General features: G+C 46.3%; 4 protein-coding genes and 1 pseudogene across 15 annotated transcripts; 3 read left to right on the forward strand and 2 right to left on the reverse strand.

Moving 5' to 3' along the window:
* Positions 1–124,269: 124,269 nt before the first annotated feature.
* On the reverse strand, positions 124,270–124,472 carry LOC125349828 (annotated as a pseudogene).
* A 54,517-nt stretch (positions 124,473–178,989) lies between these two features.
* Ncam1 (neural cell adhesion molecule 1) lies at positions 178,990–423,697 on the forward strand. Of its 11 annotated transcripts, none has more exons than XM_048343870.1 (20): positions 178,990–179,328; positions 361,483–361,557; positions 363,488–363,706; positions 364,563–364,706; positions 365,048–365,185; positions 366,291–366,408; positions 366,787–366,956; positions 368,833–368,975; positions 374,894–374,923; positions 379,164–379,314; positions 379,684–379,868; positions 380,383–380,479; positions 381,059–381,229; positions 382,970–383,101; positions 402,441–402,565; positions 406,923–407,100; positions 417,401–417,608; positions 418,569–418,685; positions 419,690–420,508; positions 422,173–423,697. In XM_048343870.1, exons 1-20 carry the CDS (start codon positions 179,277–179,279, stop codon positions 422,291–422,293), a joined length of 3,393 nt encoding a protein of 1,130 aa, XP_048199827.1. In that variant the 5' UTR covers positions 178,990–179,276; the 3' UTR covers positions 422,294–423,697. The 11 variants fall into 11 exon arrangements, with proteins under 11 accessions (XP_048199827.1, XP_048199816.1, XP_048199818.1 ...); XM_048343859.1 differs by lacking the exon at positions 374,894–374,923 and adding an exon at positions 393,586–393,588 and having other exon boundaries at positions 406,920–407,100; XM_048343861.1 differs by lacking the exon at positions 374,894–374,923 and adding an exon at positions 393,586–393,588.
* Positions 423,698–431,805: 8,108 nt separating this feature from the next.
* On the forward strand, positions 431,806–463,938 carry Ttc12 (tetratricopeptide repeat domain 12). The gene is made up of 22 exons (XM_048343871.1): positions 431,806–431,844; positions 433,154–433,226; positions 436,327–436,493; positions 437,051–437,072; positions 437,697–437,774; positions 438,752–438,873; positions 442,940–442,999; positions 446,961–447,032; positions 447,933–447,993; positions 448,626–448,814; positions 449,906–449,975; positions 450,591–450,679; positions 451,403–451,571; positions 453,181–453,273; positions 454,892–454,952; positions 455,653–455,790; positions 456,202–456,294; positions 456,734–456,802; positions 459,575–459,676; positions 461,458–461,557; positions 462,482–462,707; positions 463,775–463,938. The coding sequence occupies exons 2-22, from the start codon at positions 433,169–433,171 to the stop codon at positions 463,848–463,850; spliced, it is 2,115 nt and encodes a 704-aa protein (XP_048199828.1). The 5' UTR covers positions 431,806–431,844; positions 433,154–433,168; the 3' UTR covers positions 463,851–463,938.
* A 14,990-nt stretch (positions 463,939–478,928) lies between these two features.
* Ankk1 (ankyrin repeat and kinase domain containing 1) lies at positions 478,929–487,937 on the forward strand. The gene is made up of 8 exons (XM_048340981.1): positions 478,929–479,113; positions 481,720–482,014; positions 483,105–483,256; positions 483,454–483,503; positions 483,889–484,044; positions 484,861–484,979; positions 485,650–485,686; positions 486,637–487,937. Exons 1-8 carry the CDS (start codon positions 478,929–478,931, stop codon positions 487,935–487,937), a joined length of 2,295 nt encoding a protein of 764 aa, XP_048196938.1.
* A 7,824-nt stretch (positions 487,938–495,761) lies between these two features.
* Positions 495,762–543,177, reverse strand: Drd2 (dopamine receptor D2). 2 transcript variants are annotated; one of them, XM_048340982.1, is made up of 8 exons: positions 542,818–543,177; positions 504,861–505,176; positions 503,486–503,595; positions 502,089–502,225; positions 500,613–500,803; positions 499,555–499,641; positions 497,762–498,089; positions 495,762–496,304 (listed from the first exon to the last, which is right to left on the reverse strand). In XM_048340982.1, the coding sequence occupies exons 2-8, from the start codon at positions 505,143–505,145 to the stop codon at positions 496,111–496,113; spliced, it is 1,332 nt and encodes a 443-aa protein (XP_048196939.1). In that variant the 5' UTR covers positions 505,146–505,176; positions 542,818–543,177; the 3' UTR covers positions 495,762–496,110. The 2 variants fall into 2 exon arrangements, with proteins under 2 accessions (XP_048196939.1, XP_048196940.1); XM_048340983.1 differs by lacking the exons at positions 499,555–499,641; positions 542,818–543,177 and having other exon boundaries at positions 496,111–496,304; positions 504,861–505,145.
* Positions 543,178–576,716: the final 33,539 nt, after the last annotated feature.

Below are 576,716 nucleotides of genomic sequence, written 5' to 3' on the forward strand. Positions count from 1 at the left end.
AGTTTAATTCTCATTTTACTCTCCTTCCATTTCCAATAGAGCATAGTATTTCACTTTTTGCTTTGCATTCTGCCCTTAGTGTCTCACCCAGAGTTTCAATCCCAGTAGGCACTTAATATCTATTTGTTGAATTAATTAAATAATGAGTCACAGGCAAGCCTAGCCATAGCAAGAGATGAGGTCTCATGTTCCAGTGAATGAGTTTTATAGCCTTGGACAAGTCTGTTAACCTCTCACAACATGATGTTATGTTATTCTTATAGTCTTTGGAAATAACTAGGGTAAAAGTGATTATCCTTAATTTACCAATAAACAATAGAGGCCCAGATAGGTGAGAGCTTTGTGAGATCACATCCAGCCAGTGACAACAAAAGGTTTCATGGTTTGATTTCCATTCTGTAATAGCTCATGGTGCTGAATGCTTGCACCATGTGCTGTGCAAATAGGTGAGGCGGCAGCTGTGGTTCCCAGACTGGCACCAGGGGAGGTAAGGGAAGATCTGAGGGCATTTGTGAGATTCTGAGAGCGGGTACCTTCTTACATGATGTGGGCTGTGTGCCTGGCTTGCTCAACCTTTAGCCCAGTCCTGCAATCCTTACACATAGATGCATGATTGCAAGCACCGGGCTCAAGGAAAGGAAGCTGCAGACACCATCCAAAGGGCTCATCTTCTCCCGGTTTTCCATCTAGCTGTCAAGAGAATTTTAGAACAGAAGTTGGGGAAGGAGTTGCTTCTTCAAGGAAGCCAAAAGAGAGCAAAGAAAGCTTTGTGCAAAATCAAGCATTGATCTAGGCTGATTCCAAGAGGCCTTCTACCACCCTTCCCTCACAGAGTCACTAGTGACACTGGCTAGAAGCACTTGATCCAATGGGATATGAAATCTGGCAATTCTCATAGGGATTTCTGGGTCTAACACCTACTACCTGCTGAGGGTATCTTCTGGGTCTTTCTCCTCCTTAATAAAGAAAGAGTATGAGGCTTGGTAGCTATAAGATCTTGTGTTCCCTAAGCTGAATTTCTCCATGATGTTTTCAAGAGAAATGACAACCAAGTGATCTCAAGATTAGAAAGTAAAAAAAAAAAAAAGGATTATGTTCTTCAAAAACTGGCTCCTGGTGTTCAGTGGAGGTTTATAGGAACTTATTCACTGAATCCAAGGAAGAAATAGTAAAGGCAGTCTAATTTACATGACTTACTTTTAAGTTATTGAAAGTGTAACTATTTGCAAGCAAACTTAGGAGAAAGAAAAATTCAATTGTCATTCCTCCATGATAACATTGGTTTTATTTTATTTTTTATATCAAGTCTCACTAGTGATTTCAGGTTGGCCTCAAACTCATGATCCTCCTGCCTCAGCCTCCTGAGTCAAGGATTACAGGAGTTTGTCACCATGCCCAGCTGGTAATTTTGTTTGCTCTTCTAGTCTCTCATATAAATGGTTATACACAGCACAGGTGTGGCCCACAGGAAAGTGGATACAGTGACCTCTATGTAAAAGAGTTCCTGCCACCCAGGAAATGTTGGTGCAAATGAGCTTCTGTAGAATGGTGAGCCATTTCCAGGTTGACCCTTAATGAGGAATTATTCCTCTTATCAAAGGAAGTGTGGTGACTTCCTCCTTCTCGGGAATACTTTAGGGAGACCAAATGAAACATGCATAAACAGTGCCTGCAGTAGAGACGGCGGGGGGGGGGGGGGAGAGGGAATTCTCAGGATTAGCAAGTTAAACAGGCATCTAGCACTTTACAGATCATTTTGTAGAGAAATCCAATCTTCCAGGAAAATCTACTTCTTAATGACTCCACTTTGAAAATGGTTTAAGCAAAGACTAGAACTTTCTGTAATGAGAAACAAGGAAGCTGAGAGAGAAGGATGCAGGTACAGGGGCAGCACAGGACATTTAGAAAAGTCTTTCTAGAGCTCAGAAGAACAAGCATTTAGATGGGGCCAGAACAGGCCCTGGGCCATTAGTGAACTGGAGGTTTAGAATAGGCATGAGAATCTTTCACTCTAGCCAGTTCTGTTAACCTCCTGGTTTCTTACCTTCCTGGATTATCCAAGATTAGAGGTTCACTGTGTCTCCGTCTTCACCATACAGCAGAATTACCTGGAGAAGTCCTGTTTGTTTTGTTGGGTTTTCTTTGTTTTCATTTAAATACAGAAGTCTAGGCTTCCTCCCCAGAGAGTCTGATCCAATCCACTTTCTGGGCTTGAGCAATGCTATTTTTAGTTGCCTGTGCTTTTCTCAGCTGAATAGGACTCCTCCTTGGATTTCAAAGGCTGTGTAGGTGGGTACTGTGGGGTTAGTAGTTCCCCAGCTGGAACCAGCTGTAACAAGGCCCAGCATCTGAGACGTTGGGGAGATTCTCCTGAAAACACAAGCCACAGCTTTCTAATCTGACGAAAATACAAACATATATACTCAGCATTTATGTTTATCTTTGTAAAAATAAATATAAGTGATACAACAATAAAAGCCATAGAAGATACTGTGACATATCTTCATGAATCTAATTTTAATTGATATGCAATCATCAATGCCATTTCTTAACCAGTCCCATCTTTTTAGACATTTCTATTACTTTTGTTGTTGTTTGCTGTTTAATATATTTAGCTCTTTTGTGTGATTCTCTAAAGACTAATTTCCTGGGATAGATATCCAAAATTTCAGGCCTGTGTCTGCTGGCACATTAACCCTATGATGTTAGTCAAATTATTTCACTTCTTTTGGTTTACGGGGGCGAGTGGGGGTGGGGAAAGGACTGGACTTTATGATCTTTCTAAGCATGGAAATGCTTTGATCTCAAGGGGATATCAGCAGGGATGCCACCCTGCACAATCTCAAGGCCCCACGGACACCGTGGGCTCCTACTAGAGTCACTGAGTGTACAGCCAAGCAGCCTTTCCTTCATTAAGGACTTTCCTGCCACGCTGGGGCATTGGCCCAGAATCATGAAAGCACTGGTATAGCACATCTACTCAGGGTGAAGTTACTCCCCTCTTTCTTCTGAGCCCTACCTGCCTTAACCATGTTTTTTTGTGTGCATACAGATGATATTCTTTTTCCAGAGGAGACTGTCTGGGGGTGTGTGTGTGGGTGCAATAATCCTGAGCCCTTCTGCCTCCTCAAGGCCCACCCCTCCCCCTTGGAATTACCAATGTCCTATGAAAAGGCTCAGGGACCATAAGACCAGAAAGCCATGTCTTTCCCACATGAAGAAATGCCCAGAGAACTCTTTCAAACACAGATTCCTGGACCTCTAAGCCAGAGGTTCTGATTCAATAGGTCTAAATCTGGCCTTGGAAATTGTAATTTTTAAAAAGCAAGCCTCCCAGTTGCAGCGGCTGATGCTGTGTTTTTAATAGAAGTGGTCCCAAGCAATGGCAATCAGTGAAAAGTGACCTTTTCATTCAATTTCTGCTGCTTCTATTTCCTCCTAGTACCCTTTCCCACCTGGCCCCTAGGTGGCCTATGTGATGCAGAATGCCTCTACAGAGGAGGGAAAATGGGATCCAAGCGCTGCTCCTGAGGTCAACGTTGCCTAAGGTCTTGCACAAGCACACAATGGTCTCCAACCCACTCTCCACTGGAGAGGTCCACCCTTGTGGGCATGCTCCAGCTATCCTGCCGTCAATGCTTCGGGCTAATGGCTCCTGACTGAGCAGCTTCCTGAGGTTCCTGTTAATCCTGCTCTTTGCAAAGCGCCAAAGCTTCAGCAATTTCAAAGCTTGCCTCTGGCTTTATGAAGTTGGATTTCATCAGGGAAGTGGAGGCAGCAGCACATAATGCTGGAGAAATGGCCCTGGAGAAAAACATGCCAGGATCCATGGGTAACCAGCCTCTCATTGATCTCCTTCTATACCTCTGCTGGAACACCTACTTCTCTCTCCTATGGCTGTTTCTTTGAGTCTACTCCAAATACCACCAGAGCAAATATTGATCCCGCTCTAGTCTGGAAGCTAGGGCTGGGAAATCTCCTTACTGAGTGGAAATCAGGTATCATGCTAACTATTGATGGCTTAGCTTGTGCTCATTTTCTATCTCATCTTTTTCCTCTCAGAGATGCCGGAACTTCTTTGTCTTTCTGCTTTGGTCCATTCAGTCACTTATTTCAAAGCCTGCTGTCCCCACCCACCATGTTGTAAGCCAATCACGATAGTCTTATTTTCCCGAATTAGTATGAACATGTGACTTAGTGTCTGGCCAATGGGTCTTGAGAGGAGGGTTTCTGGGAAGGCTGATGTCCTGGGAAGAGATGCTTGATTTCTTTTAGTTCATATGTGCATCACTATTTATTACAGCTTGGAGCTGCTGTAATGGTCCTGTCACCACATGGGAGAAGATAATCTGAGGACAAAGTTGACAAAGATGGAGGAGTATTGGAAAGGAAGAGGACTCAGGTTAGTGTACCACCGAATCCCTCTGCTGCAGACATTCTCTTAGGTAAGATAATAACTTCATGGGTTAAATCACTTAAAAACCATTGATTTCTGCCACTTATAGCTGAATTTTTAATATATGTATTGTTTTGTTTTTGTGATACTAGTTCTTCTGCTTGATAGGCTGGTACTCTACCACTCAGGTTATGCCTCCAGTCCTTTATTGCTTATTTCTTTAGATAGAGTCTAAATAGGGTCTAGATAGGGTTTTTTTTTCTTTTGTTTGTTTGTTTTGTTTTGTTTTGCCTAGGATGGGACTAGACTATGCTCTTTCCATTCTTCCCATGAGAACAAAACTTTTCCTAAAACATAGGAGAAAATAACATTGTCGATAGGCAGTTCATAATTCTTCTTCCAACTCTAAACAGTGTTCCTAACTTGGAGACCCTTACATTTCTTTTATGGCCTGAGTTAGAGACAGAAAAGGATGTCCTCACCAATTGGGTTGGTAAAATCAGCCAACTATGATTAACAGGATTCAGGAATATTTCTTTACAACAAGCCATTCCTACAAATTGAGCTCATCATAATAGACATATTTCAGTGTCAAAGTGATAAAGCAAGGGTCCTTGCAACAAACAAAGCAAATATTTGAATTTTGTAACAAAAGGTTTTTGGCTTTCCCAGCAAATAGTTGTATGGAAATCAATCAATTAATCTATCAATCAATACCATTATGCTGGCAAGATCCAAATGAAGAAGTGATTTGACTCAAAATTTTACTGTAATTAACTTGTAAACATCCACATATCTCTTACTTATAATCTGAAAATATGCAGTAACTAGCCGAGCATTTGCCTTTAGAAGGTACTTAAGTCAATATTTTACTTTTCAAAAGTTCGACTTCAATTGTCAGCCAATGCCTGTACATTCTATACTTCACCCTTCCCTCTAGTCAAGGATAGATGAAAGAATATGGAGCTTAAATGTGTTTTTCCATGCATCAGAACACCCTCTTAAAAATGAGGAGGAGAGTTTGACAAGTTTCCTTGGCTCATCCATATACAGAAATTGCGAAAGGCAATAGAAACTTGTTTTATGCTGCAGATGTAGTGTGTCTTCATCAACACTATTAATCCTCCTGAAAGGCTGCGTCTTCTGTTAGTGGCCAGAGAGTTCTACAAATGTCAATTAGGTTTGAGGTACGTTATAGTACAGTCAGCATTCTGTGTTTAGGGATTAAAAATAGTTTTAAAAAATTGCATCTGTGCTAAACATGTACGGATTTTTGACATTTAGTCCCTTAAATAATATACTTGTATGGGTGTTTGTTTTTTTTTTACCCTTGCATCTATTTTATTTTTTACTTGTATGGGTGTTTACAGAGTATTTACATTGGAAGAAATATTATAAGTGACTCCAGGTGACTTAAAATGCATACAGGTTATACACAAATACTACCCAATTTTATGACAAGGATTTGAACATCCATGGCTTCTAGCATTGTGGGTTTGGTAGATGTCCTGGAACCAATCCTCAGGAACAGGAGAGGACATGGTATGGTTAAGTTCTCTAGATCCATATAGAATTCTCACCTACTGTTGAAAGAATCTATTGAAATTGAGAGGAGGGGTATTAAAGCTGAGTTTGACATTATAATTGTGGATTTGATTACAATTCTTATTCGTTTTTGACTCGTGTGTTTTGACGTTGTGCTACTGGGTGCATAAATGTTTAACATTATGTTCTCAAGATGAGCTGACCCACTTATAATTATACAATGATGGCTTTTAATCCTATTAATATTCTTTGCAGTGAAATCTACTTTGATATTAATATAGTGATTCCATCTGTCTTTTGGTTAGTGTTCACACAGATATATCTTTTCCATCATTTTATTTTTAACCTATTTTCTCATTATCTTTAAAATGAATTTCATATAGACAGCATATTGGTAGGTTTTACTTTTTATCTGATTTGACTCTCTTTGCCTTTTAATTGGAATCTGTCAATTATTTAATGTGATTATTGAGGTGCTTGTATTTAAATCTACCTTCTACTATTGAGATTTTGGTTTTATCTGTTCTTTTTGTTCTTCTTTTGAAGACTTCATTTGATTACTTTTCTTCCATCTTATCTCCTTTATTGGATTTTTAGCTATACTTTTGTTTTCTTGTCTTTGTGATTGCTTTTGAGTTTATACTGCATTTAAATTTTTTTCAATATACCTTCAAGTGGTGTATTATCAGATAGTACAAGAATCATCCAGTAGCATCTCTCCATTCCACCCATATGAAATAGTGAGCTATTTTTGCCAAATATTTTACCTCTGCACATGTTATAATTTTCTCTTATACTATCAATATTATCATCATCACTATTGTTAAACAATCAATTCTCTTTTAAAGATTTTAAATAATTTAAAGAATCTTCATGTTTACCTTTGGAAGTACTGTTTAGGGGATTTTTCATTCCTGTGTATAAGTATCGATTTTCCTCTGCTGTTATTCATCTTTCTCCTGAGAGATGTTTCTTATAGTACATATGTGCTGTTGATGGACTTGTTTAAGCTTTTGAATGTCTGGAATTATTTTCAATTTTGTTTTCATATTAGAAAAAGTATTTTCCACAGTGCTTTAAAGATGTTGTTTCAGCTGGGCATATTAACACACACCCCTAATCCCAGCTACTTACGAGGTAGAGAGCCAATTTGAGATCAAACTGGACAAAGTAAGTGAAATTTTATCTCTGAACCATAATAAAACTGAAGGATTGAGTTCCATCCCTGGTGCCCTTACTTGAATTTCTTTTTTCAAAAGCAGAAACATGATGTCCCACTTATTTCTGCTTCTCTCTACACAGACACCTTTTTTCTTTGATTTTAAGATTTCCTTTTCATAAAGTTTCATCATCTCTAAGGAGTTGTACAAAGGAGTTGCCATTTAACAAAGCAGTTTATGAATACCCTGTATCTTGATCGATGTCATCCCTTTCCACATTCTCACCCATCCCTCCTCTAACCACCCCATCCACTGAACTTTTGTAAGGTAGACATCAGAGTCGTGTCTGCGTTTGCAGTTTGGGTATGGTGTGCCAACATGGAGTGGCCTTCCTGTTTCTTGTGCTTGGAGCCCTGGGAGAATGAATGTCTCTTGGATCTCTGGTTTACGTTTCCATCCTATTTGGAATTTTTCTCCATTATTTCTTTCAAATGTTTTTTTGTCTGCTGCTCTTCTTCATGACTCCGCTTGCATCAGGCTCCTTAGACTTGTCTACCGTTCTCTCATGTACTTTTCCCGTTATTTTAATATTGTTTTGTTTGGGCGGGGGTTCAATTTTTTGGATAGTTTTTCTTGCTAGTCTTTACCTACACTATTTCCCCACCCCCCGCAATGTCTAATTTGCTGTCAGCCCCATACAGTATATATCTTAATTCTAACCATGTTGTGTTTTTTATCTCTGCAGGTTTTATTTGACCCTTATAAAATACCTTCCATAGGTAGTTCTACTCATCATACTTAGGATTGCCTCTAGCATTTTTCTTTCTTGTATCTTTTCTAGCACGTGGGATATAGTTGGGTTAATCAGAGTTTTCAATGCTGTGACAAAACACCTGACATTAACAACTTAAGGGAGGAAGAATTTTTATTTTTTGATAGCTCATGGTTTCAGAGATGGCAGTCCATGGTCCCAGTGTCTTTTGATACATAGGGAGGCAGAATGTAACAACAATGTGAATATGTGGGTAATACTTGTTGACCTCTTGGTGGATAGAAAGCTGAGGGAAAGGAAGGGGCCGGAGACTGAGTGTAGTCTTCAAAGGCACCCTCCCCCCCCCCCCCTTATCCTACTTCCTCCAACTCTGTGCCACATCCTAAAGTCTCTATCACCTCAACATAGCATGACCAATTGGGGAATCAAAGCCTTTAACCTGTGAGCCTAAGGAGAAACATTGCATATCCAAACCATAACAACCATAAATACTGTTTTAACAACCTGTCACATAATTCTAGCATTTATGTTCATCCTGGGTAAGTTTCATCTGAATGATTTACTCCCTCATTATGGTCAAGAGTTCCCTACTTCTTTGTGTGCCTGATACTTCTTGACTGAAAGCCAGACCTTGTCAATTTTACCTTGTTAAGTGATGGATATTTTTCACATCACAGTAAGTATTCTTGATGTTCCTTTCTGGGATACGATTAGGCTACTTGAACGCAGATTAATGCTTTCCGGTCTTACTTTTCAGATTCATTAGATGGGACCAGAGCATCATTTAATCTAAAGATGATTATTCCCACTACTGAAGCAAGACTGTTCTGAATATTCAATCCAATACCTCATGGACCGTGAGATTTTGCTAAGTCTTGCTAGTCAGGATGGTTACTATTGCAAGCCCTATGTGAAAAAATGGACACAGTTTTTCTCAAGTTGTTTGTGTGTGTGTGTGTGTGTGTGTGTGTGTGTGTGTGTGTGATCCTTCTCTTGACCTCACAAGTTTTCCTCACATACCTGTACTGATCAGTCTGTGTAATCAATCCACTTCAGAGGAAGAAAACATAGTCAAGTTAGACAAACCAACATTATGCAGTTGGGGAGATGAAATGTAGCTTGGTGGAGTATTCTACGACAGAATGAAAGACATAGTGTAAGTCTGAGAAAAGGCTACGTTCTAGATTTTTAAAATTATAATTTTGTCATAAAGATGTTGTACAGAGGGGTTACTGTTTCACCAGTCAGGTAATGAGTACATTTCTTTTTGGACAATGTCACTCTCTCCCTTCACTTAAATCCCAGTTTCCCCCTCCCATTCCTGCCCACAAGTTGCATAGTTCGTTTTGTTATGGGTTTACATGATGATAACTTTGCATAAGATTTACCTTATGGCCCACATAGGTGAATCGACATTCTGGCGACATCGGCACAGCCAGAGGTCAGGATGAGCTTAGCTGCTAGCTCGGCTCCCGACACTGTTTGATTCCTCTGTATTTAAATCTTTACTAGATTTTTGAAAATTGAAAAGTTGAATGAAAAAAAAAACACAAAAAGTCATACTGCCTAGTTAGGATGGATATAAAGACACCCTTGGCATGTAGGACAGCCAAGTAGAAAGGATGTGTTAGATGAACTGTGATGGCTTGGCTGGGGGGATACAACACAATGGTGAACAAAGGTTACTTTTCTTCAACAACAATAAAAAGACGTTTAAGAAAATAGGATGTCATATTCCCATTCCCTTGGGGAGCTTGGTGCATAGGCAATAGGTGTATTTATTACATAGGCGTGGACTTTGCTTCGGGGCTGAACATCTGATTGGAAAAGGCTGAAGGGCCTTATTTTAAAGGAGTGTTTGCAGGTAGCACTCTTTTCCTTTATGTTATCTGCAGCAGGTGGATGAAAGGGCCAGCATTTAACAAAGATGCGATTTATATCTTGGTGATAAAGGATCCGCTGTCCTGACCTGGTAGTAGTTTCCATTTAACATTTGAGATGAGTGTCGAGATGACGGAGCTGGAACGCAGTTCCACCATTTCCCCTTCACCCTGTTAGCCAGCTATCCTTTGGCTGGGAGACAGAAGTCAGGAGAGATGGGATTCATGTACAGGAAGTGAATATGAATAGCAAGCATCAGGAAAAAATGGGAAGGCAGGAGGATGAGGAGCTATTTCAGGCCCCGTGGCTAACAACCTCAGGATATTTGTTCCTGCTTGGCTTCCCTTCCCAGAAGCTCACTGGGACAGACAGTCTTGAGGTAACAGTTCTGAGTGAGCAAGAAATGTCTCCCCTGGTGGGGCTAGAGAACCCAGAGACCAGGGGGCAGTGTTCACCTCATCATAGATCATTTGATATGTAAGAGTTCCATTAGGGTGGTAGACAGAAAGCTTCCCCCATCATTTTTACTCCTTGTTTTCTAACCATAGTGCAAAGTTTTGTGTTGATGTTGATAGTATCTAATTAGACCATGGGGAGCCTGAAGCTGCACACTTACAGTGGATCCCTAACAAACAGCAGCCTCCTCTTCATAAGTAGAAACCACAGCTCATGAGAAGAGCTTGATGTGTTTTTTTTTTTTTTTCAAAAGCTGCTCCACGCACAGTCTCAGGAACTGAGGTCATCGAACCTGTAATGGATGAACAAATTCCATCTGTATTGATGGGGTCACCTGCTATCTGGCCACTGCTCCTTTTCTGAGCAGCATTAGGACTTCGTGATAAATAAAATGCTTGGCCTTTTGAAGATCTAGGTGCCGTAGGCTCGCTCTTCTCTATGCTTCTCATAAGGAACCAGGAGCTATTGAACACTGTGAAGTCTCTGGGTAAAGGAAAAGTGTTCTCTGTCTTTCTCCGTGTGTGTGTGTGTGTGTGTGTGTGTGTATGTGTGTGTGTGTGTGTGTGTAATTTCCCCCCTTAGGGATTTTTACCTACAGCTTTCTAACAGTTTTCATGGAAAAGAAACGTCATCTTTGTATAAAGACAGAGACATGGGTACAAGTTACAAAGCACACACTCCCCTTCTAAAAGTCGGAGAGCCCATTTTCCAATCTACACCAGCACTGGGGAAGAAACAGACACCATGCCTGTCATCTGTCAGGATGTCACTGCCTCTGGGAATTTCAGCCTCTTTTCCTTACCTCCTAAGTAGTCCCCGGGTCCATAGAGAATGCCTTACATGACACAAGGCTTTGCAAGCTGACCCTCTTCGTCCTTCTGTGGAGGGTCAGCCATTTCCCTCATAGCTTTCACGTGGGGCTGCCGTTGGTGTATATCTGGACTCATCTCCCTGCCACAGAAACGAGGAGTCAGTGATACCAAATGGCTTCCTGTGCCCAGCACCAATTCTAGTGGCAATGTTTTATTCTGACTAATTATAGTCATAATATCATCATCATACCATCACCATCATCATTATCATCATTATCACCATCAGCACCCTCCTTAACTTCCTGTTGTAGAGTCTCCTCACTCCAGAGCTCAGGCCTGGGATTTCTAATGCAAGGCTGCTCCCAGATTCACTCTGGCCTTCGATTGTCCTATCTTTAAGAGGAAGTTGTTGTGGCTGCTGCTGTTTTGGGTGTCCCCTCCACCCCGTCCTCCAGGCTGGCACCTCTGAAGCAGTCTCCTGGTAACCCTAGAAAAGCCCACATACTGAGCTATGTGTCCTTTAACCCAGCTGTGAACTGAATGCATTCCCCCCCCCCACTAAATTTTACCTGAAACTTAATCCTCAATGCAACAGGGTTGAGAGGTGGAAGCCCCCATGAACTGATTCATGTCAGAATCGCGAGAGTAGCTTTGATATAAAAGTGACGTCGGCCCCTGTTGGCCCGCTCTACCACCCACTCTGCCATCATATATCTTCCATGATGCCACAATGCAGCTCAAGGCGTCTCCGAGCCGCTCGACCTACCTTCTTGGACTTGCTCGGACTCCAGGACCACGAGCCACAAGAGCCTTATGGTTGCGAAGCCATCCATTCTGTAGTATTCTGTTAGACCGGCATAAACCAAGCCAAGAGAAAGCAAAAGAAAGGAGGAGGACGGGAAGATTTTGAGGTTGGGGGAAAGAATGATGATCAGAGTTGCCAGGCAATCACACTGAAGCTGGGGTGAAGGGCGGATCTGGGATGGGAAAGGAGAGACTCGCCCCGAGGATGCGGACTCTAGAGAGTACATGGAGAGTCTAGAAAGACTTCGGTAGCCTTGCTTCTGTGCCTTGTCCCCTTCTTTTCTCTCTGTACGTCAGAGCCCTTCCCCACTGTCCCCATGGAGTTAAACCTTTTACCCCACACAGGCCTTTTCTCCTTCAGACACCTTTCCATCCAAATTCCTATTGATCCTGGGCCATCTAAGAGCCTGCTATCATGGAAGAAAGTAGTTGAACAATTCTCACTATAGTGTTAATGACTGCTGAAGCCCAAACTATTCCCTCCTAGGAGGTGGGAGTTGGTGGGAGAATTTCAGCCCAGTAGTAAGACAGTGGGAAGCATGTTCGTGAGCTATAGCTCTGGAAATTATTCTGTACAAATGCTTGGACAATCAGATATATCTGCCATACTGCCCCTCCCCCCATCATCTTCCAGCAAGACTTGCTGGAGGCAGGCTCCCCAGCCTAGATACCCATGCTGAGCACAGTTTTAGGGAATTATGCAAAGCTGATTGCACTCTCCAGGAAAAGCCTATAAATGTTGTTATTTATTCCCTTAAATAACACCTCTTATACATCTTAAGTGCTTTGGCGATATACGGAAACAGCGCAGCAGGTTCTGGGCGGGGGGAGGGGCGGGGGCAAGTAATTCGTTATCATCTTAAAGTTGTGTGTGAGTGTGTGTGTGTGTGTGTGTGTGTGTGTTCATAATGGCTGCTTGTCCTGGTTCTCTGCAAAGCCCCCAATGGAACCCTCTTCCTTGCTGAATGGCCGCATTGTCTGCAGCATTGGGCGGGTGCTAGCTTGGTTTTGTAGGGGTCATCGAAGGCTTGGGATGAGCTTAGAAGCATGGGCAAGACTTGCCTTGTGCTGGGCTCATACCTTTGTCCACAGAGAGGCACTAGCCTCTCACCCCAGGCCCTGTCCTGGCCATTGGAATATGCGGAGTTACCCTTCACCATTTGCTCTCCAACCTCATTCTCCTGAGCGCTGGCATGATAGGAGTAATGATTTTGTCTTTAAAGCATGTGAAGCCTCAAAGGAAATAGCACTAGGAAGCCTTCCTCCACCCTCTCAATGGAGCTACAGCAGGGCGATGTGGCCCATCTCCTGGGCTAGCCTTGCCAGGTGACAGTGGGTGTTAGCAGTCCAGCACAGGCTCTGGCTCAGAGCAGTCACCGTGTCAGCTTGCCTTTCCCTCTTCTTCTTAGCAAGGGGCTCGGGCAGGCTCCAGGCAGGAGCTGCTCCAGTGCGTCTTTATTAGGTTTCGGCTTCCTGTCACGACCGCCAAGGCCCCACAGGAACAAGAAGAAATCAAAATCGATTCTTTATCAGACCAAATCCAGGCGCCAGCTTCATTGCTGAGGGAGGCAGACAGAAGCACAGGGCGGATGCCCCCGCTTCTGAGCGCTCTGCAGTGACCACTGCCATTCCCTGAGCAGCCAGAGCTTGGCCTGCCTGCAGCCCTGCCAGCTGCCCCAGGCAGCGGCAGACTCTGTGGAGTTGGCAGGAGGCCCTTGTCTCGATCTGGGCCTGGTGGGAGTCTTGTGTTGGTGCACCAGCAACTTTCCCTCGCCCGGTCAGCATGTCTTTTTCCTCTCCCCAGGGCACTGCCCAATTGTGAGAGCACACTTGGGCTTAGGGCTGTCTAGGGGGAACCAATTGGCCTTCTAGAAGCTTCCATTAGGATCTTCTAGTCTCAAGGACCTGCAGAGGTAATGCGTTAGTATCAAAAGGATGGGGTTAGGTCAGCCCCTCCGTTTGTGAGATGGTGTGTTTCGAAAGCTCTGACATGAAATAAGGTTCTGGGTTGGTCATGGCTTGATTCTGTAGACTTCTCCTGGTATTTTTGTCCCAAGTATGTAGCAAACAAAGTTGTGGGGCTCCTTCAAGTCTCCAGCTTTACATATGAGTAGGAGGTGAGGAGTCCTCTGAAGAGGCTAGGGGAAGGAGGTGGCCAGGAACGAACATGGAAGAGCGATTAGAGCTTCAGAGCGGCGTGAGACCCCAAGGGGGGTCATGGGAAGAGGGAACCTGAGAACTTGCCTCTTGTGGATTGTCCTTACTCCCCACCCAGAAGGGCCCTCAGCCCTACCCAACAGCCCATTTTAAGCGAGTCGTACCTGAAATAACAAAGTGCAATGTGGAGGCTCTGGGCTCCGAATGCTTTGTAAGATGATTCGAGCCCAGCCTCCACAGACGTGTAGGGACGGTAGCGGGCTGGTGTGTGCTAAATGCTTCTGAGAGCGCAGAGAGGGCAGGGCCTTCCCTCAGCTTCAGTGGGGGTTGGATCTGAAGACTGGCATGCTGAGGGGAGCTCCCCATGCCCAGGAGAAGAGTGTGACAGGGAGCAGAAACCGAGTGGGGCATGGTAGTGGGGGAGGGGGTCAGCGTGACTTGGGACGGGAGCCGAGGCTTCAAATCCCAGCTCCACCACTTGCTGTCCGGTGTCCATTTCTTCATCGCATGGGTTTGTTGTGAGGATAAAATGTGTGAAGACCCTCAAGGACTTACTTGACGTAGCTTTCCTTTTCACTGCACGGCGGTCCAAGCTAGGATAGTTCTACCCCATCTTCCTTCTCTCTCCTTTCAGGAAACATCTGGTTTCCCCAGCTCCTTCCTAACTGCTATTTCCTGAACAAAAATCCAAGAGCATGGACTCCCATCTCAGTATCTATTTGTTTTCAGAGGATCTGACTTACTCCTCTTTCCTCCTGCATTCATCCAGCCTTTCTAATGACATCCTTCCTCCCGCTGGCCTCTCTCCCACCAATTCAGTATCACCAGAGGGCAGAGCCAGGCTGGTACATAGAGGTGGTGGCAGTGAGTGAGAGCAGGTGAGAACTGGGCAGAGTCCCACCTTACGCAGGGAATGTTGGGGCAGGGAGACTATTGGTAAAACTCCATTCATCTGAACACTCCATTGTAGCACCTTGGTTCTTGAGTGCAAGGCACTGGGGTAAGGACGTTAGCGGTATTAATTGCTCATGGACTCCTTAACTCAGCACTGTGAGGCACATACCATTATTCACATTTTTCTTTTACGTGAGGACAGTGACATATAACTAATGTGTCCGTGGTGGAGCAAGTCTTGAACTTCCACCTGTTTGCTCTCAGTGACCATGAGCTCAGTAAGTGTGCTGTGGCTTGCAGCGGAGGCAAGAGCATTATCTGAGCGACTGAGAGTCCCTCAGGTTCAGAGCAGCCTGACTACAGCAGTGTTGGAATGACCCATCCCGCCATGTAGAGATGGCTCCTCCAAGGCCAGCAAAGAGCCGGGGATCCAGGCCTTGATTCTCAGAGAACGGTGAAGATGGTAGAAAGGGGGAGGGGGGTATGGGAAAAGGGGATCTGGGGGGAAGGGGGCACAGGCTGGAGCACAGTCAATGTCATCCTAAATTAGATCATAAAAAGTAAGTGCTTTTTAAAAGCAGTTTTGCTCAGCAGAGGATGAGCTGTCAAGTTGTCCTGTGATTCATTGTCTGCTAGGAGTTGCAATGACCAGCCCCCCCCTCCCCATGGCTGAATCTAAACGAAGACAACCTCAGCTCTTCATCCTGTGTGTGCTTAGTGCTCCAGAGGGCTGGAGCCGGGTTCTCACCCCAGCTACCCATCTCCATGCTGTGTGACCTGGACAGAATCACTGAACTTCACTCGGCCTCTTTGGTTCTTCCGTCTGGACAGAGAAGAAATGCCAGTACCCTGCTAATAGGTCCCTGTGAGGCTGAAATGAATCTCTCAAGATCTAGCATACAGGAAGCACTCAACAATGCAAGTTTCTTTTTGAAAAAAAATATATATATTATTTATTGTTTTCAATTCTAACACCTGCTTGAGAAATGTAAGGTAAGGGTTGGAAGAGAAAGGTAGGAAAGAAGGCCGCTCCCCAATGGCGAGTTTCTCCTCTTCTTCCTGGGCCTCCCTCATGGTGAAGTGTGGCTGTGATGATTTCTGGCTGATGGAATGTAGGCGAAACTTGACTTCCAGGCCCATCATCACCTGTGTGTGACCTGCCACCTTCTCTCTCGCTCATGGTGACCTTGTGCAGTGCACCCTCAGTGGACTGCCATTTTGTGTCAAGCCACTGAGAATCCCAGCTTGTCTGTCATGGCCCTTAGTTCCCCTGACTTTGACATCCAGTCAAACCACAATGACTTTGGAACTGTTTGTGGCTTCAGACTATTTGGATGTTGCAGTACATGAGGGAGTGGCAGGAAGCTGTCCCTAAAGCCCTTCTTAGTTCAGATGTTCAAGGCAGCTCACCGTCCCTAATATGAGGGGAAGCAGCAGCCAACCTCCTTCTTCTAGGGAACTTGCAAGAAGGAGAGCCGTGAGCAAGCAGCCCTAGAGAAGCCATCAGAGCGGCCTGGAGAGGATGTGCACTTCCCTTCTCCCTGGGGCTTGCAGCCCCGGCCCAGCCTGCGGTGACGGTCCATTCTCCATTGGCTTAGCATTTAGGGAAGAGCAAGGCTGAACATCGCTAAGGCTCCAGATCACGTGAGCACCCAGAGAGGCTGAGCGTGGCTGTATCCAACTGTGTGAGCCATGGCTAAGTTGCTTTGCAAATATTTATTTGTAGACCATTTTTCCCCCTTCTTAAACAGCTGTTGGAGGGAATGTAGTGAGGAAGAGCTGCCACTAATCTCTGTATTTCCATGAGTCTGCAGACAGTGCACCAGTCTGTAGCCCTGCGGTGACAGCTGATGGCTGTTCCTCTCTGTCTCTGTCTCTGTCTCTGTCTCTGTCTCTGTCTCTCTCTCTCTCTCTCTCTCTCTCTCTCTCACACACACACACACACAGACAGACATTTCCTCCCTTTTATCCCAAGGCATCTTCCCAAGTCCTTGTCCCAGGTCCTTATCACTGGAGACCATGATCAGGGCAGATATCTCTCTTCCAGGATGATGTGCAGAAAGGGAGCAAAATGGGGAAGTGGAGTCAAGCAGAGGAAAACAGAGAGGCCGCAGGAAGGAGTCAGGGAGGGAACGAGGGAAGTTAATGTGAACTGCCCCTTCCCCTTGCTCATTACCATTTGCCAGATGGCATTCATTTAGAGCAAGATGAAATTGGATTTGAATCCTACTGAAGCCCAAATATTGACAGCCTCATCCTTTTAAAGTTTCAGTTCCACATGCTAGAGTGGGATGATACCAGCAGGCTTTCTGCGATGAGCGAAGGTCAGGAGAACCTATCCCTCTTTAAATGTGGGGTTCACTGCTAACTGCCCCTTCTTTCCATATTACTTGAAGTCATGAATCTTAACTCCTTCACTGTTGGCCAGTAGATTGGCCATCTGTTACCATTTAAGTGTGCTCCCCCAAATTCACCTGCTCAAAATGTAAGCAGTGGGAAGGGTCATTTAGGTGACGAGGGTTCTGCTCCCCCATGAACTAGTTAGTGTCATTATTACAGGAGCGAGTTCGTTATAAAAGTAGGCTTCGGCCCCTGGTTCTCTCCTGCCCTCTGCCTTCACCGCGAGTGCCTCTCAGACTCGGGCTCCCACGCCTTCGGCACTGTCAGAAATACGTCTCTGTTCTTTATGAACTATCCAGCCCTGGGATCCTGTTGGAGTAGCATAACACAGCCTGAGATCAAACTCCCTTCATGACAGGCCCATCACTCGGCTGGAGTCAGCAGAGAGGAAATTGCAGGATCTAAGACATGGGGGACTGTGGGGAGAACAGGTCCTCCTGTGACAGTGACAACGGGCCTGGTAAATGCCATCGCCAACCTTTCTAGAACAGTGAGTGTGGGAGTTTGGAAGCCCAGAGCCCTTCTCAGAGCTCATTCACTCACCTCCATATTCTCTTCCTTGTGGACTTTCCTAAGCCTAACCTCAAGGACACAGAATCAGGGCATCAAGATGCCATCAGACAAACCATATGGGTTCAATATAGTGTCTGAGTCTCTGGCCTTGTCTCTCTTGTCCTCCTATTCTTCCCATTCATTTCTGGGTAGAAGCAACTGAGTTTAACTTCTCTTAAAAAATACCCAAGGGGCTGGGAATGTGGCTTAGTGGTAGAGTGCTTGCCTAGCATGCATGAAGCCCTGGGTTTGATTCCTCAGCACCACATAAACAGAAAAAGCTGGGAGTGGCACTGTGGCTCAACTGGTAGAGTGCTAGCCAGGGACAGTGCTCAGGCCCTGAGTCCCAAACCCCAGGACTGGCAAAAAAAACCCACACCCCAAATCAACAATGTCCCAGCAAATATTTGATGAGCTGCTTGTATAGTAACGTCCATCTATTCAGCACTGAAATCTCATCGGAAGCCAAGAGACAACCAAAGCACATGAATATTTATTATGAATTATGTCCTACTATTTACTTGCAGATAATACACCATCTTATTTGGTTTAATTAACATCATATAGTCAGATCGATAGGGAAGATGTTATCCTCACATTCATTTTGTGGATGAAGGAAAAAGTCAGGGAGACCCTGTGACCTGTCCCCAGGGCCCCCAGGGAGTGGTGGAGGACTCAGGATGAGAACTTTACCTGTAGCATTTTTCTCCTGGGACTCAATGGCATCTTCTGTCCTATGGTTTCCATTGGCATTTCTGTTTTGTTTTGTTGGTCATGGGGCTTGAACTCAGGGCCTGGCTCAGTCCCTGAGCTATTCTGCTCAAGGCTAGCACTCTACCACTTTGAGATATAGCTCCACTTCCAGTTTTTGAGTGGTTAATACAAGATCAGAGTCTCAGGGGGACTTTTCTGCCTGGGCGGAACCACAATCCTCAGATCTGAGCCACCTGAGTAGCTAGGGTTACAGGAGTGAGCCACTGGCAGCTGGCTGGCATTTCTGGTTTTGACCCTAGATAACTTAGGGTTATCATTTCCTCTTGGGTGGGCATGGTGCCTACCATGTCTCCTGTTGGTGCTAGTGTACAGGCTGAGTCGTAGCTTCTTTCCAATACCCAGAGAAGGTCCTTACTTCCTGTCTACATGCTTTGTAAGTCTGTTCCCCTCTGTCCATGGTGCTGGTTGGTCCCTGGGGAATGCCTGAAGTCACTGTTGGCCTGATTTCTGTTCCTAACCTTCCAGTCTACTGAGGTGGCCCGATCCCACACTTGCAAGCAATATGTGGAGCAAAATTCGACCTGAGTTTTACACCCCTAGAGCGCTGCACCTCAGAGCCCCATGCTTACACTTGGCCAGATGAATCTTGGACCTACCTGAACTAGGAGAAGACGCAAAGTCTGAGCCAGGTTCTGGGAGAGATGACAGGAAAGGTAGAGCCTCCAGGAGGGTTTGAGTTGCTTTAAAGGATCAGGAAGAGAATTGAAGAGAGGAGGCTGGAGCTTAGCCTGCCTTTCAGTGAAAAAAGGTAGGCGAGAAGTCTCCTCTTAATCAGAGCTTGGTGGGAAGCCCGGAAAATGGTGGATGTCCCTGATTGCTGCACTCGAGGTGGCTGAGAGAGCAAGTGGTGTCCATGTGCACGTGCTTACACACATGTCCTTGCCGCCGCTGTTCCTGACTGAGGCTGACCTGCCAGACACCTGAGGGCACCAGTTCACTGTTCAAACTCCTTACACCTCTCCTCCATGGCCCTTGTGAGTATAACTAAGATACCAGTTGATGCCCCTCTTGTGTAAGTGTTCCGGGTAGATTTCCCATTTAGCTGGAGGGTTGGCTCCGTGGAGTCATTCGGTCACTCAGATTCCCCCTCTCTTGTTCTTCCAGCAGATTCTAAAGCAGTGATTCTGAATCTTGGCTGCATATTGGCTCCAAGGGCAACCGAGTTTGAGAACCATTACCATAAGGTATTGCCCTTGTCAACACGGTTGAAGTTATATCACAGACAGAAAGACAGGCATACACACAGACACAGACAGACAGACAGACAGACACACACACACACACCCCTGGAAAGGCATATAGACCCTTATCATCCTGTATGGTAGGTGCTAAGATTCTCACTAGAAGCATTTCAGCCCTGGCAATCAGAGAAGCTTGCTTGGGAGCCAAGATTCTTGAGAGCTACATAGGACTTTGGGCTCATTTGGTTTGTTATACTTTCTCTGTTTACCCACGGAATGGACTTAATAACGAAAACTGCCTCCAAGAATGATTGTGGGGTTGATGTAGGCCAGGGCTTGCCGCACTTCCCACACCATAGTTAGCATAGTTAGCCCACCCATAGTTAGCACTGAGCAAGTGTATGGAGATGGTTGGTTTCTGATTTAAGCGGTGACTGTGAGACCGGAAGCCTGTACAGGACCAAAATACAGCCAGGTCTGGAGTTGGATTGTCGCCATTTTCCATTTGGTTAATGAACATGATAAGCAGCCTAGTAGAGTGTCCTGGAGAAAGCTATTGGTGGTGGTGGTGGTGGTAGTCTTTTGTATTGGTAAGGGTAGTAGGACTCTGTCCTTTAGAAAAGAGGGAAAGAGTATAGTCAAGAATTCTGGTCTTGCTTAGAAACTGACAGCAGCGGTTGTCTGTTTGGTCCTGCCTGGCTTGCAGGGAGTGTGACCCCTTCCGAGGAAGGTGGAGCAGAAGAGCATTCTCACACCCTCACGCCTACTGTGCTGTCCATCTGTCTGTCTGTCTGTCTGTGTTTCCTAAACTATGTCTATAGTGGGCCTCTCTTCCTGCAGATTGCAGTGGTGACTTCAATTTCAGTATTTTCTGTGTTCTAAGATTTCTCTCCCTTTGTCCACAGAAACAAGATGGATAAGAAGGGCAAGGCCCACGCACAGGGCTGGGAGGCAGAGTTCGAGCACATACGCGTGTCAGCTCATCCCTAAGCCAGTGGGTTGCTCCTCGTTCAGACAAAGCTGGCTTTGTTTGTGTCTTTTTAAAAAGATTTTTCAGAGGCACTGAGCATTGGCAGCATCCTCAGACCTTTTGATTCTGACATCTAAGAAGAAGGTCTTCTTCCTCCCTCTGCAATGAGCCATCACTGTCCTGGTCACGGCACTGGCGGCTCTCTTCTCCGTCTGAACCTGTGCGGCCACTCCTTCGCTGGAACACGGCCTGTCAGCCCCTTCAGATGTCTTCAGAGAGTCTCAGACCAAAGGAGAAGGGCTGAGGGTGGGGTGAGGAGACAGCTAATTTATTTCCGTCTGCAACAGCATCTTCCATAAATAGAGAAATATAAATTGTGTTGCCTTTCACATTGGTGGCCACAGCAGCCAGCCCTGGGGGGAGGGAAAGCAAATGAGGGGAGAGGCAGAAGGGGTGAGGTTGGGCGGGCCAAGGACCCAAGGACCACCTGTACAGCTTGAAGGCTTCTTATGGTCTAACAATGGTTGGAGGATTCTGCCTCATCTTTTCAACAAAGGGATCGCCCCCCCCTCTCCTAGAATGACCCTGGTTAGGAGTTCCTGTTTTGTGCAGCGGGGGTTATAGGTAAACATCTGAGCCTGGAAGCCACTGTGCCTGACCTGACCCAGCCCGGTGTGATGCAAGAGGCAAGCACATGAAGTTAAGGGAGACCATTGCTCTGTGTTAGAACATCGCGTGGTGGAGCTGCCGGGAAGAGGATCAGAGGAGCGTTCCCCCCGCAGAAGAGGCAACTAAGCTAAAGCTCGAGGATGAATCCAGAAGATGGAAGAGAAGGAGAGCAGAGCAGGTGTGCAAAGCCCATTGGGGTGGGCTGGAACAGGGGTCAGATTGGAGGCCGGAGAACAGGTAGGGATTGCTGTAGAAACCCAGCCAGGAAATCATGAAGGCCTGCATTAGGAGGAAGACAGTGGGAATGGAGAGACTGGGGAAAGGTAAGAGGTCATTGAGAAGTCAAATTAATGGTTCTTGGTGAGTGAGTGGATATAAGAAAAAAGAGAAGAATGCACGGATGTGTGGCTCGGACAATCAAAGGTGACTTGTTCTTTGAGTCATTGAACACTGTGTGGGTTAGGGATGGGCATCTGATCAATAGTAGTCACAGTCAAAGGCCGCAGGTGATCCTTTTGCTTTGGCGACATTAGTGGCCTGTGGCTAGCCAGCCTAGTACCGCTGGTCAGTAGGCAATTAGATACGTACACTCCAAGAACACTTGTGTGTTTCAGGATTCAAACACAGGGTCAAGTTGTGTGTATATATATGTAGCTGGGCATTTGTCAATACGGACTAGAAACGATGATATTTAGTGAGAACCAGCCTGGCGTGTTGAACATGTGGGCTTTGGAACCCTAAGATCCTGTGCCAAGTTGACTCCTAAACTGTGCAGGACTGTGAAGTTGCTCAGTCTCCTAGAGCTTTTCTTTCAGCAGTATAAAGGATATTGGCAAATGGATCTTAATCATGGCATTTTATGAAGAATAAGTGGAACAATCTAGGTGGAACAGCTAGTTGGTATCTATACTACAAGGCCATTCAAATCTAGGCCTCGCTGGTGGCTCCCACCTATATTCCTAGCTACCTGGAAGGCTGAAATCTGAGGACGACAGTTCAAAACCAGCATGGGCAGAAAAGCCTGTGAGACTAATCTCCAATAAACTACTCAGAAAAAGCCAGAAGTGGTGCTCTGGCTCAAGAGGTAGAGCACTGCCTTGAGTAAAAGAAGCTCAGGGACAGCACTCAGGCCCAGAGTTCAAGCCCCAGGACCCTGTGCCCATGCACTGGTACATAAACTAGGATTCCTGGTGCACATGCCTTTTACTCTATTTTTATTATTTTTGGTCAATAATGGGGCTTGAACTGGGGCCTAGGCCCTGCCCCTGAGCTTTTTTGCCCAAGGCTAGCATTCTACCACTTTGAGCCACAATGCCACTTTCAGTTTTCTAGTGATTAATTGAAGATAAGAGTTTCATGGACTTCCTGCCTGGGCTAGCTTTGAACCTCCATCCTCAGATCTCAGTCTCCTAAGTCGCTAGGATTACAGGCCTGAGCCACCGGTGCCGAGCTAGTGCCTTTTACATTTACCATAGATGCCACTCACAGTTAGTGGATGTTCATGTTCAGCTCTTCAAATAGGAACTTGTTTTTATACCAAAAAAAAAAAGGGCAAAATTGAACAAAGAAGCAATTCTTTGTCTCCACTGAGAGAAGAATAAGCACAAGTTGCCTGAAGCTGGGGCAAGGAAGGTCAAGGTCAGACAATAAGAAGTAATTCTTGGTCTGAAGGCTGGTTAGCATGGGGCTGTGACAATGAAGCCTGCTGGCTTTCTTCCCTCATGAACAAAGATCTTGCCCAGTATACCAGAACTTCCTGGTGGTCTTCTTACTCTTAGGCTTCTCACATGAAAGGTCTGTCTGGTTTTCCTGCCTGAGGCAGTAGTACATCCTCAGTTCTTGCTTCTCTCTCTCTCTCTGTCTCATCATGTCCACCCTTCTGACACGATGGATCCATTTGTTCCCAAACAATCAGTGTTGTAAAATGATTTAATGTTTGAGACAGGTGGACACGGGAACTTGCGGATCCCCGGAGACATCGACACACGTGCTGGAGTCATAGGTTTGTGTCATTTGGGGAAAATCTCTGGTTTTTCCAAGTCAGGGAACAGCCCAAGTTCTGCCTAGCAAGCTTTCAGAAGCAGAGCTGGCAACCCCTAGGTTCTGCAGATCTCCTAACGGACCCAGTGGAAGACACACAGACAGACAGACGATAGACGGACAGACACATCAGCAGGCAGGCACCTGTCATGTCTGCTCATTTGCATCCTTAACAAAAATCAACTGGGAGTGGTGTGAAAAGAGACTGTACTGAAGGCAGATGGAGGCAAGAAAATGAGTTGAGTGCTTCCTCGGTAATTGTCAGTGCAGCTGTGCAGGGTGCTGTACCTGAGGAAAGCTGATAATAAACAACCCGAGAAGTCAGAAATAAATAAACTGGCTCTTCTCTTTCTTCTGTCTCTTGAAGGCTCCTGTTCAGGCGTGTGTGTGTGTGTGTGTGTGTGTGTGTGTGTGTGTGTGTGTGTCCTTTTTCCCTCTGTGGACCAAAGCAAAAGCTGCCGATAATATCCACCAACCCATAGCAGAAGGAAGTCCCCAGCTGGGAACAGATTTCATGACACTGACTGATTTTCTGAACTCGGTGAGGCTCTGAATTCAGCTGCAGGATCCAGGTGTGGACCCAGCCCCCACGGGTGTGTAGAAGGAATGGTGGGATATGCACATAAATAGTGATAACTCAAGACTAGAAGAGAGATGCTAGAGGCAAAACCTAAATACTGTGGGATACAGAGGGGGAAAGCCAGCAGAGAAGCCTCTCTTGGAGATGTCCTTGAACATCATATCATAAAGGGCAGTCTAGCTGAGTTTCCGTGCTTTACACCTGCAATCTTAGCTACTTAGGAGGTTAAAAATCCAGGGAACTGAGGTTCAAAGCCAGCCATGGCAGAAAAGTCCATGAGACTACATCTCCAAGATAACTAACCAAAAGCTGGGCTGGATATATGGTTCAAGTGATAGAGTTCTAGCTAAGGAAGCAAGCAAGTAAACAAGCAACTTGAGGCCAGAAATCAAAACCTTGATAGTGGAGAAGGAAGGAAGGAAGGAAGGAAGGAAGGAAGGAAGGAAGGAAGGAAGGAAGGAAGGAAGGAAGGAAGGAAGGAAGGAAGGAAGGAAGGAAGGAAGGAAGGATACTTTGGGCAAGAGAGAGGGTACCCACTTTCTCAATAATGGCACTAACATCAGATAATCCCAACCGCCCATGACATTAAATGTAACAACATGAGCCCACCTCTGTCTCCGTTTGTATAGATCCAGTTTGTACAGGATGCAAATAAGGCAAGAACTCAAGAGGACACTACAACATGGATGGCCTTGAAGTCTGAGTAAATCATGATAAGGAATTAACTGTCAGACAAGGGGGAGCTGTTGATGGATTCTGAGTATGAAAGACAAATTTAGAACTGGGCTTTGTGTGGAATTACACGGCAGCTGGGCCTGGGGTGGCTGGGAGCATGAGAACAGAAGTCATGATGGATCAGAGCTGGGAGTGGCCTGGAGCTCGACACAGGGACATAGGATCCAAGGACTAAGAAGACAATCTTGGCTGCTTGCTATACTCTGTCATGTGTCCCTCAGAGTTTGGATACTAGAAACTTAATCCCCAGGGGATCGGTGGGACCTTGATTGAATAGGAAGGCTCTGATCTCTTGTGTAAATTGATTCTACTATTGGAGATTTAGATTCTACTAGGATGAATCCCCACCCCCCACCCCATCCTTCTACCTTCTGTCCTGGGATGACACAGCACAAAGGCCCTCACCAGAGGGGAGCTGCGAGCCACATGATATTTACTTTCTTATCCATCACCCAGGCTCTGAATGGTTCTCTGAATGGAAGGCCACCTGCAGGAACCAGAAGATCCCAGCTGCCCAGGAAGGAAGTGTCTCCCTCTGGTCAGTTCTTCGAACATCGCAGGACCACGACCAGCCTCCCTCATACCTCCTTTCTCCATGTGCACCTCTGCAGAGTAGTTCTCCGTGCAACCCCCTCACTATCTTACCTCCACTCTGTGCCCATATTGGCATCACCCACTGCTCTTGCCCTGCTTCGTCACCAGCATCCACCTTGCTTCATGATTCCATCTCCAGATGCTCAGCTAGTTGAGCTGAGATACCTGAAAACCCCTAAGGACCAGGCCTGGAACGCGGTTCTGGAATTTGCTGGGGAAAGGCAATGGTGTATAGGTATGGGCAGGGCAAGGAAGAATGCATCAGAAAGCTAAGCTCAGCCCCGCAGAGACAGACGCAGGAGACGGGCCTGTGTGTGCTTCCCGTCTCCCTTCTCCCCTATTCTGCCCCCAAATAGATCGTTCTTAATGTTGTGCTGACAGCAACTGCCGCTCACCGCTGTTGGATTTCAGCAGATGATAAAGTGACAGGAAGATTGTACCACGTTCCCCTCCCCAAAAAAGGCCCCCCTGGGGAGAATGTTGAGCGAGGGTGATTGATTTAGTGAGACTGTGATGTGTTATTTAGGGAGAAGACAGAGCAATGGGGAACATGGAAGGAAACAGAAAATGAAGGGAGAAAAGGCAGCAGAAGGAGAAGGAGCCTTCCTTTACCCTGTGGGACAGAAGGTTCTGGACTCTGCCTTGGAGCACACTGACCAGAAGGGGGCCTAGACCTGGTCAGTGCCCCTCAGAGGCCCTGGCGAGGCAGGAAGTACCTGAGTGGCAGCCACTATTCTGGAGGTTCTCATGGAAGGAACTGTCGGTGGACTCTGCTACCCTGATGCAGCTAAGGCACTCACTGGGGAGGGAGGGCAGACATCTGAGCAGCAAACAAGGAGGCCTCGGCAGACGGAGAGACATCAGCTGTGCAGTGGGGGTTAGCCTGGAGGGGCAAACAGCTGGCCACATCTACCCTCCACAGGCAGGAACGCATGGGCCAGGCACAGTTGAGTCACATGGAAGGCAGCAGGAAGCCAAGTGTTCACAGAGCTCCGGCTACAGCCATAGATCAGGTGGAGACACTTTCTCCCGCCATCAGGAACAACCTAAGGATGATCACAGTCCGCTTTCTGCCAGGGATAGACTCGATGTGCTAAACCAAAGGGAAAAGCTCAGCAGGGAAGGGACAGTGGGCATAAAACCTCAAGTCAGTGGGTTTCTTAGGGGTGTTCTCTCTCTCCCCTACATTCTCTGGGAAATAATGTTTGGAGGGAAATGTCTGACATAGACACTTGTTTGGAGGAGAACTGTGGTTTGTGAATGACAGACACGTCCCTTCCTCTCCTGGGCCTGAGCAAAAGATGATAGCCGCAGCCAGCAAGGGAGAGAGACGGGCTCCAGAGAGAGATAGAAAATGGGTCCACCGAGATCATGTGAGATTCTGGGAGCCAGGGGAAAAGACCTGGGACTCCATCGCCCCGAGCTGCCAGAGCTCTCCAGACAGCCTGGAGGGAGGGCCAGGCTGGGGGGTGAGGCAGGGGAGAGGGCCAAATGGTTGTTTCCCGTTACAGTAGTAACATTTCTTCTTGTGTCTCTTCTAGATCCTTAAATCTTCTTCACACTGATATTAACCCTTGAGGTCTCTCTGGTGGGAGACAAAACAATGCCATTTTGTAAGGAGGAGTTGTTGCTCCTGCAGACCCGCTCTAGGACTAGCGTAGTGATAGAGAAAATGCTAATGTAAAACTCATGGCCAAGGGTGACCCCAACCATTCTCCATAGAAAAGACCTAGGGAATTGGGGGGGGATGTGCTGAAAGGGAGAAATGGAGACAGTAAGGCAGGAGATCCAAAATAGAGAATTTTAGGAAGAAGGTTGGAAAGCAGGGATTAAGGAAGTGGTCATAGCCTTTGACCACTACCCAAATGCATCATCATTATACAAAGTACAAAGAAGTCTTCCTTTGTTGAGGACGCTTTGGTAAAGTCTTCTAGAAAATTCTCTCAGTTTTGCACCCCCCACCACCGTGTGTGTGTGTGTGTGTGTGTGTGTGTGTGTGTGTGTGTATTATGGACATAAATGTGCCCCTAGAATTGTGTAGAGCACAGCCGGCACAGTTGTATCCGGCCCTTCTCCTGCTGGAAACGGCAGGACTTTGTGGAGACAGATTAGTAAGCAGGGATTTTAGACTGCTTCTCTCGGCGTGATGTGATATATGTTCCCCTTTGCCATCTCTTCAAGGACCTTCAGGGGGGCAAAAATTACATTGCTTTTTTCAGAGCTTTTGGAGTTCGATTTGTTTTTCTTTTTAATGTGTCACTGTATGAAACTAGGCCTAAAGGCTGGAGCAGTATGGCTGAGATTTATTTGGATGACGCTTCTCTGCTTGCACCAACAATAAGCAGCTTAGGGTATGCACTTGGAGACAGAGGACAACTTAGCCTCAAGGTCACAGTCATCAGTCTCTGAAGTCCAGTCGGCCAGGGGAACTTCCTAGTCCATCCCGCAGGGTTTCCAGCTACAGGTTCAGCATCAGAAATTGAACCACGTGGAGCTGAGATTCTCAGGACAGCTGGGAGAGCTGCTTCAAAGTCGGCTGACACCACTAGGGTGGGGAACCCAGATTACACATCCAAAATTGATGTTGGAGAGCACAACCTCACAACAACAGCAACCATAAATGCTCCAGCCAATGGTAGAAAGCCAAGCAGGTGGCAGTCAGTAGCTTGAGGGAACTTTCGAGCTGTCTACTGATGCCTGCGGCCAGCCTCTGAGAAGTCCCAGCATGGACAAGAGTGGGCTGCCTTCATTTCGAGAGGCCGTGCGGGGATGAGCAGCAGAGAACAGCAGGACCGTGCGTGACTCCCTTGCTCCAGCTAAGACCTCCTGCTTCTCTGCTAGAGAACCCCCATTGGAGTTTGCTGGGAGCTAGCCTCCCTAGAACTCTGTAGGGCACAGTTCTCAAAGCTAATCAGGGGCATCAGTGGCTGGATGCTCCCCCCAGCTCTGTGGCCTCTTACCTTCAGCTCCTGGTTCTTCTGCATGAGGGAGGCAAAGAAGAGAAGGGGTCAGAACCATGCGTCTCGCCAGCTGGCTAAGCAGGATTATGGTCATGTAATAAATCCACGACCAGGCATGTTTATGAGGCTCTCGGAAGCAGCAGGAACAATATCATTTAGAAAACATTTATGCTCACAAGATGAAGGCAATCCCTCCCCCTTCCTTTATTTACGAGGCATGCTGGGTAATTAAGTGAGAGCTGGGAAGGAAGGTGGTTGGGAGAAGATTACCCCTAAATAATCCTGCCTGGTGATGCTACCACTACCATCTGGTGTGCTGTGCAGCGAGGATGGCCCCCATACGCTGGAATAATTTATTAGTGCAAGAATCCAGAGGCAGCAGAGGCGATACCAGGAGGCATCAGTGGACACACAGATGTGGGCTGAACTCCTGGAGAGCAGGGGCCAGGCCTATTTCCTGGAATGTAGCACAGTATCTGGTGGATAGCAGTTTCTTAATGCATGCTGTTGAGTCAATCATCCACCTATCGATTCCAGCACGACCTGATGGGTGCCTACCTGTGCCAGATTCCACACTTGATTCAGGTGAGTAAGACGGACAAAGCTGCAACCTGGTAAAGAAAGCATCAAAGAAAGAAAGCACTCTGATGATTATTTCACTGTGGTAGGTTTTCCCTTCACCTGGCCACCACGGTGAAGGAAAAAGAAAAGGAAGGAGGTAGGGGTGATTAGGCCTCATGGCTTGCAAGGACAAACCATTGTAAAGGAAGCTTGCTAAGTCAGTTGAGGTCTCTGGCAACAGACACTGTTGACCAAGCCAGCCATTGACTAAGACAACGCAAGAATGTGCATTGCCCTTGGGCTCTGCAGCTACGTAGGCGGACCAGTTTTTGGGGTTCCAGAATGCAAGTTATTGATGCAGGCAGCCTGGACTGATGCCTCCCTCCTGGTGTGCATAGCTCACACGTTGGCTATACCTACTATCCTGTTGGACCTGGCTAAAGGCACCTCCACGCTTAATGAGTAAAGTCTGGGCGGCTTTGGAAATTGAAACATCCCCCTCCCCCCCACCCCCCGCATCCCTTGCACTTCTTAGAATGAATACTTTAGCATATGTCCTCATGAGAACCAGCCTTAAGAAGCCACTTGGTGTGGAAAGCTCCCAGAGGAGGAGACCAGCTGTACAGAGACCAAGAGGCCAAGAGACCAGGAGCCATCTTGGAAGAGAGGCCTGTCCCTCCTACCCAAACCTTGAATGTCCTGGTCAGTTCCTTCCCAGCTTCCCAGACTACACAGCTGTGAGCTAAATAACATGGTTGAAGTCTTTTCATCTCTGGCAGCACAAAGAGATTCTGGAAGTTGCAGGCCGTTCTGTTAGCAGCTTGTACCATGTGAGTGCTAAGCAGACTCAGTGGACCCTAAAGAAGGTCCCCTTTAGAAAGGCAGCTATTTTAATAGAGCCGTTCCCCATTCAGGAAGAATGGAGCCACCTCCTCCTTGGATGACCTTTTGACCATGGTGATCGCCTGTGGGCTCCTTGTGGGGTCCCCACTCACCTATAGCAATGACTGGCCAGCTCGGGGCCTCCAGCGTGGCCTTTGAGGTCTCGCAGCCTTTGGTGCTGGCGCGACAGCACTGACTGTAGGGGCGGGCAGGGTTCTGTGAGGACAAGGCGCTTGGCTCCGTGCCAACCGCTGGGAGATGGCTGAGGAGGCAGAGAACGGCCAGAAGATAATGAGGGCCCATCCCGCAGACAGGGGCCAGGGTGGGTAGAGGATCAAAAATCACCCAGCAGGGACAGCTCCTGAGAAAAAAGAATCTTATACCACTAAGTAATACCAAATTGGGCTTGATGAGTGAGGTAGAGTCTATCTTTAAGACGTTAAAAAAGACATTTACCACCCATTTCTGCTTAGTGCTTTACTTATGCTATTAAGCTTCCATTTCATGCACAAATGAATTATGCAGGGAATACTGGAGCTTAGTTTCAGCAGGCAAACAGTGGGCTGAGCTACTTACGGCTTTCCTATTACTCTGGTGTCAGCACCCAAAAAGATGTTGGATGCGGTTCTGGCAGATTAACAAATTAGCTGGGCTGCTGTTACCTAAAGTGTTGCCAAACTGTCAGGGTGAGCCTAAAACTTGAGATTGAGAGGTGGCAGGCGACAGTCGGCGGCTCCCTGAGCCACCTTGGCTGCAATGACTCTTCCGGACCTTTACAGAGAAGGTTTAAGTTTTCAGGAGACAAAGTGATGTCACCCTCTGAGAGTCAGTGGTCCCCCTGTTGGAGGGCGACTCAATCCCAAGTCCTTGCTGTCTGTCACAGGAGCCTCTGACTTCTCCGGGAACTGCTTGGAGTCCTGCTCCCAGTTCTCTGGGACACAAACTCATCTTTGGTTACTTTAGGGACACTTACAGGTCTCCACTCTATTTCTTCATGGTTGGCCTCTGTTTTCAAGCTACAAAGTAAAGCTGTCAGACTTTTTCCCAGTGACCCAACTATTCTCCAAGCTCCTGCTTGATTGCTCTAACTCTGCCTTTAGAGGTAGGTATAATAAATAGAAGCCCTAGAACTCAATTTTAGAGACACCAGGTATCTTCTCATTGGGGCTCGCCACGCCTTCTGAATTCTCTTGTTTGAGAGATGGTATTGCATCTTCAGGAATCTTCTTTGACACTCGTACTATAGAGCTGGGTGCATTCTATTGCATTACTCGGCCTCAGATATACTTTACATTGTTGCAGTAATATAAGGCAGACTCATACAGGCTGTGTCTCCACAGGCAATAATGTTTGGCTTTCCACACTACTGTTTCATAACCCTGACACTCATTCCTATATATTAAGGACTACTAAGATAGTCAATAAATCATACACGGTTACAGCTGGAAGGGATGTTTCTCTTCCAGAAGCACAGCAGTCAAGAGCTTCGACCAGGATCCCAGTTAGTGAGTGGAGTGGCTAAGCCGGACTGAGCCACCAGTGCCCCCCATGCCATCTCTCCTCTGCTCGTTCTCAGCCTGCTGGCCTGCAGAACAGCATGGTTTCTGAGGAGAAACTCTTGTGCACAGACTACCTCTGAAATGCAATCATGACTACTGAGCTGAAAGAGTAACCTAGGCTGCCTACAAAGAGGGCACTCTGAAGGCAAAACAGCGGTCTGTGCCAACACGTTCAAATCCATTTACCAAAGGGCGAGGATGGGAAAAATAGATGAGAAAAAGCCACTCCTTAAGGCTCCATGTGGCTTATTTAAATCTATAAGGTATTCTGTGTGGCGCACGTCCCTGGGAAATGAGTTCGGATCACGAGCATTGATCCATCTGTTAAGATGAACGTTTCAGGGTGTGACGGTGTACCATTGAGGATCCAACGACGAGCAAGCCAGGCAGATGCCTGCAATCAGGGGCCTTTCAATCTAATGAAAGGTTGTGTGCAGATAACCCAGTGATTATGCAGAGCAATGATCGCTCTGGTAAGGGAAGTGCAGAGGACGGTGATAGGACGACTATGTGCGGGTGCCATTCTAACCAAGACACTTAGAAAAATGAAAGGAGCAATAGTGATGGCCATATCAGGACATCAGGTGCACCGGGACATCTGATCGCCATGTCACTGTGTAAATAACAATGAGTAAAAAAACAACCACACAGAAAAACACCAAAATGGGGATGGGGCTGAGGGCAAGTTTCCTAGCAGGGCAGATGGACAATCTGACTTGCCATTACTCTCCTCTAGTGAGGCTTTCCAGAGTTCATACTGATAAGAAGACTGTTGCATACAGATGAGATATTCAGAATCTAACTTTGTTCATCTTATCCACTGGGCGTGCAACCGGGTTTCATGTATCCAATACCATTCCTTCCTGCAAGGCATCCTTGTGCTCTCAATCAGATGATCTCTTGATTCCCTTCTCTCACATCCTTCCTTCAAGGAAGCCATTTCCAGAAAGCACCAGACTCAAGCTCTAATCGCAAAAGCAGCCCCTAGACCTTCCAGATGATTAGACTTTCTCCCGTTATCCAAGATCAGAACTAGTCAGAGCCAAACCTCTTTTCCAAGTTCCAGGCATTATTTTTTTCTTTACATGCTCAATGAAGTCATTGCCCTGGGTTGAATCAATAGTTTCTTGCAGCTCTCGGCTAATGTGATGCCTCACAGCTTTTCCTCCTCTGCTTTCTAGTCTGGTTGCTGTGATTCTTGTCCTTATGGCATATCCCAGGTCCTCTCCCACATTTGCAACAGCCCTCGGCTACTCGGGTTCTGACCCACTGCAACGTTAACATCCTCCATTCCTACACTTCATCCATAAGGTGCCCTCAGCCATAGCAAGAAGAGAAGAAAACAAATATACAGACAAGTGGGAAGAAAAGCTACATGGACTGCAGTGCTCTGCTAGGCTTTACGCAGTCATCTTGACCAATTAGCCTTCTCAAGAGGTAACTCTGGAAAGGCCATGGTGCTCAAACTACAGAGTGCTGCAACACAGAGATAAGAGTCCTCTCGGATACTCCAATGGAATGGAGTCTTGTGGAGAAAGCCAGTGGGCAACTGACACGATGAGAGGATAATTACACAGCCAAGAACTCTCACTGTCCTGTGCAAACTCAGCCCAAGCCATGATGTCTCTTCCACCCCCTCCTCTTTGATCCAGAAAGTCCTAGGGGGTTGCCGCGAATACTACGGTACAAGGCAGAAGCCAACGATTTGGGCCTACAGAACTGTCTCACCCAAACCAAGCAAGATTCAAATGCCTTATGTATAGTTAATCAAGGCTTAATGACTGGCTTTATACATAAATGAGGTGGGGTCCCCATTGAATTTCATGAAAACTTCCTTTATATAATTGAAATTAAGCCAGGTCCTGGTGGCTCATGCTTGTACTCCTAGCTACTCAGAAGGATCAGATTCGAAGCCAGCCTGGATGGGAAAGTCTGTAAGATTCTCACCTTCAATTAACAACTGAGAAAAAGCCAGAAGTGACACGATGGCTTAAGCAGTAGCACACTAGCCTTGCACAAAAAGAAGCTCAAGGATAGAGCTCAGGCCTTGAGTCCAAGCCCCAGGACTGGCACAACAATATTGAAATTAAGAATTTTGAGTAGCTAATAAGGTATTGGTAATGTGGAATTTTGCTTTCATTCAGCCACTTCAAGCAGGGTACACGTGCATGTGGTGGAGGAGATGGGCTGGAGGAGAGGCCAGAGATGACGAATTTATCCAGAGGAGATAAAGACAGTAACCACAGAGAAACCCAGGCCTTGCTATGAAATGTGAAATCCTCCATATACATCGCTGAATCCAGAGATGGAGATTGTTCTGATCCATACCTTAGACGATCATAAAAGACCTCCCACCACTAATGAAGATATTCTAATTCCAAAGGATTTGGCAAAGGCCTTTTCACTGGGGAACTGACCCTTCCGAAGAACCCTTGTACTGGCCATTGGGAGAGAAAATGTCAGCAGCAAAAGGCAGGATAGATGGATCTTATGTTGTCAGACCAGCTATGTTACACGCATGCAATGCTGACTAGCTATGGACAAAGGCTGCTTCTATCATTGATATCCAAATGAAGTCATTTGGGTGGGGGACAGACCAGGGCATAACAGACTCCCAATCAGAATCAGGTGAAGAAAAAGAGGGTCAGGCCAGACCAGGTCAGGGACAGACCCTGACCTCTTCTTCTGCTTCCACTGCCATCCAGATCTTAGAGCCATTCTTTCTGAATAGTCTTTGTAGTTGGTTGAGTTGCAGCTGGGTGTCTATACACAGCTTACCCTCAGATGTATCTAGTTTTTCTTCAATGGCCTGCTTAAGTGTTTCAATAAAATAAGCATTTATAGCCAGGTGTGGTGTTACATGCCTGCAATCCAAACTACTCAGGAGGCAGAGGTAGGCAGATCTTGGATCTGAGGAACCCTATCAAAAAGGAATGCCAGAAGGATGGGGGATGTCCTTTAGTCAAGTGCTAGACGCTGAGTTTAGTCTCCAGTACTGGAAAACTAACTAAATACTCAACCAATTTTTTTTTTAAAGAAATCAAGAAATGTTACCCCAGTGAGATAAAATGGGTTCTTACTCTGTTTGCTAAGTAGAACCCAAACAGGAACTACTTCCTAAGTAAGGAGAGCTGCCCCTTACAAACATAGCTCACACATTTACGACAGGTGCAATCTAGCTTTGCTTCTGTATCCAAAGCTCTGATGTGTTGGAGATGACCACCCTGAAGTAGGATTAAGATGAGGGACACATGTAAGCAGCATGACAGAGAGGCTGTGCATCTGGGGCAGGATGTGCTCAGCTGGCAGAGCCTGGCCAGGGACAGGCTGCTGGCCCCTAAGCCAACATTTGTGTCAGACTCTGAGGTCAAGCAGGGTGATCAAGGCCTGAAACATGAAGGGCTTGAAACCATTTGTACCATCATTTCTGGTTTATTACTCAGACTTGTATTTTCTGCAGGAGGCTTGATGGCTTTGCTTTATGAGAACCAATAATGCACGACAGATTCCTGGCATCCCATGCTTGTTTCTATTCTCCTGCCTCCTTTCCCCACCCTTTCTCCCTCTGAACCTTCCCCTCCACACACAGACACACAGACACACAGACACACACACACACACAGACACACACACACACACACACACACACACACACACACTTCTTCTTTTCTTCTCATCACAATTGGAACATGACAGGCTAGGAAAATGGGGATGATACTGGGGATTGGGGTTCACAATCTTCTCTAGCCATCAGTAGGATGTCACAGCTGGAAGAAGCCTGGGGAACTATCTTCTGGGCAACAGTCTTCTTTGCAACTATGGAAACTCAGAACCAAGGATGACTGGAACACAGGTAGAACATGAACTTTCCTGTCAAAATGAAGACAAAATCAATCTCACCCACTACTTCCTGACACTCCTAGAGCTGCGTACCGGTCTCTGGGCCCATTCCTACACGGACCCACAGAAGTTCCCCCCACAGGCCATGGGGAAAAGGTGGAGAACAGCCACAGATTAGGCCTTGGTTTACCATGGGGCTTCATTAGGCTCATGCGGCCTTTGACATACACAAAGAGAACTAAACATCCCCAGTACTGTAATGGTCTGAGATGAACCCAGCCAGCTGCGGAGAGCCAGGCCTAAACCAGTTCTCCTCCAGCCCTGGGTACTTCCACTCTTGCCCCTCTGTTCTAGGACCTGCTGGGATCTCCGGCCCTAGCCCATCTCCACGACAGCCTCCCAGTGGCGATCCGGCACCCTAGCTCCAGGGAGAGGAGATGGAGAATGGAGTACGTGAGCAGACAGCCTGAAGGCCCAGCACAGACGCTCCCTCTCCTCTGCTTAACATAAACCCAGGCCGGCAGAGGAGGCCACCGCGAGGTCACACATTCCTGCTGGAGACAGAGTGTCTTTGTCTAAGGCTGCCAGGCCTCTGGCTCTGGCTGACTGGGCCTTGCAGGCTGAAGCTGAATATTCTCTCTGCTGACAAGTGAGCATTCTCAGAAATTCAAGACACAATCACAGAAGAGGACACACGCATGTACATACCACAAATACCCCGTGCATACACACAATATACAGCATGAACACATACACATAACACACAGAATCTGTACATGAGACAAAACCAACATGCATACACATAGACTACACACATACACACATGCTACACACACACACAACTAAGTCCAATTTGATCTTCAAAAGTGCTTGAAATTGGAAATGGCACCGTGGCTCAAAATGATAAAGCACTAGACTTGAGCACAAAAGCTCAGAAACAGCACCCAGGCCTTGAATCCAAACCCCAGGACTGGCATTAAAAAAGAAAAAGAAAAGTGCTGGAATCCACCAGAGGTAGGATCTCAGGACTAGATCATTTCTAATTTCCTCCATTTCCTCCTCAGTGAAAGGGGAGCAATCCTAACTACCTAGAGGGGCCCTTGTAAGACTAGAGTAAATTATAACCCCCCACAGAGTATCTGATTCAGTAAATCCTACTGTGTGCTGTTGCTATTGGTCGGGATGCCTTTCCAATGAACCATCACCTCTCCTCCCTCTGGTAAGGCCCATCCTATCCAGAAAGTGGGTGGTTTCCACTCCAGGCCACCAGTGAACAACTCTCGGGGAGAGGGGAGGCATCAAGATTAACAGGAACCCCTGGGAGTTCCCATTCTACACATTTAGAAATATGAGAGAGAAATGAAGTTTGGGAAGTGGCTGGGAATCTACTCTACAAACACTGTGCTACACAGTATGGACTGAGAGGAAATTATCAGTGGACCCAGAGGAGACTCGGGGAGACAAGCAGAGAGACCGAGAGAAGGACAGAGCATGCTGGCAGCTCCCAGTCCCGGGCTGAGACCCAGTGTGTTCTTTTCTTTGGTTATTGTAGGAAGACCGGTGCCATACAGTTCCCCTGCTTTCCTATACAAGCTTGAGGTGTTTCTGTTGCTTACAACTAATTTGCCTCCTTGGAAAATGGTGATGATGATAAATGATGATGATAATGATGCAGTTATTACAATAGTAATTATATGCACATCGGGATGGATTGGATCTTTGACCTCTGTATCTCAAAGAAGGTGGCTTTAGGTCCCTTTAAAAATGATAATAATGTAGATGACCCCAGGGCAATTGGCAAACCTTTGCCTAAGCCAGTGCCATTAAATAGGAAGAAGAAGGTTGATCAGTAGGAAGGATAAAAATACCTGTCTGAATCCCTCGCTACCCAAAGTATTCTTTGGAATGTTCCTGGCTTTGCTAAAAAACAGCACGATCCTTTGAGCCTTTAGAGCGCTGTCATTTACCTTGGGCAAATAGCCTTTCTGAGCTTCAGAAGTGTTGAAATAATGCTATGGTGAACAGTAGTAGGTAAGGCATCAGACACAATGCGGCATGTCCCGTGGGTCATGGCTATTAGTCTCCGGCTTTCCCCGATTGTGCGTCTACGCTGCTTCCCACACACACTGCCAGGATCCTTCTAACATTCACCATTTCCAAATATGAGAGAAAGGGACTTGGTGAACCCAAAAGGTGACAGTTACCTTTTGCCATCACTGGGGTGGCACAGTGCTACAATGAGAGTGACAGTAAGAGACCCCAAAACCTTCAGACCTTCAGAAACCCCAATCTGGCCAGCATGGAGTCTTGGGGCCACCCCATTTACATATTTGACATTTTACTAGGTTCTCTGCAAAGAGACAAAAACAAAGCCAAATTAGGACCAATGGTCTTTCTTTTTTGTCAAGAATCTAATGAACAGTATTTCTGAAAAATAAGGCAACCCATGGGGCACAAATGAAGTGTTTCCATAGAGGACAGAGCTAAACAAGATGGACCTGATTTCTGAACCGCCGCTGGAAGGGATAAAGGAGCTGATTATGGTGCATCAGGAGGAATTCCAAATGCGATGCTCGTTATGTATTGAACAGCTATTCATGAGAAGACTCAGAAGCAACGAGGAGCTTGAGCCGGAGAGGACGGGGGTATAGGGCTGCTGACACACATTCTCGAGTTACCTGAACGTAGTTGGGTTCATGTGAATGAATGGCTTTCAAGTTGGGCTGCACCCTGGAAACACCTCCAGGAGCTCTACAAACACTGACGGATGCTTGATCTTGTCCACAGAGACTCTGATCTCATTGCTCTGCCCAGGAATTGGGAGTTTCCACAGTTCTCACAACTCTAACCTGCAACCAAGACTAAGAAGCACCATCCTACACTGAACATAATGAGACAGAAGCAAGAAGTCCCTATGGGTTTTTTCGCTGTTGATGGAAGTCAACTGGAAGTGGAAAGCTGGATGTTTGGGGCCAAAGGTAAAGGAGATGGTCTCATAAATGACCCATCCACACACATTTCCAGAGTCTGATTTCACTCCTAAACTTGAGCATCCTTCCAATACTCCTCCTGTGCTTTGCTGCTCAGTTTCCCCCACCCCCACCCCTAGGGCTGATCCTCAGGGGGTCAGTACCCAAAGGACAACTTCCATTGCTTATGGTCTGATAGACGGTGCATTGCGAGAAAGGGGAGGTCCAGCCCTGTTGAGTGGGTGGCATGGGTCTCTGGTGGCCAGCCGGACAAAGAGACTATTTGTTAACTTCCTAGTTCCCAAGTGCTGAAAGTCACGATGAGCTCATTCATGCCTTGCTCACAGACCAATGTCTTCACAGCTGGAAGGGTGGCAAGTGGATGTCGAAGAGGTAGGAAAGAGCTTCAGCTCATCATCTTGATCCAAGGGAGCTCCAGAAACCCCTCTGATGCTACTTCACTCAAAACCTGAATAACCAGCTCCAATGAGCAGCAATCCCAGGATCTCGAATCCACATCTGTACACCTCTGGCTCAGCTACCAGCAGCACCTGGTATGTGAAACGCCATGTACTCCCTGTATGCTAATACAAGGGAGGTGTAGGTAGCCCCTTCTGCACTAGCAGAAGCCATACTTTGGAGAGGCTGATTTTATGGGCTCCTTCCTCTCAGTGATCACCACCAGCACACACCTGCCCCTGCAGCCATGTTTGAACAGTATAGCCCTGCCACGCCCCCTTGGACAGAGTGGATTGGATGAATGTTGAGCTCTTGACCCCAACTGGGCCAATCAGAGGCTTTGTCTAGCAATTGGGAGAATTTCACTCTTTCTACATACTCCAAGAGCTACAGGGGAGTATTTTTCTAAGCTAGAAGACATAAGAAGCAGAGGAAGGAGGACGATTCTCATGGAATAATCAGAACAAGTCTGTCATCTGGTATAAGTACCCACCTTGGGGCCCAGACAACTGTCTAACCTTTAGAGTAATAATAAATCATGCTTTGAAAATGTGAGCTATCTTGAGTTTATTTCTGTCACTTGGAACTAGCGATACTGAAAACCTACATCTATGTAGTGTTTTATTGGGTGCTCGGCACTATGTTCTCTCTGCATGTTGACTCATCTAAATTTTACAGCACCCTTTTAAAAGTACTGTTGCCTCCCATTTAGGGATGAGGAAACTGAGGCACAGAGCATTTAAGTGAGTCTAAGTTGACACAGCTATCATAATAAATAGCCCTTGGGGGTCCATATTCAGATTCTCCTGACAACTTTCTTGTGTAAACTCCACCAGGTTGCGCATGGTAGTTCATGCCTGTAATCCCAGCTCTAGGGGAGTCTGAAGCAGGAGGATGTAAGGTAGGTAGCTTCAGCCTGAAAAACTTGGTGAGAACCTGATGCAACCTACTGTTTTTTGAAGGACTGGAGATTATAGCTCATGGGTAGAGTAGCTGGATCACTCCGTTTGCAAGTTCATAACGACATGAGATTGGGAGCCCATTGCTCGGGGAGTCCCGGACACACCCAGCCAGGAAGGACCAGGAAGGTGGAGGGAGTGTGGACAGACTGGTGAGTCCTTCTACTGGCAGAGGTCAGGACAGGAGGTCAACAATATGGCCAGTGGTAGAGGTGACCTCCCAGGGGCCGGAGCAATGGGGACCCCAGCCTATTGGCACAGAGGCTGTGATCTTTGATGACTGCAGGGGAGGTGGATAGAGGCAGGGAGTCCAGCACATGGAGGCCCTGAGAGCACCTGCCAGACAGGAACCATGAGGGGCAGGAAAACGGAGGCAGCTCACACCCTTATCTTTGGACTCCGCTTCTACACCAGCTCTGGTTTGCCACTAAAGGTCCAAAGATCCTGGTTTGGTTTCTTCTCTCTTACTATTTACAGGCTGCATGGTTCAGGGCAGGGAAAAATAAGAGTCTGCCTGGTCACATAGCCAGAACCCACGGGGAGCCCAGGGCTGGACTGCGTCTGCAGGGGAGTTACAGAGACCGGAGAAGAGCAGACCTCTGTCCCACGCCCGCGGACTTGCCCGCAGGTTCCGAAACAGCCAGGCTTGCACAGTTCCAACTCCAGCTTGGCTTCAGGAAAGTAAATACTCATTGCCGAGCAATCCAGCCGAGAACAAAAGCCCCCATAATGCTTCCCGGCCCTTTCCTGTTGGTGTTTCCATAACATGGAGCCTTCAATATGCTGGGGGGGGAGGGGGGGAAGGGGGTAAAGACGTGTGGGGTGGGGGAGGGGAAAGATCCAGGCCAGAGCATTAAAATAAAAAAAAAATGGATTTCAATAAAACATGGTATAAAAACAAGAAATAACTGTAAATGGAATTGAAAGCAAATGACATTTTAACAAATAAACTTTCAGCACAAGGCTGCTGGTTGCGGTTCTGGAAAGCCAGCTTCTCGCAGCTGCACAGCCATCCGCATTCCCAGCTCTATTTCTTCCCACCCCTGTGAACATGTCTCTTGTGGTGACATATGGCGGCTCTCTGGTTTTACACAGCTTCTGCGGCTCTCTAAACCTTGGACAACTGAGGCCGAGCAAGTGTCCAACCCGCTCTGGAAAGATCTGGTTATCACCAAGGGGGGAGGTCCTCCACTTCCTGCCCCCTTGATAGCGAGCCATCGTCCTCACGGGTTAGCTCTGGGTTAGCTTTGTTCGTTGTTTTGTTGTTGTTTGTTTGGGGGTACTACTACTGGGGCTTCAACTCAGGGCCTCACACCCTTGCGCGGCTTTTATTTATTTATTTTACTTAAGCCTGGTGCTGGTTAACTGGAGGTAAGAGTCTTGGATTTGTCTCCCCAGGATGACTTTGAACTGGAAATCTCACATCTCAGCCTCCTGAGTCGTTTGGATTACAGGCGTGAGCTACTGGCACTCAGTCTGGTAGTGGTTTCTCTACCCATCAGCAAAACAGAAGCAATGGCCCCAGGCCAGAGAAGGCTCCTGAGAGAGGGAAGGTGAAAGGCTTCCTGGGAGACACAGGTTATGATGGCGTCTGAGTGTGGTGAGGAGAGGCTGGGCCGTGTCCCGAAGTGGCAGAAATTCAGAGCACCACTACAAACGCAACATAGGATTCTCCCTCTCTGACAGGGTGAATTTTGCATTGAGCGTGAAAAGCTAGAAGCCCTGGCACTTGACCGCCATCAATTTTCCTAATACAGTCCTCAAGTCCCAGTAGGACATTTTCATCTTCTGGAACATTCTGTTCTCCCCTCTCTCTGGGAAACCAGCCAGGCCATACCAGGCCTGCCAGCTGCCTCCCTTCTGACTATCAGAGTTGAAGGAGGTCGGAGTCAGTGACCTGGAAAGTCTCCTTCCACTCCTGGAGTCCAGGACTCCACACCTCTGAACAGTTAATACGAAACGCTGCTTCCTGAAGTGATGATGGTAGGAGCATTCCTATTGGCTGGGGGTTGTCTGCGTGTTATCTTCTTCTCTTCTCATCTAAAACGGAAGACATTTTACATCGATTTTACATCTGGGGGGGACTGAGGATCAGAGAGGTACAGTAAGAAGATGTCGTACTTACCAGTAAGGACTAAGTTCCTGAAGTTGGCGTTAAGTCTTACCACTGCTTCTAGCAGCAAAATCTCAAGCAAGTGACTTATCTCGCTTGTGGGGAAGAATGAGATGCCCTGCGGGTGACACGGTACATAATAAATGCTTAATAAATGGGCACCAGAGGTGACCGTGGCTGTTATTTTTATAGTAACTTGCTAAGGATCATACAACTACCTGCAGGCTCCAAGCAGAGGTAAGCCCCCTCCTTCCATCCCTAAACTCAGCATATGTTCCATTAAGTTACACTCCTCTCATGTGACTGCATTGGGAATTATAAACATGACCATTTACTGAGCATCAGCAATATACTAGACCCTAGACTGGACCCTTTATACTAATGATCGCATTCCAACCTTCCCAGCAACCATTAGGCAGGTACCATCATTCTCCCTCTTTTTAGATGTGGAGATCCCCTATTTCCTCAGCTCTAACGAAGGAAGCACGGTTAGTTCTCTAACTCCAAAGCAAACTCTGACCCTCTGTTCACACAGCTCTCCAGTTTGTGTACTTCGACCTCTGCATCCAGCACCCTCCTGAGTTCAAGATGTGGGTTGCTCTAAGAGGAGTAGGAAGCCAACCAGAAGTTGAGAGAGTCTGATGGCTTTGTGGATCAGTGAACCCTTCCGGAAGCCATGTTGCTGCTCAACTTTTCCCAGTTCCTTGACTCCAAGAGATAGGGATGCTGGGTACTGCTTTGTCCTTCGGAGCCTGTGCTCAGAGAGACTTTCCTTCAGCCACCAGGGGTGGGTCAGATTGGTGAGGGACTGAGCTCCCCGTCTCCAAACTCTGATGGGTGAAGGAAGAGAACAGGTCATACATGGGTCAAGTTCTGGGAGGTGCAGGAAGCCACTAGTGAATCCTGGTTCTCCCCAGTGTTGGGAGTTACTGTAACAACACCAGTAGAAGTGTTCAATTACTCCATATAGGAACCCCGCCTCTCACCAGGAGGCATGGGGAATCTTTACCCACCAGTAGTGTAATCTGGTATATTCTGAGAACCGCATTCTGCCCTTATACCAATTCTCCAAGAGTGACTATAGCAGATACCCAGGCCCCTGGGTCTGTTCTCCAGGAAAAGCTGTATCAGAGAGTCCTAGAAGATTCTCTGGGATGGCTGAGGTGCGGCTTCTGCCAGGGCCTCTAAGGCGCCAGGCTTAGCAGGCCTAGCTGGGCTTGGAAATGAGAGAAAGACGGCTCCGTGTCAAAAGAAGTGCTTTTGAAGTATGAGCTTTCATCTCCGGGTGCTCCCCCAACCAGAAGTGACAGGGAGGGATAAAAAATGCAATTTATTCACCAGCCCACGAGGCTCATTTCCAAACACAATAGCTGTGCCAGGCAGCAGGCCTTCCTTAGGAGAGACGAAAAGGAAAAAAAAAATAGAAAGAAAAGAAAAATGGGGATGGGGGAGGGCTCTGAGGAGAAGCAGGGAGTCTTTGAAAGGTGAACCCCTAGGCTGGTCCTGGAAGCCAGACTACAAAGCAAACCAGGGTCTCCATTGGGTGCCTGAGACTCCTCTACCTAGGCCTGGTGTGGGAAAAGAAAATGGCAGCCTCTGGCAGATAGCTCTTGGGTCATGTAAGACAATAAAGCTACAGGTTAGGAATAAAACTGCAGGTACTGAGCCCCCAGGAATTCAAGGCTTAGCCATCCCTCCAGCCCCAATGCAGACCCTGCCTTGTACCCCAACTTTCCTATACCAGGAAGTCCCGGGGTCCAGGTAGTCCCAAGGCTAAGGAGTTTTCTGGAGCATTCTCTGAGCAGCCTGGGGCAGTCACTCTGAGTCTTGGCTGTTCCTCCATGAACAAAAGCAAACAATTACCTAGTGCAGCCTGTTGGGTTAGGACTCAAGGAAATAACAGAAAACACCAGCACAGTCCATAATACCTGACAGTCAAAAGGCATTTGAGATGGGTTTTAACTGCTCTTCTTTCTCCAACCTATACTCCCTAGCTTGTTCTCAAAGTGTGAGGCATCCGGGTCTCCATTTTTGCCTTGTGGGTGAAGCCTTCCCTGTTTCTCCCGCACTCCCCCCTCCCACCGCACGACTTCATCCACATTATCATGACACCTGTTGGACTATCCATCACCCAGACAGGAATCCACTGCCAAATTCATGTTTGGACCGGACCCCATAGTTATCATCAACATTGGGCCCCAACCAAACATCCCCATTCTAAAACAAACATCTGGAATTCAGGGCAGGGGCGGGGGGGGGATCTGAAATGTTCCCAGTAATGATCATTATAGAAATTGCATCACTAGTGGTCTTAATTGTTAAGGTTTGGAAACTTGGCATCGTCATTCGCTAGCAAGGATCTGTCTGATTTTGTGCCATGGTCCCTGAACGTGTGCTGGGTGTTTGCTTCCAACCAGGGAGGAAAGAAGAGCAGCACATTTATATTCAGGGTGTGCCTCATTTGTTTCCAGTGGGATTTTTCCCCTTTTAGATTCTTATTTTTTTAAGTTACTCTTTGATTTGCATCCCAGATATTTTTAAACTTTAATTTTTATTGTCAAGGTGATGTACAGAGGGGTTACAGTTCTATATGTAAGGTAGGGAGTACATTTCTTGTCAAACTTGTTACCTCCTCCCTCATTTTCTCTCACCTTCCCTCCTCCCCAGCCCCCCTCCCCAAATTGTAGAGTTAGTTTACAACATAATGTCTTGTAAGTATTGCTGTTACATTGGTTCGCCTTTTACCTTTTGTCTCACCATTTTGATGTTCCCCTTCCTTCCCTAACTCAGACAAACATATATACAATACCCAAGGTACCAAAATCAAATATAGTGACAACAGGAGCTAAACCATATGGAAGATAAACAAAAGAAAAAAAAAGGAAATAATTTCACATAGTACTTTAAAAACAACAACAATGATAAACCGCTGTTTCCATAACTTGGAGTTCATTTTGCTTAACATCATCTTATGTGACCATATGTACATAGAGGTATTGAGCTATTGTGATCATCTGCTAGGACTTTCCTAGACACATACTAATTATTACCAATGAATCTAATCATTACCATAGCATCTATGTTTCTTTGGGTCTGGCTTACTTCACTGGCCCTCATTTTTTTATATCTTAACTGTAGATACTGTTACACGTGGTTTTTGAGCTTCTTCAGGAGGAATTCTGTGATTGGTGTGTGTGTGTGTGTGTGTGTGTGTGTGTGTGTGTTTGTGTGTGTGTGTGTGTTATTGGATTTGACCTCACACTTGCTAGGCAAGCACTCATCCTTTGAGCCATGTCCCCAGCTTTTTCATTGTGTTTGTTTTTTCAGACATTATTTTCCCAGATTGGTTTCAGACTATGATCTTTCTACGTCCATCTCCTGAGCAGCTGAGATGAGAAGTGTTCACTACCATGCTCATTCCTCTGAGATTGACATGCTTACTCTTCACTCCAACTCCAAAATAGGAAGTCTGAAAACAAGAGGAACTTGATTGTAGTCTAAGTGGAATTTTAAAATGACATACTAAATACAAATATTAAAGGTTCTTTCGATGAATGCCACAAATGATAAGCTTCAATTCTACAAAAGAGGAATTATGACATATCTGAATCTCTGTATTCTTTCTTTTGTTGTTGCAGATAGTAGGGCTTGAACTCGGGGCCTGAGCCCTATCCCTGAGCTCTCTTTGCTCAAGACTAGCGCTCTACCACTTTGAGCCACAGCTCTACTTCTGGTTTTCAAATGGTTTATTGGAGAGAAGGGTCTCACAGACTTTCCTACCTGGGCTGGCTTCAATCCATGATCCTCATATCTCAGCTTCCTGAGTAGCTAGGAATACAGGTGTGAACCACCATCCCCTGACTCAGCTTGTATTCTTTTGGAACTTTTTTTTATAACTGTTTCTTCATTCCAAATGGATAGGAGCATCTCCATAAAGTTGTTAAGCCAATATACTTTCCAGTTCATTCTTTGCCATAATGTCAGAACCCAGGAAGTGTTCCACATGCTGGATCATTGGCTAAGGGAGGTTGCACTCTGCCTAATGACCAAGGGACACAAAGGTATTTTGAGAAGCGTTCCTTGGCTGACAAAGTGTGAAACTTGGGGAATATATATACTAAATAGTTTCCAAGAGAATTAGAGTCAAACAGACAATGCATTTCCAGTAATGATCTTTTTTTTTTGCACATGTTTGCCCATGAAACTGGAAATTTCTAAAGTTGAAGTCTAGGTACTCTTTTTATCTTTCTGTGCCCAGGTCTTAAAGTAGAGCTTGCCATATCCCAGGAGCTTCATCCCCAAGAGACAAAGGACGAGTGAGGAGACGATCAGAAGAAACCATCTCCTCTGGAGATGGAAAAGCTGGGGTCAAGAACTGCCCTCTCGAGGCCCTGGCTATGTTCTTCCCTCCAGCTGCCTGCGCTAGGCTGGGCAGAACTCGAGTCCCTGGCACCTTGCAGGTGTCAGGCCAGACTCCAGGCACCATGAAGTCAGAGAGGTCGCTCCGTGAGCCCCTGACGAGTGGGCACAGATGCATGGGCAACTCTGTGGGCCTCTCTCTCTTCCTGCTTCCCCACTGTTCCTGGATTCTTCTCCATCTTCATCCTTGGCTACTCTCCTGGACTCTTCCATAGTGCACTCTCTAAGGTTCGTTAACTACAAAAATCCCTAATTTTGCACCACACCAATTCAGAGGAGTCAATTATTTTTTCAACTATAGTCATTCTTCCTTTTGAGTATTAATTTCCGCTAACACTTGCCCTATTTGTCACTTTAACAATGAAATTAGAGACAATTATTTTAATGAGGAAATGGGTGATAAAGAGCCGACGATACACATTTATTACCTAGTAGGTCCGTCTTGATCAAAGTTGCCTTGTCAAGAATATATGAATTACGAATGTGTTCCAGGAGGGCTGGTCTAAGGAGGGTTCCACCTCACGGGTTTAAATACACCTGTTCTGCCAGGGCACCAGCGTCCGAGCTTTCAGGATTCATAAAGTGGTGTGCCAATCACTGTGACGGACACTTGCTAGTCTCTTCCGGAGCGCAGGGGCTGCACCTGCAGGCTGCTGTCTCACTGAATGCCAGCTTTTTCCTTGGAAAGTGCTCTTCCTCCTGCACTGTGCGCTTCCACTTCCTTCCACCTTCTTCACCTTCCTCCTCTGCCTTTCATTCTTCCCCATTTGCTCTTATTCTCTTCCTCGTGAACAAGGGAGTTCTCGCATCGACAGAATACCGGGTCCTTGGCACAGGTAGCAGGAGCTCAATGCTAGATGGGAGGAGACTAGATTCACTCAGAACTCAAGAACCCCAGTTTCCCTTCAACTCCCGCTTCCGTCACCAGTGACCAAAGCTGGAAGGTCTTCTCGCTGCCTTGCTTCATCCAACACCCCCCCACCCCGCAATATCCTTCCTCACCATTGGTTGGGAATAATACACAAAATACCTTAGCATATATTAGTTGTAAAAAACAAATGGCAGGTTTTGAGCCGGGAGTTCATTGGTCATACCTGTAATGTTAGTTAACTCAGGAGACTGAGATCTGAGGATTGCAGTTCAAAGCCAGCCAGGGTAAGAAAGCCCCTAAGAGAACCAGAAGTGGAGCTGTGTTGAAAGTGCACTAGCCTTGAGCAAAAAAAGCTCCACAGATAGTACCCAGGCCCTGAGTCCAAGGCTCATAACTGACCCAAAAGGATAGATTTCACTATACCATGTGTACACATGTCTATAATAAACTTTAATCATATTACCCTTGCAACCCTCTCTTGTCCCCCTCCCCTGATGTTGGTCTCCTTCCTTTTCCCAAATGGCTCCATTTTCATTTTTTCCTGTCTTTCACAAGTAAGAGAAAGCACATGAAGAAGAAAGTATGTTCCTTTGGTTAAAAGCAGAGGAGTCCCACAATTCCATTTCCAGGCATATCATATACTCATAAGCACTGAAATATAAGCTCAGATAATATTTTAATATAGTCATATATATATGACGAATATTATTCAGCTCTTAAAAAGCAGGAGATTCTAGTGCATGCTACCACATGGATGAATCTTAAAGATATTATCCTAAGTGAAATAATTAATACATGTAGGGACAAACATGTACCTTCTATAAAAGGCACCTAAAATAGACCAATTCTGCAAACATAGGAAGTAGAATGTAAGTCCAGTGCTGGTGGCAAGCAAGCCAAGCAAAAGCATAAGGCCCTGAGTTTAAGCCATGGTACTAGTACAAAGAAACAAGAAAGAAGAGAAAAAAGGAAAGTGGAATAGAGGATATAAGATTGTGAAATAGGGCTGGGAATATGGCCTAGTGGCAAGAGCACTTGCCTCATATACATGAAGTCCTGGGTTCAATTCCCCAGCACCACATATACAGAAAATGGCCAAAAGTGGCTCTGTGGCTCAAGTGGCAGAGTGCTAGCCTTGAGCAAAAGAAGCCAGGGACAATGCTCAGGCCCTGAGTCCAAGCCCCAGGACTGGCAAAAAAAAAAAGATTGTGAAGTAGTGGAAATGTTGAGTTATAGCTTAATGGGTACCACGTTGTGAATATATTTAGCATCAATTATTTTTTTTTTACCATTGACATGGTAAAGATGGCTAATTTATGTGATATATACTTTCTACGATTTAAAAAAAACTAGAAAAAAGATGGAGTGTGATGCCTAGCCAGGATTACAAGCATAAGGCTTGCTTCAGGAGGAAGCGATCCGGAAGGATTGTATTTGGAGGAAGTTAGCACAACCCCTTTTCAGTCCATAGCCGGGTACAGTGGTGGGCACCTGCCATTCCAGATCCATACGAGTTACAGATAGGAGGACTGAGCACGCCCAGGGAGAGCCTCCATGTAAAACAATGAAAGCCAGACCAAACACAAACAAAAAGGTCTCAGAGCTTGGTTCATGAGACGTTATAACTGACAAGATAAGCGTCCGCTAGTGCCTTGCTGGGTCTTACAGTCACTGCGCAACAGGCCATCAGCCAGTTCTCTTTCTGTGCGGGCTGTGTCCGTTTCTCAGCTAGGAGAGCAAGGATTTCTCATCACAGCTGGGTGACCATGAGGTCTCTGGCAGTACGCTAGGTCTTCATGATACCATTTGGGCTCCCACTGCTGCTGATACCCCGGAGGGAAGCAGAGCGTTGGCTCTTTACCTGGTGTCTTCTGACGCACCCCCCTCTCCCCTGGGGACAGGTGGGGACTCCAGGTTCTCTCCACCCTCGCCATCACCCTTCTGCATTATCGTCATCCATGGGTGTGCAGTCGCATCTCACTGGGATGCTCGTTTGCATTTCTCTGAGGGCTAATAACATATAATACGTAGTAATAGCAGCTTGTCCTGTGGTGATTTGCCATGTCTCTCTGCAGTGATATGCTCTTCATGCCATTGCCCGTTTAAGAGTGACATTGCTCGTGTTATTTTCAGCTGAGTGTGAGAACTCTTTATGTAGTCTCGGTACTAGTCCTTTGATACGTGATTAAAACTTACCTTGTTTTTCGAATTTATGGATTATGTATCCTTCTGATATGAAATTCAAAAATGCTTTGGCCAGGCTCAGAATATCTTTCCTTCTTTTCTGTTTCCTTAAATGTGTTATAGTTTTTACATTTTATGTAAAATCCTATGTTCCTGTTAGAGCTATTTTTTTTAAAACATATAGCTTGTAAGGTTGAATTCAAGGTTGCTTGTTTGGTTCGTTGTTTGTCTGCTTGGTTTTGGCTTTTTCTTTTGTGCCACATGTGGGCATGGGTGTGGGGCGGATGAGAAGGCGGCAAGCCTGGTCTCCCACGACTGCAGAGGTCCAGGCCCCCCGCTCAGCCTCTACCTCTGCCCATGTAGATGAGGCCTTGGCTTCACCCGGGGTGATGGCTAACGTTGCCTGTTCATTGTCTAACAAGTTTTCTGTCCTTGCCTTTTTTTTTTTCTGGTCCTTTGGCTATAGCAGGCCATGCTGGTGGATTTTTCATTTGTGTTTTCCTTTGTTTTTGGGGGGACTCGCAAATAGTTGGTATTTCTGCAATAACTGCTACCAACTTCCTTAGCTCGAAGCTTGGGATGTGTATATATAGGAAAAGATTCATCTCTGTGTTGCCTCTTGGGTGCCCAAATTTTGTCCCATTGTCATGACCAGAGAGGCTCAGGATGTAACCCTTTGTCATTTACTTTGAAGAAGATATCCTAGAAGATACCACCCCCCCCCCACACACACCAGATTTGGCAGCCCTCTGGGTTCTCTAGAGCTTCTCTCTCTCTCGTTTTGTAAGCAGGTCTTATACCTCAGCTTCCTCAGGAAGGACTTGGCTGTTCTCTGTGGCTAAGGCAGGGCAGAAGGAGTCAAGGGCTGGACCATGCTCTGCATAGCTGAGCTGCTGGTTCCTTTTTAACAATGGGAACTGGATGACCCAGTGCTATGGCTATCACATCAGTGAGCCTGATTTATCGGAAAGAAAACAATCCCTCTCAACAGGATGGCACTCACGGAACAGATGAAAACAGAGCTTTGGGAGTTAAGTACATTCATCTGAGGCTCCACTGCCAGGAAAACAGCAGAGTCAAGCAATCAGAGTGTAGAACCCACCACATATACCACACAGGCCCGGGGTCCGGCTCACGTAAACAATGGCTACATGGGATTCCATTATCGTTATTATCATCTGCTAAATAATTAGACTGCACAATGCTGAGATGTAACAAACTATTGAAGTAGGCAGAGCTGGCTTTCCTCTTAGTAAGACCCAGCAGGATAAAGTAGCTTTTAGGTAACTGGGCATAGTGCTATCCGAGGAGGCTTGCTGATATCCACATCTGGAAGGCCAGTTGACCCCCAAAAGCAGAGGTGTGCCCTGTCTGTGTCCTCCTCTTAGCCCCGGCCCCATGTTCCCTGTTAATGCAGGTCTGGCTTTCTTAGGAGAATGAACAAGGAAGCTCCTGCCTTAATGCAGGTATCCACCCAGCCTTTCAACCTCGGCACCTCCCGGGGACTTGGCCTCACCTGCAGCTCTGCCCGGACCCTTCTGAAAGCGGGTGTTCTGTGCAGGAGGGAGGGTGCCAGCTCAGTCACACACATGCTGTCTTTAAGAGCAAGCGCCGGGCAGGGAGCCAGCAGCCAGCAACCATCCAGACAGGGTGCGCTGTCTCCAGTGGTGGGAGTTCAACCAGCTCTTTGCTCCTACCCCACGGTTTTCCTTCCTCCTTCTTCCTTGGCCCTGTGCCCACTCTTGCCCACTCCTCCTCTGTCTTGCACAGCAGGCATTCAGAAGCTCAGGCATTTTTTTTTTCTCCCATGAAGGAAACAGCCTCCTCTGTCTGACGCCTCCCTGGGTCGATAAGACAGAGGCTGCTCAGCCAGGCCTGGAGTCGGCTGAAGAGAGGGGCTGTGTCTCTCTGCAGAGCAGTCGGCCTCCTCCCCATTAAGGAGGGAGGTAGGCAGGCTGTCTCACTGAGATCGCCATGCTGTCTGGTCCCTGACCCGGGCATCCAGGCTGCCTTCATTAGCAATAGCAGCCACCACCAACTGCTAACATGGACTGAGGGCTCCCTGTTCGCCAGGTACAAGGCCAACATAGGAAGCAACGTCTCGCTAACAGCCTTCTACAGGGAACCACCAAATCTCTACTTTGTAGAAATAGCCCAAAGTAATAGATCCAAGAGCTAGTATTGTGTGCCAGCCAGGCACAGTTCCAGGCACTCCATACCATGGATTCCACATCTGGGGATTCAGCATCTGGGGACTGAAAAATACTAGGAGGAAAAGTGGCATCTGGACTGAGCGTGTGCAGACAATTTTTTTCCTTGTCTTTATTTCCTAAACAGTGTAGTGTCACAGCAACTTTACACAGTGATTACACTGTAGTAGGTATTACAAGCAAGCTATAGATGACTGGAAGTATACAAGTGTGTAGATTGTAGTCAAGTGTGATGGCATTGAACATCAGTAGATTCTGGTATCCATGGAGATCCTAAGACCAATTCCATGAATACCAAAGATCAATTATATTTAATACATATTATATATAGTCATAGAATGTATCATGTTATAATATATATTATGTATATTATATATGTTCTATGAATTGTATCATATAACATATAATTATATGTAATACACAGTATATAGTATATATGAGTATATTATTATATATAGCATATTATATATACTATGTATACTATAGAGTATATATACTGTACATTCTGTATAATTATTATATACCCTTTATTTTATATATACTATATAATAATATATTCTTATATAGACTATAATTCATTATTATATACCATCTGTTATATATTATTTATAAATATATTTCCTATGTTATATGTTACTAAACATTATGTATACTATATATTATATTATTTATATGTACTATATAGCATATACTATGTAGAATATATAACATATACTATATATAATATTATACTACATATTTTATATATTTATATGTCCTATATGTACTCCAGTATAGTGCACACAGTATATTTACATATACTATAATACATTATACATACTATGTATTTGTATATATATGTGTGTGTGTATATATATATATATTTTTTTTTTTTTTTTGGCCTGGGGTTTGAACTCAGGGCCTGAGCACTGTCCTTGAGCTTCTTTTTGCTCAAGGCTAGCACTCTACCACTTGAGCCACAGCACCACTTCTGGCTTTTTCTGTTTAGGTGGTACTGAGGAATCAAACCCAGGCCTTCATGCATGGTAGTCAACCACTCTACCACTAAGCCACATTCTCGGCCCTATTATGTGCTCTTATATATAGTAAGTATTCAATTAGTCTTCATAAAATTCCTACAAGATAGTATTATGAGTTCCAAGTCATGGAGGAGGAAAGCTGTACCTGAAGGCTCGCAATCACACAGCAAGTATACGGGAAAACCTGCCATCACCACGGGCCACACTCGCAACCCCTGCGCTCCTCTACCATCCACCCCTCCAACAGCTGAGATCTGTCCACTCTCCCGACGGGTCAGTGTTGGAACTCTGGCTCACCTGCCTGTACTTCTGCCAACTGACATGCTGAGGTTTCTCGTTTGGATAAGAAATATAACCTCACCGCCTAGCAATTAGACCACACTGACTTGAGGTACGGTACCCTGTCTCTAGGGCCCTATCCCAGCCCCTCTCCCTCCCTCTCTCGAGTTCTGAGCCGAGAACAGATCCAAGCAACCGTGCAAGTCAACCCAAGTTCACAAGCCCAGGGTAGAAAGCAAATCCAGCTCTAGGCAGAAAAGATTGGAATTAACATCTGAAATCCCCGCCATGGTCCAGAGAGCAACAATCTGGATTACTGCAGAAAATAAGATTTAATTCTCTTCCAAGCCCTGACAGGTTTTGCAAGAGTGCCTCTGCCGTCTTCCTCACCCGGCTTCTCCTACGGACACTGTTATCTGCGCTCCCAGCAGACAGCGCGCCTTTGAAGGCATGTCTGCATCCGTTCATGGGCACCAAGATAAAGCCAGAGAGTCTCCCAGCCTGGAGAGGCTGCATGACACCGTCACAAACTCTCAAATATAATTCCAATTACCAAAATAAATGATTAGGGAGCTTCCTCTCTCCTGCTCTGAGCGCTCCATTAAGCAAATGAAATAGAAGCATTCAGAGATACTCCCTTTCCCCTTTCCTTCCCATGATTAACTGCATAATAAAAATGATATTAAATAAGCATACATTTCCAAGAAACCCATCGAAGAGACAAACTGTCATAAAGACAACAGTAAACAAGAGTTGTACATTTTCAGGTGACTCCAAGGCCCTGTTGGCCTGCCCCTCTATTTCCATGTGGGCCCCCTAGTCTCCATCTGACTCCATGGAGTCAGTCTCTCTGAGCGGCGTCAGTGGTTTGCGTCTCAGTGAAAGCGTTCAGACACTGGTCCCTAACTGCACCAAAGTTAGGCTTGACTGCCACCTGTCAGGGAGCTTAGATGAGACTCTGCCTAAGACGGCCTTTGTCTGCAGACAGCTCCGTGCTCAGATGGTGGGAAAGGACGCCCATGTTCTGATCTTCTCCCTCCTCCCATCCTCCAATAGCGCCCAAGTCCTCAGCAGCACCTACGGCTCTAACCACTTGCCAGTTCCAGCCCTAGGGTAGGACCAATTCTTTTACTTTGGGTTTGCCTTCCTGGGTCCTAACTCCAGCTTGTCTCTCTTGGTCTCTTACGCTTACACTCTTACGCTGGCACCGAGCGGCCTAACTTCCTCCTTAGCAAGCATCAAGTGGGGGTGAGGAAAGGCACCTGCCTTCCTTCCCAGATGCCAGGATCCCCAGAGCAAAATGTTCTCAACCCCCTCATCTTTCCAGTAGAGAGGGTGCACTCTACATTTTTTTTCTTTAGTTATTGGGAAGATCACACACCACACTACATGTTTAGACTTTCCCACATGATCTCATAAGCTTAAATAAATATTCATGCATTCGCGCACACTTGCATAATATGGATATACACGCTTCTACACAGAGGCAAACACAGATACTTGCAAAGACAAACACCACACACACACACACACACACACATATACACACACACTCATACACAGACATTCAAATGTGTAAACACATTAGTAATGAAAAGCAAATGAAGCTTTGTTTTCGTACTGTATTGTAATTTCCGTGTCTAGTGTGGTACCTGGAATAAAATAGGTGTTAACTGAATCTGTTCTTAGAGAATGAATAAGAGGCATAGCTCTGACCTCCGGTGGAAGTCACATTTATGACTGAAGAAACTCACCAAGGACTCTAGGCTGAGTCAAGATCCCTGGGCCAGGGCAATCAAGCTTCTGCCTCCATGGGGAGGAGAAACCTCCAGCTAGCTAGTGGGATGGGTAAGCATCTCACTCAGCCTTTGTCCCGTCCTCAGGAGAGTGCACATCTGGGAGGAGCCTAGGTATCCTGCCACATCTGCTTTCTACCCCAGGCACCCACCACATCTGTCCCTGATTCTTTGCTCCCCAGACACATCTACGCATGCTCAAACCACAGGAAATCATGTTTGGGTATTGCCCGCCGCCTTTCCTGTTTCTCTTTCCTTCTCAAACTCTGTGACAGGCTTTTGCAGGTGCCATGTTGTGCCTACTAGGTTGTGTCTACTTGCCACCATCCATCGTACGCCAGCTGCACTGCATGCCCCCCGACAGGATGCTTTCCAGCCTCACCACTTGAACACGACTCAATCCCCCTTCCTCCCATGGTGTCCTGTCTGCCTTAAGCTGGGGTCTTCACAGTCAGTCAACTGGCCTGTGACACGCAGCCATTTTCATCAGGGTAGCTGTATTTCTAGTCTCTTGTTCAACCCTCATAGCACCCCGTTGTGAGATGAATTTCTATCCTTATTTGTTAGGGGACAGGCTCCAGGGAGCCCAAGCTTGCATAGCCAACAAGAGACAGCAGCGTTTGGACGCACATCTGTCCAGCTGCTTGAGACCACGGTTGATTCCACCGTGATGGTATGAGAATCTGCCTGGCCACGAGCCAGGAGACAGGATGGCAATTTTAGCGCTGCACCAACTACTGCCTGTTTCCTCATGGATGAGGCCAGAGTCTTACATCCCTGACTGATCTCACCACTATATACACATAACTTTCCTACTTGGATATGTAGTTTGTTACTTGCACTAAGCAGCCCATGTGAACTCCATGGTGGACCAGAGTTTGCCCCCATGGCGGGGTGGGGGTGGGGTCTTATTCTTTCCAACGCACATGAAGGCTTTGCATAGGCCAGAACAGTCTGGTTTTAAGATAACGAACAAGCCAGTACTGGCAATCAGGATCCTGAAATGGCTCTTACCTCAAGTAGACCACCAAGAAGCCAGATATAGAACTGAGGCTCAAGTGTTAGAGCACTAGCTGTGAGCAAAAAACGCTCAGGAACAATGCCCTGAGTTCAAGCCCCAGGAAGGAAAAGGAGAAGGAGGAGAAAGAGGATAAGGGGAGGAGGAGGAGGAGGAGGAGGAGAGGAGGAGGAGGAGGAGGAGGAGGAGGAGGAGGAGGAGAAGGAGGAGAAGGAGGAGGAGGAGGAGGAGGAGGAGGAGGAGGAGGAGGAGGAGGAGGAGGAGGAGGAGGAGGAGGAGGAGAAAGAAAGGAGAAGGAGCAGAAGAGGAAGAGGAAGAAAGAAAAGGAAGGAAGGAAGGGAGGGAGGGAAGAAGGAAGGAAGGGAGGAAGAGAGGGATGGAGGGAGGAAGGGAGGGAGGGAGGGAGGGAGGAAGAGAACATTTCAGTGACTTGGAAAGCTTATAAGGAAGCCATCTTAGCATGAACAAAGCTGCTACCTGGAGACTGGGGGTTCACTCTGCCTCCCGCCTCCTTTCCAGATGCTCTTTCCCAAGTGGACCCAGGAGTGATAGAGGAGTCATGGGAGGCTGCTTCTTTCTGGGAGTTTTCACACTGAATGCAGGTTACAAGGAAGGAAGCACAGCAGACCCATTATTGGGAGACCCACTTTCAAGAATCTTAATTCTTTCTGAAGGCTGTTAGCCTTGGGGATTTCCTCTAAGCGGGAGAGGGGGGCGAGGACTGGCCTCTGCTGCTCTGCCATCATTCTGGTGGAGCACCAGAGAACAAGGCCGGGACTGAGAGCTGGAAGTGACAGACAGATAGGTTTCAGCACAGCGGGGGGGCGGGCATCCCCCAAAGGGCTTCCAGGTAATGAGATGGGTGTTCTGGGGAGGGGGAGGAGAAAGGGAGGAAGGACAGAAGAAAGAAGGGAAGAGGGGGAAGGGGAGTGGAGGGAGGGATACCCACGTTTCTCTAGATTTCTTCTCAATTCTATTACCCTTCCTCCCCAATTCCCTCTGCGGTACAACCACATTGACCTGTAGAGTCTGCCATCTTCCTTCCCATCTTCCTCTGGCTAACTTTCGGCTACCTGGCCTCCATTTTCTTTAATCCCCAAGCCCAGGTAGGCATCCTGACTCCATTGCATGCTTCCGAGACACCTGCACATTTTCATTGTGTGATTAAGTCAAATAAATGGACTAACAGTTGGCAGCACTCTGTTGTTAGGTTGGAATGTCTCTGGCCTGGAAAAATGCCATGGTGATCAGCTTCACATAAAGAGTGGGAACTTCAGGGATTGGTAGAGCACTCATGCAACTGACAAAATAAATGAGCAATGCCTCCTATTACAAGATGAGAGAACTTCATATTTCTCGAAGAGAATAAGAAACTTTGGAGGGGAGTTGACCGTATCCTCACAGTGAGTAGGATTTGAAGTGAGGGTGGGGTTACGTGGTTATTTTAAGAATACAGGTGCTTATTACACAATTTGGAGTTGCTCAGATTGCTAGAACATGAACCCGTACTCTGATATCTCCTTGTCATCTGCAGGTAGTTCTAGATTACATAAGCAGAGTAAAAATTAAGGATGGGGTAAAATTTCTTACCTGGGACACCCAGTATAGGAGAATGAGTACACGTAGAAGAGACAGGTGTGGGTCATGGTCTGAGGAAGCAAGACTTGATCTCCAGGATCTATGCAACTTTAATACAACCTGCCCCTTTGGCCTCCCAGTAGAATCCTGGAGGTATGCCAAACGTGATGTGGGGTTTCAGTTGAGTTTATCTAGACCATAGGCGAACACCCAGACATTATTTAGTGCTAATTCAATAGTTGTGCCATCATACGTGCATTAATTGTCTCTCCTCAATAGACTCACAAGAATGAACATTGTGTTTGTCCGGTGCTCACAGAGCAGGTACGTCTTTAACACCTGATCACACATCACTATTTGCTGGATGAGAATGGGGGCAGGGAGGGAATGGAAGGGTGTCACATCAACATGGGGAGAGATAAAGAAATAGTTAGGAATTATTGGGGGGGGGGCGAGCTAGGAAGAGAAGTGAAATGAAAGATTTCCTCTACCTCCCAGGCTTCCTGATGTATGCGAATCCCCCTGACATAGATTGCACACCCAGGGTAGCGAACGGTGGAAGAAGAAAGAAACGATTTCTTGTTACAGGTAGGAATTAGACCCTCTGCAATAAAATTCCCAAGCATTTAATAATGTCTGCTTCTAAAATTCAGGGTCCTTTTTAAATAACTAATTAATACTAGTGACTTTTTAAATTGAAGTTCTAATTTTATGCCAGACATATGCTCAACATTTTTTGTATGGGCTACTTCATTTGTTTATCCCTCACAAAAGTCCTAAGGGTGGATAATACTGCTCATGTTTAATCAAGAAACTGGGTTTGATCCAGTGAAATAACTTGCTCAAGATTATCAGGGGCTGGGACTCAAACACTGATATGTCTGGTTTCCAATGCCCTTCGCCACACAAGGACTCTCAAGCCTTTCACCAACATCCTTCTCTCCCTCTCATGTTCAACCTGGAAACACATGTCACCCCTTCTGCTGAGTAGGAAGAGGACCACAGCCCCTGGATCATACCGCGTCCAAGTGTGTTTCATGCTTTACCTGGTGGATCTGGGTCCTGTTGGTGTCTCTGGAGCTAGGAGAAATGCCTTGGAATAAGAGCTGACTTTCCTGGAGAAACTCCAGCAGGGTAGCCTGTAGCACATTCTGCCTGGGCTGGAACTGGCAGGAAGCCAGGACGTTGGGGGTCAATTCCCCCAATTCAGTCATGTCTGAAAACCTTCTAGGTTTGAATTGCTGACAGATAAGCTAACTACGTGTGTGTGTGTCTGTCTGTCTGTCATGTGTGTGTCTCTCTCTCGTTCTCTCTCCCTTAACCTTTCCACATGCCTGTGCTTCCATGAAACCCAGTCCCTTCTCTTCCCATTTTGATCACGGCCCTCTAGGGTGCAGGAGAGGAAAGGGAGGAGACGGGCCTGGATTCCAGGCTGAGGGTCTTTGGAAGGTGGCCATCTCTGCCTGCTAAGTGAGAAGGCAGGACACACACACTACCCTGGGGCTCCGGGACCAGGTAGGAGGTAGGCAGTGCAGGCAAGTGCCAACTCTGGCTGCTCCCTGCTTGGGGTTTCCTGTTCAGAAGGACTTGGGAGGGTCCCCGGAGGACCAGGATGGAGGAGGAAAGATGGACTGGAGTCTGCCCAGCCCATTGACATCTCAGGTGGGCTCTTGCTGGAGATTAGCTGGGAGATACCTGGAAGGTTCACCCAGAACCTGGCTCACAGGCTTTCTAGCAGCAGCCAAGATACAGGTACGATCTGAAGACAGCTCATTTAGGAGATGGCCAGGCCGCTCCTGCTTTTGGATTCTACAGGAAGTTCAAAAAGGAAGAGTAAATTAGAGAAGGAGGTTGGGGGGAGGTGGAGTGTCTCAGAGTAGCAGGAAGGAGAGAGTAGCCATTTTCCCTCTGTCCCTGATTGGGGGGTGGGAGTTGTCCTCTTGAGGGGCCTAAGTGGGGAATCTGGCCATTTTTTCCAACATGGGGCCTTAAAGAAAACCAATGGAGGGCTCCAAGATAGCACCCAACCAAGTGTCACCCTCGACAGCTGGTGAATTTACACCTGGGATGGGCAGTCAGATGAATCACCACCTCTGGCACAGGTTGTCTGTAGCCTAGGCACAAGTTCTGCATCAACCATGGCTGCTTCTCCACCCTTACATAGGAGTCACAGGAACATCCTAAGCAACTGGCCGGAGGGGACTACTTCCTGGACACCCCACTCCTCCACTACAACCCCAGAGCAGGTGGGCGAGCTGCTTCCATGCTCCGATTCTCTAGTGCAAAAGCAAAGACACCAAATCACACAGCCTGTCGCCGCCCGCCATCTCAGTCGCTGCCCCCAGTGAGCCTACCTTGGTCACCTCTGCACAAACATCCTGCTTTGCGGCAGGGAGAAAAAAAATCCTTCCTGAGCCAATGAGAGGCAGTTTCAAAACACACATAGCCCCATGAGAGGCTGAGCTGCCTTGGGATTGCTCCAAAGGGATGTTTCCAAGCCCGGCTCCCACCAACACCGGCCGTGCTCTTTGCTCTCGGCCCGCGTTTGTGAATACAACCCAGAATGCTCTCAGTTCGTTTGGGGAGTTCTGAACCAAACTGTACTTGTATTTGTTCTTTTTTTCACCAAATTAATGGCACCTTCCTGAAGCAGAGACATGACTCAACCCTAGGAAGGCAGCCAGAGGTTTTCAGAGCCACAAGCTACTTCGCTTGTGTTTTTCTCCAGCTGTGGCCTGGGTCAGAGACAACGGCACGAAAGCTCTCTCTTTATTTCTTAAGAGAAGGGAGGTTTGGAGGAGGACTGACTTAAAGTGCAACTTCAGTTCTTTCCTACAAAGCTCTGCATAGCTTCCAGGTACAAAGAGAATCAGAGGAGGCAACCTCCATCCCTCAACTCACGCCCCCCCCCCCGCAAAGATCCATTTGGTCTGGGCACCTGGTTTCTAGGGAGACACCAGCTCAGAGATTATCTCTGTCCTAAATTGGCTGGCCCAAGTCAGTGTCCCACGCTCTCTCAGCCATAGCTCCCTAGCTGTCATCTGGGGACCATCATCTTCACCATACAGATAAAAGAAGCACCTCATTCATGAGTCCCTGGTACACTCCTAAGGTTCGAGGCAGCTCTGCAGGGATCCTCCCTCCCCAGCTTTAGGTAAGCAATACTCCACTAACTTTTGTATAAGACAACTTGCCTATCCTTATATAAGAAAGAAAGCTTGAGGAAAAATGTGGAGAGAGAGAGAGAGAGAGAGAGAGAGAGAGAAAGAGAGAGAGAGAGTCAGACACATCCACATACTCCTGTAATACTAGCAACCCAAGAGGTGGTGGTAGAAGGATTATGCTTCTCAGGAGGTGGTAGTAAAAGAATCCTAGGCCTGGGCAAAAGCATGAGACCTTACCTGAAAATCAAACGGAAGCTTAGGAGTGGGCTAAAGTGGTAGAGAGCTAGCCTAGCAAGCATAAGGCCCTAAGTTCAATCCTTATTACAATAAAGGAAAATGGGGTGCAGAAGAAGAAGGGATGGAGTTAGTAAAGAAGAACAATTGTTGCTGGAAATAGAAGCATTGGTGTTCTCAGAGGGCTGTAGTTTGTCTGTTTGATACTGGGATGATGAAGGCTTTTCCTCCCTTGTGTCTGTTTCTTGAGTGGCAGGTAGGAAGGGAGAAGGGGTTACAGGGGATGGGGACAGGTGAAGTCCAAGCAAAGTATTGGAAGAGGAAGGTCATGTGGATTATTCTAGAAGCTACATGTTCTCACCTTCACCCCTAGCAAGGGTGGATGGCCCGTGACTAAATCTAGAAAGGTGGAACAGGAGGGAAGGATTCCTACTCTTAGGCAGCTAGCTCAGCGATTCCCCCCAAACCAAATGGGACATTAAAAGCTTTGATTGCTACTGGGACACATGGCTTTCTGGGACGCAGAGCTGAACCGAGAGACAATGAATATAAGGCCTGGAGAGCTCAGAAGAGACAGTGAATCCATCAGAAGTACATTTTTCTCTCAGAAGATGGCTTACAATAAGAGAGACAAGTGGCAGTGCATTAGTGCTCACCCTAGCATGCTTTGTTGTGGGCTGTGGCTCTCATCTTTCCTATAGCCAGTTTATCATGCTTTCTCACATTGTCTTATTCTAGCCCTAGCAAAGAAGAAAATGCCAAGTCAGGAAAGATCTAGGCCCATGAAAACTTGAGCTTGTCCATGGTCCTTTGAGTCTGATGATGGTCCCCCGACATGTATGTGAGTGTGCACACACATGTACACACACACACACACACACACCAGGTATTTCACATCAGAAGTTCTGGAGCCACTTAGAGCTACACTCTGAAAGCCTGCCCCCATAGCCTGCCAAGTAGACTTAGTTTAAAAATAACTCCTTGCAGCTCCGGTTGACAGTAATTTGTGGAATGAAGATGGTGTCAGAGACAATTTTTATGAAAGTGAGTGTTGTCTCTGGTGACTGTGCTTCCTGAAAGATGAGCAGATAACTCACCACAGGACATGCCATTAGCTTGAGTTACCCTCCCCCATGCCAAATCAAACAGGCCCCTCTTTTGATCCAAGACCAGCCTCAATTTTAGAGTTGATGAAACTGTTCTCAGTGGGCCTAAAGATCAAAATATATGTTCAACTTGGATGAAGAATGGCCCTGGCATAGACTGGAATTCTTGTAAAACTAAAGCTCTTTGGCTCCTAAGAAGCATATACCACCAGCTCATTGGCCATGAGGTCTTTTCCAAGCCAGCTACTACCAAGACTTTCTCCAGAGTCAGCATCTGATTTCAGTGAAGTCTCTGAATTAATACGAATGTCTACACTCTCTGAATCAAGAAAATCCTAAGTAGCTCAACAAAGGAAAGGATGTACTGCCTGATATAATCAACAAGTCCAAAGTTAGTTGTGGTATCAGGAACAGTTTGAGGCAGGGGCTCAAACACTGTCGTAAGTATACAGCCTTTAAATCTGCTTGGATTTCTGCAGTCAAACATGGGTCTCTGAAGATTTCTTCCTCACTACAACCATAGGGCTGCCACAATTCCAGACTTCGTATGATCCTAACTGCATATCCACAGGGAAAGAATCGATCTTTACAGTACCAAATTCCTGATTTTTCCAGATTATTCCTATTCAAGTTGTAGACCTATCTGGGAACCAGGCTGAATAGACAGATCCCTTATGATGTTCTGAATGTTTGCTGAAACCTAACCTCCACGTTGAGGGTATTAAAATATGGGAGAAGGCTTGGGAGATGATTGGGAGTTTATCCTCACAAATGAGATTAGTGCATCCTTAAGGGAAGTTCCATCCTTCCTGCCTGTTCCTTCTACCCTGTGTGCATTAGGATCAGCACCATTTATGAGAAGCTAGACCTACACCAGGCACCACATCCTTGGTCGGCTTGATCTTGGACATCTCAGTCTCTAGAACTGTGACCAACACATTTCTCTGATTAATAAATTATCCCCAGATTAAGCCATTTCATTTTGTTACAGCAGTTAGAAGAACCAAGCCAACTGAGGAACACAATGCCCCAATGAGCAGAGCAGTCATCTTGGGTGTGGATTCACCAGGACTGTGGGGAAAAAAATCACAAGGACTTGTGACAAGGTGATTGCATTGTGACAAGGTGATGACTTTGAGCTCTCTTTCAGGGACTGAATTCAGGGGCCAGCAAGGAGAATTCTACCACCAGGAATATTCTCTCCTTCAGCAGTGAGATGTGCAGGAAATAACCAAGAAGCCTTGTTGGGTGTGTGCTCCACCAGCCTTGGTTAGGGTGTCCTCATGGCTCCAGTAAAGGTGGCCCCATCCATAACAGTCACTGTCCCAGCCCCCAGTCAGGAGAAGGACAAAGGAGGAAAAGCTGGAGCCAGCTGAGTTTTTCAATCAGGAACTTTCCCTGAGATTTCTTTTTATGTATCTTATCTACCAAAATCAGATCGTGCAAGTATGGACACCTTCAGGATGCTCTGGAGAGCTGAGTATCTTAAGCCAGGAACATGGAAATCTCTCACAAAGTTGGGATTCTGATCATGGAGAGAAGGAGGATGGGAATTTAGACAGGCAGCAAGCAACATCATCTGTGTAATTATTACCTACCACCCCTTGTGACCACTCACTTCTCTCCCAACCAAGAATATACTTCTTCACTTCTGTCTTACGGAGAGTCCTCTCCTGGCTGGTGGCCAGGGGCTGAGCATACCTGCCATTGTCACTGGCTGTGTCCCAAGTCAGCTTGCTCAGCATCTACAACAGTACCACAGCCTTCTTGAGAGATGTTTGGTCTTTCGACTCAGAACTGATGATGGTTGCTAACTAGTTTTATTTATTTATTTATTTTTAGGAACTTATGGGTTATATTTTCCTCCAGAATTATACCTTTTTCTGACCAGTGCTGGGTGAGAAAAAAAAATCTGTGCATACATCTTACCTATGTGGAGACATCCTAACTGTGTATACAAATCCTTTGCCTCTTAACCTCATGTGCACACACACTCTTGTCCAAGCATCTGAAAAGCAAGTGAAGCCCACCACACAGAGGCAGTTCATAAATGCTCCTGACCCTGCCACGGGCAAGCCTCAGAGGCAGCAACAAAGCCGAGCAGGAGGGGAGCTTCGAGTTGTTTCAAAGGCCACAAACTACTACAGGTATTTCTTTCCTATTTCATAGGATCAGAGCGTCACAGAACATTGGGCTGGAAAGGAGCTTGGTGCTCATCCGGCCAAATCCTTTCATTTTCCACTGGTTCTCTGGACAAATCTCCTCACTTAATCGCATCATGTAAGAAACCTCATCATTTGGAGGAATGCCACCAGGGATTCCCCCCTTTGCGCAACTCCCTGTGTATTTGGAGGCTTACATCACAGGCACAGTCACGATTTAGACAGAGAAGCTTATTTGGGAGCAAAGGGAGGAAAGGAATCTTTCCTGGCTAGAATATCTTTCCTGATTGGATTCCCCCCTTCCCCCAGCTTTTACTAGGTCATTACTTCAGACCTAGAGAAAGGATGCGTAACACAAGGACTTCCTGTGTGCACTTTTCTCATCCTGGGCTGGGGAGGGCCTTATGATTGCTTTTAGAAAATAGATCAAAAGAAGAAGAAAGAAAGAGTATGCATAGGAAGATAGGATGACAGGAAGAAAGAGAGAGGTTGGCAGAGAGGGATTTCTGATTAATTTTAGTGTGAGTGGAAGATGCACCATTTTATCCCGCAGTACTCCAATGTGTGCGTCTAAGAATAGAGTTCTCTTACAGGATCATAAGACAATAATCAAAATTGTCCCATTGTTCTCACAGTGAAGGAAATTCTGGACCCACAGGTTACATTTGGTTGATGAGATGTCTCAATCTCTGTGAGTCTGGAAAAAATCCCAAGTCTCCCCTTATCTTTCTCAACCTTGACAGTCTGACACCTACAGGCCAGCTATTCTGTATAATTATGTTTGACTGGATTTTCAGACCATATTCTATCCAGAAAGGAAAGAGTGCATCCTTTCACTTTGTGATTCAGGCTAATAACTTCAAGCACTCTAGGCTTTTCAAGGAACAAGGACGTCTAAAAGTCTTAAACCTGGCCATAAAACCTAGGCTCCAGTGTGGAGAAAACATCTCCCATCCACCAATGATTCAGGAGAGAGCTCCAACCTTCTCATGAGCTACATTCCAGAGGGGAGAAGCCACCCTATTGGCTCCTCTCGAAACATAGTGTTGCTCATTTGCAACAACTGACTACAGGCCTTTTAGACACCAGGGTTGGTTGTCACACAATGAAGGATTGTTTTGTTTGTTCTTCACTAAAGCCTAATTAAAATCAAGGTTAGCAGGGCAGCTGCCAGCATCCGACATCTTTCCTCTTGCCTTCCCCAACCCATCATCGGTCGACAAGATTCATTGGCTTTTAGTGCATTAGGCAAATTTGCTATAATTGCGGAGAGTGGAAGGCGCGAGGGACCTGTGGCACCAGCCGGGCGCTATACTGTTCCTTTCCTGTAAGTCACACAGACTCCAAGAAAGGGGCTTAAATTGCCTTTATTGATCTGTCAGCCTCTAATAGATCATTTTTCACTGAGCAAAGGACAGGACCCTCAAAAGAAAGTCCTCGCTCCTTCTACAACCCCGATCCCGGGTCTTGTCTCAGGGGGGAGGGTGCCTGTGGGGGTTAATGACATGTTAGAGAGGATTAAAATGCAGACATTAATTTTCCCAAAGATGCCTCCGAAAGGGGCCCAGCGGGGCCAGCTTCCACCTCTGGCTGCTCCGAAGCAGACTTCTTTGACCCCAGAGTTCCATGAAGGGAAGTGACCCTAAGAATTCTCATTTTCTTCCAAATGGGATTCCATACGCAGAGCTTGCTGTGATTTCAAGCCCAGCTCTGGAACAGCTACTTTTCCTGTGCAGTCTCTGAAGAAGGAGCCAAATGTGGCCACACTGTGGGATCTAGACAGCCCCAAATCCCTCAGTGCCGTTCCTGAACGGACAGCCTCCTTTCAGCGGACACTGTGAACCTTCCTTAAACCAGGCTGGTGACAAGGAGCATCCAAGAATTTGTGCAAGACAGAGACTTCAAGCTCCAAATGCTCCCAAACGGACAGACGAAGCCAACCAACCCACAACACACGTTGAAAAGTTCTATAGCAGAACTTGCACAGACTCGACAGAGGACTCTGACGAGGGCCCGAGGGCTTCTGTCTGTGGGAGTCTGCGGAATGAATCTCATTGGAAACTGTGACTGGGAGTGGAAGGCAGACTCCCTGAGCATCTGTTCTCAGAAGTGTGCCTGGGTCTCAGAGAACTGGGAAGACCCCAGGGTACCAGGGACCCAGGCCTCATGGGCAGTCATCATGGCTGCCCTCACTCAGAGACCCTGGCTGAGCTGCTGTGGAGGAAAGGACTTGAACTGCGGCCCAGGAGAGTGGAACAGTGGCCCGCAGCCGAGCATGGACGCGTGGATGGGTAGAGACAGCTGGGCACCATTGTTAGAACTGCCAATGGTCTTCATTTCCCCCCAACCACGAATAGGGAGAACCCCGGAGGAATGTGGTAAAAATAGCTCTCCCTCTCCCTCCAACCTGTGTGGCTTGAGTCTGTTAGAAAAGGTTGAGGGGGAGCGGAGCCATGTTAGAAAATAGAATTAATTACAGTGGCAAAAACAACAGGTTCAGCATTGGAGCGTGAAGACAGCTTTCGAGAATGAAACCTCTTCATCTCATATACATATATATATATAAATTTAATTTTATTGTAAGGGTGATGTCAGAGGGGTTACAGTTACATAGGTAAGGTAATGAGTACATTTCTTGTCCAACACTGTGACCCCCCCTTGTTTTCTCCCATTTCCCTCCCATATATATGCATACATATATCCACACATACAAATTTATTTTATTTATAAAACATATATTTATTATATATAATAAATTCTCTCTATATAATGTGTGTGTGTGCGTGCACACGTGCTATCCTGGAGCCTTAGCATTGTCCCTGAAAAATTTTTTAATTTAAATTTTATTTTAAAGGTGATACACAGAGAGTTACAGCTACATAGGTAAGGTAATGAGTACATTTCTTTTTACAGTGTCACCTCCTCCCTCATTTTCTCCCACTTTTTCCCTCCCCCCCCAAGTTGCAAAGTTCATTTGCAACATGGTGTCTAGTGAGTCCTGTTGAATTGGTTTACCCTTTGTCTCTCACCTTTTCTATGATTTCCCTTCCCTTCCCCAAATCAGATAAACTTATATACAAGACAAAGGGTATAGAAATCAAAAACAGTGGCAACAGGGAATAAACTAATGGAGAAAAAAGAAAACGGTACAATAAATACCCTCTTGTTTCCATTTCTTGGGGTTCATTTTGATAAGCATAATTTTATATGTCCATGTGCACATACCTATAGAGCCATTGTGATCTCCTAAGAACATCCTCCTTTGCTCTCAGTGTACAAATGCTTAGAGTGCTGTTTAATCAATCATAGCCAAGTGCAGTTATTTGTCTCTTACTATTCATTTGGATTAACTTGTACATTTTATAAACATATTCTAGTTATTACAAATGAGGACTTCTTTTGCTCAAAGCTAGCACTCTACCACTTAAGCCACAGCTCCACTTCCGGCTTTTGGCTGGTTAACTGGAAATGAGAGCCTCATGGACTTTCCTGCCTCCGCTGGCTTCTAACCATGAGCCTTGGTCCTTGAAATGGACTGGTGGCCAGGATCTCAGCCTCCCAAATAGCTAGAATCACAAGCATGAGCCAGCGGTGCTCAGCTTCCATCTCATGTTTTTAAATTGCTTCCGACTGCCTTCCAAAATCGCTCCTTGACATTTTCATTATAACGTGTAATAAAATTGAAAATGACTTCAAAAAGAATTTTTTTTAAGGCACGGGTATCTCCAGGGAAGTTTTAGGGAAAGCAAGAGCAAGAAGGGACAGGAGGAGGCCTCACCTGGTGGGGTTGAATCCTGTTCCGGTCTCCACACCGCCACCTAGTGGCGATGGGAACTTGGATTGGGGTCAAATCATCTGACCTTAAGGAGCCCATTTCCTGGTCTGTAACTCCAGGCTAGACCAGCTTGTTGGGCCAACTGGGAAGGGTTGTTATGGAGATTTTTTTTTTTTTAAACCCCACAAAAAAAGCAGAAGATTTCTCTGGAACTGCTTTGCAAACTGTGAATTGCCATCCATGTGTAAGGATGGTATTAAGGGATTGAATAAAACCCCCCATGGCCAAGAAAGCTGTCAGTGAGATCTAGACATACTCCCCCTCACCGGGACACCTCAGGGGTGAGAGGGAAAAGAACAGCTGCTCTGCATCCAGAGCCTGCTGGGAGAAAGCGCGGAGTCATCGGAATAAACCGCAGAAATAGAACTCTCAGGGAGTCGGTCGTGCTCCGCTGGCTCCCACAGATTCCATCAACCCACCCGCCTCCACCAACCAGCTCCGGGCTGGGGCTGAGCCGACTGGGAGAGCTCACCCTACTCTACAGAGAGGCAAACTGAGGCTCCTCCGTGGGGAAACACATCTGCTTATGCTCATCCAGACAGCAAGCGCCTCCTCCCTCCCTCCAGAGCCCTCCCATACCAGCTCTTCCACTCAGATCTGATGCCAGACAGCCCTGGCTCCCCAAACGGATCATTGAATCTAATGATTCCCCAGATTACCTTCTTCCAGCCCCGGCTCTGGACTGACAGATAGACAGGCTCCAGCTCCTGGCTCGGCGGACCCTGCCTCTTGTCCTGAGGAGATACACCTATGGTAAAGGCCTGCTTTCTCCTCTGCAGGTCTGATAGTGCTTCAGGCCTTATAAGTTTGGCCCATCTCTACCTGCTGGTTGTTGGGAACCAGTACACAATCCCTTTTCTTCTTAGAGGGTCTCTGAAAGCCTCACTGCCAGGAGCTGGTGTAAATCCCAGTCTTCTGAGTTGATTAAGTAGCCACATAGTCTTCTTTCTCTCTTCCCTGGTGAACCTCTCAGAGAAGGTCCCTGCCTGGGTGTTGAGTGTTAATAAATCACAGCTGAGCCCAGCAGGTGGCTAGGCCTTTTGCACACATCCCGTTCAGAGCCAGGACTGCAGCTAGACTGAACCTCACACCCTGCCCTGGGCTGGGCCACCATGCTGCTGCCCTGACTGGTACCCATTCTCCTTGCTGCTCCCTGCACCCCATAGTAGACGATCGCATCATTCATTCAAATACAGCTCCCATCTGGAAGCGCGGTCAGCCTATACTGAGCAACACAAGGACCCCTGGAAGAGCAGCCAGCAAGAAGCACTGATTCTGTAGTTATTGTTGGTCATACTTGCTTTCCTGCTACAAGGACAGAACTGAGTGCTTGGGGACAAAGTGCAAATGGCCTTTTGTAGAAAAAGCCCGCCAGTCCTGTACTATAGAGTTGTCTTCCTTAATTCTAACAACTGCACCTCAAATGGAATGTTATGACCTTGCTACAGGAGATAGAATCTGGATGTGATTGTCCTATTAGCTCGCTCCAAGCGCACACCTGTTGGGGGAGGAGGGGCAGGCAGGGCTAGTACTTAAACCTACGTTTGTCTACTTCAAACCCCAGATAGGCCGAGGTGCCCATTCAATCACCAGATAGGAAATCAACCCCAGGAGGTGGCAAAAATGTTCATCTTCCTCAAATGGGTAAGCCTGGTTTAAATAAGGATTGCTTTGGATCTATATCACCCTTGGCCTTTTCCTAGGTGCTCTTAAAATCTGCGAGGCCGGAACTGGCAGCTTGTAAATAAACCTGAAACCCAGAGAAGCCAGGCAGCCCTTGCAGCCTGGGCAGCCCCTGGGCCAGGGTTACCATGACAACAGAGTCCTTTCCATTACAAACCCTGCAACAGGCTTCCAGAAGGTGATTAATGGTTGACCTCTGGGGGCTGGGGTCTCTCTGGGGGAGTATTCTTTTAAGGCTGGTGCAAGACTTTGCCTATCTACTTCTCCCCAGTTTAGGAGATTAAGGGGGAAAGGTTCTAGTTAACAAGGTAGAGGTAAAACTCTCCATCTTATCACCCAAAAGCTCCCCACCCCCAGGAAGCACTCTTATAGGAGAAAATATACCATGGGCCTGGCTTGAGCCAGGCCATTAAACCAAGACACTCAAAGGTAGACAAGGGAAAAACAAGAGAAGCCAAGGGAAGGAACCACAAGGCTGTAAACCGGTTCATTCTCACTGGCTAAATGGCACCCTCTCACCAAAGGGACAAAGGTACACAAAAGAGTTCATGGAGGCAGGAAGACGGTAGTAAAAGGCAAAGGCCTGGGATGCCCGCCTCCTTGGAATCCAGAGGAAAAAGCCTTTTCTATAGACCCCAGAAGAAGAGAGGGGCGAGGACTGGCTACCTGCCAAGGCAGTACCCCCCGCGTGGGGGATTTCAATGGCCGGATGACGTGAGGAAGCCGGGATGTCCTCATGTCCCCTCACCTACTGTCAATGAGTGGGAGGGGAGACCCAATGTCTACACCCCAACCCTGGGACGTCTGTTGTTAGAGCCCTTTTCTGCTCATTCATTGACAGTCTTTTTTCTCTCTGCTGACATGTGAGTGGCTCCCACTGCCTAGTCACTGTTTGTGTTTTGGTCATTGTCCCCTGGTGGATGAGTCACTCCCTGCTGGAGCCCGGCTGGGGGCAGCCAGGCGCTCGCTGGGTTTGTTACAAGCATCCAGCCACTGTGTGGATCCTGTTCAGGCCTTTGGCTGAGATCGTGTGACTCTAGGGTGGATAGGGGCAAGACTGTGTGAGAGAGGAGAGGAAGCACCTCTCGGCTCCCCGAGAAGCTCACTGCTCTGCAGTGCAGCTCAGACAGAGGCTGCGTCCTCACTCTGTCCTCTCCACCTGGAAAATCAGGACCAGAGCAATCCAACATCTTGTTCTCTGAAGATCCATGAAAAGGATTCCTCAGCCTTGGCTAAGACCCAAGACACTCCCAGAAAGAAACGTCGTGAATAAGAAACTCAGTTCCCCAGGCACGGGTGGCTCACGACTGTAATCCTAGCTATTCAGGAGGCTGAGATCTGAAGATCCGGGTTTGAAACCAGACCAGGCAGAAAAGTCCAGGAGACTATCGCTAATAAACGACTCAGAAAAAACCCGGAAGTGGTGCTGTGGTTCAAATGGTAGAGCGCTAGCCTTGAGCACAGAGAGGTTCAGGGACAGCGCCCAGGTGCTGAGTTCAAGCCCCAGGAGTGGCATCACACACACACACACACACACACACACACACACACACACACACGCTCAGTTCAAAGCCTTATTTACATGAAACATGTAGCAATGCTTTATTTATGTGTTTGTTTATTTATCAGTACTGGGTTTGGAATTCAGGGCTTTGTACTTGTTAGGCTGGTGCTCTTCCACTTGAGCCACACTTCCAGCCCTGCCTTCTGCTTGTTATTTTGGAGATGGAATCTTATGAACTTTTTTTTTTTTTTTTGGGCCAGTCCTGGGGCTTGGACTCAGGGCCTGAGCACTGTCCCTGGCTTCCTTTTGCTCAAGGCTAGCACTCTGCCACTTGAGCCACAGTGCCACTTCTGGCCATTTTCTGTATATGTGGTGCTGGGGAATCGAACCCAGGGCCTCATGTATACGAGGCAAGCACTCTTGCCACTAGGCCATAAACTTTTTTTTGTCCTGGAGAATCTCAAACCCATATCCTTCAGATCTCAGTAAGATCGACAGGTTTAAGCCACGGCACACAACTATGTGGCAATACTTTCTGTAGTCCAAATAAGTTTTGGTTTTAAGGTCCCAAAGAAATCCATTTTGGTGAATTCCAAGTCTCCCATTTCTCACCTGAGCATTTCAGCTCATGTGTGTGTGCGGGGTGGGGAGTCTTTCTGGTGTTATTGTACCAGGTACAGAGATTCTATTCTGGGGTGACATCTTTAGCTGTGCTGGTTTCCCCCATTACATCCTGCTCCTGTCTGGGCTGTGGTCCTCAGCTTACCGGATCACAGCTATGCCCTCTTCCCGGCCACAGTGTCTTTCTAGATTCAGGGGCTTTATAAAACACACACCCACAGCAGTCAACTGCACATGTGCACAGTCTTCTCCCTGGAGTCCCCCTCCCATTGAGTCTGGATCCATTCCAGCTCGCCTTCTTTCTTTAGCACTCCTAAGCTCTTCTCGGATCTATGGAATGGGGAACACCCTGGCTCTGATGGTTTGCATCTGGACTTAGCTCTTGTGGAATCCAGATACAAGAGTTGGCTTCTGGACTGACCATTACTCCTTTGTTATCACTGCCAGGCTGCAGCTCTAAGCAATGCGTGACCATCACACTCTGAGAAAGTCTAAAATCACCCAGGGCTTTACTTTCTCACGTGGCTGTGTCCTCCTGGTCACATTGGGCTCCAAGCAATGTGTTCTCTGCATTAACTCAGCCTGCAGCTGACTTGCTATCTGCTGGAGTCTGGATCTGGGATGTCCCCCAAAGATCCAAGTGTTACAGGCTTTGTCCTCAGCTTGGCACCATGGGAAGGTGGTGGGGTCTTTAAGAGGTAGCACCTAGTGGGAGGTCATGGGTCGCCTTGGGTGTGTCCTCAAAGGGGATTATGGGATGCCTCCCACAATCCCTCCTTCCTCCTTTCTTTGCACTCAAACACTGTGTGCTCCCACCTGAAAGGAGGACCAAGAAAATCGTGGACTACAGCTTCTGAATCTGTGAGTCAAAACAAACCTTTTCTCTATTTAATATGGTTTATCACAGATGTTTGTTATAGTAACAGAACGCTGACTAACACACTGTCTCTACCTACTGCATACTTGTTCTGTTCATACTATACTCCTCTGTGTGTGTGTGTGTGTGTGTGTGTGTGTGAGAGAGAGAGAGAGAGAGACGACTGAACATTTGATAGGGATGACGAAGGGTATTATGGGACAGCATGACCCCTACTCCCCACAAAAAGATATCCCCAAAGTATACTCACTTCTTACTAAAGGCTTCTCCCTCCCTCCTCCGGAGTCCAGGGAAGGCAACCCTGTTTCTCCTTACACTGTAGGCTTTTGTGTTTGGCTGAACATCCTCAGCTCTTTCTTCTTCTGGATCATTTCCCCAAATTCCAAACTCTGTTCTCCTGTGCAGTGCCCCTCTTCCCTGCTCTGACTCAGCCCTTGGCTCCCTTTCTACCTCCAGAGCCCCCAGGGTCTGTGGCGGAGTAAGGCAGGACTCTGTGCAAGGTTTGCTTTTCTTAGAAGGAAATTATCGTTGTGGAAAATAACTGCTTCTTTTCTTTGCAAAACCAACAAGCACAAAATTCCTATTTGGTATGGCTATTAGATACAAAGAGAGAAGAAAAGCTCTGCTGAGATTGGTAGAAGAAGGAAAAAACCCCACCAGATCGCCAAAGGTGCCCACCCCTGCCTGGGTGCTGTGTGGGCCCTCTCCCAGGACTTGCCTGCAGCCTGCTTTTAATCTGTGTCTGACTTGCCCTGCCATTTCTTGTGTCTGGTCATTCTCCCATCCCACCCGCCCCCCTCAGTATGCCTACAGGGAATACAAATACATATTGATATTAGCCTAAGTAGCAAACGGTTAGGGAGGAAATAATGTATGACAAAACGAAAGGGGATGATGAGTTCCACATAATCCACAAGAAGTGTGTTCCATTTGTGATGGAGGGGGACCATCTTATCCAGAAACATCCCTCCCTGGAGAGCAGAGTCACTACCTCAGGGCCTGGGGAAGCATCCTGGGCAGGGCCAGGATGGGCAGCCCAGCCTCTCCCCTAATCTCTACCGTGTGGTCTCCCTCACCTCATTTCATGTCCCCACGTAGTCCTCCCGGCTTGCCCTGTGTCTACCTCTACCTGTTCTGCCTCTGCCCTCTCTCTCCCGGGGCCTGTTCTCAGCTGGGAAGCTGATAAACGGCACTCTAGTGATAATGGATGGTAATAAGTTAATGTGTTACCCCTCCTAGTAACATTTGCATTCTGACAGGGTCTTTCTGAAGAAAAATCGTGCTCAGCAGCAGAATGACTAGACTTGGGAGCCTTCCAGCCTCTGTGTCTACTGGGGCCCAAGGAAATATATTTGTGACAAGAGGTGTTTTGATTCCTCCAATTACACTATTCTCTTGTTCTGCTCAGAAACCATTAGGAAGAGGCTCTTAGAAGGGGCTGGGAGGGCCCTCGAAACCCAGACCCAGAGATTCAGGCTCAGGATAGCAAAGTAGCCCAGCCCAGCCCAGCGACATGGAAGTAACCTCTCTGGAGACACAAAGTGCCTGCAAGAGAAGGGGTCAGGGGCAGGGTGGAGGAAATCCCTGTAGGAAAGAGATGACATTTCTGGGCTAGGAGAGCGTCCTCCTCTGCACTCGGGGGCTGGCAGCGCAGGCTTTGTGGCAGAGACTGCTCTGAGTAATGTCACATTCGACAGGCTGTTTCCATGGGGCTGATTGCCAACCGAAGAGGAAGAGGGGGTCGGTGCAGCAGGGGTGGGGTGCAGAGCTGTGCTCGAAAGTGACTGAGTTGTCAGAGGCTGAGAGAACTTAAGAAGCGGCCAGGCCCACCTTTGAGCTGCTCCAGCATCCTGGTGTTCGCTCCCCACGCTGGCAGGTGTGTGGCACAAGACACCTTTGCAGGATCGCCAACACCGGCCGGCCTCATCTGCCTCAAACAGGCCATAGTCAGTACCTTCTGCCTCAGGACTGCACTGGCCCAAACCAGGGCCAGCATGCACGGCTACCAGGTGTCAGTGGTGTGTGCCTGCCATTTAACTACTGAGGAGACTGAGGTTGGAGGACCATGGTTAAAGGCTAGTCTGGGAACATACTGAAGATCTCTTCTCAACCAATAACGGGGTGAAGGGGGGGTGGAGCAGAGAATGCCTGTCATTCTAGCTATGTGTGAGTCTGAGATCAGCAGAATCATGGTTCCAAGCCAGCCCAGACAGTTAAGTTCCTAAGATTTCATCTCAGTGGAGGTTTGGTTTAAAGGACTTCCCTCAAGGATTCAGGTGTTGGGATCTTTGTCTTCCGGGTGCTAAGGCCTTTGTCCTCAGGATGGTGATAGTAAGAGATGTGGACCTTTAAGAGGCAGAACCTAGTGAAGATGAGGTAATTGAGGGCTCTGAAAGGGTTAAGGTAGTTCTCATCATGCCTGGGCCTGTTCAAGTTGTGAATGAGGCTGACCCCCGATGTGCTTTCTGGTTTCCTTTCTGGGGATGTGACTCCTCCCTCGCACATTCCCACCATGTTGCCATCTGCCATTAGACTTCCATCAGAGAATGAACCCATAGGGTCTCCTGATATTGGACTTTCAGCTTCTAGAAGTATGAACTAAATAAACTTCCTTTCTTTATACATGAGTCTCACTCCAGCATTTTGTTAGAGTAGTGAAAAGGGGCTGTAATACATACTACAAAAGGCATGAAGTAAGGAAGATGTTAATTGGCTTGATTTAGCCATTCTAGCAAACACACACACACACACACACACACACACACACACACACACACACACACACACACGCACACATGCACCAAACATCATGTTTCATGTCATAAACATTGTTACTGTTCGGATATGAAATGTTCCCCGCAGAGACCCCTGTGTTAAAGATGTGGCTCCCAATGGTCACACTTTTGTGAGGTGGTTGGGGCATGAAGGTGCTGACTTCTTCTGCGGATTAATCCATCGATGACTGGAAAAGATGAATGGGATGTTAGGAGGCAGAGCTTAGTTGGGATAATGAGTCACGGAGTGTGCCTTTAAAGAGTGTGTCTTACACTCAGATTCTTCCTAGCCTCCTCTTCCTTTTCCTCCTCCTCTTTCTTCTTTTTCCTCCTCCGTCATCTCTCTCTCTCTCTCTCTCTCTCACACACACACACACACACACACACACACATTCTCTCTGTCACCCTCTCTGGTGTTTCTGTGTCTCTCTTTTCTCTCTCTGGCATGTATTGTGTCCCCTCCGCATCGTGGTGATTCAGCCTTACCCACAGCCTCAGAAACAACAAAGCAAATGACAGTGGACTGAAACCTCTGAAACAGCCAGCAGCAATCCGTCTTTCCTCCCTCCCTTGTTTTTCTCATGTATTTTGTCCATAGTGATGAAAAGTGAACTAACACACATATGTACAGTGTTGTCAATTAAAATACAAGATAAAATGTTTTTTTTTTAAATCTTCCTAGGCAATCTTTGGAGAGATGACAGTCACAGGTAAGTGGTTTTCAGTTCAATCAAAAGCCAAGCAGCACTATCTAAAAATAACTGGCTATCTTGGGAGCTAATGAGATCATGGTCCCTAGAGGTATTCAAGCAGGGGCTCAAAACTACCTATGAGAAAGAGCTGCTGGCAATTGAGCATTGGAAGAAGACTGGCTGGGTTGGCTTCTAATGCTTGTTTAAAGACATTGTGTTTATAAAAAGGCTTCTGATTGGATGGACAGCTATTGATTGAGCATCGTTACCCCACTTAGAATCACCGCACCAGCTTGTGAGGGACGGAAAGGTGAATTAACATTTATTGAAAATCCATTACGCACTGGACACATTATCTTTAATCTCCACAAGTGTATGAGGAAGGGTGTGTTATTCCTGTTTTACAATGAGAAAAACTAATTTAAGAGAGGCAAAGAACCTTGTCCAATGTCACATTCGGTGAGCAGGTTGCATAGCCAGTCTGGGGGCTTCTTTGGTGGTCCCACTGCACTATGCCCCTTTCTTCTGAAGAAGCTAATGTCACTACCTTTCCTCTTGGGGCCCCACCCTCCTCTTTGCCATCCTGGACAATGATTCGTGCAGTGGTTGGGCTGAGCAGCCCAAATTGGCCACTAAGACATTGATTAGACCCAAAGATGTGCATGTGGCGGTAACAGACACCCGTCAGCCAGGGTGGCTCCCATCGTGCAATCAAGAGGATCCAGACAAGGGGACATGAGGTGGGGTTGTTTAAGAAGCCTGTACTACAGCCTACACTTCTGCTGCAGCAAGAGGTGCAGTGTCAGACGGCAGGGAGGGACGCTGTTGCAGTTTACAGGCAAATTGCAGGATTGTTTACAACAGGCCTTGTATCCCTAAGGAAAGGAAGACCCAGGTGTTCAGTGGCTTCCCTAGCAGGGAATCGGCAGGTGGGATGATGACATAGGGGCATGCTTGGTTCTGAGTTCAGGACTAGCACCACCATGGCGGAGAGGATGGGGGATGAAGGGGCCGGCAGGCATGCCTCTTTGTCTTGAGTCCTTGCAGGTGGAACATGGTTTTGTGCAGCAATAGTGTTCCTGCCTCACAATCTAAAGACTGACTTTAGATGTGTCCTTGGCTCCTCACCCACTTTGGCCTCGTGGGGAAATGGAGACGATCGGCGCTGAAATAGGCTAAGGAATTAGCTCTGATCTGGAATATTTGAGCACAAGTCTACTAGAAGTTGGTATTTGTGGGTTGCTGGGAAGATTGTTTCATCAGGAAGACGTTTTTGGTGGTCAAAGAGAGAGACCAGCTGTTTCCAGAAGACCCAGAAAAATGAAGACTTGGCAGAAGAGGAGCAGGGTAGAAATCAAGGAAACTCGAAGCTCCTGGAGCTTTCCTTTGGGTGTGAGTCCCAGATTCTCTGGCCTAGCTCCTTTTGCTACTATTTCTGAGCCCATCAAGACCTTCACTTTGGTTAGGAAAAGAACTCAGAGATGGAGTTTCCTGTCCTCCTTGGGCTCATCCTTAGTCCTTTCTCCACTGGGTCATCTTGGCGGTCCTGTATGCGTCTCCCTTGGCCTTGTCTACCTGGCTCAGCCTGTCTGTTATCTAGCTTTATTGAAGGCAAAGCAATCATATAGCCCCAAGAAATGAGCTCAGACCCTGACCTCTGAAGGAAGGACTCATTTGAGCAGCTGCTCCAAAATTAAATATCTTTTCCACACACCGCATAGGAGATGGTTAATACCTAGCCATTCTCAAGTCAATAGGATGAGGTCTTGGCTGTTCAGAGTCTCAGAGCAATGGTGGGGCAGGGATGGGGTTAGGCAACTGGAAGAAGAAAACTGACAGCAAGTAGCATTTCATCTGCATAACAGCTGTTCTCTCTATTCCTTTCACATGTGTCTTGACATGGGCTTGGGAACTGATGGGTTGATCAAGGCCAGGGACCATTTCCAAGTGCAATTCTAGCCCATGGACAGGAAATGTGCTTATTCATTTGCCAGCCTGAGCTTCTGAGGACATTTTGACCAAGCAGCAATGAAGCAGGAGGGGTGAGCAGGCAGGTTAGAAGTAGGGGCAGGAATTCATAATCAGGATTTAGCAGATCCTCTTAGAGGGGAGTCAGCATTTGTGGGGCAATGAGATTATTTATAGAGCTATGAGCAACAGCAACAGCTATAGGACATGGAAGCTGGATGAGCAAGAGAAGGGATAGCAGACAACCTCCAGAGAAAATGTTCTTGGATCTGGGGAGGTGGGGGGGGGGGGGAGGGAGGGGGGAAATGACTTTTTAGATCACAGAAGATCTCAGAAATCTAACCTTCAGGAACTATTAGCATTCCTCATTGGTTCTGAATCCTAAAGCTTGAATGGAGGAGATAATGGTTTATAGATTAAAAGGAAAGAATTCACTTTGTTTTGTTTGTTTTGTTTGCAGCCTAAGGATTTTTTTCCTTCCTAATGACGCAGAAATACCAAGGCCCTCACTATTAAAGGATGGAGATGATGAAGGCAGTCCTAACTTGACAGCTGTGGAAGTGGGAAATTTGAGGATCAGAGAGCCAGTCTGGGAGAACATCCCTAGTCACAGACTGGTTTCATCAGGCCAGGAGGGGGGGCTACAAGATGGTGCTGGCTTCTCCACCTTTTGTCTCCTTCCAGCTCCTGGATCCAGCATCTCCCCAGCCCTGGGCTCGCATCTGTCTTCAGGAAAAACCTTCCAAGGGCTCCAGGTTGAAGAGGGCGAGGTGAGAATTTGGAGAAGAGAATGTACTTGGCTGCTTACAGCCAAGTGCTGGTGTCTCAAGCCCCAAACTGCAGCCATCAATAATTCATACGTTCATATGCTGGAGAGTATTTCCCCTTTTGGCACATTTCTGGCCAATTGATTTCCCTTGGCCACAAACTTGCTGCTTTTAGAACATCGTTAATAACAAATCAAATCTGGTAATATTTGCCCTGGGAGATGGGGAAGGGGAGAGACCTTGGCTAGGAGAAGCTCTTGACCTTTTCCCTTCCCTCCTAACCCCTGAAAAAAGGGGTTCCAGGAAGTCACTGTAGCAGAATGCATGTGTATGGGCCAGGTGCTTCCCACCCCAGTACCTTGGCACAGAGACACCTCCTCAGTCTGTTGCTAGAACCTTCAGATAGAACTACTGGGCAAGTGAGAGAAGAGTATGGTCAAGATAGGTAGGTAGGTAGGTGGATGGATGGATGGATGGAAAGATGATAGGTAGATAGGTAGGTAGATAGGTAGATAGATAGATAGATAGATAGATAGATAGATAGATAGATAGATAGATAGGGTAGCTGGGGGAATCTCAGAAAAAGGATACAGAATATCTGTAATTAAATGAAGAGTTGAGCATTCACAGTGCCACATGGAGCCTCTGCTCAAGATTCCTCTTTACGTCACATAGAAAACCAGAGGCCTCCAAGATCAAGCTACCAGGGAGCTGGACTTAGAGGGTTTTGGGCTACTTGCTCTGTTCTCTGGGGCCCTGTGCATTAATTACCTCCTGAGTGGACAGGCACCTGGGCCCTTGGTCAGCTCTCCTGGCTACTTCTTTAGAAAGCCCCGGGGTACCAGCCAGCTCATCAGGCACCAAAGATGTGTTGAATGAGTGAGTGAAAGAAAAAAAAATGTTCCTGACAAATCACCACAGGGAATACAGTATTATCACTGCCTTGGGACTCTGGATTGATAGAGACCTAAAGGAGCGAGGCTCTAGTGTTGGCAACTTGGGAGAATGGCTAAGTGAGGTGGGTGGTTCCTGACATCGGATGTCTATAGCCTGCTTCACCTATGTAAAGGAGGATTTTTTAATGGATGCACCTTTGTATCATTCATGATTCTGGGAGGAGGTCTCTCTCCAGGGGCCTTGAACCAGCAGAAAAATCCTGTTTAGTCTGGAGTGTTGGAGAGGAGAGAGCCAGCCCCTGAAGGATGGGCACCAGAAATCCCCCACCACTAGCACTCCTTGAGCCCTGCCTGCCCACGTTGGTGCGCGAGTTGCTCTCCCAAGAATCTCTGTTATGAAGAGTCTCTCATCTAAATAGGGATGAGCAAATCTCATGTTCCTGCTTTTGTCATCCGCTTGGTGAGCGCTGATGTCAGCCAGGGTCAGGGTCTCCTAGAAGGCTCTGCCATAGCGATCGCACGGCAAAGGCCTCCTGCTCCCTCCAGAATCAGTGGTTTATATCCCTAGAAATCTCCCAGTTGACATGATATGGATTTGGCTTTAAAAACAGGAAAAGGAAAAGAAAAAAGTCAGTAAAAATGCACACGCTACAGGCTCGAAATAGAACCCATCCTCAGCAGGTGTAACATATGAAATGTCCTCCCACAGCTGGGTCTGTTTTGAACATGGGTCCTTGGTGGGCCCCAGAGCTTAGAGCTGCCCAGTACAGCCAACCTTTTGCCTTACAGGACAGTGGGGACGCGGCTTACTACGGGCAGCTTGTCACCACGTTTTATGAGCAGGATAAATATTTGTGTTATGTTCGCGAGCACAGCTTGGAGCTCAACTCCACTTTATGTCCAGGCCTGGGGAGATGGGAGGGCTGCTCTGGGCCAGCAGCGGGAAAATGTACTTTCCTAGTGGCATTACAAGGAAATAATTTGTACTTAGAGGCAAAGAGAGGGGGAGAGAGTGGGGAGGGAGGGAGAAGGAAGGAGGGAGAGAGTTGTTGGGCCTGGATGGGGGTGGAAAGGGCCAAAGCCAGGCTTTCCTTTCTAAGCAGGCCCACCCTGCCTGAGGTGCCTGAGGTGAGAGAGAGAGAGAGAGAGAGAGAGAGAGAGAGAGAGAGAGAGAGAGAGAGAGAGAGAGAGAGAGAGAGAGAGAGAACTGGACCACCTGCTACCCCTGAGCCTTCTTATTGAATAGACTTAAGGCTGCAAAGGATCTGGAAGAATCGAGTCCAGTTAAACTAACCTGTCAGAGGTGAGACAACTTGAATATTTGCCTAACTAACCATTAGTCCCTGCTTCTTGGGCTCTCTTCCTGCCTTAAATCTCCAAAGGAGGTCCTCGTCTTAACTTCGACCTTTTCTTTTGTTGGTCATAGGGCTTGAATCCAGGACCTGTGCTCTGCCCCTGAGCTCTTTTGCTCAAGGCTAGCACTCTACTACTTGAGTCACAGCACTGGTTTTCTGGTGGTTAATTAGAGATAAGAGTCCCATGGATTTTCCTGCCCAGGCTAACTTCAAACTACAATCCTCAGATCTCAGCCTCCCAAGCCACCAGCACCCAGCTTCAACCTTTTCTTTCTTTTTATTTTTCTTTGCTGTCTGACATTTCTAGAAGGCTTTAAACCAATAGACCTTGGGCCAAAGAGGTAAAGTGGTTAGGCTTTTCATCTATATTCTTTCCATCTGTGCTCTGTTTTGAGTTTCTCACCTGTGTTTTCATAACCTCCCCTTCATTCCTCTGGAAAGGAATGGACTTTTACTAAAGCACCTCACACTTACCAAGTTGTTTTCCATTTACAGCAACTCTGTGAGGAGAGGATTATTATTCCCATTGCAAGTGTAACCAATGTTGAGTAAACAGGACCCAGGAGATAGATTCCAGGAGAGAATTTGTTTCTGTTTGTCATTGTTCCTTAAACACATCCAGGGGCTTGTTTTGTTTTTGTTTTGTTTTTGCTTGATACAGGGTAAACTCTCTTAAATTTGCTGTTAACTCTTAGAGAATACAAGCCACCAACACTTGATCTCAAATCAGTAAATGTCAATGCACAGATAGGTATGAGAGCCAACACATTGATCTTGGTTAATAATTAGGATGTTAGGTTCATGCGGGACAAACAGGAAACCCGAAGAGCTCGGTGATTAACATGGAGCATGGATGTCTCATACATTCACACTGTAGGTCAGGAGATCTTCCCAGACTCCTCCCTGCCCTCCACTCCATGGCCCAGCCATCCAGGTGTTTTGATCTTGTTGTTCTCTTACTAACGCAGGACTTCACGCTTAGGGCAACCAGGAAATGGAGCCTAGACTACCTCACTGGGTCTCACAGTGCCTCTGTCTGGACCTGATGTCTCCATCAGATTTCTTTCCCCAGAGCTTGACCACACTGTTCCCTCCTAACTTTGGCAGGGAGGAAGCAAGTGAGCCTCTGAAGAAAGAGGAGCTAGAAGTTAGGGAGCACCTGACAACATCTCTATACCAAGGCAGCCCTCTCCTCCTCCCCCGCCCCCCCAGGTCTGGCTTCACTTGGAACGTCCTACGTCCCTCCCAGAAAATCTAGTTTTCATTCACAATAAGGTAAACGTTGAAAGGAACAGCCAGCGTAATCTTTTGCACTTGGAAGATGCTCAACAAATGTTTTCTAATTGGCTCAGAAGACACTGAGGTTTCTGCTATATTGTTAGAGCGATTGCTCGTGCTTTGTGTCCACGCTACACCCACTGGCCTTCCGCTAGGAAGAAGCCTTCATCTGCTTTCTACCTGCCCACCTGCCTCCCTACTCAGGCCACTTAGTTTGGGGATTTTTCCCCCCCCCAGAGCTATTGTTTTGTTTTGGGTTTTTTTTTTGGCTCAAGGGACTCTATTCCCCCATCTTGTGTTCAAAGACATTCAATTTTCAAAAGGACTTCCCCAAAGCATTTTCCTGGGATGCTGAAACAATAGGAGGAGAATAACTCATAGAAGCATCCGTGTTGACCTCAGGCTGGCTTATCTGCAGTCTGGAACTAGGTACAGTTAACTTCCCTTAAAAAAAAAAATAAGACAGAGTCAAGAGAAATCTAAGAAGAGGGTCTGAGGAAAGAGTTTGCTGTGGCACAACCTTGTTCTGAATCAGCCTTAGAAGAAAGCCAACACCTGGGAAAGGATATCACTATTTAAAAATCCCATTAAGGCTCTACTTACTGAAGGGGGGTGGGGGGAAGGTGATGCTTGCTAATTTCAGGAAGTGAGTGGTTATAAGTACCCCCAAATTAATTGATGGTTTTAAGGGAGAAATAAAGTGTAGGTAACACGAAGTCATAAACCCATCATTGGGGAAGAGGAAGACTATTAATTCTCATAATTCCTCATACCACAGGACAGAAAAGTAATAGTTCAAGTTGTATGTGATGAAATCTAATGCTGTGGCATAATTTTTTCTCATCGATCGGTTCCCAGCCCATCTCTAGTGATTTATAGGGATAACAGGGCGGGCATGCTCACTGCTGGATGGCCAGGGCTGGAGAGGTTTATGTGCAATACTGGTTTTCAGAGTTAATAGATTTTCAATTATGGCCTATGGAATACTGTAACACTCTTAGAGGCAGTGAGCCTGAAATCAAGCCACTCCTAGCTCATCAGACCCCATCCATGGCTCCAAACTAAGCATCTAAGAAGGATGGGAGAAATGCCGACCCTAGTCAGTATCCTAGCTGTATCTAAGTCCCATCCTCCATGAATGGAAGCCTAAGGGTCCTGAAATACACACTGTCATATCATTGCAAGTGAAAAAAAAAATGAAAGAGCCATGGCCCATAGAGCTAGGCTCATTTCTATTCTACCCAGTACACTGTGGCTGCCTAGCAAAGATTTGATATTTACTAAAATTAGAGGCAGGAGGTCATAACAGGAGGCAAGAATCTAACCAGGAAGGCTGAGTCAGAAACCAAGAGAACTAAAGAGTTAGAGCCTGGTGAAAACTCCTTAAGAAGGAAACCACAACCCCTTCCCATTTATCACTGCATCCTAAATCTCTGGCACAGTGTTTGATAGACAAAAGAACACCCCAAATATTTACTGAATGAAATAGGAATCTCTTCCTGAGAGAGAAAAGTTGGGGTTTTTTTTTGGGGGGGAGGTTGGTTTTTTTTTTTTTTTACTGCTCACCAAATATTCGCCAAAGCCCTAGTCACACACACACACACACACACACACACACACACTCCTTGACATCCATAATTTCAACAAGATTCAGTCACTTTAACACCAGAGGACTCACTCGGGGGGCCTGCTCATCATGTCATAGTCATAACGCTCATCTTTGGAAATGTAAATTGGAATAGATCAAAATCGAATGGATTTTCTTGCCTTAGCTCTCTCCCACCAGCGGTTGTTAGGCCTCCTTTGGCGCTCCGTTCCTTCCAGAGAAACCTGTGTGTCCCTCTCCCCTGCCAGCCCCTCACTTTCCTCTCTGTCCCCCAACACACAGTGTGGCCCAGAGCATCGGGCCGAAAATTGTCATGACAAATGAATGAGGAAAGTAGCTGCCCGTTACCCCTGGTGGATTCTTCCCCTGGCTCCTGAAAGGTGCTGTTTAGCGAGAGACTAGAGCTTCTTCTCACAAGGATCTAGGTAGAAACCCAGAGCCCAGAATTTTAATGCTGGTTCTACTACCTGTCTTGGTGTAGCCTTGGGCATGTCTCCTGATTTCATCCTTTGAACTTGGAACTTTCTTGTGTCTTTCTTGCTGACTCATTCATGGAGGTCAAATGCAATTTGATGTAGAGCTTAATATATACCAACAAAACAACAAAATGGTTACAGCCACACATACAGTCAAAGACAATCATCAAAGGACTCTGTGGAAGCAAAGAAAGCATGTCTTCCCTGGTTTTAGCAGGCATGAAGTTGTCAGATTCACAGACTTCCTTATGGATGTAAAGATGGGTAGGCGCTGCAAGGAACAGATGCCCTGAAAGCCAAAACCGAACGGGCGGCTCCATCCTCAGATTACCACAACCTGATTCTTCCAGCCTTGCTCCTTCCTTCCTTTACCAGAGAATCACGAATTCCTACTGTTGGAAATGACTCGTTCCTTTCCTTCATGGTGTTCAGCCTTTCGCTAGGAGCAGATGAGGAGACAATTCTTCACAACCAGCATGAAAGAGCAAATTGGAAGTATGTGCTGGAGGCTGGGCCTGGAGGAATCCCAGTTGCCTCTGTGAGCAAAGCGTCACAGAAGGGTTTCCTACAGGGTTCACATTCTCATCAGCTATCCAGGTTAGCTCTCCGGGGGTCACAGTGAGGAAATCAGAAGCTGAAGGACACAGGAGCACGGGGATGATTTGAGCACAGTTAGAAATGGAGCTATAGGCTGTCACCTCTCCTCTAGTTGGTGCCTTGACCACAACACCTGAACGTAGCCCCCAAGGTGCCAAGAACGTGCACAACAGCCCTACGAAATCCAAGGCCATAGCTCACACCTGTGTGAATTCCACTCAGGCTGTTGAGACAACACCCTGTATTTTTCTCACCATTCCATGCTGCCCGTTATACCTGGCAAAGGTAGAGTGGAGTAGCAGAGCCTGGGATGGAGGATGAAGGCCTCTCAAAGCATCTTTGATTGGCTTTAGAGCTTCGGGGTAGGGTTATTATTGGGATGACCTTCACCATAATTGCTCCTGTCCTGGGGGGTTCCCTACAGCACAGGCCAAACAGATCTGCACCTCATTAGGCCAGACTCCCAGCCCAGTGCAACGGAAATGAAATGCTCTCTGCGTAGGAGCTGAGCAGAGGCACTGCCGTCCCAGTTGGGGAGAGCAGAGACTGCTTCCTAGCGATGAGATTTCCAGGGAGCAAAGCAAGCACACCCCGACACTCAGCAGTATGAGAGGCAGCCAAGGCTGTCCTCTTAATCTTCAGGGTCCCTCCTCTCCAGATCCGTGGGGGCCTCTGAGCCACCCCGCCATATTTCAGACTGGTATATGTAGAAGGCATAGTTACTCCCACTTTATCCTGGGTGACAGATTCCTAAGAAAGATGGGAAGTCAGCTGTTCTACTACAAGGGTTCGGAAGTATCATTTTAACAGCTGGGGCATTCTTAGTTACCTGTGGACAGAAAAGATAGGGGCTCTTTCTCTAGCTGCCCCCCATCAGAGTCTCTCTCTCTCTCTCTCTCTCTCTCTCTCTCTGTCTGTCTTCTTTTTTCTTCTTCTCCTTCTCCTCCTCTTCCCCCTATCCCTCTCCTCCCTCAGTTTTCCTCCCCCCCTCCTTCCTCTTCATGAGAATTATGGGAATTATGAAGGATGGGTATGGAGAGACCATTATCAAGATGTAACTTTTGATAGCCAAATTGGCATTTTTCTCGTCTTACCCTTTTCTACCTGGAACAACAGAAACTCATAATACTCATCCATTTTAGGTACAAAGGAAACAGTCTTATAAATGAAAGATCATATATTTTCATTAGCTCCATACCCTACTTTCTCTACTCCCAGTCCTTAGCCACCGGCTTACTCCCATACACAGATGACAGCCGTGGCTTAGCAGGATCCCCTGTGAACCCATCTTCGTGGGGTCCCATGAGTAGCCCGACCTGCATGTGATAGAAGAGGGAAGTCTTTCCAGGATACAGCGATCTAGTTCAACAGCATCGGAAACCTAAAATGTTTCCTCCCTTACCTGAAATGTCCCCAAGGGTGCCCACGACTCACCTCACGGGGCTTCCAGTTCAAAGACCGACTTCTGAGAAGATGTAATTGTTCCTAAACCGGAATGTCACTCACTAAATAGGGAAAACCTAATCACTCTTATTTGAAGGGGTTCTGCATGGAGCCAAGAAGAGAATCAATCAATATTCACTGTCTCTCTACTGAAGAGAAAACAAAGGATGCTGCCCAACAGGGCCGCCTTTCAACCTGAGCAGCACTAATTGATGGACTATTTGGCAGGTAGAATAGAATTCCCATACCTGGCTCCCTCCCCTGTGTGTGCCCTCTCTTGTCCTTATTTCCCACATCTTTGACAGGAAACCATGAGCCCTTCTTGCTCAAGTTTCCAGTATCACTCAGATCCTAGTTGAGGCTGAGTTAGGAGTTCTGACTTGCAGGATAGAAGAGGACCGCCAGGACTAAACTCTTCCTGCCTAGGTATGAGGGTCTCCTGACTGTTCCTGGCCCTCTGTAGAAACAGAAGAATGGCCCAGTGCCAGTGGCTCATGCCTGTAATCCTAGCTACTCAGGAGGCTGAGATCTGAGGATCATGGTTCAAAGCCAGCCCAGGCAGGAAAGTCCATGCTATTCTTATCTCCAATAAACTAATCAGAAAAGGCAGATGTGGCACTGTGGTTTAAGTGGTAGAGCACTAGCCTTGAGCACAGGGAAGCTCAGGGACAGCTCCTAGGCCCAGAGTTCAAGCTCTAGGACTGACAAGAAAGGAAGAAAGGAAGGAAGGAAGGAAGGAAGGAAGGAAGGAAGGAAGGAAGGAAAGAAGGAAAGGAAAGGAAGGAGAGCTCAAATGGAGAGCTTAAAGTTGAGAGGTCCAAATGAGAGGGTCTGCACTTAGAGATGTAAACCCCAGGCTTCACAGCAAAGCTTCTTTTCTTTTTTTTTTTTTAACATGGTGGCAGGGGGCTCTCTTTCTTGACCTAGGTTTTAAAAAAAAGCCCTCCTATGAAGGGGTTAAGAACATGCCACCCCAAACTCTACTTCTGTAGCACATTGGTTATTTTGAGCTGGAAGACCCTGAGAAATGTCAGGTGCAAGAAGGGGTTCTCTGACCTCCCTCTTCCTACTTAAGAGCAGGCCACAGAATTTCCCACGAGATAGGTACCAGTGAAAGAGTAAATCAGCACTCAGCACCTCAGGACAGCATCTTGGCCTAGCAAGCCCAAAATCAGATGCCAAAGAGTCCTTGTTTCAGAACAACACCTTGCCTCTACCCCTCCATAGCCCTTCTAGTTCCTTTAATCCTCCCATGACCCTGAGGAATGGATTTGCAGAAAGGATCAGATTCGAAATTATCAACCAACCAGAATGTCATGGGACCCAACCAATGAAGCGTTCCCTTCCAAAACACCCAATTACAGTCGGGGGAAACAATCAGAGCAAGGCTGAGGTCTATTAAAAAAGAACATTAACAAACAAAAAATAATCCTAGAGTCAGAGTCATCCGGGGTAAACAGGAAGTGAGGAGTGAGGGCAGAGGCAGCAGATACATCTCTCTGACTAAGATTCTTCTTACTCTTCTGCTATCCAGGACTTCACTTGTTGAATTCCCGCTGGTAATGGAGTTGTAACACTGGCAGTCGTTGCCTGCTGCTCAGCTGTAACATTAAGTAGGCATTGCCTTCGACAGAGCTACAACCCTTGTGGTCTCTGCCAGTATTCTAAGCCCAAAGGGCGGGGTGGGCTCTGACCACCGTGAGCAATGGCAGAAGATTCTGCACCACCAGGTAGAGAATACAAGAGACTTGCCAAGAGAGACTTGGCATCCATTCCAAAATGAATGAATAAAAAGAAATCTAATATAACCCTTCTTTTCTATTAGGTCACCCATGCACACATTTTCTTTCTTTTTCTTTTTTTTTTTGCCAGTCCTGGGGCTTGGACTCAGGGCCTGAGCACTGTCCCTGGCTTCTTTTTGCTCAAGGCTAGCACTCTGCCACTTGAGCAACAGTGCCAATTCTGGCCGTTTTCTGTATATGTGGTGCTGGGGAATCGAACCCAGGGCCTTATGTATACGAGGCAAGCACTCTTGCCACTAGGCCATATCCCCAGCCCCATCATGCACACATTTTCTAGTTGCTTTACTGCATATTGCCACCCTTAGAAGCTTGAGCCCCCTTTCTTTTGTCTTGTCGTGCCTCTTCTATCCTGAGAGTCAGAACCCCTAACTCATCCTCAAGGATGTCTTTGCCATCCTTGGTTAAATAAACTGAGTCCCTGGCATCTTTGGGAAGGGGCCCTTTTCCCTGAAGATTCCATGTGCCTATCTCAATATTAAACCAAATTGCTATGTTTGTCTCCTAGTCATCTATCTTGTGTCAACTCAATTTGCATATTCAGCCACAGAACCTAAAACAGTAACGGAAAAGTTTTTCTTCTTCTTCGACATCCATCTAGATTGTTCTAGAACCGGGCTTGCCGATCATTTCTGCACCTGGGAGGCCGAAGCAGGTCTCCACCCTCTGCCTGGTGGTTGAGCAGAGTGCACAAGGATGCTGATCCAGGGTCTTCTTTCCCTTTCTCCCGTGGGCCAAGGTGAGTGTGATTTGCGTTCCAGAACTGCGTTTCAGGATTCCTCCCACACCACCGAATCAGCTGCTGCTTCTGTGAGAACTTGGCACTGCCATGCTGTTTAATACAGTGATACTTCCTTCCCTATTTGGTTATTTATTGTTCTCATGGCACAGATCTCCATCCGTCAGCTCACTAAAGGGGAGCCCTGGGAGTGAGTGACCCTCTGAACCCCCACATCAACCCCCCACCCCAAACACGGGAACCTGCGCAGAAATGCAAAGATTATCAGTACTGTCACATCCACACTCTTAGTACACATGTTCTAGGCTTACAGCACCTGTGCAAGGAACCATTAGGCTGTTATTCCCATTCACCGAAGAGAGAAATGTCAATGTTCAGAGACTCTACAGCTCCAGATGATAATCGGGGCAGCTAGCTAGTGGCAAAGCAAGGGTTGGCGTCCAGGTTGGGAAAGCAAGATGCAAGCAGTAGAAAGCACACAGCATGGGCAGGATCCCCAGCTGATTAGCTCCCAGCTCCCTAATCTTTGACTCACTCTGGGCAGGGGTGAGATAAAACTCTGACTGTGTTCCTTGGCTCCCAAATTGCTTTCCATCCCCCCTTCCCTACTGCTATCATTACCCCTCATCCCCCAATCCCCCCTACTCTTCAATGCCAATCTCATTTCATCCCAGGGACCTTTCTCGCTGGACCAGAGACTGAATTCAGAATCAACCCAAGGGAGAGGAGCTATAAAATAAGAATGTCCATCTGGCTCCCACAAAGAGATAAGGGCAGGGTGGGGGAGGGGGCCAGGATCATCCCATCAGCCCTCAGCCAGGACCCCCTCCCCAGGGGCTCTATTGTTAGACAAACAAAGTCCTGAGTACTAGGGTGGATTGGATGCAAATTGAATTAAGTCTCCATCTGTTAGTTTATTCATGGCAGAGATTTTTTTCCCCCTTTTATTCCTCTCCCATTTTTTTTTTTTTTCTTGACTCCCTGTGTTTCATAGTTGCTAATGAGCGGATCAAATAGCATTAAGACTGTGGGCAGGAGGCAGCTTTGCTCAGACTCGAGCCCCCTTAAGCTCTCTGCCACCTCCTAAGATACACTCTCCCTCCCCTCCCCCACGTGGATTCCTGCTGCCTCAGCCCAACTAGAAAAAGTACCCAAGCTGTTGATTCAAAATAGACATCATTTGCATGAAATTAGCATGTTGCTCATTTAATTTTCAATTCCACCCCCAGTCCCACCATCCCAGGTCCCTCCTGGGGGCCCAGGGTAAGGACTGGTCTGGCATGGTTGGTGTAGAGATTGGAGGCTTGTACAGGAAGTCTTGAGGAGAATGATTTAGAGTTCAAGTTCTCAGCAACTGCTTCTCAGTTCCTCTCGCTGCCATGCTGAAGATCAGACCTTGAATGCAGAAGAAGCAGATCCTCTGCCTCCTCCCAAGTTCTGTCCACCCCGTGTCAGAAATGACTGCCATTAGTGTTGCAGGGTAGTTTGGTTAAGAGGCTAAGAACCAGAAGGTTCATTGGCCTAGATTGGGTCACATGATCAACCATGCACCAATCTGTACTGGGAGACACAATGGCCCAATAGGGCTAGCCTGAGTCATGTGACCCATCTGGAGAGGCTGGATATAGCATTAATGCCTCCTCCTTTGCAAATACCAGGTCTATGTGACAGAACAGGGGATTATCAGGAGAAAATTGGATTCTTGTTGTAGAAGGAAAGAGGAATATGTACATGCTGGGTAGTAAAAGCCAAATGTGTCTACTGAGATGCTTGGGACTGGGTTTATAAATGAAGGAAAATTTACTCTGAAGAGCAGAGCATTTGCCTTCGGTCAGATAGCTAGTAATCTGCACACTGACACCGAAGAGCAGAGCATTTGCCTTCAGTCAGATAGCTAGTAATTTGCACACTGACATCCAAATCTAGAGTTTGTCACCTCCAAAGTCACATAGTACGCCTCCTTCTCACTCTTTTTTTTTTTTTTTTTTTTTTTTTGGCCAGTCCTGGGCCTTGGACTCAGGGCCTGAGCACTGTCCCTGGCTTCTTCCCGCTCAAGGCTAGCACTCTGCCTCTTGAGCCATAGCGCCGCTTCTGGCCGTTTTCTGTATATGTGGTGCTGGGGAATCGAACCTAGGGCCTCGTGTATCCGAGGCAGGCACTCTTGCCACTAGGCTATATCCCCAGCCCCTCCTTCTCACTCTTACATTGAGTTTCAAGATGGAGGTAGAAAAGGAAGGGTATAAGTAATTGAGATGCCTGCCTGAGCAGGCATCTCAATTCAGGATGAGTTGAGCTTGGGATTTTATCTGCCTGAAGAAAGGGTGACTTCTTCTTTGCTCAAAGATGCTAATAATTACATTGGCTGTGCATCTCTTCTAAGAACCACAAAGGGCTATTAGTGGCCCTGGTAATAATGAACAAGCTTCTCAGATTTCCTGCTATCAAGAAAACATCAGCTCCAACAATTTGTATAGTCCTACTCATACTCCCGTTTCTAAGGAGAAGCTGGATGGCTTGAACCCCTGATGTTTAGTTCCATGAAGATGTCATAGAATTGGGAGGAACCAGGAAAGACACAATCCAAAGGAAAAATAAATCATCATTCTGTACCAAAAGAATGAGACACATTCCTGAGAAGACCAAACCCTCACGCGTGTGCCACACCTCTTCAAGTGGTCAGCAAACACATATACTCCCTTACTCCCTGTGGCATGTTGTCAAACACTAGACAGAACCATCCACATTGAAATCCACATGCCTGTGCGAGGCCCTAGAGTTGTGCTGTGTAAAATCTTTGTCCTCTCTCTATGTGTTTCCTGCTGTCATGGGCTTTTCCAAATATAACACTTCCTGGGCTACAGTTAATGGATTGTCAGCTCTTTTACTGGAGACTCCGGCAGCTCTCAACCCAGTAAGATACAGGAACATTCCAGCAGATAATTCTTCTTTTCTTGTTTATTCTTTATTTTTTTTAAAGCAATCAAAAGCAGTCAAGAGCTACAGGAGAAATCTGTCCCACTTGGCTCCCTTCTTTCAAGACCTCCATTCTGTACCACATACCTTTTTCTGAAAGCTACCCCTGTGCCACTGAACAGTCATTTAATTGACGTACCTTGAAAACTTGAGTCTCCCGTTTTAAAAAAGATGTCGATAGAATTTTCTTCTAGCACGGAGAAGCACGGAAATAGTGGGCGCCATCATTTCAGCTTACTGACTTGGATGGATTTCTCTCAAGCCAACGCAGGCATGGCAAGGGCTGTGTTTCTTCCGATCTGCCCTCAAGTAAGGAAAGAAGAGCCTTCCCTTTAATGTGTCTTTGACCTTGCTCCTGGCGTAAAAATTACCCTTGAATTACTGTGCTAAGCAGCTTTTGACCCCAGCCTGGGCCTGGCTTACATTTTAAGAGTCATTACATTAGCTGTGAGCTGCTGTGCCCGAGCCCTCCCGGCCCACAGGTACCAGCTCCTATTAGATTCTTCCCCATCCTCGAATCTCTTTCCTGATAGCAGTGGGCAGGAGTTGGTCTCAGCTCATCACCACACATTTTCCACTTAATTCTGGCTCACCCTGCTCTTAGTTCGCTCAGCTATCCATCTTGCTATCCACGCCTCTGTTTCTGCCCTTAGCTTGACCTTTAGAGTTAATTCATGGCAATGCTTTTGTGCCTACTTCCTTGGTGTTTCTCAGCTCTTCTGAGGCTCTTCTATTCCTACCTGGCCGGCTGCAGCTGGACCTAGACATAATCCTGGAGAATTTGTCATATTAGGGAGCTGTCTGGCAGGCCTGGAGAAGTGACATTAGGAAATGAAACAAAGGATAGGTATATTTGGATGAAATATCATTTCATTCATATGTAAGGGTTTTACTCGGAATGCTATAATGGAGAGCTCCTGATCACACTTGACCAGATTTATGGCATTAGGTAGAACAAAGAGGAAAAAAAAGATAGTGCAAGATGCCATTTTTTTTTAAATCATGAAAGCTAGCCAGACAGCAGTGCCTCACACCTATACTCCTAGCTACTCAAGAGTGTGAGCTCTGAGCACTGTGGTTCTGAGATACAAAGCCAGCTGAAAAACCAGCCAGAAAGCCGGAACTGGAGGCGTGGCTCAAGAGGTAGAGTGGCAGCTATGTGCTCAAAAGCCAAGCAAGAGCACCAGGCTCTGAGTTCAAACCCCAACACTGAGATACACGCATGAGATAACCACGAAGCTACCTTCAACGCAGGCTGAACCCAATCCTCTCCAGCGAGCAGGATTTTCTACGCAGCATCAGTGGAATCAGGACTCAGCTTCCAGTGCACCACCAGCCCCACAAGAAGGGAACTGGGAGAGGGAGAAAGAGCTAAGCTGCAGTGCATGTGGAGGGGAGTGGTCAGAAGACGCTGCCATATCCCACAATTCCTCAAGCCCGACCGAGTTCTAGAGCTATATTGGCTTTCCTAGTGTAATCACAAGGATGATTTGAAAAAGTCAGCTACTGTCGTTTGAGGTTTTTTTTTGGTCCTTTCCAAAATGTACATAGAAACAGTCCCGAATACAATAGTATTGGAGACCAGGGGCTTTGAAAAGGGATTACATCATGGAGACCCCATCTTCACTAATGGGATTAGGTGACCTTATAAAAGGCTTAACAGAGAATTCACCCTTCCCTCCCCTATTTTCCTTTCATCCCTCCTACCCGATAATGACACAGCCTCTTCCCCTTGGGATTCATCAACAGGATGCCATTTTGGAAGTAAACACTGGGCCTACTCTTGCTCTCACCTTGATCTTGACCATCTCATCCTCCCTAACTGTGAAAAAAAATTAACTTCTGTTCTTTTTAAGTGATCTAGTCTCAGGTACTTTCTTATAGCAGCATAAGTAGACTAAAACATTGCCCTAGGGAGGATCAGGGTGATGAAAACTCAGGGACTGGGCCCCTGGAGGCAAAGTTGGACAAGAGTATGAGAAGATGTAGGAAGCAGGGAAGTCATCCTGTACGTTAGTGTACCCGCTGTCCTCCCACCAATTCATCTTGGGGGACCCCAGACATCTAGGGAATCTCATTTGTTATCAAGCTCGGGAAGTCCTAAGCTGTGTCCCTCAATCCTATTAGGCATCGCCATCTGCAGGTTCCAGTTCACCACCAACATCCCCCAAACCGAAGCATACGCCAAAACTTCTACGTCCCACACGCGAACAGGTCGCTACCCATTCAGAATGTCCCAAGGCCGAAACCTGAGCACATTCTCTGATTTCCTGTCTCTGCTCAAATCCCTGGCATTCACCAGCAATACCTGTGCACCAACCCCCCTCTCCGCCCTTGCTATTTTTACTCTAACAGACTTTTCAAGGCTCAGCTCCGACAGTGCCTCTCCCGGGGAGCCTTCACTTCTTCAGAGATTAGAAATGTTTTCAAAATATTCAAGAAGATTAAGAGATTAAAAAAAAATGATCTCATGTTTCCCACCTTCCGCACACACTTGCATTGGGGTATAGCTCCTGCCTCTTGTGGCACTGTGAAGAACAACTTGTACCCCTGGCCGTGCTACCTTCCGCCGTAGCCACTTAATTCCATTATCATTTTCAAAATATCTCTTTATTTTCATTAGGTAGTTGCACAAAAGAGCTGCCATTCAACAGAGCGGTTTATGAGCACATTGCTTCTGCATCAGTGTCATCCTTTTCAACGCTCTCACCCGCCCCTCCCACCCCCCCTCTTCCCTCACTTTTCTTAAGTTTTAGGTCATGGACTGAATATGTTTTGCCATTTAGCAAAGCAACGTACATGTACAAGGCATCTTGATCTTTGTCACCCCTTCAACAGCCTCATGCTCCCCCTTCTACTTCCCCTCCTCCTTATTTTTCTCGGTTCTGTGGTATATACAATGCATTCCTGCCTTCATTCTACTCATTTCTCCCATTCATTCTTCTATACCTCTCCTCTTGATCCCCCACCTTGCAAGTACCCATTTCCTAGTACTCTTTTTGTTGGGCTTGGACTTAAGTCGTTCTGAAGCATTACACTTGCAGGTGCCATAGGTTCCATAGAATTCTATCCTCTTTCATGGTGGTCTCCATGAAAACCAAAGCAATACATTGCATCTTCCAAAATCCAGCTCACAGTGGACATGAAATAAGCTATAAGTGAATATTATAGTTTAAATGAATACATTATAGTAATAAAATAATGACCAAATCCTTGGGTTGGTTTTAAGTCTTCTTACTCACTTTGGAAGAGGCAATGCTGTTTGCCAAGCTTCTGTCCAAGGGAGCTCACATCACCGACTCTGGATCTAGACACACTGGTGGCATCCTGGCTCTTTCATTTACCTTGAGTAAGTTAGCTAACCTCTCTGAGCCTGACTCACCTCATCTTCACAATGAGGATCATAGAATCCACTTCCTGGTTTCTGTAAAGTGTGGACAAAGTGATGCATGGTTCTGTGTTTGACACATGGGAAGTGTTGGAAGAAAAGTCTAGATTCTAACCACTACTCTACTTCCTTCTTCTTTTGCAGCTTTTGTAAGTCCAACATCTGGGGGGAGGAGGGGACCTGATTAGGTTTGTAAATGGGAAACAAATGAAATAATTTCAGCCTCTCTTCAACCCGAAGTTTCTGCTTATGTTCCAAGGGAATGTTGAGAGAAGACGCTTCATTGCAATTCTCTCTGTCATTTACATTTCTATCTTTTTTTCTTTTTTCTTTTCCCCCCTACAAGATGAAAGTGTCACAAAGACTCACAGCAGCAGCTAGAGTACTGGGCTACTGCCAATGAGCCTGGACCAGAGAAATGATGCTGCTTACTGCAGAGGGACTCGGCCGAAGAGACAGAGCTCATTAATGCTAATGGCCTTTGTGCAGCTAATTAGCAGCATATCACATTCAATATTTACCCTTGTGTATGTACAAAGTTCCACTTTCTCCTTGAGAAAGCAAGCTGTTTCTCTACCTGCCACATGGCAAGGAAAAGCTTAGATGCCAGACACCAGCTTCCATTCTGCCTAGATGGGCTGGATAGGAAAAAAAAAAAAAAAAAAAAAAAAAGCTGAGCAAGGCTGTCCTCGGGGGCCTGAGCTGTGCTTCTCATCCCAGTCCCGGGTAGAATGCTAGATGGCCAGAGTCCTCAGCCAAACCAAATGCGATTTCTATGATCTAACCTTGCGTTCTGCTACCTCTTCCTTCCTTTGTCCAGGGTCAATCATTTTCCAAGGCCAGGGCAGACCATCAGCTTGCCATAGGACTGGGGAGGAGCTAAACTTCCAAGAGAAAACTTTCTGGGGGCTTATTTAGGCAGAGTGGCCCCAGGAACCTGCTCATGATCCAGTCAACAACCAGAAGTGTACCCCATGTGAAGAATAAGACAGGGTCTCTACCCTTGGGGACTCCCAAGCTACATGTAAGACTGACCAATAACAACGCTACAGCATGGAGAAGAAGGTGCTCAGAGCTGAGAATATGGGAAAGACCTCTCTGATTACACCATCAAAAGGCTGCTTAAAGGAAGGCACTAAATGGTGGCTGTGCTGTTAAGATTCATCTCCATCCGAGATGCCTGGCATCCTTGCTCCCCTTCCATCTCCTTTGAAACACTAGAATCAGATCTGAGCAACTGTCACGACTCTGCCCCGCCATGAGGCAGAGCAGACATGGATGCTACCTCAGGGGACCCAATGAGCTTTGAAGACCAGCAGGCTAATAATCGCTCCATTAACAAGGACTTGGTCAGGCCTCTCTTACAGGCCTCCCGCTCAGTTCCCCTCTGCTCACTGCAACATTCTTCTCATTCCCCGAGGTCCTTCCCGGCTCCCAACCAACCCCTTGCCCAACCAGCAGACGCCAGTCAGGCAGATGACCGCAAGTCCAGCAACTTCCATCACGCCCCAAGACATGCTGGCTCAAAACCAATCCCGGGAGCCTATGAATGGCTTACTGGCTGACATCCAGCCTCGAAATTCATTGGAGTTCTTGTCCTGCCACCAACTCTTTTCCAGCCAAAAATATCTTGGGGATATGTGAAACACAAGAAGAGAGTATAGTGGTCAGCCCCAGGGGGGTCTGGAGGACTGGGTGGTCCCTGCTGTCCTTCAGGAGCTGAGATTACATGAGGATCTTCAACTGGAAAGGTGACTGCACGCAAACACACTCATCTACACACACATACATACATGTACATATATGTGCACACACATGTACATACACACATATATACATGCACGCAGAATACAACTTCTAATTAACTTCTGCTCACCAGGACACCACTGAAGACTGTGTAGGTGGCATTGTTCAGCAAGGCCCTGTGTGGATGGGCTTCCTGCCAGCTCTTTTCTTTTGGACTAACAGATGGCACAGCAAGCTGTGTTATTAAAAAAAAAAAAAAAAAAAAGGACCCTAGATTAGTAACTACATCATGTACCATGGTAAAACCGGGTTGATGTAAGGATGTTGTAGGTTCACTAGGGCAGGGGGAGACATTCTGCATAGGTTATTCCCATGGAGTTCTCAGTAGGTCTGAACTAGTCCAGGAACTACTAGCAAAGAATGTCTGGCCAGATACCAGTATCTCATACCTCTGATCCTAGCCACTCAGGAGGCTGAGATTTGAGGATCACAGTTTGAAGCCAGCCTGGGCAGGGAAGTCAGTAAGACTCTCATCTCCAATTAACCTCCCCAGAGCCAAAAATGGAGCTGTGGCTCAAGTGGTAGAACCCCCCCACCCGCCGCCTTCCTTGAGCACAAAAGCTCAAAGACAGTGCCTTAGCCTCAGGACCAGAACACACACACCTAAGTTGTCCAGTTCGGAGTCCTCCTGACAGTTGACTGGAGACAAGTCCTAGAGAAGAGAACTGGCTTGCCTAAAGTTGTCCAGCACATTTGCGGCTCTTGACTTGCAAGGACATGTTCTCAAGCCATTACACGGCCTCCTGGCCTGTACCTCCAGGGGCAAAGCATCACCTTCTGCTCAAGGTCCTCCCATAGAAACTGAGCATCAGGACTGACAGATGGCGTTTAGAGCTTCAGCCTCTGTCTGAAGCAGCTAGGCAGTGCATTATGCTGGTTAGGAAAGGGGGCCAGAATATACGCCATTCCAAAATAAACCACTGAGTCAATAAAGATGCAGCAACTGCAGAAAGAGCTCTGGAGAGTTCTCTCCTGTAACTGCCTAAAAGCACTATATACATTTCTCTTCGCAAAAGTATGTCTTTCTCTGTCCTGTACCGGAAGAACAGCCCTCATGAATGGAGAACTGACCAGCGTCAAGATGAATCTACACAAACACATCTCACAAGAAGTAGCCCTTTTCTTCCTTGAAGTTCATTTTGTTGTGCCTGAGAGCCCAACCTCCCTTACTTATTTTCTTTGTTCAGCCACTCCACTCTTTTTTTTTTATTATTACTTTTTGTTAAGATGGTATGTAAGTCACTGGGTACCAGTGGCTCAAGTCTGCAATTTTGTACAAGACAATAGGAGAACGATCTTTTTCCTTCCCTATCCTGAAGACCCCAGTGCTAACAGTTCAACCATTTAGTGGTTTGGCTCTGGCAGGTAATCTTACCCCTATAGGACTCATTTTATTATTTTTTATTGTTATTATAAAGGAGATGTACAGACGGGTTACCATTTTTATAAGTCAGGGAATGAGTACATTTCATTTTGGACGACGTCACCCTTTCCCTTATTGTCTCCCAGTTTTTCCCTCCTGTCCATACCCACATGTTGTACAGCTCATTTTCAACATAGTTTCCATGACTGCTTTCATTCATCTCATGTCCCTCCATTTTGTCCGGGCTTCATTTTTATCATGTGCTAAATGGATTAATAATACAACCTACCTCACGAGGTGTTGTGCAGACAAAATAGAATAATACATACGAAAGAACCTGGTAGAGAGTACATGGCCTAGGAGCCTAAGCGATGATGACTAGATGTTTGATATCAATGCCTATTCCCCGAGGGAATGCGGTTCGGTACATCTGTATTGGGATCTAGCAGTCTGCACGTTGGCAGACATCGCTACTGACAGCCGTGGGCTCATGGTAAAGGAAGGAGTGGCTTCATGAACGGAACGTCTTTGGGAAGAAAAAGTTGCTTTCAAGGCTGGGCAGGTGTACACTGGCATGTAAAAGAGCTTCAAGACTCTATTCGCTTTCTTGTCTGAATCCTAGACCTACATATCTCAGGACCTTAACTGGCTGATTCTAAGTCCTGTGCAGGAGTTGGGAAACAGCCTTCTAAGCACTGCCCCTCACCCAAGGTGATTTAGAGGTGAGTAAACTTGGGCAAGCAGGCTTTCCTGCTTAGCTCAGCACGTCTGAATGCTGATCCCAGGGGCTGAGTGGGTGAGCTGTAGACCGGGGAGCCCTCGAATGCCCTTTGCTCCTCTGTCTCTCGCCCACTCAGAGCCGCCACTCCATAGATCTTGTTCTCAGTCTGGGTGGCATTTCCATGCCGGCCCCGCATTTCCTGCCAAGAACAGAGCTGGCCTGGCTGATGTTGGCTCTCTGCCCAGCTAGGCCCAGTGGATCCTTGAAGACCCCTTCTCCCTCGGGACCGTCAAGCGTTGCTCTGGAGGGAGACGAGGGAATGAAGGGTGGCATTTAAAAGACCTCTGGGACCACGTTTGGGGAGCAGCCAGGAAGACAGTCCCCTGCCAACCCCGACCGCCCCTCCCCACCTTCCACAGACCTCTGTTACTCAGGCAAAGTTAATTCAGTTAGAGAGAACGCAAAGTGGAAAGAATACCTGATTTAAGAGCTGAGGCAGTCTCAGCTGAGGATGGAGGTGGATAAGGGAGAAGAGCCCTTATTAACCCAGGAGTTTGGAGCAGTGAACAGAATTGGGGGGCAGGAGCAGGGGCTGGAGGGGGAGGCACTTGTCAGCTACCTAGACAGGATTATTGCTGGGGTTCAGATGTTGAGGAGGCAGAATCCCCACTCTCAGTCCATCTCAGAGCTCACTCATGCCTTCACGTTCTTGGGGTGTTATGGCGGCCATCATTTGGTTTATATAGCCATCCAGGGAGGACAGAAGCAGAGAAAGTATAAAGTGCCAGGGAGGAAAACAATCCTTTCCTGAGGTTTAATTTGAGTCATTGATCACCATCTGACTTTAGAACAAGTTATTTTCCTGAGAGCTGTCATCTGTGAAAGTGGGTTGCTCGGCTACTGGGGAGACCCCTGGCGAAGGCTTTGGGGATGCACAGGGTCAAGATCAAAGGCCAGGGGACCCTTCCTCCCTTCCTTTTCCCACACTCAAAAGCCAGCACTCTTGGGCAGAGCCCAGTGAGTGTATGGGCTTCTTCCTTTCCCTACTCAGCGAGAGCAAGGCTCCCTCATGTGCTATCTTCCTTGCATTCTGTGTTGTCTGGAAAGTGTCCCACAGTCTCATTTCCATCCACCTGCGTCTTTGGTGGAAGATTCTGTGGTTTAAGGCAGACCAGCTTGCTCCTGGAGCAGAAAGGAAGTGAGTTAGGGAGCTTGGAAAATACCTCCCTGCATTTATCTCTGTCTGCTTCTTCTCCCTGCATAGGAAGATTCCCCCCGCCACCCTCTCTGCAAACAATTTGTATTTCTCTCTTTTTTTTTCTTAAAATAACCTGTCTCATTCCATGTTCAATGAATGTAAGGCCAGTCCTGGGACATTATAGATTACATTAGTAGGCTGGGACACACACACACACACACACACACACACACACACACAGGTGCCAGCCTGAGAGACCAGACACCTGATCCCACAAGATAACACCAGATTGCCTGAAAGGTGGACGGGAGAAGGGAGTGGGAGTGGGGTGTACCCTTCCCTAGGGAGTACTACTGTTCCTCCATGAGCTAGGCAGAAGACAAACCAGCAAGGGTGGAGTTAATAACAGCTAGGCAATTCCCCCATCTCCCTCCCTTCTCTCACTGGACCCAGATAAATAACTAGTCAGTACAATGACCCCAGTAGAAGGAATCCAGAATCCTACACTCTGATACCATGGGGCATTGGTACTCCTCCCAGAACAAATCAAATCAGCCAGAAGGAAGGAGCCCAGAGAGAAGACAACCTTTCTGTTCCTGCAGAGGCTGGGCAAAGACAAGCCTCCAAGCCTGGAACCTTGAAAGGAATTAATGATTCCCCCCTCCCCCCCTTTTTTTTGGCCAGTCATGGGGGCTCAAACTCAGAGCCTGGGCACTGTCCCTCAGCTCTTCAGCTCAAGGCTAGTGCTCTGCCACTTGAGCCACAGCACCACTTCCCATTTTCTGGTAGTTAATTGGAGATAAGAGTCTCATGGGGACTTTTCTTCTTGGGCTAGCTCTGAACCACAGTCTTCAGATCTCAGCTTCCTGAGTAGCTAGGATTACAAGCGTGAGCCACTGGTGCCCAGCTTGAACTCCCAGATTCTGGCAGGACCAGAGAACCCCACTGCTCTATTCAGCTGGTCTTGGCTGCCTCCAGCACCTGCTCAGAAGGAGACAATTGTCCAGGGCCTCCCTACTCAGGTTACCCTGCCTAAGGCTTTGTCCTCCTCTGGAAAGGTTGACAGATTTATAGTCCTCAGCTGCAGAAATTCCTCCCTACCATTCCTGCCCTCCATAGCCCTGGAACACCCTCCTCTGAGTCCTGGTCTCTCAGCCTCCCCCGGTGGTGGGTGGGGCTCCTCCCTCAGGAGAAGCCTCCATTTCTGTAACTGGCTTTAGCTCAGAGAGGCCTTTCTATGAAAACAAGCAGAAGAATCCATTTCACTATTGCCCCAAGTAGAGAAGGGACCCAGGCATTCTAGAATATTCTTTCCTATAATAATGATCATGTTGGCTTGCAGTGACCGTACTTGGAAACTCACTTCCTCAGATCAAATTAAACGTCTCAGGGACAATGTGAGCAACGATGAACCAAGTTGTAGAGGTGGCAGGGGCTGCTCGTGTTAAGAAAGGTCAGAGGTGGAAATAGGGAGTCATGGAGAGAGCTTAGACTTGGACTTGGGTGTTGTGACTGGGCTCTGGCTTTGTGGCTTATTAATGAGGCGTGGATGCCAGGCCAGATGCCAACTTCCCTCTGACGACAAAGCCTGGGTTGGACCATCAGCCCCTAGGGTCCCTCTGACCATGAGTTAAAGAGCATCCTGGGAAGTGAAAGGCCTCATCAACATCACTCTCAAAGTGTCGAGAGCCTGGAGGGCAAATCGAAGGGAGGAGGGCGGCAAGGTGCAGCCTGTTTGCTCAGAGTTGGCCCTGAAGCCAACTGATGGGTACGCGGGAGCAACTGGCCAGCAAGAGGGGTTTAACCAGCAGTCCTTGCCCAAAGGCTGCGACCTGGAGGCGAGTGCAGTTAGTGTGGCCATGGAAGGGAACCAGCATCCTGGCCTGGCAGGTGCCTTAGGCCCCTCCTAGGAAGCCTGGGTCCTGGGCTCTGCGAGGCGTCAGGAAGCATCTGGCTGTGGTCATGATCTACGTGGGCTGTACCACTGAATTCCACCTGGTTTCCATTTAATTGAGGTGTCATAGAAGGAGCATCCATGATCCCTGGACCCCAAGACTGCAAGGCCCCCCTGAACAGGCAGTTATCTACCATGAGCCCCAGCTGGCCCATTGTGAAATTTCTCCAGTAGACTGGAATTGTGCTAAAGACCAGAAGCAGATAATGAGGAGTCTCTCAAAGAATCTTTAGTGCCAACAGGTAGCTATCCTTGTTAGCTCTCCTGGTGTATCATTTATTTTATGTCAAATCATAAATAGAATCACTGATATAATGAGAATAATCAGAATAGCATTGTTCCCTTGTTGGCTCCATGCCTCACCCAGTTTTCCCAGCATCCTCCCTTCCTCCACTCTCTCTCAGGCAGAACTCAAGCAATGCAAGCTTCAGGTAAGCCCAGCCGTGGATGTAACTGTGAGAATCTTGGATAGGCAGAGCGAGAAAGAACAGTGGCGTCTTAGAACTACTCACACAAAAACATTTTCTTAGACTGCGAGGGCTGCAAGATGAATGCACAGTCCCATTCAGAGCAGCTAGTAGCTATACATCAACAGCGCCTTAAAGATTGCAACTACGGTAAGTCTGGTGGAAGGTAAGTAATGTGCCGATTCCGGACTCACAGTGTGAGGAAGAGAGATGAGACAAAAATCTTTCTCTCCTCATCACATGGCCAAGCCCAATTTGCAGCTCATAATTTCTGGCTGGAGCAGTGGAGAGAAGCATAGCTTCGCAGGCTTGGAGAAGAGGCTTTGCTAGAAGGGGCCCTGATGGAATGAGAATGAAGGAGAAAGGTAGTCTGAGCTCTGGTGGGTATAACGACCACAATGAGGGAAACCAGCCGGCCCTGGCAGAGGAAAGCTTTTAGCTGGGCAGCCAGGAAATCTAAAAGGACTTCAACTGAAAGAAAAATGTTCTTATCTACCTAACTATTCTTTAGGACCAGGCAGAGGAATTGACAATGTTGATTCATTTTAGCTCAGCAGTATTCAGGTCAAAATCAATCTTGTCAAAAATCCATCACCCACACTCAATAAGTAAGAAAAGGGTTACAGGCTCCAGGGGAATCAATCACACCCAACAGGGAACAGCCAAAAACAGATCTATCACCGGCTCTGACGCAGGCTTCCATTACTCAACGTGCTACTCTCTGAATGTGCTCTGGGGACTCTGCCCAAGGTCGCCGGCCATTGACCTCAGCCCCAAGTAGCAGCCAGAACCAAGATGGCACAAGAGCAGGTGACCATTCTACTGGGCAGCCATAAATCCTTGGAGTTGATTCATACACGCGTACTGTTCACAGAATCAGAGGCCATACACATCTTTTCATTCACACAGTCTTCAAGGATCAGGGTCACTTAACTCCATTGCATAGCTTAGCAGCCATTCTCACTGCACTAAATCCGGGCCTTTTTGCTTAGGGGAAACCCATGGAGTTCTTTGGAGCTCCCTGACCTCGAGGAAGCTCAGGCTCGTAGGAACTGAGACTCTCCATCCTCGTTGCCTTCAAGCCAGAATCCCAGATTTGGCATATGACATGTCTGACTTTCCCAAGGCTCCTAGGAGGCAGAGAAGGCTCTTTTCAGGCCAGAGAATGGACAGGCCTGGGTGGCATCGCCACCATTCATTGGAGTGTGAGCTTGATTCGTTGTTATTTATGCCCTGCCATCCTGTCTCTCTAGAGTGGGTGAAGATTCACCAAGACTGCATGTGAAAGAAATGTACACTGGCCCTCCCCAGCAGGTGTTTTGGCGTTTAGTATCATCTTTGTATCGCCAGCAACTTCTACAAAGCATCTACATCATTTATGAATTTACTCTCCACTCAGCAAATAGTCACTGATCATGGACTGTGTTGCACACCCTCCTCCAAATGCTGGAAGATTAGTGCACCTGTGGAGATGGGTGGAAAGGTGGGAGATAAAATATGATAAAGTAAAATTGCAAATAATAATTGACTCAAAGACAACCTGAAGTTGGGGGAATGAAATAGGGAGTAATGGAGATGTTTTCTAGAGTTGGTTCAACAAAGGCCTCTCTAAATGAGACACACGTAAGCTCCATCTCAGACAGTGTAAATGCAGTGGACATGCAGCAGTCTGGAAGGAAGACATTCCAAGAGTGGGAATTCGAAGGGCTAACGGGGAGTTAACAGGAGTTGAAGGGAGGCTGAGTGCCAGTAGCTCACGCCTATAACCCCAGCTACTCAGCAGGCTGATATCTGAGGATCATGGTTCAAAGCCAGCCCAGACAGGAAAGTCTGTGAGACTCTTATTTCTAATTAACTACCTCAAAAAAGCTGGAAATGGAGCTGTGGCTCAAGTGGTAGAGCCCAGGCCCTAAGTTCAAGCCTCTAGACAGACACATCAAAAAGTTGAAAGCGGGCTGGGGATATAGCCTAGTGGCAAGAGTGCCTGCCTCGGATACACGAGGCCCTAGGTTAGATTCCCCAGCACCACATATATGGAAAACGGCCAGAAGGGGTGCTGTGGCTCAAGTGGCAGAGTGCTAGCCTTGAGCGGGAAGAAGCCAGGGACAGTGCTCAGGCCCTGAGTCCAAGGCCCAGGACTGGCCAAAAAAAAAAAAAAAAAGTTGAAAGGGCAGGTGTGGGGGCAATGGGCAGGTGGGGCAGCACCCAGGAGGCTGAGCCCAGGACGCAGGTGAAGAGAAGCCACTGGAAGCAATGTTGCTTGACAGTGTCATTTCTGGAGCTCATTCAAAGCGCTGTTTGGAGGATGGATCTGAAGCGAGAAGAGTAGAAGGAAGCAGGTGAGTTTTGAGGTTCAGGAGGATGATTGGAGTTTTATCCAGGAAATTGGCAGTGGAACAGCGGAATATTTTTTGGAAGTAGAGACAACAGTTCTTGTTGGCCAGTTTCTTCTGGAGGATAAGGGAAAGGAGAAACTGTTTTCTCCACCGTCTTGAGCCAATGATATCAGTGGGATCACTCATTGTTGCTTGGAGAAAACCGGCAGGAACGGGTCAGGGTGAGGAAGCGCTCTGCTCAGTCCAAAGGCGTGTCTGACATCAAGGCCAGGAGGTCAGGTGTAAGTGGCTGGACTTGGAGTCCACTTGGCTAATGGATGTTTACTTGGAGTCACTGTACTGGATGAGGTTGGTGAGGAATAAGGGAGACATCAGCAGGGCGCCCATCTGCAGGAATCCAGACCCAAAGCCCCGGGTCGTGTGTGTGTGTGTGTGTGTGTGTGTGTGTGTGTGTGTGTGTAGGGGTTGTTTTCCAGGACAGCAGGTGTCTTCTGAGCATGCGCAGAGATGTGCAATGTTTGCAGTTCTGGAGGAAGCCCGGATCCTACTCTCTGTGCACTTAGGCTACCTGGGTAAAATTCGGGGAGATCAAACCTGCCATGTCACCAATTTTGAACACTCTGGAATGGAAAATTCTGGGTGCTATATAAATGCAAGGTAGCGCATGTCCAGGATAACCCATATTCCCCTGGGCCTCTCCAGCATTGGGTGCAAAGGCAGAGGCATCAACATGGTACCCAAAAGCTTATTGATTTCCAGAACTGCACATTCTCATCTTCTTTCCCCTGTAACTACGTCTTTCCTCGGGTCTTTTGGGAAGTTCCCCCAAGAACTGAGCTATTTGCCGAGTCTCCTCACCTTCTAAAGCCCGCAGAGTCACACTGAAGGGCAGCCCTTTCTTCCAGAGGCTTCCGTGTCTCCCAGGAAGCCAGGAGAAGCCACACCACACACACACACACACACACACACACACACACACGCTATGCTGGGGTCCATCATGAAGGGAAAGGGCCCCCCCGGGTCCTCTGTGTGCTGCTGTCCCCAGGGCAGGGGGCTGCCCTGTCCCGCAGCTCATCACGCTCAGCCAAATCCTGAGCCCTTTTCATGGTCCATCAGAGAGCGGAACAATGGAGCCACATCTTGTTTACTGTTTGGTCTCCAGCATCCGGTGCAGAGCCAGCCCCAAACTGGGCATGAGATTAATTAATAGCCGGTAGTGAGGGATGGCGAAGCAGCTAGCAGGGTGCTCAAGGAGAAGGGACCACTTGAGGGGGGTTCAATAGGGAAGGAGGGAGTGGAAATCCTTGCCTGAAGAAAGTCAGCCACGAGCAGCAGAGAGGCAAAGCAGCAGAGCTCACTGTGGGGGGGCGGGGGGAGCACAGGGTCTGCGGGCTGTACCCCCAACCCCTGCTTCTGGCACCCCTGCCTCAAGACCGAGGAGGGCCAGGAAAGGGAGCCTGAAGAAGCAGGGACGGATGGCAATTTCACAACTGGGTGAGTTGGGGCCCTGCAGAGGGAATTCGTTTCTGGGACAGCAAGGTAGCCTTGCCTTCTCCGCCTTCTCCCTTTCTGGTTTCTCCAGTCAGGTGACCAAGATGAATCCAGCCTGGGAATCCAAGCTCCCGGCCTCCCTCACTGTGTCACGGTTCCAGCTCCTTAGGGGTTCTGGGGAGAGGAGAGGGCAGGCTGCACCTGCGCACCTGAGCATATAGCTTGCCAGCACGGCCGCGTCTAAAGTCACGTGAAGTGTTCCTCACCCTACCACCATTCCTTAGGTGCTTCCTGAGTGCTGCCCTATGGCGCTTTGTTGGTTTGACCCCATCTTAACTCTGGAACTCATGATCCTCCTCTTGCCTCAGCCCCCTGAGTGCGGGAATTACAGACATGCTTCACCACACCTGGCCACGGGCTTCTCTCTCTGAGTCTTCCTGTCAACCAGATGAGGTGGGTGCTAGCATTTCCATTTCACAGGAACCCCGGGGCGGTTCTCCTAAGCGGGGCTTCGGTCTTGATGGCGGGTTCTCTCCTGGGGCCCTGTGACTTCATGGAAGCAGACAGTCCATCGTTCCCCACCCCACCCCCATGCACTTGTCTCCCCAGCCAGGTGACCTGTGTGACTCTGGTGGGAATTTCTCCTGCATCCCAGCCTCTCTGTCTTTGTTGATTGTGACAGCCCAGGGATCAGCTGCTGCTGCTGGCAGGGCTGGGTGGGCTGGCATGAAGCTCCTGCCTGTGGAGAAAGAGGCATTTGTTATGGGGAAAGAACTCCCACTCCTAGTGGTGAGAAGTCAGGGAGCCAGAGGCTGGAGGGCACACGGAGGGCAGCGTGTCCTTCGCCGAAGGCCCAGAGCCACTGTGGCCCCACATCCTCAAACAGCTGCTCCTCCCCCCCCCCCCCCCGTGAGTCTCTTCCCCAGGAAGGAGGTCCTCTTCAACTCCCAAATCTAAAGCCGTCCCCAACAGCTGTTATTCTCTCTGACAATGCTTAGTTCTGCTTGGCTCATTTGTACCATTTGCAATCACCTGCTGGTTTAACGTTAATGAACCTGGATCTCCGGGTGGGGGCAGAGGGCCACTTCCATCACGGTTCCAATCTGCCCAGCTCAGGGAGTGGCACTTACATAGCTCCACCGTAGATATTTCTGGATGAAGAGGCGGATGAATGGATGGGATCAAAGCCGTCTCCAGCATGGAAGGAAGAATGAACTTTTCAATGAGGCCAAGGAAATTCAGTATAACTGCGAGGGGGGAGCTTCCCCACCTGTGGGGCTAGAGAGACCACATAGGAGGGAGGAGCAAAGCAGTGTGACCCAGCACCTGACTGGCGTTGAAATCAACGGGATAAATAACAAGACCCACCTTCATCTAACTGGTGGAAGCCCAAATAGGACAATACAAGCAATGGCAAGCAGTCTATATCTTTGGGGCTGGAATGCCTGTCTTCTCCTGTGCTCCGGTAGGAGAACGCTACATTGTGTGGCGAGTGGACTTTGGACTTGAATGGACAGTGTCTTGGGTTCTTAGGACTAGGGCCTCAGGCTGAGTCATACTATCCTCTCTCAGTTCCACTTAGGCAAGGATGGAACCACACTACCGGTCTCCCTAGTTATCTAGCTTGAAGATAGCCTCTGTAATCACGAGAGCCAGGTCCCCTATATCTATCTATCTATCTATCTATCTATCTATCTATCTATCTATCTATCTATCTATCTATCTATCACCTCTGTCTGTCAGTCCGTCTGTCTGTCATCTATCCATCCCTCCTCTTGGTTCTGGCTCTGCCCAGCTTCTTGATGGTTAGAGAACTTCTGGAGGATGTCACATGACGCTGCTGCCTCCCTGCCAGCATCCATACCTTGCACATCAGTAATAAATCGTCCCTTGGTTAGCAACTTTGATCCCTGTTGTTCCAGCTTCCGATTTTTCAAACTCCATCAGCTTTGGAGGCATGGGTATGGGAGCAGGGGCTGGGATCCCGGGCTGTGGGTTCCAGTCCACTGGGCCATGTGATGAGTGGGAAATTGACTGGAATGCTGAAGCCATGACCCAGAACAACAAACTCATTCCCTTGGAAAGCCCCAAGCTTGATGGTGGGGTGGGGCCGAAACACCCATCACTCACACCTAGCTGCAACCTCACTTCAGCTGTCCTAGTGGCAGATTGAAAAGGTTCCTCATGCACCCTGGCTGCTCCAGAGTGACAGGGATAACCACCCAGGCCAGTAAGTGCACTGCAGACCAGTCAAGCAGCAAGTCTCCGAGAAACACAGCTAGCTCAGCCACCCCCGTGCTTCCGCCCGGAGGGCCGTGGGCTAGTGTTATGAGTTGAGCACATACCAACAAGTACAGCGGTGGTGGGGATCGGAAGTGCTCCTACAAAGGTCCATGCGTGCTCAAAGCTTGGTCCTCTCAGTGGTGAGGTTGGGACATAGCACCTTTAAGGGGTGTGGCATTGTGGGATGTGCACCCTTGAAGGGGATTAAGGGTTTCTGGCTCCTCCATTTTCATCCTCTTTTGTTTCTTCACCTTAGGGTGAGCAGTTTTGTTTTGTCCACATGTTCTCTTCCATAATAAACCCAGAATACATTCTGGAATAAACCCTAGATGGTCATTATGTTCATTTTTATGTATATGTTGCTGGATTGAATTTTTTTATATTTTCTTATTACTGCCGTGTCTATTTTCATGAAACACACACACACACACACACACACACACACACACACACGTTCTTTCTTGTAATGTCCTTGTCAGTTCCAGTATCAACATTCTGCTGGCCTCATAAAATGAGCTGACTCGTCTACTTTCTATTTCCTGAAAGTTTGTTTACAAGTGACAATATTTTGTGGGTTTTTTTGTTTTGTTTTCCTGAAAACTTCCTAGTGAAGTCACTTGGGCACAGAGGTTTCTTTGCAGATATAAATAGGATTAATTTCTTTTTTTTTCTTTTTAATTTTTATTATCAAACTGATGTACAGAGAGGTTACAGTTTCATACGTTAGGCATTGGATACATTACTTGTACTGTTTGTTACCTTGTCCCTCATACCCCCCCTCCTCCCCCTTTCCCTTTCCCCCCATGAGGTGTTCAGTTCACTTACACCAAACAGCTATGCAAGTATAGGATTAATTTCTTTAACAGTATGGAACTGTTCAGATTTTCAAATTCTTTTTATGTCATCTTTGGTAAATGATTCTGCCCCACCACTACCAGAGATTTATACATTTTATTGAAAGTTTCAATTTTTTTAAATTTAGAGTCAAGTCCTGCATGACCGTGTCTTGTTATTTATGTGATGTCTGTAGGGTTTGTGGTGATGACTCCTTTTATTAATTCCTGATATCTGTTATTTATTTCTGTCCTACTTTTCTTGTCAATCTAGCTAGAGCTTTATTGAATTTACTTTATTAAATTTATTGTTACTTTATTAATTTAGAGTTTTCAAAAGACCAAAGTTTGGCTTTGTTCATTTTACTTTTTGCTATACATTTGTTTTCTATTTATTGATTTCTGCTCTTTGTTATTTTCCTTGGGATTAATTATTTTTCTCTTGTTGAGACGTTTGAAAGAAATATGCAGATAATTGGCTTTGTTTTCTAATACATGCAGTCAAGACTACACATTTGTTTCTTTAGGATTTTAACCCTTCATTTGAATCTGCTTGGGTAATTTCACATCTGTTCAAGTAGCTGTCTTTTAAGTGTATCCAGCTTTTAGACTTTTTACTGGAAGTATTTTCCTAATATATAATACCTGTTATTTAAAAAAAGAATTAGTATCAATTTTTTTTAAATCATAGTAGTGAGAAGAAACTAAAATATTTTAGGTAGTAAATTTAACAGTGTACCTTTTGATATAATAGTAATTTAATTTTTATTTAGCAAAATATAATTTATTTAATTTAAATTTAAATGTATTTGTTTATCAGTGGTGCTGGGGTTTAAACTCAAGGCCTGTTGCTTGCTAGGAAGGTACTCTACCATTCAAACTTACCTCTAGCCCAGGTTAATGGACTTTTATCCTGTAAAGTCTGACCTAGATACTTTGGGAGGACCAAATCGGAACTTTACAATCATCACTATTAATAAAAACTAATGTTTATTGAATAACTAGTATCTTAGGGGGCAGAGTAGCAGAGGGCTTAGATATACCCTGTAAAATCAAACTGCCTAAATGTGAAAAGCAGCCCTGAATATTTACTATGTGACGTTGAACAAAGTAATGTTCCTAGCCTCTGTCATTTGTAAAATAATTGTAGTGATAATCACTAACTCATAAATTTACATTACCTAGAACCCAGTGATAATGCTGACGCTAACTGATTTCTTATTACTGATGTATTTTAGAGACAAAAACATGGGATTCAGAGAGCTAAGATGGCTTGTCCGAGCTCAACCTGTTTGTAAATGACAGCCCCAGGATTTGCATACAGATCTCCATGTCTGCAAAGCCAATAGCTTACTATGAGCTGATGTGAAATGAGTTAGTGGAAGCGGAGGTGTACAAGGTGGCACATGTGATAACTCCAGGAATAAAGTCACAAGGGCCTATATTTGAGGGGTGACAGCACAAAAAGGAAAGGAAGGAAGAAATCCAAGAGGCATGATGAAGAAAAGCACAGGTCTTAATGACTAATTGGCTACCGGCTGGGAGTGGGGGGCAGGAGATCGGGGAGTCAGAGCTGAGTCACAGGGCTGAGGCCCCTGAGCTGAGTCACAGGGCTGAGGCCTCTGAAACAATAGAGCCAGGAGAGCCAAGAGGGGGACAGAGTGATGCTACTCTGTTTCCCACCGAGGGGAGGGAGCCTTTGGTTGCAGATGTAGCAGTGGAGCCCTGGAAAGAGCACAGTGCCATAGAGGTCATCCCAGGAGACTAGGCAGTTAAAGCTTTCACAGTAGCTGTGATCCCTACTTGAGAGAGTAAAGAAGACAGGAACAAAGCCCTGAGGATTGAACCTTGGGACCGAGCCAATGTTTATTTATGGATGTTCTGGATGGGAATAAATAGGCATGTAGATAAGGGAAGTGGTGGATATAATTTACTCAGACTTTCAATAAGCCTTTGGCAAGGTTCCATGTCAAAGACCCTAAGAAGTGAGGATGTGATGTGTACCGTAGGAAAGTGACTTTTGAGGAGCAAGCACTGGGTTTGGATACGGAGAATGAGAGATTACATTGTAAAGCCAAGTGGATGGTCCTTTTACAGGTAGGTTAGCAGGCAGGATCACTGTGAGATTTTTCACTTTGATAAGGACATGTCTAATAAAAATCTCCATGCTTGCAGTTGACATTCAATTATTTCCAGAAGTAAAGTACCAAGCTGAAGAGACAAGACAAGACAATAAGCCATATGGCTGATTTTCCCAGCTACCGCCCTGGGCAACCACCCCTCTTTCTCTTCTTTCCCTCCATAAAGGGCTCTGAGGCCAGGTCTATCTGAAAAATGAGGGCTTAAAAGAGCTGTAGCTCAGCTTCCTGGGTTATAGCATCAAGCTGACCCTCTTTCTAAGATCCAATGGACATCTTAGGCTCAGCTCTGGTATCTAGGTAAACACAATCCAATAATTGCATATAAAATACCTCCTACTGTGAGTTAGGTATCATAGTATACAGTCTTTATCCCCAAGGAGTTCCTTGGGGTTGGTTGTTGGCATGGCTTTGTTGGTAGAGCGCTAGCCAATGAGCAAAATTAGGAGGTACTGAGTTTAAGTCCCCATCTCTGACCTAAACCAAAGAGGGGGGGGGTGTCTTATCCTTATTAGCTTTATACGAATGTTAGGGGTGTATCTTCCTAGTTGAAGACATGTTAGTGGCAGGCAACTATACATTCAGATTCCAAAATGAGTTGGTTTTTCCTTTTGCTCACAGTCAATTTTAGCTAAAACAGCTCAATTCCTTTTCAAGAGAAGCTGGGAAATTTGGAGGCTCTAATGTATAGTTGCCTGCCACTAACATGTCTTCATCCCTGAATTTTGCATCATTGGACATATCACAGAACAAAAGCCAGAGGAGTTTGAGTGGTTTTTCTAAACTTAATTATCTTCAATTTTTCCTATGCCACATTTATTTTTGGCAGTTTGAGTAAAGGTAACAAAAGTTATCACCTACCGAATACTGACCACCTCTCAATAATTTGCTGAGGATCTCTTTACAGATATTATCACACAGAGACACCAATGATTCCATTTTGTCAAGTCCATTTGTGTACACAATGCTTCTTGATCCTTATCTACTGTTTTCCCTTTTTCCTCCCCTTCAGGTTGTGTTGTTCCACTGTTACACCTGTATATGAAGTATTTTGTCTATAGTCACCCTCATTCCCCTTTCCCATTTTGAAATCAATCTCATCTTTTTAACCAGGTTGGCCTGGACCACAATTCTCCTACATATACTTCCTGCTGTAACTGAGATAACAGGCATATGCCACCAAGCACAACTTTTTCTGTTGAGATGGGGGAAGTCTTAGAAAGCTTTTTCCCTTGGGATGGCCTTAAACCTCTCAATCTCTATTTTCCCAGTAGCTAGGTTTACAAGCATGAGTCATCAGTACCTAGCTAGGCATCACTGTGGATGAAAACTTCTAAGGACATCCACATATCTGTAAACATTGAAGGGAAATGATCTGTCCATCTGTCCATCTCCATCACTGACATTGCTAGGATCCAGCAAAGTGCATATAAGTGCATAATGAATTTTTACTGAGCCAGTAGGGACAAAAATAAGACAGGTGCCAGAGAAGACAAATCTACCTTATAATAATAATGTGCCCCGTAAAGTGTCTATTCCCAGTAGATTGATTCCTCCTCTGGGCAAACCAACCTGGGAACTCTTAAGTTTCCATTTGTGAAGTGCTCGTGGAATAGTGGAAAAATAAATAAGTGAGCACAGTCAACTACCAGGGAGGGACAGTCGTAAAGATGTGTCCTGGGCATTCAGGAGACTCTGAGAGAATCTGCCAGGCAAGGCTCGTTCTCTCAGGGGTGCTGGGTCCCGTCCTTCCAGGTAGGAGGGACAGTGTGAGCAAAGACAGAGTGAATGTGCAACGGGGAGAGCCGGCCACATGCTCACAAACAGCACCACGTTACTAAGAATGACATGTGCAAAGGCATGGGTGGGAGTGACTGTGGAGGAGTGGGTGGGGGCAGATCACGAATGACCTTTTATGCCATGTTAAGCAGCTTTGGATTCTATCCAAGTGATTAAGTCAGGAGAATAAGAGGGTCAGGTTCATGTCTTAAAAATAGATTTTCCTGCTCTAAGGAGGATTGATTTAAGGAGGAAAGTCCTGAGGGCTGAGGAGATCTATTGGGAATCCAGGCAAGAAATGAGGATGGTCTGAACTAGGACAGCAGTTCTGAGAAGGAATGAAAGAAAAGATTGTGGAGAAAAAAATACGATATATACTTACATATAATATGTATGTTTATAGTTATATATAAAAGCTATGTAGTTACGTATAATTATATATAAATTATGTATATGTTATTGATATGTTATTGAAAGAGGAGGTAGCGAGTAGGATTTCAAATGTTCTGACCGAGCCAGCATAGGTAGGGGAGTCTGTCATGGGAGTGGGAAGGAGGAGGAGGATGTTTTGGACAAAGAATGCAAAGTGCTTACTTGAGGGGTCACACTGCCACTAAACCGGGCAGGCAGCCAGGTCCAGTGATGATGCTTGTAATCCTAGTTACTTAGGAGGCTGAGATCTTGAGGATCACAGTTCGTAACCAGCCCACGCAGTTTAAGTGGAGACTCTTATCTCTAATTAACTACAAAAAAGCCAGAAGTGGAGCTGTGGCTCAAGTGCTATAGGTCTTTAACCTTGAGCAATAGAGCTCAAGGATAGTGCCTAGGTCCTGAGTTCAAGCCCGAGGACCATTAAAAACAAGACTGGCAGGAGATATCCAGAAGGAAGTTGTGCAGGGGAGAGGCTTGACTTGACCATGCCTGTCAACCCTGTCAAAACTTGAGCAGGGGGAACTCTCCATTGCCTAAATATATACGTAATCATGTAAAGGGAAAGTGAAGGACTGAACTCCAGTAGAGATCAGCCTTTTTCAATGGCGGTTAAGGGGTGCCAGGCGGGGTGGGTGGAGGCAAATGCATAGCAAACAGAGAATCAGTGGTTCACAAGCCAGGAAGGAAGTGAAGAATTTTGCAAAGACAGGAGAGGCAAGTGTATGTCACGTGGAGCAGAAGGATCCAGTAAAGGAAGGACTAATGTTTATTCTTTGAATTTGGCAAGTCACAAACCACTGGTAATTATTGAGAGTGGTATTCACAAATTGCTGAAGTGGATTTAGTGGACAGGAGAGGCCTTTAGGATCAAAGGGAGAGAAGCCTAGGATCAGCCACTGAGATATCGGTGGCGATGACATTCAGAGGTCCAAGAGCTGAAAGAAAAAGAAGGTGGTTGGATAGAAGTGGGAAATACAGAATGCAGCTGACTTTGAGCAAGCATTTTGAAACCTGGCCATGAGGATGTCAAAGCTAGGTGAGTTGACTGTCCATTTGAGAGAAAAGCATGTGACAGGTGGAAGGAATAAGGGGGAAGTGGGAGCAGGCAGAATCTCCTGTCTGCTTGCAGAGGTTCTGGTTTGCTTTGCTGTCCAGTAGGCGGAGCTTGACCATGTTGGTTGGCAGGCATCTAAGAAGGAAAAACGTCAGAGGGGATCTATGGTAGAAAGGATGACAAGGGGTAGACGAAGAACCCAGAATTGACAGGAGATGGGACCATGAGCTCTGCAAGGGAGATAGAGCCTGGAAAATTGGAAGGGCAGTTGGTTTTAGATAAGGGTGAGAGTGTGAAAATAGATAATTACGTTGTACAGAAGTGAAAGAGAAGGACCTTGAGAGAGGGACCACCACCTCCTGAGCCTCTATAGCAGGTGTGTACTAGCCTGGAGACTTCAGTTTGGCAAAAAACACCAAGGGGAAGAAGCACCTTTGAGCCACTGAGAGATGAGTTAAAAAAAAAAATCTACCAAGTCAGAAAAGTGATTCCCTTGAAATCAGACCAACATTTTCAAAGGCTGCAGAGAAATCCACTCAAACAAGGGAATAAGACTTAATGATGAAAAGACGCCCATCAAAATCCCCTACACGAGATTGTAGGCACAGAGTAAGAAGAGCAGGGAGGAGATGCCCATTTAGAAATGATATGAAGAAGTAAATACTTTCACTGATATCTGAACCTCTCTGACCCTGAAGCCCTCCCCCCCCCAAAAAAAAGTTAAACTGAGAGTATGAATTTTAGCTGCCATTTTGGAAAGAGGTTATGAGGACAAGGGAGTCCATTCTTCTGCCCTTTCCACACATGTCATACTCCAGCCCCCAAACGAAAATGGACTGAGTCAATAGCTTTACTTCCACTGTCTCTAACCCACCGACTCAATTCATTCAACCTTACGGAGAATCTTCGGGGTGTCAGCCCCAGACTCTTTGCATTTAGAAATGATGGGGAGAGATAAGCAAACCAGTCATCATTACAGCCCTGTGCAAGATTTTCATCCAGTGTTCAGCCCCTTCCCAGAGGTCTAGTGACACCTACAGCCTGCCAGCAAACTTGTAACCTTCCCAGACCAGAAATGGGGAGCTAGGGTGGGCCTTTTCCTCCTCTAGCACAGCCTTATGGGACCAGCCCATTTAATAATGGTCCTTCATTTTCCTGGATGCTTCAAATGTCAGAAAATACTTTTTCATGCAGTGGATGAATCAGCTAATCAAAAAGAAATACCCGTGGCAAGCAGACAGACAGGTTTCCAAAAATAAATAAATGAGTGCATACAACCCACAGGGTGGTTGGACTAGAGATTCATCTTCATCACCAACCCTTTCTGGAAGCTTCTATGTGCCTTACATATAGGCAAGTTTTCCCTATCTCCATATTGCCACATAAAACATCTATGTCACTGGTGTTTCTTGTTGCCTCAAGTTTCCACAATTATCTCACACAAGAGTGGATCAGGTATGAAAGCAAATGTAGAAATGCATACAGATTTGTGGAGACTGATATGTAATTACCACATCAGCTCATATTCAAAATGCTTGCTGAAGACTGTGAGGCTTACTCTGGAAGTTGTATTTTGCCTTTTTTCGAATATAGAAAACAATGTATTTTATTTTGAAACAGTTATTAGCTACTTAAAGCTATTGCTACATTATTTATTTCTATGCTCACCATAATGCATAGCATTCCAAATCTTCCCTCTAGACTTTCCTGCTTTTGCCTTTCGTTGTTTCTGAATATGGTTGGTAAATTCTCTTAGTGTGTCCTTAGAGAATGATCGTTTAGCTGGTTATGAACATTTGAGTTGATGGTTAGTTTTCCTTCGCATTCTGAAGACATCGGGTTACTTCCTTCCTCGGCCTTTGCTTACAGGATAGCCATATCCAGCTTAGTTATTGTTCCTAGAAGAACGAGATCTTTGTTTTCTGAAAGCTTTAGTGTTTCTCTTAATCCTTTGTGTTCTGTAGTTTAACCACAAACCCACGTGTGTGCATTTATCCTTATTAGGCTTAGTGCTCAAGATACATTTCCAGTTGGAGGACTTGTGTCTTTCTTCAACTCTGAAGGAAAGGAAAAACTTAGCTATTTTTTTCTTTAAATATTGCTTCGCTGCTATTTCTTCCATTCTCATTTGTAGGGTTCCTGGGGTTCTCTTTCCTTTTTAGTTTCTTCCTCTTTTATGTCATAATTCTTATTCACCTTAATGCATATTACCTCTCTGAACCCTCGTAGACGAGGGTTCTAAACAGGTTTCTTTATAAAGACGTATGGGGGATCCGTATAATTAGTTTTATTTGGAATTAATGTTCTGGTTGTTTAATTTGTTGACTTTTCTTTTTTAAATCATGAGACCTGTTCAGGAGTTTTGTACACAGGAGTCATTTTTAGTGAGAGCTTTCTGTCTTGTTTTGTATTTTTCTTCTCTCTTACCCTACCTAGTAATTCAGAGTTTTCTTTTATTGATCTCACAGGACCTAAGCAGAAGCATAGCTGAATAGCAGTGCTACTGGGTTGTGGCCATGCTAAGGATGCTGTGGGCTCCGACATGAATCAGGAACTGTCTTGACAAGGTACCTGTTTACAAGGCCAGGTCCATTTGCCTCCAACCCCTTGAGTCCACGGCTTTCTGGTGCACAGTGCTACTCAAAAGTATGTTTTTAGAGCAGCAGTGGCTCCCTGGAAACTAGTTAGAAACCCAGCTCTTTACCCTGGCCTACTGAATCAAACACTCTGGGGGTGAGGCTCGGCAATCTGTTTTCACAACTTCTCTCTGGATGGTTCTGATACACACACACACACACACACACACCACACACCACACACACCACACACTACACACACACACACACACACACACAAACACACACTGCACTCAGCTCCTAGGCAACTTAGTAGATGACAATGGCTGTTTTGCATGAAGAGAGCAATCAGGAAAGTCAGCCCCATCCTTTGACTTGCCGGGTCTGTTGCCCACTGGACCAGTGTCCTCCCATCCCAAGAACCTGTAGCTTTTTGGTATTTTCCTCTAGTGTGGCCTATAAAAAATGTCTTATTTTTTTTTAGCCAATTGGCTTCTTGTTGACTTCCTGTTTTCACATTTTATCATTGTTAGGTTTAGGGCAAAAGGGATGTGCTGAAACTTGAATTTATAGAGACATCTTTAAAGAAGGTTAAAAGCATGGTCTGCCCCTGTGTTCTGTAACCACCATACTACCATACTCATAGATACCCCATCGAACAACCAAAATGCTGGCACCTTCATGGGTCCATGTACATTTCATCTTGGATCATAATCTAGGACAAGCAGCTCAACCCTTCTGAAGTCAGTTAATTCATCTAGAAAAGGAGAGCCATGATAATTACTAAAAAACATTTGTGAGTGTTACTAGGGTTTGCACTTGGGGCCTTATGCTTGTTAGGCAACTGTTCTACCACTCAAGCCATCCTTCCAGTTTACTACATGCAAACCTTAATGTGCTCAGGAAATCTAACAATATATATGGCGCAACACAGAATGATTCCTGGTTCATCATGGGTTCGCAAGAGTTACTAATCACTCGTGTTTTTTTTGTTTTTTGTTTTTTTGTTTTTTTTTTTTGCCAGTCCTGGGGCTTGGACTCTGGGCCTGAGCACTGTCCCTGGCTTCTTTTTGCTCAAGGCTAGCACTCTGCCACTTGAGCCACAGCGCCACTTCTGGCCATTTTCTGTATATGTGGTGCTGGGGAATCGAACCCAGGGCCTCATGTATATGAGGCAGGCACTCTTGCCACTAGGCCATATCCCCAGCCCTAATCACTCGTTTTAAATCTAGAATGTGTGTTAAGTTTAATGTGAGCGTGGTTGAAATTTTAGACAACCAGGTTTCCAGTTCATTTATCCATTTGCTGCTTACCCAAACTATGTTTATTCCAGGCCCAACTCGACAGAAACAGAAATTGTAAGAGGTTCCTCCCCAGTTGTAATGAACAGGATGCCTCTGTCTCCCCTCTGGAAGCTGGACAACTGGCTTCTGTACTGGTTACTTTTCTTATTGTGGTGACAAAACACCCAAGAGAAGCAACCTAAGGAAGGGAGGGTTTAATTCAGCTCCGTTTCAGGAGCCTCGGTCCATGGCTGCTTGGCTCTAGGAAGAGCATCATGGTGGCAGGTGTGTGTGGTGATGGAGGTTCTTCATCTCATGGTAGACAGGAAGCAGAGAGTAAGGAGGGGACCAGAGGTCAAGGGTTATAATGGTCAGAAGCACATCTCTGAGACCAACTTCCCTTAGCTGGGCTCCATCTCCTAAAGCTGCCATGGACTCCTAAAACAGCACCAGCTGGAGACCAAGAGTTCCACATGCGAACCTGTGAGGGACATTTTAAAATTGGAACTATAATTGGCTTGTTGGTAATACCTCACTGCACTGCGTTACAAGTGCTTGTGGTTGGGTGTCTTCAAATCAAAGCCAGGCTCTGCATAAATCCTTGAGGGTCATAATAGTCACAGCAATAGCATTGGCAAATTAATAGTAATCAACAAATATGCACCAATCACTGCTCTGAGCACTTAACTTTCACAAGAACCTGTAGTTACTATCACTGTACCCATTTCATTGATGCGAAAAGTGAAATCCTTTATCCGATATCACTTAGGCAAGGAATTGCAAAGCCAAGACTTGAACCAGGTAATTAGCCTGCAGGGAATCCAAAGAGCTGAGGAAAAGTATCCCCCCTTGGTTGGTCCCCTGGGTTTCACCTGGTTCCTTTGGCAGCTCTGACTATTTACAGCCTTCAGATTCCAGTTTCACACAGCTCCTGCAGTGAGATTCTACCCAGGCTTTGTTTCCATCCCAAACTTGCTGAGATTCTCCAGGATTGGGGGGGCGGGGGAGACAGATCCCCTCAGGCACAATCAGCACATCCTCAGGACATGTCCTGGTAGAACTCTTCTGCTGTCTTGATGAATATCTCTCAAAGCCACTGCCTGCCCATCCATAAGTATTTGGGCTCCCTTTGTTCCTTTCTCCCTGTGGTGGATCTGTCTCTGCCTTGCCTTCTCTTTGACGGACTCTGTCTCCTTCGGTTGCTCTCTGTTTTTACCCTTTAGCAAAATTGCTTTCACAATAGAGTGACAACTTCCTCCCCACAGAGGAATCATCTATTTTCAAAAGGAGCTGCAGATACAGACAATTCTTTACCAAATCTTGGTTTCCTTCTCCTTCAGGCAGCTCTGTTTCCTGGGGATTTGGGGTGCTCCCACCCCACACAAAGCTGGGCTTCCCCCAGGGTCAGGATCCAGGGTGGCAGCAGAATAAGAGATGTCCCTGAGTCCATGCCACGCATCTTCGTCTCCAGCCGAGATGATTCCATCTTACATCGACACGAAGATTACTGTGATTTTAGCCGGTAAACAACTTGGAGAAGGGGTTCAGGATGAAAAGCCAGAAGCCCTTGATATCAATATTTAGAGATGTTTCAGGTTTCCACACCCAGGAAGAGGCAGAAAAACGAAGGGCAAAGATCACTCTTCGTGGGATGCCAGAGAAGGCAGCCGCTAACCACCGCCGGCTGTCACAGTCTCCTCCTTTTCCAAGGTGCTCATTCCTTAGGTCCGAGGAGGCCCCTGTGCTGTCTGAGCCGAATGCCAGTGGGATTCCCAGCATGCACCTGCTGCCCTACCAGCTCTCCATCTCTACCTGCCCCACACTGCCAAGCGAAGAGGCTCGGAAGTCCTTCAGCAAGGCAGAGAAGCGACCATGATTTGACCTGAGCTGGCACTTGATTTGCATACAATTACATCCTGTCTGGTTCATGCTGAAGCACACAAGGATGGTTTTGCAGCGGCCTTGTCCCTTCCGTGCTCTGTTGTAATATCTGCTGAAAAGCCATCTGCAAACACCATCCCCCAGTCACTGTTTTTCAGGTGGAAGGGAGGAAAGAACATTGCTAGTGGTACACTTCAGCCAAGTGTAAGTTCGAACCATGGCTGTGTTTGGAAAGAAGGCAGGAGGACAGGAACAGGTCAAGCAAAATCAGGGAGGGAGAAATATTTGGTGCTCCTTCTTATGATTGTTTTTCTCCTTCATTCTAGATACATTTATTGATGGATCAAGGAACATTCTTGTCACTGTAGAAACATTGCTATGGGATAGCTGTGTCCTGGTTGTCTTAGACTTAGTCTCCTGGGCAAGGCAGACAATTTAAGGGCAAATTAACATTAAGTTAAACTGGAGAAACATCTTCAGAGTGATGGTGGTCAGTGCATGAGGGGAGACCTCCGCGTGGATATCAGGAATGGCTTCTCTGAGAGGATGGAATTGCCAACACCTGTCCACCAAGGGCAGCTGTGGAGAAGGAAAGGACATAGAGCAAGGGAAAATCACTGGGAAAGAATGCCTCCTTTCTTCCTGCCCGGGACACACATGTGATGGTGGCGATCCAACAGCCATCTTACGCCTACTTGACAAGTCTGAACTGGATGGAAGATGCACACATATCAATTCTAGATCTCTGGAAACATGCTAGAGCCATCATACCAGCCCTGGGCTTGGTCTTTTATTATTTCAAGAAAAAGAAAATCCTCAAATGAATACCCCTCTTCCTAAGTAATATCCATCACCACTGTCCACTGATTTCTCCCAGTCAACTAAGACGGCTACAGAGCGAGCCATACATGCTTTAGTTGTTTTCTATAGCTGTCTTCCACAACAGAAAGCTTTGCCTGGAGTTTAAGTAATACATGTTAAACTTTTTTTTTCAAACAGGGGGAAGTGTATTGAAAAGCAAAAGTAAATTGCCACTTGGGGGAATACATAGAGGGGCTAGAAACAAGTTGTCCCTGTGTGCTGAGTTTTCAGTGATGAATACGTTACGTTGAATTTTTTGTGCAGAAAAATTTCCAAAAGTCTAGAGTTTTTCTTCTTCTTCTGATATTTCTTACTCACGGGATGGTTGCTTGAGGTCTTCATACCAGGTCTTGAAGAATTACATCTTCTGTCTGAAAACCCAGCTATGTATAGTTATTCTTCTCTCCTTGATTACCCGAATTCCAAGTTTATTCTTTGCTCTCTTGTAGCATGCAAAGAATGTCCTGATCTCCCTCCTCCTCAGGACCCCAAACCGAAGCTCAGCCTCTCCCAGCCTCTCCTTTCCATCTCTTCTTTCCTCACCAGCTCCATTCCCTCATACAGACCAACATGGCCGGATCATCCCGATTTCATTCCCAACTCTGCCTTCCACTTACCGGGTGACCTAGAGAAAGTGGAGTCTTTCCCTCTGTGCTGTCATCCATCAGCAAATGATTCATGCACCACTCTGTGCCAGTTTGCTCTACGGCTTACCATAAACTCATCTCAATAAAAGCAACACTCAGTAGCCATGCTGTTACTTTTGGTTCCCAAACGTAAGTTTTCTCCCTACCACTGTCTTTCTCTGTGTGAGCATCTTCACTACAGAACCTCCACAGTGCACGTCCTTTCTCTTCCCTTCTCCCCATTCTCCTGATTCCCTGTCTAGGAGTTGGTTCTTAGGTGAGGTACCTAGAGTATCAGTTGCACATAACAAAAGTGGTAACTACTACCATGTTCAAGGAAGGGTTTATGTGGTTCGCTTAATTGAGCCTAGAAGTGGGCGGTCCTGGACTTGGCAGCCATCAGCAATGCGACCTAGGGCCTTAGGGTGTCTCCACCTCTGCCCTGCCCCCTTCATATGCCAAGGTCAATGTGACTGCAGCCTGGACAGGGTACTAGCCCAGACTCCAGGCAGGAAGAGGGGGAGCAGCCCCTGGGCAGAGGGCTTTTTACTAATGAAGATTTCCATTTTGATTCTAGAAGGCTGAGTTCCTCCAAAAGATCCCACGGAGACCTTCAAGACAACCACACACACACACACACACACACACACACACACACACACACACACACACACACACACGCTGTGTGTACTTACCCCTCTGATACAGGGGTTTGTCCCCCTGATGAAAAATGTATTCAAGAGAGTACAAACTGGGGAGACAATTAATAGTGCCTACTCCAATTTTATTTATTTATTTATTTATTTTTGCCAGTCCTGGGGCTTGAACTCAGGGCCTGGGCACTGTCCCTGAGCTTCTTTCACTCAAAGCTAGCACTCTACCACTTGAGCCACAGCACCACTTGTGGCTTTTCCTGTTTATGTGGTACTGAGGAATCGAACCCAGGGCTTCATGCGTGCTAGGCAAGCACTCTACCACTAAGCCACATTCCCAGGCCCAGCCCACTCCAATCCTTTATTCAGAGTTTTCTTTCTTTTTTTGTCATAGAGCTTGAACTCAGAGCCTGAGCTCTTTTGCTCAAGGCTAGTGCTCTACCATGGTGAGCCACAGCTCCACTTCCAGTTTTTTAGTGGTTAGTTAGAGATGAGTCTTACAGGGACTTTTCTGCCCGAGCTGGCTTTGAACCATGATTCTCAGATCTCAGTCTCCTGAGTAGCTAGGGTTACAGGCGTGAGCCACCAGCACCCTGTAATTTTTTTTTTCTTTCTTTTAACTCCAGGCCTTATGCTTGCTTGGCTGGTGCTCTACTGCCCGAGTCATGCCACCAGTCAGGTTTTTTGCTTTGGAAATGAAGTCCCACGGACTTTTCGGCATGGGCTGGCTTTAAACCACAGTCCTCCAGATCTCAGTTTTCCAAGTGTCTGGGATCGTAGATGTGAACCCCAGTCCCCAGATCTATCCTCATCGTTTTCAACAAAGCGAATCAGTCGGTTCTCAACAAAGCTCAGCCCGGATCAGTCAAATGACTCATGCTTCATAGGAGACACATGATTCTGGCAACATTTAAAAAATATATATCGACTTGGTTTTTAGAGCAGTTTGAGCGTCACAGAGGAAAGACACGAAGAGAGAGCACAGTTTCCTCTGTGTGCAGCAGTCCGCTTCCCTGTGATTAACGTTTCACAGCGGTATGGGACATTGGCCACGTGAATGAATGCACGCGGGCCCATCCTTATTGTCTCTAGTTTAGGCACACTTCCTGAGTTTTTACCTAAGCTGCTCTTTCTGCCTACAGCTCCACCGCATTGCATGTGGCTGTCTTGTCTCTGTAGGGATGGTTTCTCAGGCTTTCCTTGTACCAGTACCGTGACGGTTTCGCAGACTGCTTCCTCCCCTCAGTTGGACTTTGCCTGATGCTTGCCTTGTGATCACACTGGGGTTGTGGCTTCAAGGAGGAAATCCTCAGAGGTGAAACACCGCAGTCATTGCTTCAAGAGTTCATGGTGTCAGCCAGGTATAGTCGCTCCTGCCTGTCATCCCAGCTACTCAGGAACCAGAGGCTAGGAGTATTGCCATTCAAGGTTAGACTAAGCAAAAACCAATAGCTGGGTACAATGGCATGTATCTGTCATCTCAGCTGGTAGGAAGGAAGACTGAGGGGTTTTTTGGTATTGTTTTGTTTTCTTAAAGAAAAGAAAGAGACCCTATCTCAAAAATAACTAGAGCAACAAAAAAAAAAAAAGGCTGGAAGGGTAAGCAATAAAATAAAATACATGGTGTGGAATTCTTATGTGTAAGAGATTTCCCCTTTCCCTCTCATTTAGGCATTGGGAAAAGTTTTCAATTAGCAATAATCATGCCTCAGATAAACCTCATCGGCTACGCTGCTGCCATGGCGCAAAGCTTCATGTACTTACTTATTTATGTTAGTATTGGCTCATTTATATACCTTTTATACCTTGGCTGTGTATCCAATATTGTTTCATTTGCTTATTCAAATTTTGTGGCTTTGGCCATGGGGAGCTCTTTCAGTTGGCTCTTATGTCCTTTGCCATATGTTCCTCTCTCTCTCTCTCTCTGTCTGTGTGTGTGTGTGTGTGTGTGTGTGTGTGTGTGTGTGTGTGTGTGTGTGCTGCACCCCCCTTTAAGTTCTGACACCACAGGGGGCTTTCCATAATCCTTGTATCCTTCTGACCAGCAGTCTTGAAGTCAGCCACTTTTTCACAGAGCCATGGTTCCTTTTATTAGAGAACAATGTTGAAAACCAAGATCTGGGCACTGGATGTATTAGTTGCGGGCAGTCATCTTTAATTGCAGACTTAAGACTTCCTTCCCCATCGTTCACATGAATAATTTCTTTGCTCCTCTTCCCACCTCCAGTTCCTTTCTCCCCAGGTCTGCCCACACAGAACTGAGATCAATAGGAATGCTAGACTCAAAAGTTAGGACAGTGTGGATAGAAAAATTAAAGATGTGTCACCATAAGGAATCTGAAAGCATTTTGGGTTAGGCGGGTGCTAGACTCATACACTCCTGGATAGAGTAGGAGGTACCCTAAGATTTTATGTTTCATGGGTCCTGCCAATGCCATGCAGATGGAGAGTGATTGGATCACATTTAGATCACAACCTTCCAGAACCTTCTTTATTGCTCTCTTCTCCATAATGCCCTGCTGTGAATCCCATTGCTTTCTTTACCCTCAGGTTAATTAATGCCACATCAGGTACTGTGCCCATTTGATTCTTACTAGGCAGAAATCTCCATCGTACTAAAGACAGAGCTGGAGGTTGACTTACTATAATAAATGCCCAGGGCAATGAGCTAGGAAAGAGCGAAGATGTGAAACACCAGATTAACCATGGAGAGAGAACTCCACTCACACCTGAGCATTTGTCATGCTGGTAATGAGACACCAACACAGCTGTCCTACCTCTGGGGGCAGCCAGCCACCTCTGCCGCTCTTCCAGGAGAACCAGCTCTCAATCCAGATTGTGAGTCTGTTTGGCTGATGTAACTCCTGTTGGTTTCTCTCCTTCTCTTTTCTCTGCCTCCTTCTCTCCCTCTCTTGGGAGCAATTTATATGTTTCTGGCTCCTTTTAGGCGGGGACCGAGTGCTAATGAGCTGTCTGATTCATCCCAGGCCACCTGTCCCAGGGCGCTTGGCAGTAGGACCAGACTGGGCGTGGCTCCAAGCTCTTCAGGGCAGGCAAGTGTCCCAGGGGTCTGGACAGTCCCTGTCTGACGCGGGCCACAGATCACACAGCATGGTGAGTGGGAGAGGAGGGCTTGTCCCCAGGGCTCCCTTTCCTTGATACCAGTCACAGAGGAAGTTGGAGGGGAAGCCATTCCTGCAGGCTTTTATTTCCTTTCTCCCCACCCAGTCTGTCCGTCCCTTCCCTGTCTTGGGCATGCTGAGTGGTTTTGATTTTAGGCCACATCTGAGGACCCTCAATCCACAGGGTGTTGTTTCCTTGGGGCATCTTGGAGCAGATGGAAAGGGGTTTGGTTACTGTGGTTTTCCATCTGGGTTCCAGTGCCCTGTGGAACCCTCCTAGCAAAGATCTCAGCCCACCACCACAAGGCTAGCCTGCTGTGTATCTCATTATATGGAGCTTCTCATAAAATTCCATTAACCAAAAAAAAAAGCAACCCAGCAGCCTAGTCCTGGCTTCCGGGGTTCCAAAAAAGCTGCCAAATCACATTAGTCAAACACTTGTCCCTTGCTAGGACAGTTTGGGACAGTGGTTCTTTGTTCAGGGACCCATGGCAGTAAGAATCTAATCAGGGCCAGGGGCAGGGAGGGACCTAACTGTGTAAATGCTCAGAATTTATCATTCCATTTCAGGAGATTGTCCTCCAATTTCTGCTTTCAAGAAAACCCACAGTGCCCAGATCTCTCCAAGTCCTCCTGGCTCCTCCTCAGACCGACTTTCTTACTCTGTAAGTCTGCCCTGGTCCCAGGCTGCTCAAGTTCTGGCCTCTGATCACGGGGATTCTGGAACCCTTTTCTGCACTCTTCAATGCTCATTAAACATCTCCCACAGTGACACAGCCACGAATACCAACCTCCTCCCTGGCCCTTACCCTTCTCCTTGGCCAGGCATCTGAAAGCATTTGGTTTTCCTCTGACAAAGGACAATCATGCTCGAATGGTGGCCTAAGCCCCACATCTACACCTCCAGCTTCCCTGGTGGTCCCTTAGAACATGGAGCAGATCCCTCCCTCCCCCCCCCCGAGGTAATTGAGTACTCTTCTCCAAGAAAACCATGGCCCTGAAGCCATGTCTATCTGCAAGGGGCCTTGGAAGATATGGCCAGGCCAGCAAGACTTGAGCAGGGCTACAAACTGCAATGTGTGTGGGCCTTTTAGCCTTCAATCCTCTTCTCTTTCTCTGCACCAGCAATTGCACGGGATGTCACAAATAATCTGTCACCCAAAGTAAGCAGAAAGATTTGCAAATTGCTTGCCTTATCATGTTTATTCTGGGACACGGAATAGTCAAGTTGTTTCGAACAGGCCCTCAGGAGTCTAGCAGCATCCAAACTGGCTCACACACTCACTGTTTTTGTGACTCTGGGAAAATAATGTCACCTCTTTAAGATGCAGTCTACTTCCGGTGTGGTGGTAGATACCTGTCAACCCAGCTACTCAGGAAGTGGAGGCAGGAAGATCTAAGCCAATCCTGGCACAAGTGAATGACATGCTTTCTCAAAGATGAGTTCACTATAGTGGCACATGTCTATAATCCAATCACTAGCGAGGTAAAGATAGGAGGGTTACAGTCCAGGCTCTGCGTGGACAAAAGCATGAGATCCTATCAGCCAAAAAAAAAAAACAAAACACCCTAAAGAGTACAGAGACTAGGGGCGTGGCTCACATGGTAGAAAGATTGCCCAGCAAATGCAAAGCCATGAATTGAAGATTCAGTCTACCTGTCTATAAGCTAGGACATTCACAGATATAAGATGGGCTCCTCTTCTCATATAACACAAGATGTCCATTTCCTACCTGGTCGGGCTGTTGTGAGAATCCAGAAACCAAGATTGCAAGTGCTCCACACATCTGCCCTGGAATCTCCCAATAAATACCGGCTGCAATTAGTATTCATGCTAAGATGTGTATTTGCACATAGAAATGAACTCAAGATTCTGCTCGTAATCACCTCATCCTTCCTCTCTGGCAGTCTTTCCTGAAGCGGGAAGGAAAATAAAAAGATAGGTGCAATTGCAGGGTATGGAGCAGGAATTAAATGTAATAACAGGCTAGCTGATTTTTTTTGTCATGTCTTCAGGTGCGTTTTCCTCTTTGATGTACCAATAATATTTGTGGTGGCTACAAGTGATCACAATCACTTTTCCCTCCCAAATAAATAGAAATAGGTGTGCGGATATGGGTGTGTCTCCTCTGTCTTTTAGGGTACACTCAAAGGTGAACACCATCTGGAAAATAAACAGCAGTACCCCTGAGGCCTCTAGGGTTCCTGATGGGAAAATGAGACATGAAGCCCTAACAGCGCCTGGCTGGAGACGGAGGCCTGGAGGTAGCTGGGCCCAGCTTGCTGCTCCCAGCAGCACCAGGGGACCGCTGGCTCTGCTGTCACCTCCTCCCTGATGAATATGGAGGAGTCTGCCATCAGCTCTGACTGCAATGGGGCTTTGTTTCCCTCTGCCACTCCCCTACTCTCTGATCAGATGTCACTCTTTTTATTATTATTATTCCCTCTGTGTTGACAAGTGACTTAAACACTTCACAGTGGGGAGGGGAAGAAAGGTAGAGAGGCTGGTAGAGAGAATCTTTCCTTTGAATTGGGGGTGCTCAGGTTTCTGATTAGCAAATAAATGGCTAAGGGTGTATAATTTAAACTAATAGGTTAATTAGGGAACATTTAGATCTTTCTGGGGAAAAAAAATAATGTAAGCCATCGACTTTCTCCTTTTGAGGCCAACCAAGAATATAAATAACCCTGCATAAATGAACAGCACACTTGTGGTTTACTCTGTCCCTTCCTTCAGAATTACTGAGAGGGGCTGGATAACAAGACCAGATGTTCCCCATGGGCCAGAGGGAGGAAGAGGAGGACCCTGGGAGTGGAGCCCCACCCATGACGTTCTCCAGGGAGACACAGCTGCCTGGGAGTCAGGCTGCTCCTCCTCTTCCCTGTGTCCTCGAAACCAGGCTCTTGCTTGCTCTGTTCTCTCTCATTCTCTCTCTTTCCCTCCCTTACTTTCTCTTGCTCCCCCTCTCTCCCTCCCTACCTCTCCTCTCTTCTTTTCTCCTGTCTTCTCTTCTCTCCTTGCCTTCCTTCCCCACTTTCCTGATCAGCTACGGCTGTCTCTCAGCCTGAGCCTTTTTCTCAATTCTCTGGGTAACAGGATTTCAGACACTATCCACATCTTTAGGCCGTGCCAAGCTGGCAGGCAGCAGAAGCTGTTCTGAAAGGAAAAGCCCAGTGGAGAAGGTATGTCCTCTTCAGTAGGCTGACCATTTTAGGAGGTCAGGGCTCTGGCCTGGAGGAGAGGCCCTGAAGGACTCTTAACTATGTCCTTTATTATTCTTATGATGCCACGGCTGGGTGGGGTGCAATGAGTTGGGAGGGCGGGGAGCGGTGTGCCAGAGGAACACATAGGCAGTGCAAATCAACCCAAGCTAGGGCAGGGTCCAAGCTGGGCAAAACAAGGAAAGTCAGCCACTGAGCCAGCCCTCAACAGAAAGGTTTGTGAGACTCCCCCTCTCTTCCCACCCCCCCCTTCTCAACAAGGAGCTGGACATAGTGATACATGTCACGTGTGTCATCATCCTAGGTACACAGGAAGCCTAACTAAGGCAGTTTGTGCCCAGGCAACACCTTGGCAGGAAGCAAGACTCTACCTCAACAACAACCACTGAGCAAAACAAGGCCGAGGGCGTGGCTCAGCAGCCAGAGCACCCAGGTGAAAGCAACCCATCTGCAGACCTTAGTGCCCGCTCTCCCTCCCCCCTTAAAAGCTGATCATGACGGTTTTGAGGATAGATGCAAAAATGCCGATTAAGTGAAGGTTAAAATGGTACCCAGAATTATTATGTGAACTCTTAGCCATTCCAATAGAATATATAAATAACATAATAATAATTAGTAGTAGTAGTAGTAGTATTTCCATAGACTCCCAAACATGACAGTAAGGAGAATGCCAGCCTGCTCTGAGTGGCAGAGCCCCTCACTCTAACTCCCAATCCTTCCTGACTTGATGGCCCAGCGTGTAACCTACATTTTTCACTTGCAGAAAAAGGCAAATACAGGTCTAACCCCAGAAGAGAACCCAAAGAAAAAAAGAGAAAGCAAAGACAGGGCCCAGCATTTAGGTGGTTTGGTTTTTCTGCCTACAGTTAAAGATATTAAGTCCAGAGGGCAGGAATATCAATAGTTTTTTTGTTTACCCAGAAAAAAGAAAGACTGTGCTAGACCTCGGCTGACCCCCCACGCCAATTCCCTTCCAGCAGGTCTAGAAAAAAGGCTACTTGCTCTGGGCTGTGAGCAGCTTCTGTACCTCCAGGTTGCATCAAACAGACTAGACTGAACAAGCCTGGCAACCGCCAGCCCTGCTCACCCAGCTAGAAAGCTAGCAGGAATCGCCTAAAGGGAAGGGATTCATTAGCCTCCCTTATTGCCTGGTGAGCCAATCACAGAGTCCCATTTCAGACAGCGAGCCAATTATATCGCTTGGCAAGAACAGGGACCAATCACCTTGCTTCTCCATCTAGGCCAGTGCATCTCCAGTCTCCTCCCTCTGAGTGCTGTTTACCAGCGCTGCCAGTCACCAGGGAAAGCCAGAGAGGAGGGGAGCTGAGATCCCCAAGCCAGCCTGCCAGCCTTACCAGGCCGACTCTGCTAGAAAGGCTGGGGCAGAGATGCTGATGAAAAACACCCAGGGCAGGGCTCCCTCAAACCGGTCAAGTCCATAAGTATTTGTCTACTGGGCCCTGTTTCTGTGCAAGGACACAATCCTTTACCACCTCCACCCCGCCCCTCCTAGTTTAGAGTTCAGAGGCCTGGGGGTGTGGGAGTGGGGGTAAGACCAACAGCACTTCACAGTGGGAGTTATGTGACCGGACACTGTGAACCGGTGTACTTTTCTGGGCAGGGTATCACCCTGCCAGGTTGACTATTTTAAACAGCGGAAGGAAGGGTATCCTCTTAAATATGTTCCATCCCCACCGCAAAGAACACAGTGACCTGGGACTTTTTTTGTCCTCTAGGCCTTTTCTATTAAGTGCCTGTTGAGTCAGTCTTGGATCAGCTCCTGTCAGGAGAGAGGGATGATGAAGCCCTTCCTCCATCTGGCTTTGGAAACAAGTGGCTCATCGCTCATCTCTTGCTCAAAAAAGCTGCCTGTCAGTTAGAATCTTGGAACAATCTCTTTCTATTGCCTAATAGCTTTGCTCCCTCGCCTCAAGCCCAAGGTATTTGATAAGTCATTTTATCTGTGATAAGGGCTGATGTTTCCTTTAAGTATGGCACAGAAGGAGAGAGAGAGAGAGAGAGAGAGAGAGCACAACAGAAACAGCCATCCACCAACCAGAGCCCATACCTGCCAGCCCGAATCCCCTGGGGATGATGCCAGGTATCCTTGTTCTGCTGCCACAGGCTGGAAAGGGGAGGTCTGTCATCTTGGTGGCCATCAGGCAACACAGCGGGATTCTGCGATGTCTTCTTCAAGGTGGGGGAGGCACTGGTTCTGCATTTCATAGCTCAGTGCAATGAAGATTCATTGAACATCTGCTAAGTGCCAAGCATAGGCACTGTGCCAGCAGCCAAAGATAGAGATGACTGGGCCATAGTCCAGTCCTCGAGGAGTTCCCACACTCCTGGGGAAGACCAGGCACACAACGCAACATAGGACTCTGGCTCAGTTAAAGCCATGAGGCTGAGGAAGCAGAGACTCGACACAGCTGACTCTGTGGTGGTGGGGATTGCTCAGAAAGGTTCCTGATAGGATGTTTGGATAGACTCTGGGGAGGTTGATGAAATCAGATGACGAGGGGGCAGTGCATAAGGGAGGGTAGCAGCTTGGACCTAAGGGGAAGTTGGATGAGCCAAGGGGCATAAATGGGCAGCATCAGATGCCTAGGAAAGCAATATACACAAGCCAGTAGGCTGTGTATTTAGGCTCCAATGAGCCTAAAATGTGAGCTGGCCTGGGACCAGCTCATGGACCATACCAAGAAGCTGAGAGTTCTCTGTGAGACTGTATTTGTGGAAGCACTGGGCTCTTTAGTGGTATGGAGGATAGGGAACAAAATGAATCCTCTAGGCCACTCCGTGGAGCATTTGGCTATTGCCTCTTATACCTTGAGATTCTGCTTGAAACAAAAAAACGCTACCATTGTTTCCCCCCATGAAGGGGCCTGGAGAATCTTAAGCAGGAAATGATATCGTGAGTCTGAAACGGAGAGGTGCGGGGCTAGAAATAGGGATCCCAGTTGGGTTGTTACAACAGTTTTCTCAGAAACTAGAAAAGAGTTAAGAGGCTGAAGATAGTAAAAGCGGTGGGCTTGGGGATTGGTTATTAACATAGAGGGCTGAGAGGTCCCTGGGGTGATTTATGGATCAGCTGATGGGCATACCCTGGTTCCTTTAGAGGAAAGGAGCTCACTAGGGCAGACAGCTGGAAAATAAGAGTATTGGAGTCCGACATGAGTGGGATAGCCACGTGGAGATGTGAGATCTACTGTGATGGAGAGCAGCTGATTCCATACATAACAGCTTGCATGTTTCAGGCAGATGCCAATAAATGAGCCTTCAGAGTTCTCTACACTCTTTCCCGGATCTATTTTTCAATTCGCTCTCATTGGACTTCTCAAAAGATGTAAAATACAAAGGTATGTCTTTTCTATAAATGCTCTGCCACTCAGATTCATTCTTCCACTCCCTATCTCTTTGGTAGGTAGATCCAGAATGGAGAAACAGAACTGCTATCTCCTGGAAGGGATGCACAGAACATAAAATGAAGGGCTCATCCACCTTCTATTTCTGCTGAGGCCTTCTCCCCATTCCTTCTGATGAGACTCGCCTTTTTAGAGTCAATGGTAGTTCCATATGCTCCGTGATTCCTTCTCTGCTATGCTCCCATAGGGAGATGAAGCACAGGTGAGTTTTTCAAGAACTTTGCTTTGAGTTCCATGGGGGGAAATGTGGCACGTGGTATTGAGTACAGCAGCCAATGCTCCTAAAGAGGGAAAGCACTGGACGAGGAAAACCTTCGTCTCCATCACCACCCTGGGGAGAGCCAGGACAGGACCATCTGCAGGGTCAAAGGCATCCCAGTCAGGAAATACCCTGACCCCACACAGACTCTCAGGATCTGTTTCTCACCTGTTTGGTGTCTATGTACCACGTCTCCATTCTACTGGCTTTCCTTGCACACATGGGCCAAACTTGCTTTTCCTTTGCCTTTATTTTTAGTCCACCCTTTCTCCCAGATGGACTGTAATTCTTCAGACCCAATTGCACACTTAGCAACAAAGCTCAGGAGCCCAGGACTGGTTTGTCAATTCTCTAAGCAGCACGGAGGCTTGCCTCTTCAGTGACGGGCAGTGTCTCTTGCTCATAGGGGGCACGCATGGACTGTAGCAGGTGGCTCTTCCCCCCTCCCACTCTTCCTTCTAGCTCCTTTTCTTTTGGCCACATTCAGGGAAACCCCAGGTGATTCTGGTGTGCTATCTGCCTCTTCCAGAGACATTGGGATGTCCAGTTATTATTTTCCATGCACAGCAGATCAGAGCCATAGGGAATCTTTCCATCCCTCCCAAGTACAGAAAGATTTATGTCACCCACATGGTACGCTTGCAAACACACATGAGGCCTGAGAAATTATACACTATTTATTATGCTACTAAAATGATACCCTTTGCTTAATTAAAGTAGCCATATGCTGCAGTGTAAATCATTCTCATTCATTAAAATCCCAAAATGTGTTTTAAAAAAAGAGAAAGAAGGAAAAGAGGACAGCTAGCAGTAGTTAGGAAGAATACAAACAGATCACAGTTTTGAGGACATAACTGGAAATAGGCTTGATGTGTCCGCCTGAGGCGTATGGAACACCATCCATCCACACTACAAGTAATTGTTCAACACCAAAGCTGTGTCAGATATCTTTCGAGCTCCAGGCACAAAACCTGATTCTTGTGTTTCAGTGAGTACACTCACTAGGTAAGAAACCAATGAGAGTGTAAATATAGTGTTATGGTTTGAGCATGAACTCCCCCTGCCCACCCAGCCTGGTGTTGAATGCTCAGTACTTAACTGGTGGTATGATTTTGGGAAGTGAAGCCTAGCAGGAGTAAGTAGATCACAGGGTAGTGACGTGGTCCCTAATCCCCCCTTCTTTCTGTGCTTCCGTCTTGTCCACCATGGGGGGACTATCCTTCTCCACATCTCCCCCCACCTCCTCCCGCCATGATGCTCACCATGATGGGCTAAAACCTCAGAAAGTGTGAGCTAAGATAAATCCGCCCTCCCTTAGGTTGTAACAAGACATGTGACAAATCCATGTGAGAGAGTCAGCCATCCTAGATGTGTTGGGTTAGGAGGTCTTCTCAGGAGAGGCGCTGTCTTAAGGATAATTAGATCTAGAAAATGTTCCAGATCTATTTTCCCATTCCCTGGTTTATTTTCTTCTTAGTGTTGAGTAGATCACAAAACTGGGGTGATCTCCTTCACTAATTTATCTATTTGAATATTTTCTCTTTTCCCATTAACCCTGCAATTTGATATTAAATACCTGTTCAGTTCGTGCAGTATTCTTTCATTTTTAAATTATTCTTGTAAAGGTGATGTACAGAGGGGTTACAGCTACATAAGTCAGGTAATGAGTACATTTCTTTTTGAACAGCACTACCCCCTCCCTCATTTTCTCCCTCATGCAGTATTCTTACATGAGGACGTACAACAGTAATTAGCACATAAGAGTAGCATATGTTGGTCTAATTAGAATAGTCAAAAATATTAATTAAATATTCAAACAAGCCTTCCAATGAATAGTGACATAAGGATATCATGTGCAAAGGCCCAGAGCTGAGTCAGCACACAGCATGGTCTAAAGAGGTTCGAGTTCACCATGCCATGTCCTGACAGCTCATCGAATCCCCCGCCTTTCCTTCCCCCTCCTCACCTCTCTACACTTTAGCCATGTTCACCTCCCAGTCCTTTCCCACTGGCTCAAGTAAATAAGCACACTTTCCCCCTGGAATCACAGCAGCTGTGACTCGCCCTGACCTCGGGGTTAATGACCAGTGACTCCCGGGCCCTCGGCGGGGAAGCCGTGGAAGAGCACACCCAGCCACAACCACTGCCGGACAGCCTCCCTGTTGCTCAGGGCCAATGCTACATTTGCTCTCGGGAACTCAGGTTCCGAGCCCACATGTACCCAACTTTGGGCAAGGTCTTGAGTCTGTGTGTGCTCTGTCCACATCTTTAAAATGGGGGTAAGAATGCCTACTTTATACTGTACACTTTGAGTAAATTGTATGTCATGGGAAGGAGAAAAAAGAAAAGAAAAAAAAAGAAAATATCCAACGTAAAAAATTAAATAAATATAAAATAAAAATTACCCACTTTTGTAAAACTTTTAGGAATTAAGTCCAATGGTGTATAAACTCTCCAACATGCAGCACACATGCAATTTGTGGAATTATTTTTATTAGATAGTACCTCAGACTCTTGCAGCTCTAAGTGTCTGCTTCTTGCCCACAAATAGGCAAGACCAGTTTCATCTCCATCACTGCAGCCGATCTATGAGACACATACAGTGGAACAGTGAAGAATCCACATTGTTCTTCTGAAAATTCCAAGTTGATTATAATGGGCAGTCAGTAGTGAAAACTACAATTTTAGGAGTATTTTGATGGAAAAGTGCAAGAAACAGAAAGAGAAAACCCTGATTAGAGATGGAAAGGATACTGGTCTAAGAAAGAGTCTGCTTATTTTCATTGGTATCTGTTATAATCTCTGCAGGTGTATACACACACACACACACACACACACACACAATTACAAGGCTCACAGACTGTTATGTAAGTACATGTATACAATCACAAAAGCACACTTCTACCAGGCTGCTTTTGTTAAGAAAACACAGCTTTATAGAGCAATGACATGAGATCCAGAACTGGGGATCTAATTCAGTTTAGGCTTGAATAAGGTTGGGTCAATTCCTGTCAGATTAGTCCTACCAAATTTAAGGTTCTTAGTTCTATCCCTCCAGAATCAAGAAGTTGCCACAAAAAAAAAAAGTCATTTACACAGGCATACACACACACACACACACACACACACACGTACATACTCATATTCACACACTTACTAATCAAGTGAAGCTCAACAGTTTTCAAACTCAGATGCTTCAAACTTTCCTGAGGGATCTGTGAGGCTTTTGTTACCCTCCCTGGACCCCCACTTCCCCAGAATGTGAAGGCCAGGGCCCCTTGATTCTTCCCACCGGTAGGAGGCCTCTGTCCTGGTTTGGAGGGGCACTTGGCAGGGGACAAAAAGAAATCGCAGGCCCACTCTCAGGGAAGTTCTTTCCTCACTTCACAGTGAGTTCTTGCTCCCTGGGCCCCAAAACAAGAGGCCACTCAGAAATCAGAGTTGAGAAACAAGGCCACATTGTCCTCTGGGGCCTGGGCTTTCCTGTGCCTTGGGTGAGAGAAAGAGAGATGAGAAGCTTCTCTGGACCACAGAGGTCCGGAGGAAAGCTGGCACCTGGGGAAGAAAAGTTTCCCAAGCAGCTGGCCAAGCTGGAACACTGCACACTGACAACCAGAATGACCTTGCTGCCTTGTTTGAAAGAGCCATCTCTCTGTGTGTGGCACTCACTCTCGCTGTTCCTCTGCTTCACCGCACCTTGAGCAGGTCAGAAGATAATCCCGAAGAGACACTAGGGTGCCAGTTCACCCTCCCCGAAGAGTTCCTGTCCAGAAGGGAAGACCAAGCCTGCAGGCCCTCAAGGACCAGGAGTTGGCATGTATAAGGCAGCCAAGTCTGTGCATGGCAATCAGGCCCCTCATGCTCACAACCAGCCTCTCCTTCTCAGAATCAGGGCGTCAGTGACGGAGGACATTTTGAGAGGCTTGGGGTGGGGGGGCGGCCTTCAGGAGGAAGGCTCACCTTGCCCATGGCCAAAATTTTCCATTGACCATCAACCAAAGCCCAGGGCTCTGCTTTCCAACGTCAGCCTAGGTTGAATGACCCTGTGGGTTGTGGACCTCCTCCGTCCAGCACACTGAACAAACCTCATCATGGAGACTCAACAACCTGTCATTTTTTTTTCAGACTGGTACCCTTCCCATCCTCATCCACCCCAGAGGAAGAAACCAAGTGTTTTAGTCTTAAGGGCGAGATCCTTGTTAAAGATGGGAAATCCTATCAACAAATCCGTATCTTAGGAAGTCAGAAGAACTGGAGACTAAAATTTACCAGCTGGGAAAAGAGTCATCTGGAGAAGGGCTAGTTCTAAAAACTAGCCACTGCCACAATGGTCAAGTTCAGGGGCAGATCTCACCTGCCTGGAATGGAGAACCCAAACAGCAGATAGAACTACACTCATGCGCCCACCTTTGAAACAAGCTGGCCCTGGGTCAGGGTGCCTTGGTGTAGTTTTTTTACTGTCCCTGGCTTCTTTTTTGCTCAAGGCTAGCACTCTGCCACTTGAACCACAGCGCCACTTCTGGCCATTTTCTGTATATGTGGTGCTGGGGAATTGAACCCAGGGCTTCATGTACATGAGGCAAGCACTCTTGCCACTAGGCCATATCCCCAGCCCTTGGTGTAGTTTTTTTTGAAATGTACCCAAGGCCTAATGTATGAAACTGTAACCTCTCTGTACATCACTTTGACAATAAATAAGAAAAAAAAAAGAACTAAATTAAAGGCCTCGTTTGTCCTTTGCTAGAAAAATCCGAATGAATCAGTTTAAAAAGCTATTTGTGTCCTCTAAACACTCTACTCAACTCCATTCTCTAAGTTCAGCCATCGCTTTCTAATTGCCAGATCCTCTGTGCTCCATGGGTTTTATGTGTTAGCAGGTGTCTCAGAACAGCACCTTCTACTGTGTCCTCCTCCCGGAATTCCTCCAGCCAAATCATGTCCCTACCCGTGGGGAGCATCCAATAGTGTTGAGTAACTGAAGAAAGTCTAAAGAACTCATATTCTTCTCCGATTTGGCTCTGTTATCCCACGCCCTGGAAAGACTTTCTGTCTGGCCTTGAAAGGATCTGAGGAGTCTCTTCACTTCCACAATACCTTCTCCATCCCTTCTTCCAGACCGCTAGAGTCAAACGCAATTTGACTTATTCCATACCTTTTATTTCCCCACCCTTTACTGTGAGCTCCTTGAGGACAGGGACCATGACATTGTTTCTGTGCAATCCCAGAGGCAGGTAAGGCCTAGATCCTAACCAACTATTTGTTGAAAGGAAATAAGAGGAACCAAACCAACCTATGTACCCAAATATTCTGCAAATGGAATCTTCCTTCATGGTTTTGGAGTCAAAGCACAGGTGAAATGGCAGAGGACAAAGATTTAATTTCAGAGTGGGGGGAGTTGCATTGCTGTTACCTATGGGAGACAGAACAAAAAGGTTTCAACTTGGTTAATCTTAATAATGTGTGGGCAGCAATCGGGGTTTAACAGCAGTAGTTAGAGTAAGTCCTCTAATGTTCTGTGTGCAAACTGGGAAAAATAAGCAAGCACAACAGCAATAACCAATACAGTTCCTCTGTTTCCTATTTAACAGTGCCAGCAAGTAGTCCATTGGTGCTAATTACACTGGGGGTAGCGGGCTTTCCTGGCACCTAGGGAAAGGTGAAATGGTTTCACAAGAAAAGGCTGAACTACAAGCTCATATGTCAATATTTATATCCTTTCTAAGACAGAAAACAGAGACATGAGGAGAGAGCAAAAGCAATCCTGAGCCAACCAAGGAAGACGTGGAATGAGGATAAGCCAAGAAGGAAGCTTTTTTACCAAGAAAAATCCCAAGATCCACGCTTCTCAAATATATCTGACTTGCCAATCTTTATTTGATTCACACGAAAAATGCTTCAATGCTCACAGGGCAATCTGGCCATGGGAAATCTAACTCCTACTCAGAGGAGGAGAAGAAAGAAGGAGAAGGAGGGCAGGGAGAAGCAAACAAGAAAGATAAGAGGGAATTGGGAAGGGGAAGAGGAGGAGGAGAAGGTGAACTGGCATTTAAAAAATTCTCACATGGTTGGCAGTTAACAAGGAGGTATACACCATCTCTGCACACTACCATTCTGTTACTGGCAAATCCAAAGGAAGTGCTAAAATGCCAGACAGACACTGGACTTCTGGAATGGGTAACATCAAGAGAGCTAGTGGTGAGCTGAGGGCTGGGAGAAGATTTGAACTAAGCTCTTTGGAAAGCCTGGTGACCTCACTCAAGACAGCCGTGACAAGGTTAAATTGTGGAGGTAGTCCGTGAGGTGTTCTTGTGGGCTTTCTAGAGTTGTCCTGGAATCACACTCTGGAGATACTTCCACCCAGCCCTCAGAGTCTTCCAAAGCTGAGCATTTCAAACCCTAAGCAGTAGTTCTTCTCTTCCCTTCATTTATTGCATACACTTGGTTTGGCCCACCACTGGAGGTTAAGCAATATAGTCCTTATCCTTCTGGAAACTTATGAACTTATTTTCCTCTGCAAAGCTTGGCCAGAATGCTGTTCCACTTTCCTTAGAGTGCATCCACGGGATGAACAGTTGGGCCATTTGAGGTTTGAGATCTTGTGAGGTTGCTTGGAACTGGGCAAGTTTTGGGTAGGGAGGGCCAGAAGAAGTTCAACAGTGGCCAGGTGGTAGCTGCTGCTCCAGTGTGGCCAGTCAGGCTCCTAACCATGGGCCAACCTTCCATATACCTCAATTAACCATGCTGACAGAATTTATCAAAAGGACAGAAGCCAAGAAGGTCAAAACCTGATATTGGAGATCAGTGAGAAAAGTAAAGTTCAGATTACAACCAGGAATTTGGAGCTCTTTGAGCCTCAACATTGAAGATCAAAGACAAAATAGAGGGGCTGGGAATATGGCCTAGTGGCAAAGTGCTCACCTCATATACATGAAGCCCTGGGTTCGATTCCTCAGCACCACATACATAGAAAAAAGCTGGAAGTAGTGCTGTGGCTCAAGTGGTAAAGTGCTAGCCTTGAGCAAAAAGAAGCCTGGACAGTGGTCAGACCCTGAGTTCAAGCCCCAAGACTGGCAAAAAGCAAAACAAAAGCAAAACAAAAAAACAAAATAGACATCCTATGTAGTTTGTGCTTTTAATGTTGTATTTCTGTTTTAATTGTTTTGAAATCTGTTTGTGTGGTTAAATGACGCCTTCAAACCCATTGTAATAAACCAGAATATCTCAGAGGGAGAAAAATAGCCTAAACCATTGACTCCCCACTGCCATACCCTGCTTCTTCTGGCCTTGGCCACACCCACCGGTAGCCCCTCCCACCCATGGCCACTCCCACCACGTGAAAACCCACCACCACCCTCTTGCCCTATCCCACATCTGGCTTCTCCCACCCTTGGCCCTTCAGAACAATACTACCTACCCCCTTTGGCCCATTGTCTATGTGGTATCAATAAGCAGACCCAAACAGGCCCAACCAGCCTATTCTAGGATTTCTTTCTTTAAAAAAGTAGTTATTATTGAGGTACAATCGATATACTAAAAGCAATACATATTTAATATGTACAGCTTGATGTGTTTGAACATGCACAGATATCCATGCTATCATTTCCACAATCATGGAAAAAGCAAATCTATTGTCTCCAGACACTTGTTTGAGCCCCTTTATATATATTTGTTTGGGTTTGGCCTTGTGGTGTGTGTGTGTGTGTGTGTGTGTGTGTGTGTGTGTGTGTCTGTGTGTGTGTCTGTGTCTGTGTCTGTGTCTGTGTGAGTGTGCATATGTGTGTTACTAGGAATGAAATCCAGGGCCTTACGTATGCTAAGCAATCATTCTACTACTGAGTTCAGTACCCAGCTCATTGTTCTTTAAGGGTGGATATTTTAGGTATTTCATATAAGTGCGATCATCCAGAATTTATCTTTCTGTGTCTGGCTAATTTCACCAACTATTAACAAATATTGAAACCAGCGTCATAAAGCGCTATCTGGACTCCCGTGTTCATAGCCGTCTGATCCCCGGTCACTTTCCTTGAATGAGAACTGAGAAGAAAAGGCCATCTTTTCTTTCCATGCGAAGTCGAGAAAATATGAGCTCCTCCAGCACTCCTGAGAGGGTAAAGTTTGTAAAGACAGAAGATTGCATTTCAAGACACCGAAACACCTCGTCTTTATCTAGGAAACCCTGGCTTCCTTTCTTGACGGGAGAATGGAACTCATGATGTATTCCAGTGGCTTGTGGCCTCCAGGGAACCCCGGCACTACACTCAGCGATTATTAAAGGGACATCCGTGCAAAAAGCACTCCACTGCCTGTGACACCCTGCCAACAACACCGTTCCCATGACTCTAACTAAATATCAGTGATCACTGTGGTCATTATGGTCCGTAAAGTAAACCAGTATCATTAAATGGGTATTTGCCCATTTGGCACCTTTGGTTTGAGTGACTTTTCTTTCACACAAACAGGAAGATGGAGCAACCCACAGAAGATGAAAAGAACTCTCAGGAGCCTGACAGCTGAGTCCTTTGCACAGGTGCTGATCGTGGTATTCATGATGAGGCCCAGGGGACACGAGAGACATGAGCTGTCACCAAGTGTTGTAGGGAAGCACTGGATTTTCCAGTGCAACGTTGGTTTTCCTGGTAGGTTAATTGCAAAATGGTTCCAATTACTTCTTTTCCTGAGTTTCTGCCCTTGGCAACGTGGCTTTGTAGACTTTTCCCACAGAGGAGTGGCTCCTATTTCCTCACACTTAAATCCGGGCTTGTTTTGGTCCAAAGACTACGGCACGGTGAGGGCACTTTAGTGGTTAGCCTAGGCCTCAAGAGGCCTTTCATGCTCTGCTTTCTCTTTAGGAACATCGACATTGCATGAGACCAAGCCAGTCTAGTCTGTTAGATGATAAGAGACCATGGGGGTAAAGTCTTTGTCACACAGATCAACTAAGAGTCGACCCCTCCCCTAAAATGGGAGAACAACCAGCTAAGAGCCCAGAGTTGCGCACGGGACCCACAGAACAAGTAGCTTGGCTGAGAACAGAAGACTCACCTAGCAGATCTGTCCACTCTTGAACTCTAATACTTACTGGCTTACACCACTGAATTTTGGGGTGTTTTGGTATGCAACACTAAATGAAACATTGCTTCTTCAAAAAATTAAAAACATATTTACATCGTTATTCTAAAAAATAATGTGCAGTGGGGTTAAAGTTACATACGCCACATAATGAGTCCATTTCTTTTTGGACCATGTTGCTCCTTCCCTCACTCTCTTTCTGTTTTCCCTTCCTCCTTCCCTTCCTCCCAGTTTTTCCCTCTGGTTCCCTCCCACAAGTTGTCTAGTTCATTTTCAACGTGGTGTCTAGGGAGTACCACTGCTGCATTTGTTCACTCTTTGTCCTTACATTGCAGTGTCTCACCTTACCCCTCCCCAAAGACCCATAAACAAACAAACAAGACAAACAGAAAAGAACACAAAGACAGCAACTAAGAAAACAAGAACCTCTTGTTTCCGTTTCCTGCAGTTCATTTCAACACGTTTCTTTTAATGTCAAGAGTTAGATAATAAGCTCTGTGAAGGCACTGCATGAGCCTTCCTTGAGTCACCAAATATCACAACACAAAGGAAGAAGCACCCTTAGCTTCTATACCAGAATGATCCAGGCAGAGAACACAACTAGAGAGACATTAACCACGTCTATACAAGGCTTAGCACGTGGCATTCTTTCATAATAGTAATAGCAATCTAGAAATAAGTCACTGAGCACTGAGCTATCGTATGTGTGTTCAATGCTGTGCTGGTATTGTGGAAACAGAAACAAGAAGTAATACACACAGGCGAAGTCAACATGAAACAAGAACCAGGAAGAGATGTCTGCCATTCACTATTACCTATCACGCGAGCTCATTTCTATCTTTCTAGTAGTCAATCGGCATCAGAATCCTGCTCCACCACCTTATGGAACATGTACACAGCCTATCACGTTTTCTCTGGTTTGAGAAGCCTGCATCTCTATGTCATAGAGACAACGTTTCTAGTTCCCTTAGGTATATGGGAAAACAAAATTAAAATTCACTGATTAGGAAACGGATTTGGTTTTATGCAAAAACACAAAGCCTATTTTTGCGTGGTTGTGGTGCAATATCCCCAAGGGGGATTTCTATGTATGTTTATTTAATTTTATTTGCTTATCTATGGCTCCATTTTCATGAGTTTTATTTACTTTCTTACAAGGTCCAAAATCTCTCAGAGATACCTTAATGAAAAGTAGCAAACGGCTTACAAGGTTTATAGGATGTTCAAGGGATGAGAATTAGAAGTCATTATCTTTTGTGAAGGCAGCAAATGGTTGTCTGAATTGAGTTGATTTGGGTGATACATATTATAATGGAACAAATTACTAATGAAGTGCTAAATTACTGGAAACATCCTTGTTACTTATTAAACACTCGGGGTAATTAGGATAGGAAAAATAAAAAGCTGAAGCACATTGTAAGATCTCCTTTGTGGCCAGGTCAGAAGTGAGCAGATGTGAAAACCTACAGCCCAGCTCAGCCCATGGGCATCCTGTCAGCCTTGGAACTGGCAGGTTATCTCTTCCCGGAAAAGATGCTGGATTGGATAAATTGAGTCAGTGGCAGTTTCTAGACTGGCTAGAAATGGGGAGATGACAACCGGTTTCTGTTTTGGATCAATCGTGTATGAAGTGCTTAGAAGTAGCCAGACAGCCAGGCACCTGTGACTCACGTCTATAATCCTGATTACTCGGGAGGCTGAGATCTAAGGATCACAGGTCAAAGACAGCCCTGGCAGGAAAGTCTGTGAGACTTTTATCTCCAATTAATCACTTCTGAAGAAATTCAGAAGTGGTGCTGGGACTCAAGGGGTAGAACACTAACTTTGAGCAAAAGGAGCTCAGGGACAGCACCCAGGTCCAGAGTTCAAGATCCAGGACAACAAAGAAGGAGAAAGGAAAGGAGGAGGAGGAGGGCAATGTCTGAGTCCACACCCAAGATGTACCAAAGAGCACGGCATACAAGCAGCGCTGGGAGGGGCCACGAGGCTCCCAGGGGCCCTGGGGTCCCAGATCAACACCGCCCTCCCCCCAGAGCTCTCCATCTTCCCACCCACTGGTGCCTCCAGCATCTCAGACTGAGGCCTCCCGGGGCCTCAGAAGCAGCCACGGTCTTGCCTAGCGTGTATTTCCAGGTCCTCTGAGCCAGCAGAATGGTGACCAGATGTAGCTCTTGAACCTTAGGACTTGGGGAAATTGAGAGGTTGAGTGAAAGTGGGAGAGAACGGGAGGGTGGCTGACGTTGATCAAATGGCACTGCCGTCATACATGGACATGTTGAATTGAAAGCCCCTTTGCATATCTACTGAAGGATAATTGAAAAAATAAAGAACAAAATCGATGACCAGAGACAAAGGAATAGCCAGAAGGAGAACAGCATGGGTAAGAGAAGGAAGAGGAGCCACTCCTTTTCCTCCGTGTGTGGAATCACAACAGACAGTTTCTTAGATGTCTCTGTGGATTTCACCCCCCCACACACACACACCCCATTGGCTTAATATTCTCAAGGGAAGACCAAGTTGCTCCTGACAATAGAAGACTTAAGCACATTCAATCTATTTTAATCCTTTAGCAACATATTTCTGAAATCATGTTTAGAAGGCATTTAGACTTCCAGGAGGAAGAATCTTATCTTCAATGAATTACTATTTATTGAGGCTTTAATACGTGTTTGTTTTTTGTGGGTTTGTTTGTTGTTGTTGCTTTTCTTTTCATCTTGCTGGCAGTCTGCTTTTTTTAATATATAACTCATTAAAGTGAAGATTATCTTTGAGGGGAGGGAAAAAAGAAAACCCTGCTAAATCTGGATTTTTCAGCCCTGGTAAGGAAGTATTAGAATCACAAGTAAAAATTTCCACATGATCAGTTTTAATCTCACCTGCTGAGGTGGTTTCTGCAACTTAATGATATATTTGGGAAATGGATATGACACTGAAGGCCATCCATAAATACAGCCCAGAGTGAAAGGAATGAAAATCACAAATTAGATTCACTTGCTGGGCTCTATAGGAACACCTCTCATCTTCCTCTGATTGGTGACACACAGAATCAGGTTTGGGTTCTAGAGTCTTCTTTCTGGGGAGGACAGCTAGGGGGATGCTAAGTCCCTTTGGTGTGTGCTTGTTTGCTCTGTTCAGTCATGTGAGGGAAGTTGGCCGGGAGGGATTTTTCCCCCCTTTTATTTCTGTTGTCTATGACACAATTGCTACATTATGCTGGGCCTTTGGAGAAGCTGGTGTCCAGCTCAGTAGCCGATTCCCATGTTTCTGGAGGGAATAGCAGGCAGGCTTCAGGGAACTCATGATCTCTCCACTGGCATGGGAGAGGGGCAACCATCTTCAGAATCTTCAGAAAATAGGCCCAAACCTGACTAGGCAATAAAGAATTTCCAGGGTTCCTGGTACTGCTTTTATATGAACAATTAACCAGTTAACCTCAGCGCTTGAAATCTAGGCTTTTGAAATCACATAAACGGTGAATTGCAGCCTGGTAAATAGAGGCCTGGGGAGTTTGTCTTCCCTCGGGTGTGTCTCAGGTGAAGAGGAAAGCTCCCAAATGCGAAATCCTGTCAGTCCCAACCCTGAGTGAGCATCAGGGACAGAATGCAAGTTTCCAAACCCAAAACGGATCTGGATGTGAAGCTTGCCCATGACCCTGGCCAGCTGTGTAACAGAACTTCCCCAGTGTGAACCACTCATGTGTAAGAGAGGAGGAATAAGTCCTAACCCCCAGGGCAGCAGGAAAAGGAAATCTAAAGAAATCCAAATAAATCTTTATAAGCAAATATGTGCTGATGGCCTGCCGTGCATCAGGCACTGCTCTAGACACATGGGACATAACAGTAGCACCATTTCTGTAAGGAGCTGATGTGCACAAGGTGTCCGGTGCCTGTTCTCAGGAAGGGCCCACTGGAAGGTCCAAGACCTGTGGCAGGAGTTTCCAGGCAGTTGTATCTAAAGCATTGTCTATCTCTGAAACCAGTAGTCAATCAGCATACCTTAGGAAAACAACACAAGTTCAGAACCCAACCACAATCACAATGCCTTATAGGAGTCCGAAGTCTTTTCTTGCCTTCCCAACGCATGGTGGAGCTACGGGCAGCAGCTAAGCATGGAGTACATTGTTGGAGAGTACAAGTTCCAGAAAGCGCTGCTCCTAGACATGCTGAGTAAAGATATTTGAGACTCTACCATGAAAGGGAATTCATGTTGAGTAAGTTTTAAGGGAAGCAATCAAGAGAGAGAGGGGGGAGCATGGGGAGACAGAGAGAGACAGAGACAGAGAGACAGACAGAGACAGAGATAGGCAGACAGACAGACAGAGAGGTGGCCTCAACCTTTGCTCATAGGGATATGGAAATCGGGCTCCAAGTCATCCTCACTAGTAGCCCGGAGTCAGTGTCAATATGTAGATGGTCCCCTCTCAGGTGACATTTGAGGATCCAGCACAAATAAGGACTACTCAGTCAGCATCACCAGGGACTGAGTCCTCTCACCAGGGGCAGAATTAGAGGCTGGAATGAGTGGATAAATGAGGTCGAGTTTGAGCAGTGCATGCAGCATGCACGTATGGAAGTATCCCAATGGAAATGTATGTGCTAGTTAAGAAAAAAAACCAATAGAGAGATGTTTATTCTTGGTGGCTTGCTCAGGAATCTTTAGCAAGACTACCAAACTCTGCCTGGCAAGAACCAAACCTGAATAACGCCCTCCCTCCCTGAACATGCCTTAAATCTTCAACTTTTCCAGAATTTATAAGGGAAAGATCAGTAGCTGAAGGCAAGTCTCCTCTCCCATTCGGTCTCTCATTAGCCATGCCTGGTGAACTCCAGGCAAGGAGGAATTAAAAGCTAGCTCCTCCTCCCCTAAACTCCAGGGACCTCCATTAAACACAAATGGTCTCACATCTCCTTCACTCCTCCTGTAGAAAGGAAAGACCCGGATTGATTTTCCGCAGCTGGGGGCAGGAGCTGGTGGCTGTGCTGATGTTTCAAACCCAGCAGACATCTTTTCAGACTGTCTGGGAGGCTCCTGGCATTCACAGCCGACGTGCAGCTTGTCAGATGGGATGTGGACAGGAACAGCCTTCGTCTTCAAAGATTACAGGTCAAAGACACAAGAAGAGAAGATGGTGGGGAAGCATTTTCAGAAAGGTTGATCACTGACAGGAGGCTAGTTCTGCTTGAGCAGACACACAGTTGAAGAAAAATACATCTTCCTGCGGCCTGTGGAATAGTTCAGCCTTTATTCTTCACGGAGAGGAAATGCCTGCTCTCATCGGTCCATCGGCTCACTGGCAGTACACGAGGAGGGCCATTGCAGCCACCTTTCATGGTTCAAGAAGTGGCAAATCTTTCTCCTGTGGGGCAATGATTTCAAGGAATGCCCTGCCTTTCCCATTGACTCCCACACCAGGTGACTCTTTGTAGCCATCAAGGCCCAGAGTTGAAAGCTGCCTCAGAATGTGGTCTAGTCCCTCTTCTCCATGGTGCTCCTTCTAAAGTGTCTTTGAAGCGCCCATGTCCATGAGTGCAGGCCTGGGAGGAAGTCACTGGAACCAGAGCTTTCCTTCTTCACTCTTTGGCTCTCTTGAGTCTCCTCGGCAGCTAGGATCTGCTGTTTCCTTGCCCCACCCGGATCTTCATGCTCTTATTCCAAGAAATATGGGACATTTGGTGATGACTTTGTTTCTTTGCATTCACAAGGACTTAAAAAAAAATCACATTCTCTTCTTTTTTTCTTCTTGAGAAAGCTAATAAACGCCGTTCCATATCTGTAAATTGCCAGAACAAAGAGGTTATCAAGGCGTTTGGCTAGAGCCTCTTAGGCACTATGAGGCTAACCAAGTTTAAGGCCAGTGAGAGAAAACTGGAATGTAACCCACAGGCCTTGACTTTCTCACCTAATTCACATTGTATTCTGGTCCCTGATGGGATGTGTCACTTTCTTACTTCCTCAAGCTGCCTTTTTCTGTGCTCTTTTGTGAAGAACATTCCAGACACTAAGAAAAAGGGGGAGGAGGGACCTGGCTGCAACACACTGCTACAGCCATTGCTGGATCATTAATTGTCATTGACAATGAAAACAAGGGCTTGGACAATGGGTACAAAGTAATTGTTTACCATCTGCTGTGGGTATTTATGTGTAATTACTTAACACAGGAAGTAATCATAAAAGAAAGGTAATGGTAACAGACATGTGAACTATTTGAAAGGAGAGTTCATTCTAGTAATAGTTAATTCTCCCTTCCTTCACTCCTTCCCTACCTTCCTTTCGTCCTTCCTTCCTTCCCTCCCTCCCTCCCTTTTCTCCCTTCCTTTATTCAGTTACTCCCTCCTCTCCTTTCTCCTTCCTTCTTCTACTTCTCCTCCTCTTTCTCCTCATTTCTTAAGAATATAGCCAGAGTGCTATGATCATCCATTTGCCTCCACCCCATAGAGACCCCTTTATAATTCTATGTGCTTCCTTCCTCCTTTAGGCTGTTCTATTTAAACATTGTGCTCTACTCTAGTAGGTTCTGTGTTGTGTTGTCATGACAATTTATTTCTCCATCTCCCGTGAATCCCATTTCCACATCTGCCCACTGCTTGGATTACAAGTTCCTGAAGTGAAGGCATTTGTCTCCCAGGGCCCATTGACCAACATGTAATAGACACTCAGTGGGGTGTGTGTGTGTGTGTGTGTGTGTGTGTGTGTGTGTGTGTGTGTGTGTGTAAAATGCATGCAGACACAGATTTCCTTCTCCAAGACAAACCCTTTAAAATCCAAATTATTCCCCAGCATGAAGTATTTGAGATTGTCATCAGTGTGGATGGGAAATTTCATAAATATTTCCAGAGGAGGAAGTTCCTTGTCTTGTGTTATGCATGAACCAGAGCCCCTGGCTATGATTTTCATTGTATTTAGGGCACTTCACCATCAACAGAAAGCCAAGATTTAAGATTCTAAGGACCAGTCTAGTTCTGGGTTCATGTGAGAGGGAAGTCTGACAAATCTCATTTTCCCCTCATGCATTTTAAGGAGATGGAGACAGGGAAAAGAGCCTGTTTCTAGATATAACCCCTAACTCATCCATGCATTCAATGCTGACATTCTCCGGAGACTGTTAGGTTCCAGGCTTCATGGAAAAGTGAGTCTACATTTTCATCCATTTAATCTACTAAGGGAAACATCTTTTTAAAACACGCATAACAAAATTCAACTCATATCCTACCAAATTAAGAGAAGTGAGGGAAGAGGTGGGTTGGGAAGGATTGGTGAAATGTTGAAGGCTGTAACACTGATCAAGACTCATTGTATTCATAAACTGCTTTGTTGAGTGGTAACCCCTTGTACAGCTACTTAAAATTATATATATATATATAAATATATACATACATACATATATACATACATACATACATACATACATACGTGCATGCATATGGTTAATGATGGTAGAGAAGCCTACTATCAACACCAAACACAGACTCGAGGCACCAGGAAAGCACAACGGAGAGCGGTCCTGACTCATTGGGTTCTAAGCAAGGAGAGTTCTAGAATGGACTACGGGATGGCCCTCTGAGGCTGAGGCTGGAATCTGTGGATTCTATGTTTATAGGTATTTTCAAAGCTTTCAGGAATTATCATGCATAAGACCAGACCATAGAGAGACACAAGTTCATGGAGAGTTCTCTGGACTCCCAGGGAAATATAGCAGTGCTAAGTGGGGCCTAGAGTGTGTGGGAAATAACCCTGCACCACTTTCATCCAACATCCAATTACATCTAGCATGGCCACCAAGGATGCTGTGGAATTCGGTTTCCAGAAGGTTCTCCTTTACAGAACACCTTAAACCTCCTCAGCCATTTTAGTTATCTCTCCCAGCCATCCCTCCTTGTATCCCCTTCTTTACAAAGGTGCTAGGAATGAGTGTCAAGGTCCCAGAACAGAATGTTACCAGAGTACTTGATCTCTTCATCTTTCCAACAGCTCCAAGTTAAGAAAAGCTTTGCAGTTTACAACCCTTGCCTCATGGCACTGCTAAGACTTTTAAAAAAATTTAAAAGAAAAAAATTTAAAGAAATTTAAAGAAAACTGTCCCCTCTTGAGTTTAGCATGGAATGTTTTCCTTTGCATATTAAAGGATGGAAATTGAGGTGATGGACATATTCATTCAGTATCAGAGTCAGTTGCTGAGGTATCCTGGCTAACTTTATCTCCTCCTACAAATACTTCATTCTCATTGTTGTCTCCATGGAGGAGAATGTAAAAACTTCTCTCTCTCTCTCTCTCTCTCTCTCTCTCTCTCTCTCTCTCTCGCTCTCTCTCTCTCTCTGCTTCTTCTATCAAAGTAGCTGGGTAGTGAACAGAAAGAAAGAAAGCAAAATTCGTGCGTGTGTGTGTGTGTGTTTGTGTGTGTAAAGCATTGTTGATTTATATCAGGTGCTAATAGCTTATACCTGTAATCCTAGCTGAGATCTAAGAATTGAGGTTTGAAGACAGGGCAGATAAACCCAAGACTTTCATCTCCAATTAACTAACACAAAGCCAGAAAGAGAGGTATGGCTGAAATAGTAAAGCATCAGCCTTTGGGGTGGGGGGTGGGGGGTGGGGGGCAGGTAGGGAAGGGGACAGACCTAAGCAAATGGTCAGAGCCCTGAGTTCAGGCCGCTACACTGGCACAAAGACAATTGTTTTTAAGTACTGTTGGTTTTATAAGATTTCACTGAGAACAAGTTATGTTTTTTATTTAACTGCAGCAGAAGACTTTACACTTAATAGTTTTTTTCCCCTTAAAAATATAGTTTGACTTAATACCGTCAGGAGCAAAACTACATTTTATTCCAACCTTACATACAGGACATGATTCCTGCAGATAAATAATTTGCAATGCAGTTTCTATGACTAGGATACTGTTTCACACATCTGTTTTATGTTTCATTAATGGTACAACAAATGAAACCATCAACCATTCTGTTTCTCTATATTAATTCAACACGCAAGAAAAATGTGGGGTGACTATAGACAGGAAGGCTGATTAGGGTGTCAGAGAAAATCTTCTCCTTTACTTATGGATCCACAAAAGCCTGCCAAAGCACAAATCACCACGCTGGCGAATGGCGATCCAATTTGCTGTTTAAATCAAGACTGAGCGCCATGGTGTAATCCACAGTGGAGCCATTTAGAACCCATTAAGTACTTATTTAGCCGCATCTTCAGTACCAAACTGATAGTGACTAGGCCAACTGAATGAGAAGGACCACTGGGAGAAAGGTGCCACCAAGAAGATTTTGATGGGACTTGCCAACTCTCTTAAAGAGGAGGCAATCTTGAGCCATAGAGACTGTCATTTCCTGTGGTGATAATGGTGAGACAAATGCTTTATTTATAGCTCCTTTGTTATGACAAGTATCTTATATGGGTGGGAAGTTCAGTTGGGTCTGGGCTGCAAAGCAAACCCATGGTTGAGTCCGGCACTTACTGTGAACTTCATGTGAGCTGACCCGTTATCCTTCATATGCAAGAATGCTGTCTCTGAGGTGCTTTGTAGTTCATCACATTTGCATCCATCTTCCAGTGGGAAGATCCCATTTCTTCCTGTGGCTTCCCTTTTAACTCTGTGGAAGGGTGGGCTGGTACAATACCATGGAAGTGACTCGGTTAGGGTACAAGGAGCCCAGCTCTGCAGAGAACTTCTGGAACTGGTCCACTACAATTTTCTCTCCATTCCCCTGCAGAGTGGCTTTCACAATGCTTGCGGTTGACCTCTAACACCCTGAATGTCTTCATCTATAGTATTTGCCACTCACAGATATACTGCAAACTCTTGTCTGAGACTGTTTTAGCAGGTCCTTTTTGTGATTGAGATACAAAGAAAAGTGGGAATTGGATTCATCTTCCTTCCATTTGCAATGTGCAAAGTACATGACCATTGATGCATAACTTACTAACGAGGGATGCTGAGAACAGGTATGGATTTGCGTAATAACACCAAGGACCAGGTTTCAGGAGAATCTAGTCCAGCTGAGGCTGTGAGAGCTCACCCTCCAGAGCATCATAATACACCAGAGAGGATAAAAACCTAATAGAGAAACATTGTTGATTGAATAGGAAATGCAAAAGGTGGAAGGCATCCAGAAACCCAGATGACAGCCTCGGAAATGCATAGGTGGAGAACCAGCCTGGTGAATCTCAGGGAGTGAGGGAGTTGGAATCAAACACTCAGACAGAAAACAAGAGCTCAAACTAGGGAAGTAACAGGGCAGCTCACATAAGGTCTTGTATGCCCCAGTGAGGAGTTGTACCTTCTTCAACAGGTGTCAGGGAGTGTCGATTGAGAGGAGTTGGGGAGGAGTGACAGGGACAAGTGTTGCATCATGGGTAAAAGACGAGTCTGGAGGAAGGCAGAGAAAGACATCAGGCAATGTATTCCATAGTCTAGGTCGGGCACCATGAGGACCCAAACTAAGATGTGCAACACACAACAAACATGACTCCTTAGGAGGGTTGGGGTCCACAAGAGGACCAGAGGTCAAGGCGTTGAGACCGACAGGAGCTATGGGCACAGAACACTGTCACTAAGAGGACAGAGCTGTAATCTCAGAGATCACATTAGCCAAAATCTGGGGGCAGCCCAGCCACAAAGAGAACCTGGAACCTGGGCAGGAGGCCCTGACTTCTCCCTGGCCAGGGCTGTCTGTGCCAATTGCTCCCACTAATTACAGTTGGTCTGAACTCAAAGAGCTGATGGCCTGGAAGGTATGGGAGCTCAATGGGTTTGGCAGTAGGAAGGGAGGAGAAAGGATGATGTGTCCAGTACTGGCTATGGGCAGTATGGAGTGGTGGAGATGCCAGATGTGATCCTATCCTACAGTTATTATAGTAGAGCCAGGGAGAGAGAGGAGATGAGGTAGGCACAGAAGTCAACAGAGCAGAGCCAGGTGCACTGGAGAAGTGGAGCAGGGTTTTAAGCCTCCCCCAGAAAGTGATGGGTTTCCTGCTATGGGCATCAAAGATGCAGCCAAGAGGATGGCTTTGAACGGAACTTTGATGAGGAGTGGAGCCTGCCCCTCCCTCGTGGTGGAAGAAACATGCAGCAGAGTCTCCCGGGAACAGGAAAAGCACAGGGAACATTGGCGAGATTGCCTTGCTTACTACAAGGAGCATGAAAGGAAGGCGAAGGGAACAAAGCTGACTGAGAAGTGCAAAGGACTTGAAAAGCCAGGTAGAGTTTGGCTTTAATTCTGCCAGCTGTAACAAGCCAGTGAGTCACTCTGAGAAGGGAATGATGTTCCAGGAGGATTCCTGAGAAGCTGAGTTTTGTTTGTTTATTTGTTCTTGACTAGCCCTAAACCATGACAAATGCCCAGCTCCTTCATTTTTGCCTTCCACCGGAAATGCCAACACTTCCCTTAAGCTTTCAAACACCCACTTCTGCTCTGAAGGCAATGGCTATTGAGGGATTTAAGTCCCGCCCCCACCCCCCCCCCCCTTCATAGAAATGCCTTTTGTGCCCAGCTGATGCAGTCTTAAAGGACACAGACTCTGTAGGTGCCAGGGTGGAACCATAGTTGGGGAGGTAGAGCATGTGAGAAAATTAAGTGTTTAATAATACAAAGGAGGGGCTGTTGGCATAGCAAGCACCATGAAATACTCATCCCATTCACACAGTTGATAGAAGCACAATACAAGTACCCCAGGGGCAGCCTGCAATGTTGGAGAAATATTAATGGCAGCTTCTGATCTCAGGATGCACTGGTGGATCTTAAAACAGAGCACTCTGAAGGTGACAACGGTCCTAGGAGAGAGGGCACAGAAAAAGGGGCAGGATCCAGTGATTGCTGATATCCATGACAGAGTTCCAGGCGCCATGGGGAGGAGAGACCCAGCCGCGCCTCTCACAGCCAATGTGAGGGAGCTGAGGTCAGTGATCACTCTGAGATTTAGGGAAGAAAGCAGTTGATATTTTCTTGCTTCGATGTTTTTCTTTTTATTTATTAGATGGGAATCACCTTTATCCAGCACTGGATGTCTCTGTCCAGTTATTTAGGCTTCTGTTCCAATAGGGATGCTGGATTTAGCCGGCACCATCTTGGCCATGGATAGATGATAGGGTATTGGGTTTAACTGGTGCCATCTTGTTTCATGAAGGAGGAAGAAGAAGTCCCACCTCCCAGGTGATGGGCATACCTGAATTCCTAGAGGCAGGGGTAAGGACTTGCTCACTTGGCCCACTTTTCTGACAGTGTTAAGTGTATTCACAGGGCTGCAGGTCTTTGTGATGACTTCACTTGCAGCAGGCCTTCAAATAAAGACTCCCAGTTTGGCCTCTCAAAATGTGGCTTCTCTGTTTTCTTGCCATATAACATATGACTCCACCCACCACACCCCCAAATGCTGTCTACTTGTGTTGGCCTTCCTTTTTAGTATCCAAGTCTGTAAACTGTATGGCCCAGGCCTTATTGGGCTATAGGTATAAAAGATGTCCCATTAATCCTGGTAGTTCAAGATGGCCCTGTGCAGATGGGCTTTCAGATTCTTCTGAAAAGCCTTTAACTAGGTCCCAGAATGGCTAAAGGCTGTGCATTCATGAACCTCTCTGCAACCTCCTAACACTTAATGCCCTGTCTAAGAGTATATGAGGTAGCTTGAAGACCATGGCCCCTTGCAAGCGTGCAAAATATTTAGGACAAGATGCGGCCTTTAAATGATTCTCCAGGGGACTGGGAATATGGCCTAGTGGTAAAGTGCTTGCCTTGTATACATGAAGCCCTGGGTTCGATTCCTCAGCACCACATATATAGAAAAAGCCGGAAGTGGCGCTGTGGCTCAAGTGGTAGAGTGCTAGCCTTGAGCACAAAGAATCCAGGACAGTGCTCAGGCCCTGAGTTCAATCTCCAGGACTGGCAAAAAACAAAGCAAAACGAAATGATTCTTTAGCCCCCGGATTGTGAGTCCCTACAGAGGTCTTGGAAAAGAAGGTCAAAGTGGGTAATGGTTTCCTGAAGCTCTGTGCCTCCTCCTTCCCACTGGGCCTGAAATCCTGTGATTTACAGACAAATCACACAATTTTTCTTTTCTTTTCCTAATCCTTTGTTCTCAAAGGAAGGGCAAAGAGTTCATTCTATTCTAGCCCCTGCATTGTCTAAGATCTGCCATCTCCCTGTCTTGTACTCTAGCTTTGCAAATAAATGAAACATCAGAAAATTTACACATGCATATTCCGTATCCCTTCACATCCAGCCCATTTGGACTGCTGTAACCAAATCCCAGCCACCGTCATCATGAACAGAGAATCTGGAAGCTGGCAATGCAAGATTGAAGGGCCAACATCTGATGAAGGTCTTCTGGTTGCTTCTCCCATATCAGAAAGCAAAAGAGGGGGAGAAGAAAGAGATATAGTGGGAGAGAGAAAGAGAGACAACAACCACGACTTCCAATTTGATCCCAATTCCAACACAATGAAGGTCACATTTCCAGCATATGAACTTTTAGAGACAGTGTCAAACCTCAGTACTCTTATCTCATAACAAAATCCAAGTGTACTTGCACCTCTCAGCTTGTAAAGATTAGCGAGAACCACAAGCCAAGATGTTTAGTTCCACACACAATAAAACCAACTTCAAATTCAAGGAAGTGCTCATCAAGCTGACCCCCACGCCTCCCCACCCCTGCAACACACGCATTAAACAGATCCTCTCCCCTACCTTGCCCCAGTGCAGGTTGTACATATCATCATTTATAGCCTGGAATCAGGTTTTACTCTTGGCACTCCTCTGGTGTCAACTGTTGAGATCTGTTTGCCAAAACACTGTCGAAAGCGAGACTCCAATTTGAGGCTGAATTGCTGCTCTTTGTCGTGAAAGGACAGTTTACCATTTTGGGCCAAGAACGGGTTTATAAGTGTTTATATAGCAATTTGTAAAACAGCATTTTAAGATGACTTCAGCAGAGAGCTGTCAGGACAATATTTTGCTCATGCAGAAGGATGAATTGGAACAAGCCTGTGAGCTTTGGTGTCAGATAGACCTGGGTTTGAATCCCAGCTCTATGATTTATTGTCTACGAGTATTTAACTCCTCTGTGTCCCAGTTGTTTTTAACAAAAAACCATCAATAAAGAATGGTCATGAAGAATAATTTAGAAGAACTTATGTCAAGCTTGTACTTAAAAGGACTCAATGGCTACTTACATTATTATTCAAGTAAGTGTCATTGCTTCTGGCTATGGAAGGAAAACATTTCTAAGTGCCTGGAGGAATGGTTTATAAATGGGGTTCCTTTCACCTTCGTCTACTTCCACACTCACAGTAGGTATCAATAATCACATTTTTGGTCAGTAGCTGGTGACTCACACCTGTAATCTTAGCTACTCAGGAGGCTGAGAACTGGAAAATCATGGTTTGAAGCCCATTCGGGCAGCAAAGTCTGAGTATTTCATCTCTATTTAACCAGCAAAAAGCTTGGATGGAGGTGTGGCTCAAATGGTAGAGCACCACCTGAATAAGAGGGAGGCCTAGAGTTCAAACCCTGGTACTAGCACATACTGTCTTGCTGAAGCCATACTTGGCCTCAGAATCTTTCAGAGAGCACTACAGGCAGCTACAAGGGCTCTTGATTTAGTAATCATAAATATTGGAAGTCCCTTTACATTTAAATATCAAAACCGTGAATAATTTTTAGGGCAGGTATCCTTCCCTCCATCTTGTAATAGTGGAGACATGCGTATGCTTAAAAATGATGCTTAAAAATATCGTACTAAAGTTATTCATCGTTTTTACCTGAGATTCAAGTGGGAATCGTGTATTCTATTTGGCATTTCTTATGGTCTGGCTCCCCAAACCAGACCTTTGTGTAAATCATGACTCTGTCCTAGTTCTTAAAACCCAGCTCTAACTAGTAGGAGTGAAAAAGCTAATTTATTAGCTTCTGTAGCTGAGAACTGCCCCAGGCACCAAGGGATTCAAGAGCTCAAATAATGGGCCAGGTCTCTATCCTTTTCTCCAGCCCTTAGGCCTGCTACCTACAGCCCAATTCTCTTTAACCACTGGAAGGAAGCCTCCCCTAATGGCATAATGGTAGACTTTACTTACTCCCAAATCAACAACCAGGAATTTCCCCCAACTGTTGTATGTCGATTTAGGGCAACTCTGGTTGACCTAGTTTGAATTTTGTAGCTACCTCTTACCCTGTAACAATGGCCATCAGGAGGAGGCTGGCTTGTAGGTGAGGTTGAATTTAGATACTTTGATGAGTAGTCCTACTGGGATCATTCCTCCTTCCACGTGTCATTCCCCAAGAAAGCAGAGGACCAGGGAGAAACCAAAACCAAGAAGGGTTCATTTCTATTCTGTAGTATCTAACTCAATGAATTAGAGAAAGGAGCCAGCAAACAGATGGCCAGAATCTGCTACTGAAAGACAGAGCCACAGTACGCGCTAGCAAACCCAAGGTACAATGGCACTTGGGAAAGCAAAACACAGTGACCTGTCACAACCAAATATCTGTTGCAAGGAAGAAATCATACACACACACATACACACACACAGAGAGAGAGAGAGAGAGAGAGAGAGAGAGAGAGAGCCTGCTCTCAGTGAGTGATTGACAGAGACAGGAAGAATCTCAGTTAAGAGACAGTAAATGCTCCTTAGGGAAGCATTTGTGACAATATTGGTTCTCAAACAGTTTCAAAGCATGGAAAAAATTCCATGTTTTCCTCAAGCTTTTGAAGCAGCTGTCTGTCAGATTCCAAAGGGCTGATGGCAAAATGGGGTGGTAAAGGAATCCCTGCTCAATGTAGCTGGGGACTGCAGAGAGCAGAGGCAGGGCCACACAATGGGGCAATGAGGCTTGCACAATCTGGATCCCAGCTCCACCCCTTGGTTACGCATGAACTTGGGTATGTGGCTTGATGAGAGGGGTCCAGCACATCTTGCTGTTGGGACAAGAGCCCAACCTCAGGACAGGCAGAGGGATTGGAGACAACATGATGCGCATTAAAGGAAGCAGGGCAGCAAATAAAATCAAAACCCGCCCATCCATTTCAGAAAGCCAGCTCACCCCCTCCCCCATTCCCATGACTGGATGGAATCCCAGCATCCTGTGGGATACTTGCTATGCACATCTGCAATGTGCACATGATTTAAAAGGGGATTCTATATCCAAGATGCTATGGGGGGGGGAGGGGAAGTCGGAGTGGGGAGTCCCACGGATCTTGAGGAATCTGTCCATCAAGAAGAGTGACATCCAAGTGAGGCAGCCAGCAGCCCAATCAGAGACACAAACATGACAACGTCTCCCAGCCTTCTTCTACTCTCACACTTTCAGGTTCACTGGCTACGTCCGTACGCTCAAACACTCTCCTGCTCCTTTTGTTTCCTTTTAATAGAAACATATACACATTCTGTTATTATTTTAAGAATCAGGAATCACAGTAGATGCCATCGCCTCTTCTGATGACATATACCTCCTGTAATAATCACCCTGAATCTCAGAGGATACCAAGGCACTCTCAGTGGGGATTGTGTTTGAGTCACGTGTAAAGTGTGGGGAGAGGAGATGAAAGGGACTGATGAGGAATGGCAGGGGAAGAACTACACAACGACAAAAATACTCCCCTCCCTCCCCCAAATAGAAGGGACCTAGGCTGCAAAGTCTCATATGCGGCATACGACACGAGGACTCAGGCTATTAACAAAGAGAAACCAAGGAAACTTTTCAAGCGTAAGCTGACTAATAATGCTACAGATAAACTCGGAGTTGCTCTCATAATATTAAGAACTATAATCATGGGAGGCAGTTTCTACCATGGGTCCCAATAAATACCACTTGCTGGTGTTCAGACCTTTTTTTTTTAATTTTGCTTCTTAAATATGGCTTACTTCTAAGGAATCAATTACAACAAAATAATGGATGGTCTTTTTTTTTTCTCTGAGATTTGTGAATAAGAAGACTATGTCCTCGGATTTGCTGGCTCTCTCTTGTCTGCTTGCCTCTCTGGTAGAGGCCAGCTTCTATGTTTGAACTGCTCCATGGAGACATTCCCACGTCCAGGTTCTGAGGATGACCTCTAACTGACAGCCATGGGTAGACAGGCCCTTAGTCCAGCAGTCCACAGGGATTGTACCTGACCAGCTGCCACACAAGGGAGTGTCCAAGCAGATCCATCCTCAGCTGAGCCTTCAGCTGAGTCTGCAGCTCAGCCAACACCTTGATTAATCAGAGCCCCAGAAGCAGAGAGACATCGGACTTAGTTGTACCCTGATTCCTAACCCCACTGTGAGATAAATACACATTTTAAGCCACTAAGAACTGGGATAGATTTGTCCCACAGCTATAGGTAAGTAATTTAACAGTTAATACTGACTAACCTATACTGCCTTCCAGGTACTTTGTTAAATAAAGAGAGGATCTCACTTCCAGTGAGATCTGTGAGTGATCTCATTTACAGATGAGCATGCCGAGGCTTAGCCAGGTTAAGGATTCTTCCAAGCATGCACAGGTGGCTAAAGTAAGATTCTAAGTGTAATCGTTCTCATTCCAGATCACCAGTTCTGAACCCCTAGCCTGTACGTTGTCTTGAAGGCAGTAGAATGTTGTGAAGGCTGACAGGGTGGGGAGAGGAGTCACGAAGGAGGTAGGGAGGTGGAGACATTGGTTTCTAGAAAGCCCCTCATTAATTCTGCAGAAAATTGGAAGGAGAGTAACTAAGAGCTGGTAATTTTATTTTCTCTTTAAAGGCTATTAAACACAACACACTGTAGTGGAATTAGTGACCTTATTAAAACATTTACTCACATATTACCACTTGATAAAATTATGAGTTAATCCATCTTTTGCTACCTACAAAGAATACAACAAACCTTTCCTCTGAAGGAAAATCGTGTATCGGCCTTGACTCCCTGGTTCGTTTCAGGAGGCACTGGGGTTTTGTATAAAGCTTACAAGGGATCCTGGGTAGGGAAGGTGTTCTAGGAAACTCACACTTGGCTGGATTCCAGGTCTCTGCCAGATGCCCAATCACCTTCCCACCCGTTCATCTGGCAGAGTGGTAGGCATGCCCTCCTTAGCCACAAATATCCTCCTAGTTACCTGGGAAACCTAGTTAGCTGGTAGGAATGCAGCAATGGGAGGAAGAAGAAGCAAAGGAACATTGTATATCTCCTAGTCCCACTGGAGGCCACTGGAGTCTATGAAGCCAGATGTAGTGGTTTGGTAGAGTTGGGAGAAATCCAAGCAGCTGGTGGCAGGTACAGGTGTAGAGGGAGGGAAAAGGAAGACATGGACACTTCCAAAATGGCTACCCTGCCCACAGAAGAGCGTCTTCTCGCTCAGCAAGAGGTCGTCCTAGCCTTTCTCAGCTCTACCACTCAAATTTACTGACAATCTCTGTCACACTCATTCATCCCTTTCCATCTTTCAATTTAGGAGCGCCTCCTCTCCCTTTTAACTATTTCTAACCAAATAACCATGAGACAATTTCCCAGACACCCCTAGAATCAGTCATGCGTTCTAAACGGAAGAAGTGAGGAGCTCTGTGACAGTCTAGGATCATGAGAGAAAAGGAGGCTAAAAGAAGATGAGTCAACGTGTGATACAAAACGCATGGGGATTTCAATTCTAATTTTCAAGTTAAAATTATATCTAACACTTGAGAACACATTCATCATCTCACAGAAGTTAGGCACGTGGGCAAAAGTAATGAAACGCTTTAGGGGCACAGAATAGAACATACATGGCTTTGAATAAGAAAATGGCCAGAAAGGTAACATTTTGTTGTTGTTGTTTTGTAAATCTTTAGTTGTGCTGACCTTTTCCTTTTCTGATGCTAAAATTAAAAGTGGACCCAGATTGGGCAGGGGTCCAACGCTTCTCCCAACTCCTCCCATGTCCTTTCATTCAACACCACCGGCTCAGCATCACATCATCATACAGAAGTCAGCTTGCCGCAGAGCTGGAATCGGACGCATACCTCCTGCCTGTCAGGTGGCAGAATAACACCAATAAATACATTTTTCCCCATTTGGTGCTCACAATAAATCTAAGAGGATTTTTTTTTTTTTTGCATTTCACAAAGGAAACTGAGGCGCAGTGAGATTAATAATGGACCCAGCTCGGGAATGGGAAAAGCATGACACGAATCCAGGCAGCTCGGACCCAGCCTCTATTTTTTTTTTTAACTCTAGTGCAATTTCCCCCTGAGATCTGCTTTATTTCTCATTTCCGGGTGGGCTCTGATGCTCTCTCTTCTAGTAGCTATTGGCCTACACCGGGCTACCGGCTCAGGGAAGGCTCATTCACCATTGTTTCTTCAAAGCCTAGCTCCATACCTGGCACGAGGCGAACAACAATACATTTTAGTTGTATTAAATTTCAGACGACTGAATTTATCTTAACTGGTCACCAATACATTGCCAAACCTGTCTTATAAATCATAATCTGCTGACAAACACAGCGCAAAACCAAATAAATGGCCTGGTGGAGGCACATTCGGGGTGCATGGCATTATTGGGGCCCGAGTTTCCCCAGAAAGCAGCTAGTGTGTTTTGGCAAGTGTTCCCAGGGCAGAAGGGCGAGAGAGACACGAGGAAGATGAAGGACACAGGGGGAACTCTTTTGATTCCATGAGGAATCTGGAGAGCCAGGGAGCATGAGCCTCAGAATCACCCACCTGATCCATAGAGGGCTTTTTCCCCATGGACTCCAGTCTCCACCCACCCACTCTGTTCCCCACCATGGGATTACTGCATCCTCACACCCAGATAATATAGTGCCAATGTTAAAGGGGTTCCTATGGGTAGCGACGAGTCCCCGTGCAGTCAGTGAGAGCCACTAAGGTGGGGGCTGGTGGCTTGCACCTGTGTGGATTGGGTTGCTATAGACAGAGGTGGACAGAAAGGATGGAAGATAGGCTAATGGAAGTGCCCAGTGCAGATGCATCTAGATGGCAAGTAAGGGCTAAGGATGGATACAGGGAGGAGTGTAGCACTGTTAGAATGGAAGAGGCCACCTAAAGTCAAGTCTGATTCTAGTCCAGAGACCATTTAAAAGAAATACATGTCCTCTAATCAACATGTTCACTAATCAACAAACCAGAGGCCCAACCAGCTTGGAAATCCTCCTATTCAAATGCAAACAACAAGGAGGGACAAGGATAGCTCCACCAGTCATCTGAAATTGCCCTAACGGAGAGCAGCTGTGTCAGGATCAAGCCTGCTTTTCCTTTGACCTCTTATCAGAAAGGATAGAGCTATACTCATCAAATAAATGACAGATGACACCTTCTTTAGAACATCAGAAATGTGTTAGAATTTTCAGCTGTGTTGACAACCAGGACCTATTGTTTCCTGGGGAAGCCATGCACTAGGCAAGTCATTTGGAGTTTATGAAAAACATCACCTCATGTTTCAACGACTTGGTTGTTGGAACTCTGTGCATGGAGCTCGGGCTGGGGGATGGCAGAAGCAACTGGATCCTTGGCTGATGCTTATCAGAAATGCTTCTGCTGGAAGAGAATCCAGCACTGGATTTTGCCAGACAATTAGTACAGGAATAACTGGATACTGCTGCTGCTACTACTAGTACTGCTACTCCTACTGGCAGCAAACTCTAACAGAACATTTGCTGGTACCAGGAACTGTTCTAAGACACACACACACACACACACACACACACACACACAATTATACACACACACAATTATGATCCAGAGGCATTATTATTGTGTATATTTACAGCTAGGAAATTGAGGCACAGAGGCACTGAGAAACTTGCCCAGCATAACACAGTGAGTAAATGGGATCCACAGTTAAAAATCAGATCGCTGCCTCCTGAATCCTGCTCTTAAGCATCTGAGCATGACATAGCTCAGGAGAACTGTGTGACTCCTCCACGGCTGAGAAAAGTAAGGGACAAGAGGTCAGGGAGCAAGTAATCTCAGGGTCTCCAGAGTAAGGGCTGGGGTAAAGCCCACTGCATTCTGGGTATTCATGTTTTTCCAATCTCAACAGGGTAAAGCATAGTGTTAGATTCACGGTGGCAATGTCAGAAATGTGGGACCTACCTATAAGAACTGCTTCCTTTTATCTGGCTGGTGCAGAGGTGTAGGTGTGTTGGTGTGAGGTTGTGTTTTGGAAAACTATGTTCAGGCATTTCCCTTGGAGTATGCAGCTCTCTGGGGCCAGGCTTCCAGACTCTTCACCAGGACTTGCGCACACACCTTTTCAATGGTATCTCTGGTTTTACTCCGAGCTCAGAGGTTCCTGTCCATCTCATGATGCAAGATGCTTTCAAATCAACTCCAAGAGTCCTTGCCTGTAGCCTAGCCTTAGTGGGTCCAACAGGGTTGAAAACAAGTTCAAAGCCTCCAATATTCCAAACACTCTTCGCTGTAATATCAAAATCAGGTGATGTCCTTTCAACAGAGTATAATGCATTCCCATCGCAAAAGGGAGGCCTGAGGGCATGGCCGAGGCGGGGAGAAGATGGGGCCAACACGGGACTGAAGCTCAGCAGGGCCAACATGAACTCCTACAGCTCCATGTGTGGCATTCAGGGTACACGGCAGCAAAGTGTGTCTTCCAGAATGTGGGGCTTGGGCAGCCTCACCGTATGGCCTTACCATTCGTAGACCACATGGCCCCTCCCTTAGGACAGCACCACTCATTGCCTGCGGCTGTCCCTGGCAGACATTCCAGGATCCTCGACTCTTCCACACCCTTTGGTTCCCATTGCAGCTCCATCCATGCACCACCCTCGTCTGCAAACTCTTACACACAGTGTCTGGCCCTCTAGGCCTTCCTTTGAAGTTGTAGCGGAAGCCTCCTTGGTCCTGAACTCTTGCATTCTACACACCTGCAAAATGATGATGATGGTGGTGGTGGTGGACGTTGCTTAGGTCTGCTGCCAGCTCGAGGAGTATGTAGGACCCTTTCACTCATGGCTACAGAGGCCTGTGGGTGCCTGGATGGTTAAATTTGGAATTAAAAAATGCTTCCCTACTTGGCTCTGTGCACAAGCAGGTGTCCTTGTCTCTCTCTTCTCAAGGGAAAGTTTTTCCAATGAGTTTTGCAATTTTGTACCCCAGAGACAGCAGTGGGTAGGGGTACAATTCCTGAGTTGCCCTCGGATTAGGGAATGACTGTATGAAAATCAAGGCAGGTGTAGTGGTGTGTACCTCTATTCCCAGCTCCGTGGGAGATAGAGACAGAAGCCAGCCTGGGAAAAAGTGTAAAGATGCTATCTTAAAAACCAGCTAAAAACAAAAAGCTGTGGGGGGGGGGAAGGGTCAAGTGGTAGGGTTCTTATCAGGTGACCTTGAGTTCAAATTCTAGTATACAAAAAACAGAAAATAAGACCAGCATTGCAATCATGTGAAGACCACAGCACCCTCTCATGTACTAAGAGCTTCTTAAACTCATTAAAGCCTTCAAAGTAGAATAAGATCTGAAAAAGAGAAAAAAATCTCCAGTGATGTGCATCTATACCTTTGGATGTTAAGGTATCTAAGAGGTGCACAAATCCCTTAAAAACAGAGAGCATGAGCAAGGGAAGGGGTGACATTGTCCAAAAAGATCTGTAGTCTTTACCTGAATTATGTAACTGTAACCCCTTTCTACATCACCTTTATAATAACAATAAAAAAACTTTTAGAAATTAAAAAGTATTCCTCCAAAGGAACATAATAGAAAAAAAAAAGAAAAACAGAAGGCATATTCTAGGCCCATCTGCAGTATTAAAAAACCCTTTGTGGCCATATTAGTGCTCACATGTCTATGAAACCATCCTTCTGTGTTTCCAATAACGACCTTTGCTATGTATTAACTCCACTCCCCTTTCCTGTTTCTTAGCCCTTGACATTTTCCCCCCATGGCTTTCAATCTTCCACCTCGCCTAAGGGTAGACATTCTCCCTTTAGGCTATTATCCACCTGCTACAGGTAACTCGGATCTGATGGGCATTTAGTGGTGGTAATTGCACAGAAGAAGGGGATCTAATTGTGATATTCATACCATTATTCTTAAAGGTCACCTCCCTCGCCCAGATTATTGCAGCTTCCGGGGCTATTTCGTATAGCCCTTGTTTTAATGGCCAGCCACAAGCCAGCCACGACTGGGGTCCTCCAGTGTCACAGCCGGGAGAATTCAGCACCCCCCCACCCCCGGCTTCCAATTCCCTGTTTTATTAGTGAGTTCAAAGCCTCCCTCTTTGCATCAAAGTGCCATCTGGGAGTTGCTGCTCCAGCTGCCCTGTGTAAATCCCCCACGTGGGGCCCGGGGGGTGGGGGGGGGGCTGCCTCCTCGCTCTCCAGCTGATTTCTTTACCAGAACAACAGAGCCCACATGAAACAGGTTGGCTTTGCCTGTTTTCTGGGACAGCTGCTTCACTTCCATTAAATCATATTTAAATAACTTCTGGTTTTAGAGGGATCAAGTGAGGAATGTTTTCCAAATAGGTTCAAACCCAACGTCTTTGAATTCCTGCTCTCAAATTGTTTGCTTGAAGATTTGCTGGACAGTCCGTCCTCAGCCGTTAAGTGTTGGCCTAGATCTGAGTCGACTTTAGAAAAGGAATTTTCAAGTGTACACATCCTTGCTGAATTTGGGAGATAAGTCGGGACTCATTTGTTTAACCATCCCTACATCCCCCCTCACCCCTGCAGGGTACCTCATTAATGAATTTTCAAACAGCAATCGCCTGAGTCTTTCTGTTTCTGTGCATTATCATTTTTTCATTTCTTAGGGGAAGGCTAAACTTCTTCTCCAAATCCTAAGATGTCATGTAATTTGTCATCAAAGAAATGGTGCCCTCTGAGAAAAACATGTCTGAACTTTTTCATTTGTGTTTAAAGAGGTTCGTGGGCTGAGATCTTGGATTCATGAAGATTCGAACACCTGGCAAAAGGAAATAGCTAGCACACTCCCTGTGGCTATGCTCAGATATTGCTATTTGCAGTATGAAGTCATGGGTTTGCTCCAACTATGAAATATTAAAAATGAAGATAAAAGAGCCAAAGTTGATTTACATGGTACAGGTTTATCTCATTCAATGGCCTAAACTTCTGGAAGCATTAGACACCAGGTCTAATGCGACACGCATGAATCCTGGCACATGGAAAATGTTGGTGCCTAAGTGTGAAATGTGGTCTGATCACAAAGCCAGCTCGCTGACTGTTTGCACAATTCTCGTCTCTAAAGTAACTGAGGAAACCATGTTTACTGGTATTGGAAGTAGGAAATTCAAAGGGAATACCAAATTTGAGAGACACAGGGTAAAAAAGGAGAAATAACTACAAAAGCAATACTTGCAAAACTGTTTGGTGTAAGTGAACTGAACACCTGGGGGGGGAGGGAAAGGGGGGGAGGGAGGGGGGCATGAGGGACAAGGTAACAAACAGAACAAGAAATGTATCCAATGCCTAACGTATGAAACTGTAACCTCTCTGTACATCAGTTTGATAATAAATATGTGGAAAAAAAATAAAGTAACTGAGGGGGGGTCCTCAGCACCCCTTATAAACCAAGACATGTTTTGTTCCTCTCCACCCTTGTTCTTAAGTTTAAGAGGCAGTTCCTTCTTGTTCTGAGACACAGGAGACTGAGTCATTATCCCTCCTCTATGGACTTCTAAGAATTTTTTTTTAAAAAATTATGCTGGTTAGGGCCTGGGCACTGTCTTTGAGCTTTTTTTACTCAAGGCTAGCACTCTGCCACTTAAAGCACACAACCACGCTGGACTCCCAGCTCTATCTCCTCAGCCCAAGGAGCCCTCGAGCCTCCCATGATAGAGAAAGCCATCAGGTCATGAAAGCTGGAGCATTGTAAATGCTGCCTCTGGCGTTTTCTGTCTCTACATGGCTCACTCTGATGTCTGATGTCTAACTAACTGTTGATTTCTGCATTTTGTTCAGTTTTTATACAAGAAGTATTTAAGATTAAAGTATCAATCCAGTCCTTTCTATTATATCTTGGCTGATGACACTCAAATGTATGTTTGGAAGACTCCTTTGTTCAGTGGTGAATGAACCGGGAGGCAAGTGAATTTCCTCTTAATCTTTAAAAATCAGTCAAATGCGATCAGGGTAGGCAGAACAGGTTTCCTATTGTTATTATGAAAATTAAAGGAGATGACACATGTGGTATACCAAAAAGATTCATTCCACTCGTTCCTTTATGATAGAAAAATGATGCATCATATGCAGAACATGTATTTTATATCAGCAGATACACTTAACAAATGTTGCTGGATGGAAATTCAGCCCTCCTATGCCATGGCAAAACCAGCCAGCCAGCAATGGCAACACAATGTCAAGTTAAAGAGAGTTGGAGAAAACTAGAGTAGCTGCTCCAAACTTCCAAACTTCCAAACTTCCAGGAGGGTCTACAAGCATGGGACAGGCCCCCAGAACACTGCGAAGAGACCTAGGGGACAAAACAGAGAGGGGATTTTTTTTCTTTTTAACAAATAGTGTGCTTTTGACCTTGAAAACATCCGAAGGTCAATAAAGGCACCTTAGAACCACCTATGATCAAAATCTTCACAGAAATAATGCACAGTTACTTTATCAGAGTGCAGAGAAATCTTTAGAGTAAAACCTCAGAAGAAGACATTTAAAGACACAATAGTTCAGTATCCAGGTGGAGAAGAAAGAGAAAATGTCTGGATCTTATAATCACAGACTTGATTGTGTTTGAGTATGTGAGCATGCAGAATTACTCTGAGAAGTGACTCTCACTCTTCTACCTAAGGTGTTCCAGAAACAAATCCACCTTTATGTCCAGCTGCACCAAAGAAAATGTTTGCTCTGATCTTAGAATACATCCTATCCAACCCCCACAGCCTGGAGCCAACGCTAAGATACGCAGTTATTATTTGAGCAGTTTATCAAGTAATTTCCAAGAGGCTTCCCTTTGCTGTTTATGTTGGAAAGTTGTTTCTGCCTAAGATTATATTTACTGTAAGCCACGTAAGAGAATCTGTGCTGATCTGACACAATTTACCCCCATCTTCCACGTATGTGAGGCTTCATTTTGGGTAGGATTTCATTTTTTTAAAACAAATATGGCTGATGAACAAATCCCACATTGAGGTAAGTCTTCAATTTGATCCTCCGAATGTGTACTGGCTACCCTTTGGCTTCTGGGATATTTTCTGTGATAAGCAAAACCTTAATCAAAAGTTTTCAATTGGTGGGGTTCAACTTTCCACACCAAATTCATGGCCTGGGTACAAGGAACAAGGAAAAGGAATAAAAACTCCTTCTTCACTGGGTGCCGGTGGCTCATGCCTGTAATCCTACTACTCAGGAGGCTGACAAAAGACCATCAAAGTTTGAAGCCAACCTGGGCAGGAAAGTCAATGTGTCTCTCATCTCCACCAGCCAAAAAGCCATAAGTGGAGCTGTGATTCAAATGGTAGAGTGTCAGCCTCCAGTAAGGGGGTGTGGGGGGGAATCTAAGCCAGAGTACAAAGACCTGGGTTCAAGCCCAAGTACCGACACCAAACAAATCACTTTTTCAGTGAAAGTTACAAATAACAAGATCTCCTAGGTTTTGGAATTCAACAGCTGAGCTAACAAAAAGAATGAGCCTAGTGTGGTCTTCCTAACCAAAGTGATTTAATTCCCTGAAAATAGTCAATCAACGCTTCTGAACAGGTCCCACTCCCTGTGTCTTTTTCTATTTCGATTCTCACTTTGTTCCTGAGATGGCAGCGATGATTTAGAGTGGCACATCGTTGCCATGGAGTCCTCTCTCTCTCTCTCTGCTTCTAGGATAGGGAGGATGCGTGAGCGCTTTACATGCCTTTGCATGAGTTATTGCTCCAGCGTCCTGATGGGCTGGGCAGCTGTTCAAACCCAAACTCAAACCAGGAACGGCGACAGAGTCAAAGGTTGGGGGTGAGAGCTCTGTGCAGCCCATAAAATAAAAACCAGCCAATGTTTGAAGTCATGGCCTGTAACTCTATCTTGAAGGATTGTTGATGATTCTAGCATTACCACTGTGGTTTGGGTCGGTCTTCACCCCAGCTACCACAGTAATTCCATGCAGGGAGCCATGAGCTACTTCGCTTCCCTCATTTTCCTGAGAGGGGAAGGGGTGGGCATTGACAAGCGCCATACTCTCCTAGCCTGGCAGTGTCAATCTCTGCAAATGTGGGCCAGCTGGCACCTCCCGGGGGGCGGGGGGAGTTTTGTAGGCACATAGCTAGAAGGCCATGGCTCACCAGAGCCGGGATATGGTTTGCTTTCTTTGCTGCTGGCATGCTAGCCTTTGACTTTGGACTTAATGTCTCATTCATACATGTTCAAATGGCTGAAGAGGATCATGGGATCTTATTACTAGGAGGGAAGGAGGGAATGGAGCCCTGTTGGCTCTACTTCCCCACCACGCCAAGGGCTGTCTCTTCTAATGAAGGATGGCAGCTGGTCTCATGGTTTCCTTCTTCAATGGAGATCCTCCACTACCTTGCCGTTGTTCTTGCCATTGTTCTAAAGCTTCATCTCCCAAGGAACGGCAGTCCACGTGCAGCACCTTCCTGTTGAATCCTCCTCCTTGCCCTCACACGAGGTTGTCTTAAGACAGCTCTTCAGTTGGCCAAGAGGTGGGTTTTTCAGCTCCCTGTGGAGCCCAAATGGCACCAAGCCATGAGTAAATGGCGAACTAGCATCACCCAGAAAGCCAGGAGAGGAGCTCTCCTCCCTTCTAGAACAGCTGATTATTAGGTTACTGTTCAGACCTACCAATTTTAAAGATTGCATGATACTAATAGAGTAATTAGGCTTCATTACAGTGTAGGAGGTTACTGGACCTCAGGGGGGAAAAATCTCCATTTCAATTTGGCCTGACACAAGGACGCTAAGAACTGAGATTCTCAAGGAATTATGTGTTCATTTCTGAGCAGGTAAAGACCTTGGAATGGAAACATTAATTAGTCATACAACTCGCTTTTAATTGAGTACTTACTCTGTGCCATCACTTAATTTCCCTATACTGTGTTAGGTTTTTATAGCTAAGCCTGAAGATTTATGAAGCACTAGAGCCTGCAAATGTTATCACAAGGAACCCTCCTAACAAACCTGTGGGACCAGGCATTGTGGCTCACACCTCTAATCCCAGCTGTGAAGGAGGCAGAGATTGGGGGTGATCATGAACACTTAGCCAGCTCAGATAAACACACCCCAGACCTGTATCAAAACAAATAAAGACATCAAGGGCTGGAGGTATGAGTCAAGTGGTAGAGCACCTGCCTAGCAAATGCAAGGCTCTGAGTTCAAACGACCCCACTAGTGCCAACAAACAAACAAACAGGAAAACACCAAGAACAATGAAGGACCTGTGAAGGAGGTTTGACAACTAGGCTACCTCACAGAAATGGAAACTTGGGGTTAGGGAGAATATGAAATGATCCAAGGTCCTTAGCTGGAATGTTACAGGGCGAGGCTTCCCGCTCAGCTCCGCCTGGTAACAGAAGGCTCCTCATCTCCAGGCCTCCTATTTCCAATGAGAAATCAATTCCTATAGGGAACAAGAAATGACATTTTTTTTCCAACTTGATTCATTTTTGCATCCCTCCCAGTGCCTTTCCAGGAGTTGGTGTTCAATAAATATATGTTGAATAAATGAACACACTTGATGGGCATTGACTGGTGGTGGATCCAAGCACAAGGCAGACCCAAGACTTTTTTTTTTTTCTCAAATTTTTATTATCAAACTGATGTACAGAGAGGTTACAGTATCATACGTTGAGACCCAAGACTTTTTGCCTCCGGACTCACATCTGGGAAAGGGAGGCTTGCGCGGGGGCTGGTCCTCTCTAGGGTTCCTTCTAGACTTAGTCTGCAATAAGGATGGGTTAGAGTTTAATCGGCACAGACAAGAGGCATTTCATGGGCAGCAATCCGAGCGAACACAACATTCCTTGGAACAGAATGTTCCTTCTGCCCAAAATACCCATTCTCCACTTGCTTTGCTGGCAAGGCTCCAGGGAGCAGCTCAGCTGGCCTCCCCTCTGTAAAGCTGTCCTTGACCTCTCCCTAAATACAACCTCTGCTACACAACTCGGGGCAAGCCTTTCCTCCCCCAGCTCTTGAGCACACAGTGCCCAGCTGCAGAGGTTTAGTGATGGGCCTGTCTCCCCCATCCTTGACCCAAAATTGCCAGCGCCATAGGAAAAAGGCTGGATCGTATTCCTCGCTGGGTCCTGCCTCAGTGCCTGGTACATAAAACCAGTCTTTAATAAAAAGGAATGGACAGGGCAGATGTGGAGGGCAGGAGGGGAGACTTCAGCCTTAACTGAGGATCTATGCCAATCGCCAGGGAGAAGGGAAGTTAGTAAGTAAGATAGGATGAGCACAGAAAGGGGCATTTAGACCTAGCACCCAGGGCATGCAAAGCTCCCGAACCTTGCTTACATGGGGAAGAAATCCTATTATAAATCATCAGTGTAAATACAGCCTGAATTAAACTAAGGTCATGAAGTTACTGTCCTCCCTCTAAACAGGCTGTTACTCAATCTAATCTCTCTCTCTCTCTCTCTCTCTCTCTCTCTCTCTCTCTCTCTCTCTCTCCCCCCCTTCCTTGGTACTGGAATTTCTCTTTCCCTCTCCCTCTCCCTCTCCCTCTCTCTCTGTCTCTCTCTGTCTCTGTCTCTCTTTGTCTCTCTCTGTCTCTGTCTCACTCATGGACCTCAATTCTATTACTTGATGTAGGAGTTCGCCCAGGCCAGCCTCAAATTGACCCTCCTGATCTTAGCCTCTGGCTTTCAGTGAGAATTACAGGGATGAGCCTCAGAGCCTTGCTCCAATCCCAACATTTAAACTGGCATGCCTACAGAACATAGAATAGTCCAACATGAAATTGTTTTTCTTATTTTAAGTAAATACATTTGAAACTAATTACTAACAGAGCAAACAAACACCGTAACTAGGATAAACCAAATTTGGAAACTTGGAGGCAGACTGTTCATGGTATGTGTAGCACTCAGTTCAGTACCTTGCACATTATCCAGTACTTACTCTGTGTTTGTTGGATGACAAGTTGACATCTTTTCAGGTTTCTTCCCTCTAGTTATTCATGCAAATGGAAGGCGACAGCCATCCCCAGATCTAAAGAACTGTGATTATTTTAGAAGATTAAAAGATTTAGAAATCAATTGAAATGGAAAGACTTCACTGTGTTTAGCACGTATATTTATGTATACCAACATGCTTGCCATTTTAATTCTCTGGAATGCAAAATAATATTAAAACATATGTATTGTAAGAGCACATGGCAAAAGGGGAAAGAAGATGGCAATTTAACAATGCATTCTAAAGCTGAGTTTGGTGACTCATGCCTGTAATCCCAGCTACTCAGGAGCTAAGAGGAGAGTCATCGTTCAAGATTGGCCTTGAGAAAAATCTTGGGGGCACTATGTTAAAAAAAAAACACCAAACAACTGAAGACAAAGGGCTAGTAGGGAAGGTATGGTTCAAATGATAGCATGCCAGGCTTGAGTGAAAAAAGACGAAAGGATGGCAAAACACTTGCCTAACAAGCTTAAAACCCCAGCTCTTCCAAACAACCAAAACAATTCTCTTACCAGTTTGACAACCCATATCTAGTCCAATGGAAACAACTAGATGGGTGACAATGCTTTACAAGCGCAACAGGCCCCTTTTAAAGTGATCATCGGAAAACGCTCCCATCTGTTCGTGAGTGGAGAAGTTGTAGCCGTATTTATCTAGGTGATAGCGCCTGTTACCACGTGGTTGCATCATTTTGCAATCTTGGGATTTAATGCAAAAACTGGTTCAGAATGCAGTGTTTTCTTCCTGATGCATGGGAGAATAGGAAGATTGTGGTGTGTGTGTGTGTGTGTATCTGTGTGTGTGTCTGTGTTTGTGTCTGTGTGTGTGTAAGGAGGAGGGTCTAGGAAGGCTTTCCTGTGACATTTGTCATCTGATTTGACTAATCAAGCTCCTCAGTTAAGCAAGTGATACTGTTAGACAAACAACACATGCTGTTGCCTACTAGTGCATAACAATCTTGCATGGACCACATAGGACAACACACCTACAAGTGGGTAAGGCTTTACGGTGAGGCCCAGATTCTTCCTAAAGACTGGATTTCCATAGTTGTTCAACCCTGATGACGGTTGATCTTCATCTCTATGTGGTCTGCAAAGCTCTCTCAAGCTTGGCTCTCTTATGCGTATTTATCACCTGTAAATTTACAGCTAATTGCCGGGAAATAAATGGAAAGCAAACTCAGTCTTCGGTGTTATCAGCTACACTGAAAATGTGAAAGGAGGAGCAGAGGACAGATGATAGCTCCTTCTTTACATTCGAGAAAACGTTGTCACAATACAAATGGTTGTCCCCAATTGCCTATGTCTGCAAGAAGTCTTGAAAGCCCTAAGTCCTAGCTATTCAACTTCTAAAAGAGCTCATGATAGCAAGACCTCCCTTCTTGTATATATTCTTATTAGTGCTTGTAAATTTGGAGAGTAAGTCTGAATCATGTCAGACGGTTCCTCCCCGATGTTCATGTATATTTCAGAGATAACTTATCTCCATTCCCGATTTTGATCTTCCACTGATCCTCTCCAGATTTATGTCTCTCTGTTCCTAGCCCCTCTGAAAGTAGTTAATCTTCCCCCTTCGTTGTGAGCATAGCTTCGTGGGGAAGAATGTGAGCTTGAGGCCTACAATTCTTACTAGGCTGTTAAACATTTCAGCTTCTCCCTCCTAGCATCACACATTCCCTGTCCCTTTGCAGGAACGATGTTTTGGTCAAGGAAGCTGGCCACACATTCCAGGGCCTGATTCTTGGAAGTTGATCCTGGCTTCATCCCTCCATACTTACATTAAGTGGAATGTCCAATTTGGGCAGTGTGTGACACCCCACACTGTAACTTCATTTTCTTGTAGCTCTAAAGGAAGGGAGCCGAAGCAAGCCATAATGACTAGTTAAAGAACACATGGAACACACATAGCAATGGAATATTCTTCTGAGTCAGAAAAGCGAGAGGTTCTGGTACATGTCACCAAACGGGTGCATTTGGGAGCGTTGTGCTAAGTGAAGTAATTCTGTCACCGAAGGTCAAATACTTCATGATTCTTCTTGTACCCCCCACACAGAAGAGTCAAGATCCTGGAGACGGAAAGGAGAGGGGGTGGTGCTTGTCTGGGAGTGGGTGAAGTTGAGAGTCGGCACATCGTGGGTGCGTTTCCTTTAGAGAAGAGGAACGAGTCCTGCAGATGGCTGTGGTGATGGGAGCACCGTGATGGGGGAAAGTGCTTACAGAGTCAAGGGCGTTCTGCGTGAAGATGGCAACCATTTATGCCATTTATATTGTGTCCCAAGAAAGAAAAAGAAAGGAGAAAGAAAAGAAAATTTAACTTGCTTCAGTGTGCTGTTTTGATTTACCACTGCACCTCATGGAGTGCGTGCTGTGTGGGGCTCCTAGACGCCCTGTGTAGAAGCTTGGAGGTTCCCAGCTGTCGGCCCTTCCTTGGAATTTCCCTCCATTGGCGGGGGTGGGGTCAACGCAAGGACAGGTGACCCAGCCTAAAGCTCAAAAATAGTTTTAGGGGGAAAAAAAATTCTTGTATGATAAGAAAAAAAAAATCTTCCTTGATGTTTTACTTCTATCTATGCTGGAGACATTGTCCTAACAGCTCTATCCATACACCGTGGTGAGTGGGATTTGAAAGGCAAGCTTTGAAGTGGTGCACAGTGCAATCTGCACAGGAAAATGGTAGCTCCACGTCCACCCTCCGGCTCATTCCCCTGCATTGGGGTCCCCTGTACCATTCGGCTGGATTGACTGGTGGCTGTCTAAGAGTCTTTAGTGTCTGAACCAGCCTCAATCAGGGAAGGAAGCACATTCATTACCTTGGCCCTACTCCACATTAGAGCTTACAAGGACTTTCTGCCGTCACCCAGACCTGAACTATGAGAAGTTAGGCCTGAGTTCTGTGGGCATCCTGGAGTCTCTCATTCTTTAGGCTTGTGACTTCAATTTTACCTCTTGGTCCTAATTCTCTCCTGGACCATGTTCACATTTCACACACAACTGTTTTCTAGCCTCTTTCAGCTCCAAGTCATTTGTTTCTTGTGTTGGTCTTAAGCTGTGGAGTTTCCCAGAATGCATTTCACCCATGTCAAGAATGAAATAAGAGGGCTGGGGATATAGCCTAGTGGCAAGAGTGCCTGCCTCGGATACACGAGGCCCTAGGTTCGATTCCCCAGCACCACATATACAGAAAACGGCCAGAAGCGGTGCTGTGGCTCAAGTGGCAGAGTGCTAGCCTTGAGCGGGAAGAAGCCAGGGACAGTGCTCAGGCCCTGAGTCCAAGGCCCAGGACTGGCCAAAAAAAAAAAAAAAAGAATGAAATAAGAATTCAAAGGTCGCTACATGTTCTGGGGTCAATAGAAAAGAAGTCTAAAATATGGATACTTGTACAAGGTCATGGTAGTGTGTGGTGCATGAATTGAAAATTGATTTAATTAGCTTTATAATCTGAAAAAAAAAGTCCTCCTATGGCAGGGGTGGGCCAAAGTGGGGTGAAAATGTTGAAGAGGGTGACACTGTTCAAGATGCATTGTATTCATAAACTGCTTTATTATGAGACCTCCTTTGTCCAGCTCCTCCAAGATTATTTTTTAAAAAAGTAAAAAGAGAAGCAAAGAAGGCTGAGAATATAGCTCATTATCTAGCATGCCCAAGGCCCTGGTTTCCATCTCTAGTGCCACAAAATGAATGTATGAATAAACAGATAAATGGATGAACGAATGGATGGATAAATGAATGACTGGAGGAATGAGTGAATGAATGGTGAAGCAAACCCCTTTCAAATCTCCTTCCCCCTCAAACTTGCCTTCCCTTCTTTGTCGTTTTCACATCCTCCTCCATCTTCTACTTTGGTAAAGAGAGGCCCACCCAGCTCCTCCTTTCTTCTACCCTTTCATTCTGGCGACAGCCACCACTAAGGATATCCCAGTGGTCAAATCCAGGAAGCTCCTTTCAACCCCATCTTTTCCAGTCGCTTCCTAATGTTCTCTTTTCAGTGTCATGATGTTTCAGTTTTCGTTCTTTCAGCGTGCTTTTATCTCTATTTCTTTCTGCCCAGATATTCTCTCTGCCTGTCTTCTGACCATTTCCACTTGGGCAGAACTCGTATTTTGGGAGCTGACATTGCTGCTCCTTCTTGAACTCACAGTCTAGATGTCTCTTCTCTCTGTGTGGACCCTGCAAAGGTATGCATGGTAGATGGACACTGATAAGTGCCCAACAGCCTGGAACTCTCTGCCTGGAGAGGTCTGGGCAAGGCCCCAACTGCATCCTATTTTAAAGTAAGGTTCAAAGAGGGATTGGAACAATGCAGGGCAGAGTGAAAGAATGGGAGACCGCAATGCATTCTGTAAAACATAAAAAGAACATGAGAGAGATCCTTGGAGTGGGGACTGGAGTAACCAGGGCAGAATTCTAGAATGAGTCATTACAATAGAGATGAACAGCTAGCTACCCAGGGCAGGGAGTGGGTGGAGAGGGAGGAAAAGAAATTCAGTCATGCCAAAGTGAGATAGGATTTCCACACTTGTCTGCATGGGGAGGCTAAAAATAGGGACATTTGGGGAGAGAGCTGGTGAGGAATCCTTTAATTCTGACACAGGCTGGAAGGAGGTTAGTGTGCAGGAAAGGGGTGTGTCTCTTACTCTTGATGGCAAAACTAGAAGTGTTTTATTTTGGGTGCTCCAAACCTCACTCCCCTACAACCCAGCCTAACTGTATTATCTTCTACCACTATCAAAACGTGTTCACGACAAAAGACTCTGGCATATAAACTTACACGGTTTAATGTGGCACTTGTAATGTCATCAGAAGTTCATGCCAAGCTAATGACACTAAAATATAGCAGCCATTTATATAAAGAGATAGATAGATAGATAGATAGGTAGATTATATACATAGCATGGAGTATTAGTTAGGTTTCTGTCATGGCGAAATATACCTGAAACAAACAATTTATAAAAAAGGAAGACTTATTTGGGCTAATAATTGTATAGGTTTCAGTACTTGGATTCTTGGCACCATTGCTTTGGCTCTCTGTAAGCTTTGTATATGGCGGTGGGTGGGGTGTTAGAGGAGATACATCATAGTCACTTGGAGTGGGAGTGGGGAGAGAGAAACCCAGATCCCAACATGAATTTCAAGGGCACATCCCAATGACCTAACTTCCTCCCAGTGGGCCTCCCCTCCCCCTCCCACAGTCCCACCCTGGAGAACACGCTTTAGCATATGGGCCTTTGAGTTGCATCCCAGATTCAAATTGTAATCCCACTATATAATTTGCTACACCAAAACACGGGGCTAATTACCATGGGAATTCATCAAATAGTTGCTGAAAGGTGTTTAAGAAAAAGCCTTATTTAGCTGATCATTATTTATTAGCCATCAAAATCATTATTTATATGATCAGGTAATTAACATCTAGCTATTTATCTGTAGAATGTTCCGGGAACAATCTACAATGGAGGAGGACCCAATGAAGAATCATCTATAGGAGGAAACATTACAAAGCTATAAAATATTTAGAAAGCCATTTTAATAGCACCAAGGCAACACTTATATGAAACCTTAGGGAAAACAGGGCTCCAAATTGCTTCTATAATATGCCAATTATAAAAAATGATATAGATATAGATATCTATACAGAAGATCTCAGCTTTCTTTGGAGTCTGTGGGATTTGGGGTTATTCTTAGTGTCTTCTGTTTTCTGTATTTTCTGAATTCTTGTAATTGGCATAAATATATGTTATGGATTGGTGTGGGGAGAAAGGACTTTTGGGGGGGTCTCTGGAAATTTCAGTGCCATCTTGGTGTGGAGAGCTTGTCAAGAAGATGGAAAGCAATGGGGAGGAAGCCTTTCTGAGGTGGAGGGGGGTTTTCCAGGTAGCCAAAGATGATGGGGTTTTGAAAACTATGCTCCAGCAGTAGCCCCCTCCTCCCTCTCTTTTTTGCCTCATCTGGGGCTTGAACTCTGGGCCTGGGCACTGTCCCTGAGCTTGTTTTGCTCAATGCTAGCCCTTTACCATTTGAGCACTTTAACACTTTTTCTGTGGTTAATTGAAGATGAGTCTCACAGACTTTCCTGCTCTGGCTGGCTTCAAACCATGATCTTCACATCTCAGCCTCCTGGGTAGCTAGGATTACAGGTATGAGCCACCAGTACTCCAACCCTCCATCCCTCTTCTTCCTTAAAACACAGCTCTCAAATGAATTGCAATCCTTTTTTGTTGTTGTTGATCTCTCAGTAATTTCCTGCATTAGTAGTTTCAAGAACCAAAGCTGTGTCCTGTTGAAGGAAACTCTTATTTCATATTGCTCCTATGTCATTACCTACATAAAAGGGTTGTCCAATTGTATTTTTTTTAAAGGCTGCGGGTTTCAGCATTTATAAACAGTGTATTTTCTTCCCTGGAAATTGCTTCTAAATATCTGCATTAGTTTTTCTTCATCGAAGTCCACCTTCTCACCTATTTTATTTATTTTTTTAAACCCTGGGATCTGCTGCTTTGAGGTAGGTAGCCATTGCCTGTCTGTGAGAGACAGCTTTCATGGCCAGGATAAAACAAACAAACAACAAACAAGTAAAACACCAAAACAAACTTCAGCAACAGCATCCCTTCGCAGATTCCTAATTCTCTGCTCTTAAAAAAAATAAAGATGTCTTATCCCTGTGATACATATATCTATGGGGGAATTCCACAACTTCGAAATTTTTACATTTAATTTAACCAAATTAAATTATATATATTATATATATATATATTACTGGTTATCAAAACATGCCGGCTCCCCGGGGAATGCTGGGCGGCAGGAGGAAAGGCGAAGGCCAGCAGGAGAAAAGTGAGAGGAACCCCCCCACCCCCACCCCCACCCCTGCCCAGCTCAGCCTGGGAGACTGTGAGGACAAGCGCGCCCGGTTCCCCGGGCGGGCTCCAGGCCGGGTTTTGCAGGCGGCCGCATCTGCCTCCCTCCCTCTCCCCCCCCCCCCCCCCCCCCCCAGTCTCCCTCACCTCCTGGATGCGCGGCACTATTTGTGGCCGGCGCGGTGGAAGGACACAGTGAGGTTCTCACCCCCGCCCCTCCGCGCTCCCCCCCCCCCCCACCCCAGCCCAGCCCGCTCCCATCCCCGGCGCCGGCGCCGCGAACCCGGGCCAGCGCAAGGATCTCCCGAGTTGCGGGTGTGCTGAGGCTGGGACTGTCACTCATTCTGCGATCCGCGCGTGAACGCAGCTCGGCTGCCGCTGGCAGGAAACGATCCTGCAAGAATAACCACGCTCAGCCCGGAGACCGTGCGCCCCGCGCCCCAGCGCCCGCCGCCGCCGTCCGCGCCCGCCGCCGTCCGCGCCGCACCGCACCGCACCGCACCGCACCCGGGGGCACGGGGCTCGCCGCCGACAGACACCCCCACAGCCCCGCCGCCGACCACAATGCTGCGAGCCGCCGATCTCATCGGGACTTTGTTTTTCCTGGGAACTGCAGGTACATTCCCTCCGTGCCTTCATTGTCGCCCTCGGATCGGCCGACGGCCCCCCCTCTTCTCCGTCCCGGGGAACATTGTTATTGGAGGGGTGGTGGTGCTTTTCCGTGCCGTGCCGAGCCCGGAGCGTGTCGTCCGGACTGCCCAGCCCGGACCCCCTCGTGCCCTGCCCCGGAGATGGGGGGGCGCCGCGCCCCAGCTGTCTCCCCCGCGCCGCCAGCGCCCCGCGCCCCCTCGCCCGCCCTCCCACTTTGTGTGCCCGCCCGCCCGCCGCGCCGGTGGGAGCCGGGAGCCGCGCTGCGCTCCTTCCATCCATCCATCCATCCATCCATCCATCCATCCATCCATCCATCCCCGCTGGAAGGCAAGCGGCGGCGGCGGCGGCGGCGGGGCGGGGATGCCGCGGAGGCTCGGGTGGTGCCCCACGCGGGTTGGCAATCGGCGGGGAAGGGGCTCCGCCAGCCCCGGCCCTGGGAGAGAGAGAGGAAGGACGAGTGAACAATAAAGCCAGGGAGCCCCCCCCCCCCGTCCTCCGTGATGATCTCCCCGGGTGTATAAAGTGGGGCGCACGCACTGCCTTTGCACGCTGCTTCCCCCCCCACCCCCCTCCCCGCCCGGGGACGAATAACGGTTTGTAAAAATGGGGCGCAAGGAGCAGAATCGCAGTGCTGTGCGGCTGGGGGTGCACCCCGCGACCACAGGACGTTAAGGTGTACAGAAATACATAGATCTAGATTTATTTTATTTTATTTTATTTGCCAAATGGTTGATGAGTTGCAAAGCCTGCCACCGGCGGGCGGGCGGGCGGCCGGAGCTCGGAGGGCTGGGAGGGTCCGGCGCCGCCGCTGCGTTTTGACAGGAGGAAGTGCGGAGGGGCGGAGGGCGAGGAGGGCGTGATCGGGGCTGCCTGGTGTGTGTGTGTGTGCGCGCGTGTGCGCGCGCGTGTGCATGGGCGCGCGTGTGCCTTTACACGCACCGCGAGCCCCGGGTTGCGCGGCGCCGGGGGAGAACGGCAGGTAGCCGCCGCAGGCACCTCGCCCCGCTCTCCTGCCGGTGGGCGAGGTCCCCCGATCCTGGCAAAGTGCGAACAATGGGGGAGCTGGGTGGACCCCCGTGGGGATGCGGCCGCGGGTGGCGGGGGGTGAGCGGGGGGGCTGTGCCGCCGCCCGTGGAGTCTCGGCAGCCCCGGAGGGAGGCACATTGCATTTTTTGTTTTAAAAAATCATACTATTTCCATGTCCGTGCGAGCCCACCCTCCCCTCCAGCCGCTCCCCCCCCCACCCCACCCAAGGCTTTGCGCTTTGGCGCTGATGCACGGGGCCGGGGGGGGGGCGGGGGGTGGGAGGGGGAGAGAAAAGGGAAGCGAGCTGTGTGGGTTGGGCGGACCGTCTGGGCTGGGGGTGGGCGTGAGCTACGAAGCCCACCCCACCCGAGGGAAGGCTGGAGGAAGTGGGGGGGGGGTCGCGTGTGGCGATCGCCGCTGCCAGGTGCCGCGGTACCTGCCCTGGAGCATCCAGGCAGCCTGGGTGGAGAGCCGGCGGGGCGCGCCGGGGAGCACCCAGCGCGCCCCCTCCGCGGGCGGCACGGCCGCGGCGCTCGGCCGCCGCCTCCAACCCAGTCGGGTCCCTCCCATGGCGACCAATCAGAGCGAGGCTGGCTGGGCGGGAAGCCGCGAGAGGCTTTTATTGCGGCGCGGGTGGCAGCCCGAGCTGCCAGGACCCTACAGACCCTCCCCTCCCCCGTCCAGCTTACTAGTCTCCCCCCCCCCCCCGCCGCACTCCCGCAGGGAGGGACCCCGCCCTGAGCTCCATCCCCGCTGCTTGCCTGTCTCCAAGGGGGACAACATGGAGATGGGGGTGGTCCCCAGGAGGTCTCTGGGTCCGGATCCGCCCGTACTTGCCCACTCGTGACTCTCTTACGGCTACTTAGAACCTCGCCGCTCCCGCCCGGCCCCCCTCCGCGCGGCGCACGCTTGCGCCCGGGCGTCCAGGGCGCAGCGCGATGGTTGGAAGGGCGCGGCGGGGAGCGGTGCCCCCAGCGCTGCCAGGGCGCACGGAGGCGATGCGCACGCGTGCGCTGACCCGCTGGCCGCGGGCTGGGGGCGAGGCTGCAGGGGCGGGGTGGGGCGGGGTCCCAATGGCCACCTGGCTAAGGACCGCCGGGGAGAGGCTCTTCTCCATCCTGAGTGTGGGTGATCGCTCCCCCCTGGGGTGTGTTCCTGAGACCCCCTCTCCTCCGGTGGGAGAGGAGAGTGACAATGGAGATCTGGAATTCTGTGCGCCTTTTTGGGGAGAAGGGCGGATTGTCTTCTCCATCGTGAAGGATGGGTGTAGCCCTCAGGGTTTGGGACCTCGGGGAGACGCACGCCTGTCTGCAGGCACTGGGGAGTCCCACCCTGGCTGGGAGCTGGCTGCTCCTGGCTGCCCAAGCCTGGGTGCTGGGGCGGCCACCGTGTCGCCTGTGGCAAAGTGTCCTCGCTCCTGGCTCCAGGATTAGAAGAGGCAGAATGTGAATCGCATACCAGATTGCTTAACAAAGAAAGAAGTTGAATGGTTCTACAAAGAGAAATAATTTTCCATTGTTGTTCCTACCAAAAACAAAAAAACAAAAACCAACCCACAGAATTCAGGTCCAAGAATCAGGATGAAAATAGTCTAATACACAGCCACGCGTAAATGAAATCGGATCCTTCCCTCATTCTCCTTTCCTTTTTTTCTGTTTCGGCTTTAAATGTCTTAGCATATCCAAAGACAATGGTATTTCAGGCTCTGTGTTCTGCATAAGAAAATTGAGGTACAAGGTGTGTGCTAACTGGCATATATGGCTAACTGGCCGCCAGGTAGGCGGCCCCTGACCCACTGGGTGTCTTCTGCCCAGGAATAAAACCAAAGGTAGTGGAATTGCATCCTCAATGTGAATCTACTTTAGGAGCCCTTTTGGATGTTGTGTAGAAGAATGATCTGGAATGGTTAAGTCACATGTCCCCTTGCTAATTTTACAGTCCTTCCTTTAACCTGCAAGGGTCAGGGAATGGATAGGATTGGCAGGGTTTTTTTTTTTTTTTTTTTTAACAAGATAAGGGCCAGGTTAAAAACAAAGATCACCTTTCCTACCTTTCAAAAGGTAACTGCACATAAAGAACGTGACGTAACACTTGCTAAATAATTTAGGAGGCATTTCAGCCAATTGTGAGCACAGTTACACTAAACTATATTGTTGGACTGATTTCCATGTAAGAGGAGAAATTTGTCTTTCTGAGAAAAATAACTGATTAATGAATTTACATTTTAAAATGTGGAAAAACATTCACCTTTCCTGTCCACAACCTAAAAGATAATTTTCTATGCATGAATATTAACATATTTTAAGATATTGAAATTTAATTTAGAACTCATTTCAAACATAATAAAAATTTTAAGAAATGAGGAATATAATCTAGACATTGTAGAAGTGTGGCATGTCAGTTCTTTAAGTTTTTGAGTTACTATTCTCACCACAAAATATCCTAATGATTTATCAACCTGTCAAGTTTTTCATTAATTTAAAACATGATATTCTTTCGCTCATATCAATGTTGGAACTTGACAACTTCTTTGGAGACACCTCGGATCAGGATCCTTTTTCTTTTCAAAAATAACATTAAAATAGCAGAAAATAGCAGGGCATAGCCTTGTCAGTAAAGGAGTTTCCTCTAAGTCTTCCTACACCCATTGGCTAGGCTAAACATTTGTTGATGTAATTGGTGACTGGCTCTTTGGAGGCTGAGATCTGAGGATCCAGATTTGCATTTGTTAATCTGAGCAGACAAATCCAAGAGACTTTTATCTCCAATTAACCAGCCAAAAGATGGACTGCATGTGTGACTCAGGTGGTAGAGTGCCAGCTTTGAGCAGAAGACAGGAAACAAGAATATGAGGTCCTGAGTTCAAGCCCCTACACTGGCAAACACAAAAAATAAAAAGAGTAACTGCCAGAAAATAGAAGAAATACAGTATGGGCGTTATTTGCAAAAGGCAGGGATATTTACTCCAGGGAGCAAGCACTAAGATGGAAACATTTTTTACATGAAAAAATTTAGTTTGACCAGGCATCAGTGGCTCATACATAATCATGGCTATTCAGCAAGCTGAGATCTGAGGATCACAGTTCAAAGCCAGCCAGAGCAGGAAAGTCTGTGAGACCCTTATCGGCAATTAATCACCAAAACCCAGCAGGAAGTGGGAGTTGTGGCTCAAGTGGTAGAGTGTAAGCCTGGCAGAAGCTAAGGAACAGCAAGCACCCAGGCCTGTAATTCAAGCCCTAGGATTGGCACACACACAAAAATGCTTGCATACAGGTTCTGTTTGGCCTATAGCTATCGTTAATTGAATTCTTTCTATAGGTAACATAAAACTTACTGTAAATAATCTCCTATGTTTTTTCTGTCAGAAGGAACAATGTCTTAATTACCTTTTGAAATAAACAGCACCACTCACTTTCTCCTTGGAAGACTCATCTTTAACATGACAGATGCCAAAACTCAGTTCCTTAAATTATAGACAACATGTCTTCAAACTTCATCCAGTTTGAAATATGGACTTGGGGAGTTCTGGTGCAAACACTTCATTGTCTTTTTTTTTTAAGATGAGGGAGCCTCTCTTTAGTTTGATGGAGTTCCCCTGTTTACAGCATCAGTGTTAAGAACTGTGGCTACTTTCCAGGCTCTGAGTGGCTTCGGTGCCATTGGCAGTCCTCCAAAGACATTTTACAAACTTTCCCAACTTGGTGGAAAATGAGTGATTGACTACCTGTTGGTAAAGAATGGTTTGAACTTGCCCTGATGATCTGGGGTTTGTGGTGATGGAGATGGGAACCAATTGGCCAGTGGGGGAGGGGGAGAGAATTGCACCTGTCTTCGTTTGTCTGCTGGGAACAGCCCTAGCCTAAGAGGAAACAAAGACTTATTTTTTTTTTTAAAAAGGGCTCTCCTGTATTTTTATTAAAGTGTGGAGCTTTTTGTTGCTGTTGTTGTTGTTAAGTTGTTGTTAAGCATTTCATGCTGTCAAGGTAACTATTGTTGTAAACTCCGTAACTGATAATTCAGGTAAATTCTGTAATTGATAATTTACCAGTTTGGCGATCTAAGCAATATCTTTGACTAAAGAATGTCTGGGACTTTTTAGGAGAGGGCAGAAAGTTGCAGATAGCATTTCATGGGTCTTCAGACTGCTTTACAAACTCAACAAGACTGAAAACATTCTTGGGCTGTACATAAGTTTTGAATTAAAAAAAAATTTTTTTAAAAAAGGGCTTCCTTTTTACCTCTGAATGACAGAAGAGAATTATGTGTGCTTCTAAATACAAGCAATGAACCTTGGCACACTTCTAAGAGGTGGCCTCTTAGAATGGTAAAACGTCCAGAGATCTCTCTGAATCTGAATTATCAGAGATTTCAAGCATTCAAATGCGTTTGTAGTGCTGTTTGCAAGAATACGCATACATAGGCCCACTACTTACTGTGATCCCATGAAAGTCCATCTGAAGGTCATAGCCATGTTATTAACTCCTGGTGCCAAACCTTAAAACCATTTGCTGCTGTAAAGGGATGTAAATTATTTGGAGTTGGCAGTGGTACCATGACGCCCTTTCATTTCTTGTTGTTGAAATACTCTCTCAGCTGCAGATGCTCATCAGGAACACTGCCTTTTGATGTTGGTCTGGGAGCCAAATGGCGGCCTTTCAGAGCGTTTCAATGCATCACACTTAAAAAGCTCCCAGGCCATGTCTACAACGTGCTGTCACTGAGTTAACGGATTTTCAGTTAGGTTAACACACTCTCCCGCTTCCCTCAACTTAGCTTCTAAGCCATCCCAGGCTGAAAGAGAATCTGTCTTGAAAGATGAAGACACAGCTTATCATAAAAGTGTGATGCATTCTTTCCATTCAATATATATATATATAAAACGCTTTCTTGAGTTCAAAGATTGCATGGCGGGTGTGAGTTCAAGGCCTCCCAGAACTAACAGAACTAACCCCTGTTTCCCTCAGACACGCAACCTGAGTATTTTCTGACTGGTAGCTGCAAACACTGGCAACATGTGGACTCCCCTTCTAGCAGTTTGCTGACATTCCTGAGATAATGTCTGAAAAGTCTTTTGTTGCGTATCGTTATTCTCTTCTTTTGGTTTCTGATTACCTCATCATTGAGCAATATTCACAGCAATGTAACACTGTTTGAGATCGTGTTGCATTAGGTATTCTCTTAAGTACTTGATCAAATATGTTTATTGAGTGCCAGCTTTTAATCATCAGCTCCACGGGGGAGTTTCAAAGGAGTCCAATGACATAATTTCTGCTGTCAGGGGGCCCTGGGAATAGTGGAGTTTAGAGATTAAGAGAGAGACACACAAACTCTGAGTCGAAGCCCCAGCACCGTACTTTACTAGTAGTCTGACTTTGGGTAGATTGTCTCAAGTTTCAGTTTCCTCTACTGAAAAATGGGAAAATCAGTAATACCTACTTCTTAGTGGTGTGATTATTCTGGGGACTCCAGAATTTCCGTACATGCAAGCTGTGTTTATTAGTAAGGAAGAAAGAGAGAGATCTGGATCTCGAAAACAATTGTTTAGATAAAATGCTCTGTCTTTTAGAATGATTTTTAAAATGACCTTAGGAGAGCATAAATTCTTTAGTGATTGGAGCTGGACTTTAAAAATTAGCTTTAAGCATGGTTATTGATATTTTAGAGGGAAAAGCCATTTGATTATAAGGGGGAAAGCTGTTAGTCCAAGGTATCATGGGGCCTGGAAAGTATACATTGTTTGAGGATCATCTTCTTTTTTTTTTTTTTTTCCAGTACTGGACTCAGGGCCTGAGCACTGTCCCTGGCTTCTTTTTGCTCAAGGCTAGCACTCTGCCACTTGAGCCACAGTGCCACTTCTGGCCATTTTCTATATATGTGGTACTGGGGAATCGAACCCAAGGCTTCATGTATATGAGGCAAGCACTCTTGCCACGAGTCCATATTCCCAGCCCTTAAGTATCTTCTTTAAGGAACATAGGAAGAACTCTTGTTTTGTTGAAAATTTTGAAAACACATGCTCATGAGAACACATTATCAGATGTTGCCCTCCCCCCAGGGTCTTTGGAGAAGTTCATGTCATTTCAGGGTCTGGGGGAAGTCTGGCCCTGGTTTTAGCAACTGCTTGGGTTTGCCTGGATCCTTTGGCTTGAAAATACAGTTTAATTTTTCCAGTTTGTTAAACATGGACCTCGTCATGATTGTTTATGTAGTTCTTTGAAGATTTGAACCATGTACTAAAATCAGAGTTGTTCGTTGTTGTTTTTCTTTTGAAAAGCAGAAGCTACTTGACCTTTATTTTCTAGAAAAATCTTGTGAGAGCTGGGCTATTCTACTATTTCTCACTGCTGATATTTTTGTAAATTGCTAGCTGGAATAAAATAGAGTAATTGCTATTCTTATTCAAATGAGTCACCCAGGAAAGTGTACCACTGGTGGGGCAGGAAGGTAGCTTTGCCAAATAAAGGCAACCTGAGGGTGGAGAGTGGAGAGTTTGTTTTAGGTATCTAAGAGCAGATAAGTCTGAAATAAGCATACCAATAATTATATCTTAATAATTACCATGGGCTTCACAGAACCATTCTATCATTTAATCTTCACATCATTTATTCAGTAAATATTTACTGAGCACTTACTTGGTGCTGGGTATTGGAAATGTTTCACTAAACATTTACTGTCCCTGTTGTCATGGCATTCCCAGTCTATTAGGGCAGAGGGATACACCACTAAACAACTCAGGCGCACATTTATCATTGTGCGCTCACTTAGACATTAAGGAAGGGAAAGGGACACTGTGAGATCTTGTTGGGAGGAAGTCTACTTTGCATTGGACAAGGGAGTGAGCATTTAAACAAACTAACAAACTTGGTCAGAGAGGAAGGACTTCTGATTTTCATTGTTGGTGTGATTGACAGACAACTTAATTCAACAAGCATCCACCTGCAACAAGCATTCCCGAATGCCTTTAATTCAATGACCATTCCTGAAATCTTGAGAAGGTACAATAACTTTAGGAATTGTTCGGGGTTTTAGGTTACAGAGTCCAGAAAGGTATACTTCTGATTTCTAAAAGGTTCCATATAGTGGGAAGAGCGATTGGCCATAGAGAGAGAGGCATGACTGAAGGAGTTCTGGGCCAAAAGAAAAGAAGTGAACGATTCTGCTTGGGACTCCGTTGAGCTGGGCTTTGGGGTTGTGTTTCCTTTACTAAGTACAACTGGAAAGAGTAGGGGTTCAGTCAGAGCTAACCCCAGGAGCAGAATACACATAGTCAGTTTTGGGAATAAGGTGGATTGCTTGGGAAGACATGTCCAGGAATCAGGAAAAAACAGTTTTTATAAGGTCTTGAAGTAGAAACTGAGGATGAAAAGAGTCAAGAGAATTATGCAGCTGGAGCTGGGACCACACTTAACACTAACTGGCTGTATGTCACCTGTTTCTAAAGTTAGGGATGACACAGATCAAGATGCTTCATGTACATAAGTTGCTTTGTTAAATGGAAAAAAAATATTCAATACAAAACCTAAAAATGAAGAAAAGTGAGGGAAGGGGTGGAGGAGATGAGAATATTGAAGGGAGAGACATTGATCACAGGGCACTATATTCATAAACTGCTTTGTTGAAGGCCCATTCTTTTGCACAACTATTTAAAGACAATAAAAATATTTTTTTAAAAAGAGAATAAGCTGACTTACACAGAGCATTGGAAAAGCAGTCAACAAATTTGAGCTCTTGGGGCCCCCGCCCTTACTTGAACGAGAGTAAAGAGAGGAGGGTGATGTGGTAGAGGGAAGAAATCAGGAACTTTGGAGTCGGCAGTACTGGATTTCACCTCACTGCAAGTTGACACTCCACTGTAAAATTTGGGGTTTTGGCGAACTTGAATAAAATCACAGATGTAAAGCTGATAAACAGTGGGTACTCAGTAGGTACTTTAAAAAGTTTATCTTGATTGGGGATGTTTGCTTTGAGATATTTGTTGAGAGGAATACACTTATGATATGAGAGGTTCTGAGCTAGAGGCTGAGGGGGAAAAGAAAATAAATTTAGTATTAGACTGGCTGTTCAGAACCTTTCAAGTATTTGGGGAAAAATTCATGTCCTTTCAACTGTTAAGTCTTGAGAGACGCTAATGAATATGACCCTAGATGAAGGAGGCAGACGGAAATTGTGAGGATTTGGTTTAAAAAATAATAATAATTTTGAACATGATTTTGAGTTTTGTAGCACATATCAATATGTATAACTAAAGAGGGGAGAGTATATTAGACATATATCAGTAAATTTTCTACATATTACTGAGTTTATACAAATTTTAAATGGATTCTGATGAGCCATAATATAATATAAACCCTAAATCACTAAGAAACAATGAAAAATAACCTTTAATTATTTTACATCATCAGATGAACATAGGCATTGGCATTGTTCCTCTCCTAAGAGTATCCTCCTTTGGTCTCATTGTGTGTGAGTGCCTAGAGTCCTGTATAATTTATCATGTCTAGTTATATTTTTGGTGTAGCTTCTGCTTGTGAGAGACAACACATGCCGTTTGTCTCTGTGAGCTTGGCTTACCTCATGTAAAATGCTTTGTTCTAGGTCCATCTATTACTCTGCAAATGTTACAATATTCTTTCTAATGGCTGTGTAAAATTCCATTTTTGGGGGGTCTACTCATCTATTGTAGGGCATCTGGGCTGTTCCATAGCTTGGCTATTGTGAGTAGTACAGCAATGAACATGGGTGTGCAAATGTCTTTATCATATCCTGGCTTGTGATATTTTGGGTAGATGCCCAGGAGTGGTATGGCTGGGTCATAGGGAAGATCTATATTTAGTTTTTTGAGGAGCCTCCAGACAGCTTTCCGGAATGATTATATTAGTTTACAATCCCAACAGTGAAAATAGGGTTCATTTCCCCCCACATCCCTGCCGACATTTGTTGTTGTTCATATTCACAAGGTGACCAGTCTAGAGAATTGTTTTGAGAGGGAAACACCACTTTGGTTCTAACATCTGCAGAAAGCAAGGGGGAGAAAGCGCTTGGCTTGGATATCACACACTTGGGAGTCAGAAGGGTAAGGAGGGATTGTTTCCCCAAGGGAGGAAATGGATCTGGCTAAAAAATTGCTATTGAACGGTAACTGAAGAGTGGGTATTGAGGCAGGTCCTTTTAAAGTCTTACATGTTAGACAGAGCAGAGACATGCTGCCACAGGCGTGAGACAAATCTTCTTAAAAGTGTGTTTAAGAGGATAGTCAGCAATAGCAATGAACATGGGCTGTACTTCTGAGTGCTGGGGTTAGATGTGAATTAGCATGGAAGCACATGGGAATGACTGATAGGGGATCCTTGAATAGGGAGCTTGGGTTTTGCACAGAGCCCACTGTAGTTCTATAGGTGTAGGGCAATAGGAAATAATAAAGTAGATGATGGCGACCCAGTGGGTGGGGGAAGAGAGTCAGATGAAGCTGGCTTGGAGGCCAGCGAAGTTCAAGGGGAATGCCTTTATGTAGCAGGAAAACTCATGTAGAGAAAGGGACTCATGTTGAGCTTTGAATCAAAAGATCTGGTTTCAGGACTTACCTGTGCTGCTAAGTAGGTAAGTGGATTTATGTATGTCATTCACCCTCCTTTGGGCTAATTGCCATTTTGAATAGGAGAATAAGAAAGCATGTATGAGTGCATTGTAAGTGAAGATATTTTACAGTTCTACCTCTTATTAATAGATGTATAAATGAACAGTTTTATTTAAAAACAATTTCTGTACATTAGATGGGCTTGTTAGACTGAAGAAACCCACTGTGTGTATTTTATACAGTAGAGAATTTTGGGAAGAACCCCTTATGATGGTTTTGGACAAGGGGAAGTGTTGGGCACCACTGAGATGATACAGAGATGACAAGATAACCCGCAAGGACAGGTGACCGCGGCAAAATGGAAGAAGCTGAGACAGAGAAAGCTTTGTAAGTTGGCAGCTCAAGGGGATGCAATCTTCATGGAACTCTCAGGACAGTGTGGAAATTAGACATTTCAGTTCTTAGAAAGCTTCAGCATTCTAATCTCTGAATTTATAGGTCAGTATTTTCCATATCCTTGGCCTCATCTGCAGGGATTAAAAAAGAAGAAATAAAAGAAAGGAAGAGGAAGGAGTCGGCGAGAGTGATAGAACGGAATGGAATAGCTTAGAAGGATATATTCACATAGCAAGAAGAAGTATGTTTTGGGAAACTTGTTTCAGTTTATATTCTTGCATGCATGCGTGTGTATGTGTATGTATATACTACTTGACACATGGTGGTGATAAAAAGCATATTATGACTCAAGGTCAAAATATTTGACAGCTACTGTCATAGATAGGCAAGAAGATGGAGCCATCTGAAGTAGAAAGAGCACATTAGAAGGTGCAGCTGGAGACTTAATGGGTTTTGAGAGTGGGAAGAACTGACAGCAAGAATACTTACGAAGTAAGTAAGCAGTCTATTATCTTCAGGGGATCACATAGCCAACCTTAAAAGGAATTAAACTTGTAACTATGACATCTTGACTTTGGGAAACTCCCTGCCTATTTGGAAACCAAAAGATAGCTGGGATTACCAGGTAGCATACACAACAAAATAAGTGGTACTTAAGATGTCCTTGACTGCAGGAAGATGGCCTGAGGGATGAGGGGTTGGAGAACTTCCCAGAGCAAGAGAGTTGAAGGGGAATTTGAAGGAGAGAGGAGGATGGATGCAGTAGATGTGGCCATTGCATGTTTGGGAGGAGGGTGGAGAGGGCCAGATAAGTTGACCAAGAAGACTCAGAGTAGCCATAGTCTCTATATTTTTTAAAATCCTTTCAATAGAAAGCAGACATCATAGATTATAGTTAGCCCTTTGTGGTATCATCACACTCAGAATTTGTTATGTTGAACTGTTTAGGAAGCATCTAGTATGATATCTTGTCTATAATTCAAAACTCATATTGAGCAAATGGAAGGAATGAGAGTTTAGGGGTGTCCATGTCAAGGGTGGAAAACCAGAATGAAGTGAAATAAAAAATTGGAAACAAATGCTACGTATATATGTGTGTATATGTATGTTTGTATGTATGTATGTATGTATGTATGTATGTATGTATGTATGTGTGTATGTATGTATACATCCATCCATCCATCCATGAGAGAGAGAGAGAGATCCCAATTCTGTTTAAAAACCCACCTCTCATTCTGCCATTAAGAACTGCAACATTTATAGTAACTGAGTTTCTTCCTCTCTTCCTCCTCCCCTCCCCTCTCTTCCTCCTTCTCCTCCTCCTCCTCCTTTTCCTCCTCCTCCTCCTCCTCCTTTTTCCATTCTCCCTCCTCTCTCTTCCTTTTTCCTCTTCCTTTCATCTCCAGGACTGGAACCTGAACTCAGGATCTCAACCTCTTGCTTAGCTTTTTTTTTTTTTTTTTGCCCAAGATTGGCACTCTACCACCCAAGCCATACCACTTAGGGCTCTTTGTCTTACATATGTTTCTGCCTGAGCTGGCTTCAAACTGCAATCCTCGGGTCTCCCGAGTAGCTAGGATTACAAGCCTGAGCCTCCAGGGCCAGGCCTGACTGAGTTTTCTTTAATGAGACTAGGTGGCTTTATGTTCAGTTGGAAAATCACAGTGCATGGAGAAAAAGGGCCACAGTACGTCTGTGATTAGGAGTGTGAGGAAAGCGAGCTTTAAGTAGAAACAGAATTTGATTCAGAAGAGCACAGCCCTGATCTCAGTTGAATAGTGAAACTCAAATTTCTTAAAGACAGAATAAGAGCTGACATGCAAATGCTACCTAGGATGAAACCTTCATACTGAAGTCATCTGGGAGCCTTTTTTAAATATGCTTCAAGAGGAAGGAGTGGAGGCTGGAGGGAGCCAGAGGGAAAGGATAGCAAGGAGTGTGTGAGGAAATTAATGTTGTCAGGGTTTTCCCCATCAGTAACTTCATTCATTATGTGGCAGGAGAAGTTTTAGAGTTTTGTCTTCCAAAAGAGTTTTGACATCCATCCCTTTATTTCTAGATCCTTGAAACCAACGTCTCCCGCGTAACAAAAAAGCTTCTTTGATTGTCCCAAATTGGATGCACCATTTATATAATTGGATCAGAAAAGGAGTGTGACAAGGGTTGTACTTGGTTATTTTTTTTTCTAACATTCTCTTATTCATAGGCATTTATGAGTTCCACTTTGTTTCCATGAGATGCCACTAATTGCAAATCCAGCTCCTGTTACTCTATGGGAATTAGATGACAGCCCACCTGCTCTGTTATCACGCGTGGTCTGGGATGTCAATCCAATGCAAGCTCTTTATTTTGCGTTGATAATCATGCATTATCTTTCTTCATTTATTGCCCCTAGTTGGTGTTCAGAGACAGAGCTGAATATTGTGGTACTGGATGGGCCTTTGGCTCAAACCTCCATTTTGGACTCTGATTCTTCTGTGTTTGTGACCTTGAGCCAGTGATTTCATCTCTCCAACACTCCGTCTATTTATCTGTGAAACAAGGATAATAATATCCACCTAATTGGATTATTGTGAGGACAGAAGGAGGTGACTCATACAACTGTCTAGTGCACAGTGCTCAGTAATTTTTTTCTATTTCCTTTCTTCCTTTTGGCTAAAGTTCACAGTGAAGGGCTGTACAATTAGTGTTAGATTTAGGTATTGATTGTAATTAGACTCCCATTTTCTCCATTTATTTTTCATTTTTGGAGAGTTCATGGCTGATTGCTTTGACTATTTTTCTTCCTGAGAGAGAAAAGTCTAGTAGATCTTAATTTTAAGAAAGGCAGAATTAAAAAAACATATATAGGTTTCTATAGACTCTACTTTGTATTTGCTTAGGGTTAATATTGAACTCATCCAGTTACCACAATGATGGAGCCATATAATTGAAGATATTTGAATAATGGTATCTATTAAAGATCATATTGGTGACATTTCATTGATCTGGAAGTCATTTGTCTAGCAACCTGATTTAGTTTGAACGAGAAAAATGAGGAAGTAAGGGGAAGACGCCTATGAACAGCCCAAATGGATATTCCAGGGTCCACACATTGAATTGTATCCACTTGACCCATAGAGAAGCCTTTCAACCTTTATTCAGAGTTGTCCTTTTATTCATTTCCTAGCTTCTGTCACATATATAAGTGCTCTTAAATTTGGATTCGAGGGGCTGGGGATATAGCCTAGTGGCAAGAGTGCCTGCCTCGGATACACGAGGCCCTGGGTTCGATTCCCCAGCACCACATATACAGAAAACGGCCAGAAGCGGCGCTGTGGCTCAAGTAGCAGAGTGCTAGCCTTGAGCGGGAAGAAGCCAGGCCCTGAGTCCAAGGCCCAGGACTGGTCAAAAAAAAAAAAAAAAAAAAATTTGGATTCGAATCAAGGAAACTTGACTGTAAGGAGCAGGTACGTTGCTGGTAAGAAGGTACAGTAATTTGAATAAAGAAAGGCTAGAAAAAGTAAGGTGTGACTCAAGAATACACCCAGCATTTCAACCTGATTGCATTCGTGTATGGATAGTAAAGAAAAAAGCCCCACCTATCACACACACACACAAAAATGCCAAGGAAGTAGCTACCACCAATCATAGTATAAATAGTTAAGTGTTCACAATTGAACCATGTTTAGAAGAACCACTTAGGGAGCTTTCCAAAGAACAGCCAACAATGACATGAATTTACTTATCTATCATAGATGTTTAGCTATGTATTAATTGCTAAAGGAAGTATGGTTTAAAGGAGTTTATAGTTAGAAAGCAACAATATAAACCTAATACTACTATCTTGACAAGTTGCAAACTGAAGAAAACAAGGCTTTTTAGTTAGCTCTACTCAACAGGAAAACTTATTCATGGTACACCGGAATCTCCAAGGATTTAGGATAAGAGATTTCATATTTCATTCTTCTAGCGTGACCTTGTTATACCAAGTTTCTCAGTTTGGTTTAGGCCTATCGCTATTTATTTGCCACCAATAGAAAATAAGATCAGCTAGTTTCTTTCTTCTCTGCTATATTGTAATAACTACATCTTAACATTAAAAAAAAATCCTAACTACTCAAATAATTAGAGTTGGTTGGTCTTTATACCTCCTTTCTTTATTGAATTTTAATGAAATGAAATGACTACATTGCTTAGAAACTTAAGTGTTTTATCAAAAACATTGGTTTCTACCTTCTCTTTTCCCTCCTACCCCTCCTTTCACCCTCCCACCTCTCATTTTGACTTCTCTGAAGAAGTTCATTTAGCTGTTTATGCTTTTTTTTAAACCTCCATATCTATACTTTACCAGTGTTTCAATTTTAGATATTATTTACTGACATTTTCCTATGGAAGCATAGTACTCTTACACATAAATTACCCTCTCTTACTTCTTTATCACCTGATTCCCCGTGTTTTTGAGCAAACCAATGTATAAATGTTAGTTTACATTATTATGACCATGTAAATATTTATTCATCTCCAAGCTTTGAGCAACGCTATTATTTTATTCCCTATCTCACATTATTTTCTATCTTTCTTGGAGAATGCTATAGCCTCAGAGATTTCCTTTGCTTATTTATCTACATTCCAATCAGTAATTATCTTCCAAGTTCTCAGGATGAAGTGTGAAATCTCCTTTCAACATACTCAAACATGAATGTGCACGTTTTCATTCTGTGGTCATAGATCCTTAACCTTACGCTCCTTCGATCTGTTCTTCTCCTAGATTTGCCATCGTTAATTTATATTTGACAGGTTTTTCGTTTTCTTATGTTGGAAAATATTTTCCCTAAAATTGGGAAGATATTGCTCCACGTTTTCTAGTGTTTAGTATTCTGATGGCAAAGTCCAGTAACATCCCGGTTGTTGATATTTTGTGACATTTATTTCTCTGCCAGAAGATTTTACTCTCCTTCTCTACAGTACACTGAAATTTCTCAGTGATGTGCTGCTTTCCATATAGATCTATGTTTATTTATTGTCTAGGTTTCCTTTGGACCATTTTAGCAAAAAATGTTTGTCTTTCAGTGATGAGAAAATGTTCTTATTTATTTAATATTTATCTTCCTTTGTTTTCCCTTGTCCTTTCTGGAATTCTTATACAGAAGTTGGGTTGAATTATATATAATTTTCTTATCTTCACTCTCTTATTTTTCAGTTCTTTATTTCCCTCGTTTTCTAAGAGTTTTGTTAATTTTATTGGATTGTCTACTTTTCTAATATTTTTAATTTCTAAGGATCCATTTTTGTATCTTTCTTGATGAATATCCTTTGCATTGCTGAGAAATTTAGAAACTTGGCCTTCTTTTCTATATTGTCTATTTTCCTCCTAGTTCTTTTTTTTCAATTATGTTTTAGTATCTTCTTTTGTGTTTCATATTGTTCTGTTTTGATCTTCATATTCTAAGGTGTGAGACACTGAAGGCCCTGTGTAGCTGTGTATGAGGGAGCTTCAAGCCTATGGGATGGTTGTATGGAGAACTGGGACTTTAGGTGAGGAAAGTTTGCATATAGTCACTAGTATCTAATCTCCTCTTGGGCCAATTGATGTCAAAGAATCCAACCTTTTGTAGCCTGTAGGGTATATGGCTGAATCCTGTTTGCTTTATTTTATTTTTTATCTCTGAGAGAAATAGATTTAGGGTATTTTTCTTCAGGTATTCCAGGATTTCATTTATTCTCCCCATTCTTACTGGGGGCATATCTTCCCTCAACCATGCCTGAGAGCTTTTCCAGTTGAGCTTTTCCAGTTAATACAAGTGCATCAAGCTATTGGGATCAAAGGGGATGGGATAAGAGATTCTTGGCTGCTCTTGAGGAGTGTTTGTGTCCTGTGAGGTTGAAATTAGTAGTAAGAGAGGCTGTGTTAACTCTAATTTTTGAATATCCTTAGAAGCCATTGAACCACCTGTCTCTTTCAGCTTCAGCATTGCTACCAGCCATAATAGATCTTTTGAAATCTTGCATCTCACCTGACTTAGTATAGAATTGTTGAAGTGTAAAGGAGCTGGCAGAGTTCTTAGAGGCCCACATAAATGGTCGAAAGGTGCATCAAAGAGAAAGACCTAAAAAGAAGAACATCAAGGCGACATCAAGCTATTGGCAGTTCAAAGACTTAAGGCTAGTCGTAGATTTTTTGGAGAACCCTTTCTGAACTGAAGCGATTTCAGGGTGGCCTGAGATACTACATTTCTTGGCTGTTATGATGCGGGCTTGGCAGTGATGCCAGAAGCCAGGAGAAGAGCAAGTTCATGAACACATCTACAAATGGCCATGGTCCTTATTTGTGGGCAGTCGAATATTTACCTAGAAACATTCTGTTAGTCCTATATTTTGGGGACAAACTCCTGCATTCCATAGAGTTGGTCCAAGGAGTTGGAGTTACAAGGCGAACATTCTCCAACAGTTTTGTGAACAATTCTATATTCTATAGGCCATATTCTAAACCTTTTTGGGGGTGGAACTACACCCAAGACAACCTTGAAGTGTCATAAAAAAGATAACTAAGATTTTTTTTCCCCATTGTGTATATAGCTTAAAGCTGTTCATGAAGCAGAGAACTTAAAAATTCTCATCAAAGAAAAACATTTGTGATAAATGAGGCCAGAAAGGGATAATATGTGACGTTCTTTGAAGAGAAGAGATTGAAAGTAGGCCTGTTAGCTGCCCTAGATTACACTTGGAGGTCATTGGGAACTAAATTGGCTTTGGAATCAGAATTGAAATTGCCAGTCAGACTTAATTAAGATAACTGGACATGAAGGCAGTTCATTCTCCTCCTTTCCATCTCCTAAGAAGAATATTCTTATTGTTTACATTTCTTGGTGGCTAAGTTAGGTCGTCAGTATTATTTTTAAAGAGAAAAGCCTTTCACATATGATGGACTTCGGTATGGAAGAGTACTTTTGTATCAAAATAAACCTCCATAATCACGTATTACTTAATTTGCTAGAGGTAATGAATTCACTTTGAATTACAATTTTACAGCCCTTTGCAATATTGAGGAAAATAGTGATCACAGATATCAGAGAGTTAAATTATATTCTTTTAACCATAATAATAAATGTATACTCGGAGCTATTTTAAGAAAACATATATTATACATATGTGTATTTTAGCAATTTATGTATGCATTTCTAAATACTACGTGGGTTTAAAGTAATTCTTTTTAAATAACTATCTTTATAATTAGTTGTACAAAGGAGTTGCTGTTAACAAAGCAGTTTATGAATATAATATATCTTAATCAGTGTCATTCCTTTCAACATTTCCACCCATCCCTACCCCTTTCCTTATTCTTGTTAATTTTGTAGGACATACGCTGGATTCTTGGTTGCATTTCCCCCTCTTCTCTTCATTTGTCCACCCCTACCTGATTCCTGCTTTTTTTTTATTTTGCTGAATGACATAATTTGAGATGTCCCTTGAATCTACCCTATTTCAGTTAATGTGTTTGTGTATACTTGCTCACCACCCAACGTATTTACTTGTAAGTTTATAAGCAAATGTTAGCCTCTACATAGAAGAGTTAAAATGATTCTTAACTCAGCACGAGAGATTTAAAATGGTGACTTTATTGTTAGTGTTTATTTCCATTTTTTATAGACTAAAACAAATGAATTAGTACTCTTCAATGGTTATTTTCTTCTTTTTTCTTTTTCTTTTTTTTTTTTTTTTTGGCCAGTCCTGGGCCTTGGACTCAGGGCCTGAGCACTGTCCCTGGCTTCTTCCCGCTCAAGGCTAGCACTCTGCCACTTGAGCCACAGTGCCGCTTCTGGCCGTTTTCTGTATATGTGGTGCTGGGGAATCGAACCTAGGGCCTCGTGTATCCGAGGCAGGCACTCTTGCCACTAGGCTATATCCCCAGCCCGGTTATTTTCTTAATTTAGGCTTTAAAAAAGTGTTGGTTATGAGCCTGGCGCTAGTAGCTTACACCCGTAATCCTAGCTACTCAGGAGGCTGAGATTTGATGATTGTGGGTCAAAGCCAGAATGGGCAGGAAAGTCACTGAGACTTTTCTCTCCAATTAACTACCAAAAATCTAAGGCGGTGCTGTGGCTTAAGTGGTAGAGTGCTAAAAAGCTTTTGCGCATAAAAGCTCAGAAACAGTGCCCAGATCTTGAGTTCAAGTCCTGGGACTGGCACAGGTACACACAACAGGTTCTAGTACTGGGAAATTTAGTGTATGAAGCAACTTGTTCTAGTCAGACAAATCTCACAAAGGAAAATGTTTTGAATGATTTCCTGACATCCTTGAAATGATGCTAATGTCACTGCTGGAGGATGCTTGATGGATGCAGGTGTCCTTGCTGGTAGAGTCACTTGTCCTGGGATTTGTAACTATTGGCAAGAAGAATGAATGAATATATATATATATATATATATATATATATAGAGAGAGAGAGAGAGAGAGAGAGAGAGAACCATATAAATATTTGCAGTATTTTGATTAAAATCTAGTTTGAAGTGGTGAGTTGCATCTATGTCTCTTGTATCTTATTTTTTAAAAACTGTATCTATAAAGGTTTTGAAAGAGAACTTAATCAAATTTATATTTTGATGCTTATTATGCAACACATTGAGTTGTTGATTTTTTTATTTTTTGACCCAAGAGTTAGGTGTAAATTCCAGTATTTGTATGATGGGGAATCTCTTTAGGACACCTTGTAGATAAAGACAACCAAAAGCTAAAACCAGAAGACAAGTGAATTTTTTGTTGTCGTTGTTAAAGAAGATCCAATGATCAGACTGGATAGGCTTACATTTATTTCAGAACTGTGATGATGAAAAATCATTAAATATGTATGTGATTAGAAGATCTTCTTTAACTGTGCATATGATTATAATCTATTGTACAAAGACCCTGAGCTGAGGGTGTGGTTTTAAGAGGTAGATGTGGCTTAGCAAGCTTGAGGCCCTGAGTTCAAACCCCAGTGCTGCCAAAATAATCATAACAACAATGTACAAAGATCCTATTTTCTTTATGGCATTATTCTATTCTTCAAATCTTAATTTCTTTTCAGAGCAGCATTAGATTGAATTCAACAATAACTTAGAAAACACATAGGTGTGATAAGTTATATGGGTTGCTATTCAAATATGATTTCTTTGTCTTAATTTGGAATATGATACGTTATATAAACCACAAATTATCCAAAGGTTATACCAGAGAAATCTATGACTAAAGCCAACTTCTTAAAAAATCAACGATAGCTGAATCTTGTCCCATATAATTGAACTTCCTCAATTTGGCAATAAAAAAATCATGAATGCACTGAAATCAGTAGTTGGCCATCTACTTAAATATGATACAAAAGGTTTAAAAATCTAAATTGCCATTGTGTACAAAATACTGGCAAATGAGAGCTAAAGCATTCAGTGTTATTGTGCAATCCTCTGTTGAAAAATAAACAGTGGAAATAATTGTTGGAAACCTCTGGGTTTAGAAAAGCTTGTTGGTGGTTCTCTACTTCCTACTTAAAAAAAGCAGGGTGTCTTTGCATATTAATCAGGCTGTGAAAGGAAGCCTGCCTTATTTGCATGGGGCATGCACCGAAGATCCAACAGTATGCCTGAAGGGGGCAAAATGGGGGGGGGTTGTAATTGTTGTTCTCAAAAGGGTTTTCATTCCATTCAAGTGGAGAGAAAGGCTGAAGGCTGGAGAATTTCTGCAGTGCTTGGTAGTAGAGGAGTCCCCCCCTTTGGCTACCTTATTTTAGGGGAGCCACCCGATGGTGTAAGGACGTTGGGGTATAGAGGAAAGTAACTCATCTTTCTGTGATGCACTTTGTGATTCTGTACATCTCAGTAATGTTGTAAGCCTATTCTCCTTATGACCCATCTAAAAAAGAGTCAGTGAAATTCTGGCAATATATGCAGTATTGGAAATGAAGAAGAAAACATGACCCCTCCCACCCCCACCCCCCAAAAAAATCTGAATCAAAGTAGCTTGTGTTTAGAGGTAGTGATTCAAGGGTATAGAGTTATGCAATAGGAAATAAAGTAAATTATGCAATATGAGGTGAAGTTATACAATATGAAATTAAGTATCCTCTTTTAGAAAATGCATGATTTGTTTAATGCCTTCACATATAAGTGATCCCCTTAGATTCGTTTTAAATGATCCATTTGAAATTGTCATCATAATAATGGAATCGTCTTTTGCTTCTTTGTGTTTTTAGAGTCGTTGGTAGAATATAAGCCTGGAGAAAAAACAGCATAAATTTTGATGGGATTGTTAATAAGATCTAAGATGAGCTACTTTTAATGTATTTGCCTCTCTTCTCCCCTCCCCTCCCCCCAATAAAACTCACTTTCTTGAGCCCTCTCCTGGTGAAGGCTGTCCTCATTCTGGCTAGTTCATTCTGGCAGCATCTCTATGAGCTTCAAGAAGGTAGTATGTGCTTTCCTTATTTCAGACGGGTTCCATACTTGGAGCTGGTTTAATTACTTTTGCAGGCTTTCAATAGATTGTGCACAGAAGACACGGCATTTCCAATTAGATTAGAGTTTTTAAAATTAGGGGACAACCAGGCTATTCTCCACGTTCACATATTTTGACAAAATGATTGTATCTAATCGTAGAGACAAAGCCCATTGCTGTAGATGATGATTTTTTTTATTAAATACGAGGAAGTACTTAACTGTGTTCAAAGGTTGCCTTGGGGCTGGGAATGTGGCTTAGTGGTAGAGTGCTTGCCTAGCATGCATAAAGCCCTGGGTTCTATTCCTCAGCACCACATAAACAGAAATAGCTGGAAGTGGCACTGTGGCTCAAGAGGGAGTGTTAGCCTTGAGCAAAAAGAAGCCAGGGACAGTGCTCAGGACCTGAGTTCAAGCCCCAGAAAAAAAAAAGGTTGCCTACTGTTTTTTGCTAGAAACTTCTTGGCTTAGATATATTTGACTAGAAATGAAAGTGCTTATCACTGCCCTTCTTAACATTGTACAGCTTTGGTTATTTGACAGTTGAACACAAATCCTTTGATGACACCGTTTTTTTTTCTTTTATTTGAGATATTTCTGTGATATTCATCTCTATGAAAATGGTGTTTAATTTGGGCTTATGCAGACTGCTCTGTAGATCTTTCGTGTGTGTTTGGATTAATATTCTGGAGAAAAGAACCTGCCAAGAAATGAGATGGCAAAAGAGGGCCACAGAAAACTAGACTGGTAGAAAACAAATAAGAAGAACACAATAAAAACGATTATGGTAGATGTCATAAAAATTTTTCCCTCTCAAGATAAATACTTAAGTGATATATATCTCTACAATTTTCCAGTAGGCATGACAAAAGGCAAAACTATGGGAAGAAGTTTTGTTTACTTCTAATATCTTCTTCTTCTCTTTCCCTTCCACCATCCATTCCCCTCCCCCTCCCCTTCCCTCTCCTCCCCTTCCCCTCCTCCTTCCTCCTTCTCCTTCTCCTCCTCCTCCTCCTTCTTCTCCTCCTCCTCCTCCTCCTCCTCCTCCTCCTCCTCCTCCTCCTCCTCCTCCTCCTCCTCCTCCTCCTCCTCCTCCTCCTCCTCCTCCTTCTCCTTCTTCTTTTATGATGCAGGACTAGGGCTTGAACTCAGGGCCTTTAGCTTTTTTGCTCAAGGCCGGCACTCTACCACTTGAGCCACAGCACCCCTTCTGGCTTTTTGGTGGTTATTTAGAGATAAGTGTCTCATGGGATTTTCTACCCCACCTGGCTTTGAGCTGTGATCCTCAGATCTCAGCCTCTTGAGTAGCTAGGATTACAGGTCTCCAGCTTCCCAGCTGCCTCTTACCTGGAAAGTTAGCTTGAGCCCAGTGGCTAACCATATCCTGCCCCAGTCCCCTAAGGCAGGAGACAATGACTGACTACTGATGGTGGCCTTGTCTGCATTCTAAAGTGTCTGCCAAGCTACCTGTGTCTGTGGAGGGCTGTGAAGTAATTTACTGGTGGGGGACACACACACAGGGACATCCTATCTGGTCATCTTATTGCTGTCAGTTCTGTGTTTTCTTCCTTCCTGTACTTCCAAATCACTGTATTAGGGTAGACATGTCGTGTAAGTGACACAATTAGGATCGACAGAGTTAGTGGAATAGGTAATAGGATCAGAATGGAATGTCTCCATAAGCCAGATGAATGTGCTAAATTTGACGGGGTGAAAATTTTCAGGAATAAAAGAAGCATTTGCATTTAGAACCTAGAATGTGTTTCATAATTTCCTTCTCTCTACTCAGCCTTTTCTTTTTCACAGCCTTTAAGTAGAGCTAATTACTTCTTTCTCTCTCTCTCCCATTAGCACCATAGGCTTAATCCTTTCAGAGCACTTGGCACCTTCTAGTGGTTTTGTTCACTGGTCACTTTTCACCCTGTGTTGTCAACAGTTTGAGGATGGGATCTGTTCCTGGGTATTGTCCCAGTCTGCTCCCCTGAGGACATATCAAATGACCAACAAGATGAACAAATCAAAGCTTAATGGTCGTGCTCTGAAAAAGTCTTTGCCCCTATACTTGGGTCCAACAACAGTGGACTATTAGAATTAATTGGTCAGATTCTTGTCCTATGGAATGTTACTAGCTACGAATGGCAATGCACCCACCAACTGAAGATTTGCTATTAAAGTTTTACCAGTAAACAGACTGGGAAATGAAAACAACTACAGTAAGGAAAACATGAATGGAGTCAGAAGCCACCTAAGAGATTGCTGAATTTAGCGAAACTCTGCGACGTGTGAAGAATTGAGGCAGAGTTGAAGGGGGGAGAAGTGTTATGGGTGAGATCAGGGACCACACGCATGGCTGTTCCAAGTTGATACACACACAGAGATTCCATTCTCATAAATGTACTCTCAGCATAAGTGTCTTTGTATTTACATGAAAATATACTTTAGTCATAATTCTAGACATATTTTGTGCTGTCATCAATTAATAATTGTGCGTGATAAAAGATTTTCTTATGATGGGCAATATCTAGTCTGTAAAAGTTGATACAGTAATTTAGGTTTTCATTTCTCTTAATGATGAGTAATGTGACCACTTAGGACTGTCTGTTGCCTAGTTCATAAAAGTTTTAAGGGAGAAATATTCATTTTAGTTAACTTTTATGAAATCTTTCAGGCAGTAAGTCTATTTCTGTATTAATTTTAATGTCAAAGCATCTTTTATTGGAATTGTATGGTGGTTGTGAAGGAGTGGGGGGGGGAAGGGCGGGGAGGAGGGAGGAGGAAGCCACCGGAGGAGGAAGAAAGGATGGCAAGAGATGACTCATTGTAAGTGCGTGTTCCAGCTGCTTCCTGTTAAAGGCAACTTTTATTTTATTAATGTACATTTAGTTTAATAATTTACTTTAGCTTTATACACACACATATACTGCTATGTTACTATATTGTACGTATGGTAGTACTGGGTTTGAACTCAAGGCCTTGTGCTCCTTTTTGCGCCACCTATGAGTTTGTTTTTTCCCCTGGTGCATTTAATTTTTCTGTCAAAATAGATATTCACAAATCATGAAAATCATTGTGGACTGTACCTGAGCTGTTAGTGGTGAACACTAGCCACGAGCCTGCCTCCCACCTGTAGTAGAAACTGATTTTACATTCTAAAATAGTTTCCTTGGGTGGTTGACTCCATATTGCTGACAAATACATCTTTGTGTTCTAAATTTTAACAGGTTTCATTGTTTGAAAGCACGACTCATTTGCTTGATTTCAAATTTAAAAAAAATATAAAAATACATATGGCAGAAAATTGCCTTGATATGGAAAAGCTTTTTATACTCATGTCTTCTAGAATACTATTCCTGTTGACCATAAACAGATACAAAAGTAGTATTTCCATTTGTATTCATGAGCATTTATACTTTTGTTGCTTAGTTTATCAGTTTTAATCATTATTTACTGGTGGCCCATAAGAATAAAAGCAGTGTCTGACCCAAGTATCATCTTAGCTCACCAAATTTCTGTCCCTCAAGGCAGGTTTGTTACTACTTACCATCCTTCTTCTTTTAAAAAAAAAAAAAACTATCTTTAAGTAGTTGCATAAAGGAGTTAGTATTCAACACATCAGTTTATGAGTACAATGCTTGAGCAATGCCATTTTAGCCTTCCCTTCCAACCCTTCCTCTCTTGTCAGTTTTCATAGTTTTATAAGATATGCTTTGAATTTTATTACTGCATTCTCTTCCTCATTCCTCTCTTCATTCATCTGCCTCCTTTCCCTTGACTTCACCTCTTACCTTTCAAGTACCAGTTTCCTGGTATCCATTTTGTTGAACTATGAGCTAGTCTTTCTAAGGAATTATACCATTTCAGGGTTCTCCCTGAAAACACATATTTCTGTTAATACACATGTGTATTTACTTATTTGCACCAGCCAACTGATGGTTGTTGCAAGTGGAATCTCTATTCCCTATTTTCTAAGATTGAGCTAAGTATACCCTTCCACTTTTCTCTGCTCTCTCCTTTATCTTGCAGCTCACAACATCTGTCTCTTTTATTTTTGTATCGTTTTGTTGATAGCATCCACATTCTGCTCCTGACTTATTATTAAACCATCCATGATTTCGTTAGAACTTAAATGTTAAGGCTTGAAACTCTCGAGGGGTTTTTGTTGTTTTGTTTTGTTTTGTGGTGGTGGTCTTAGGGCTTGAACAAGGGCTGGGTTCCTTAGCTTTTGTGCGTAAGGCTAGCACTGTACCACTTGGAGGTACCACTGCTGGCTTTTTGGAAGTTAATTGGAGATCAGAATCTCAAGGACTTTCCTGCCTGGGCTGGCTTTGAGCCATGATCCTCAGATCTCTGCCTCTTGAGTAGCAAGGATTATAGATGGGAGCCACCAGTGCCAGGCTCAACTCAATAAATATAGTTTTTACAGTATGATGGGCAAGTGAATAGTGTTCACTGAGGATCCAAGGGGTATATTATGGTTACATTTTTTTCAACCCTTTTCACTAGTCTTCTTTTCTCTTGCCTTGTCTTCCTTGATCACCTTCTTCAGTTTATCTGGAATCCCTAGGTCCTCAGGGTAGATTTGGTATGATAGTATCACATCTGTGGGATGAGATCTATAGGGTCTATGTACAGGGGGGAATCCATGCTTCCTCTGTCTGCCGGCTGCTGGGTTGACCGAGTCTGACAGCTTACAGCTGTCATCCAAAGATGACCTTTCCTCTCTCTCCTTAGCTGAATCTGGGTTTTAGAATTTAATGTCTTTGTCTCCCCGCTTTTACCATGTGAGTTTCTTTCTTTTTTGAGTAAACACGCAAGCGATTTTCTGAGAAGGAGGAGTGAAAGTAAACCAATGCATTATTAGTTCATGCATTTCTAATAATGTCTTTATTCTGTCCTGTCAATTGCAGGCTTAACTAGATGTGACTTCTAGACTGCAAATATTTCCCTCATCATAACTGAAGGCAATTCTCATTATCTTTTAACCTCCATGCTTCCGACTCACTGTGTGATGTTGTCTGATTTTTTTTTTAATTTTTTGCAGATATCTCTATTCTTCACTCTGGAAGCATTTTGGGGGAATCTTGCCTTCATCCTTGGTGTTCTGAACATTTTAACACAGTCTGTTGAAGAGTGGGTCTTTCAAAATCCACTTTCCCGGTTATTTGATGACCCTTTCCAGGGAGGACCCTTGTATAGTCTTCATTTTGACAAATATTCTTCTACTAGTCTGAGGTTGAGCTACCTGGTAATTTAGCCATTCACTGGGGCCTGGAGGGGAAGAGGAGACAGCAGTCTGATCGGTAACTTTTAATTAGTTCTCATTAATTAGCACTCCTGCTGCCAGCCCTGAACCTTAAATCTTTGTACCTTATGTCTGGGTTACCTCAGGGCAAGGCAGTTCCTCCTTGGGCTATAGATCCCCCCAAAAGTAAATTTTTCTGCTAGGCTTCCCTTGCCTTGCTTCAAATCAGGCATTTCTCAAAATATGTCTTAATCCTTTTGGGTTCCTTTCTTGTTCTCTGCTCTTTGGCTTTTATGCTGTCTTTTCCCTTTATTATCACTGTAATGGGAACTTGGGTGGGAAAAGGAAATAGAGTCATGTGTTTTTCAACCGAGATTCTGAAGGGCTGAGTGGGATCTCAGACCTGGTGAGTCCGTCCTGCCCCCCTGCCCGGCCTCAGTGAAAGGCGGTAGACAACTATGTCACCCAGCTTCCTACATAGCTGCAGCTTGACACAGGAAGCCCATGCCGAGTCAATTATCACGAGTGAGAAAACAGAATCATTATGTTTAGGACTGGCAAGGTAACCCTTATTAACAGAATGCATACTGAGTTATGCCTCCCTCATTGCCACCCCTGCAATAGACACAAACACTCAAAGGACATGTGATAAATAATGAGTTTCTGTGATGGATTTCATTCGCATCCAGCTCACACTGGAGTAACAGAAGGATGGAGGATGGATTTCGCCTTTCATATCATAGCTGTCTGAACAATAGTTGCTTTAAGTAGTCTACTTCTAATTGCCTAGTTTCCCCTTTCAGTTAGAAAGCTGCTAGAATTTCACACTCTTATAATAGAAGCTAAGCTAAATCTTAATTAATGTAAGGATATTGTGATGCCATAAGTTAATGTTTGTGATAATATTTTATCTACTTTACATACATACACATACATACATACATACATACATACATACCCACATACATACGAGTTTCCAATTTGATTGACATTACAATGTAGGACTTGCCAGAATCATTTTTTTAAGTTTGGCTGTTTAGACCCAAGATTAACACCCATGAGCGTGCTACTGTCATTCATTTTTGTCCTTTAAATGGAGAAGGAATAGTTTTATAGTAAACCTTTTATAGCAACGGTAGAGATAAAGGAGCTCTGCAGAATTTCTAGTTGTTTTCAGATTTATTTGGCAAGCATGGATCCAACTTTAGCGAAATACAGAAGCCAGCTGTTCAGATCTCTAGCCGTATCTCAAATAAAAATGTAATACAGCCCCACTGGTAAAAATCTACTGACCCACGTCTGGTTCTGTTTGACTAGTTCCATTGAAGTAATCCGTCAACCATGCCCGATGGGGCTGTGTGGCGGTTGGAGCCTGACCACTGGAAAGGCCAGACATGGAGTTTTCATTGGCCAGAGGAACCTTGCTCTTTGTGCCTGTCAAAGTGTGTCTTCTTCTCCATACTCTGCCATTTTGAGTTTTTATATCAATAAAGCATCTCTATACCTGGAGTGAATTTGGTTTTCTAAAAAAGTGGAATCAAACTCACTTAAGTCTTTGTTTGTAACTTGTAAGCTTGCTTTCATTTTTTCCCTGTATCTGTGCAAATGTATAAGTGTATACAATGTATGCCATATAATATTCTGATTTTCCTAATGTATATAGTTACATGTTAATATCATGCAATTATATTATTTTATATATATATATATATATATACAGAGAGAGAGAAAGAGAGAGAGGGAGAGACTGTGGACTTACATATGTACTCTCTTACCTAAGACCTGTGTATCCTCTTAATGGTTTTTCAGTTCACAAAACAGCACTATTAAATATAGCACAGTGTTATATCCTCCTTGTATAACTGGAACTTGGTTTGTACTGTTTTTAACTATGATAACGTATTCATAATATTGACACCAAACCTTTCTCTCATTTTTATGAATCAGCTTGTTCCTACCTGTTGATATCATAATACAGAACATTGACACAGACAGCTTTATGTAAATGATTTGAGTTTTGCATTTTCCCCTAAAATATATCCTTAAAAGAGCAATGATCAGGCCAGACAGTCTGCACCTCTCATTTATGCAGTCATTCTAGTGTCTAGGATGGTGAGCCTGTGCTCTGATTCCTTTATTTCTAAGGCTGAGCATTTTCTCTGGCAGTAATGGACCATTTGTGTTTCCTTGTGGAATGAGAGAATGATGATTTGATTATTGTAGCCGAGCCTGCCCTAGGATGGAAAGAAATTGAAGGTGGGAGGCCAATCTGTTTAAGATTTGAGGATCTTCCTTCATTGCTTCTTCAGAGAGTGGTTCCTTCACCTAAAACACAGCCATCCCTGGGAAGGGCGACCCGGCTCAGGTTGTTAGCAGCAAACCCTTGAAGATTCCTGTTCCTCTTGATGCCCAATCTTACCAAACTAACTAGCAGCAGTCAGAACTCCCAAGATCAGGCCCCAGGACAGGCAGCTGCTGGGGGAGCCGGGTAGGAGGCCAGCATGGGAGGCGTGGGCAGAAGAAGGGAAAGAGGAAGCATGGTCTGTTGGATATCCTGTCCTTTTGTTCGTGTAAAAATTAGTCTGAATAAAAGGCTAATTACCCGATTGGAGTGGGAGCAGAAGAACCCGAACTCGGCCACTGAAATGATTCCTTGAGATAATAACTACTCAGAAATTAAAGGCTACTCTATCAAAGCCAAACATAAAAGGCAAATGGGAATTAAAATGAAGGAGCATTAATTACATAGTGTATTAATTCACCATGAGAGAGATTTATATATGTTGTCATGTCCTTTGTTTTTAGAGGGTGAATTTTCAAAGGAAAGGTTAATGGGACCATGTAAAGTGTCATAGGAGGAATGTTTGGGCATTCTTTGCTGAAATGGCTGTTGGGACAATGTCCTGTTCTTGTTTTCTTCTAAAGATGTGATTGAGAAAGTCACTAGAATTCAGAGCTAGATTTCTTTTTCTTGAAAAGTATGAATTATTTTAGTAGCTCTGATATGTATGTATGTATGTAAATATCTGTCTCCTGCTCTGTTTTTCCCATGCTCTTACTGTAGTATAGATGAGAAGTAAGTGAATGGTTCAAAAGGACATGATAAGGAATTATTTAGGGCTGCTGGTTCCTGAGATGTCTCTTTTAAGAGCTATAATTAAATTAAGTAATAAAGAAGTTTTCCCCCTCAAAGATGATTTTTGGGACTAAAGCAGTGTATTTTGATGGTAGCTAATTGATGATTCCGTTTCAAATTGTACAGTTCTGTGGATATTTGGATCTGTTCTTAGGAAGACCGAAAATGGCTTTTTCCCCCTATGAAGACTTCTCTCTAGCTCTTTCCCAGTGTTTTGCTGAGGGTAGCTGGCCTGCCTCACTCAACAACAGGGAAGGTGGGCTGGTTCTGACCTTCAGCAGGGGCCAGAAGGGGGGCTTAGGCTTCACCAGGCTCTTTTCACCTTGGACCCGTTAGTAACTCCAAGACAGCAGGATTGAAGAGGGCTTGGTGAGAATCTTGGGGCCCAAAGAGGTTCATGCCCTAGCCCTGCCCATAACCCACCCATGGCCAAGTTGGAGCCGCTGCTCTCTGATCATGAAAGGAATTGACCCTGCTGGGCATCATGGCCCAACACCATAGGCAGAGAGAAGGGAGGATCATAACTTCCAGGCCATCTGTCTCCAAAAAACCCAACCCAACCCAACCAAACAAAACCCATGGTGGTGTAAGTCTATAATCCAAGTTGGGGTCTTGATCTGATGCTGCTGCCTCCAGAATAAATGCAAGCAAGCCCTTAGCTGAAAAAATGAGAGGGCTGGGGGAGAACCAAACCCAGTGATAGTACCTAATGTCTTAATTCTGTGAAACAGCACCACTTCCTAGGTAGAAGTGTACTACTTGATGTGGAATTCTACAGCTCTGTCTGACCCCCCTCCTCCCCGACCCCAGCTCTGCTACCCACTGCGATTTAACAAATTGCCCAATACTTCTGTGTCTAAGATGCTGTTATTTTCTCCCCCCTTACATTGTCACTCTTTTAGCTAAAAACAGGACGAATATCACCCTGCTCCTGGCTGTTGATTTCAGTCACAGGAAATTAAAATGGTGTGCTCCCTTCCCTGAAGTCTCTTTCTCCTCCAGGGGGTGAGGATCCCTTTGTTATTGGAGTGTCTATGGAACATTGGGATTCTGCCAAATCAATGCAATAACACGTGCTCAAAACCAAGCTAAATGGGTTCTCTACACTTCATTGATATGCACGCATCATACTTTTGTTTATGGTGGACTTAACTAAGAACAAAAATAAAACGAAAGCCCGTATTTCAGACCCTGACTGAACTACCTATGAAGCAAGATAGTCAAGCCAAGAGAGGGGATTAAACACATCGATTAATTGTGTAGGCCTCTTTTGATTATCTTATGGAATATTAATTATGTTGTGCTGGTAATTATATCAAGGGCTTCTGTGAAAAAGGACTTAACTCCTCTAAGTAGAAAACATATTGCTACAAATAAAGCTTACAGTCTCTTAATTTTGTTGCTCAGCCTAGGGCTTGTTCTGTTTGTCCAGAAGGGGAAAAGAATACCATCACAATGTATCATTAAAATGTAAAAATGTGATGTTTAATGCAGTGGTTGTACATTATACATTTCTAAAGAATCTTTAAAAAAATCCTATGAAATATTATCTTGTTTCCTTTTTTTGTGTTTTAAAGCTCCCTGCCTACTGGTTTTTCAAATTACAGAGTCTGTCTGAATTTCATATTTTGCGGGTGTTTTATTTTTAAATAAAAAAATTAGAAGACGGCGGATAATGCAGATAACCCCAATTAAGAGGAGATCAAGGTCCCACCTGGTGATCACCGGATTCGTTATAAACTGCAGCTATAGAATTTAGAAAATTGTGTTATAAATCATGATGTCATTTCCAGGTAATCACATTGGGGCACTCTGTCCCCTAGAGAGAAGCAGGGCCTGTCCTAGCAGCTGGGGCCTCCGTAGGGCTGGGGATGAGGTGGAGCAGAACAGGATCGTACAGGGAAATGTACGTGCAGTGTGCAATTCTTTGTTTTATTCCTTACTGGCAGAAGGAAAGAAAGTCCTTTGAGACTGAAATAGCAGCTTGTGTATGTACAAAGTGTTGAAATTGAAATAACCTTTGGACACTATGGCAGTTAGTAATCTTGATGTGTTTTCTTTTTCTTCTATTCTGGCAGTACAGGGGTTTGAACTCAGGGCCTTGTGCTTGCTAGACTAGTGCTCTACCACTTGAGCCACATGTACCCCCTCTTGGTACACTTTCTAATTACAAAATAAGTTCAAAAGACTGATGTCTAGGATCACTAAGAGGCATTACCATACAAAGGACAGAGTGTGGACCTCGTATCACTCTCTGCTGAAATAGATATTTCTTTCTTCAGTAAGTATTTTTGGAGTATATATTACATGTCAGACATTTTTCCAGGTTCAGGGAGAATACAGGCGTAGCAAATAGCATCCTTGCTTCCTGGAGCTGATGGCTTGGCAGGAAAGCTGTACATTAAATACAGATAATCACACAAATGACACACGACAGTTATGCTAAGTGCTAGGAACAGAAGAAATACGGAGCTCTTAAAGTAGTAAAATTGGAATCGTATTTCCTCCTCTTCAAGACTTCGATACATAAAAAGCACAATGACTGGGGGTGGTATTGTTGGAAGTATTATTGCTGTTGTTAGAATGTCATCCCAAACGAAAACATGATTAGGCAAGGCAGACAACAAGGTGCGGGCTGTGGGCTGAGCCAAGAACTGGGGGTGAATTCAGATGGAGGAGCACGGGCATGATGGTGAATGCAGTACACCCTTCCAAGGTACCCGTGGCCTGCCTAGGGGGCCAGAAGGTTTTATTTTCCTATGACCTGGTGGCTCTGGTGCCTTTGGGCTCTCCGAGTCTTCTGTAGTTAAAACTATGTTCTTAGAGGTTCAGGGGCTCAGGCTGCTGCAGGAAGATGGTGTTTCAGGAGTGAACATTCGAGAAACGACCTGGATGTTAAGTTCTTTAGTATTTCAAGGCAACACTATAAGGTTCCATATATGTACTCACGGAGATGTGTGTGTGTGCGTGTTTCTGTGTGTGTGCACGTGTCTGTGCTTTGTGGCTAATTATGTCTTTCTCTCCAGGATCATGGCACTTAACTTGTCCTTACCGGAAAGCATCCACCCAGCTCTTTACCTTGAAGTTCAAATCCAGGCCGTCTTAAATCACAATAGAGAAATTCCTGAAAGAGTTCCTCTAGAGGTGAGAGACTCCAGGAGCTCTCTGGTTGCTTTGTGGAACACAGTTTCTGGGTGTGCTACCTGTACTTTCTTGGTTAGCAGGATGAAGGGAGGAAATGGGACCCTAAATGCCCTGTAAGATGTGGTGTGACCCCCTCCCCTCCCCCAGACAGTCATTGGCGATTCCTGGCTGGCAAATGGAGTGGAGAGCCTGTTCTGGAAATACCTGTGTCAGGTCTAGGAAGGGCGGAGTGTAGGAGAACTGAATTGTCTGCTCAAATGACAGGGGCAGGCAGACTGAGAATTCAGTCACGGCTTTCCCACTAATCATGCGTATGGTTTGCTGGGGATTCGGTGAAACGATTTTCGTCTGGAATCTGGTGGTGTTCTTCAGAGGAGGAAGCTGTAAGGCGGGTCCACTTCTGCTCATTTTATGGAAGGTCGCAGAGGCAGTGAATGGCCCAGCCTGATCTTGAACTTGACTTTCATTGTGAAGCGGCTCTCCTGACTAAACACGGCTGTCCCCCACGATTCCCTTGTCTCACGGGCTCACAGACGCTCACTTACCTGTCCCCCTTCTCCACTGCAGTTCTACAGTCAGGCATGGATCCTGGCCCTGGGTGTGGTGAATTAGATTCCCTTGATGGGCAAGTCACAGACACGAGGCTAAAACCAGTGCAAGCCAAATGCATGCTGCGTTGGTTCAGCCGTGGCACCCGCAACGAACGGATGATGTCACTAAGAGTAGATTTCTTTCTGACCTTCCCTGTGCTCCCTTGCCTTGGCGTCTTTCCCAGGGGAACGTTCTCCATGGGGAGGCAATTAGAGCGAGCAGCAAGCCAGACTGGTGAGCCCAGAAATAAGAGGCTTGTCTCCTTCAAGTTGTTGAAACAGAAGCCCTAGGGGTGACTCTGGTGAGCTTCGTTTGGGTCAAATGCCCACTTATGAAGTAATTACTAGGCTAGAGATTGCTGTCCTCCATACTGGAGCCTCACCTGGACAGACTCCACCTGCTCATGGTGGGGAAGCAATAATTCCCTGAGAGATGTTTAGGGTGTGTGTGGGGGTGGGGGAGAAACTGTGTCCATTGCAAAGAGTGATTCTGTAACATTTGTCAAACACACGAGTGAAGGAAGGAGCAACATATATGTGCTTCAAACGAGAGACCCTTCACAGGTATGAAAGTCTGAGAAGAAGATGCACAAATGAGTTCGGCCCGTAAGCCTGCAGTGCATGTTGGTTGAATGAATCTAGAAACACATGAAATAACTTGGCAAGGGAAGAGAGCGCATTCTGTAATGGAGAATGGCTAATACATGATTCCTTTCAGGGTAAGGCGGGTTCGAATCTCACCGATGATGGCATTTGCTTTTCAGTTGCTCTGCACCCCTCTGATATGGGGCAAATGGGAAGACGGGGTTTCTAATGAAGGACTTGGGTTTTCCATGCAAAGTTCTGAGCCTCCTGTGCCCAGAGGAACAAATGTCGACCCCAGAGAGCTCCTGAGAGAAGAGGAGCAGGTGGCATTTCTTGGGGGCATCTTGTGAGTTTTGTTTTGTTTTCTTGCCAGTCCTGGGGCTTGAACTCAGGGCCTGAGCACTGTCCCTGGCTTCTTTTGTTGCTCAAGGCTAGCACTCTATCACTTGAGCCACAGCGCCACTTCCGGCCTTTTCTATACATGTGGTGCTGAGAAATCGAACCCAGGGCTTCATGTGTACAAGGTGAGCACTTTACCACGAGGCCCTATTCCCAGGCCCCATCTTGTGTTTTTATCTTCAAGGTTTATGCAAAGTTGGGATTCTGCTTTACAATATGTGCACATGACTTGTCACAATAGATTCCTGCTTAAACGTAATTACCATGGAGGGAGAAAAAAAAGCAAAATGCAATTAGAAATGCTTTCTGTCAGTCTTCTTGGTGAAACAGAAAGATACTATCCAATCGAATCTTATCAATCTTGCAAAATTAAGTTGAATGGAGGAGAGCCAATACCACAAGTCAATTTAATGGTCGTTGTGTTTCCTTTGGTCTCGGTTTCTTGAATTTTTTTCAGATACACATTAATAGAAGCTTCATAATTACTTCGACAGAGAAGCTTAAAATATTGCTTCAGGTGGAATGGAGAGGAAACATTCTTAGCCTCCTTTTGAGGGTCTCCCTCCTCTTGTTAAAGTGAAGGTCATTCTCTCCAGGGTCTCTGCTCCACTGATGTCTGCCTCTGTTCCTGACCCCCTGTTCCTTTTGCTTTTTTCCACTTCAGTTGTTTTTCAAATAGGGCCTTGTCTTTTGCTTTGGAGCTAGCCTCAGACCATGACCCTTTTACCTATTTCTCCCATGTATTAGGGGTCACAGAGGCAAACCACCACATCCGGCTTACTAGTTGAGATGGGGATTTGCTAAGTTTTTGCCCAGGCTGGCTTTAAACAACAGTCCTCTTGACCTCCACTTCCCAAGTAGCTGGGATTACAAGCATGTAATACCATACTCCGCTTTCTCTCCCTCTGTCTTTAAGGAAATATTTTCAAAGACTCTTCAGTGTGAGAAGAATACTGATGAGCATGTTTTTAATTTGGCACTAATGCCTTGTTTATTTTTTTTTTATCATGTGAATGAGCTAATCAACACCCCAGAAAATTCATAGGCCTTGTGGTTCCTGGTTTTCATGCAGATCTCCAACATTATTTTATATTTTGGCAACTAGTTTGTTTTGTGTGACAAAAGCACTCAACATATTTTTAACCTTTCAGTTGTTTGAGTATAAAGTCTGTCACAAAGTAGCCAGCTCTGTGAGTCATGACATCACTAACATGAAAAGTGGATTCACTAGTTTGTCTAGACATTTTTTGTGTGTGTGAATGTAGCATTTTCCTTCCTTATGAGGAACAGCACGAATCCTACTCTATGTTTGAAACCTGAGGGGTGTCTCTTCTAGCCAGCCTCTCCTGGGGCCATTGCAGGTTGGCTGTAGTAGAGAAACACACTTTTCTTTTTTCTGTTATGGGGTTTGAACTCAGGGCCTGGGTGCTGCCCCTGAGCTTCTTTTGCTCAAAGATAGCACCCTACCACTTGAGCCACAGCTCCACTTCCGGTTTTCTGGTGGTTCAATGGAGATAAGAGCCTCATGGATTTTCCTGCCCAGGCTGGCTTTGAACCTCCATCCTCAGATCTCAGCCTCCTGAGGAGTTAGGATAACAGATGTGAGTCACCAGCACCCAGCTGAGAAACATGCATTTATTCAAGCAGTTCTCCCTGGCCTGATGTCCCCGGCTGACTCTCTCTGTCACTTCCTTCCTGTCTCCTGGTGGATCGGGGTAAGCAGGGGGTAAATTGCTTCACTACTGTTTTGGGATGGGGACAAGGTGGTTAGTCTGCTGCCTTGAAAGACTTTTGGGTAGCGTGTTGTCTGTTTTCAGTGTTTCCTTCCAACCTCTGCTTCTCGTTTCTGAGTGTGTGTGTGTGTGTGTGTGTGTGTGTGTGTGCATACATGCTGTCTTTAGTGTTTTCACTCTGTCCTCATGAACATGGAAGTTGAGCATTCTATTGTTTCCACTGGAATAGACTTGGCCATGCCTCCAGTTTAGGGCTGCCATGGGTGTTTTTTCTCTTGTTATGTGAGAGCTGTCCTTCAAAGGAGGTTCTAGGTCCAGTCTGGGAGACAGCTTTGAACAGTGTTTGTTTGGGAACTTGGCTTTGTATTGCTCCTGGCCAGGATGGGGCCTGTTTTGGTTTCAGAAGATGCCGGCAGTGTGCCTTTTGCCTTTGTTTGATCCATTGTAGAAAGTGTCCTGCTATGATGTGTGCTTATGTGGTTTTCACCCCAGGGTCATCAGCAGGAGCCTCACTGACATCAATGCACACGGAGATTTGTGTCTACAGTAGCGACTCCTGTTATTCACTGTGAATCCATTATCCCTGGGAAGGGAATCCTGTTTATGTCAGCTCATTGTGGGGACTCTGACATGTCAGTCTCAGTGTTTAATACTTCCAGGTTGTAGTTAATTAATTAATTTGGGGGTACTGGAGTTTATACCCAGTACAAAGTGCTCTACCACTGAGCACTGATTAATTTTGAGATAGTCTTGCTTCCTGCCCAGGCATACTCCTGACCCATGATCTGCCTATCCTAGGTTTCTTGTCTGAGCTGAGATGACAGGCATGTGCTATCATATGCAGCTTTTTCCTTCTGCTGATATGAGGTCTTGAGAGTATGTCTAGGTTGATCTTGAACCTCATTCTTCCCCATTTCAGCACCCCCAAGTAGCTATGATTACAAAACAGATGTGAACCACCAACACCTGGCTGTTATTAACTTTAATTATTCTCTTACACATGTATATGGTTTTAAAACCTCTACTTCTCATTTCCTGTTTCAAATGGCTTTCTCAGTTGTAAATGTAAATTTTGAATCATTACACTTTAACCAAATAAGTAAGTAATTATCATGGAAGTCCACGAAAGCCTCGTGATTTTGGCTATTTTTGCACTGAGGTGAATTGGATCTGAGAGGCCTATGTTGGCAAACAGAACTTTTGATTAAGAGCAATTCTGCAAAGAGTTGGACCAAAGGCTTTTTGTGCAGTCACGGCAACCCAAAGTAGACAAAATGCACTAGCAGTTAACAGAACAAATATAAAAATTTAAAAATGCTCCCAGGAGGGGCTGGGGATATGGCCTAGTGGCAAGAGTGCCTGCCTCGGATACACGAGGCCCTAGGTTCGATTCCCCAGCACCACATATACGGAAAACGGCCAGAAGCGGCGCTGTGGCTCAAGTGGCAGAGTGCTAGCCTTGAGCGGGAAGGAGCCAGGGACAGTGCTCAGGCCCTGAGTCCAAGGCCCAGGACTGGCGCAAAAAAAAAAAAAAATGCTCCCAGGAAGTCATAGGTCCTGAGCTGTTTGCAGATTCCCTCTATGGGGCAGGCAAGAGGACGATGCTAGTGTTAGCAATTTGTTGCATAACATAGTCTCACTAAACAAGCGCATGGCTCTCACCTTGAGATGCTGTAGCTGTGATTTGCAGAAGGGACTCCATTTTCAAGACTTTTGGCTTGGGGGGGGTGGTAAAAAAACAATAACAACAAAAAATCCAAGACAAACTACCTGCTCTCCTCTGAAAACAGATACTCACTAGCCTCAGTGAGCATGATAAATAAGCTTAAGATAGGGAAATCTAAAGCCAACCCCTTTCTTCCTCCTCTCCTTCAGAATATTGTCAAAGAAATAATTGACCTTCAGGTTTGGGTCTGTGCAAGTAAGGGGTGAAAGACCAAAAACACAACAGCTAACCCCCCCAAACCAACCCCAAACCCAACAAACATATAACAACTAAAAAACTACCCCCCTCCGCCAAGTAAAGCAAAAACAAAATCTAAAAAACAAGCAAAAACAACAACAAAGACTTCAATGACCTAGGGATCTTGTCTATGATACTTGGGATCCACAGAGACTCACACAAGCCATTGAAAAATTTTATTCAGTCACGTTCTTAATTTCCTCAAAATCTTCACTATACTGTAAGTTCCAAAATGTCACCCTATGCAAGTTTTTTTTAAGCCAGTTGATTCTAGAAGACTGTTCTAAAAAATGGTCATACTCTACCACTTGAGCCACAGCTCCACTTCTGGTGGACATAAGAGCATCACTGTCTTTCTTGCTTTGGTTGGCTTCGAACCACAGTCCTCAAATCTTAGCTTTCTGAGTAGCTAGGATTATAGTCATGAGCCACCAGTGCCCATCTTACTGATGATTTTGCTTTACAGATGTTCCAAATGAAGCCAATCTTCCTGGTAATAGGAAGAGTCACTGATTGTCTGCTGAAGTTGTGAATCTTGAAATATTGTCGTCAATTACTTATGTCTCTGGTTTGAATCATGACCTTAAGTTTGTCAGAAAAACAGAAAGGGAACTAGAACATATCCTTCTTTTCCCCAAGGTAATGTTTTCTGGTCCATGGGAAGAGCATCCATAAGTGTTTTCTTACATTCAGGAATCAAAAGCTATTCTGGAAGCTGCTAGAAAAATCTAGAAGCATCCAGGCAGAACTGAGACCTATGTACACAGCTAGAGACCAAGGGAAGATCAGCTCTGGCTGCAAACCATCCTGTGTTATTCTGACGTCACTCAGGGGGTGACTTATGAGTGTCCCAGTGGGACAGTCGAAAGGCTTTGGCTGCTCATGGAGAAGGTTAGCCTGCAAATCCAAGCCTTGACCTTTATAAAGGAGGAACCTGTTTGACATTTATGTTTGGCATGATAGTCATCTCAATTTGTGTTTCCTTTTAAAAATAGTTCAGAGTCCTGCTGGATCGTGTCCATCGAATTACTAAAAAATTGTGAAAAATTGGACCTGCTTGGGTCAGACTCAACCTTGACATTTATGGGGAGCAGGCTATGTACGCTGGGCTTAGTCATGAGGAGCTTTTCAGCTGTGTGTCCCCGCGTGTGCGAGTGAGCAGCCCCAGATGCTGAATGAGAGCAGGAGTCTCCGTGAAGGTGATGGAATCGCACGTGATGTCATGCCCATTTTCCTCTCACGCTGGTAGATAGCCACATCTTTGAGTTTGGAGTTTGGAAATGAGATCGGGGTCCGGGAGATGAGTTGGAATGATCACTAATTTGGATGATGCTATTGTTTTCAATAATTCGGGAGAGGCTAGGGAGATGCTTTCCCACGTGTCCCTGTGAAAAGTGGGAGGGGAATGTCATTCACTGGAGCAGAAAGGAAAGCAGGTGACTTACCTTCGAGCACAACGAAGCTCTTTCCTACGCTCAGAATCTGCAATTTGCAATGTTACGTAGAAGCCAAGACAAGCTTGCTTTGACTTAGGAAATCGAACTGTATTTTGAGCCAAAATTGAGCTATTTCAGTTAAAATCATCACCCAGAGAACCAATATCGTATTTTGTGAAAGTATAAAACTGGAATAGAGCCAGGATGTAGAAGCCTTCTCAGATTTCAATCCTGGATGCAATTAGCTTTCTATTAGATTCATGTCTCTGGCTGTGATCCGCTAATTACAAACTCTTGCTGTATATTTATCAAAGGAGGGTCTCAGCAGAACAATTTATTTTGATTTGGTCTTAAAATATTATGGTCTATGCTTAAAAGAATTAAAATACATTTCCTCACAAATATGTCAGAATTGTCTACTTGAGGCAGATAGAATTTCAGTAGTGTAAATATGAATCAGCGAGGATTGATTCTAATTGTTTTATTTCCCTTATTCTAGTAGGTAACAGGATCATATACCTTTTCAGCCCAACAGCTGAAAATAAAGCCATCTTTCCTATTATTTATGAGTCACATTTATTCTCTGGAGTACCTTTGCCTAATGAGCGAACATCAGCTGTATACCTATAAGACTAATTGTTCTTATGGAAATAATTACTGATTTATAATTACTGACTTTTCTGAGGTGGCTTGATCTTGCTCTTCATTTCTCTCTTTTGTGCTTTTCTGAAGTCAAGCTGGCAAATTCAGTTGGTGGGAGTATCATTAATTATACTGGAGCACATATTGCTCCAAATGACAATGTTGTACATACCGAGTGCAGAGTACTTGTGATGAGTGATATTGTTTAGAAAGATAGGACAAATAAAATAACAACAAAGTCAAGTCCTCACTAGATGACCATTACCTGACATTGCAATCACTATAAAATGCTGGGGGAAGAACTGGAAGGGGCCTGGAGCCAGGACAACAATGTGTGATGGGGAGAGGTATTGAATTGGACCTGTCTGTAATGGGCAGTGCTTTGACGGAGTTAAAGAAAAAAAAAAGGTAAGAAAGTTGAGAGGTTGGTAGAAGTGGCTCTGTGTGAGGCAATTGTAAAGAAACAGTTTTCATCATCACAAAAGAATAGCAACTTACTGGTTCCATCCAAAGAGTAGCTTGTGCTCATCCAAGCTGTCAAGGTGTTGAAGGACAGACAAGTCTGAAGGACTGATTCAGGAGGAAAAAGGGCACTGAGGGGCATGACCACAAAATTCAGTGTGCAGTTCTGGTTGGTGCCTGGCTTGCGAGAACATTCTCCAAAGGGCTTTATCATGATATAAAGGCTGGACTTGAGGTATGAGTTAACTGATCTTTGCACTTCTTAAATACACCGTGATGATGCATTAGGGCACTATGGCAAAATACACCTTCCTGGGGGCTTTCAACCTCAGAAACACACCATCACATAGTGCTGAGGGCTATCAGTCTGAAATTTGAAATTAAGGTGTTGGTGGGAAAATCTCCCCTTCCTTATCTCTTCGAGCCATCTTCTGGTGCTCGCTGGCTATCTTTGTGGTTCCTTGGCTGGCAATTGCATTACTCCTGTCACATGACCTTCTAGTGTCCTTGTCATCGCATGGCCTTAGAAGGACCTCATCCTAACCAGTTGCCCTGCAGAGATCCTACTGCTAAATAAGGTAACATCCTGAGGCTCCAGGTGAACAGGAAGTATTTTGGAGGAAAGAAACACTAATGTACCTAGCTCAGAACAAATACGAGACTCTACAGCTTTTAAGAGACGGAGGCTGAAATGTTTAGGGCGATAGAATCATCATGTCTGAAACACACTCTCAATGACACTGAAATAATCATGAAGTTATGGGTAGGTTTATGGAGGAGAAAAAGACCCAATGGTAGCAATCGATGTATTTCAGCCAAAGGCATAAGGGTTGTATAAATGTGGCAATGTTTTGATAGATTTTAAGTTTTTCAGAATAAAAACAGTCTTCAAAAGCAAAAGAAGCCAGACACCCATGGCTGATGCCTGTAATCTCAAGAGATTGAGATCCAACGATTTCAGTCTAGGCTAGCCTCTGTAGGAAACTCATGAGACTCCCATCTTTAACAAGCAAAAAGCCAGAAGGGAGGAATGGCTCAAGTAGTAGAATGCCAGACAAACATGCAGGCTGAGCAACCCAGAGGTATTGAGTTCAAATTCTGATTTCAGAAAAGGAAAACAAGAATCTTTCAGATTTTCCGGACTGGCTTTGAACTGCGATCCTCACATTTCAACCTCCTGAGCAGCTAGGATTCTAGGTGTGGGCCACCAGTACCCTACTTGGAGATGGGTTTTGGCTGTGTGTGTTCTCAGCTGGCTCTGAAGTCTGCCCCCTCTCTGTTCTTACCCTTTGGAAAAGATGCAAATTTTAAGTGTCTTAAATAGATTGGAGTCTGGATTGCAATTTGCTGCTGATGAAAATGTCCTACCTGGATTAGTGTATTAGTATACACTCGTTGTGGCATGGCTTTGTGGGTTACTAGACAGGTTAAAGTTAAAAATGGGGAAATGACAGTGTATTCTCTCTCTCTGTCTCTTTCTGTCTGTCTCTCTTTCTCTCATCATGGGGCTTGAACTCTGGGTCTGGGCACTGTCCCTGAGCTCTTCACCTCAAGGCTAGCACTTTACCACTTGAGCCACAGTGCCACTTCTTGTGGTTAATTGGAGATAAGAGTCTCATGAACTTTCCTGCCCAAGCTGACTGTGAACCGTGATCCTAAGATCTTAGCCTCCTGAGTAGCTAGGATTACAGGTGTGAGCCATTGGCACCCAGCTAATGTATTGCATTTCTTTTAAACCAACAAAACATCTACTTTGGTACTTTTATATATTATGTACCCTTACAAAAGCAGATTAAAAAGGGTTGTTTTTTTTTTTAATAGGCACTTTTCAAGTTAAATGTCTGGCATTTGTCCAACATTTTGATAATAATTAGCTGACCTAATTATTCCTTCCAATATCCCAGATTAAAACTACATTTCTCAGAGCAAGTAAAAAGTGGAAATTTTTCTGCTCTCTTGAGCCTTTTTTTTGCTGATTCTTGGCTGTAAACTCATTCTTGGGTTTGAACTCAGAGCTTTCAGCTTGCTAGCAGGTACTCTACTGTTTGAGCCATGCCGTCAGCCCTTTTCTGCAGACCTTTATACACGCATCACCCTGGGCTTCCATCCCCCTGTTTCTGCTCTCTGTCCTAGCTGGGATGATAAGCAGGAAGCTTTGTGAACTTTCTGCCTGGGTGGTCCTGCGATGGTGTTCCTCCAGATTTCAGCTTGTCACATACTGAGATGACAGATGTGAACCACCATCCCAGATCCTTCCTGACTTTTGATTCCCCAAAGAGGTAGCTCTAAGCAGGACTATGGGTTTCTTCTTGCACAGTCCTAATTTTTGCAACATCATGTGTTAATACTGTTGCGTATAAGAGATACATTCTACAGGCCCTGGGGAACATATTCAAAACATGTATTTTTATCTAGCAGTACTTGGTAGGTTATAAAATGCAATGCACATTGAATTTCCCAAGGTAAATAAAGCAGGGCTGTTCCAGAATATGGGGTAGCGCAACACAGAAAGGCCTTCCAGTCTAGGGTGGCCATAGAGAGAAATAGGATTCCCTCCAAGCAGATGCCGCTGGCTCCACTGAGCCCTACAGAGGGCCAAGGGGGACTTGTTTGTGCACAGAGCCTGGGTCCAATGGCAGGAGAGTCAGCTTGTCTAGTTATTCCCACGGGGCTCCTTCTCCTCTGCCCAGCCTCACCCCCTTGGACACGAACAAAACAGCCACGTGGTTCCTTCATTTCTTTAAGCTGAATGAACGCCGTCGTAAAGGACAGGTGGATGATGTGATGTAGAAAGAATGCTGGGAGGAAATATGAAACTGTGTGTTGCGTGAGAGAACGATTTTGCTAATGTCTGCCTTCATGGAAGGTGCTCTGAGATATCAGTTATTTGTAGTCAGAGGCCCCATCTCCATAGTGGTGGAAATCCCTGCTGGGCTCCTGCCAGAACGCTTTGTTTGTAAGGGCCAAGGCACACACACACTCCAGGCATTAAGGGAATACTAAGGGAAATCTGAGATTGGGTATCCAGAGGGCTTGCCTAGCAGAGTAGGGAGCTAGAGGGCTTCCTCAGATCCACAGTTGGACAGGGCTGGGGCCTGCAGCGTCTGTCTTTAAAGGCATTCCTGTGAGCGTGGCCTCGCACCTGTTTTTCTCTCAGCCGTATGGCTTCTCTTCTGTGTCTTGTCCTCTCATTCTTGCAGTATCTCCTCAGTTCAGATCCTTAAAAGAAATAGGCTTATGGCCCAGTTTGTCTTTGTGTCCTAAGCCGGGGTCTTTGTAGCTGCCTGTCCTGGCTCTAGATTCCAGTAGCTACGAGGAGTGATTAGGTGGGGGAGAATGTAGTCGCCTAAGGTAGCCTCCTTCAGCCAGGGCTGAAGACATAATTGGCAAGCTGAGGGCAACCACATTTTGCAAAAGTACTTTGGTTGTTAACTCTCTAGTACACATGGGTATTTTAAGAGAGAGGATTAGTGGCTTAGGTGACTCCTGATTTTATGGCTCTAGACAGTTAATCAGGAGCAGGCATTCCACTTAAGCTTTTGTTGTTGCTTTAGCAGTACTGGGGTTTGAACATAGGACTTCATGCTTGCCATGTTGGGTACTCTATCACTGGAGCCCGTGGCTCATTTTTTGCTTTGGCTATTTTTCAGAGGGTCATGCCTTTTTCACAGGGCTGGCCTCGAACTTTGATCTTCTTATCCTGTTATGCCAAGTCGTGAAATGACCACCAAGAAGGCCACTGAGACTCAGACGTTCCAAAATGCAAAAGCAAGGCAAGACTTTATTCAAGTGGGCTGCGGCCGGGGCCTTGTCCTACCCACCAACACAGCGGAGGTTAGGAGGGAGCCCCGAGCTGCGATTACACAGGGCTTATAAAGGCAAAAAACAAAGTTACAGCCATCAGGTGTTCAAGCAAGACAAAAAACAAAGTTACAGCAATCAGGTGTTCAAGCAAGCAAGATTAGGACACGGGTACAAATCTGATTGGCTCAGGGCTCGAGGCATTTTGGGGGCAGTTAGAGTTAAGCATTCCCAGTGGTTAGAGTTCTTGATGGGCTGGGCCCTAATAAGCCTGTCCTGGGTTTGCTCACAGGGCCTGCTTATCCCTGGTTCACGTGGTAAAGTGGGGTTCGCGTGGTAAAGTGGGGCCTGACTTCAAAGTCTGGCTCTTCAATCCATAGTCTCCTGTATAGCTGAAACGACCAGAGGTATGTACTACTGTCCTTGGCATGTTGGTTCAGGTAACATCTTGCTAACTTTTTGCATGATTGCAATCTTTCTGATCTCTGCCTCCTGAGAAGGGGGGATCACAGGTGTATGTCACCTCACCTTTGCATTTACAATCTTACTGTTGGAGTCTTTGTCTTCAGCAAATTATAACCAAAGAATTATATGGAAAGGAAGATTCTTCCTTTGAGAGAGGGGAAGTAGGCTAAAGAGCTTTTATTGCACAGCCTAGAGTTGTCAGGAGTTGAGCGGGCTTCCCATGAGAAGAGCAGATAGATCAGGGTGTGGGTGTATGCCATGTTTTAAATCTTTGACTTAAACTGATTGGAATCTGGTAACAGCTTTCGCTGGAAGAACCCAAGGCAATGAGCCTAAATGGTTCACTTTATTCAGATCATTTATGGATTGTTTAGGAGGCTGAGTCTGTGCAAACAAATGACACTAATTCTGGGGCCTTTCTAGGAGAAGTCAGGCACTGAGCCAGAACCCACCCCACTACCCCCATTACTCCTTGGGACAGCCTTATGAGGACAGCTACACCCATTATCTCTATTTTACAGCTGGAGAAATTCATCTCTGGAGAAGCTAAGCCTCACAGAGGTGACGGCCCAGCTGCAAATTTGAATGTGGGTTTATGCCTCTAGACACTGGGTCTTTCTCTACTAGTGTTCCCCCTCACCCTACTGCCGTCTTTCCCAACCCAGGCAGCTGTGACTTAGTAACATCAATTCCCTGTGCCACTCTGGGGTCCACCGTGTATGTTTAGGATGAGAATCTAGGGTCACCGGTGGTGCTTCATGCGTATCATTCCAGGTACTCAGGAGGTGGCAGTAGGAAAATCCACCTGAGTCTAGCTCAAGCAAAAGCAGGAAATCCTGTCTGGAAAATAACTAAAGCAAAAAGCGTTGTGGCTATGGTGCAAGGGGTAGAGAATCTGTCTGGCAAGCATGAGGTCCTCAGTTCAAACCCAAGTCGCATTAAAAAAAGAAAAAAGAGGTAGGAATCTACATTGTGGAATGATGGAACTTTCAGACGAAGAACATGAAGGAGGTACTTGAGGACCAGCCCCAGAGTGCTTTAGGGTGTTGGACGACTATCTCCTAAGGGTGTTTGTTAGTGCTGGGCGGTGGCTCTGAAAACAACACTGAATCAGAGGAGAGAGGAGAACCCTTCCTCAGTCCAGAGAACTTGTGATGGGGTCCCCCCGGGCAGATGACAGACCAACCATCTCTCTTCCCTAACACAACTTGGGGGAATCAGATCCCAAAGAGCACAGTGGTCATGTGTGAACTCAACATGTCTCAATCACCTGTCCTTTGGGCCTGCATCTGCAAATGCTTGCAGGAGGACGTTACTGCTTTTTGTTATTTTTATGGAGGAGGATTTGTGGGGAAAGAATGTGTCTCTTGGGAGAATCTGTGAGGTGGGGGAAACAGTATTCTCATGGTGGGGAGGGTTGGGTTGACCCAGGTTTCATTTAAAGCTTGGCTAGGTTTTTCTGTGAACTTGGAAGGAAAATAGGAGCGTGGATCTGCAGTCTCATGCGTCTCCAGTCGTTTGCAAAGAGGTAAACGAAACTGCTCCAACTCATCTGAGAGGACCCAGGGGAGGCCCTTCTGTTTCTATGGCTCCAGAGGGCTTGCAGTCAGATCCCTTGGAGCCTGAAAGGGAATGAGGCAGACGGGAGGGTGGGGAGGGGGAATTGTAATAACATGATACGCTTGAATAGAAATTTGATTGCGTTTGGATAAATCCCAAGGTTGTTGGGTGTTTTTGTGTTTTTTTTTTTGGAAGCACATACATAAAGTGGTTATACTTTTCAAATCTTTAGAGTTTATTTAGAAGATTCTGTTTGTCTTCAGCCCTGAAACAAAAACATGAGGGAAAAAAAAAAAAGAAACCAACATGGGTTGATAGTCCCTCGTTGCCATAGCCAGCTTATTTAGCTCCTAGGCAATTCCCAGGGCTAGGATGACTTCATCAATGGATTTGATGCACAAACAAAAACATCTTTTACTTGTGTGCAAAAAAAATAGAGAAGTGATTATACTTTTATGTTCATTGTAATATCATTTGACATTTTTGTGGTGTGTGTATGTTCCTTAAGGATACCTTAATACATCTTGAGCCCTAAACAGAAGCTTTTTCCATGGAGTATAATTGTGTAACAACGCATATCTGGGGCTTTGCTCTTGATTTGTTACAAGTCTATATGCTAGATCCATGAGACAACTTTTTTTTTTGCTTTATCCTCTTGTGCCAACAGTATTTCTCCCTTGAAATTTTCCAGTCAATATTACAAAATTTTAAAGAGAGTGATCTTGCAGGTTGAATGCAAACCAGAGGGTAGAATTTAGGTTCAGCAGGATTCATTGTATCCCTTCTTATAAACATCTGCATGGCACTGAATTAAAAGAAAGGAAATCAAACAAAAACCCCATATTTTCCCATGTGCTGCTATTTGTACCAATTACAACTGGAATAAATTTCCACCTGAAAAGATATGTAAATTGCAAACAAGCCCAAGATGGAGGCCTTTTCTCTCTTATGCTGCAGTCAAGCTTATGGCCAGTAATGCCATATTCTCTCTGTTTCTCTTCTGACTTAAAAATGGTTTAATTTTGGTTGAAAAAAAAAAGCCCAACAGAAAATTTAGCATCTCAATCTTAAGGTATATGATTCAGTACGTTTATAAATGGACTCATTATTGTGCAATAACTATGCTAGTCTCTTACTTTCATATTTAAAAAGGGAATGGATATGTTTACCGGAAGGAAGTGGGGAGTGAAGCAGGATTAGGAAGGCACTGACGGTGTCTGAGAGGGTCCATTTCTTCCAAGTACAGCCTGGTGAGCTGTGCAGATCAATGTGAAACCTACGGACCATGTCACTCATGTGTATTGTGCTTATGGAGGGCAGCGTGAATCTTGCTTCTGATGGTTCCCAAGGGCCTAAGGGAGTCCTCATCCAAATGATTTCTATGTTGTTTATTTGACCTGAGTTGCCAAGAGAGCCAGGCCTTGAGTCTCAGTCTTCTAAGCCAACTACTGCAGAAGAAGCTTGACACATTTGGTTGTTATTGATGGATGCTATAATGATCCAGTCAGGCATTCCCAAATAGAACTTTGGTTGCACTCAGTATACATACACTCACATACATGTACGTACATGTGTGTTTGCATAGTCATTTATGTGTATATACATATACACATGCACGTGTGTATTCATATGTGTCTGTTATGTATATCTGTGTGTATATATATAGGTAGATATGCATGTACATATATGCAATTTAAAACCAAGTCTCAAATGCTTTATCTTGAAAGCTCTGTCATAATAAAATCATAAAATTGCTAAGTAATCTAGTTTTATTAAGTTGTTGCTTTTCAGTAGGGTATTTTCATTACAAAAAAATTGCTGTTTTTTTCCTTAAGCATTAGATGTTTCCTACAGAACAGAGCAAAGAGATTCTGCAGATTTATATAAGGAACAGACTTGGGAGAATAAGACTCTAATTTCTTTCATGAGTGTGGTGTTGGGATTGGGGCTCAGGACTTTGTTCATGCTGGGCACACACGCTGCCCACCGGCCACATCCGTTTCTAATTTTCAGGAGCAGGTGTTTCTAGCCTTTTCTCTGGCTGCAGATGAGAGGGACTCTTCTGCGGAATGCCCCTGGGTGAAATGTGATCTCGGTCCTACTTGAGGGTGACATCCATGTGTCGTACTGACAACTGTGTGGCAGCCCTCCCTCCCTCGTTGGGGAAGCTGTGATCCCTATCAAGAGCAGACCCGAGCCAGTTGTGTGGTATTGAGAGACTCCACTCCACCGTGCGCAGACTTCCCAGAAGTTCTTCAGTCTAACAGTTGTCTAGTTTCAACAGCTGGGGACAAAAGCTGTGCTGGTGCTGTCTTCTGTTTAAAGACTCCCTCATTTCCACTTTTATCCTTGTTTACTCCAGACACTGATCCCTGAATCATTTCTTGGTTTCCTTCCCCTGGCCTCTTTATATCCATTCTTAAAGGCGATGTATCTCGGCCACTGTCTCTTCTTTTACACTCACAACTAATAGTATATGCATGCAAATGTGTGTGTGTTTGCGTGCCTAGGGCATACAGCCTCACCTGAGTTCTAGGTACCACAAAACAGTTACTAGTTGCCAGGGACACTTAAAATTCCACATAGCCCTGGGAGAGAGTGAGGGAAGGGGTGACATCATCCAAAAAGAAATGTACACTTTATCGGACCCTATATGATTATGCCCCCTCTGTACATCACCTTTATAATGACACTAAAAATACTTACAAAGGAAATTCACATATCCACACTGTTGTTGGAAATGTAAGGTGGAACAACCATTATGGGAAAACATAAAATGAGTGTGTGAGTGGAACTGCCCTGCGATCCAGCAGGCGCTACGTGGCCATATTAATTGCAGCACCATTCACAAACGGCTGAGGTAGGAAATCAACCAAGAAGTCCACTGACAGTGAAAGGGATGAAGAACCAGAGGATATGACATGGGAAGTTTATCTAGCCATCCAAAAGGTTGAAATTCTATCACTTGTGGCCACATGGGTGGCACTGGAAGACATTATGTTAAGTGAAATCAGCCAGACACAAAGTCAAGAGGCCACATGCTCTCATTCATTTATAGAAACTTGAGAAGTTGATGTGACAGATACAGAGAAGAGAGTAGGGGTCAGGAGAGGCAGATGGGAGAAAGTGGGTGATGGTCACCGAGGCACAGTTAAAGAGAAGACCCTGGTTCTGATATTCTGTAGTACAACCAGGATCCACCAGAATTACCTTTCTACTTCCCAACACGCAGAGAAGTTTTGGGGAGCACTTAGAACACATAGAGGAGTCATAGTTGAGAGGCAGCCAATGTTAATTAAGCCTGATTTAATTGTCACATGCATGCATGTATCAAATTGTAACACTGGACCCCATAAATAAGCTTAATTGTATGTTATGCACTGTGTCCACATGCAAAAAAGCAGGCGAAAATACCTCCACCCATTTCAGATGGAACACATACAAATATTGGTATGACCTAAGCTGTGGGGTATCTACATAGGGTTGGACACAAAGTACAATGCATTCTATTTTCTCAAGCTTTTTAACACAGAAAACCATGCGGAAACTTTAATAGTGCGATTGTATAGACTATGCAAATAAAGTGACGATTTTTAATGAAGAACTAACGTTGGTGAGGTTTTCTAGGTCCAATAGAGATTTTACCCACTTCCGTGTTTTTCTTTCCTCCCCTAGAACAGAACCGGGAAGGGGTGTTCTTGTCTGTTCCTCATCTCTGGGGAGAAAGATGTCTAGACACCATCCTTGACCTGTCCTGTCTCTGTTATTCAAAATCTGTTTGGCTATCATTGCCCCTAATTCTTCTGTGATTACATAACAACACAACGTGACGTCTTTTGCTTGATTGAGTTCGCCTTTCCTTCCTTGATGATGGCCAGTGTCATCTCAGCTCTTGGGAATCCGACGGCCTTCGTTGGAGGTGGCCACCATGTCATCAGGCTCAACTTGGACTCCTTCAGTTAACTGGCTCGTCCCACTCTTGTCACTTTCACCACCTTGGTGAAACCGTGAAGATTGATATGGTTTGTGGCTATTTCCATTGCATTTACGTTCTATTTTTGGCTAATTACCTCATCTGCCAGCAGCCAAGCAGAGATTGAAGAAGCTTGTAAGCTGAGGGGCAGAAGGGCCTTAGTGGAGACAGGGCTGTTTCTGGGGGAAAGCATCTCAGTAATCAGTGAAGGCACGGTGGGCTTACTCCATCCACCCACTTAGCTTACCTATAGGCTGTCTAGGATATTTACATGACAGGAATCCTTTGTACTTCACCTTTGAGCCATCCACTAGACTTTTAAATATGTATGTTTTTTTTTTTTTTACTTCAGCAATTGTAAAGATTCTTTAAAAAGCAAAGGACAAGAAACCTCACCACCTGACTTGGCTAACGTAGAGAACACAGCTATTTTCTTGGGGAAATGGCTGAACATCTCTCTGCTGGTGGGATCATCCTTGGGATTTGAAAAGTATCTTTATGCTCCTCATTTTATTGGATTTGTCATTTCAGTAGTAATTGTGTTTTGATGTAAGGCTGTTTACTATTTTCTTAATTAGCGGCTCCCACACACAGCCATGGCTGGCTGGTAGGATAAGAAGGGATAGTAATAATCTAGTAGCAGCCATACAGTTGAGTGCTCACCAGATAGATTTCCAGCCCTGTGTTTCACGCTGTATGCATATTTGAGTGTGTGGGTTGACTGAACGAGTTAAACATCAGGCAGAAAAATCATGAATTAGGATGCAGTGGTCCATTCTCTATCCATCTTGATTCCTAGAGCAAGCTTATGTGGTACTCCAGTTGTTAGGATGGCTTTATGGAAACGTGTGGTTAGGAGCCTAAGAAGTTAACCATCATTGGAAAAGGTATATAAATGGGGAGGGGCTTGCAAGCCTTATTCTAATAGGAAACAGAATTAGGCTACAAGTTCCTTTTGCTTTTCATTGGGTTTAAGTCCTATCATAGTTGGTGTAGGAGAGTAGTCTTTTGAGACAAGCTTTGCATATGTTCATCCTTTCTGATCCTCGAGAGACAATCAATCAGCTTTTAGGAACTCTTGTTGATTTTTTTCTATGCTTAAGAATTCAAGGAAAATATTTCTTATTTACATATGATAACAATTAAAGTCCTGAATGCATCTCTCTTCTACAAAATACAACTAAGAATACTGTGGTGATTTCCTAGTTATCATGACACTAAGTATGTTGGCTTATCCAAGCTTATACAAATTGTCATTTACATGGTGATAATATTACAAGAAATCTCCGTGGCTTTGAAAACCCTGCTGTAGCAGATTTGATTTTGCTTAGCTAGCTTTCCAGATGATAATGCCTTTGACTAAATGTCCCAACATCGCAAAGGTAGACAATTAAGACAAGCCACCGCTACAACAATGGCTATTTCTGGGTACTAGGGAGATAACCACGGGCCTGGTAACCTACTGAGCAGAGCCAGAATGATCTGTAACATAAATTATGCAACAAGGGTGATACAGTCCATCTAATGAAAGCAACAAAAATTCAAAAAGTAGGTCTGGTGCTGATCTACCAGGTTCCAACTTGAGCTTTATTTTTATGGACATTGTCTTATCTCAGTTGCCTAACTGAAGATAATATTTTCCAGGCACACACATTGGCTTGAGAAGTCCCTCTAATTGTCTGGCTCATGGTGAACAGCTGTCTGGGAATCATGATTGTTGGGTTATGAGATGAGTAAAGAGGAGGGAACATTCCTGAGCACCACAAGACCTGATGACTTGTCTGTTCTGTTCACTCCCTTCTGGTTGAGGACCATTCTTTGGAGACTGGATCGATGCTCTCAATAGCATTCTGACATGATGGTGTGATTCCCACGGAGGCTGCACTAAACCTGCAGCAGAAATTTGAAGCCCCTGTTGTGCAGAACTGAGCACCAGTAGATTTGAGAATAGCAATGGCAATGAGATGGCCAAGAGAACCCAGGTAGAACACTATGTCTGTTGGGACCAGGTTTGAACAACTGTGAGACAAATAGCCAAAGATAATGATGATGGCTTTAAGAAGATGATTTGTTTCTACCTTCCTCTTCTTCTTCCTTTCCCCTCCTGTTCCCTCACCTCCTCCTCCTCCTCTTCCTTTTTTCCTTCTTCCTTTTTCTTTCTTCCTTCTTCTTTTTCAGATAAAGTAAATCCAAAGTAGGCAAGTAATTCTCCAGGATTGGTATGATGGTTTCACCATTCTGTCAGGGCCCCAAGATTCTGTCATTCTGCTCTCTATCCTTATGGTTAAGTTTCTACCTCATGGTCCAGTGGTGCTACCAGAGCCTAGTCATTGCATCCCATTTACATTCTAATTAATTGGAAAGAGGAAGTGACACAAAGGAGGGTATTTTCCTTCCTTACAAGGAAGCTTCTTGGGTTTTGCATATTCCTCCGTCTGGAAGTGGGTCAACTGACTGTCCAGCAGTGCAGCAGAGGTCAGAGAATGGCAGTGTGCGTCATTAAAAGTCCAGTTCTTCCTACCATGGAGGAAGCGATGGGAGACACTGAGAGGAGTGGCAGACATGGGCATCCACGCGCCATACCCCACCATCTGGATGTAAATCAGAGCTTCACCCACAGGGGGTCCCCTGGGGAGGGTGATCTTTCTTACAGAACATTTGCTACAGAAATTCCTATTGGAAAAGAACGATCATTGATTGAAAGTGGACTTTCAGACATTGATTGCCTCTTCGCAGCCTGGTGGTTCTTGCACAAGTACACAGGGAGTGGTGTTGACTAGGCACAAGGAAGTGGAAAGAAGTAAGTGCCAGCACCAGGACCAGTGCAGAGGAGGGACTATACAGCAGCTCATTCAGCCGCCCGCCCACAAAGCCCTTCTTCAGGAAGTTCCAGCCAAGAATTCACATGGTTGGGCTGTCCTTGTTTTCTTTTTCTTTTCTTCTCTTTTTCCATTCATTTTAATGGCCATCTCTAGAGAACAAAATTCTGAAGTAGAAGAAAGACGGTCTTGGGGAGTTTGTATTTAGAGGGAAACCTTTAAAAGAAACAAAAAACTTTTACAGAAACAGCTTACAACACCATTTGTGTGGCTGGGAATTTTAGGGCTCTGCCTTTTCTCTGCGTGAGTCTCTGCTTGTACATCTAAGCCAGTATAGACATATCTGCTCAAGGTCAAATGGATAATCTCACAGAGGTTGGAAACTCTTGTTTTCTCTGTTTTAATGTCCTTGAATGTGAACAGAACCCAGAGGAAATTCTTTTAAAATATGAAATATGAAATGTCTTTGGGCATGGTATTCTCCCCTGGGTTAAAGGGGGCAGTCAAGGCATATGTAAGGAATGAGAAAAGATGACATAGGGCTGATGATCTGTAAAAACAACTTGTGAACCTAAAAGACAAGTTTGTAACAGCTTCATGGGGGACCCTAGAGTTCTCCAGTCATGTTCAGGAGGAAGCTGCTTTCAAACACCTTAGGCAACTGCTTCAAACTCTCCAGTATTCTGGGGTCAGCCATTCTCCTACCAGATGCCCGCAGTTAGGGAAAGCTGGATGAACCAATGTTGATGTAAGGTGGGACCTTGCTGGAAATAAATGGCCCAAATCTTCTAAATTGTTGCCTTGGTTTTAGGAAACCTGTCATCTCTTGAAAATGGCTTTGGTGGTAAAGTATTTGATCATTTAGTGTGCCAGTTACTGGAATGAAATGATTTGCTCAAGTAACAGTATAACTAAGGTCTCTCCTTATTTTCATCAGGAGTTGTGGGAAGTAGACAGTATTGTTACTAAGCCAAGCTCTTGTCCATGGGTTCAGTTATAATTTGACATAGTAACTAGGTGTTATTGGAGCCAGGAATGGTGACTCACACCTGTAATCCCAGAACTGGAGAGGCTGAGAAGGACAGAGACCCTCTCTCAAACAACAACAACAACAAAAAGATGTGATTGGGGAAGAATTAGAAATGTAGCTATAGACATGTTTCCTCTTCCTTCATCCTCTTGTTACACAAAGCATTTTATGGGCCAATCACCCCCTCCCCCCCAAAAAAAAGTACTGGAAAGAAAGGTGGTAATCAGTAGGGTAAGAGCATCTTCTCATTGCTGTCATTCTGATTGGAGAAGAAATAAGGGTACAATGGGAATGAGTAAGTGAATGAAGAAATGAGTGAATAGGAAATTTCAGAGCGGTAAAAAGTCCTGAGAAGAAAATGAAATGTCCTATGCTGTAGAGGGTGAGTGGGCAGAGAGAATGGTCAAAGAGAGTTCGCTTTGGTGCTGGAAATGAGACAAGAGGCTACAGAAGAGCCGTCAGTGAGAGAAGAGCTGAAGAAAGAGAGAAACGAGAGAAAGAGAATGATGGAGACAGAACTGTGAATCAAAGTGGCTTGGGCTCTTCTTTAGGGACACTTTCTCAAGTTCTTGGAGGTAGTGTCCGTACTACACAATCTCAGTAGTGTGCATATATTTTCTGGTAGATTAGTTCCTCAGCTAATGTGAACTCAACTGTCAGCAAATATTCATGGAGAGCCTGCAAGGATCAAGAACCCTTATTAAGGGCAGAGCTCTGAATTATGAGTTATAAGGATTTTTTTTTCAAATGGTAGCATTCTATGTATGGTAAAAAGGAACTGTTTCAAAGGAATTACAAATGAATTGGAAAAAATCTCTAGGGACTCCCTGATGAAACCCTGTGCGTTCCAGATCCGGCATGTGAAGTCCAGAGATTAAACAGGTAGATGGTCACTTTCTGGGGAAAAAGGGGAAGAAACTTACATTTGGGGCTTACCTGGAATCCCCATGAGCCTCAAGGGAGCTAACAGTGCACACTTATCTTGCTTCCCTAGAGTTTCTGTTCTGCGAGGTTGGCGAAGGTCTCCCATTGTCTCTCTTGAGTGGAAACCTAGGGGATAGCAGACAACAGACTTTCTCTTATGAGACTGACACCTGCAGGACACAAGTGGAGAATAATCAGCATATCACTTTGGAACGATTCCAAGCAAATCCCTTTTGTGTGAAGTTTAAACAGTGGTCGGGAAAGATGCTGAGGCTTTTTACAATGAACTGGGATGGGGAAGAGCACAAGGCCTAGAGCCAGCCAGCCTGATGGTTGGCTGAGGGAGTTCTCATTGTATACCTGCATCTAGCCATCACTAAGGTCACGATAGTAATGAAGATCGTAAGGATTTTTAAAGCATTTGCTGGGCACTTGCCGTTGCCTTATGGGAATGCTGAGTTAGAAGGTTTTTGTTGTTATTGTTGTTGTTGTTTTTTGCCGGTCCTGGGGCTTGAACTCAGGGTCTGGGCACTGTCCCTAAGCTTCTTTTGCTCAAGACTAGTGCCCTACCGCTTGAGCCACAGCACCAATTCTGGATTTTTCTGAGTAGTTTATTGGACATAACAGTCTTGTGGACTTTTCTGCTGGGGCTGGCTTTGAACTGAGAGCCTCAGATCTTAGCTTCCTGAGTAGGGTTACAGGTATGAGCCACCAGCGCCCAGCAGAGTGGGAAGTTTTTCATCTCTATTTTTACAGAGGGGCCAGACAACTTAGGGTCTGCTGTCACTTGTTCAACAGGGGACACAGCTGGACTCCCCCGTCCCCCACCACTTTGGGCTCCTAAGGATACCAACAGCCGTGAATGCAAACCGCAGCTGTGTATGGTACCTGTAGCACAGGCTGAGTCATGATCCTCGCTTGCTATTTTCCCAAGCACGTGGGATCCCCTTGAGATCCAATGTGAAGAAAAGATGGGTTTGGTATGACAGAAATTAAGTTTGTGTGATTACATTTGAAAATCCACAGCCTCCTCTCCTCTTACCTCACACACAAGCACACAAAGACGAAGATGTGCTCATTTCCTGCAATGAAGACAACAACTTTGGCACTGGAAAGACTTTGTAAAGCATGTAGGTGGAAATGACTCAGAGATAACTAGATAGAACCATTAGGGTAGGAGTTAAAATATATTAATGTCCATCTAATAGACATCAATAACAACAAGGAAATCCTATTCCCACACCATGAGTTCCATTCCAAGAGTGGAGACTGCTGATCAGATGAGGCTACATTTTTGTCTACATCAAAACCTTGGGAGAAAACCTCTTCCATGTTAATTCAAAAGAACAATTCTCTCCAACAAGGACTTGTTAAATAATAAACTAGTGGGGGCAGATAAAACATTGGTATGCAAGTTGATCTCAAGTCACAACTTTTGGCATTAACCTCAACCTCAATATGTAAGGATGGTGCTGTTCCAAACTGTCAAATGCAGGAAGTTATTAAGAGCAGGTAGCACCAAGTAACCAACCACAGTCACCAGAATCATATGACTTCCGTGAGCTAACTTGGTTGTCCTAAATAAGATTTTTTTTTTACATCTGTTTCAAATAATCTAAACCATATTCTTCACATTCCCAGTCTTAATGCTCGTGTGATTTATGAGAAACAGACTGACCACCTGTCTGGGTTTGGGTTTATATGGAATTTCTAGGATGAGAAGCCCCTTCAGGAACTGGCATCATCGACTGTGTTCTCCTATGGTGGTGAAGCATGATGGTGTCAGCTTGTGTCTATGTTTCTCATTTGTTGTCTACTATCACTTTACAAGGTTATAACTCCCAACGAATGTATATGTTAAATTTAAGTAATTTGATATTAATGGTTTTGTGTAGTGAAAGTGATTTTTTTTCCTCCCTAAGCTAGTTGGGCAATTACTTCCACTAACCCTTTTCTTTCTACATAAATATTGGGATTAAAGAGCAGAGCAATTATTAGATTATTTACTTTACATCCACTGTTTTTTCCCTTTTATTCTCAGAAACATATAGTATAGTCTGTTTAGCTGAAATCCTAAAATATGTCAGGTGGCCTAAGTTCGAACCCTGGTACCACAGAGACAAAAAATAATGCTTGACTTTAGCCTTTCCCCCTGCTTCCACTAGAGGACATGTAGGCTGGGGACCCAAAGAGTCTGGTTTCCCTTCTCTACCCATCACTAGCTATGTGGTTGTACACGGTAGCAACTCACCCACTGTGTGCATAAGGAGGTCATGTTGCTATCTTAATTTAACATGTTGGAGGATGGTGGCTAAGAAGATCTTTGAGCTGATGCAAGTTTCCCCTACACTGATAGGAGTAGTTCTTGCCTAGTGAGATGTGATAATGATGAAAGATGGCTTCTAATCGTACCTCCTGGTTCTATGCAGGGATTATAACCATTAGCTAGGGAACTACTGCTGGTCTGATCACTGTCTGGTTTCAGCCAGACTACTGACCAGGTGTTTGACTTAGTTCCTCTCTTCTCTAAAGAAGAGGCCAATAATAATTCTGGAGTATACAGGACTGGGATCTACTTCAGGAGTGCACATTGAACATTCTCCCATCTCAGTGGTAATAGAGTAAGACGCAAGAATGTAACAGCATAGTAACAAAGTCTATAAACACTATGTCACACATAGCCCTTTCCAGAATTCATATGGTATTTCTCCTTCATGGTTAATATTGAAAGGATGCTCAGTAGATAAAATGCATTATATATGTGCATATATCGACAATATATTATATAATACATATATTGGTTTTTCATGAAATTATCAGCCTTATTGAAAGCAAGAAAGGCAAGCAAATTTTTGAGGAAGCATTAGAATCTGTTGTACATGAGGTGGGTCACTTGGTTTCCAGATCTTGTGATGGTATAAGGAAATCCCTTCATCTACTGTTTGACAAAGTAATACTTGAACTCCTGCAATGAATTTTCCACTTGATACTAGCAAAAGAAAACACTGAGCTGATCCTTGTACCATTGGAGGAGATCAGAGGTAGAATGCAATAGCAAAGAAAGTGATTTCATTGAGCCAGTTGGCTAGCTGACATATGTTTAACACACACACACACACACACACACACACACACACACACCTAGAGATATAAAGGAAGTTATAGTCAACAATTTTATACCCCTTATGTGTGAAACACACTAACACACATTTTATAATACTCTCAATGACTCTTTCAGACACTGTCACAGACAAATCTTGTATTTTTCCATAGTTGTGTTCTATAAACACTGAATGAGGGAATACTGAATCCTTTATCCTAGGGAAAGACCAAGTTGGTTCCTGTAGCCTCTGGTCATTTAGCAACTGGTCAATGCATACCTTGTTTTATGTGTGTTTCTCTTTAAAGAAACCGTTTTTTAGTTTATTTGCTGATTTGCTAACAGGGAACTCAAAGCCACCAGCGTGACTAATTTGTGACTGAATGAGGCTTATCTAACACATGTATTTTACTAGTAAGGGTGCATCACAGATTTCTTGCACTTAGGAACACTAGACATCACTTCAGGACTACCTTGGGGGATGTTTGCAACAGCAGAATCACTAATAAAAAAGCACAGAAACGTGAAAAATGTGTCACTAAATAGACCATGAAAGGGATGCTTGTTTACAGTAGGAAAGTTGAAGCCAGGAGAGATGCTGCCTTGTTTGATTCGGCTGGAATTGGGGCTTTGAGCGGGGCTGTCTGCATGACGAGAAGCATTGCCAGGATTGATCTGGGCCTACAAATGAAGTTAGTGCCTAGGCTAAGTGATTGATACCAAATATGCAAATAAGGAAGATTGGTTATATTGTCATCCTTTTTTTTTTCTTTTATGAATTGAAAATGGAATCTTAAACTGAGTGACTCACCTGACTTCCATGAAAGTAATAGATGCTACTGCTGATGTTTGTCTACATTTATTTAGGTGGGGCATGTTCTCTACTGAAATAAGAACTGCCCTAAGATCCCAACTTCCTAACTGGCTTAGCAGGCTTGTGGGAGTGCATCAGGCTCTGCTCCTTAAGGTCATGAATTCCTGTGCCTCCCTCCTCCCCATCCCTACCCAGAATTCCTGACTTCCTGTCAGGTGACTTCCAGGAAAAAGGAAGTGTGGAGTAATGTGAGAGGTGAGAGCCTTCCTTCCTTCCTTCCTTCCTTCCTTCCTTCCTTCCTTCCTTCCTTCCTTCCTTCCTTCCTTCCTTCTTTCCTTCCTTCCTGCCTCCCTCCCTCCCTCCTTCCCTCCCTCTTTCCCTCCCTCCTTCCCTCCCTCTTTCCCTCCCTTCCTTCCCAAAATAAAAATGGGGGGTCCTTTTTAGGTGAAAAGTCTTGAGACCAGGCCTGGTTCTGGTTTACCTCACTTCTACCCACACCCTTTAGCTCCACCCACACCCCTTTAGCTCCACCCACACCCCATTAACTCCACCCACACCCCTTTAACTCCACCCACACCAACTGGCTCGGCCCACACCTTGGGCCCTCCCCTCTTTCCTTTGGTTCTACCCATAGCTCTTTGGCTCCACCCACTAAGCTTCAAGGAAAGCTGGGAAATATTCTTTTCCCAACTGAAAAGGCAGAAAAAGAAGCAGTGTTTGGTTAGTCTAAGAGCATTTTATTCCTTTTTGAAGGACAACATCGTACTGGATGATGTTTTAATATACTGTATGCCTTTTTTTCCTTTATCTTGTTAATAAGTGTTAGCTCTTACAGCTTTAACATGTTTGAGATACAAAGGATCATGGAAATTGAAGCTTTGCTCTCTGGGCAGTAAAAATTTGTGCCTTTGCCAGGGCAAATGAAGTGATTATTTTCTAAAACTTAGCCGGGTATTTCAACAGAGTCTTTCCCCAAATTTAAAGAGTTTACCAAATGAAATGTCTTGATTTGAAATTAAACCAGATACTGAGATTCATTTCTTCCCCCCCCCTTCCATAAATTTTCTGCAGGCAGGTTCTTGCCTCCCATAATTGAAGTCAACCATAATAACAAATTTGATTGCATTTTTTTTCTTACTCTTACTTTTGAGGTAATTGCCAGATTGGCAGACATAGTAATTTTTGTATATGAGAGGTGATCAGATGTGAACATTTCCATTCAATCATCTCCCTGGAATTCAGACACATCACTGCTTCTGGCTTCAGATTCTGGAGCAGTAATTGCAGCTCAGGGATGAGCTCTGCATCTGAAATAAGCCGTGTTTCACGTGTGATCAGTAATGCTGTACAGCTTGCCTGAGCGGATGCCTGCCCCATTCGGTACCCCATCTAGTAGCAGCAGTAGTAATAGTAGTGGCATAGTAGCAGGAGTAACGGGAGTAGGAGGCATTGTCTTTGTCTTGGTAGCAGCAGCAGCAGCAGGAGGAGGAAGTGTGCAGATGGAGGCGGGGCTGGGAGGGCCCCAGCTCCAGGATTTACAAACATGCAGAGACAAGATGAAGACAGCTGAAAGATGAGGATGGGAATTTCGGAGTTTCTCACTTTTTGCTTTCCGTTCTAAACTTGATCCTGGGTTAATTTACCATAGAAGGGGACATGTTTTGTTTGTCCTTTTTTCCTCTACTCACTCTGCAAAGAGAACAGTGGTTGTTCTCGGGAGAATGCAAATGCTCACATGCGTTTAAGGTAAACAGGACATACGGTTATGGATCCACGCTCCCTGGAGGAGCTGTCTTCATACGGGGCTGTGCTTCCTCAGCTTCCTCACACATCTCCCTAAGGTGTGTGCCCTGAGAGGCTACTGCTTTTGTCTGTTAGTCTAATTCCTTCCTTCCCTCCCTCCTTTCTTCTTTCTTTTGAACTCAAGGCCTGGGTGCTGTTCCTCAAGGCTACCACCCCACCACTTTGAGCCACAGTGCCACTTTTGGTTTTCTGGTGGTGAATTGGAGATAAGAGACTCCCAGATTTTCCTGCCTGGGCTGGCTTTGAACCTCAATCCTCAGATCTCAGCCTCCTGACTTGCTAGGATTACAGGAGTAAACCACCGGTGCCCAGCCTAATTTCTTTTAAATTCACAAAATGTTAACTCCTCAATATGCCATATGCATGCTTACCCAAGTACAAAGGGCGTTGAGGTAGTCATACACTTGACCTGTGTACTTTCTTATTTTTCATTATGAACGTGCCTTGTTTCGCTACATAATCCTGTGGTCTCTGATGAACAGGGAAAATTCACTGTCCTCAATCTGTTCCTCAAATAGCATTAGGAAACATGTCTTTTTTTTTTTTTTTTTAGTTTTTATTATAAAACTGATGTACAGAGCGGTTACAGTTTCATACGTTAGGCATTGGATACATTTCTTGTACTGTTTGTTACCTTGTCCCTCATACCCCCCTCCCCCCTCCCCCTTTCCCCCCCTGAGGTGTTCAGTTCGCTTATACCATACAGAGGAAACATGTCTTGTATACTTGTGATTTTGGGATTTCACTATTATAAAAAGAACTTCGTTTTAAGCTTATCTTTAATTAGTTAATGTGTATTGGTTGAGCAGCCTCTGGGATAACAGCAATTAACAAGCACTCCTGGTAGAAACCTAAGAAATGGCTCTAAGAAATCAACCATCCATACATTGTAGGAATAGTTATGGATCTGCTGGTTACCAGCTTTCCATACTGTGGCTCTGTTGTTGATTATTGTTCAAGACAAGTATTTTGGTATCCATGGACATCCATAATGGGAAAAAGTAATCAGAGTTATAATTTGCTTTTGGTCAAGTTCCGACTTGTAATTTATTCTGATTTCTTTTAGATTTGGCCTAGTTTCTTTGAGGCCTGGGCCTGAGGGCTATGTTAATTTATATGATTGATGAACTGTCTTATAGTATGTGCTCTTGACAGGAAGGGAATATGAACTTTTTATCCAGTGGCTGTAATTAGACTTCAGCTTTACTCACTCCTGCATCCTGAAGCAGTTTCTTCTGCTGTCTGTCTGTCAAATTGGATGCACGTAGCAGCACAAGAGTATCTGTATGAAGAACCTCTTCTCTTGGGCATTGAGACATGGGACCTTGCTACACAATAGACTTTCCCTCCACCCCACATTGTTACTTAACCCTCGAGGGGTGGTGGATTTGATTGCTAGATTCAAAAGTACAGAGAATGGATGTGTAGCTCATTAGCTTAGTGTATGAGGGAGGGTATACACACACACACACACACACACAAACACAGCATAATAAGACCCCCAAATCCTTAAGGCCTTGTAGTAACCTAGAATGTTCAAGGTATAAAACTCACTATTGGTTGAGGCTCAGGAAGTCTCAGAGCTGGTCTTGTCATGACACATTTTATTTATGAAGAAAGGAAGCCACTTAAAACTTGTTACAGCCAATTTATCTAAATGGGCATCAATGGCTCTGGCCTATAATCCTAGTTACTCAGAAGGCTGAGATCTGAGGATTACAGTTTGAAGTCATCCTAGGCATGACAGTCCACAAGATTCTTATCTCTAATTAACCACCAACATCCCCCCCCCCAAAAAAAAAGAAACTGGAAATGCAATTAAAGTGGTAAAGGGCAAGCCTTGAGTGAGAAAAGCTAAGACACAGTATGTAGGCCCAGAGTTCAAACCCTACCTAACACCAAAGAGCTAAGTACCTAGCCACATTCCAAGAGTAAAATAATTTATAGGCACATGTGGATTGCTTATGAGGTTTTGTGGCTACTTCTTGCCCATCTTCGTTCTAATGACCCTGGTTTCTCTAGACCTGGGAGATGGGTGTGATTGGGCAACATTTCCAATCTGTTAATATGTCATGGTGTAGGGTGGAAAAGAAGATGAAGATAAAAGGCTCATTTAATATTCCCTTTCCTAAGTTGTCAGCAGCTTTAGGAATTCACAAATAGCTTGTGGTTTATAAATATTAAATAAGGGATTCATTATTGGAAAGCATACACATGACTGGCCAAACCAGAGCCCAAGTGGTTAGACCATTGTGGGGCTATTTGTGCTGGGGAAAAATCAGGGCTGGAAAATCACTTCTAGTGTCCTTAGACATTTAAGAATGCAGGGGAAATACTCTGTTATTGTAAGAAAACAGTCTGAGGTCTCGGTTAAGAACACTTTATTAGTAACCTTGAACCAGAATTCCCTAGCATTCTTATAGTAGAGCCGGCAACATACTAATACATAATTACCTGATGGTGGGATCAGATTTCCAATACCTCATTCTTTGAGTTTATAGAGATGAGAAAATGAAACACAATGAAGATATCTGAGCATAAAACGACTTCGCAAAGCCTGTGTATCAAGGATACATAGAGCAGTATCTTAGAAATGTCAACGGGGGCCTATTTTGTTATAACAGTAATTCCTTGCTGGATCCGTTTCATTACTTCTTCCCCCCCCCCCCTTGCAATCCTTAGTTCTTTCAAGTTTGTATGGACAATGCATAATGAGACTCATGTCACCCTGAGACAAGACACCTGAGAGGGGAGGAGACAGCACATTCACTTGTAATGACATCAAGATCTAGGATCTCTTCCCGAATGGACAGGGTGCTGCACGCCGGAGGCATCTCCCGTTACACGGCGAGACAGAGAGACAGATTTTGGTCACGATAGCATCAAGGCACCAAGGAGATACTAAATGATGCTCATTTCTCTGAAGGAAATGTATTGTTGTTGGTTCCCCCCGCCCCCCCCGAAGATCATGTCACTAAAATTACTTTTTTTCCAAAGGTGTTGGTGTTCGAAGAAGAAACTCCATTATTGGGCGCATCCATCAATGAGAACTTTTGTTACTGTGTTCTGCTATTTAGTGCCACTTTCCTTTTTGTGAGTGGTGCTGGAATTTGGACGTAGGGTCTTCCTAGGGAAGTGCTTTACCACCTGAGCCATAGCCAGCACACCCTTTGGGTTCAGTTCGTGTTTTTTTTTTTGGTCCAAGATGGCCTCCTACCCCACTTCCTGGAGAGATGGAATTGCAGGCCTGTGACACCACCTCTGGCTTGTTTATTTATTTGTCTTTGTGTTGGTCTTGCGTCTTAAACTCAGGGCCTGGGCGCTGTCCCTGAGCTTTTTGTGCTTGAGGCTAGTGCTCTACCACTTGAGCCACAGCCCCACTTTTGGCTGTTTTGGGTGCTTAATTGGAAAGAAGACTCTCAAGTGATTTCCTGCCCAGGCTGTCTTCTAACTTCAATCCTCATACTTCAGCTTCCTGAGTAGCTAGGATTACAGGTGTGAGCTACTAGTGCTTGGTTTTCTTCAGATTAAGTCAAGTCTTACTTTTGAGACTAAGTCAAGTATTTTTCTTGGGTGGGCATTGAACTGTGATCTTCTTTGCTCCACCTTCTGAGTAGCTGAGATGGCAGGTGTGAGTCACCATGCTCAGCATTATTTTCCCTTTTAACAGAAATCTTCTAAAACCAAGGAATATGAGGGAGATGGGAAGGCGCATTCTTCTCCCCCTGGAGTAAGCTCTTACCTGGGAAACCCCAAATGCCACATTGCATACCCACTAGCCAGTCTGAAGAATGCGATCCATTATGGGGAAAGCCCAAGTCTCTTTCAGAGCTAGCCTGTCCGTCCTCTGTCTGGTGGCCCAGTCTCCTCCCGGCTTCTGTAACTATTGCCAGCTTGCCTGGAGTCCCTGATGGGCTGTCTCAGCCTCCACTGGGGCTCTCCCAAACCAGCCCCAGAATCCCTGAGTACCCAGCTGCCCCAGGACCTCAGCTTCAGTTTGGGAGTTCTGGTCTCCATGACAACAGCATCCTCCTGCTTTCTGTGCTCCTGTGGAGCCCCTCCACTTTACAAACAACTTTCCACCAAGGTCACGGACATCTTTTGTGTCTCCCGCTTTTCCTAGTGCTTTCAGATTCCTCCTTCCTTCTTGCTCACATTATTTGGGACTCCTTTTCCTTCTGGGATCCTCTTTCCTTAGGGCTTTTTGGCTTATTTTCACAGCCCTCGCCATCCTTCCAGTCATTCTGCTTTTTAAGTCCTCTTTCACCTCTTGGCCTCTCAAATTGTTGCCGGAAATTGACAATATACCATGAGCCTAATATTTCAAGACCTTTTCTTTTTTCCAATGTCTCTCAAAGTCCCAGAACCAAACCAAACCATAACAGTGACCACCACCACCACCACCACCACCACCACCACCGCCACCACTGCCACCACCACCACACCACCACCGCCACCACCACCACCACCACCACCGCCACCACCCTATAGGTTTAGGTAATTTATTTAGATCCCCTTAATGAATAAATTGTAGAGGCAGAACTAGAACCTCAGCTCGCTAACTTGCAGCCACATGGATTTTCCAGATGCCCAGTTGCCTGGCCAGGAACACGTTTCTGTTTTCCCCGATCCTTTTCTTTCTTCCATCAGTTATGTGGACATTTGCTTCAGGTCACTTCTCAGCCACCCCTCCCCAATGCTTTTTCCTCCATCTGTTCATGCTCTTCTGCCTCTGCTATGATAATTAATATGACTTCCAAACCTATGTTTAGCTGGACCTCACTTCCAGTCTTCACACCTCAGGTTACTTCAGGTGTCTGGGCCCACGCTAATGCCTTAAGATTCCGTCTCATCCAAAGGCAATCAGAAAGCATTATATGATTCAAGAAGTGCTCCTGCAAACATTAGTTTACTTTATCCTCCTAATTTAGAGGGGAGTGTGTTATCAGCCAGTGTTTTTCAAGACTGTTCTAACAGGAGAGCTTGCATGAATTGCTCAGAATGACACATGGAGCAAAACAGGAGCTGGCTTTGTGAATTCTTCTTCTTTTTTTTTTTAACATGAAGCTACACCCCATCATAGTCTCGGGTTAAAATTGTGACTGCCTCCCTCTTCTCTCTCCAGAACAGTACTGAAGTAAAAAAAAAAAAAACAAAAAACAAAAAAACAAACCAACAGCATCTTCCCACTTACAGGGAAATTTCCCGGGGTCACAGGGACCCTGGCTTTATCATGTCTGGAAACTTAGCCCAGCTCAGAGTCTGTAACACACTCCAGAAGGCATTTATTTAATCGGAGTCCATGCATTTGAGTTGACTGGAAAAGTCCAGTTCTTTCTAACACCCAGACACAAAATCTTGCCATCTTTGATTCCTTCCTCTCAATTCTGCCAATTATTAAATGAATGAGACCCCTATATTTTCCTCTTTCCTCTGTCTTAGTGTTCCTCCATTGTTCTCTGTTTCTGCTTCAGACACAGATGCTGAGATACACTTGACATGACCCTAAAATGTGGCTGACAGTTCTTCTCTGACCTCCGACCTTCCAGGCATCTGGCTTTACTATTATCAGACAGATCTAAAGACCCACCTCTCCTCCTGGACCAAGACTTTTTCTTGAGAGCATGAGGACTTTAGAAATGGCCTGGCCCAGATTGCCTCCAAAGGCAGAAAATCATCCAGCCATGATCCCAGAGAGGCTTCATGCATTGCCCCACCCACAGCTTGGAGATTCCATCGGATGTCCCCCCACCCCCAATCTTTCCCCAGCCTGCCCAGTGCAGTCCAGGGCTCTTTCTCCAGCCTTGAAATACTCTCAGGGGCCCAGTTCCAACATTGCCACTCCAATTATCCTCCCTCATGAATGTGAAAGCCCAAATGTGCTGTTTACCATCCTTTCAACCTGCCCACGGCTTTCCTACCTCCTTGCCTTCCTTAAGTAATTCTCTCTTCCTCAGTCATTCTTCACTGCCCTTCATCTCCTGCCATCCTTTCTGCGTTTTGTGAAAGCGCTCTTGTCCTTCCCATCTGTGAGAGCTCACAGTGCTGGGCTTCTCTGTTGTGGACTTACTTCCATCTGTCATGCATCATATTGATTTGACGCTCACCCTATCTGCCTACTCATTCTAAGCATCTTTGTGTTCTTTTCCATTCAGCAGAGTGGGCTGGCCTGGGTTGGGGTGAGTACCCGTTTGGTGACTGGACAGCTGAAAACATCACAGACCAACAGTGCTAACCAGCAGATCTGAAGAACACTGGACTTCAGGCCCATTCCCTAGAGAACTCCCTGAGTTGGGCCTGGTTGGGTTGAAACTAGCTAAAGGTGTTTAGAATGTTGTAAAGATGCTGGGTGGGTGGGTGGGGGTGCTTTGTGTCCTATCACTTCTCACCATACCTGCCCCAAATAAGTCGCTCCATGATTGAGTGATAGGACATCTTGCCCCGGGGCAGCAATCAGTCTCTCATCACAGTCATATTCTATGTGATGGGCTCTTTGGCATCCTCGTGGGATGTGGGTGTAAGTGGGGCGATGTTTCACAAACACCGTGGACCCCATGAGCTTTGAGTGAAAAAACCAAGAAAGAGGGCAAAGCTCTGAGCTCAAGCCCCAGTGTTGGCTTGTGAAATACTTTGCCTCTTTCTGTTCTTACCTTTAAATTTAAAGCTCACGGACCTTCGCTGGGAGCCAGTGGCAGCATGCAGGAGGCTGAAATATAAGGACTGGGTTTGGAGGCTAGTTTGAGTGGAGTTATGTCTCAAGTGGTAGAGAACCAGCCTTGAGCACCAAAGCTAACGGGCAGCGTCCAGGCCCTGAGCTCAAGTTATAGTATTGGTGAGCCAACACACACACACACACAACTAATTGCTCTGTCATAAAATCAAAATAATCTCTGTTTGGATGGATTCTTTTTATGTTGGGTAATTCTGTTTGCGTTTAGAAACCATGAATGCAGCAAATGACAGGCTCTCTAGTTGATTTCCTCTTTTATAAAACAATTGGTAATTCTCACTTTGTCATAAGAGTTGTTTGTTAGTTGGCTTAGAAAATGGCAATGATTTTTATATCACTATTGATTTCAATTTTTCTCTTCTTTTTCTTTTCCTTCCCACCCTCCATCCTTCCTGGCTGGAATCATGTGTCTGGATGGTTTGGTAATTGCATTCTTACTTACATTATCCTGTCAAATCAGGTAAGAGTTTTCTCTTCCTTTTCAAGTTATGATCCTGCCTGGTGTTACAAAAATTAATATATAAGGTTTTGATGAGAATGTAAATATCCAAAGAAACAGCATGGTATAGCTCACATGTATTTATTTTAAATTAAATTATCTCCAGCTACAAGAAAATAATCCATTGGCATGGATTGGCAACACAGATTTCTACCAGTTGGGGGAATATCTCTTAAAATACTTCATAAATCATGACTTATATTTAAAATGCAACCCGAATATAGGTGAGCGCAGGGTTAGACCGTCTTAGTTTTTCATTCTCAGATTAGGTAGGAGCCTAGCCACTACAGACTTGTACATGTCTTTGAGTGCGTTACTGTGATTTATGGCAAACAGTTTTCACTATAAAACCCTTCCCAGCGCAGAAGTGCTGGAAACAGATGTCCCTTGATGTCCTGTCACCAGCTGGTGTGGGGAGAGTCAACTACAGGTTGACTTACAGTGAATGACCATGTAATTGATTATGAACCGGGGCAAGCTGTCTGCTGGCTAACGTTGACTTCTGGATACAAACCAGTTGTGGACCTACTACTCAGAGAGTCGTCGAGACATGGATATGGAGGGGGGTGCTGGCCCTGGGGCTTGAACTCAGGACCTGGGAGCTGACCCTCAGCTTTTTTTTTTTTTTAATCAAGGCTAGTGCTCTACCACTTGAGCCACAAGCTCCACTTCCAGCTTGTTTGGTGATTCATTGGAGATAAGAGTCTCAGGCTGCCTTTAAAAACCATGATCCTTAGACTTCAGCCTCCTGACTAGCTAGATTTACAGGCGTGAGCCACTGGTGCCTGGCAGGTCACGAGCATCCTTAACTCTCATCTTGTCAGGTAGTTTCCTGTGTCTTAAAACACCACCACCACCACCACCAGCAGACACCTTTGCCCTTGTTGTGGCAATACTGATGTTTGAATTCAGGGTCTCATTCTTGCTAGGTAGGTTCTCTACCATTTGAGCCGCGGGTCCAAGCCCTTTTTGCTTTAGTTATTTTTGTTGTGTTGGTTTTAGGTGGGGGATTTGTTGTTCACAGGTCTGGCTCCCTGTCTTACCCCTCTCTGTTGCTATTGAAACCCTGCTTTTAACTCAAGGTGGGTTTAGATACTATTCTTCTGAGAACCCTTCTATGATCTTTCCATCTCCTTTTCTTGTTCCACATTGCAGCAAGCCCCTGGGAGAGGTAGCTCTCTCTCTGCCCTGCTTTCTAACACAGCCTTCATGAGCCATCTTTGTTGAGCTCCTGGTGGAACGACACACACCAGGTCTACAAAATGTAAGACAGCCGAACACACTGGAGTAAGAATTCAAGGCTCTGAAATGCCACCATGCATTATTTATACCTCCTGATGCAAAAATATGTCACAAACGCATTTAAACGAGAGGGATAATATTTCTCCTTTCCCCCTGATGATAGATTCAGACTGCATAAATCTATTTATTTTATTTCAACCTGTCTGCTAAAATGGGCCAGTGTGTTACAGAAACACACTTTTCTCTTTGAGGTGAATGAAGTGGCTCAATTCAAAGACGGTTTTCTTTGAATAAAAGATTCCTTTTTAAAAATTGGCTTTTTAACTGTGTTGCATTCTCTGCTGCTCAGCTCTGGGAATGTTGGAAGGGCTGTCATTTAAATCTCTGAGGTAAGATGAAGGGAGCTACAACACTACTGGTGAATTATGAAAAAAGAAAAAAAAAGATGAATTATGTGATTTTTTTTAGGATCTTTTTTTTTTCTTTTTTTTTTTTTTTTTGCCAGTCCTGGGCCTTGGACTCAGGGCCTGAGCACTGTCCCTGGCTTTTTTTTGCTCAAGGATAGCACTCTGCCTCTTGAGCCAAGCGCCTCTCCTGGCCCTTTTCTATATATGTGGTGCTGGGGAATCAAACCCAGGGCTTCATGTAATTATGTGATTTTTTTTTTTAAAAGACTCCTCCAGCCCTGTGATGGTATTTGGAGTAAAGAAGGCATGGGGCAGGTAGCAGCACAGTTTGATTATTGTTTTGCAGATGAGTGCCTTGTTAGTCTATACTCATTAGATGGTTATTAAATATCCGCATATAAAAATGATCTATAGAAGGTAGAGTAATCACATTATCGAGGGCTCAACGGGTACCAGTTGCTATTTAAACACCTTCCTTTTTGACTGACTTAAGCTTATCCCATGGAGTGGAACATTAATGCCACCTCCTGTCACAGTGGAAGAGATAGAGGAGCAGAAGCTAAGGGACCTGCTTAGTAACGGCTTAAAGCTGGCAATACAGGAGGGTGGCTCTTTTCACAGGTAGTCAAAAGCCTGCACTATACCGGCAAGGTGATCAATATACATTGTTGTCTTCAGACACATAGAATCCTAACTTCTGCTTAATGTTTACATGCAACTCTCCATTCCCTTAAATGAGATTTTTTTTTAAAGCAATGGAGTGGACCCAAAGTCAGACTATGGTCACAAAATTTAACTTAAAAAAAACTTCTATGGAAGGATAAATAGCATACCTATAGAGTATTTCTTTGACTCATGCCTTTATCTGCTTCCTATCCTTGACATAAAAATCTTCACTCTGTAAACAGCATTGAAAAGAACATCCTTGCAGCTTTCTACAGCCATTTTCTTAGTACAAATGAATCCTTCCCATTGGACTAGCCATGTCTGAAGGCTAAGACTTTTGATACCGATGATGAATTGCTATCCTAAAAGGCAACGCTAACGTGGGCTCCAGTGCTGAGTTTGTTGCCGCACCTTGCGGTGGTTTTCCAGGTGTGATGTTTGGCTTCAAGAGCACTGAGAAGCATCAAGATACACCTTGGGTTGAGAGTCTTTTAAAGTTTCCTTTCTTGGAGAGGTGTTCAGAGCAATAACAATTCAATAAGACTGAATCTGTGTGGGTAGTAAGTTGTTTACCTGACAGTAATCGAATCCAATCCTTAGCTGAATTGGATGTGCCCATGGTACCTACCTGAGGGGATTGTTGCGAGTCGAGTCAATAAAGCAATTTCAAATGGAGGAAAACCTGCACTTCCTTTGTAAGGAATAAATAGACAGAGGACTTTTCCTTTGAAACATTGTTAATTAAAATGGAGTTTGGAGAACTCTTGAGCTGTCAGAAGTAGATTTGGTATTTCTCAGAAGCTGTATTTAATGAAATGTGGCTTGCATTTCCAGCTCCTGCTGAATCTGAACAGATCCTGGCCATGGTTGCCCACTCCCCACTCCCTCTCCTGCTCCAATCACCAGGAGAACTGGGCTTGCATGGGATTCTGGGAAAATCTGGAAGCCATGCATAGATAAGACAAGAATACATAGCATTATCACTAAAAGGAAATTTAATTAGTGTGATTTATTGTGGTCTGGTACTCGGAACAGTTCCTTGCTTCACGATAACTGAAGGAATATTGTAGCTCTCTCAGGATTTAAAGAAAAATTGGAGAAGTTTAGGTTTATAAAATCAATTGGTTTCCAATGTGAATGATAATAACGAACCAGATTCTCCCTAGCCTGTCTTGTGTTGCCAGAGACAACTCCAGAAGCTCATCCTCCAGAAAAATCCATGTCCTAGAAAGAAGCGTTGAAAATAAAGAGTAGGCTTTCTTCAATTGGCAAAGAATGGAAAAGGGAAAGGTTTGCTAACAGATAGCTCTTCCATCCCAGAGGAACTGAGAAGTTCCAGACACAGGAAGGCGTAATGAGGAGGACAGAGCGGCTCCGTAGAGAAGCCTGGAAGGCCGTTTTCCCTGTGGGTTTCCAATTTGGCATCCTTGGCTTGGGGGGGGCGGGCGCATGTCGTTGCCTCTTCTCTGGATCTTTTCAGATGACTGTTAATTACCTTCATGGGTCTCTCCCCCCCCACCCCTTTTCCTTCATGTATTACATTGCATGTGTAACATTTACAATCTTCCCAGGCCTCAAATTATGATTACTCGAGAGTCACAGGGAATGAGAGAGCTATGCAAAAGAGAAACCCAGCCTTTATGTCAAAGGGTTGAAGCTGTTTAAAGGCAGGATCAAGGAGGGCCAGGAGACAAGTTATCCCTTGAAGCAACTGCTGTCTTGCTGGCCATCTTCAGGGCTGATTTGTGGGAAGTATGATAGGCCTAGCCATAACTTAGTCCCACGTGGCCATGTTTAGCAAGCATACAGCACAGCCACGGAGATAAGGTTCAAGATCGCTGATGCATTAAGCACATTCTTTATGTTTTGAAATGTTTGAATATACTACCTTGCCTTGCCTTATTTTCATACATTTTGCTTTCTCCAAGGAAAATTGGGACATCTCTCACTTGGTAAATTCCAGTTTTTATGAGGTTGACATTTTCCTTAGTGTATTGTTGGCTATAAGTTATTGAGATATATTAAGTTAAGCTTAGCCTCCCAGGCCCCAGACACCTTGTAAAGTGGATACAAAATAAATGATTTAAGGAAACCCAGATAAGGCTAAAGAGCCAGTTACAAACATAATGGTGCTGAAGGAAATACAGAAGTAGAAAATGGTCTGTGTTTCAAATTTTGTATTGGCTCCCAGATCCTGAGTATTATGCATTATAGAAACATTTATTAGTTGTAGAATTCTGTACTAACCTAATCACAAAAGAAAGAAAATCACTTAATCATTGAAGATTCTTTGGCCATAAGCATTTTGATTCTTTTTTTTTTTCCTCCTTCAAAACACTTTCAAAGTGAGATCTCTGTAGGGTAGCCATACTTTAAAATATCCTTCATGGGCTGGGGATATGGCCTAGTGGCAAGAGTGCCTGCCTTATATACATGAGGCCCTGGGTTCGATTCCCCAGCACCACATATACAGAAAACGGCCAGAAGTGGCGCTGTGGCTCAAGTGGCAGAGTGCTAGCCTTGAGCAAAAAGAAGCCAGGGACAGTGCTCAGGCCCTGAGTCCAAGCCCAGGACTGGCCAAAATAAATAAATAAATAAATAAATAAATAAAATATCCTTCATTCTGATACCTTTGGCCTTGTGGTCCCCTGACCCTTGAGGGACCTATGACCTGATTCTAATCAACATCATAGAGCAAAGGTGATGAGGTAGCTGTTTTGTGATTATGTGATCTAAGATGGTGGCGTTTGTGTCTCTGAGAGGCTTGTTACTTTTCTGGCTACGTTGGGAAAGTCCATGTGACACGGAGCCTAGGAAATCACTGCTGCCATTAAGCACATTACCTTGAAAACAGGCCCTTTCCCCGCCGAGCATCTGAGGAGATCGTAGCCCCGACCAGTGCCTTTGTGGCAGCCACGAATCCCTGAAGAAGACACAGCAAAGCTGTGCTTGGACTATTGAGCTACGTAAGGTCATAACTATGTACAGTTTTAAGCCACTAAGTTGATGATGTTTATGTTCATATTATAATTTAATTATACAGTCATGGGTGGCCCTAGCAGATGCAGAGAGGCAGACAGCTCTAAGGACCTGGTACGGGGCCATTTCCTTGCATATATTAGTATGCTCCCTGTGGTTAGTTTTGAGAGAGATGGCTTTCCTGCTTCTCTTGACTGACACTTTGCTCTCTGCCGCTGACTATTCTGAGCCTGCCATCAGTGGCAAGCCTTGTGCTCTGAAGGCCCTGTTTCCAGCAGGAGACCTGAATTGACATTCTATGCACTAGTATAGGGCATCTCTGCTCTTGTTTTTTTTAGCAGAACACGCACCATCCCTTGTTTCTAACCTGTTTCACAGAGGATTTGTATAATTGAGATACTTGAATGAGGGTCCATCCATTCTTCTCAGTTCCTAGAATCCACTCACATCTGATAGACTGGAGGATACATCCCAAGGATTTTAGGCTGTTCAGAGTCTCTGCTACACAAACACGATGCCTTGGTCTGTTATGATCCTTGGAAGCATTAGCCTTGCAGAAAAATAAATATGAAAACAGACTTCATCTAAACGGTCTTTTAGAGAAGCAGAATACATGAAGGATTTATCATCACTAACCTGAAATCCATCCACAGAAAACAATCAGTACTCAGTGTGGCTATCTCATTTGGGCCCTTTGTGAAGACAAAAAAAGCAATTTCTTTGCCAAAGGGAGCTCTATTTCTTTCTTCCTATAGAAGATGGATGGTATCTCTGTGTTGTTCCAGATTTGTGGACAGTTTTTTTTGTGTTTTTTTTTTTTTTTTTTTTTTTTTACAAATGTTGAGACAGGTAGGTTGCTGTCAGAATAGAAATTATTTTCTGCAGATATCTTGACTATCTTGAACTTAGCAGCTTCCCTGGCATGAGTGACTTCATTCTGATGGAGATGAGGAAATCACAGCTCTGTGTGTTCTCTTCTGCTCACTGTGATAAATGTTCATAACCCACTAACACCCCCTTGAAGTGAGTTCTGAAGGAAAATGTTAGGAAATCAATTTCTCAGTCCTCCCATGCAAGGAGACATGACTGGTAAAATGATACCCACTTAATCTTGCAAGAGAACATATTTGGAGTAAAATAATATATCTAAGCCAATGCTTAGTTTTAAGGTAAATGGTAAAAAAAAAAAAATAACGTAACTAAAAGTATATCTAGGGCTGGGGATATAGCCTAGTGGCAAGAGTGCCTGCCTCGGATACACGAGGCCCTAGGTTCGATTCCCCAGCACCTCATATACAGAAAACGGCCAGAAGCGGCGCTGTGGCTCAAGTGGCAGAGTGCTAGCCTTGAGCGGGAAGAAGCCAGGGACAGTGCTCAGGCCCTGAGTCCAAGGCCCAGGACTGGCCAAAAAAAAAAAAAAAAGTATATCTAGACTTCAAGTTCTGTACCTCTTTTCTTCATGAAACTGTTTTCCTGGAAAAGGTATACATCGATCTCTCATTTATTAAATGTTTATTGTGTTTGGGGATCTACTCTTGACATGGAAATGCCATTATCTTATTAAATTTCCTCAGTAGTCCTTTGTAATTGTAACTACCGCCATTACCATTTTTAGCTGACACCAAGGCTTGCCCATTTCTGCGAGGTGCACCCATGTCCATTCTTGACCTTTTGGTTCATTGATCACCAGTGTTAGGTACAGAAATGGAAATGGCTTGCTTTTCTTTCCCTGGGGTATTCAAAACAGAAAGCTTGACAGTGCTCAAAGTTTTCCTAGTGCATGATCAATGCAATGCTTAATATTAATGATAATAGCTGCATAGAGAAACATTTATAGACATGTGTATTAACATAGGCTACTGTGTAACTTTATTTTATCATATGGGAAGGTTTAGAGAAATGACAGCCCGGTAGCAATGAGCACCCCCAACACTCCAATATCGGGTTCCTAATGTTCTCCAATAAAGGGAAACAAGGCTCCTTGGAAGAGTGGCTAATTTTTAGAACTCAGGCAGGAAGTACAGATGAGTTGAGAATACCTTGTGATGACAAAAGTAAGGGACTGCTTGTGAAAGAAAAGGAAAACCTGAAACATTAACTCCCCAGGGGTGGTTGTATCAGAGAGGCCAGTGGAACATATCCCAGTGTCCAAAGTTGCAAAACACTGGGCATCAAATTCTATAAAATAGTGATTGATGAGCCCAGACCCACACAAATAAAAGAGTAAACGTATACATAACTTTCACCTGTAGAATTCTAAATCAACTAAGTAGATACCTGTAGTAATAACATTACCATCTCTTGTCCTCGAGAGGTAGCACTCAGTGACTTCCTTTCCACAGTGGAGAATAAGGAACAAGGAGCACACAGCAGAGAGGACTACCTCTGCCAGAGGACTAATGACCATATGGGTGGGAAGGAATGACATGGGTGACAAGATGGCAATGGCCCCTTACATGGATGATTGTCCCATCTTAACCCTTATCACCTTCTATTTACCCATCAGGGGGGTGGGAAAGCAACACATTCCAATAGAAGAAAATTCCATAATAGCATTTCCCAGTGCCCTTCACAGCCATCAAGGTTATCAAAAGAAGGCAAGTCTGAGGAAATGTCACAGCCGTTAGGACAGTAAAGGAAACATGACAGTCGAATGTGATGTGATATCCTGAATGGTGGGGTCCCAGTAGAGATGAGGGAACTCTAGGTTAAAACTCACGGAGGAAATTTGCATCCATGATGAGTTATTTATTGAGAGTCCCTTACGTTTGGTTCATTCCTTGTAACACGTGTGCTGTGTGGAGGGACCTGGTTGGCATTAGGAGAACGTCTTATGCGATGAAGGATGGAGGAATGCTCTGCTATTTCTCCATCTAAAATGATCTTGAAAAATAAAGTCTCTTCATTAAAAAAAGAAAAAAGTGAATGTGAGCCTTGTGATTCCTGAGAGAAGGTCATTGCTTAGTCCTTGTCCCTTCCATTCCTTAATGTGTCTGTCTCCTTGATACTGTGGCTGCAGGATGGGGGTGTAAATTTGTTTAAGTGAGGATTGCCAGGGAAGTAATTTTCATAAAAGGAATTCACACAATGATCACTTTGAACCCATCCAACTTAGAAGATTAATAGTTCAGAGGGGGGTTGGGGGGGGATCAGTAGGCAAGAACTAATTCTGTAATTTAATTTTAATCTTGTTAAAAGTCCAACATAAAAGTATTAAGATTATTTATATAGGGCAATATATTTATTTTTTTGGTAATAGTTGGTTTAATGGACCTTAAATGAGCCTTTTGTCTCTTCTGTTTGGCGTTGCTAATTATGTAGAGTATTGCCGCCCTGTCATATTAATTTACTTCCACTGCATTCCGGAGGTGGGGGGGGCGGGGACAGTGAGGACTCGGGTCTTGCTCAGGTCACTTGAGGATCAGCTCTGGGTTGCAAACACGCTTGCACCTGCTAGCCACGCCTTGCCCACCATGAAGGTATTGGCTGACTTTCAAACAGCACATCCTCTAATCTGCTTTACTTTTATAGCTCTAACCTTCATTTTCTTTTAGGACTGTGGAGGGCAGATTTTACTGTAAATATGCTCTGAGGCTGAGAAATGTGAAGACTTGTCAAACTCTTCCCCCCCCCCCCCGCAAGAAAAAATTAGTCTGAAAAGCCCAGGTACCATTTTGTACAGTTTCCATGGGAACCCTTAATGACATCTTTCATTAAGTCTCTGAATACTGATTTTTTTTGCCCCTACCAGACTGTGAAGGCCTGTCTTTCACTCTTGGTGGAGACTTTGACGCAGAGTCGGTGGTCAGTCAGTGGACTCGTTCCAATGAGTAACTGAGAGCGGTACAGGGGAGTAACCACTGAAGTTATTTGCAAGGAAGACACTTGTTTCTCCAGCCTTCTCCTAGACTCCTCTGATTTATTGGAAGCCCTCGGTCTGTTTTAGGAATGTCAGTGTCCTAGCAAAAAAAAAAAAAAAAAAAAAAGAGAAATGGGACAAGACTGGGAAAGAGCAGGCGTGGCCCCCCTGGGACCCTACAGCACCCATTGTAATGTCAGTCAATACACAGGAGCGCCTATGAGTGCGTTCCTTTGCTGGGGTCTAGAACATGCTCCGTGTGAGCCTGTTCCTCAGTGTGGCCCCAGCAGTTAACAACGCCTTTAGACTCACACCCACCTGAGTAAAGTCTTACAATTAAGTGTCAGTGTCCTCGTCTTTCAGATGAATGTACTTAGAGCCCTGGAGTAATTATGAAAATCAAATGCAATAATTACATACTAAACCACTTGGCAAAGTGCCTGGCACCAGACCAGTCTTAGTAAACAGCAGCTGGTGGTAGTATTTTGGAGAACCTTGGATTTCTATAATACACAGGTTGGAAACGCAGATCCATCATCAGGTGAGTTGTTTATTTCCTCCAGTTCTACAGAAGAGGCCCAGGATAAATTCTTGCTTTGTTTTGCTTTTGGAGAGAGAAAGTTTACTACGATGTGGTCTAGGCTGGCCATGAACTCATAATCCTCCTGTCTCAGCCACCCCAGTGCTGGGATTACAGGTGTGTACCACCACACCCAGACATTTCCCATGATTTATTCCATGGTCTATAGAATGCTAGCAAGTTTCAGTCCCACAGAATATATTGTGTTGGGGATAGTCTACTAAGATGGTATCCCTTCAATATCTGGCTCTTGTGACTGTTTTAGGAACCTTACTGAGATGTGAGGGTTGGAGGATTTTGGCCTAATGGTAGTAGTATTGTCATGGCCCCCAAATGCCATTTAAGTATACTAACACTGTGCTGTCATATTCTGTCAAGAAGTTATGATATGTAGCTCACATAGCTGGCTCAACTCGATTGCGCTTTATTAATACGTGATTAATGTCTGTTCTATAGTAACAGATGTCTTGGCACATTGTACTTCGTTTGTATTCATTAATTAGTTCACTTATTGATTCACAGACATGGAAGGGTTGCCATCTATTTTCTGGGCATGGGGAAAGCAAAATGAGCCACTGGTCCCTGCCCCCAGTGCTGTCGAGGTGCCTGGCAGAACGGGGGTCCTGAGCAAGAATAACCAGATAGGGTGGCAAGTGTGTCCTGAGGAAGGACAAGGAATCCTTTTATTCTCTCCTGGGCTAGCCTCAAACTGCAGTTCTCCTCATCCTTGCCTCCCGACTAGCTGGGGTGACTGGTGCCAGCCACTGGCACCCTACCTATTATTTCTGTGATTGTAGACGTGAGCGTTTTAGTAGATGAGAGGGAATTGGTCAATACACAAAATGATTGAGGAAGGATGGATGGACAGATGGATGGGCAGAGTCCCAGGAAGACAGGAGATAAGAGAGAGCAACGAGAGAAGTAAATATTTGATAGGGGATATGTTTAATTTGTAATCAGAGTAACCATACCAATTGATTTGCTGCAAATAAATTTGGTGGTAGTTCGGTCGGAAGGGCTGAAAGATGATAAAAAGCTGCTCCTCAGGACAAGAGGGGACTCTGGTTTTACTCTTAAGGAAGAAATGAGTCCATTTGCTGATTGAGGGGGCAGGGAAGTCGATTTGGCTGCTGGAGAAGGTGGAAGAAGTTTGCATAAAGGGGAGAAGAAACTAACTGGGTGCCTTCTCTACAAAAGCACTCTTGGAGTGCGTGGAAACGGAACCATAGGTTTATCACTACTCCAACCTTGCCCTTTGTTTTCCCCCCTGTAGCATTTGGCAGGTTCTGGGCTAGAGAGACCTCTGCAGTTGGTTGAGTTGAGCCTGTTCTGGGAGTCGGCTGTATGTGGCAGAGGAATGGGAGGTGGGAAATTAAGGTTTCAAGTGAGTGAGCTATAGCCTGAATGTGAAGCCCAAATGAATGATTGTTTAGAAGAAAGGGATGGGAAGAAGGACGAAGTCCAAACAAACGGCAGGAGGTAGGGTGGTGGGAGCAAGTGACTGAAAAGGAATAGGAACCATTATGGGTGGCAGTTGGGTATAGGAGTATCGGAATTTATGATTATAGACTGTAACAGTTCCCAGTGGTAACAAAACCCTGGAGGTAACCGTAGGAATTTACTGCTTCTGTGTAGTAAATGAGTGTTCATTGAGTGAATAACATGATTTTCCCCTGGGGCTTTTTGTTGGAGCAACCTTTCCAAGTATTACTTTAGGATCTGCTGTGGCTGGTAGGAATTGTACTAAGAAACTGGATCTCTCTCTCTCTCTCTTTTTAATGATTGGCTTAGCTATATGCTTTTACTGGTCACAGGCAAACTACAGGACTATACATTTGTAATTCTCATTAAATTAAAAAATATCAGAAGGTCCCCATTCTTACTGCAAAGTTTCCTTGATAACTGGGAATTCTCATTAAAAATACTCATTGATCTTTAAGAATGTCTTGTAGGTGGCATTCTCATTAGTGGGGTTGGATTCATGTTTGAACTGATTTTGCTGGAACTTTGTCATAAAAGGTTACCACTAAGAGTGAATTAGAGGTCATTATTTATGGGGAGAGTACAATATGGTGTCATATTTTAAAATAGTGTTATTGATGAAGCATTGGTTTCAGATCAGTGTATTATAATCAAGTCAACATGTTTGTTTTTAATTCTGTAGCGATTTATGGTTCTTGGGCTAAATGGAGCTACAAAAAAAAATAGTAATAATAAGCTAAGGCCAAATCTGGAACTGTTTTGTTGATTTCTCACATATTGCCTTGCATGGGTAGTTAACATTTAGGAATCGGCCTCATTCGGTCCACATTTACTGTACTATTTAAATATACTCTCTGTCTTGATTTACATGTTTGTTGACTCAGTGCACATACTTGAAGACAACTTCCCACGTTGGTTGCTATGTTGTTGGAGTCATCTTTCTTTACTGTCTTGCTAAAGTAAACTTTCTTCTGTAGATCTTAAACCTAGACTCATGAGTTAGCTTGCCTTTGCTTCCCATGTATTTGTTGATTGTGACCCAGTAGGTGACAAAAAATCCACCATCTTAACCCTTTTATGTGAACAATTCAGTGGTATTAGGTTCATTCATACCTTGTTCCACCCATTACTATCATGCAGCTCCAGAGTGCTTCATCCTGTGAAATGGAAACTGCCCTGTCTAAACAAGTCCCATCTCCTCTCTTGGCCTTTGACTACCACCATCTACTCTCTGTCCCTCATAGAAGGAGGGGCAACCTCCAATGTTTACCTTCCAGCAACTGCATTATTTCATTGAACATGATAGCTTTAAGATTTGTGTATGTCATAACATGTTTCAGAATCACCTTCTTTTATAAGGCAGAATAATATTCCAGTCTTTGGTGTTCACCACATCTTTTTCTTTCCTTTGCTTTTATCCTATTTTATTTCCTCCAAAGTACAGACAAAATGAAAGGGGAAGACTCTTTGCAAAACACAGCTCTTGTTGAGTACAAGACATACTAACCATGCTAAGGGGAAAGGGTGGAGGAAAGAGAGAGAGAGAGAGAGAGAGAGAGAGAGAGAGAGAGAGAGAGAGAGAGAGAGAGAGAGAGAGAAGAGAGAGAGAACCCTTAGTACAGAAACATTATCTTAAGAAATTTGGCATGGGCTGGGAATGTGATCTAGTGGAAGAGTGCTTGCCTAGCATGCATAAAGCCCTGGGTTCGATTCCTCAGCACCACACACACAGAAACAACAACAACAACAACAAGCAATTTAGCATGGAAAATCCTTCCACCCCTCACAAATCATCATAGGAATGCCTCTATTGAGTGAGAGATGTCTGTACTTATACCTTTCTGCCATCACCCCACCTTCTGGCATTCCAAGTATATTTTTATCATGGCATACGATATTTTGGATGATGTGTCTCCATGGTTTTTTTAATGATAAGGTTATTTTATGTTAATTTTGTTATTTTACAAAGTTTTCCTGACTTTTTAATGTCCTGAGGCCATATGGAAGCATCTTATTCCCATTTAAGCTAATGAGAAGAGAACCTTTTACAAAACATTTCAATGCCGCACCGCACATTTTAAAACAAGTAAGTTGGATGGTGGTGGTGGTAGGCATATGCACATGTCAGAAGAACACACCTGTCATTCTTTCCACTTCAGATCAATTCATGAGAGAGCAAAGAAAACGTGCCGGAGGAAATGGAATGTGCTCCCCCGTCACTGGAATCTTGAAAGTGTCCTTACAAAGTATCCACCTGTGGCATTATGGCATCTGCAATGGCCGTTCCTAGCTCCTCTCTGGGTGGGAGTTGATTTCTACTCTTGAGTAAATAGAAGGTGGCAGAGAGGCATTTATGATGACATTTGGAAAATGAAGAAGTAATAGCAGTAGAAGCATGGGGTGTAACCTCACTCAGGCAAGCTATTGCACTGGACTTTACATTGCCTTCTGGGATATTCTCTAGGTTCCTTTGGAGTTTGGCTGGGTTCTGCCATGGTCGGGCCAAGTAGAACTGAGCCTGGGCCATGATCAGAGGGATTTTCAGCCTTCCATGGGAAGATTTTGCATTAGGAAACAGGGGGACTGAGTTCTGCAGCAATCTGGGAACAATAGCCCTCTACAGACTGGTGACCCTTGACCCTTACCTGCCCCTCCTTGGGTTCCAATTTTATTTGGCAAGTTGTGAAAATGGCCACATTTTCTAGCACAAAGCCGTGGCACCAGTAGACCCATGGAAACACCTCTATTCGCTCTCTTTAGAAAGACATCCATAAATGAGCCAGTCCCGGAAATGGTTTCTCCACTCCACCCAGGTAATGAGTGACACTATAACCATGGGCACAAACAACCTCAACTCACTAACTTAGTGACTTTTTTCTTGTACTTCAACCCCCAGCACCAAACCACTGCTCCTAAGACCAGCCTGCTTAATGAAACAGCTACTTAGTCCCAAATATTCCTCCTATCTAAAAATCAAATGAAGAGAGAGAGCCTTGAGGGCACATTTTCTTTCCGCGAAAAAGCATGGCAAAATTTATGTCTAATGTTCCAAACAGTTCTCCTCAGCTGAATTGGAACTTAAAAAAATGTATTGCTAATGAAATAAATTGGGCCACTCCATATTTATGCTACTTGTTTATATATTTGCATAGAATACTCTTGATGATGTGTGGATGGAGGCTGTAACGTAGGCATTGAATTGCAATTCAGTAGAAGAGAGAGAAGCTTCTATGTGGATATGTTAATATGATTCAGCCTGACAATGCCTATGACTGCTCTTAAGGCTCTGACCTAAAAATATTTTAGCATTTAATTGCTGTGCGTGTGTCAACACAAGATCTTGACTCACAAATAAATAACCTGGCTCATTTATTCAAGAAACCTATTGAGAATTTCCTGTGCCAGGAACAAAGGTCCCTGGGACGGATCCAACGCAGCCCTTCCTTTGTAGGAGAAGGTAAATTTGGTGGAAGAGGCAGAATTTGCCGTTATGAGGGCCTGATAGGAATGCGTGAAGGAAAATATCACTTGTATTTGTAGGTAATCGATCAGCAAAGGTTTTGTTAAGAATATATTTGACCTTGACATAAAGACATTGATTTGCTGGGTCAAGGAGGAAGGAGGAGCAACCTTAAGAAGTTCTCTACGTAGGACTCAGATTAGTATTTTGCTTCTCCTGGACATACTGTGTTTGCTTAGCTTAAATTATGTACCCTTGATCCCTTAAAGGCTAGTCTCTCTCTCTCTCTCCCTCCCCCTCTCTCCCTCTCCCTCTCTCCTCTCTCTCTCCCTCCCTCTCCCTCTCTCTTTCTCTCTATTTCTCATTTCTCTCCCCCCTCTCTCTCCCTCTTTCTCCCTCTCCCTCTCTCTCTCCCTCTCTCTCTCCCTCTCTCTCTCTCTCTCTCTCTCTCTTTCTCTCTCTCTCTCTCTCTCGTGCCCGCAGCAGACCTTCCCTGGATGAAGAAGACCTGTCCCCATGAGTACCTGTGTCACAAGCTATCTGGTCTTCTGAGCAAGCTGGAGCTTGAGTTCACTAGTAGCAAGCTCCACAACTGAGACATGTCTGAAGTTCAGCTCTACGGGGCTGGCCACTGGCTAGTGGGCTGGAGGAGTCCTAAGGAAGTGAAGTCCACATGGAGAGCTCACAGGCCACAGAGAGACTGGTGCCATGATAGGGATGGCCTCAGAGAAAGCCAGCCTTGAATCCTCCTTGCTTTCCACTTATTATGAAGCTGTGATTTCCTGTCTTTTAATTTCCTATTCTTGAGCTTCTATAGAAAATATGCCTGCACGAAGTGTTAGGCCTACAGTATGTATTAGGCATTGCACATGTATTAGCTGGTTTGTTCCTTGTTTAGTAAGTAGGAGTCAAGGCAACTCATAAATGATAGACTGGTTATCAAGCCCAGGATATTGGACTCCAGTGTCCTGCTCTTAACCACCCCACTGCTTGTTTTGGTAACCTGGATATCATAATCCTCCTTTTATGCTCCCCAAAATTCTTGTGTCCCAGAGATTGATACTGAATTCATTGGCCAACTACATAACAAACATTAAAAGCTAGCCCAAGATTTTATCACTTACTCTTCATTGGTGATAAATCAGTTTTCAGAATGCTTTAGGATTAAATAAATGGAAAATTCTACACAATGTGTAAAAACATACAAAAACAACCCCTCATATTTGGGAAAAGTTATGCCATAATATCCTGGAACCAGCAGTGAAATTGGGCCAACCCATTCTATCATTTGTACAATGGCTGAAAACACTGGAACATTTCTCCAGCCATTTTCCTTCGCTGGTGAGACACAGACACTGGATGAGAGCAAACCAACTTCAAGATGGATGAGCATTTGCTTCCACCTGCCTCTTCTCTGAGAATGTTCTTCCTTCTTTGGAATATCCTGCACACAAAAATATCCTTAAGGTTTATTAAGCCCTCATAATATTGCAGTAGATTATAGTTTAAGTACAAAGTCTTCAAGAGATTGAGGAATTCTACAGAGAACCGCCTCCGATATCTGATTGTGCTTCTGAAAAGGGGAATAGATTTGAGGTTGGATATTGTGCATGGAATTATAGGTTATCACTCCTTCTTATTTGCCTACTATCTGTTTATGTAATCGTGAAAAGAGAGACTGGCAGGAGATAATACACCCTACTAAATCTGTAATACAGGGTATGATTTCTAAGTGCCCACTACAGAAATCTGCTTTACCTGATCATTTGAAAGAGGATACTCAGAGAACCACACATGTTTCTTCCAAAATCGGAAATGTTTCCTCAAGACGCTGCGTTGCTCCTGAGGAAAATTTGAGTTGGCAAAGTAAAAGCCCTCATAACATTCCAGCAATAACACACAGGCGTTGTCAAATCAGACCCATAAAAATCAGCAAATTAAATGCTCCAAAAAGACTACTTCTTTTTTTTTTTAACTTAAAAAAAGACCTGTCAATCAAATTGGATGCTGGAGATATTCAGAGGCACAGTGCTTTTGTATGTAAAAGCGAGCATCTGTCCAATTGAGCGTCTAATTGGTAATCACGGAGTATTAAGTTAATTATTTGAGTGGAGACTATAACTGATGTAATTTCTAAAGCTGCAGATCATAGAACAGCATTTTTATAGTGACAAGAGGGAAAGAGACATGGCTATGACTAAATTGCCAAAACACTGGATCTATAGACCGAACCCCATGTAGATCAGCTTTGTTGCTTGGATCCCAGATGCCAACTCATTGTATATTTAGTTGCCAAGGTGAATGGAAGCCATTAGGAGGACGGAGTGGAGTGGCTTCTGCTGTGCGGTGGTTCACTTTCACACACTGCTGGGATCCAGAATAAGATGATTGACACCTGAGGGGAAAGAAAGCTCCGTATTCCTGCTTTACAAAGAGGAAAAGCAGTTGTCTTGCAAAAAGAATTTGTCGTATTTACTTCGTTTTTACGTTTTATAAATTACTTTCGCTCATGCTGTTTCATTTTGTACATTCAATATCAAAAGGTAGTGTGGTTGCTAAGAGGTTCGTGCCTGTAATCCTAGCTACTCTGGAGGCTGAGATCTTAAGGGTTATGCTTTGAAGCCAGCCTGAATAGAAAAGTCAGTGAGGCTTTGTCTTCAATTAGCCAGGAAAAAGATAGAAGTGGAGATATAGCTCAAAGGGTAGAACACCACGCTTTAATGAACATCCAAGTGAGAGTGCAAGGCCCTGAGATTAAGCCCTAGTACTCTCTCTCTCTCTCTCTCTCACACACACACACACACACACACACACACACACACACACACACACCCAAATCTCCTTTTTATTTTCCTACTATCTGTTTATGTAATAATGAAAGGAGAGACTGGCAGAGATAATACACCCTACTCAGTCTCTACAAGCTCAACATTTTTACCTCTGGTAGAGACTGGAAGTGTCCATTAGAGGGGACACTAGTACTTTGTTCCTTAGTTGGAAAACTGCTAAGCAAGCATGCCTACTGCCCTGTCCCTAGTATTTCAGAAATTAGGGGAGAGTGACGTACAAGATGACAGGATAGGGAGCCTGCAGAGTAAAGGCATCTAAAACAGCACCTCTCCATGTTCCATTCAAACAAGTTCCAGGTCCCAGAGTACTAGTTCCAGAGGCTATCACTTGCGCCTGCTTGTATAGGAATTGGGCATAATAACAGCTGGGCCTTTTGCCCCATGGTGGGCAAAGAGGCATATACCCCATATCACTCACTAGCAGTCTACCTGTGCACCTTACAAGAGACAACAGACTTTTATTAAAAACAGAAGAAAAGATTCTTCAGCTTTAATGAACTGAACCCAACTCCATTTGCATCCTGAGTCTGAGCCTACATGGATTAAAATCAACTCGCTTATAAGTTTATGTCAAATATATGTAACATATGCTATTATGTATTATATTGTTTGTAATACATTATATATAATATATATGCACACACATTCTCTTCACTTTACACATGTGAACTGAAACTGACTGGGCTCATATTGTCTTTTTTTTTTTTTTTTTTTTGGCCAGTCCTGGGCTTTGGACTCAGGGCCTGAGCACTGTCCCTGGCTTCCTTTTTGCTCAAGGCTAGCACTCTGCCACTTGAGCCACAGCGCCACTTCTGGCCGTTTTCTGTATATGTGGTGCTGGGGAATTGAACCCAGGGCTTCATGTATACGAGGCAAGCACTCTTGCCACTAGGCCATATTCCCAGCCCTCATATTGTCTTTTAGTGGACATGCTTAATATCCTATTTAGCTTACAAGCACACCAAAAGTTATCATTGCCTTTTCCTTTTCCTCCATCATCTTCCTTCTTGGCTGAGCCTAACTGGAATTTTGGCAAATTTAAATACACACCAGTTGATGTTTCAGTTTTACACTTGGCCATCACTGATAACCAAAAGTGATTAGAAGACAGGCCAAGAGCCATACAAATTAGTACCATCTACTCCTAAGGCTATTTAATATTTCAATTAGAAAAGCTGTGATTATACGTTTTTTGATATGCCCATAGACTTGTGCATGCATCTCCTGAGATGCAGATTTAATTTTGAGCAACTGTTTTGAGCAATAATTTAATATAAAGTGGTGGTAGTCTCCTTATGAAACCACAGGGTTTAGTGGAAGGTTTTTTTGTTGTTGTGTCACCATAGATACCCAAATCTAATTTGATTACTCTTGTGAATGCTTGCTAACTATAATCTGATATAGATATGACTTCCATCAGCTGCAAGTAGTGTGCTAATTGAGCTGGAGGCAAGCCAGAGAAAACTTTCAAAGGAGTAGAGCTTTTTTTAATATATATACAGAAGTTTTAATAAGCAATTCAATGAAACCTTTTAGAAAAAGCAACAAAGGCAAAGAAAGGTCTGGACACGGTGAGCTTGCTTTACACGTCTGCAAATGAACGCCAGACAATGCTGGATCGTGTCGGTCACTCAAACCCAGTTTGGCAAGGTCAAATAAGAATAGCTTAATTTATTCAGCAACCATGAGTATCCTTATTCACTGAACAACTCTGTCAAAAGAAACTCTTCTCCCTGTCCCCAGAGTTCAATAAATGAGCAAGGTGCCTCTCGTGTCATCAAATTATGCATATCTGTCATCTGGTGAGAGAGGCTTTGTTGGCTGTTTGATTTTTTTCCGCAAACACAATTAATGCTATCTCTAATATCTTCACTAGCAAGAGACTTCTTTTTTTTCTGAGAGATAATCATATCTATGTCTGTAGATTACCTAGGAGTGCAGCTAAATGGAAAATCACAAGCACAGTTGTTGTTGGTTTTTTGTTTTGTTTTGTTTTTTACTTGAGGAAGTTGAAGCCTAGGGCAAATTGTTAGGCTAGTGATCGGTGTTGGTATGGTTTAACAGCTTTCTGTGACTGGGTCATGCAGTAATGTGGTAATGTCTATTTGTTTAATTTTTCCTATGTATCATATACTACTAAGTTTTATACCCATCAGGTAATTTCATGTTTATAGCAGACACTGAGATCTCCTATTTTATTGATGAAGCCATTCCTTTTCAGTGGATTTAACCCAAGTGCATATATTTAATGCTAGACAATTCACAGGTCTGGTGTTCAGTTCTGAGGTTTGAACTCAGAACCTTGTCCTGTCTAAGCAAGTGCTCTACTACTTGAGCCATCCCCACAACCCTCTTTTTAGTTTATTGTTTTCAGGTAGCCTCTTACATTCTTTTGCTTGAGGTGGGCCTTGGACCATGACCCTTATACTTTCATCTCTTGTGTGGCTGGGATTGTAGATTTGTCCTACCATGCCTAGCTCATCTTTAGACTTTGCAGCTGTATTGACTCCTCCCACAGGTCCTTGTTCAGTGCTCTTGGCAGGATAACGTGGTTATACTGATGCTCTTAGAAGCAGCTTAGGATAGGGGTTAAAAGCATGGGGCATGGGCACTAGAGACATACTGCTTACCATGCACCCGCCCTGCTATTTCCATCCATTCAGTTCACTCATCTCTGACTTAAGGAAGACAGAAGTCTTAACTGCCTGGTAGTGTCCGCTTGAAAGGAAAATAACTCAATCCATACTAGTCAGCTGGAACAGTTGCGAGAACATAGTAAACATTCAATAAATGCACTGCTATTATCAATAATGATCTCCGTGACTGGGTCTTTCTGCAATGACCCAGTACCATGGATGAGAGAGATTCTCTGCCATGTGGGCTGTAGAACCAGAATTGCACTCCTTAAGCCCTGACCAGGGTATATTGTGTGTCAGTGAGACCCAATATTTATTCTGACATCTAAGGGGATCTGTAGCATTTCCACTCATAAAGGACAATAAAAGTGTGAATTGACCAAGATTTGTTTTGAATGGTACAGATGTCAGCCTAAATGTCATCGGAGCTGGCTAGGTGATAGCCTTTTGATATTGGACAGCCATGACCCCAGTGACTGATTTAAAGTACTAGTCATAAAATATAAGTGCCTGTAATGTCCCTATTTGTTTGGGCAGTGCTGAAACAGGAGTGAATAAAAGGTGTACTTTTGTAGGACATAGGCTTATGGAGGAAAATGTTTCTAGAAGCGTCCATTCAAATACGCTTCTTTTCTACATTGCTTTTCAACGTATCATGAGCATTCCTAGATACTAAGGGATTAATTTTCAGTAAAGCAGCTCATCCCCAATGTCATTTTTCATAAGTCCTAATCAGTTTGTTTTGCTAGAGTTGAACAGAGGTATTGGGAAAGATTATTCATCTCTTGATTTGGGATAGGACAACTGTAGTTGGGACTAGGGTATATTGAAAACGTGATTTAGTAAGACAGCTGAGAAATCAGAAAGTGCCTGATCCATGTATTTTCTTAAACTCAGTATCCAGCTTCAACATTCAAAAGGGTTGAAACGTAAAAGAAGAAAATACCATATTTCAAAAAAAAAATCAGAATATTAGGGTCGGGAGTAGGATTATATACCTATACTTATAATCCTAGCTACATAGAAGACAGAGTTGAGAAATCTTAGTTCAAGGCCACCCTGGACAAAATGGTTAGCAAAATCCTACCTCAGGACAATGAAGCTGGATGCTGTTGTTTGAGGCCTATAATCCCATTTACAGCGGAGGCAGAGATAGAAAGATCACCGTCCCGGGCCAGCCCAAGTAAAAGCGTGAGGCCCTATCTGAAAAATAGCCTAAGGCAGAAAGGATTGCAGGCCTGTCTCAAGTGACAGAGTGCTTAGCTAGGTAGCAAACCCAAGGCCCCGCGTACAAACTTGAGTACTGCCCACCCTCCAAAAGAAATCAGAGCATAAAAATTATTAGTTAGGTTTAAATTTGCTAAATTGAACAGCATGGCCTAGAATTTTCCCCTTTCCTAGCTTTAGTGTGGCATAAATTCAGCAGCACACAGAATAAATCTGTTGGAAGAACATAGATAAATGAAGATAGTTTTGTGTTATGGGAAAGAACATAATGTTTTATAAGGAAGCAATGGGGAGACATTTCCGAAAGGAGGAAGATGAAGAGGTATAATAATGATAATCTTACCATTAAGAAAGTGTATGTTCCCAAAGGAAGATCGCAAAGCTTGTTATTTTGATGAACTGAACCATGGAAACACAACTAAGGATTCTGATTCATTTTTCTTCCCTAAAGTAACTTACACTGTTCTTTCCTGGAAGGTTTTTTTTTTTTTTTTTACTATATTAGAGGAGCAACAAATTTGTTTTTCAATATATTTTCAAGACGTTCAGCTCCTCAGTATGGCATAGAGCATGCCCCAGATAGAAAGAACACTAATTGGTGGGATTTTCTGTGCGTGCAGTAATTGGACTTTTCCTAGCTACTGATAAGATTGTGGTATTTCTAGTTGTTTTGGTTTTATCTCAATAAGTTAGTTATTGGAAAGTAATTTCTAATTGCCCTCTCTGACCTCATTTTTATTACATTATGCCATAGGCTACTAGTTGATAGATTTGAAGACAGGAAAATCATCGTTGGTTGTATGTTTTGCTTAACATTCATGATGATTTGGGTTTGTATGGATTATTACTGAGAGTATTACTGACCCGTATTAATGGGATCAAGACCAATACATCTCCTGTAAAGAAGATGTCTCGCATCACTGAACAATACAGCAATGCAGCATGGCTTGATTTAGAATCACCTCGTGCATGATTTTGCTTTCTGCAACATAATTTGTAGTGAGATGTGATGAATGGATTCTTGAACTGGTAGGGAATGTGTGAGATGCAAAGGTCAGAGTAGTCACAAAGGAGAAGGATTGTGGGATTGGAGTCCTTCCCTCACTCCTAACACAGGTGCAGAACAAGGGGGACACAAAGCAGTCAGTCACACAGCTGTAGCACTGGGAAAGGATTTGAGAAAAACCAAGTTTTCATGGCTTACAGGTCACTAAGGAAGCCCCAGGACATTAGAGAGGAAGGGAAAATGGTCGACAGTTAAAACTGCTTTGAATAAGCATTGGAAACACTGGGGAATGTTCATAGAAATTAAATGTTAGGCAGGACACAACTTCTAGCCATAATTAGGTTTATATAGTAACTCTACCTTAGTCATGGATTTACTGTGTGTAGCTTTGACTTTGTTGTCAATAAATGTAAATATATATATATACATACATGCATACATACGTATACACATACATACATGCATACCTATATAAAACTAAAAGACATTTCCAAATGAAAACATCTGAGATTCCCATGTATACGTTATTCGGCTTCGTTGATGTGGGAGTCAGCACCCCTCCCAACCTCTCAGTTGTGTTTAAGTCATGTAACCCCCCACTGTTTCCATTTTTAATTTTGTGAAAATACAATAGTAATTCCCCCCCCCAAAGCAAACGGTGCCCCCCAAAAGTAAGGTAAAAGTTACCGTCAACCTCCCACATACTGTGCTTCATTTAACGATAAAGTGAAAATCTGCGATTTGTTGGAAGGGGGCGTGTCTTTCTCAGAAGCTGGGTGGCATTATGGGAAAAACGCACCAAGCATCTACAGTTCAGAACTAACCTCAATGGTGATATTTCCCTCAATGGTGGTCTCCTTGGAACCATGTGCCCGCAGATCCTGTCTATTTCCTTATAACTGTCTATCATGGATTCATTCATTCATTCATTCATTCATTCAGCAAAAGCTCACTAAACACCTACATAAATGAGGCATTGTTCCAGGTTCTCAGGGACCAAACATCCTGAGGTTTTGCTCAGACGCTCATGTATGCCTGAGGGTATTGTGAGGAGACGGGAAATAATCTACGAGTAAGTTATAGCACATTAGATAGTGATACTAGCCAAGGAAACAGAAATCAGGGCATAGAATAGCAGCGATTTGGAGTCCTTGTAGGGAAGGCAGTCTGTGGGCAGCTGCCACAAATTTCATTTCCTAGAAGAACCAATCCATGTAAAGAATGCCCCCTCCCTCCCAGAATGAGTCTATTTTAAGTTACAAGCTAACTGCTTTCCAAAGAGGTTAAGAAATTTGCCCTAGATCAAACAGCTGGTGAGAGAGAAAATCTACTGCCTCTAAAAGATTTTCTTTCTACCAAGTTGCCTCTCAGCTCAGTAGGTTCGCTGCTGCCTGTCCCTTTTCTCTCTGTTAGGGATCTCTTTGGCCCAAGTGGTTGATTTCAGGATGCTAAGCTGCAGATGTTTTATTAGACTCGGGCTTTTTCTAGGCCACTCAAGGTTCCAGTGGCAGACATAGTTCATCGCTGTAGTTATATCCTAGGGAATAACAGCTTATAATAACTGGAAATTAGACATGCATGAGAGAGCAAGAAGGGTAGGATGGAAATGCTAAGATGAAGAAATTAGGTTAGAGGGCAGAGCTGAAACAGAGGTGAACGGGAGATAATTACTTAACAAGGAAATCATGTCCAAGGCTGGTGCCTAGGGCAGTAAATAACCAGAAAGGAAGAAAAGGCTTGAATAGTTTGTGCTCCTCGCTTTTTTTTTTCTTCATCTTTTTGTACTGTTTTGTTCTGTTTTAGTACTAGGTACAGGGGCTCGAACTCAAGGCCTTGGCATTTTTGCTCAAGGCTGGTGCTATACCCTTTAAACCGCAGCTCCACTTCTGGCTTTCTGATGGTTAATTGGATGTAAGAATCTCCTAGCCTTTCCTGCCCAGGCTACTTTAGAACCATGATCCTCAGATCTCAGCCTCCTGTGGAACTAGGATTGCAGGCATGAGCCACCAATGCCTGGCCCAAGTCCTATCTATATCTAATTAGAAATATTGATAGAGAAGGCTAAGATTTATGTCCACCTTGGTCTACTAGCTTTCTGGAATAGTCTTTCCCTAACTGGAAATGGTTTCATAACTTCCCAGCTGTCTTTGACAGTATCTTTTATAGTGACAGTTTTTAATTTGTTTGTCAGCAACAACACTAATGTTTGTTCAGCGCGTACTCTCTGCTGTACCAGGTTCCAGATTCAATTCACTTAAGCTTCATTTGTTGCTGGGCCTAGTGTTTTCTATATTTTATAGGTTAGCATAGTGAGGCATAGACAATGTCCCATAGAAGTGGGGGACAGGCAGTTTAAATCCAGGTAGTCTTTAGCCACAATGCTAATCTAAATGGAGGAACTTACGTGAAGAAACAATTTCCAGTGCTTCACCAGGGATCCAATCACCACAAAAACCCTAAAAGGTAAGTATCTTTATTATAGGGGAAACTGAGGCATGCAGAAATTAATCTAATTGACCTGTGAGCCCAGAGCTACCAGGGAGAATCAGGATTCAGACCTAGACAGTTTTCAATAAAAATGGCAATGACATTTCGTGCATCCCCAATTTGGGCAATCAAAATGCTTCAAGCATTTGTATTACAAATATATTTCAACATGACATTGCAGATTTCAGACTTTCAGACTAAAGATGTTTAACTGGTAAAGTCTAAGTCTGCTTATGGTCTTTAGATATGAGTGTGTAAGGTAGAAGTTGGTAGAGTAGGGAGAATTAGCCGGGTGCTATAAAACCTCTTGCTAGTGAGGGATAATAACATGATTGCATAATAAACACAGAATACATAGGAACTGCCTGCTCTTCCTGGCCATATTTTGGCACATGCAGGGCTGAGACTTTTCTCTTGTGCCTACAACCTAGATGGCACCTCTCAGTGTGTCTCACGCGAGGTGTGTCTCAGGGAGGTCAGGAAGCAGAGCAGCCAGCACAGGGCGGGTATTATTTGATGACGTTGAGCGTCACGCTGCCCATGTGACTTGCCTTTTTCTGCATCTTGTGGAAGCACAGAGCTGGCCCACAAAGGGAATCCCTTGCTTCAGAGAAAATGCCCAAGGAAGCCTTTAGAGAACCTTCCCTATTTGCTGCATCCATTGGAGTGGGAGGACATTGCTTCTTACTTGGTTGTCAAACTTGGTTTCCATCCTGATCTTCCTCCTGGCATATCCTCTTTCCCCTGGGATTGTCAGCAGCTCAGTAGTGAAGGTTCTACAACCCCTTGAAGATTTATGGCCTTTGGAAGCACAACCTTCCCCTTTCAAAGTTCCCAAGTTGTCCCCATCCCTTCCCTAGAGAAGGACATTAGGAAGAGACTTCAGAGCAACGGGTGCCGATGCGGTGCATCCAGGCACCCAGTTTGGACGCACGGAAGCCATTCCATTTCTGACTGGAGAAATTGGCTCCCCCGTGTTCCACAATAAAGACAAATAAGCAGATGCACGGGAGCACGTGAACAACAGCAAGAGCCAGTGGGTGTGCCCTGGCGTTCCTCCCGCCGCTGGGGCCACGAAGCCACTACCTCTGCCAGATTTGTTGGCAGTCATCATGGTGGCCTTCTCTACTTTTGAAGTCCTTAAGCCCCCAGTCCAGCCAACACACCTGCAAGCTATTTAACTTGCTGCTCTATCTGAGGGGGAGGGGGGAATATGGAACCTGGGAAACAATCAATAGCAGATAAATGTTATCATGCTGCTTCAAACACAGACACACAAAGAGAGTCCCCCTCCGGGCGGCAGTTAAAAAAATCACACCTGGAGAAAACTGAATAAGGAGGACTTGGGAGAGAGTCCCCGTTCTCCAGCTGTTGGCAACTGAACCAAAAGCAAGGGAAGGACCCATAACTTGAGCAAGGACAGCATGGAGGGGCAATGGCTTTAGATAATCTGAGTAGAAAGGCACTGTGTTGGGGAGGCAGCACTGAGGCTGAGTAGGCTTTCACGAAGCTGCACATCAGAGCCGGGGTGCTGTGGTCCCCTCCATCTTCCTGTGGGACCACCGTGGAGATGTTCTCCATCTCCTGGACTCATGGAGTATCTGTGCACGCATGACAGACCAGGGCTTTCACCCTGTATTGCTCTTGTGTTTGTGCCACATCTCCTTTGACCAGAGCACCTTTGAGGCCCACATTTAAGTGACATTCCAGCCTCACAAGCAATTAGGGCTCGTGACTCCCCAGGAAACCCGGGTTCCCTGCACACTGATTTATGTCTGCTCTGCTTTTCACTGACCTTGGCTATACTGGAACTCTCCACTTTATCAGTCCACCATTCGTGAGTCGCCTGCAGGCAGGCTAGCAAGGAGATCTGTTCTTTTCTAACAAGGGGAAACAGATTTATTTATTTATGTATGTGTCTGCTCATTTATTGCCAGTACAGGGTTTGAACTCAAGACCTTGTGCTTGCTTAGCTTTTCTTGGCACTCTACCAATTGAGTTGTGACTCCAGCCTGGTTTATATATATTTATTATCAAACTGAATTAACAGGAGATTTATAGATGAAAAAAATTATCAAACTGAATTACAGAGAGGTTACAGTTTCATACATTAGGCATTAGATACATTTCTTTTTTTAATGTATATTTTTTATTATCAAACTGAATTACAGAGGTTACAGTTTCATACATTAGGCATTGGATATGTTTCTTGTACTGTTTGTTACCTCGTCCCTCATTCCCCCCTCCCCCCTCCCTTTTCCCTCCCCCCAATGAGTTGTTCAGTTCATTTATACCAAACAGTTTTGCAAGTACTGCTTTTGTAGTTGTTTGTCTTTTTTCCAGCCTGGTTTTTATTCCTGGTTATGAGATATGGAGTCTCCTGGACTTTTTTTTTTCTGGTCCAGGCTGGCTTTGAACCTCAGATCTCAACCTCCCGAGTAGCTAGAATTATAGGTGTGGGCTCCCAGTGCCTAGCAAGAACAAATATTTTTGTTGATTCCCAGACAACTCTGTTGGTGACCTCTTTTCTAGATCTTGTTGACAAGAACATTCCTGGCACTTTTTCTAAACAAAGAGAAATGGAGTAAAGGGGAATCCCTAATGGTAACTTACATTGCCTCCACACGTAGTAATCCATTGGTGTATTTTCATGAGTGCTTTCATAAATAAGGAAGGCAGTGCCTGATGATGAATTAATCATTGTGTCATATTTTTCTTCTTCAAGGTGCCTCATCACTTGCTTACAGAAAACATGACTCTAGAGGTCTTGAGTTAACGTTTCCTGAAAACCTTGATCACAGAAAAGATCTGAACTTGGATATTTCACTCCAGTCTTGCCCAAATCCCAAACTCTATAAAGAGCATGTAACTGCAGAGGAATAGTGTAACTTGATCTGCCATAATTTGTGGGGTGTGTGTGTTTTTTTTAAGTGTCAAAGGGAGATTTCCACTGTGCCATTGCATTGCGCCTTCAGGTAAACGCAGTTATGGCCTCCTGGCATTCTGTGGCCTCCACTGAAGTGGCATCTCACACAGACGTGTGTGCCTGCCTACCTTACACACACTGAGCCCGGTAGGTCAGCCAGTCCAGCTGCCAGCACAGGGGACAGCACCTCACCAGTGCAAAGACTGGATGCTCCATGAACTGGGCACGACAGTGTCCCCTCTGCCCAGCAGTTCTGGAACATAACAGAGAATCTCCAGGGGATCACAGTGAGCTAAGACTCCCTAGACCTCTTCCCAGAAAACAGAACACAGTCCAAATAAGTAGTAATAACTAATGTTTTAGGGACTTACCCTGTTTCACACTTTCAACAATCTTACAAGGTAGGCCTTGCTAAAGAATCTCAGTTTACAAATGAAGAAACTGAATCTTAGTGTGGCTGAATATAAACTGGGAGTCAGTTTTTCCCAGTGGATGGGCTTGACCATCTACTGACTGTTGATTTGAGCAAATTGCTCTCTTCTGCGTGGACCTTTATCTGTGGCCTCAATGACAGCAATGCCTGTTTTCTTAAGAATCTGGAGGGAGCCTGATGCAGTGGCTCAGGTCTGTAATCTTAGCTGTTTGGGAGGCAGAGATAATGAGATTACAGTGAGAGGCAGGGGTGGGGGGAGGCGGTCCCCTCCTTATGTTACAGAGGAGAAAAGAGAAGTGATGGGCATTAATAGGACATTGCAGGCTAATGGGCACCACCGGGCAGATGTGTCCAAACACCTGTGCATTGCATGCAGGTGGAAGTGGATGGTAGGTAAGTAGGAATGCCACTGCAGCTTGACAAGAGGTCAGGATTCAGGGCAGACTTCCCCGGGAAGTGATGGAAGGCAGGTGCATCTGAGCAAACCCAGATTGCAGAAGGGTTTGCCAAAGGAGAGTGAGGAGGGCCAAGAGCCTGGAAAGGATTCTGACATTCAGGAGTCGTCAGAAAGACTGGAACGGTAGAGTCAGATAGATAGCTTTGTAAGGAGAGAGTATGATTATGAAGTGCTTGTTTTTCAGGTGAGAATAAAGCTCCACTTTTTTTAAAAAATTAAGGAATGTTCAAATATACTCTGAAGTGGAATAACCCAACAGGCTCATATATTCATCCCTCAGATTCAACAATTATCAAGACTTCATTTATTTCATCTCCCTCTCTTTATTTGTCTGAAGCATTTCAAAGCAAAACTCAGATATCATATAATTTGAACCTTACATACTTCACTTGGTGTTGCTCACAATCCTGACATTCTCTCTGCAGCAGCTAGGAGGCCATTATCACATCAAACACCACCAGCATGCTTTGGTCTCATCTATTATCCAGTCTGTATTGTCTCAGAACTATCTTTTGACAGCTACTTAAAACAAATCAGGCACGTAACAAGATTCTTATGTTGCCTGGGGTCCTTAATGTCCCATGGGCCCCTTAATCCTGAGCAGCCCTCTTTTATCTCTCATGACATTGATTCCTTAGATTTCTCTCTCTATGTCTCTCTCTCTCTCTCTCTCTCTCTCTCTCTCTCTCTCTCTCTCTCTCTCTCTCTCTCTCTCTCTCTCCCTCTCCTGTAAAAAGCCCCACCTTCTGGGTTGATGATCTTCTTGGAGTGGTACCTCACTTGGAAAGATATACCTAAGGCTTGATTCTTGTCTGACAATGGGGTTGGGCCTAGAGTTGAGGAGGTCTGAAAGTTAAGTAAAGAATCAAAAGAGATTGTGCCAGTTCTGAAGAAGGGTGAAAAGATGGAGACAGATCGTAGTGATCTTCTGCTTCTTTGTGCCAGAGAAAGCCATTCTTTGTCCCCACGGTAGGTACACTAGTAGATGTTATTGCATAGGCCTGATATACTTGTGTACACATGTTGTATAGAGATAGAGGTATGTACATGTACTGTCTACATCGTAGATAGCTGTGCTCTGCTAAGCCAGGAGTCTTGGATGGCAGCTGGATGCAGGTATCACCCTGCCCTGGGGATTCTAGGTTCATCTCCCATGCACCATGATGATTCGCATCCTGTCCTGTTATTACACTATATACACTATTATATACACTGTTATATACACTATTATACTAGATCATACTTCAGGTCCCTTCCATTCTATGGCTTTTTTTTCACTTTTTTTTTTTTTTTTGGTCAGGGCTGGAGAATCAAATGCAGGGCCTTGCTCATGTCAGACGAACCCTTACCACTGAACCCATACCCCAGCCCTTACTATATATATATATATATATATATATATATATATATAATATTAGGTAAAATATACATATGGAAAGGACTGAAGTGTGGTTCAGTAGTATATATAATATTCAGTGGTATACAGCATATAATATATATTGTATATTATTGCTATATTTTAATTTTCCTTTGTTGAAACTGATAAGGGATAAAACTGGGCTTATTTTCATTGTTTTCCCTTGAGGCAAATCACTGTTTTATAGAATATACTTTAGATCACTGTTAGCAAAAGCAATTAAGTGGTTCAAAGAAAGAAAATGGGTCTTTCTGTCTAAATACACACACACACACACACACACACATATTCCCCATACACCTTCATGCTTCTTCAGGACATGCTCACAACACTTAAGCTACCAGTCATCCACCTGTCCCTCCTCACCCGCCCCCATATCCATGCCCCACCCTGGTTACTATTCACTGGGACCCTGCACCAAGCCGAGAGTTTTACATCTATTCTATCTTGTGCTCCAGTGACAGGTCTCGTGTGGCATAGGGCTTATGTCCATTTCTTATGTCCATTTTCAATGGGGTCACATTGAGTCTATGGGGTTAAGCAGCTCACAGGAGACTCCTGGGAAGCCTCAGAGTCGAGGTTCCCGCTTTTCTCGTTGATCCTCAGGTTCCAGCCCTGTCCTGGCTCTCCAGGATGCTTGCTGTAGAACACTTAGTAAACTGTTCAGTGGTACTTAGCTAGTGTTGTCTCCTGCTTTAATGGATTCAGCATACTTTTATTGAGTATCTACTGTTTGCCAGCAGCCTGTGCAAATGTTAACTCATTTGAGGGCAACGTGTATGTCTTCCTTAATGTATTCTTTCCAGGATTTAACTGAGAGATGGTACACATAGGAAAAATTCAACAGATGTTTGACAAGTTTAGTAGAAATGAACAGTGTCACCAGATAATGTACAAACAGCAATCCACAAATGTGTTCTCTTTAGTTGGACGATCTGGTTGCTTGTTAGATGACTTCCTCTTTCCTTGGGAAGGGTTACTATATCTAATTCTCCTTCTTTAGAACTGGGAAGGGATAAACTGGGCTTATTTTCATTCTTTGCCCCTAAGGCCGGTCTCACTGTTTGATCCAATATGCTTTAGATAACTGTTAACTAAAGCAACTAAGCAGTTCAAAGAAAGAAAATGGGTCTTTCTATCTAAATAAATGCACCCATCACTTATGAACATTTCTATCTGTGTAAATATCTGAGATTGCAGTGGGATTATGAGCATGATGTATTTAGGTTTAACTTGTGGGGGCTTTCATGTTAGGTCTCCAAGAAAGATAATTATGGAAAGATATCAAGTATCTTCCTTTCACTGGGGCAGTGGAACTTTCTAGGAAAAATGGAGCTTTCCATGTAGCTACGTATTTATCATAAGTTCAGTGGCCTTTTGTTTTCAACATAACTCTTGAGAATATATCTTCAGCAAAATGAGAGTAAAATGTTCCTGCAGTCTGTGCAGTATCATGAAATGACATGGAATTTATTCAGCAACTGGTTTTAATAGATGGCCAGGGTTGTGCTAAGAGACTGAGAATGGTCAAAGTTTCTGAGATAAGGCAGTGACTGAGACATATGTCTGCTTTCATGTGACTCCATACTAATAAAGAGACCATGTGATGAGCAAGGAAACAAATGGGAAAGACAACCATAGAGAGAATACTCATTCATTGCTGTGGAGAAACTATACCAGGAGATAAAGATAAAAGATGATTTGCTTTGTGGGGGTGGGGTGGGGAAGAGAAGCCCCTTTAATTAGAGTGATCAGATAAAGTCCTCTTAGGGCATTAGCTCTAAAGCCAGAATAATGACTGTCATTTAAAGAATTGGAGTAGGTCAAAGGCCTAAAGATAAGAGGAACATAATGTGTCCTCTGATTTGAATTTGTTTATTGGGTTCAAAGTGCTCATGGGATTTTTCAGAATATGTGCTAAGCACCGGTGGCACATACTCCTAGCTACTCAGGAGGCAGAGATCTGAGGACCGCAGTCCCAGCCCAGGTAGGAAAGTCTTTGAGACTCTTATCTCCAGTTAACCACCAGACAACTGGAGGTGGTGCTGTGGATCTAATGGTAGAGTGGAAAAAGCCCAGGTCCAACCAAAAGGAAAAAAGAAGGAAAGAAAGATTATGTGCTAAGTGGGCAGATAGGTGGGAGAGGCCAAAAGCATAATATACAAGATAAAGACTGGAGAGCAGTCCATTTGTGGAAATGATTAGAACCCTCAGACAGCACCACGGGGGCCGTTGCGGAAGTTGCTTACCCACGCCGACATGTTCCCTGAACACAACCAAGTTCAGTGGGGCATTATTTCATGCATGCTAAACTTTATCTCAAAACACCCACTAGATCCTCCATGATAGGCACTAATACTTATTTTCCTTCCATTCTTCTGGCAAGGAAGCTGAGGTGTGGTGATGTTATTTTTCCTCAGGTCATCTTAGCAAAGCAGTAGCTTGGTTCTGTGGCTTCCAACTTCAGGGACTGTCCATCCAAGTGGGATGAATAAGACTTTGGGGAAAGTTGAATCAGATAATACAGAAAGCATTACTTAGGAGAAGGCCAGGAGGGTATTGCATGATAATAAATAATTGTGATAATAAATTCATTGTCTCCTGGGAAACTGAGGGGGAGTGGGTGTCCAAATTTGAGTTGCTTCTCATGAGTTTGTCATCTGCCATATAGTTGCATATAATTCCTCCTCTGTTACATGCACCATATGCTTTTGGAACCAGTAGCTAGACTAAATTAATTCTGTTTATAGTAACCCCTTCAACTGGCCGACAAAAGAATGTGAGTTAACATGCAATAAACAAATCAGGATGAAAGAAGCCAAAAAAAAAAAAAGAAGAAGAAAGAAAAAAAGAAAGAAAACAAATAATCATGCAAAGCTCAGTCAGAGCACTGGGCTCCCCAGGCTGGCTGCGACTGATTTATTTGTATTCTTCAGAGACTAGCCTGTCAAAAGGCTTGTCCTTGGAAAAGTCCCACTTGCTCCTCAACCTTCGCCAGTCTCTGTAAATGGCACCTTATTCACGCAGCACAGCTCTTACCTTGCCATTTTAGTGTCTAAAATCATCCTTGTTGGGTTGATAGGACAACTCTAGTACGGTTTTCCTACGGCCTCCCTGGGCTGCCTACTCTGGTCTTTGCATGGCTTTGATTTTGAAAAAGGAATGACATCTACAGAGATCCCTTCTTTCTCTGGGGTCCCAAGAAAGAACCTGACTATTCAGATTAGTGCAATTCAGCTTCAGCTCTGCTAAGAATAAATGAGCCCTCCTTACACTTTCTTGGCAGGTCTGTGGAAAACTTTAGGGAATTGCCTCCTTATCATGGCTGTCTCTCCACTTTGGTGCAGTTACCCACTTCTAGAATATTCTTCAGTGACTATCCTGGGGTTCCTAAGGCCTCCATTGTTGTAGCAGTGCCAGGAAGTATAAGTTTGCATAAGTATAAAAACCTTTCAAATGAAATATGAAGGAGGCAGCAAATTCTTCCATAATGGCCTCAATTCCCTCGTGAGTTGTTAGCAGTGCTGAATGTGTGACCTTGTTTTTAATGGCATCGTTACTTTCCTTCATTATGTTCCTACTCTGCTTCTTTCCATATTTAACTTTGCTCCTCTATGATCTGTTCTAAATTATGGCTGCATTGTGTATTGCTCCTTCACTGGAAGTCTACAGCCACACTCCTATTTTTTTCCCCCTATTCTTTCTCTCTGATTGCCCAATCTTTCCACTTCATTTCACTGGATTTATGCTCACTGGACAAACATTCTATCTCCTTATATGTCAAACAAGTAAGAGCTTTTTGAACCAAGGTACAGTCTTACACCTGTAATCCTAGCTACTTAGGAGATGTAGCTCTGGAGGATTATGGTTCAAAGCCAGCCCAGGCCAAGAAAAAAAATCTGCTAGACCTTATTTCAACTACTACTACTACTACTACTACTACTACTACTACTACTACTAGTACTAAAGCTGGATGTGATGGTACATGCCTCTCAGCCTGAGCCACATAGAGAGCTTAAATAGAAAAGATCATGAACCAAGCCCACATTCACAACCAAGCCTCTATTCAAAAGAATCCCTAAAACCAAGAGTTGGGAGTATGTCTCAAGTACGTAGAGTTGCTGCCTGACAAGTGTCAGAGCCACAATTCAATCTCCAGTACTGCCATGAATAAATAAATAAATACCTACCTACATAAATAAATCCTATATAGAGACTAAAATCTTTTTTTTAAGGAAATATGATTGAAGCTTTAGAAATAAATTGCAGGCTAATAATAGTGAACACCTTGGAGTGCTTACAGCTGTGCTATGTTAGTTAATATTGGGTCCCACGGTTGCTCTTTTGAGATCATTTTCCTTATTGGAAAATTTGGCATTGCTGGAAAAAAGCAATGTGGATCTGCTTTCCACACGATCTGTGTTATTATTATTATTATTTACCGTGTAAGTTGATTTTCAAGCACTGGGTATTTCTCCTTCGTTTGCTCACATTAGCCAATTTGCATGGTACTCTGCATATCTTTTCTACAAATTGATTAGGAACACCAGTATATTTATGTTCTTTCCCTCTAAGTATAGAATCGTAATTGGTACCAAGAAAAAGGGGGAAAAAAAAAAAACCTGATTCTTTCCTAATTCTGCCAACCTCTGACTTGTTGAGAAGATCGTAATAAACCTTACCTAGGGAGAGCATCAAGACTAATCATTGCCTTTTTGTAGTCACATGAAACAGGCCTTAGGAGTATTGATCCAGCCAGTTTTATTTTTCCAGGAGAATGCTTTTTCCCCCCACCCATGAACGATGCAGTCAATGCCAGAAAGCCTGTCTTGTAGCAGAGTTCGAGGTTTTCATCCAGAGGAGGGCACACCTGTGTGGATAGGAGCCGTCCACAGTGTGCAGATGTAGAAGCATGCACCCCTTCTCACAGCTGCAGATGAAGAAGGACCATGCCACTCCACACAGCGTGAAACCAGGCGTGCTTGGTGAGGTGCGGCCTAGGTGTCTTCACTTGGTCTCTGGTCTTGTGGTTTCCTTGGCTGACTTAGAGCCTTGCCAGGTTCAGTGTCACCACCACAAAAACCAGATTTGCCTTGACTGTGGAGGTGACATTTAGATTGGGAGCCTTGTGCCTGTGGGATTCCTGGCTCCTGGCTACATTGATAGGCCAGCTGGGCTTCCCCTAGACTCCCCAACCATCTGCACCATTCTGCAATTTGGTATTTACTTTGAATGATTTTAAAAAAAAAAAAAGAAGAAAAAGAACTGAAAAAATTTAAACATGAGTGAATTTCAATCACATTTTAGGCTATCATTCTATTGTCGAGCTAAAAAGAACCATGAAAAGCAAACCACAGGATGTGAGCCATTTCATGAGGAAGAAGGAAGTAGCTCAGATTTTTAAAAGCAAAATAAAATTCTTGTTTTTTGCAGTACTTAGGGCCTGGTGCTTGGTAGTTGGTGCCTTACTGCTTCTTGCCACTGGAGCCACTCTGCAAGCCCTCTTTGATGATGATTTGAGATAGGGGTTCATATTATGAGGGGGATGGCCCAGATTGGAATTCTCCTATTGAAGCTTCCTCAAGTCACTCCTATATGACAACCATGTACCACCATGCCCAGCCATTGGTGATGATAGAATCTCACAAACACTTATTTACTTGCATTGGCCTTGACTCACAGTCCTCCAACTCCCAACTCTGCCCCCCTCCCACTCCAGTAGCTAGAATTGTAGGCTTAAGCTACCATACTTAGTCTGGAGCAAAATATTTAGGACAAAGATCAGCCATTAGGAGTCTTTTAATTCTAGGCAAAGGTAGTGGTCCAAGCCTGTAATCTCAACACTAGGGAGGCTGAGGGCAAGTGGATTGCAAAATCAAGGACAGATTGGGCTCTGTACACAGACCCTGTCTTGAAAAAGGAAAAAAAAAATAACATTTAAAAAGGTCTTTTAATTCTTATTCTAGAATTTGAAACTGTTTGGAATCAGGTAATTATTTCATTCGTTCCTGTGTAAGAAGCTACCTGTGCAATGATTAGAAACGAAATAGACTGGGTAACATTTAGATTGTGGAAACCGGTGATGGACATCTTCAACACATTGTTTTTGAATTAGGCAAATGCACCGTGCACTGTATTCCGTGACAGGCACAGGAGAGAGTCAAGGAAACAGGACTTTGTGGGGAATGGCTGATTAACACATGCAATTAATAAAACTTTACATCATAGCACTTTGGCTATTGTGGGAGAGTTTGCTAGGTTTCCAAGTTCTATTCATCTATTATTCTGTTTCCCTAGTCACTCCAATCCTCCACCCTCACACAGCAACAACATTATTAAAAGGTGGATTAAAATGGCCTCCAAATTGATAAGAAGTAGTTATCTCTTGTTCCTGGATGTGTTTGTTACTTGGAAAAAAAAAAAGTTTCAGGCTAAATGGAGTGAAGAAGATTTGAATTGTAAATGGATTCCTTGTCCCTTTTGTAGATAATTGTACTAAATGCTAATTTGTAGGCAACTAATGTGTTCTTGTGTTCACTGATAAAGCTGTGTTGCTTGAAACAAATTTATAAAAAGGAGACAAATCATTTGCTGGCAAAATTCTCAGCCTGGGAAGTTGGTTGGTTGGTATGTTTGTGTGTGTGTGTGTGTGTGTGTGTGTGTGTGTGTGTGTACACTTCTGTGGCAGGAGTCTCGCTGACTTATCTTCCGCCACAAATACAATGCCTTCCCCATCCTCCCTAGTGGTAATGGGTGGGTAATAAGCTGTTCTCTTTCATGAGATCTATTTGAGAGATTTGGGAAGAAATGTATGCATAACTACCTTAGGCAAGAGATCCCCAACTTCTCTAGCAAAGGGCCTAGTTATATAATTAGTTTGGGTTTTCCTGGCCTCCCCCAAAGACTCTCTGCTTTTGTGTAGCCCCAAGAGTCATATTCAAGTGGAAAAACAGCAAAATGTTATTTGTAAGCGGTGAAGTCAGATTATCACGTAATTTTCACATGTTACAAAATAGGATGGTTTTGACATTCCTCTAATAATTAATTTTTTCCAACACTTTATTATTACTACTACTTTTTTGCAGGATAAGGGCCTTATAGAAACAGGCTATGGGTAGACTGATTGGAGAAACAGCTTGCAGAACTCCTGGGTTAGATTCTTTTCCTTTCTTCTGTGTGTTTCCGTTTGCTCTTTGGATCTTTCCTTTTTATGGCTTTCTAAACTCACCAAGATCTCTTGGTGAATTGTGACTTTGTTTTGAGGCACCGTTTACTAGGTTTATTTTGGTTTTCCTGGGGGAGGGGGTGGTGGGAGAAGAATGTCAAAGGTATTTTCTTTAGAAAAGTAGAAAGAACACTAAATAGTGATTTATATTACCCTGCTAAAAGGGTAAATAGTGTAGACATAAAGCATCTGATACTGCTTTGGGGGCTGCTCTTGTTTTTAATTTTTCCCTTACAAGAAATCCAGATAGTATCATTCTGATCATAGGTGGGGAAAGTCATGATAATATATTGAGAATGAGCATATCATAATTTGACTCATCTTTTTGTGATTTTGTTTTATATTCCTGTAAATAAAATCATGCAGAAGCAACTGTGAAAAGACACGAAGGGTTGACTGGGATGGGCGGGGGTGGAGGGGTGGGGGGTGGGGCTTGCCTGCCTTTCAGCTTGGTGGAAGTCCTTTCTAATGAGAACAAAGCCTGATTGGCCCTCATCTGTCATTGTCCTCAGACACTAGTTAACAAAACACCTCTGGTAATCTGGAGGGCAAGAAAATAAAAGTTCCTTTGTCCTCCACCTCCTCATAATTACTGATCTTTTGAACTTTTCCTTTGGGGATAAATTGAGTCTTATGTCTTCGACTTCTGTGATATTACTATTTTACGTGAGGGTGCAGAAGTTAATGTCTTATCTCGCTGGCTAGTACTGCAGACAATTGGAAATCGCCTTTGGTATTCAATCAACATGGAAAGTAAGTTTTAACCATATATGTCCTTTCTCTAGGACGCATCACATTGGGTTGTTCTTTAATGAAACTGACTATTTATTTGATTCCACTTCTTTTTTCTGGAAGAGGTGGTGCATTCAAATGGAAGGGAATAGTAATAAAAACTGGATTTGCTTCAGGCCTTGGGAAACATACACTTGGGGATCATTTGCGAAGCATGAGGGGATTCAGAGCAAGCACCCCTTTTCACTTGGTACTCCAGGAGGTGGTGGTGGGTGTTTGAGGTTGGTAGGTGGAGCTGGCAAGCTTTCTTTCCCCTTCAGACAGGCCCAGTTGAAATTCAGGGCCCAGGAAGTCTCAGTAGCAGGTGGAGGAAGCCTTGGGACTTTCACTGTCTTCAAGTGCCTAACTCTCCCAGTTCATACTGTTCATTCCATTCATTGACACAAAATGACTGGACTTCCTTGCTTTGCTGAGGATTGCATTTTTCATTTGAAAATAATGTGTTTGATGTATGCATGCTAAAACCCTTTGCACCCAAGGTTCATAGCTACACTACTCAAGAGGGTCAAAAAGTTGACGCAGCCCAAATGTCTGTCAGCCACGGAATGGGTAAATAAAGGGTATATATATAATCAGTCATATGATGAAATATGAACTGGCCACAAAAAATGAGTGAAGTGTGCATCTATTGTCATAGCTTTATCTATTAGATAAACCTTGAAAGATGATGAAATTTTTGGTTTGTGTGATTTAGTTCAATAAAGCTATAGTGAAAAATTACAAATTTCTGTAGCTTGGTCATCACTCAAAAGTAATTTTGGTATAACCAGAATTATACTTTGTCATATATGTCTTAAAACGTTCCATCTATTTATTTGACACATTGTTCTATTCTCACTGGAAGAAAAGATTAACTGCAAGAATGAATTCCTACCCTGTAGATAACAAATCAAGTTTATTGTTTGCTCTAGGGTGATTTCAGTTATTTCCCAAGATTATCAGGTCCTTTTTAACAGATGTGAACTTTGTGGCGACTGTACATTTCGATGAAAAAGAAAATGTTTGGTCAGAGATCTGAATTATTATTTTTCCCCATAGCAACAAACCTCTTAACTCTTCAGACTTCTGAACACATGACGTGGTGGCCCAAATGACTGTTGGAGAGGTTTGTGGTTTATACAAATTCAGCTTTGGGGGGAGTCTAGGAGGAGATAAGCTAACTTCAGTTGTCTTCTGTCTTGGTTTTCTTTTTGCAACAGCTGAAATCCTTTAACCCAAATATTCCCATCTGGTGTGTGTGTCTTAGGCAGGACAACACAGAGACAGCTCATTTGGTGTGCACGTTTGGGGCATTTCTTGAGCCCATGTACAAAAGGACATTGTGGTTTAAAATAAACGGCACCATGGCTTTTGGAATGGGGAGGAGTCTTTCTCCATCCACGAAGGGATTATTACGGGCGAAGCAGCAGTTGTTTGTGGCAGGAGAAATTATTCAGAAGACTGCTATTTCTGCAATTCTGGGATGCTCCAGCTGCATGAAATGAACCAATAATAGTCAGTAGCCCATCTGTTTCTAAAAAAGCCCCAAAGAGAAATGGCAGAGCGGCTGGGATGTGGGTAGGCTGGGGTGTGCAGGCTCCTGGGATGCGTGGTCTTTCTCCCCTGGATTTTCCAAGGAAAGGAACCAGAAGCAGAATTCTCCTGGTGTCTCAAGCAGTGGTTCCTTCCTTGCAGTGCTGACAACTTCCACTTGGTTTCCTGTATACTTAGTGATGAGATGCAAATTCCGAAAATGGTTGTATTTTGAAAAGAGGCTGGATAGATACAACCTTTTGAGTGCAGGCAAAGAAATAACTCCCGGGAATGTGGTTCTAACGGTACAGAGGAGCAAGCGTGGGTCGTAAAGTTAAGACCTATTTGTTGTTCCAGCTCTACCTCTTACTAGCTGTGTCCCTGTGCCTAAGACAAGTACATCCTGTGTGAACTGTGTCGCTCCTCAAGGGGATTAAACTACTAGCTTCATTAGGTACTGGGGATTCAATGAAAGAATATGCACAAAGCTTCAGGCTTTGTTGAGGACATATTCCCTCAATGCTTTGGAGGTCACTCCAAAGTAACATTTTATACCTTCTGTTGGTCAAATGGGATAAACTGAAGGAGAAGATTCCTCTACACTGATCTTAGGGATGAGGCCCAGGGAAGTCCACAAATGAGCTGCCCCCCCCTTTTTTTTTTAAAGCTATAATATGGGATTTGATTTCAAGACACTCTGTCACTTGAGGGACCTACCCTAGCCTTTTTCTTTTTCGGTTGTTGTTTGTGTATGATCTCAAGTTTTTACTGAGGTTAATCTCAGATGGTGATCTTCCTACATAGCTGAGATTACAGGCATGTCTGATGTGCCTAGTCAGACTACAACTTTGGTAGTACACCTGTGGTATGGTCTTTTTAGATATGATTGTTGTTAACTCAGAGGTCAAGTTGGAAGGTTCTAGAAACTCTGTGGTCTTTGGGAGATAACTTCACACAAACAATAGCAACAAAATAGACCATGTTTGTGTAAATGAGTTGACTGACTTTGTCCCTAAGTCCTCAGAGGTTAGTATTGGAATTCGGGGATCAGTTTATAGGAATTAAGCTCTGGCCTTGGGAGTGTTTTCCTGTGAGATCCTCGAGTATGCATTTCAGTATTTTCATCTGAAAAAGATGGAATCAATGCAAATTCCTCCTATAGGAGGGTGAGGTGAGCAAAATCATGAAAAACTACAATTGAAGTAAACAGGCAATGCCATTGAACTGTACCAAAAGTGTTGTTTGTTTCCTTGTCTGTCTTTAAATTTTTCAGTACTTTGAGAAAGAAGAGATGCAAAATTGAGATTAATATTGCTCACCGCTCTCTTGACTGTCAGAACACTTGTTTTCTCAGATTTGGGGGGGAAGTTTTCCTCTATCATGATAGCTGATATATTCATTCTCTCCTTCCTCCTCCTCCTCCTCCCCTTCTTCCTCCTTCTACTCTCCTCTTCCTCCTTCTCTCCCTGCCCCCGCTTCTTCCTCCCTCCTCTCCTCCCTCTCCTCTGCCGATCACTTAATTGATTAAAACTTATAAGCCAGCTGTGCTCCCCAAGCAGATTAGTGTATTAGTGTCTGGAAAAAATGTTTTTTGTTAACCTAAAACATATGGAAGACAAATCATTTCTTCATGAACTTATAAATCCCAGCCTCCGCACTCCATAGGATCCAAAGTAAGTTTCTTCTGAAACCCTCAGCACTCTGTTGTTGTTGTTTTTTTAACTGGAGTCGAGCCACTGATCCAATGGACTATGCAGAGGGTCCAATGAAGTGGATCAGCAGGGTTTTAAGAGGAGCCAGAAATGGTTAGGAAATTCAAATATGGCTAGAGTCATAGTCTTGGTTCATATTTTCTGGCCCAGGCAGTTTTTGCTATCTTACGAGAACAAATTTTGATGATTACATTAATGTGGAATAGTCTTTTATTTTATTCTGAAAACTGACATTGATCACCAAGGTTTACAGCGTGCTGTGCTTGCAACTGGTGGGGGGGGGGGGACGCAGAGGAAATACAAATACAAATCATCCATCATCTTACTCTCAGGGGACTTTGTGTCTCCTTGTAGGGAGAAGACATGAGCATGGAGAATGAATCCAAGATAGAAAGGAGAAGAGTTGTTGTTTCTCGTGTATGGCAAGGAGGGAAGGGTTGATGGAGAAGTGGATTTTGAGCTGTGTCTTGACTGATAGGTAGGATGGGGAGATAATGAGAATTTTCTAGTCAGCAGGCATTGAGGAGAATGGGTTGAAAGTGGACAAGATCACTCCTTGGCCCTGAGATTTCTCAATCATCTGTGATCCATGAACGTTTCACATCATGTCACTTGATGCATACATTTTTGCACGGATCATATATCTATCTGTATACATATGCTTTGTACACACATCATGCGCACACGTATGCACACAGGGACATGCATGCATTTCTACATGCATGTATATAGGCACCACACACAACCGTTATGCATGGATGCACGTACACACTCATCATCTACTTACATCCCATGAATATATTTGCACACATGCCTATACATAGAGGCACATATGTGGATGTATATTCATGAACAACTATAATATGCTTATAATTAATTTTTTGGCCAAAATGCACGAAGACCATAGTTTTGCTTTTCATATACATATATATTTTGCCAAAGACAGCAGTCATGTTTTTAATTCAGTTGTCATTGATTATGAAAAGCCTGCATTGGTTCAGTGAATTACAAATTCATCCCAGGATGAGAATTAGATGAGATATTCTATTTCAATCAAAACAGTTGGGACCTTGCCAACAGAGACAGATAGAACCACTTCCTGGCGTGCATTATAGACTTAGGAAGAGAAAGGTGGATCAAATTTGTTTTTTAATGAACTCGTTCTCACCCCAGAGTTCCTTGACAATCAAAACTCACGTAGAGATGAGCACCTACAATTGCTCCTTCTTGTTGTGCACTGACTTTGAATATCGTCTTCTTGTTTGGACCCCGGGCTTCCTAATTGTCTGCCTTCCTCTCCCCTAAATCTGTGACTTAAATCGGGATGATGAAAGGGTAGAAGATTTGAGCCATTCACTTGGAGTGGAAGGGGAGAGTTAAATAAATGAGAATATATGCTAGTTCTAGAGAGTGAGGAAATACACAGTGAAGTTGTAAGGGTGACAGCTCTTTGTTACATGTATATTCACATGGCTTTAGCTATTTCCCAGAAAAACCCATCACAATTTATTAGTTTTTTACTTTTTTCTTTCAATTAATTTATTTATTGTCAAAGTGATGTACAGAGGGGTTACAGTTTCATACATAAGGCAGTGAGTACATTTCTTATCCAGCTTGTTACCTCCTCCCTCATTTTTCTCCCACCTTCTCCTACTCCCCCCCCCATTTGTACAGTTGGTTTACAGCAAGGTTTTTACTTTTTTCTAAATTATAAAATTCTTTTTTGAGTGGGGGTGCAGTGGGGTGGGGGATGGTTTGAACTCTGAGCTTTGAAATTGCTAGACAAGTTCTCTATCCCTTCAATATGTCCTAGACTTTTATGCTTTCATTTGTTTGTAGATAAGATCGCATGCTTTGTCCATGGCCTTAGACTGGGGTTCTCCTATCTCTCTGTCCCAAGTAGCTGGGATTACAAATGTACATGACCAGGCCTAACCAAAATTTAATGATGTTTATAATGAACAAGTTGAAGATATAGAAAAGATAATGAGTCATGAAAAGATGATAAGAATCATGATCTATCATCTCATAATCTAGGGGTCAAAATCCAAGGTCAATCAACTGTTCGAGTGTCAGGTTATAGAATCGGTGATTGCATAAAGAAAGACAACAGATCAGAGGTGTCTGGGGTGGAGTGGAAGGGACTGGACTAAAGCTGGACACAAAGGTATATTTTGGAGTGATGGAAAAGTTCTTTCTTGGCTGCTGTGGAACTACTATGACTGTATATGTTCATCGGTAGTCGTAACTGGATCCCTCAGTAGTGAACTTTACTTGAGATAACTGATTCCTCAGTAAATGTGATTGAAAAATGAATCTCCTGGGCTGGGAATGTGGCTTAGTGGTACAGGGCTTGCCTTGCATGCATGAAGCCCTGGGTTCGATTCCTCAGCACCACATAAACAGAAAAGGCCAGAAGTGGTGCTGTGACTCAAGTGGTAGAGTGCTAGCCTTGAACAAAAAGAAGCCAGGGACAGTGCTCAGGCCCTGAATCCAAGCCCCAGGATGGACCAAAAAAAAAAAAAAAAAGAAAAGAAAAAGAATCTCCCTTGTATAGGCTTTGCACATTTTTCCATGAACACCTACTGCAAATATATACTTTTAACAATAGATAATACTTTTTTGTGTTTGTGTGTCCAATAAGCATCTTTCCTAATTGTATTTGGTTATTCATCTGTCATTAAAAAATGAGTGTACTCATTTGAATAAACATTAATTATTTAAGTTAGCTTTGCCTTGAATATTCTTAAAGCAAACTTTTTTTAAACCTCAAGAGTACATGTTCACTAGGCAAAAATCTTTTTTTGCCCCCAGAACACAGTTGCTTTGGTTGAAAAAAATAGAGAAATGGGTAAATTGCCTAGATAACCTGTTTGGGACATTTTCTTGTTAGATTGCTAGCTATTAGGTAGTTGGAGAGTTTTCAGTACATTTCCCTTGACCTTGAATTGGATATACAGCTAGTGCAGAATCAAGGAGACCCGGTGAGCAGACATGGGAACTACTTTGACCTTGATTCTCTGTTTGGGCTGACACTAGTCCTTCATAGCCTGGTGTTCAAGAACAGACTCCACTTGTCACGTGTTACCAGTGGAAGTGTTCACTCTGATTTGAAATTGACTTTTGGGGGAATGTAATGAATGTTATTTCTTTGAAAAAGGCACAGTAAATATGTTTCTTTCGACCTCACAAAGTAAATGGCAGAAAATAAAAGGGAGGGAAATAAAAAAAAAATCCCTCAAATAAAAATAGACACCTTACCTCTGGTTCAGGAAATGACATCAGCTAGATCACTTTACAGGGTAATGACATTTTTCTTGCCAAACAGAACACTTGACTTACCATTGTCAAAAAGTCCCTGGGTCAGCTTGCTTCCTATTCCTGATTCGTGCTGGGCTTGTTGTGATACTTAATGCTTCCTATAATGAAAAATAAGAAATATCTGAGAAGGCTCCTTGTGTACCATTATGTGACAAAAAGATTCCTTCACAAACCCTGTGGCCAGCTTTCTCTGTTTTCTTCCAGAAGTCAATGTGTTCTCCCATATTTGCCTCTGTAGGTTTCTTATAGTGTCTGCACACAGCTACTGGATCTTGAACTCAAAGCCTCATACTTCCTCACATTGCTGGTGCTTTACTCTTTGAACCATGTCTCCAGTCTGGCTTTTTTACTGGTTGAAGTCTCACAGATATTTCTGCCTGGGAAGGCTTTGAACCATGATCCTCAGATTTCAGCCTCCTGAGTAGCTAGGATTTACAGGCATGAGTCACTGTTACCTGACTTTCTTCTCTCTCTCTCTCTCTCTCTCTCTCTCTCTCTCTCTCTCTCTCTCTCTCTCTCTCCCCCTCCCTCCTCCCTCCCTCCTTTCTTTCTTTCCGTACTTTGGTTACATGAAAATCTTTCTCCTACGAAGAGCAGAATAAAAACAGGAAGCCACCTTTCCCCAAAAAAGTCTCCACATTTTGGAAAGCCTTTGAGAGTCGAAGTAGTTCAATTAGGTACTACGTTTTATGTTTCTATCCTATGGTCTGGTGGCAGCTTTATCAGAGCCTTGGGCTACTTTGTAGACAAGCTTCTTGGCGTCACTGTAATAAATTAGATCACCAATGAAGCCCCTGTTGACCACTTGCTGTGTTCTGAGACTGATGCAATGGGCAGCATAAGAATTACTGACTTTCTTTGTCCTGGAGAAACTCCTCATTGTTCAGTGGAATTTGTTAGCTCTCTCCTTCTCTGGAATTATATGTAATGGACTTCCTATTGGCTCTGCTCATTACCTTAAAGTAAATATGAAACATCATCATGTTTGCCCCTTGGGTTCATTGGCTTCTCAGCTGCCATGGTCCACAAGTGGGCTCTCAGGGATGAGCTAAGTTGTGTCTTGGCTGGTGGGTTCCATCTTGTACTTGATGGGATGGACCCACTGAGGAAACGGACAGTGTCTCTGGTTCAGGAGCTTTGGAAGGCTGAGTTATTCTCCAAAGCTTCATTAGCTACATGAAACTGAAGTCTTGCTTGTTTTGTTTGAGATGGGTCTGTTTTGTTTCCATTCTGATGCCATCTGAGTTCTTTCTTCCCTTGGAGTACTTTAGATGTTGTTGAGATTTGCAATCACCCTTACCACAGACATGATCTCTGGAAAGTAACCCATGGGAAGATGAGTCTCTGTGTCTGTCCTTGTGAATCACCCCGCACATTGCTGCTTGCTGCAAAGGCCTGCTCTTCCTGTTAATAAGCTGGGAGACTCAAAAGGCTAAGGCTCTGTTTTGAAATCAGCCTGGCGTTCCAGCACCCAGCGCTTAGAGCTCTGCCTTCTTGAAGAGGCTGAAGGTGGCCTGCAGAGGAAGAATGGAGACCTGGACTCTTCGACTGTTGTTGCCTGGTATGATTGGATGGTGGTTTTGTGGAGAATGACATCTTCTTAGGTGAAGCCACAGCTTGGAGTTGGGAATGAAGTCATCGTAGCCATTCCGGCCAGGCCCCAAACTTCCAATGTAACTAACTGATCTTTTCTCCCAGAGTCTGAGACACAAATAGAGCCATTTCAGAGCCTAGCAGCCGGGACTTCCAGAATGGCTTGGCTGTGGTGATTCTCCTGTCTCCTTTGAAGATGAGCTGCACTGTGCCAAAGGCTAACTCGCATTAGTAACCAGGAGACAGAAGGACTCGGTGGCTCTCAAGCACTAGACATTTGAGCAGGGAAAGCAAGGGCTGACTGGGTTTTATGTAGCCATTTCTCTGATAATAATGAAGATAGTCTTCCTCCTCCTCCTCTTCTTCTGCTTTTTTTTTTGGCCAGTCCTGGGGCTTGGACTCAGGGCCTGAGCACTGTCCCTGGCTTCTTTTTGCTCAAGGCTAGCACCCTGCCACTTGAGCCACAGCGCCACTTCTGGCCATTTTCTGTATATGTGGTGCTGGGGAATCGAACCCAGGGCCTCATGTATATGAGGCAGGCACTCTTGCCACTAGGCCATATCCCCAGCCCATTCTTCTGCTTTTTATTCATGCTCCTTCTGGCTCTACCTTATTCATCAACCATCTCATCCTCGTCCCTGCCTTCCTCCTCTTTCTTCTTCACTTTGGTTTTTAATTTCCAATTCTTCCTCTCCCTCCCCACCTTCCCACCCCATGCTTGAGAGAACACTTTCCTTTTTCTTTTTCAGGCACCTCCTGTGGTTTTGCGCTACTTCCCATGTGTTGGGGTGGCATCCTTGCTCCCCCTGGTGGAAGACGAAAGTCAGACTCGGAGCACCTCCTGGGCAAATGGTGCTGGTTAGGAAGGGCAGACAGATTTCTTAGTTTTCCTGTTTGATGTTGTCATCAGTCAAATCCATCAGCCAACAGCAGGAGAAGCTGAGAATCCACAGGGAACTAAATGAAGTTCTCACTTCATGGACCTTGGATTTTACTGGTGTGTTAAAGTGTTGTATTGTAAAAATTGAGATAAATTCATTCTCTCCCCCCGCCCACCTCCCTATTAAAAAATCTTGCCAGGTATAGTGGTACATGTCTGTAATTCCAGCTATGTAGAAATGGGAGGATCATGGGTGCAGCCTAGCTCAAGTTAAAAAAAATGTTACCAGTGTCTTATCACAACAGACTGGCCATGATGGTGCTTGACCATAATCCTGGCTTTGTGGGAGGCACAAATAAGAGAATCGCTGTCCAAGAGCAGCCTGGGCAAAGGCATTAGACTCTACTGAAAATATTAACTAATTCAATAAGGGATCGTAGATATGGCTCTAGCAGTAGAGCTGCGATTAAGCAATCACAAGGCCCTAAGTTCAAACTCTAGTCCCATCCATCCCCTGCCCCCAAAGCCATTCTGAGTTCTTGGGCAGTGGGTGGGACAAAGCAGCAGTGCTCACTCTCCTATGCCTTCTAAGCATGTGAGATCCATTAACTCAGCATCTTGATCAGTGCCTTTGCCAGCTAACTAAAGAGCACAGGGAAGGCAGCAAACATCTCCTTTAAGCTGGATGCCCAGGCCAAAGCCTACAGAAGAGTTTGGAAATTAGGACCATATGAATAAAGCATTACTATGGCGATTACCACAGAAAGCAAAAGACCAGAGCATACTAGCAAAGAGCTACCGATGGCTGAGGGGGTCTCATTTCCATCGTGGTGTTCAGGAAAGGACTTCCACCAGTTTTACTCTTTATATCATTTTTTTTCTAGTGTCCACATAGAAAAACCAAGAAGGAAAACTATTTTCCATCACCCCACCTGCCCAAAGCACTTGTAATAGCGCATTCTGTAAGGGCCATGGCAACCAGAGAGTCAGGGCTAATGGATTCCACTAGCCAACAACAAAATGAACTTCCAGATGGTTCTAGAAATGAGAGCAGCATACCAGAGAAACGGCAACAGCAAGGTTCTGTGAATCACATCTTCCTGGATCTCCCTCCATGCTGTGCATCTCTGAAGAAAGCTTCATTTGCCTTATTAGTGGAGGATGGTTATTGTTTAAAGCACATAACAGTAACAGGAATCTAGCCAGTCTTTACCTTGGGGAGTCTACCAAGAGTAATGGTTTGTTCTCTCCCCCTCACTCCCTTTTCATCCCCTCTCCTCCCTTCCTCACTCCATGGACCTCATTGAATTATTGTGCTAAGAGAGTAAATATTTCTTGTTGCCCTCTAAGTGTAAACTGACTGCTCTAATTCCAGGCAAACAGTAGACAGTCTGCAGCCAGTACTAAGCAAAGTATGGCGTCATGGAGAACGCTGATGCAGACGTTCATGGGTCTGGTCTGTGTCTTCTTGCATACAGCTGTCACGTGGCCTTGTGTTCTGCCTTGCTAGGTGGTTTCAGACACAAGGACTGCCTCAGTCCTTACCTGTGCCTTTTGCAGCCTTCACCCATGCCTTCCTCTAAGGTTCTCCAAAGTGATTGGTGTCCTGATGGTCACATCTTGGTAAATAAGCTCTTATGTTTGGTGCCTTTGGTAAAAAGGAGGAGAGAAGGTGGTAGATGGGCAGGGCTAAGGCTTCCAGGCTGCAGCTCATCCTCTAAGGGCCAGTCCCCAGCCTGGCAAAACCAACGAAGAAAAGGCCAGAGAGTGGAGAGCGTGAGCCAGACCCCAGAGGAGGATCCCAGGTCCAAAACAGAACTTCCATCTACATCGAATGGCAAGAATCGTTTTAGACTTGGAGTTATTTAAACTCACTGACTGAGGAATCCAATGAGCTCTGCTTTTCCCTGCAGGCAACAGCCTGTCAAGCATAGGTTGCTCCTTTCAAAAACCAAGAGCAATCGATACACGATACAAGGTATTATTCCAGAAGGTACTGAGGAGGCTGACCCCCGACAAGGCTGGCAAGGAACATGGCATTTCTTGTGTGAAATTCTTTTTTTTAGGCTCTTGGGTTAGGCCTTTGGAAAGGACCCCATTTGTGTTTGGGAAAAGGATCAAACCCCAGAAAGGGGAAAAATAAGCTAGCATTTTGACTAGAACCTTTGTAACAATATGTAATTTCCTATACAAAATGTTTCTGAAATATACCTCTTTAGGAAGAGCTAAGATTTCGTTTTCCTGTATTTGGTGACTTCAAGTGGGTACAGCCTAGGAAATAAATTCCATCTCTCCTCTCTCAAGTCTTTTCGAGTATGAGTGAAGTGTGCAGAAATTACATGTTTCTCTTTGTAAATTGGTCCTCAATAGTTCATGTGCCAAGAACATATTACAGAATTGAGGCAATATTAATATCTTCTTTTCCTAATGCTCCCTGAATGTGGGTTTTCTTGTGTTTCTTTTTTAAAATTTCATCTCATTTACATAAGCCGTTTGGGACACTGGCAAAATCTTTTAGGAGGGAGGAAAGTCACATGTCAGAGGTAGGACCCAAGCTGTATTCAGATCTCAGGTCTAAATTATTCCCAGTTTGGTGTCCTTTCCATTACAAAGGATCTCACTGCTTTGGGAGACTTGGTTTACAAATGTCCAGACCTGGCTTTAGGTAAGTTGCACTGTTACTGGTGAAGAACTTCTGGTATACACTTGGGGGACACACAGAACCCTCAGCTTCCTCCCTTCCCAGTGACACTCACAATCCACTCCACCTCCTTCTCATGTGGAAGACGGACATTTTTGCCTTGAACCCAATCACAATGGCTGCAGAAATTGTGCTGACACTCAAGACATTTTTTTTTTTTGTCTATGGATTAAAGACTTCATGGCTAATGAATGTTAGTGATTTACTCTGAAACTCTATCTGGTGGAACGGAGAGAAAACCAAATGGCATATAGTATAGAAACTGAACTTAGCAGGGGCCTCTAAGTCATGTTGTATTTTGTACCAGTGTTAAGCCAATGGAACTTCTTAGCTTTCAGCTTAGAACCAGAACAGAAATGAAGACTGTGGCTTATGAAGGTCAAATAATTATGCACCTTGTTTATGATCATCACAGCCAACTACTTGACATGATCTAAAATTTGGAGACAAGAGAAGAGGAAGGAAGGAAGATTTTAAAATACACAGCTGTTATAAACGCACATGTCAGGAAATCATTTGCCCCCCAAAGATCATCCTGTCTACTTAGACTTAAGAGTGATTAATAGCACTGATTGGCAGAAGGAAGGTCTTAAATGCATTCTATCATCTGCTCTTTCCAATTTTAGGTATCATGAGGTTACATTGATACTTTATTTTGCTCTTTAAATAACCTACTGTAAATACGACTGTCATATTTTTCCACTTGAACGTCGGCTTCTGTGAGGTGTTTTTGTGTCATGCTATCTAGGCACTTACAATCTAATAATAAGATGTAAAATCTCTCCACTCTCATTGTGCTCTCCAAGGACATTAATCTTGCTTCATAAGCACAGGTTCTTCAGAACTAAGTTGGACAAGACTCTTGCTTTTGTTTAGCTGACATTTTAGCCCCAGTGGGTGGATGAAAAACCTGAATGAGCCGCATGATCCTGATGTGATTAACAATTATACCTATTAAATTTCTCAAAGAAAAGGCTGCTGCCTTTGTTGAGGAAAAAAGATTGTCTTAGACTTAAGGAGACGTTTTAGCTGGGCCAGTTCCGCTCTTGTGTGCTGACAGCATCTCATTTACAGTCCTTGGCGCTTTTAAGAGTGAAGAGCTGGACATGGGTCAATCCAGAGCCTTTCTGAGGGAAACTGGACTCTTTGCAGCCTGTGGCTAGGGCTGGACTAAGATAGGAAAGAGACAAGCAGGCAGAGTTGGGGCCAAAATGTATCAAGAAATAGTGCCAGGACTCTAGATAGTGTTCAGTGGTGCTCGGAGTGCTTGGGTAGCATATGCAGGCACTGGCACTGTGGTCAATGAAAGAGCATGGGGAGGGAGAGAGGGAAAGGGAGAAGTAGAGAGAAGGAAGGGAGGGAGAGAGGGAAGGAGGGAGGGAAGAAGGGAGGGAAGGAATTAGGAAGGAAGGAACCAGTGAAAAAAGCAATGGAAGAACACAGGAAGGGCAGTGGAAAAGGCACAGGAAGATAACTTCCGGGTCAGGTGGGCTGATAGATAGATAGATAGACAGACACATAGATAGACAGATAGACAGACTGGCTTCCGGGGCAGGATCAGGTGGGGTGAATTATAGTCTGGATGAATAGTAAAATCACCCCCAATTTTTAATCGGTGTGCTCAGTTTTGTTTTGTTTTTTTTTAGACCAGAATTGGGGGAGGGCTTACATGGCTGATTGCTTCCCAAAGCAGACTTTACTGTACCTTGCTACCTTGTGTATCACCTAAACTTCAGTAGACACTCTGATGAGACACACTCAGCTGTTTCTTACTATTTAGGTCTTCTGCGCTTCTCACAAATATGTTCCTCCATTGTTTTTGTTTTTGTTTTAAATAACAGTTTTTCCTTATTCCAGGGAAACCTTTCAAGAAACGTGTATACACAGTTCATTATTGTAAATTCTTACTGGTGATTGCTGAGGAGAGCATGTCGTGGGAGGCGAAACCAAACAAATATGTGGCTAGAAAGCTGTTAGGGAGGGTTTAGAAACCTGCAGACCTGTCATTTCGTAACCATGTTGCTCATATAGCTTCGAAACTCTTTGAGTTAAGGCAGGCACACATTGTCCTAAGGGTTTTGTTTGTTTGTTGTTGATGGTGGTGATTTTGGAGGTAGATTGAAAGGTTCTTGCTGGCTTGTTTTGAAGGTCTTGGAACCGTGACAGGGGTACGTTGGACTTGGAGCTCTTAAGTCCCAGTTCCTATTCTTCATTTCTGTATGTGTGTGTTCTTAACGGCTATGTTTTAAAAATAGTTTCATTATCTTTAAGTAATAGTGCAAAGGAGTTGCCATTCTACAAAGCAGTATATGAATGTATACAATGCATCTTGATGAATCTCACCCTTTTCTCACCCATCCCGCCCAAACCACTCCTTTCCTCTTTTTTCTTCATTTTGCAGGATATACATTGTATTCTTGATTTCCTTCACAGTAACATATAAGGAAAAGTATCTTTTAAACAACAGACCTGTTGGGCTAGATGAGGTGAAACATACCTGTAATCTAAGCAACTCTGGAGGTATAGGTAGGAGGGCCACAATCTAGGCCAGTCCCAGCAAAAAATCATAAAGCTATCGAGAGTACAGCATAAGTAAGCAAAAAGGGAAGCTGTGACTCATGTGGTAGAGTGCTGCTGAGCAAGTGTAAGGCCCTGGGTTCAAACTCTAGTACTACTGGAAAAAAAAATCAGGTCATGCCATTTTCCTGCTGAGCAGTACCTAGTACCACTAAGAATAGAATCCAAGCTCTTCAGACAAGTCTTGCAAGCTACATGTTCCCTTTGTGCTAGACTCTAGTCACATGTTCGTTCTTTCCAAGTTCCTAGAAAATCCAAGTTCCTACTTGCCTCAGGGCTTTCAGGCATGCTGTTCTGTCCTCTAAAATCTCTTTTCCAGCTCTTTTCATGGTTGGGTGGGGGATGGGGTCTGAATTCAAATGTATTTCCTTGGAGAGGCCTTCTTTGCCCTACCACCTCCAACAGGCACCCACATTCTAAGGGTTTTAGACGTCTTCTCTGTCACCCCATCAGCCCTGTTTTGTATGTCTGTTGTTCAACTATTTATGGTCTGAGCCCCTTTCTAAAATGATTGTCTCATTGAGCAATGAATTTCTGGTTCCAGGTATGCTTCCTGGCCTCTGTGGACCTGTCAGTGAATGGAATTTAAGAAGGGATTGGGAACTGAAGAGTTAAACGTAGTGATCTATGGAAATGAAATGAGTCCAAGAAGAAAAGAATCCAGAGGCTTGCTCACTGGAGCTTGGTGTTCATGTGAGAGATAAAATGAAGATGAGCCATTAAAGAACAGGACGAGAAAGAAAGAAGGAGGGGAGGGATGAAAGGAGAGATGGAAATGGGTGATGGGGGAGAGAAAACTTTATATTTAAAGCAAGCCAAGGGTAGCTAATATTTAAAACCTGAATAGTCCAATGATGGTAGGGCATAAACAAAAACATTTAACTTCATTCCATTAGAGATATTTCTGGAAAGAAAGAAAACATGTTCAAGTCACCATAGATTTCAGAGCAGAATGCTGTAATGTTGGAGAATGGCCATTTCTAAGAGAAGGAAATTGAAAGGAAGGGGGAGATTTGGAAGGTAAATGGGAAAGGGAATTGGCAGCATAGGAAGTAAACGTACAGCCTACAATGTACTCCCTACCAAGGCAGGGAGGATTCCTTGAAGACTCTGGCCACTGTGGGATTGGGTGGGGTCGGTTTGCTCTACCGGGAGAAATGCTAATGAGTAGACTAGGCATATTTCAGGGCTCAGGATCTGCCCTATGGTAGGGAAGACTTCTGCACAGCTCTGTCCACAATGGTCAGTGACAGTCATGCATCAGGTGAGTCAAGCCAGCAGTCAGACCTGACCAAGAGGATAGATGCTGCAAACACTGCTTTCTGAGTCACTGGTCCCTGCGATCCAGAAGCCTCCTGTCTCTTGCATAGTGACATGGCAGATGGTGCTGCTTGTAGAGGACTGCGTGGTTCTGTGGAGAATGGCTGGTTATAGTGTCCTAGGAGCTGAGATTGAACTCATGTACCATTGTGATGGACTTTGGCGGTAGGCAAATTTTGCTTGTTTGAGACTAATACAGGTACCAACCTTAGTGAGAGGAAGTGATATTTAATAACATGTAAAACCAAAATGAATTGTTCTCTATGGAGTCAATTGGTTGGCATTTCTCTCCTGTTTTTCTTCCCACCTAGGCCAGCTCAAATCTATTAAAATTCTGTTAGCTAAATGTCAATGGGCTCCACATGTCTCCCCTCTATGCCACACACACTGAAAACTTCCCATAAAATACAATTCTAATGTAGTAGAGATAAGCAGCATTTTATTAATGTCAGCGCCATAGATCTAGAAACAACCCAGGACCGTGTCTGGGCTTACGGTTACCAGTGCTGGTTCCTTCTTCTTCTTCTTCTTCTAAGTTGATGAAATAGTTAGTTGGAAGACAAAACAAATGAAGGTGTCTTGGCTATTTAGATGAAATTACTCCAGGATGAAGATTTGTATTTAGTGCTCTATCTGTAGGGCTTCATTAAGGCCATAGTTACCTAAAAGAATTGCATATAGGAGATTTATTTTTCTTCTGAGAGACATAAAAAGAATTGGCCACTGTATTCCAATCAATTTCACCCCCGCGACCACTCTCCCTACTCCTCTTCCCCACTTCCCAAAACGATTTCAACGGATCTCATTGTCCTTTTCACAGTGACAGATCTATTTTGGCAGTCTTCATCCTCCTTGCTAGTCCAGTCTCCTCCCTCCATTACCCATCCACTAACAGAGTCTATTTCTCTTCCCCCACCAGAGAAAGGGGCATTTTATAGTACAGTGAAGGGCTCTGAGCTGAGGTCTTTTGTCCCCACCATGAAGAAATGGTAATGTTCATCCTGGGTTTGTTCTGAGGAACTTTGTGGGACCATTAGCACCCCGGAGACTGACCTTATCTCTAGGCAGTGTGAAGAATGAATTCCTATAGGAAAGTTGGAAGGTTTGGGGACAGAAGTGTCCTTATCTTTTAGACTACTCATTTCAAAGTAACAGCTGTCCATCTGTAGCAGTCTGCCTTGTAAAAAGTTGAGAATGGAGTGAGCCCCTGGGGAAGGACCTTATTCAGATCCTCTACCCACCATCCCATACCCCTATAGCCCAGGCTCCTTAAAAGGACCAGCAGCCACCTTAGCGATTATGTCACCCTTGGTTCTGACTCACTTAGCCTAGTGTTACTGTCATGTGAGCCAATAAAGCTGCACCCAGATGCTGCAGAAAAGGGAACAAACACCAACCTCACAGGATAAGTAGACATCCCCCCACTGTCCCCTCCATTGAGAAGGGGGCTCCTTAGGGGTCCAGCATTGACCCCTCGCTGCCCTGCCATTTCTGTGCACTGCACTTTTCACCTGCTTGAGTGGACTCAGGCTCAGTCAACAAGTCAGCTGACCTAGCAGGCATCCAGTTGGGAACCAGGATACCTGGCTCCCTTTCAGAGAGCTCATCGAAAGCCATTCACTTGGATGGTCACCTCTTTCTTACCTTAGGAGGAGTCAGAGGATAATGATTCCACAGAGAGGGGAAGGAAAAGCCCTAGTTACCTTCTCAGAACCAAGGAAGCCATGGGTGATCTTCTGTAGGCTGGGAAGGAGGACACCAGGGAAGAGTGTGCTATAGGGCTGTCCCACCTCCTCCCAGACTGGGAGGCATGGCTTCCCAGCCCTTGGGACTCTTTAGAACACAAGCACTTACCTCTCTTTGAGCCTGGCATTGGTTTCATTGGCTTCCTAGGGACGGCAACCCAGTGGCCTGCTCCACAGCACAGATCTCACCATTCAGCGGCTGTGGTCCCATTGCTCAGTCAGTGGTCCTGTCTGTCTAGGAACACATCTGTGGTGTGTTGCCTGGATTGCACTCTGCAAATAATGCCACTTGCTTTTAGTCGTGTCGCTCATTTAAAGCTCATTCTAAATGAGAAACTGAAGCAAATTTCATGCTTCGGCATAGCACCTGATGCTAGCATGATCTTTTTGAAGAGTTTACTTTGTACAGTAAATCACCTAAAGATACGGGAGTGATGAAGTAGAATCCACTGAAACTTTTTTTAAAGGAGAAAAGAAATCTCCAGGTTTCTTCCTGTTCTGCTTTCAGTGCAGCTTTGTGTAAGGCATAGTTTTGACTGCTGGATCATTTCAGATCTGGCACAAGAGCATGAATCAACCGTTCCCTTAATTTCCTAGGCACTACTTTGAATGCATATTTAAAGTGTGTCGTAAAAGTGTGCACAGATTGCTCAAGGCTTTCCCTCATTAAAGGCCCAAATGCTTACCATTAGCCATCATACTTGCGACACCTCAGTTATAATTGAAAAAAGGTTTTGGCAATCTAAGAGCATATGTAATGTGTATCATTCCTATTACTAGTCTAATTAAATGAGCCTTCTCATCAGAAAACTTTTAAAATCTTCAGTAATATGATTACAGCACAATAGAATGGAGCCCGTGAAAGGCTGAAGCAAAGATGGGCACAACTTTCCAATAAGCTTTAGTTGAACAGACGAGTTGGATAAGTTAGTGGTTTTGCTTTGAATGACAAGTCTGATATTAAAGTTGGCTTTCTCTCCTACTTCCCTATAAAGATCCCAGTCAAAGTTGGGTTTTCTTGAGTAGACTGATTATAGTATTACTATTTTAGAAATTCTAATTTGAGACACAATTTCCTGCAGACACATAACACCATAATCCATGGATGAAAAAAATAAGAGAATCATTGTAAATAAATCAAAGGAAACCTCCGTGACTCATTAATGGGAAAGATAAAGTTGGATTCTATTTTCTTTTCCTTCTCAGTTATATTATAATTGCAATAGAGACATCAGCTTGGGGGGGGGTGCTAGATGGAGCCCCTTTTACACTTTTGGGTTTGAGCAGAAAGAATAGTTCTATCTCAAAAGTGCCTTTGGAGGCAGGCAGGGGACTCAATCTGTTCAGAGCCCATGGACATAGAATGCGGGCTGACAATAGTCCACCAGGCTGGATATCAATGGGGAACTGTCAGTGTCCATAATGTTCCTGGGTATTAAAGTAGACAATGGGATCACAGTGTTTGGTCACACATTACAATGTGTCATCTTGGATCTTGCCAAACCTCTCTTTGCTAACCAACAGGTAAGAACGATGACAAAGATAAAACAGTAAGTAACTGGCATGTGTTCAGTGCTAACTGCCTGGCAGGTCCTGTGTTGTGTGCTTGGCTAAGTGTTCTACATCTCTTAGGAGATAGGGCTTGGTATATTTGTATGGCTCCTTCTGGGTCAGATAGTTCATCAAAGCAAAGCACGGATGCTAAGATTTGAACTCAAATCACAGAGATCTCTGCACTGCCTCTAACCATGAATGACCCGAAGATGGGATGAGCATTACCTCCCAGTACAGTAATCCACATGTGTTTATAGCCATAATCTTATGCTTCTCACTCTGCTCTTTATTGCTTAGTCTTTAAGTAACACAAAAAGATCCATTATATCATTACAGTTCATTTTTCTCATAATTGTATTCTCAGCAGACGCAATTGACAAATTATTGAGCTTCTCTTGTCTCCCTGACATCCTTATGTAGTTTTGAAATGCATTTTAGATTAAAATTTCACTCATAAAAAGCAATATTGTTACTTTTCAATAAGAATCTGCTCCAACTCCCCGGCCTTCTTCCCCTCCCCCTTCACGGCAAACGCAAGAAAAATTCTTTCACAATGCAGAAAACAAGCAAATTCTCCATGGAAAAACTCATCTTACTGACCTTATAGGTCAGATTTGTGCAGGATTGCCACGGTTGACATTTATTCTAGAACATCTATTACATGTGGGAATGTGTTTTGAGCACAGTGAGATCTTCCCTTGGTAAATGCAAAGCAGCCAAGACAACCAAAAAAAAAAAAAAACTTGAAAACTATGGAAAGCGATTCATTAATTGAAAGAATAATGGTGTTCCTCACATAGTAGTGTAGTCCTCCAACGAAGAAAGTAGGGAAGTTTTATTGGTGAGCCTGATTATATTCACAGAGGAAGATGGCTGTAGGGCAGGGCACAATCTTGAGCATGCTCAGTTGAGGTCCATAAGTCAGATGTTCAGAAAGGAAGATGGCAGAAGACAGAGAATTTAGTGTCAGGATGAGTAGGGACTACTCTGGGTCCACTAAAAAGAATGAATGAGAGAAACTGGTGACCTTGGCTGGTTCTTGGTTAGTTTCTCCCAAGAATTTTAACCAAAACAGAAAAGGGAAAACACCTTTCAAGAGATGTTAGTCGTCCGAAATGAACTGGAACTTCCTCCCCTGTGAATGTATGAGTGTGATCCCGAAGAATGTCTGCCCCTGAGGCCAACCCTTGCACTCCAGGTTCAGATCTCTCCTTCCTGTGCTTCCTGCCCAGCACAGCGACAGCTTCTTACAGTCCCCAAGGGAACATCTTCCAGGGTCAAACTCGAGATGACAGAAGCACACATTATCTCCATTCCTTTCCCTCTTGTGTATTAGAACTTCAGTTCCACCACAGGGGCACTGGAGTGCTTATTAAATACATATGCCAGAAGGGATCCTCTGCACGGAATCTCCAGGTGTCGGTCTTAGGTATTTATTTGTACCAAAGTTCTCCATGTAATTGTATTGTATGGACCTCACCTTCGATAGAGAATAGCCAGTGGGATTTGCGATTTGCTTGAAACCAATGGAATTGGTTGTGAACAATTTCAACAGACAAGAGCTTCTCAGAATGGGGTGGGGGGAGGGGGTTTGCGGGGATTGCACCTTGACTTCTTCTATGGAGAGACGAGGTGACTTAATAAAGTCAACTGGATGATCAAAATTCGAAATATTTGCCACTTCATGAAGCACTGTGATAGATAGAGAAGCAGCTTTTCTTGCACACTGAATGAGTCTGAGGACCACCGTGTGTGTGTGAGTGTGTGTGTGTGTGTGTGTGTGTGAATCAATATAATTTAGAGAATACAGTGGACCTTCTTTGTGGTTTCATTTATTTTCATGCTAATTTGGAAGTAAATAAGGTTAGACAATGGGAACAAATTGGCATGCTTATTTTGGTTTACTTTAAAATAATTTTAGGTGACTTATTTTTTAAACATCTCAGTGATAGTTCATGTGTTAATTAATCCTGGAGGAGAACTCCACCTCCTCTCCTTTCCTGGCTTGCACACACTCTGTTTTTGTCTTCCCAAAGTAGCATTGGTTCCTATACATGGCCACCAGGTTCCAAGAAGCCCAAAGATGAGTGTGAGTGTGTGTGTGTGTGTGTGTGTGTGTGTGTGTGTAGGAAAGAAGAGGCCTTCTCATGGGTGTGTTCAAGAACTGCTGGGAAGTGAGCCTCACTGTTCATTTGCCCCACTTAGGGTCTGCCACAGTGAAGTCCCAACAGGGTTGTGAGATGGAGACAGCCTGCCTGGTGGACAGCAACCATGGGCCCTCCACGGGCTCACGTGACCTCCCTAACTTGGGGATTGTAGGGCAGGCATATATCTCTGTGATAGGAAAAGGTCCTGGCCTCCATGTCCAGCACCCACTAAACCAAAAAGGAAAAAAAAAAAAAAAAACAACAGCAGAGGAATTCAGAAGTGTTAGTACTGGTGCGTTAGATGCACCATTTTCTTGGGTTCAGGACAAGGTTATTTGAAGGGAGAAACTGGTACCCTGGCAGCCCAGTTCTTCAGCTTTGTGGAGGGGGGAATTGGCTTCTAAGTGTTTTCAGTGGCAGAATCAACAGTGAAGAAAAGACAGGCCGAGGAAGGAGGTCCTTGGTAGAGGCTGGGGAGTCTTCTTTGTGCTTTGTGCCAGAAGCATGGGTTTCTAATTAGGGTAGAAGGAGAGGCAGACATCAAACATCTGGATGTTGCTGCTGATGTTTGACTCTCAGATTGATGTTATTTAGGAGCCTGCTCTGCCCTTCTCTCCAAGGACATCATCTAACTAACCACCCTTTCTTCTTTCTTCTTTTTTTCTCCTGGGCTTCCCACCTGACAATCTGCCGCTGTGTCCCATTTCGATGAAATTCCTTCAATTATTTCACATCACAACAAAAAGGTAAGGGACGGCAAGTAGGATTCATTCATGTCTCCAAGTGTCATGGGCTTCAGTAACATAGAAAAGAGGGATACATTATGATCAGTAGGAAATGTTTGAAAATATGATTTTGTTATTATGAAGGTGTTGTACAGAGGGGTCACCATTTCACAATTCAGGTAATATGTACATGTCTCTTTTGGACATTATCCCTTTCTTTAGTTGAAAAGAAATTAAGAAAGAAAAATATTTTTTAAAGTCATGAAGACTTCAGTTCTAATATGGACGTATCGACATTTGGCTGATTGAGTTACATAGCTCCTGAGGCCTGGTATTGAATGAGATTCAGGAGCAGTGGTGTGTGTGTGTGTGTGTGTGTGTGTGTGTGTGTGTGTGTGTGTGTGTGTGTTTGCACGCATGCATGCTATAGGAGGCAATCTGTATTTATGCACTTTTAAAAATCAGCATCTCATAAACAGAGGCAATTCTCAGATACATCACAGCTTAGCTTTATAAAGACTAAATGAAGAGGAGAACAGTGTTAGTATTGCTCTCCATTGATATACAAGAGCAAGCCAAGTAATTACAAGTTTAGTTTGAGATTTTTTTTTAATTAAATGCATGTGTTCTTGTGGCTAAAACCACATACTACTTGCCATGTTAACCATTTTTAAATGTACAGCTCAGTAGTGTTATATTTGCAGTGTTGTGATTAGAACCTTTTCACCTTGCAAGCCTGAAACTCCATACACATTAGACAAGATCTTGCCTTTTCTCTTCCTCCCAAGTCCTCAGTAGCTCCTATTCTACTTTTGTGAATTTGATCACTTGTGAGTGGAACAACCTAGTAGTTACTTTTTTTGTGATTAGCTTACTTTACCAACACTTCCTTGGGATGTTCCAGCTTTTAATTGGATTTCCTTTCTTTTACGTGACTGAGTAATATTCCGATATGTGTATAAACCAGGTTTTATATGTGCCTTCATCCCTTGACGGATACTGGAATTGTTTCAACCTCTTGGCAATATGAGCGTGGGTGTGCAAAGATCCCACCCTATCTTTTGATTAGATTAAGTGTGCCAGTTTGCATATCCATTCCCAAACTTAGCAGAGGGATTCTGGAGGAACCACAAACCACTGCTGGGGATGGAGGAGAAGCTAAAGCTGAGAGTTCAAGTCCACGGGGACACCGGCTGGATGGGTCCTGTGGGGTGTGGGCTAGGAAGAAGAGATCTCTGTGGGTGACGGCTAAGCACTGTGGAAGTGGCTGGCTTTGAACCTGGAAGGAGCTAGTTCTGCCAAGGTTTGCTTTTGTTCTGTGTCAGAGGTCTGTCAATAGGCTGGCACTTGAACAGAATGGGAGGAGGTGGGCCGGGGGGGTTGACCCTGGCTGGGAACTGGCATGAGGGAGTTAGGAGACTTGTGAGGCAGGGAAGAGGCTGGCTAGAGAGAGGGCGCTTCCAAACTGAGAGTCCCCAGCCCTGCAGGGGAAGGGGGCAGCCGATGGAGTTGAATGGACAGGCGCCATCTTAGCCCTGTTGGAGAGAGGACACGTAACGTGGAGAAGGCAGGCACCCTGCTCAAAGTCTGAAGAGAAGCAAAGGTTGATAAAGGTAACTTGGCAACCCCCGAGCAGAACACCACAGGAAAGAAGTGGTGCCAGCTTCTTCTAGAGAAGAGCGCTAGGGTTAATATCAGCAATCGACAAATAGGAGTAAAATAGAGAAATAGCTTTAATAACATGAATATTTATGTTGCCTGTGTTATCTGGAAACCCAGCTGTTTGCTGACCATGAAAAGAAGACATTTATAGACCCCTTCATCTGTTACTTTAAAATGGAAAACTCTGGAAATAACATTTGTTGAAAGATGTTTCTTGACAGGAATTCTCCATTATGCTTTTGGCCTTTATAGCAAGAAGGAAATAACATTCCATTCCGCTGTTGTTAATTACTCATTAATCTGACATTTTGGTGGCATTAAGCAACAAATATTAATTTGAGACTCAACATTGTGATTGTTTCTAAGATGTATGACATCTCCAAAAATATGAATCTATATTTGAAAATTACTTTCTTCAAAGACCAATTATGACAGAAACACATTATTGGGGGCCCATTGTGTGTACCTTAAAAGCTTTAAAGGAAACATTCCAATTTACGGAATTCATTTCTGAATACGACTAATTAGAACTTTAAAGGAAATCACAGCAGAGAGCTAGACATTTCCTAACGCATTTTCTTAAGCTGACATATTCTTGGTATTGAGGTTACTTTGTAGCAATGGCAACATTGGGATTTTACATGTGGTATGAGCAGACCCTGAGGAACAGAGTGTCTGACTACTTGACTTGAGCTTGGAGATCTTTCTTTTTCTCCATTCAGACAAAAGGAACAGCAGCAACAAAAAAAACAACCTCACCCCTGAGATGAACGAGACAGAAATGCAAATTAGATGTTCAGAGTGTACTAGGGGAGCCAAACAAACAAACAAAAACACCTTCAAACACATTTAATTAGATCCCAAAGCCAGCTCTGTCTGTCTGTATCTATCTGTCTATCTCTATCATCTATCTATCTATCTATCTATCTATCTATCTATCTATCTATCTATCTATAATCTATCTATCATCTGTCTCCTCGTCTAATATAATAGCAGCAGGAGCTGTGTGAATCCCAGATGTATAGTGTGTGGGTGATCGCAGAGAGAACAGAGAAAGCCGTGGTTGTTCTGGCTCAGCTGCCTCTTGGGCTGCACAAATGTGTGTTTACACAAAGGATCTAAAATCCACCCTGGGATAGTTGCCTCCCATTCCCCAAATTGATTAACTTCTCAGTGTGCTGACAGATTTTTTTTTTTTGCACCAATGGGCATTGGGGTTTGCAAGATGAATGTGAAGGTCTGTAAGCAGGTGGGGAGTTGAATATGTCTGGCCCAGCTGCCCCTTGTCTGAGTTTCCTATTCTTCCTGGTTATCTCAGCCCAGCATCTGTCATGGAGCGGAGCTCTTGGGCTTCTGTTAGCTCAGTCCTGAGACACAGCATTGCCTGTGTCTCCACACAGCTGAACACTCCCTAAAATAGAAAACAGTGAGATGAAGACCCGGCCACTGCACTGGTGTCAGGAACTGAGACACGAGTGGGAGATACACACATACGCAATCCCAAAATGCAATATATATATATATATATACATATATATATATATATAGCATATATGTGTGGATATCTATGTGTATTTGAGACTTCATAGAAGCTGATTTTCACTTCACCTTGAATCAGCATTCTCCACTCACTGGGTATTCTCCCAATACCTTCCTACCTGGCTTTATTGTGCAAAGACTGCTCTTCCGTCTTGCCTGTGCTTTTCTTTGAATGTTCATTTTGGTGACCTGCTTTCTTACCCCTTAGATTAAGTCTTGAAGGAGCAAGGCTTTTTGACACACTCTGGAAGTCTCTGTGGAATTTCATCAATCCAGCCTGCAGCCATTTTCAGCATTGCTTCCCCGGGCAGGCCTCGTGTCCGGTGTGAGCTCCATCTACTCCTCCATCACTGCAGAGAGCCCGCTAGCCTCTGCCAGGGTTGACATTTACCGTGATGTCCAGGCGAATGGCAGATGCTCTTGGAGCTTCTTAGCCTGGATTTCTTGAATAAGAGTGAGAGTCATTGTTTCTCCAAGGCTTTCTCTCTCTTTTTTTTTTCACATTAGTATATATTAATTATACAAAAGGGTGTTTCCCTATGATAATTCCATACACAAATCTAAGCTACTTTGGTCAAATTTACCCCCTCTAGTATTCTCTTCTATTTCCCTTGCCCTTTTAAAGCAATCTTAGTGGGTTTCATTAACTTTATTTTCAAACTTCTGTTCTATTGATTCACCCTCTCCTTTCACGCCCTCCCCCCCCCCCCCCAGCTTCCATGCCATGGTTGTGGGAACACACAATCTCTCTGTTCTACTCTCGTGCCATTCTTTCTTTTTAAGGTCTAGACAGCACATACTAGAGGATACATGATAATTGACTTTCTCAGTCTGGCTTATTTCACTTAATACATTGATCTCCAATTGTATCCATTTTCCTGCAAAGGATATAATTTCATTCTTCTTTATGGATGACTAATACTCAACTGTGTATATATACTACATTATTTTTGAATCCACGCATTAGTTGATGGATACCCAGGCTGATTGCATAGCGGGGCTACTGTATATAGTGCTGCTGGAGAGGGTTCTCAGACTGCCATGTTTGCACTTTGCTGATCTAGATCTTCACTTCTCACTAAAAAAAATCACAGCTACTAATATAGAAATGTGGTACAGAACGTATTCATGGATGATTCCCACATTGAGGAAATCACATCTTGGTTTGACATTTACTATAAAGGGGATGAATGGACTTGTTTTAAGTTTTGCCACAGCGCATAATTCCTGAGTCTCTCTGTGATTTTTAGCTTATGTAGATATTTTATGTGCATCATTTGGGTAGTGATTTCCTTCATTTATTTCCACTCGAAGTCCTTTTTAAAAGAAGAATCTGATAACTAATAACAAGCTGAAATGGTTTCAGGACTTTTTTTTAACCTATCATTTACAGAAAACATCAGATATTGACCCTGTGCTGTTACCATTCAATAGGTGCCAAAGTCTTAGCATTGCCTCATGCATAGATATTCACAGCCCTTAATTACATTTTCTTCCTTAAAACTTAGTGTACTACATTTGTTTTTAGATTTATTTGTAATCTTCCAGTTAGAATATTTTTTAAAAAGTACTGTTATTTACAAATTCTTAGCAGAATTGACCTTAAAAATCTCCCAGTACATTTTTAGTATAAAATAGCTTGTTAGTAAGAGCAGAGATATTAGAAAGAAAACCTCCTCATATTGTTGGAGATGAAAATCAAAGTAATCTAAAGACCTGGTCATAGAAATGCAAACTGTGCTATTAAAAGCTTATAAAGAGGCTCAGAGATCTCTGTTGGTGGTGTCTTAGTTTTTGGAGGGAAGGGGGACATGGAGGTACAATTGAAATGTTTTATTAAAGTTGGGGAAGAATCCTATTGAGCCTCTTCGTGAATTTCTCAAGTGATTGGCTGTGATCAGGTTAGATGCCAAGTATGTTGAGATGCAATACTGACCAGGACAATAAAGTCCTGAAGTTAGGTTGAGTAAGTACCTGTATGTGTATGTAGCAAGCTAAATTGTTCAAATTCTGCCCTCGCATTCTCTAGTCCCTGGCCCTGTGTCTTTGCTTCCGGGACTCCTAGAACTCAGAGTCAGGTGCCTCCGTTTGCTAATTCATCCTCCTAGACGGTTGGAAACCTCTCTATAGGCGCCTGGATTTGAACCCTATGCTCTTGGTGGGCTCTAGCAGGGCCATGTGTCTGGGGAAATGGAGAGTCCTCTACCTATGGTCCAGCAGAAGCAAGCAAAGCTTAGACACCTGAGCTTAGACACTAGAGCCTCCCGGGAGGCGGTTGGGTCGCTGGTTGGCAGTGGCCGGCTGTTACGGCTGACAGCCCCATCAGCTTGCAGATGCTGGGCTTCTGTGAAATGGGCTGATTCGCAGCCTAGACTCCCACATCCTCTACTTGTGTATTGACTTTTTGGACCCTGAATATAAGACTTTTTTTGTTTTCATTACTCTCATTTGTGTTTCATAATGGCTAAGATTGGCCCATGTTCTGGCTTATTTTGAACATTTAAGAGTCATAATCATTTTTTCTATCTATCTCTGACTACTTTATCAGTAAACAACTCGTGGGGTAAGCTGTTACACTTATGTATTATTTATTCTTTTACAGATTTTGTGTCTCTTTGCTAGTATCAAGTCTTAATATGTGTTTATGACAATGCCCCAAATAGTGGATTAAATCCATGTTCTCAAATCACCCTGATGGTTTCATTTTTCTTCCTAATTTGTGATCTGATCTCATTAGGTTAGTGTTTTTATCTTAACCAACTAGCACACCCCTGTGCTCCACCATTTTCTTCTTGTCTGTTTGTGCTTTCATGGTTAGAATCCTCTTAAATCCACTATTTCTTTGTGGGAATCTTCTTTTTAAGCCCAGCTATTCATTTTGGACAGATTGGTTTAGTTAAAACTGGATAATGTAATCTATAAATCCACTCAGCAGAGCTCAGCTCAACAGGTGTGTGAGGTAGCACAGTAGGAACGAAAAAGTAGATAGAACTGAGACTTGGGTCCTGAGTTGGGCTGGGGTGGGGCCCCAGAGGAACCCCTCCCCCCCAGTACTTCACATGACCTGCCGCTCTCTGTGTTGTGGACCAGGTGAAAATATTGTTGGTCAGTAGTCTTAAAGTACTTGTATGGCACAACCAGCAGATAGAGCTCCACTCTTTTCACATCCTAAGGACCATCCCAAGCATCTGTTGGTGTTACGTGTACCCTACTTTAGTGATGTCTGCTCTGGTGTGAGAGAATTGTCTATAAGTTTTTGTCATCTTTGTTTTGGTAGTTTACTTCTAGTGATTCATTCCAGTCATAGAAAAGTATGTTCAGGCCCCACAACCAACCAGAAACCAACCAGGAAGGGGATGGGGGAGTAGGCATTAGAGAAAGAAAAGAATCTGGGAACACTAGAACTATTTCTCTGGGATGATATTACTCTATTCATTGATATTCTTGAGTTACAGTATTTAAACTAGACCTATCTAGGCCTACTTGTATCGACAACCTGCCCTAATTTTTCTGTCTCGGCTAGAAAGTTATCATAGGATAAATCTGAGAAGCTTGTGATTCTAGAGAGCATCATGATGGTGACCACCTCCATTTATTGGACTCGTACTCGATTACAGGCTAGGCCTCCAATTCCTTACAAATCTTATGGGTGATCTAAGAGTTGGATATTTTATTTTTATGCTACCAGTTATAAAATGGAGGCATGGAAGGTGGAACTGGAAGTGACTCAAGGCAGGAAGTAAGCAGGCTCTTCACTATTGGTGCATGTCTTTGGGAGAATATGTTTGGGTGTATAGCCCACATGACTCCCTGGAGTGAGCAAGGGGTCTCAGAGGATGCCAATGGAGAAGTTGCTAGGGCCTAGAAATGCAGAGGGAGTGACACAGCATGGCGGTGGCCCCTTAGCGACACAGGTGGGTGGCCTTTTACTGTGCCCCCACTACCTTCAACTTCAGTCCTCCATTAGCTGATTGTTCCTGATGATTGGAGTGTTATGCAACAGCTAATTTCTTTGTTGAAGGTTATGATCTTACTACCTGCCCCCCAAAGAGTAGTTTTCTGTGGGGCATGTAGGGTATGTGAACTAAACACTTCTGAGTTATTTTCCTGAAGTGACATTTCAGTCATGTCCCATTTCTGTTAAGTCTGACAACAAATCAAAACATTTTAAGTAGTACAATGGGCCTCCATTTACCACCCTACATTCACGTTGCTATTTTTCTACATTTGCTTCCTCTCTGTATTTCTTCGGAACTATTTAAAGAGCTGCAGACATTACTACACTTAACTCCCAAACATTTCAGCCCTACATCTCCTCAAAGTAAAGATGCTGTTTCTAAAATAAGGTCACTCTCCTGCATAACTTCAATGCATTTCTCACCCGTAAAAAATTAACACTAATTCTCTAGTACCATGTAATACCCAGAGCAATTATCTGACCGAAATGTGTCATGTGTTTCTATCCAAATTGGGATTTGATTGAATTTCATACATTGCACTGGGCTTTTATATCTCAAACAGTGTTAGATATCAGGTGTTTTGTAGTAGCGGGTAAAAGATCTGGATGACTTTCAAAAGCCAAATTTTAAGTCTCATTTTGTAAGAACAATAACTTTTTTAGATTGAATAGACTATTGATCTAGATTGTTCCGGTGCTTTCTCACTAGGTTGTAAATGGTGCCCCGGATATGCTAGAGTCATAAACTAGAGAAATCGCTAAAGTGTGTGCTTGAACCACATTTTAACAGAGGCAATCTGTCATCTGTAATATACATGGGACATTTAGTATTTTTATGCTATACGTGTGAAACCATCTCATAAGCAAATAGTACATCAAGAGTTTTGGCTCAGCACCGATAATGGAATATAATAGACTAGAAATTAAATATGATTTAAGTGACAGGAAAATGGTGCCAGCTAAGTAAATAATTGATTAATCCTTAAAGCTGGCAAGTTAAATTGCAAGAGGCTGGAATCGAATGCTCCTCTTCCTGTTTCACTCCTAATAGAAACCATATTAAACCGGAGAGAAAAATCAGAACCTATTCAAAGGAAAGGCCTGTTGCTTGCTGTGCCTTGTTTGCAACAGCCCATCCTGTGTGTTTGTTGTGCAATGGAAGTAGGGGGTAAGGAAATGAAGACCCAGGAAATACAAACAAGGAAAAAGCCATGGCTGCTTGGAAATCAAATTTAGAAGGCCAGAGACAACATATCTTCTTCTTTTTTTGTATTGATAAGTGAAATCCACATGACCCTCAGCTCACAAAGCAGAATGGGTCTGTCAGTGGCTGTCCCTGGACCCCTGGGTGACTTTGAGTCGATCATTTCGCCTACCACTTACGTGGGTCTCCAATTTCTTATCAGTACATAGAAGGCTTGGCCAGTCTCCACCATGCCTTCCAGCTCATTCACACCCAAGATTCTAACTAACAGTATGAGCTGCTGCTGTTCTCTCCCCTTACGTCCCCTGGTCTTTGTTGTGTTGACCCTGTGCTGCTAGAGGACCCGTTTCCTGGATCACAGAAAGATTATTGTGCCCTAACTTACTTCTATGGAGCATATTTGTTTATGCTCCATTTCTTGAAGATTAGTATTCTTCCCCCAATGTTTCATTAACCAGAATAGTCTATTAATCAGAATAGTCTCTTCTGTGACCATGTAGAATAAGAGAAATTTTATTGTAATTAGAAAAAGATTTACATATTTTTTTAAAAAAGTAGAATAGGCATTCACATATTACAGTTTCTGCTCAAAAGAAATTAATTCGCAGTAATTCAACAACTTAAGAGAAAAAGAGCTGACCCCCACTCATTACCCAAGGCAACGTTGTGTGGAATTTTAATTATAAAGATCAGTTTAGCATTTGTATCCTCCAGATCAGCAGAATGCATTGGGTATAGCCTTTCATAAACTTCTTAGACTTTCAAAGCTATGTCTCTCCTTCATAAGACGGGAAGACCTATATCAAAGCGTAATGAAGATTAAAATAAATCAGAAATCTCATATGTACCATGCCTGCTTCATAACAGGTGTTGACAAATGTTAATGATCATAGACATCATGATATCACCAGGTCCTTGGCAATTTCCTTCTGAGTGGAGGGTCCTGCAGCCAATCTACATGAGCAAGAACTTATTAAGTTATGTCAATCATCTTAATTGGTTCATAACATTGGATTGACCTTGCGACAACTCATTGTCTAACTCATCACCCAAGGAAGATAGATACCTCCTTCTTAGAGTAATTTAAAAAAAAATGAATACACTAATTCAGACAACATGACCATTCTGTCTAGAAAAGATTTCACTCATCAACTTTTTCAATTTCAATGGCCCCAGAATTTCCACACACAGCACCTTATCTTCCAATGTAAACATATAAAAATATGAACAAAGAATCTACAAAACAGACCTTGGTTATAAAATGTTATCATTATTCCTTCTTTTTGGACCTGTGCTAGATTCAGTCATTTTTCTCTAAGTACAAAAGAAAAAAAAGACTGTAAAAGGTAAAACTGTGACAGAATTCAGAAATCATGCCTCATACTAACATTTTTTTTTTTTTTTTGGCCAGACCTGGGCCTTGGACTCAGGGCCTGAGCACTGTCCCTGGCTTCTTCTTGCTCAAGGCTAGCACTCTGCCACTTGAGCCACAGCACCACTTCTGGCCGTTTTCTGTATATGTGGTGCTGGGGAATCGAACCCAGGGCCTCATGTATACGAGGCAAGCTCTCTTGCCACTAGGCCATATCCCCAGCCCATATACTAACATTTTAATACAAATAGAAAATGATAATTACAGGGAAAATGAGTCAGAATCTTCAACCCCATTTTTTTTTTTGCTTCAGAAACTTGAAAATATCCTTAACTGTATTAATGACAACAACTCCAATATGGCTTAGCATGGAAAATATAAATATTATTGTTGCACCTTATCGGGTTTCTCTCTTTCTTTCTAGTGACCTAGTGTCTTACTCTTTGCTGTGCAACGGGAAATAGGTTATCACTGAATATTTTCCAAGTCTGCTTAAATCCTCGTTTCCATTTCTGCCTTGGTGTGTTTGTTAGTTGTGGGGAAGATAGCGCATTACACTCTCTTCACCACCCTACAACCACAGCTTGAAGTGGAGCTAAGCATTCCTAAGAATTTAAGACATCTGAATGCAACTACCTTGGCCTCCCACCCTCTGAAGACAGCTTCTCCTGACACAGGCTTCTAGATTCATCCAGACACAAGCCTCTGTGCAGACACCGGCTCCAACGGTGCTCTTTTTGGGGATGGAAATGTCACTGTCTTTGATTTTAATCAAAATGGCTCATAATCTGGTTTAACGATGTCATAAAGGCCTTAGGTTGCTCTGTCCCCGGTGAACGAAAATATTTGCCATGAAAAAAAATAGATTATTAGTTTTATTGCCCTGCCTCCTTCCATGTTTCTATCAGGAATACGAGTCATGATATTAAATCTCAATTTTTTAATAATATTATTGACATCATTGGGGAGCCTTATAACACTTGACATTTGCTTTCAGAGTTGGAGGAAGGAGGGAGGAGGTAAATTGATTTGGTATTTATTTCTGAGGTTGGTGTCTGACCAGTTCCTTTAAACAGAAAATAGGTGCACTGCTTTGAGTGCAGTGAGCAGACTGTGTGGTTGATTCTGAAATTGAACATAAATTTTAGGATAGAATGGGTAATGTGGTGGTGATAATAATGTAATTTGATTGCTAACTGAGCCTGTTTTTATTATATCCATCGTTGGATTCCTATTGCCACCTAGACAGCCTTCAACACTGATGAAAAGTGATGTTTGGACCTGAAAGCAGCTCGTGAGTGGATCTGTAGATCACGTCGTGGAAGTTAGCTTCTTTTCAGCTGTGTGCTTTTTGTGGCTTTATGGACTTCCTTGTAGAAAATACCTGTTCGTCTTCCAGCAAAGCTTGCTTCCAGGGGCTAATGACACGGATTGTCTCTCCTGGGGGTGGGAGCAGTCCATGGCAGGGTGCTCAGGGCTCGGTCCTGTCTGGGACTAAAGAACACCCAGTAAGCACTTGACGGGATGGATGGAAGCCAAGGGTCCTGTCTTGAGGCTCTTTGACCATCCTTTGAGTGTCACTCTCTAGTTTACAGGTGGTCTTGCACTTTTCTAAAGTCAACTCAGAAAGGTTCCTAATGATACAGGAAGAACAAAACAAAACAAAGCCCGTCAACCCTTAGGCTGGGTGTGATGGTGTATACCCAGAGTCCTAGCACTGTGGAAAAGTTGAGGCAGGAGGATTGAGAGTTCAGGCCAGCCTGGGCTATACAGTAAGACCTTGTCTCAAAAAAAAAAAAAAAAAAAAAAAGGAACAATAGGAAACAAGTGAAAGAAACTTTTAAAGTTACTATCACTGTTTCTTCACTAACCCTACCAAGAACTAAGCAGGGTGAGATGTGAGACCCCATTTTCTAAAGAACTGTGTCAATCAGCCCATTGGCTGGTCCGGCCCTTAGGTAGCTGCCAGATTCTCCGAGGTTGAGTGGGATGGAGGGAGGGGAAGGCTGGGTAAATGACTGCTTTCCACAATGACCACCCGCATTTGCAGGAAAAGGCCAACAGAAGTTGGTACAGGGGCTAGCTTTCCTTTCATTCACCATTTCTACACCTCCAGCGACACCCTGCCTGAATTCTCTCTCTCTCTCTCTCTCTCTCTCTCTCTCTCTCTCTTGCCTTCCTAAAGAGCTTGCCAGCTTATTTACCCCAGCAGCATTCTTCAGTGTAGGTAGACATGAAAGTGTGCGATAGATTCTTTTAAATGAATTTTTAGCTACTTTCTGTTCTTCTGAGCTCATTGCAGTCAGCAGCCATCTTGCTTGAGGATAAAAGCAAACCAAACACAGACCTCCTAAGACGAATCAGGACCTTTGCGGGAGAGGGGGACAGAAGTCCTGTTGTTGGCAGACAGGACTGCTGGATGCACTCCCCCAAGCCCAGGCTTAACTGCCAGAGGGTTGGGAGGCGCCAGGGTTTTCCTTGGATAATGCTTTTTCTCTAATGAGGTCACCTCCCTGCACAGTAGGTGGGACTACCCTGCTAATGGGAGACTCGGAGATGCAGATTGCAATTATAGTCTTTGTTTCCAGATATCTCCCATAGTTTCCAAACAGCCTGAGAGCTGGAAACCAGGACAGACACAGACACAGAACGGAATTAGGCATCTTTATCTGAGCGCCACCCAAGTGCCAGCAACCCCACGTGATTTTCTAATAAGTCTTAGGTACAGAGCAGCCTCATTCCCATAGGAAATACTAGATGGCAGTTCACTTAGTGATAGCTGGATGACAGTTAAAGCTTTGTCACTGACAGTTTTACATACTCAGAGCAAACTCCGTTTTCCGTATTATGCCAAAATAAGGTGCCCCACATTTCTGATGGTTCAAATGGCATGCCTGTGACCTCCTCTACATACCACATTCTACAGAATGAGGCTACTATCATCCCTACTTGTGCCAGCTGTTAGAAGTGGATAAAAATAAATGAATGTGCAAACGTATGCATTTTGTATTAATATGATGTCTCGCAACAGTTAGGCCTAAAATGTCTGTTTCTATGAGTATAATACCTCTCAGGGAAGGGAAACATCTTTCTACTCCTCCTTTCACTTTTCATGAAATTTGAGAAGTAAAGCCCGAGTCAAGGATCACAGAGATCGGCCCTAAGGGCTGGCACCTTGCAGGACACATGGGCGCGGCTCTTTTCAGCCATTATAATCTCGGCTCTCCCAGAGGGCTGGTTAGGATGCTCTAGTTGCCATGACAACAGACTGCTGCTCAGCGCCCAGCTTCCAAAATAATTTGCCTGGGGCCAGCAGTAGCCTGTTTATTTTTTCATTTGTTGGGATAGTCTCTCTCTCTCTTTCTCTCTCTCTTTCTCTCTCTCTCTTTCTCTCTTCCCCTCCCCCTCCCTCTGTCTCCCCCCCTTCTCCTTCCCTCTCTCCCTCTCTCTTCTTCCTCCGTCCCTCCGTCCCTCCCTCCTTCCTTCCTTTTCTTCCCATACTCAGGGAGACTCTGTCTTATTTGGATTTCTCTGTCATCTTAATCCCCGAATATTTCTTAGATTTGATCATAAATCGGTCCTTTTCTTTTCCCGTTATTTCCTCTCTAGGTGAGACAGGATAAAGGGTAGAACACAAATCAAGATTCTACGTGGAATTCTAGGCCAGTATTGAGTAAGCAGGCATTCATCTAAGGGAAAACACTGGCTGGCGTTTGATCAGAATGTAGAGGCTCTGATCAGAAGCACCATTACTCTCCCCTCCTAACTGTACAGGTGCACAGCTGCCAGTGTCTCTGTATTTGTTGGGTCACCATAGATACTTTCAGACACTTTCAGTCTTCTCTGTCCACAGCATTGGGTGTGGGGCATTTGTGTTCCTTTGATCAAGGGGAGGACTCCTCACAGCTTTAGAAAAGCTGCACTGTGCTGAACTATGTCCCGGCAGGATCATATTAATGGGGCTCCTCATTCTTCTCAGAGGCCAAGGTAAAACAGAAGCCAGTGGATAGTGCTCTCCTTTCCTTCCCTCCTCCCACAGGGCCTGAGAGCTGCCTCATCCCAACTCCTGTAACAGGCTCCTGCAATGACCACATTCCCCCCCGCCCCCGCCCCCCGCCCCGCTTCAAGACCAGAACAACTGCTCAGGGACTTCCAAGGGTAAAAGATTACTATGCCTGCTCTCTTCTGGTGAGAATCCTAAAGGTTATCTTGGGGTTGCAACTACTTTCCCAGAGAACTAGTGCCTCCACTGACCTTGGACAGGCTCTGCCAGACTCAAGGTCATCCTTTGAGCCAGGGTGGCTTAGGCATATGCCCTTTTAATGGGGGTAGTGGGAATCAAATCCTGGGCTTTTGCATATGCTAGACAAACACTGAGCACTGCTGAGCTGAACTTCAGCCCTCCTCTCCTGCCTTGATGGACAGATGACATGCTGGTGAACAGAGCAATGACACAATGAAAGATGGGCTCAGGAAGGATTCATCTAAAAGCAGTATACAAATTAGCTACTAAAGAGGAGATTGGATTCTGAGAATCCACCTGGGAAACCCTTGTAATAATCCAGGTGAGGACAAATAATGTCTGGACAGGGCCAGAGGACATATAAGAAAATGGGTAAATGGGTGAAGTAAGATGAGAGAAGGACTGGTAATGAGGATAGGAGGCAGATCCTAAAGGGTTTAAGAACAAGGGGGCAGTGATTACAGGAAGTCCTCATCTCCATCTCCTGCTTTTCTTTACCTACTTCCAACCAAGATAAACTTGTAGTTTTGCATTCACTTTTTAGTGTTTCGTTAATTGCTTGTATTGTGACCATATTGCCTTCTGCTACTTTCCATTGCAGACAGATCCGCTAAAGTGTGTTTCCCAGCCAAAGAACAAACTGAATTACTATTTATAACATTGTTTCTATGGAAAATGAATTTGCAGATTTCTAACAGTCTTGTAAGAATTGGGAAATGCAGAGTGGTAGCCTTCTTTTATTGCATTTTATTTGAAAAAATAAAAAGGAGAGTCTCATAGTAAATGTAGGATTGACTGTAAGAAGAAAGGTATATTAAGGCAGTACTAGATATAAGTACCTTACGTCACTTGAATAAAAGGTAGAATTTAAAAGAATAGGAATGATTGCAAAGTGGGAAGCATGAGGTATTGGAGCAGTCATGCATGCAGTTTGTTTAGTGATGTGGTACTGAAAAGAAACACAGGACAACATCTGCTTTATTTAAAATTTAAAAATTAAATCAGCTGGGTGAGGGCGGCTCACCTCTGTAATCCTTAGCTACTCAGGAGGCTGAACTTTGAGAATAACAATTCATAGCCAGCCCAGGCAGACAAATCGGAGAGACGCTTATGCCTAGTTAACCAGAAGAAAGCCAGAAGTAGAGCTGTGGCTCAAGGGTAGAGGGCCAGCCTAGAGCAAAAACCAAAACCAAAACCAACCAGCCAAACAAACCAAAACCAATCGAAAGGATAATCCTAGGCCCTGAGTTCAAGCCTTGGTATTAAGAATGAGTAAATGAACAGATAAATCTGGCTACGAAGATAAATCACTGTTTTAGAAAGAAACCATTTCAGTGAGTGTATCTCTGGGTGGTAAAGAGTGGGCATTAAAATGTCAGACAATGTCAAGGCACCTGGGTGAGGTGGATTGAGCTGTATGTCCTGGTTTAAACTGATTTAAAATGCACTTGACTGTGGCCAAGAAAGAGTTGCTTATGTGGCTCTGTCAATATGGAAACAGAGGGAGTCACCAGGTGCTGGTGTGCATGTCTCTGGGAGGGGGTGTCCTGGGGGGGACCACCATTTAGGAGCCAAGTTGCTATATTGGATTCATCGCAACAAGTATGTATAAAGCATCCTTTAGGAGATTTTTTTGGTTTTTTGCCATTCCTGGGCCTTGAACTCAGGGCCTGAGCACTGTCCCTGGCTTCCTTTTGCTCAAGGCTAGCACTCTGCCACTTGAGCCACAGCGCCACGTCTGGCCGTTTTCTATATATGTGGTGCTGGGGAATCAAACCTGGGGCATCATGTATACGAGGCAAATTCTCTTGCCACTAGGCCATATCCCCAGCCCTTAAAGCATCTTTTGTTGGCCACTATCAATGTAAGCACAGAAAGAATAAGAACCATAAGACTCTTCTCCTGATATTAAGGAACGTCTGGTTCTCTTGAGGAAGCTAGACAGACATACCGAAGCTACAGGATGTAAAATATAGAGTAGGTTCTGGTCCCCAAATGTCAGACAGTTTGTTCTTTGGGGATGCTTGGGGTGGGGGCGGGGCCTGGAGGGAGACCCCTGCCTGGGGCCACATTGAATGAAGAGGAATTTTGGAAGAGTGAATGGATTCAGGATAGACTGCCATCACCTTTGGTGGACCAGTAAAGCCGCTGGGTAAGAAGGAAGGATCACAGTTCATCCCATGTGTGTTCATCAGGCATGAGAAAAGAGGAAGCCTAGATAATTGTGGGAAGGTTCTGAAGGCCTTAAATACCTGGCTAAAGTCTAGTCTTGCTCTAATAAGCAATAAGAACAAGAGATGTCTGACAAGATTCCATGATCCTGCACACGGAACTGTAGAAGAACAAAGCTTGGCAGTGGTGCTCATGTTCCATGCCGGGGCATTGCTGGCCACATTGGGGTTCTGAGAGGAACAGCTTCCTTGTAAATTCTAGCCTGCCTGTGGCTGTTCAGTCAAAACCTCGTCTCCGACCTGGACCAGGGGAATGGCCTTCACTTGAAAATGGCAGCCGCTGCCCAGTTGAAAGGAAGAAGGGTCCAGGTAGGAAATTTTTGCCAAGCAGAGATGGAAGCTCATGGGGCCTTTGCCAATTTGCAAAAGCTCCAGGCCAGTCAGGCACCATGTGGAAGAGAGAGAAAAAGGGAGGGAGGAAGGAAAGGGGTGAGGGAGAGAGGGAGGGAGGGAATACAGCAGAGTCAAACTGACCATCTTTCATGGTCTGTGATCATTCACTGTGAATGGACACGTGCTCACTGCTGGGGAGAATGGAGGGCCTCAGGATATGGTCAGCAGTTCCTCTGCTACCCTGCTGGAGAGAGTTGATGAATTTTTCTCATTTAAGGCAAGTTGGCATTGTGTAGAGAAAGCCATAGAATTGCCTGCTTGGGGCAGGTTTTCTGCAAATCCACACTGAACCCTGATGAATGGAGCTGAATGAAAGCAAAAGGAGATGTATTTGTCTCTTTCATCCTAGTGTGCCACCTGTGTCATTGGTGTTCTAGAAAGTTCTTTATATTAGGTGGGGATTTGCTGGAAGACCCAAGTCCTCAGCAGCCACCTTCAGTGTGGTTTGCTCAGATTTGTCACCGTCATCAGTGTTACTGCCCTCGGGTCTCAGGTGTAATGAGTGCACAATGAAATCCCATCATCCCAGGGGTCCCCAGTGTAGTTGGACTCAGCAGCTAACTTGACAAGGATGGAAAATGGATGCTGAAGCGAACCATAGGCCAGACTGGAGATGCAGTAAGCACGTGACTGCCACACACAGCTTTCTAGTAACAGGTATCTTCTAGAATGGCTTTAGCAACTTTTTTTTTTTTTTTTGCCAGTTCTAGGGCTTGAACTCTGGGCCTGGGTGCTGTCCCTGAGCTTCTTTTGATCAAGACTGGTGCTCTACCACTTGAGTCACAGCACCACTGGCAGCTTTGCTGAGTAGTTTATTGGAGATAAGAGTCTCATGGATTCTTTGAAGCCAGCTTCAAGCCACGATCCCCAAATCCCAGCCTCTTGAGTAGCGAGGATTTATAGGCATTGAGCCACTGGTGCCACAAACAACAACCAGACATGTAAGAACCTTTTAATGAGCTCTGAATCGGGGTTCAGCCTTGTTTCCATCTGAACTTTAGAGCCAGAGATCAGGTCTTACTCCTTTGACACACCTCGGAGACAGACCCTGTGAACCAAATGCTAGACCTTAGCAAACCAAATGTGAGTAGGTAACATCACTTACCCTTGCTAGGACTGGCCTGCTTCCCTGGCTTGCTGAGCTTGTGCTTCTCTACTATAAATATTACAGATGCCCATTCCTCCTCCTCCTCCTCCTCCTCCTCCTCCTCCTCCTCCTCCTCCTCCTCCTCCTCCTCCTCCTCCTTCTCCTCCTCCTTCTCCTCCTCCTCCTCCCTCTCCTCCTCCCCCCTCCTCCTCCCCCTCCTCCTCCTCTTCCTCCTTTTCTTCCTCCTCCTCCTCCTCCTCCTGTTCCTCCTCCCCCCTCCTCCTCCTCTTCCTCCTTTTCTTCCTCCCTCTCCTCCCCCTCCTGTTCCTCCTCCTCCTCCTCCTCCTCCTCCTCCTCCTCCTCCTCCTCCTCCTCCTCCTCCTCTTCTTTCTACCACACGTCCCCAGTGTCTTCCTCTCATCTCCAAGCCGACACATGAAATGTGTCAGTGTAGTATGTTCTAAAAATACTGGTGCAATGCTGAAAAATGCATATCTCCAACCCGCGCCCCTTCACACGCGCCGCCTTGGCAGGCAAGCCCTGCCTTCATAAGCTTTCACTTTTCCTGCCCCCACCCCAATCAATCTCAGCCAGATTTATTTTGCCTTTGTTCGTATTCTTTAGGAAATTGGCTTAGATATAAGAAACTTAATGATTGGAAAGCTGTTAAGTTCACGCGGGTGGGTGCAGGCTTTCCAGAATGCTAAATTTTGCTCAGACTTTGAGGGTTTTTTTTTTTTTTAAATAAACACCATCACAAATACTTCCAAGTTCTTTCCTTGAAACGACAAACTCAGTTCATTCCAATTTGAGAAGTATCTTCTAATGACCCGAGTCTGAAAACATTGATCCATGAACAGTGTGGCCAGTTGAACTCACTGCTCTGTCCCTGTCAGAAAAAAACGTTACCTCCCTTCCTGCCCCTTTGGTCACATGGAGTATCACTGTGTTCTTCTCTTGCCATACTCCTCCTTTCACACTTCTCTCTCCTGTCCCTATCTTAGTCCCCCATGTAATAATTTGTCTTTGAACGTACCACTTTGCCTTGGTTGGCTTTTGTTTGTTTGCTTTTGGCCAGCCATGGGGCTTGAACTCAGGGTCTGGGTGCTGTTCCTGACTTCTATTGCTCAAGGTTAGTGCTCTACCACTTCCAGTTTTTGAGTGGTTTATTGGAGATATGAATCTCGTGGGGACTTTTCTTTACCAGGCTGGCTTCGAACCCTGCTCTGATCTCAGCCTCCTGAGTAGCTAGGATTACAGATGTGAGCCATAGGTGTCTGGCTGTCTGGGTTGTTTTTTTAAATTTTTTTAAAGTTGTAACTTTGCTAGCCAAATTGTGGAGTCCCCTGAGGGTTGATGTCACACAACTTATTTCTTCCTGGTCCTTAGTACATTTTGCATAGGTATGTAGTAAGCGCACAGTACACAGTTGTCAACTGCCTATTGGGTGAGAGCATTTAATGAGCTTCTTCTCTTTGCTGGATTAAAGATAGTCATTTAGGCCAATCTTGGCTAAATTGAATTATTAAGACAAGCAATCTCACCTAAAAAAAAACCCAGTAGCTTGTGTTTGTCTAAAACTGGTTTATATTTGGATATATTTCTTCAGTATTGACTATGACAATGACTTTTTTTTTTTTTTGGAAAGACCAATAGTAACAACTGAAAACTGAATTCAGCATCATGGGATTTTCTTAGATAGGAAATTCACCTATCGAGTCAGCTGATTTATTAAGTCTTTGTGAATTCTATGTAGGCACCTATGGGAGCTCTATAAGGCAAAGGCTCATGAGGGAGGAGGCAACAAACAGTACAAGAAATGTTTCCAATGCCTAACGTATGAAACTGTAACCTCTCTGTACATCAGTTTGACAATAAAAAGTAAAAAAAAAAGGGCAAAGGCTCTCATGTAATCAATAGCCTAATGCAGTTTATCACAAGTATAATCAGATCATTTTTTAAAAAAAAAACTTATACATTAGTATAGTTTCTCAAATTTGACAGTCAGGGATTTTGTGGTTTATAATTAGAAGTTATACTTTGTGTTTCATGTTAAACTCAGTAGATTTCTTCAATGCTCATATATTCTAATGGTACAGTCCTTTGTATTTAGACGTGTGTTACAAATAATACTAGATAACTGGGAATATCCAATTAGAACAATACATATACCAGAAAGTAAGTCTCCTTTTTCAATTAACCCATGTCCCTTAGGACCCAAACAGCTACTTCATTCACATCTGGATAAAATTCATCAGATACTATGAAAGTTACCTCAGGAGACTGTGGTGTGTCCTTTGAAGAATTTAACTCTCTTTTTGGACCTTTTCCTGTATCTGTAAACATCCATCTACAAAGTTATCTCTCTTAAATGCCTGGTACATGTGAAAATGTAGTTGAAGCTTTGAGTAATCTGATTTTTCTCCTATCATTTAAATGATCCTTCACAGTGATTGGTTCTGTTATTTATTACTGTCAGCAGCCCACGCCTTCCCTCTGTGCTTGAAACTTACATCTCACACGTACCTGCCAATACCACAGGCCAGGAGCCATGATTGTCCTGGGTCTGAGAGGTTGTGACCAATGAAAACTGATGCTCTTCCTATCAGCCCCTGAGGTCACCCAGGGCCCGACCTGGCTGAGTCTCCTCAGGCAGTCTTTGCCGACACAACTGAGGACCGCAGCCTTAAATATTCTCTCAGTACATTGGAGTTGACAGTTTCAATGCCACCATGGAGTTAAGTGGTGTCTCAGAGAATGAGCTCATATTCCCTCCCTTTAGTTCTGCCTCAGTCAGGTTACCAACTGCCCCAATTTCCATGGAACTGTTCCAGTTGCAAGACGGTAGAACAAGCTGTTGGAGTCGAGGGCCCCTTTTATGTTGCCTAATTTTCTTGGCACTGGTACAAAATTCCCCCATCTTGCACAGAGAGGGAGTGAACTTGGAACTGCCGAGTTTCGCAGGAATTGATGAAAAGAATCCCAACACAACTGGTGTTTATTGATCTTCAAAGAAGAGAAACTCCAGAGCCATTTCTTTCTCTGAACTGGTTTTCCTTTTGCTACCGACAGCAGCCAATACAAGGCCTCAAACCCACTTGGCACTCGGCACTGTTTCGTTGGAAGCTGCTCATGTTTCGCTGCCAGTGGTTGCCCTAGTGTTCATCAGGAGCTCTCAAAATGATTGCTTTTGCTGTGGCAGAGGGCTGCACGGCTCCACACAAAGAGGGTCACCACGGGCTCTCCTTCTATAGTGTGGTGTCTGGAAGGAATGCTCTGCAGACTGTACAATCAAGCACACAGTACACTGCACTCTGCTGACCTAGGGAATTTTTTTACATGGTTAACTCCGCCATAAATTGTATCTGGTCCATGTCTCTCCCTAACTGTTCTTCTAGGATTTTTTTTTTTGAGAGCTTGGATTCAACTATATCTTCTTCTATCTTGAGATACATCACTGGCGTGTGGATATGATTTTGTAATCCCCATGGCTGGAAAATTTAGTTGGGCAGGAGTTTCCAGCCTTTATTTCCGTCTCATAGTGAAGAGAATGAAAGAAGAGGACATTCAATTATACTTGATCTTGGTTTTCACAGGCTGGTTTAGAATTTGTGCTACCAGTGAAAGAAGAGGGAAGGAAATCAAAGAAACCCCCAACAGGCAATCGCTTTCCTTTTTTGTTTGTTTGTTTGTTTGTTTAATGGAAACTACATGCTAACAATGTGGTTGGGGGTTTGAACTTAGGGCCTCATGTTTGCTAGTCAGGAAAATGTCTCCCTCTTTATATCTGGATGGCATTTTAAAGTTAGTGGGTGACACCTGAACCTGAATCTCACCCAGTATCACTGGGGGAGGCCTGGGTATTCTTAAAGGGCTGCTTCAGTGTGTTCTAGCTTCCAAATATATATGGTTGCTGGGTTATCAAAGTTATTTGGGCTCCCTTATCTTTGTTACCAGCCCCAAAAGCCTATTCTTAAGACTAGCTGATCTCTTTAAAAATAAATAAATAAAAAGACTGACTACATATATCATTGATAAGCATGCCAAAAAAAAAAAAATCCCACTGCCTGGTGAGTGCGGTCAGTATGTTATGCTAATAACAACAAAACTCTATCCTGTTCCTATTAAATGTAGTAAAAGAAATTCTTATGTGCTTGACTTTATTTCCTCCAGCCTTGCCCACTGTTCAGCATATATTAAGGTTTTGGATATTTTTAGGGGTGGTCTGCAACAAAACTGAGGGTTCGAGAGAGAAAGACAGAGAGGAGGAGAGAGGAAGAGAGAAAGGAGAGAGAGAGTATGTGCTGGCCTTGGACCTGGACTCCATATAGTCAACAGGGTTCAACAGAATCTTCTGTGCCAAAAAGTGGCTGGTCATATTTGTCCATCCCCTGTCCTGGTTTTTCCCTGATACCTTGGCTTGGATAGCTTCCTGCAGTCAACAGGAAATCATGCATGTATGCCAGGTGAACCTGCTGTTGGAGATATTTTCAGAATTTGGGGGTGTTATGCTAGAAAGTCAGGACCGTTTAAGTAAAACAAACAAACAAGCAGTTATGAGGGTTTTATTTCTGTATAATCTGTAATTTCGAGTTGCAGTTCCTCAGGGGATGAGCTGCCTGAAATGGTTATGGTGTATTATAAGGCAATTGCTACAGGAATGAATCCAGGGTCCTACTGTAATTTAGCCTTCGCAAACAAAGCTAAAAATATCAAAACATGGCATTATAGCAAGCCCTTTGTCTATCTGGTTTCCAGTCATTTGGAGCAGGTCCCTTGTCTTGTCATTTATTTGTCAAAATAAAACAAAAGCTGGCAGCTCGGGCTGGAGGGACGTGCTGTGGTCCTCGCTGGCTGCTCACGTAGGAAAGCCCGGACCATGGCACCTGCTGTTACCTTCAGGATTGTTTTCCCAGTGTCCGCTCCTGGCTTAATCACTACCCCTGGGAAGGAAAATCGAAGAATCCATTTCTCATTTCTAAATTGCATGGAAAGCGAGCTCATGATGTCACTCTCCTTGAACAAATAACAGGCCAAAAAATGTTTTAATGGCTTCTTGGGACAAATATGAATTGTTTGTATGAGGCAAGCTTTGATGTGATGGGGACCAAAACAAAAGAATGTCTCAATGTTTGTGCCCACCAGAAAATGTTAATGGGTTCTGCCCTGGGTATTCGTCTTTGTTGTGACAGTCACAGAGTGTATTGTCAGTGGGGCAGCATTCAAGGCGGAGGCAGCAGAGACAAAATCTCATTAATGATTCAACATGCTACCTTAGTGGCCACTGGAGCACTCGGTTCTCTGTGGATTTGAAATGCCCAGCGGAGTTGGGTTGGCTGCATGTGAAAATGTCACCTGGGCGTCTTCACCATTACTGAAACCCTCCCATTCCTGAACACTTACCGAACCTGCTCAGGGCCAAGCCATCTGTGGTTTTCAAGCTCCCTGTGTGGTCTGATAGGTAGCCAGGGCAGAGAATTGTTGCTTTAAGAAAAAGAACAACTGGGAGAATCCATCTTAGAGTCCTCAAGTCCCTGCTACATTCTCCTGCTAAAGGAGGGGGAAAAAACGTCCCCTTGCCTCTCAAAAGAAAGGCAGGGAAAAGCCCCTGGGGACTGGAGTCAGGGATTGAATTTTCTGAGTCTGTGGCCTATCTTTTTCTGTCTATATAATAAATACCACAAAAGGATGAAAAGTTGGATAAAAACCACTCATGCTGCTGTTTCATATCAGCATTGGCTCTGCAGCCTGGTCAGCCAGCCAGATGTAATGCTTTTATGATGATTAGAATCTCCTTTCATCCCCCAGGAGACAAGGATGTGACCCCTGTGGGTTGCACAGTGGAACTGGTCCTTGGCCAGCAAGTTCAGAGTGGAATCGAAGGTCCTTCTTCTCTTGGAAATTTGTTAAGAGCCGTCAGGAAAGTAACCTGTCAGAACTAGGCATCTCCCCTGTGGGCAATGATTGACATTCCGAAAGGGTCAGATGCCTATTGTCATATATTCCGTTAATATATCAGGCACTGGGTCTGGAGATGCATGGCTGGGCAAAAGAGAGCTGGCTTTAATATCTTAGAAGACACAATCAGGTACAGAAAGCAGATATGAAATTTAAAAAGTCTTTGAGGGGAATGTCAAGAGGGAAGTGCCAGGCAGGATGGGAAGACGGGCCTCATGGTGAGTGCCTTCTCACATGGCAACAGAGTGGGGTCAGCAAGCATTCCACTGCTTGCTGGGGACATCATGACCTGATATGGGATGTTGTAGACCTCTGAAGGGAGGTGATTAGAGTGGGCATGGTTACTTTATAACATGAAATGAAGAATGACACCCCTTGCGGCACTGCAGGTAGACCAGTTGTCTGCTTAGTCTGTTCTGCAATCTGCATCTATTACTACATTATAAATTTAATATGGTCCCCTGTAGAAAGGGACTGCATAGTAAGAAAGTAAGAAAAGCAAACTAACTTTTCAACTGCTTTCTCCTAATAGTCTCACTCACCCTCAGTACATCTAACACCAAGATGTGTTAGGCTTTCCCCATGTACAAAGCATGTACAGAAGATATCAATAGCCTGTTCTGTGATGGAACTCAATTCTGATACTATCTTCTTAGAGTTAAGATGCCAGTCTCAAATCCTTGATCATGACCCTTGCTTCTACGTATATTTACTCATGCGCACATGGGATTGTGTGTGTGTGTGTGTGTGTGTGTGTGTGTGTGTGTGTGTGTGTGATTGTTTTTGTCTAGTAGCTTGGTTATTTTTTCTGTAAGTAGGAGAACCAGATCTTTCTGTACTTGTTTACATAACTCCTTCACAAATGAGAGAGATAAGTTAGGTAATGCCTGGCTCCGAAGGCAGAATTTCATAGCTGAAAGGAAATGGAATTGAATTCTCAATTGTATTGAGATAGGAACTGAACAAGGAATCCCAAACAAGGTTAGGCTGGATAATCAAGCTAATTCAAATGTATTTTGAACGACTTTCTTTGGAAAATGCTGCCTAGGAAGAAGGTGCTGATAAATGCAAAGTCCTAGTCTCCAATCTAAAGAAAAATAAAAATTAAAAAACCAGACTCTGAGCTCTTCCTGCTATTTTATTTTGTTTTACTCTTTTGCATTTCTTGTTCTTTTTGCTCAGTGCATTCTTACTGCTTTTGTAAATGTGTTTGGAGTTCCCACCAAGAACTGTTACTCTTGAGAGCCATACTGAGCCACCACTGCTCTGCTGCTGGAATTTCCTGGCTGTCGGTGGCCACAGTGACAAACTCAGTTCTGAGGTGCAAGGTGTCCTCATGTAGCTTGCCTTATAAATGGAGAAGAGACAGCATGTGTCCTCCAAGATGGATTCACACCTTGTGTCACTTAAGCTTGGGTAATTGTCGTTACTTACGGTGTTGATATCCATTGCTTAGTAATTAATGGACTTTCTTCCACTTGGGTTTGAGGTGTGTTATTAACTTCTCAGATCGGTGCTGCTTCTGGTTTAGTCTGTATGTGGTGGGAAGAAATCTTGCTTCTTCCCCCAAATTGCAGAGCAATTTGATCCAGTTTCGAGTTAATTGTATTTAACCACGGATGAAGGTGAAGTTGCCCTAACAGCATTTTTCTTTAAATCAATGGGAAATGTTTAGCTTGTGTGAGGCGGGGGAGATGAGAAACCAGATTGGCTGGGAAAGGGAGAGAACCAGTTCCACACAAAAGCTTTTAAACTGTGTGATGAAGCTTAAGCTTTGTAATGGAGTTATTATGGGATACTAAAGAGGCCTTTATTGCATGAACTTGGAGACAGAATGTACATGCACTTTTATGTCTCTTAAGGATATTCTCTCTCTGTCTCCCTCTCCCCCTTGTTCTGCCTCACCTCTCAGTTTTTGCCCATATCCAGATGGTTTTAGAAGAGTAACAACAGTCTTGAGAAAACCAAGACAGCAGTGACCTAGTTAGTGCCAACTGTACACCAAGAACCAAGCTTAGAGATAGTTGTTTCTGTGGTTTCATGGGTAGACAGACTGACCTGTGCTTACTGATGTTACAACGCTAGCAGGAGCATTTCAACATGCCTTCGCTTAGTGGTAGAATAATTAGGATGGAACTCTCCCCAGTGTAAAATCAGAAAGTGTAGATCAACTCCACATTAAGAATGCGAGAAGGATGTTGCTTGGTGAATGCCAAAGCATGTACCAAGTGGCTTGCACCTGTGCCTGTGACAGCGCCACAAAATTTGAGTTTGACCTCACCCAGAGGAACTTGTGTCTTGTGTTTTCACAAGACACGGTTCCCTGAGTGTCCTGTGGGCTCTGGTATGTGACATGACTGTAGGTTTTATAAAAGCGTTGGTCTTGGTGATTACACATTGCTGCTTCAGAGTCAGGTGGAAGAGATTTCCCCAACGTTGACTCATTAGTTCATTTCTTTGATCGACAGTTTTATTTCCAAGAGGTATGAAGCCACACATCTAAAACCTTCCTCTTATTTCCACGTTTCATTTTCATGTGTCTCAATTCCCTCACTGCTTTGTAGATCAAAGCTTTTTTTTTTCCAATGAGGGAGAATATGATGGAAATGGTGACACTGATCAGGATGCATTGTACTCATAACCTGATTTAGGGAGTTGTAACCTCTTTGTACAACTGCTTAATGATATTGTTCAAAATGCTATTTTTCCTAGCAAATACATTCCGAGGAGCAGGACCAACTCATCAGAGATTTGTAGCAGCTTGAAACTAGGGAGGGAGGCTGCCAGCATGGTGCTTTCATGGGAAAAGGATCTGAGAGCAGAGAGACTTGGCCTTGGCTCCCTGGATAATGAGAAAGAAGGTGCTAGATTCAATACCGGGTCCATAGATCCCCAACCTTTACCCATTGAGGCTCATCACAGTTTGCTCTTGGTTTTGTTGTTTTTTGTTTTTTTCAAGTGATATCTCTCCATCCTTCAAATTCTGCCCATTCTTGTCAGGATTGACGTTGTAATTGAATAAGTCTTATGTGCTGAAGGCAAAGATGTCCAGCTGGTGGCGCTACTGAGAGCTCATTGAATCAAAACAACACCAGCTTCATCAATGGGCTAAGCCACTGATGAGTTCAAGGGGAAGGAGGTATTAGAAGTGGGTCCTGAGGAAGTGAGTTACTGGGGGCTTGCTTTTGAAGATGGTCTACTCATCCTTCTCATCTGTCTGTCTATCTCTTTATCTCTCTCTGGCTGCAAGGTAGTAAGAGCTTTACATCGTCACACCCCTTTCCACCTGATGTGCACGTCAACACAAGCCCACAGGCTGGGGCTAAAGAGCCCCAGACTGAAATCTCTGGAGCCATGAACCAAAATAAGTTTTCTTCTCTTCTACGTTGTTCATGTCAGGTATTTTGTCACTGCAACAAAAAGCCAACTAGCACATTGTTGTCCTTTCCTTATGCCTGTCCTCTCCAGTTCTCTGTAACTGAAGTGTACAGTGCAAGTCTGGCAAGTGTAAGACAGTGAGCTACAGGGCAAGGGAATGCGGAAATGCACTACTGCCCAGATGTTCAGAAAATAGGAAAATGTAGATCTGTGCTCTCGCTATTAAAAAAAAAATCCAAAGGTTGAAGTGATGTGAAAAATTGAAAGAACTAGAAAGGAAAGGGGGGAGAATGATGAAGAGAGGGGAGGGTTTTGTGGTTTGTGTTGTTTTAACTTTTCATCTTTGTATTGCTTCACTGGGTTTTATTCGTATGTCTCTCTGTCCTGTTTGTTTATAAAACAGAAGAACTGAGAAAACCTAGGGCAAAAAAAAATGAAAGTATTTTTCTTTCATGCTACACAGATTAGATGTAGGGAGTCATGAATCAGAGCCCTCTTGAATGGGCAAAGAAATCATTAAGCTTGTCTCCCAACACTTGTGAAAAGCTAATTGCATGAAAATAGTTATTAATGCTGTAAATAAGGACCAGGTAATCTAAGCCAACACTGATGCTGAATCATGTTTGTGTTTGGAAAAAAACCTGTAGTGTAATTAAAAATAAAATACAGGGACGTGATTTTCAGATGCCTGGCTTTCTGTGTGAAGTGCAGAGCTCAGGAGGGGGTGGGGAAGGAGCAGAGGAAGAGGATCAATGAGTGGTAGGGGCCTCTGTATGCCACGGCCATCACCAACAGGTGTTGTATTCATGTTCTCTTATGTGGTACGCACTACACAGCTTTCAGAAAACTGTTAACTCCATTTTATATAGGAAAAAACAAAAACGTTCAGAGAGAACAATATGATGTCTCCCCAGATTCCTTTTTTGAGAGTCGAACCCCTTGTATTTACCCAGTTGATTGTCTTTACTAATACAGGACGGCCGAAGAAATGAGTTAGAATGGCATCACAATGCAATAGAAAGGCGTCTCTGATGGAACATGGCTGGTACCCTTACGCTCAGGCAATCTGGAGACACGCACACGTACATTAACCTTCCAATCTGTGAAGATGTTAGTTAGGCTACCTGAAGCCAAGTATCTGCCAGGAATAGGAAAGAGTTCTAGAAAGACAGGCCCTTCCCTGGCCCCTTCAGAGAAAGCACAGCCCGGGCGACACCTTAAGCTGGGATTTCTAGCATCTGAAAATTGCTGAAGCCACTCAGTTTATTGTAGTGTGTTTCAGCAACCCTGTGTCTCAGGCTAGTGTGTTTATTAGCAAACGAATACTGTACACCTGGTGTCTTATTTCCTCTAGGATTTTTCCTTTCTTTTTTGTCAACACTGGGGTTTGAACTCAGTCTCAAATTTGCTAGGCAAGTGCTGTACACCCCTGAAGTTTTTTTGCTATTCATAGTTTGCCTTTCCGATAGTGTCTCGTGCTTTTGCCCAGGTCACCATCTCTCCTGAGCCCAGGTTATTGACTGAGATGAGGAATCTCATTAATGGTTTTCCTGGACTGGCCTGGAACTCCAACCCCTTTCTGTCTCCAGAATTACATGTTGACAGAGTTGCATGTGTAAACTATTATATCTGGTCCCCGTCAGTCTAGGCTGGGCTATTGGTACTTCTTCTAGGCTGTCTTCATGTACTTGTAGCATCTAAGAGCTTAGATCAAAGCCATATTATCTTGTGTAATACGTGGAGTATTCCATGATGAACGTGTTAGCGGTCAGGCTCATTCTTCTGCATTTCAAATCAATGTCCTCACCTGAATTCTCAGCAAGCTCCCTGCTCCAGCAGCCCCATCCTCATTGTGTTCTGGAATTATTATTTTTCTCTACCTCAATAGATTCTGTAAGTGTTCCTTAGCTGAATGTCAGAATATTATAGCTTGAGGATTGATCTCAGTATGTGCTTTTGTCTGGGTCTTTTATTTTGCCTTATATTGTTTATTCACAGATTTTAGAAGATTGCACATTTTGTTTAATTATGTTGGAGACAGACTGGCATTTTAGCTGTTACAGTCTGTGGGAGAGGAGTTGATAGCAAAAATTATGTGGAGTTTAAATTGTGTTCGGTGAAGGAAGTGGAAATGAATAAAGCTGTTTTGCCATGAAAAGTAGGTATTTTGCCTCAGATCTTGGAATGGGTTGTTGGTTTTTGTGTGTTGTTTTTTTTTAAGCTGGAAATGTTCTGAGTGCTGTATTGTCTATTTTGTTTGCCTTTTACAAGTCTAAGTGTTATAAAAAAAAAGAAATTTGTATCTGTATTTGCAAATTTGTGCACGGCAGCTGTGTTTTGAAGGCTTTTAATCTGGGATCGAACTGAGATGCAAATGATGTCGGAGAGTTTTGCTATGATGTTGTCAAGTTGCACTCTGGAGAACTCTTCTGCACATGGCACCTCCCACCTCCACGCAGGATCTACTGAGTTGCGGACTTGTGTGTGAGAGAAGTATGACAGTCCTGTCAGCTTGGGAAAATCAGGTTTCTGGGTGTGACCTTCCATCCTCACTCACGTGTGACTACTGTGGAGGGAGGTGCCTGAGCCCTTTCCTGTTCTAAGACACCAGCCATGTTTTTGATGAACGGAAGGAGGAGAACTCCATCACAAAACCCACAAAGCTTTTTGTCTGCCATGTCTGTCAAAATGGGGCTGATTTCATTGGAATGAAATTTTAATTAGAAAAATTCTGCCAAGTTCCAGGCCCCTGATTTGAATATTTATAGATGGGTAAAGAAGCTCCTTCTACCTGGGGTCTAATTTGAATTGCTTTCCTGGGCATCAGCCCTAATAGCCCAGTAAGAAGGGAGCTGGCAAGGTGGTGTCAATTGCTCACGCCTGGTGGGCAAGGAGGAGAAGCCAGACAGAGAAAGGGCTCTGTGCAAAGCCTCCACTGTTTTAATAACAGCAGTTTGTCCGGATATGTTTCCAGACGTGTGAGCACTTAGGTGTGGGAATGGAAAATGAAAGACCAACTTTAGCCCATTACCTGGAGCACATAGATTTTCAAGACAGCAGGAGAGATTGGAGAAACCATTGGGTAAGGGGGAGACAATCTCCATTCAAGTTCCTTCTCATCTAGTTGGAAGCTTCCGTTTTATTTATTTACTTATTTATGTATTTGTATTTAACCCTGAGCACCTAAATTCTACCCTAGGTAAGCAGCAAGGGAACACTGGTCCAGGATGTGAAGATGTGGGTGTTTAGGATTCGAGGTAGAGGTAAGAGAGATAATTGTTAATGAGGGCAGAAAGAGCAGTCTCTGACTTTGATTTCTATTCCTTCTATTCCTTCAGTACCAGAACTTGCCTTTCCGTATTACCCCTTTTGCCTCCAATGAATGTGCTGGAGATTTATAAAATAATTTCTGTACCATGTTACCTTTTTCATTTGTGTCTGTAGAATAAATGTGTGTGGCCTGTGCAAGAGAATAAGAGCTTCTACCTAGATTAGAAAGGGAAAAGCTTCTATGTATATATACAGGTAGATGGATAGATAGATAGATAGATAGATAGATAGATAGATAGATAGATAGATAGATAGATAGATAGATCTACTTCTAAATACTTCCTGACAGTCCAGAACCACTGAAAAGATCTTAACACTGTCCGTTAGCTTTTTGTTGTTGCTGTTGTTGTTTTTAGTCAAGGATGGCACTCTGATACTTGGGCCATACTTCTACTTCTGGCTTTTTTTGGTGGTTAATTAGAGATAAGAGTTTCATGGACTTGCCTGCCTGAGCTGGCTTCAAACTACGATCCAGAGATCTCAGCCTCCTGCGTAGCTAGGCTTACAGGTGTGAGTCACTGGCTCCTGACGCCATTTGTATTTTCACAAAAGACATAGCAAAGAGTCATGAAAAGAAGCAAGCAATAGAGAAGGGCATGAGAGCAGGGAGTCCCAGTCAGAAGCTGCCTCTGCGGGAGCCCTACCAGAGTTGGGAGACCATCAAGCATTATGCTCACATTTCCTCTTCCTGCAAGCCTGCCAACAACTATGTCTCCATCCTCGTGTACTAGAACCTTTGTATCTGCTGGAAGAGGTTGTGTATGTGTAGAGTTGACACATCTGAGGGTCACAAGGCTTCCTTCTGGCAGCAGCCCTTGCAAAATAAAAGTCTCCAGAGGTACTCTGGCAACTGAGGTTGCTAGGTGATGTCATGCCTTTGTGGGAGATCTGTATTTGGTAAATTGAAGTCTTTGAATACTAACTTTGATGTGTTGCGTTAACCATCTGGAGACATTTTACAGTTGTCAAAAGGTTGACTGAGGTCTCTAGTGCAACACAAGGAGTTGATGGAAGCTTAATAGAGTTTACCCATTGTGCTGATTTGTGAATGACAGCTCCACAATACACCACGGCCCAAGAGATGGCAGCCGTGTGTACTGCTTGAATAGAGGTGGCAAAGAACAGAATGGGAGTCATGCATTCTGTAACAATTTGGGAACACTTGAATCGTGAACATCAGCCCCAGTTGGGAAACTTTGCCCTACTGGTCATATGGATGTCATTGATTTATGCACCAATTTATCACCGTGTAGGAAGCTTTGGGATTTTAGTTCCTACTCTTCAATACGAGGTGAAGAAAACTTCAATATACCACACGTGTGTATCTGGTTTTAGACTCTGGGTAGGTCTACGCTTCTGGTGAGTTCGGCTGTAGGCACTCAAGGTTTGCTACTGAGGATGGTATGCCACGGAGAAGGGTGAATCCTTGAGCTTTGCTCTTTGTCTTCATGTGGAGAAATGCTAACACAAAACATGTTTTAGCGCTTTCTTTTCCAGATAATTCCCCATTGTGTAAAGACATCAGCCCTCCTCCCCACGTATCTACACACACCCTTCTGTCTCTATATTTATAAACCCAACACATGCCTGCACGTATCTAAATATGCATATATGTAAAAATAAAGGAAAGGAGGGAATGAAGAAGAAGGCAAGGATAGGAAAATGGAAGTGCTATTTAAGTTGACTGGAAGCAAGGCAAAAGCTGATGAGTAGGTGGAAGGGGAAATCATGCGTGAGTCAAGGAGAAGGCAAGAATAGGAAACTGGAGTGCTATTTAAGGTGACTGGAAGCAATACAAAAGTTGATACGTGGGTGGAAGGGGAAATCATGACTGAGTAGAGAGGGACAGTAAAGAATGGGACTGGCTGGTCACACTACTATCTGATGCTCGTGTTTTGGGGGAAATACAATCTGGCTTAGAAGAAATGGTCTACTCATCAGAGGCTCCAAAGGCAAGAACACAGCTGAGAACCCAGAAATGCAGCAGTTGGAGTCACAGATAGAGGCAAAGAATGGGTTTGATCTGTTCGTGCATGTGACTCTTAGAAGGCTGTTGGCTTTAGGGTGGTTCAGGGGGCATGGCTCAAGTGGTAGAGTGCTTGCTGAGTAAGCACTCTAGGCCTTGTGTTCAAACCCTAGTACGTCCAAAAAAGAGGAGGAGAGATGTTTGGTGACTACTCTTACATTTACTCTGTTATAGTCTCCTTACAGTAGGGTGCAGAGTTAGGGCAGGAAAGTAGCTTCAAGTTCAGAAGGGAGACTGGGTGTTCTAGGACCCATGAAAATTGTTTCACCCACCATGGTTTGAATCATCACATTTGACATAAAAGGATGTGAAGCAGCCCCGCTGACCACCGTCCCATTATCAGACGTGTTGAAAAGTCATGTGGTGTCTGCTGAGGCCAAATCCCTCTCCCTACTTTGAGAACAACCACGAGTCTAGAAGGGATCAACAAAAAACACCCTACGCTTTTTGAGGGAGGTGTCATGGAATTTTGCAGATATATATTTTTTTTCCTCCTAATTCCATTTGAAGAGATGAGCCATCTGCAGATCCTGCTACGGTTTGTTTTTTGTATGCTTAATGTATGTGGTTTGTTTTTGTTCCTCTGCGGTCATTGGGATGGGGCTACATTTAGTTTCACGAATTCCTAAAGGCAGATACAACCCATTCTTTCCCCATGTGTCCATCATGCCGTTGAGAGCACACCGTTTATCTCCCGCCCCGTTGAGAAGAAGCTCGTCTAACAAGCGCCTACGGAGCTTGGGTCCACCATGGATAATTCTCATGCAGAAGGGAAGGCAAACTTGACCTTTCAAGGTTGGGATTTGGAGCCCTGATTCATCTCCTCCAAACTTCTCGTTAGATTTTCTTGTCAGACAATGTGGTAGAGGGTCACTGGCAAGCTCCCCCAAATCTTATGTCAGGCTCATCGTGGGATGTGTTTTTCTGACTGCCTGTGATTCGTGGAGTGTATGTTTCAACACATGGCCAGCTGGAATGCCAACAGAGATGGTGCTCACCGCACAAAGAGCCCTGGTGCAAGTGGCTGCCCACAGGCAGGGGATTAAAGGACATCAGCTTTTTTCAAGCCTCTGTCTTTCCCTGCCATGCTAGGCTACAGTTGCTTTCTGTCTTCCTGATAGTCCACGAGGAACTAAAGGATATGCACTGCTGGATACCTGGTCCCACGTTGATAATCCCGTGGGAGCAGACACATCATGTTTCTCTTTGAAGAAGGCCAGTGGCGTGCAGGTCAGATCAGATCCTGCACTTTGAGATGAGGGGAGCTAGTATGGCTGGGTAGATGGGGCCGACCTGGGCAAATGCGGGCCCCTGGGTGGGAGGCCTTGTCATCGTTCTCTCCGCTTCTGATTTTCCTGTCATCTCTGTCTCTCTTACTTATTTACACCCCCCCAACCCCACATCCTCCTGTGGACTCTCCCATCATTCCCTCCAACGACAGGCAGGCTGTAGCAACAGGGAGAGAGGAATTCACTAGAGGAGAGTGGGTGGGAAGAACGCTATTTAAAAAAAAAAAAAGGCAACGATATAAATGGAGAGTTGAGCTCTGAAAAGAAGTGCCTTAGAGACTGTGTGGGATATCAAATCCAAGAAGTGAACAGAAGGGAGACAGACCATACAAGATGAAAGAAATGCAAATCGAGGCTGTACTTTAGAAATTTCCCTCCTTTCTTTTTCACCCTCCTTTGCTGTGTGTGCCTCCATCTTAGAAGAGAGAAATTATAGAAGAGTCAGAAAGTGAACCTGGAAGAGGAGCAGAGTCTGGGAAAGAAAAAAAAGGGGGGGGGCCCAAATAGGAGCAAAAGACACAAGCAAGGAATGAACTTACCTGGGCCAGGATACTATCGCTTACCACATCCCAGGTGAATCACGGTGTTGTCTTCAATAAGACTTCAGAATACATCTCCAGTAGAAGGCCTAGTTTCTTCTCCTCAGAAATGATTTGTAGTTCCAGGGTATATTCAGTTAACTGTGATGCTGAGACATAGAGGCAAGTGTATTCACAAATGCAGACTGGTCCTGCCTGGTATTTGATAGGATGCTGTGCAGTTTCCTAATCCTGAGGGCCAATTAACAACCCACTTCCTGTGCGGCTGTTTTTGCAGGTTTCTAACGAATAGCCGGGCTTCCGGCAGAGGCAGAACAACCAAAGCAAGCTGGCCTTGGTTGGGGACAGGGGGCCCAACTCGGTAGGAAAGAGTCAATTCTTTCTGAGTAGCGTGTAGCTCCCCAGCTGATCTGAGGACAGAAAATATTGTCTGTTTCTGAAAAGTGAAGACGCTGGGGATTGGAGTCCAAGGAGTAATGTCTGCTTGAAAGGTGACAGCGGAAAGCTCAAGGTTTGGAAGGTTGACCTTGAGCTGAAGTGTTTTAGTCTCACTTGAACCAGCTCGCCAGCCTGCCGTGAATGCCAGAGTAGAAGCAGCAAGCTCTTGGGGTCCCCCACCCCATCCCACCTTTCTCTTGTTTCTACACATCAGGGCCACCAGGACTGAATACCAGGCTGGATAATTAGATAGAAGGCTGGAGCTGACCCACTGGCTTGTGAATATATTTCTTCTCAACTGTGCACTTAGGGACATCCTATTGATAGCTTAAGATTTCATGGTTAAGTGTATTGACACCACAGAAATTAGTGAGGATAACAAATCCAGGCTGTATTACCACCAAGAGCTGTTTGGATAAGTATTTCTCAACATGCCACTGGGTAAGGAAAAATACAGAAAGAAAACGTCTCCTGGATTTCTAAATTATAGTAATCCTGCAGTCTCCGCAGGGGTTTGCTTCCAGGACCCCTGCAATTCCCAACAGCCCTGGATGCTCAAATCACTTTTAGAAAATGATACGTAGTAGTATTTGCATGTAACTTCCACACACCCTCTTGTGTACTTTGGGATCATCTATGTTATACCGTGTTGTTTAGGAAATAAGGATAAGAAAAACAAAAAGAAGGTACACATTCAGCACAAATGTGGGGATTTTTTTTCCCCACGTATTTTCCATCTATGCATCCATAGTGGCTTTGATCTGTAAATTCAGAAATGAACAAATACGGAGGGCTGACTGACTATACTTTTAACTGTTTTAAAACCTCGTCTTGCAGTCTCTGAGAGCCTGTGTCTGTGCATATATCCTGAACTTGTTGATTCCTTGTTGGTGTGTGTGTGTGTGTGTGTGTGTGTGTGTGTTTTCTTTCTTTTTTTTTTTTTTTTTGGTACATCATCATTCTTTAACTGAGAAGCAAAATGAGAACACATTCCCATTTCCAGGGTTTGTTTAAGAATTTTGCAACAAGTTGAAGGAAATCGTGTCTGCTCAGCGAAGCAATTTGGTGTCTGTGGATAGTCAAGCAGGCTGGAAGATTATCTTTGCCTTGGCTCACCCACTGTGTGATGGGATGCTGATAACAGGCTGGCGGCTTCCGAAGGCCCATTGTGTGGGTCTCCGCAGCACAGTGGTGAGGGAGAGGCAGGTATATGATTTAGCCATCTCTGGCTCTGCCTGCTTTGCTTAATAAGTGAACACTGCCAGGCAGTCTTTGTGTGGCTTTTCTATCAACACTTTTGAGTCATTTTCTTCCCTTCCCTCCCTCAGGGGGCTATGATAAAGCATAGACAAAAAGCTTTTTAGAAAGAGTTCCCAACCAACCACGTAGAAATGGCTGGAGATAAGAAGATGTCTCAAAAAAAATGCCTTAGCACAAAATACTGCTGTTTCTTTGGCTTTTAAAATTCTGTTTCTTAAAATGTGTAGGCCATGTGACTTTGGGGGCCATCTTGGACAATAGGAGAAAGTAGATAGGGAAGGATGCAACTCATTAAGATTGCAGAGTCAAAGACTGCTCACACTCCATCTCTGGATCATAAAAATGGAGAATCTGAACAGCTTAGGGGAGTCTGGGGTTTGTGGCTGTCTAGACGTCTACAGACAGGATAGGATCCTAAATTTCCCCGGGCAATATGAGGACAGTGACAGCATTTACCACCATCAATGCTGTCCCCATTCCTCCTCCTCTCTCTCTCTCTATCTCCCTCCCCCCACATTTTGTAGACCATTGACAAAGGAAGGTGCTGTACTGAGCATTCTGCATTCTTCTTGTTCTGTCAGCTGGGCACTGAGCATCTGCTGAACACAGGTGCAGCTGAGCATGGGCAGGATACTGAATGAGAGCATATCCCTTGTCTCAAACACACAATGGGTCTCATCCTGCTCATTAGATAAGGAACATCTTAGTTAAGGGTAGTTAAATGTGATAAAACATTGAAAGGCAATGGGAAGCATGTTGGGTTAGTTCATCCTCTATCTCCAAGATGTCGTTGGATGTCCTTCTTTAAATACATGATGGGCTTAAACTTGTAGAGGTAAAGAGTATGCGGTGGCGCCTTAGCATGAAAGCCGGTACACAGAGAATTGCTTCCTAAAGCTGGATGTTAGACTTCTAGTTCAGTGAACCCCTGGGAGACATAAGATCTCTGGAAGTGTGATTATTATGTGCGATTTTTGTGTTGTAGAGAGCGGAATACGCTTGCTTTCTTCCTTTCTACCCATAGGCAAAAGCAGCCGAGACTTATACTTAAGAGTAGATATAGAGGAGGGCTCAGTCTCACTTTTGAGGGCCCGCTGCATCCTTGGAAGTATCGTTGAAAGAGAAATAAGAGAGACTTGGGAGCAGAACAAACCTGAGTTCTCCAATCTCACTCCCCACGTACTGGCCGTACAGTACTGGGTGATTCATGCCACCTCTCAGCCTTGGTGTCTTCACCTCTGAGTGCAGGGAAGAAGGATGTAAAGTTCAACCATGTAACTGGCGAGTATGCAGGGACCATGCTGGGTCTTGGAGATGATATTTGTAAAGCATCTGATGCAGCATTAAACACTTGCTTGTTCGTGAGTATCTTCTGTATAAAGGGGGCCAATTCTCTCTACTCCTCAGTCACACAAGAACAAGAGTATCCTTGGTGGCTATCTTAGTGTCATGGATATCATCATCAAGATGAATTCCTGGTAGTGGAGGCTGGGAGATTCCACTTCAGGAGTTGGCTTGATGATTCAAAGGGGGACTTGGAGACGTGAATGTGTGATATGGGACAGACCATGCGGGGAGGGGCATCTGGGGGGGGGGGAGTCTCAGATCTGTCACCTTCACAGTTCCAGGCTGTCCCTCACCTGCTGCTCATGTCAACTTGGCATCTCAGATGTATCTGATGGAACTGAGGCTAGGTAGCCTGGCTTTGACTGTGTTTGCCTGGCTTTGGCAGGCTCAAGCTGTAAGGACCAGGTACTTGCTTTCGGTGTGAGTAGACTCAGAGATATGGCCGCTTTTCCTTAGGAAAGGGGATTTACCTTGTGGGTTTTTTTTTTAAACCCAAGTGGCCTTTGTTCCCTCTTCAGAGACAGGGAGATTATATCAAATTGAATAGAGAGCTGCTGTGTTTGCACTGAATTCCCAGAAGTCCCCAGGAATCCTAGTGGTACCTCGTTGGTCCATCCCCTTTGATTCCATATTAGCAGTTGAATCAAATTGGTCAATAACCACTCAGAATTAGATGGATGGAAATGACTCCCATTTCTGACATAGTAGCCTCAAGAATGTAACAGTTCTTCGGATGAGACTCCATAGTCACTTTAGCTTCAGAAAGTATTCTTTGAAATAGGCCCCAGGCATACAACCAGAATACTCATGTCTAAATTGCTCACTACTGCATAAAACCCAGGAAAGAAAAAGAGAGAACTAAAGACAGTAATTTCTTTCTAGTCCTTGGTTTTCTGATAGCCCTTGTTGTAGTGGTATCATTTGATAATCACAGCTTCCCGTCCTCAGAGTTCTTCATGTCTATCCATTCACTTACATCCATAGAGTTTCTTAACACTGGCGAAAACGTTGTGTTGTTTTTCTTTTTTTTTTTTTAACTATATCCTGAGGGGAAGAAGACACTCATTAGAAGAAGAGTTGTCTTGCTCTCTGGTTCTCCAAACATTCTCTTTCTAGATGGTGAAATGTCCAGGGATGCTAGGCACATAGGAAAGAAAAAAAATCAGACTGGCTCCAGCTGCAGAATCTTGGTATTGGCCAAGCAGGGGTGTGGAAAGCAAATTTGCCAATCTGCATCATTTGTCTTCTCCATCAGCCTGGACCTGATGTTGTTTTTCTGGGCTTTTCTGATACCATTAGCAGCTGCCTGGCACTTGCTTTGTTTTTTTCCTACCCCGTTTTATGGTTATCAGTCATAATGATGATATCATTTGTTGAGTGTTACTCTATCTGCGACCCTTCCAGCGTCATTCTGATACCTGTTCATCGCCATATTAGGATGAGATGGTTTGGCTATCACCATTTCACCAAAGCAAAAGAGCCAGGAGGCCCTAGGGCCAGTATTTCAGCAGCAGGCATCCTAGCGGAGTTGCTGAATGGGAGCTCGTCTCTGGCTGATCTGTTTAGTTTGGACCAGAACTGCAGCCAGTAGCAGAGAAGTCAGTGATAGTGCTTTATCTCAAGAGTGGGATGGCAAGGAACGTACCTCTTATGTGCACCAGAACGCCTGGCTTTGCCCCGAGTCTAGTGAAGCCTCTTCTGTGCTTCTAGGATCAGCGATGGTTGGTTTCAGAACTATGAGACTAAAAAAGCACATGGAATCCCGGGGTTGGAACAAACCATCCCAAAAGAAAGAAGGAGAAGCGCCTTGATAAATTGCCAGTTTGGCCCCAGCCATGTGACTGAGAGTAGAATAGACTTTTACCACCAGTGAGGCCAACCCCTCTTTTTCTCCCCAAGTGAGAAGGCAGAGATCTTACTGAGATATGTTTTATAGACAAGAGTAGAATGGAAAAAGCCTGGTCTCCTGGGTCTCCTTATCAATAGCTTTTCCTGCAAGGGCCTCTGCTGTTAACCTCATAACCCGGTCATTAAACACATAGATTTTGGTCCGCTACAAGGTGGGACTAGTGACCCTCATTCCAAGGGACCTCACCGTCTCATTCTTCATGTGGGTCCTAGGCATCTCCATTGAAATACATTTTTCCCACAGGCCATTTAATAAACAATATTCTTTCACCTCCAGAGATGAGACATAAGTGAAAGGAAGATTGCTGTCAGTCAGTGGAGAGCACTTATTGGAACCTGCTAGATACAGAGCCCAAGTGCGAGGCGTTGACATTACAGAAATGACCTGACCTCCCTCAAGGTAGCTTCTCCTCAGGCTTCTTGGCGTGATTTTCTTCTTCCCTCTTTTCCTTTCATTTCCTACTTGAGTCATATCTTTCAGTACGTTCTTTCTAACTGTAATGATGAAAAAAATCCAACTACAAATTTTTGACCAGCCAGAACTCCTCATGTGTTGGGACCTATGCTAGTCAGCTTTTTTGTCCCAATCATGGAATCTCCTGACTCAGGCTACCTATGAAATAGTCAGGAGAAGTTGGTTTCAGCTCATGGCCCTAGAGGTTCAAGCCTAAGGTGGGTTGGCCCTGGGAAGTTGGATGGCTGCTAAGGGCCACAACATCATGGCAGAGCATGACTGGTGGCTCACGTGATGAGCCAGGACACAGGGAAAGAGAAAGAAGAGACTGGCTTCTCCCAGTTCCTTTAAAGAGCAGAATCCCAGTTGGTGCTACTCTAGAGATGAAGCCTTTAGCAGCAGGACCTTGAGGAGGCAGGCACCATAGCAGGGACTCCTCTGGGTTTCCAGGCAAGCCACCAGCCCCTTAGCAAGTAAAGTCCCCCACCAGCCCCTTAGACGTACAGGGTTGTGGCTTTGGGTCCTCTGGGCCACTGTCCTCAGGAGAGTGAGCTGCAGGGACAAACACTTCTTTGTCATCTGGTATCAATCTATAGTTTGAAATAGGACAAAAGCAATTTATGGGTAAAGGTATTGGTGTATGTTCTTTTATATTTTGTCTATGCATAGTATGTACAAAAGCCCCAGAGATCCACACTGACTGAGCAGAAAGATCTATAACATTGGTGGTAAATATATCCACACTTAAAGGAAGGCTTACGAATTTTCACATTCAAGGCAGAGCTAAAGAGTCACCAGCTGCCTTTTCCCTTTAAATGTGGCATGTGTTGTAGGGAGAAGGGAGGGGGGAAAAATCAATGAACAAGCATAGAGATTAAAAATAAATAATAATCTTCTACATGGAAGAAGAGTATTTGTCCTTGGGATTCTGCAGCTTTGAAGGCAAGATGAATTCAACTAGGAATTGTTTAAAACAATTGAACGTTTTCTTTTATCGGGTTCAGCAGGGGATTGAGAATCCTATTAATGCTCCTGCCGCGATTTGAAATTCATCAGTATAATAGAATAAAGGTAAGAGGCAGGTAGTTCCTTATTCCACAGATCAGAAAACTTCCTAGACTAAAGAGCCTGCCATTTAGTGCTGAGTGTCCTTTCTAACTGCCATTTTGAAGATAATATAGCAGTAATTCATCTCATTTTATGATTTATAGCTAATTCAGAACTGTTAAAGACTTTATTTTAGAACTCTGAGGTCTCATTTAGGAAGAGAATGCCTCCCCCAACCCCCCTCCCATACATCCCTTCGCCTTACAGAATACATTTCCATGCCACATTTACTTAGTGACCCACAGACTTGTCTGTGGGAGCCTTGGACATGGCTCATGCAGGAAACGTTTCAGACTTGCCTGATGGTGTTGTTCCTGTCCAAGTCAGAGTCCAAGAACCAGCAAAGCCTATGAAATAAGTTCCAGTTCAAGTCCAAGTCTAAACACAGTAAAAGACTGGTGCCCCAGCTCATATAGGCAGAGAGAGTTAGTTCTCTCATTCAGTTTTTCATTATGTTCAGCATCAGTTAGATGAGGAAGGATAATCTGCTGCACCCCAGTCTACTGACACAAACATCAATCTCTCCTGAAAACATGCCCATAAACACACTCAGATATTTGACCACATATCTGTGTACCCCATAGCCCAGGCAAGGTGGTACTTGGATTTGAGTATAGGGTTATACTTCTTAAAATGCTGTGACACACTTGAAAACAAATGCATGAAGTCCATTTCTACAGAGCCCCATGTGATAAATAACGTGGCTGAAAATAAATAATCTCTGGCAGGAACTTGTTGAGTTTAGGTTGGTTTGATGTTGTTTTGTAATTCATCAGTTTTACCAGGAAGGTTATTGACTAAGTCAGTAGTCCCTAACCTCGCTGCATATTAAAATTGCTAGCATTCTAAGACATAGAGGGGACCCAGTACCAAGGAACTGAACTGCAATTGTGGGAAGGAAATCTTCTTTCACCCAGCTCGCTGGGTGATTCTTAAGTGGGTAAACTGATCATGACCTAGAGTTGCATTCCTACATGTTGGAACCATTAGACTGGTGTGAATCTCAAGGCAATTGTCATGGCTTTAAAAATGATGAGTGAGAGACCAAGAGACAGCCCCAAACCATCCCTCTAGTGGTCAGCATTGACTTTCTGTGAAAGAATCTAGGAAGGTTCCCTCTCGAATTCTCTAAGGAAATCTTGAGGTCTCATGGTAGGGTAGGCTTTAGTCTTAAAGTTGAGGCATGCATTGAGAGAAGGCTGCTTGCACATAGCACAAAATGAAGTGGATCCCTCTGTTGGTAGTTTCTGGAAGAATTAGCATAAAGAGTGTCTTCTTATTAAGGCTCCTGAGAGGATACTGTCACATAGCACTAATGTGTCATGCACTCAGTTCCATCTCTCCCTGTTTCTCTCTCTCTCTCTTCATACTTTCCCACTGTTGCAGATTTATCTTTTGTAGCTTGTATCTAAGGGAGTTTCCTGATATGAAAGGAAGCTCATCTGTGAGCTAAGCAATAAGGCCTTTCACTGAGGGGCAAAAAGAAGTCAAACTCTTGTGACTTCAGACTCTGGTGTCTGGGCCATTCTCCCTGTGATACCATAAAAGAATGTTGATCTAGGATCAACTTGAATACATTTACCCAAGAGTTCAGGGAAAAAGTAAATGACACAGAGGGGAAGAAACAGTGACATTGTGGTTGGTTTGGGGTCTGAAGGTAGTATGATTTCTTTTTTCTCCAACCTTGTAACTTATTGACAATTTTGGTAAGAAATTTGAGTTTTCTCATCCCATCTTTCTCCTCTTAGAACCAGACACATAACCCAGTCTAGTCCAGTGGCTTTGTAACTGTACCTTGTTCATCCTGGGAGATTTGGATCAACTCTCTCTCTCTCTCTCTCTCTCTCCCTCCCTCCCTCCTTCCCTTTCTCCGTGTGTGTGTGTGTGTGTGTGTGTGTGTGTGTCATGTGAAATGTGTTAGCTTTCCTGAATGGACTCAATAAGAGATGCTACATGAATTATTATGCTGTGTGTAGAGCCCATACTGAATAAAATGAGAAAAAACAACCCCTGGACCCCCAGAGAGCAGGATGAGATTTCTAGGCAGATTCAGGGTCCCAAAGGGAACTTAAGGACTGCCAGTGGGGTTATCTGCTCTTCTCTATTCATTTTATTTCCTGCAATTCTGACCCCTTAGTAGAGCCGGTTGCCAGGTTGTTGCTATTTAATAGCCTTCTATAAGATACTGACATTGTTAAAGGCTGGATAGGGATGCTGACCGCTATGACTTGTTTCTAGAAATAAAGGCCACTTGCCTTGATATAAAACAAGGCAATTGACACAAACTAGAGCGCATATTTACGTGCAGCAGTGCTTCCTCTTTTTGGTGGAAGTGTGTTTCTGTTGGTGCTTTGGGTGTGGAGGGCACTGTCTGCCGGTCCATCTGTCTGTCTTAGGGAAGAAGAGTGATGCATCGCTTAGGAATGGAAAGTGCACGATGAGCAGGTGTCACCGTCGTGTGAGCATCCTAGAGTGATGCCCACCAGGTGGACCTCCACAGCGCAGGTCACTCAGGTGCCTCATGGTTGCATAGGACAAGCAAGAGATGCGTGAGGCCCCCCAGGGTCACATGACACATTGTCCTGCTATCGCCTTTCTTCGCTTTCTTTCCTGATACACTAATGATAAAGGAAATACATAAATATATTATATAAATATGTAAACTGGCCCAGAACATTCATTACCATGTATTACATTCTGTACATAACTATATGCTCGACTTTTGATGCGGGCAATACCATAAATACATTGTGCATGGACTCCGGCATAGACTGCAAGGTAGAGGAACTTATTGGCTCTACTGGAGCCTTACTAGGACCACATGTATGGTCCCCCATTGACCAAAATGTTGTTTTGTGGTGTGTGACTGTCTCCTGAAGGCTGTGGAAAGTAGGAACAGGTGGATGAAGGGGAGCAAAGGTAGGGATATCAGTAGATAAGACAAGCCTGCCAGGATACCCCAATCTCCATGGAACTTGTGGTCTATAGGGTCCCTGCCTATTAGGATCAGAGACTGCAAACCACACTTCAAAGGGAGGGTTGTGCGGGTGTCCTGGGAGCAGACAGAGGGGCTGTCAGAGTCCTTAGGCATGCTTACCTGGGAGTTTGTTTGGGGGAGTGCATCATGAAATAGAAGAGAACTGTAGTCTAGATGTCTCATCTAGGTTAGGATTGGTAAGAGTCTTGGGGTTTCTTGGGCTATTGTGATTAGTCCACTTCAGAATAGAAACTAGTTCTTACATCCCCAAGTTTAGTGATTTTTGAAGTTGATTCTTTTGCCTTTTGCCTTTTCCTTCTCTCTCTCTCTATCTCTGTCTGTGTGTGTGTGTGTGTGTGTGTGTGCTGGGTTTGAACTCAGGACTAGGCACTCTTGCTTGGATGTGTTGCTCAAGACTGATATCCTACCACTTGAGCCACACCTCCTTTTTGGATTTTTTGCTAATGAATTGGAATAAGAGTCCCATGGACTTTGCTGCCTCGGCTGGCTTTGAACCAGGATCCTCCAATCTCAGCCTCCTGAGTAGCTAGGATGACAGGCATAAGCCACCAGAGCTTGGCTTGAAGCTGATTCTGTTTTTAAAGGCAGGAAATACAGGGACTGATGGGCTCAAGTTCTTTTTCAGGATCTCAGTTTTGCCTGGTGACTACGACTGAACACTTTTAACATTTCAAAGGGCTAAGGATTCATTCACAGACAAGAATTCACTGTCCAGATAGACGGGGTAAAGAAAGTACCGTGTGCGTGTGTGAGTGTATGCGCGCACGCATGTGTGTGTTCAAGTGTCTTTGTGGCTCCTTCCTTATATCCTGCCCATGGCACAGTACATGACCCAACAGGCTGTGTTTATGGTGATCATCGCAGACTCCCAGTGCCAAGAAAGCTTGGTCTCCCAAAGATAGAGGCACTTTCCAGAAGCCTCCTTCAGTAGAGTTCATCCCTTGCTAGTTTTTGTTCTTTCGCATAGGTGACAAAACTGAAGATCCAGGAATAAGCAGGCTTCGTTACTTGGCATTGAAGTTGCTTGTCGCTAACTGTTGCCACCCTGAGGGATAATTCAGAAGCCTTCCCCCCCCCCCCCATGAAATTCATCCTGAAAGATGATCCGACAGCATGAGTTTGGTGGGTGCCTGTTTCTCCGCACTGGTCCCTGACCTTTGAATTGGCTCTTCAGGGTCCTCTTCCATCCTAGTCCTTGAGCTTCAAAGCACATGATGACGTGGTGCCTGCCTTTAATGTCTGTGCCTTCCATTCCACAGGCTGGTATTTAAAGACTCTCCTACCTGCTCCATCAAAGACAGAGATTGTGGCAAGGACAGCTGGGTGTTGATTTGAGGAGGGGAGCTGCTCAGCAAATTTTAACAGAATTTCCTAGTGATGACTTACTTCAAAACCATACTACTAAAAAAAAAAACAGCAACAAGCAAGAGACCATACTGGATATAAGAATTCCATTCTGTGCTCAGTTTTTGTGAATGATTAGCTGTTTTTCAGGGCTGTAGCATTATTTGGGACAGAAAGAAAGGAGTGGTATATTTGTTTGTGTTATTTCAACCTCCTTGCTCCTACCCTGTGGGCATGTCTACAGCCCTCCCAAGAAACTCTCCCCAAACCCCGATTTGTTGTAAGTCAAGAAAGACCACTAGCAACCTTGAGTGCAAGTGGAGGTCTTTGCTATTATTAGGCACCTAAATCATGAGATAAAAGTGCCACGAATGAAGATAGAATGTCAGCCTGGGGTAGGGCTCTGCTGGGTCCCTGAAATGACACTGTAGGGACAGAAGGAAGCTATCAGTGCAGCCAAAGGACTTTTAACTGAGGATCAGGAAATCATGCTCTGGGTGATTCAGAGGACAATGGACCTGGGTGTTGACAGATGCATTGCCACACCCCTGCAAGATGGGAATCCATTGCTAGTGTGATACACCATCCCAGAGCCCCATCTGCCGTGGCATTTTCTCCTCTGTTTTTTTGTTCTCCCTGCCATGAGTTACGGCAGCCTTGGGTTCTAAGCTCCTAAGAAGCCCTGGTGATAAGAATCTGATGTTGGGATGGGGATATGGCCTAGTGGCAAGAGAGCTTGCCTCCCATACATGAAGCCCTCGGTTCGATTCCCCAGCACCACATATACAGAAAATGGCCAGAAGTGGCGCTGTGGCTCAAGTGGCAGAGTGCTAGCCTTGAGCAAAAAGAAGCTAGGGACAGTGCTCAGGCCCTGAGTCCAAGGCCCAGGACTGGCCAAAAAAAAGAATCTGATGTTTCAGCTCTTACCCCTGATCACAGGGGAGCGCCTTGGGTCCCAGGGACTTCATTTTTACTCTTTTTCTAAGTCAAGGAAAAAAAAGTGGGCTGGGGATATGTCCTAGTGGCAAGAGTGCTTGCCTCGGATACACGAGGCCCTAGGTTCGATTCCCCAGCACCACGTATTCAGAAAATGGCCAGAAGTGGTGCTGTGGCTCAAGTGGCCGAGTGCTAGCCCTGAGCAAAAAGAAGCCAGGGACAGTGCTCAGGCCCTGAGTCCAAGGCCCAGTACTGGCAAAAAAAAAAAAAAAAGAAAGAAAGAAAGAAAAAAAAGTAGTACTTCCCCAAATATTATCATGTCCCAGAAGAATGGGTACACTTTCTGGAGCGCTATTAACTAAGTGATTCCATTTTCTTTTGTTCTTCCCACCTCAATTCTTCCCCAGTAACTTAGCTTGAGGTACCCTACAGCAGGTCAAGCACCATCTAATTGAGGGTGTTGGTGGCAGGGGAGCTTGGGAATGGATTCTCCACCCAGTCAAAAGAGTATGGCCTCCAACAGGAATATTTCTTTACTGCACGCACTTGTTTTGCTGTTTGTTTTTCTTCCCAGAAGATTGCTGCTTTGAGAGGTTATATCTGGAAACTGCATGGATAAGCCATTTCTAATGCGTGCCCTGCCTTGGTGGGTGTAAATAGTCATAACATACATATCATCCGCAAATCTTTTTACTATCAATATTCTAGTAGGGAACTGGGGTTGAGGGATGAAGGGACCCCCTAGAACTCCTCTAGGCCTGCCACTGAGGGTAGCGAAGACCAATCCTCAGCATGGAGCTATAGCAACAACAGAGCAGGCAGGGATGCTCAGGACTGGTGGGCAAGGAGGGAGGGAGAGGGCTGGGGGGAGAAGGCAGTGGCCTACTGCCCAGGAAATCCCAGCATCCTTTTCCAGCTCCTGTCGTGTGTGTCCCAGCGGTTCTACTCGGCGTAGCTCCTAGTTCACTGTGGGCCAATCGGCCCTGCCACCCAGCAGGAAAACAGCCCCCGCTTCCCTCAAAGTTCATTTGGAGACTTGATTCCAAATGGCTGCACCAGTTGACCAACTTTGTGACCTTACTTCACCTTTGCGTCCCTCGGCTTCTTCATGTGTCAAGTAGAATAATAGCAGGACCCAATGGAGGGGTTCTTGTAGGAATGAACTGCTTAGCGCAGCACCTGCCACATAATAACCACATATGTATCTTTGAGGATATGGAGTTTTTCACTTGATAGAAACCAAATTTAACAATTCTCTGCACTGGTTCTTGGAGAGAGAGTCGGCTTTGTATCTTCAATAACCCAGATGTGCATAAAGCTATCAACACATAAGGACATTTGTGAAAGACAGAGGCAATATCTAAAATTCTCAGGATGAAGTTGCATGCCAGCATTCTCTCAATTTCTATTTTCTGAGGGTAAAGAATCCAGCATCTGCAAACAACAGCTGGACAAATATTGAAAGATATAATCCCAACTTTCTGCCATGTTAGCAGAAGCTATTGGGAGGGAGGGAGGGAGGGAGAGGGGGAGGGAGGCATTCGCCTTGTATCAGTACCTTTTTATGGCTGGGAAGAAAAGAGCTTCAATGAGTCAAAGCCATTTTGCCAAGGCAAAGTTTGGGGAGAACCACCTAAGACTTCATTGTCAGAGGCATCCCGGCTGCAATCAGATAGCACTCAGCAATTTACCAAGAAGCCTGGCTTATCAGGGCAGGTGGATGGATTGTATTTTGTTTATCTGGAGAAGCCTAGCAACGTTCCAAACATCTATTTGCATCCTTGGCCTTCCATTCAGTAACACAGCTTCTTGCAAAAGTGCTGAGCCACCGTCACAAAGGCAAAAAAAAAAAAAAAAAAACCATAGGAAAGGTGGCTTGAAAAGGGAGCAAAGATTAGTAGTAGATGGGTAGTTGTAATCAGCTGGCCACAGGATTTGAGAACACACACCTTTTGCCCAGTTGATCTAGCTGAGCTTATTGAGTGGTGAGAATCATTCCATCTCTCTTGCTCTTTTGGAGAGGGGACTAGGGGCAGATCAAGCAAAGAGAAAACAGAGAAATAGCTTCTGAAGAGACACAAAGAAAATGACACACAGGAGCAGCCCTAAATCAGCAATCAACAGGTGAGGCCAGTCCCCAGAGCTCCTAACCTTTGCTGCTAGGACTGTTGGATTTCTGTTATGGTGTTCCTAGGTTAAAAACAACGGCACTGCAGGGCGTGCATTAGATCCTTTCCAGTGTAGCCATCTTTGTTATCAAATGGCTCTGCAATCCTGCCCTTGAACCCATGCAGCCGAGACTCAGAGGCATGTTCTAACAGTCAGACCTGGCAGTGTACTCAGCTGCATGCTCCTCAGGATGAGGGGCTCTGGAACATTCCCCACATCACCTGCAGACTGCCGTGGGAGAGTGGGCTAAGGCTTACTGCACTCCTGGCCTGGCAACTCGAAGGAGATGCTTGCCGCGTTGGCAATACTGGGGTCTGAACTTGCCCTTGCTGGTCTCTACCACGTGAGCCTCACCTCTAGCCCTTTTTACTTGATTTTTCAGATAGATCTGTACTTTTTTTGCTTGGGATTGATCTTGGCTTGCCATCCTCCTACCCGTGGATCCTGCATTGTTCTAATTGTACGTGTGCACCATTGCACACGGCTAGTATGTTGAAATGGGTCTAATTAACTTTTGGGGTTTTTGACCTAGGCTCATCTTGAACCTCAGTCCTCCTAATTTCTGCATCCACGTAGCTAGGATTATAGGTATGAGTCACTGCACCAAGCCAAGAACTCATATTTTATGATACCCTTTAAAATTACATCTAATGTCTGGATTACTATTAAACTTTTTATCTCATTTCCCCCTGTATGTGACACTCTCAAGAACCCCTCGAGCCACAGTTATAGAACTCAATTCAAGTATAGGTGAGACCTCTCTGTGACCCTTAACAGTTTACACATCATTTCCCCCAAATAAGTTTACTTCTTTACTCTTGCAACACGGTGAGTCTGACACATTGCATTATCTTATTAATACACAGTGTCACCTTTTTATAAATTCTCAGTGGATATATCCATCTATACATAGAGATGTCAATGCACACACCCAAACCATAATAGATTGTGGACTTGTTGAATATGCGATGTACAAGACGTTCTTGCTATCTCCTCCCTGCTATTAGAATCTTTTATTGAGGAGTTTGCTTGGTTGAGGGTGTGTGTGTGTGTGTGTGTGTGTGTGTGTGTGTGTGTGTGTGTGTGTTCAGTACAACACACATTACCTTTCACAAATATCCCATTGAGACCTGTAGAGTCACACTGTTCGTTTGCGGAATCCAGGCTCTGTGATCCACCTGTCGACTCCGTGCAGAGTCTCAGAACTGGAATCTGGACCCAGGTGTCCCTGGCTGCAGGCCCTGAATTCTCATCCACAACCCCATTTCATTCCTGTGACCACCCAGCCACCTGAGTTCAGTTTTCCCATCATCTCCACTGTGTAAACAACAACGCTGAGACCAAGCTACAGTGGCTCGTCTAGGTCCTTATTGTGTAGTACTCCGGTTACTGGTTTTATTTTGTGGGGAAGGAGGCTCTGAGTGGATTCAGTAAACCACAGATAAAATGCCTTAGATTAGAGTAGAAAATAGAAACAGGCCAATGGCCGCAGAACGAAGCCTTGGCCAAATGTCCTGGTCTCATGAGATTCACTGGGCACAGCCTCCTCTGCCACTTGCTCATGCCTTGGTGGACTGGGCACTGCTCTCAGGTGTGCGTGACTGCCCATGGACCACGCTACACGTCTGCATCCTATCTTCTTTGGCAGCCAATGACTTCATCACTTAATGTGGAAGTATTCCCAGTTAGCCTCAGGAGAGAGAGCGAAGCTCACTTCCCAGCCCTCACTTTCTGCCCTTCCCCTGTAGTGCATCAGAATCTGAATAAGAAAAGCAGTAAAATCAAACTGCTGGAACAAGTCACTGATTTCAGTGAAATCTACGAACTCCCTTTTGAAATCAGAATAATGCTTCTCTGTTGCTTTGCCTGAATAAGATGTCCCACCTCTTCTGATAAACACTTTGGCATCCTTTAGGAACCAACATTTTAATTCACTTTCCTTTAGCAGCCTAGATGATCTCATCACCAACCTCTGCTAGGGGATGCGAGTTATGAAACTTCTGTCTACACCTGAAAGAGCTGGCATTTCTCTTGGAGCATTCGTCAATTTACTTTAAAAAAAAAAAAAGGACATTTAAACTGAACACACATTTTAGAACCTGTCCATCTCTCATGGGTTTTGTTTTTTATTTTTATTTTTTCAAGTGAGAGGGGGAGAGGAAAATTACTTTGTTCTGTGTGAGTGTGTATGTATGTGTGTTCACAAGAGTAAGAATGGTGTGAGAGGAATGGATTAGAGTTTGGGACACTTCAGTTTGGGTACGAATGTTGACACTTAGCCATTCCCATCTGTAAAATGGGAGGTACGATGCCTTTACCAACTCCAGTGAGAGAGGCCAGTTATGTTTACCAGGGAAAAAAATGATGGGAACAAAAGGACTATAATTGTTTGTTTTCCACCAGGCACCATTAGCTCATGCCTGTAATCCTAGCTACTTAGGAGGCTGAGATCTGAGGATCACAGTTGGAAACCAGCCCTGGCAGGAAAGTCGATGAGGCTCTTATCTCCAATTAACCACCAGAAAACCAGAAGTGGTGCTGTGGTAGAGTGGTAGAGTACAAGCCTCAAGTGAAAAAGCTCACAGACACTGCCCAGGCCCTGAGTTCAAGATCCACGTCTCTCCTTCCCCACCTAAAACAATTTTTCTGTTCTTTCTACACCATGATTTGGAAAGAGAGCAAACAGTAGCCAAGAAGATATTCGTTGGGGAGGCTGCAGAGGATAGGAGCATCAGATGGTTTTCATTGTTGGCTTGGTTGTTGAGCAACACTCCCTGAGTTATTTCACTTCTCTATGCCCTTGATTTCCTCTTCTAGAAAATGAACACTGTATTCCTGACCTTTCTAGAAGTTTCTAGAACCTGTGAGGCGATCCGATGCAATTTGACAGTGTGTTTTGTCAGCTGGAGAGTGTGAACGGGCTCCTGGTAGACTTGGGGTCTGGGTCCTTGAGAAAAGGATATGGAAATGACTGTCCTGTGCCCAAGGCAGGTCCTCATACCTAGGTGTGGAAGCATGGATCTTCAGATGCAGTGAAGATGCCAGCGTTTGTGCAGAGAGAGATGGGAAGTGGGATGAGATGTTTTATTTGGGAAAACTGCTTTTATAAGTGTCTTCGGAGGTGTGCATCACACCTGGTTAGGAAATCTCATCTACCTTTGCTACTGAGGGAACCTGAAATTCCAGGCAGGCATCTGGAAACAAGAAAAGTTCATAACAGGAAGGTGAAAGGAAGAAACAAAGCCACAGAGAGGAAGACATTGGAGTTCAGAGCAGGGTTTCTCCTTAGCCATGGCTAATCCTGGTATTTCGAGATTTGGTACTTACAGGAGAATGATGAACCATTGTGCTGCAGTTGAAAACATCCGGGCATCGTTTGTAGCACATCCTAGAGCCTTCGGCCCAGCATTATCTAGTACTTTGACGAGGTAAATGGCTCCCTTTTCCATGTGTGCAGAAGGCCGCAAGACCTCTTTTTAAACCTCTGCCCTCATGAATGTGTGCGTGGGAATCCGGGAAGCTGGGACTTCCTTTGAAATTCTCATTTCTTATTTCTCCCTGTGTCCCACGGGTAGATCCTGGCCACTTTGGGGTATGAAAGCTCTTCAGTTTTCTGGCTTCCCCTGGAGAGTTGTGTTCTTTTTGAAAATAGCTTAAAAAAAAAAAAAGTCCGGGCTGTTTTTGCACTCCGGATCAGAATAGCCTTCTCAACGTAGTGAGGACTCGTAGCAGAGTAACAGGATCCATATGTGGAAGCTAATTCTCTACATATGGGCCAGAGAACTTTCCAGGCAGAAATATGTCTCCAGTTTTCTTTTTTAAAAATGCCCCCATAAACTCCAGAAAGAGCCATTACTCAGGTGAGGATTGGCGTCGGATTGTAGGCTTCCTAGGAAAGCAGTAGAAGAGGCCCTGGCTGGCCTCCTAGCATTGGCCCACAGCCCTCCCTATAAAGCCCCAGGTTCTCCAAGGTGCCATGGGCCTTGTCCACGTTGGGCTTGCCTTTCTCATTAAGGAGTGGCAAGGCTGAAGATCGCAGCTCAGCACGTCCCGTCATTCCTTACATGGAATGGAAACATCTCTCCCTGCATGCAGAGGCTCTTTGATCCTCATGTTCTGCTGAGCACAGCCAGTGGTCCGTTAATCACATGCACGGTTCACAGGACACCTACCTTGGAGCCAGGAGGCCTGGACTCAGGGTACCGTGGCCCTTACTAGAAGTGACCACGAGAAGGCAGTGATGGATGTCTGAGACCCTTTCTGGATCTCAGCATGGAGCCGATCATTCCTTCTAGAGAAGAGGAAAGCAACAAGCCAGCTATCCCTCGGTTACCGGAGTGTTTCCTCCAGCCCGGCATTTGGAAGTAGCTGAGAGCTTCTCCTCCGGTCCACAGGGGGCTGGGTCCCTTCTGCTGCTTTACCTCCTGTTCCAACCCCTTTTCCTTCTCCTTCCCCTGGCTCCTTCCATTTTCCATCCCTAGCTCTACGTCACCATTCCTTTCTCTGTAGCCTTTGCTGGATTTCCCAGTGACTTGCTTTGTCTATTGGTGGGATGGTTAGAAAGACTGTACCCCCCATGCATCTGGTACCCCACCTCTCCACACACAAGCACTCCTTGCGCTACCCCAAACAATCTCTTCGGTCCCTGCATTCTCTTAGAAGAACTGTGGTCTCTCCATCACGAGCACCGACCTAGAGCTGCAGCAGCCCTGACTGCAAGCCAGTCACCATGGCAACAAGCTTCTCCTCCATTCCGCTGTGAACAGAAAATGGCTGTTGGAAGGAAAGGCTCAGTGTGAGTCACTATCTAGGACCCAGCCTGTTTTGTTCAGGCCCCTCCTTCATCTTGGCTTTGAAATACTCCGTGCATTGAACCAAATGTTTGGCTTTCAGATTTACTTAAGAAGTGGGGAGGCAAAAGGAAGTCAAATCCAAATGAATAAAGCATTTTCTTTTCTATCATAAAACTCTGTTTTCCTGAGGAACCCGTTATCTGTTCGGAGCAGATAAATGAGGAGCAGACTGAATGTAGGAATCGGTGAGATCTGGAGTCGTGTGTTTTCTTATCGGTGTGCTGAAATGACAGAGCATACGGATATTCAAATAAGAATTCAGGGGAAGTAGCCAAGAGATAGAGGGAACTCCTTGGGGGCACAGACTACAGGATTTTAGGAGAGCATCTGTCTAAAAGGGGTGACAGTGTTTGCTGTTACATTCTGTGATGGAATCCGGCGTGATGATCCAACATTGCAAGGTAAGGTGGGCATTTCTTGGCACCTCCTACTTCAGAGTGTTTGAATCTTCACAATGATTAATAAGTAGGGTGGTCTGAGGCGTTTTCTGGAGACCCTGTGGCCTGGTTCTGCTGTGGCAGGCTTCTTGCTCTTGATACAGCCCTGGGGACACTTCCGATTGACCATCAAAGGGGCACTGGTGGTACAGCTCTTTCTGTGAATCCAGACACTAAAGTTTAGATAGGACCCTAAGCCCTCTCAAGAGTCAGAGGTCACATTTAGGACAGAGAGGTCTCTTGGGGGACAGTGTGTTCCCCTATGGGAGTGGTCTGGCTCTGTCCTAGATGCATGGTGATGGTACTTTGGTGGTACTTTGATGGTTTCGCTTTCTTACACTGAGCTGAAGAACCCTGTTTGCAATGAAGGCTCTGGCTTCCATTCTCCAAATTTCAAAGGTGAAATCTGAACTGGATTGTTTTTTTTTTTTTTTTTTTGTCTTTTTTCAGTTTCTCTGCAGGTGGATATCGTTCCCAGCCAAGGGGAGATCAGCGTTGGAGAGTCCAAGTTCTTCTTGTGCCAAGGCAAGTGTCCCATGTCCCTCGGCCATGTTCCTCGGCGCCTCCCGGCTCACCTCAGAATCCCACTGTGTGCCGGGCTCTGTGTCTCAAACCTGTAGTCCTAGCTGCTTGGGGGAAGCAGAGCTCTGGGGAATCTCTGTTCCAGACCATCCCAGGCATAAAAGTTTGCAAGCTTCCTTCTCATCAATGGCTGCATCACAATACGGAGGTGCAGAAATTGGAATTCCACAGCCTAGGTCAAGCCAGGAATCAAGAAAGACCGGACCCTCAAAAGTAACCAAAGGAAAAACTGGGGCGGGGGGGTGGTGGCTGAAGGCATGGCTCAAGGACAAGAGTACCTGCCTAGCAAGCACAAAGGTTCTGAGTTCAATCCCATAAGCCACCCAGTAAATAAATAAAAATGGGCAAAGCAGAAGCTCCGTGAGTTCCCAGTTGGTGGCGCCATCTAGGTTTCTGAACATTGCTGTGCTCTGGGTCAGGGGAGCTCTCAGGCCCCCTGGTTTCCTCTCAGAGGCTGCCATCATCGCGGTGATGTGTATTTATTGTCTCCTTGACAGTGGAGGAGGCCTAAGCGTTTTCCTAGGAGAACCGGCACAGCTCCTAGGCAGTGACGCATCTCACTTCTCAGCGGTCTGTCCTCCCCCTCCCCAGTTCGGTTAGTGAAAACAACACGGACAACCAACCAAGGGTGCATTGATGGATCAGCTGAAGGCTCATTGCTTAGAATCTTCTAGACTGTGAAACTCCAAGAAGCTCTAAAATTTGCCTGGGTGCTTTCTCTGTGGTTAGGAGGGTGTATACCCCAAGCTTCCCAGGTCTGCTGGGAAAGCCGTGTGGGACAGTATTCTGTCCACCACAGCTCTGGGCTGTGTCGAACCTGGCATTGATTTAGGAAATATGCATTTTTCTTCCCCTCCACAGCTCTTACAATTAATAGAATTAGGCCTCAGGTTCACTGAATAGGAAACAACTGAGAATTCGGAGCATGGCAAAAGCAGGAAAGAGTCGAGCTGGATATGAACTGTGGCATTTAGCAAGCAACTTTTGGCAGGGAGAGAACTGTTCAGTGCCATCGTGATTTGCATCCGATGAGGTCGCAGTGGCTGGCGGATGCGCTTGCTCCCGCTCTGTCTTCATTACAGCCATCCCTGCGATCTGGAGATGCAGCCGTGAAGCCCACATCTTGCATGTCTTGCAAATAGTGGGATGTATTGGAAACGCCATGGGTTCTGAAAGGAAGACCACTTCATTTCCATGCTAATAAGCACCTGCGTGGGGCTGGATGGGCGGAGTCGGGAGGGGCTCCGTGCAGAGAGGCTGCGTGATCTACATCTACCAGATCCCAGGGCCCTTTGCCATCCGTCAGCTTGGCGGTAGCCTTCTGCCCCTCCCAGGTGCCCACAGGGGAGGAGGAGATAAATTTGCCTAAAGTAGCAGGTGCTGGAATGACATGTATGCTAGTTTGCACAGAGAGATGCTAGAGCCAATGTAACTGGAACACATCCCCAGCCCAGAGGACCCTAACCTAATGAATCCCTCCAGAATAAGCTGGTCAGTGCACTCACACCCAAATTAGGTCCTTGAGGTCAGACTTAGCTCTACTCACTGCCTTTAGTTCCCATTCTGGGAAGTGCATCAGCTTAGGAGTACGCAGGACACAGTAAATGCTCAACAAATGTCTCTTGTGTTCCCTCACTACGGGGGGGAATGGGAAAGCCATAACAGCCCAAGTGTGTGTGGCCTTCTTTCCCCATGTTGGATATACAATAATGAAACAGATGTAAAGCGGGGCTGCCGGGCATTCTGAAGCCAGGGGGTCCTGCCTTCCTCACCCATCCAGAGACCAGTGGTGCTTACTGAGTAGCCACTGTCACCCCGGATGAGCTCCACCCTTGCGAGTCCAGCAGTTTGAAAGGAATCTCTCCCTCCCCAGTGGCAGGAGATGCCAAAGACAAGGACATCTCCTGGTTCTCCCCCAATGGAGAGAAGCTCAGCCCAAACCAGCAGCGGATCTCGGTGGTGTGGAACGACGACTCCTCTTCCACCCTCACCATCTACAACGCCAACATCGACGATGCCGGCATCTACAAGTGCGTGGTCACGGGCGAGGATGGTAGCGAGTCGGAGGCCACCGTCAACGTGAAGATCTTCCGTAAGAACCTCCCCCGTTCTGTGTTTCTCCGTTCTCTACTTTGCCGGTGGGACACGTGATAGGGTTGTAGAACCTGTGAGATGGCAATAGAGAGACCAGTGAAGGGCTGGCAGGATTGTGTTTCCCTTTATACATCTTTTCCTTACCTAACTCAGAGTTCTTACATGTTCTCTATTTGTCCTTGGCTAACCCAGAACTCATAAACCACGGGTCTGCATTCTTCAAATCAAATGACACAGTTCCCAGAAGGCTGACTCGGCTTCCTCTGTGTCTTTCGCAAGTGCTGGCTAAGGGGCAGAGAACGGAGGCTTTCCTTTGTACTCCACTCTGCTTGGCTGGGGATATTGCCCAGAGGCCCGTGATGTCAGACAGTCTTACTTGAACAGTTTGTGCTGCTCAGAGCAGCCACCCGATCTGGTGATGGCATCTCATGGTTTTGTTCCAGTGCCTCTGTCCTGTTGGCTCGAGGCAAGGTGGTGACAGTCAGTGGGACAACACCAGTTGCCCTAGATTTAGTACCAGGCAGCTTCTCTCCTCGTCTTCAGAATTCTCTTTGCTATAGGGAGACAAAGGAAGGACTAGTGACTCTACTACTATTGTAGACCAGCTGTGTTGCCCATTTGTCTGCCTCATTGGTACCACCCCACGTGCCAAGGAATTCTTGGTGAAGATACTCTTTCCCCTCCTGCAGATCATTTCTGCTATTGGCAGCTAAACACTGGCAGCCCTGTCATACAACGGTATTAGTGAGTTGGGGCTGGCCTGGAACCCGGTTCTCGTAGCACAGCTCTAGTAAGAAGGGATCTTGTGAGAGAATCCACTGCCTTCCTCACGCTGCCCCTGCTCATTTCTCCAGAGAAGCTCATGTTCAAGAACGCGCCCACCCCACAGGAGTTCAGAGAGGGAGAGGACGCCGTGATCGTGTGTGATGTGGTCAGCTCACTCCCCCCAACCATCATCTGGAAACACAAAGGCCGAGATGTCATCCTGAAGAAAGATGGTGAGACCTGGATTTCTTGGGCCACTATGCATTCCCTGTGAGCCCACTAGGTCCCCTAATTTTCATCTCTCCCAGCTCCCGAGGCATTCCCAGGCCAAACTCACACTCGAGTTCCCACAATACAGCTTCCAAGGCCTAAGTGGACATAGGTGATAAATTCCCCGCACCTGATTTTTTTTTTTCAGTAGACTCTTGGGTCTTAGCTCTTATTTCCAAGCCAGGCTCCTGTTGTGTTCTTTCAGCCCTAACCTGCCACCTTGTAAGACTGAAGTTTAAGGAAGAGGCTCAGCTACCTGCCTGCAGATCTCAGAGGTTAAACATCTGCTTCTTGTCTCTTCTAGTCCGATTCATAGTCCTGTCCAACAACTACCTGCAGATCCGGGGCATCAAGAAAACAGATGAGGGTACCTATCGTTGTGAGGGCAGGATCCTGGCACGGGGGGAGATCAACTTCAAGGACATTCAGGTCATTGTGAATGGTGAGGAGACCCATTCTTGCTCTCTCCATTGCTGCAACTGTGGTTTCCCCGCTACCCTTCCCACCCCAACCACTAAAGCACTTCATTTCGTTTCATTTTTTTCTCCTTGCTTTGTAAAATAAGTCTGGTCACGACTCATTCGTCCAGTCCATCCATCCATCTCAGCTTCTTCATGTCTTCTTCACCCTGACCTCTGGGCGAAGAAGTATTTCTTTTATGTTTTTAATATACTAGTTGTCTGGGTCTCCCCTCCGTGGTGGGAGATTTGGATGCATATTGAATACCCTTCATGGCCTCACAGTATTAGAAAACTTCTATGTGCTTCCTAGTAAGTTTCTCCTCATCCTCATGGTGCTCGAGGTTACCATAATTAAGTCCCTCTGGCTTGAGATGTAGATCAAGTATTTCATTCCACTCAAATCTCAACACAGTCCAAATCATGGTCCAAGGGTTTATGAATCTTAATTTGCAGTGTCAAATAAACACACCCACGGAATCGATCTGACATTTACAGGATGTTTACAGGAAATTATAATGTCAGAGCTAAGAAAATAAGTAAGTCACATTTGAATTGTTTTGGCTATTGATATGTATGTTTTTGCCAAACTCTCTCCATCTCATTCTTTTTTTTTGGGGGGGGGGCGGAAAAAAACTTGTTGATGTACAAGTTGTTTATGACCGTTCTAGAAAAATGTCATTCTTTGGTGAGTTGGTGGATTTCTTCACAGTAGTAACTACCAATATGGAGATAGTACGTTGTTGTCTTTTTTTAAAAAAAATGTTTAATTAACATGGAGTTCGACCAACCCAGTAGTTATTTAGTGTGCATTGATTGAGAAAACACATAATGACAAATAGCTACTGTAAATCAAATGCCATATTAACACCAACAACATGTGATATGATAGCGTAAACTCTTGAAAAGCAACAATGCTGGGATTTTTGTTCATTGTAATTCTTTAGTGCACACATGAACTCAGGTTCATTCCATAACCCACTCAGGACTCGTGGCCCCCAGGCGGAGGTTCTCTGACTGGGGCACTTCTCTGGGCCATGGAGTTCTTTCTCATTCTCACAACCACCCCGCTATCCTTCTTTCCTTCAGTGCCGCCCACTGTCCAGGCCAGGCAGAGCATTGTGAATGCCACTGCCAACCTGGGCCAGTCCGTCTCCCTGGCGTGTGATGCTGACGGCTTCCCAGAGCCCACGATGAGCTGGACAAAGTAAGAAACTAACTCCTGCTTTGGGTCGTGGGCAAGAGAAGGGAAATATCATAGGAACCATTTGCATGTTGGTATAGCAGTGGCAGGGGCTTCTGGGAAATACTCCAGGTAAAGAATGGACCTAGTTTTTATATACCATTCTGTTGCCTTGTGCATACCCCAGGGCCTTTCTTTTCAGTCTTGGAAGACAGGTCTGGAAGGTGTGACTGGGTGGGAGAGTTCTACGGCCCCTTTAGGAACACAGTCACATCCTTTGGACTGACTCAAAGGATTAAGTAGAATTAGAAAAGGAATCTGAAGTCTACCTTGCTGTCTTCCCTTGTTGAGAAGGGCCCCTATGGTCACCATCATTGCCCTGTGCACATCTGCCCCTTCCAGGGATGGGGAACTGATAGAGAATGAGGAGGATGAAGAGAAATACATCTTCAGTGACGACAGTTCTGAGCTGACTATCCTGAAGGTGGATAAGAGTGATGAGGCTGAGTATGTCTGTATTGCTGAGAACAAGGCTGGTGAACAGGATGCGTCCATCCACCTCAAAGTCTTTGGTAAGGACACTGGGGGGTCAAGGTAATGGCTCTGCCTTTTTTTTTAATCTAAGAAAGGACCCATTCAAGCATGCACTGCCCCAGTTATCAGCTGGAAGCTCCTTTTGCTAAGTAATTACGTTCTACCCTCCTTTAAGGTTGGCAGTGAATCTCCCTGTGGACTCTTTCTGCAAGGGATTTTTTTGTCTCTGCAGATTATTACACTTGTGCTAATGCTCTTAAGTCTCATGTCTGCCATTGGCTGAGAGAAGTATGCCAGTGGGCAGAAGCCTTGCTTAGCTGATTTCTTAGGACCAGCCGGAACCTGAGGGGAATCGTACCCCTATCCTGAGTGGCAGTAGAATATTCTGCTCTTTTTTTTTTAAATTCAGAGAAAGGAGAGCCCCAGGATTCTTCTTGAACTAGGGTTGTTGGAGCCTGGTTTGGAATGAGCATTAACAAGGCTGGCTCTTTGTGGCCGACTATAGAGCCATGGACGATGAGGAAGTGCACACAATGGCTGATCTCACAGGAGAGTTTACAAGGAGATGAAGCCTTTTGAGATACTAAGTCCCACGGGATCTAGGTGGACAGTAGGAGAGGGGCCCACACACTAATTATCACCAAGCCAGACTATTGGAAGATGGAACCTTGGTGCTGGAAGGCGCCAAGCCTAAACAGGGGGTTGCTGTAATCTGCTACTTGCCTCTTAACTATGTGTTATTTGCTTCTCTAGCCTAGAATTCTTTTTTTCCTCTATTAGTGAAGTAAGTTACATTTGTGTGGTATTATCATTTGTTTTTCCTCTTGTAGAAGCCATTTTAGAGGATAATTGTTTTAAACTGGGGGGGAAAGAATTCAATTTTTCCTAATGTTTTGGCATTTCGCTCAGATTCGGAATGCTTATATTTCTTGCATGACCCAAAACATTTGGGAAATGAACTCATCTCGACTCCTCTTCTTCCACTCTTCAGTCCGCCTGGAAGCTTCCAGTCCATTCCTCACCTTGGCTCCTCCCTAGAGACTGTTTCAGCACCACCATGTTCCTTGTCATAAGAATCCCAGCCTTCACATTCTATCTTTCACCCCTGCTGGAGTCCTCTATTCATTTCCACTTCCTCCAGGAAGGAGGACTGTTTGGAGATTGGCCATACGAAATTGCCAACCCAGGCCGTGGGTAGCCAGCAGAAAGCACAGGAGAAGCCCTTGTGTCTGGGTCTCGTGTGTCAGGTAGCAAATTAATATGGCCTACAGGCCAGATGTTCCCCACACATGCAAATCGAAGCCCTCCTTCCTCATCTGTCTCTATTTCCCCTAAAACAAACTCTTAGGACACAGTATGAGCTCACATCTGGGTCGTGGCCAGAACTGCTAAAACTGGAATCTTTACCTCGAGCTTTCCTCCATTCTAAACCAGCTTGACCTCTTCCTAACAAAATACAAATGGGCACCACTGTTGTGACGGCCAGGGGCGAAGACCAGTTAGTGGGTGAAATTCCCGCCATCCTGCCTAGCATCTGCCTACCTCATACGGAACTACTGTGATCCCAGCCCTTTTCTCACATGCCCCGGCTTCTTTGCTTTTACTCAGACACTTTGTCTGTACTTGGAATGATTTCATCTGCAGCCCGAAGTTGTGTCTGTTTAAGAATCTCACGGCACAGCCCCAAAGCTGTCTCCTCGTGAAGACCCAGAAGAGGATAGCACGCACCATGGCTCCTGCGTCCGTTGACTGCATGGGAGTCAACTCTGTGTCTCCTCTCATCGCTAGAATAGGACCTTGTACTTAGAAAACAATAACGTTTTCTCTGGATGGATGCACATCATCATTCAAACCCAGAGAATGTATCTTCATAATCAGATAAACTTACAGAAAGTTTTTTTTTTTCTTTTTCAGCAAAACCCAAAATCACCTATGTAGAGAATCAGACTGCCATGGAACTGGAGGAGCAGGTGACTCTCACCTGTGAAGCCTCCGGAGACCCCATCCCCTCGATCACCTGGAGGACTTCCACCCGAAACATCAGCAGTGAAGAAAAGGTATGATGTCACCCGAGAGTTTCAGGTCTGTGGAGCACAGACTTGAGGCACATTGAGCCTGTGCCATGCCCGGTTCTCTTTGGGGCACTGGAAAGTGGGGTGTAGTCACTAGAGGTCCTGCAGTCTCCCTCCCCTAGCCTTCCTGGGTGAGGCTTGCTCAGCATCCCTTTGAAGTAGAAGGGGCATGATTTCCTCACCTAAGCCCCGTAGGGGTGTGGTGGTGGTGGTGGGCGTGGTCACCTTAGATGATTGTGGTGTTCAAGCCCAGGGTTTGGGAACTGTGAGGAACAAGGACTAGAGAGACCCCAGTGTAGCAGATGATAAGATGATCATTATCTCACTAGCATCCCAAGCTAAAAAGGGATCAGAAAGAGCCTATGAATCCTCTCCCTTGCGTTTTTGTATACTCATGCTATATACATGCAATATACATGCACTACACGTACGAAAGCTTGGTTGCCTTTGCGTCTGCCTGTATTCTTGGTCACATTTGGAGTTCATTTTGTTCTAAAGGCAAAAATAATTAGCAGTTTCTAGATGATGATGATCGATTCATGGAGAGCTTGAGAACATTGTAGTAACTCTCCTGGAAAATTAAAAATGACCAGGAATATTTAGCTTTAAAGCACACGGACTTAAAAGCTATCTTTATAATTGACAGTATATAAAAGATGGATGTTAGCCTCTTCATAATGCATCCCTTTGCTACTGAGTGGGCCAAAATCAGAAGGATGTAAAGGCTTGGTTTTAAAGCAACTTCCATTCCCTTATGGCCCTTCTCCAAGATCATTTTGCATATCCTGTTGTAATTGGCTTCGTTTTTTCGTTGGCCAGTTCTCTCTTACCTATTCAGAAGGAATAGCCTTCGCCTTAAAGAACATGTATAATGAATTGCTTATTGACTAGAATGTTAAAATACACTAGATCTTCACTTGTTCTGCTTAAAAGGAAATTCCTTAGAAGCAATCAACTCAAATAAAGCCAAAACGGATAGTGTGAAATACCAGAGCTAAATTTGGAATTTGCATTTGAGGAACTAATTTCCATCCTCCTAATAGAAAACAAAGCTAAATCCAATGGAACAGAAACTGCTGTTCCAAATAACCTATTTTTCTGCAAGTTTTACATCCAGAGTTGATTTCAACTGAACAAAAAAAATGAAACTAAGGAACTGCTAAATATTTTTGAAACTTGCATATTCGCATATGCTCTTTGGTACGCAAAAAAAACTTAGATTTTTTTTCAAATGTGATGTTTACTTGGATACTTTCTTTCTCAACCCTGGAACTGAACCCTCGGCTAGGATTTCAGCTACCTCTTGTGTGTTATGTGGACTGAATGTACATCTCAGGGCTTAATTCACAGGGCTGTGTCTTGGCAGGTCTTGCAATATCAGACTTACCAAGTAGACTTGCTCAAAGTGACCCAATGTGATTCTGGAACCGCAAGTAAAGGGCAGAATCCTCAATCTCAGATGAATGGCACTTTCAAATTCTCTGTCTTTGCTAGAAGTAGCTGAACGGCCAAATGAGACCAGATTGTTGAGATTTGTGCCTACCTCGAGTTCTTTAATAGGTTGGCACTTCTGGTTTATACCTAGGATTTGATGTTCACAGAATGAAGAGGTAGGAACTGATCGACTCATCCTTACTAAACACTGAGACTTGAAGGTACCTAGCAAAACATATCTCAAGCCGGGAAGGGAATGACTTTTTGTACAATTCAGTTTTCCGTTTAGCTCATGTGTCTTATTTGGAGATAATTATGCAAGGCCTGCCACATGGGTTGTGTTGTGGTTTTCTTTTAGCATGGATCATCTTCCAAGTGTAGCCAACATGATATATTTGGAGGCTGAGTGAGTCAATGTTAGAACAAATCGTCCACATCAGCCTCTGATAACACCAGACTAACACAGTCGCCTAAATGAAATCCTAACAAAATTTGCCATTTCTAAAATAATTAAATATTGACATCCAAGAGGCATGATGATATCAGTCTGACAGTTGTCGATAGCTAATAATTAAGAAAAAATAAATATGAGCTATGCAGAAGGAGCCAGGTCACTTTTTACCTTGGCAGGCTCTCCCTCCGGTTCTCCTCCAACTAAAGGGTTTTGTGTGGTTTTTTTTAATGATAGTAATGAGATAGCTTGCATCATTGAATTGTAGAAGTGGGCAAACAGAGTTTTCTGATAATTAGGGTGATACAGGAGGCAGGTCAGCTTAGAAATTATATGTAACGGGAAGAAAGGAGCCTCCTCCTGAGATCTTGGTCATTGGGGGCTGGAAGGCACCTTTAGAGGTTTTCTAGAATCCATTGGCTTTCTTTTCTAGCATCACTTAGCTTCTGTCTGATGGGTGACAGTGTCCATCCTCTTAGGGGGCCCTTGACCAACACCGATGACCACAAAGGGCTATTTCCTGTGTCTTCTGCTCCTCAGTGCTCCTTAGTCCTTTAAGCGTTACTGCAGTGGCTCTTAGAATTTCCTCTAGCCAGTCTTCCCTTCTTCCCTTAGCACGTGCAGCCCTTTGCTCTGTGTTTTTGAGCATCATTGTTCCTATGTCCTTCACTCTTCCAGCCGCCCTGTGCTAGACAGCTTTAGTTCCTTTGTGCTTCCCTAAAGTCTTGCCATGCTCAGGGCAACTTACGCATCAGCTCCTATGCTGTGTCCTCACTCTGTTGCTGCCTATTGAACTTGTGGCCAACAAAAGATGCCACATTATCAACCAAACACACCAACTAATGCACAGGTGTCACCCACCTGAACTGTATTAGGTCACACAGTCCCCTTGCTTAGCCAACAGCGAAAGTTTTTTTTAAAAAATATTTATTTCTACTAAAAATTCTATCTTGTTGGTTGCATCCCTGTTTCTCAACAGGGTCATGGAGGTGATTTGGAAAGGAACTTCCTTCACTGGGATTGATCCAACAGTTACAACATGTTTGGCCTCACTGACCTCCTTCCCCTTAAATACCAGGAGCCACCCCCAATCCTTGCTAGAAATACTACATATGCAAAGACCCCTTGACTTGAGAACAACTGTTTCAGAGCATCTTCCCAACTTGTCCTTAAAAGCCTATGAATCAGAGTATTTCAGCCCCAATGGGCTCCCTATGTATATTTATTAAAAGGAATGAGGTAGAGCCATCAACAGTGACCCCAGCCCTAAAATCCAAGTGCCGATAACCTTCCTCATGCAATTGTCACCTAACATTTGTGTTAGGGGTTGCATTCAACCTTGGGTGAACACTCTATGTGGAATATCTTTGCTCAGATCACCATTGTAGATATTGACTGATGCAAAGTCAGGCTCAGATCCCTTAAGAGACCTCAGTGGCTTCGCTCTGGATCACTGACTCAGGACAAAGCACACAACACCGTCCCACAGGCGCTCTGTTAGGATTCTGATAACATTTCGGTGAGACTCCTCGAATACTGTTTTGTTACAATATGCGTGAATTAAAGCACTGTCACCTTGCATCCTTGAGTCTGATGTTACTCTTCTTACCGAAAGAGAAAAAAGGCTTTGTCTAGAGGCACACAGTGGCTTTCGAATGGAATATCAACATTCTGCACTGAAAAAGAACAGAACAATCTGAAATTAATACCGGGTGTCTGAATGTCACACCTGATCTTTGGCCATATCTCTGGACCAAGTCTAATCACTGGGTTGAGGATGGTCATTATCAATCTGTTAAGTGTCATCTGATTGAAGTGGTTTAGCTCAGCAACTGGTAACAGTTAGGCTAACTCTAGTTGTTTGGATCATTGAGATCATTAAGGTAGACCAGTAGTCCAAAAGTTGGTCCAGTTCTAAGTAATCATTATTATCTTCACACAAAAAAATGGACATCATAAGAGATCAGTTAGATGGTGTATATGAAGATCTTCATAATACTTCAGAAAGTTTGTGCATTTGTATCATTTCACTGATCATCCCACATACATTCATCACAAATATTCCCAGCTGTTGGAATGACTGTTGCTGAATTCCAGGTAACGTTTGCATATTGAGCAAAATCTGGAAATGATGATTTATATACTCAGTCCTTGGCAGAAAAAAAAATCCATCGTTTGCTTATCTGAATGCCTATGTGCCTTTGAAATGAGGAAAGAAAAGTATATGAAGACTTATTGATTAAGGAAAAGGAGTGGGATTGAAGATGAGATCAGAAGACCTTGATAGAAAAAAAAGGCCTTTTGTGAACCTGAGTCTTGAGCTAACAAAGTCGCCACAAATAAGAGAGAGGCTTTGGAAATTCTGTATTCTTTGGAAACTGGAACTTTCTTTTCACTGGAATGACTATCTCAGTCAATACAATATCAGTGCCTGATTTTAAACACTGGTAAAGATGATTGTGTCAAGCAGTCAGAGTCTGGTTTATCTCGGGTATTGGGAAATTTATAACAGGGAACATTTAGGATGATTATAGGAGTGCTTCGCTTTCATTTATATACGTATTCCTGTAGACGTGTGTGTAAGGCGTAAGACATAGGAATACTAAAACAACCTAGAACAAACCGTTTTTTGGAACATCACTAATCACACCTTGTGATTTTCCTCTGTATATATTTGCATATCAGATTGCCTTAAATAGACCACACCTCCAACTAAATTATTAGGGCAAAGATATTTGTCATCATTCCACCAGCACACAGGTAGAAGTCAAGCTATTAGTAGCATTATGCCATTAGCAACTACTTGTTCTAAAAGCCACAGAACTGTGGTGATTTGGGAAGGACACAGATGAATGAGAGTTGAAAAGCAACCATCCTCATATAACATAGCCCCCTTAAAAACAGCCTCCATTCATGCAGCCCTGGCATGTGACAAACAAGCTTATTGGTGATGTGGAATTGGCAACATTTGACGTATTAGCCCTTGTTACTTTGTCTATGCATGCTCCCTTGTTCTCATTTTTCTCCTTCATCCCAACATTGTGTCCAACCTAACCCAGCCATCTCCATCTTCATTTCTCACCAGAGCTCCCTGTGTTTTTGTGGGCTTACTAACTGCTCGCACATTCATTTTCATTCCCTGGGTTGCATTGCCGTGTCACTAGCATTCACTAGCATCTTTGTTTCTGTCCCGTCTCCATCTGAACATCAGGGACAATCAGACGTGTATGCCACCGAACACAAAGGACAATGCAGCTATAATGTCTTTGGCTCCCAGCATGAAAACAGAAAATAATCATAAGCAGAGTAGATACCCAAGTGTCAGATACATTTTTTAAAAAATCTAGTTGTGAGTGGAAAATTCCCTCCACATCAATGTCTCTTCCTGGACAACGGCATATCGAATGACGAACAGGCTCGAGCCTGTGAGTCGCCAAGTATTCTCTGCCTTGAAGGACTGGAGCCTACTATAGCCCCTGGGCATTTGGTACAGTCAAAGAGGCTTCATCCTTCTCATTCCTTGCTTTGTTCCTTTTTTCTGAATAAAAAAATTTATTTTTTTATAGAATGCATGCAGTTATGCAATGCATGAGCATAAAATGGCATTAGTATATCTGTGGAAAGCTGATAGATAAAATTCAAAGGAGGCAACCTGTTCTCTAAGAACCTCTAGAATATGTGATTAGAACTAGTCACCTCACCAACTACTATCAAGAAGTCTAATACATCTGCTGGTATCTGGTGTCTATGTCTACAGAAGATGAGGAATCCCTTTACCTTGGAATGACGCGTGATCATGTTCATAAGTGGGGGTGGAGGGGGTTGGGGTGAGCATAAGCTAAAGCCTCAATGCAATCGGGTAACAAACACACTATGGAAAGTGGGCCTTAGAACCGGTTGGAAATGAAAACGAAGCTGCATGTGCACGGAATTCAGTGTGATGCATCACTTCTCTAAAGCAACATGTTGTAAAATTTTTACTGCTTTCTTGTTGTGTTTTATATCTTGTTCTCTCCAGGCTTCGTGGACTCGACCAGAGAAACAAGAGGTATAGCTTACCTGACCGCTAGCCAGTCTTTAGTTTTGAAAGCATGGCAGTGTTAACACATCATTACAGTGAATAACCAGACACGCTAAACTAATTAGTACTTTCGTTAGATTACAGAATAGGACACTAGTGCTAGACCTTACTTAGCAATAGTTTTAGCTGTTTTAGGATGAGCAAGCAAGCTGTGTGGGGAGTGGATGAACAAAATTCCCTATTATATCCTAAAATGAGATCTTATTCTCTCGCTGGTGCTGGTAAAAAATCACATTCAGGTAATTATATGGATAGATATAAATTGCCCAATTCCCAGGCCAGGCATTTTGAAATAATGATTTTTCCCCCTTTACTCTCACACAATAGATGTGGCTTTGGACCATAAGTCACAAAGTGAGTGATTGGAAACCCACTCAGCCCCTTCCTGGCCAGCTCAACTCATCTTGTCGCTCACTGATTTCATAACGATCGGTAGTGCTAAAATGACCACATCACATTTCATCCCAAAAGCAACACAAATGACCTCTCTCATTGGTTTACCCAAATTGTTAAACATATCTGTTATTTTTATAGAGCAATAAATTGGTGAGATTGGGAATGATTTGGTACAAATGGCTTTATGTTGTGTAAAGTCAGTAGCATTTAGCCTTTGGAACTTCTCTGCCTGCTTGCTTTGGTCTAGGTAATGCAGGACTTTGCTTGCATCCGAAACTCAATATTAACCTTAAATTTTCATTGCTTACACTCCAAGACCTCATATCCATTCATGCCCACCATCTTTTCCTTGATTAGTCTGGTTAAGTTAACCTACGGTAAAAATAGAAAGCCAGTCAGTTTCCGAGGAAGTTCAAGGATCTCATGTACAAAGACTTCTTTTAAAAATTGAAGTTGATCTGTTTCTCCAAATGAGGCTCCCACACTGTAAAAGTATAAACACAGAAGGTCCTGTAGACTCTGTATATTTTAATTCAGGAAAAAAAATGATCCTTACATCTACAGGAACGGTAATTATTCAGGGTACAGAATTCATGGGTTCAGGTCAAGGCTTTAAATGTTTAATGCTGCTTAATATTTAAAAGTTGAGTGCCTGCCCCAGGCGTGGATATCAGTAGCTGTGTGGACACATGCACAAACCTCCCATGATGCCACAGGGACTCCAGGTCAGGACTTGTCCTTGCTGAAATGCTTCCCTCCCCTGACATAGGAATCACTCAGTGCTATCACAGGTTGCTCGTTTTCTTGCCCAAAAGTGGTAGCCTCGATGGGCTTAGGGAAAGCAGAGGAGAAAGGTTGACAATCAGTGGGTCTTAGGCAGCTGAAGAACAAATGATCTCATTTGCTTCACCTTACATTTCTTCCCCCTGTCATTCTGATCCGGACTTATTTAAGAGAGCAGCTAAATTTTTATCAAGGTTAAGAGAATTATGACTGTAAGTGGGAATAGCCAGTTTACTCCCAAGAAAGCACATAACACACCCCCCCCCCACACACACACACCATTTTCCAGAAGTATCTTTACTTTGGATGTTTCACTTTGGACAGAAGTTTCACTTTCTTCTATTTGTCTTGTTCAGAGATGAAGACCATAGGGCAGATTAGGGCTGAAGAAAGCTGGGGTTATGGGCAGTTTGGTCCTATAAACTCTGAAAATCCTTAACACTCTCACGTGGAAGAAGTGAGAGAAAAATGATGGATGAGAAGAATAACTATAACTACGCTTGATCTTTTGGCCATAATGATCTTTTTTCCCCTTTATTTACCATTATCATTGTTATTGTTATCACCACCATTATTATCATTATTATTACTGCTGATACCACAGTTTATCAGGGCTTTATGCTCACTTGGCTTTCTTGCTCAGTGGGTGCTCTACCACTTGAGTTATGCCTGCAAACCCTTATTTTGGCAGTGGGCTTTCCTGCTACAGCTGGCTTCACACCATGATTCTGTCTGGATCTCAGCCTCCTATGTAGCTAGGGTAACAGGCAGGAGCCACCCAACACTTGGTCAGAATGATCTGTTCACTCTCACCCTGAGCTCGTCTGTTCCCACTGGGGAAGCCAGCGTGGTCAGCATAACTTTTGATCAGGAAGCCTTGTGGGTAGCACTGCGTGCTTTTGTCCTGAAGGCAGAGTAAAACATTCCTGAGGGAGATAGTCTATGTATCCTCAGAAGCCACACTGGGCATTTGGTTCATTAGCTCCATCATCAAACCTACAGTGAGCCAGCAGAAAATGCAGGCTTGTTCTCCCCAAAGCGCCGCCTACTGGCCTGACAACAGAAGCAAATGAGAAACTCAAAGAAAGAGATCAGGTAGTAAAAGTGGGGCCGGGGGAGAGTATAGCTATCCCTGCCACCATTTCCTGAGCTTCTCTTTCACCATTTTCTAGATTATTCTGAGTAAAGACTGCACATCCTTTGCCCGACAGAGCAATGTTGTTAATGCCCTCCTTCTTCCTACTTGACCTTCTTTACCTCTCTTCCAAGCAGAAATGTTCTCTGAGCTTCCTGAGATTATGTGCATAGAAGCCCCTGGGTATAAGTCCAGTCTGTCACAAAGAATCATAGTTCATCTGATGGCTGGCCAGGCCAGGGGTGGACCTCGCGTCCCCTTTGCCTTTCGTCCTGCTGTTGCTTGGGAAAATAAGAATGACGAGCAGATCAGGCCAGCCCTCTAGAGATACCTGCAGCAATGTCTGCATGCTCTAGCTATCCCTAATCTTTACCTGTCAGTAAAGATTAGAGTTTGGCATATGAAAATAGCCACTGGGCTAGTCTGACAGCTTTGCCGGTATAGAAGAAAAAAGTCACAGGGTCTCCAGCACACTAGATAGCTGTCTCCGGGCTTCTCTAGCAAGTGCTCCTCATTTGTCTGCTGGCATTAACTGGTGTCATCTCCTGAGCTGCAGTTTCTCAGAGCCAGCCAGTCTTAGTTTTACAGGCCCAATGGGAACACCAGGGCATTCATCTCAGAGAGAAGAGGTGCTTACAGCAGTGGGTGGTGATGATTTTGCTTGGCTCTTCTCCCCTTACTGGGCAGCATGTTCTAGTTTCCAGGTAGGATATGCGATGAGGACCAGCTCTGTCCTTGAAGGTGAAAGGGACTGCTTGTGACAGAGCTACTGGGACTGCTGCATGAGGCCAGTTCTGCCTTGCTTCTGAGCTTCCCATACTATCTGCTACAGAACATGTGCGACTCGGGGCCTTGGGCTTGCAAAGCAACATATCCAGTGAAGCAGAATCCCAAAGGACTTCTCGCTCTCTGAAGACCAAACCCCAAAGCATGGCAGGCGCCAGATACAGAGTACCCTCCTGTCCATCTTTATGGAACATGATATGCTAGAGATAAGAGGGTTGCCCAGCCTATCAGGAATGGGGAATCTTCGGCTTCCCGGAGGATTTCAGTTCAAGCTGCATGCCTAGACACTACTGGAGCCAGCAGCCATTTTACTTACAATGATAAGGCAGGGGAGGGAATCTCTTGGAAATATTTTAGAACCTGTTGCCTAAGGGTCATGTGCTTATTCTCTTCCTGATCATTCCAGAGACCTAGGAAACCAATGGGGGTATACAGGGCTAGAGAATACTGGTGACTACGTTCACCAAGGATCCCAGATCTGCCTGGGCCTGTCTGTGGCAATGTCCCTGGAGAAGGAACTCTGATCCCCTCGTTTCCATCTCCACAGCTCCTGAACTTGGAGTTGTTTACCCTTCCACTTCAAAATGGAATTGTTTCACTTTAAAAAAAAAAACAAAAACATTTTAATCAGGAAAATGGGGGGAGGGTCTCCTGCACAGTTTCCTACATGGGGAGTATTCGAACCTCCCAGTACAGGTACATGCACCATGGGATGGGATGGGAGGTAGGGAACACGGAAAGGAAGGACAAGAGGAAAGTGAGGCAGGGCCATTGCTGCTGCTAGGAGGTCTGCTGGACAGAGCTGTTGTTTCCATTTACATGTCCCAAACAAAATAGTCTTGACAGACCTAGCCTGTTTTTGCCCCCCATCCACCCACCCATCTAGTTCAGGCCCGTTGACATAACTAAGTGCTTCCCCCACCCCCGCCCACAAGTTCCCATGGTGTTCCAGGGCCTCCCCAGGAGAAGATCCGTTAAGTGAGATTAGATGTTAACTTGAGGGGGGTGGGGAGGACTGGTCACAGGCAAACTTAGTCTTCTAGCCCCCATGCTGCTGTGGCCCCCTACCTCCCTCTGATTCTGACACTGCGCCTTTCCTCTTGACAGACTCTGGACGGGCACATGGTGGTGCGTAGCCACGCCCGCGTGTCATCCCTGACCCTGAAGAGCATCCAGTACACGGACGCCGGCGAGTACATCTGCACAGCCAGCAATACCATCGGCCAGGACTCCCAGTCCATGTACCTCGAAGTGCAATGTAAGGAGGAACAGGACAGACTCCAGGGAGTAGGGGAGGAGTCGGGCAGGATGGGAAAGCAAGGGGTAAATAACAGCTTGGACCTCAGCTGCACCCCTCCCACCCCCCAGGAGCTCTACCGGGTTCCTGTGGCAGGTGACCCTAAGAGGTTTCAGAGCCATGTTCCCAAGCCACCACCACAGATTCCATCCCGGGCTTTCCTACAAGCCTTCCATGCGCCAAGCCACGTGCCACTGACAGGAACGCGGAGACACACCTGCCTCCGCTTCCATTTTGAAACATATCTGCTTCCCTAGAGCCAAGAGACAGGATGTAGAGGGATCCAAGATGGCGGTGATCCTTCTAACCGTCGTTTGTTACCCATGGCAGATGCGCCCAAGCTGCAGGGTCCTGTGGCAGTGTACACATGGGAGGGGAACCAGGTGAACATCACCTGCGAGGTCTTTGCCTACCCCAGTGCTACCATATCCTGGTTCCGAGATGGTCAGTTACTGCCGAGCTCCAACTACAGCAACATCAAGATCTACAACACCCCCTCGGCCAGCTACCTGGAGGTATGTCAAGATGGGGGGGCCACAGGGTAGAGAAGGCCATGTGACATTGAGTAGGCTTTTTTATGTGTGTATGTACCAGGCACTGGGACTTGAACTCACGGCCTAGATGCTATCCCTTAGCTGTTTTGCTCAAGGCTAGCAGTCTACCACTTGTGCTATAGTTGTATATCCAAGTTTGTTTGCCTTTTTAAAAAATTTTGATGGTTAATTGGAGATAAGAGTCTTATAGACCTTCTTGCCTGGGCTGGCTTTGAACTACGATCCTCAGATCTCAACCTCTTGTGTAGCTAGGATTACAGGTGTGAGCCACCAATGCCTAGCTGGATAAACATTTGAGTGCCACTCACATCTTCTCTCTGGCTTCCTTGGCACATTCTGACCTGGGGAACCACTAGCTAGAGAAGAAACTGTTTTTCTCTACTGTACTGGTCCTCTCCATGGGACTAGACTGGTACTGGAATGGACGGTTTGTGCTTTATCTGTAACCCAAAGGTCTGCCCCCCTCCTTCTCAAGGTGACCCCAGACTCTGAAAATGATTTTGGAAACTACAACTGCACTGCAGTGAACCGCATTGGACAGGAATCCTTGGAGTTCATCCTTGTTCAAGCAGGTGAGTGCCCGCCCACCCCTGCCTTGCCGTTCGTCCGGGACACCTTGCGGGAACCAGGATTGTGGGAAGAAGAAAGCGCCAGGATCCACAAAGCCAGATGGTCAGGAAGTGCGGGGAGCCTTGGAAGTGTGAGGATCTAACCATGAGATGCATGGGCGGGGCGGGGAGGGGAGGGGAGGGGGAGAGACAGGTGGGGAAATGGGCCAGGAGAACAGCTGATAGGAATCCCAAGAATGAGCAGAAGTGAGAGAGACAGGTTTTGTGATTCGATGTACTGCTTAGCTGGGTGCTGGTGGCTCACACCTGTCATCCTAGCTACTCAGAAGGCTGAGATCTGAGGATCATGGTTGGAATCCAGCCCGGGGAAGGAAACGTCTGTGAGACGCTTGCTGATCTCCAATAAACTACCAGAAGAGCCAGAAGTGGTGCTGTGGCTCAAGTGGTAGCCTGTCAGCCTTGAGCAAAAGAAGCTCAGGGATTGTGTGCAGGTCCTGAGTTCAAGCAGCAGGACTGGCACAAAAAAAAAAAGGAAAAAAAAGAAGTACTGGTACTCATGTGGGTTGCTTTGTGTCCACACAGACACCCCATCTTCACCCTCCATCGATGGGGTGGAGCCGTACTCCAGCACAGCGCAGGTGCAGTTTGACGAGCCAGAGGCCACGGGCGGAGTCCCCATCCTCAAGTACAAGGCCGAGTGGAGAGCGCTGGGTGAAGAAGTGTGGCATTTCAAGTGGTACGATGCCAAGGAAGGTGAGTGAGGAAGGGAGAGGGTCCACTGCGGGACTGATCGCCTTGGTCCTGGGGGTTTGGGGTGTACACTCACGCCCAGCATTCGACATATCACGGCTTCCTGTTTGAGTAAGGTGGCATGGTACTGGAACTTGAGAGATGTCATTCCCCCCCCCCCCCCCGACATCCCATCTGAGTCGCTAAAGAATTAGGAACTGTCCCTACAGAGTTAGACCACAGTCAGATCTTGATGGAGAGCCATTGTCTTTCTACCGCTGGGATTCACACCCTGTTCTCAGCCTAGTGCCAAGCAGAGGCCCCGTGTGGATGCTGAACACAGCTGGATGATTACAGGGCAGCCTTGCCGTGGCCCTGTCGGTTACCTGTAACGCCTGGCCAGTCCTGCCTGGGCACCTGTACCCAGGGATTGCTATGTGATGATGACAGGAACCAAATAAACAGTGGTGACAAGATAAAGTCTGCTCTGAAGTCAATCCTGTGGTACCTTTCAAGTTAAAGATTAAGAAAAGGACTTCTAGATCTTACTGCAGTTGGAAGAGCTGAACCCAGAGCAGTAGACAACAGATAGATCTATATCTGACTCCTTCTGGATTTCATTGTGATAACTCAACGTTGTGTTTCTATGGAAATGTGTAGCCCTAGTCTGTTGTATGGGAACTTGGGTACAATCAGGAACAGGCGGGAATCTAGATACTTAGTCTGCAATGAAACTGCCATAGATCCTTCTTCAGCTCCCGAGCAGCTGGAGGGAGAGGAGGACTAAGAGGAGCTGCTATGCAATCAGGACCAGAGACAGAGGAAAGCCATCTTTCCCCCTTCCTATTCCATCTCAGAAACCTCATACAGATGTTGTAGCATTTTTTTTGGTTTTTGGCTTATGAATTATTTTTCTAAGATTGCTTCTAGGGTTGTTGTTTTTTTAATTGTTGTAAAACACACATAAGCTTTACATCTTATCATTTTTTAATTAATTTTGCCATTCCTGGGGCTTGAACTCAGGGCCTGAGCACACTGTCCCTGGCTTTCTCTTTGCTCAAGGCTAGCACTCTACCACTTGAGCCACAGCACCACTTCCAGCTTTTCTCTTTATGTGGTGTTGAGGAATCGAACCCAGAGCTTCATGCATGCTAGGCAAGCACTCTACCGCTGAGCCATATTCCCAGCCCCGTCTTACCATTTTTAAGTGTAGCATTAAAACCCATTAGCATACAACATAGCCATCACTCCTAGCAGAACTTTCCTGCCATCCTAAACTGAAACTCTTTGCCCATGGAGTAATATCTCATCAACTACCTCCAGTCCCTAGCACTCACTCTTCTACTTCTCATCTCTCTCTGTAGTTGATTGTTTTCCATGTCCCACGTAAATGGCCCGATAGTTTTCCATTTGGCTCTAGCTTATTTCATTTCATGTAGTGCCCTCCAGGCTCATCCATGGTGTCAGGGGTCACGTGTTCATCCCCTTTTAAAGGCTGAATAGTACTCCTTTGCTTCTCTTTAGTACATGTCATGGATCTGCTTAGTTATCAATAGTGGGACACTTGGGTTTGGCTAGTGTAAATGCTGCTACTGGGAATATGGACAGTTATCTGCTTAGGTCCCTGCTTTCAATTCTTCTGTGTGTGTGTACCTGGGGGTGGAATTGCTAGGTCAGATAATGGTACCGCTCTACCATTTTCCACAGTAGCATTTGGTCAGTACCTTTCTACCCTTGGTGATCCATCCTATATTCTCACAACAGCCAACATGGAGGGCATCGTTACCATCGTGGGGCTGAAGCCTGAGACATCTTACGCTGTGCGGTTGGCAGCCCTCAACGGCAAGGGACTGGGTGAGATCAGTGCAGCCTCTGAGTTCAAGACACAGCCAGTCCGTAAGTAAAGCCAGCTGCCCTGCCTCTCTCCCTCCCCTCCCCCTCTTCTTGTGGATAGCCAGGACCCCGCGCAGGCCCAGTTCATGGCTCAGAAGATAGCATTTTGTCTTTCAGGTCCCTGTGCTCATGAATGCCCACTTAGCTTTGGCTCTCGGGATGGCTAATATATGGTCCTCTTACCCTCTCTTTTCTCGAAGGGGTCGGGGGTGCTAGTAACATCCGGGCGATACCTCCAACATAGTATGGCAGAGGGGGTGAATAAAGCCAGCAGGTGAGTGGAGGGATTTGGGAGAATCACTACAAACACATTGAGCACCCCACGCTGCGAAGGGAGAGGATAGAGACGATGACAGTTCATCTCAGTCCTGGTGGGATTTGTATTTTATTTTATGCCGTGGAGATATTACATTGTAGGAAAACAGATTACTGGAAGATCTGTGAGCAGGAACAAACTTCCCGCCATTTAGAAGGGAGAAGGACAGCCTTGGCCTTGGGCATGTCTTGCTCCTCCTTCCAGCGTCCCCCACCCCCCAGCCGGAGCGTTCCTAGTCAAGCTGCCTCCCGGACTGTCTTTCAAGAGAGCTGCTTCTCCCTGGTGCTGCTCAGGGCTGCGTTTGTTTCCCGTCCCTCTCTTCTTTAACCCATGCCTGCCTACCTTTGCCCTTGCTTCTTGCAGCACCTAGGTAAGCCCTGCCCTGGCCATGTCCTTCTGCCCACCAGAGTTTCTGTCCTGAGAGGCTCCCGAGTCTTTCTGGATGAAGAAAAAAACTGTACCTGGACTCCTTAATTTCTACAGGGCTCCTGGGCTCTCCCTGGCCCCTGGATTTAACGTGCGTGGGAGAATCCTTTGCTCGCTGGGATCAGTGAAGGAATCACCTAACCTCTTCCCAGAAGTAGACTAGCCCATCTCATCTTCCTTCTGCAGGGACTGATTGCCTCTTTCTGGATTAGACGTAATTTGATAATTTGCGTTTCCAGCTCCGTGTGCTCTGCAGGTTCTGTTCATTTCTTTTACATCTTATTTTTCTCTCCCCCCCCCCCTTGGGTCTGTCTGTTGGCTTTTCTTTTCGTCTGTGTTCCAACCATGGAAAATGCAGATATCCCTCCTTCACGTAAGTGCCTCTTCATACCTCATTACCTGTCTCCATAGCCTTAACATCTGCTAGTTCTAGTTCTTAATTTAGTTCTGGTCCCCCTTTTTTTGTCCCCTAGAGGCTGACATAGATGATGCTGTCTGGGCCCTAACCACACTGACCTTAGTCTAGTTGTGCCCTTGTTAACATCTGTAGGTTCTTCCGAGAGGCTAACACTTCTTGTTTTAGAGCATGCAACTTCTGTGTGTTTTGAAATTGTCTTTAGTTATTAATTTTTGCGTGTGATGATTATCCTGTGGCAAAGATAATGTTTGCTGAGCCAAGAATGGTGGATTCTGCAGATGGTTCCTGAATAACACATGATAACATCTCCTTACCTTCTGCCAAGATACCCGAGAGCTGGCTGTAGACTCGTGGTCTACCTTCAAGGAGACAAGAGCCTGAAAAAACATTTCCACATCTTGCTTTTTAGGATAGGCAGATCTAGAACCCAAGTGCTTCCCTGCGTTTCTGTCTGTCAGTGGATAGTTAAATGGGAATAGCAAGACTGCCGGGGAAAGCCCCCTTTGTGGAAGCTGCAAGGGTGAAGGGTGTATCATGAAGTTTGTCCGGCAGGAAACTGTTCAGGGTTTAAACCTTCAGTTCCGTTCAGCTCTGTTCTTTAGCAAGTAGATAACTTGCAACATGTATTTCTCTGTCCTTTCCCTTGGAAAGGACACCCTAATTATGCAGGCTATCAATGCAGGACACGGGGACCAAGGCATACAGAGAACTGACCTGTTGCTACAGGAAGAAAAAGTGTTGTTTGATCCCTCAGTCTTCATACAGACTCCCCAAGCTTTGCTTCACTGAGGCCTGGTTCTTTTCCTTCCTAAGCTGAGTGCAAGGAGGAGTAGAGCCAGGTGTCACCCAGATAGATCCAGAAGGAAAGACATTCAGGAAAACTTCTCTTGTGAAAATGTATTCAGAAATATTGCAGCAGCAGCACAAACCGAGTTAGCTAAGTGTGGGTGTTCAGAGATTTTTTTTTTTTGAGCTATATAAAATCTACCTCAGCCAAGTTGGTATCTGACAATACTAACTCAAGATGGCGGCAGAGTGAGGGGTACTGGGGGATGGGGGGCGGAGCATGGAGCTGTAGGACTGGCAGCTGCCTGCTCTGGGTTGGGGGCTGTGCCCCCGCAGGAGCCCAAGAAAAGCAGCTCCTTCCTTCTGGATCCTTCTGGTCATCCCCAGTGGAGCTTTCGAGTTCCTTCTCTTTGAGATGTGATCCACAAGTGGAAGCTAGCTTCGCTGCCGCTTGTCAATCTCCACAGTGCCTGGAGATGGAGTCTGACGCTTCTTCCACCACTGCTACAGCAAGCCTTTTTATAAAGTTGTAATGTTTTCTTCATATAGCAGAGGCTGCTCTAAAAGTCAGGATTCAAAAAAAATATTTGCTCTAATTTTCCACTTTAGCTTTACTTTAAAAAACACACCAAAATGCCTTTGAGCCAGGTGCCAGTGGCTCACACTTGTAAACCTAGCTACTCAGGAGACTGAGATCTGAAGATCACGGTTCACATCCGGCCCAGGCAGGAGAATCCACGAGACTTTTATCACCAATTAACCGCCGGAAGTGAAGCTATGGTTCAAGGGAAAGAGTGCTAGCCTTGAGCAGAAACAAACAAAAAACAAAAAAAAAAAACAATTCAGGGATAGCATACAGGCACTGAGTTCAAGCCCCAGGACTGGCACAATAAGTTTTCAAAAAGAGAGACCAACCTTTGGACATTGGAACGATGAGCTGAGCTCCCAGTAGCATCTACATAGATCATGAAAGTGATCACGAATGTGGCACCGTAAGTTTTTCTCAATCATAATAGAGTTGTGTTTAAAGTATTGAAAAAAAAAAAAAAAATCAAAATTCTTGCCCAGTGCTGGTGGTGCACACCCACCTATAATTGTTTCTCCTCAGGAGGCTGAGATCTGAGGATCATGGCTCAAATCCAGCCAAGGAAGAAAAGCCCATGAGCCTCTGTTGTCCAGTTAACTAGCAAAAAGCCGGAAGTGGGGGTGTGGCTCAAGTGGTAGTGTGCCATCCTTGGGCAAAAAAGCCAAGCAAGAACGTGAGCTCCTGAGTTCACACCTCACTACCAACACACACACACACACACGTACACGTGCATGGTCGTGGAGTCGAGTGTATCATTCTCCCACAGTGTTAACAGAGATGAGGCAGTAAAAATGTGAGAACATCACCTTCTCATGGAGGAGAACTTGCTATGGTCTCCCCTAAGCTTTCCTGGGTTGCCCCACACTGCTGTGACAGGAGGAACCTCTTCATGGTCGGTAGTGAGGAAGGAAGGCCCCTCTCTGTGTCTCCCTCCCACTCCTTGGAAGGCTCAGAGCTTACCTGAGCTCAGGGGAACCGATCACCCTTCAGTTGAGCTTCATGTCCGAACCAAGCCAGAGAACCAATGGTGCTGAGCACCTCCTCCTGGAGATCCGTGGTCTCACATTGGAGCTGGGCCTCCAGTTGACCATCGCCTCTCCAGAGAGAGATGCAAACACAGGGCCAGCAGGTGTACATGACGGACAGAAAGGTCAAGACTGAGTTGGGAGGTGTGATGGGGTACTCAGTCTTAATAAAGGGAGGGTCTCTCTTGGTTACTTAATCGACTCCCCTTCCCCCATGTAGTAGCGTAGGTTTATCCAAGCAGCAACAGCCACAAATAGCTAAAGGACACCACTACCACCACCACTACTACCACCACCACCCCCGCTTCTACGAGTGCATGGCTTGCCTGTTTGGAGGGTCCTTTGCCTGTACTTCCTGTGTGTGCATGAAGGGGGCGGGGGAGCCGTGCCTCTAAAACATACAGATAAACTCTCACCTGGGGAAGGGTTCCCGATTCACATATTTCTTTTTAAAGCCAAATGCCTACATACTTTCAAGATCCTCCAGCGTTATGCTCACAGCCTCTTTTTTTTTGCCTAGAGAGGGGCACTTCCCTTTGGGAAGTAGTTACAACTTACTATAGTTTTTATTTGTCCCGTATTTGAACCACACACCTGTAGAATGCCACAGCCTGAAAATTACACCTTCATTTGCTTCTGTTACAGTAAAGCAAAATAGACCGGCTCTTTCCAGGTATACAGAGTGCATTCGTCTCTGCTTGTTAAAAAGAAGTCCCTTGGCGTTTTTTGTGTCCATATGGGATTTGCCATGTGACGCAGGCAGGAATACATTAGAAATATTATATCCTATGTGATTAAAGCATAGAGAATTCCATCCCTTCTCCAGAATAGTATGAACAAATTATGCAAACAATCCAAGCCAGATTCACAAGAGATTGAGAGAGGGATTTTCACCTGAATGAACCAGCTTGTTCATTCATGGCAGTTTAGTAGCCCATCTTGCTCTGATTCCAGTGACATTGTTCCCTGGGGGTTTAAGCAGATACCTTCACCTTGGAAGGCATGGAGTCACCCCCCATACTAAGGTGATGTTGACGAGAGGTTGAGGCTTTTCCACATTTTCCTCTACTTCTTCTCCAAAGGGACATTGCCCATGAAAACCTAAAGATCTGTTGAGTATCCATGTGTCCAAGTGTGCAATGTCTAACCACCTTCCATGCGGAAAGACACTTAGTGTTACCTAGGTCACCCTCCATCCTTTCCACGTTCTTTATCTGCAGGGGAGAAAGAATGGTAGGAGCAGTGTTTGCATTCTGTGCCATAGCGACTTCCAAAGACTCTTGTTCAGTAGGGAGTATGCTGGAGCGCTGCTGTATCTTTAGTATGCAAGCAAGCCAGAGAAATCCTCCACAAAACACATAATTACAGGCCTCACCCAGTCATGAAGGACGGGTCATTTCCATTCATTCAGTTATTAAAATTAGAGCAAAGCGAGACATGTATGTTCTGCTATACATGTCTGCCTTGGGCATAAACAGGTGCCTATAATAGACACATACAAGGAATATGACATGAAAACTGGTCTTTTTTTATATATATAATCCTCTCTGCTGAGCACCAGATTCCCTCTCTTGTTGTCCCTGTGACCCTATGGAGCCAGCTGGTCCTGCTGAATTAGCTGTTCGTTTTCAGCCAGCATTTAAGGCCTGTGCAGCTGTTCCTGGTCCATTCCCTTACCTGAAGGGCAGGCTTGGCAGGCACTCAGGCTCCTGATTTGAAGTTAAAAAGAGAGCTGTGCTCTGTGCTGCTCTGAGGGCCACCTGTTCCATGCATGAAGTTTCTCTTCCTAACTCGAACTTGCGTCAGCTTCTCATACCGCCATCCCAAGATAGCTATTTCTATCTCTCCTCTCAGTATCGATGTGTCTTCATGATCTGTTTCTCCCCGGCCCCTCCCCCCTTCCCCCCCCTTTTTTTTAATCCTCATTTTTCTTTCTTCAGTGGCTCCTGCTGGCTCTTCTACCTTTGTTCCATTGTCTTCGCCAGCTAGTGAGTATCATTTTGTTCATCTGTCTCTCTGCAGGTTGCTTTCCACCAGCCACAGTTTGTCGGCCTAATGTTAACTCTTTTACTGGGTAATAATTCAGCTCTGTTGGTGCAGAGTCACTCAGATTTTAAAAGAGCAACAGGCACAGGGCCTGTCAGATTTGGAGGAGTCAAGAGCAGAGTATTAGCCCTGCTGACAGGCTCCCTGGGAGGCCAGCCATCCTCAGAATCGCTCATGGGCTAGAATTTGATACTTGGAGACGCTCAAGGAATTTATTATGAAAAAAAATTATATATATATATACACACACATATATACATATCTGCTCTGCAGGGTCATGCAAAATGTTCGAGGTGTTAGGTTTTTCACCCTTTATTTTAATTGGCACAGTTGGATTCCCAACATTGACATTAGAGAGTCAGGCTCATAGCTTGCACTTTCTCCATAAATGCATACGTTCCTTGTAAATATTTATAGGAAAATAAAGTATCTGCTTACAAATGTTCTTGGCTGTCACAGCCTCCACAAATTATTTAACCTTTTGCAAGCAAGGTTTGCTTTTCTGTTCTCTGAAATCGAATAAGGGCTTACTCAGCACCCACCCCCATAGAGAAAACAGCCAGTTTGACAAGCCTTTTTCACGTTGGTAAGCCTGTTTGCCCTGGTAGATCAGTACCACAGACCCCTAGGAGCCTGGGCCACACTCTGGCCTCGTCAACCTGGCAGAACCTGGCTTATTTCCAGTCCTGCTGCCCTGTCTTTTGATGGCCTGTCTTTTGCCAGTCCTGGGGCTTGGACTCGGGCCTGAGCACTGTCCCTGACTTCTTTTTGCTCAAGGCTAGCACTCTGCCACTTGAGCCACAGTGCCACTTCTGGCTGTTTTCTATATATGTGGTGCTGGGGAATCAAACCCAGGGCTTCATGTATATGAGGCAAGCACTCTTGCCACTAGCCCATATTCCCAGCCCGAAAATTCCATTTTTTTGACTCAGAAATATCCCCATCACACCATTCCTCTTCAGTAAAAAAGAGCTCAGGTTTTGGACCAGACTGACCTGGGTTCAAATCCCAGCACTGCTTTTCTTCCTATGCAATTCCATGCCTCCTTGAGTCCCAGACTTCTCATCCCTAAAATAAAGGATTGATCCTGCTTACCTATGAGAATCAACAATTAAAATTGTATGTGTGTGTATATACATATATATACATATATATATATACACACATATAGTATGTGCTAGTCATTGGGAGATATGTTCTTTCTTGCTGCACGAGTGTCATTTGTCAGGAAAAAAACCCATCTCTGAGGATCTCTTTAAAATGTGTGTATTAATATTGATAAATCAGGGAAGAAGGAAGCTTAGCCATCTCTGTCCTTTCTTTCTAATGATGTCTATATAAAATACATAGATGTCTGCACAGGGTTCCATGTATGCATACAGATTTGTGCGTTTGTCTCCCTTGGCTCCTTCACCTTTCTGTACCCTTTCTGCCCTTCGTGTTTCCATAGCAACCAGACCTCTTCCTGCCCTTACAACCGCAGAACTGTCTAGTGAGTACAGCGCTGAGAAGCTACCTCTGATGGCTGTTTGTTGTAGACTTCTGGGTGGAAATACGGCCTTCTGTTTTCTCTTTCATGAAAAGCAACCGTTGTGAATGCATGCAGGCTCCTAGCCTAGTGTGGTTTCCTGTGCATGCTGTCTGCTTGGGGAAGAGAGCAAACCAGTCATCCCCAACAGAACAAGGGGGATTATGTCTGGAGGACTCCGTTCCCAGGAGACCTCTCCAAATTGAGACTTGTATTACAAAGTGGAGATGACCAGGGAAATCACACCAGAGCACACGTATGTGCATGTGCACAACACACATGCATACTCACACTTACGTAGAGTTGAAAAACAACTAAGCACAAAGGAAGAAGGAAGAAGAGATGGCCATTCTAGGTATGCCAGGGGTGATGTAGGGAAAGGGGAAGCCTCCAGAAGCACACCTGCCTTTGTCTCAAAGTGCTCAGAGAACATGCTGGAAGGAGCCAGAGCTCCTATCTCACTTCATGTTTTCTCGGTACTGGAAACGTGGTACACCAGCTGAGCACTGGTGGCTCCCACCTGTTTTCCTACCTACTCGAGAGGCTGAGATCCAAGGATCCAGGTTTGAAGCCAGCCCGGGCTGATATATCTGAGAGAGACTCTTGCTTATCTCCAATAAACCAGCAAAAAGTTGGAAGTAGAAGTGTGGCTCACGTGGTATAGGAAGGAGGGAGAGAGGTGGAAGACAGGAAGAAAGGGAGGAAGGAAAGGAGAGAGGGGAGAGGAGAAAGGAAGAAAACAGGAAGGGAGAGACAACCAAAATTGATAGATCAAAGACACCTAGCCCAGGCTTGCTCTTACTGGGAAGTCCAGATAAAGAACTGGAGTTCTATTCTTGACTGTGGACTCAGAACTCAGAAGATACAGTTTTCTCCCATGCTGGACAGCTGACACTGCGTGTAGAGCCTCACCCACTATGGGCTGTGTCCGCAGTGCTCTAGTGAAGCCAGATGTACGCTAAGGATTGCAGCCCCCTGGGTTGGCCCACAGCAGTATGTGTAGACATTTGTAGTGTTCAGGGCTAATGCTGGGTGGGGCTTTCCGATTTGATAACATCTGTGAGTGTAGAGCACAAACGACACGTATCCCACGGAAGAGCAGTCAGAGCAAGAAGGCAGACAGCAGCTATGCAAAGTACAGCTCCCACTCTCGGGGGCCCAGCTTCTGATACATAATTAAACAAGAGAGAAAAGAGATTTCTGGTTCTGAGTGTTGGATGAAATGCTTCCTTTTTCTCCTGCAGAACACAGCTAAGGGTTTGCTTTCTTGCTCTGTGTGTGTGTGTGTGTGTGTGTGTGTGTGTGTGTGTGTGTGTGCAGTGAATTCTAATCCCAGATGCTTTTGTGGGTTTCATTTTGTGAGCAGAGCAGAGCCGATGACAGCATTGTGCTCGCTTGGGTTTAATTCAGATATGGGCTGGGTTTATTTTACTTCATTGTATTGTTGCATTTGGAAAAGGAATCAGCTAACAATACTGTTTCTTGTCTAGTTTCCCTCTTGTCCTTTTTCAGCTTTGGGATACAGTGTGTCTCTCTCAGTGGGAGCAGGCTACATGATGAGTTTGCATGTCTTTGTGTCTCTGTGTCGCATGGTCATGTGTGTCAGCGAAACACCATCTTGACTGCAGATTTGTCCTGAAGGAGGAATGCATGATGGGTGTTTAATTTTTAAGCACTAGAACTTTCTACCCACAGGTGAAATATTTAGATGTGACATCCAAGGGAAAAGCATTAGAGCCTGCCTGCTTTTCAGCCACTAACCCAAATCATAGGTCTTAGCTGATCCTGAGATAAAGGAGAGTTACCCGCACAAGAGCAGAGGCCCATAGTTAAAATGAACCTCTTTTTCATCAGCCAGCGTGGAATACACGCATGTGAACAGCAAAGTCACTCTGAGGAACTTCATGGCAAGTCATATTCTCAGGGTTGAAAATGTGTAATAGCACTTCCTACCTTTCCATGTGTGGGGTGTGTGTGTGTGTGTGTGTGTGTGTGTGTGCTCTGTTTATGATTAGAGTGAATAAAGGAATCCATAAATAAAGCACAAAGAGAAAATGCTGAGTCATATAGAATCTCAGCAGCACATGCTTGAAAGGAGAATGAGGAGCTTCGGTTCTCTTAGCTCATAGGGGCAAGGGGCTATGTCACTTGGCTGAAACATTTCTATTTTTAATCAGCAGCATGCTTTGGGAAGAAAGACTACTTTCTACCTCCTTTCTTTGCCCTTTTCTCTAAGCTTTATTTGTCAAGGCCCAAAAGCCCCCAACAGGCCTGTGAAAGTTAAGCTGGAAAAACCTCATACACTTGCTAAGCAGTCAGGGTCATTTGGTTTCAACTGGGACTATAGCACACAAGAAAGGTCCAAGAGAAACATAGACAGATGCGAGCAACAACATTGTCATTGTTGTTTCCACGCTGTAAATTTTCAAATTCAGCCACCCATCTGAGATGATCCCTTCCAACCGCCAAGTGCTTGTATCACGACAGACTGTCAGTTTCTTGGGCCAGAGACTCTGTGTTTGCCTTTCAGGGTCAACCGATCATTATGTCAACCACCAAAAGGAATCTACCTCCTAGTCAGCACTGGCCTTGAGCTTTGTGTATGTGTCGTGGCTTTGGGGAGCCCCACCGAAGCCAGGAGCATTGGGGAGGTGCTGAAGTGAGGGGAGCGCCTCAAGTCCACCTCCTTGAAGCTGCATCCATCCCGCCTCCATCTCCTGGCTTCACTAGTGGGAACGCGGGATGGCTTTCCTTGATTTAATGTGATCCTTTGTTCTTTCAGGGTTCTCAGTCTCAGGACTTTTTCTTGATGACCCATCATGGCCTGTTTCACCACCCTTGCTTCCCAAAGATGCTGAAATATTTCTGGACTTTGTGAATAACAATTCTATTTCTCTTTTTTTTTTCTTTTCCCTTGACTTTTTCCAGGATTGACTTCGACAGGAGTCCTGACAGAAAGACCTCTCCATTTCAGAACAAGGGCTTATGTTCCTTGACGTTTATAATTAATTAATGTGCGATGTTACAGCTCTATCTAATGCTTACTGGTGTGGTTAACCAAGTGCTCTTTATGATTTATTCTTCTTCTATTCCCGGGATTTTTTTTTTTTTTTACTGTCCTCCCAATGTGTTTCCTAGATATGCTGCTAATTTAATTTGATTTCTCCTTTTATTTAGTCTGTGATTTTGTCGTTGAGTTTTTCTCCCTGCTCATTGTTTACATCCGTTTTTAATTTTTTTGTATTTTCCATGTGACCTCCTCCACTTTCCTTTCAACCAATCATGTGCGTGCGTATCATGTGACTTTGTCATGTGGCTTGCATGGTGCTGACGATGTCGTCCACGCTGGTGAACAGAAGGTAAAATTCTTTGTTCTGATTAGTGAGGTAAGCCTGGGACCATAGCCTGGTACCTGGGGCTCCCTCGTTGCTCTCTCTTTCCAATATCCCAAGCGAAGCCATTGGAGAGATTTCCTCTTATTCTCAATTCACATCCAGAATTCACCATGTCTTGCAACTTGGACATGGCCTTTTGCTAACAGGACAGCCTTTTAGTTTCCGAGAAACCTGGCCACGCCCACTGTGCGCTGCCCTAAAGCCACGTTCGCCCCCTGCACAGTTTGCAAACTTGAATTGTCACCAGAGAGGTGTGAGAAAACAAATTAGCCTTACAGCAGTTGTCTATCTTTAGATCCAAATAGCTCCCTAAAAACACAGTGGGCCTAAAAAAATGGGTCACCGTTCCACGAACGTGTGCGCAACTGAAATGCTACAGAAAGAAAGAAATCCCCTGGCAAAGGTATTTGTATTTTTCAAGAGTGGGCCTCATCCAGGCAGTGGGGGGAACAAATCAAGCAAAAGTCATTTGGCAGTTACCATGCCTGGAAACCTCCGAGTAATCAAGAATCCTGATTGACCCTTGCAGCAAAGGAAATGAAATTACAGCCTAATTAAGCACAGAGCAGTGACGAAATAATTAGTTAATATTGTGCCTGTCACAACCTTCTTTCAAACCTCTCTCGCTTACGATCGAGAGAGAAGGAGGCCTCTCTCTACTCATGGCTTCTCTCGCTAAAACCAAACACCTGTTCTAGAACCTGCCCTGGGAATCATACGCCTTCCATTCGCTCCTCACTGGAAAGTTTTACTTCACATCATCCCCCGAGACACACACAGGCTGCACTGATCTCGAAAGCAGAACTAACCCCAGTAACTACCCAGTGTGCCCATGCATGCCGGGTCCTCCTTTTGACCTCACTTCTCTGAGGACTGATTGGGCGACATCCACACAGACAAAACCATCAACGCTTGTCTTGCATGTTCTTTGTTCCTGGTCTGTTCCATGTCACGGTCATGCGCCCCTGTGTGTTAGCTCGTGTGTTTTCCCTCTCCTTCACCTTCCACAGCCTGTCACAAAGACTTCCATGTGTTGTTGTTTTTTTTGTAGGTATGGCAACTGCACCTTCATCTAGTCCCATTTACAACCAGACTCCCAGATGTGTATGGGAGCTGCTCTCCTTTCCAATAATAATAATAATAATAATTTTTAAAGGAGCTGCCTCATTTTTGACATTGTAGAAAGCAAAAGTGGGAATATCCCCCCCCAAACAGAAGATTATCTAGCCAGGTGCTGGTGGCACACATCTGTAATCAAAGCTACTCAGGAGGCTGAGGTGTAAAGATCACAGTTTGAAGGTAGCCGGAGTAAGAAAGTCCATGAGACTCTTACATCCAATTAATCACCAAAAAAGCCTGAAGTGGAACTGCAGCTCAAGTGGTAGGGAACTTGCCTTAAGCAAAAAAGCTCAGGGACAGCACCCAGGTCCTAGTTCAAGTCCCAAGACAGCGTGCACGTGCGCGCGCGCGCACACACACACACACACACACACACACACACACACCATCCAGTACAGCCCACAATAATGAATCTGACATGTCTTTTAAAAAATTTAACTTATCTTGATCTTAGAGAAGAGAAATTTGAGAGTTTTAGATCTACTAAACTCAGATCTTACCCCCAAAATATGGTGGTTTTATATTTCCTAAAGTGTGAGCAGGAAGTAGATGCTGAATTTAAAGCCCATTTTGGTTATTAGTTTTGTTGTTTAAAAAAAGAACCAATTGGGCTGGGAATATGGCCTAGTGGCAAGACTGCTTGCCTCCTACACATGAAGCTCTCGGTTCGATTCCCCAGCACCACATATATGGAAAACGGCCAGAAGGGGCGCTGTGGCTCAGGTGGCAGAGTGCTAGCCTTGAGCAAAAAGAAGCCAGGGATGGTGCTCAGGCCCTGAATACAAGGCCCAGGACTGGCCAAAAAAAAAAAAAAAAAAGGAACCAATTTGGGGGGCCGGGAATATGGCCTAATGGTAGAGTGCTTGCCTTGTATACATGAAGCCCTGGGTTTGATTCCTCAGCACCACATACATAGAAAAAAACAGAAGTGGCGCTGTGGCTCAAGTGGTAGAGTGTTAGCCTTGAGCAAAAAGAAGTCAGGGACCATGTTCAGGCCCTGAGTTTTTTTGCCAGTCCCAGGACTGGCAAAAAAAAAAAAAAGAACCAATTTGGCCTTTTCTGTGCACTGCTACAATTAAGAATGAAACAAAACACAATAGCAAGATAGAAACTTGTTTGCTTCTGAAGAAACTTCTTAAGACATGGAAACAAGCCAAGAGATGTTGGGAGATGTTTTCGGTAGCTGCCTTAGGATTACACCTTCAGCTGCTCTTGGCTGTCAATTCCTGGTTGTCCGGCAGTAATTAAGCCATTAATTAATTAATGATTCACCGAATGCCCCATGGACTTCCAAAATGGTTCATCCCTCACCACTCCCCATTTCCATCTGTGGTGACCCCATCCTGGCCATCTATAAAGGGGAGGCAGAAGACTTGAGTCACCAGCAGAGGAAAGGGCCTTTGATAATACAGTTTTAGAGAACGGCAGAGCCTGAGTCAATGAGATTCATAAGAGAGGGAAATAGAGTTGGGTTAACACCTTCTTTCCTCTGGTTCTTAAAGTGAGTTGGACCTGAGGTTGAAAGGTTTCAGTGAGCTAAGGGTCACAGTGTGAGTTGGTTGCGTGCCCAACAGCTGATGAAATCTAACGTTGCCCAGAATTGCCAGGGATCAACCTTCACTTGGGTCAGATGTTCTATCTATTTTTCGGTTCAGCTGGGCAAGCCTTTCCTGAGCCTAGTAAAAACATTGAATGAGAAAGAGAGGTTAAAACAGACAGCACCATTCTCCCTGGTCACCCGGCTCCTGGACCTACGGAGCTGTGGGTAGAGAGGCATAGCAAGAGCTAGTTTACTGCGGCTAGCTAAAATGTCTCTATATAGATAGGTATTTAGCCTTGGGTACCTGCATGACTTCCATTGACTTCACAGAGCCACTGTTTTGTGTGTCAGCTGCTGAGGACTCTTGTGTAAATGGGACTCCCCATCCCCCCCATCAGCATGTATGTCATGAGAACCCCCCCACACCCTTGTACCCCTTTTATCATAGTACTGCATGTTTGAGCATGGCTCCCTCCCGATCCCATTCATAATGATTTTTTTTTCTTTAGCTACTGACACTGATCTGTACTAGGAATTGCTGATTCCAATGAACTAAACTCTAACACCCACTCTTCCTTCTTAGACCGAACACATCACTAATTATCCTTTCCATGCCCTCCTTGATCGATATGTGTATATACTTTGTTTTTTGCAGCTGTGTGTCTGGATGGGCCACGGTCTCTGGCAAAGGGACACAGACTTTCCAGCAGGGTTTCCGCTCTAATTGCCTTTATTTCTAAGGATCACCTGTACTGACGGCTCTCAGGGTAGGGAGTTAGCAGGAAGGGTTCATAGTAGGAGGCAGTGAGGGGTATCAGTTCAGATCCTGTGGGCAGGCTTTGGAAATTGCCAGTTCCCTTGGGGTTGCCAGTAGGAGAGTAGAAACCTCCCAGGGGTCTCATTCTTCTTAGTAACAATTCTAATGTCCATGAAGTAGTGTCGAAGCCACCCAACAGCCCCCCACATGGCCTCAGAGGCAGGAGCCATGTGAATTGTGGGTAGTAGTTAATCCTGTCACACCTTCCTCAGCCTAGATGGGGCCCATAACCATAAGCCATACCTTCATGGTCAGATTTTCTTTTTAGGATGATGAAACAAAGATAATTGATCATTTAATCTGTAGGTATTTTCATGACATCCATGAGAAAGGAATTGATATTTCTGTGTGTGTGTGTGTGTGTGCGCGCACGCGCGCGTGCCCACGCATTGGGCTGCCAGTGCTCATTTGTTGCTGATTAATTTGTGCTGCTCTTGGCCACCCTATTTCCAACACACACATTCATAATTGCTAAAGAAACAGCAACTGCAAAGGATTGATGGACTAGGTTCCAGAGAGATGAGCATCCATTCTCTTAAAAAAAAAGCAAAAAAACCAGGCAACTACCTACTTCTCCATTTGATATCCAAGAATTTCTTGGAGCCAGGGACTTCAATGGAAAAGAGTTATGTCACTTGAGAGCAAGCACATCTTGGAAAGAAAAAAGAGAATATGTAACTCCGAAGGTTTCTGAGTAAACGATGCTGGGCAAATTGATGCCCATCTTTAACATTCTTTGGAAGTATGAGAAAACCATGGAGGTAACCAAAAGAGGCGCCAGGGAGAGTTTGAAAGAATGTATGTGACGTAGATCATATTACATTCATTTGTTTGACATCTAGAGCTAAGAGCTCTCTTTCAGGAAGGAGAATTAGTGGCCTAATAGTTTTAAATCATGATTCCCCAAGGCAATTTGCTGATCCCTCTAAAGAGCCATCAATACCTTCTTGATGGAATTATAATGTTTCTGAGTTGGGGAAAAATGGAATAGGCTTCAGATCTGAATAACTAAATCATACAGATTGGACTTTCTTGTAAAGTAAATAAAAAGTATAGACAAGGCTCAAATTGCTTGTAAAGGAGACAGGAGTTAGGATAAATACAATGATCCCTATTTTAATGCCTGACACTGCTGTGTGGTAGTGAAAAATAAGAGATTTTCACCCAAGCCCTACATCCATCACTGGTTTACACCAGAACTTTCCTATAGGAAAAAAGAAGAGGAGATAAACAGATCAAAGAGATGGAAACTTTTTCAGACATGGCTGTTTGGCACCTTGGAATTTCATGCAAAATACTCAGCTCACCATTAGTGCTTTGGCTGTTTTGAGTGAGACACGGGTATACACAAATACTTCCCATAGCCCTGGCTTGCTACTATTTTTTGTTGTGGGATTCACCTATTCTATAGCACTTTACAACTCCGGTTTCTAGCTGATGAGAGGAAGAGCATGAGACAGGCTTAGATTCAAGGCCACAAAAGCCCAGAAATTACAAAGAAAGACTCCTATCATCTGTATTGTTTGAAATATGCATTTCAATTAATACATCCCTACAAAGGAATTCATAGGACTTTCCTATGTATGTATGCTTTTTTTCCCCCTTGCATCCATGATTTAAATTGTGCTAGAAAATACACGAACTGCCCAGTCTTCCATATTTGTTTATTGGCAAGTGCTATTTTTAAGGTATTACTGCTTTCATCTTCACAGAAAATATTTGGGGGTAGGGGGGGATATTGAGTCATAATTGAAGCTAAACTCAAAGGATATGATTAACCCCAGGGGTCTTCTTGGAGCAACCTGCCTATTGCTGCTGAATTGCAAACCAGAATTCACAAATAATTACTATATTGGTTTTGCTGAAATTACCCATAATGATTTCAATCTCAGCTGCCACCCCAGAACCTTAAAATCTTCTATTGCAAACCAGAATATACAAATAATTACAATATTGGTTTTGCTGAAATTACCCATAATGATTTCAATCCTAACAGCCACCTCAGGACCTTGGGACCCTATAAATCATTTTCTCTACTAATGTGTCCAATTAAGCAGTGAGCCTCTTGAATACCCAGGTCCTACTGCTTCTGCCATGGTCTCACACTTGTCAGGCCTGGCTTAGTATAGGACGCTTAAGAAAGATTCTTAACCTTATTTGTAGTCCTGTTTATAAGAGCAAGCAACAGTCTGTGGAAGGAAGAGCGATACAAGTGATTGAAAAACTGCTCTTGCCGAATCTTAGAATATATATGTATAGCAAATTACAGAGCCAGAAAGTTGACCAAAAAGCTCTGTGATGTTAGTTGAAGATGGCATTCCTGTAGGAACACCATCATAAGAAAGGATTTTTTTTTTCTTATCCAAGGCTTCAGTATTTTTTCAGTGGTCCTAGCTCAGTTTTATCATTTGTCTAACAAAAGCATGTCTCACTTATCTCTGAGACTATGACAGAGTAGCTAATATCTAGTGAGCACACAATATGCTTTTTGTGGAATAAATCATAGACCACACACTCTAAATGGTTGGCCTCTATAGTATGTATGATATGAAATACTCTAAATGCCATGAGAAAATAATAAATGTCAGAGTAATATGGTATTCTCTCAGCTGAAATAATGAACTATAATGTTCTCAGTATGGTAAGTTTAAAGAGTATGTTAGCACTATGGCACAATTTTAGTGTGATACTTCTGTGTGAGTGTGTGTGTGTGTGTGTGTGTGTGTGTGTGTGTATAGTTCCAATTATAATTTTTCTAAACCAGATCCAAAGATAAAAGAATATCTTCCTCAGGGCTGTTGGGCCTGTAGGGGTTTTTCAGAAACATTTTTGTTCCTATGTCTTTAAAGAGACTTTAGAAGTCTTGTTTCAAAGATAGAACTTTTTTTTTTTTTTGAGAAATGTTATCAAAATTATAAAGCAAGAAGTTGATCACTCTGTGCCTTAGAGGAACAGAGGGCTACATCTCCCTGACACTGGCCAAAGGTCACCTGCTCGTCCTATGTGTTCTGTGTCCCATGATGGCAGGGAAGATGGCCAAGATAGAGTTGACAGTGCATTCCAGTGCAGTCACGTCACTGTGCCCCATGGCAGGGGATCTGGAAGTTCTTGCAGAGCGTCTCATCCAATACTCCTGCTTTGCGAAGGTGGAGACAGCCGGAGTTCTGTGGTAGTGATTTAGGCTTGGGAGCCCACATTGCTCCATTCCCAGAAGACACAGTAAGGAGGGTGCAGCAAAGCAGCCGCTGCGGGCGTGCCTCTGGAGTCTCCCATTCTTGGATGTGGTCCTTGGCTGGTGGGCATGTTAAAAAGGCCACCAGCACTGCCTGGTGAACCCCAGCCTTCCCTTCCTAAGGCAGAGAGAGCATCCATCGCCAGTCTACACTGGGATTCTCAGGGCAGAAGGTTACCGTGACTCATATCCACGATGACTGATGTCCTCTTTCATCTATCTTAGGGCCACCCACTGTCCAATTTTGCCTGGGATGAAGGGAGATCTCACAGAGTGTTGAGCTCGCGGTGATGCTTCAGGCTGAGATGAGTTGTTGGCCCTACGTCAGTCTGGAAATAGAATTTTCCCGGCTCTGCTATGGCTTCCCCTCTTGGTGGCTTAGCGTTGCTTCACATACTCAGAGTCCCTGCCTTACTCTACAATACACTGAACTTAGAGTTTCTCTTCCCCCCTGGACATCCATAATGATGCAGATGTAACTGAATCATCATCTAAGACTTAGAAAAGTCCAGAAGATTTTGACAAGCCTACAGGCTTTGACATGTCTAAACCAAATGCCTGAATATTTACCATAGAACACTTGAGGTCAGTAGCTAGATAGTGGCTTTAACAAACAAGCCAAGTCTTTGCCTGCAGCCCACTTGTCTCTATATTCTGTTTTTATTTTCCTCTGATGACAGGTTGCAGAAAACAGATCATAAACATGGCTTTTCCTATATACCCTCTAGCGGGTCTTCCCTGATTGAGTTTTTATGTGTTCCTGTTGCCACTATTTCTTAAAAGGAAATGTGCACACAGATAACTTGTTACCTGTGTTCCTAACCAGCTCCAGGTGCCACGAGTGTGTGGCTGGTTCTAGAAGCTTAGGAGTAACGCTCCTATGCTTCCTCTCTAGAGGATCCCAAGGTAACTCTGGAGGGAGTCCAGGCCTTGCCGTCATTCGTGGCTGGGTTGTGGAATGGAGTGATCAGTCCGGTAGCTGGAAAGCCAGCTTTTTTCTGGCTCTCCCATCACACATCTGTGGGTCTCTTTTCCAGGGAGCACACCATGGTGACCACCCAGAAGTTCATTGTCAACTCCTCTCCTTGAGTGCTTGGAGACAGGAAACAGATGGGCAGAGGTGGCTTCTTTCCGGAAGCCCAGGATCCCCACGTGTCGAGTTCATTTTAACTCTTGCTATCAGAGACTCTCCTACCTGGTTGCTTTCTACATAGACTGATAGCACCGTTTCTCTGCGAGTAAATCGGTGTCTGACTCAAGAGCCAGCCCGGCCTCCGTTAATTTGTCCAGTACCGGTTCATCCTCCCTCTCCAGCTTAGCTCTCCCGGGGCTAGAGCCGAAGCAAGTGTAGACTGCAAATCGAGAGAAACCTCAACTGTTCTCTGCTGAGCAATGCCCAAGCCATTTGTTCCCTCTCTTCTCACAAAGAAAAAGGACTCTAATGATCCTGGCTTGAATAGATCACAGTCCCACGGATTACCCCTCACTCCGTGGAGCCATAAGTGCAGTTTTCTCATAGAAAACTCACCTGTGGCAAGTTGTGCTTTATTTAACCACAGCTGGGAACTTATTTTTTTTTATATAATCTAAGCAATAAAACTTAATTAGTGAGAAGCTACTTGGAAGAAAGCCGCATCGTTCATTCCCATTGGGGAACCCCCACCAGGGGGCCTTTGGAGTGAATGATGGCCTCTGGGAAAAACTGATGCTTTAAGGAAAATAATAATTTCCTGGATGTAAGGGTTCTACTCAAACCCTTAGAATGTTTCCCCCCACATTTTAGGCTGTCAACCAGGATATGTCAGAGTTTTAGACATCAGATCTGTAGTCTGAAGGCAGCTGAGGGAAAACACAGGTACCCGTGAAGAAGATATAGAGCAAGTCTTGTCTAACCAGAGGAAAGAGGCGGTGCTAAGAGGGAGAAGCGAAGACTGGGATGGCTGGGTGGAGTTCAGAGTTTCATGCTTACTGCTTTATTTTTTTTTTAAACCATCTGAATTTCTTGAAAGAGAAGCGTCCCACCCCCACCCCATCCCCGCACCCCACCTTCATGGACCTGAGGACCATTCTGTTCCCAAATGTCACGTTGAGTCTGCTGGCTGTTTCAGGGGAACCCAGTGCACCCAAGCTCGAAGGACAGATGGGCGAGGACGGGAACTCCATAAAGGTGAACCTGATCAAGCAGGATGATGGTGGCTCACCCATCAGGCACTACCTGGTCAAGTACCGAGCGGTAAGTAGCCTCCTCCAGACCCCCACTGACCTCCGACGTGTGTCTTGCTGGCAATGTGGGGGCCTTGGTCGGGGTTTTGAATCCCAAAACTAACCTGTAGCTGTTAAACCATGTCCACGCTGAGGCCATTCGTAACGCATGTTTGTGTGTTTGTTTCCTTTCAATTAGCATCCTTCTTTATGGTCACATGTACATAGCTTTTGAGCTATTGTGATCCTCGGCTAGAACTATCTTAGACAGGGACTCAGGGTTACAACGTGTGAAGTGAGGTGGTGACTCACCCGCACCATGACTGGTTTTCCTGATGCTTGAGCCTTTTCTACAAAGCCATTTGTCCACCATCAGGTACTTTTGTGAACATGTCACGCTAAGGTCGAATCACTGCTCATTTTGATCAAGTGTGGCTTGCAGGGAAGGCTCTGTCTGATGCCATCTTCTTTATTCAGAGACACCTCCCCCCCCCAACGTGGGGGGAATCTTACCATTAACCCCACTTGATAAATGAAGCATCTATGATAGTGTTTGCTAGTCTTCACTCCGTGAGGTGAGCCTGAGTTTGAATCCAAGCTGGCTGAAGAGCGCTCCTTGCCTAAGCAGCCCTAAAATGTTAACACAACTGGTTTTCTGGTGACTGCATTGAGCTCCGCTCTGAGCCTCTTCTTTCAGTTGCTTTCCTGCCTTCTAAGATCTCCATCATCTTAGCTTTCTGCTTCAACCTCCCAACAGAATCTCTTTCTCCATTTTTTTTTCTTTTTAGTTTTATCCTGATATTTGGCCATCCACAACCAGGAGCCAGTTGTTCCTGAGAGATTTAGAGACAATGTCTGTCCATTGCAAACGATCTTGTTGCTAGGGTTTCTTACTACTCGAAGATAATGACCCAGAGAGCAGTTTTTGCTTTCTTCATCAATCCCAAATAAGTTGTTTGGGGGGGGAGGGGCGGGGTTGTTGTTATTGTTTGTTTGTTCATTGTCTACAAGTTGGCGTATTCCCTCTTTGTCATGCAGTCTGCCCCCTTGGTGTAGTTGTTTCACTAGTGAGGCTTCTGCAGAAGTGGTGCAGCACAGAGGCCTTACAGCCTAAGGCCCACTGAGTGCCACCGGGTGGGTGCAGGTAGGCTCTCAGTCCACCCAGCCCGCCTGCCTACTTCATCTCTAAGCCAGCTGGTATAATAGGGGAAAAAACATCAGCTGAGGGGCTGGGAATATGGCCTAGTGGCAAGAGTGTTTGCCTCGCATACATGAAGCCCTGGGTTCGAGTCCCCAGCACCACATATATAGAAAACGGCCAGAAGTGGCGCTGTGGCTCAAGTGGCAGAGTGCTAGCCTTGAGCAAGAAGAAGCCAGGGACAGTGCTCAGTCCCTGAGTCCAAGGCCCAGGACTGGCAAAGAAAAAAAAAATCAGCTGACTTCCTGGAGGCCTAGCCCAGAGGTATCACTGAACGACAAGTGACCCCTCACCCCAGTGGAGGATGCAGGACTGAGCAGGTGGCCTTGCATCCCGGCGTTGCTGGAATCAGATGGATGAGAGAGTGAAAAGCCTCTGGCCACCATCAGGCTCATGTGACCTGGTGAGGAGATCGTGGGTCTTATAGCCGACCAGGTATCGCATCCAGTGCCAGCATCTAAACCTAGGGAGGCCATCCCATAAACGCACACCTCCATGTGTCCATCTGTAAAATGGGGATAGAATTACTCGCCACGTTGCTCTAAAGACTCATTTTAATATGCGAGGAGCCTGAAATATACCTGACACTCGGGAGCCTCTATAAATGGAAACTCTAATTACTGCTAAAGATGCCAACTCCAACTGGAAATATCTCCTCTGCTAGATCGCCTGAATGGCTTACAGGGGCTGAGCTAAAGAAGACAATGGGGAGAAAACAATGCCCGGATAGTTTACATCCTGACAACTTCTCCCTTTCACTTCAACACTTACTGTTTGCTAAATATTATCATATATTAATATGTATGATACAACAGAATGCTTGCTTTATGGAGTGCTTGCTTTATTGTCTGGTTGTCTTTTCTGTAACGATGTTTGCTTGGGAAGACAGGAAGAAGAGCAAAGACAGGCCTCTTGATTTCTTAGTTTTAAATTAAAGCAGGGCCTTGTAGTGATTGTACACAAGCCTTATTTGTGTTTTAGATTTTAGGAAACTAAATTGCCTTGCCAACATTTCCCCCATTAGCATGAGCACTCACATCCCTCAGTTCCTTTTTTGAACTTTTGAACTTTTTGAACTTTTTCTGTACAGTAACGGTTCATCCAGCCTCACTCAAGGGCCCAGGGTGATTGCTGAGCCACTTCTGGGTGACATTGCTCCTGTGTCCTTGTCTTCCATGGAGCAGCATGTTACTATTTAGTAAACATTGGTCAAACCTCTTTCTCACCCAGCGTATACCTTGGGTGTGTGCTTTATGAAAAAGTCAGAGGGATCTGGGAACCCGTGGACCATGCCAGAGGAATCCTACCTACTCAAGAGGCTGAGATCGAAAGGATCAAGGCCCAAAGCCAATCTGGGCAGCAAAGTCTGTGAAATTCCACCTTTATTAATCAGTTAAAAAAAAAAAAAGCCAAGGTGATCTGGGTACCGTTGGCTCACACCTGTAGTCCCACCTACTCCGGAAGCTGAGATCTGAGGATCACAGTTCAAAAACAGCCAGGGCAGCAAAGTCCATGAGACTCTTACCACCGGTGAACCACCAGAAAACCAGACGTGAAGCGGTGGCTCAAAATTGGTAGAGCACTGGCCTTAAGCAAAAAGAGCTCAGGAACAGGGCCAAAGGCTCTGAGTTCAAGCCCCACAACTGACCTCCCCCCCCGCCAAATAAAAATAAAAAGCCAACCTGGAGGTTCGAATGGCACTGGCCATGAGCAAGCAAGCTGAGCAGGAATGCATGGACCTGCGTTTAAGCCCCCCAAACCAGCACGCATGCACGCGCATCTACACACACAGACACAGAGTCAGAGATTGTGCAGCCATGAGCTATGCAGTTGTGAAACTATCTGAAGACTCCTCAGGAAGCCTGAGTCTTCTCCCCCTCCTTTAATTGAGATGCATTTGCCTAGAGAGCACTGGATGAGAAGAAAGGGAGCTCCCCGAACTCTGGCTTTGTGCCGCTCCCTCTGCCCTGGGCAGTACTTTTGAGGCTGAATGGGGCACTCTTCTGGGCCTTCTGAGATTCCCAGAGTTGAGCCTGACAGCAAAGCTCCGTCTGCCCTGCTGCAGGCTGCAGAGGCCAGACCACATGGCATGGGATGTTTCAGTACATTTCCTGAGCACCTGCTACAAAAAGTGAAGAACACAGCAAAGGGCCTAGACAGACAGAGCCACCAACCCTGCCTGTGAGGTGGCTTTGGAAAGCCACCCAGCCTCTCTGTGACATCCCCACCATCAAGTGCACTAGGAACTTGACATACCCCCCTCAGGACTTGCTGTAGGGACTCAGTGAGAAAATGTATGTGGACAGACTTTGACAGAGAACGCTCTTGACACGCCGTAGGCGCTCAATAAATGGCAGTGCCTATTTGTGGTAACACTGGGATCGATGCAACATTCACCTGTCAGCATGTGAGTCACACAACCAGCATGAGGGCCGCATTGTGGAACATGACAAGAAACACAGCTCTGCTAGGAAACCCCTGTGCCTGTCACGCCCAGTGTCCCAGAGTACAATCCTAGCAGACGTAGGGGTGCTGGAGTCCTAACATACCCTAATGTGGTAGAATGGGGCCGGGCCACTTGGGCATCTGCTCGCGTTTGCCCTTGTAAGCGCACAAGCCTCACCTCTTGATCTACGTGATCCTTAAGAACTTCTCCGGCTCGGGGAAAAATGAATCTTCGTGCCCTGTAATTGCTTCCTGGTTTTACAGTTTCACACCATCATGTGTTTGGGCTTGGAGTTGTTTTCGGTTTGGTTCTTCCTTCCTGTGTAGCAATGCTGGAGTTGGAACTCGGTGCCTGGGGTTCCTCGGCAGGTGTTACATCACTTGAGCCCTTCTCCAAGGCTCTTTTGTTTGGGGGGCAGGGGCTTTAGTTTGTTTTGCAGGTAGGGTCATGTCTTTATCTCCTGGGCCCACCTGATCCAGGTCCTCCTACCTGCCAGCACAGCCAGGGTGACAGGTCCAGACCACCACGCCCAGCTTGTTGGTAGAGAGGGAGCCTATAACAGCTCGGGCTGTCCTCCCAGTCCTCCCGACCTCTGCCTCCCTGGATTATAGGCGTGAGCCACCATGCCCAGCCCCAACACCGATCTCTTTTTATTCTTTACTCCCATAGTAGCCAACCTCACCAAGATTTTTAATCAAAGCTCTCTGGTGTCCTATGTCTTTCCCTGCCAATTTTTCCCAGAAGCTCTCCTCCGAATGGAAACCAGAGATCAGGCTCCCCTCTGGCAGCGACCACATCATGCTCAAGGCCCTCGAGTGGAATGCCGAGTACGAAGTCTATGTGGTGGCCGAGAACCAGCAAGGAAAATCGAAGGCTGCTCACTTTGTGTTCAGAACCTCAGCCCAGCCCACGGCCATCCCAGGTAGGTGCCCGCCTCCCCCATCCCGCTTCCTTTAGTTTCCTGCTTTGGATTAATGCACACGTGCTGCACTCCTAATGCCTGAACCACCCTGACAATTGCTTGCTTACAGCCGTCCTCATGACTGGTTGCCCGTGCCAAGCTTAGTTTTGCCTTGTAGCTCTCTGTGCAGTGGGTGCAGGTGTACTTGACTGGCCCCGGGAGAGCTAAGCCAAGCATCCCGGGGAGAGGGGCCTGTCTCATTCGGCCTTGAACAGCTGAATGCCAACCAGTTTATGAGATTCCTTAGATGGAAAGTGCCCGGCTCCTGCCTTGCCTCGAACGCAGGCAGAGTAAGGAACCTAATGAGACTGCATCTCATACCGGGACCTCATATATACTTTTACATGCTTTCTATCTGATGCTTGCTTTATCTGCACAGCCATGATCCAACGCTTCTCTTGGGTAACCCCAAGAGAAGGAAGAGACAGTGCCCAGTGAGTGACAGACACAAAGAACAGGGACTAAATTGAACCTCTTGTAATGAACAGGTAGAAGAGCTAGCTTCTAGAAAGCACCACCCATGGAAGTCTGTTGGACTGTGGTGTCAGCGTTTGTCCCGGCCAGTGACAGATCTGTCTCTAGGGAATCCAGAGCTGACTCGAGTTTGAGAGTAAAGTGAGAGTCCTGATTTCTGGTCCAGTGGTGCTGTGCTTGTATGGTTGACACATGCCCTCATTGGCCAGATCCCCTGAGAGAAGACAGAGCTCCTCTGCCATTCCTTCTGCATTCTCCAGGCCAGCTAAATACCAACTATAGGCAGAAGCTGTGGGCATAGATGTGGGCCTATAGACTCTTCCAAGGTCAAATGTATAGGAAGACAGCCGTGAGCAGCTCCCATCATGCCTGCTGTGTCTGTAGAGCTTGCCCAGCTCTTGGCTCAATTGTCAAGATTGCTCCTCCCCCAGCACGGGGGCGGGGCGGGGGCAGGGAGACAGGCCAAGGAAGGTCTCTGCCGCAAAGAGAGAGAGAGAGAGACAAGTATATGATTCTCGATGATTGCTTGTGTTTGAATGGCTGGGAGACGTGTGGGGCCGCCAGCACCAGCAAGTTGGCAGGTGAGTTTTGAAGCGATAGAAGTACCCAGTGCATTGTGGGAAAGGCCCCTTAGTGCACCATGGGGTGGGCGTGTCTAAAGGCAAGGTGACCCAGAAGTAATCACACGAACTTGTTCTCTTTGTGGATTGAAAGGAAATCTGAATAGAGGTGGCCCTGATGTTCATCCTCCCCTTCTTTCTTTGGGGGCTCTGGTGTGTTTTGCTGTGAAGTGGACAGGACAGTGAGTCTGTCGACTCCATCTTGCCTTAGGGACACATAGGAGGTATGGCAGGGTGAGTGGCGTGAGCTCTTTGTCACTGTTGTTCCCTGGGCTGAGAATGGATGAGCAGGTCCTTGGGTAGTCTGTGTTCCCAGGCTGGGTACTGTCAGCAAATGTGACCTTCTAGAGTTGGGGTATCGGAGATAAAAATAAGAGGGAGACCTTGTCTTCCTGAGTCCTTGTGAAACATCCAGGCTCCCACCCAGAAGCCAGAGAAGGCTGGGGGCTGTTCAGCTTGTCTGCGATGACTTCTTGACGCTAGTGTGCAAGCGTGAGAGTTCGATGTCTTTTTTTTTTTTTTTTCCTGTGCGTGGCTGGGACCTTCCTGGCCCTGATACTGGGATTGGAGAATAAACCTTGGTGCCTTTGTGCTTGAAGTCTGTGGTGAGCAGAGTGGTTGAAGGAGAAGTGGGCAGCGTCCGTGGAAAGCGTGATGGGGAGAGGGGCATCGTAGGAAAGAAGGTCAGCTTCGGCTTTGCAGAGGGCCAAACACAGTTGAATCGCCCCCTGCATCTCTACCAATACCGCCAGCCAAAAAACCCCACTAGACGCTAGAGGAACCACGCTCATTGACTACACCTAAGAAGCTTGACCTTAGAAGAAGGTAACAGTCTCCTAATCAGACCCCTAGCATTCTCCTGTGGAGATTCTTGTTCTGTCACTTTAACTTCATTTGCTCGCTGGCCCTTAACCCCCAAATTAACCCCGCTGTGCTGCTTTTGGCATTGCTGAGCTTCTGACCTGGCCTATGGTAATGTTGATACCGCAATGAGTTCTCCTCTAATCTTTGGTTGGTTTAATTTACTAAGTTGAATTAACCTTGGAATCTTGTGTTTTCTATATTGGACCTAATTTTTTTTCTTTTTATCTATTTTTTTTTCCTCTGTTTCTGTCTCTGCCTTCTCTTTTCTTCTCCCCCACCCTGACCCCTTCCTGTGTCTGTCGTCATACCTGTCATCTTGGACGTCACTTGGGAAATCCCCACTACCACGTCTGTTTTTCAACCAACTCCACTCTCTGTGGGGGACCCCCTTGCTTGATACTGCAGCCACTTTGGGAGGCACTTCCGCGTCCTACACATTTGTCTCCTTGCTTTTCTCTGCAGTGACTCTTCTTTTGCTCTGTTAGGAACTTGAACGGGAGGATTCAGTTTGCTTCAAAGCCCCACCCCCCCCCCCCAGATCCTATGAAAATGATCGGTGCCCCTCCCCGCCCCTTTGGAAAGAGCCTTGTCAGAGCTTCGGCGGCTGGTTGGCCATCGCCACTGAGCCAGTCGCATTCAGTGTGGACGAGGAAAGGTTGCCTTGGGAAAAAGCTTTACCTCCTGACATTTCCGCCACTCACAGACCCCTCCTGCACCACTTGGTAATAAGGAGTTTGCCCCTTTTTCAGAGCAGTTAACCACAACAGCAACAAAAAGAATCTGAGCACTCTTTCTTTAAATATCACTTTAAAAAAAAAAAGCAAAGCACCATACTAGGTTTACAGAGAAGTTTTTACATATCTGCTACTGACTGCATTTTTTTGGTCACATCTAAAATATAGCAGAGGGAGAATTCTGAGTCCTTGGGAAGCTCGCCTCAGATTATTGAGATCAACACAGCCCATCTCATTTTAACCCATTACCCCCTCCCCCACTCCCAGTAAGTAACTGGCTTTGCTCGCCTGGAGAGATAGTCCAGTGTCCATGTCGAAAGATCTCGACATGGTGACCCATTGAGCACTCTGCTGATAGGATGGGCCCATCACATGGGCCCACGGTGATGGAGGACAAACAATCTGATATTGTTGGATAAAGCCCGGGAGGATGCTAAATGTTCTAGAATGCCAGTTCTATCACCAGCACCGTCCTCTGTGAACAGGGCAGAGCCGTTATGTGTCCCACACATGTCAGCTTTGAAAGGTGCTTATCTCCCAGATGGGTGACTCCACTTATTCCTGGAAGCTTGTCACCGATGGGGGAGGCCAGGGCCTGTCGGTCTCTGGGATGGTCAGCCAGCATTGTGGCTGTAAGCGGAGTGCCTAGGACAGGGGGGAAGAGCCCACTGAATGAGACAAGAGCTTTCTGCCTTCCCCAACAGCGTTCACGGCTGCCCCGTGGAAGGTTGGGCCCCTCCCAAGTGCTCAAGGGCCACAGTATCAATCAATCCAGGTGCACACTGTGGGCGCTTCCACAGTGCCCTGGCTTCCTTCCCCAATGGTCTCTTGGTTTGTTGATGTCTCTAAGTCTCATGAAAAGCTAAATACTCCTGTCTGCTACTGGGGAAGGAGATGGATGCGATGGTCAAAGTCAGACACAGAAAACGTAGGGCTGGGTCCCATCCGGTCATGGGAGACCTTCCACAGAATAAAAACCCCCTCCCTCACTATAGCCACCTGTCATTCTCCCTATCTCATTTCTGAACATCTCCACGGAAGTATGATTTACATTCTCTTTAGGTTCTTTGTATATTTTTTTTCCTGTTGCTTTCTTCTTCTTTTTTTTTTTTAATGTTCAAAAATTAGCCTGAGAAACTAGCCTTGAAATAACCCACACTGTGGTTTTCTGGTCAAAGATCACCTGTTTGGCATCTGTTGGTGCCTCCAGCATTCAGTATAGAGGCTCCATACTGCTTAACAGCTCAGGCAGGTGGTGTCCCCTGCCCAGCCCGGAACCTCTGCCCCGGAGCCCTTGGCCTCTTCCCAGAATGGTTCTTAGACACAAGGTAAAGCTGTAGAGAGCAGAACCTGGAGTGAGAATTACAGATGAGTGCAGGAAAGCAGAAGAGAAGGCGGGAGGGGCCCTTGTCCTCCTGGCCCTTCCGATTGAGTACAAGCTACTGGCCTTCCTCCTAGGGGAACCCAGCCCAGGCCTGGTGCCAAGTCCATATGCAGTGTTTGTATTTCCAAAAGGCCCTTTGAAGATCTAGCCCCACACGGGGAGAGATCTAAACATGGCCCTGCTGTCCTGAGCACATCCCAGAGCCAGGCAGCCCTCAGACTGGCAAAGCCCCTCCTTGACACCTGCTGGTGACAGATCCAGAGTCCAGTATACAGTGTCCATGCTACTCAACAGCTCAGAAACCTTTCCTCTGGGGCCTGGGCCTTTTCCACCAGCACAGTAGAGCGGGACATTTCTGAGGTCATTGTAACCAGTCCATTCAGACATCTGCCTGTGGCTTAAAGTTGTCCACCCCCTGGTAGACAGTATTCATGCCCACCGGATCACGCCAGACTCTTGAGTTCCTTAGGAGAGGAACACTCAGAGAGCCACCTCGGCCTCCCCGCCTGTGTGCCCCGCGTTAGTGCCACCCACACATGCCACCCGCCCCTGGGGGGAATCTCTGCTGACTTTTGGAATATTTATACAGCAGGTTTGGATCATGTTTTTTCTACTAATAAGAATGTTAACCATGTTGTGTAGATAATCAGCGAGGCCTTTATGAAGTTTACACCTTCGCATTATTAAAGGATATAACGGTTTGTGTGAACTCGCCGTGCGTGTGTTCTGATTTCTCTTGGCTCCTTGTGTGTCCAACACAATCGCTTCACCCGGCCTCAACCTAAATAGCCTGTTACCTGGAGAGACATTCACACCGGGCCTCCCCCATTGGTAGCCTGAGACTGGCATACTGGCCAAAGGAGATTATTTTTCCCCTTCCTCATGAGGGCGCTCTAGGCTTTCCTTGGTTCTCCTCAGAGGAATCATGGGTCTTTGATACCTCGGATTTCTTAGCAGGCAAGGAGAGAGGGTAATGCATTTGTGGAAGTGGGAGGTGGTCACTCTGGGGACAGTGACACATTCTGCGCCACCAGATACATCACTCTGGAGCAAAGCCTTCCAATTCCACAGCCACCTTGTCTCCTCCCATCAGAGGCTCCGCACAATAGAAACGGAGAGAAGCGTCTGTTGGGAACGTTGTATTCTGATTGGAATCACACTTACGACACCCTGCGCACCCTCCGAAGGCCACCCTCAATGTAGCCAGTTCTGGGATGACATAAACAGACATTTAAGGGGTTTGTGAATGAACTAGACCCCTGCTGAAGTGAACCGTTCTGAGAGTCAGCGGAGAGGAAGGGGTCAGGGAGGGAGGGAACTTCTGCACCCAGGTCTCATGGACACAATGGCTTGGGCCCATCATGACATTGGTAAAATATGGAGCCCGTATTCTCATTCAAAAACATAAGGAAGTTAGGCATTGGTGGGTCTCAGGCTTGGAGCAAGCCAGTTTTCTCTTCAATGCCAACTTATCCCAAGATGGGAACTGCAAAGACAAACAGCTCCAGCCTGGTAGCAGTGTCCTTGCTAGGGGCAGCTCTGATGTCAGAGGCTATGGAGGGGCTGCTCCCAAGAAGTCTTTGTGTGTAGGATATGCCAGAGAGATGGGGAAATCGTGGAAGCAAATGCAGTAGTAGAGCCTCCCCACAAAGTTGGGTGTTTTTTTTTTTTAACTTCTATGAAATGTTACATGAAATGTGGGAAATGATTTTTACCCCTCTAGCTTTCCTTGACTCGACATTTCTCGAATGCTACCAAGAATGCAGGAAAACTTTGCTGATTGACTGCTTCTTTAGCATTCTCCTCCCAGTGTGAGTCGTATCTGCCGAGCGCTGGAAGTCTCGGTTCTTAGCATGGCGGCCCTCTTCCTTCAGGAAATCTTGCTTTCCCTGGGTCTGTTCAGTCCCTTAGGCCCAGTGCAGTTTAGTGGGGTGACACAGCTTTAGCTCAGGCGACAGATCCTGAAATCCACGGTGGCTCGCTGTGACTCAGGGGAGGAGGCATGGCCGGCCTCTTCTCTATCAGTTCGGGTATTTGTTCCAACCCTGATTCCTGAGCCTTGTTCCAGGGCTTACAACTCCCTAGAAATAGGGAGCCCCAGAATCTGAATTGGTAACAGAGTACCCCAAGAATTCTTCCACCAGAGCAAGTCAAGGCATTGGGTTTTTAATGCAAAAATAAAAATCACACTTATTAGTGATTAAAGATGGAATAGACCAAGTGGTTCCATCTTCCAGGAAGAATGTCTTTCTCAGTGTATACTAGAGAGAGGGGCTCAGAGAATCTGTCCCATGTACACAGCCTCAGACTTGGAATAGCAGGCTCTTGTGGCTGAAGAAGACTTGCAGACAGCCTGTATAGAATGCCCTGCTGGGTACCACAACCACATCCCGCACATTACAGCATCTCTGCCCAGGGGTTTTCTCACCTTTGCTTGAGTGCCTCCAACGTCCAGCTCACCCACCACAGCTCTGTTTTGACCCGCTGTTGGTTAGCCCTTCCTCCTATGAAGCTGAAATCTTCCCTCACCCCCATAATTAGCATCCACTGAGTAGGGCAAAGCTACTTTTACTTCCTCGGGACACACCTGTAGATATTTAGAAGCAGGCTCAACACAACATTCAATCATGCAACAAAGATTCTGTGAACCCTTTCCTTTGAATCAGGATTATCCTCAGTGCTAGAGAGACACAAGTGAGACAGGACACCTGCTAGGATGGCCTAGAGGGAAAGGCTATAGGCATGGTTAGAATGAATAGGAAGTAGTAGCTGGTAATAAAAAAAGAGAATAAAATAGAGCAAGAAATAAAAACCCAACAAGGTGGTTATTAAGTGGCAGTGCCTCATGAAAAGAGATCGGAGGAGACTTTTCCAAGGCAGTGTGGAATCAGACAAGAGCGCCTCGGATAAGGTCTTGTCAGGAAGTTTTCCAGTCATTCAACCAGCTTCTGGGTGGGATTGGTTGGTATGTTCAGAAGGCAAACCACAGAGCACTTGGAACTCCTAATTGGGGGGTAGTACCTTAAGTTTCAAGGATTGGAGGGCTGGGCGGCGTCCACAGAGCATTCAGGCAGGGAGTCTGCAGATTGTTGTAGCCAATGGAAGGGGAGACCATTGTTCTACCTGTACATACAGTCTGTTCACCCTCATGCTCCTCCTCTCCAATGTACGCAGAACCAGGGAGGCCTCTCAACTACATCTGCTGAGCCTAGAGCGGAAGCTCAGCCAACTCTGTTTCCTCACCCTCCACCTGCTCTCAGTGGTTCATTTCTCCCCCCCCCCCTTTTTTTTTGTCAGTCATGAGGCTTGAACTCAGGTCCTAAGCACTGTCCCTGAGCTCTTTTGCTCAAGACTAGTACTCTACCACTTGGAACCACAGAGCCACTCCTGATTTCTGAGTAGTTCATTGGAGCTGAGTCTCCCAGGGACTTTTCTTCCCCGAGCTGGCTTCAAACTGCTTTCTTCAGATCTCATCTGCCTGAATAGCTAGGATTACAGGCATGAACCACCAGGACCAGGATCATTCTCCTTTTTTAAAGACAGGCTTAGAGTAAGAGTCTATGTAAGAGTCTCAGACTTAGTGCCATTGAGTGCAAATGCATGGGTGTATACACACCTATGTACATACTCCAAGCTACTTTCAACTCCTCCAGAAACTTACCACACACCAACCAGGTACTAATGTTCAGACGCTGCAGTGGCTTTAAGCCATGAGAACAGAGAGAAAATACCAGGCTAAGATGTCCAGTTTATTCAGGAAGGCCGCTCTGGCTTCTCCTCCAGATCTAAAAAGCCTTTGTTCCTGCATGGGTGTGGGCCTTGGGGAAACAAATGTAACCAGCCAAAAGCACCTCTGCATTAACAGGCTGCAGACAAAAACGACCCACTCTAGCTGAAGTCGGCAGTTGACCTTCTGGTTACACGTAGAGACGAGGTAACCGGAGCCCTCTGCCAGTTGTAAGCCTGGCTGGCAGCACAGGCTGAGGTCCTCCATACAGAATTGGGAAGGAAAGCTCTGAGAAGCAACCTACAGTCCCAAAGAGACTAAGACGGTTGGCGAATGCCCTCCAGCTCAGGCCCTGTGGCAGCCAGAGGAGTAGGGGGTATGTGGTCCTTTATAGTGTGTGGGCCGGTAGCTCGTAGCCAGAACTGGGGTTTGAAGTGGACCAGCCAAGTGTCACTGCCACTGGGAAAGTTCTTCAGTGGTTGCACAGGGATCCCTGGGACAGGAAAAGGAGCTTCCCCCAGGAGACAATAATAACGGAGGGTTCGGGAGGTACACATGTCTAATCCCAGCATTTGGGAGGCTGAAGCAAGAAGACAATGAGTTCGAAGCCAAGCTGGGCTACATATAGTAAGATGGAGGGAGAGGGAGGGAGGAAAGAAGGGAGGAAGGAAGGAAGGAGGAAGGAAGGAACAGACGAACAAACAAATGAACCTAGGCACAGTGACTCAAGTCTATGATCTTAGCCATTCTGGAGGCAGAGATGGGGGAGGCTGGTGCTGAGGCCAGCCCAGCATAGAAGTTCAAGAGCGTCCATCTCAGTCATCATTGGGCGCAGGGCTGCGTGCCGTCTCAGCTTCAGAGGAAGCACACTGGCTGGGCTTTACATGCACATCGTTCATCTCCAGGGAAGCACAAGTAGGAGGACTGCATTCCAGGCTGCCTGGCCCATGTGTAAAGGGAGACCAAAAAGGACTGGAGGTGGAGCTCAGTGGTAGAGCACCTGCCTTGGAAGTGCTCAGTTCTCCGGGAGAGGATAGAAGAGAGAAGGAGGGAGGGAGGGAGAGAGAGAAAGGATGGTGGCCCATCTCAAGTGCTGGTTACCATGGATCACACATTCCTCCCATTATCTGGCATGATGCGTGAATGGTGGGATGCGGGGCCCAGCCCACCATTCACAAAGCATAGTAAGCTGAGTTTGGGGGTCCGGTGGGACCAAGCCCCAGGTTGTATTGCCCATAGTTCTTTACTCCATTCATTAGACTGTGGGTGACCTCAGGAGGCCCCGAGAGTACAGAGAGCTTGCTTCCTTCCTTTATTCCTTCCTTCTTCTTGCAATTGTGGACCCATGTCTTTTCAAAAGAAAAACCAGCTGGAAGTGCCTCTATTTTAGTCTGGGCTTGGCACGCACTAAGGGTCAGCAGGTCCATCTTGATGGACTGATGTCAATCACGGCCATGCTGGGCGCTGAGCCTAGGTCCTCCTCTGATCGCATTCAGGGCCGTAGGTGAACGTCAGGGAGCTAGACACACAAGCTGAGTCTTTCGGAGTAAGTCCCACCAGACTGGCGGCTGCTTGCTTCTGGGACCTGAGACTGTGTCCACCAGTGTAGGTGCTGGGCCTGTGAGTGGGAATGCCTGTTCTGTGTGAGTGTGTAGCGCGGCGTGGGGCTGCTGGTTTCCCTGGAGCCCGATGCAAGCTTGCCTCGCTCCTAGAGGGTGAGTATTCCCACACTTATTTCACCTTACCCACCAGGCCTGGGGAGATGCCAGGTCTCCAGTCACGTGACTTCGTTCAGCTCCCTGGACCGTGGTGGAGTGGGGATGAACTGTGAGCCCTGGGTTGCTCCAAAGGGGCTCCACTGGAGTTACTTTCAGAAAGGGAAGAGGAGACAAAGGCCCCCATCCCATTGGCCTTGACATCCCTGCCAGCCAGAGGCAGTCCTGGAAACCCCATTTGGAACCATTTGGGACCCTGTCCCTCACCATATCCAGAGCTGTAGCACAGCCTGAAACTGGCCACCATTATCTGCCTGTCCTCTAAAGCCTTTTGCTCAGGTACCAGGCATACAGAGCTGGGTTCACCCACTTTGTCCACATCTGGTGTCCCCAGATGTTGTCTGGCTGGGCTCAGCCTGCACCCGGAACTCAGGAAGGCCGAGGGGATGATTGGCGGGACACGACTCCCATGTCCCCCTTTCATCTCCACTTGTGGGAACCCCATCCTGCTGTCTCCTGGGTGAGCTGAGGCAATCCTTCCTCCCCTCTGGAAGAGGTAGAGACGCTGTTGTCTCCGTAGCCTGCCTGAGAAGGCCACAGCGAAAGTGACACAGGACGTGAGTGCCACGGCTTATGCTCCCGGCCCTACCCAACCCCAGGGGCAGTAGATCACAGGGTCAGAGAACCCTTACCTACCTCCATCTGTTAACCACCGGCCATCTCTCCCCCCCCCCCCACTTCAGCCAATGGCAGCCCCACCTCTGGCCTGAGCACCGGGGCCATCGTGGGCATCCTCATTGTCATCTTCGTCCTGCTCCTGGTCGTGGTAGACATTACCTGCTACTTCCTGAACAAGTGTGGCCTGCTCATGTGCATCGCCGTCAACCTGTGTGGAAAGGCCGGGCCTGGAGCCAAGGGCAAGGACATGGAGGAGGGCAAGGCCGCCTTCTCGTGAGTACAGCCCTCCCTGACCCTCACACACTGCAGCAGCGTGTCACGCCTCAGAGCCGTGCAGGGGTGCCATGGTGACCTTGGCCTTTAGCTTTACCTCCCCATGTTGAAACCCTGAGGGGCAAAGCATGATGGGAAGTCTCCAGGCGTGGCGGTGGGGTAGGGGGTGGGATGTGCGTTACCCGTCAGGAAGAGTAGCCTCATCAAAGTTTGGAGACTCCTCAGAGGTGAGGTTGAAGAAGGGCTAAGACGGAATGGGGAGACCAGCGTTTTGGGGGGCCACGCACTTACCTTGCTCTCATTCATTCACTCCTCTTGCATCACTCAGCAAATATTTCTTCTGTAGCTACAGAGTTGAAGGCAGCGTTCCCAGGCGGTAGGGAACAAAGCAGATCCAAAGCCCCATCCTGGGGTGAGCCAGAGGTGGTTTCCTCCAGCAGCATTGCGGTGGAGATGGATCCCGGGCCAGTTCCCGGGGTGGGGGGAGTTGGGGGGAGGGGAAGCGAGGACTCTGCTGCTGCTAACTGAGAAGGGACAGAGGGGGACAATGAGTTGTTTAGCATTGTACATGCCTGGGATGTATCTCTACTATGTGTATATATATGTATATACACAGCCCTCCGTTCACCTACATGCATCTGCACACGTGTGTGTGTGTGTGCGTGTGCTTTTGAGCACCCAGTCTCTCACTAGGTAACACGCTACCTACTTGTTATGCATTAGCTCATCTAACTCAGACTAGGTGAAGCGCAGACTCCTCCTCGCCGCTGTCTTTTGGATGCGGACACTGAGGCAGGGCTGATTAAATGAGAGGCTCAAGGTCACGCAGCTCTTGAAAGTCGGCCTGCGAGGTCCAGCCAGCCTCACGCCAGACCTAGGTACCCACCTGCGCTGTAGCTGCTGCCCCGCCCTGCCCGCTGCCGCCTTGCCCTGGGATCTAACCCGCAGAACTCTTCACAGGAAAGATGAATCCAAGGAACCCATCGTGGAAGTTCGAACAGAAGAGGAGCGGACCCCAAACCACGACGGGGGAAAACACACAGAGCCCAATGAGACCACGCCACTGACAGAGCCTGAGTACGTGGAAGGAAAGGAGGGAGGGCGGGGTGGGGGGAGGGAGGAGCTGGCACCTGGTTACTAGAACCCCACACCCCCACCTCATCACCCTACCCACACCTTCCCCGCTTCCCACCCTCAGCTTCCGGCCAAACACGGCAGGCCTGGATTCTGAAGCCATTGGGCCAGAAGACCTACTTGGCTGGGCAAAGCCTGAACCTGCTCTCCTTCAAGGGAAGGCATTCTTGGCTCTATTGTGCACCAGTGAGAATCTCAAGTTACACATCTAGTCTAGAAATGGCCTCCTGGAGAGAGGCTTGGCCGATTCTGTGTAGGGTCTCTGACAAACGTAGTCCTTTACCATTTTCCTCCTAAAAGAGCCAGAGAGGGGAGGGGACCTGGTAGAGCTCCCTGGCCCTCTGCTAATCAGAAGCCTCCGGTGGGGGAGCCGTGACCAGCTGTGTTTGTCCTGCCTGGCTTGGTTGGAGAGGATCGTGGGGGTTTGACAGGAGGAGACTCTTACGGGACCCTCAGATCTGTGGCTGGAAGAATGCATAGCTCTAGGGAGCCCTGGGAAGCACTTGTTCTCAGCTTCCATCCTGGCTCTCCCCATCCTTGTCCTGAGGAGCCCCGCAGTGGCGGGGTGCAGGGCTCAATTCTTCTGGGGGGCCCAGGAAACCTTGACCTGCCTCTCCTGGATCCTGGGGTGGGCATCTGAGAGCCCCACACACGTGTACAGGGGGTGGGAGCCCTGTACGGAAAGCTGCTGGTCCGTCGGCAGGGAGGAAAGCGTTAGACTGCCACGTTCTTTGTCGTCTCCTGTATCCTCTTCTGCCCGCCTGGGCGTGTGCTTCCTCCTGGCGTGCTTGTTTTCTCTGTGACAACTGTGTTCCTGCCTGTACGTGAATGCATGACCCACCCACCTTTTCCCCCCTCTCCTTCTCTCCGGCCCTCCTGCCTGGCTTTCTCTCTGTCATGTCTCTGCTTCATCGTGTATTCTCTTCTACTTCCTGTCCTCCCCACAGGCTGCCTGCCGACACCACAGCCACTGTCGAGGACATGCTGCCTTCTGTCACCACCGTCACCACTAACTCTGATACTATCACCGAAACCTTTGCCACTGCTCAGAACAGCCCCACCAGTGAGACCACCACCCTCACTTCCAGTATCGCCCCGCCGGCCTCTGCCACGCTGGACTCCAATTCTGTGCCCGCTGGCCAGGCCACCCCTTCCAAGGGGTCCGGGGTCGCCGCCTCCTCCCCTCCCCCAGCCTCAGCCCCCAAGATCGCCCCCCTTGTTGACCTAAGCGATACCCCAACCTCAGCCCCTGCCGCTAGCAATCTGTCCTCTAGCGTCCTGGCCAATCAAGGAGTGGTCCTCAGCCCCAGTGCCCCGCCCAGTGTCGGGGAGGCCTCCAAGGCCCCTCCGGCCAGCAAGCCCAGCCCGCCCCCAGCCTCCGCCCCAACGGGGACGGCCAGTCCCCTAGCATCCGTGGCTGCCCCTGCCACAGAAGCCCCCCCGGCCAAGCAGGAGCCCCCCAGCACCAAAGGCCAGGACCCAGAGCCCACCCAGCCCAACACCGTGAAGAACCCACCCAAGGGCTCCCCAGCCTCCGCTAGCCCGAAGAGCGAGGCTGCCTCCGTCACCGCCACAAACCCTTCCCAGGGCGAGGACTTAAAAATGGACGAAGGGAACTTCAAGACCCCAGATATTGACCTTGCAAAGGATGTTTTTGCAGCCCTGGGCTCTCCTGCTGCTGCTGCCGCCGGGGCCAGTGGACAAGCCCCTGAGCTTGTATCTTCCACTGCCGAGAGCTCTGTCCCACCGGCACCAGCAAAGATCGAGTACGGCCTCTCTCTGTCCGCTGTCATCGGGTTGTGTCCTGTGTGCGTGTGTGCTGCGTGTGCTGTGTCCTCCTCGTTAGATGTGTCCTCAGCCTCCTCCAGGGCTTCTGTGAGGCGACTGTCAGCCAGGGGGCTGGGCTGAGGCAGAAGAAGGGCAGCCAGCAGGGTCCCGGTGAACCAGGAGAGGAGCAACCGCCTGCTCACTAATTAGGCCACGTTAATTATGTCCCAGCCTTATCGTCCTGGCGGCACTTCCGTTTTCCTTGGAGGTGCCTTGCAGTCAGGCCACTGTTGAGTACGGCTCAGGAAGGAGCTATAAAGCGGGGCACAGTGCCTTTGTCGGCCACCTGGGCCCACGTGGATGGGGGAGAGGGGGGCGGCAGGGTCATTCAGGGACAGGCTGAGTGCTCCCCCAAGAGAGACACCACAGAACAGGAAGGAAAGACATAGCTCCCCCCCCCCCCCAGGCCCTGTGTGCAGGGCGATCGTGGTCCACACACTAGCCGACGTACCCACACTTGACTTCTGTTGGCCTTTAGAGTACCTGGGAAGGTCCATCAAAACAACAACAACAACAAAAATAGAATGAGTCGGGCACCGGTGGCTCACACCTGTAATCCTAGCTACTCAGGAGGCTGAGATCTGAGGAGCGAGGTTCAAAGCCAGCCCAGGCAGGCAAATCCATGAGACTCTCATCGCCAATTAACCACTCACAAAAAGAAAACGGAAGTGGCTCAAAGTGGTAGAGGGCTAGCCTTGAGTGTAAAGAGCTCAGGGACAGCGCCCAGGCCTCTGAGTTGTTCAAGCTCCATGAGCAATAAACCCTCTGCCGAGTCTCTCAAGTCCCAAGACCTTACGATTTCAGGTGCCTCACACGATGGCACTGGGGGCCGGGGGCTGCACCAGTTCCCGGCATCTTGGGTCTCTGGCTTCTGGGACCCGTGGCTGGCACCAGAGGCAGGCCTCGGTTTTCTATGGAGGTTCCCAGGGCTGTCTCCACATAGCCGGCATGATGCCAGCAGGCTGTGTCTAGCCCAGAGCCCTCACCTGGGTGTCAGGAAGTTAAAGGACTGCCATGGCTCTGCCCTCTCTACCCCCCAACCCATAGCAAGCAGCCCCCTCTAGCCTCCCTCTGCCTTCTGTCAGTGTTTTCTCACTCATACCATGTAGAAGCTACAGCATGGAGGCCGGAGGGTGAGAGGAGGGGGCAAGGAGGGAATGGGCCAGCAGGAAAGAAGTGGTGTATAATGGGGAAATCGGTGCAAGAAGCCCAGGACATAGCAATTCTCTCATAGCAAGTTGAGCCTGCTGGATGGCTTGTCCAGCTGAGAAAGAGAATTCCTCCTCTACCCCTTTCCCCGCCCCAAGGCTCAAACCCAGCCTCAGCCTCATTTTCCTGAAGTGGGAAAGACTGCAGTTTAAGGCTGCACATGTAGAGTCACCTGGGTGTTTTTAAAAGTCTGTGTGCCTGGGGTTTCTGGGGACACGGCTCAGGGTTCAGCTCCCAGGCGACTCCCAGTGTACATCTAAGGTTAGAACCGAAGGATCCATGGAGGTCCCCCCTCCCCTTCCCCAAGGTATGGCAGAGAGCAGGGTGGTGGGGGAGATGTCTGCAGCAGCCTAGCAATTGTGTCTCAATGGTGCTGTTTGTGGATTCTCTGCAGGAAGGGCCCTGTAGAAGCAAAGTCCGACAGCCAGGAGTCAGAAGCCAAGCCAGCGCCAGCCGAAGCCAAGACCGTCCCCAACGACACCACACAAACAAAGGAAAATGAAAGCAAAGCTTGATGAGCGCCAGGAAAAGTGTCACAGTGGCTTCACCAGAGTGTTTCCCAATGTCACACACACGCACACACACACGTGTGCGCACACACACACAGACACACACACAGAATCTCATTCCTCTAGTGTCTTTTGCCTTTAAAAAGAAAAGAAAAGAAAACTAAACAGATAAACATAGGACCTCCTTTTTGTAGGTTTATAGAAAGAGCTCCTTTGTTGCAAGAAAATGAGACAAAAGGTTAAACTCAAACTAGGACACTCTGTTCCCTGAAACCATTTAAAAATCAAACAAAGGACCCCAAATTAAGAATCTAGGAAGCTCAGAAAAAAAAAAAAATCTAGGTTCAGGAAGACCATACTTGGTATAACCCAATTGGCACAGACCGGTTTTCAGAATGAAAACGAAACGAAACAAAAAACTTCCAGTCACTAAGCCTAACTGGATGAACAAAGTCCACACTTTATTTTTATACTTTCAGTCAAGTTGGACGTCTGTCAAACCTCATAAATAAGTTATAATTTCTGTTCACGTTGTATTTCTCCCGTATGCAAAGTGTGTCGCCCTTTCTAGCTGAATTCATTTCCCCACATAGACGCTTATTATTTCATAATTATGCCAAATTACAACTTCTTGGGGGCGAAGGGTCCTCCATTTTCAGCATTCAGATTTCTTTGACTTCTTTTTTTCTTTCCTTTCTTCACCCCCTCTTCTTTCCTTTCTGACATCGTTGTTTTCCAGTGTTTACAAGGTGATATATGTTTGACTTCAGTTCTGTTTAATTGTCCATGTTAAAAAAAATACTGCCTTTTTTTTTTTTTTTAAGTAACAAATATCGCCTAGAGGCAGCCTTATTTCATGAACATGGGCCAACTTTGATTCAGGCCACTCTTCTTCCCTGTCCTCATTTGCAATTTTTGCCTGCGTCCAACTCAGGTAGAAATCCATCTCATTCTGAAATTGTTTTGCCTTTGGATTTTTGGTTCCTTTTGGTGATCCTTCAGAGGTTGGACCACTTTCTGATTAGCTACCGCCTGCCTGCGTCTGTAACAAAGAATCTGACTCATGAGCACTCAAATGCTTTGTTGAATGAAGCAGAAAAGATTGTATAGTTGGGGCTGGTCTTGGTGATCACATATTTTGACCCCAAACATCCCTTTTTTTTATTTTGTAGAAAGCCAAATATAATATATACATACCATTTTCTTTCGAGCCTAGAATCTAGATTTGAGCAGAAGAGCATGTCCGCTTCAGGGAATTGGTGTCATTTTTTTTTTTTTGGAAATCTGTTGAAGTACCATTGGCCTTCTGTTCACTTAAGCAGCGTTTGTTTAAAAAACAAACAGGAAAAAAAAAAGGAAACAAAACAAATTGCTATCTGGAGTCATAACACAACTTTCCTGGATTGGAAATCAAGTGAAAGGGGGAAAAAATACAGAAACTTTAAGAGGGATGGGAGGGGGGGAAGAAGGGAAAAGCCAGCCCTTTGTATAGAAATTTTGCTTTTTGGTTTTTCATTCTACTTTAGAACTGCAAGCTTGTGCACTGTGGATGCGTGAACTTTAGTGTGAAACGTGTTTTTTGTCATAGTATTGAAATAAAACTTTCAACATAGTTTGGTTGTGGAAAGGTATAGCAGATAGTTCAGAAAAAAACACACACATATTCAGGAAACAAAAATGTAAATCTTACAAAAGGAATCGAAGCCTTTAGACAAAGAAAAGGAAACACAGATCATGATGGCGACCACCACGATGACGGCGAAGATGATGATGATGAAGAAGAAGAAGAGGACGCTAAGTCAATGGAGATCAATCGTCTGGCTCTCATTCCTTTCCTAAGGTACCACGCAGCAAGAGGCTAGGGTGGCAAGATGGCCCCACGTCCACTCCGTGGGCTCCGCTCTCCCCCATGTCCTGACGTGTCTGCACTCTGACCAGTGGCGATGCTCGATGATCATTTCAAACTGTGAAAAAATAATGATAATAATAATAACGGTCTTGTCATTTGCTAAATGTGGGGTTCTTTTGCATTGTTCCCAACTCCTGGGGATGGAAATGGAGGATTCCAGAATACCCAGCCCTGTGACTCAAGGGTCCACACGGATCAGTCATCTAAATGCACAGGCCCCTCAGGAAAAAGGAAGGCAAAGGCTGCTCTCTGCACACCGAGCAGAATGGGAGAGGTGGGCACCTGAGGCGGGAAAGGCCTCGTGGTGATGGGCGGGCTCTTCCAGTCGCCAGGCTGACCAATGGAATCGCTTTCTCACTTTGCGATGTCAGTAACCACCGGACCAGCCGGGTCAAGGCCCCGTGCCATGCCTCCCAGAGATCGTGTGTCCTTCCAACTGCTCCGTCATGCTTAGGCAAAAGGAATTTGGGGTTCTGATGGTTAGAGAAAAGACAGAAGTAGAGCCAGCCCATAGATAGCCTGGCCCAGGGAAGCTGAGTCCTAGAACCCTTGGGACCCCAAACTGCCCACCCACCCTTTGGTCTGCCTCTCTCGTGTTACATATTATGTTTGTCTCGGCATGCATGAGCTTTTATTGTTTAAAGAGCCAAGCTTCCTCCAAAAGAAAATCAAAGAGGGAGTCATGTTATTTTAGAGATGTTCTATCTTTTATGTTAAGAGATACAAGCCTCTTATTTTCCTTTTTTTTTTTTTTCCTTTTAAAGGAGGGATCGACTCCATTCGTTTCGACATTGGTGTGTGTGTGTGTGTGCGTGCGCGCGCGTGTGTGTGTGATGCATATGTATTCACATTAAGAACGGCAAGGCCGAGTTCTGCGGGAGGGCCTCTCAGGTGTCATGAGTGTGTCTCCCAGCCGTGAAGGGTCCTGGTGTATATAGATAGTCGCAGCTTACCCAGTGGAGTTCTGTCTTCACGCTTTTCTATGGAACCTCTCACCTCCCAGAGTTTCACCCTAGGCTGTCTGTCTGGTTGGTGGTTTTTCCAGACCTCCATGAACACCCTTACCCAGCATTCTGTACTTCGGGGGCCTTCTCTCTTGTTATAAAACCTTTTTATCAAGTGAAACATCCACAACACCTTTGTTTCCATTCTCACCGGTGTAAATACTGAGTACTAACTGAGAATTTTGACTTTGCATTCTGTCAGAATACTTGTGTTCAATAAAAATTGAAAGGAAAAAAAAAAAAAAACAAAGGTGCTGGTCCAACTGGAATTTCTTTCCCTTCATTGAGAAAAATGTGACTCGTGAATCCAGCGTTGTCCGGTCTGATGACAGTATTGACCTTGTGAGAAAGGTCAGTTCAATCCAGTGTCTTGAGTGTAGGTGGCCCGAGTAAAGCCCCAGGGCAGCAATGAAAGCAGGTGCCCACCCTCAAGGATGCCTTGTCCCTTGTCCAAATCTGAAGGTGACCGCCTTCATGTTGTGTCCTAGGCGCTTGGTCTAATGACACACAGCCACATGTCCCTGTGGGGTCAATGTCCCGCGACAAATGGCTTGGGGGATGGGGGAAGGCAAGGGAGGGAGACAAAAACCACATTGCTTACCAAAAATTGAACAAAGCAGGAAATGCTGGCCCTCTCCGCTCACCCATGAGGCCTTGCTTCCAGGACCCCTCTTCTCCAGATTATAGTAAGTACCCAGCATCTCCAAGATGCTTAGGGTACAGCAGTGGGCAAAACCCACCGGCGAATGGAAGCTCCATGTAAGGACTAGATTCCTACCATTGTGCTAGTCTTTAGGGCTCTTCACAACTATCCCTGCTCTCTCTGTCCTCCTTCTGGATACACAACAGGCCCGTGCCTCTCTTCCTGCTTAAGGTCAGGTGTGACAGCTATGGACTTCGATGGGTGAAACGCAAGCACTAGCGGGAATGGCCTGTAGGCAGAGCCTTTGCTGTGGATTTTCTAGTCCCAGTAGCAATCACTGATGTTTGGGGTAATGCCGGGGCCATCACTCAAGCCCAAGGGGAGGGATGTGAACAGAAGAGCCATGCTAGACATGGGGTGGATGTAAAGGAGTTCACCCATGGGAGTTTACCCATGGACGGCCCAGAGGAGAGGGGTCACACGTGTGTGTGACCTGGGTGTCTAATATAAACATTGCTGTTATAAAGGGTGTGACTGGTAAGTAGCAAAATGCTCAGTACACTGTGGAAAGTGCTTTGCTTCTTCTTGGCTGAAGTCTTGTATCCATTCACACATGACTATGGCTCCCAACCCAACGCAGTTCATAGGTTCACTTACCTAAGCAAGTGAGATGAAGTAAAACCATGAAAAGAGCAGTCCGAACTTCACACCTTTGCCAATGGCTTGAGTGCCTTTGTGAATCCAGTTGGAGCTTTTAATCTGAGCATGAGAGGAATATTGCCTCCTTTTCTAGGTCTGTGTGTGCGCGCACACGCACGCCATTCACATATATTGGGTGCAGAACAGTTCTTTACTAGAACAGAGAGCAAATGAGGAGGTGGGACGGAGTGTAAAGACAGGAAAGTGGACCAGAGATATCCATGAGCCAGATACCCCCCCATGGAGTCGGTAGACCACTGTTAGACTTTCTCCCATTTCTTCGGGTGTGATGGAAAGTCCAGCGGAAGCCTGACATGATGTGAGTTTTCAAATGAGCACCGTGGTTGCTGGCGGGGGAAACAGACCACAGAAGGTCGAGAGAAGAAGCACGATGTGGAGACTTGGAGAAAATCACGGAGGAAGCGAAGATAGATTCAGAAAAGAAGAGAATGGGGCCCAGCACCTGGGAAGGAAAAGTCAAGGGCAGTTCTGTCTCTGAAAGAATTGTCAGAAAAATAATGAATAAATAAATAAATGGAGTTCAGGCATGGAGTTTCATTGGAAGGAGATGAAATTCCGGCCACCTGTCTCTCCATTCTTGTCCTTCCTCCCCTCCAACCCCCTCCCCCTGACCCAGCATAGTGGGAATTTCCCACAATTCTCCCTGAGAGAGAACTCACCCCCCCCCCACTCCAATACAGAACTCGGGGCTCTCAAAGGAGCCCTGGAGGCCAGCCGAGAGACCACAGTAGAGAGGACAGAGAGGACTTCAGGTCCTCTAGTAGCGACAGGGCACAAAGCCCAGGGATGGAGGCTCAGCAGCAGGGAGTGTTGTAATAATAGCAAAACAAATAATCTATGAGATGAGGGTCAAAAACATACTCTACACATTGACAGTTGGGCTTTTCTGTAGCATTTTTGCTAATGCTTCCTAGGGCAGGGGTGGGGATGATTTAAGCAATTGCGAACGTTTACTTGTTTAATTGTATCCTAGACAGTACACACTCTTACCCCATTTTCTACATAGGAAGCCATGGCACAGAGAGGCTTGGTAACTTGCCTAAGATCACACAGAAGTAAGAGGCAAAGTCAAGATTTGAAGCTAGTCATTCCACAATGGGCAATGCACAAGCTACGTCCTGCCCCTGTCTGTTCAAACCACACTTGTATGGCTACTGGAGTAGGGGGTAGGGTGGGGGATGGGGTAGCCTATGTCCAGGACAGCCAGAATATGATCAAAGCCCACTGGGGTCTCCTACCAAATCTGATCACCAAAACATACACTTAGCCTCTTGCCAAGGCTTGCAAATCTTTGGGGAAAGAAATCATGCTTCAGACTTAGCACAATTTCTTTGCCACTTGAGACACCACTGGCAACCTCTGTACGCGTCTACCTGTGTGCACCCCACCATACACACACACACACCTCCAGCCCCAGAACACATGGGGGTTTTAGCAGGCAGGCGGTGTGAGGAGAAAGGAGCACCTGAGACTTCTTGGGACTGACAAGAGGGATTCATGGCTGAGGCCAAGCTGGGCCGGGCACAGGCCGGGTAAAGCCGCCGCCCAGTGGCCATCCTGAGAATCACAGGGAGAGCAGGCTTTTCTCACAAGCCGGCCTTGGGCACAGAAGCCACAGCCTTGCCTGGGGACTGAGAAAAATGCTCTCCTCCCGAACTGTCCCCTGGACTGAGTCGTCTGCGTCTACTGAACTCCAAAGGAGGAAATTCTGTCAGCACGGATGTGGTACCCTGCAGTGTACAGAGCACATTTTGACCAAGTAAGAATAATGACATGACAATACTCATTACTGTTACAGGAACTTTGAAAGCTAGCAACCCAATCTACCAGATGCTTTAAAATATTATCCTTTTTTTTTTTTTGCTCTTTTTTTGTTTTGGCCCTTGCATTGATTTGCTGGTACCCTACCCACTTCTTGCTGATTGTTTTGGACTTGGGACTCCTACAGACTTGTCTGCCCAGGCAGGCTTCGAACCTGGATCTTCAGATCTCAACCTCCTCAAGGAGTTAGGATTACAGGCACAAGCCACCGATGCCTGACTCAAAAGACCACCTTTCCATCCCCATCACAGTTCTGCAGTGGGCCAATGTGTTTACTGGGATGGTAATTTTCCTTTCTTCTGGTAACAGCTCTTTTGGGCTTTCTTTTGGAATGTTCCTTGAACTGCCAGGATGTTTCTGGAAACTCCTACCAATGAAAAAGAAGCTGTAGTGTGTGAACCCACAAGAAGAATCCGAAGTTTCTGGGTACTACCACAGGGGAAGGCTCAGGAGATTACAACCAATACACAGCCTGCACTGAGTCTGGTCATGCTTGGAGTGTCTGGAATTGCCAGTCCCAAGATCCAACCTCCTATATTCCATTTTGCTGAAGTTAAAATGTAATACCAAAAGAGCAATGCTACTTCCTGCTCGATAAACGACATTAACGTGAAAAGCAGCAGGTTGTAACAGTCACCATCAGAGTCAAGCTGCTAATTCCAACACGTGCTACCCCCTCTTGTCATAGACAGTATGGGGTGCTTGAGGTTTTGCTTTGTGCTACTACCAGAGAGCTTCAACGAAAGGCTTCAACTCTTGCTCATTTTTTTTTTCCTTAAGTCTGGTGCTCTGCCACTTGAGCAACACTTCCAGTAGGGTTAATAAATAGGAGATGGAATCTAGCAGACGTTCCCACCAGACTGGCTTTTGAAGCATGATCCTCCAGCTCTAAACCTTCTAAGGAGGTAGGATTCCAGGCGTAAGCTATGAACCCCTGATAGCCAGCTTAGACGGAAGGTTCTTGACTTTCTAAAACTCATGTTGGACTCCTATCCCCAGGGTGATGTATTTGGACTTATGTATCTGATATCCCAGCTAAGCAAGCAGCAGAAACTGGAGGATCAAGATCTAAATGGTCAGGGTTTTGCCCTGAACAAGTACAACATCTGCCTGGTAAGTAAGGTGGGAAGCCTTGAGTTCAAACTAATAATAATAATAACAATAATAATGGTTTAAAAAAAATACTGGCAAGAATAATGCACACACCTATAATTTTAGATAATCGGGACATTTGCCCAGGAATAAGCAGGAGAGTAACAGCCAAATAACTCACTAACAGCGGAACAAAACTGTATAAGTAAACTAAAACATGCAGAGCACCTAAGAGTAGGGCTCCAATAGTAGAGTGCTTGCATAGCAATCCTCAGCTGTGGAAGTTACTGAAATGATTCTACTCTCCAGAGGAGCAATCCCAGAAGTCCTAGAGGGGACCTTGCCAAGTACATACAGGAAGTAGGTGCCGCCAGAAATAAATAAATGCCAGAAGAAAAAATAAAGAGATGGAGCCTTTGCCTTAGGTTACACCCCGGCGGTGTGGCTGGGCTGTCCACACGGTGGCGCTGCTGCTCCACAGTAGGCCGGGTGGAAGGCGCCCTTCCCTTCTGACACTGAAGGCTCAACTTTCTCTTGTCAGGCCAGGGACCTGGTGTCCCAGTGAAATTCTAATAAAGATCTGCCTGGAGTGGCCTTGCTTGTGAATGGAGTGGGACCAGCACCCCTTTGGAGGGCTGGGCCCTTTTGTGAAACACATGGACGGGCACAGGAGAGAATTACGCAGCCCAAGAACCAAGCAAGGGCAGCGGCTCCCAAGATACCCATGGCCCTAAGCGTTTGAACAGAGCTTGCCCGGAAAAGGGAGACATTAAGATGGGGGTAGCTGGATCTTAAATCGGGACTCATGTCTTATTCGGCCTCTGACACTCCTCTTATCCTCTCTGGAGGCAACATGGGAGTAAAACCTTGGAGGGCTACTACGAGATGTAAATGAAGTGGTGTGTGTGCAGGAGTGAGTATCTCATCTGCGCATGGCACTTAGCAAGCGTTCTCTGACCTCACGAATGCTAACGTGCTTGTGGTGGATAACTGTCATGAGTTAGGCACAGAAATCCAGGTGCGCCGGCTCATGACCCTAATACCAGCCACTTGGGGGAAGGCAAAGATAGGAAGACCACAATTCAAAACCAACCCAGGAAAAAAAATGTTATCAAGATTCTGGTGTAGTGGCTCTGTGGAAGCTGTAGGTGGGAGAGTTGAGAGTTCGCCAGCGCAAAAACTATGAGATACTATCTCTTGACAATTAACCAAAAGCAAAAGGGGCTGGGAGCATGACTCAAATGCCCAGCAAAGACAAGGCGCCAAATTCAAACCCCAGTATGGAAGCAAAGAAGGGAAAACGAACTTCTAAGGAAGATATGTCTCCCAAAAGACACATGGCTGAGTCCTGAGATGATTCCCGCACCCCACAGCAAGGGAGGAAGGAAAGAGCAAGGTGGGCTGCCAAGGCAGGGCTGTTAGCTGTTATAGTTATGAAAGGGCATGTGCTCAGGGATCAGAAATTCTGGAATGCTCCCTGGAGTGGGAAGAAACAGAGCCAGCCTCCTTCAGCTTCTTCCAGTGTCTGGAAGACAAAAGACAAACCAATTGCAGCTCCAGCGGCCATGTGGTTTAGCTGTTGGACTCAGGTGGACCTTGTCTATCTTGTACGCTCAGCTGAGGGAAAGCAGACGAAGGTAGGGACCTTTATTTCTCATGAGGCAGTGCGTGAGGGAAAAAGGTGTTGCTATCTCTTGTAGGCTTATAAAAGACGAAACAAAGCAAAGGGCTAGGACTGGTGCACAGTTGGGAGAGAGTGGAGACGGTGTGATAACCTATCAAGTCTCAGATTTACTCTGCAGTGGGAAGTGACCAAATGTTCTCCAATTCCTACTGAGGACATAAAGGAAAAGTGAAATTTAAATACTATTTCAGGGACTTGGGATGGGACGGAGCGAAGGTGTCTACGTGTGATTCATAAAGCTTCCCTGGGAGAAACAGATTTGAAGCATAAATCACCAATGCTTTTAAAACCCGTTTCCTTTGGCATGTTTGCATCCATAGGAAAACACACAGCAAAGGACACTTGAACAGTGACTACAATGTACATAAATTCAAGGTCCCTAGATATTGTCACTGTAGCAAGGGAAGCACCGTGGAGCCAGGCCTCCCGCCCTTCGTGCCCTCACCATCCTGGGCTGCAGCCTTCTAGAGCTCCCCTAATCTTTCTAGACCCCAACTGGGCCTGGAACCCGGCAGGCAGCTGAGCTCTCCTTCCCTCCTTCCTGGCCGCGCCCTCGGGGCCTGGCCACGCCCCCGGGCCTGGCACGCCCCTTGGTTACAGTCGCTCCCCTGACCTTCGGCCCCGCCTCTCCCCAGCCCAGATCGCCCACAGCCGTCACTTCCGGCCCAACTCGGGACGCGTCAGGTCAGTGCAGCGGAGCGGCCCTAAAGTCTCTCTGGGGATCTGGTTCTTTGCGGCCCCCAAAGCCGAGCCGCGGCCTTCGTCGGGCCCTCTCGGCTGGGACGGCATTGCCTAGGAAACGGAAACCTCCATTGGGCACAGAGGGTCGGTGGTGGACGCTGCGGCGGGGTTGCCAAGCAACGGGGGGATGGCCACGCCCCCCGGTAGGGCGGACCCGGCGGCGGGGTGGGGCGGGGCCTTGTCAGGGGCGTGGCCAGAGGGAGGGGCGTGGCCATGTGGAGCCAGCCAGATGGGGGCCAGCCACCTCATCTGGGGAGCGTGGAGCTGAGCAGGCTGCACTTCCCTGCGCCCCTCGCGTCCTTCCCGTGTGGCAGTGGCCAGACACACGCGCGTGCCCAGGTCCCGGGCACTGGAGGCAGAGGGTTGGCCCGGTCCGTGGCTTGCCAGGCCATCTTTCCCACCCTAGGGGTCTTGGACCAGTGAATTCACGACCCTTGCTCTAGATGAAAGGAAGCCCAGCCCAGCCATCATCCAGCCCAGCCCCAGACAACCACTCCGTGTGTCAGCCTAGCTGCTCAGGAGGCTGAGATCTGAGGATGTGCTGTTCAAAGCCAGCCAGGGCAAGAACATCAGCAAGACCCTTTTCTCCATTTCACCACTAGAAAGCCAGAAGTGGATCTGTGACTCAAGTGAGAGAGCGAGCCAGCCTTGAGCAGAAAAACGAAGGGATAGCAGCCAGGTCTTGAGTTCAAGCCCTAACACTGGCACAAGACAAAACTGAGGTAGTATATCCCAGGCATCTCGGGGAGGGTTCGAGAAGCACCTTGGTATCAAGTTCTCATCCCTTCAGCCAATTTTGTACCTCCACTCCTCAGAAACAAGCCAGTGGCTTGCGCGTTTTAAACAAATGCAGACATGTAGATGTAAATTGCCTGGTCTCTTATTACCTGGCACCTGCCCCATCCCAGCCTCTTAGGACCAGAGCTAGCCATTAGCATCCTCCATTATGGCTGGTGACCTGTCAACTGTTCTCCATGCCCTGGTTGATGGTGGTTTTATTTGCAGAACAGATTCCCCAGTGGAGGGAGGGCTGGCAGCTTTCCGGAAGTAACACCACAAATAATGAGTGTCCCATGGCCCTTCAACAGCAGTCAGAGTGAAATAGATCACTGCTGTTATTCATGACATTTATAAACACAACCTTGCCTTTAAAATAATCGCTTGGCTCTTAGTCTTAGTAGGCTACTATGCCTGACAAAGTTCTGTTTAGTGTTTTATTGTGTATTTTTCTAATTTATGCTGCCTCCCTTAGGGACTCCAGTCGACCATGGCTGAGTATCAAGACAAAGACTTGCAGAAATTTCTTAAAAATGTGGACGAAATCAGTAAGTACCAATAAATAACAAGCGAATTAAATTCTACTTTGGAGAGAGATAGAAGTAGTGAGGCTAAAGAAAAAAACAATAACTCTACATTAGTTCCTGGGTTACCTAACAGACTTATGACTCTTATTCTAAAAATTAAAAAAAATGTAATTGGAATTAAACAGAATGGGTATTGAGAGCCTCGGGAAAGTATTCTCTGGTTGTTAATTGGCATCATTGTTTTCAGGCTGACAGTCCTCTGCCATATTTTGTCCCCTTTGCTGTCTCCTTTGTTTCAAGAATTGCTCGAGTCCACCGGCTGGTCTGAAATCCCTCCTTTTTAGGGAAGATCCGTTTCTGGTTTTGAGCTGTAGAGACCAAAACAAAACAAAACAATCCAATGGCTTTCTCTTTGATTATGTGGGTGGTTTGTGATTATCATCTTCTCTCTCCCTCTGGGCAACTGAGACAGACAGAGCCTCAGAGAGTCCGCTCTGCATTTACACATCACATTCGAAAGATGCCATACCCAGTCTGCCCCCGTTCAGACTTCAGGGAGCTTGTTTGAGGCTAGACACAAACAAACAAGCAAACCTTCCATGGCAACTCGAAGTCTGTTTAAAATGCTGCAGGTGGGGTGGATGGAGAGAATAAAGTGGGTCTGGAAATGGTTTGGGTAGCTTCACAGTAGGACATACTGAGGTGTTTGTGTTCCCCACCAGCCTCTTCTCTGCTCCACCCTGAATGCTCTTGCATGAATTTTGGTCTTGGCCCCCTTGTCTGTACAACCTGGTTTTGCTGGTGACTCCCACCTCTAAATTCGCACCCAGCCTTCTTTTCAGAGCCTCAGCCTCGAAGATCAACTGCCATCTCACTGTGGTCCACTGAGAGCTCAAGCCGAATATGTGCAGAATTGAGTGGTAGCGTCTCTCCCCGTCTGCCTCCCTGGCTCAGCCCTACCTTCCCTCCCTGGTCTCAGGTGGTGGGTGGCATGATCATCCACAACTCCAAAGGTCTGCTGAGCTCCTCCCACCTTTTCACCCTGCATCCAATCAGCCCTCACATTTGGCATCTTTCCCCAGCTCCATCCTTCCCAACCCTCCCTTGAATCTCAATGGACTTTCAACCACCACTAATTGTTGTCCCTGCCACCAGGCTCCTCACTCCCCACAGAGAAATGAATCTGTAATGCACATCTGGCCAGACACTTCTCTGCTTGGATTCCTTCACAGTCACAATAAATTCTAGCCTCACATCAGGGGCCTCGGTCCTCACATGAAACCCCCCTCCTCCCCTTACCTCTCTCGGCCTCTCCCCACCTCACACCTGAACAGCAGCAAACTGCCGTGTTTCCCTTCCAGTCTCTGGTGTGTGATACTCCTCACTTGGCCTTTTTGTCTCTCTTGTATCCTTACTTGAATTTCGCCCAGGGATTCTTTACATTGGAAATGCCCAGTGGAACGTCCTACAGTAGTGGAAATGCTATACACCTTGTAGTGTCCACTGACACACGGACAGTAAGCATTTGAAATGTGGCTTGTCTGAGAAGTTGGAGTTCTGCTTTAATTCATTTTTAACTAACGGGTTTATATGGCTTCATGTGTATAGATTCTATATCATTTATTTCTTGGGCTTCATGTTATTCTTAGGCACTGTAGAGGATGACAAAAGAGTTACTTTCCTTTGTGATTTTTTAGTTCACTGGCAAAAACATATTAAGCAAATGATTTCAGAGTGATAGATGACAGAAACAGAAACTTGCAAAGGACAAGATGATCAGACTCAATTTAGGCAATTGTATTAGCCTGCTAAGGCTGCTGAAACAAAATATCACAGCCTGGATGGTTTAAACTGCAGATTCTTTTTTAAAAAAAGAAAATCTCTTCAAAAACAAGGAGGAGATATGTAGAAATACATGGGACCAGTTCGTAATGTATGAGGAAATTATATAAAGGAATACAAACTGGACAGCTTAACGGTTTTTACAAAATTGGTTATGGGTAGGAACAGATGCATCAACTAATATACAAACAACATTCCAAGGAAGTTATTCAATTTCAGGTATGTCAGAAAAATGCAAATTAAAGCATTAAGGAGCCATCCTTCCCATTTGTTAGGTGGCAACAATTTAAAAGTCTGACCATGTCAAAAACATGGAAGAATGGCAACTCTTTCTTTTATACTTATTGTGGAAATAGTGTGTATCCTTATTAAGGAGGGAAAAAAGATTACAAAAGAATATACATTTTATTTTTAAAATTACTTAAAAAATATTTAACTATACTACATTCTGGTTGATGGAAGAAAACAGTCATAAATCTTTTTTTTTTTTTTTAATCAAAGGAGTGTGTTTCTCCACCCTATGAATCTGGATTGGCCCCTTGACTTACACTGCAGTGTTTGGAAACTTGGCACAGTGGAGGCTTGGAAAGTGTGGGTCCCTGGGGCTTTGTTTTCATGCCAGTCTTGGGGACCCATGTCAGGAGATGAGATACGCTTCCCCTAGGATATTGAACAAGTGGGTAGATCCCTCTGGGATGGGAGTGAGGCGAATAGATTCATCTGTTAGGGGGGGGGATGGGAGGACAAAGGGGTTGAATACCAGACGGAGATGACTGCCAGGTGATGAGCCAAGGCTGCAAATCCAGGTAGGGAAGAGAGTCTGGGTGGAGGGAGGAAGTTAAGGGCTATTGTTATGTGCACCTTCAAGCTGCCTGTACTTGCATTTTGTCTCCTACGGGAGATCAAAAGCTTTTCACAAGAGCAAATCACAGAAAGAAATTTCCTTTTTTTTTAACCCATCATTGTCTATATTATTCGGCAGACTATCTACCTCCTAATAAGCTTTCCATAAATTACAGTTGCACTGAAGAATGGCTTGAAAGTATTCCTTGAAGCCCGGAGCTAAATTCTCTAGCAGCTTTCTTTCCAGGCAAACCTTGTCCTTAATTGTTCCCGATTGCTTCTCATTACTCAGTCTTTGCTTTCTATTGCCTTAGTTTCCTTCCTTAAGATCTTCCCCATTAATTTTCTCCACCATCCTTCCCAGTGAATGAAGTATTTTTTTTCCCTTCCTTTTGAAGTCTCAGCTTGATTGATTCACATCTGATTTCCTCTCTAGCCAATTTAATTCAAGACATGAATTCCGATGACCCAGCGGTACAACAGAAAGCCGTCCTGGAGACAGAAAAGCGACTGCTGCTGATGGAGGAGGACTCCGGGGAGGGGGAGGAGTGTCGGATCACCTCAGACAAGACCCTCATCAGCCCTCCTGAAGCTTCCATGCAGGTTCTGTTCTGCCATGGTGTTAACTAAGTAGATTCAACAGGAAGGCCTGCATTGGGTGGCAGTTTAATACCTGCTGTCTGTGAACACCAAAATCGTCTTTTGTTTCTTAGATTTGCTAACGGTATTTTCCACCAGGGAGTATAAACTCTGGATTTCCCCTGCCTAGTCTCTCTAGGACATCCTTAAACAGTCTTTTGGGGTTGTTTGAATGAACATGGAGCCTTTCCACCTGCTGAGCCAGTGAGCTAGCTCTTCTGTGATACATTTTACTCATTTCTATGTCCAGCCCATACTTTCACTGTGGGGAGGGGAGCCGTGTGCTGGGCCCCGGGGAATCTTGATTCTCAGCCCCTAGAAACCGTGCTAGAAACGGTGCCCATCAGATCTGCTCATTGAAAGTAAGCCCCCAAACCTGGGGCCCTTTAGCATTGGTGATTAAAAGAAAGGACCTCATTCCTCATTTGTAGTTGATTTACCTTTTTGGTTTAATTGCATATTAAGTAGAGAGTAGTTTTTGAAATATGTTTCCTTATTTTTATGATAACCGTGTCTTGCAGAATGAAGATGGAATAAACCCAGGTAAGAACGGCGTCTTTCTTCTCAATGTGTTTATTTTTTTTTTCATTTAGGTTCCATTTTTACTGATTATAACTTCCAGACCTTAAATGTTAGCCTCTAGGTTTACAAGTAAACATGCCCCAAACCCCGCTAATCCCCAAGTTCTATAGCCATGGTCTGATGGACAGTGCGGGGCGGGGGGGGGGGGGGGGGGAGGCTTTGCTGTCTTCTTTTCTCCTGGCCAATCCTTTTGTAAACCGAATTTACTTCTTCTGTGTCATCCAATTTGCCCTTCGCTGCAGAAGTTTCTCTGGTGCTCAGCTTCAAAGCTCATTATGCTAAAAGGAACAGAAAAAAAAAAAAGTCTCTTCAAAGAAAATCTCTTTTAAAAGACATAATTTATAGTCACAGTCATCATGTATAATAATACATCGCACCGATTGCCATTTAGTGTCAAAGAAAGAAAATGTCACTTTAGTTGACTCTGAAGTGTCTGCGCGTGTGTCTGTGTGTCTGTGTGCACGCGTGTGCCCACGAATGCACACATGAGAAATGTGGCTGGAGGCTCATTTTGGAATCTCCACTGGAGAAGTGAGCACCGTGTGTGTGCTTTTCTTTTCATGTTTGAAATCCCTCTGCTGCCAGAGGCCTTCCTGGCATCTATAGAGAAGGACGCCAAGGAGCGAGCCCAGAGGAGAATGGAACACAAAGTCCAGGCCGATGGTAATTGTCTGTCCCTCCCTTCGCGGTGCCGGGAAAGGCGTACCGGAGTCTGGGCGCTGATGTTGAGGGCTGGAAGGTGTGCTGCCGGGTGACTTGTTTGCAGCTGGGGCTGTGTCAGCGGGAGCCCGGCCAGGCAGAAGCCGGTGGTCATCTGTCCTCTGGTCCGCTGCAGTGGGAGGACTTGCTCCGCCCTCTTTTGAAAGCTTGTGGATGGTCTTAGTAGCCAGCCCTTCACTACGCTTGCACATTAGGGAGAGAAGGGAGCAAGGCGCCACGGCTAGCCTGAGCCCTGGATGAGGGAATTAGGAAGAAAAATGAAATAAGAAAGCCAAGGACAAGACAGGAGAGGGAGAAAAGACACACACACACACACACACACACACACACACACACACACAGTGTGAGTAAGAGGGTGGATATGTATGCAGAAGGTGGTTTTCAGGGGACATTAGATGTGTGGCAAACTCACAGTGGTCCTGAACCTTGATGCACAAACATGTTTTCTCCCAGATGCCATCTAGAAGACTTGTCAATGGGTTAGGAGGGGGAAAGATACTTAAAAGCTGGACACCAGTGGCTCACGCCTATAATCCTAGGTAATCAAGAGGCTGAGATCTGAGGATTGTACTTCAAATCCAGCCCAGGCAGGAAAGCCCTTGAGACTCTTCTCTCCCACTGCTCAGAAAAAGCTGGAAGTGGCGCTGTGGCTCAAGTGGTACAGCACTAGCCTTGAGCACAGAAAGGTTCAGGGACAGCACCCAGGCTCTGCGTTCAAACTCTTGGACAGGAGGTGGGGACAGGGTGGGGTTGGGGGGGACCCTTAAAGAAGCAGACCCTGAAGCAGCCGCAGAGTGAACCGAGTGGGGTGTGCCTACGGATTGATCTGGAGGTCGCGAGGAGCTTCAGAGCAGAACTGGGAAGTCAGAGGAAGCTGGGTGTGTGTTGAGAGTTCATCTGCCTGACTTCCGTTCTCACAGCCCTGAGAGTGAAGGGGAACGAAGCCTTCAGCAAGGGTGACTATGAGCTTGCCATCCAGCACTACAGTGAGGGCTTGGAGAAGAGGAAGGACATGAAGGTGCTGTACACCAACCGAGCCCAGGTCAGCAGGCCATGGGGGGGTGGGGCGGGGCGGGGAAGGAGGGAGCGGTTGGCAGGGCACGGTGGTCACGAGACAGGAGCAGATGGGGGGGGGGATGGCACACTGGCAAGCCCACCCTCTTTATGGTGCTATCTCAACTCCTAACTCCTCTTAGTTTCTCATGTATCCTGTCCACCCCCTCTTTAAGGTTCTATGGTGGGAGTCGAGTGGGGGAGGGGGTCACAGATGGACTTCCAGCCAGTTTGAGTTTCCGCAGCCCTTTCACCTCAGTTTTATATCACCGGGGGATCTGTTTCCTGGGGTGCCAGGCAGAACCACTGCCCTGAGGTTTTTTACCTGCTACTTAACGAAGGGAGGAGGCAGACAGCTCTCAGTGGAAACAACAACAACAAACACGTTATCTGTGACCTTATCCTTGAGAAGTAGTTGGGTTCTTCCCACGTGTGATGGAAGTCTCTGTGGCTCGGGCCTGAAACGCTGGCAAGATGGATGGGCATGATTGCTAGGTGGTCAGGACCCGTCAGCAGGAGTGGAAGGGGGTGACCTTGGCGCTGTGTCCTTTACGAGAGGGAGAAGCGGTTTCACCGTGCTCTTCCCATCCAGCCTCTGTGCCATGGGACCTCTGGCTGTGCTTTAGGGAAGCAGAGCCTCAAGAGCAAGAAACAGACACAGGAAGGCCAGAGAGCGGGGAGGGACAGTGTTTAATGTGGAACAATTCCAAGCACAAGCCAGCTGTGTCGGTGTAATCCTGGCTACTCAGAATGCTGAGATCTGAAGATCATGGTTCAAAGTCTGCACGGACACAGTTCCTGAGACTCCTCTCAACCACCAAAAGGCCTGTAGTGGAACTGTGGCCCAAGTGGAAGAGCTCTAGCCGTGAATGAAAAAGCTAAGGAATAGTGCCCAGGCCTTGAGTTCAAGCCCTAGTACTGGCATAAAATAATAATAACAGTTGATTAATAATAATTATTATTATTCCAAGCACAGTATAACCTCATTAGTTCAGCCCTTTGCAGACATCCGACTGGTGATAAGATGTCATTTGCCTACCCCATGTGTTGCACAACTTTGTATAAGGAAGTAAATTGACAGATATGATGGCTAAAGGTTGGTTGAGCACTGTATATCTTATAATTGTAGCAAAATTATAACGTTATTGAGGGCAAAAAGCTGCCATATACCTTCTCCCCCAATGCTCTGATTGTAGCAGCTCTTCAGTCATCCTCGTTAAGTTACATAATAACACTGGAGACATAATAAGCCCATTTAAGGAATTAAGTTTCTGTTGACCATTCAGAGGAATCATTTAAATGTAAGCAATTAATACTTCCATTATATCCCCTTCTTGATTTATCTCCAAATCTGGTCCCTAGATACATCTACCAATAGCTGCTTATTCAGGATTGTGACTCTGAAGTGATTCTAAAGCAATAAAATGGGATTGCTTTGAAGATGTTATGTAATTCAGACATATCTCATTAGACTGCCCATCTCCCAGTTGATCTAAATTAGTCACATTTTTTACTGTACTCATTTTTAAGCAGCTCTTTGATACATTCTGAAGAATCACATAAACAGCAAGTCCAGATTGATACAAGTAAATGCAAAGAAAGGCTTTGAGGGAGCAATTTCTCTCAGCCTTCCCAAAGAGAAAGCTTATTCCAAGACAAATAGAAAGCCATTGACTATTTTAAAAATGCATCTCCTGTTTACATGCAGTGCTAGAAAACACTTAATAAGGACCCTGTGAATTGAGTGTTTCTTGCTAAAAACAAAAACAACAACAAAATAAATAATAAACCCCTACCCTTTCACTGCTTTGTTTTTCTCCCAGAATTAATGTTATGAGCAATAGATTGCTGGTGTAATTTAAGTAAGTTTAGCATTTAATTAGCATTTGGGAAGAAAAGAATAGTTCTTAAAATGTGAAAAAGCCAAAGAGAACAGGGAATCTACAGTGTTGAATGCTGTAATGGGGTTCGAGGGAGAGGATTCCCCGCCCCTCCAGAGTCCACCACTCAGAGACAGTCTCAAATAAAAAGATGGATTTACTGGGGAAGTTCCGGATGGACTGGTCTCAGATTTCAAAAAACACATAACACAAAACAGGATAGTGGCACAGAGACTTACTTCCAGAAGATTTCTAAGTACCAGCAAACCAAGTCAGCTCCAGTGGAGAGCTGACTTGGGGCACCATGGGGTTGAGACACCAGACTTGAATATGTGGCATGGCATAATGGCACCTGAGCTGGCCTGCCCCTAAATAGGGTCCGCTCAGGGGGCTGGGTCATAGGAAGCTCCCAGTGCCAAGCACTTGACTGATAGGTTCAGTAACCTATAGGACATGTGCCTGCCCCTGTCTCTTGAGATTTAGGAACACCCATTACCCGGGGGTGGGACTTTCCTTCCTGTAGGAATCCAGGCACACCCATGGAATACCACATGGTCAAGCTTGCCACATGAAGGTGGCCAATGAGGTTACAACACTTACAGAGCATGCCAGGTCACACGCAGGTGGCCAATGGAGTTACAGTCTGCCTCATAGTAACTGTTTGAACCATCCCATCTTTCTAGTTAGAATTGGTGTGCTGATTTGGCGGGGGAGGGGGTGTACTATTATTTACAGCGAGGGGGAATCCTCAACTCTGAAGTTCAGGGGTGGGGAAGATCTTAGTGGAGATGGAGTCAGCTTCTGCTCTCTTTAGCTAATCTGAGATGGAGTCAATCTAACACCCCTCAACAGCCAGTGATGGCGCTGGCCAGATCTGACCTCCTAGCCCTAAAAAGGGAAAGAACTTGGCTCATCTCACTCAACATATTAATCTCCAGTTGCGCCCGTTTTCCTGCAAATAACACAATCTCATCTTTCTTCGTGGCTGAATAGTGTTCCATGGTGTACAAAGTGAAAGACTGTATAAAGACATTGGTGAAGCCCTCGGGGACTGTGGATTCTGAACCCTGGTGGTTACAGGTCTCTAAGGAGATGCTAACTGTTTCCTCACAGCTGACTCTCAAATGCACCCCAAGGCTCTGGAGAAAAGGAGGGTATTTTGTAACAACAGATGGCTCCAAGAGTTTTCTTCAATTAGCCCACAGTCCATGTTAATAAAGGTGCTATGCTGAGCTTGGTTCCTAGGCCAGCAAAGAGCTGCCCTGCAGAAACTCAGAAAAATGCCTGCTTTCCCCTCGCTTTGGCTGAATGCTTAGTTCCCCATGAGTTGGAACATGGACCTCACAATTGGCTTGTCTGGGTCAACTGCTCATCATACTGTTGGAATGTCACAGTGCCTCGGTACGGTTCTGGTCCCGGACAAACCTGCATGTGGTGGCATTGGCTTTGTTATGGGTGACTGCTGGGGTCCTGGAGCTTGGCCTTCCTCCCTCACCTGAATCCCCAAGCCAGATTGGTTTGCATTGTCTTCCAAAATTCCTTCTTGAGTCCCTTTAATGCATGGCATCCTCTTGGGATGCTCACAGCTGGGTGGACGCCAGAGATGAGCTCTTCCCTTGTACTTGTGGTTAGTTGGCTGACCATGTTCTCCTTGCTACCCCGGCCCTCCTTCAGCTTGCTCTGCACTGAGGGCCTGGCAGGGACAGGACGCACTGAGGCCGTGGCCTCCCAGCTCCTCTAGTTTCTGCTCTGGCTCAGCCAATGAGATCGGAAGGAAGGAAGACATGGAGCTCCGGGTACTTCCGTTCCTGGTTTTGTGGCTCCAGTGAAGGCCTAGAAAAGGCCTCAGCTCTCGTCAGCTGTTCCCACATGGTCCTCTCTCTTAGGTCTTCCTCCTCTTCAGTGCTCCCTCCTCCTCACTGTGGTCATGGCTGCTCACTTCGATAGCCCTGGGGTTCTGTAACACCCCTGTTGGTACCTAAGCCCTGCCCTGCCCTTGTCAGTGGTCCATCCCTTGCCAAATTCTACTCCATCTCCAGTGTGAATATGCTACCTGCTTCCCGCTGCCTGGTACTGGAAGCCGATCCAGTTACTCCCTGGGACTCTTCTTGCTGTATTGAGCAAAGGGTACTCTGGGCAGAGTTGCACTCGAGTAACCATCTGACTTTTTTGCAGGCTTACAGCAAACTCGGGGACTATCAGAAGGTGCTGGCTGATTGTGACTGGGCTCTGAAGGTAAGAGAATATCTCCTTTCTCGGGTGCTGGGGTTGGCTCTGCTCAGGCCAAACATCTTAATCCCCAAGTAAGGGAGGTGGTATAGGGTATGAGCTGCAGCTGGAGCCTGTGTACAGTGTACACAATGAGATGGAATGTTCTGAGGGTCTGGATAGCCCAGCTCACTTCCACAGAAGCCCTGCTAGTACTTTCCAAGGGCTTACATTGCAACAGCTCATTTCTAACCGCCCCTCCCCCCCAACACATGCACTATTTTACTATCTGGTGCTTTTGTCTACATCATACTACAAATCTCTTCTTGAGCCAGCTCTAGGAGCTAATTTCTCCTATATTCGCATTCTTCCTCATCCATTTAGGCTGTTTCCCTTCAGCCCTATTAACAAATCCCCTATTTGCCAAAGAAAGAATTCCTGTTGTTCAACTTGAGTCAGGCCTCAGGCACCTAGCACCATGATTTGCGTAAGTCCTCCTTCCAGAACCGGCCAAAGGGAACACTCTAAGGTGCATGGAAGCAAGGCCTGTTTGTCTTGGAAATGGCATGATTACTCCTTAGGGACATTATTTCTGATGACTAGATGTTAAAATAACCCTTGATCCACATTTTCCTGTGCTCCATTGTCACCCGGGTCTGTAACTAAATAATCAAAGCAAGCGTTCCTCAGACTTCTGCACCCACACACTGCCACTCACAGATAAGGAAACTGAGCCCCCCCCCCCCCCCGCACCCTTCCACAAACAAGAAGCAGACGTTTTCTTTTTAAACACATGGTTTTAATGTTAGAAAAACCCTTGTGAGTTGATATGGCATTCTCTAAAATGTATCTCTTTGTTTTTCATTTATTTATGTTCTTTATCTTCGAGTGCAGAGCCTCAATTAAGCCTATCAGTTTCTGAGTACAATGCATCTTAATCAATGCTACCCCTTCTGTCATTCTCCCTTACCTCTCCCAGCCCCACCCAACCCCTCAAAGGACTGCATTGCTCTTTATTTTAATCTGTCAATGTTATTTAAGCAGCTTGTCATCAAGTAAAGCTAAGGGGCATCTCGTCACTCAGGAGAGCACATTTAGCCTGGCCTGTTAACCATGGCGGAACTCAGAGTGCCCCATACGTACCAGCATGCTGGCCCCATCCCCCTACTTAATTGTTATGGGGGGGAGGGGCAAGTGAGCAAAGGGGGTGGGGGTGAACTAGGAAGTCGCCTTTGCTTATGATCATTCACGGTAACCAAGGGATCTTCCCAAACTGACCTTCGAAGCATCTCATTTCTCCTCCTTAGAAGATAGAGTAGGCAGCGAGCACTGGAGAGGCCTTGAAGTTAGGAGGGTTGCCCAGGGCAACTGGACAATGTCCAGTCTTCTCACTCCAGCACAGACCCACGAACCTACATGGCCCCCTTGTTTGATGGTGATCTCTTTTCAAAAACAAGGCAAGGGGGGGGTCTTCCTTGGTGGGTTTACCCATCATTTGCCACTTGCTCACCACAGTCTGTTCTGTTCTGCTCCAGCCCACTGCTGTCCTGAGCCTCAGAGATGAATTAAGTAATGTATATGCAGGATCACAGAACCATCTTCACCATCTAACGTAAACGGCCTTGTCTCAAACCTGAACCTCCCATAATCCCCTGGAGTGATGTAGTTTCCACAAAGGCCTGTTTCCAAATCTGAATTGTAATATCACATAATGAATGGTGAGGGGAAGCAGGCCCAGCAGAACTGACATGAGCCACGCCGACACTCAGCAAGCAGTCTTATTAAAAGACCAGCCAGGCTCCCTCCCAGGTGCAGAGTTTGGCTGGATGGGCTAAAATGTACCAGGAATGCTAAAAGTAGTAACATTCATCAGTTCTGCATGGAAGCCGTGAATTCAAAGAAGTTTCACTCTCTGTACCATTATTATTAGCATTAGTGCTTTCACGCCCATTTAATATTCTTGACACTTTTAAATTGGTAGAGAAGAGCCGGTATTTCACGACTGATGTTCCTCGGGGAGGAAGATAAGGCCATGAGGCTGCTTTCAATTAGGACTGGGATCATTTCTTTCCTGGCAGAAGGCTTCCCACACAATGAAGTAGAACCTTCCTTGATGATACAATTTCTTTAAAGGGAACCTGGAGTTCAGCCAGGTGTGGAGCCTCAGTGTGGACACGTGGTCCGAGGAGAATGGCCTTGGTAGGAGCAGCATCTCTTAGTGGCTCTTTGCACTGGCCATGGGGGACGATGGCACCAGAGTGACAGCTGCTTCCCAGTGCCACCCCCACGGAGGCCACGGCTCAGCTCTTCAGCTGGGTCACCCTGGTGTTCTGCCAGTGTATTATTTGCTGTGAATATTTCACCTGAGGAACTGGAATGTTGGAGTTGCCTCTTTTTCCCATTGACTGTGCCTTTCCTGCCTCCTTGATCCTTCTTTGTGACTTTACCAGGCTCGTGGCTCTGCTCCCTTCACTCAGCCATGAGTCAGGTGATGACGTCCACGACCACGCACCTCCCAGGCTTGCTCCGACAGTTCTCTAGGAGTCAGCTTCCCTTCAGATCGCTTTTGCCCTGAAATCTCTTTTACCCTGTAACTACAGCAGCTCATGATGTATTACCCAGCACCACACTCCGTGCTTTCCTTGCTATTATCATCATCAAAATCCCGACAAGGAGAATGAATATCCAGTACATTAGATGGCCTAGCCGGCACCCCGCTCCTGGTGAGGAATCAAACACAGTTTCACCCAGGACACATGCCCTAACCTCTCTGAGTCTAGCCGATAGGGAACCAACCATATGGATATTTATCGCAACACTTGTGGGGCTTGGTACCGGTGGCTCACACCTACAATCCCAGCTACTCAGGAGGCTGAGATCTGAGGATCCTGGTTAGAAGCCAACCCAGGCAGAACAGTCCTTGAGACTCCAGTTAACCACCAGAAAACCGGACGTGGTGCTGTGGCTCAAAGGTGTAGAGCACTAGCGTTGAGTTGAAACAGCTCAGGGACAATGCCCAGGCCTTGAGTTCAAGCCCTACACTTGACAAAAATTAAAAAAAAACACTTGTGGGTCTGGCTCTGTAGACAGCTGAGGGCAGCTGACAAGAAGCACATGTCCATGTTACCATGTTCCAAATCATTTTGAGGGCCTCAAAATGTCCATGGGCCAGTTGTTCCCTACCCCTTAACCCCTAAAGGGCATCTTACCCAGCACACAGCCTTGTAACGACACGAGGCTAATTTAACTGGCTATTTTAAATCGTGTTCGTGTCTTTGTGCCAAATTATTCCTTGCAGAGTTCTCATAAAGTAGCAGACAGATCAGTGCAGAAACACCCCTCCCCCAAGTGGAATGTTCTCAGCCATGTGCTTCAGTACTGTCTTTTGAAGGAGAACGTCCCTCTGTCCCTCAGATCTTAAAGGATATGGGTGTGGCTTAAGATATATGTCGTGGTTCACTTGGGAGGAGGAAGAACTTCCTGGACCCATAGAAGTACTGGTAGGCTCCAGCTGTTTTCCCAGAGCCAATTCCTTCTCCTGCAATAAACGAGTTAGTTCTCTGAACTCGACTACACTGTTACACCACCTAGAGAGCTGAACAAATCACCGATGTCGGGGCCCTCACCTACACAATAATTTAATTGGTCCGAGGAGCAGTGTGGACAGGAGTTTGAAAAGCATTCTGGGTGATTCTAACACTGAACCCCGTGCTAAGCAAGTGCTCTTCCAAGCCAAGGGCTTCTGGTTTGCTTCCTGAGTGCGCCTCACTACATGAAAATGGAAACTGGCGAGGAGTGTCCTTGTTCTGCCCGAGAACCTCCTCCATCACTGAGGCCCCTCACAGACAACAGTCAGACCAGTCACAGACACACGGAAAAGCTGTCATTGTCAACTGCGGCGGCCCGTCCTGAAAACACGGGCATCTGCCTTCGCTCTGTTAGGGAAGTGGCTAACCAAACATCTCATCCGCCGTTGTCTTTTATGCAGTGTGATGAAACCTACACGAAGGCCTACTTCCACATGGGGAAGGCCCACCTGGCCCTGAAAAACTACGACGAGGTGAGTTCTTAGGGGAGAGCCAGCAGCGTGAGATGCGGGAACCATGGTTCCAGACACCTGACCCCTCCACAGCTACAAGAAGCCTCACACAGGCGATCACAGTCCCGGCACGCGCCTAGGCAGGAGACAACCAGTGAAAAACGGGGCTGGCGGTGCGGCCCTACGGTAGAATCAGAGGATGCCAGCGAAGGAACCCCTTGCTACCCATCTTTTTATCCTGTGCATTTTTTTTTTATGGTACTTGGTTTTGTACTCAAGGCCTATCGCTTGCAAGGCAGGTACCCTACCACTTGAACCATGCCCCCAGCCCTTACTGCTTTAGTCATTTTTCAGGTGAGTCTTTTGCTTTTGTCCTGGGCCAACCTGGCTTTCTGTTCAGAGAGGGTCTCACTAAGTCTTTGCCTGAGCTGGGGTCAAACTGCAATCCTCTCCCTCTCTACCTCCCAGTAGCTGGGATTACAACTGTGAGTTACCCCTCCTGGCCCTCAAGCTTGTATACTTCCCATCTCTCAGTCAACACTGTCTCCAGCTTCATTTCCTTAAATCCCCATGAACATATGGAGCAGCAGTTAGCCTCCTGTTCTTTCTTACTGTAAGTGACTATATGTACATATGTATGTATGTATGTATAATTCCTACCCCAAACAGACACAATCCACCAAAAAGGTAGGCCTGGATATTTTTCACCAGAGTTGCTATCTGGCTGCCCAAATGAATTTTGAAATGATGCCTGTTTCCCCTTGCACAGAACCTGAGGAGTGTCCACAAATGTCACAGGCACACACTGCACTCCATGCCCAGCCCCCATGCCGGGAACTCAGGCGGGCAGGGAACAAGCTGCCTGTCTTGTAATCACCGCTACCCCCAACCTCCTTTCAATGTCTCGCTTCTGTTTTCCAGGCTAGAGAGTGTTATCAGAGGATCCTAGAAATCAACCCCAAGCTGCAGGCGCAGGTGAAAGGTGAGTGGGCTCCTGCTGCTGTCTTCTTTGCGTCTCTTTCCCCTCCAAGTTCCTTCCATAGCTGCCCTCCGACCTTCCGACCCCTCTCCGCCCTGGCCCAGGCCAGTGGCCCTCCCGGCCTTCCCTGTGCTCACACGCCTGCTCCGTGTCCTTCCTCTCTTCCCTCTGTCACCCTCCTGCCTTTCTCCTCTGTGCCGCCTTCTTCCAGAGCTTTCCAACTGCTCTGGATCCACAGGTCTTAAGATTCTAGCTAGAGAATTTGCACTGTCTGTGTTGTTTCTTTGCGGAAGAAGAGTTGGGATTGTTTCAATGTTGTATGCTTCTCAACCCTCCACCCTTGAGAAGGAGGGAGGGAGGGAAGGAGAGAGGGAGGGAAGGAGGGAGGGAGGGAAGGAGAGAGGGGAAAAAAGGAATGGAGAGAGAAAAGAGGGAAAGAGAGGAATGGGAGAGGAGAAGGGGGGAAGGAAGGGAAGGAGGAAGAGAGGGAAGAAGGGAGGAATGAAAGAGAGGAGAGGAAAGGAAGAGAGGGAAGGAGGGATAGAAGGAGGGGAGGGTATTCTTTTGTGGTATCAGTTATTGTAGTATTGCTTTGTTGAGTGGTGTTTTTTTTTTTCTTTTGCCTGTTTTGCTAGAATATACGAGGCAGGTCAATCTTCAGGAAAAGGCAGATCTTCAAGAGCAGGAAGCCCTTAAATTTCTGGCTTTAGGAAAGAACACAGCTGTGACGACCAAAAATCTCCTGGAGACCCTTTCCAAGCCTGACCAGGCACCCCTGTTCTATGCAGGGGGGATCGAAATCCTGACGGAAACGATGAAGCAGTGTAAGCCCAGGATGTATGCGGGGTCCAGAGCATAGGGTCTTGACTTTGAGACACCAAGAAATTCCTCCTACAAATACTGGGTGCGCATCCGTGCTAATATAGATGCCGAAGGGGTGTGCAGGGAATAGTCTCCTACATCTCATCCTCTCTTCCGAATATGCACATGCCCGCCATACATGCAATGAACAACACATACATACATACACAGGTGTGCACACGTGTACACACAGCCCTTAACCTCCTGGTCTGTAGACCCGTATACACACCCCACATGCCTTATACGTCATAAATACTTGCATCACTGTATTTGTTCTACACACTCAGTCCTCACACATGCCCCAAACACCTTACACGTACCCATCTCCCCCTGCAAACATCCTAAGGTACCCTGTAGAGAATCTTAGGGGATAAACTGCACAGTTCACCTCCATAAAACCGAACGCCTGCTTAAATGTGAACATAGTTTCAGAGGAAACGTTTTCTTCTCCTAATGAGAGCCGTGCTGCTCTCTGCTCCCGGCTCCTGTCAGCACTGAAGCCACGGCTTAAGCAAAGTTCTGTTGCTTCATGGCAGGAGGCTCCTTGTAAAGACCGTGGCCTTGCAGGCTTCCCTTTAGTGTACAATGGAGGTTCTGCCGTTTCTTCTCCAGAGCCCGGAAACGGCTTGGAAATAAATACTTAAGACCAAATGGGTGTGCCAGTTCTTTCTGGAGGTTTCGGAGCAACCCGAGGCTGTCTAAAGGTTGCCCATTGGTGACTTGTGCCACTCACCTGTGTAGCCACCCAGCCCTGCCCTCCTTTTCCGAATGGTTCCTCTGCCCGTGGCACCAAAGGGCTGGTGATAAATGCAGTTTTCTCAGAATAAAAAAGTATTTGCTTCTAGGTTAGCCTGGTAGCACATGCCTGTAATCCCAGCACTGGGGAAACTGAAGCAGGAGCAGTTTGAGGCCCCTGTGGGCAACATAGTGAGACCCTGTCAAATGAGAGAGAGAGAGGAAGAGAGTGATAGTGACATGTTTGTTCGGGTGACCTTGATAGTCTCTATTGTGTTCTCATGACCAGCTGACACCTTTCCCCATGGATCTATTTCAGGCACAGAACGTACTTTATTCAGAACCCAAGGTGGATTCAGCATCATCAATGACAACGAGGTCCTAAGAAGGTGAGGGACACTTGGGAAGCAGGGCCAGGGGACACCACTATCGCGTGTGAGACTGGATACTAAGCATGCCACACAGGCGATGGTATTACTCTGTGCCCTCGCCTCCCATCAGCTGGGGGTGGGGGGGTCCCCTCCTCGGGTACACGGCTCCCACATGAACACCCTCGAGCTTGGAGCCTGGGACCACTTGACGGCAGTCGGCCTCGTGGGTGCTCTGGGCATCACAAGTGGGAGAAAGACGGCTCTTCATACTGCTCTCCCAACGTCTCCACGATCGCTGCTTATTCTCTGCCCTAGTTTTGAATTTGCAGAGCATCACAGTTCGAATCCCATCTAAACTTGTTTTCTTTTCTGTCTCACTTGTGCTTGGGTGAGCCTGAGACTTAACATCCGAACATGTCTGCCATGGCCCCTGGCTCGCTGCCACCCCTCTGTGGCCCTGTGTCTTTGACCAGGACCTCAAGACTCCATGATTGGCAGTCCTTGAGTCTTGCTGATCTGTGGTTCTGCATGTAAAGATTGACTTTCTGAAACTTGCATCTGGTGAGACTGGGGATAAAACCAAGCAGGAATGGAGACTGGTTTCGCGTTGCTCACTTGCCCTGTCTCCTCTAGGTGCTTATGGGCCACAAGCAAGGATGCAGTGGAAGAGACTGTCTGTGTGTCTGTCCTCAAGCTCTGGCAAGCAGTGTGTCACGAGAATGGTAAGCCTGGTCTACAGGTGCACACGCTGAGTGGCCAGGCATGATGGCTGTCCCCGTTGGCCAGGCCCTGGAGAGCTGGTGTCTAGACCTTCTCAGCCCCTCCCTCCAAAAACTGTGGATCAAAAGCAAGGTCTGCACTGCTGCCCAGTGCGTGGTGGGCGGGATCGCCCTCTCCTCACCCGCTCCAAGTCTCTCGAGACCGCTGCTCATGCGAATGGGATGGAAGGAAGGAGCATTCCCTTTCCTGCCTGCCCCAAAAGTACAGTTTCCCTTGGGACGCGTGACTTGTCGTCTAACATCTCCAGACTCTGCTGGGTGTCAAAGGCTGCTCTGGCCGCTGTCTGAATTTGGATGGTCTAAAGCGAGTCCTCCCCTAGGCCGATTCCTTCCCCTTCACTCCCGTATTCCGACCCCACCCACGGAAGATCCTTCTGACATCAGTAAGGAAATAGCTGGTGTGCGTCAGTCCCTGCTGGCCCAATTGTGTATTGACTCACGAGTCCTGCTCAACTGTAATAGGTGGATTACCACTCACCTTATTGAGCGGAACCTGGGGGACCCAGGACTTCATAACTGAGTCTAAAACCTCATGCCCCTGCTCATCCTGACCCAACAGGCCATTGCGAAGAGTGGAGGCCTGTGTTCCCACTAGAGCTGCAGAGGCAGAACTGGGCCGGGTGCCACCGTGGTGCCTACAAGGCGCGGCCCCGCTGTGTCTTGCAGAGGAGAACCAACGAGTCCTTGTGATGCATCCAGACCAGGCCGGCCTGCTGCTCTCCTTCTTGACTTCCCCAGCCTTGGCCCTCCGGCAGCAGAGCTTGACCCTGATTCTTCAGCTCGCCCAGACGGAGACCGGACGGGACCTCATCATCAGCCACCTTGACCTGGCCCGGTAAGGCTCTGCCGAGGCTTTCTTAGGGCGTCATCCCAAGTTGTCAATCAATGGACCGGAACAGATGAGCCTGTCCCTCTCGCCCGGGCTCTGGTGTGTGGCTGTCATCAGCCTCGAGGAGGAGTGTCTAACAGACACAGCACTTGCGGGGGACACTGTGGCTCCTAGCAGATGCAGTACTACCTCTGCATTTCATCGAGCCCTTTCCAAAACAAGGCAGGGTACAACTTATTGGAACAAGTCTTGATGGCTCAAGTTCTGCTGCAGAGATAGAATGACCTGTCTCCTGAGAACACTTTCTACAAACCTTACCTCGTGCTTTGCGGCGGCTTTCTTTATTATTTGTTTTATTCATTAGTTTTCTTACTCTTCGCCTTGCTTTTATCTTCAGATTATTAGTGCGAGCATATGAAATGACCACAGTTAGATGAGAAACTTGTTTCCATCTCAGCCATTTCCTATGGTTCAGCCTCACAGAATAGTAGCGTCAGTCACGGCCTGCCGTATACAAGTTACAGACACCAGCTAAAGGCAGCCTTCCCAGTTTCCCTGGTGTCTCATGACTGTGACTGCTGCTTCCTGGTGGGATAGGACCCGTGTCGCACGTCGCCCCGCTTCTGTAGTAGAGAGGCTTTGGGGAGTGTCTACAGCATGGGCCACAGCCATCCTTGGCAGAAGGGAAGCCACGAATGTCATGCCAGCCTGGATGGGGACTCGGTATGTTTACAGTCATTTGGGGTCACCTCTAACTGGGGTGGACAGTGCATTCATTGGTACCATGAAACTCTTCTCTAACCTACAGTCCACCCACAGGGACAGCTGCTTGTCAACAGAGCAGAAAATCTGCCTCCGAGCCAGAGGGGCGGGAAGAGGCAGAAAGGGGCACGCTGTCCTCTAGGGGATGAGTGTCACAGGAAGAGGAAGCTAGCTTCCTACATCTCCCACCACGACATCCAAATGCTCTTGGCTCTTGTCTCACTCTCTGGGCTGCTCAGGTTCATTCGCATTCATCTTTAAGACCAAGAAAAGAGATTTCCATAGCCGGAGAAGGAGGAATCCAGAGGGCTATAAAACAAATGGTGTCCGGCAGCAGGAACTCTGGAGGAAGTTCCTGAGGAAGTTCTGAGATTGGTAGAAGCTTAGCATCACCCACCCTTAGCCACCTTCCAGCATGCATGCCCCGATTCCATCAACTCCCAACCAGCACTTTGATTGTAATTGTTTCCATTTGTCATGGGATGGGGGGGAGGTCCCCCCTCCCCCCTCCCCCACCAGTGAAGATAAGAGCGCACCTCCCTGGGCAGCGGCTTGCTCCATACACTCTGCAAGAGTCCAGGTCCAGCCTACAGAAGGTACATCTTGCCCTCCTACTGTCCAGTGCCGAAGGAAGCTGGAGATACCAGGTGTTCTAAGGTCAAGCATCCAGGTGCCCTGGGCAGAGCTTCTGGGGTGGCCTGCAGAGACCACCCTTGTAGCTTTTCTCCCCCTGGATGCTGTTCCTTCCCAGATTCCTCACAAGGTCACCTCGCCGGGCCTCTGAGAGTTGGAGACAGCCCACGCTGAGGTATTTATGGTTGGGGGTTTTGTTTTGGTTTTTTTTTGTTGGCAGATTGTTCGAGGCTCTGCTGTTATTCCTTGAGTTCTCAGATAAGAAGGCCAACACAGCCATGGGACTGCTCACAGACTTGTTTCTGGAGGAAAGGTAATGTTTTATGTCCGACTTGAGATGCGCTAGGTGATCTCTGTAGTGTGCAGAGAGGAGAGGCCAGCCTCCTCCCGAGGGTCACGAGATTCCCTGAGCAGAGGGTGCTGTCTCCCAGAGGCCTGTGCGGCCCATGCCCACCGCAGCCCCTCTGGTGCCGGGCAGCCCAGACCTCCATGAGTTTGGAGCAGAACCTGCAAAAAAGCAGCCAGCTCTTTCTACCTGCAGATCTGGATACCATCAAATGCACATCAAAAATACTGCATCTGTACTGAATATATAGAGATGTTTCCCTTGTCATTCCCTAAATAATGCAGTATAACAGCTGTTTATATGGCACTGTACTATGAAGTGCCTAGTAATCTAAAGGTTAGAGGTGATTTAATGTCTACAAGGGGACTGGGGAGTGACCCACCCTATTATCGTAGCTACTAGGGAGGCCGAGATCAAAAGGACCAGGACAAAAAAATCCATGTGATTCCATCTCCATTGATAAAGCGTTGGATGGGGTGGTACTATCCTGCCATCACGGCCCATGGGAAACACAAATCGGAAGACTGTAGTGTGGGCCTGCCTACGTAAAAGTGAGATCCTTTGGAAAAACAATAATAAAGTAAAAGAAAAATTTAAATCAAGAATAAAGTCAAAAGGACCAAGGTAGCTGAGCACTGGTGGCTCACGCCTGTAATCCCAGCTACTCAGGAGGCTAAGATCTGAGGGTCATGGTTCAAAGACAGCCCTGGAAAATACATCTGTGAGACTCTTATGCCCAATTAATCAGCAGAAAAGGCAGAGCTAGAGTTGTGGCTCAAGTGGTAGAATACCAGCCTTGAGTGAAAAAGCAGAGTAAGAGTGTGAGGCTCTGAGTTCAAGCCCCAGTACTAACACACACACGATCATGTTGGTTAAATGCAAATACTACTCCATTTTATGTAAGTCCCTTAGGACTTGAGCACCCACAGACCTTGGCTCCAGGGGGCTTCGGGAAGCAGGCCCTTGAATGATGGGTGGAGAGCAAACACACGGTAGCATCCTCTTGGGCTGCCAGAAGCACTGTGAATAACGTCTCCTCCTGACTGAGTTGTCTTGCCTTGCTCTGTGATTTTTTTAAATCACATCTTCTTTTCTCAGTCCTTTGTTTTTCCCTATACACTTTAGGAGTCTTGCCTAGGACCCACTGCATGATAGAGAAAGGCGGATGCAGCACGCAGAGACATGTGTGCATCTGGGTTCTCCCGGCGGCTGTGACGAGTGTACACGTTCACACTGTGGTCGCCACCTTTGGGGGCACGCAGGACGCACAGGCACAGAGCAGGGGAGGGGAGCCCGCACAAGGTCGGCCTGGCAGAGTCCAGCAAAGCTGCCCCCTGAGATCTGCCATTCAACATCAAAGCAGACCCGCCAGACTCCTAAGCCACTTCATGTGTGCCCAGTGGCTTGTTTGTTTGTTTGTTTTTGCTTTTCTTTCCTCTTTTGCTGGCTCAGAATAAATGACCCACACCTGCTGTAGTTCGGAGGGACCGGTTTATCACCGTCTGCTATGTTACCCAAGAGGCGCTGTCTCTCAGGGACAGTGTGTGTCATTGAGAACTAACCCTGGCTGCTGTTTTCTCCACAGATTCCAAGCGTGGCTCCAGGCCAGCCTTCCGGACACCCTGCCCATGCTCACGGGGGTCCTGGTGAGCAGCCTCCCCGCCCCCACGCCCCCACCCCGTTCCTTCCCTCCTCCACCACAGGGGCTCGGGAATGTAGGCAGAGCTGTATAAATACCATCTACAGCCCAGAACCCCTGTGGTCTCTCAGGTTGACTAATCATTGATTCACAACTGGAATTGTCACAGTTCTCAGTTGTCAAAACAACCACGGGTGGGACAGGTGGAGATGGAGAAGGCATACGGGCGGGCTGCGCGTGAGCTGCGTTTCAGGGGAAGACGAGGAGATCCGTCTCCACGGGCCTCTTCCTGACACAGAGTTGTCATCAGGATAGCCTGTGACTCTGTCCCCAGAGGGAAATCAGCCCCAGCGGGAAGACAGCTGGGCCACCTGAGCTGATAAGGCCGAGGAGAGATAGAGAGTTCTCCCTAGAGAGAGTGTTGGGCTTGGTTAACTTGGAAAAGTGCCAGGACCCAGTAGGGAACATAACCGCACCCCAAAACCTGGCCACTGTGGAAATGGTGGCTCTGAGAAGGGAAAGGCCTGAGCCAGGTCCTCTTGGTCCTTTTGGGTCTGCCCTCTTTGCCTTCATCCCGTTGCCATGGTGACCCCTTTGCCATTCAAGGTAACAGTAAGCTCTCTGGAGAGTGAGTACCGCTCCCGGGAACGTCTGTACCATTCTCCACCTGTTCTCTGAGGCTTCCGTTTCTCTTGATTCGCTTGTAGAGAAGAGACCCCATGTTAACCAGCACCACCGCCTTCTGCCAGTGTATCGGCATGATGGGGAACCTCAGTGCCAAGCCCGCCACCCGCAGACACATGTGGGCCTACGAAGAATTCCCAGATGCCTGCCTGGGCCTCCTGGTATTTTCGCTCTTCTATCCAAAGCCGGTCTTTCACCCTCTTTGTGGGCATCAACTTCTTAATTACATGGCTTTTCCAAAAATTCTGTAGCCATAGATTTTATGAGCTGTGGCCTTCAAGGGCTCGCCACATCAAGTCCCCCACCCACCCTGGAGAGAGGTGGAGGATTTGGGCAGAGCTGGCCCGATCATCCATTGCGACAACCCCTTCTCCAATGTAAAGCCGGAGCCAGGCTAAGCACAGAAGGTACCCTTCTGCGCCTTTGCTAACCGCAGAACTGGTCTCTGAGCTCCTGGCATCATTTAAGCCCATAGCGTTGACAGTTTGGGCATCTGTGACCCTGTCCAAAAGAAGAGCTGGCTGTGAAGTGTTCCACCGAAACAGTCAACGGTCATCTTGTCTCCTCTCAAGGTCAGATGCGAGGATGACCTGTTCAGAGATGTCATGTACACCCTCCTGGGACTTTTCATGAACCTGTGTCTCCAAGTCCCCCTTGTCTCAGAGGTATGGCTTGTCTGTCACCCTCCCAGGAGCCCTGGGACAGACAAAGCACATCTTGTTGCACTGAACCTGTTACTTACGAAGAGCACAGATGCACACGGGCCTGAACCTTGGCAGTGGGGGGAGGGGGGAGGGTTATTCTGTCACAATCATATGTTCATTCAGAAAACTGCCCACGTGTCCAGTACTGGGCACTGCATTTACCAAGTCAAAAAGAGCCTGACCCTAACTGGTAGAGTACAGCCAAGAATTAGGGAAGCCAGACCCAGGAAGGCGTCAGGGCAGGGGAAGGAGAAAGTGGGAGAAATCGGGACAGAGGCAGAGGACCGGAGGGTGGGTTCCCCTCCCCTCTTCCCCCTCACCCCACGGTTTTGTTGCTTAGAAGTTCTACAGAGAATTCGATATGGGCCTTCAAATCATCTTCTCCTCTCCATGGTTGTAGGTGTGGATCACGGAGGTGAGCAGAAAGTGCCTGTCTCTACTCAACAGCCAAGATGGAGGAATCCTGACAGTAAGTCCCTCTGGGGTCTCCAGACTCGGCGTCCTTATTCTTGTTCATGTTTTCTTTCGGTGTCATCATGGTGACTTTTTTTGTAGTCACCACCTCTCCAAACCTGCCGCCTCTCCCAGGGATGGTGTAAATAATGTCACAAGCACACGAAGGCCAAATTTCACCTACGCTTTGGGAGGCTGGGTGACCTCCTCCCTGGTAACCTGCCTGTGGCCACTCTAACATCCAAGAACTCTAGTTAAGGCCCTTTCTGGACACATGTCGTCCTCCTGACTTGTCCTACTTCTAGAGATGCTGTACAGATTGGACAGCCCAAGGATTTCATTTAGAATTCCTTTTAGTCCATCATCAGAAAACTTGGCCAGGTTGAAACCAGTGCTCTTGGAGGCTGGCTGTTTGGGGCCCCTTTGGGGGTGCCTGCTGGAATGATTTTCATACTTCTGCTTCTGACACTTTGGCTAAGAAAACTCGAGTACTGTGTTTAGCACAGTGCATCAGAAGAATGTCAGTATGCTTCGAAACACTGCTTGCCATCAACCCAGGCTGTAGTCTTCACATGCATTAGTGAGCCATCACCTCCGTTTTTCTGGCCCTTAGAGCACACTGACCGCCATCTTGGGCCTAAGCAGGCATTCTGTCAGCTGGAGCAGAACTCAGGGACTACAGAAGCAGATTAAAGATACCTTCACCCAGTGGAGGAGAGAAGGGCGGGGCTGGGGGTTAGCAGAGTGGCGGCCTTGCCTGGAAGGATGGAGATTTTGCCCTAATGGGGACGCTGAAGGCACCACTGTGAGGTAGCGAGCTGCGTGTGGCAGGCAAGCAGGCGTCCATCTTCACGAACAAACTCAGCGCCGTCCTTGGTTTTTGCTTTTCATCAGTACTAGAGATTACACTCGGGGCCTCCTCCTTGCTAGACAAGCACTCTACCAACTAAGCCATGCCTTCGGTTCTTGTTCTTAGTTTGTTTTTCAAATCGAATATAGTTGGCTGGGAATATGGCCTAGTGGCAGGAGCACTTGCCTCCTACACATGAAGCTCTCGGTTCAATTCCCCAGCACCACATATATGGAAAACGGCCAGAAGGGGCCCTGTGGCTCAGGTGGCAGAGTGCTAGCCTTGAGCGGGAAGAAGCCAGGGACAGTGCTCAGGCCCTGAGTCCAAGGCCCAGAACTGGCCAAAAAAAAAAAAAAAAAGAGTCTCATTATTTGGGCTGGGGATATGGCCTAGTGGCTAGAGTGCTTGCCTCAAATTGAATATAGCACTTTTGCTCAGGCCATGATCATCCTACCTCCCACTCCCGAGTAGCCGGGATTACAGACAGGCGCTACCAGGTCCAGCTTTTTGACTTTCTGCCCCCCCCACTATGATAAAATAGACTTTATTTAGAACACTGAAAAAGGAGGCGCAGAGACTGCTGTATTGGGGATTTCGCGATGGATTTAAGTCCTGCGTGTATTTACTTCTCTTAACACATTGAGAGACCAGAGAAAGGAGATTTTCCTTATAGAGTTTCGGGTGACATCTCCCAGGCCCATAAACGCCCCACAGGCTCCTCATCCCCGCACGCACTGCTTTTATTAAAGAAGCAATTGGACAGCTAAAGATTACCAGACATTTCAGGAAAGCTATACTCATAAATGATTTTTTTTTTAAGTGTAAACATGAAAATCTAGGGGCTGGGAATCTGGTTTAGTGTCAAGAGTGCTTGCCTTGTATACATGAAGCCCTGGGTTCCATTCCTCAGCACCACATATATAGAAAAGGCCAGAAGTGGCGCTGTGGCTCAAGTGGCAGAGTGCTGGCCTTGAGCAAAAAGAAGCCAGGGACAGTGCTCAGGCCCTGAGTCCGAGCTCCAGGACTGGAAAAAAAACAAATCATGAAAATTGAAAGAAGTATAGAAAATCAAAGAAAAGAAAAGAATCACCATTTATATCTTGAGAAAGATTAAAGGTAGTACACCCACAAAACAGTAACTGCTAATTAATATTTTTTAATCTGAGAGCCCAGAAGTAAATGGAGTGAAAGTAGGGCCCCCCAAAACCCCAAAGCTACGTAAAGATAAAAGAAAACAAAAGACACAAAGGACAGACCCAGGAAGCAGAAGGCTTTGTAAGGAGGGTCCTAAGGACAGACCCAGGAAGCAGAAGGCTTTGTAAGGAGGGTCCTAAGGACAGACCCAGGAAGCAGAAGGCTTTGTAAGGAGGGTCCTGCGGCTGTGGGGGTCATGGGAGGTGCTGGGCAGGCCTTGCTTGCTGAGGCAAGCTGGCTGCTCCTATGTGACACTGAAATAAGCCGGGCTTTGTATGTCTCGGGCAAATGTTCTCGGCCCTTCGAATGATCTACCTGGCAGCTTTGTTAAGAGGAACCACGCATGCTCTGTGCTCCTTGGCTATTTCGCTGTTTAGAAAAAGCAGTGTATAAACCTGGCTCAGGTGGCTCACGCCTGTCATCCTCGCCACTCAGACCTGAGATCTGAGGATTGCATTTCGAGCCCAGCCCAAGCAGGGAAGTCTGTGAGACTCTTATTTCCAATCAGCCAGCCAAAAGCCAGAAGTGGAGCTGTGGCCTAACTGGTGGGAGCACCAGTCTTGAGCAAAAAAATAAGCCAAGTAAGAGTGAGTTCAAACCCCAGCACTGGCAGGGGGTAGGGGATAAAAATCAAGTAGGGGGTAGATAAAAATCAGGTAGGTACCAATGACAGCTTTGGCCTCGCCAAACTTGTCAACGCATCTCTATAAGGACATTTAATGGCCCTTCCCCTGCGCCCTTCAGAGAGCTGCTGGTGTGCTGAGCCGGACTCTCCCTTCCTCTCTGAAAATCATCCAGGAGGCCCTGAGAGCAGGAATTGTGAAGAAAATGATTAAGTTCCTGAAGGTAAAGTAACTTCACTGCTTACCACCTCTTAACCATCCAGGACTCCGCCATTTTTTACTCAAGGGGCAGAGCACGGGCGTGGACTTGGATCACTGAGCTAGGTCCTCACTGAGTCAGCCCGGCCACGTTTCCAGCTTGTGGGATGGAGAGTGAGTCTCTCCCGCCTGTCCATCCGGACAGTGCTCCGAACACCAAGGTTGCTGAGCGAATAACCAACCAAAGAAATGCTCTTTAGGTACAGCCACACAAATGGTTTGCCCTCGGCTCAGTGGGAGAATGTGTTCTGGCATGCACAAAGACTGGGTTCCATTCCCAGCTCTAAAAATCGCCCCCCCCCACACAAAAAAATGCTTCTTCTTTCAAGCCCAACTGTAAGATTCCCGGCCTCTGTCCTTAAACAAGATGGTACCCATAGCTTCCTGGCTTCTTGCAAAGTTTCTGGGGCAGTCGCTTTGTTCATGGACTCGTGATGCTTTATGTCACCGCGTGAAGTGTGTCGATGGAACGCCACTCGCGAGACCTGGAGGCCGGGGAGTTGCCGTGTGACCCCAGGGTGATGGGATTTTCTCCCCATGAAGCGAGTGCAGCGCACGCAAGCGGGTCACTAGATTCCCTTGCAAGGAGAAGGGAATGACTTGGCTGTTGTCGCTGGAGCCCACTCGTGACATACGGACCTGGTGCGGCCCTCTCGTCCGCGTTAGTGGGGTGACACCGAGCAGAGCAGGGGTGCACACACTCCGAAGAGGGAGATGGAAGTACTCGCGCACGGGGAGTCGTGAGGGGCTGCGACGGTGGGAACGAGTTTAGGCTGCTTACTGGATAATGCCATTCACTCACTCTACAACTGTGGGGGGGCTGTATGGGTGCCAGGACTGGGGCTTGAACGCAGGGGTGCTCTTTTGTTCAAAGCTGGTGCTCTACCACTCGAACCGCAGGTCCACCTCTCTCTTTTTTTTAAGTGGGTAGAGATAGGACTTTCCCGAACTTTCCTGCCTGGACCAGCTTCAAACTGCAGTCCTCAGGTCTCCGCCTCCCGAGGGGCTGGGACCGCAGGCGCGAGGCACGGCCCCCAGCCACACTCTAAAACTTCTGTAACCGGACCGCTGGTGGCATGCTTTCACACACACACGTGTGCACGGACACACCCGTGCGCTGTAAAGACCTGCACAGAATGACTTTAAAGGTTATGATTCTACAGCCGTCACCTCTGGCGGCGATGTTCTGTCAGCCCTGACACAGCAGGGCCCCTTCCTCCTTTTGAGACTTGGGGTGGGGGGGCAGCATCTGATAGCATGAATGTCCCCCCCCGCCCCAAGCTGTCAGGTGTACATAGATGGGCTGCGTCCCTGCTGGGGTGCAGGCTGTCTGGGGGGAGTTGTGAGTTGTGCTCCAGGCATTACTCCTAGTAGGATCCCCCTTTAGACATCCAAGAAGCCATTATTACTGAAACGCTTGCTCACTATGATTTCTGATCAAGAAAGAGGAAAGTCTGGGTGCCGTGGCTCACGCCTGTAATCCTAACTACACAAGAGGCTGAGATCTGAGGATCACTGAAGCCAGCCCAGGCAGGAAAAATCCATGAGACTCTTATCTCCAACTAACCAGCAAAAAGCTGCAAGTGGAACTGTGGCTCAAGTGGTAGAGCAACAGCTTTGAAAAAAAAAAAAAACACCTAAAGAACAGTTCCCAGGTCCTGAGTTCAAGCCCCAGTACTGGCACCAAAAAATTAAAAAAATAGGAAGCTGAGAGCATTGATGTTCTGCTGTCCATCTGGAATCTAGACAGGAGGCCAGAGCGCATCGCGGCATGCAGTAAAGATCCTGGCGGTCTGCACCAACAGCTTCCATGAGGCTCGGGAGGAAATAATGAGGCTGGACAAAAGTAAGTGACCATGTCATGAAGGCCCCAACATCCAGAGGTTAACCCACCCCGGAAGCTGCCCAGGGAACTGGGGAAAGGGAGGGGCTTGTCAGGAATGACAGTAACTTCTCAGGGAGCAGTGTCCACTCTCCTGGATGGAGAAACGGTTAACCAGCTTGGGCTACATACAAGTAGAATGCCCAGATGGAAGGCCCACCACCAGCCAACTCAGAGGAAGCCGGGCAGAAGCTTCAGCAGCCTGAAGACCTAGCACAGCCTTGTTCCTTCAGAGAGGGAGGGAGAGATGAGATACCTTCAGTGAACAAGGGAAGAGTCTGAGCCTAACTCCCAGCCACACAGATGGCTAATACTCTCCTTCACAGATCAGGACGGGACAGCAGATACAGGATGCTCCACACCCAGGCTGCTGGGCGGGACCCCGCACCAGGGTGGGGCTAGAGGTTGAGAAGGGGGGCTTTTGAGAAGATAGATTTGCTGGGGGCCCATGGCTCACACCTATAATCCTAGTCACTCAGGAGGCTGAGATCTGAGGATTATGGTTTTGGAGCTAGCCCAGGCAGAAAAGTCTGTGAGACTTATCTCTAATTAAGCATCAAAAAGCTGAACTTAGAGGTATTGCTCAACTGGTAGAGTGCCAACTTTGAGCAACACCCACCCCCCCCCCAAAAAAAGGAAGGAAGAAAGGGAGGGAGGGAGGAAAGGGAGGGTGGGAAGGAGGGAGGGAGGGAGGGAGGGAGGCCAGCCTACTTGAGCTGCCACAGGGACAGGAGTTGAGGAAGGTCTTCCCACTCAGGAGATGTTGGCTGGACGAGTGAGCACATCTTTCTCAGCATTTCCGGGAGCTCCTGGGGCCCTCCTGCCCGGTGCCAGCCTCCCTTCAGGGGGTCCGGAGGCATCAATGCCTATGTCCTTCTGTCCCTGTAGAGTTCAGCGTTTTGGTGAAGGTGCTCAACTCAAAGGACGAGGTTCTGGTGGGCAACGCCGCCCTCTGCCTCGGCAACTGCATGGAGGTGCCCAGTGCCGCATCGTCCCTGCTGAAGACGGACCTGGTGCCAATCCTGCTGAAGCTGGCAGGCGGTGACTCACAGAAGACATCCGTGCAACTGAACGCAGGCATTGCCCTGGGGAAGCTGTGCACAGCCGAGCCCAGGTACGTGGGGCCAGGCCCCCCGGGGCGCAGCCAGGACTGGGCAAGCCATGCATGGTGTTTTGATGGCAACCAGGCCTTACAGAACTCAAGAGCTTCCCCCCTTGCACTCCGCTTTCTTGCCCATGTGACTGGAACTCTCCCATTGAGCCATGCTTCCACTCCAGTATTTTGCCAGTTCATTAGTGATGGACTCTTACCGACTTTTCCACCTGGGCTGGCTTCAAACTACAATCCTCAGATCTCAGCTTCCTGAGTAGCTAAAATTACTGGCGTGAGCCATTGCTGCTGGACCATATTGCTTCTCCTTTAGCTCAGACTCCTTCCCTGCTCTGGACTGGTCAACGGGCTTTAAACACTCCATCGTGCATGCTTCTGAAAGGTCTTGCCCCGGGGCCAAGCCATGATCCCTGGCTTGGGAGCCTGGTGCATGGGCTGAGGATGGTTCCCTCCTTCCAGCTAGCTACCTGGATGGGCATCTAAGGACTTTCCAAGTGCTATCCGATTGATCTAGTGGCGGAAATAGAAAGGGGAGAGAGCGAATGCCAGCTACTCACACCTGTAATCCTGGCTGCTCAGGAGGCAGATCTGAGGATCACAGTTGGAAGCCAACCCAGGCAGGAAAGTCCCCATGAGACTCTTATGTCTAATATACTACTCAGAAAAAGCCAGAAGTGGTGCCGTGGCTCAATTGGTAGAGCACTAGCCTTGAGCCAGAGAGCTCAAGGATAGCACCCAAGCCCTAAGTTCAAGCCCATGACCAACCAAAAAGAATAAAACAACAAACCACCTTTCTTCCACAGGAAGTAAGGTTATGTTAGCCAGGATGCTCTCATTCACAGTGGCGACCTGCTGGGGATTTCTAGAGAACACACCTGATGCTGTCGGGCAGAGTGTTGTGCATTTGCTGGCCTCCTGCAGGCCTTCTTTACCCCCTGGATCATGAGGGTTCCCCACTTTCCCTCCCCACCCAGAGCGATAGGGCTGATGTCCCCAGCAGGCTCCAGAAGGCTGGAGGTGGCCCCCAAGCATGACATTTTGGCCTGGCTTCTGTGTTCCGATGATGACAGGTTTGCCACTCAGCTGAAGGAGTATCACGGGATCGAAATTCTCAACTCTGTGATGAAGTACATCAGTGATTCTTGAGAGACCTGGGTGCGGTTTTTACAAACACACAACCCCACATTATGGGTTGTTTCTGAGCTAATAAAGTCCATTTAAATATTCCATTTAAATTCCAGAACAGAATGATTCTTTCCAGTCCATTTACCCAACAGGTTTTCATGGGTAAAAAGAGAGTGGGCCTCTGGTCGCTCGCTTGGCATCCTTCCCATCTGTCTCTGGATGTTTGTTCCTCCTCTGCGGAGGCTGAAGCCAGCAGACCCAAAGCCACATTTCCCAGATACCCTTGAGGGGACGGCCATAAGTGGGGAGTGCCAGTCTCCTGCCACTTCCTGCCCTGGTGGCTTTGTTCTGCTGGACGAATACCAGAAGCACCAGGGGTTTGGGCCGTGGCCTTTCAGCATCCACAATCCAGCCCTGAGCACTTGAAGATCATTATGGTCGTGACCAACTGGTAGCACACGAGGACCCTCAAGCCCCATTCACCGGCCAGCAGCCTGTCTTCTCACATTTCTTACGTGGCAGTGAGGTTTGAGAACACAAATCCTGTCTGGGATGGGGTTCTGAGCACCCTCATTGTTCAGGATGGGATGACAGTGTTTCATGCCAGGACACAAGTAACTGATCTGCCAGAGCCTGGAGCTGGGCTATAATGACATTGAGTGGACCCTGGGGGTGAGCAGAAAGTGTTGGAATCAATTACCTCAAGTCTCCTCCACAACAGATGTTCCTCTGCTACTTCCTATTTGTCCTCAGTTTAGAACTAGGGAGACTGGTTGATTCCCACATCCTCCCCATGACATCATTAGCTCTTTGCTTCTCAAACTCCAGAGCAGCAGGCCTCTCCCTGGTGCCCTGGGAAGAGCATGACACCAAGAACAACCGTCACCCCCTCTACACCACCCCCATGACAGCCAGAACAACCGTCACCCGCTCTGCACCCCCCATGACAGCAAGAACAACCATCACCCCCTCTACACACCCCATGACAGCCAGAACAACCGTCACCCCCTCTACACCACCCCCCATGACAGCCAGAACAACTGTCACCCCCTCCACACCCCCCATAACACCCAGAACAACCGTCACCCCCTCTACACACCCTCATGACAGCCAGAACAACTGTTACCCCCTCTACACCATCCCCCATGACAGCCAGAACAACCGTCACCCCCTCTGCCCCACCCCCATGACAGCCAGAACAACCGTCACCCGCTCTGCACCCCCATAACAGCCAAAACAACCATCACCCCCTCTACACACCCCATGACAGCCAGAACAACCGTCACCCCCTCTACACCATCCCCCATGACACCCAGAACAACCGTCACCCCCTCTGCCCCACCCCCATGACAGCCAGAACAACCGTCACCCCCTCTGCCCCACCCCCATGACAGCCAGAACAACCGTCACCCCCTCTGCCCCACCCCCATGACACCCAGAACAACCGTCACCCCCTCTGCACCCCCAATGACAGCCAGAACAATCATCACCCCCTCTGCACCACCCCCTATGACACCCAGAACAACGTCACTCCCTCGCCCCACCCCCATGACACCCAGAACAACTGTCACCCCCTCTGCACACCCCCATGACAGCCAGAACAACCGTCACCTCCTCTACACACCCCCATGACACCCAGAACAACCGTCACCCCCTCTACACCACCCCCCATGACACCCAGAACCATCACCCCCTCTGCCCCACCCCCATGACACCCAGAACAACCGTCACCCCCTCTACACACTCCCATGACACCCAGAACAACCGTCACCCCCTCTACACACCCCCATGACACCCAGAACAACCGTCACCCCCTCTACACACCCCCATGACACCCAGAACAACCGTTACCCCCTCTGCACACCCCCATGACACCCAGAACAACCGTTACCCCCCTCTGCACACCCCCATGACACCCAGAACAACCGTTACCCCCCTCTGCACACCCCCATGACAGCTTGCATAGCAGCCAAGCCCTAGGCGACTGATGGGAAGCTTGCTGGATCACTTCCTACGTTTTAACAACTTCTCTAATGTGATCTCAGTTTCAAAAGGGCAAAATGAAGAGGAGGTGTTCTTCCTGGTCTGACTGTAGCCTGAGGCTGCCTCCCTCTCCCCTACCTGCTGCAGGGGTGGGAAGGCAGCCCCCTAGGGTGCTAGCAGAGCAAGGGGGAGTGTGATAACCTGAGGGGGCAGGAAGTCCCACCCCAAGGTCACTCCCTCCCCACTGGGGGTCTGCCCCATGCTGAGATCACCACCCCAGCCTTCCTGTACAAGGGGACAGGGTGAGAGAGAGGAGAGGGGGGAAGGAGGGAGGGAGGAAGAGAGGGCAGGGAGAGAGGAAAGACCATGAGCAAGCACGGAGGAAGCAATGGGCCAGGAGGTGCCTGGTGGAGCAGAGCAGTGCCCGGGTCTCCTCTGGGCCTGTGGACAGGAAAGGCCCAAGACAGGGCCTGTGGTGTGGAGAGCCTGGAGGCCTGTGGAGAACAGAGGCCTGCGGAGAGCAGAGAGGCCTGGGGAAAGGAAGAAAGGCAAAAAAACTCACCCCCTTGGAGGCTGCAGCTGCTCCTAGTTCCTGGGTAGCCTGGGGCAAGGCAGTTGCAGACCAACTAATAAAAACTGCTTTGTAACCGGGCCTCAGTGGATTTTCACTCCCGGGTCATTACAGGAGCACAGGATGGTTGAGCATCTCAGCCAGCCACCCGCTGCCTCAGTTCTTCCCAGAGGTAGAGCTGGGCTCCTGTCGCCTGCCAGTCAAGGAACAGCTCCGTGTGACTAGCCAACTGCCAGGTGTGCGGACGCAGCTCAGCCTGAGCACCGCCCCATGGCCACATCCATCGCCAGCATTTGCCTGTGAACCGCCGGCGGCTCCATCTGCTCATCCCCATCCCTGGCCTCCCCTCCAGCTGTAACACACACAGACCTGTGCCTTCTCGGCAGCTAGCCGGGAGATGAATTCCCACATGAAAACGGGTGAGAGAAGGTACGGTGGGGATTTCGCTGGATCAAAGGCACAACAAGACAGCCAGAATTATTAGAACCAGAAAACAAGGGCTAAGGGATCGTAGGATGCTCACACTGGAAATCAGCCAGGGATCATCCGCCCCACGCCCATGATCTATTTTATTGGAACCCATCCCATGCTTAGCAGCATTCACTGACCCAAAATGTCTCTTTGCACAAAGAAGGAAGTACAGAGGCAAAGAAAGGCCAGAGAGCGATCTTTCCCCTGGGTTGAGAAACCCTGACCCAAGGATCAAAAAAAAAAAAAAAAAAAAAAAAAAAGCAGGACAAAAGACCCAAGGACTCTAAGAATCAACACACTTAGAAGCCAGTGGACTGGCTCAACCCTCCTCCAAGAATTGTTCCAGCCCTCGCAGCAAGTGAATGGAGACATGGGTAGGCCCTGCATGGGAATGAAGATGCAGCTGAGGAGATGTAAGCGCGAATTGCGATGATTTCTGTGGTGCGCTCAGCACCAAGCTGGGCACAGAGCTGAGGAAGGGGAACTACTGTTGCTAGCAGGGCAGCCTCACTGGCTGCCTATCCCTGTAAGCCTTTCTCTGGAGTTCTCAAACATGGGGATTTCTATTGGGGTTCTTACGTGAGCCTACCCCAAAGGCAGGGGATAGAGAAATAGAGGTTCAGGTTTACCACCCTCTGCGGTAGACCTTCGGTTCCAATACAGGAGAGCCCGTAGAAGGGAAGAGATGGGCTGGTGAGGAAGTTGTTTGGACCCCAGATGGGTTGTGAGAGTAGGCCTGGAAGGAGCAGGAAATAGAATGAGGCTTCAGTGGTCTCAGGTGTTGCTGAACATGGTCTACATGAGGAGCAAGTACATAAAGGTGTCGGCCATGGCTCCTTGTGATTGGCCTGCTTCCTTCCAGACGCAAGCCTGCCTGCAGCCTACAGTCAGAGGAATCCTCTTCATGCCATGTTCAGTACATAGCACCACTTCCCAGCCACCCCCTGCCAAGGAGAGAAAGGACAAAGTCCTAACTAGGAGAGTGTAGCGCTTTTCTGATTTACTGCAGTATTACTGAGTTTACCTCCCCTGCTGTTGGGAATGTGTATGCTCTTTAACCCTGCGTGTAAGGGCTATGGTTCATAAGGCTTGGATTTTATTTAAAATAAGCATATCTGCCAGGTGCTAGTGGCTCATGTCTGTAATCCCAGCTACTCAAGAGACTGGTATCAGAGGATTGAGGTTCAGAGCCAACCCAGGCTTTGTGAGAATCTCATCTCCAACAAACTACTCAGAAAAAGGCACACGTAGAGCTGTGGCTCAAGTGGTAGAATGTTAGCAGTGAGCAGAAGAAGCTCAGCGACAGTGCCCAGGCCCTGAGTTCAAGCCCCAGGACCAGCATGTGCGCACGTGCGCGTGCACACACACACACAATATACACACATACAGAGAGCTCATGTCTATTGTTACCCTGCAATCTACTTTTCCTTATATTTAAAGAAAAAACACAAAACACTGGGCCTGGGAATGTGGCTTGGCAGTAGAATGCTTGCCTTGCTTGCACAAAGCCGTGGGTTCAATTCCTCAGCACCACATAAATACAGAAAAAGCCAGAAATGGCGCTGTGGCTCAAATGGCAGAGTGCTGGCTTTGAGCAAAAAGAAGCCAGGGACAGTGCTCAGGCCTGAGTCCAAGCCCAGGACTGCCAAAAAGAAAAACCTAAACAAACAAAATAAAAATCCACTGTCTCCCCTTTGTGTGAATTTAATAACTGTTCTACAGTTTCAAATACTCACTTATAAATTATTTCCTATGTTTTTTTTTTTTCCACTCCAACCAGAATTTGTCCTGATGAAGTAATCTGAAAGATGTCTTCTCCTGTAGGAAGTCTTATGGAAGGTGTGACCTTGAACTTGTGCTTGGCCCAGTCCTCAAGGGCACATGGCTGAGTTGCCAGTCGTGAGGATGGCTTCCTCTCCATCCTGGCACCCCCTCCTTTGGTTCTCAAAGCCATGATCAGATCCCACTTGTGCCTTCATGACTCGGAGATGTTTGCGGCTCTGCCACAATTCAATTCTGCCACAGGCAATTAGAGGCCATAGGCCTCTGGGATGTCAGGCCGAGCGCCCGCCCTGCCGTGTGACTCCGCACAGTGGAAGAAGAGTTTCACGCAGTGACACCATTTTAAGTTCTTCAAAGGCCTTTTATGTCGGTGCACTCATTTCATCTGCACAATGTCCCTGTCAGGCAGGTGTCATTATTTCCCATTTGAAGCTAAGGGAAGTGAGGCCCGGAGAGTCACTGTCTTGTCCAGATTTTCCCAAGGAAATCATAGCTGTGCCAGAGCCAATACACAGCCATCACCTTGAACCTCCTGCCCGCCCGTGGCAGGGTCCTGTTTCTCCTCTCATTAATTTTCCAGTCAGACCTGCTGCACAGTCAACCAAGCTCAGCCCTTCTCCTGCTCCCTGAGTGTGAAGGGGGAAAGGAAACTCTAACCTCTTCAAGTTTTTTTTTTTTTAAGCAGAAAGCCTCACTAATCCACCAGCAGTCTGTTAGATAACAGCTTAAATCTCCGCCCTGCAAAGGATTATCGTCCCATCTGATTGGCCATAGTCGTGCAGGAGAGGACTGGTGGGGTATTGCAAGCATGCAGAAACCATAGTGCTTTCTCTACAAAAAACAAAACATGTCCTCCCTCAGATGGGCAGAGCTGGTGTCTGTGGAACTCCAGCAGCTCCTCACCCAAGGTTACTCAAATGACAGCCCATTCCTGAAAAACTCCTCATTCAATTCAGTCATACACATTGTTTTAATCAAGTATCAACTATGCACCAAACACTGGGTTAGTTCATCGTGACGCTGGGTAAGATGAACTCTAGGCTAGACACCAGTGGCTCATGCCTGTAATCCTAGCTTCTCAGGAGGCTGACATCTGAGGATCATGGGTCAAAGCTAGCCCAGGCAGAAAGTCCATGAGATTCTTATTTCCAATGAATCACCCCAAAAGCCAAAAGTGGAGCTATGCCTCCAGCGATAGAGAACCAGCCTTGAGCACAAAAGCTCAGGGACAGCGCCCAGACCCAGAGTTCAAGCCCCTGTACCAGCAACAAAAAACAAATTACTCTGTTTACCCATCCACGTCTTCTGTAATTAAAGCAGGGTAGTATCAATATCTGAAAACCAGTTGGGTACAAGCAATCAGAGGCCCTGACAGCACTAGGCCTTTACCTCTAAAATAATAAGCTAAATAAAGTGCTCCATCTCCAACCTTTTGTTATAGTGAAGGAAAACAAATGAATATTCCTATTTTCCCATTCAGGAAACCCTCCTGGGCTCCAGTGACTAATCTCTGACACCTAGAGCTACAGAGACTGGCTTCTTCTTCCCCTTAGATATTTACTGAGGTCCCGCAGCATATTAAATGCCATCAGCGTTAGGACTACTCTTGTCATCTACACACCAGAGGCTCTTGATCAGCCAGAGAACAACAAAGACACGCATGCTTTTCTTCTTCTCCAAACTATTGGAATCATACGACATTCAGGTCAGGAACTGAAGTAGGAATACTGTCTTTAAAATACAGACATTTCAAATAACCCGCTGTTTTCTGCCACCACTAAAGTTATTAAGAAAAGAAAATCACTCTCCGTGGGAGTGTCAGAAGGTGTTTCAGTAGCAGGAGGCAGAAAAGATATGGCCCCCCGTGGGTTGTTTCAGAAGAAACTCTGGAATCAGTGTGAAATTGAGAGTCAAAGGCCACTGTTTGATGTAGCCAGACTCAAGAACACAAACGAGCAGCCCATTAACTTGGGTCTGGGCCTTTGACTTCCTATTTCCTTGCAGACTAGACAATGGGTATTTGCTGGTCTGGTCTACAAGAGAAGCCTTCATCTTCTAGGAATGATGCAATGATTTTCCTTGGATACTCAGGCCTCCCTCGTCCTTCAGCCAAGCAGTACAGGTAGATCCGGTTACCTTAATTCATGATCTATTGTTATAATGCAATACCACAGGCTGTGTAATTCAGAAAGAATAGAGGTACCTTTGCTTTGTGGTTGTGTCTGGTGATGGCCTTACACTTCAGCATCACAACATGGCATCAAAGTGAGAAGGCAAGTGGTTACATGTAGAAGAGGCAAAGCACAGATGACAGCCCTGGGTTGTAATAGCAACTCATTCCTGAGAGAGATCCAAGCCCTTGAGAATAATCACCCACTCACTCATTCACTCCTGAGAGAATTTGCCAATCATGATACCATTCATTATGCAAATGAAGGATTGCATTTGCACCAATCACAGGTCTTCCTTTGGACTGTTTGCTGCTACAGTGCCTTCTGGAGCTAGAATCAGACTTTAGATGTTGGCACCAGGACAGTATGGCTACCTTGTTGTCAGTACTTTGCTCAAGGCACTGTGGGCCTCGGAAAAGGGTCCAGCACCTGTCAGGGAAAGAAGTCTCTCTATCCCCCAACATCTCTCCACATTTAAAGGGGGGAAAACTTTCCAAAGGATGCTTATGGCAATACTTTAACAATAGTTCGTCACTCTTTAACAGTGATTCAACAGTGTTTCACTTTGGTCCCAGGGTCCAGGGTGAGGTGGGTTCTTAGTATCTACTTTGAGGGAACAAATCATATTTAAATCATAACAGCTCATGTCTTTCCCACAATGAAAAGCACAGACATTTCATCCTATTACTCTCCAAAGCCTTAACTTGCTCTAGGACCAAATGAGAAGTCCAAAGTTCATCTATGAGCCTGTAAAATCAAAACAAGCTATCTAATTTCAAAGTACAGTGGCAGAACTGGCATAGAGTAAACATTGCTGGTGCAAGAAGGAGAGACAGGCTAGAAGATACAGGGAATGTTTGCTTCCCACACAAGCCCTATCCAAGAGAGCAAACAGGAAGTCTTCTAGCTGAGTGCAGCTTTTCATCCCATGAGCTGTCTTCTGGATCCACTGAGAGAGCTGGGCTCCCACCCCCACCCCCCCCACGTCAGACAGTCCTTCCCCTCTGGTTCTTCTGAATTATCTATGTTTTATTTTTCTTAGGTTGGAGTCTCTGACTGCAGCTCTCCCAGACTGGTTTTGCATGCTAGTAGCCCTGTAGTTCTCAAGTCTCCTCTCCACCAGGTAATTTCCCTGGTGGAGAATATTTGCATCAGCCTCAACCCTATTCTTCCATTGAGCATCGTCCTATGAGGTTGATGTCCTGTTAAACCAGTTTCCTCCCTCCCTCCTTCCCTCACTTCTTCCTCCTCCTCCTCCTCCTCCTCCTCCTCCTCCTCCTCCTCCTCCTCCTCCTCCTCCTCCTCCTCCTCCTCCTCCTTCCTCCTCCTCCTCCTCATTCTTATTCTCTCTCTCTCTCTCTCTCTCTCTCTCTCTCTCTCTCTCTCCCCCCTGTGACAGTGCATCCTTTTCAATCAAAATGGAAGCCGCGCCTCCTCCACCACTCTGGCATTCCACCAGCCCGCAGAATACCACCACATGCAGCTTTCAAGCATCTCCTAGGACTCCTTAGGCCAGTGACTGGAGTGGCCTTAAGGGATGCTATGCTAGATTTGGGGGAGCAGAGCCCCAGAGTGGCCCTTTCTTTCCTGAAGGACCTAGCATTCTGAGCCTATGATGGGAAGGACAGCCTTGGAGATCTCTGAAATGCCTTTCTGGGCAGCCCCCAGGTTGGGATGGTGATTATGTCCTGGCTCCCTTCTGTCTATGTTGATCTGTTCAGCAAATGGTTTCCCGGAAGCTCTCTCACATACTTCATGCTTGGCGTTTCCAGACATTGGGTTTTTATGCTCTGTTCCCATTGTAATGATAAATTTTGCCTTGCGGTCGTCCGGTTGTCCGTTTGCTCTGACATATCACTGCATGGGGCCATGAGTAGACACAAATCGATGTGAATACTTGGCTGCTTAGGTATTTTCTCTGCCAGATATGCTACTTACTTGTACTTAGGTTTGGCCATCCATGAAATCCTAGGCTACAGTCATGATTCAGCCAAATTCATTGCCAGGTTCTAAGAAGGATGGCATGTTTAACGTTCCAATAAAATATTTCCCATTTCCCCTGTTCCTACTGGTCGTAGTGCTTGAGGCCAAAATGCCACCGTGAATAATAGCTTCTGTTGATGAACTTACCATTGTGGGCCAGGCACTGGGATAAGACATCAGGTGTGCAGGACAGACACAGATGAGTCTGTTCTATCACAGAGTACTAGTCAGGTGTCTGCAATACAGAGACAGCACATCCAGCCCAACCAGGGACACTGGGGTAGGAGATGGTGTTATATTAGCTTTTTCGTCACGGTGACAGAATACCTGAGCCAATCCCTGAGATTGTTTTGGCTCATGGTTCCAGAGAGTTCGGTCCATGGGTCCTTGCCTGCATGGATTCTGAGCAGGTGGTGAGGCAGGCTTCCATGACAGTGCTGGAGGGGGAGGGGGAGCAGGGGGAGAGGAGCTGCTTGCTTCATGGTGGACATGGTGAGAATGGGATCAGAAACCAAGTCTAACCTTCCTCAAGCTAGCTGCTACCTCCTGTTTCCACGGCAACCCCCTCCCCCCAATAGCACCACCAGTAGATGGAAAGACATTAATGCAACCAGGTCTGCCACAAACACAGGGATAGCAAAATGTGCTCTGGTTCCCTTTATTTTTCTTGCCTGAGTTGACCAAAAGTATCTCCAGAAATGCCCTCCCTTCCTTCCCATACCCTTTCCATTCTCTGCTCACAGAAGGGAATCTCTTTCTCCTGGTTAAGTAGATCCCTGTCTTTCTCTCTTTTGAGTTTCAAAGCAAAACCCCTTACCATATATTTGGTTATCTGTTCTTACATCCTCCAGTGCCGCCATCTATTAATGCCCATAGGCTCTTGTCTAGACCACTCTTGGTTCCTATGGGAAAGCACCTGTGCCCAGCATAGAAGGAGATTGGAGGATCCTGGGCCAATCCTGGCAACAGTCCACGTGAGAGCCTATCTGAACAAGCAACTCAAAAGCAGAAGTGCTATGGGTGTGCCTCAAGTGGTAGAACGTTTGCCTAGCAAGAACACCGCCCCCGAGTTCAATACCTCATACTGCCCAAAAGAAGAATGTGATATAGATGGGATCATGTGATATGTCACTTGTCACCTAGGCTTCCTCATCGTTGCCTAGAAACCTGTGTATGTGAGCAGTTGCTGAGAAGCAATATGTGTCCACGTGCCTCGACGTGTTCAACTTGTCACGGGTCATCTGGGCTGGCCCCACGTCGCAGCATTTGCAGACAGAGTCGCATTCGTGAGCATTCATGTATGCAAGTTCATTCATTTCTCTGCATAGATTCTCCAGACAGCAGTTGCTGAGCTGCGCCCCAATTGTATGCTTTGCTTTATCAGAAACTTGTTTTCTGATGCCTATAGTACAATCCCTGGCAGTGTGGGAGGGACCCATTTTCTCTTCATCCTCATCAGCTTTGGGTGCAAGCTCTACTTTTTAAAATTTTTTGTAGCTGTTTTGATACATGCCTGGGAATAGCTCATTGTGGTTTCAATTTGCACTTCCCTAATAACTAATGAGAGGGAACATCTTTTTGTGTATTTATTTGCTCTCTGCAGGTGCTCGTCCGTGAAACATCTGCTTGTGTCATGTCTCCATTTTCTAATTGGACACTTTGTGGGGATGTTTGTTTATCATGAAGTTTGAAGGCTTCTTTTTGTGGGGAAGGAGAGTTGGTATGGGGCTTGAATTCAAGGCTGCATATTCTGTTGGTTTGCTCATGGCTGGTGCTTCACAGATCCACTTCCAGGTTTTGAGTAGATAACTGGAAATAAGATTCTCATGGGGATTTTTCTGCCCTGAAACTTCAAACCATGATCCGCAGATCTCAGACTCCTGAGTAGCTAGGATTACAGGCGTGAGCCACCAGTGCCTAGGTGAATCTTTATAAACACTAGAAACTAATACTTCTTGAACAAGCAGTTTGCATATGTTTTCTCCCCTATCATCCATATTTTATTCTTTATCATCATTACAAAGTCTTTCATGGAGTGAAAAACCTCTAATTTTGATGAAGTCCAACTCAAAAACTTTTCATGTACTTGCACTATTAAGTTGAAGAGCTTTGACCCCTAATTAAAAATAGTTTCCTCTAAAAGTCCTATAGTTTTATGTTTCTTATGTAAGTCCACAATCCATTTGGAGTTTTATATAAGAGATAATGCTTAAAGAGTTGGTTCACTTTTTCGCCTATTTACGTAGGTGCATTTTGAAAGAAGGTTGTAGTCCTTGTAGCAACATTCTGAAACATGTGGTATGGATATAATCCCATTTTATGGATGGAAAAACCCCAAAGACATTTGGGAAAATGGCCAAGATCCCAAAACTGCTCAGCAGAGCCCTGCCTAGGACTGAACACGGGTCTTCTGACGCATGCTCTTTTCTTGCACGTAAGCACTGCTCCTATTGAACTGCTTCATCCCTTTCTCTCTGCTTCCTGCGTCCTGGGCAGAGGCTCTAGCTTCCTGTACACATGCCTTTGGGGCTGGGCAGCCTCAGCATACAAACTGCCAGAGGTTTGACACCTGCCAGAACCTGTCCCAGGTGGAGAATGGGCAATGTCCCTGTATGCAAATAGCTTGTCATTCTGGTTTGGAGAAAGGCTCCAATTGGATTTCAGCATCACTAGAGAATTAATTGTAGAACTTCTCAGCCAAGTCTGGGAGTGGCAAGCTGAAAAATCTTGTTCTCCAAAACAGACAGACACACTGACACACAGGCATATACATGCACACACACTTCACTTAATCCAAATCCAGAAACTTTCTATCCTCAACCTGTCAAATGAAAATGCATTGGTCACAGTCAGCAGGAAAGACTTCCGGGGCAAACCTTAGGGCCAGGACATTGTTCTGGTGGATGGGCGCACAGTCAGACTGTAACTATCTCATCCTCCGTTCTCACTGACAAGTCAGCCTCGCAGTGGCAGTGTCTCTGCCCACCCCCTCCAGCTCTCTCCTCCCTAACCTCTGGCTGCTGACTTCCCCAGTGGCCAGGAGCCCAACTTCAAGCACCCAGACCCCCTGGAAAGGCAGCTAGGTTGACCTAGCTCCCTCTCAAGTCTCTCAACTTTTCTCTACTTCCTCGAGAGATTCAGGAGTTCTTTATCTCTATGACCTTATACCCAGGACAGCCCCTCCCTTCTACTAGACCTAATCCAAAGGCTCCTACCTTTTTGTCCTCACCTGTTTTAGATACAAGGGGTGGGGGCGCGTGCGGTGGTCTGTATGAGTCTCAAGACTCTGGTGGATGCTCTAGGTAAATGCTTTCATGTTTCTGTTTTACCTGAGACTTCAAAAGTCCCTGCAACCCACAATTTGCCTGTTCCAACAGGTAGATAGCATCCATACCCTGGCTCCAGCCTGTCCCTGCATCTCCACTCAGGAACAAAACACAGAGGTGTTTGTTTGGGATCCCTCGGGTCAGCCTGCCCTGAGCCCTGGCGTCCCTCCTCCTGGGTGATGTTTCCCGCCCTATTTCTGTGACAGTCTGCATGCAGCCATGGCAGCTTCTACCTCCTGCTCTCCCCAGAGAACCATTGCAGGTGAACCTGGGCCAGGGGCCTGGCTGGGCTGGCTCGGGTGGTCTGTACTTGCTGCTTCCACCTGGTCTCAGCAGATCTTGTTAAAGCTCAGAGCCCTCAGACTCCATGGGGCTGCCTGGAGCTTTCTCCAACTCTATGATCACTCACACAGCAGGAAGTGACCTCGTGCTCTCCCAGACTTGTAATGGTGGCCGGCAGGTTGAATGTGCTGCTCCAGAGATGATATGTTCTACAGGGCCCTGCCTTGCTCCAGACAGAGCAAGCTGAGGACTCCCCTTCTGACATTGCCTTTGGGGTCAGTGTCCTGCCTGCTCTGAATACAAGACCCATCCCTCTACCCTCTTTGGGAGAGCCTGACTCTTTTTGCCCATATTCTTTTATCTTTTTTTAACTTCATTTTTTTGGAAGTAGACAAAGCACACCTATTGGCAAGTTAAATAAAAGCAGAGAAAGACTCACCAAAGAATGTGGCTCCAAGGAAGAGTCTTAAAATTAAAAGCTAGGTTCTCACTATGTTACTTGACTATGAACTTTCAATCCTTCTGTCTCAACCTCCCTGAGAGCATGCACCATTGATCTCACTGCCAGAATGTTCTTCAAAGGCTTCCCCTTGCCTCTCCCCATCCTTTCCATGCCCAGCCCATTCGCACTAGACCCAAGAGACTAACTGGGTTTGAATATCAGCTACCACTTAACTAGTTATATCGTCACTGATGGGTTAACTGCCTTAGCACTCAGATCTCGCTGCCTCTGTAAATGGGGAGCTAAGGACCTCATAATATTGTTGTGTGGTTAGACAAGAAAATATCCATAAATTGCATTCAGTAGGTAAGGAAGCTATTGATCCCAGAACAGTAGTGGCCATCGTCAATCCCCAGGACAAACGTCTCTGAGCCCCATCTTCCATCTTTAATCTACTTGCTAGGATTCATGCTGGAAGTTGCTCCTAAGACCTTATGCAACAAGCTAGCTCCATTCCTAGTATGAGTTCCTGTTCCCCTGTTATGGCAGTGCTGTCCCCTGGGAGACTGGTGGCTTGGTGGCACACACTAGGGGTCCTCTAGGTTTGAACCGAAGGCTAGATGTTTCTTCCCCTGGTAGGGGGCTCTCCACATTGTACCTGGTGTCTGTGGGGGTGTCCTCTGGGCTTTCCTGCTCCGCTGCAGGAGAGAGTTAAGACTGCTCACCCTGCCATAGATTCCCCTGCAACACGCACCTCTGAACCAGCCAGCTAGGGCTTTGCTCCCTCAGGAGGCTCTTCAAATGCTTCTAATTTCCCCTGTCCCAAGGGTCTCTGAGGTAAGAATACAATTCCACGGGACATGTAGAGTGGAGGCCAGGAACGAAGAGGAAAGAGTTCAGAAAAATTAATGTGCTGCCTGCTTCTCTGGGATACTTCCCCTTCTCCTACCAAGAGGCCTCCCCATCTTTTCCCTTGTATGTGGAAGCTAGATTGCGCTCACAACCTCATAAGTAAGTACGCTGGGTGGTATGCAAGGGCATACAAATGCATAACTGAAATACTACGGTCGATTCAAGGGAGATCTCAAAGAATGGAATTCCTTAGAAAGCCAAAAGTCAGAGCTCAGTGAAATGAAACACCAGGAAGCAGCCAATGGGAAGGGGTGGGGTGGGCTCAAGAGGAAAGAGGTAGAGGAGAAGTGGGGGGGAAATGCAAACAAGAATCCAATATATGAGTGAGGAGAGGGGTAGGGAGGGGAGGAATGGGTGAGAATATTGGAAGGGGTGACGTTGATCAAGATATATTGTACTTGTAAACTACTTCCATCATTACTTCCCATGGTATAGTCCAATGACGGCCGGCGACTCCTTGATGTAACTACTTTAAGATAATTTTTTAAAGGCTCTACAAGGACATTGTTCTCCCTGCCAAAACACTCTGTTCTGAGCTCTCAGGCCAGCGTGGGACCTCCTGTCGGGCAGCAAGTCACCTCTGGTAACAGGGCCAGGAAGCCTCCCTCGGGCAAAGTCCCACCAGGCCTGGAGCCCAGAGCAACACCAAGAAGGGGGTCCTGCCTCACACCCCACTGCAGTGCAGCCAGTCTACTAGTAAACAAATAAACAAATTCCTCAGCGGAGGCATGGGACCTCTTCCAAGCAGATTCAGAGCAGAACCATCGCTGTGACAGAAGTTTGAACTCCATACTTGCCAGGGAGATGTACATCTGGTTGCAGAATGGGCTCTGGCCCCCACTTCTGCTCCCAAGGGAAGGACAGAGCCTGGCTTGCTTCTCAGTTCCTCCTCAGTTCAAGAGTGAATCATCAAAGGTGGGGCTCGAGGGGAAGGCACTGGGTGCTGTGTTTCCCTAACCCTCCTGGAGCCTCGGGCTCAGGGCTGGGCTTTGCCGGCGTTGGCAGGGCAGAATCACCCTCCTGGGTGGAGGAGGAGCGAGGACCGGTTCTTCTCACCATCCCCACCCTCCCAGGACCTGAGGAGCAGGAAGCTAAGGCAGCCCAGGAGTCCCAGGCTGCAGGCCCCACACGGGCAGGCACAGGCCCGGGTACCAGCCGGAGCAGCCTCAGGACCCCATGGCCGCTAAGGCCGTGGAACAGCGACTAGGCAGCCTTACGGTCTTCACCCAAGACGATTTCGAGGATGACTGGCACCGAGTAGCCAGCGGTGGCTTTGGCCAGGTGTTCCTGGCCCGGCACAAGCGCTGGAGAACCCAGTATGCCATCAAGTGCTCCCCCTACCTCCAGCACGATGCCAGCAGGTACCTGCTATCCTCCCTTCTCCTTCTGCAGAGAAGAAACTGAGGCCAGGTGCGCTTTGGGCCTGGGGAGGGGTGGACTGCTTCTGAGATGGAGGGCAGTCCCTGGTCAGTGTCCTGAGCGTCCCAGACTCTGCTGTGTCTTTGTCTGTACCTGAAATGCACCTGACACCAAGGCCTGTTTGTGAAATCAACTGAGGTCCAAGGCAAATGGTGGGAGCCACCCTCCAAAGAAATGTCTTTGACCTCATAAGCTTGTCCTGCCTCTTTCTCTGGGTACAATGACAATGATCTTGGCTGTCCCTTGCCTCCTCTTTGTCCCCACCCCACCCTCTCAGAGCAGGGCCGAGCTTCCTGAGAGGTATGGCAAGCTGCTCAGTGACCTGTAGGAAGCGACCTTCTCTTTTCCCCAAGCCCATCGTGGCTGGCTGGACGGCGCTGAGCTGCCACTGGCTGAGGAGGCGTGGGGCTGGAGTCTCCCCACGCTGCTGGTCTTCTAGCTTGGCCGGGCCTTTACTGGCTCTCACATAGCTCCTCCTAGAAGGTCAAATCAGAGGCACCCTGATGTCTGTCCTTTCTTGATCCAGGCTTGCAATAAGGCTTGCAGTGTGCCCTTGCATGAAGGGCACACACTGGCATGCTTTCCTCTTTCTCTTCCTGCCTTCACCTTACAGTTCCCACTGATCTTTGCTTTGCTACCAGGATGAGCTCTGGTTTCCTTCCTGGTGGTTTTTCATGCCCCAGCTGTATTGTAAGCCCCCTTCTAGCCAGGAAGAAGACAGATACTAAGTCTGAGCGGGAAAGCCATGTCTTCCTCCCCAGCCTTCTGGGATAGCAGGGGTTGACATGTTCTCTTCTGGCACCATGAAAACTCTCCAGACACAACCTCAGCCTTCATTCCTGGAGAGCCTCACCAGCCTCATGGAGAGTGGTAACCGGAGACAGACTAAGGCTAAGCCCCAGCTGCTCCACGCCCACCTGCTGGCTTTGGAATAGGATTAGACCCTTCTAAGATTTGCAGAATTCAAGGGACTGAGGGTGTTTGACACAATGACACAGTAGACAAGGGTGTTATCTCCCCCTGCAGTTCCTTCCTGAGGTCTGGAAATTCACTGTTGGGAAAGGGTAAGGGAGTTCATGGTGTTTAACGCCTTCTGTGTACAAAGTGCGAGGCTAGAAGTGTGATGGGAATTCCTTTGCTAGATCTCCCTCTCATCCCTTTTCTCATTCATCCAAATGCTTATTGTTTTCCCACTATGTGTCAGGTCACTGAATGGGACCCTGGGAGGCAATGAATGATGAAGGTAGCAGCCATGGCCCTGCTTTCCAAGTGTTTGTATCCTGGAGGGGAAAAAGGCATTATCCAGATCACTAACCACAAGCATGAATGCAAGTGTGTTACTATGAGACAGGAACGTAGAGGTTGGTGTGGGCCCATCAACCCACGAGAGAGCTCATTAACCCAGAGGCTCACCGGGGTCCTGCAAGGCTTCCCAGAGAGAGCCATACTATAACTGAAGCGGGAAGAATGGGTATAACAGAGGTGAGGAGGAGAGAGTTTTCTGGGAGCAGGCCACAGAGGGTACAAAGGAACTGTAGAAGGAAGGTCAGGGAAGGGGAATGGTGGGGGAAGAACCACTGTGGCTGGAGCTGAGAGTGGCGGGAGGCAGTGGGGAGGGAAAGCAGTCAGATCTGCAGCCTGGCGAGTGGACAGAGGCATCCACTGGGCACTGGCTCTATGAGAACAGGAGAAGCCTGCAGTAACGCACCTGCTCAGATGCAGGAGAGCTGGCTGGCGATGATCGCTAGAGGCTAGGGAGGCCCTGGGAGACAGTTCCAGTACCATCAGCCTGCAAAACCATCCCAGCTTTCAACACTATTGTTTCTCCCTATTTCCCATCCGCCCGCCCCCCCCCCTGCCCCCCATCCTCGAACAGTCTACTGTGCAGTGCGTGACAATATGCTAGGGTGATACAAAGATCTCTAGTTACCCTTTGTGCTCTAGCCATGAGTGGAAAGATGGAGAATTGCACTCAGGCCCCACATGGTGTGTGGTCCAAAGAAAGAGGAAGAAGGAGCCAGAAGAAAGAGAAAGTAAAAAAAAAAAAAATGGCAGTATGAAACTGTACCTTAAAAGAACATTCTAAGTCTACTAACAGAGGCCAGTTCTGCAAGGCTGGCTTCGTTGTGATATAACTTTGGTTTTTAAATAGCACTCTGTATTCCTTAGGTATTCTACAAGGTGTATGTATGACTTTCATAATCAAAATGGCAATCAATGATATTTTAAAACAGAAGCATAAGGCCTAATATTGGTCCTCCGTGGGCTTGAAATCTGCAGGGGGAGATAAACAAGTAAACAAGCACTCCAGATAAATGGCAGGCTGTGGTACAGTGCTTTGCATAGCTCGCTCTGTAGAAAGCACTTGCTCCTAAGCCTGCAAACTCCTCGCTTCCAGTGCTTGAGCGTCTGGGTTCTCCTCCACCCCTGGAGGTTTGTTTCTCTGGCTCTCTTCTGCTTGGCACCAGGCTGTGTTTGTGTGTGCTGCTGATTGCTCTAGTAATCAACAGCTCGTCCTCTTCCATCTCTCACTCCTCACTCTCGGTAGCTCTGATGTGAATTGCCTCATTGAAGAAGCAGCCAAAATGGAGAAGGTCAAGTTCCAACACATCGTATCCATCTACGGAGTGTGCAGACAGCCCCTGGGCATCGTCATGGAGTTCATGGCCAACGGCTCTCTGGAGAAGATGCTGGCCACCCACTGCCTCGGCTGGCAGCTCAGGTTCCGCATCATCCACGAGACGAGCTTGGCCATGAACTTCCTCCACAGCCTGCGGCCACTTCTGCTCCACCTGGACCTCAAGCCCGGCAACATCCTACTGGACAACAACATGCATGTCAAGGTGAGGACCCTGGCCAGCCACCTGGCTTTGCTTTTGTGTCAATCCCGAGGCTTGAACTCAGGGCCTGGGCACTGTCCCTGAGGGTTTTTTTTTGCTCTAGGCTAACATTCTACGACTTTTTAAATGTTAATTGGAGATAAGAGGCTCATGGACTTTACTACCTAGGCTGGCTTTGAACCACGATTCTCAGATCTCGGCCTCCTGTGTTGCTAGGACTTTAGGCGTGACCCAGCAGGGCCTGGCTCCTTGCCCCTTTCTTTAATACTAGAGTCTCCTGCAGGGGAACACAGTTATCTACCTGCCCGCTAGCCTGTCAAGAGTTTGAAGCTGTTCTCTTCTTGGGCAAATACTGAACAAGCAGCAAAATGTGGTGCGTGCGGCTGGGGACCAGGATGCCTGTAGTCGTGTTGTGTGCCTCCATCTTCCACTTTTAAAATGAGCAGAACAATCCTTTTCGCTTTCTTTCCTCGAGGAAGAGTCTGTATTAATTAGATAATCTCCAAGAAAGATCAAAATGGCCATGTTTTCAGCTACAAAAACATGCCGTACCCATTTCTACCCCAGAACCTTTGCATACTCTGTTTGCTCCTTCCTCTCTCTTTATCTAAATAAAGTCTTAATCAGCTTTTAGTTCTCAGATTAACCATCACCTCCCTGGAGAGGCCTTTCGCGATCCACCCCAATAGGCCATCGCAGTATACGACCTCATTATACCACTCTTTGTTTTACTATCCCCAGTTGCAAGTATATAATCACTTGGTACACCCTATCTATCTGATGCCCTTGTGCAGGTACAGACCATGGAAGGGAGTTCCAGACACCCACCCCGTTGTCCTTCAATGAATGGCCAATTGGTAAATGAATGAACCCGTGGTTGGCAGCCACGTGGAGATGAACATACGTGTTGTAGTATTTCAGGGTCTGCGGAGGTAGGAAGAACAGAGCTCATGGAAGTCGAATGCAAATGGCAGAGCTGGGAGACAGTGTAGAAGGAACCTACTACGCTCTTCTGCCACAGCATCTACTGATAGCCAACGCTGTCTTCTATGGCGAGGACTCTATGGCATGCCTGTCTCTGCCTTCCTCCCAGATTTCCGACTTTGGCCTGTCCAAGTGGATGGAGCAGTCGACCGGGATGCAGTACATCGAGAGGTCAGCTCTGCGGGGCACGCTCAGCTACATCCCCCCTGAGATGTTCTTGGACAGTAACAAGGCTCCGGGGCCCAAATATGATGTGTACAGGTGAGGAGTCGGCTTCTTGCCACACCCTGCCTGTTCTTGCATGGCCAATGGACAGGACAGGAGCCGGGTGTGGCCTGGCCTCTCCCTCCCGCATGGAAGGGACTCTTCCTGGAGAAAGTTCACCTGGGGTTTGATGAACCCCCACTGGGTGGGGAGAGATCTGACAAGGTTCTCAGGGAGCGTTTTCCCCATTGCAGCTTTGGGATTGTCGTCTGGGAGCTCCTCACTCAGAAGAAACCATACGAGGGTAGCAGATGGCGGTAGTTTTCCGTGTCTGGGGCAGGGTGGGGGCCCCTCCCATAGGGTCCTGGGAGGGGCTGTGGAGGCTGAGGTTGGGAAGGGATGGAGAAGCCACTGGTGCATGCCGGGGAAGGGGCAGTGCTTCAGGGATTCCTGCGCCATCCTTCCTCCTCCTGTCCTCCCCATCATTTGTTCCTAGAAGTCACAAGGGAGACTTTTCTCTGTGGCTCTAATATCCTAGAGACCCAGATCAGAGCCTTAAATGGCTCCCACATGGAGCCCCTACCATGTGCACATCCCGCTGGGATCCTCCCTCGGCCCCCACCCTCCCGCCCAGCCCCTCTGCCCCTGCCTCCCGGCACCTGCCCAGCCTGGACTCCCCCCTCTCCCAGGGCTCAACATGATGGCCGTCATCATCCGTGTGGCCACGGGCATGCGGCCCACCCTGCAGCTTGCCTCTGACGAGTGGCCAGGCGAGGTGCAGCAGATGGCGGACCTGATGAGACGCTGCTGGGACCAGGACCCCAAGGAGAGGCCGTGCTTCCTAGGTGTCCATCCAGCCTGCCTGCCCGGGGCCTGGGGAGCGGGGAGGGGGAGACCGCCCCCCCAAGCCCACTCCTGAGAGCTATGCAAAGTCTCCTGCAGCTCTAGGAACCCGGGACCCTTGGGAAGCAGCACCTGCGGACGCGGGAGCCAGGCGGCTGGGGAGAGGGCTGGCCTGGGTGTGCCCAGGTGTGCCCAGGTGTGCCCAGGTGTGGGTCCACAGGAGGAGGCTTAGAAGCACTCACTGCCAGCCGCCTTTGCTGCTGAGCTCTGCAGCCAGCCCCAAACAAATCCCAGAACGTGAGGTCACAGCCTTGAAGGGACAAGGACATTATCCGGTCCTTTAGGGTCTATGAAGAAACACACACACATAGAGCACATGCATACACATACCTACAGACACACAACACACACAGGCCACATGTCCCACGTAAATACACATGGATGCACCACGCACACATACACACCATGAACATATAGCCTATATGCATGCCATAAACACACACCACGCACATACCGCACACAAGCCTAACGCACACACTATCCTATACACCTATATAGACACACTGTACATACACCCCACACACATACACATGCAAGCATCTTAGCGTTCATGTATTCCTGCCTCTTTGTTCCATGCAAAAGGACTATGGCCCTCAGGAGGGTCAGTGACCGTGGCCACTGGGCCCTGACAAGTCCAGGCTTGTGGGGACCCCCGTGAGCCTGCAAACGGGCTGTAGAGGGACACAGGAAACGCGAGAGTAAGGCGAGCACCATCAGCCAATCTGCAACCTCCTTTCTCTCTCTGTCTCGTGGAGCAGATATCACCATTGAGACGGATATGCTTCTGTCCCTGCTCCAGAGCCCGGTGGCAGACCCGGAGTGCGAGGCCCTGGCTCGGAAGGTGTCCTGCAAACCATCGCTGCACCAGGCCAGAGAGGTGGGTGTGTGGCAGGCTGGGCAGGTCACCGTCTGGCTGTTTTGTGACTTCTGTGGTCTCTGGTGAGACAGTGTGTGGTGTGTGTGTGCGTGAATGAGTGCTAGTGTGCATGCCTGAAGGCTGTGTTGTTCACATGGTGGCTAGGGAGGGCAGCCATCAGAAAGGGAGAGCCAGCCCCCCACCCACACCAGGGAGGGAGGGCAGCTGGATCGAACACCCACAGGGGACAGTTTTCCCCATCTGCCCAGAAGTGCTGGAAGAGCCTGGGGTGCCATCGCTTAGGGCCCCTGGGAAGTACAACGCTCTTTCATGCATGGGGTCCTGCCTCGGGGGGCCTCTGTCTCCTAAGCTGCTCTGGTGTCCTCTGCAGTCCTAACCCTGTCGGGGGCTCCTGGCTGAGCTCCTTTCTCTCTCCCTCTTGTGGAGAAGAAATCACCTTGAGATAGGTTTGCTTCCATCCACGCTGAGGGTGCAGTCCGTGCGGCTCCAGCAAAGGCTGAGCCACGGGGCCACCTTCGGCTCTACCCACTCAGTGTTTCCCTCCAGGCCCAAAGGCCTGGGTCCCCCCAGGTCAGAGCTGGGGTGTGAGTCCCAAGGGGGTGGCGGGGAGGGCTAGGCAGACAGCACGGAGCAGAGCTGCCCCCACAGATCCACCTTTAATCCATCCCAGGTCAGTGAAGAAGTCAACCAGGAGCTGACAGACAATGGTGAGTCCAACGTGCTACACTGGGAACTGAGAATTCCCAGGGAGGAGGAGGAAGTGGAGTCCAGCCACGCGTGGTCCTCCACACGCTCCCTGGCTGTCCCATGGACCTTTCTCAGACCTCAGCTGAATAGTCCGGACATCTGTCTATCTATCTATCTATCTATCTATCTATCTATCTATCTATCTATCTATCTATCTATCTATCTATCATCTGTCTATCTCTATTGATCCTTGGGGTCAGGCCTCCACTTCTCTTTCTATCCATGTCCTTGAAAGAACAGGTTCCCTAGATCTTGACCCAAGAGGCACAGCATGGATTCTCAACAAGGCCCACGTGATAGAATTACTTAGAACACTTTAAAGACTCCATGATGCCTGTGGCCCATCCTAGGCAAATCTCATCATAATCTACCGAGGCTGGGTCCTGAGTGCTGTCTTTAATTCTAATACGTCATCACAGGGTTGAATAGCAGAAGGGAGGCCTGGAGACCTCAGGAGAGAGTTCAGATCCTAGAGGCCCAGCCACAAACGTATGTCTGATTTGCAGTGACTTCCCTCCTCTGTAAGTTCACCACGCAGTCTATCCTCACACTGGGAGAAAGAGCCTGCACTGGTCGTTTTCCTTTTCCTGAACCAGATGTGGCTGCTCAAAGAGACAGAGAACTGGCTGAGGCTATGGATTGCTCAAGGGCCAAGGGAGATTGCTACCCAAACCTCCTGGGTCCTATTCTTCCCTCCCCACTCTGGGCAGGAAGAACCTCAGACTCAGTGCTCCAAGACAGGGTTGAACCGGTGACATCCTTGATGCCCGGAGAGCCATGGCCCTCGCCCCTCTCCTCTCTGGTCCTGAACAGCACCCTGAGGAGGCTGGCAGATAGCTGAGGTTGGTGACCCAGGGGAAAATCGGGGGGAAGGGCACCTCTTGTTTTCATCCCATCTTCCTCCCCGCAGACTCGGAAGACTCCTTGAAGCGGGTGCTGCAGTTCTCTGACAGCGAGAGCCTGGTCCCCAGCGAGGAGGAGCTGCCGGTCTATGAGAACAAGGTGACTCCTCTCCACTTCCTGGTGGCCCAGGGCTGCGTGGAGCAGGTGAAGCGGCTGCTGGCCCACGAGCTGGACGTGGACTGCCAGACGGCCTCTGGCTACACCCCTCTCCTCATCGCCGCCCAGGACCAGCAGGCTGACCTGTGCGCCCTGCTCCTGGCCCACGGCGCCGATGCCAACCTGGCCGACGAGGACAACTGGGCCCCGCTGCACTTTGCAGCCCAGAATGGAGACGACCGTACCGCCCGCCTGCTTCTGGATGGCGGGGCCCTCGTGGATGCCCAGGAGCACGAGGGCTGGACGCCACTCCACCTCGCCGTGCAGAACAACTCGGAGAGCGTGGCCCGCCTCCTCGTCTCCCGCCACGCTGACCCCAACAAGCACGAGGCGGAGGGCAAGACGCCCCTCCACGTGGCGGCCTACTTCGGCCATGTGGGCCTCGTCAAGCTGCTGGCGGGCCAGGGGGCCGAGCTGGACGCTCGGCAGCGGAACCTGAGGACGCCGTTGCACCTGGCTGTGGAGCGAGGCAAAGTGAGGGCCATCCAACTGCTGTTGAAAAGTGGGGCGGCCCTCGACGCCCTGGACCAGGGTGGCTACAGCCCCCTGCACGTGGCTGCCGCCAGGGGCAAATACCTGATCTGCAAGATGCTGCTCAGATACGGGGCGAACCTCGAGCTGCCCACCCAACAGGGCTGGACGCCCCTGCATCTAGCAACCTACAAAGGCCACCTGGAGATCATCCACCTGCTGGCGGAGAATCAGGCCGACGTGGGGGCTCTGGGAGGCATGGACTGGACCCCTCTGCACCTCGCAGCCCGCCACAGGGAGGAGGTGGTGGTCTCGGCGCTGCTACGGGGTGGGGCTGACCCCAATGCTGCCGAGCAGTCGGGCTGGACCCCCCTCCACCTGGCAGTGCAGAGGGGGGCCTTCCTGAGCGTCATCCACCTCCTGGAGCACCGCGCAGATGTCCACGCCCGCAACAAGGTGGGCTGGACACCCGCTCACCTGGCCGCTCTGCAGGGCAACACAGCCATCCTCAAAGTCCTGGTCAAGGCTGGCGCCCAGCTAGACGTCCAGGATGGAGTGGGCTGCACACCCCTGCAGCTGGCTCTGCGGAGCCAAAACCAGGGGATGGTGGCTTTCCTGGAGGGCAAGGAGCCCTCGCTGGTCATTCTGGGTGCAGAGCCAGGAGCTCAAACGGAAGTTTAGAGACACCGGGGCTCCTTGCCTTGAAGGGACCAGCCTGGTGGAATGACACTTGACCTCCAAGTCACCTCCCATGGCCCCTCGGCCCCTCCCCCTCGCTCTGTGGACTTGAGACTCCACCTCAACCACCTGCCACCAGATTCACAAGCCCCGGCGCCCCAGGAAAGCAATCCCCGCAGGAAGAGAGGCCCAGGGGTGAGGGAAATGATGTCTCCAGCTCCAGTCTGTGTGTTGGGTGCCTCACCCAGAGCTGGGGCAGGAGAGCCGGACCCACCTGCTTTGAACAGGGAGCAGGGGCGCCAAGCTCAGAGGAAATGTCGGCTCCCTGTTGAAGCCTCAGTCAGGTCCTTATCGCCACACACATCCCCTTGCCAGGGGCTCGGGGCTCAGAGTCTAGTCTCCCACACAGTCTCATGGGGGTGAAGGGAGTATGTACCCCCTGATGGTAGGTAAGTGATGTAGTATGCCAGGTCTTTGGTCCCCAACTCCACCCTTCTTGGTGTCCAGTTAGGAACCCTAGGTTCAGTAAAGCTGTGGATCAGAATCTGTCCCTGAGAGATGGCTGGTGGAACTCTAGGAGCCAGCAGTGTTAGGATGATGTGTGTGCGTGCGTGTGTGTGTGTATATGTGTGTGTGTGTGTGTGTGTAGGAGGAGGCAGCCAAAGGGAGCTGCGGTATGTGTGTGCACTGCGCGAGTTGTCTGGTGTGGTATGCATGTATGATCTGCATGTGAGTTAATGTCAGGAGCGAGGCAAGGAAGCCAAGAGGAGGTGGGGAGAAGGGGTGTGTGCGTGCAAAGCACGTATGGGCAACAATGCAGGCGTGAGTCCCCCGAGGGACGGTAATGAGAGGAGTGGATTGGGTGCATTTGGCATGGAGCTGCCTAGCAGGAGACTTCCTTTCTTCACAGACGGAGAGCGACATCTCCCAGGACCGCACACTGGTCCTCAGCCACCGGCTGGGCGCGGCCTGGCGGTGCGGCATGAAGGTTTGGGCAGGAGGGGGCTGGTCACACTCACTGGGTATGGTGGGTGGCCTGGCTCAGCCACCATTGGTTTTCAGGAAAGTAGATGATCGTTGAGAAGGCTCAGGGAGGACCAGGGCTTTGGGCGGGGGGCGGGGGGTGTCTCTTTCCACCCCCTGCCCTGCCTCTCCACACCTCACCAGCAGTCTCTCCAGCTCAAGGGTGCTTTACAACCGTCAGACAAGAGACTCTGTGGCTTCCACTACCAGCCAGCTCTAGACCCACTGGAAAACTCACCTTCGTGTGATGCTCTTCCTGCCCACACTGGGCACCCCTGCCCTGCCCAGTATCGGCATGGGATGAGAAATGCCTACTGGTCACCTCAAGATAGACTCTACAGTGGGATTTGGGTGTGATCATCATGAGAGTGATTCTGAAGAGCCGGCAGGGCTGGAAATGGCCACCAGGGGGCGTCCCGCAGCTCTTCCTTAGCAGAACCACAATGACAGACACAGCCAGCTGCACCAGGGGTTGGGGGTGGGGGTGAGGGGAGGTATTTTCCTCTCCCAGGTGGATACCTAAAGGGAGGGAGGGACTCATAGAGGAGGGAGGGTTGGTGAGGGACCACTCAGCACATCACTCCAGCTTCCTACTCCCTGCGAGCTCCTGTTCTCCCCAAGACTGAGCCATAGGCAATAGCTGGAGTTGAAAATGCCTCTGGAAGTTCTGTGGTTCTTAGGACAATCAGAGCACGAGGTGGGAAGGGCAGGGGTGGCTAGGCTGTTGGTTTCTTCTTGAAGGTCTGGATCGAATTCCAAGTCTAAGATTATAGGAGAGATGGAAGAGGATAGGAGGGATAGAAGAGGAGGTCCCAGGATCTAAGCGAGTGCAGATCCACCAGTGGGCATGTCAAGATGGCCAAGTGCCTGGTGTACTGTACTGGAACGCGTCTCAGTAAAGACCTTGGGGGAAAGCACGGTCCTTTGACATCCGTTCGCCAGTGTGTGGCTGCAGTCCTATGGACACGTGATCAAGACCGCCCTTGGAACACGTCAGCTCGGATGATCACCAGTCAGGCCCTGGCTTCCTCCAGTCCTTCCTCTGAGAGCCAGCAGAGCCATGGTTTGGGTCCAGCCCTAGCCAATCGGTCTCATTACTGCTGGTCAGCGCATCTTCTCCCTTCTCAAGCCTCCCAACAGACATATACAGAGTCTGTCCTGAGTCCCATTTCAAGACAGCTGCCTTCTAGAAGTTTCCCAGGGACATCCAGTTCGATTTTAGTGAGGCCATAGAAACTCCCAGAGTGTCCTTAGCAGAGTTTTCAAGTATTGTTTTGTAAAATTAGGGATGAGATGTGATGTAAAAAACAAGGCAAACAAACAAGCAAAAAAAATGGGGTGTTTCTTTTCTTATTGAACATCCCCACTTGGAAATCCTACTGAAACCCTTAAATTCAAAGTATCCTCAATTGAACAGCCCCTTTCCCCTTCCCCAAGCCTTCCTCTCCCATTTTAGTTGGAGATACCCAGGCTTCCAGCCCAGCAGTCATTCTGCAGCCCAAGATTTTGTGGGAAGATGGAAAGTTCTGGATCTGCACAGCCCAGAAGAGTACCATTAGCCACATGAGAGCTGCTTGAAATATAGCCAGTGTGACTGATGAACCATGTTTTTTCCCTATCAGTGTAGTCTGTATTCTCTCCTTTCTGTCCCGCCTCCAGCTGGTTTCCAAACTAAGAAGGATAGCTAGACCCAAGGAGCTTTTCTAGAAAAGGTGACTATTGAATGAAGGAGAGAAGGGGCAGAGGCTGGGCTAGGCGAAGGGGGGTCCACACACTGGCGAATACAGAAGAGAAATGGTGGTTGCAGGGCAGGATAGCCTCATTCCCACCGGCGTGGGGTCCTCAGCAATGAGACCCGAGCCCCCAGCCTGAAGCTGGAACTCCATGAAGGACTCAAGGGGAGCTGCTGCCGTTTCCCCAGCCCCGGGTGGACATTCCTAAGACCCCTTCAGCTGTGCGTAGGGGAAGGAACTTGGAGGCTATGGCAGGAGACACGGACCCTCACCAGCCAGACCTAGGTTGTGGAGGAAGCGTCTCCATTCTGCCCTTCACTAGCTGTAGATTTCCCCTGGACTTTCTGGGCTTTGGCCGCCATGTCTGTGGCAGATCTATCTTGGGGATGCAGTTAGAAGCCAGCACACGTTGGTCCTCTCCATCACTTGACCTGCCTGCCACCTCTGCTCCTGTCCTTCCTCATCATTACTCCACTCCCTCCCTCAATTCTTACCCTCTGTCACCAACAGCATCCTTCCCCTCCCTAACCCCCCCCCCCCCCCCCCCAACTAATCCAGCCCTCCTCCAGGACATTCCTGAATCCTGGGAAACAGCGTCCTCTGGTGGCCTGTTCCTAGAGTTGCAAACAGCCTGGGGGGTTGGAATATGGAGTGTGTGAGTTGAACAGTCTCAGTGACAGGGACCAGCAGGGCGGTTTTGCAAGCTGTGGCAAGTAGGCATGTATCTGCTGACCCTCTCCGAGGGGAGACTAGCTCACAGTGGTCCACAGAGACCTCCCGAGGGCTATGGATAAATCCTAGAAGGATTGAGAAGATTAGGAGAAAACTGCTCCTTCCCAAGCCCCGGGGTGGGGGTGGAGGGCCGGAATGGCAAGGGCAGAGGATGGAGAGGGAGCCAGCTGGCCTCCCAGCTTGCGACAGGGGAAAGGGCAGTCAGCAGGGCATGCGAGGGTCCGGGCATTGCTGAGCTCATGGATGGAGGCTCCGATTGATTATCTGCTGGCCAGGCACTGTCTTCTCTCCCTGCCCCCTGCGGAGCACACCTACCCAACTTGTTAGAGGTGTGCAGTAAGTCAGGGTTCCCCCCACACACAATGTCCCCATGGCTGGTCCTGCCAGGGGCTCCCCAGCTCCAGGCCCATGCCACAGTCTCCCTCATGCTGATGGTCAGAGCTCCTTTCTTCTGCCAACACCTGCTGGCATCCTACCCTTCCTCGCTTGCCCTGCTGGAAATCACCCCCACTCAAGATACTACACCAACACCCTCTGTGGGGCAGCAGAGAGAGCTGCTGTCTGCCCCGCGCACCCCTACACACCCTGCTATTTTCAGCATTCCATCCGGCCCCTTCTCAGTACCCACAATGCACAGCAAACGCTCTGCCCATGCTTGCTGAGTGGGGTTCTAGGCAGCAGGGGCTGAAACCTCACACAAGGGACAGAGAGCGGGAGCGAGACTGAACTACATACAGCAGCCCAAGGCTGGGGCCGGCAGGCCCAGTGAGAAGAACTCGGAGCAAGTGCCGGCTGAGCTGCCATTTGGTTGCGTGACCTCAGCCTGCCCAGACTTCTTTAGCCCGGGGCATGTCAGCCAGCAGTGACAATACTTAGCTCCCTGGGTGGCTAAACCCAGTGCTAAGCTGGTCAAAGGGCAAGGTCCTTTAGTAAACACCCACTAGTGTTCTCTCCCATCAGCTTCCTGCTTCATTAGAACCCTGGAACCCGAGTGAAGCAAGAACCGTAAGGAACACAGACAGTTAGACACTGGCCCACTTTTGGCCCACCTGCCATTAATATCTATACCCTTGGTCTGATCCACCAGCCATATATGTGCTGGTGGGGCAGCCAGCTGCTATCTGCATGGACTCTTAGGGCATTGTCCTAAAGATCTTATTTCAAAATTATACATAGATCTTCCATATATATTTCTTTCATATATAGCATATATATTTCTTTTACATATATACCTGTATGAGTGTGCATATGTGTGTGTGTGTGTGTGTATGTATGTTTATTTATATGTCGATACTGGGATTTGAACTCAGGGCCTTCCTTTTTCATTTGCTAGGCAGGTACTCCACCATTTGAGCCATACCCCAACCCTTTATTTTGCAAATGGACTCTTGTGTTTCTGCCTGGGCTGGCCTGGCTAACAGTTCTCTTGTTCATGCTTCCCGTGTGTCTGGGATGGTGGGAAGCCACCACCCCACCCAGCGTTTTAGTGATTGAGATAGGGTCTTAAGAACATTTTCCCCACACCGGCTTCAAATCTCAGTCATGCTCACCTCCGTCTCCCCGGCAGCTAGGACTCAGTTCCCAAGAACCTGACTGGAGCCTCTTCCAGCTGCTCTCAGAGACCAGTCAGGAGGCTAAGCGGGAATGGACGACGTTAGATGCAGTCAGGAGAATGGAGGGCAGCCTGGCCACTCAGACAGGCTACCTTCCCGTGTGACAGTGGAGGAATGGTCCCCTGGGGGGAGGAGCCATCTGGGAGGACAAAAGCCACCGGAGACCCTGCGTGGGTGGGAGCTAAAAATCACTGAGTCATGGGACTTGGGAAGACGAACCCAGTGGGAATGTTGTGGAAAAGGATGCCGGAAATGCCCCCTAGAAAGGCCGGTCTTCAATGCTCCTCAGGGAGCTGGATCACGCCTCTTCTCCATTCCCAGGACAAACCCCCAACCCCAACCCCAACTCCAACCCCAACCGTGGACATTGGAGATTCATCCAGACCCACCTGGGGAAGGGCCTGAAGCCTCGAAGACGGGCAGGCACCGCTGCACCTGCTCTTACGTGAGTCTGACTCCCATCTGAGGTGAGGTGTGCAGGGTACCCACCTGGGGGGGGGAGACAAGGGGGTGCTGCAGGATCCACTCGCTATAAAGGTTCGCGACCACTCCTTGGACTAAGAAAGCCTTCCATGGAGAAACACACGCTCACACTGCACAGGGAAGACGGGGAGAGGGAGACATTCAGGGGGCTTCCTTCTCAACCCCCATCCAGAGAAAGGGGCCAGGGTAGGGTCTTTCTGGAGACCCAGAGTCTGGGTGACCCCCTTCTACCTCTGTGTTCCTGGGTCCCTGCCTCTCCCATTCCTTCACCCCTGGAGTGCTGGGGAAGGGGGAGGGAGAGGGGAGCCCAGCCCTCCCCCTGCCCACTCTAGCTGTCAATCGGCTGTCGGGAAGAAAGACTTGAAGCTTCATGACAACTGTGGGCAACTTTCTCCTGCCCCGCCTCCCGCCCCTGCCCTGCCCTCTTCCCCTCTTCTCTCTGACAGGGCTCTTTCTCAGATTCCTCTGCCGCTCCCTCCCCCTCCCACTGCTGCTGGGGAAGGGGGGGGTCCTCCCTTCCTCTCTCTCTCTTCTTCCCTCTGCCTCCTTTTTGTCACTTATTCCCAGTCTCACAGCCTTGGTAAACGCCAATATCCCCAGAAGCTTCCTAATGATGTGAAACATTCCCACCCAGGCCAAGATGGCCCAGAGCTTGAGAGCCTCGTGAGATCCCGTAGCGTCCATTAACTGAAGGGTGGGTGTCAGCATCCCAGAGGCTCCTAGGGTTTTTGGGCACCGTGAGGTTCTAAAGCCTCCCCCACCAAGGTAGTCACTATGTTATTGGGGTGCACGAGGGACATGTTGCTCTCCATTCCTGGTGTCAGGGATGCTAGGAGACTCTTCCCAGGGCGTAGCGCTACCTACATTTCAGTTTGGGAGGGGGGGGGAGATCAAAGTCCATAATTAAATGTTCAGGGCAAGTGAAGTGCTCCAAACTTTGGTGCTAAAAATACTGTATTTAGCATGCAAATTATGCCCTGACAGCTCTCCGGGAGCCTGAGCTTGTGGGTGCCCCCACCTTGTTTGTCATCACCCTGTTATTCGCAAGGTGCTCAGAACATTCTTCTTTCACTGGGTTCATTTATATTTCATCTTTCACCAAAAAAAAAAAAAAACCCACCCAACCCTCTGTTGTTAGGGCAGTGCCAACTCGCAGCCCCCGTGGTTGTGGAGCGGTGTCGGGGGGCTAGCCCCGAGTGACAGGGCGGACGACTGGCTAGGCGACAGAACACCAGCTCGACAGCAAGCACGGAACCCAGGACAGAGACAGACACAGGCCAAGAGGTTATCTCAAAGGTCACCTTTTTCAGGAAGCTTTGTCTACCCCGGCGGATGAGAAGGGCAAAGGACTGGCCCCTCGGAGCCACCAGGGCCTCAAGGACACAGGGCATTCTTCTCACCGTCCTGAATGCTAGGCATGTGGCGCTGCTCAGGCCCAGCCAGGGGCCCTTGGAAGAGACTCTTGTCAAAGTTTTATTGGTTTGGTGCATGGAGAGTGATGTTACAGAGTCTGGGGCTCGGCGGGGGCTCTTCCTCCAGCTGTGGCCCCCATCCTCCCGCAGGGCAGAGCCAGGCCAGCTCCCTGGGTACCCGGTGGCCTATCAGCCATGGGCTCCTCTAAGGCAGAGGCACTGGATGCCAAGGGAGACGCGGGAGAGAGGAGGCCAGAGGGAAGAGGCCCCATGTCCGAGCAGGACAGAAGGAAGTTCCCCTTCTTGCCTTCACCCCTCCACCTCCAAAGGACTTCAGACAGTCTCCAGCTCAAGCCCACACAGAAGTTCAAGGCTGGACTTGCCGGGCCAGGCCGCTCAAGGGGAGGCGGAGGAAGCTGGGGCCTGGCGCTTCTCCGCCCACCCATCTTCTTGGGGATCCTTGAAGATTAGGGTTCCTTCCCCAGAGGGTGCGGAGATGGCCATGGGGAGCAGTAAACGGGGGATGGGAAGGACCCACTGTTCGAGAAAACGAAGGCTCACGCCGGGGCTGACGTGGGTGCTGGGATATTTGGCTTAGGTTTCTCTGGGGTCTGATATTTACATGGGTTTCTCAGGACTGACGTTCCCTTAGAAGGGGGATGGGGAGAGATCCTACTTTCCCCCACAGGGGTCCTGGGCAGAGTGACCTGTCCCTCCTTCCACTCTCGGCCCCCAGTACAGAGCAGATAAGACCAGACAAGCCCAACCCACTGGGAGTGCTAGCCAGATTCTGCACCCCCCACCCCCCATCACCCCAACAGACCCCAGCACCCCCAGAGGAGGATCAAGGGAGGCAGCTGCATCTTTGGTGCCAAGGAGAGGAGGCCTGGTGTTGGGAGGGGGACTCTGTGAGCTGCCCTGAGCCGGGGTGGGTCCAGCCTCAGGGCTGGCACCGTGCCTGGCTCCCCAGCCCCACCCTGATGGAGTCAGGGCGTTCGGGTAGAGAGGAGCAGAGAGCCAAGCTAACACTGCAAGGCCTGCAGGACAAACAGAAGGCCGAGCCCCCTCCCCCTCCCCCCCAGCCGCCCCAGGGCCCGTGTGCCCATGGCTTGCAGGGGTGAGGCCTGGCAGGCCCGGGCAGGGAGGCGAGAAGCAGCTGCTGGGCAGGCAGGCAGCAGAGTCAGCAGTGCAGGATCTTCATGAAGGCCTTGCGGAACTCGATGTTGAAGGTGGTGTAGATGATGGGATTCACCGCACTGTTGACGTAGCCCAGCCACGTGAAGGCGCTGTAGAGGACCGGCGGGATGTCACACTCACAGTGTATGTTCAGGATGTGCGTGATGAAGAAGGGCAGCCAGCAGATGATGAACACGCCTGCGGAGAGGGCACAGTCAGGCTGGCCTCAGGCCAGGGACAGGCTGCTCGAGGCGGGCTCTCGGCTCAGGGGGACACCCAGGCACGGAGCAGTTCAAGGAGCCCTGGCCTTGGATGCTAGACCCGCCTCAAGCGGTGACCTGCAGGGAAGGGCTTCACCTGCCTCAGTCAGACTTTTCTGCATCTGGCAAATGGGTGCATAGCTTGAAAACAGATCAGAAAGGTTAGCATTCTGACCCGAGTCAGTGAGGAGGGATGGACGCCCCAAGGCTATACTTCCCAGTTGTCTTGGAGAACATTTCCTGGTGCTGAGGTTGGAGGAAATTTTCTCCTGGCAACGTGGGACATAAGGTTTGGGGAGAGGGAGTATTAAATACCCATCTCATTTCTCAGCTCACAATGGCTCTGCCAATGTACCCAGAGCCAATCAGCTCTTAAATGACACCGCTGAGATCTGTCTAGATCTCAGTCCAGTCTGTCTAGATCCCCAAATGGCCAGACTCTTGTTCCAGCCTTCTCCCAGTCTCCCTGGTCTTGCACACGTGCAGGAGACACGTCCTCTCACAACGGCAAGATGCTGGCATGGAGCCCCTGTGAACAAGAGCACTGGGCCTGGCTCCACTTCTCCCTGCGACATCTCAGCTGCATCATCAGTCACCGGCAGCTTCCTAACTGATTGGGTCCCATTCATCACCTGGGGACAGTCACACCTGGTCACTCAAAACCTGGGATGGTTGAGTGCTCAAAAGGGTGCTATGCTGGCTCGTTCACACCTTTCTTTCCCCAACCATCCATGCCAGTCCACCTTTATCACATGGTTTCCTAGCAGAATTTCCTTCAGAAGTCTTACCCAATGGACAGGGTCACCTCAATCAAAGGTCCCCTTTGATTTTTTTTTCACAGTTTGGGGCCTACAGGGACTTGGTTGGGTAGAAATACATATTCCTCAATTCCTAATAGCAATAGTAACTCACAAAAGGCATAATAGAAACACTTATCCCTGTATGCTAGTTTGCAAAGCCTTTGTAAGATGCCTTCTCTAACCACAATCACCCTGAGAAGTAACCCCATCTGCAGGTGGGGAGGCCAGACAGAGAAAAGCCACCTGTCCATTGTTATGAGCTTCTGGGCATCACAGCAGATCAATGAAGTTTACAGACTCTGGAGTCAGATGGTCTGAGTGCAAGCCACTGGAAACTCCTTGGTCAAGTCACAGAACTACACTGACCCTTGGCTTGTCCATCTATCAAATGGGCACAATTCTAGAATCTACCTAATAATAGGTCCATCTGTATGTCAGTAGGTGTGGCCTCTGTGTGAGAAAATGCCTGACCCATGACCCTCCCTCCAGTCATGGTCCAAAAGGCATGGCAAGGTTTGGGACTTACAATGAAGGATGCTTTCTCCCGGTCAAGACTGGGCAAGGCCGGCTGTGGCCAACAGAAGAACCAACTCACCGAGAACAATGGCGAGCATCTGTGTGGCTTTCTTCTCCTTCTGCTGAGAGAGCTTCCTGCGGCTCATGGTTTTGAGGGAGGTCCGGGTTTTGCCATTGGGCATGGTCTGGATCTCGAAGATCTTGGCAATCTTGGGGTGGTCTTTGGCATGCCCATTCTTCTCTGGTTTGGCGGGGCTGTCGGGATTGCTGTGGAGGCCGTGGTGGGAGGGGTCGGGGAGGGTGAGCTGGTGGTGGCTGGGCGGGATGGGGCTGTACCGGGTCCTCTCCGGCGGGCTGGTACTGGACAGCATTTCCATCTCCAGCTCTTGGGCTCGGCGGGCGGCCTCCTGCACCAGAGGCAGACAGCTCTGGGTGAAGCCAGGCAGGTTCTCAGATTCCCCGGGCTCACCTGCTCCCTCCCTGGCCTTCCCTCGTCCAGTCCATCCTCCTGCAGACTCCTCTAAACACCAGGGTCACCATGCCAGCAAGGCAAGAAGGACTGGCAAGGAAAGGTTTCTCAGGACCCTGAGAAGCTGCCCTTGGCCTCCTTCCCAGAGCAATTCTTAGGCAGCTGTAAAACCCCACAAGTCATATGAAGACTTAGCACCCTCTACTTCTCTTTAATTACCTGAGTGATGGTAGCTAAGTACCAGGTACCAAGCAAGCTGGCTGCTAGGGATTCATCTCCGAAGGACATTTGGTCCTGTCCCCTGGGACAGGGTCAACACCAACCCCCATGGACCTTGCTGGGCTGAAGCATGGAACCTGCACTCTTACTCCACAGGCACCTGAACCAGCATGCGCAGGCGGGTTGACCAGCCTGACCAGGCTGACCCTCCACCCCCTGGGCCCCACATCAGTTCTGGGCTGACCTAGAGAACCTGGCATGGATCCACTCACAGTCTCCCAAGTTTTCCTTCAACGCCCCTGTCCGGGCCATGGTGGTCTCAGGCCTGCTTCCTCAGCTTAGGAGCCTGGACAGTAGAAGTAGGCCACTACACTGAACCCATCCTAAGCCTGTTTTGGCACTCTACTCACAAGCAGTTCCTTCTGGCCCTGCCTTCCTAGTACCAGCAAATGGCAGGGTCCTCCCTCTCCAGGACAGCTCACCTGACTCAGTGCACAGTCCTCCATGGCCCCTGGCTTGTCCTCTGCCCATCCAGGGGATGAAACACCCCTAACTTGGAGCTGGATGTGGCTATCATTGGCCCAGTCCTGGGTCCACACCCCTGGACGCAACTCTCGGTCTGTGTGTCTCTGCTGGCCCCTGTGGCTGCTCTGTCCCAGCCTCCCCCAGCCCCTGGCCTCCAGCTCCAGAACCTGCCTGTCTAACAAAGCAGCTCATGCCAGTGCCAAGAACCCAGGAGTGGATGAAGGAGACCCATAGGCATGGGCTCAAGTGTGTGCTCTGTCACTAACTGTTTTAGACTTGGGCGAGTTGTCGAAACTCTCTGAGCCTCCATTTCCTCTTGGAACTCAAGATGAATAAGATCAATAGGACTTACCTCCCGGGGTTGTGGTGAGGATTTGATGAGATAATAGGAACATGGCAGGGGTGTGCGAAGTGGACCTAGCCATCACAACCACTTTTGTTATATGGTTATAGCCAAGCCCCTTCTCTGAAGGTTTTACATGTACCATGCAGGTACTGTGGCTTGGAAGTGTGTGGAGTGGGGGGAGGGGGTCTGCCCTCAATTGAGGCAGAGTCAGGCTTGCTAGGATGCTCTTTCTCCTTTGATCATCTGCTGAGGGCTGGTGGGATTCCCTAAGGGCCGAGAGACTTGGTCCTGGATGCCTGGCCTGAACACTTACCATTCTCCGCCTGTTCACTGGGAAACTCCCATTAGACTTCATGATAACCGTGCAGAGTTTCATGTCCTCAGGGTGAGTGCAGTTGCCCTGTGGAACGAGCCAGTATACGGGTCATAGGAGGCAGTGGGGGGCCCGGGTGGCAAGGGGTCAGAAAGCCAAGGCAGTGGAGGTTCATGGAGAACTCAGATGTGGAAATGGGGCTCAGAGGTCAATAGATTGGGGCCCACAGAAGGCATTCAGGGCAAGAAAGGAGGTAGTCAGTACTAGGACACTAAGGTGGGCAGGAGCAGGGACCCAAGGAGCTTGTTTTTGTAGAGCACCTGCTTAGGGTTTGGCGTCATGCTAATAAGCCCATGCTCACGTCCTATCTCACATCAAACCAAGACCACGCTGAGAAGTCCATATTAGAATTATCATTTAAGAGATGAGGATATCGAGGCTCACAGAAGTTAAGCAACATGCCCGGGGTCTCTTGGGGGTGGCGTGGGGGAGAATAAAACACAAAGCGGTAGTGCCAAGATCTGAACCTGCGTGTCTTATCTGAATGCTCTTGTTCCTCCCATGCCCACACACTGGTTCATGGGGAAGTTTGGGTGGAGGGGAAAATTCCTACAAAGTGAGAGCAGGAAGCTGAGTGAGGAGAGAAGCAGGGAGGAGAGGTGAGAAAGCAGGAGCTATGCCGGGAGGGAAGCAGGGCCAGAGTGGAAGGGATAGAGACTAGCACTGGAGGAGACAGAGGGAAGGGAAGAGTGACGAAGGAGAAGCCAGCATGGAAAAGAGGAAGCTAAGTGCAGATAAAGAGAGGCACCAAGGAAGGTTCAAGCAAGAACTGCTGTGTCCAATCACAAAGATCCCTAAGCGGAGGTCTCCTAATAAGTGCCTACCATGTGTCCCTCACCCTTTCTGGACATTCAAGTCTCTCCATTGAGGTCCATGCCCTCAACCCTGCTCCTGGGTGGGCCTCAACCAGCTCCTGGCCTCCACCTGAGCATGGCATGAGCTCCCTTGGGAATGGCTGGGTAGGGACACTTGGAGGAAAGCAGGGAGGATCATGGGACCTTGAGAGGGGTCTTCAGGTTGGCTCTGAAAGCTCGGCTACTGCGTTTGGTGTTGACCCGCTTTCTGCGCTTTCGGAGCACTATGTAGATCTTGATGTAGACCAGCAGGGTGACAATGAAGGGCACGTAGAAGGAGACGATGGAGGAGTAGACCACAAAGGCAGGGTTGGCGATGATGCACTCATTCTGATCTGGGAGGAAGAGAGAGGCCCAAGTGGGCAGGGCATCAGTGGGGCCCCCTGGGCCACAGTGTCATCCTCCCTGTTGAGATGAGGAGCTGGGGTTCTCTGCTTCCCAGTTTCCTCCTCGCTGTGGTTCCCTTGTTAGGGGCTTACTTATTGTTGATGTTGTCATCCCTCAACACACAAGTGACACTGGAGTATTCAGAAGAAATGACACAAGCCAGGTGCTGGTGGCTCATTCTAAAATTCTGGCTCCTTGGTTAGGCTGAGAGTTGATGAATTGTGGTTCGAGGCCCTATCTCAAAATTAGCCATCAAAAACAGGGCTGGAGATGTGGCTTAGGTGGTAAAGCCTCAACCTAGCAAAGTAGTAGGTACTGAGTTCATAACCCCAGTGCTGCCAGAATAGAAGAATAAAAGAAGAAATGAAACAGGAAAATTATTACTTTCAAAGGAATAAACTGTTACTTTAGCATTTCTTGTATTCTGGTGGGGGGAGGGGGCGGAGCTTGGCTACCTTTTGATTACAGGAATAAGATAATTTGGTCCTGTTCACCGAAGTCACCTGTGTGCTCATGTGTTCAATACTCTTCCATGCTCACTCTGAGGTCTACCAGTTGTCTGTCCTGTGTTGCAAGGCTTTCTAAAGTTGTGTCTGTATGATGAGCCTCTCCTAGCATCTTGGAATTTGTGCCACATACATTCAAGGTTTCACTGCGCTTTGGCTTGCTCTGATCTCTAGAGGTGCACCGGCATCGTTCATCTCCCTGCTGAGAAGAGGCTCCACACTGGCAGGCGCTTTAGGCCTCTTCTGTCGGAAAGGCTCCTGACTCTGCCTCCCACGAAAGAGTGATGATGTAGCTCGCCAGTTTCTACCTTTCCTGCTCTAGGTATCTCCGGCCTTGCCCGGGCTCAGCTGGCCCACCAAGCTGCGGCCTTATCACAAAAATACCATTTCCGGGGGCACGTGGAAGCCCAGCAATCTCCTGCCACGTGTGTGAGCATGCACGCGTGCGGTCGGTGACACTGTCTGACGTGCTTCAACTTAATAAAGTTGAAAATGGCCAGACATCTTTCTGAGCCATTTTCCTCACTCTTCATCCAGCTCTGCTGTGCCTTGGGCCATGGTTGCCTTTCTAGCCCAACCTGGAACAAGTCTGAGTTGGGCTGGGCCCTAAAGAGCCAGCCTGGCCTCTATCCAAGTTGGTTAAATGAGCTCCCATTGGATCTCTACCCATATCCGTGCCAGGGACTCAGAGCCACCTGAAACTCAGAAAAACAAAGACAAGACACACCTGTATTGTTGAGTCCAAAGAGCAGCGGGCAGGAGATGGTGAAGGACAGGACCCAGACGATGGCGATCATGACGGTGACTCTGCGCTTGGAGCTGTAGCGTGTGTTGTAGAGCATGGGCATGGCCACCGCTGTGTACCTGCACGGGTGGAGGCCATAAGTCTGAGGTGCAGGCCTAGAGGCCTCTTACTCTCCAGAATGCATATGGGCTAGACAGTAACAGACAATAACAAAACCTGGGGCAGATCCTCATACTCAACCCTTCCAATGGTCCCCAAACTCAGACCCCAGGGACAGTTGGTGGAATCCATTCACTTAGAGTGGCAGCTACCCTGTACTTCTGTAACAAACCTACCCTTTTAATTGTTGCACTTGGACTTTAGGGGTGATGGCCTGAGTCTTTATATATTGAAATGATGCTAACTACCTCTGTACTACATGCACAGAAACTAGAAGTGTTTGTTGACAGACCATTAGTCAAGAACCTCATAAAGAGATTTTACCATCATTTACTGAAAAGTGATAACACTGAGAATTTTATAATCCTCCTTCCCATTCTTCTACCTACTACTTCTTATGAACTAACTTGTTTCATCTTTCAAGAATCCTGTGCCAGGTCCTGGCCACTCACACCTGCAATCTTAGCTACTCAGGAGACTGAGATCTGAGGATCAGAATTCAAAGCCAGCCCAGGGAAGGGAAGTCTATGAGACTCTTATCGCTAATAAATTACTCAAGTGAAAGCCAGAAGTGGCAATGTGGCTCAAATGGTAGAGTACTAGCCTTGAGAAAAAGAAGCTCAGGGATAGCACCCAGGCCCTGAGTTCAAGCCCCAGGACCAGCACATACACACACACGCATAGGCACACGCACACAATCCCATGAGGTGTTAGAAGCACCACATATGCAAATAAGTGCAAAACTCCAAGGAACCAGCTGGGGAAAGTGTGTGCAGCCTTTATCTCCCCCGCCACCCCCCCCCCAACCCGCCAGCCCCCGGGACCCTTTGATCTGTACTGGACACAAAATGCAAAAAGCAAACACTGAAGCTCAGGAAGCCAATGTTATCATCATCAGCGTCTAGGAAATGAAAGAGTTCTAAGAACTTCCACAATCTACCCACAGGCAGATAAGAAGTAAAAGTGCTAGACTTCAATCAGAATGTACTCGTTTATACCAGTCACTATCTGGGAATTCTTGGTGACTCCACTGTCCATAGACTCCCTTTAGGGGCTATTCTGCGTTATCCTACCGCTGCCCCCCTCCCCCCTTCCCCCCTCCCCTCCCCACGCGCACCACACAATAGACGCATGTTCACACAGCCAGCTGTAAAGCACCACTGACTCTGAGGAGAGATGGGGTAGCCAGAAAGAGGGAGGGCCAGCCTGGCTGAGCTCACCTGTCGATACTGATGGCACACAGGTTCAGGATACTTGCTGTGCACATCATGACATCCAGAGTGACGAAGATGTCACAGTGAATCCTGCTGAATTTCCACTCACCCACCACCTGAGGACAGAGCAACATGATGGGGAGACAGCACGAGGGGACGTTTCCTAGGACTGCGGCTCCATCTCCCTAAGACAATTGGGTGGACTCAAAGCGGGGCTTGTGGAAACCTGGTGAGCCTCCAGCTGGGGTGTGGGGAGCAGTTGGGAACAGTGCTGCCCGTCAAGGTCTGGAGGCCATTCATCTCCCACCCACCTAAGTCCACTTTGTGCCAAGAGCGTTACAACCCACATCTACGCAAACACCTTGTCTATTTGGCATGTGCTCATCACAGGGACAACTACTGTGAGCTGTGTTTTCTTAATGCTCTGTGTTCCTGATGCTCTATTAGTAGCCTTCCCAGGGAGAGACAACCCCTCTTGGGCCTATTTAACTACTTAAACCAGCAGACCATCCCTTACACTCAAGTCAACCACTCCCTTTATGCTGTGCATACCAGGCCAATATTTCCCCCGGTCCCAAATCATCCCAAGGCCAAGGCCAGGCAACTAAGGACACCCAGTAGCCCAAAACCATTGGAATTACTCTGATCACATCATCCCTAAACTTCTCCTTCTGCCCTGTCTTGCATTTCCCACAGAAACTCCAGTACAAGCCTTGTCCTGGGCTTCTCCTCGCCCCTGCTTCTGCCTCCTGACTCAAGCTGGTGCTCCCTCCTGCACCTCTATGTGATATTCTGTGCCTCTCCTTCCTAAGGGAGCTGGAGTGGCATGGTAGCTTTCTCAGTGGCGTAGACCTCTTTGTGTCGCCACTCTGCATCATCTGGGTATCACCTAAAGTGATTCTCGGATATCATTTTAGAACTCCTACCAAGGAGGAAACTAAGCTTGGAAGAGTTCAGTGACTCAAGGTTCAAGACCCATTGGCTCAGTTCTAGTCCTGCTTTGGTCTAGGTTCTGTAGATCACATGAGTTCTTCCGTGTCAAGCTCAGTGTGTGTGAGTGGTGTGTGTGTGTGTGTGTGTATGCACGTGCATGCAAATGTGTTACAGAATCAGGACCCTAAAATGGTATGGAAAAATGCTCACCTACAGTACCTAACACAAGACCCAGCACTTAGAAAACACCCCACAAGTAGTAGCTGTGATTACTAAGGAGATCATCTGTCTACTTAATGAGCAAAGTTGAACCCAGAGGACAGGGAGAGACCACCTGGGGAACTGGCAGGCAATGTGTTGGTAGAAACCAGCGGAAAGCCTTAATGCAGGCTCTGGTGCAGGGGCCTCCTGGAGCCGGCAGAGAGCAAGGCAGGGGGCCCAGACCTACCTCCAGGTAGACCACCCAGGGCATGACTAACGTGGCCACCAAGAGGTCGGCCACAGCGAGGCTGACAATCAGGTAGTTGGTGGTGGTCTGCAATGCCTTCTCTCGGGACACAGCCATGCACACCAGCACGTTGCCGAAGACGATGATGAAGATGAGCAAGGTGAGCAGCATAGCATAGTAGTTGTAGTGGGGCCGGTCTGCCTTGCCTTCCGACTCATTGAAGGGCCGGCTCCAGTTCTGCCTCTCCAGATCATCATCGTACCAGGACAGATTCAGTGCATCCATCGGGGCAGCGGAGCCACTGGGTGGCAAGACTCTGCCGGGAAACACGGACACAGGGGGTGATCAGGAGGGCCTCCCAGGCCCACTGCCCCCCACACGGGGCTCTGGGCTGAACACCAATTTCAGGGAGTCAACAGAGATCTTTGCTTATGCATCCAAAGATGTGTTTTAAAACCAGTGTTGGGATTGCTGATACTCTTATGCTAGTAGGTTCTTGCCGACGGTAGAAGGATTGAGTACATAGGCATTTAAAAAGCATTAATAATAATAATAATAATAATAATAATAATAAATACGTAGGCTTGGAAAGAACTGAGCTTTCTTTCATTTCTTCAACACACTCATACGCATAATCCATGCCCCAGCCACAAGTCTTCCAAGAGTCCAGCTTCTAGTGGTAGAAACACAAGCAGCTATTCATTCATTCTCCATATACTATAAACATTTGCTAAGTATTGCTCTATACTGTGTCATAAACAGAGGCAGGAGAAACAATATACATGGTTCTACAGTTCATGATCTATGGAGAAAAAAAACACTGCCCAATTAATTTAGCTATTAAATCTGAGTCATAGCGACTAGGAAACGCAACGGGGAGGGAGATATTGGTATTCTTGCTTAGGTATTTGAGGAAGGTTTTTCTAGAGAAAGTGGCATTCCAAAGACAGATGTGTAGGGATTAGCAGGTAAAGAGTGTGGAGCCAAAGGGCAGGGTCTAAACATAGGAAGCAGTGTATGCAATGCATATAGATGTCACTAGGTGTCCGCCATTAGATAACAGGTGTCATGGTGGAGGACTAGAGAGATATTCGGGACAGCAGAAGTCTAGGTGGTCTTATCACCAGCTCAATGTAGCCAGCTTGTTTAAGTGAGATCACAGTAAACTTTAAAATTTGTGGCAAGAGCTAGACTTGATCTTAAAGGCAGCAGGAACCACACGATCACAGCCATCTTTTAGTGAGATGGTATGGATGGCAGTGTGGAATGAGGACGGCAGGGACTCAGGCAGGATGCCAGTGGAAGGCTATTGGAGGAATTTGAGCAAGAAATGAAGGGGTACTGATATATCCAATGGAAGTTCCCAGGGGTGAAAACTTCCAGAAGGAGGAGAATCTGAGATGAAGCAAAGAGTTCTTAAAGCAACTGACGGCATGGGTGGTGGTGGTGGTAATGTGATATTCCAGCCAAGGAGAAAACAGCACAGACTGAACAATAACGCTGTCTGGCTGTGAGATTGGAGGAAATTAAATGGAAGGGATACTCATAGGGCAACATGGATATGATCAGATTGGGAGCCCCTGAAAGGTTCAGAGCAGAGAAGGGTCCCCAGTGGACTAGGCTCTGGAAAGATCACTGGCCATTATGGTATGGAGGAGAGTTTGGAGTGAAGAGAGGTGGCTCTAATTCAAGTTAAGAGATGATTGACGGTCACAGAATGAAGGCAGTGATAATGAGGACAGTGGTAAGTGTTCAGAATTAGGAGTTAACAGGATAAGTGTGGGCAGGAGAAGGAGAGAGGGATGGATGGAGGGAACAGGGTGAGAAGGAGTCCAGAACCCCCTCCAGGATTCCTGCCTACCTTGGGCTCTGGGAGGCTAGCAGTGGTGTGCTCACAGAGAAAAGGGAGCAAAGGGGCTCAGGAGAAGACTCTGATACTGTATTCCACTGAGCCAACTGGCCCCTCTTCCCAATTTAGAGCACACAGCAGTAAACATGGGTGTGGCTATTGATCAGGCAACCAGGGCTGGCTTCCGAGCTTCATTTATCCAGCCAGCATCTGTTGAACCTGTCACGCATAAAACATTGACGCCTGAAGACTATGTGGGAGGCAGAGTCACTCCAGAAAGCCCATTCCTCCCTTACTTTCTTAGTCCTTCTGCCGGTCTAGCTAGTGGCATCTGCCAGGACCCTCAGCTCCCTGTCTCCCCGCATCCTCTCTATTCTCACACCCAACCGGGCATCTGTTTTCCTTTTTACAGTGTGACTCTGAGCCTGCCTTTTACACTCGTAAAGGGTTTTGAGAGTTTGCCAAGTTATTTTGGATATAGTATTTCGTTTATCCTCGAAGGCACTCTCTGAGGTTTTTGGTTACCATCCCCACTTCACAAATCAATAAGGAAAGTATCTGGAAATCTCCGCTGAGTGCCTACACATCGCTCAAAGCGAGGGTGGCTCAGATCCTCCCGTTCCCATGCCTGCTGCCATCTTCCCAGCGCGGACCATCTCACCCTGTCCTAAGGTCTCTGGCAATGCCGTTGCATAGTCAGTCTAGAAGAGAACCCATTTGTGGGTCTGTTTTTTCACTGAGGGGGAGCCTCAAGGATTGCACACTCTTGCTCATATCTCTTTAATGGAAAAATAAAACAGATTAAACACACACACATACACACACACAATCTTGTTCATTTCTGGCCACCGATTCTGTGGTTTGCAGGCAATGTACAATAGCTGTTTTCTGAACTGAGTCCAAAGCTCTGCTAGGATACCAAAGAAGAAAACCCCAGCCTTGAAATACACCTGTTAACATACATCACTGTCTTCACAAGTGTCAACAAATACTTCAGCCCAAGAGCATCACGGGTGCTGCGTGTCGGTGTTGGGTGTGGGCTGAACTGTAATCCTTACAAAATTCCTAGGGTGAAGCTTTAACTCCAGTGCCTCAGAATGGGACTGTATTTAGAAACTGGGACTTTAAAGAGGAATTTTAGTTAAAACTGAGGGCATTAGAATGGGCTCTAAATGAGTCTGACTTGTATTCATTTAAGAAAAGGAAACATAATGGACACAAAAGACGGCAGGGATGTACACACAGAGGAAAGACCAGCTGAGGAGACTGTGTGTAGTGGGAGGGGTCTGATTCAGCAAAGCCGATCCCTGGGTCCTGGCTGCAGGACAGGCCTGAGCGAATCCCAGGACCAGGTCGCACCTCGACTGGAGGACCCGGCTCTCCAGGCCCACCTGCTATCTAGGCAATGATGGCAGTTCTCATCATCCCATTGCAGAGGCTTTCACAACACAATGGGCCATGCAATGCACCATTGCTTTATGTAACACTTGGAAAGAAAAGGAACGGCATCAAACCCCAGCCCAGCTCTAAGATGAGGCTAGTTATAAAACGCATCCTGATTTCATAGAAGCTGCGGTGACAGTCCCGTGCATCTTAGGATGGCTGGAACAGACTGCCTCCCTGGCATTTCTCTGATGACATTTTCTCAGAAGGCCTGGAGGAAATCTGCCAGCCCCAGGCTCACCGCCCTCCGGCCCTGTCCATCCCTTTCCCCTTGTCCTTCTGCTCCTGGGTTACACTGATGACTGGGTTCCAAGGGGTATCCCATGAGAAGGCAGCGGGAGTTCTTGCCATACCCTGGCCAAGCTTGTCTAACCTGGCCAGAGCTGGTGGCCCTGTGAGGGACAGAGGGAAGGTTCTCAGGGAGGTAGCATGGAGCTCCTCCCTGTGTTCTGCACTGCCCCTCACTCCAAAGAAGTCAGCTGAGGTGCGGGACTACTCTGGGACTCTGTAGGGGCAAGACCACAAACCACACAGCACCCACAACCTTGCATCCACTGGAATTTTTGATGCTGTTGTTTGGGGCCGGGGCTAACTGTATAAACCCAAGGTGAATTATTTTTGCAGGCCTAGATTTTTCAGATGAATAAGATTCCTTAAAAAAAAAAAAAAACCAACCCATTGTCAAACAAGTACATGGATTTTAGATTACAAAATAAGATTAACTTCTTCGGTCAGATGCCACCTCCAGCTGCCCCCCTAGGTGGCTCTGGCCTTGAGCATAAAAGCTTCCAAAAGCTTCAAATCACACAGCCTAATCAAGGAGCATTTGGCAACCACCAAACACAGTGGACACAGCCACTGGGGTATCTCAGCCCTTGCCGAGGCGGACTCTTAATGGTGTCTTCTGGGAGAAAGATGGACAACTGAGCCCGGCTGTCAGGCTCCACCCAAGAACTGGCTGTCTTTTCCCTAAGCTTGCAAAGAGTGGCAGTGACTGTTTCCTATTCCACCTGTCAGACAGATGCTTGCGACATGCGTCCTCCCCACCCTGGGTGCTCCGGACCCCCCCCCCCCCGAGGCTGTGCATTCTCAGCCACCCTGGTGGAAGGTGGGAATGAGGAGAAGCCATGTATGTGGGTAACATGCAAGTTCCAGGTCACCCAAGTGCCAGAAACCATCTGTCCTTCATCTGCCCCTAGTATCTACTGTTATACACTGGCAGAAAACTCAACCAAAGAGAATAAAAGGAGGAAGAAAAAAAAATGAAGGAAGAATGAAAGGGAGGGAGGGACAGAGCTTTCAGAATCAGAGCCAAGAATCCAGCTCAGAAGTTGAGCACCTGCCTAGCGTGCACGAGGTGCCAAGGTCCATCTCCAACACTTGGAGGGGCGGGCAGGGAGCCATTCAGTGCTCGATTCCTCCCTCCATCAGGATTCCCTGAACATCCAGCCTTGCTCTAACCTTCCTAAACAGGGGCTTTCTAGAAGCTTCAAAGCAGAGCTTCCCCACAAGATGTCTGGAGCGAGACAAGGCATACGGAAATACCAGGCCAAGAGGACTATTGAGTCAGGCACCATCAACCCCAGCAGCCTCTGGCATTAGTCCTTGGAGTCTAACAAATGTTCCTGCTCCTTGTAATGCACCCCAGTTTGGAAATTAGCTCCCTCCTCAGCTGCCAAGTGCTGAGAGGAGGGCATGGAGTACTCGCATCCTGGGGATCCCACTCCCCGGGTTCTGAGACGGAGAGCACAGAAAGGGGCTGTGCAGAGACCGTGGCTGATCGGCCCAGCACACCCCTGAGGCCCGGTAACAGGGACAGCGCCTCACAAGTGTGTCAGGTATGTGGGAAGGAGAAAGGCTGCTTTGAGGCTTCACGGTTCAAGGTCAACACCCGACATTTTCTCTCCAGAAGAAAGAGAGGGATGTGGCGGCCCTCAGTCCCAGACTCGGGGTGGAGTGCTCAAAAAGGTCAGTGTGTTTGGGTGTGCATGGGACTCCGGAGGAAAGTGGATTGGTCCAAGAAGCGGATTCTCTTTGCTCCCTCCACCTACCTTTCTGTCCCTCTGTCTGTCTCTCCTTTCTGTTCCGTGGGGGGCACAGATCGGGGAGGTGGGAGGTGGGGTTGGAGGAACTGGGGTGCAAGAGACCTAAGCACCCTGCTTCCTGAGCTGTGCTCTCAGCTTCAGTCTTGAGCTGCCTCCTCTCAAGTTTGGTTGGCACTTGAAGGAATCTAATTGTCTAATTAAAATTTAACAATCCCTTATCAGGCTGGAAGGCGGGTGAGACACTGCTGTCTTAAACACGTCAGGTTTTTTTTTTTTCTTTTCTGAGACTTGAAGCATTTCAATGAAAAAGTGGAGGGAGGGCAAAAAAAAAAATCACTTCACATTTGCATCTGAAAAGCAGCTTGGTGGGGTGACTTGGAGCTGGAAGTGGGGGGATGGGATTGGGGCTCAGCACCCCCAGGCAACTCCAGGTACAGGACCAGGCTGTGGCGGCAGAGGAGGAGAGGGCCTTTCTCCTGAATCTATTGCAAATATTGCCCACCAAGGGGCGAAAAGAGTCATGGCACGACGCCCTCTTCTTACATTCTTCTCCTGCAACAAGATGTCCTTGAGAGATGGCGGAAAGTTTCTGGGAGGGGGAGCCGTCCACCTGTGAGGTCTTGAGAAGTGGACCCTGGAAGGGGATGTTGAGGCTAGACCCCTCCTCTTCCAGTTTTTTCTAGGTGCCACGATGTGAGCAGTTTCTTTCTCTGTATACGCTCGCAGGGATGCAGCGCAGGTCCAGAGCAAGTGTCAATCCGTCATTCACTGGAACCCCCAAAACTGTGAGCCAAGATAATCTTTTTGTCTGCAAGCTGATTATCTCGAGGGGTTTGTTAACATGGCAGAGTTGACTCTCCCTGCTCCTCGCACTGATGAGGAACAGTAACCCAGGAAGAAAGGGAACCTAAAATGGAGGTGAGAATGAAAGCTCTCTGAGAGACAGTGTTGTCATGAACATTTCCTGACTCACAGTGACCCCTGCCCTGGAGCCTGGACCTAGGCATAGGAATTTCTCACAGGCAATCCCAGCGAGCACTCAGGCCCCCCAAAAGCTGTTGTGCTGACCCTAAGAGATGGCTTCCTTTCCATCTACTGGGAGAATATTTATAACAAGTCTGTGCCTGACATCTCTGCCTCCATTGTGTGTGTGTGTGTGTGTCATTGTTTGAAACCTTGCTTGCCACCTTCACTTTGCAATCACCTAGGGCTCCAGGAAAGACAGGGCTGATCAATAACATCTTTATGACAAGGGCTAAAACTACCCCCTTAAGAAATCACAGAGCCTGGCAGGACAGATGATCACAAATGAAGACAATTACCCATAATGATCGGGCTGATCCCTGGAACCAGAGAAGCCACCTCCTGGGACCAGATTGCTCCCTTCCCCTGATGATAGTGGTAATAACTTCTCCAGAACCTGACATGATGACCAGCCTGGCATCAACTGTCACGGAAACTCTTAAACCAGGCATACCTTCATCCCCAGTCCCCACTTCTTCCTCTACTGAGTACCTCATGCTCACCTCTGTCCCTTGAAGATGACTGAAGTTGAAGGGAAGTGTCATCTTCCTGTAGCATCCTGCCACAGTCTCCTCTCTCTCTGCCATATTTCTGGTATAATAAACATCCCGATCACATCCACTATGTTCACATCTTGCCTGAATTCTTCTCTCAGTGGACAGAAAGGCTGCAGTTGCTTAGCTGGGCTGGCGTTCTGTCCACACACACACACACCCTCTCTCCTGGGCTCTTGAATGCCTTCCCTAGCCCCAGACTCAACCCTGCTATGGGGGTCTAGGTCTGTACCTTGAGAGATGGAGGCTAGTGGGGAAATCTACCCTGCCCTGTGGAAGTGGGAGAGACTTCCATAGTAGAAGTGCAGAAGGTCATGCTCTGACCCCACCTCCTCCCCATCCCTCACTCCAAATATACTGAATCCAACCTTCGAGTGGCAGGGAACAAGCAGGACGCACTTGCTCACAGAAGCTCAGAAACAGAGCCCAGACGTGCTTTCTGACCGTACCTGGCTTTTCCCAGAGTCATCCACCAAATCCCAGGCCTCAGTAGCCCAGCCTGAGGTTGGTTCTTTTGTCATCTGCTCAGAATCTCTTCTCTCTCGCTGCTCCCTGAGTCAAACCTTCCGTAGCAGCCTCAAGCCTCACATCCTATCTTACAAACCAAGCAAAAGCTATTCCTGGACACTCCTAAGACCTCCTAAGTCATCAGATCTACAATCCTGGGCCCCACTTCCTTGCCAGGCTCAGTCCTGCTGCTCGGGCTCAGGGGCCCAGGGTCCTGGTGGGTCTCTCTCTTCTCCCTCACTCCCTTCAGGACGATCTTCCTGAAGGGCTCCTTTCTGCTGCTTTCAGAACCCTCCTGCTCCTGGGTAACACTTAGTGTGGGTATAATTAAGTCATTACTTGTCTAATTATTTGTTTAGTATCAGTGATTTTTACCAAACTGTGAGCTACCCAGTAGAAAAAAAAAAAAAGAAAAATCACATCGCCTCATTTCTTCTGCCCTTTTCGCCTTCCAACACAGAGCCTGGCAATTGCAGGTCGGAGCACTGTCCATGGAGCTAGTATCTCGCTCGAGGGAGACACCCATGCCAGCCAATTCCTGGAGCTTACCTACCCTACAGCCATCTCTCCTCCCAGATCCTTCTCATGGGGAACCAGCTGCCTCTTCTGAGGACCCCCACCCCCACCCCCTACTGGTCCTGGTCACTGTGGAGGCTGAGGCTGGAGGCCAGGCTTGTCAGAGACAAAATGGACCATCGTGTCAGCACCCGGGGTAAAGAGAGGGCAGGGGCGTGGGACGTGCCGGGAGGTGGGAGGTAGGACTGGAGCACGAGGAGCACGCACTCTGTGGGAAGGGAGGATGGAAAGGTGGAGTTGGCTTCTGGGCTACTGCAGGCTCACATGGGAGGGTGGGGGAGCGGCAGGGGGGCGGGGGGACCGACCCGAGGTTCTACAGCAGCCACGATGACTTGGGGGCCATAGGGTTGCATCAGCACCAAGCCAAGACTACAGCATCCCAGTAAGCGCGGGAACGTCATCAGCGCCCAGCTCATGGGCAGAGCATGGTGAAGAAGGGAGGGAGGTGTCCCCCGGGGAGAACACCCACAGATCCTTACCCAGCCACAGCTCTAGAACCTGCCGGAAGCAGGGGGAGAGGGCAGCTGACAGTAACAGGAGCTCTCAGCCCCCCGACGCCTCCCTGTGCTTCCCTAATGTGGCCCAGTGGCCCAGATGCCCTCTGGAAAGATGGAACACCCCCCCCCGAAAGGCCTGGACCATGGTGGACCCCACTTCACAGTCTCACCTGGTCTGCACAGGCAGGCAGGTTGTCTGCCTGACAACCACCCCCCCCCCCCATCCCTGTGGATTTTGATGGCTCTGTACAAAACGTCTCCTCACAAACTGTCAAAGTGCCACACATTAATTAACTGCTCGCTGGAGTGACTCAGTGTGGGAGGGCCGGGAGAAGGGCTCAGTACTGCTAAGCCGCTGCCGTTCTCGGGGTGCGCTCTGCCTTTTGATTAAAAAACCGTCACGTGCTCGCGCTGCTGCGCAAGGGAAGGCAGGCCTGGGATGCCGGGCAGCAAGAGGATGGGGTGGGGCCCTGAGCCCCCTCCCTGAGAAAGAGAACAGGATCGGGAGGAAGAAGCTTCTAGAAATTGCTAGAAATTGCTCCGGAGGTTTCTAAATTCAGAACAGAGCCCACAGGCTGCTACTGTTTTCTTTTTCTTCTTTTTCCCCCCTCCATCCTTCTCAATTCTCCCCCCACCCCCTCCACAAAGGAAAGCAGCCCCCCCACCACCCCGGAGGAGGGGGGGTGCTGACTGAGAAGGTCACAGGAGCTCAAGGAGGCGGCAGCTTACTTAGCTGTCAACCTCCCCTCCCCCTCCTCCCCTCCCCAGCATAGTTGAGAGAGGGAGGGGGCCCCGGGGTCTCAGACCAGCCTCCTTGACCTTTACTTTAATTTCAGGAAAGAAGTGAGAAAACACACTCTTGAAAGTCAAGAGGGAGACAGATCCTGAGCCTTATTGCTCTAGAAGAAGGGAAAACAGTCCTGGCTATTTGGTAGAAAATTGCTCTGCGTTATGAACAGACTGCCCTGTTCGCAGGGTCTAGTTCAAATAACAGCAGGCTCTAGGATCATATGGTTGGGAAGATTCCAGAAGCCTTTCTCCTTGGGTCTCCCACTCTTTGTCTCCAGAAGACACCATCCCCCAGGCCACTTGAGGGGAAGGAGGGGAGAGCATTTCTTTCCTAGCTGACCTGACTCCCACATAAATACCGAGTTGGTGTCAGGATCACCAACACCAAATCGGTAGTAAAGCCTTACCAAGAAAATGCAAAACCCAGATTGCAGAAAAGGCTGTAGGACAAACCATTGCTTCCTTCCAAAAATAAATTGCAAAGAAAAGGAAAAAAAAAAAAGAAGAAGAAGAAGCGGGAGGAGGTGGGGTGACTCTCAAATAAAGAGACTACAGTCCTGGTTTAACCAATTGCATAGAGTGAGCCTTATTTGGATCCTGATTCAAAGAAGCCAACTGTTAAAAATCCATGACATTTCTGAGACAATTGAGAATTTGAACTGCAGGATTTTTTTTTTTAAATGATGTTAGGAATGACTGCGAACACGTTTTTAGTTGTTAGCAGGGGCAGGGTGGTTTATTGTTTTTGAGTGTTTATTGTTTAGATATACACTTTGAAATGTTTACAGGTGAAAGGATGTGATGTCTGTAATTTACTTGAGAATGGTACCAGGGTCCAGTATACAGATGACCATGAGGTGTTGTTGAAGCTGGGTGAGTGACAGATATACATGGAGGCTCATGACATCCTTCCTTTCTACTTTTGTATCTGTTTGAAATTTTCTATACCAAAATCTTTTTCTTTTTAATCAAACCTGCTCCTTAGCAGATGAGCAAACTCCTCCTCGTTGGATTACTCCTAAAATGAATTTAGGAAGGAACCAGCATGCAGTGGCTACTCAGTCAGCGGCAGCTAGGATCCTGCAGGTGGATACAGCAGTCTCCACTTGCTCCGTGGCCCCTGGTCCTCTGCCCGTGCCGGAGATGCCAGTCATGACTCATGCCATGCCACTTCCCAACAATTCCCCAGCGAAAAGCCCTGGGATGTTGGAGGGCAAGGAGTAGGTGGCTTTGTTTGAAGTCTTCTTGGTGTCTGTCTCGCAGAGTTGCAGTAAACCTGACCGTCTCCACTAAACCTCGGAGAAAGGGAAGCCCTACTTGGATGACTGATAAAGACAAAGGTCCTGCCTGCAGCCTTTCTGGTAAATTCTAAGGACACACGGCTAGGAGACACCTCCATTCCTGAGGCGGAGGGGGTGGGGGGAGGTGACATTGACCAAGATATAGTGTACTCATGAACTGCTTTGTTCATTGGAAAAGCTTAAGTACAACTACTTAAGGATAACAAAAAAACTAAAAAATTAAAGAAACATAGGATTTACTAATGAGACCTGTCATATCTAAGAAATGTGGCACGTCTGAACATATGCTGCAAAGCCCAAGGACTTACAGAAAATGTGGGTCCTAAGGGCATCCTGTTCATACCTTCCTTTGCCCGTCTGGGACCACAGGAGGAAGGGGCTGCTTCCAATGGCTCGCTGCCCACACATGCTCCTTCCTGGAGCTTGCTTTTGCCCAGTCTTGTCTTATCCCCCCTCCCATGCATCTGTGAGCTCGGACAGAGGTCATCTTCGCTCAGTGTGTACCCTGGCATCTGCCAAAAACAGCTGTCTATTTGATCAGTGCTTTTGAACCCTGTGGTTGGGGCAGAACCTGATAGCCAAGTCTCCACTTCAGACAGCCATCCACCTTCCTAGGGGGATTCTTTGAAGATAGACTGAGAAGAAACAGCCTTTAGCATAGCCTCTGGGCAAGACAAGAGCCTCCGGGCTAACCTTAAACCCAGTAGGAGTGAAACTTCTTAAATATCTAATCTCTTCATTTTACAGATTAAGAAAACCAAGACTGGAAATGTGGAAATGACTCCCAGAGCCGGAAGTTTCCATTCGCAAGATTTCAGTTAAGGTCTCTAGACAGGTCCTCAGCTGTATCCTACCCAGCTCTGTCTGGATCACAGTGAGGGCTCTGTGAACACCAGGTGACAGCTACCATCTTGGTCACTAGTGACATCAGCAGTATCTAAGTCTTCAGAGAAATGAAGTCAGCAAAGGAGAATAATGTTGGAGCTTCTGAGAGTATCTCTCCCAAAAGCAACCCAAACCATCTACTTCTGTGAGTGTTCATATGTCAAGGACCGTCTTCACAGAAATGGACAACAATTGAACTTCCTTCCTTCCTTCCTTCCTTCCTTCCTCCCTCCCTCCCTCCCTCCCTCCTTCCCTTCCTTCCTTCCTTCCTTCCTTCCTTCCTTCCTTCCTTCCTTCCTTCCTTCCTTCCTTCCTTCTTTCCTTCCTTCCCTCTCAATCCCTCCTTTCCTTCTTCCCTCTCTCCCTCCCTCCCTCCTTCCTTCCTTTGTTCCTTCATTCCTTCCTCCTTCCCTTCCTCCCTCCCTCCCAATCCCTTCCCTCTTTCCTTTCTTCTTTCCTATATAGGGTTTGAACTCAGAGCCTCAGGCTTGCTGAGCAAATGTTCTACCACTTGAGTCACACTTCTAGCCCTTTTGGCTTTCGTTTTAGGCTTTTAGACAGGGGCTCACACTTTTGCCTGGGCTGGCCTTGGACCATGATTCTATTTCTGCCTGTTGAGTAGCTGAGATTAGAGGCATGAGCCACCACACTTGGCTGTTTATCTAGCCTGACTTTCTCTTTTTTCTGACCATTGCCATGGGCAAAGGCATCGCCTGCTGGTCATTTACCCGTGCACAGGTGACCCTTCCCAGACATCCGGAGGGCCAGAGGTTGCTTTGAAGAATGATGCTGTTTTTCCTTCTTCCTCTTTTTTTTTTTTTTTCATTACTGGGGTTTGAACTCAAGACTTCATGCTTGCTAGTCAGACACTCTACCACTTGACCCACACCCCCCAGGCCCTTTTTGCTTTAGTTCAAATAAGGTCTTGTGTTTCTGCTCAAGCCAGCTGAGCCGGTGATTTTCCTTTCCATGCTCCCCACACAGCCAGGACAATAGGTGTGAAGTACCCACACCCTTTATTGGTTGAGATGGAGTCTCACTCACTTTTTGCCTGGCCTAGCCTCGAACAGTGATCCTCCCCTAGGATTATGGGCAGGGGCCTTCACGTCTGGTAGAATGCTGCTGCTTCTGGAAGCAATTTCTTTGAAGGTTCCCTATCCCTTTCTTCTCTAGGAGTCTGAGGAAAGGGCTGAATTGTTGGATCTGCTGTTCAGTATCCTCAGTTCAAATAACCCAAACCCTCACAGTTCTTCACCAGCCACAAACATGAAAGGGGGTTCTGTAGACAGGAGGGTCACTCGGCTACCGACAGTAGGTGACCAGGGCCTGCTTTACCTCAAGTCTTTCTTTAAACAAATAGCAAGTCCTCATGCTGCATCCCAAAGACGCACTTATGGAAGGGAAGGGAGGGAGAGACAGAGAAGGGGCCCCTCTGAGCGCACCTCAGGCTGGGGACTACCACAGGGGTGCGGAGCATTTTGGAAGCTGAACATAACCCAAAACAAAACCAAAAAAAAAAGCGAGTTGCTCTTATCTCAGGCCCCTTGGGACACAGCTGAGCTAAGTTTTCTGAGCCCGTCATGGCAAACAACATAATGTTGCTAATCAAACTTCCTATGCGCCCACCCAGTTTTTATAAATCAGCCTAAGTGAAGATGAATTAGCAGTAATGAGGCTGTCACAGCTCCCTGAGGCACGGGCTGACGAGAGCTTTGATGGTTATGGCAAGAGGGAGGAAAGCTCCTTCTCACAGGCATCAGCTGGAGCTGCCAAGTTGGGGCAAATAACTCTCCAGTGGGTGACAAGGCACCTTGGTCTCACCTGCAAATCACAGTCCCACACATGTGTGTGCACACACACGCGCACACACACACATATACACACTCACCCCTCCAAGAACTTCCAGCACTTTGCCTACCTGATGAACAGGGATTGCTGAATTGTGTGCTCTAAGCTCTCAGCCACCTAAGTAAGATTTGCAAAGCTCACAGAGCGTTTTGGGGAAAAAATAGACTGTATTGACAAATCAGAGTGTATTGCCAATATCTATACTTTGGAGATTTCACATCAAAAGACAGATCTCTAATTTCTTTTGTAAAACAAAGAAAGAATCCTAAGCTTGGGAACCTTAGATCAGCCTTCTTGCATGGCATAGTAAGCTGGGGTGGAACCCAAACAGCGCCCCCTGTCTGTAGACATGCCTCATGGACTGAAGAGGCACGGGAGGGCCCAATTCATAAGAAGGGGCTTCAAGGTGGGGAGGGGGGGAGAGGGAGGGAGCTGCATCTTGACCCTCTGCCCCCTCCACCATGTTCTTCCCAATTTCTTCAGCGCAGAGGAGGCAGTACTCATGGGTTGAAGTCCCCCTTCTGTCATCACACCCAGTCCCAGTCAACTGGGAGACATGAGTTCTAATTTACCCATCTGCTGTTACAATCCTAGAGTCCACCATTACTCGCAGGTCCCAGAAGACATTGGCGTGTGTGTCCCCATGTTATCACAGTGTCTGGGTAACTCTACTGAACAAGAGAAGCCATGTGGAAATGAGGCCTTCATATCCTCTCCATCACTTGGTAGAGACAGGAAGATAGACACACTTCCCAGCCTAGGAAGGGTTGAGAAGCTTGGGTGCCTTTGGGGGCCCAGTAGTGATTTTTCTGTAGCTCCCCATCCCTTTCTAGAACCTTCTCAGGAGGCCCAGATCCAACTGTTTGTGAATCACCAACTCTCCTGGGTCTGCCCAGAGTAGAAGTGACACCATAAAAACAATTCTCTCTTTCTCTCTCTTCTAAAGGTTGTATTTATTTACTTCCGACTTTCTATGATTGATCATCAAATTACAACTGCAGCCCAGGAAGTGTCAATCTCTTCAGTGAACGGGGTTCACACCGCAGGTTGGGACAGAGCCGTCCGTCTTCCTGGCCTGCCACGAATGGAGGCAGGGCCTCTGGTGACAGGGGTGGAGTACGGGACACCTGCTTGTTCTCTTCACTGACATCTTTCCTCTGCACACTGCTGGCCCCAAACTGGCCCCACACTGCTGGTTTATCTCCTCTACCCTCCTTCCATGATCTGAAAGCCTAACAGAAATGCTAGGGCTGCCTGGATGGTGCAGGGGGCCCAAGTATTCTGTTCCCCTCCAGGAGGGGTGCTCATGACCGTGCACAGGGCAGCCAGCAGGCGATGGCTTGCACGTCCCCTTGAATAGATGCCTTTCTCTGTATGCTTGGGTTGAAAGAGGCCACATTTCTTCCTCCCTGGATCGATTGCCCGCTAGAGGCCAACTCTTCCCAGGAAGCTGCTTATCTTTCTCGGGGCGAATTACTTATGGATGCTTCTTCAGTATCAGCACACGATTTGTTCTTCTTGAGTATGAAGCTCCACAAATGGGTCCACTCCATCTCCCGTGCTCACTGATAGCAAGGTTTGTGCCGCATCCATCTTTAACACGGAGAGGGAGCTCAGTCAGTGATGCGATGGCAACGGAATCGAGCAGGCAGGTTAGACACGTGATCTCTGAGCTGCTGATGCATTCGATTCGCCATCACTCTCGATTGTCTCGGGAAGGGATGTCCGCTCGCTGGGGCCCGTGGTACACGCGCACTTGTGGGGAGGATGCGAGCGTGATGGAGGACTGTGCCCATCGTCCCAGTACATGCAGAGAGCTGCGGCTGACGAGCCAGTTAGGGCTGCTTCCAAACCTGTCCCTGCTAGTTGTTCTTAGAATCACCCTTGCTTCCGCCCTCTATTTTATAAACCATGAACATACCTATGCCACACTCTACAAATGCCTCACTGATGCCCTTCAAAAGTCTCAAGGTTATGGAAGACCAAGAAAACTTGAGTTGTTGGCCCAGACTGGGAAACGGGACAACTAAAGGCCATGCAGGATCCTAAACCGGATCCTGGACTAAGAGAAGGACATTAGTGAAAGCCCTAGAATGAAAATTACAAATGCAAAGTGCATAGAATACTTGTCTTTAGCTGGGTGTGATGGCTCAGGTCTGTCATCCTAGCTCCTTAGGAGGCTAAAATTGAGAGGATCAAATTTTAAAGCCAGCCCAGACAATTCTTAAGACATCATCTCCAACAAGAAAAAGCTCAGTATGAACGAACGCTCATGCTCATCACCCCATCTGTGACAGGAGGCACAGATATGAGGACTGTGGTCTAGTCCAGCCTAGGCAAAAGGCAAGACCTATCTCAAACACAACCAAAGTGTCGGCGCCGGTGGCTCATGCCTGTAATTCTAGCTACTCAGAAGGCTGAGATCTGAGGATCATGGTTCAAAGCCATCCTGGGCAGGAAAGTTCGTGAGACTCTTATCTCCAATGAACCACCAGAAAACCTAAGTGGTGTTGTGGCTCAAGTGGTAGAATGCTAGCCTTGAGCTGAAGACCTCAGGGACAGTGCCCAGGCCCAGAATTTAAGCCCCACAACTGACAAGAAAGAAAGAACAACCAAAGTATAAGAGGCTGAAAGTGTGACGCAAAAGGTAGAGCACCCATCCTAGCAAGTACACCCTGAATTTAAACCCCAACACCACTAAGTACATGCATAAGTAAATACCTTTATACACAAACATACATACAGAAATGCAAAATAATGAGAGCAAAAGAGGCCAGGGGTATTGTCATCCTTGTCTGTCTCCATTTCTTTTTCAAGAGACTTCAAGAATCAATCCACAGTCCTCGGAGTCAAAACAGGGTCTTGACAAAGTCAGCTGTGGCCCAGAGCCAACACAAGCTACAGAGACACTGGAAGTAGCCTGGCCTGGCGATACGGCTCCCCCTCCCCCATCCCCAGACTCTCTTATGCATCCTTTCCAGGAGCCTGAGTCACTTCTTGTCCACTATCTTTCTCTTGGACTGACCTAGATTTTGGTGGCTCCTTACTGCAAGCATGCAAAGCCCCTAGAAGCTCTTCAGGTCCAGGTACCCACCAGCTCCTTCCAGGCCCCCACTGAGGGATGAAGACAGAGACAACTCACCGGTTGGAAGAAAATAGCTGTAAATCATACATTGGCCATGACACTCACATCCAAAACACACAAGGGACTCAAAACGACTCAATGACAAGAACACAAATGAACTTATTGACATCAAGATATATTGTCTTCACAAAATGCGTTGTTAAAAGACAAGTCCTTTGTACAACTACTTAAAGATAAATTTTAAAAGTCAAAAAAGAAATGGGGAAAGGATCTTACTGTATATTTTACAAAAGAGGGTATACAAAAGGCCAAGAGATAAATGAAAAAGAATTATAAGGCATGGGAGCCAAAGTATTAAAGTGGCTATTGTCAAAAAGATGAAAAATATTGATGTAACAATGGAAGACAGTATGGAAGTTCCTTATGCAAAGGTTAAAAAGAGAGTGACTGTAGAATCCAGCAATCCCACTTCCGGCATTTGTTTCAAAAATTGGAGCATGAGAGAGATATCTACACTGTCAAGTTTATTGCAGCATCTTCACAATAACTCAGATCTGAAAACAAGTGCCTGCATGAATTTCCAAACACACAGTACACAAACACAATGGAATACCACTCGACCTTTACAAAGATTAAAATGTTGTCCTTTGAAATAACCCTGGGTGAGTCTAGAATCTACACATTGTACTGAGGAAATGAGCTAGACACGGCTCACTGGTGCATGATCAGATCTTGAATGATCTCACTTATATGCACAATCTAAACAGACAAATTCAGAAATAGAGAATAGAAGGGTAGTTACCAATGTCTAGGGAAGCAGGAATTGTGGGGAAAAGGAGATACACTGGTCAAAAGTGTTTCAGTTAACTGGAGGACTAAGTGCTAGCTGTCTCCTATACGTCTGGAAGATTATAGCTAATAACAAAGCTGCATAGACTTCAACATTGCTAAAAGGGTGGATTTCAGTTGCTCTCAACACAAAGAAATGATGTGTATACGTGTACATTTTAAAAGAGAAGAAAATCCTGTCACATGCTACAACATAGACGAGCACCGGTGACATTATAGCAAGTAAAATATACCAGATACACCTTGTTTGATTCCAGTAAGAGCTATATATTGAGCCTTTGAGATCCTCTCCTAAGAATATCCTCCTTTGGTCTCAACCTGTAACTGTTTATAGTCCTGTTCAATTTATCATGTCCAAGTGTAATTGTTTTGTCTTCATGATCCATTGTGTTTATTTGTAAGTTTACAGGCACATTCTAATTACTACAAATGAGGAAAACCATGCAACCTATGTTTCTTTAGGTCTGGCTTTTGGGCTTGTATGTAAGTTTATCTGTTTAGGGGAGAGGAAGGGGGAGCATAGAAATGGAGGGACAAAGGGTGAACTAATGCAGCCGTGATACCCACTAGACATGGCAAAGGTATAATTAAGCTTTGAAAATGAACTATATGATTTGTGGGTGGGGACAGGAGGGAAAAATGGGGAGAAAGCAGGGGAAGGGGTGACACTGTCCAAAAAGAAATGTATTCATTAACTGACTTACGTAACTGTAACCCCTCCGTACATCACCTTTACAATAATAATAATATTTTTTTTAAAAAGGTGTCTAAAGTGATCAGACTCACGGAAACAGAAAGTAGAACGGTAGTAGCCGGGGGCAAGGGGACGGGGGGGGGGGGCAGGATGCCTAGGAAACAGAGCTCAAGTTCAGCATTCCAAGAGGAAAGCAATCTGGAGATCTACTGAACAACAGTATGAGTACATTTTGAGACTACTGCATTCTACACTGAACGATCATCTGTGATGGTAAATTGAATGGCTTCACAGAAGAAAAGGAAAAAAGAAGCTATGGTTTCAAATGGAATTTATAACCCATCTTCACTTCCTAAAGAAAGGAATGAACAAGTGAATGAATGAATGATGGGCTCCTTGTGGGCAGTGTGTCTCACCTGAGTGGAATAACAGGGTTAGGAGATTGATCTCAGATGGAGCCTACTCATCCGGTCTGGTGGCTCTGGTGGTTAGTCCTGAAATAAATGCGTGTGTTTTATTTAGCAAAATAGAACTCGGTGCCTATGGTGTGCAGAACATTTTGCTAGGCCCTGTGGGGGTGATAGAGAGATAACGCGGTGCTGCTCCTCAAAGCTAGCAGCCCAGTGGGGGAAGCGGATGAGCACTTGGGCAGCTGTCGGAAAGCCAGCGCTGGATTTGAATGCTTGACGGTGCCATTTCCTTGGATGAGTCACTCAACCCCTGTGAGGCACTAAGGTCTGGACCATTAAGGAACAAGCGTGTGGTGGAGATGTGGCTTTATTCAATGAGTGTGCAGTCACTCAGGGACAGGCAGTGACAAGTAAACAGAAAGAAGGGCAGTGCTCTGTAATTAAAAACGCAGTGACCCCATTTCCTTCCCTCCACCTTCCCTCCTTCTGTCCTTCATTCCCTCTCTCTCTCCAATCCTCCTTCTGTTCCTTACTTTCAGTGTAGGGACTGAACCCAGGGCCTTGTAAGCACTTTACCGCTTGAGTCATGCTCCCAGTCCATCCATCCATATATATATATACATACATATATATGTATACATACATATATATGTTCCTTTTTCCAAATCAGTTTATGCATTCAATATATCTTGGTCAGTGTCACCCCTTTCATCATTCTTCCCAGTGACTCCCAACCCCTCCCCTTCATTTCCTTAATTTCATAGGACATGCATTGAGTATTATGACCACATTCTCTCTCTGCCCTTCCTCTCTCCGTTCCCCATTTTACATGAGATAATCCCTGCTACTTTTCCCAGGGCTGGCCTCAAACTGTCTGGTTTTCCTACCTCAGCCTATTGAGCAGCTGGGATTACAGGAATGTTCTACTACGCTCAGGTCCTGTCTTCCCGTATAACGTTGTTAACGTTAACGTTGTGAGCTGCCTGGTCCTCACCGGCTCCCAAACCTCCATCCACTTCTCCAGATTCCAGCAACTGAGGCTCTAGAATTCTGCTTCCCCCCCCCCCAACCCCACCCCCACCCCCCAAAAAAACACCCACTAGGAGCAAAGTATTTGGGACTTTCCTAGGACAAAATCTCCATTTGCATCTAAATGGAAAAGAGGGAAAGGGGAGCCTGAGGCTCCGTGGACTATGAATGAAATCATTTTTCCGTCTTGAGCTTTCCATTTGTCTGCCCGCGCTGGCCAGCTTCTGCTGGAGCTGCCTCTGTGTGGGTGTCGTGGGTGTCGGCACCACACAAACCAGGCTTTCGAAAAGGAGCACCTAATTTGGAAATCATGGGCTGTGGGAGTGACAGCTTTCCAGGCTGCTGCCTTGATTTTCTGATCCTGGTCCCTTTGTAGGTTGCAGTTCCCACAGGGCGACGGGTTCTGTCACCTTGGCCCTGCTCATTACAGCCAGTGTCAATGACTGCCCTAGAGGCTGGGCCTAACACACTCTGCTTCCTTCAGGTTGCTGGGGATGGGGGGAGAGGAGATGCAAACAGGACACACACCAGGGCTTGCAGGGCTCGGAAAGGCTCCCAGAGACCTGCGCCTTCCCAGGCAGAGGGGAGGCCAGACAGCCAAAAAGAAAAGATTAAAAGGACAAAACAGATTTTCTTAGCCCCCTGAGCTAGCTGGTGACACAGCCCAGACCTGCAATTTAAAAAATGAAAAGAAAAAACAACAACTGCCCAAGGCTACAGCTCAGCTGGTTAATGATGTCTAACCTGGGCATTTAGCAGTTTCATACATGAACACACGCCTCCTTGTAATACAAACAGAGCCTGTGGGTTGTGGTGTTGTTATGAATCATAAAAATCACCTTCCAGCCTAGGATAATAACACGTGCTTACAGCACTCAGGAGGCTGAGGATCCTGAGTTCTAGGTCATTGCTACAGAGCGAGACCGTGTCCCAAAAGAACAACACCGCCAGGCATGGCGGCTCGAGCTTGAAATTTTAGGTGCTTGGGAAGCAGAGACTGGGGGAATCAAAGCTCAGGGAACTCCATCTCAACCAATGGCTGCCCGCAGTGCTACACGCCTGTCATCCCAGCTACACAAAGAAGCACAAAGAGGAGGATCATGGCCCAGGCCAGCTGGGGCGTAAAGTGACACCCTATCTCGCAATAACCAAGGAGTAGCACCTGCCTTGCACACATGAAGCCCTGAGTTCAAACCCAGAACTTCAAGAAGGAAAGGAAGGAAGGAAGGAAGGAAGGAAGGAAGGAAGGAAGGAAGGAAGGAAGGAGGGAGGGAGGGAGGGAGGGAGGGAGGGAGGGAGGGAGGGAGGGAAGGGAAGGGAAGGAAGGAAGGAAGGAAGGAAGGAAGGAAGGAAGGAAGGAAGGAAGGAAGGAAGGAAGGAAGGAAGGGAAGGGAGGAAACAACATCATTTCCAGGCCTCGTCTTTTCTTTGTGAGGTTTTTTTGTTCTAGTTTGATTTTTTTGGAAGTGAACTCGTATTCATAGCACTTTTGGAATATTGACTTGCTCAGAGTCCTGTGCGCTAGAGAATCCGGCAAGTGAGGCCCTGAGTAATTTGCTCACTTAGGGTTTGGACTCTTGCTGTATTTACAGCCTCAGCACAGGGGTGACAGGCGATGCCACATCTGGGGCTCCAGGCATCACCCGGAAGACACGCAGGGCTTGTGTTGTGGCTACGTTGTGCTTACTGCTTGATGGTGTTGGCTACTGAGAAACACAGCCCCTTATGCTGTTTGATGGAGAGGCCACGGGAGTCACCCCTGCAGACACAGTCTCCAACGCTTCAGCCAAGATTAAAGCACTAATCTACTTGAAAGGACACCACACCAGTGGGGGTGTGTGTGTGTGAGAGAGAGACACAAACAGAGATAGGCAGAAATAGGGACAGACAGACAGAGATAAAGAGACAGACAGACAGAGATAGAGACAGAGAGACAAAGACAGAGAAAGACAGAGACACAGAGACAGACAGAGACAAAGAGACAGAGACCGACAGAGACAGGAGACAGATGGAGACAAAGACAGAAGACAGACAGAGAACATCTACTGGATGCTCAGCCTTGCACACATCATGCACACTATATTTACATATCAAAAATAGTGCCTCATTTATACAAGTGCCAAAATTTTACAGTATGCATATTCCTTCTTTCATGGGACCACTTCCCCAATGGCCGCCATCTACTGCCAACTAAGCAAGGGAATGGAGGTGCTCTCATTGACCTTCCATGCCGGCGCCAATGACGGAGCCGGAGAGAGAAAGAGGCGAGTCGTCACAACACGCTGTGGAATGTGTTGCAATGAAAGTGAAGATGATAAACACAACCCAGGGTGGAACTTAATGAGACTCGGGGGCCGCCAGAGGGGTGGAGAGTGTGGGGTCAGACAGGCCTGGGCTGGCTTATCAGCCCCAGGTCTTACCATCTATGAGGTCCTGAGTGCAGCCCCTTCATCTCTCTGAGTCACCATGTCCTTGTCTGTCAATAACAGGTCCCAGCGTTTACGGCTGTCTCAAGGATTAGAGACGATATGAATAAGGCAGACAGCACGGTCAGGATGTTTAAATGGTAAATGGCATTCACTTGGGCAAAGCGAATATGATTGGAGGAACACGAGTCTAAATGTAAAATAGCACTGTCGTATATGTGGTTTATGTGTTCTGTACTAAGGCTTGAGACCCTCGAACGTAACTTGGGAAGGAGGAAGGGCACACCAGAGCCGCTACTGATTGTCACAGTCTGTTGGCGTTGAAAGGGACTCCGTGTAATCCGGTTCTATCATTTCATTTTTATTTTCATCTTTTGTGCCGGTCCTGGGGCTTGAACTCAGAGCCTGGGTGCTATCCTGAGCTTCTTTTCACTCTACCGCTTGAAGCACAGTTTCCCTTCCAGCTTTTTTTGGTGTGTGTGTGTGCTTACTTGGAGTCTTATGGCCTTTCCTTCCCAGGATGGCTTGGAACTGCCATTCTCAAATCTCAGCCTCCTGAGTAGCTAGGATTATACCAGCGTCCAGCCAGTCCCATCATTGTAGAAATAAGGAACCAGGAGGCAAGAACAGTGTTAGAGGCAGGATAATAAGAGAGTTCCGCGCCCCCCCCCCACCATGAACCACCCATACACAGAGGGAAGCCCCCCCCCCCATGCTACTGGACAGCCCCAAGCAATACTGTGCTTCCTGTCGCCATTTTGTCATATTTTCCCTTGCTTGATTCTGCGTTGGGGACAGAGACTTCAGAGTTTATGATTAGAACCATTGTCACATCAACTGTCCACACCAGTGGCTCATTTCTTACCACCACTGCAGCCCACCCAGCTCCGCCATTGGGCTGCTCCAGGGGTCAAAGCAGCCAGGGGCTATTTGCCAAGGATCACAAGTGATTTCTGTTAGACTGGCCTCAAGTCCTCCCAGCCCCCCCCACCCACTCCCTCCAGCTCCATCACCACAGGCTGGAGAAACAGAGACAGGGAGGTTAGGGAAAGAGAGTGGACCCAGAGATGGCCAGGCCGGAGGGCTTTCGAGGTTCTACCCCCATGAAGAGAATACGACGACCTGGAGAGACACCAAAGCTGCCAGCCTCGAAATTCTCCTGGGGAAAGAAATTCTACCCGTTGCTCATGTTCTACCTGGTGCCTTTTCTGGATTGAAGCATGCATAAGGGCATTGCTGTGGGGGCCCTGAGCTTCGGCCCTTTCCTCGCCTCCCCCTTCCCAGCCTGCTTGAGTTTCACTGCTCCCAAAAGGGAATGGACACTCCTGGTCATATGCCTGCCTGTCCCTGCCCTTTTCTCCTGTCTTTCCTACCAAGACCTTGGACTCAGTGGCTGTGACATTTCCATGGTGACAGGGGATAGGGAGACACTGCAGAGGGCAGTTAGCTGCTAGGGGATAAAAGACGAGGAAGGCAGAGGAACAGGAAGGGGAGGCAGCATGCTGGGTACTCAGAGAGCTAGTACAGGCTGCAAGCCACGTCCCAGGCAGAGTCACTGAGGCCTCCAATCCCCAATCTGGGCCCATCACAAGCTTTTCCTCCTATCTCCCCTCACCTATCACGGTGAGATGATTCACTGTTCTTCCCAGAGTCGCTCAAGTCATCCAACAAGCGATCACTAGGCATCTGTTAGGGACCAGGTCCTCACAGAGAAGCTGGTGGACTGAGGGCTCAGCCCCACTCAGAGCTGCTCTCATGCTCCAGGCCACTCTAGATGTGGTCGCCTGGGTGCGAAGCAGGACCCCAGGAAGAACCATGTGTAGGCCCTTGATTCCTCCATTGCAAAGTCCAGGAAATGTCCCTGCCATCATCATTAGCAAACCTATGTCCTTGCACACTGGTCAACTGGACAAACTCGATGTGTAGCCCTGTCGCAGTCTACTTGGAGGGGAATGTCTTCTCTCTTCTCCACAGGGCCTGCACCTACCCATGTCTTCCCCATCATCCTCTAACAGCTGAACCCAAATGTCAGCAATGGAGCGGCTCCTACTTCTGCCTTCATCTCCATCGTATTTGTGTGTAGGAGCACAATCGCTTGCAGCCCATTGGGCACAAGCGAGCCTGCCCAGATGCCGGGGCTCTTCCTGTCAGGGGTTCCCACAGCAGACTGGAGCATGCACTCAGGCTCTGTGTGAGAGGATTTGACTTGCACACCTTGCCAATTCACACCAGAGGCTTAGCGAAGCCTCGGTGTTCTCATCTGTGAAATGAGAACATGAAACTCAGAGCCTGGCCTATGGAAGATATTTAATACACGTTGGTAGGATGCATGTGGACTGAACAATTCCAAGTGTCTAGATACTTTACCATAGCGGGCATTTAACATTTGCTGCCAGCCACTATCCTCACTGGGACCCAAGGGGCCCAGGAGTTCAGATTCCTGATAAGCCTTCCCTTTCTAGAAGGGACCCTTCCTTCTCCTCCTCTCCCCCCTTACTAACCATTGCCAACAGGTCAGCGAATCCCTTTAATCCCTGAACTCTCAGCAGCACTAATTGCTTTCTTTCTCGGCCTCATTTGCCTTCTAACTCAGGAGATGAGGCTTCAATTAGGCACGTGGGCAAATGTTCCCAAACAGGTGACAGAGAGGGAAGGCGTTCTTCCCTGGAGGAGGCAAAAGGTTCCTACAGAGACCAGGAACCGGCAAAGCAGAAAAACCTCTGCACGAGACCAAAGAGTGTCACCCCAGAATTCTTGTCTCCCCAGAGCCATTATTTGGTAACATGGTCTTTGTAATACATGAAGGATCAAAATGGGATCACTATGGGTAGAGTAAACTTTAAATTGCTGCCTGCTTTATTCTTATAATCCTGGCTACTCAGGAGGCTGAGAACTGAAGATCGCTGTTTGAAATTAGCCTAGACAGGAAAGCCCATGAGACTTGAATCTCCAATTATCCACCATAGGAAACAAAAAAGATGGGGAATTAAGCTACGACTCAAGTGGCACAGTTTCATCCTTGAATGAAAAAGCTAAGAGACAGCACCCAGGCCTTGAGTTCAAGCCCCAGAATCGGCACAAGAAAAAAAAAATCGAGAGAGAGAGAGAGAGAAGAAAGGTAGAGACACAGAGAGAAGAGAAGCAGAGATGCTGGTGATATTGCCACAGGCCAAAGACCACCAGAAAATAAAAGCTAGGAAGCCCAAGGAAAGATCTGCCCCTAGAGAGAGCATGTGGAGAGCATACAGCCCTGCCAACACTTTGACCTTGGATTTTAGCCTCCAGAACCTTGATAGACTAAGTCTCTGCTGTTTTAAACCTCCCAGTGTGTGATTCACTTTGCTATGACAGCCACAGGAAATGAACATGTTCCCTCGGGACACACGGCCCTACAGCATTTCAGGCACATGTCTGCAGAGGTCTCCTGCCTTATTCCCCCTTCCGGAGACCTCCTCGATGCCCTGGGGCTCGGAGAACCCACTTAGATGTACAGCCATCTTGTTCCATGTATTTAATTTTGTTTCTTGTGTTGGCCTTGTTCATTCTAGGCAAGTGCCCTTCCACAGAGTCACCTCAGTCTCACTCTGTATGTATGTCTCAGCCTGTTCTGCAAGAGGGTAGATTTCATTCAACATCTGTCCATCCATCCATCCATCCATCCATCCATCCATCCATGCGAGTATTTATTAACATCCCAGGACCTGCTATACTCATGTGAGATGTAAGGCATAGAACTTCTCCTGCCCTTTTCTGTCCAATCTCTGAGAGCTGACTGTTGATGTAGGGATAATTAGCATACCTAATAACAGTGATGGCAATAATATGTTACTTAAAGAACTTTTGCCTGCCACTTGACACACAAAGCACCACTGTGTCCACAGTCTGTGGTGCCATGAGAAAACAGGAATCACGGGTAGGCTCTGCAGTCCAGTCCCTGGAAATCATAACCTCCTCAAAATATTTCAGTACTAGCTTGGCCTTACTTTACATTGCACTTCTCTCTGTTTTACCAGGATACGGGGGTGACCAAATCAGCAAAAATCTTCTCACCAGAAATGAGAAGGAAAGACAAAAGAGGTGATACTTGAGGCTTTTTAAACTGAGGGAACTTTGGATGAGGTCAAGCAGTTTGAAGAAACTCATCTTGGGCTATCTGGCCCATGCCAGAACCATCCTGTCTAAATCACTTGCTGGAGAAACTTCCTACCTGCCTTAATAATGGGAGGGCTTCAAGGATGAGTTAAAGGAGGGTGCACAGTAGTGCATCAGAGTGTGTCTGATCCAGACGATGGGAACTGGAGAATGACCTCTATACCACCGCTGGCAGGGCAGTGAGCTAGGACATAGTCCCTGGCAGGTAAGGAGTTCAATTCTATCTAGTGGGGGAAACAGGCCAGCAACTAGGCAATTATGATACAGTAGCTTATAATCCTAGACTAATCCTATACATATATAATACACAGGAGGATACCCCAACCTAGGCAGGTAGGCTAGGGTAGAAAGGAAACTCTGAGAGGGCTCCCTGGAAGAGTTGATGCCTCTCTTCAGGTTTGAAGGATGAGTAGGTATCAGACTTGATGGTTAAGAGCTAGAACCTCCAGGAAAAGAAAACAGGGCATTGAAAGGTCAGCTATGGAACCCCGTAGGGTGCCTAAGAGCAGATGATATCAGCAGATCCACTCTCTTCCTTCTCCCCAGCTTCTCTCTCCCCATTTTATCTCTCATCCACATCTTCATATCTACTCATCACCTTCTTTTCTCCTCTATCCTCCTCTTTCTTCCTCCTCCTTTAGAGATGAGTGGAGGAATTTGATCGAGGAAGCAGAAGAGACACTTCACAGGACAAGATCTAGAAGGGAGGTGATGGGGGCCCCTGCCCCTCCCAGGTTCAGCTGAGGGCACCATCTCTCTGACATGCTTCCCCATGCCTTGGTACCACCTCCTCTGCCTACTTGTAAAGATCCTGCTCCTTGGAGAGGCCTGCCAGCCAGCTATGGCCTCTCCGTCCCTCTTTGTCAGACGCTCCTGGTCTCACTGAAGACTCTGCCACATAGCCCATAGCCTTTGACTCCAGCTCGAGTCTTGCCATCGACTTGGGTGAAATGAGCTTGCAACACCTTGGCCTTTCGGGCCATTGATCTCCTTATCTCCAGTTACACGCTCCACTTCACCCCTTCGTGCCTGCGACTTATCATGATCTTGTCTTCGATTTTCTTGCCCTCTGACTGTGACTGTCTACATCCCAGCTTGGTGCCTCAATGACTCCACGCCCTCCCATTTGGCAACCATACTAACACCGCTGAGTCTCTTCCTTCTTCCTAACATCCATAGCCCATTCCTACTTTCCTTCCTATCTGGCTCAAATTCCTGGCTCAATATCGAGATCCTTCTGTGACGATCCTTAATTCCTGTGCTTCATTGTCCTTAAATCATCCTTGACTTCTCACTTTTCCCAATGCTCCATGGCCCACCAACCCCACCATGTTATGGCGAAGATTCAGATCTCTTTCTGACCGTTCATGTCTTCCCAGTTCCACTGTCCAGACGTCCTATATCACTGTCCTGGATAACCACAGGCCCTCCTAGCCCTCTTCCGGTATTGCCTCCTTTATCAAGAGTTCTTCTGGGGGCTGGGGATATAGCCTAGTGGCAAGAGTGCCTGCCTCGGATACACGAGGCCCTAGGTTCGATTCCCCAGCACCACATATACAGAAAACGGCCAGAAGCGGCGCTGTGGCTCAAGTGGCAGAGTGCTAGCCTTGAGCGGGAAGAAGCCAGGGACAGTGCTCAGGCCCTGAGTCCAAGGCCCAGGACTGACCAAAAAAAAAAAAAGAGTTCTTCTGAACAGCACCTTCTGCATTTTTTAAAAAAAATGTAAATCAAATAAATGTGATTATTCTCCTGCTTAAAATCCAACCTTTCAAAATGGCTTCTGGGTATCGTCAAGATGGAATTCAGTCTCTTTCACAGTAGCTCAAGCTTCAGAGTTCAGTCCCGGCTGGAGCCTCTGGCTTCACTTTGTTCCATGTCCACCTTAAACTCCACTCTTGAGCCACTGATTTTCTTAAATATTCATGTTCTATTTTCAGGCTGGGGGTGGGGGAGCCTGAAGGGGAAGCAGGGACAGAAGTAAACTCTAACCTAGCTCTCCTACCCTTTTGCTGGGTGACATTGAGCTCTTCCAAAGGTAACACTCTATGAATTGAGTCCTACCTTGTCTAATTACCTCTCCTGAATAGTCTGCCTTCCCTCCAGAAGAGAAAGAAGATAAAATTTGGAGCACAGATTAGGAAGAATCCTATAGACATTTCTATGCCTCCCAATAATCACAGGAATAATGGTAATGGCTAGTTTTTTAAGAGTTTGCCATATGTTAGGGATAGAGCCAAATACTTAATATGCATGATTCATTTACTTCACATAAAACCCTGTCAGGTAGGTGTGTGGTCACTCCTATTTTATGGAATAAGAGAAACCCTGAATCACAAAGAGGTCATACTAACTTGACAACAGCCATGTTGCTTGTTAGTGTAAGAACAGCAGAAGAGATCTGAGCCTCCATCATTCCAGTTTCTGAGTTCGCCCTCTGAGTCACTTCATTATACTAAATCACTGGATACATAGGCAGATGGTGCATATTCCACTTTTTAAAAGTACTTTGGGGAAAGATAGGTTTGAATGGCTTTGTGTTATAGCTTTTGGAGTGTCTCCGATAGAACGATGCTTATTGTACTTTTTTAACTGAGGACTAACCCTTTTGGGCTCTGTCCCAGGTTCAGTATACATAAGGTACTCCGAACACTGAAGACAGTCCAACAGCTGTTCTCTTCCTTGTGTTTTCTGGTGCCCAAGCTGGTTTGATCAATGGGCCTGTAGCAGTGTTCCTTGACAGTTCACCCAATCCTTTCATCTCTCTGGGAGGGTCTGGTCAATATGGTCCTATAGCAACGATGAAAGTTTTCCTACCGACTACAACATGGACATGGCCGGTGGCAAGCAGACAGGGTGGGGATGGAAGCGAAAAAGCATAAAACATCTTTCCAACTCACTAGATGTGGGGGGCCACTCACACACGTCAGACTCTCTTGTTGGATTTCAGATGAAGAGAGAGGGGCACAAGGGGACAGGCTTTGGAGATGTCCCAAATCCCTGACCTATCACTCACCCACTCACTTAGCACCATTTTAGGTGATAACTGATCCCAGAGAGGTATGAGACAAATTCTCTGCTTCAGGAAACCCATTGTCTAGTGGAGAAAACAAGAAATGCACGATTGAAATATTAGCATGAAGATGGCAGTATAAGAAAAGAGCACAAGAGAGATTGTATGGCGGTAGCTCTCACACTTCCTAGCTGTTTTAACTGTGGACAAGTTTCATTGAATCTCTCTGAGCCTCTGAGGCCACATCTGGAAAACTAGAGTCAGAACAGCCACCTGAATGGGTTGCTATAAGGACCAATGGGGGCATTGTGGGTGGAAATGAGTTACAAAGGAAAGAGATCATTATTGCCTCGTGGTTTTTGAAAATTAAGAGAGAGCTCCAGATGCACAGTCATTATTCCTATTGCTCCGTGGGGAGCCAGGCTTTCTTCTGTAAATGCTTAAAAATGCATGCAGACTGGATGGTCCCATTGCCTTGAGTTCTTTGCCCTCTCTGCAGACACAGCTCCTGAATACTTCAGCTCTTTATTCGATTATCATTTTTCGCCATGAGAAACTTTATGCTTTGTTAGCATATAGTTCCCAGTGGTTACACTCTGCATCTAGATCACCCTAATCCTAGCCTGTTTTCTCTTTTCCTAAGTACTGAGCTAACATAGTCGAGTGATTTATTTTTCATCATTTTTAATTTGCAATAGTTTTTCATATTAATTTAATATCTTAGTATTTTTTTTGTCTTCCTCTAGACAATAAGACCCAGGAGGACAGAGATCTTTGCTTTGTTCACCGACGTACCTGCCACCAAGATGAATCCCTGGTGCACAGGAAGTACTCAACAACATAGACTTGCCAGTTTGGGGACTTGAACTCAGGGCCTGGGCATTGTCCCTGAGCTTCTGTGTGCTCAAGGCTAGCACTCTACCATGAACCACAGAGCCACTTCCAGTTTTTGAGTGGCTAATTGAAGATAAGTGTCTCATGGAGACTTTTCTGCCTGGGCTGGCTTTGAACCACAATCCTCAGATCGCAGCCTTCTGCGTAGCTAGGATGACAGGCATGAGCCACCCGCGCCTAGCTTCAGTAACATTTGCTAAGTGAGAAAAGACACAAGATGTATTGAGTAGAGGGAGGCGTTCAAAGAAGAGGGAAGTAAAACACAGCAACTGACTCATGGCCATGGTGTGGGACACAAGTCTCAGAACAAAACAAGCAGAGGTCACCCTGAGGGACACTAGGGGCGCTTTCAGTCCAGTGAGAGCCACAGATACTGTGTCATTCCAAAGACAAATTAGAACAATTTCGGAGAGAATAATTTTTACACTGTGTACTAGCTGTCAGTTGTCTTATAATAAAGTGCCCCCAAAATGTAGCAACTTCAGACAATAAAAAAGCATGGTGTCTCATAATTTCTGTGGGCCTCTTGGTGGGGAGGTTCTGGTTCAGTGTCTTTCAACAGGTTTTTGGGTGAAGACTTTGACCATTGCTTGTATGGGGAGGGAAGTTCTCCCCCCATCCCTCCACCCCCACTTCCCCCCCTCCCCCCGTGTTGTGACTGCTGACCAGGGATTCCAATTCCTTGCCATGCAGAGGTATCAACAGAGTTGCTGGAGTCACCCTGCAGCATGAGATCATTAGAACCTATCCTCAAAGATCAGGTCGTGTCATCTATACATTATATCCTACTGGCACATAGGACTGCCCTGCCTAACCACATGGATCCCAGCAGGTGGAGAGTATGAAGACCAATGAAAGGCTGAAGACACCACGGAACCAAGAACATACCCAGGACATCTGGAGGGACATCCCTCCAACTCCACACACCCCCACCGCCCCCACCAGGAAAAGATTGGACACAACTGATGGCTTTGTGCTATCTGGAGTGATCAAACCTTCAGCCATATCTATTGTTCAAGGAAAAACATGCCCCTGGGAAACATGGAACCCAGTGTGGTCACACTGCTTTGCACGCTGATGCTCCTTCCTGCTGGTCAGTAGTTCTGTTGTTGACCCTGCTATAAAATGAAGGGAAGAGCTGAAGGAAGCTCTGAATCTATAAGAAATGAATGATTTGAGGAAGATGAACCCAGCTCTCCTGACTTTCAATGAGCCTGCTTTTTGTTTGTTGGTTTTTCGTTTTCATTTGTTTTGCCTTTGTTCCTTCCTCTAGCTTTCTCAAATGAGAGAAAACGTGGGATCCCTGTCTTTATGGGACTGGCTTACTTCATTTTTACTTATTCCCTTTAATCGCTGTAATCAAATGAAGTTGGTAGTGATATCCTCTTATAGATGGAACCTGCAGAAGTGAATCAGCTCATTCACAATCACATAGCAGTAAGAATTAGGGAGTCAGGACTTAAATTCTGAAAGTCTAATTCCAGAGCCCCCAGGCTTAACTCTTATACTAAGTTGTTTTTAAAGCACTTAAGCAAAGAAGTAAACATCGATTACCAATCATTGGCAAAAGTCAAGGTGAGGTTCAACAACAGACTAGAAGCCTTTCAGCTTACAACAAAGTCAGCATCTTTATCTGGTGTGATTCTACTAGAGCCTTTCCTCATGCTAAATAAATTCTAGGAACTCCACCTCACTAGGCAGTATCTAGGTACTTCCCTTTCTTGTAACTAAAGAAACTCATGCTCAGATGAAGCACCCAGACTACGGCCACCCAGCCTTCTGTCTCTGCAAGGTCCCGAGATTTCTCCCCTCTCCCTCACTGACTCAGTCTGAGGACTAGAGAGAGACAAGTTTTCATCTAAGGTCAGAAGAACACAACACAAAAGCCTATCAAGATGAGCAGACATCTGGTTTTCATCCTCGGAATAGTTCAGGGCACTCGAAGACACATGGGACAGAAGGGGACATCACAGTCGCAGTCCAATCCGACAGTTCATCCATCCCTACTTCTTCCTTTGCTCGCCCCATCAAGTTGGAAAGTTTTTTTTTTTTTGAGCACCAGTACTGAATCTTGAACTCAGGGCCTCCCACTCTTGCTTGGCTTTCTTTTTTCTTCTCAAAGCTGGCATTCTACCATGTGAGCCATACTTCCACTTCAGGCTTTTTGTGGGTTACTTGGAGATAAAGAGTCTCATGGACTTTTTTTTTTTTTTTTTTGGCCTGGGCTGTCCTCAAACAGCAGTCTTCAGATGTCAGCCACCTAGGTAGCTAGGATTATAAGCGTGAGCCACCAGCCTTTGGCCCTAGGACAACCGTTCACAACTGCTCCTCAAATATAGGGGTACAAAGGAGCTAGTTCATCTATGCTCTCCCCCCATCCATCTCCCTTTCTTGTTTTCCTTTTATCGTCTACAACATCCCCTGTCACTTCAATTGACGAAAGGAGATGCATCTCTATGCCAATCCTTGTCCCTTACGATCTATGCCACCCACCTGTCAGAAAAGTTTATTAGTTAAGCCTCAGGCGGTCCTGTTTTGAATTTCTACCCCACACCTGAGCCACGTGGCACATGCCATTCACCTCTCCCTGCCCTTGCATCTTCCTTTGCAAATAGTGCAAATAGGAAGTGCCTCTTTTGTAGAGTTGCAGGATGGAGAATTGAAACGAAAAAACTCATGTCAAGTGCTGAGCACAGTGCCCTGTACACAGCAAGCGTGTGACAAACGGGCCGCTCTGGCGCTGAAGCCAGCGGTGAAGGGATCAGTGAGCAGACTTGTCAAAAAGCAGCTGTTCTAAGGAAGCCTGTGCAGCAAGCCACTTTCCCAGACCAAGGGTTCCGGGGGAATTGCCACTCGTGATGTTGCTGCCTGGGGTAACAGGAAGGAACGGAGGCAATTATACAATGTGCAACAAAAATAATTTCATTTCTAATGCCCTTCCCCTGCTGGGCCACTTAGATGCAAACAATAACAACAAGACGGGGGTGGAAACAAGAAGGGCAGGCACACTCTGAAGGAGCTTGGTGACGGATGGACAGGCTCCCCGAGAACTCACTTTATCTCCCAGACACCTGCAGGGGAGAGTCCCCGGGGCCAGCAGCCGCAGTGCTGTGCCCGGTAGCAGTGCCCTGGAAGGCAGGATTGCCCAAAGGCCTACTGATGAGGCCACTGGGGACCAAGTCAGCCTGACTTCATACAGCAGTCTCCATCTGAGAGGAGGCTGACATCACTCAGAGGGCTCCAGGGACTATCCGGGGTCCTCCTTCTTCCCTTCCCATCCCTGCAGGCGGCAAAGACTTCCACCATCTCATCCTAGGAAAAGTGCAAATCCTTACAGGTGCTGACAGCTGGCAACAAAATTGCTCACATGGAGCTAAGGTGATGCCAGTTTTCAATGCATAGTTAACATAAGCCAATTCCTAGCGCCCTCCGCAAGCACTTCTCCTGTGTTCCTATCTATCTTCACACACACACACACACACACACACACACACACACACACACACACACACACTATCCTAAACATCCCCAGCGTGGAGACACGCAGCAGCGCAGCCTTTTCTGTTGGGAGGACGGCGTCCCCAGACCCCAGTGATTCACCTTTGGCTTCTCCTTGTACCTGGGGCCAGCAGGGGCCTTGGAGCTCCACAGAGAAACACTCCTAGGCCTCCCAGGGCGAGAGAAGAGTGCACGCTCCCAGCGGCATCCCGGAAGCCAGCAGCGTTGATTTAACCCATTTGTCAGACTGAGGTGATGAGGACCAGAAGGGAAATGGACACTCCAAAAGGCCACTTCTTCTTTCTCTGAACTCAACTAGAAGCAAACCAGTGTCAGTAGTGTACTGATACTATGATCAAGCTAATTTCTGAGGCCATGTATGCATTTAGAGGGTTTGAGTTGGTTTCTTTTTTTCTTCTTTTTTTTTTTTCATTTTAAAAATAATGAGAGTCAGGTGCCGGTGGCTCACGCCTGTAATCCTAGCTACTCAGGAGGCTGAGATCCGAGGATCGAGGCTCAAAGCCAGACTGAGCAGTAAAGTTCATGAGACTCTTATCTCCAATTAACCACCAGAAAACCTGAAGTGGCGCTGTGGTTCAAGTGGTAGCGTACTAGCCTTGAGCTGAAGAGCTCAGGGACAGCACCCAGGCCCAGAGTTCAAGCCCCATGACAGAGAGAGAGAGAAAGAGAGAGAGAGAGAGAGAGAGATCTTTAGTCAGGTAGGTAATAGGGTCAAGGTGACATGTTGGATGCCCACATTAAAATTTTTGCAAAAATATCAGTAATATCAGGCAAATAAGCACCTTGTACCCCTAGTGGCTCCACCATGTATCTTAAAGACCTGGAGGAGATATAAGCCCCAAACCAAATCTTACCAGTCCTCTGAGGGCTATCTCCTTGAGGAAGGGAGGAGGGGAAATGGTGCTGGGAATCAGCTCAGTAAAAGGCACTATATAGAAGTTGCCTGCTGAGGAGATGAACCAAGCTGTGGTTTCCAAGTGTTTCTTACATTCAGGATGTTCCTCACCAAGCAGGGCACATGGGAGGATGAAGCAGCTTTGGCTCTTAGTCCAATCCCAAGGTCCAGGAACTAGAAATTTTTAGCACTGTTCTTCTTTGACAAAACTTGAAGAGCAAGAGAGAGATTAAGTGTTTCCAGGCAGCTGTCCTGTTTGGAGACATCTGAGGAGCCCAAATAATCCAAGACTCTAAAGTCTTATAAATGATGCCTCAAGGAAAATAGGAGTGGTTGGGCCACCTTACTAAGTAAGTTCTTCTTAAGGCCTTGAACCTTAGGCTATCACGACCAGCTGATGAACAACATGATCCTGGCAGACTTTACAACCATGGATTTGAGTTGAGACATTGCGGGGGAAAAGCTCCACTTTGATTCTCTCTACTCCCTTCCTAGGTGCTGAAACACCTTCAATTGCTGCAAAGTTATAACAATTGCACAACACAGGAGGGAGAAATAGAGCGACATGGCTCAGAAACTATGAGTCACTGGAAGAGCAAGTTGGCTCAAGAAGGTTTCACCCTATAGCATACCTGCCTTGTGTACTCAAACATGCATGAACACATACACACACACACACACACACACACACACACACACACTTGATCTTCATAGTCATGTGTCAAATGCTACCCTCACTTGTGGGGAAGACTGAGACATGTCTATATGGGCAGAGTCCATGTCTTTTCCTCTCACATTTGTTTATCGAGAAAGCAGCAGTGACATCAGCCCTGTCTGCCATCAGCTGGCCAATCCCAGGAATATTTGCAGCCCCATTTCTGAGGAGACCCTCATCTAAAAAGGGACAAAATGTTTTCTCTCTCACTTTCAGACTCTCTTATATCATTCTCAATATTATCATCACCTGCTCTAACCAGAAATAATCCAACCCCGTAGATGAAGGTACATGAATGACTGGCCTACCGACAGCCTCATGGGCTGACTCTCCCTGATAAGCCTCCTAGTTTATAGAGCAAAAGAATGAAGTCAATATAGTCGATATGTCATTGTCACGAGGGCACTAGTAGCTGCCAGACTTGGGGAGCGTGACATGCTCTTGGGCTGAGCTAATCACTCGTTGGCATTTCAAGAAGAGTTGTGCCAGCAGATCACAACACATGCATAGTGAAAGACAGAGAAGGAGAAGGAAAGAAGAATACCCTGGGTTGGTCCCCGGAGAAGGGAAGTTAGTGTTTGTACAAGTCTACCTGCAGTCATTTTGATGATCCCTAAAGAGGCCCCCATTTCTGTTTTAAGGAGAAGAGACCAGGGGGTCCTGCGGAGAGGGGACGAGGTTATATCTTTCACCGCAGCAAAGGGATCACATTAGGTTGATGATCTTTCCACCTAACAGTCCACAGGTAAAGAATTTAACATGTATAACATTAGGAGACCACAGGATGAATTGAAGGCCTTCTTCATTCAGCCACTTAAAAATGCAAAGGCTCCCTTTGGAATCTGAGGTTTTATGAGAGGTAACTCCTTGACCTGGTGTCCATATAAATTCTCCCAGAAATACTGGTAAATCAGAAGCTCGTGTGCCGTACTTGAGGTTCCTGCTCAGCAGTTCTGCAGGGAAGAAGTAAAAATATGCCCTGTAAACCAGCTTCCCAGATGACTCAGATGCAGAGTTCATTTTGGAAAACTTTCCTGGAGGGATGGCGCCTCAGGCCCCGACCACCGGTTAGAATCTCTCCACCTCCCAGGTACCTTCCACCCTCCAGCTGGGTGAGAAAGGTGGATGGGATTCATCCTTTAAGAGATGAAGACTGGGACTTCTGTGCCTGACCTGGGTCTCATCCTCCTGCACCTCTTCCCAGTCAGATGTCTGAGTTTCTGAGATGACATCAAAAGCCCCAGGAAACAAATCTGCCATACATTTTGAACTCTATGCAGAAAAGTCACAGGTAGGGGGCTGAGATCCAGCAAACCAGCTTGCTGATTCTCTTCTAAATGGTCATGTTTACCAGGGCCTCACTCTGCCTACTCTCATCAAACAGCAGCACACAGGAAAGATGAAAAGGATGCTTTTTCAAGTGGCCCTAATGTTGCAGGATGAGTCAGGGAGAAACACAAGTATTTGCCTCTGAAGTGGTTGAGCAGGGGTGGTGTCACTGAACATTTATTTGCCTGTCAAGGAGCCTAAAAGATTAGCTTGGTGAAAATTCAGGACTGGAGGGTGGGGATATTGTTCAAGTAGCGGAGCATTTACTTGCTTAGTAAACATAAGGCCCTGGGTTCAATCTCCAGTAAGTTAAAAAAAACAAAACTCCAATCCAAGCGAGGAGCTGGTAGTTCAAGCTTATAATCCTAGCTGCTCAGTAGTCTGAGATCTGAAGATCTAGGTCTGAGGCCAGCCCAGATGGAAAAGTCCATGAGACCCTTATCATCGTCTAACCAGCAAAAAAGCCAACCACCCAAACAACAACCACAACAACAAACCCAGAAGAGGAGCCGTGGCTCAAGTGGCAAAGCACCAGCCTTGATGGCAAAAAAAAAAAAAAAGAGGGGGGCTTAGTGAGGGCATGAGGCCCTGAGTTCAAGCCTCAGTAATGGCCAAAAAATTTTTAATTAATAAATAAATAAAAATTTAAAAACTCCCCAAATGGTTGAGACTGCAGAAGGATCCAGAGAGGGGATCCCCAAAGCCTTACACCTCACCAAACCCCAGGAACCCCAGCACAGAAAGTAGCGGGGGGTCACCGAGGACCTACTCAGAAAGGTGTGGTTGAGAGTAAGAGCTCCCTTCCCCGCGGAGCCGAGTCGGTGTCCATGGTGAAGCCTGTTGTGTCTTACCTCTGCTCCACAGGAACCGCGCAGGCTGCCCGCGGCCGGCCGACGGGGATGCCACCGGCCCGGGGCTGGGCTTTTTGAACTGCCTCCGGTCGGGGCACACCGACCTAGGGGGGCTCCTGCTCCCTCGCAGGGCGGAGCTGCCACCCTCCGCCACCGTCCCCCACCGGTCTCCGCGTCCCCGGGTCGAGAGGGGCCTGGAATCCCCGGGGCCACTTCCCGCCCCCCCGATCGGTTCTCCAAGGCGGAGAGGGTCGGAGAACGGGATTTCAGGACCGAGGACAGCGCCTTTAGAAACTGGGACGTCTCGGCGGTACCGTTCACAGTTGTCAGACTCATCAATCCTAAAGGATAGTCATACTGGTCCTAATCACCATCCTGCTTTCTCTGGGGGCCATGGGGAGAACTCTGACCGCTCGCCCTGGGGCTCCGGGGGCCCCACCGAGAGGGCCGGCAGCCCGCGGCGGCTCGCCGGGGCGCCCCCTCTGCGCTCCGCGGGGCGCTGGCGGCCCGGCTCCTGCCCGGCTCCGGCCGGGGGGCGGCGGGGTGAGGGCTCCCATCCGAGCGGCGCCCAGGAGGAGACGGAGGCGGAGGAGAGCGCGGGGCCGGCCGGCCCGGGGACCGAGCTGCCCGCGGGCGCTCCCGGGGCAGGCGGCGCCCGCCCGAGTGGCGGGCGGGACAAACTTCGGATCCGGGACGCTCCGCTCTCTGCGCTCCCTCTCCCGTCCTCACGACCCCGGCCTCGGCTCCGGGTCGCCTAGTGGCTCCCTCCAGCCGTTGCTTACCTTCAAGCCATAGGGCGCCCGGGGGCAGAGACGGCGCCGGCTGCTCGAAGCTTCCGGCTCCCGCCGCATCCACGCGCGGCCGCCCCTCCGGCAAGCCGTACCCCCCCCCACCCCACCCGGGGCCGCCGCTCTCCTTGGCGGGGGGGCCCCTGGTTCCCGGCCCCGCCGCGCCGATCAGAGCCCCAGCCGGCAGCGGCTCGGCCGGCTCTGGCCCGCGGGGAGCTGTGGACCCACCGAGGCGGGGCGGGGCGGGGCGGGGCGGGGCCGGCCACGGAGCCCACGGGCTGGCGCGCGGAGCGGGGGACCCGGCGCGCAGGCGGCGCGGCGCGCGCGCGGGAGGCGGCCGGCTCCTCCGGCACTGAACGCTGGACAGCTCCGCCGCGCCCGAGCTCCGGGAGCGCTGGAGGGAGGGGGCGGGGCCGCCCAGGCCACGAGGCGCCCGGGGCCCCGCCCCCGGGGACAGGCCCCACCCACCCCACCCCACCCCACCCCACTCCACCGCGCACGGGTGGGGGGGGGGAGTGCCAGCGCTGTGCACCCCACCCGGGCTGGGAGTGGGAGGGGGCGGCCAGGAGGGCACCTCTGGTTGACACTGGCTTTGAAACCACAACTCAGTCCTGGGTCACCCACCTGGGCGCCCCCCTACGCTGGTCAAGTAACATCCTTTCTCTGCCCTGGCTTGTCTGACTCCTTCCTTGGAGGAATTAGAGGCCAGCGGATCCCGAAAGGAGGAAGAAGTTTGGGCCGGGGGTGGGGAGGGGTGGAGATCTACCACGGGCTTTCCAACTTCAAGTCTGGAAATCTCTGTGGCCAATTCCCTGGCTGGACTTAGCCGGAGCCATGCGCAAGCGTGTGGTGGAGTTGACCACAGGTGGAAATTTTAAAGAAAGTCTTAAGGTTCCAGCTGTCCCTTGACTCCAAACAGCCACACGTGGTGGGAGTAGAGAGGGGCGGGGAGGGGATGCTCTTCTGTAGCCCTGCTCAGGGTCAGTGCTCTGGGCTGCAAAGGAACCTCCCTCCCTTCTTTCCTTTTTCTCTCCTTTTCTTTCCATTTTCCTTAGCAATGAGTTGCCAACTGTCAGACTGAGGTGAGGAAAAGAGACACGAGGCCAGACTCCTGTTCCTGCCAATCCAAAATGGAGCCTTCCCCAAGGAAAATATCTATGGTTTCAACAGGTGCTGTGGAGCAACAACAACAACAAAAAGGTAGCCCTCAGGGAAGCGACAGCGCGGGTTCAGGCCGGGAAGGTGGCCCAGGGTTCCCGGCAGCAGGAGCAGCAGGAACACATTGTGAACACACAGGTGTGAATGTGTGTAGCCGGGAACCAGCTCCGTATGGTTGGAGTCACCCTACTCAGGGCCACAAAGACTAAACTTCCTTCAGAGACCCACACGATTCTACCAAATTAGGGTTGGAAAAGACAGTTGGCATTTGTTCAGCAGGGGAAACTGAGGCCCAGAGAAGAGCCCTTACACATTCCACAGGGATTGAGCCATGCGGTCCCTGTCTCCCAAGGTGGAGGCTGGCGCTATCTTCTGATATGACCATCTCTCGAGGCATCTGGGGGAGAGACAGGTGCTGTAGTGATACAGTGATCTCTCCCCTGACCGTGCCCTGGAGGTCCGCATAGACTTAACAGAGAAGTGTTAGACCCATCAGAAGTGCTCATGTTTTTACCATAGTAGTTCTGAAAGCAATCCAACATCACAGAAAGGGTTGGAATCCCACCCTGTCCCTTTGTGGATCCTTGGCTCATTCTTTGCAGGAGTTAACCCACTGAGGAAGGTCTCTATGTCTCTCCACCTAGCTCCTCTTCATGGGTTCAAGAGTGGGTCAGAGCAGGCCCTAACTTGATGTCCTGCCTCTGTGGACTTAAACCGCTTCATCTCTCTGACTCTCAGTGTTCCTACGTTTAAATCAGGGTAGGCAATACTTATGTCTTTGGGCTTCCTTGAGTATAATAGGTAAAGATGTGGTAGACACCATAATGTGTGCATCCTTGGCTACTGGGTGTTGGGAGTTGGGAGTTGGCTCAGTCAGGTGGCAGAAGCAAGAGCCCGGTGGGCAGCATGGGGTTGCCCCAACCCAAGGACACTGTACCTCTGAGCTGCCTTTTTCACCCCGATCTTACACAGCTGAGTGATTTCATGCCGGCTGTGAGTGAAGCGGATGGATCTCTTAGTTTTCAATTAGCAGGCGCCTTGCTCTTTAAAGAAGCAGCATGGCAAACAGATGCACTGGGTGATTGATGACAGAACATCTGGGGCTCCCAGCTCCCCTGGCCATCAGGGACTTCTGGAGGTCATTTGGGGCCTCCCCCGCCTCCCGGCAGAACTGCACCCAGTCCAAGTAGGCCAGGTGGGGGCAGGGCATCCCTCTCCCTGGTAGCTTTTCTGGAAAAGGAGGGGAGGGGGAAACCACGATTTTTTGAACTGCAGTTCTGGAAATTGGGAAATCTAAGATCAAGTCCAAGATCCGTGCCAGGTATGGACCTGCTTCCTGGTTTATAGACAGTGCCAACTAGTTGTGTCCTCACATGATAGAAAAGGCAAGTGAGTTCCCTTGGACCTCTTTCCTAAGGGGATTAATCCCATTATAAGAGCTTGACTCCACTTTCCTGACCTCCGCCCGCCCCAAAGGCCCCCTCCTCATCACCACGTTGAAGGTTAGGATTTTAGTGTGTGAACCAGGGGGTGATAGGAACAAGGGTAGAGGAAGGGTTTGAGCAGGTGGGGTTGATTGGCCCCTTTTTTTCTGCCAGTCCTGGGGCTTGAACTCAGGGCCTGAGCACTGTCCCTGGCTTCTTTTTGCTCAAGGCTAACACTCTACCACTTGAGCCATAGTGCCACTTCCGGCTTTGTCTGTATATGTGGTGCTGAGGAATTGAACCCAGGGCTTCATGTATGTGAGGCAAGCACTCTACCACTAGGTCATATTCCCAGCCCCTTGATTGGGCCTTGAAAATGTTTTTCTTTTGTTGTTTGTTTGTTTGTTGCCTGTCCTGGGGCTTGAACTCAGGCCCTTGGTGCTCTTCCTGAGCCTCTTTGTGCTCAAGGCTAGTGCCCAATCTACCACTTGAGCCACAGCGCAACTTCCAGGTTTATCTGCATAGTTTATTGGAGATAAGAGTCTCACAGACCTTTCTGCTCTGGGCTGGCTTTGAACCATGACCCTCAGATCTCAGGCTCCTGAGTAGCTAGGATTACAGGTGTGAGCACTAGGCTTTGGCCCTTGTAATAGAGCCAGAGAGGGTTAAACCAACACATTTTTGTGGTCTTAGTGGTGGAAAACAAGCACCAACTGGGGCTTGGCAAAGTAACCCTTTGCTGGTCTCTGAGATGCCTACAAAGGGACAGAGATGGCATAGCCTTACTTCTGAGAAGGATTCCACAGAAAGTAAGGGAAATGCCCTCATTTGAGAGGGCAAGGAAGGCAACAGCACCACTGGAATCCCACAAGACTTGATTCATGCCATCATCTTGGAGAGCTCGGGATGTTTGTAAGGCTCAGTTTCATGAGATGCACATCCAGGCACTGGTGTGAAGCTTCCATGACAAGGGTCACCTAGTGTTGTTCAGGGCATTTCTCCATCGTACAGAAACTGCACCCAGAGCGGCACCTTTGGTGTCTCCACTGGCTTCATCTACCTGGTGGCCACAGATGGAGGCGGCCCCGCCATCTGCATAGGTAGACAAAAATGTGGCACCCATATATATGGAAAACGGCCAGAGGGGGCGCTGTGGCTCAAGTGGCAGAGTGCTAGCCTTGAGCAAGAAGAGGCCAGGGACAGTGCTCAGGCCCTGAGTCCAAGGCCCAGGACTGGCCAAAAAAAAAAAAAAAAAAAAATGTGGCACCCAAGGGAATGTTAAAAACCGAAGACCTGATTTTCCAGCTCTGCCCATTTTTTTTTTCCTCAGAGTCTTCTATCACTTGTCATTGTATTCTTATCCTGTTTGCAAATGACTCTGAGTGACAGTCAGTGTGGATCAGAGGAAGTGGGGAGTGTAGTAGAAAATGGCCTCCTGGTACTTGATTATGTCTCTCCAAGGGCCAGAGATATTTGCTCCTGATGATGATAAGAGACTCGTATTCCCAGGGCAGAAAATCAAGTGAGGTTGGGTGAGGCTGGTCATCCCAAGGGGAAAGCAGGGGCTGTGTGAGGGAGAAAGTTCTAGAAAGATAGAGATTCAGGACACGGGTCTCTGGTCAACACAGGAAAACAGTGATCTGAGACCCTTGACAGCTGCCCGCTGTAATTTGCCCTTTAAAGAACACTTCACTCACAGACTCTAATGGTTTTTCCCAACTTAGTGTGAAATGGACATTCGTGGATGTCCTTTGCATCCTTTCAGTATGAAACAATAAAAAGAAAAAAACAACAGGTGGGACCTACTTAAGAGATTTGATCATAGAATTCTTCCAACATACAAAAAGCGATCAAGTGATTCGACTACGCTTGTTGTCAACAAGTCATAAAAAGGCACCACTGTTCATAGCATCATTATACAGTAGCTCAAAGATGAGGCACCCCAGCCATCCATCAAGATGCAAAGTCAAAATGTGGTCTACACTGGAACAGTATTCAAGCTTTAATAGAAAGGAGAAGCTCACATACATTGCCACACAGCTGAACCTTGATGACATTATGCAAAGTAACATAAGCCAGTCACAAAAATAACCAGTACCTAAAATGGTTGGAGAGCATGGAACAGTGGTAGAGCATCTATTTAGCAAACGTGAAGCCCCAAGTTCAAACCCCAGTATTTAAAAAAAAGAAGTGGCTTACACCTGCAATCCTAGCTACTCAAGAGGCTGAGATCTGACGATCTCGGTTCAAAGCTAGCCCAGGCAGAAAAGTCTGTGAGACACTCAGCTTCAATTAACCACCAGAAAATCGGAAGTGGCGCTGTGGCTCAAGTGGTAGAGCACTAGCCTTGAGCACAAAGAGGCTCAGGGATAGCGCCCAGGCCCAGAGTTCAAGCCCCATGACGGACAAAAATAAATCAATAAACCAATTAAAAAGACAACAACAATGTTAATGATACTGAACACTTAAAAAGTACCTACCGTAGCAAATTAGATGCTTTTCAGAAATCGTTTTTACCGTAATAAAAATGCAAATGTTGCATTTCAGTGGTCATAGGGGCCACCCATGTGTATGAAAACAAAACAAAACAAAAGTCTTGAGAATTGCTGGGTTCATAAATAGGTAGGAAAGTGAGTGCCTTCCCTGAGAAACAATTCATTTCCGTGGAATTTCTGCAGTGTTGATTGGCTGCCTTGGATTTCTTAGGCTCCTCCCACAGGGAATAAAACACTCTCCTATCTCTATCTCTGGCACAACTTTCCCTCCATCAGCCTTGCAGTGTTGAGAGCTTCCTTAATTTGGGAGTATACCTCAGGGAGAAGGGAGCAGGCAGTGGCTCTAGCACGAGAACTTTCACTGTGGCTCATGGATGTAAGTGAACCTGCAGTTTTAGGCTCCAGCAAACTCTTGGAATTCCTCCTGTCAGGTCTGGCCGTGGGCCTTCCCTCTGGGTAGGAACAGGAGATGTTGATTGTGAAGGGCAGAGAAAGGGGGTTTACTCCAATGGCGCAGGCATGCCATTTACAGATGGCATTTTTGGTTCATCCCCAGCTACCAGCTGAGGCACTAGCATGAGCTTTTGTTTTAAATAGAAGAAGGATTCAGAACAGGGGGCGAGGGTGAGGGGTGGAAGGTATGCATTAGTGAAACAGGCCCAGCTACAGGTATGGACTGCTGGATCGTCATCTCTGTTCTGGTTCTCTGGAATTCTGGAGAAGTTGTCACTGACTTAAGGGGAGCAATCTGACTCTCCTGAGAGGAGTCATTTCTACTGCAAGGTGCAGCCTCATCATTAAAGGTAATTGTCCTCATTTTTAAGGAACTCTACGGCTCCTTAGGGGCAATTTCAGTCCTGTGTCATAAAGATTTCAAGCAACGAGTCCTGTCCTTGAAACCCAAACCGATTGCAAAGTGACAAGGAAATGACTTAGACAAAGAAAGATGAAAAGGGCAGGCAGGGGTGCCAAGTTTGTCTCTTGCTTTTACTCAATGCATGAGCCCAAGTAAGCAACCCATGCTTTTCATCAAAAGCAGCTCTTAAGCTCCTGTTACACGGGGACCATCCAACCACTCAGCTTTTGAACGGAGTTGTGCAGCGTGGAGCAAACTCTGGATTGTGAAGAAATGCCCTGCTCCTGCCTTCTTCATTGAGCTCAAGCAAACACGCAACAGAGGTGCTTTCGGTCTCTGTGCTAGCCAGCATGCTCCCCTGTCACGCTTCCCATCTCTGAGGACCTCAACCAGCTGCTCGTGCTGTCCGTTCCGCTGTTGCTGTTGAGTAGAGCTGGGGAGCACACATGTGGAAAGCCAACAATTCTGGCAGCTTAAGCAGAAAAGGAATTCACCAAAAAAAAAAAAAAAATCAAAAACAAAACCTAGTATCTCACTGAGTCACAAAGAAGATTAGAGAATCAGGTTTGTCAAACAGGCAGGTACAATAACTACAACAACAAAACCCTAGAAACTAAAAACAAGCCTGAGCAAATAGTCCAGTGAGAACTCCTCTACTCATCTAAATGTGGGGTACCAGATGGCATCTCCTGCCTGCTGGCACCAGTCACCAGCCTTCTCCTGGCTCTCTGGGATGCCATTCGTGAAAACGGTGGCTATTTGTGCCATCCCTGGAATAGATTCTCTACTGCCCCAGCATCTCGGGTTCACCAGGGCAGCTGGCTGCGTCCTAAACTGAGTCCTTCCGTGGGGCGAGGGCTCTCCCACATGCCTGCCTCCCCACCCCAAGACCTTCACGGCAGGATGTACTTCTTGTAGGAATGAAACAAAGAATGCCCCAGAGCCAAACAACAGCCGCAGCCACAACCGTAGCAAACCAAACCCAGCCTCTCTCCTGCAGGCCATTCCAAAGCCATCTAGCTACTCTCCGCCTCCAGTCTGTCCTCCATGCTGCACAAGAAGGCTGTTTCTAAAACATAAATCTGGTCATGACACCTTGCTTAAAACCCTTAAGTTGTTCCTGCTGTCACTGAGATAAATTCTCATCTTGCTAAAATGAATTAAGTCTGCCACTTCTGTCCTTGACTCTCTCCAGCCTCTGGCTCGGTGCTCCCTCCACCCCAACCTCCTCCTCCAGGGAAAATACATGAATGGGATTTGGAAAAGATGGTAGTAAGGACGCATTCCAGACTTTCCCATGTGTGAGTCCCTGACAAGAAAACTAAGGGAAAAAAACAAAAGAAAAGAAAACTAAGGGGAAAGTACAGATTTGAGGATTCAAGTCCAGGTCTACCAGGTCAGAATTTAGCAGGGAGGGGCTAAGGTTCTGTATTTCCAGAAGAACTAACCAGTGAGCCCAAGACGCTCCCAGGAATGGGGAGACACACTAATCTAATCAGTACCCCTCATTCCACATATGTGGGAACCAAGTCCCACAGAGATGAAATACTGAAAAATATCCAAGTCTTGTTTGGTGTTGTAACAAAAACACTGAATAAAGTTAATCTGACACATTTAGTGCTATCCCTAATCATTATTGTGCCACATGGTAATTAGGCATACATAGCTATACCAAGGAAGAACTGTTATTACAGTTATAGGAACCACATATTTGAGGAGGGTCAGGAAAGGAGCTATCTGGAAAGAATGAGGCATTCCTCTGAGATCACACTGGGACCCCCCACCTTTTTTTTTCCAGGTCTGCCACGGCACTCTGATAGACTTGGTAGCAGGGAGTTCTACCTGTGGAACTGAAGAGTCGGATGAGAGCCAGGCCATGGGAAAATGGTTCAAGGAAAACCCTCAGACAAGACTAGGGGAGGACAGTGGGCATCTTTCCCCCTTCTTCTAGTTAGGGAACACTGTGGGAGGAGAGAGAACAACGTCACGATGGCCCTAAGGTCATTCTCTGGCAGAAATGGGCTGAGAAATGCTTCTGCCTACCTTCAGTAAAGGCATTGGATTGGCCATTGTTGAAATATATGTTCTAGATCCACTTGTTCCGTGTGCTTATCTGCAATTTCTATTGGCTTTTCAAGGGAACACTCAGTTCTATGTCATTAGGCAGGCATTCCCTCATCTCTCCCAAACCTTTTTTTTTTGTTTTCATACTGGGGATTGAACTCAGGGATCCATGTTTCCAGCCCTGTTTCTAGTTTGCTTCTCTCAAGGTAGGACTTACTTTATGCCCGGACTGGGCTGGGCTCTGATCATCCTACTTCTGTTTCCTCACGTTGCTGGGGGTGGAAGATGTGTGCCTTGGCACCCAGCCATTGTGCTGTGTCCTGTAGCTGGCACAATCAGTATATGCTACCATGCCCAGTTATTGGTTGAGAAGTCTTCTGAGCTTCTTTTGCACCCAAGCTGGCCACAAACTTTAATTCTTCTCCAATCTCTGCCTCCTGCATAGCAAAGATTATAAGCTTGAGCCACCAGACCATATCTCCACCCCATATCTTAACAGAAGACATAGTCCACTTTGTGATCTCCATCCCATCATCTTGGTGTTTCTCCTTGACTGCAGAATGGAGCCCTGTGGCTCCTCTGTGTTCCCTTCTACCCACCTCAAAACACAGAACCCATCACTGGGCAGACTCTCAATAAACCCTTGTTAAAAGAAGAACACCCCAATTAGTAATCCATTTGGTTTAATGGGCACACATCCCTGGAGGTTTAAGGGTGAGATGCCTGCTGTCTACCCCTTCGTATGAGTTCACTTACTGGAATTGCTTTCTGACTGTGAGGACTTCCAAAGGCAGGCGAGTGTTCCTATTCATCCTGCAGATGGGAAATCCGAGAGGGGAGTGGGAGGTTGCAAAGGCTGGGAAATGGTGAAGCAAATGATGGAATACTGCCACTTGTCATCTTCAAGGATGGTATAAAAAGCAGCTCCCTTTCTCCCCAGTTCTGACTCAGCTCTTGGTCTATTTGGGGTAGAAGGGGGAAGCCCGGAAGTCTAGGAGCAGAAGCCTCCCTTGCTCATGCTCCTGACCTTCACTGAGAGCGAGGGGACTGGCTCTCCCTGTGAGAGGAGTCTGTTATGACAGGACCAGTCCCATGGGTGGCTCCAAAAGATTATGGTATCACCTAGCTTTGTGGCCTACAGCAGGATGCTTGACTGAGTTCCTGTTTCTTACCTGTAAAATGGATGTAGTGGTTTGTTTTTAAAAAGTCATCATGATTAACTTCCTATGATGTGGCTGTGAACCAACTTTGGGGAAATTCTCTGAAGCTGGAGTGTCCTATTCTAAAGGCCATGATTCGTATTCTAGCACCAGGTTCCATGAGAGGTTGCCCTTGAAGGAACTTTCTAGGTTCCGGAATCTTCCACTGTGATTGCTTCCAGTAATCAATCGTCTGAGGCCTAAGTCACTGGGTTTGGCCAAGTGATTCCTGCCCGGTTGTTTTCTCCAACTCTAAAAATGTCCTGAGCCCAACTGTGTCATGGTGTAAGCAACCCAGACCTGTGCTCCGAGCTGGCGTCACCTACTTGCTAGCTTCACGTGCTACAAGCTCACTCTGGACCTGTCTCGCCTCCGTCTCTTCAATCAAGACTTGGAAGGGATAAAAGGAATGGCAGGGCACTAGAATTCTGGGAGGAGGGAGAGACATTCAGTGGTCCACTTAATGAAATCAAAGCAGGCAGAAGCCCTTGATGTCTACTGAGGGTTGCTTTCCCTGTGTACTTTTTCACTCCCTTGATGTGTCATCTCTCCGGCTTCTCTGTCTCCACGGTTCTTCCCTTTCTCCCCAAAGGTAATCAGTGACATCCAGGCCACTCTGAGCCCTTCATTTTCCTTTTTGTTGTAGGAAGTTTCCCTCTCCTTTTAGGTCAATAAAGAAGATGGTGTTTTTACAACTGCAGAAGACTAAAGGAAAACCAAACACAGTCCACATGGAAAATAATGGAACAGAGAACAATGAAAAGGCCCAAACAAGACACATTCTGTTTGTCTAGCATGTGTTCTTTAGCCCACGGGTCCCAGAGCCTCACTTTAGACCACCTGTCTGGTGCACAGGGATGTCATTTGTCTGGATTTGGGCCCATGTTGGGTCTGGCCCCAAGAATGCTCAGCCTCTTCCAGAACAGCCTTTCTCACCTCTCTATTCCGCAGGTCCTCTCTCTACCCCTACAGAAACTTTGCTTTAGCGCTTTGGTACTTTAGTCCCTGCTGGTACTTGTCCCTAAACCATAAAGCCACATGCACACCCTGGGACCTGGGTGACTGTGTGTTGCCGGTCTTCACCAGCGAGGTTGCTAAGACTGGTAGAAGTTTACCCTTGACCCTGACCCAGGTCCAAAGGTGCTGATTGTACTACCAAAGAAGCAAGCCAGCCCTGTTCGGGGCCGTCCTCTGCTTCAGGCTCCGTGATTTCCACACAGACAGGCTTTTTGCCATCGAACTCCTTCAGATTTCACAGATGAGGATGAAATAGCTCTGGAAGACATTTGAAAAGGGAGGGCCAGGCTTCTAAACTGCTTCCCACAAAGACCAAGCCCTGAGCTTTGCCACCCCTGTCTTCCGGGGGCCTCTAAGTCAATCCTGATTGATGTCCTGGCTGCCTGGAGCTCTGTGATGAGGAGCGTGAGGCCGTTTCTGGGTGCACAGGTGAGAAGAGTATCATAATAAACTAGAGATGTCTGGTGGTAAGTTAGCTGGAGGGAATGACAGGCTACATGTGTGCCATATATCCACCACCCATGGGCCAAACCACAGTCCCCATAAACCTGTCTGCTTTATAACAATCCTCTGCCACGTGAAACATTCCCCTTCTCAATCATGACTGGAGCCCCAGCTTTGCTTCTTCTAACCAGATGACCTTAGGCAAGCTACTTAACCTCTCAGGGTCTCCGTTACTTTGCCAGGCCACATATTATATCTACCTCACAAGAATTTTCAGTAAGCAACAGTGTCATGTGCCTAGCACTCCTCCTTACAAAGCAGGTATGTGGCAAATGTCCCCTGTCATTCTATCAGGCTCTACAGCCTACACTGCTGCACTGACCAGCTTCCTGTTCCTGTGACCCATCAAGGTCAAAAGCCTCCTGTCTTCCCAGGTAGCCCAGGATCGCCTCCAAACGCCATTGGGTCTGTGACAGCCAGTTTGGTGCCATGTTTACCTTGCAGTCCCACTGCTTCCCACTCAACTGTGAAGACATTTCAAATGCTCCCCACAGGCTCCTCCCTTGTTAATGTGATTATATTTTCTTGATTGTTTCATTAAGCTGTTTTTCATAGAGAGGTTGATAAATACCTGGTAGGTTGTGGGAGCTAATTATCATCTTAATTGGAGAAGATGAACTGGTACATAATACGTGTGATTTAATTCTCAGGGCAAACCCTGTAAAGGTTAATGAAAAAAAAAATCAAAACTCGTTAGCTAAAGGTCTTGACGTTCCCAGGCAGGCAACCCCTCAGCTCTATCAGTTACTAAGCTAACCCCTGCGATCTATCACCGCACACTGCTGATCTTTCCCTTTGCTTAGCCCAGAAGATCATAGCACAATCCTTTCAATAAAAGAACGGATCCAGTAGTTTTTTTGCACATTTATTCACTCTAATAAGCACTCTCTTTCTTTTCCTGCAGCTTTGTCCCAGATTTATTGAAATATTGGTTGATTGATGATTTATTAAGATAAGCAATTCTTGGGCTGGGGATATAGCCTAGTGGCAAGAGTGCCTGCCTCGGATACACGAGGCCCTAGGTTCGATTCCCCAGCACCACATATACAGAAAACGGCCAGAAGCGGCGCTGTGGCTCAAGTGGCAGAGTGGGAAGAAGCCAGGGACAGTGCTCAGCCCTGAGTCCAAGGCCCAGGACTGGCCAAAAAAAAAACAAAAAGATAAGCAATTCTTAGAGACGTGCTACTTTTATAGCTGCTCCAGCCTCTGCATTGAGTCTTAGGCATGCCTGAATCCATTGCTAGTGTGCTCTCCTGACTTCAGAGTCCCTGTTTCCAGTTTGACCTGGAAGTGGCCTCACCATATATTCGACCCACAGTGTCTTGCCTCTTGGCTGACCTCTCCCACTGATTCCTTTAGAAGCAACTCTGTGGCAAACAAGCTTTCCTGTTCCTGCAGACTCTCCAACCAAAGTGGTCTTCTCTCTTCCAGCTTACCTGAGATATGGTTCTTTCCTGGGGATGTTTCTTCCCCCAAAGCTCCTTGATTAGGAATTTCTCTTCCTTCCTCAACACAGAAATGTCTCCATCAGACACTGAGGATAAGAATGGCATCTTCCATGCTTCTTGATTGCTGCCTTCACCTCCACTCCCAGGTAAAGTCATTACACATACACACACACACACACACACACACACACACACACACACGCCACCCCACATGTGCCCTACCCCCAACCCCTGTCTTTCCCAGATCCTCTGCTGATATCCTCCCTTCACTGGGGACATGAATCCTGCCTCTCAGTCCCCTACGTCATCTCCAGTCTTGCTGTTGCTCTGGGCAACATAACTGTCTGCAGGGACCATCCATCCAAGCCAAGGACCTCTCTCTACATTCTCTCCTTGGTTCTCCCTACCTTCATCTCCATTTCTGTCAAGGCTACTCACTGTCTGGAACTGGTCAGCACCATGAGCAGCTCCTTAGCTGTGGATTCTTATATTCCAATACCCCAGTCTAACTTCTTGTTGTCTGCATTCATCTTCCCTAAAGCCCTCATTTTCTTTCCATCCTTCTCTTAGCTGGGGCCTCATGGTTAATCATTTGAATGATTTTCCTGCCAATATTTCCTTCTCTTACCATTTCAACCTCTGTATTATTAGCCCATAAGTCTTCCTTCCTCCCTGTCTTTGCTATGGTTCACTGCGGGCAGAATATTTTGCCTTGCCTTATGACTGTTGAGATTGGAATTTCCATGTGACTTGTTTTGGATAGTGAGATATGGACAGTCATGAGCTTATGCCAGTTCTGAGATAAGGCCTTCAGAAACTTTGCATATTTTAAATCCTCCTCCTTGAGCCTTTATCAATGCTACGAGAAGAAATGGTACAGCTAGCTTCCTGGCCCAAGGAAGATGGAACAGACCCAAAAGCATAGACCTGCCAGGTAATACGGAGACACTCAGCAACTCCACAGACATAAGTTGAATAAATGTTTCTTTGTTACCATAAGCCACTGAGGTTGGAGGTGTTTTATTATGCAATGTTACTGCAGCAACAGCTAACTAATATAATCTCCCATATCTTGACCATCTTTTTTTTTTTTAAGAAGGGAGGCAGGAAAGGAGGGAAGCAAGGCAGACCATTTTATTTATTTATTTATTTATTTACTTACTTACTTATTTATTTACTTATTTATTTTTGCCAGTCCTGGGGCTTGGACTCAGCACCTGAGCACTGTCCCTGGCTTCTTTTTACTCAAGGCTAGCACTCTACCACTTGAGCCACAGCACCACTTCTGGCCATTTTCTATATATGTGGTGCTGAGGAATCGAACCCAGGGCTTCATGTATACGAGGCAAGCACTCTTGCCACTAGGCCATATTCCCAGCCCTTGGTCATCTTCTTGCATTGATACTTAGGATGTGTAAGTCTCTCTCTTACAAATCAAATCCTTGTTCTCTCCCTGAGTCCTCTTCTTCACTCTCATCTGTACTCTTCTCGGGACCAATTTTTGAGAGAATTGTCTAATCTGTCTGTCTCTGGGGCTCAGCTTCATGACTGCAATACGGCTGTATGCCACCATTTTCCTACAGTTGCCCTTCTCAGGTTTTCCATTACTCAACAAGTACTTGCTGAGCACCTATTTTGTGCTCTAGTGAGGTACTGGGACAGAATTATATTAAAAAAAAAAAAAAGGTAGATGGGAGCCCCAGCACTCTTATGGGACATGTAGACTAGGACTCAAACTATTATAGCCAGGGTAGTAAGAGCTGCCCAGGGATATTTTTTAAAAGTATACAGAGGAGGGCACAAAACTGAATGTGGAGCTCATGGAAGCATCCTCACAGAAAATGACACCAGTGCGTTAAAGAACAGAAAGGACTTAGCTAGGTTAAAAAGGAGAGAAACTTCCAGCTCCTCGGGGGAAAGTATGCACTATTTGGAGACCAAAACGCTGCCAAATCACTGCCTTGCAAAGCCCTCAAAAATTATCCGTGTTTTATATTCCTGCCTCTGAACGAGAGAAGAATCCTGCCCACTATTTTATTCCTACCGGGCTTAAATTTGATAAAGAGCTGGATTCAGTAACAGAAAAGAATTACCAAACAAAATATTTAACAAGTTAAGGTGAAACATGAGAAACACAAGACAACATATTTGCTAACTTCCTCGGGAGACTATTACTGATTATTGAAATAAATGTACTTGTTAAATTCCTTGGGGATGATGATAGATTATCGGCTGTCATAACAAACCAACGGTTACACAATGTCTAGGGCCATGTCGGTTGCATAGTTTGCACTTAACAAGTTCTTGTTAAATACACACAATGAAGTCACACAGATGAAACCTGAACTGGACCTGAGAGATTGTGGTATTCACATACTGAAAATCCTGTACCCAAGAGGGTGCAGAAAAGGAACGGATGGTGAAAGGACCAGCAGGAGACCAAGAATGGGAGCAGGCACAACATTTTTCCTTGGAAGGACAGACAGGAGCGGACACAGCTAGGTAGAAAGCAGGTCCACAGGGCTACAGAAGCTCTACATGCAAGTGCTGAGGCCAGATAGCAACCACTTCCCCTAATAATTGGGTGTCAAACTGACCTTGATTAAAGACATTCAGGGTTACAAAAGAAATATATGGAGACACTCACTGATTGCTACCACAGAGGATAAACAGCTTCGCCAGCCTCTCCCCCTCCCACCTCCTCTACGAGCACCTGTAAGAGGGTGATGTGCATTCACAATGCCATACATGTTCCAAGTGGCTCCATCACACTGGAAGAACCAGCAGCGGGCGTCCATCACCTTGACAGCTGTATGGACCTATTGGAATCCATAGGTTCTGAATTGACCTCAGTGTCAGGAATGTCAGATATGTTTATCTGTTTGCAAATCCAAGTAGGTCATGATGCATCTGAGGTGAAACTGGAGAGCCAAGAAGGTGCTAGAAGCAGGATGGGAGAGTTGCCTGAGATTCTGGGGTTGCAGTGTCTGGAAGTAACAGCATGTATGGCGGGGTGGTGGGGGGGGGGGAGATACAATTGGAATACTCATGAGGCACTTACTCAAGCCCATAAATGTTACCATCGATATTCTGTGCCAGTTGCATTTATACCAACTTCCCCTTCTCGATTTTGAGTGATTTCTTCATGCTTAACAGAGACACGATAATTTTCTTGGCACTAAAATTTGGAGCTTACATTTCACTGGTTTTATGTCCTGAAACATTCACTTATTCTTTATTACCCAAGCAGTACTTGCACAAGGATACGCCATAGAAGAAAACCTAGTTGAGAAAAAAAAGTGAAAGGAGAAATTGGACTACAGTCCAAGCAAACAAAAATAATGATGGTCAACTGGTTGGAATATATTTTCCTCTAAATCTTTGCATAACTTTTTAAAACAAAAATAAGAGTATTCTCCATATCATTTTAATATCCTTGTTTTTTATTTGACAATAAAATATGGAACGTCTTTTAATCATCTTCCACAAGCATCATTTTTATAACCATGCAGTGTTATAATGATGTTACTGGCAGGATGTATTGTTTGACATCTAAGTTGTCTTCAAGCTTCAGGTGTCATAGCTATAAATGATGCTTCATGAGTCTCTGCATCCTGAATTATTTCTTTAAGTCTTTTGCCTCCCTTTCTTACCTGTCCTTCTCAACCCTTTTCCTTGCTCTTCTTTCTAAGCCAGCTGGGTCCCTTAAACTTCCCTCTGCCCATTAAACATGCCGTAAGCTGCTCTCTGTCCCTTGTGCTTTAAGCATACTCTGCTCAGTGCCTAGAACAACCTTCTTCTTCCACTATCAACGCCAGCCTTGTTAGTCCCCATTCACTTTCCTGATCTCAACTGAGACATCGCTTCTACCTGAGAGATGAGTATCCCCTGGAGAACATTGTTTCCAGACTGGCTTAGTGGCCCTCCTACATTGGGCCCTATCTCCCATTCTGAATCTCTGAGCAGGAGTCGGGTGGATTATACCATCCTCTTGATGTCTGCCTTGGTCAATACAATTGGAATAATGCTAACATGCAGCCAGTACTGTGGAACACTGGAGATGAGTAAATCCCTATGGATAAATCTTCTGGGTCAACGATAAGCACCTGTCAATGTCATAGAACATCACCCTCCCTTCAAGTGCCTTACCAATTTACCTTGTCTTCATCAGTGTGGAGGTTCTACATATCTCACATACTCGATAGTCTTGCCAGCCATTTTGAGAGTCATTTTTCTCCGTGGGGCTTGGCTTAGGGAACACTGACGGGAAGAATGCCTGGTGTTATGGAGAAGTCTCAACTCAGTGGGATATAAACACGAAAGTTAATATTTCCCAGTCATGCATTCTGCTGTGCTCTGTTCAATCACTTCTCTCCCATCACTTAATGGTATTTTGGGTCATAAAGTAAATGTTCCTGTCACTTTCCGTTATTAAAAACTCAGTCTAGTCAGTTTAAGGCTCCAGATTCATATTTGATTCAAAGCTCCTCTTCCCCCCTTGCTATCCCGAAGCCTGGGAAGCGTGTGGCCTGAGCGTCTTGCAGGCAGGAGGGGCTGTGTGGCTGGTGTCTGTTTTCTCTCCTCCATCTTCCCCTCCTCGATCTCAGTGTTCTAGGCTTGGTGGCCAGGACAGAGATGGCCAGGTGGGAGGCACTTTCCCTTGGCTTATGTGGCATTTTCTCCCATCTTGGTCTGGTTGATACTAGGGAAGATTCGTGAAGCCTGCTGAAGCAGCGGCCCCCACGTGAACTGCACTGGGAAACTTACCCCTAGTCTCCTCTCACACGAGGATCCTACCTGTCTCTTCTGACCCAAGCTCTCAACCCTCCCTCTTGGGTAGGAGCTCTATTGGTTGCTCTGGCAGCCAGATACACAGCACTCAGCCCTTGCTGTCCCATCCCATGACCCTCTAGAAGGTTCTCCAGGAAAGGCTGTGGACTCCCTTTCTATGCTCTAAGGAACAAGGGGAGCTCTTTCCTTACCAGGTTCTCTATAATGTCCTCTGCTGACATGGGCCATCGTCACAGTCCTCTTGCAAAAATCTCTAGATCACAAGGGCCCAGCCATCTGTATGACCCTGTGCCTTCCCACTTGCAGATGAAGGACGCCACCCTGACCACGAACACTGCGAAGGTAACCACTCTACTGCAGCTCCTCCTACCATTCCCCATGCTCACCTTACAGGAACAGGAGCGCAGGGACAGAGGTCAGAACGGAGCATAGGTGAAGGGAGGCAGGCCGTTCTGCAACCTGTGGATTTCAAAGCACATTGCCAAGCTGCGATGGCTCTGCACCTGAGCACCTCTCTTCAGAATGTAGACTTTATCCTGTTCTTTGATTTGGGCCTTGGACACCAGAGAGGGGGAAAAAAGAAATCTCATCATCCTGTTACAGATGTACTAGTCATGGCCCTCAACCGTATTTTTAGAATAATAGCAGAAATGGATTATATACGGCAACTTCTTGCAGCAGCACTAGGTAAAAGCCAAAAGCAAGACAAATTGAAATTAAAGAGGAAATGTCCATAGAAAGCAAGAGAGACAAGGCTCAGGGCCCTTTGGGAGGAGGAGAATGGGAGGAGGTTAAAGAGTGGACAATGAGGAGACTAGGCATTCTGGCGAGTCTGGAAACCTGGAGGAGCAGGAGACCTCTTTGGCCCAGCCATGACTGATGTCAGGGGCAGTCTGACATCACTTGCTAAGCAGAGAAGGAGAAAGGGACCCTAGTGCAACTTTCTCACCCAGCATCAGCCCTCCAAATGCAAATGTGGCGTCCAATGGAGCCAAATCTCCAGCTGAGGCTCCTCTCGCCCGCTGACACTGACCGTAATAATGCATCCGGTCACTTCCAAGAGCCTGAGCTGGTAAAGATGATTGGGTCAATGCAGAAGTGCCCACGAGTTCTGGGAAACATGGCCAGGGATGATTTCCAGGCCCCAAAATGCATGAGGAAAGAAGGTTTGGATAAAGTCTCAACGAATCCATCCACAGGGCCCTCCTTTTCCTCCCAGGTTCCTGGAATGGTGTGTGGAAATACGATCCTCACCATTGCAATTATGGTCAAAGTGTTAGGAGCCTCAGGATTCATTAGTCTTGACTTTAGCAACATTGACTTCTTGTTTAGTAATTAGCTTTCCAGAGCTCTTGATAGCATAATCTCTCCACTTACATAATTAAGACATAAATCTTGAGTTTGGATGGTAGCCAGGACACTAGAGACTGGACACCAAGGGCAGCAGGTGCTTGACAGCTTGGAGTCCCAGTATCACATTCCCACCAGCTGATCCCACTTCCTCTGCGATTTCTCCTGCCTATGAGTTTAATCTACTTAAATGAGGCTGAGAGAGGGATGCAGCGATGGTGTTAAAACACACTCACAATTCCGTACTTGTTCCTTCAATGTGAATCAACAATGGCTCCCAATAAATAGAATATGACAAATGTGATAGTGATAATATGTGATCTTCCTCTCTTCGGATTTATTCTAAGAAACTGTTACATTTTAAGGCAACTTATTGCATACAACAAATAAATAATACAAAGGATGTCACTCTGCAGTGTTGTTTCTTCAAGAAAGAAAAAGTCTGACATGGCAAAAAGAAATGTTTTTGAAATATTTGTATTCTTGACCCCCAAACTTCTCTTTGTAAGAATTTGTCCTAGAAAGTATACATTTAAAGTGAAAATGCATACACAACTTTGTAAAATGCTTGTGTAAATGTATTCTTTATCTCATCTATAATAGTAAAGACAGAAAACAATGGACATTTTCAATACAGTTAGGTTAAATAAGTTATGGAAGAAAGCTGGACACTTCCATGGAGAGATTAAAGACCTAGATTTAGAAGTGAAAAACAAAATTCTAGGGCAGGTGCCAGGGGTAACACTAGCTACTTAGGAGGCTGAGATATGAGGATTGCAGTTAGAAGCCAACCCTGACAGAAAAGCCCTCATGAGACTCTTATCTCAAATTAACCACTCAAAAACTAGAAGTGGAGCTGTGGCTCAAAGTGGTAGAGCATTGGCTTTGAGCAAAAGAGCTCAGAGATAGCACCCAGGCCCCGAGTTCAAGCCCCATTAACCCCCCCCCCAAAAAAAATTCCAACACAGAAAACCCTAAACCCAGATGGTTTGCTCATAAGTTTACTAATAATTTATGGAAGAAATATTCAAGTCTTCACAGAAGCAACTATGAGTTGTAAAAACAACAGAGAATACTTCTCAACTCAAGCATAACGTCAATTTGAAACTTGAATGAAATAACTTCAAAAAGGAAAATTACACACAAATCAGATTCATTAGCATAGATGCAAAACTTTTCAAAAGAACTAGAAACTGATTCCAATAATTTACAGGAAGAAATAGACCGTGAATAAATTGACTTTAACACAAAAATGCAAAGCTAATGCAACATGAGAAAAACAAGAGCAATTTATTTTATTAACAAGATAGGAAGAAATTCATACCATTATCAAACTAGATATGAAAAAAGACATTTGATAAAACGCAATGTTCATTGATAATTTTAAGGATCATCTAGCCGTATAGAAATAGAGTGTGCTTTCTTAATATAATAGAAAATGACATTAAATAGATATAAAACAAAGAATTCTGATATTAGTAACCACAATCCATCATTTTACTGGAGATCATCTCCCAGTTCAGGAAAGCAAAAAATAAAAAATACAAAGACTATTTTAATAAAATATTAACGTTGAAAATCACATTCGAGGCATAGAAAATTGAGAGAAATGTCTCATAAAACAGGCAAGACAAAAAACAAACAAACAAGTAAGGGAAAAGATAATTAACTTGGAGAAAGATCTAAGTGCAAAACAAGCAGAGAATAGATGAAATAGAAGAAGAAAAGTGAAACAAATGGAAAAGACAGTTTTTTTCCTGGGCTCCAGATAAGACTTAAATTTGCAGAGTGAATGTACATCAAAAACCCAAGTGAAGATTAAGGACCTTTGCCTATAAATATCCTTAACATTCCTAAATTATAATCCTGAATCTTATTGTAGCATAAAGGAAAACTATTTTGGAAATAGTAGCTAATATCACCAATTTAATTATATATGTTACATATTAATATCCGTAATATATAAATGTGTTAATATTAATATAATATCATTGATATTATTAATCATATACAGTATTATATATATATTTCTCTTTATTTGACATTACTATGTCAAGGGTTCCAGGGAACCCCGGGGGATAACTGATCAAATTTCTACTCAGTTGTGCATCAATCATGCTTATACAGTGAAACCCCTTAATCCTCTCCCCCTCAAAATAAGCTTGGAGAGCTTTGAGAGAGCTAAGCACCGTGATGTTCCTGAAAGGCGATGCCCTGGAAAGAGGAATGAAAGTTCTGCATCCCTTTCCACATTCTCTCTCGGCACATCCGTTCATCGGTGTCCCATGTATGATCCTTTTTCATAAACCAATGAAACAGTTTCATGTTTCCCAGACAGTGAGCTGTTGGAGCAAATGAACCAGATTCAAGGAAGAGACTCCTAGGATGTGAGAGTCAGCTTCCTATCACTGTAACAACAACAACAAAAACCTTGAGAAAACTCCAACATAGGAAAGGCTGCTTTGGGCTTATGTTCTTGGAGGTTTCAGTCCACAGTCTGTTGTTCTGCTTAGTTCAGAGGCTGTGGCGAGTCAGTACCTAATAGTGGGAGCAAGTGGCAGGGGAAAAATATTTACTCAAGAAGACAGAGAAGTAGAAGAGAGATGCGGAAGCAGACTCCTAACATGCCCTTTCTACCACTCCCTACTTCTTAAAAATTACACTGTGGTTCAAAAGTGACATGCTTTGGGGGGACCAAGCCAGCCGCTAAAACATGCCACTTTGGGGGAAATTCCGAATGCAGAGTAGAGTGTGAGAACTCTCTCTTAGAGATGGCTGGTCAGAAGCACAGGTGAAGCCTCCTGGTGTTTAGAATTGTGATCTGAAGTGTGGTCCAGTCCTGGGACTGAGCACTCGACCTATGGGATCTGACACTCTAGGTTCGATCGTGTTCAAACAGATTTGAATTAGGAGACACCCAGCCAGTGTCCAATACTAAAGAATTGTCATCATTTGTACACAATTCACTATTACTAAGAGATAGAAACAACCTAGAGGTCCACCTTAGTTCTAATAGCAATAGTCTCTATCACCAGGGGAATACTGGACTAAATGGTGGTCCATCAGTGTCCTCCTATGCTGTGTTTACTTGATTCACTTAAATCTCCACTGTTGGGCCCATATTTTTAGCCTCTGCCCCAGTGCTGTTGCAATGAAGCCTATATTACAGAGTGTTGTTATTTTCATAATCATATAATGTGATAATACCATAAAGGACTAGTAAAGATATAGTTTTATAGGTTGATGAAGAAAAGCAAACAGGTCATATCTCTGTGAAGATTCTAACCATAGGCAGAGGGCCTCACTCTCCAGACACAATCCTGCACCTCAGCCACTTAAGAGGGGGTGGTTCCCCTTAACTAGCTAAAACTGCCTGCCTGCCCTTAGGCTTAATCACAGGCACAAGGAAGAAGCCTAACATCCCCTCAGGAAGGCTAGCTGAGAGGACAGGAGTTCCTCAGATCCTCCTGACAGTAGAACCAAGTTGGAAATGAAGTCAGAGCTTGGGATGAGACTGGGATTCATTCATGGAGAACTCAGGTTGAAGAGGGCAAGCACAACAAGGAATGGCTGATAGTTAAGGGAGTAAAAAGACACCAGAGCTAAAACAAGCTGGATTTGGAAATTCTGGCTGTTTCCTCCATCTGTGAGGTAGGCAGATGCCCGGCTGTATTTTGTCTTTTGCAAAGTGTTCAATGAAGCGATGTAAATAAAACACATACTGTAGACACTTCTCATCATTGGCATCTCTCTGTATATATTCATTCAGAACAGATGCTCTCCAATGGTCACCACCACCATTAGTGTCATGATGATTTCTTAGTCTCCCTGGAAAATGGACGGAGGGAGAAACTTTCCCTCTGCTCTCCTTGTTCCCTGCTCCACAAGGCCAGAACCACCTTCTGTTTTCCTCTTTGTTCATTATCTCTGCATGCAGCTGAGGAATGCAGCCTTTAAACGGTTCAGATGGCAGGAAGCCAAGGGAAGAACCTATCACAACAGTGCCCCGGTAATAACTGGCCTTGATTCATTTATGCAAATAGCCCACTCTCTCTCTGCACCAATGAAGATGTCAGGATTGGAGGACCAAGTTCAGATGTTTGGCTCAGGACTAGGTCTGGGGGTTTGAGTGTGTGTGAGTGTATGAGTGTAAAGGAGGAGAGTGAGCAAAAGAGACGGAGATAGACAGGCAGAGTGGAATAGGGACAAAGAGGAATTGAGGCAGGCAGGGGCAAAAGAGAGTGACAGAGAAGGGAGAGAAGGGTAGCTGTTTTCCAGGAGCAACCCCACTGGAGCTCCACAGTGTTAACCTAATCATGAACATGTGAGTGCGGCCTAACCCCTTGCCCACCACCACCCTACGGTCTCACCAACACGGGGAGGATGGAGCATATAAACAGATGGCTGCTTTGCAGGGTTAGGCCTGGAAACCAGGTGTCCTGACAACTGGCAATTTGAGTGCTCCTCTCCTCTACAATTCACATCAGCCTCCATCCTTGGAAATTTACCTGAAAAATCTCAACTGGTATCCTGAACACCCCTTTACTGGCCTGTCATGTGACTTCTTTATAGCTCTGTAATCTTCTTTTTAAAATGTGTAGCGTTGTCAAGTAGTTGTAGAAAGGAGTTGCCATTCAGCAAAGCCAGTGTATGAATACAGTGTGTCTTGATCAATGTCACCCTTCTCAACACTCTCTCCCACCCCCTCAACACACCCCTTCCTTCACTTTGCTTCATTTTTAGGATATGTACTGATTTTTTTTTTGCCACTTAACAAAGCTGTTTATGCGTACAATGCATCTTAATCTGTGTCATCCCTGCAACATTTTCACCTCCCTTTGACATCCCCCTTCCCTCATTTTTCTCAGTTCTGTGGCATAGACAGTGAACTCTTGACTGCATTCTCTATGCATCCCTTTCACTCATCTACCCCTCTCCCCTGGGTCCTCACGCTCCCCCCACACCACCTTGCAAGCACTCATTTCCTGGCACTTATTGTTGGGCTTTGACTTCGTTTTGCTAAAGAATTATACTATTTGAGCTCTCTGTAGAGTCTATTGTACTTCAGTTAACTCATTTGTAAATACTTACATAATCAAAACAACACTTAGATTCCACCTCACCCCAGTTGGAATGGCCATTATCAAGAAAACTAACAATAACAAATTCTGGTGAGGACAAGGCCAAAAGGGAACACTATTACACTGTTGGTGGGAATATAAACATGTTCAATCACCCTGGAAAGCAGTATGAAGGTTCCTCAAAAAACTGAAAATAGAATGACCCAGCAATTCCACTCCTAGGCATTTATACAATAAGACTACAGTAAAGCCACCAGCACAACCATGCTCATTGCAGCACTGTTTACCACAGCCAGGATATGGAATCAGCCCAGAAGCTCCTCCATGGATGAATGGACCAAGAAAACGTGGTGTATCTATACAAAATTAAATTTTATTCATACATCAGAAAGAATGGTATTGTACCATTCTTTGGAAATGGAAAGACCTGAGTTGGGGGCTGGGGGGCGAGAAATAATCTTAAGTGAAGTGAGCCAGACCCAGAGAAACACAGGTCACATGGTTTCCTTCACAGTAGCTAGAATATACCTATAAATCTATAACTCAGTAATCTTACCACTTATATATGTCCCTGTGGTCACAGTGGCATTGGTGGATGGGGAGAAGCTGTTGTAAACATCCCTCTCCTAGATGGGTCTCAGCGTCTTTCAGCCTAGTCATTTCCTAGTCACCTAAGATGCCAAGCTGGAGTTAATTTGTTTTTTATCTCCTTTGGCAAAAATTATAGCTCCACAGCTCCCAAATTCAAGGCTGCTGCCCTGGGTTGGCCTTTCCATGATGTCTATTGCATAACAAGTGTCTTCGTTCCGGGCTGAGTGTAGACATTACTCAGATATGACAATGCTCCCTTTGTTCTCTTCCTCCCAGTGCATCAGCCCCAGCCACTCCACACCACACCGCCTGCCGTGAAAACCAAATCAGCAGGAGCCTGCTGGAAATTGATGTGGGATGCCTAAGAAACTGTGGCGGATGCCGAAGAGATGACCGTGATTGCCAACTTCTCTTGGCTGTCTCACATTTGCTTGGGGGCTCTGTTGCTTTGTCATTCACACAAGTGGTGAGCTGTGAAACTTCACTGACTGCATTGGACTGCATCATCATTTCACTAGGTAGCACTAGGTAGCACAAGCAAGACTGTAACCCAAAGCCAGTGGGGCCAGCCTCCAGATTCTAGTCTAACCAATCTATGCAGTCCATTGTCTAAGACAAAGGAGAGTATATTGTTCCCTTCCGTCTTCTGAAGAGCCCTCGTGAAGGAGGTCTATTCCCATTTTGCAGATGCAAACATGAGGTTAGATGAAGACTCAAGGCTAATAAGAGGTAGCACTGGCCAGGACCCCAGACATAGAGCTCCTTTCATCACTCACCCTTTAGACTAGAGAAATGGAAATCATCTTCCCCTCCCCTGCCGCTCAGTGATGGCTGAATGGGGGCAGCAGGGATGGCACTACAAGTTCTCAAGACTGCTGGGTTGGAGCAAACCTCCAAGACATCAAGAAGGGGACAGCGCCTGTGAGTTAAGGCTTTCCTCCTAATCTCCCAGGAGGCAGGAGGAGAACAGAGGAATTTGGGACATACAAATGCACAAGTCCTCAGCCTGAGCTGCCCCATTAGGGTCTTCTAGAAGCAGCCAGGCTAAGGAGGGAATTTCAAGATTTCAGGGCACCCTTGCTGAAGTTGTTGGCTGCCATAGATTCATATCCCATCTTAGTTCTCTCTATCCATCTGTCTCTCTCTATCCCCCCGCTCTCTGTGAGATAAAGCTCCTTGAGGCTGGCTACATGGAGGTGTCCTCTGAGCTGAAGGTCAAGGTTATCGCCCTTACACCATCCTTTTGGTGCCCCAACTCCTAACACCAAGGCAAAGGCTTTGGTAGGCTATTTGAGTTGGGGAGCTGGTTGGACTGGAAGGGTTTTGCTGTCTTTTATACTTTCTGTGAACCTCCCCCCCAGGCCAGGCACGGAGTCTGTGCATTTGCCCTTCCCACTCACCCAAGCGCTGGCCTACCCTGGTGTTTAAAAACCACATGAAACCAGGTCATCAGGGCTCCCAGGGTCTGAGCAAGAGAAGACAAAATAGAAAGGGAGGTGGAGACCAGGCAGAGGGTGGGAAGTCAGAGGAAAGAGGAAGCTGAACGACTAAGTGGAAGAAGGAAGGGGGCAGTGGAAGAGAGGGAAGGCGGGAAGATGATGAAGTAAGGAAGGGATAGGAGGGGAGAGAAGGCTGTGGAGACAAATGATAGGTGGGCTCTGTGAACTGTTTGCTGCAGAGCCCCATGCGTGCTCCGACTGGCTGCAGCTGACAGTCATTTTGCTGGGGGTGACCAGGGTTGAACAGCAGAAAATAGAAGCTGTTCTACCAGGAGCGATAATATTAATAAATAAAACAGACCAGTGGCGAGGGTAATTAGGTTGAAAGTAAAGCTTGCTGCAGCGAGAGAGAAGCTCTTCCACTGCCTGTTTGACTTCATTTGGTGTCTAGTAGAGGAATTTTAAATGCCATCAAAATGTCCTATTTTAAAGCTAAGAGGGACCTTCGAGGTCTCAGGGGCAATTCAACCCCTTTCATTTTATAAAGAAGGTGCAGAGAAATTGAATTATTTTCTCAGCACCATTCAAGACACAAATATAATAATAGGTTTGGACCCAGGGGGGATTGTGATTCTAGTTTGAGAGGCAACGTTCTAGAGATAAGGGTCTGTTTGCTTCAAAACTAAGCAGCTCGAAGTTCCAATCCCAGTTCTGCCCTTCAAGCCCATTAGGAGAGTCTTGCTTTCCCAGGATTCCTGTAGGGAAAGTGAAGAAGAAACGTTGCCATGAAAAAAAAATCATGTTTCTCATATTGCCTTGTGTGTAATGTTGGATGCCTAGAGATAAGCGTTCTGTGTTAATACAAGATCTCAACAAGTTCCGTGAAAAGAATTTTCCCTAAAATACCTAACCCCCATGCAACTGGTACTTGAAGTTTCTGCCCCAATTATGTGGGATTGTCCCAATGTTCTCCCTTTCTCCTCTTGCTCGAGGTTCCTTCCAATTCCCTGTAAGCAGCTCACCCATCCTACAAAGCTGCACCACCCAAGGCAGCCGCTAGCTTGAAGCAAAGTAAAATTCCACTGCCTATACACATCACACTTCAAGTGTGATCCCTCGAGTCAGCAGCTACCCTACCGGACAGCATGGTGTAGAAGAGTTCCATCACTGCAGAAAATAATGTGGCCACCCCCTTATTCACGGGTTCGCTTTCTGCCGTTTCAGTTACTGGTGGTCACAGTTTTCAGTGCATCTTGATTGTCAACTTGATTGGCTTGGTAAGTACCTAGGAGAATAGAAGAGCCCACCTCTGGGTATATCAGGATTAACCAAGGGGGGAATACCTGCCCTCAAGAGGGAACCACCCCAAACCTGGGGACCCAGGCAGGCTAAAAGGGGAAAAGGAGAGTCTACTAGTACAAGCATCTCTCTCTCTCTCTCTCCCTTTTCTTTCTGTTTGTCTCTCTCTGTTTGTCTCTCTCTCCTTTTTCCCTCTGTCTCTCCTTTTTCTTTCTCTCTTTGTGTTTCTCTCCTTTTTCTGTCTCTCTGTGTCTCTCCCTATCTCTCTGTCTCTGTCTCTCTCTCACCCCCCCCTTCCTGGCCACCATAATATAAGCTGTTCCTCCACCACACCCTTCCTATTACCAAGGACTGAAACGTCGAAAGCCATAAGCTAAGTCTTTCCTCCTTTTAAGATGATTATTTTTTTACATATGTGCTATCACATCAACAAAAAAGTCCACCTAACATAGACAACTATAGTCCAAAGATATTACATGCAAAATGCCAGAAATAAAAATCCACAGTTTTAAACTGCAATCTGGTGCGTGTAGTGTGTCGAAATCCCCTTCACCCACCTCTGCTGGAATGAGAATCATCTCTGCATCCAGCGTGGCTCCACCTGCCCTCCAGTCACTCAGCAGCCATCTTGGCTGTGAGACGGATGGTTGCAGCATCCCAGTGTTTATGGTCAAGAAAGCTTTATGCTGCATAATGGTAATAAGTCCAATGCCCAAGAATAGTAACACTGGCAGTTCTGGTATGCCCAAGAGAGGCTGTAACCTGCTTCCTTCAAGTAAAAAGCAAGCTTATCATAGGTATGGTGTGTACACAGGGGGAAGGGTGGCACCTAGAGGGTCTGCTGCTCTCTGCAGACATACAGTCCAGACACTTGCTGGGAGTTTGGGAATGCATCTGACATGGATAAAGATGGACTGACTACTGTCTAGCCGTGGATAGCTTAGGTCCACTTCCATAGTTTCCTTGTTTATTGTCATAGCTGTCTTTCTGTCCTACCAAAAAAAAAATGTTGCTAGTCTAACTGTTGGCTGAATTACAGATACCTGGGTCTGGAGAGAGTAGCTATGTTTCACGTCCCTGCCTCGCTACCCCTGCCTGGCTGTGAAGGGCGCGGTAGATGTGTGTTCCTGCTGAGCCTGCCTGATGTCTCCTTGTAGGGCAGCAGGGAAATGACACAAAGGTAGTAGCTCCGCGCTGCCTGCAGTGTGCTGACGTGCTGCTTTCTGTGTCTTTCTCTCCATCCTGGACTTCTCTACTGCTCCCCGCGTCCCTGGTTAAATGACTTCCACAGTTCCTCCGACGCCAGGGTCCTGTTGGGTTGAGCAGAATGCGTGCAGGTTGGGAGGTGTGGGGGGGGGTCTTCATTGGCTCTGCTCCGTCCTCTTCTTTGCTAGTTCTTCCCTCCTTGAGATGACCTTGATTGACAGTCCAATATATGTGTCAGCAGTGACACAGAAAACACAGCTACCTGAGAATTAGATTCCAAAGAGAAAAAGCCGATTCCTGCTTCCAGACAGCTCCTAGCTCCTCCTAGAAGGTAGGAGACGGAGGTACCAGGAAGAGGAAAAAGCTTCATCTTGCTTTCCCAGCAAGTACTGTTTATGCTGCCAAGTGAGGGAACAGAAACCAGACTAGTGGAAGATCATACCCACCAATTTCCTAAATGATACAGAGGGCTCATCTGCCTCAGCTCATCTGTCTCAGCTTCTTGAATTTCTTGTTCCCAACCAAAACCCCTATTCACTCAGATCTGGTATTCATTCACTTACTCGTTCATTTTATAACACCAGATCTGCCTGGCAGACTCATGTGGAGGGTTCTTTCAAAGCACACAAATCCCAACCACAGCCCAGACAAGCTGAATCTGAAATCATAAGTGGCAAGGAAGGGAGGTAGGGATGAAAGCAACATTGAATTTTGGCTCAAAGGTTTTGTAAAACATTCCTAACTTATTTTGCTGCCGGTTCCTGGATAGAAATCTCATCCGTAATTCATTCGTTCATCTATTCATTCATCCTCCACCTATTCATTCGGCAAATATCCCTTGGATACTGAAAACTGTGTCAGGTGATGGACAGATACAGCTGATGTTTGAATGCAGAAGTTCCCTGGCTTGGCTTCCTACCTGGAACACCGAGGGAACTTTTAAAAATCCTGATGCATGGGCTAGGATACAAAGCCACTGAATTGGGATATCTTGGGGGAAGGGCCAACCTACTTTAAATTCCAGGTGATTCTGATATTTGCCACTTTGGGACGGCTGACGTCTATAGAAGGACAAAGAAGTTCCCCCTGGGGAGATCAACACAGCTTCTCTGACATAGACGAACATTCGAGCCACAAAATATCTTCACAGTCCTCCTTCAGGAAGTGATGAAGGCAGGCATATCGGACAGAATTGGCCTCCCGGTCATGCATGATATGCTTTTTCAATTTCCTTCATACAAAAGCAGCCATTTCTCCCAATATAACTGTGGCTAAACATCCATTCAATGCCTCCCTCTGTTCATCTGTAGGACAGGACCGATGTCCTATATGATGCCAGTTTGTTGTGAAGATCAAGTGAGATGAAGGTTCCCAGACAGTATCTAAACTTGCTCCTTTTATACAAAAGCAGAACACTTTGCACCTTGACAAGTGCGGGTCATTGGCTCCATTCCGGCCACGAGGCTGGAGGCGTGGCTCAAGCGGTAGAACACCAGCCTGGTAGTGCTTCACAGCAATCTGGTCATCTCTGCTGAGCCTCAGCTCGGGCCCCTCAGAGTTCCTGTCACATCAGCAGAGAATGGCTATGCAAAGGACCTGGGTGACAGCCTGACCTAAGTGGTTCTGTATGCAAAGCGCAGAGAGTAGGCTGCTGATCACTAGCCTCGAAGTGGAGACTCGGAGGGTGCAGGGGAGGGAGCGCCGGGCCGCTGGAAGCCTAACGAGGTTCCCCACACACATACATGCCGGCGTTGAGATGTCATCTTTCCAGATCCCTCCCACGGGAAACTGTGCAGCATGAGAGAAAGAAGCTGAGCAACACCACCCCTGTAGCCCTCGGCAACCAGATGCCGGATGCAGCGAAAGCCCAGAGCCTTAATTGGGGATTAGAGGGTGAACTTTACCGACATGCTGCCTTGGCAGCCTCATTAAAAGCTGGAAAATTCTCCATACAGGTGCAATGACCTTTTGTGACGTGACCCTGGAGACTGGCAGAACACCAGGGAGCATCCTGCCCTGACCGGACACCAGAAACATGCTCCCCTTCTGCCCGGCATGACACGAAACTGCCCTCCTGCAGTGCCAACCCTAAATGCTGGGCCTCGTGCGCAGACTGAGAAAACACTCGTGCCCACTGGCACGGGGTCTTTGGACGATCTTAATGCAGTACTCCCTCTTTTTGTGCCAACGAGCCTCTAGGTCTGAACTTCTATCATGAGGCTTAGTAAAAGCTCTTTAAACTGGGTACCGGTGGCTCCCACCTGCCCTGGGAAGCAAAAATGGGAAAACTACTGCTGTTGTTGTTTGTGAATGCTTAAAACTCATTCCAACTTTTAGGAAAAGTCAAGTTTCCTTTTCTCTAGAGAGAAGGGATATGAGGCAGCAACGGTGATGGCCAGCGATGGCTAGAAGACATCTCGTGCCAACTAGAAAGATGTCAGAATTCTGCACTGCACGAGGGGAGTCTGGGAAAGCCCCACGAAGAAGGTTTTATTTACTTCCAGAGGCTCGCGGAGAAACTCCAGGAGCCACAAAAGGAGGAGCAATCAATGAAGGGGACTAGACGGTTGGACACAGGAGGAATAGGGTCCCTTGGGGGACCAAGGGACCAACCGCATAGAGATTGGGCCCTGGAGAGCCTTGAATGTCAGACTGGCCGTTGAGACCTGATCCTGAAGTCTCTTAGGAGAGTGCACCCCTGCATGACTTTCCACCCAAGGACACCCACTTTGGGGCTGTGAAGGATCCCAAAGGATAGGGCGCTTTAACCCTGGACTGCACAGAGCCATAGGCTGGCAGCATGATTCATTCACTGGCATCTACGTTGGCCCCTAATGAGAAAGATTGGAGCCCAGCGGTGCATGTTTATTCCCGAAGGTGCCGCATTCGTTACGGACTGTGATAGGAAAGGGAGAAGCTGTGTGCACAGGCTGGGAAGCGGGGGACTACAGCATCGTGCTGAGCCCCCAGTGCGGAATGACGAAGGTCTTCTAGGGAGGCTCCTGCTCCCTGGAAGTCTCCTGCTACTCTAGGTCCTGGGCATCAGATGGCCAGATACTGGACACAGAGCGTTGATTCTCCCTGCTTCTTCGTGAATTAGGCACTTGCCCTTCCCACCCACACTGGCTGTTATTTTTCTAGCTACATCACTATCCAGGAGGAACTCCCATTACACTGCTGTCCAGGGTGCTCTGTGAAATCATGCAAGAGCTAAATGCCTCGTCACTTAGTATTCAGCACCCGGGCTGGTATATTGATTAGGAGGCCAATCTCAATACCTCTGCCAAGAAGCAAGTGGCACAGGTTTATCAAAGCAAAGAGCGCCCCACGGAGCATGGGGGCTGGGCAAACCTTGGCATTCTAATCATCTGGCTTTATCGGATGCTTTTTCCTCCTGAAATCCAATCCTATTTCCCTCTGACTGGGGTCTAGAGAAATGGAGATGAACCAGCGTTCCTCCACACACCAACTTCGCCCCCCCTTCCCCGTGGCTGCCTCTTCCACAGCTGTATTTCTGTCCCTGGGCTGTCTCCTCTTCCTTCTTATGTCTTTGTCTGATCATTCCTGTGCCTGGTAGCTTAGCTCTGAGAACGTGGAAGTCATCTTCCCATATAACCAAACTAATCTCCCTTAAAAAAAAAAAAATCTCTTCCTTCCCAAAATCGTTTCACTGCTTCTGCCCCTTGGTCTGCCGTGTGACTTCCTGGAATCATTTTGTCAAATTTTGGAAATCGCCTACTGGGACTCTGATTAAAATTGCACTGAACATAAAGATTTAATGGAGAACAAATGGTAGCTTTACAGTGCCGAGTCTTCACTATTAATAAATCTTCCATCTCCCTGTTTCTTTTCACGTAATTTTCCCCAACATGGTCTTTTACTTTGGTGGTTAGGCTGATTGCTTTGGGTTTCTCCAGTCGCATCTTCTAAGCCAAGGGTTCACAGACAAAGGATTTCTAAAGAATACAGAGCAAGGCAGGCAATAAAGTGGCATTAACACCCAGCTTCCCTGTGGGCAACTAGATCTTAACATTCCTGGAAGATTCCAGAAAATGATTTGTGTGTGTGTGTGTGTGTGTGTGTGTGTCCTACAGAATTATCCCAGCAATGAGGAAAGGGAGCTGAAATATTTATACCACTGCAGTCATCCCTCATAGAGTGAAGGCTAACTTTTGGAAAGAGGTTAAATATCTATGCTCTTCTATCCAGAATAAGCAGGCATGGGGCTGGGAATATGGCCTAGTGGTAGAGTGCTTGCCTCGTATACATGAAGCCATGGGTTCCATTCCCCAGCACCACATATACAGAAAATGGCCAGAAGTGGCGCTGTGGCTCAAGTGGCAGAGTGCTAGCCTTGAGCAAAACAGAAGCCAGGGACAGTGCTCAGGCCCTGAGTCCAAGCCCCAGAACTGGCAAAAAAAAAAAAAGAAGCAGAATAAGCAGGCAAATGGGTCCTGTAGTCCTAGCACACACGCACGTGCGCACATACATACTGTGTGTCACAGAGAAACAGTAAGGGCAGTTGGAATGGTGTCAACACAGGTCAGGTGTCAAAGAGATCCTGTCTTTCCAGAAGGAACACCAAGACAATGAGTGAGACCCGGAACAGCTCAACATGGTCTAGCACTTGCTCCGCTACTGAGCAGTTCTCTGAGGCTGGGAAGGCCACCATGTTGTCTGCTCACGGGCAGAAGCTGGATGGGTGTGTCCAGAACATATAGAAGCAGAGTTTGGACTGGTGCAGCAATTCCCAGCAACTTCTGCAGAGGTCTCCGTGGCACATGCTACTAACCTGAGACTCTCACGCCAGGGCCATCTCCAGCTCTTTCTCTTTCACTCAAGGAGGCTATTAGAATTCATTTAAATGATGCAGTGGAACTTGAGATCCGCTGTAAGTTTTAATGTAATAAATCATTTTTAGCTCTTATTAGGTTCCCAGCTGTGTGTAGCCCACACTCTGACTCCTGGCAACAAACATACCAGCTGCTCCAACCACCCCCAACCGGGAACTTCACACCAAGACGTCTGCCGAGGGTTCAGGTCCAATTCTAGCAGGTAGATAGGCCAGAGTGCTATGTGTAAGACCCAGCTCCCTGGCCCTGCAGGTTCCTCTCTTCCTTTCTTGGCAAATCGCAGGGCATGTTGGACAATTTCACGGTCATCCGTTTGAAGTAAACATCACAATTAATTATTTGAGCCTGAACAATCAACGTTTGGAGCGCAGCGGGCTCCTGGAGGGGCTCGAGGCTGGATTAACACCAGATGGATCCTCTGTAGAGAGACACTTGGAGAACACGGCTTCAAAGTGGTGATGTCTCATTGGGACACTGAGACCGAACAAAGGTGTCAACATCAGACTCAAACAACTCCCTGAGGGGAGTCGAAAAATCAAGGCACTCTTGACCCCAGTGAGTCTGGTGGAACTGCACACAGCAGGGGGAAGGACAGACCTACTGCTAAGACGATTTCCACATCAGACTGATGCTTTGGCAAATAAAGAACTCCTGGGGGAGCCGGAGGGTAGATACTAGGGTGCCACAACTGACCTAAGTAGGAGTCCCCCACAAGAAAACACAGGAGGAGAGAGACTTCTAAGACTAGGAGGAGGAAAAGCTAAGGAATAAGTATGCTTGTTCTTAGCATGTAGGGATACCTAAGGGACACAAAGGAAGTTCAAGGTCAGGTTATTGAATGAGACAAGTACAGAAGGGAATGGAGAAGGGTCGGGAGGACTGGCTTCTGGGGGAGGAGAGGGGGTGCCTGGCTAGGGCTGGAGATGGAGCTGGCAGAAGACACCCACATGCAGCGAACAGCAGTGCACACAGCCCAGGGCTGGGAGTGCAGAGCACCACAGTTAGTCTCTACTGGAGAGGCTGAGCACGAGATCAAAGGCAGCCAGGAAAGTCTGCGGGGAAGAGGAAAGAGAGGACCTGGCTGGAAATCAGGTTTGTCCTCTCAAACCCCAGGTCTC

Source organism: Perognathus longimembris, chromosome 3, assembly GCF_023159225.1.
Source record: "Perognathus longimembris pacificus isolate PPM17 chromosome 3, ASM2315922v1, whole genome shotgun sequence".
NCBI classification, from domain to species: domain Eukaryota; kingdom Metazoa; phylum Chordata; class Mammalia; order Rodentia; family Heteromyidae; genus Perognathus; species Perognathus longimembris.

Excerpts from the sequence above, each read along its gene's own strand:
- Drd2 (XM_048340982.1), bottom strand. The coding sequence starts at position 505,145 with ATGGATGCACTGAATCTGTCCTGGTACGATGATGATCTGGAGAGGCAG. Across the intron at positions 502,226-503,485 it reads TGTGCCATCAGTATCGACAG|GTACACAGCGGTGGCCATGC; the intron begins GTGAGCTCAGCC and ends CCACCCGTGCAG. Across the intron at positions 498,090-499,554 it reads CAGTGAACAGGCGGAGAATG|GAGGCCGCCCGCCGAGCCCA; the intron begins GTAAGTGTTCAG and ends CCTCTGGTGCAG.
- Ankk1 (XM_048340981.1), top strand. The coding sequence starts at position 478,929 with ATGGCCGCTAAGGCCGTGGAACAGCGACTAGGCAGCCTTACGGTCTTC. Across the intron at positions 479,114-481,719 it reads CTCCAGCACGATGCCAGCAG|CTCTGATGTGAATTGCCTCA; the intron begins GTACCTGCTATC and ends CACTCTCGGTAG. Across the intron at positions 483,257-483,453 it reads CCCAAATATGATGTGTACAG|CTTTGGGATTGTCGTCTGGG; the intron begins GTGAGGAGTCGG and ends TCCCCATTGCAG.
- Ncam1 (XM_048343870.1), top strand. The coding sequence starts at position 179,277 with ATGCTGCGAGCCGCCGATCTCATCGGGACTTTGTTTTTCCTGGGAACT. Across the intron at positions 366,957-368,832 it reads CATCCACCTCAAAGTCTTTG|CAAAACCCAAAATCACCTAT; the intron begins GTAAGGACACTG and ends TTTCTTTTTCAG. Across the intron at positions 381,230-382,969 it reads GTGGTACGATGCCAAGGAAG|CCAACATGGAGGGCATCGTT; the intron begins GTGAGTGAGGAA and ends TTCTCACAACAG.
- Ttc12 (XM_048343871.1), top strand. The coding sequence starts at position 433,169 with ATGGCTGAGTATCAAGACAAAGACTTGCAGAAATTTCTTAAAAATGTG. Across the intron at positions 451,572-453,180 it reads AGCCACCTTGACCTGGCCCG|ATTGTTCGAGGCTCTGCTGT; the intron begins GTAAGGCTCTGC and ends TTTTGTTGGCAG. Across the intron at positions 453,274-454,891 it reads GACTTGTTTCTGGAGGAAAG|ATTCCAAGCGTGGCTCCAGG; the intron begins GTAATGTTTTAT and ends TTTTCTCCACAG.